This window comes from Canis aureus, chromosome 34 (assembly GCF_053574225.1).
Source record: "Canis aureus isolate CA01 chromosome 34, VMU_Caureus_v.1.0, whole genome shotgun sequence".
NCBI classification, from domain to species: domain Eukaryota; kingdom Metazoa; phylum Chordata; class Mammalia; order Carnivora; family Canidae; genus Canis; species Canis aureus.
In genome coordinates, this window is record NC_135644.1 from 20,682,520 (window position 1) to 21,259,235 (window position 576,716).

The 576,716-nt window shown below is 37.8% G+C and overlaps 4 protein-coding genes, 2 long non-coding RNA genes and 1 pseudogene across 28 annotated transcripts; 4 read left to right on the forward strand and 3 right to left on the reverse strand.

The window, feature by feature from the left end:
• Nucleotides 1-18,369: 18,369 nt before the first annotated feature.
• On the forward strand, nt 18,370-77,582 carry SLC38A11 (solute carrier family 38 member 11). The gene is made up of 12 exons (XM_077883621.1): nt 18,370-18,523; nt 20,599-20,716; nt 23,267-23,341; nt 28,993-29,127; nt 30,048-30,113; nt 34,791-34,897; nt 36,853-36,932; nt 58,883-58,953; nt 60,059-60,220; nt 63,381-63,493; nt 66,045-66,176; nt 74,873-77,582. The coding sequence occupies exons 1-12, from the start codon at nt 18,485-18,487 to the stop codon at nt 75,164-75,166; spliced, it is 1,392 nt and encodes a 463-aa protein (XP_077739747.1). The 5' UTR covers nt 18,370-18,484; the 3' UTR covers nt 75,167-77,582.
• On the reverse strand, nt 71,601-149,707 carry LOC144304952 (uncharacterized). 4 transcript variants are annotated; one of them, XR_013371957.1, is made up of 6 exons: nt 149,493-149,707; nt 147,843-148,026; nt 114,308-114,428; nt 106,621-106,768; nt 87,923-88,094; nt 71,601-72,766 (listed from the first exon to the last, which is right to left on the reverse strand). It is a non-coding gene; the product is annotated as an uncharacterized LOC144304952 (long non-coding RNA). The 4 variants fall into 4 exon arrangements; XR_013371954.1 differs by lacking the exon at nt 149,493-149,707 and having other exon boundaries at nt 147,843-148,299; XR_013371956.1 differs by lacking the exons at nt 87,923-88,094; nt 149,493-149,707 and having other exon boundaries at nt 147,843-148,300.
• On the reverse strand, nt 136,725-137,471 carry LOC144304943 (complement component 1 Q subcomponent-binding protein, mitochondrial pseudogene; annotated as a pseudogene).
• On the forward strand, nt 148,420-308,813 carry COBLL1 (cordon-bleu WH2 repeat protein like 1). Of its 13 annotated transcripts, none has more exons than XM_077883604.1 (16): nt 148,420-148,530; nt 149,039-149,129; nt 244,714-244,899; nt 260,633-260,834; nt 263,109-263,337; nt 264,124-264,162; nt 269,692-269,789; nt 269,901-270,137; nt 286,821-286,974; nt 287,411-287,485; nt 288,611-288,748; nt 293,811-294,045; nt 295,049-295,143; nt 299,328-300,904; nt 302,947-303,123; nt 307,523-308,813. In XM_077883604.1, the coding sequence occupies exons 1-16, from the start codon at nt 148,521-148,523 to the stop codon at nt 307,607-307,609; spliced, it is 3,630 nt and encodes a 1,209-aa protein (XP_077739730.1). In that variant the 5' UTR covers nt 148,420-148,520; the 3' UTR covers nt 307,610-308,813. The 13 variants fall into 13 exon arrangements, with proteins under 13 accessions (XP_077739730.1, XP_077739731.1, XP_077739732.1 ...); XM_077883605.1 differs by having other exon boundaries at nt 299,331-300,904; XM_077883606.1 differs by having other exon boundaries at nt 288,629-288,748.
• Nucleotides 199,439-199,728, forward strand: LOC144304743 (complex III assembly factor LYRM7-like). Its single transcript, XM_077883296.1, has 2 exons — nt 199,439-199,456; nt 199,562-199,728. The coding sequence occupies exons 1-2, from the start codon at nt 199,439-199,441 to the stop codon at nt 199,703-199,705; spliced, it is 162 nt and encodes a 53-aa protein (XP_077739422.1). The 3' UTR covers nt 199,706-199,728.
• Nucleotides 300,536-366,252, reverse strand: LOC144304951 (uncharacterized). Of its 5 annotated transcripts, XR_013371952.1 has the most exons (8): nt 364,167-365,207; nt 339,089-339,196; nt 328,020-328,044; nt 326,390-326,438; nt 317,952-318,029; nt 312,629-312,757; nt 305,694-306,135; nt 300,536-301,472 (listed from the first exon to the last, which is right to left on the reverse strand). It is a non-coding gene; the product is annotated as an uncharacterized LOC144304951 (long non-coding RNA). The 5 variants fall into 5 exon arrangements; XR_013371950.1 differs by lacking the exons at nt 300,536-301,472; nt 364,167-365,207 and adding an exon at nt 366,030-366,252 and having other exon boundaries at nt 302,039-306,135; XR_013371949.1 differs by lacking the exon at nt 300,536-301,472 and having other exon boundaries at nt 302,039-306,135.
• GRB14 (growth factor receptor bound protein 14) lies at nt 351,493-481,827 on the forward strand. 4 transcript variants are annotated; one of them, XM_077883618.1, is made up of 14 exons: nt 351,493-351,539; nt 368,697-368,829; nt 439,905-440,061; nt 456,025-456,146; nt 458,009-458,083; nt 460,842-460,979; nt 465,704-465,814; nt 466,006-466,101; nt 471,942-472,022; nt 477,222-477,338; nt 477,429-477,501; nt 477,649-477,736; nt 479,857-479,950; nt 481,419-481,827. In XM_077883618.1, the coding sequence occupies exons 1-14, from the start codon at nt 351,508-351,510 to the stop codon at nt 481,563-481,565; spliced, it is 1,464 nt and encodes a 487-aa protein (XP_077739744.1). In that variant the 5' UTR covers nt 351,493-351,507; the 3' UTR covers nt 481,566-481,827. The 4 variants fall into 4 exon arrangements, with proteins under 4 accessions (XP_077739744.1, XP_077739743.1, XP_077739746.1 ...); XM_077883617.1 differs by lacking the exon at nt 351,493-351,539 and adding an exon at nt 367,108-367,322; XM_077883620.1 differs by lacking the exons at nt 351,493-351,539; nt 368,697-368,829 and adding an exon at nt 420,101-420,318.
• The last annotated feature ends 94,889 nt before the right edge of the window (nt 481,828-576,716 follow it).

Consider the following 576,716-nt stretch of genomic DNA (forward strand, 5'->3'; position numbering starts at 1 on the left):
TTGACCATTGGAGTTACAGTTTTGGTACCCATAGGAGGTGTGTTAATTAATAAGGATTAGATTTGTCTATAAATGTCAGAAACCCCCAAATAACACTGTAATTTAAATAAGACTGAAGTTTATTTCCTTCTCACATTACCTGAACAATCCAGATCTGACATATCCACCAGGGACCCAAGCCCCTTTGTCTTGTTACTCAGCCACCTTCGCTATGTCCCACAGGTGGTTGTTCTAGGATAAAATTCCAACTTCAACCAGCATGTCTTTGCACTCCATCCAGTAGGAAGGCACAAAAGAGAGTAAAAGTAGTACTCTTCTCTTCGAGGACATGCATTCCACCTATATGCTCCTGGTCAGAACTTAGCCACAACCAACTGCAAATGAAGATGTGAATTTTATTCCTCTTTGTAGGTGGCCATGGTCCAGTCAAAAATCCGAAGCTCTATCATGGTAGAAGAAGTTAGAACAGCTATTTAGAGACAAATGGCAGTTTCTGCTATAGCAGCCAAAACTCCCTCCACACTATACACTTTTGCCCTAACAGAGTTTTTTTATTTTTCAAAAAAAATTTATTTATTTATTTATTTATTTTCAGAGAGAGAGCACAAGCAGGAGGGACCGAGGGAGAAGGAGAATCTCAAGCAGACTGCACTCAGTGAGGAGCCCGAGGCAGGGCTCAATCTCACAAACCGAGCTGAAACCAAGAGTGGGATGCTTAGCTGACTGTGCCACACTGTCACCCCTTAACAAAGTATTTTAAAATATCATTCTGGGGGCACCTGGTGGCTCAGTCAGTTAAGCATCTGCCTTCAGCTCAGGTCATGATCTCAAGGTCCTGGGATTGAGCCCCATATCTTCTCCCTGCTCAGTGGAGAGTCTGCTTCCACTCTCCCTTTGCCCCGCCTTCCTACTCATTCTCTCTCTCTCTCTCTCTCTCTCTCTCAAACAAATAAATAAATAAAATCTTTCAAATAAAATAAAAAGTAATATCATTATGGATTGAATTGTGTCCCCCTAATAAGATATACTGAGTACTAATTTCAGTATGGATTCGGAATATGACTGGACTCAGTATCTCAGAATATGACTATTTGAAAATACAGGCTCTACATTTAAGATGAGGTCATTTGGGTGGGCCCTAATCCAAATGACTGATGTCTTTCTTTTTTTTTTTAATTTATTTTTTATTGGTGTTCAATTTACTAACATACAGAATAACCCCCAGTGCCCTTCACCCAATCACTCCCACCCCCTACCCTCCTCCCCTTCTACTTTCGTTCCCCAGAGTTAGCAGTCTTTACGTTCTGTCTCCCTTTCTGATATTTCCAACACATTTCTTCTCCCTTCCCTTATATTCCTTTTCGCTATTATTTATATTCCCCGAATGAATGAGAACATATAATGTTTGTCCTTCTCCGACTGACTTACTTCACTCAGCATAATACCCTCCAGTTCCATCCACGTTGAAGCAAATGGTGGGTATTTGTCATTTCTAATGGCTGAGGAATATTCCATTGTATACATAAACCACATCTTCTTTATCCATTCATCTTTCGTTGGACACCGAGGCTCCTTCCACAGTTTGGCTATTGTGGCCATTGCTGCTATAAACATCGGGGTGCAGGTGTCCCGGCGTTTCACTGCATCTGTATCTTTGGGGTAAATTCCCAGCAGTGCAATTGCTGGGTCGTAGGGCAGGTCTATTTTTAACTCTTTGAGGAACCTCCAGTTTTCCAGAGTGGCTGCACCAGTTCCCATTCCCACCAACAGTGTAAGAGGGTTCCCTTTTCTCCGCATCCTCTCCAACATTTGTGGTTTCCTGCCTTGTTAATTTTCCCCATTCTCACTGGTGTGAGGTGGTATCTCATTGTGGTTTGGATTTGTATTTCCCTGATGGCAAGTGATGCAGAGCATTTTCTCATATGCATGTTGGCCATGTCTATGTCTTCCTCTGTGAGATTTCTCTTCATGTCTTTTGCCCATTTCATGATTGGATTGTTTGTTTCTTTGGTGTTGAGTTTAATAAGTTCTTTATAGATCTTGGAAACTAGCCCTTTATCTGATATGTCATTTGCAAATCTCTTCTCCCATTCTGTAGTTTGTCTTTTAGTTTTGTTGACTGTATCCTTTGCTGTACAAAAGCTTCTTATCTGATGAAGTCCCAATAGTTCATTTTTGCTTTTGTTTCTTTTGCCTTCGTGGATGTATCTTGCAAGAAGTTACTGTGGCCGAGTTCAAAAAGGGTGTTGCCTGTGTTCTTCTCTAGGATTTTGATGGAATCTTGTCTCACATTTAGATCTTTCATCCATTTTGAGTTTATCTTTGTGTATGGTGCAAGAGAGTGGTCTAGTTTCATTCTTCTGCATGTGGATGTCCAATTTTCCCAGCACCATTTATTGAAGAGACTGTCTTTCTTCCAATGGATAGTCTTTCCTCCTTTATCGAATATTAGTTGACCATAAAGTTCAGGGTCCACTTCTGGGTTCTCTATTCTGTTCCACTGATCTATGTGTCTGTTTTTGTGCCAGTACCACACTGTCTTGATGACCACAGCTTTGTAGTACAACCTGAAATCTGGCATTGTGATGCCCCCAGATATGGTTTTCTTTTTTAAAATTCCCCTGGCTATTCGGGGTCTTTTCTGATTCCACACAAATCTTAAAATAATTTGTTCTAACTCTCTGAAGAAAGTCCATGGTATTTTGAAAGGGATTGCATTAAACGTGTAAATTGCCCTGGGTAACATTGACATTTTCACAATATTAATTCTGCCAATCCATGAGCATGGAATATTTTTCCATCTCTTTGTGTCTTCCTCAATTTCTTTCAGAAGTGTTCTATAGTTTTTAGGGTATAGATCCTTTACCTCTTTGGTTAGGTTTATTCCTAGGTATCTTATGCTTTCGGGTGCAATTGTAAATGGGATTGACTCCTTAATTTCTCTTTCTTCAGTCTCATTGTTAGTGTATAGAAATGCCACTGATTTCTGGGCATTGATTTTGTATCCTGCCACGCTACCGAATTGCTGTATGAGTTCTAGCAATCTTGGGGTGGAGACTTTTGGGTTTTCTATGTAGAGTATCATGTCATCGGCGAAGAGGGAGAGTTTGACTTCTTCTTTGCCAATTTGAATGCCTTTAATGTCTTTTTGTTGTCTGATTGCTGAGGCTAGGACTTCTAGTACTATGTTGAATAGCAGTGGTGAGAGTGGACATCCCTGTCTTGTTCCTGATCTTAGGGGAAAGGCTCCCAGTGCTTCCCCATTGAGAATGATATTTGCTGTGGGCTTTTCGTAGATGGCTTTTAAGATGTTGAGGAATGTTCCCTCTATCCCTACACTCTGAAGAGTTTTGATCAGAAATGGATGCTGTATTTTGTCAAATGCTTTCTCTGCATCTAATGAGAGGATCATATGGTTCTTGGTTTTTCTCTTGCTGATATGATGAATCACATTGATTGTTTTACGAGTGTTGAACCAGCCTTGTGTCCTGGGGATAAATCCTCCTTGGTCATGGTGAATAATTTTCTTAATGTACTGTTGGATCCTATTGGCCAGTATCTTGTTGAGAATTTTTGCATCCATGTTCATCAGGGATATTGGTCTGTAATTCTCCTTTTTGGTGGGGTCTTTGTCTGGTTTTGGAATTAAGGTGATGCTGGCCTCATAGAATGAATTTGGAAGTACTCCATCTCTTTGTATCTTTCCAAACAGCTTTAGGAGAATAGGTACGGTTTCTTCTTTAAACGTTTGATAAAATTCCCCTGGGAAGCCATCTGGCCCTGGACTCTTGTGTCTTGGGAGGTTTTTGATGACTGCTTCAATTTCCTCCCTGGTTATTGGCCTGTTCAGGTTTTCTATTTCTTCCTGTTCCAGTTTTGGTAGTTTGTGGCTTTCCAGGAATGTGTCCATTTCCTCTAGATTGCCTAATTTATTGGCATATAGCTGTTCATAATATGTTTTTAAAATAGTTTGTATTTTCTTGGTGTTGGTAGTGATCTCTCCTTTCTCATTCATGATTTTATTAATTTGAGTCTTCTCTCTCTTCTTTTTAATAAGGCTGGCTAATGGTTTATCTATCTTATTAATTCTTTCAAAGAACCAACTCCTGGTTATGTTGATCTGTTCCACAGTTCTTCTGATCTCGATTTCGTTGAGTTCTGCTCGAATCTTTATTAACTCCCTTCTTCTCCTGGGTGTAGGATCTATTTGCTGTTTTTTCTCTAGCTCCTTTATGTGTAAGGTTAGCTTTTGTATTTGAGTTATTTCCAGTTTTTGAACGGATGCTTGTATTGCGATGTATTTCCCCCTTAGGACTGCTTTTGCTGCATCCCAAAGATTTTGAACGGTTGTATCTTCATTCTCATTAGTTTCCATTGAATCTTTTTAATTCTTCCTTAATTTCCTGGTTGACCCTTTCATCTTTTAGCAGGATAGTCCTTAACCTCCACGTGTTTGAGGTCCTTCCAAACTTCTTGTTGTGATTTAGTTCTAATTTCAAGGCATTATGGTCTGAGAATATGCAGGGGACGATCCCAATCTTTTGGTATCGGTTCAGACCCGATTTGTGACCCAATATGTGGTCTATTCTGGAGAAAGTTCCATGTGGGCTTGAGAAGAATGTGTATTCAGTTGAGTTTGGATGTAAAGTTCTGTAGATATCTGTGAAATCCATCTGGTCCAGTATATCATTTAAAGCTCTCGTTTCTTTGGAGATGTTGTGCTTAGAAGACCTATCGAGTATAGAAAGAGCTACATTGAAGTCACCAAGTATAAGTGTATTATTATCTAAGTATTTCTTCACTTTGGTTAATAATTGATTGATATATTTGGCAGCTCCCAAATTCGGGGCATATATATTGAGGATTGTTAAGTCCTCTTGTTGGATAGATCCTTTAAGTATGATGTAGTGTCCCTCTTTATCTCTCACTACAGTCTTCGGGGTAAATTTTAGTTTATCTGATATAAGGATGGCTACTCCTGCTTTCTTTTGAGGACCATTCAAATGGTAAATGGTTCTCCAACCTTTTATTTTCAGGCTGTAGGTGTCCTTCTGTCTAAAATGAGTCTCTTGTAGACAGCAAATAGATGGGTCCTGCTTTTTTATCCAGTCTGAATCCCTGAGCCTTTTGATGGGGTCATTAAGCCCATTCACATTCAGAGTTACTATTGAGAGATATGAGTTTAGTGTCATCATGATATCTATTCAGTCCTTGTTTTTGTGGATTGTTCCACTGAACTTCTTCTTAAAGGGGAATTTTAAGAGTCCCCCTTAAAATTTCTTGCAGAGCTGGTTTGGAGGTCACATATTCTTTCAGTTGCTGCCTGTCTTGGAAGCTCTTTATCTCTCCTTCCATTTTGAATGAGAGCCTTGCTGGATAAAGTATTCTTGGTTGCATGTTCTTCTCATTTAGGACCCTGAATATATCCTGCCAGCCCTTTCTGGCCTGCCAGGTCTCTGTGGAGAGGTCTGCTATTAACCTAATACTCCTCCCCATAAAAGTCAGGGATTTCTTGTCTCTTGCTGTTTTAAAGATCTTCTCTTTATCTTTGGAATTTGCAAGCTTCACTATTAAATGTCGAGGTGTTGAATGGTTTTTATTGATTTTAGGGTGGGATCTATTTCCTGGATCTGAATGCCTGTTTCCCTTCCCAGATTAGGAAAGTTTTCAGCTAGAATTTGTTCAAATACATATTCTGGCCCTCTGGCCCTTTCGGCACCCTCGGGAACACCAATTAAACGTAAGTTTTTCTTCCTCGGGCTGTCGTTTATTTCCCTTAATCTATCTTCATGGTCTTTTAATTGTTTGTCTCTTTTTTCCTCAGTTTCCCTCTTTGCTATCAACTTGTCTTCTATGTCACTCACTCGTTCTTCCACCTCGTTAACCCTCGTCGTTAGGACTTCTAGTTTGGATTGCATCTCATTCAATTGATTTTTAATTTCTGCCTGATTAGCTCTAAATTCTGCAGTCATGAAGTCTCTTGAGTCCTTTATGCTTTTTTCTAGAGCCACCAGTAGCTGCATAATAGTGCTTCTGAATTGGCTTTCTGACATTGAATTGTAATCCAGATTTTGTAACTCTGTGGGAGAGAGGACTGTTTCTGAGTCTTTCTTTTGAGGTGAGGTTTTCCTTCTAGTCATTTTGCTCAGTGCAGAGTGGCCAAAAGCAAGTTGTATTGGGAAAAGGAGAAAAAGAGAGGAGAGAAAGAAGGAAAGAAAAGAGAAAGAGAAAAAAAGGAAGAAAAAGAAAAAAAAAGAAGAAAAAGAGAAAGAAAAAGAAAGAAAGGGAAAAAAGGGGGGGTGGGGGAAGGAAACAAATCAAAAAGCAAAACAAAACAAAACAAAACAAAACAAAACAAACAAACAAAAAACCACGGGGGAGTATCTTCTGCTTCTGTGTACTTTAAGTCCCTTGACTTCCCCTGGAACTTGTCCGTCAGCTGGTCTTCTGGGGGAGGGGCCTGTTGTGCTGATTTTCAGATGTGAGCACTTGGGGGAGCTGCTGTGCCCCTGCCTGGTGCAGGGCTCAGTGGGGGCTGTTTACCCCGTGAGGCCGCAGGAGCAACAGCCCTAGTGGCGGGGCCAGCTCTGGAGCCCTGGATTCAGCCCCCGCAGTAGCTCCGGAGCTCTCCGTCTGCAGGGCCTGGAGGCTCCGGGCGGAGCCGCTGCTCTGCTCAGCTGGGGCAGGAGCGTCCTCGCTGTCCTGGGCCCTCCCGGCCTCTGCCTGTCCCGGGGGAGGCCGGATCCTGGGCTGTGTCCCGGCGCCCTGTGCTCCCGGTCTGCACTGTTGGATTCGCGCTCCCGCCCCGCAGCCCCCTCCGCGGAGCCGCCCCCGAGCCCCCCCGAGCTGCTCCGGGTCCCGCTGTGCGCGCTGCAGCCCTTAGGGAGCTCGGCGCACTCTCCTGGGCGCGCAGTTGCTGTTACTGTCCCAGGGAACCCGAGGGCATCCCCGCCCTCCGGGGTCCTGCTCCACCTCCCCGCGAGCCCCTTTCCCCCGGGAAGGTCGGTGCAGCTCCTGCTCTCCGGGACGGGGCTCTCCTGTCCTGGGGACACTCGCCCCGGCCTCAGCCCGGCTCCTCGCGGGGCCCCTCCCCCTTGGAGGCCTTTGTTCCTTTATTTCTTTTTCCCCGTCTTCCTACCTTGATAGATGCGCGAACTCTTCTCACTGTAGCATTCCAGCTGGTCTCTCTTTAATTCTCAGGCCGAATTCACAGATTTTCAGGATAAATTGAAGGTTTTCTAGGTAATTTGGTGGAGACAGGTGATTTGGGGACCCTGCTCTTCCACCGTCTTGCCCCTCCTCCAACTGATGTCTTTCTAAAAAGGGCCACTTGGGGGCACCTGAGTGGCTCAGTGGTTGAGTGGGTCAGCCTTTGGCTAAGGTTGTGATCCTGGGGTCCTGGGATCAAATCCCTCATCAGCCTTCCTGCGAGGAGCCTGCTTATCCCTCTGCCTATGTCTCTGCCTCTCTCTGTGTGTCTCTTATGAATAAGTAAATAAATAAAATATTTAAAAAATAAATAAATAGAAAGAGGAACTCGGACAAGGACCCAAACACGCACAGAGGGAAGAGTATGTGAAGGGACATGGAAAGAAGGCCATATGAAGATAAAATATTGGAGCCATGCATTTACAAGCTAAGGAATATCAAAGATTATTGGCAAACTACTTGGAATTAGGAAGAGACAAGAAAGGATGCTCCCCAATAGTTTTCACAGGGATCATGGCCCTGTTGATACCTTGATTTCAGACTGCTACCATATAGAACAACGAGAATAAATTTGTTTTTTTAAGTCACCCAATTTATGGTACTTTGTTTCAGGTTATCTCACTTAATCCCCACAAATACTGCTATGAGAAAAGTACTATTTTTCTTTTTCCCTTTGTATCTATAGAAATTAAGCCTCAAAAAATTAAGCAACTTGCCAAGATCCCTTGAGCCTTGGTTCAAACCTAGGTTCTTTCTGATTCCAGAGCCTGAACTCCTCACCTGCTATATCAACTAAAGAATTAATGAAAAATCGTGTTTTTGGATCTTCTATCCCATGTCAGCCTGGTATCACTAGAGAAAACTGTGAAGTGCCATTCAAATATTAGGGGGTTTTATTATCCCCCCAGGTGCATTTGTAGCATGATATTGTAATCTGGGACACTTTTGAGAATGAAAAAGATGCTACTCACAATTACCCTGGGACAAGAAGCCTAAACCAGCACTGTCTTGGGAAAATCAGGGCTTACAGTTACACTATTTTTGGCTCATTCCTCAGTGCCCCCTCTGCCTGACTCCCAACCAAAAATGACAATATAGTGACTTTACCTAATTCTAATAATTACAGTCAGAAAACATCAAAAATACCTTAACTATGCAATAATAATAACATGGCACTACAAAAATATTTCTTAATGACGAGCAATGTACACAACCTAAGAGTTATAAGAATAATTTTGTAAGATGATTAATCCATAAAGAGAAAGAATGCATCTTGATTATTGAGCCAAAAGTATCTGAGAAGTCCTTCCAGACCTCTGAAGACTGAACACCCCATCCTTGGAAGGTTAAACAAGAGAGAAAGAAAGGTGTATCTTGTTTGAGACTCTGCATATTAAGGCTCTAACTGTTACAGTAACCAAGCCAACAGACTAATATTTTGGAGAATATCAAGTATCCATTTTTACAAAAAACAAAACTGCCCCTCTTCCAGACTCCTTTCCGAGACTGAGGAAAAAAGAACTTTCTCAGAGATCTGGACTGGAAGTTGTTATTTCTAGTCTCACCCAAACTTGAACCTTAACAGTGTGAGAAGAGTCAGGCTAGCCATCAGAAAGAACTCCATAAATTCAGACTTCTGCCAAGATAGAGCCTTCTCTGATTATTTCTAAGACAGCTAGGTGGTCTTGGAGGTCACCTAGTCTGGACTGTAACCAAATAATAAAGTAATAATCCTACATGAGCATAGTATACTATTACATAATTATATAATCTAATAAAAAGCTCAAATTAAGGCTCTCTGCATTCCTGAAGTTGGCTCCCATGGCCTTTATCTGAGGCTAAGACACTCAGTAAAACTGTTTATAAATGTAAATATGCACTTATCCTTCACATCAAACATTGTATAATCTGAGTAAACTGTAGGGTTCTAAAACATTAACTGTGTTTACCTCTATGTGGGAGGATTCCCAGTAATTTTCTGTTCTACTTTATTCATATTTTCTCACTGAGAATATAGTGCCTTTGAAATTATATTAAAAAAATAATATTTTTGAAATTAGAAAAGAAAGATCTTTAAGGAAGATCATTAAAATATGAATAAAGAACTTCCAGTTCCTGGTTCAGCATATAAAAACGCTGGGGGGTGCTTGGGTGGCTCAGTTGGTTAAGCATTTGCCTTTGGCTCAGCTCCTTATCCTGGGGTTCTGGGATGGAGCCCTGCATGGGACTCCCTGCTCAGAAAGGAGCCTGCTTCTCCCTCTGCTGCTCCCCCTGCTTGTGCTTGCTTGCCCTCTCCCTCTCTCTCTCTCTCTCTCTCTCTCTCTGTCAAATAAATAAATAAAATCTTAAAAAAAAAAAAAAAAACCTGGAATATGCCACTCCATCCTAAAAACAAGCAAAAGACTGACAAACTGAAAAATCAAAAACTCTTCTTAGATCCTTCAGAAAAGCGAGGTCACGGGGCAAACTGCTGCCTCCAAAATTAGACAGACCAACAGACTAATACAGAGAATCACTAACCCCCTGGGAAGCAGTGCCAAGGTAGGGAAACCTGAACTGCAATTGCTGGAGGCTTAGCATTATGTGCCTGAGAGGTAAATCCAGGGGGACACAGTCATCAGAGGTCCCTACACTTTTGTGAATTTTGTCTCCAGAACCTCAACCTGGTTCTCACAACAAATACTAGAGAAAAAAAATCTCCTCTTGTTTACTGTAAGAGGAGGGAAAAGGAATTATTTTTAAATACTCCAGAGCATTCTATTCTTCTTAACAAGGTCCGCCCTCAGGAAAAACTACTTAACCAGTGGTTTTATCTGAGACTAAGTGACCTTTGGGGAAAGAAAATAAATAATCCCAACTTCCTCTAACCATCCTATCCCACCTAAGGAGAGAGTACTGAGAAGCACATGTGGAGTTCACAATCCAAAGGTACAGACTCACTAAAAGACAGAGACATACTCATAGAAATATAGAATGCTTCTCCTTCACCCTCTTCACCATCACACTACTAAAGGCCTGTTTATAGCAATTCTTTTTATCCAGTAAATCATGTCCAGCTATCAAGAAAAAAATTATAAGATGTAACAAAAAAGCTAAAAAACACAGCCTGAAGAGACAGAGCAAGCATCAGAATCAGACTCTGATACAGGAGGGATGTTAGAATCCATAGACAAGGAATTTAAAACAACTGTAGTTAAAAATGCTAACAGTTCTAGTGGGCCAAGTAGAAAGCATGCAAGAACCAATGGGCAATGTAAGCAGAAAAATGAAATCGTTAAGAAAGAACCAAAATGAAGTGCTGGAGGTAAAAACATTGTGACAGGAATGGAGAATATCTTTAATGGACTTATTAGTAGACCAGGTGTAACTGAGGACATAATCTCTGAGTTTGAGGATATCTAATAGAAGATTTCAATATTGAAAAGCTAACAGAAGAAAAGACTGAAAAAAAAAAAAAAGAACTCCCCAATAAACCCATAATAGAATATCCAAGAACTGTGGGACAACTATGAAATAGGATCAAAGAACAGGGGCAACAAACAGAAAATAGTAAAGAAATATGATAGGTATTAATTCAGCTATGTTGACACTTTGAAAGTCAGTGAGAGGGCAGCCCGGGTGGCTCAGTGGTTTAGCACCTGCCTTCAGCCCAGGGCCTGATCCTGGAGCCCCAGGATTGAGTCCTACATCCTACGTCGGGCTCCCTGCATGGAGCCTGCTTCTCCCTCTGCCTGTGTCCCTGCCTCTCTCTATCTGTGTGTGTGTGTGTGTGTGTGTGTGTGTGTTTCATGAATAAATAAATAAAATATTTTTTAAAAAGTCAGTGAAAAGACAAAGATTGCCAGAGTGGATCAAAAAACAAGACTCAATCATATTTTCATACAGGAAACCCATTTTAAATATGTATACATGTATAGATCAAAAGTAATTTACTGGAAATATACTACGCTAACACTAATCAAAAGAAAGCAGACCTAGCTATATTAATTTCGGACAGCGCAGACTTCAGAACAAGGAAAGTCATCAGGGATTGAAGAGTATTGCATAATGATAAAGGGTCTCTTCTCCAAAAAGTCATAATAATCCTTAAAATGTATGTGCCTAATAATGGAACATTAAAATATCTGAGACAAAAAATAAATAGAACTACAAGGAAAAAACAAATATATTATTATAGTGGAGACTTTAGCTATATCAGAGATAAATATACCCATCAGGAAAAAAAACAAAACAAAACAGTAAGAACATAGTTGAATTTAAAAAATACAATCAATCAACTGGATATAGTTGGGATCTGTAGGCTACTTCACCCAACAAAAGCAGAATACATATTCCTCTCAAGCATGCATGGAATATTCATCAGGATAGATGACATTCTGAGCCATAAAACACACCTGAACAATTTTAAAAGAATAGAAATCAGGGCAACCCCAGTGGCCCAGTGGTTTAATGCCGCCTTCGGCCCAGGGTGTGATCCTAGAGACCCGGGATCAAGGCCTCCCTGTGTGGAGCCTGCTTCTCCCTCTGCCTGTGTCTCTGCCTCTCTCTCTCTCTCTTTCTCTCTCTCTCTCTCTCTCTCTCTCTCTCTGTGTCTGTCATGAATAAATTTAAAAATATATTAAAAAAAAAAAAAGAATAGAAATCTTACAAGGTTTGCTTATAGACCAAAACAGAATTAAACAAGAAATCAATGACAGAAAAATAGCTAGAACACCTCAAAATATGTTTAATCTACAAATATTTGGAGATTAAACAACACACTTCTAAATAACACATATGCCAAACAAAAATTCCAAAAGAAAGTTAAAACTGTTTTTAACTAAATTAAAATTAAAACATAATTTATGAAACTTTGTGAGATGTAGTGAAAACAATGATTATAGGGAAATTTACAGCACTGAATGCGCATATTAGAAAAGAAAAAAGAGCTAATATCAATCATCTAAGCTTCCACCTTAGAAAACTAGAAAAACAAGAGCAATTTAAATCCAAAGTTGGCAGAAAAAATAATAAAATTAAAGCAGAAATCAATGAAATTGAGAATAGGAAATCAATGGAGAAAATCAATAAACCAAAATCTGGTTTTTAAAAAGACTGAAAAAAATCAATAAGCTAGGCTAAGAAAAGAGAGAAGGCACAAATTAGTAATTTCAGAAATGAAAGAGGGGCCATCACTATAAATTCCATGGACATTAAAAGGATAATAACAATTCAATGCTCACAAGTTTAATAAGCTAAATGGGATGGATCAACTCCTTGAAAAATACAACCTGCCAAAACCTAAAGAAGAAATAGACAATGTGAATAGGCCTGTATCTATTAAATACCTTAAATCAGTAATTAATAACCTCCCCAAAAAGAAAGCACCAGACCAAGATGGGTTCACTGGTGAATTTTACCAAAGATTTAAGGTAGATATTATGCAAGTTCTCTACAATTTTTCTCAGAAAGTAGAATCAGAGGAACTACTTTCTAATTCATTCTACAAAGCTAGAATTGACCTAATATCAAACTAGACAAAGACATTACAAGAAAAGAAAACTACGGACTAATACCTCTCAGGAACATAGGTTCAAAAATCCTCAACAAAATAATGAGTCAATTCAATATTATTCAATTCAATATTATTCAATTAAATTGAATCCAACAGTGTACACAAAAGAATTATACACCACAACCAAGTGGAATTTATCCCAGGTATGCCAGGCTAGTTCAAAATTCAGAAATCAATTAATGTAATCCATCATATCAACAGGCTAAAGAGGAAAAAATTCACATGATGATATCGTCAGATGCAAAAAACACATTTGACAAAATTCAACATCTATTCATGATTAAAATTCTCAGAAAATATGAATGGGGGAACTTCCTTAACTTGATAAAGACTATGTACAACAAACCTTCAACAAACATCATGCCTAATAGTGAGAAACTCAAAGTTTTCTCACTAAGATCAGTAACAAGGCAAGGATATCCCCTCTCATCACTGTTTTTCAGCATCACACTGGAAGTCCTAGATAAAGCAAGAAAGACAAGAAAAGGAAATAAAGGGGGAAAGATTGGGAAGGAAAAAATAAATCTGTCTTTGTTCATAGATGATTTGATGATCATCTATGCAAAAATTGGAAAGAATTGAGAATGAAAAATTCCTGGAACTAATAAATGATGATAGCAAAACTGCAGGTTACAAGGTTAATAAGCAAAGCCAGTCATTTTCCTATTACCTAGCAAAGAACTAGTATAAACTGAAATTCAAAAGCACAATACATTAGCACCCGAGAAATTAAATATTTAGGTATAAATACTGAGGAGTGACAGTACCTGATTTCAAGATTTACTGAAAAGTTACAGTTATAAAGAGAGTGGGGAATTGGTGAAAGACTAGACAAACTGATCAGTGGAAGAGACCAGAGAACCCAGAAATAGACCTACATAATATAGTCAACTTATCTTTGACAAATGAGCAAAGACAACACAAAGGAGTCTTTTCAACAAACGGAGCTAGAACAACAGGACATGTACTTATAAAAAAAAGGAAACCAAACCCAAAACTTAAAACCCTTTAAAAAAATCAACTTAAAATGGATCACAGATCTAAATGTAAAATGCAAAATCATAAAAATCTTAGAAGATAACATCCAAAATCTAGATGATCTTGGGTTTGGCAAGTCATATAAAGTCATTTATATGACTTTTTAAATATAACACCAAAGGCACAATCCACAAAAGAAACACTTGATAAATGAGACTTTATTAAAATCACAAACATCTATTCTGCAAGTAAAAAACAAACGAAAAGAAACCAATAACTGTCAAGAGAATGAAAAGAAAACCCACAGGCTGAAAGAATACACTTGTAAAAGATATACCTGATAAAGAACTGTTGTCCAGGGACGCCTGGGTGGCTCAGCGGTTGAGCATCCGCCTTTGGCTTAGAGCATGATCCCAGAATCCAGGATCGAGCCCCACGTTGGGCTCCTCCCAGGGAGCTTGCTTCTCCCTCTTCCTATGTCTCTGTCTCTGGTGAATAAATAAATAAAATATTTTTTAAAAAGGAACTGTTGTCCAAAATATACAAAAACTCTTAAAACTCAACAGTGAAAACCAACCCAATTAAAAAAAAAAATGGTCAAAGACCTTAACAGACACCTCACCAAAGAAAATACACAGATGGCAAAGAAGCATATGAAAAGATACCCCACATAATATGTCATCAGGGAAATGCAAATTAAAACAACAAAGACATACCAGTACACCTCTATTGGAAAGGCCAAAATGCAGAACTTTGACAACACCAATATCAGACAAGGGATGTGAAACAACAGGAAACCTCATTTATTCATTTTACCATTCAATGAAAATGGTACAGCCACTTTGGGAGACAGTTTGGTGGTTTCTTACAAAAGTAAACATACTCTTACCTAGGATCCAGTAATTGCATACCTTGATATTTACTCAAAGGAGTTAAAAACTTCTGTCTAGGAATGCCTGGGTGGCTCAGTGGTTGAGCGTCTGCCTTTGGTTCAGGGTGTGATCTCATGATCCTGGGATCAAGTCCCGCATCAGGCTCCCCATAGGGAGCCTGCTTCTCTCCCTCCTCCTATGCCTCTCTTTCTGCATCTCTCATGAATGAATAAATAAAATCTTAAAAAAAAAAACATTTGGCTACACAAAAACCTACATACAGATGTTTATAGCTGCATTATTTATAACTTCCAGAACTTGGAAGCAACCAAGATGTCCTTCAGCAGGCAAATGGATAAACCATGGTACATACAATGAAATATTATTTAACATTAAAAAGAAATCAGCCAGTGAGCCATAAAAAGACATGGAGGAAACTTCAATGCATACTATTATGTGCAAGAAGCCAATCTGAAAAGGCTACATACTGTATGATTCCAACTATATGATGTTCTGGAAGGCAACTCTGGTCACCACTACACCACTACAGCACATATATATAATATTCTGGAAAAGACAAAACTATAAAGACCATAAAAATATCAGTTTTTTGAAGACCAGGGATTAGAGGGTAGAGGGACAGGGATAAAACAGTGGAGCACTGAGAATTTTTAGAGCAGCTGAAACTAGTCTCTGTATGATACTGTAATGGTGGACATATGTCATTATATATTTGTCCAAATCCACAGAACACAGAACGTGTAAAATCAACAGCAACATTAATTTGTTACAAATTTACAGTCCCAGATATTTGTGGTCAATATGGTGAAGCACTATAGTTAATTAATAAGTCAACATAGACCGGACATCTTTATTCCTATTATCCATGAATTTGATATTTTTTCCATTCATTTAGACCTTATTTAATTTCTCTTGGTTTTGTAACTTTCTCTAAAGAGACTGTGCACATCTCTGGTTGAATTTATTCCTGAGTATTTGATATTCTCTGACACTATTAAAAATTAGTTTCCTTCATTATAATTTCGGGTTGTTTGTTGTTGCTGTAGAAAAATTGATACATTTGCAGGTAACTCTTGTATCTGGTCAACTCCCTAAAGTTTTATTATTTCTAATATTTTCCCTTCTTATATTCTTTTGAATTTTTTTATATAAACAGTCTTATTGGAAAATTATGGTTTTTACTTCTACCTTTTCAATCCTCATACCTCTAATTTCTTTTTCCTTTCTTATTGCTTAAGGCTACAGACTCCAACATCATGTCAAATAGAAGTCATGATACGGGTATTTTTGTTTCATTTCTTAATTATTTGAAAATGCTTCCAAAATTTCCGTATTAGTGAAAAAAAATAATTTATCAGTTTAAGGAATTTTCTTCTATTTCTAATTTACAAAGAGTCTTTTTCAATTGTGAATTCAACATTATCAAACTTTTTTCTGTATCTACTAAAATAATTACATGTTTTTTTTCCTATAATCTGTTAGTGTGGGAAATTACATTTATCAATGTTTTTAGTTAAGTCACCCTTTCATACTTGGAATATACTCAACTATGTCACGATATTGTTAATTTTCCACACACCATTGGCATCAATTTGCTAATATTTTGGAATATTTGAATCTATATTTTTTAGTAAAATAATGCTAGAATTTTCTTTCTCCTAATGTTTTTGTATTAGATTTTTAAGTATTAGAATTTTGAATGTATCAAAAATATAAATTTTATGTAATAGAAAATGCCACAGTTTTAAAAGAAAGCTGAGAGAAAATATGTGCAAAATATATAGTTGACATAAGTTGCGACCCCAAATATATAAGTAACTCTCACACATTGATAAGAAAAAAAACTAACAACCAAAATCAAAAGGGCAAGAGATATAAAACGAAACTCACAAAGGAGACAACCTAAATTTTAATTACATTTATCAAATATTATAAAGAGACTCTCAACCACAATATAGATTGGGACAATACAGATTTATAAAATTATTATATGCCATTTAAAAACCCATCAGGGGGCAGCCCGGGTGGCCCAGCGGTTTAGCGCCGCCTTCAGCCCAGGGCCTGATCCTGGAGACTCATGGGATCGAGTCCCACGTCGGGCTCCCTGCATGGAGCCTGCTTCTCCCTCTGCCTGTGTCTCTGCCTCTCTCCCTCTCTCTGTGCCTCTCTCTGTGTCTCTCATGATTAAATAAATAAAATCTTAAAAAAAAAAAAAAAACATCAGAACAACAAAACTTTAAAAACCAACAAAACCAAAGTTCTGGTGCTGTAGACAATACAGAAAAACAGAAATTCCATCTCTGCTGGTGGAAGTATAATTGGTACCACCGATTTGTAGAGCAATTTGGGAATATCTTGTGAAGTTGAAATATGTGTGACTTATTTCCTAACAATTCTACTACTAGAGAACCTGTCATTTAATATGCTCCAGGAGGGTGTAAAATAGAATGTTCATAACCTTCTCTCAGTAGGAGGATGGCTAACTGAACTGTGAGAGATAAAATGAATAAACTATACCTGCCTATATCTGTACATCTTGAAAATTGCATATTGGGTAAAAAAACACTAATGCTAGTGTACATGTAAATAACATGTACAATATGGGAACATCTTTCGTAAATCTTGAAAACATACGAATCAATCCTATATGTTATTTAGAGCTACAAAAGAGTGAGTTAAAATATAAAGTATGGATGGAAAAGATACACACCAACTTCATGAATTAGAGGACTTCAGGGACGAAAAGAAAGGAATGGGGATGGACAAACGGGTTTCTATTGCAATATTAAATGCTTATTTTTGCAGTAGAAGAAAATGTGACAAAATGTTAACATTCGTTGGGGCATCGGGGTGGCTCAGTGGGTTTAGCCTCAGACTCTTGATTTCGGATCAGGTCTTGATCTCCAGGTCTGGGATCCATCCCTGCAAAGGGCTCCCAGCGCAGCTGGCAGTCTGCTGGACATTCTCTCCCTCTCACTCCCCCCCTGCTCGGTCTGTCTCTCTCTCAAATAAAGAAATAAATATATATTTTTTAAAAATGTTAACATTTGTGGGGCTGGATCCAGGATCCTGGGTTCAAGCCTGGCCTTGGGCCCCCTGCTCAGCAGGGGGTCCACTTCTCCCTCTCCCTCTCTCTCTCTCTCTGTCTGAAATAAACAAGATTTCTTTTAAATGTTAACATTTGCTATTTGATATAGAGCTTATTTTATAATTGCCTAGTTTTTTTTTTCATGCTTTAAAAACATGTCTCATAATTTAAAATAAAAGAATTTCTTTAGTAAAGAAATGACAAGTGGGGTATTATATTACCCCCGTTACTGTCCTTGACACCTTGCTCTGCGTATTGTCCTTGTGACTGAATATTCCCTGAGCCAGTCTCTCATCTGTAATAACGGAAGGGTGCAGGGGTGACCCTGGGGGATGCCCCGTCGGATGCTCTAAGCGCCTCCCCCTCTCCAGCCCCTTGCACCAGCTTCTCAGACTCACTGCTCCAATTCGTCGCGCGTCCATCTTCTTTGCCTCCTTTCCTGCAAAGTCATCAGGGAACATTTAACCAAAGCACGCTCAGGAGTCGACTTTGCTAAGACCCTGGAAAAGTTTTGGGTTTGCTTGGTTGCCTCGCGTTTAAATTAAAAGCCTGACGCAGACGGTGTGCACGGGGAGAGGAGGGGGCGGGGGACGGATGCCGCGGGTTCCCCCCCCCCCCCCCGCGGGCCGCACACGCGGTACCTCCAAGGCGGTCGCGGACCCGAGGGCAGACCCAGGAAGGCGGCCCGGGCCGCGGGCTCCAGCCGGTGCAGCGGGCTCCCGGGGCGCCCGAACCTTCCAGGCCGAGGACTCGGCTGCAGCCATGGGCTACCAGGCGCAGGGGCCCGACGTGCCTCGGCAGGTAACGCTCCGGAGCCGGCCCGCGTCGCCTTCCCGCAGCCGCCCGGGGACCCCGCCTTCCCCTCGGTGCGGCGGAGCACCCCGAAAGGGCTCCCGGGGAAAGGGTTTGCCTCCCTGCGACGTTTTTTTTTTTATTGCCGGAAGCTTTCCAGGGTGACCCCAATCGCGCCCGACCAATGCAGGCTCCACGGGGGCCCCCTGTGCCCCAGGCTGCCTAGAGAACCCCCTGTGCCCCAGGCTCCCCGGAGGACCCCCTGAGCCCCAGGCTCCCCGGAGGACCCCCTGAGCCCCAGGCTCCCCGGAGGACCCCTTATGCCCCAGGCTCCCCGGAGGACCCCCTGAGCCCCAGGCTCCCCGGAGGACCCCTTATGCCCCAGGCTCCCCGGAGGACCCCCTGAGCCCCAGGCTCCCCGGAGGACCCCCTGAGCCCCAGGCTCCCCGGAGGACCCCTTATGCCCCAGGCTCCCCGGAGGACCCCCTGTGCCCCAGGCTCCCCGGAGGACCCCCTGTGCCCCAGGCTCCCCGGAGGACCCCCTGTGCCCCAGGCTCCCCGGAGGACCCCCTGTGCCCCAGGCTCCCCGGAGGACCCCCTGTGCCCCAGGCTGCCCAGAGAACCCCCTGTACCCCAGGCTCCCCAGAGGACCCCCTGTGCCCCAGGCTCCCCGGAGGACCCCCTGTGCCCCAGGCTCCCCGGAGGACCCCCTGTGCCCCAGGCTCCCCGGAGGACCCCCTGAGCCCCAGGCTCCCCGGAGGACCCCCTGAGCCCCAGGCTCCCCGGAGGACCCCTTATGCCCCAGGCTCCCCGGAGGACCCCCTGAGCCCCAGGCTCCCCGGAGGACCCCCTGAGCCCCAGGCTCCCCGGAGGACCCCTTATGCCCCAGGCTCCCCGGAGGACCCCCTGTGCCCCAGGCTCCCCGGAGGACCCCCTGTGCCCCAGGCTCCCCGGAGGACCCCCTGTGCCCCAGGCTCCCCGGAGGACCCCCTGAGCCCCAGGCTCCCCGGAGGACCCCTGTGCCCCAGGCTCCCCGGAGGACCCCCTGAGCCCCAGGCTCCCCGGAGGACCCCCTGAGCCCCAGGCTCCCCGGAGGACCCCCTGAGCCCCAGGCTCCCCGGAGGACCCCTTATGCCCCAGGCTCCCCGGAGGACCCCCTGTGCCCCAGGCTCCCCGGAGGACCCCCTGTGCCCCAGGCTCCCCGGAGGACCCCCTGTGCCCCAGGCTCCCCGGAGGACCCCCTGTGCCCCAGGCTCCCCGGAGGACCCCCTGTGCCCCAGGCTCCCCGGAGGACCCCCTGAGCCCCAGGCTCCCCGGAGGACCCCTGTGCCCCAGGCTCCCCGGAGGACCCCCTGAGCCCCAGGCTCCCCGGAGGACCCCTGTGCCCCAGGCTCCCCGGAGGACCCCCTGAGCCCCAGGCTCCCCGGAGGACCCCCTGAGCCCCAGGCTCCCCGGAGGACCCCCTATGCCCCAGGCTCCCCGGAGGACCCCCTGTGCCCCAGGCTCCCCGGAGGACCCCCTGTGCCCCAGGCTCCCTAGAGGACCCCCTGTGCCCCAGGCTCCCCGGAGGACCCCCTGTGCCCCAGGCTCCCCGGAGGACCCCCTGTGCCCCAGGCTCCCCGGAGGACCCCCTGTGCCCCAGGCTCCCCGGAGGACCCCCTGTGCCCCAGGCTCCCCGGAGGACCCCCTGTGCCCCAGGCTCCCCGGAGGACCCCCTGTGCCCCAGGCTCCCTAGAGGACCCCCTGTGCCCCAGGCTCCCCGGAGGACCCCCTGTGCCCCAGGCTCCCCAGCGGATCCCCTGTGCTCCAGGCTCCCCAGCGGACCCCGGACTCGCGATCCCCGCCACGGGCCTGGTTCGGGCCCCGCCGAGGCTGGGACACCCTCCTGCATGGGGTGCGGCGCCCGCTGAATCAGCTCTGCTGCTCCCCTCCGAGCCATTATTTCCCTGTCGCCCTCGACATCACCGATGATTACTGCTAACGTCCAGGGAGTGTCCTCCATTGCAGATTTGTCTGACACTTTTCTGATTTTTTTGACCATTTAATTGAGTATATGTAATTGCCATTTTATATGTTAAAACCAGAGCCACCTAGATGACAGGGAAGCTCTCATTTCTGAACATGAGCACAAAGGGAAAACTTGTCGTCAGTGCACGGCTGTTTTTAATGTTGTCAACTCGATTATAGGATCTGGTATGATAGGTAAGTGTTGTTTTGTTTTAGATTTTAAGTGAAAAGATGAAATTTAAGACTTACCATGTTGCTACTAGTCACTGATTATTTTTAAGTAAAAAATCTTAAATAATAAAATTGATGATTTTTTCCTCATTAAACCTTTTTTTTTTCCCCAATTGTAACAATGTGCATCACAACAGTGTCTTTCATGCGAAAGGTGGGGATGTGATTCATTCTTTTTCCTCATTTGAGAGCATCTTCCACATGTGGTAGGTTAAAGTGGAATTGCCTATGGGATATGCTGGATTTATTTTTATAGGCTAGGTGGTCAATTGATAATGCTACTAATGTACTTTTCCCTCTTGCTGAAGTGTCCACCATTACCTGAACCACCTTTCTATGACCTTTTAGAGTATAAATCTCCAGATATTTGGAAATATTGGAGGTACCTAAGTGTAATCTAAAAACATAACAATCTTGTGGAAAATTAAATCATACAGTATTTCCTTACCTATCTATAGTTTTAATTTTTAAGTACAAACTTACTTTGATATATTAATTTTAAGTGTCATTTAGTCAATAAGTAGATATTGGTGAAAAATGAAAAAATATAAATTTTTCTTAACAAAGGAGCCAAATAATCAGAATTGAAAGAAATGAGCAGCTCATATTTTCTCAATGTGAAGCAAGGGGAAAGTTCTGACAAAATTAAGTGTGTTGCATTATCATAATTAAGGCAATTATTTTTTCAGTGCTAATTATTCTTTTTTTTTTTTTTTAGATTTTATTTATTTATTTGAGAGACAGCAGAAGCAGGGGGAGCTGCAGAGGAAGAGGGAGAAGCAGCTGCATAGGGAGCCTGATGCAGGGCTTGACACCAGCACCCTGGGATCATGACCTGAGCTGAAGCCAGACGTTTAAGTGACTGAACAACCCAGGCACCCCTAATTATTCTTTTTTTTTAAGATTTTATTTATTTATTCATGAGAGACACACAGAGAGAGGCAGAGACAGGCAGAGGGAGAAGCAGGCTCCATGCGGGGAGCCCGATGTGGGACTCGATCCTGGGACCCCAGGATCACACCCTGGGCAGAAGTTGGCATTGAACCGCTGAGCCACCCAGGCTGCCCTAATTATTCTTTTTTTTTTTTTTTTGGAAAACATCCAATTTAAGAAAAAGAAAGGACAAAAACAACATCCTGCCCTATTCATTGAGAACACTACCTTTTCCTGTAAAGCTTTGACATTTTAGTTACAGTCGTCATTGATTATTTATTGGAATTGCATTACTTTTTTCACCTTTTGCAAGCTGACGTGTTTCCTGATGTTGTTTCCAAATAATAGGCGGTTCTCTTTAATGGCACATAAGATAGGGATCCCTGGGTGGCGCAGCGGTTTGGCGCCTGCCTTTGGCCCAGGGCGCGATCCTGGAGACCCGGGATCGAATCCCACGTCGGGCTCCCGGTGCATGGAGCCTGCTTCTCCCTCTGCCTATGTTTCTGCGCCTCTCTCTCTCTGTGTGACTATCATAAATAAATAAAAGTTAAAAAAAATGGCACATAAGATAGAAGTATGTGAGGCCAGGTAACCAAGTAGGGGCAAAGACTTGCTTGAATTTCTGCCCCCATGAACCAGGGAGGTGTGGGTGCTCTCCTTGGCAAAATTCCAGAGTTCATTCCCCATGTGAACACTTTAGGCTAATTCATGTGAGCAACATAAAAAGTACCTCTTAATTATGTTCAGCAGAGTTTTTAAGGGAAAAATTTCTAGAGAATAAAAATTCTGAATGGATATAGTTTAAATATGTTTTATCTTAAATGTTTTCTTGCCCATAATCTAAAATTGACCATTTCATAACAAAAACGTCTATATGCCCCTTCAGCTTTATAAAAAATACTTTTGGTGCGCCTACGTGGCTCAGTCGGTTAAGCATCTGCCTTCAGCTCAGGTCATGATCTCAGGGTCTTGGGATGGAGCCCCACATGGGGAATCCCTGCCTAGCTTCTCCCTCTCCCCCAACCCTCCCCTCTGCCCCTGAACTCACTCTCTCTCTCAAATTAATAAGTAAAATTTTTAAAAAGTAAATAATAAAAAATAATAAATGATACAAAATACTTTTTCCTTCTCATTTTTCTCTCCTAGTTACCTACTTTGATTCCAGAGTCAGTCCTTCTTCATATCCCATAACCCTTTTGTGCTCTTATTGCCCTCTTTGCTTTCCCAGCTAGCTTGTAATGAAAGCTCTGGGTCATTACTTTCTATATATTCAAGGTCATATTCCCCCCTCACCCTGAAGTGAACATTATTTGTGTGAACTGGCATCTGTTTTTCATTGTCGCTTTCTTATTCCTATTCCATCACCTCATAAACTTGCTCTCTTGATGTGTCCTTAGCTTGCATTTTATTCTAAAATAGTATTAAAATGCTAACATTTGAGTAGCCATGTGCACTGTTTACAACCATGTGCTATGAATATGTCAATTTACTTAGCCTGTTATATACAGGAATTGGGAGAAAGCCTCCATATTTCTATATGTTTTATTAATGTAATGGGTGGGGCATTTTATATTTTCCCAGGATTACCTTATTCAATGAAGCAAGCCGGCCTTCCTCTGGGAATATTGCTTTTATTTGGTGTTTCATATGTTACAGGTAAAATACTATGTGATTGCGTTTTCCTGCAACTTTAGTGCAATGATGATTACACACACACACACACACACACACACACACACAAAATAACTGAATCTCCTCATTAGGAAGTGCATCAAATACTCCTAAAGAATTTAGACATTTATGTCTGAGATTTACTTTTCCTGCTAATGTTCTGAACAGATTAGAAAAGCCTAAATCCTTTTCATGTGCCTTTTACACCTTATGCAGAGTGGTAGGTGGGGGAGCCATCTTAAAGGCTGATGAGGGCTGAAAGACACTGCTTTGAAAATACAGACATCAGGCCTTCTTTCTCTATCACGTCTCTTCTGCTCCCCCCCTTGTCATGTAGTGTTCATTCACACTCACCTTTTGCCACTCCTCCATCTGAGTGCACGCTTTACAACCACTAATCACCTCCTCTTCCTGCGGGTCTCTTCCCTGGTGGGAAGTCACCCCACCACCTCACCACATGACAATCACAGGGTCCTTCCTCTACCTTAGGATCGCCGTGAAAAAGGCAGTGATCACAAAGAGACAGCACCTGCAGTGGTAGTTTTTATGGTGACTACTATGTGTGATCATTTAGATGCCTTTTTTCCAGGGACTGCAAACACCTCAGCCTTGTTGTCAAACCATTGACCTGGCTCTCAATGGCGCCACCTTCCTGTAAGGTTATGATGTCCAGTCACCATTTCCCCACAGCCCTCAGCCAATGACTGACTGATAGAGAACGCCTGGGTGGCTTAGCAGTTGAGCCTCTGCCTTTGGCTCAGGGCGTGATCCTGGGGTCCTGGGATGGAGTCCCACATCGGACTCCCTGCATGGAGCCTGCTTCTCCTTCTGCCTGTGTCTCTGCCTCTTTCTCTGTATCTCATGAATAAATAAATAAATTCTTAAAAAAAAAGAAACACAAAAGCTGCGTGTCCCCGGCCCACACGTACACACCTTCCCCGCCACTCCCCTTCCCACCCCCCAGGAGAGGCCAGTGCGTGTTGCAGGTGCAGCAAGTCTCCACCTGAGGCCACCTCGGTGCTGAACTGTTTCCCCTGCCCTATCCCCATTCTCCCGAGAGCACTCCCTCAAGTCCCCTGACCCAGCTCTGATTCTGGAGACCCTGAGCTAGATGCTGTGGCCTCATAAAATCTCAGTTTTCCAAGACCAGCCTGTAACTGCCATTTGTTTCCCTCAGGCTGAGGAAGAGAGTAAAGCATGCTATATAGATTCCAAAGTCAGAGCTGCAGAAGCACTGGACGGCCTTGCTCCCTTCTTTCCTCTTACGGACTATTCTCCCCAAACCTATGGGGCTTTGAGCTTCTGCAGCTCTTACTTTGTAGCTTAAGACCCATAACTTAGCTTAAGACTCATAACTTAGTAACGCGGGACCTGTAACACTGTGCTTATTCAGGGTTGTTGGTGTTTAGAAATTGCACTCTATTCATGAGAACATTCATCACACTAAAAAAACCCATTCGAGGATTACCCTTGTCCTTTTTAATTTCCTGTTTCCTAGTCAGTCAGCACTGACTATAATTAATTTCCACCCAGGCATAATAACCATGACTTATTTAAGTACATTATAAACATTTATGTACACTGTAAGCCAGTAGATAGAAGAAAATTTAAAAATATGTATCACCAAAGAATTAAATACTCCAGGTGAATTAACAGTTTACTAAAGCCAAGTCACATTATACAGAGGTAAATATGAAATAATATGAATAGCTTTCTCAATTAATATTATGCATAAACTTATGCAATGACAGTGAGAAGCCTTTTGCAAAGTCGTATTTTGCTAATTTATTAATCGGCAGAAATTAGTTACTCTTGTTAGTTCAGTTGCATGATCAAAATTTTAAGCAACTTTGATGAATAAAGGATGACCACACAGAAGCAAAAAAATTTATAGACTATGATTCATTTTACTTCTTAATTAGGCTTTTAAGAGGAAAATCTGCAATTAGGGTATAGTATTGAATTTTTCTTTAAATGACACTGCAATTACACAATGGTTTTTCTCTGTGATTGTTCTTTTGTCTTTTTAAGGCCTCTAATGAGATATGTCCAGCTTAGCAGTAGTTTTTCTAAGTTCAGTTTTCATGGTTTTGACATGTTGGAGAATAAGAACAAATTATTATTTTTTTAGAACAAATTATTGACAACAAGTGTCTTCTCTTAATTTGCTTTAAGATATTTGTTGATTAGAGTATAATAATTTGTATTGTTCAAACACATATACTGATTTAAAAGAAAATTTTTATGTTGAATGACATGGACTCATTCATGGATTTATCTAAAATTTGCATGCCATATATTTAAAGTGAACAAATAGGACGCCTGGGTGGTTTAGCGGTTGAGCGTCTGCCTTCAGCTCAGGACGTGATCCTGGAGTCCTGGGATCGAGTCCTGTCGGGCTCCTGCAGGGGACCTGCTTCTCCCTCTGCCTGTGTCTCTGCCTCTCTCTCTCTTTCTCTGTGTCTCTCATGAATAAATAAATAAAATCTTAAAAAAAAATAAAGTGGACAAAATGTTATAGTGATTGATACTTCAGATTCCTTTTTTTAAATAAAGATTTTATTTATTTATTCATGACAGACACAGAGAGAGGCAGAGGGAGAAGCAGGCTCCATGTAGGGAGCCCGATGTGGGACTCAATCCTGGGTCTCCAGGATCACACCCTGGGCTGAAGGCGGTGCTAAACTGCTGAGCCACTAGGGCCGCCCTGATAGTTCAGATACCTAAAGCTCTTAAGATATATATTTATAGCTTGTACTTTATAAGTAGAAAAACACATTTATTATAGATTAAATTATATATATATATATTCTTAATAAACTGTTAACTTTAAGCAATGGATTTTGAACTTTTATAAAAGTCAGCATTCTCATCCCAAGCATATAGTTCTTCATCAAAACTTCACAACATCTATGAAACTGATCACCTACTCTCTGTGACTGAGGTCCTCATTCATCTTCCTTGGTCAATAAGTTGCTGTTGAGTTTTCCTGCCTTTAGCATCTGTCCATTTCCTGATGAGTCTTCCATATTGCTGAAGAACTACCTTCATAAAACCTCAGTTTGGGGGACACCTGGGTGGCTCAGTGATTGAGCATCTGCCTTCAACATGATCCTGGAGTCCCAGGATCAAGTCCCACATCAGGTTCCCCACAGGGAGCCTGCTTCTCCCTCTGCCTGTGTCTCTGCCTCTTTCTCTCTATCTTTAAAAACAAAACAAAACCTCATTTTGGTCTCTCTCAGGTTTCCAATCAAGGCATTCTAAGACTGTATAATGACAATAGAAAAAAAAATTATTGCATTCCAATTCCTTCATAGCTCAGCCACAGTGTGAAGTTTTAGTTTTATCTCCAACTAATCTAGCCTCTTTATCACATTGTCACCAACATTACTATGTGTTGAAGATATCTTTTAGCCTTCTGGACTATTCCATGCCCAGTAGAATGTGCTTCATGCTGCCTTCCCTTGGGTAGTCTCCCTACTTGACATTCCTTTTCTTCTCTACCTGGTGAAATCCTATGTCCAAGGCCTACCTAACTCCTCTGTGAAGCTCGTCGTGGTTTTAAAAAAGGCAATATAATTAATTGCCATGTTCTTTGTGCTTGCAAAGTATTTTAAAAATATACTTACTAGGCCATTTATCATGTTAAATTTTAATCAGATATGTAGACGTCTAGCAATCCTGCTATATTGATTCATTCAACAAATATTTAGTGACACTGCTGTCATTATATGAATGAAGAACATTATTCCTGCCTGTATGAAGCTCACAATGTAGTGTCAGGCAGACAAAAACAGAATTATAATACTTTATGGAAAATACCATAATAAAAATATGTGCAAGATGAGAGGGATATTGGCATTTAACCTAGTTTCAAAAGAGAAGGCATATTTTGGGGTTAAGAGACACCTCCACTGACAGTTTATGAGTGAGCAAAGAAAATGGAAGGGTACTCTAAGCAGATGGAAATGTGGAGATGCAAAAGAGAATTGTGTGAGTGATTCCATCTGCTAAAGCATAGGGTTGATGTTTCTAAGTGGAAAGAGAGGAAGTCAGAGGTTTACAGAGGCATTTATGAAGGCTCCCACGTAATGATAATCATTACCACTTCCTGAGGACTGGTTTGGTGCTGAGCATGATGCAACCACTGCACTTAATCCTTCCAACTCCATGAAGTAGGTATTCATGTTCTAATTTTATGGAGAAGGAAATTGAGACTTTAACAGGTTAAACCATTGGCTAATGTCAACGGTTACTGGCAACAGAGTTGAAAGTTAAGTACATGGATTTTGGAGCCAGACAACCAGGATCTGAGTCCCAACTCTTCCCTTCTAGCTCTGTTAAGTTCAGCTATTTGTTTAACCTTCTGTGACTCACTTTTCTCATCTATTAAAGGGAGACTTGAGGTAATAATTTCACTTAGACTTGTTGCGAAGCTTAAACAAGTTAAAACCCTAAAATAAAGTAGATTAGAGATTAGAAATGAGGGGATACCAATGAATAATTTATAATGCAATAGTTAATGGATTTGGTGACTGAAAGAATGTAGCAGGTGATGGATAATGAGAAATCTAGGGTGATGCTCAAATTTCTGTTGGTACTACTCGCAGTTTGGAAAAATATAGTTGGAGAACCAGGTTCCTGAATTTACATATTTATGTAAATTAGAATTTGGACATTTAAAATGAAGATGTCTATGTGATCTCCAAGATAAAATGTTTGTGAGATTAAGATTTAGGAGGTATCAATTGGATTTATCAACTTGGAGCTCATTGGTGAATTTGTTCAAAGAAGATTCAGTGATGTGGGAGGAATCAAGGTGGAAAGCATAATGCAATGATTTCTGTTTTCTTCTTTGTATTTGAATGCATCTCCAAATTATTTAAAGGAGTAAAAAATCAACTGTGGTGGAAGCATGAGCGAGAGAAGAGAAAAAATAAGAATCACTCTCTGTGCATAGCTGTGTACCCAGTACAACTTCAGTGTCATTCATTAAGTGCTCAAAAAACATTGAGTTAAGTGAAAAAAAAAAGGGAGAGATTAACTTTTAATTATATAATTTATGTATATTTGTGTCTTCAATTCCAACTGTAAAATTAGAGCTTGAGTCTTTAAAATGTAAGTTAAAAAAATTCTTGGAGTTGTCTCTTAACCATAATACAAAGTTACTAGTTCTACTTTGTTATAAAACAAATGATCTGATTCTCCTCAATGTACTTTTTTCTGATTGCTTCATCATTTTTCATTCTTGGTTTTCACACATTGAATGTCTATGAAATATTTGATTACCTACATTCTGCTGCTTGGACAGCTGAGCTGCATCCTGTTAATGGTCGTTACACTGGTTAGGTTAGGAAAGTAAAATGGGAAACTGATGCTTTGACTCTAGTCTGCGCACCCTCTTCAGTTCATTGCACAGATACATTAAGTGTATTTGCATCTGAATTGAAAAATATATAACTGGAAACAGTACTGTTTCATGAAAGGTAATGTTTTATGAAAAGAAAGTAAGCCTTGCCATGCCAATTTATTGTAGCATTAAACCCTTCAAAGTTTATTTTTCTTTAAATCAAAATACAAAAAAAAATTGTATTAAATGTAATCTGATGTTTGTTTAATCACTGTTTTTGCCACAGACTTTTCCCTTGTTTTATTGATAAAAGGAGGGGCCCTTTCTGGAACAGACACTTACCAGTCTTTGGTCAATAAGACCTTCGGCTTTCCAGGATATCTCCTCCTCTCTGTTCTTCAGTTTTTGTACCCTTTTATAGGTAAGTTGAATGTGAAAATGAATAGCATGACTTTTATAAACACACAAATATTTCTGAAGAAGGTGGTTTAATAGATTAAAAGTGAATAAGTGAAATAATAGATTTCTTGTAAGGCTGAAATATATATATATTTTTAAATCTAAGGGTTTGTGGAAGCCATGTACAAGGCCAACATGCAATTTAAAAGCTATACCATAATGATGAACATGTCCCCTAGCACTTCTTAGGTAAATTGTTAACATTCACCAATGACCGAATTGACATCATTTTTAAAATCAGTAAGTAATACAGCAGCTGTTGTTCAAACCATTAGCTCCTTATGTCTCCATGGAAGGCTACGAATATATTTCCCCAAAATCTTACTTTTTCAAATGAGGGGATATTTGGGAGGCTTCACAATTTTCTCTTATTGTTTCTCACAATGAGCAATGCATGTATTCCTGAAAATATGTGGAAACTGAACTTTTGTAACAAAACAAATCACATTTTAAGTGACTAAGGAAACTCATTTAAAATTATTCTGGAAAGAATCAATTGTGAAGTGAAAATGTTTTTGTAATGGAAACTTATATTCTCATATATTTGCTGTCCAGTTATTTTTGAAATTTTACATATTTGTAATTACAATATATACTTGAAATAAGTAGGATTATGCCTACTATTTGGGAATAACTGACTACTTTCAAAACAGTTAATGGGTGTTAAAGAGGGCACTTGTGATGGGCACCAGATGTTGTATGTAAGTGATGAATCCCTAAATTCTACACCTGAAACTAATATTACACTGTATGTTGACTAACTAGAATTTAGATAAAAACTTGGAGAAGAAAAATAGTTATATCCCAAAAAATCAAAATGTTCAAGAGGAAACATGTGATGGCTCCTTGGTGACTGTATTGTTTTAATAATTACATTTTTAGCTATGATAAGTTATAACATAATAACTGGAGACACTTGGAGCAAAGTTTTCCAAAGAATCCCAGGAGGTGAGTCAATGTATTTATATATTATTCATAGTTAATGTAGTTCATAATAATTTACAAGCAAAATATTTGCAAGTGAAAGAGTTGGATGGCTTCAAATTTCTGGCAATAGCTGGATCCATTCTGCTTCTAAAGTATTATTCTACTTTTATAAATAGTGTATTTCATATTTAAATGTTTAAAGGATATCATTGCTATTCATAGACTACTTTGTATTCTAAATATCTTATGCTACATATCACCAACTCCATGTGGTAACATTTTTCATGTGCTTTTTACTATGCCATTTCTTAAATAAGCAAGCTGACTTTTTTCTCTATTATTTGGGTTAAGGTATAATTTAATATATAAAATTAGCTCTTTTTAATGTATGGTCCTGTAATGTATAGTCTGACAGATGCATATAGTCATATATCCACAACCACAATCAAAATACAGAACAAGTCCATCACCCACCCTCCCAAATTTTCCTTATTTCCCTATATAGTCAATCCCTTCCTAATCTCCAGCTTCTGGCAACCACTGATCTGATTCTTCTCTCTAGTTTTGCTTTTCCCAGAATGCCAAATAAATGGCATCATATAGCATGTAGCCTTTCAAGTCTGGCATCCTTCATTTAGAATAGTGCATTTGAGATCCATCCAACTTTTGGGGTGTATCAGTAGTTTGCTCTTTTTTTTTTTAATTGCTGAGGAGTATTCCATCATATGAATGTGCAACAGTTTATCTGTCACCCAGTGGAAGGACATTTGGGTTGTTAGGTTTGGCATGATTATGAAAAACCTTTACGAACATTGCAAGCCGACCTTTTCAACATGTGCCACCACACCACTTCCGTTCACCCTTTCACCATATCATGGTGATTTGAATAATTTAGAGATCATGAGTCTTTTTGTTCTGAAGAGCTTCTCACCCAAGCCACACAATCCTCATCTCATAGTTAACTGCCCTATAGTTGTTATCAGTGTTGAAAGTGATACAAAAACACCTTTCTTCTTAGTCCCTGAATCACTCCTTCTAGAGACACACAAACCAAAATAAAACAAAACCTAAAACTAGAAATTGCACCTATTCTTTCACAGAGTTTAGTGGGAATGAAAATCAGGAGACTTGACCATCAAATCACAGACCCATGCTTGCTTGCTGTGTGACCTTGACAAGGTTAATGCCCTCTCTGAGTTTTAGTTTCTTCATCTCTAAATTAGGAAGTAGAGTTTCACCTGCTTCATAGAATTACTGTGTGAAACGACAGAGGTAATACAGACAGTGATTAGCATGTAATAGGCTTGCCTGACACTGTTAGCTCTTAGCAGCTTCTGTTCTAGCCCCCAACTACAAATCATGTTTTCATAAACGGAGATCACATGAGTGGATAGAATGCTAAGGAAAAATGGAAAGAATTTGACACCATATATAAAATGTTGACCTAATTATGTAAAATTTCTATTTTCATAAACAACTAAGGGAAAAAAACAAGAAAAAATATATTGACATGTTAACTGTGATTATCTTTTAATTGCAGGATTCATGAGATTTTTTTTTGTTTCCTTTTTTGTTTCAGTTTTTCAAAGTAGCATCTATTTAGAAAAATCTTATCACTTTTTTAAAAATTTCTTTTTATTGGAGTTCAATTTGCCAACATATAGCATAACACCCAGCGCTCATCCCATCAAGTGCCCCCCTCAGTGCCCGTCACCCAGTCATCCCAACCCCCTACCCACTTTATTTTCACTTAAAATGCTTATTCAGGTATATTTTTGTTAGAAGATCAGCATAAATAATATATCTCATCATCAGATCCTTATTTTAAAATGTCCTTTATGGTAATAGAGATCCTTTGTTACTAGGCTCCTCTCTGCTATTCATAGCATTCTATTTCAGTGTTTTTCTAGGACTTAGAATTTTCCCAGTGAAGGAAATCTATATTTTTTTTTAATTTATTTTTTATTGGTGTTCAATTTACCAACATACAGAATAACCCCCAGTGCCCGTCACCCATTCACTCCCACCCCCTACCCTCCTCCCCTTCTACCACCCCTAGTTCGTTTCTCAGAGTTAGCAGTCTTTACGTTCTGTCTCCCTTTCTGATATTTCCCACACATTTCTTCTCCCTTCCCTTATATTCCCTTTCACTATTATTTATATTCCCCAAATGAATGAGAACATATAATGTTTGTCCTTCTCCGATTGACTGACTTCACTCAGCATAATACCCTCCAGTTCCATCCACGTTGAAGCAAATGGTGGGTATTTGTCATTTCTAATAGCTGAGTAATATTCCATTGTATACATAAACCACATCTTCTTTATCCACTCATCTTTCGTTGGACACCGAGGCTCCTTCCACCACAGTTTGGCTATCGTGGCCATTGCTGCTATAAACATCGGGGTGCAGGTGTCCCGGCGTTTCATTGCATCTGTATCTTTGGGGTAAATCCCCAGCAGTGCAATTGCTGGGTCGTAGGGCAGGTCTATTTTTAACTCTTTGAGGAACCTCCACACAGTTTTCCAGAGTGGCTGCACCAGTTCACATTCCCACCAACAGTGTAAGAGGGTTCCCTTTTCTCCGCATCCCCTCCAACATTTGTGGTTTCCTGCCTTGTTAATTTTCCCCATTCTCACTGGTGTGAGGTGGTATCTCATTGTGGTTTTGATTTGTATTTCCTTGATGGCAAGTGATGCGGAGCATTTTCTCATGTGCTTGTTGGCCATGTCTATGTCTTCTTCTGTGAGATTTTTGTTCATGTCTTTTGCCCATTTCATGATTGGATTCTTTGTCTCTTTGGTGTTGATTTTAAGAAGTTCTTTATAGATCTTTGAAACTAGCCCTTTATCTGATACGTCATTTGCAAATATCTTCTCCCATTCTGTAGGTTGTCTTTTAGTTTTGTTGACTGTATCCTTTGCTGTGCAAAAGCTTCTTATCTTGATGAAGTCCCAATAGTTCATTTTTGCTTTTGTTTCTTTTGCCTTCATGGATGTATCTTGCAAGAAGTTACTGTGGCCGAGTTCAAAAAGGGTGTTGCCTGTGTTCTTCTCTAGGATTTTGATGGAATCTTGTCTCACATTTAGATCTATATTTTCTACCAAACATATTGGCAAAGCAAATTATTTGAAAGGGTAAACAGAAACACATATACAAACGATTTAATTCAAAAAATAATAATAATTTAATTCAAATTATGCTCACCAGAAATATACAAATAGTTGAGTTCAAGGTTTCTAGAACTTGAACTTCCTGTTTCAGTGTGGGTTTGTTTTTTTTTTCTTTTAGATTTTATTTACTTATTCATGAAAGACACAGAGAGAGAAAGAGAGAGAGAGGCAGAGACACAGGCAGAGAGAAAAGCAGGCTCCATGCCGGGAGCCTGATGTGGGACTCGATCCTGGGACTCCAGGATCACACTCTGGGCCAAAGGCAGGCGCTAAACCACTGAGCCACCCAGGGATCCCATTTTTTAGTGTTTTGATTCACAACTTTATGACGATTGTTTAGTTATATCTGAGTTAAGCAAATATTCATGCTTATTTTATTACAGTGTGTATGACATTTATACCACTTTGAAATTGCATCTGGGAACTTTCCTATAAGTTAGTTTATTAGCCATATGGGAAAATTAATCTTGCTTACTTTTTCCCCATAATATTTTTTTTTCTTTCTTTATTTTTCTTTCTTTCTTTTTTTCTTTTTTTGTAACCACACTCACACATTTATTCTACAAACTTTAGACTTTGCAGAAATTAATGAACAAAGACTTGGTACCACTGGGGACATTTCAGAAACATAATGATATGATCTCTGAAGGAACTCAATATGCGTTAAAAAATTTAAGCACTGGTATCTTCCTTGGAATAGATACATAGCTCCCAAAGTTAATACTGTGATTAGCACAGCCTTAAAAATATATAAATCCTTGTAAGTATGTTTTATTTTATGTTTACAACTTTTACTTGTATTTGATGATAGGCACACATGCACATACACTACCCTCCCCCACAACACACACACAATTATTTTATCAAGTCATTGGGATAGCCAAGAGTCTGCAGTGTATACTGGTTTCAGCAGAGCTTCTGGATAACTTCCCTATTTACCTCTGTCTTCTTTTTTTCAGGGAAACCACTTCTTTCTCAACAAAAGTATAGAAATAGAATATTTTTATCTAAAGCTTGATTTTTGAAATTTCAAGCTCCACTTTCAAGTCTCTCTAGGACACAAAAGTTAAAAAAAAAAAAAAAGAAAAGAAGCCTCAGAACATGCCTCCTCCTCATGTAGCTTACTTCCTATAGAAGGGATTTGCCATTAGAGACTTTTAGACAAAGAGCAACATCATGTTTTTAGCTTTTGGGAAGGATCTCTGTACCTTCTAGGTTAAAAGTATACTCTAAGGAGACAAAGAAGGGTAGAAGCAGGTAAACTGATTAGAAGGATATTAAAATTATTTGAAAGATAAGATTATTTGAACTATAGGTTCATCCTTAAGTTATTTTGTATTTACATTTTTGTGAATCATTTCTATTTTTACGTGGTTTTATGAGATTTATTTACTCAAAATCTTTGTCATTTAGATAATATTGAAAGTTATTTAAGTCATTTTTGCACTTAACTATTTGGCTATTTGTATCACTGGTGTGTTAACTCACACCTCTAAAGATTTTATAATATTTATTGTGTTTTAGTTGACCCTGAAAACTTGTTTATTGGTCGCCACTTCATTATTGTGCTTTCTACTGCTGCCTTTACGCTGCCTTTGTCCTTGTATCGAGATATAGCGAAGCTTGGAAAGGTAACTTACATTTTTAAAAAGGCTCAGAAATGCACTTTGTTACCTGCACTAATTTTGTCAAACTACTATCTATGTGGCCAAGTTCTTAATTATAGTATTTATCTTAGATTCTTTCTTACCTTTCTTTCTAAGGTACATAATCTGATGTCAGGCACCATACTTTCAATTTAGAAAATAAAAAGAACTATACTTATACCAAGTCTAATTTACTGAAGAAAATGTTCTATCTTTTTTTATGGATAGTAGTTTAAACAATTTAATGTTAGACTAAGTTTAAGAAGTAAGGATGAATCACTACACTGGCTCAAAATTTTTTTGTAAACTACAGTGTTTCATCCAGTGAATTTAAATGTCGATATGTCAGTGATCAATTCATGAGAATTTGGCCAGTGTACATGATTCTTACTGCTAAAGAGAAATGATGCATTTCTAATGAAACCAACCAAATAATTATTTGATTCACCATTTAGGCTCATCTGCATAGATTAGCCTTTATCAACCATATTTTTATTTCCTTACTCTCAAGGAGTGTTTGTATTTTATGCAAAATATTATTGGTATTATATTTACATTATGCCAAGCATTCTGATGAAAAGCTTTTTTAAAAGAGTTAGTGATATATTTTTATGTTCTAATTTGAAAGTCTAAAAGTTGAGTGAATTTTACTTTTCACTGTGATATTTTCTGTGTATCCACAGTTATGGGTCCTTCCTTAAGGATCTTATTATGGATCCTGTTACCCATGTCCTTCCAGGTCAGCCAGAGTGGAGATACTCCAAAGTTTCTGACCACTCTACCTTTGTTCTCTAATAAAACAAGAGTCTATCAAAAGCAACTTTTTTGTGAATTATCTGAAATAACTCAACAATCTTCCATTTCACGTGTTGTAGACATAAATGTTATCCTCTGAGAGCAAAAGGCCAGGCATTCATGAAAAGAAAGCTAATATTCCATCCTATTATTACCTGAACATTTTTCCCTAAAGTCTCCCTTAAGGTGTCCTATTGGAATATCTAAATAAGTCTCCCATTGAGCAATCCCAGAGTGATTAGGAGCCCTGATGTGAAGTTAGGGTGCTTGCATTTGAATTCTCCCTCTGCCACTTTCAAGCTGTGTGACCTTGGGAATGTTACTTAAAAATCCCTGTTCCTCGGTAGATGAGAGGACTCATAACAGAACCTTATTTCTAGTTAAAAACTAACAACCAAGGAAACAAGGTTAACCAAATGAAATAAAAGCAATTTTACATTTTGTTTTTCTTATTAGAGAAAGAAGTCTAAAATGTGCTTATCCATTAAAAAATTAAGGGCAGAAGCACAGATTTAATAATGAGTGCACAAAATGCATATATACACAGACCAGTTTGTATTTTAGCCAGTTGAAATAGTGACAGAAGAGAAAAGAAAAAGCAAAGACTTTAGAAACACAGACCAAAGGGCAAAATCAAATAGGAAAAATAGACTAACAGAGCTAGAGAACAGAATGGAAAAAGGAGAGGCACCCCAAAAATGTGTGTGAGTGGTTGTGTGTTTGGGGGGAAGGTCCTATATTTAAAGGGGGAGGGTAAGGTAAAGACAGAAGCAGAAGAAGCAATTATAGATAGAAAAAAAGCACAAGTCAACACCAAAATAGGACCTGAAAGAGAGCACCTTCCCTTTGACCCATATCAACTAAAATCATCAGTTTTGTATTATATGCAGTAAGCCACTAAAAACATTTAAAGTCATATTGCAAGATTAGTCATATATGATACTTGTCCCCCTATTTTGACAGAAAAAATAATACTATGATCTGATAAAAATTTAGCAACACCAGTCTGTAAGAAAAAACTACTACAGGATTGTATAAACAAAAACTGTATAAAGCTCTACTCAAGTAAAAAGAGAAACACCTAATATTTTTAATACACTAATCTCTTTTCCAAACTGACTATATCTTTACATTTTCTTTTGCAGATCTCTTTTCTTTCTACAGTTTTAACAACTCTGATTCTTGGAATTGTGATGGCGAGGGTAGTCACATTGGGTCCATACATGTAAGTTTTGTTGCTATATTGGTTAGTCTCTAATTTATAGTCTTCACATAGATATTCATATGATGTATTGTAAATGCTGAAGTATAAAGTAGTCTTGGTACCTGGAAGCACCATTTATCTTCAGTATTTGACAAAATGAGAGAAAATAAAAACATCTAAGTAGACAGGCATTTTTCATTTGGCCCCTGCGTGGCTGTTGAGATTAAATTGAGTTTACTTTGTATGTTAATGGCCAGCCTTAAGAGTTAGAGTAAGGAAAGGATTTTAAATAGTGAGAAATAGGGCAGCCCAAGTGGCTCAGTAGTTTAGTGCCACCTTCAGCCCAGGGTGTGATCCTGGGGACTGGAGATCTCAGGATCGAGTCCCACGTCAGGATCGAGTCCCACGTCAGGATCGAGTCCCACGTCAGGCTCCCTGCATGGAGCCCGCTTCTCCCTCTTCCTGTGCCTCTGCCTCTCTCTGTGTCTCTCATGAATAAATAAATAAGATCTTTAGAAAAAATAAAATAAATAGTGAGAAATAGGAATGAAGTAGAGTGCTTGGGAAGGTAAATGGTGGGAATTTTTATATCTATCCCAGAGATGGATTTGTTCTTAACAAAGTTTTACCAATATATCTGAAATGAGAACAAAGAATATGATGGTGTTTTCTCTGTTAGAGGAAATGTAATCGCTCTGAAAACCACCCTTTATTCCCTTCTAAAGTATATTATTTGATTATTTTGTGTTCAAATGCTTTGTCATTCATAGACTGATGGTGATAACTGGTGCCATTCATTTGCTTTGGATGTTATTATCTGACCAAATAAAATGTTGACAACTGAGTACTGGTTCCCCAAATTTTAAATTTAAATTTTAAAATGTTACTTATCTACCAAACAAAGTGCAGAGGCTGCCAGTTCAAACTATGGCATTTATATACCTCAATTACAGAATAGATTCTCCCGATAAGGACTGGGGAGTTTATTACCCAGAGTCCCAAGAGAATGCTGGAATGAAATAAGCTTAAATTGACCTTAGGACAAAAGAAAATTAACATGTGACAGTGTCTAGCCCAGTGCAGGGAACATCCTGGGTCTTCAATGAATGTTACCCCCGAGGGGAAAAGAAAGGAAACCTGTTGAATAATTATCTGTAATAACATCGTTCCCAAGGTAACTTATTTTTTCCCATCGATTAACTGTTCTGTGAGATCGCATCATTTTCAACTTCATGTGTTTGTGTCTGGCTTCTTAGTCTACCAGGAAAATTCCAAACAATTTGCCTCAAATTTATTTGGAAGGGGGTGCCTGGAAGGCTCAATGGTTGAGCATCTGTCTTAGGCTCAGGGCAGGATCCCCATCCCAGGGTCCCGGGATTGAGTCCCACATCCGGCTCCCTGTGGGGAGCCTGTTGTCTCTCTGCCTATGTCTCTGTCTCTCTCTCTGTGTCTCTCTTGAGTAAATAAATAAATAAAATCTTTTTTAAAAAATAAACTTGGGATCCCTGGGTGGCGCAGCGGTTTGGCGCCTGCCTTTGGCCCAGGGCGCGATCCAGGAGACCCTGGATCAAATCCCACATCGGGATCCCGGTGCATGGAGCCTGCTTCTCCCTCTGCCTGTGTCTCTGCCTCTCTCTCTCTCTCTCTGTGTGACTATCATAAATAAATAAAAATTAAAAAAAATAAAAATAAAAATAAAAATAAAAAATAAACTTATTTGGAATGAATTATGGAACATCCAGTCTAATTGCATTTGATATAACCTTTACTTTGAAAAAAAAAACAAAACCTACTCTTTAAAGGATTGAAATAAAAGAGAAAAGCATACATATCTATCATGTTTATATTAATGTTCTCTTCGAGTAACTGAATCCCAGTCCATAGTTGTAGTAGCTCGGGCTGCCAAAACAAAATTCTGTTAAACACTGGGGGTCTTTAACAACAGAAATTTACTTTCTCATAGTTCTGGAGGCTGCCAGTATGGTCCGGTTTTGGTGAGAGGTCTCTTCCTAGTTGCAGAAAGCTGCCTTGCTGCTAGGTCTTCACAGGGCAGACAGTGAGGAGACAGCAAGCTCTCTGGTATCTCTACTTGGACACTAATCCCATCAAGAATGCCCTGCCCTCAAGACCTCCTCTAAACCTAATTATCTCCCAAAGTCCTCATCTCCAGATACCATCACAAAGGGGCCTTGGCTTCAATATATGAATTTTTGGAGGGAACACAATTCAATCCTTAGCCATAGCAGTTTTGAAACGCATCCAGTTCCCTTCACTGTGGCCATTTATTCTTTCATTCAGTGAACGCTCACCGAATGCCTATTGTTTCTTGCTATTTTGCTGCACCCTCAGAGAAAAAGAGCAGAGAAACTTAAGTCAGTACCTGTTGAAGGTTGTTCACAACCAAGTGGTGAAAATGAACTTATTTTTAAAACAAAAAGGAAGAAAAAGAAATGGCAGTGCCATAGAAGAAGTGCAAAATAGAGGCATAAAAGCAGTAGGGATGCCAAAGAAGAGAGTGCTTAATAGTTTGTCTGAATCAGGACTGGCTTCCTTGAAGAAAAAAAAAATATATATATGATCTGGGTATTTTAGGATGAATCTGAATTTTTTCAAATAGATAAAAGTATAAAAGGCATTTGAGGCCCAGGAAAGGTAAGCATAAAAGAACAAAAGCATATGGTAAATTCTCCTGATATTTACTTAGTACCTACTATGTTGGTACTGTAGTCACCTCTGACTTTCAAAGGCTGAGCTTACACAACAAAAAGCTAGAAAGTATACCGAGCAGAATACAATAAATAATTGTTGGTTAATGTTTTTAATTGCGTAAGACAGCATTTTTAGTTGGAGCTTTTATTATGAAAAGTGATTCTAGAGAATAAATTATTAGGTTATAATAAAAGGTCTAATAGATTTGGCAAATAGAGTACTATGAGGCCATATTGAGGGGAAAAACCCAAGTAGCTAAAAGCTGAGATAAATAAGTTAATCATTAACTCAGTCCCAAGGAGACAGTTTGAAGCAATGATTTTCCTCTCCAGGGTCACATTAGAATCACCTGAGTAGCTTTCAAAAATGCTGATGCCAGGGGCCCCCTGCAGAGATTCGGAGGGAATTGGTCTGGGAGCCAATTCATTATTGAACAGTTGTGAGGTTGTGAGCAAGCATCTTGGTTGAAAGAGACTGAAATCATGAGGACACATTTAAACGGGTGTAGCATTTCTAAAAGTCGACTAGGCCCTGTTGTGCTGTAAGTTTTCATGATTTATTCTCCACTTACTGTTTTGGTACCTTTTGTTCTACAACCTGTGTGTGAGATACTATTGTGAAAACCAAGAGAAAATATCTCTGCTCTCAAGGGGCTCCCCATTTAGTGGGGAAGATAAGGCGGTGCAAATGCCTGTCGTGGAGGCAAGCGTATCTTGACACAAAAGAAAGAGGAAGGAGAGGCCACTTCCTGGTGGCGCTAAATGAATTGATTTTATGGCCAAAGAGCTATTTATTTCTGTTGTAAACAACATGTGGTCTGTATCTTTCTAACCTTCCTCTAGCAGTGCTATCAGACTTCATCTGAGCCTTTGAAATTTTTCTAATAACAGGGATTATTTACTTAACTCTTTCAATATTTAGATGTTAAAGAAGTGTGTGTGTGTGTGTTTTTTTTTAATGCTGTGCCGCCTTTTATTTCTGTTTGAATACTACTGCAAACAACTTCTGTTTGTCCAGATTTACAATCAGGCTAATCAAATCCCATGTTCAAGGGTTGGCATAATAGCTAGTCAGGCAGGCTTCTTTCTGAAATATGACAGCCACGAATGCTTATAATCCATAAAACATGAGAAATTCAATACTCCATGTGTGTTTTTTCCTCATTTTTGGTTCAGAGGAATGATCAGAAAAGCTGTACTTTTTCATAGGGCTTTTAAAATGGTGTTTGGAAAAGAACTTTAAACCGGCTATCAGAAAAGAGGAAGGTTTGTGATGGCTACTGGTATTGACCTTGTTACTATGGAAACATCTTTTTAGTAGTTGTGTTTTAAAAATAAGACACACAATTCAATTTCCTTTTCCATAACTCATAAGGCCATAAATTCTGCTTTTTGATATGATTTCAAATATGTTATAGTCCAATGACTTTCAGTGCTCTTTGGAAATAATGTTCATTTTTATTGTATTTTCTAACCTTTTGCTTTCTTAAAAACTGAAGTGGCAAGGCAATTTAATTGCTTTCTAGAAAGTGTGCTAGTATCACAATGCAATGATAGTTCTTCCTTTTTTCAAACTACAATTGGGGGCATTATCACTGTGAAAACCTTCATTCTGTGCTTCATTAATATTCCATTCTTTACATTCAGAATGGAAATGATAGCATGAGGTCCAAAGTTACAACTATTTTCTCTTCATCTACATGTTTTTTATAGCATTTTAACCATTAACGCTGTATTCCAAACATAATTCCAAAAAGTGTGTCCATACCTCCAACAGACATTTATGTACATAAAATGTGCCATCTCCAAGAATCTCAATATGTATTAGTTCCTTTACCCCTTTTCCATTCGAACCCTGAAATTCTATGGTTTGATGCTATACATAAAGAGGACCTAGAAGGAATTAAAGAAAGGATCAGAAAAAAATAGGTAAAAGCAGAGGAATAGTGCATATTTGAAAAAGGGAATGATTATTTAATTCTGTCAAATACTAGCCACTGATTTTTTATGATTAAATTGTTGCCCTTTTTGTTGCAAAAGATAGCAACCATAGAACCCTAACTACTTAAAGCAAAAGATAATTTATTATCTCACATAACTTTAAAATTCATGAATATTCATGTTATTAGATTTGGTTGGGTTTCGTTTAATCAATGAAATCAGACATAGTTTTTCTTTTTTTCACTTCTTGGCTTTGCTTAATGTTTTGGCTATGGTTTCTGAAAAGCTCTCCCCTCATTGTGATGAGATGACAGTAACATAATCAGTCTACATCCATCCATTCAAGTCCAAGTCCATGAGCTTTCTCTTTTAAATTACTTCCAAACTCACTTCCATTATTAGTTCTGATTGGCTCTAATGAGGACTCATGATGATCCCAGACCCTATCATCATGGCCTATGTTAACTTGCTCATATCTATGTTACATGCTTACCCTTGATGCTAAGGATACAGTCAGCCCCACTAAAGCACATGGACTGAGAGAAGAGGAAAAGGTAGTCCTAAAAAAGTCAAAGCAATGATGCCAAGAGAAGAGGAAGTAGTCACTGCATGATACTACTATAGATGTCCACTTCAGCTGAGAGGAGGTTACTGGTAGCCTTTTGAAGTAACAATCCCATGATATGGGTGGACACCAGATTAGAGAGAATTAAAATGCAAGTGAATGATAGAGAAGTGAATTGAACAAATATCCACCTCCTTTTGTTTTTTAAGAGCATCAAGGAATGAAAATAACATGACAAAATAGTGGCTTGAGACAGTAAGATCTCCAACAAATGCTTTTTTTTTTTTACCATGGGAGATATTAAACATGTATAGGTCAAGCCAAAAGATGGAACCCAAGTCCCCCAGGAGACCTTGAAAAGTTGTAATTTATAGTATAGAGTAATCCTTGCAGAGGAACTGGGTTGCTCCTTCTTCCTCTTGCAACAATAAGATCAAGTATGGAGAGTAAAACATGGATACATTCTGAAGACCAGTGAAGCACTTTTGAATGTTCATGCCCAGTAGGCTCTGTTTTTTTCAGAGATGAGATTATTATCTGAGAGTGTAGTAGACAAAGGTATGTTTAGAACCTGAATATTTTAATTGGTTATATTTGGAAATTTCTCCATAGAAAGTGAGAAGGGATCTACACATGTAATAAAATAATCACATTATATGTTAAATTATCTTTATTCATATTTTATGCATTTTCTTGTGTATTTTATGCCTTTCCCACAATTATAAGCTCCATGAGAACAAGGATCACATTTGCTTTTTCCACACCGCATATCCATTATTCAGCACAGTGCCTAAAGCAGAATTAGAATTGCAACAAAAAACTGTAAAATGACCAGTTGAATAAAGGAATGGACCCTTAAGCCTTCTGCTTTTGGTTGATTCAACTTGGAAATTAACTGACCATAATTTCAGAGTAATGAGACAATAATAATTATCCTGAGACAATAAAAATTTCAGGCAAAAGCATTCCCTGTCAAAGATAATTTTCCTAAGCCTACTTCCTCACTAACATAATTAGCTAACTCATCTGCTAAAATACCATTTGACTCCAAGTTCTGCAGCACTGTTAGAATTAGTGGTACATTTAGCCAGACAGATTGCCTACATGAAGCGACAAATAGGACCACCATTTGACTTGAGTCTACATGCAAATAGGAAAAAACAGCTGCAAGACAATATATTCTCAGAGAAGTTTAGTCCAGCAACTGTGTTAGTGGAGCTGAAGGAATAGTCTAGGCTATTCCGAGTTAAGAACTTATTCCACTTTTCATCAATGATTTTTATAAATGGCTGCCATAGTGAGATTTGCCACCTGCCTGTTATTTCCAGCGAGAAGCCAGACTGGTCTGTGGCATAGATTCACAACCAAGGAGCAGAAATAGAGTAGCCCGTTCTTTCGGTCAGCAAGCATTTATGAAATGTCTAGCTGGGGTTAGTCACTCATCTAGGTATTTGGGCTATGAAGATGAAGAAAGCACAGTCCCTGACCTTGGATACCTATAGTTTCCGGATGGGGAGAATAGACATTTGGAAGATAATTTCAATATAATAATTCATAGAATTATGGGAAAATGCCTTGGAAACAGAGAAATAACTGTTAGCCCGACCTGGGCAGGCAGGTAATAATATTTCAAGGTAAGAGAATATGACCTGTTGCTTGAAAATATGTACTGGTATTAACTGGATCAAAAAGGAAAATGGAGGGATGTTGGAAGCTATTTTTGGCAGGAGTATGTGAGGCCGAGACATGTGATATGTATAGTGGCAGAAGCAGTTCAAGGTTCTAACACTGGGAAGGACCTAGAGAAAAGGGATCCTGTCATTGGTTTGGGAACTATGAAAATGATAATGCTGCCCTTGAGAATTTTCTCAAAAACTTTATTTAAAAAAAAAAAAAAACTTTATTTTCCTTATATTACTCCTCAATATATATATTTTATCACACTTTAATAGTAATCATGTCTCCATGTTATCTCATTTTTTTTTAGATTTTATTTATTTATTCATTAAAGACAAAGAGAGAAAGAGAGGCAGAGACATAGGCAGAGGGAGAAGCAGTGAGCCCGATGTGGGACTCGATCCCAGGACTCTGGGATCACACCCTGAGCCAAAGGCAGATGCTCAACCACTGAGCCACCCAGGTGCCCCTCCATGTTACCTCATTTAAACAACTGCTGAAGATGGTGCTTTCCTAATCCACAGACCCGTGTTCTCCCATCACCACTACCTGTGTAGCTTCTGTGCTTAGGAAGTCACTAGACTTTAGTGATTGTGAGCTGAAAGTTTGGTAAGACTGTGCAAAGAAATGATGGTAGACAGGTTGGCAGAGACCAATAGGGAAGGAAAGCTTCATGTGTAGCAGTAAGAAATTTGAATTTGTTCCTTAGCCAATGGGGCATTGGAGGTTCTTCAACCGGAGAGCAACCGGAGCCAGTCTCCATATCAAAGGACTCATTTACAGCAGAGGTGAGGATAGTGGAGGTACAAAGACTTGGAAGGAGGCTATCTCTAGCAAGAATCTGGGCAAAAGACATCTGAACAGTATAAGGACAAGGCTGGTAGAAATGAAGAAGAGGAAGGTGATGCCAAGGTGTCCAGCGTGGACAACCAGACTGTTAGATGGTCCAGAATTCACCATCAAAAGGAGAAGATGGGAGAGTCTATTCAGTCTGTTAGCATTTGCTTACTGAGTCAGTCACTTTTTGTAGGATCTGGGTCTGTGAAGATCAATATGGCACCGTCCCTTTCTGCAGGTTTTTTATTATTATTATTATTATTTATGATAGTCACACACAGAGAGAGAGAGAGGCAGAGACAGAAGCAAGCTCCATGCACCGGGAGCCCAACGTGGGATTCGATCCCGGGTCTCCAGGATCGTGCCCTGGGCCAAAGGCAGGCACCAAACCGCTCCGCCACCCAGGGATCACCTCTGCGGGTTTTTATAACTCATTTTGGATATGTTAGGGTGGATAAACACATAAAAGATAACCCCAAGACTATTTAATAGGATTATGAGCAATGTGCTGTAGAAACATAGAGGAAGGACCCTAGCTTCTTTTAAGTTGTTAACTAGGAGAGGAAGCAGGTCTGGGAAAATCATAGTAAATGTTTATATTTAATATCTTGATTTTGAGTAACTCTTGGAATGGGTAAGAAAACAAAGGAGAAGAAGTTATTTAGTGTTTTGGAAATGCAAGTCAAATTTAGGGAGAGTCTGGAATGGGGAGGATTGCACAGGAACAATGCGTAAGGTGATGAATGACATAACCCAAGGAGAACCCACTGAAAAATAATTATCTGGAACTCACATCTGAAATTACATTTATTCTAATATAAATTCACATTGTATTTTAATTTAATAATGTCTTGTGAAAAACACAGAAGGGAACCAAAATAACACTCATAATTCTAACAGGTTCTCATCCCACTGAGAAGTGAACGTGCCCCCTCCTACTCACTCTCTGCCCTTTCAATCACAATTCACAAAAACAGTTAACATCAACTTTTGAAGAGTTCGCAGAGGAATTGAAGCCAATAGTGGGGAAAAAAGGAAAAAGTGACAGAATAAGAATCAAAAGTGGTTGGTGTCCCAAATGGAAAACAGGAAGTGTTTGTCATGTTTATGGTGCCAAGTTGTACAAACTTTTTATATGATTCATAAAAAAAAATCCAAAATTATATTTTGGCAAAAAAATCAGCATAATGTTTTATGTAAATGTTAATTCAAGATTAGCTTTATGTAAAATTTGTTTTTTAAAAAAGAACCAGCTTTGATGTTTAGAGTGATCCCCAAGAAGAACTTTCCTGAACAGCTTTATATGTTCCCATAAACCCCAATGGTTTATAGAAGAGAATCAGAAGAAACCCGAGCTGGGAGCAATGAGGTGAGAGCTGTCAGCTGATGCCCAGGCTGGGGCAATGGGCAGACTTGCCTGTGGCATCGGTATAGCTTGTGGTGTGGCCGGGGAGCTTTTGTTTGCATGCCAGCTGGACCACCCAACTGTCAGATGTGTGTGATTGAAGAGGGAAATATGCCGAGATTATATGATACAGGAGGTGCCTATGTGTAGCTGAAAGGAGGTAGGGCAAGTGCCACAGAGGTGGATGTTTGATCCCCCGGATCAGAGGTCTGATGTTCTGGGGACCAGAAGCCATCCCCTTGAAGCTTGTTTTCCTAAGTGTGTGAAGGCTGGAGATATATTTGATAGGACCTGCCTTCTGCTGTGTTGCCTTATTACTACTCAGCTGTTGTGAAGATAAGGTGGTTTGCCCTTTAAAATAGGATGAAATGTCTGAATGCAAGAATCCAAACTGAAATGATTTTGCAAAGTGAATTTATCTCCCTTAAACCTCCCCACTCCCATCCCGCTCCACACCCACAAAAGGTTTCTAAAAAGAATATAACTAAGCATTTGACTGGATTTTTTTTTAGAGTAAGGGAAGCCGACATTCTTTTGAAAGTAATTTGCCATGCAAGGCTGCAAAGTGCTATAAGCCTATTTCGCTTTTTGTTAATAGTAAAATATATTAAAACACTTGAAGCATTGCACCTTAAATGATCTGAACCTTATAGGAAGCCTCTGTTAATTTGCTGTGATATATTTGAAACTCTGTGAGACATTTTATAGGATCCTGTTTCTTCCTGGTATTGCTTTTATTTGGATTTATTTTTTCTAAAAAACAATACACTCACATGTTTTTTACAAAATCAGATATTACAAATGGCTTTTAATGAAATAGAGAAGCCTTATACCAAATCCTTTTCTATTTTAGTTGTATTTCTTGACATTCACATCTTTACTCCTGCATAATATGCTTCTGTTAGGTCTGGATTCTTACTCTTATATAGTAGATGATGATTTCTCTGACTCAATTTATCTTTCCTTTTGACCCTAACTTAGTATGTGGAGATATAACACCATGTTCAAAATTAGTTCTATTTCTCTTCTGGTACACTTTTCCCTAGAATTAGTACTTGCTTTTCATTGTGTTTTTTTTTTTTTTAAATTTTTATTTATTTATGATAGTCACACAGAGAGAGAGAGAGAGAGAGAGAGGCAGAGACACAGGCAGAGGGAGAAGCAGGCTCCATGCACCTGGAGCCCGACGTGGGATTCGATCCCGGGTCTCCAGGATCGCGCCCTGGGCCAAAGGCAGGCGCCAAACCGCTGCGCCACCCAGGGATCCCTTCATTGTGTTTTTAACTGTGTTTAGCGGGATGTCCAGTTTAGCTTTTTTTTTTTTTTTTTTTTTTTTAATAAGACTTTGAGTTTTTTGAAGCAGTTTTAGGTTCACAGCAAAGTTAAGAGGAGGGTACAGAGATTTTCTATATACTCACTACCAACCTACATGCATAGCCTCGCCCTTACCCATATCTCCCACCAGAGTGGTACATTGACTGCAACTGATGGACCCAAATAAGTACATTATAATCACCAAGGTCTATAGTTTATAATAGAGTTCACTTTTGGTGTTGTACATTCTGTAGGTTTGTACAAATGTATAATGTCATGTATCCACTGTTATATTATCATGCAGAGTATTTGCACTGCCCTAAAAATCCTGTTCTTCTCCCATTCATACCCTTCCCCCAACCACCAGCCCCAAGCAACCACTCATCTCTTTTCTGTCTCCATAGTTTCAGAATGAAATATAGTTGGAATCATCCAATATGCATGTAGCCTTTTCAGATTGGCTTCTTTCACTTAGAAATAGGCATTTAAGATTTCTCCATGTCATTTCATGGCTTAATAGTTCATGTTTTTTTTAGCACTGAATAATATTCCATCATTTGGATGTACCACAGTTTATTTACTTACCTGTTGAAGGTCATCTTGGTTGCTTCCAAAATGTGACCATTATGAATAAAGCTGCTATAAATACCGTACACAGGTTTTTGCGTGAACAGAAGTTTTCAGGTCCTTTGGTAAATAACAAGTAATGTAAGTGCTGGATTGTATGATTAGAGTATGTTACTTTTTTAAGAAACCACCAAACCGTCTTCCAGAGTGGATGTGTGATTTTGCATTCCCTCCAGCAATGAATGAGTCCCTTTTACTCCACATCCTCGAGAGCATTTGGTGTTGTCAGTGTTCTGGATTTTGGCCATTCTGATAAGTGTGTAGTGGTATCTCATTATTGTTTTAATTTACATTTCCTTGATGGCATATGATATGGTGTATCTTTTCATACACTTATTTACCATCTGTATATATTCTTTGGTGAGGTGTCTGTTAAGTCTGTGGCCCATTTTTATTTGGATTGTTTGTGTTCTTATTGTTGAGTTCTAAGTGTTCCTTATATGTTTTAGATAACAGTATTTCATGACATTTGTCTTTTGCGTTTATTTTCTCCTGGTTTTTAGCTTTTGGTTTTGTTCATTTTGTTACTCCTTCCCCAAATACTCAAAAATGTGATCTACAGATTTTATTATTTTTCTTGAAGATCTCCATCACAGAGCCTTCCACCCCCTTGCTCCTTTCTGAATGGATTGATTTCTGTTGGCTGCCCCACTGTCATCCTAGGCTTCCTTTTACTTCTGTTTTTGTGTTAGGCGCCTTATACCCAGGATCTCATATCTTTAATTTTTCTTTATTTTCTCCACTTTCCAGAGCATCTGACATAACTTTCTGTTGTCTCTGAGTCTTGCACACACAGGAGTTTGAGCCTTCTTTTCGTCATTAGCTCTTTTTATGCGGCTGTTACTTCTTCCATTCTCTGAGTTACCATGTAAGCATCTGCTTTCCTGTTCCCAAAATGTCTTCTCCACTGAGGTCTCTCCATTATCCCCACCCCCCATGGATCTATCCCCATCTTAAATTTCTTTAATATCATTTTAGTAAGGTCTGAAGAGAGAAAGATGGTTAATATATGTGGGCCACCCAACATGTTTCATTGGATGTCCAAGTTTAACTTTGGATGGATTGATTTGCCTGAGGATTTAAGTACAAATTAAAACATTTTTTTTTGCATGCATTTTTTTCCTTTGAGAAATTCATTCTTTCTTTCTTTCTTTCTTTCTTTCTTTCTTTCTTTCTTTCTTTCTTCCTTCCTTCCTTCCTTCCTTCCTTCCTTCCTTCCTTCCTTCCTTCCTTCTTCTTCTTTCTTTCTTTCTTTCTTTCTTTCTTTCTTTCTTTCTTTCTTTCTTTCTTTCTTTCTTTCTTTCTTTCTTTCTTTCTTTCTTTCTTTCTTTCTTTCTTTCTTTCTTTCTTTCTTTCTTTCTTTCTTTCTTTCTTTCTTTCTTTCTTTCTTTCTTTCTTTCTTGAGTTTGAAATTATGTCAAAAAGCAGCAGACCTAGAGTATGGGTGTCCAGGTGGAGGAGGATCAGAAAATTCTGTCTCCAAATTTATCCAATTTACTGAATTACCTAAGCCCCTTCTCCAGCTCTTAATTTACAGCTGCTATGATGCTATTACTTAATTGAGAGATTAGGAAGAAAAGAAAGAACAACTACCATCTGCATTGGCACTTACTTTAAAGCTCTGGGAAGAGAGAGCTACAAAAAATAATGACTAAACAAGTTTTTATCTTGTTTCATTGGATATTTCTTTTTTTAGCACCCCAAATTGGGAATTATTTCTGCCTGCCATTTATGCATTTAGCAAAAGTTACTGTGTCTTCAATATGGTAAAAATCATGAGATAGATTTCCTATCGCTTCCAAATAGTATTAATAAACACACACACGGGCATGTGAGTGGGCTCAGTGGTTGAACATCTGCCTTTGGCTCAGATTGTGACCCTGGAGTCCTGGGATCAAGTCCCACATTAGGATCCTGGCAGGGAGCCCGCCTCTTTTTCTGTTTATGTCTCTGCCTCTCTCTCTGTGTCTTTCATGAAAAAATAAATAAAACCTTAAAAAATGTTTTAAATTAAAAAACACATACACGCCTCAAGATTTTATATATAAGGCCGTTTTACCTTATTAAAACAAAATGCAAGACTTCCAAGTAATTCCTGAAAGTGAAGCTCTTAAGTTTCCAGGTCATGTAAGTTAGCCTCTGGCTGTCTCTAAGAAGGTAGTGCTGCGTGTTCAAGAGATGAACTTAAATGTCACTGTACTTATATTTTATCAATGCCAATGATAAAATACAACTATATTCTTTCATAAACTTTCTTAGTGGTAAAATACAAGAGGAAGAACTTTTATCTTAGCAATATTGACAGGATAAACCCTTTCTATAATTTGAAATTGATGTAACAAAAAGTAATATGAATAACCCTTAATTTGTGTATGTGTACATTCGTGCTTGTACATATAGATAGGAACTTTAAAATGTAAAAGGTTAATTTTAAACTTTTTTTTTCTTTTAAACGATTAGTTTAAGATATTATCTGGTGATTAAATAATCAGTTTGCCTCTCTATTCATTTTAAATGTCAAATATCTTCAGGTTTAATGAGTGCCCTCTTGAAACATTTCATTGTCTTCCGTTGGCAGTAGTGTCCACACCACTGTAGCAAAACTTATCATATAACACAGAGCTACAGCTTATCCGGTGAGAATGATGGCTGGGCTAAGGTATAAACCCTCGAGTGAGTGAGGTGAGCAGTTCCACGTACCCTGAGACTGTCTAACATGGCCTTATGCAGTTGGAGGTTTGCACCAATTTGACAAACCCAATTGTGCACAAAATTGGTATATAGGATAAAATACTTAATGTTTACTGTGAATATCCAAAACAAAAGAATCATTTCATTTTTTTTCATCAGTATCAACCCATTTGGTAGCATGTATGTCTATTCTCAAGATTAACCATTCATTTATTTTCAATAAAGCAGCTCATCTTCCCCCAGGTCCCTTCATTCTCTAAAAGAATATGAATATACCACGATGAATTGTAGTACACAAAATGAAGATTGCATTTTGCCTACTTGCAGGTCCTTATAGCTAGACTAAGACATGTATTGTTCCTTTAATGATAACATAAGGGACACGGGAGAAAGAGTGGAAGGAGGTCTCATCCAACATTGATTGTCCACTACATATCACAATCTTTCATTCATTTTCTCACTTAACCCTATGTCAGATATGTAAACAGAATTATTACTATTGCCTCTGTTCAATAGAGAAAACTGAGACCAGTGTCATTAAGTTATCTGCCCCAAGGCACTCTGCTAGTCTACCATAATACTAAGATTTAAATCCAAGTCTGTCTGACCTCAAAACCTGTGTTTTTTTTTTTTTCCATTACAGCCTTCTGTATCCCATATGGTTTTTCTTAGTCATAAGAAAGGTTGTCCTTCACAGAGGAAATTAAGTTCATTATTGTTTTAGTTGTCCTTTATTGATATTAACCACATTTTGGTCTGTATATACTATATATTACTGTGATTACAGTAAATAAAAGAAGCAGGTAGGAACCACGTAGAGGTAAAGAGCTAAAAGTCCATTTATCAGCAGGTAACATTAACACTTGAGGAAGAGACACTAATGACCTTGGCTTCCATTGCAAACTCTAGACACACACGAGTGAATGCAGTTGGTTTCAGTTCCTCAGGGAAATAAATTCAACAGTAGCAATAGAAGAATCTAAAACAAAGAAGAATTGGAGAGTAGTTTTTATTTGGGGATTTTTTTCAGAAGAAAACTTGCCTCACTTTGTACAAAATAACTACTCCAGGAAAGTTGTATGTTAATTAATATGTTTGGATTTGAATTATCATTTGAAAGCCATTCCCTGTTTATAGGTAATTTAATACAACTTATACTTTAAACTTTTTTTTAAAAAGCACTCATCTTATAATTATTTAATACAAATTAAATTTCATTTAGTTGATTCATATTTTAAAATAATTCAATATGACTATTATATACTATGTCTTTTCTTCCAAGCCTCTATTCATAATAACAATTTCAATTTGTTTCCCCTAGTTTGTTGGTTGTTTTCTTTTAATTTTTATGTATTTTGCAGGCTCTGCTATCCTTGGTTCTTTATAAGTTAAAGAAGTATTTTTTCTGTCATTACACTCAACTCCTCCATTCTACTTGCCCTTTAGAAAATTCAAGTGGTAAACAATACTGAAATATACAACATAAGCTACCCTATAGGAAATTGGTTTTTTTTAGGATTTTATTGATTTATTTGACAGAGTGAGAGAGCACGAGCAGGGTGGAGGGACAGGAGGGGAAGGAGAAACAGGCCCCCCACTGAGCAGGGAGCCCCACATGAGGGCTTGATCCCAGGACCCCAGGATCATGACCTGAGCCAAAGGCAGGCACTTAACTGAGCCACCCAGGCACCCCTACACTATAGGAAAAAAATTAAACCTCTCTCGGTAATTTAACTCTTTTAGACCATTAGAAAATAATTAGATGTCTGGGGTGCCTTGGTGGCTCAGTTGGTTGAGCATCTGCCTTTGGCTCAGGTCATGATCCTGGAGTTCAGAGATGAGCCTCACAAAGAGGCCTGCATTGGGTTCCCTGAAAAGTGAGAAGTCTGCTTCTCCTTCTCCATCTGCCCCCCTCCCCTACTCATGTCACTGTCTCTCTCTCCCCCTCACTCTCTCGCTCAAATAAATAAATAAAATATTTTTTATTAAAGATTTTATCCATTTATTCATGAGAGACAGAGAGAGAGACAGAGAAAGAGAAAGAGAGAGAGACAGAGACACAGGCAGAGGGAGAAGCAGGCTCCATGCAGGGAGCCCGATGTGGGACTCAATCCCGGGACTCCAGGATCACGCTCTGAGCTGAAGGCAGATGCTCAACCACTGAGCCACCCAGGGACCCCAAATAAAATATTTTTTAAAAGTGAAAAAATAGATTTCTGAACAAAAATTATCTATATGATTTCTTCTAGCTCTGTATGGCCCAATATAGTAGCAACTAGTCACATGTGACTATTTAAGTTAGATAAAATTAAATAAAATTAAAAATTAGTTCCTCAGTCACACTAGCCATAATTTCAAAGGCTCTATAGCCACATGTGGTTAGTAGTAACTATACTGAACAGCACAGGTGTAGACCAGTTCCATCATCACAGGAAACACTATTATATAGTGCTGTTCTAGATTATGAGATAGGATAAACATCAAGATTATTTTCTTTTTCTTTCTTTCTTTCTTTCTTTCTTTCTTTCTTTCTTTCTTTCTTTCTTTCTTTCTTTCTTTCTTTCTTTCTTTCTTTCTTTCTTTCTTTCTTTCTTTCTTTCTTTCTTTCTTCTTTCTTTCTTTCTTTCTTCTTTTTCGGCAGTATCCTCAGCGATTTATAACAGTGGTTGCAACATAGGTAGTGGCCAACAAATATTTGTTGAAAATTGAACAAACTGAATAAGTGATTGGAAAGCAGGAGAAATAGTTTCAGTTGTAGAGTATTTATGGAAATTTAAGGTTAAAACTTAGGTTCAGGTCCAGAAAGGTTTTATGTAGAAAATATTGTATAATCATATAAAATTCAGGAAGAAGGAAATTGGACTAGATCTTCTTAAAATAACTTTCTATGTTTACTTCAATATTTATCAGCAATAGAGTATTATATTTAAAAGTCAACTCATTTCTTTTTCCCTAGAGATATATTCTTGTTGGTTTAAAATCATTCCTACGTTTATACTTGTAGTATGCTTTTATGTATTCACAACAATATCTAGTATTGATTAGTATGTCTGTAAAATATACATAAATAACTACCATGGTTAAAAATGGGGATGCCTGGGTGGCTCAGTGGTTGAGCACCTGCCTTTGGCTCAGGGTGTCATCCCGGAGTGTCTAGATCGAGTCCCACATCTGGATCCTTGTATGGAGCCTGTTTTTCCCTCTGCCTATGTCTCTGCCTCTCTCTCTCTCCCTGTGTCTCTCATGAATAAATAAATAAAATCTTTTAAAAAATGCATTTTCTCTTCTGTAATTCATGATTTTTCCTTCAGTATTGTATGCCATATATTTCCATTTTGATACAGTTAGCACTGAGTGACTCATTTTAGTTGCTCTTATGGCACACAATTTTATGTTTATGTCATGATTTACTTGTGGATTTATTTATCAATTCTATTGTCTGAAATTGAGGTAATTTGGCTAATATAAACAATGCAGTAGCAAAGATCCTTATTCATATCTTTTGTGCACACATGTACTTTCCTAATCTAGGATAATATGGAGAAATGAAATTGTTACAACCTTTGAGTATCTTCAACTGACTAGATATTGTCAAACTCTTCTTCAAAGTATCTTACAACTTACAGTTCCCTCCATAATAATTGCAAATTGTCTTTTCCCAGCAATTTGTCAACTTTGCTCTTGTTGAATTAAGTGTAAAATGCCTTTTTTTTTCTTTTTCTTTTTTCTAAAATGCCTTTTTGTATGGATTTCATTTGAGTTTCTCTGATTATAAAGGAAAGTGAGCAACTTGTAGCATAATTATTGACCATTCTTGTTTCTTTTTCTGTCAATTGACTATTGTTCATTGCTTATTGGAATATCCTATATCCATAACAAATTGTGTTTCCAAGTTTTTAGCTTATCTTTATATTTTAATTTTTTTTTATATTTTAAATTTTTATATGGATTATTTTATCATACAAACAGTTTCAGGTTTCTCAATCCTTACTTTTATGTTGCTTTTACAGTTTTTTTAAATTTTTTTTTTTTTTTAAATCTACGATAGTCACACACACAAAGAGAGGGAGGCAGAGACACAGGCAGAGGGAGAAGCAGGCTCCATGCACCGGGAGCCCGACGTGGGACTCGATCCCGGGTCTCCAGGATCGCGCCCTGGGCCAAAGGCAGGCGCTAAGCCGCTGGCGCCACCCAGGGATCCCGCTTTTACAGTTTTTTTAAAGAATTTCTTTCCTCCTTGAATATAAATTTTATTCTTTGAATTTAAATATTAATTTGGGGGAGAATTGACATCTACATGATATTGAGTCACCTATTCATATACATGAATATGGCGTATCTTTCCATTTATATATGTTTTCCCATAAAATTATATCATGCCATTAGGGTTATGCGTATCATTTAAAATATGTAGTGTTTTTATTGCCAATGCCATTTAAAAAACATTCTAATTGGCTATTACTTATGTACCTCAGCCCTACTGATTTTCATGTATCAAGCTTATATCCAGTAACCTTGCTAAATACTCTTATTAATTTCAATAGCTTGTCAGTAAGTTCCCCTGAATTTTCTTTTAAGATTTTGTTTATTTATGCATGAGAGACACAGAGAGAGGCAGAGACATAGGCAGAGGGAGAAGCAGGCTCCCTGCAGTGAGCCCAATGTGGGAGTCAATCCCAGGACCTTGGGATTATGACCTGAACCAAGGGCAGGTGCTCAACCACTGAGCCACCCAGGAGTCCCTCCCCTGAATTTTCTATGTAGACAATTATATTGTGTTCAAATAATTTACCCCTTTCCAATGATTACATATCTTATCACTTCTTATTTTATTGCATTAGCTAGGAATTCCTTGATATAGTCTGGGAGCAGTGATAGTAAATATCCTTACCTGATTTTCACCTTTAATTGTAATATTTGTAAATTTTCACTATTAAATATGTCATTTGCTATAGATTTTGGTAGATATTCTTATCAGATTAAAGAAGTTCTATTTTATTAATAGCTTGTTTAAAGCGTGTTTTTCAATGTTAGCTCTGGATTGTAGGCTCTTCTACATATTTTGAGAGCTCATAAGATTTTTCCCACCATTAATCCGTTGATGAGATGGATTCCATTAATGGACTTTTCTGTTACTGAACAACCCTTGCATTTCTTTGAAAAACTCTTCCTAGTCATGATTTTTTCTTATACACTGCTTGTTGCATTTGCTATTTGATTTTGTATTTCAGCATCTATAGTTTAAAATCAGAACAGCACATAACTTCATTTTCTCAACCATTATGGGTATCAAATTTCCAGAAATCTCTAAATATGCCAAGAAACTTTCTCTCTCTCTCTCTCTCTCCCCCCCCACCTCTGTGTGTGTGTGTGTGTGTGTGTGTGTGTGTGTGTAGCTGGTTGATTCTGCAACTAATTCTAATTTCAGGCTGTTTTATAAAATATTGGAAATCCATATTCAATGTCTTTTTCCTTCTCTTTATCTAGATTTGGACATACATGCTCTCCTATCTGCAACATCTTTTCTTGGTATTTTCCATCTTATAAAATCAGCATCATTGGGGTGCCTGGATGGCTCTGTTGGTTAAGAGTCTGACTTGATATCAGCTCAGGTCATGATCTCAGGGTTGTGAGATAGAGCCCCAAGTAAAGTGCTACACTGGGCCTGGAACCTGCTTAACATTCTCTCTCTCCTTCTGCCCCGTGCCCCTGCCCCACATGTGTGCACTCTCTTAAATAAATAAATAAAATCAGTACCATTTAGGTGAACACAAAAAAATTCAAAATTAGGAAGCCTAGGTGGCTCAGCAGTTAGTTGAGTGTCTGCCTTTGGCCCAGGGCATGATCCTGGGCTGGGGTCCCAGGATCAAGTCCCACATCGGGCTCCCTGCATGGACCCTGCTTCTCTCTCTGCCTGTGTCTTTGCCTCTCTTTGTGTCTCTCATGAATAAATAAATAAAATCTTTTAAAAAATTCAAAATCATCTCTATGTTCTAGTTCATATTCCATCTTATCTAGGAATATATTCATTGAAGCATATGGACCAGGAAAGATTTTAAAAACTTGAGTGGAGGAAGAAAAATGAAAATCAAACTCCTACCTTTTTTAAAGAGTTAAAAATTAGGACACCACTATAATCTGTACATGAGGGGAAAATGAGTGTTAATCATGTGCAAATACTCTAACAGAGAAAATAGGTATTTTAAAAAGGTATGTTAAAATAGGTATGTTAAAAAGCTTAAAATCTTCCAAGTTTCTGTAATTTTTAGCACTGCTTTTCTGAATCATTTTTTATTTTTTTTTATTTTTTTATTTTTATTTTTTTTTAAATCTTTTTTTTTTTTTTTAAACTTTTATTTATTTATGATAGGCACACAGTGAGAGAGAGAGAGAGGCAGAGACACAGGCAGAGGGAGAAGCAGGCTCCATGCACCGGGAGCCCGACGTGGGATTCGATCCCGGGTCTCCAGGACCGCGCCCTGGGCCAAAGGCAGGCGCCAAACCGCTGCGCCACCCAGGGATCCCTGAATCATTTTTTAAAGACTGGGGACAAAATCTGTCCACATTAACCTTGGAATCGGACAGGTGTACTCTTAGCAGTTAATGTTCACTGCAGGAAGAGAAGTGGAGACAGCAGGTGGCAGCAGCTCCCACTCAAAAAACCTGGAATCACAGCAAGCTTTGGAGCAGCCTGCGGCCTCCCTTGTAGGCTGGCCAGTTCTTCTGTGCCGGTAACTGCTCATTCGAAATATGAAAAAGAAAGTAAAGAAGAAGGAAAGGGAGAGGAGAGGAGAGGAGAGGAGGGGAGGGGAGGGGAGGGGAGGGGAGGGGAGGGGAAAGGAGGAAGGAGGAAGGAGGAAGGAAGGAAGGAAGGAAGGAAGGAAGGAAGGAAGGAAGGAAGGAAGGAAGGAAGGAAGGAAGGAAGGAAAAGAGATATAATGCATAAATCCCACTAACTTTGACATAGGAAATGAGACTTTTTTTACATGGAGAATGAATAACAAACTCAGGAAATAGGTTTACACCTATTGCCTTTATGCTTTCTAAGACTCTCCTTCCTCTTTCCCTTCTTCTATTTTAATGTATTCTTTTGGTTTTCACTCAAGCCTTTCCTTTTCAGGGAAGCTGGATATCTTTTAGCCATTTTGCGTACTTTTTATTAAATGACAATGAATTATAATAATAAGCTGATAATATTAATGTCACACACTCAATGGATTATGTACTACTGTCATAACCCTTATTTTCTAGATATCGAAACTGAAGGACAGAAAGGTTAATACTTGCTTAAGATCGCACAGTTGATAGGTAGAAGGAGCCAGAAGACTAACACAAGCTGTCTGATCTCAGAACCAGACTTTTGACCATTATTCAGGGATATGTCAACCAGGGAGACCAATTTCTGCCAAAGACAAGCAGGCAAATGTTTTTAATTCCATTAAGAAATACAATTCTTCAGTTAATTTAAATCCATGTATTTCCAAAAACGTCTTTGAGAAGTATTTCCACAGGTGGGAATTGAAGTCACTGACAGTTCAGTGTGAAAGAGATCCTGGGATGGACAGCACATCTCATCTTCTTCACTTATAATCTGTGGAAGCTCCACAAATTTTATCACCACCCAGAGCCTAACTTTCCTAATGTATTAAATAGTAACAATAATACTTAAGTGTCACTGTGAAGATTGAGATGTCATAGGGTGATTCCCAGAATACAATTAAAAACATCCTCAATTAATACTAGTTCACGTCCACCTTGTTCGGTAAAACTGTAGTCCCAACTATGAATTTCCCTTGAGTCGGATGAACCTGGAGAATGAGTTAAAGGGGAATGAAGGAAGCATTGGTTAACCATGAGGAGGAACCCTGCATCATTAATTTTTGTATCTCCCTCAATCTTCAATGATGAGTGCATACAAATATTTGTTGTTAAATTGGTGAGTAAATAAAGTCACAAAATTAAGTAGTCAGTGGATTTTTTAAATATGTAAAAATAAAGTCTTTCCAAGTATGCATTTTTAGAGAACTGAGGTAACCATAACATGTATGTTCCTGGGAAGTTATTTATAATTAAGGAAGATTCATGAGGGCCCCTTTTTCTGACCTCAGGATACTCAGTTTTTATTGTGACACCATTTGTTGTTCTCCGACATGCTTAGGCTTGCATTTGTTTGATCACTCACTAAATTACCTGATTTATCTTCTAGACCAAAAACAGAAGATGCTTGGGTATTTGCAAAGCCCAGTGCCATTCAGGCGCTTGGCGTCATGTCATTTGGTGAGTATATGATTTCAAAGCCCCTTTCTCAATATGGAGTCTTCGGTATAATGAAAAAGTTTCATATTTGTGTCTGGAGAGCAGATGTCCTAAGTTTTAGACTTCCTATTAACAGCATATGATCCAGTTTGTGCCAACATAAAATTAGGCTCAAACTTTTCTCAGTCATCACTAAAATTTGATTTAATTTGGACAAGTTTCTTCCTCATGCAGAAAACTCATTACAGTCATCTTGTGTTTCTTAACTTGAAAATTTAGCAAGTGTTATGTGCTTATTCAAAACCTTGTACATGAAGTATTACAAATTGGCCAGATGTCTAAAGCCACTCTGTTATATCCCAGATTGGAAAGGAAGTCATGGACTGAAAATATAGTGCTGTTTAGATTTCCGTTACAATTGGAAGTCCACTAGGAAATGGAAAATGGGAGAGAAAGTTGGGTAGGCCTGGTTTCTATCAAGAGTGACATGAAGAGACCACATGAGCCTAATGTGAGTGAAATTTCTCATTCCTGAAGTTGTTAAAAAAGTTATTTTCTATTTTCTGATGTAGCTAGTAAATTAATGTATTTGAACTTCAGTTCAGCAGCATTCCAAAGTCGCATATGTCTCTTGAATTTTCAGAATTAAAAAGAACCCTAGTGCTTGTGATGAAGGATAGTTGGAAGGCAGGCAGGCAGGGCCAAAGGGCCCCAGCCCTAAGAGGAAACCACCCTTAAAGGATTTTACACCACCCTGCAAGGAGCCCTCCACCCTTTCCCATGTGATAGATAGATGACAAAAACCTGATTGGACGGCAGGCTCAGGTAGGTCAATCAGATTAAAAGAGCCCTCCAACAAGCACATACCCCCCCCCCCCCCCCCCCAGATTTAGAAACTCTGATGGCAAACTTCCCAGGTCCCCTCCCTCCTTGGGAGCTTTGTACCGTCACTTTGCTATTGCTCAATAAACCTTGCTTTGCTGCCCACCACTCTGTCTGGCCTACCTCTTCATTCTTTGAAGCAGCACGACCAACCAACAACTGCGGGCACCGATGGAGAAAACAATCCTGCAACACTTGCTTTAATGGTGTTCTTTTTTTTTCTTTTTCTTTTTCTGTATTGCAGCATTTATTTGCCACCATAACTGCTTCTTAGTTTATGGTTCTTTGGAAGACCCCACAGTAGCTAAGTGGTCCCGCATCATCCACGTGTCTACCTTGGCTTCTGTATTTATCAGTATTCTCTTTGCTGCATGTGGATACTTGACATTTACTGGCTTCACCCAAGGTAAATGAGACATTGAGCTCTCATCACGTTTTGTTATTCGCATGGGGTGGTTCTGTTGCTCCTCCTTTTGGGTACCATTATACCCAGTGCTCCACTTCAAAGCGTCACTGATCTCCTCCATCCATTCTCTCCTCTACCTTCCCACCCCAGCTCCTTCTGTTTTTCGGATTTTCTCCTTTTTAAACTGCTGAACTTATTCCGGTAGTTCATTCTTTCTCTCTTCTTCCCTGCTTTCACTTAAAAGCACTTGAAATCTGGCTTCCCTCTCCACCGCTCTGCTGCAGCTTCACTTTCAGAAATACCAGCATCCTCCCACTCTTCAAAGTGAATAATCTTCTTGATTCTGATTCTCATGCACCTCTGTGAATCACTTAACAGTCCTGAATATCCGGTCTCTCCTCCCATAGGAGAAAGAGCACGACCATATCATCATTCCCTCTGTTAGTATTTTTTTTTTCTCTCTGTGTGATGGCCCTTTGCTTTCTCCTACCTTCTCTCCTCTTCTCCCCCCACCTCCCATTAACTGGCTCAGGCAAGCTGCCTTCTTTTCCCTCAACAAATTCTCTGGAGATTGTCATTGTTTTAAACTCTAGTCCAGACCTTTCTTTTCATCTCCAGCCTATTGCCTGCAGGACATTCCTACTTAGTTATCCCATTCCTGCCTTAAACACAAAACATCATCTTTCCCACAACACGGGCCTCATCCCTTCTCCCCTCCACCCCCATGACTCCACCCCACACTGATTTTTTTTCTCTTTTCTCTGTTCACCCAGGCACAGCAACTGAGTGGCTATTGCTTCTGCTTCCTTTGACTCACTTCTGCACTCACTCCTCTGTGTAGTTTAATAGCCAGGGTAATCTGACAGCCCGCTAAATGCCGTGACTCAAACATGTCACAGCTTTTGCTGGTCTATTATCTCATTTGACCTTGAAACAACCCTATGAAGGTAAGTGGAATAACTAGTTCTACCCCCTGCTTAAAACACAAAGAGGTGAAGGAACTTGCCCAAGCTGGCTGGTGACAAAGTAGAAAACAAGTCTTCTGACTTGCAGTTCATTTTTCTTTCCATTCTCTCTTGCAGTCTACCCCACTTTGGTCAAGTGTGACTCATTAAAAGCTGTCTCTTATTCTCCACTTCCTCTTCGCTTACTTTGCAGATGATACTAGGTACTCTTGGGTGTATTGTTTCAAACAGAGGTGACTATGATTATAGGCAGAGATTTCTCAAGGAACAAAGAAAAAAGTAAAAATGGCTTCAAAACAAAGTGTTAAAAATATACAAAAAAATAAAAATTAGAAAACACAGCAAAGTGTTTAACATAATTCCAATGCCATCAAAAATATAATACATGCATGTGCCATTAGAATGCGGTAATGAAGTGACCATGAAACTCTTGATAAAAATTGTGTTTCAAAACATTGCCATGTATTGCTATTGCTGCATCCTTTGCCGAGGCGAATGGCCTGCAGGCTCCAGTCTGTACAAAACCTTGGTTTTTAAATGCCTTCCCTGTAAGACATAAACCCTTTTTCTTAGTCACACCTTCCTAATGTTGTTACTGGTGGTAATTGCTTAGATGTAATTAAATCTTTATACAACAAAGCTGACAGGTTGGTTTGGGTTGGAGCTTTTTTTTTTTTTTTCTTTTTAATCTAGCTATAATTCCCGAAAATAGACTCAAGTTGGAATAAGCTGACATTGTTTCTTCAGGCCATTTCATTTTAGGGAAATCTGTTCTTACCTGTGCAAACTGCATGCTTCTTTTCTTGTCCCTTTGAGTAGATCAGTTTTAGCTTGTGAGACAGTGAAGAACTCGAGGTTGTTCTTGACGTTTTCAACCACTTTGGAAAAGGTGCAGGACCCACTTTTTAGGGAAGGTTAGTGAATGGGGACCTTCTGTCTTCTTTTCTCAGAGTGGTAAGAGTCTCTTCAGTCAACCTTGAAGCAGGTCTTTGCTGTGACTGCTTTGTGGTTTAGTCCCTTACTGCTGGGAAGGGACCCTACAAAGTAATGTACACTTGTTCTAATCGACAAGAGGAGGGGAGAAGAGTCATTAAAATAAGTCTTGGCAGAGTCGGGTCATTTAGCTTTTTCATGAAAAATGCCTGATGTGGGACTCAATCCCAGGACCCCAGGATCATGACCTGAGCCCAGGACCCCAGGATCATGACCTGAGCCGAAGGCACTCACTTAACAGACTGAGCCACCCAGGCGCGCCCCTTCTGTTTTCTTTTTATACAGTATAGTAGTGTATGAATTTGATCTGATTTTTCTATTCAGTCTAATTGGAAAACATGACCCAAATTTTAAAATGTAAACATGTTATATATTCAGGAAATAAACAGGCCCAAATATTGTTTGTTTCAGTATTGGGAAACTTTATGCTGACATGACTTCTGGGCCCTCATTAGATCCCTCTATTTTTTCATTGATGCCTAAGAAAATAGTCTCTAAATAAGAATTGGTTCCAGGTGTGCCTGGTCCATTGTTTAGTTCGGAACTAATTACATATAATGCTTTTCCTTGGAAATAACTATACTCTCACAGTTTTGAATCAGGGCATTGCATGCGGGTTCATCAGAAACCATGAAAGGTGAATCCTTGCCATGGCCCTAGGTCTGTGATTAAACCCTATAGCATGATATGCAGGAAATTCAGCCCCCCCAGATGTACTAGTCTACTCTTCCTTTCAGGATTGCCCTTGATCTAAGAATAACATTTCAAAAGGAAATTTGTTTATTTTAACAGACTTTTTTTTTTTTTTTTTTAATAACTATGTCGCTTATTTACCAGAAACAAAGACCAGAAGCAACTTTATAAAACCAGTGCACAAGAATTTAGGGAGTTGATTCAGGTGTGGGAAGACAATGGATGAAAGTATTTTTCAGAAGTTGATACAAATTTAAGGCAGATCTACTGAAAACAAACAACGAGAGTAAGAGAAAAACCATCACTGATGAATTCATCTCAAGTCAAACGTACTAGTTTTAATATCAGTCAATAATTATATAGTTATTGAAAGCAAAAAACTTACATATAGGCTTGGCAGTTTATTGTATTAATGGAGTTTATGGAGCTTCTAAATAAATACCTACTGTCTGTTAGATATTTATCTCAAATAGTCAGTTGAAATAAATCTATTTTATATTATTCTCTAGGAGACTTATTTGAAAACTACTGCAGAAATGATGACCTGGTAACATTTGGAAGGTTCTGTTACGGAGTCACTGTCATTTTAACGTACCCAATTGAATGCTTTGTAACTAGAGAGGTAAGCACGGTTCCTTTCCAACATTTTGCCTAGTTGATCCCTCCACTCCATTTAATTTAGGAAGATTTGTAAGTAATTTAATTCTGCAAATTCACAAGTGCATGACAGGTAATATTATTTACAAAATTTTCTTTTTTGACTAGTTTAAAGATAGATTTATATTCAAATTTATATTCAAATTCAAATTTACAAGTTATTTTTTTCAGAAGTTGGATTTGCAGATCATGTTTGGTGCTTTAGTTTATATTAGCATAAGTATAAATATTTATACAACTGCATTCCAAAATGAATGCCAGCTTTTAATAGAGCCAAACTAAGTTGTTTTTTGTTAAAAGCATTCTTACAAAGAAATTAAGTACTAGGACTCAAAACATGTTTTACGACATTGTCCTTTTGCTAAGATGTTTTGTAAGTCACCGTGTATTAAAGGCACCTTTGAACAGATTTTTGATCAGTTTTGTTATTTTTAAAAAACAGAAATATCTTATTGTCCATGGAAAACCAAGATTCAATTTAAGCCACTAGTTTTACAGATATATTTCATTTATATATTTATATTTTTATACCATGGAAAATACTGGAGATAGCATATCACATATATATGTATTTGTGATATATTTCTACAATATGTATGGATTTGTGAAGGATGATTAAGTGAAAAAGAACTCATTCTTTTTGCGTAAAGCTGGATAACATGGCTTGTCGGAATCCTTTATACAGTCAGCGAAAAATCCACTGTACAGTCAGCAGAAAAGCATGATCCTGCTCCACAGTGGTTCTTTCAGCAATTGCACTGAAAAGGGCTTAGTTTTAGGATCTATTCCTAGAGGCTGTTTACATAGTGTGCATGTGAATGGGTCTAATGTGTGAAGTGAAATGCCTCCAGAACTTTAAATACACTCACTAATAGGCAGGCTTCTAGAGGAAGCCCAGTGCTTACCTTAGGCCAGTTCTGGGGGTAAGGAACTGCTCAGTGGAAGGGAAAAGGAAGTGTTGGGCCCTGTGTATATCCTTTAGAATTAGCACTTGTCCTCACCTACAAATGTGTAACCCACAGGCCAGTTCTCCACCTTCAATATAAGGGAGAAGTAGACTAACTTTACTTTTTGAAGGTTTCTAAAATCTAAGAACCTTCAAATATTTTTGCTGTTGTCAGATGAGGAAATAGTTTTATTTTAGCCTCTGCCCAGTATTTTGGGTTCAAGTGTGATCTGTAGATCAGTGGTAACAGGTGGTACATTCTCATGTGGTTTCTGGTGAACTGCTTGTGGACCATCCGAGACACTCCACCTGCACAGCTTATGTCTCCAGTACTTGGAACTTGTGTTTCCTCTCTAGCTGCCATGACAGAAAGAACTAAATCAAGATCTCTGCCATGGCTGCAAATACCAGGCAGAGGAACCTCAAATATACTTCACTCCTTCACTTCCTTTTTCTCTCCTTTCTACACACACACACACACACACACACACACACACACAGTGAGCATAAACACAGTCAAAGCCATTTTGGTAAAGAAGCCATCCACATACGAGGGTGCCAAAAAGCCTGTCCATACCCCTAACGACTATCTCTCACTAGCCTGCTACACTCAGTAATTTTCTATTATAATCATATATTAGAGACTTCCATAAGAATGAATTTTAAATATTTGAAAAACATCACCAGTTGTAGAACCATAAATAAGTAAGTTATTAGTATTCCTGGTAATTATTAGCAGGGTTATGGCAGTGTCCAGTCTGTGAGGAATGTTCGATAAGTAACAGCTTGGAGGGTTGGCTTTCTTAAGGTACCTCTGCATCTGACCTTCCCTAACCATTTCCAACTCTTGTCTCAGGGTTTCCAACTCTTGCACGGAGTCGACCCTATTCAGATCATCTCCTTCTAGTCTTCCATGGGTATCTTTCCTGTCCTTCTTTCCTCTTTTGTTCTTTTCATTCTGTTCCCTCAGTCTCTAATTCTGCTCTAAATCCTACTCATGTTTCAAGCCCTACCTTAAGCCAAAAGGACTTTTCAGGATTACTATGAAGCTGGTAACTCTAAGAAAGATCGATCTAGGTAACTAAAGCTCCTTCTAGTTCTAAATTCTATTTGATTTTTTTTTTTATCCAGTCGTAAATTGATCACTATTTGTTTTCTTAGATTGGTTGACTCTCTCCAATCTCCTCTCATTCTAAAAATCTAAATAGCAACAATAGTTTCTCTTAGTGGCAACCTTGGACTCAATCAAATACCTTATAAGGTAACTTCCCAGGATCTTTCTCACACTTGAGAAATGTGTGTCTTTACACATTATATACCATGTGTTGGGTCTGTAATATAATCTTACTGCCTGTTTAAAAATTCAGCAAAGATTACTTATTTTTCAGATGTGTGTTTGTCTATGTGTAAGTACTTTGGAAAAGATAGGATATTCATATGGCTTAAGATTTGATTGATTGCCTTATTGGTAGTGTTTTATACAGTCCTAAGTGCTATAATATGATATAGTTTCTTAATAGTCCTGCATGCCTCTGAGAATCCCTCTCTAAATAATGTGTTTATTTGGCAGGTAATTGCCAATGTGTTTTTTCGTGGGAATCTTCCGTTGGTCTTCCACATTATTATAACAGTGGCTATCATTACTGTGGCCATGCTTATGTCATTGCTGATTGATTGCCTTGGAAGAGTTTTAGAACTCAGTGTAAGTACATTTAAAGATTTACATCTTCCATTCTAAAAATCCCTTTAAAAATCATGTTTACGTTTAACAAAGGATATATTTTCCCTAACAGAGGTATCTCTTTCTGAAATGAAATGAAAATGTGTTCGTTATGTGATCATAAATATTACAATGACTATCCACTTTTAGAGCAGTGGTTCTCCAATGGGGAAAATTCTGTCCCTCCTCACTCAGGGAACATTTTTGGTTGTCACAGGTGGATAGGTGGGTGTTTCTGACATTTATTGAGAAAGGCTAAGGATGCTGCTAAAGTCCCCACAATGCACAGGGCAGCCCCCATTATAAAGGATTATCCAATCTAAGATGTCAATAGTGCTGAGGTTGAGACACCCTGGTTTGGAGCACTTTTTCATATTTTCTATAATACATAAATATTACTAAAAAATAGTGATATATTAAGTGGATATGGAAGTTGCTGAGTAAAAATGGGTCTAGAGAAATTCATTAAATACATGTGAATGAAGAAATTATATCCATACCCTACATTCACTTACCACAGCCTGAGTTCTTTTTCTTTAAAATATTTTCTTTCCCTTTCTAGATCTTGCCCTCATAATCTCTACCACTATCTCCCAAATCTAAGTCCTTGTCATATCACATGTGAATTAATACTGTCTTTTTGCTTCAACTAGCACATATTTAAGTTCTGTTTCCAGGTTATCATGACAATGCTTAAAAATCTCCACTCTCCTCCCAGAGCAAGAATAATCTCTGTTGCCTCCATAATCTGATCCCATGCCTTCTATGGAAAGTTGTTTACCACTTACTTCTCCAAATCCACCGTTAGCTCTGGTCAATCTTATTTTTGGCCTATGAGTAAGCCATATTATTTCTTTTATCCTTTGGCTTATGTTTATTCTTTCCTATAGTTGTTATTTTCTTTTCATTTCTATCTAAATCTTACAAAGAAAGGCAGCCCCAGTGGCCCAGCGGTTTAGTGCCACCTTCAGCCCAGGGCCTGATCCTGGAGACGCAAGATCGAGTCCCATGTCGGGCTCCCTGCATGGAGCCTGCTTCTCCCTCTACCTGTGTCTCTGCCTCTGCCTGTGTGTGTGTGTGTGTGTGTGTGTCTCATGAATAAATAAATAAAATCTTTTAAAAAAATAATCTTACAAAGATTTAAGATCGAGCGTGACTTCTAACTCATTTATTTGTTGATCAAATATGTATTCTTACTATATAATTGAGATACAATGATGGGAGGAAATCAAAGGATCCATGCTTTCATGGAGCATACATCTTACAAATAAACATGAAAAGTTCAACTGCTATGTATGTCATGGAGAAAGGAAAGAGATGGATTCCCTAAAGACATTTATGAGAAAAGATTAACAGGACATGGTGACAAAGGGGGATAGAATGACACATCAAAAATGACTCCCTGGTGGGACAATGATGCCATCTGGGGAGAAATGAATAGAAATGGATCTACCACTTTAGAGTTGTTAATCTTCCTCTTCTACAATCCTTATGGAATTTCTACTCAGAACCCTACCACTTAGTATTTATTAATTATGCACCACAGGGAGGGCAGACTTTTACAAGTGGGATCCCAAGTCATTATGTATTCACTCCACTGAGAGTTGAGGAAAATGTGAAAGTATTACTGTCTGTGCCCACACCACTGATGCCATCTGGATTTGAAGTTCCAGGCAAAAGCAGTGGGAGATTCAGTCAGTACACTCTTGGGGATGTTCTTGTAGCAGGGTATGTGAAAAGTCGGGAATAGGCAATTTTCCAAAACCAGAAGAGCCTGGGGAATCATCTATTCCACCAACAATGGAAAGAAAGCTCATAAGAGAGATGCATAAATATCAAAAGTAACTTTCGCCTACTTCTCAATTTTGCATAGACCAAAGGCTGATAGGTTGGAATGTGAAATGACTGTGAATGAACCTTGATCTATGTAAGTGGATGACTGCTATCTTAATGAAGTAACTTGATTTATGTATTGTTATCATGTATCGTGTACTGTTTGGGCTGTCCACAAGCTTGCCTTCCCTACCAGAGAGTAAGTTCTTTGAAGACAAGAATGGTATTGAGATGCCTTGTCCATCCTCCACAGTATGTGGCACAGTGCAAAGGACACCATGCTCAAAGTACTGCATGGCCAATTGCCCCTTGGGACCACAGATCAGGAACTCTTTCTACAAACGTTCCTGGACATAAAAGACTTTTCTTAGTATAGCACCAGGATATTAAGTGTTACCAAAAATTGATGGCATTGACAGTGATAGTAATCTCATCTGTGCTGAGGATATGATCAACATAATGATTCCCAGCTCTGTTATTTCTTACTTTGTTAAATGTCTCATTTGAGTTCCTGTTTGGTTGTGTGGATTTTTTTTAATATTGTGGAATTTTGATACGAAAAAAATATATGTTTATTAACTATCTGATCACTTACCATATGTTGATAGCTTAATAATTTCTTATTCCCTTTAAGTTAACCAAGCCCATAGATATTGCTTATTTTTCAGTAATGACATATTTTTGTAAATTTACCATAACTTTCTGTTAATTGCTTATCTCTCTGATGCCTGCACAACAAAATTGTATGCACTTAATTACATTAAATATTCCCTTTTGTACTTATATGTACTTATATTTAAAATCTTTTTATGATTAAGACAGAATTCTGGTATTGCAGAAAAATAGGACAAGAATATTGTGTGAATGTTTGTTATAAAGGTAAAATCTGAGCTGCTTGTGGAAGACTATTTTTAAAATCTTAAAACATGATTCTAGATCCTTGGATTTTTTTTAAACCTGGTTATATAGATATTCATAAAAGGACAATTAAATAAGAGTGTTGCCTTTATGATCTAATAACCAAGACAATTACCTAGATTTAAAGAAATGAGCCTATAATTATATGATCAATTAATCTTCAGCAAAGAAGGAAAGTATATCCAACCAGAAAAGGACAGTCTCTTCAATAAATGGTGTTGGGAAAACTGGACCACTACATGCAGAAGAATGAAACTGGACCACTTTCTTACACCAAACACAAAAAATAAATTCAAAATGCATTAAAGACCTAAATGTGGTAAAAAAAAAAAAAAAAATCCTACAAGAGAACACAGGCAGTATCCCAGTTGATACCAACCATAGCAACTTCTTGCTAGATATGTCTCCTGAGGCAAGAGAAACAAAAGTAAAAATAAACTATTGGGACTGCATGAAAATAAAAAGCATCTGTACAGAGAAAAAAAATAATCAACAATGCTAAAAGGCAACCTATGGAATAGGAGAAGATATTAGCAAATGTCATATCTGATAAGGGATCAATATCCAAAATATATAAAGAACTTTAAAAAACTCAACACTCCAGAAATGAATAATCCAATTTAAAAATGGGCAAAAGACATACATATGGCCAACAGACACATGAAAAGATGTTCAACATCACTCATCATCAGGGAAATATAAAGCAAAACTATAATGAGATACCACCTCACACCTGTCAGAATGGCTAAAATTAACAATACAAGAAACAATAGGTGTTGGCAAGAATGTGGAGAAAGGAGAACACTCTTACGTTGTTGGTGGGAATGCAAACTGGTGCAGTCATTCTGGAGAACAGTATGGAGGTTCCTCAAAAAGTTAAAAATAGAACTACCCTACAACCCAGTAACTGCACTATTCATTTACCCTATGAATACAAGAACACTTTCAAAAACTGAAAGGAATACATGCACCCTAATGTTTACTGCACCATTATCTACAACAGCCAAATTATGGAAAGAGCCCACATGTCCATTGAGTGATGAATGGATAAAGAAGATGTGTTATATGGAATGGAATATTATGGAATGGAATATTATTCCACAATGGAATATTATTCAGTCATAAATAAGAATGAAATCTTGCCATTGGCAACAACATCGATGAAAATAGTATAGAAATACTATGCTATAGAAATCATAGTATCTGATCTCACTCATTTGTGGAATTTAGGGGAAAAAATCAAGCAAAGGGAGAAGAAAAGAGAGAAGGAGGCAAACCAAGAAATAGACTCTTAACTATAGAGAACAAACACATGGTTACCAGAGGGGAGGTGGGTGCGGGGTGGGTTAAACAGGTGATGGAGATTAATGAGTGCACTTGTGTATGAGCACTGAGTGATGTATGGATGTGGTGAATCACTATATCATACACCTGAAACTAACATTACACTGTATGTTAACTAACGGGAATTTAAATAAAAAGTTTTAAAAAGGAAAGAAAAACTGAGATGGACCAAACAAAACAAAACAAAACAAGGCATTTTGTGAGCATGTAATAAAATATAGGATCTCCATTGTTTTATGGATCATCTGAGCATATGTTTTTCGAATCAACAGAAGTCTTTTGGCACGCACAACAACATATTCAGATCTTTACTCAGCTCCCTTCCTGTGGACATTCATCATGCTTAATAGAGCCAGATGAGGCATCATTTCTCTCTGTAACTAATGTAGGCTGGATCATGCAACACTTTAGAAGTACCTAAAGCATGCTGTTTTCCACTTCAGAATGACAATGTGAGCTAACCTGTATTGATTATTTACTCTGTGCCAAGTGTTTTGCATGAGTTACCTGCCTTAATCTGTATTAGTTTTACAGATGAAGAAACTGAGGCACAGAATGATTAAACAGAGTGATTAAATAGTTCACACTTGCTGTAAGTGGAGGAATCAAGATTTGAACACAAGCTTTCAGGCCCTATAGCCCACATTTTTAATCATCACGCTAGCCTAAGGTTTCCTAAGTAGAAGGCTTTAAATTATGTAAAATAAGTAGGTTCATTTCTCCATCCATTTTTTAAGGTAAAAACCTACACATTGAGTTTATGTATAAGTGAGGTTAAGAGTAATCCAGAATATATATAGTTAGACTTTTTTTTTAAAGATTTTATTTGCTTATTCATAAGAGACACAGAAAGAGAGGCAGAGACACAGGCAGAGGGAGAAGCAGGCTCCCTGCAGGGAGCCTGATGTGGGACTCAATCCCTGATGTGGGACTCAATCCCCGAATTCTGGGATCACACCCTGAGCAGACTCTCGACTGCTGAGCCACCCAGGAGTCCCTGGTTAGACTTTCAAAATGGGTTAAGACAAATACCAGGAGATGAAGTAACATGGAGCTGAAAATTTTCCAACTAATTTAATTTTTAGCTAATAGCTTTTATCTTCATTAACAGTTGTGCTCTAAGAATTCTTTTCTACTGTGGCATCTGAATCATCACTGAGTAGAATAATGATCTTCACTGATGAGCTGCGTAATAGAATCACATCTTCAATTTGCAAAGTTGGGGAAATGCTATTACTTACTATGACGAAAATAATGCAGGATAAATTATTTGAGGTCATATTCATTGTTTAATAAAAAAGCAAAACCCACTTAGAGCTTAGCTTCCCTTTTATTTCATTGTTTTCATGGCAGTTGGCAACAGTGACATATTTTCCGAAGGAACTGCAGTTCCTCAGTTTTAAAGGATTCATCTTAGTAGCAAATAAAAATAAACAGAAGTCCCATTCTTGGTATTAAGAAACCAGGATCTGGGCACTGATGTTGCTATTAGAGAAAAGAGGCATCTCCGGTAATTGGGCCCTATGGGTTTTTTACTTGCAGTACAAAGAGAAAAGTACCAGCCTGACAAACATCTTAAAGTACAAGGAAGCAGGCAAGCCAATTACCCAGCACAAGCCCACCTAGAGAGAGATACAGTCATCAGGGTGGGCAAGGCATAGTCCAGGCTGCCAAAGACCTCCTGAGTTAGGGAAGAGTTTCTCTTGAAGGTATAGGAATACATTTCATGAATCCAAATTGATTACAGAGTCTAAACTTTGAAGATGTGTAAGCATTCTTTGGTTTCATTTTTAGCTTCCTTGCGTCCTTTGAGAGGTCTCTATCTGGTAGGAGAATTCAGATAAGTCTCCAATTTGTATTGTCAGTAAAAATCTTCAGCACCTTCTGTTGTTTCCTTCCAGCAAACTGCAGAGTGCTCTGGCATCAATAGTGTTACTATCAAAGGACAGTGCTGCCCTGCCTTTAAAATAAGGCTATATTCTATTATCCCTTTAATGAAAAGTTATATTTATATCCTGTCAAGCAATTCCAAAAATTATCCCAAAGCCGGTGATGTAGGCCCCACACAAGTCTATATTAAATAGATCAAATAAGGACGACGAATTTACAGGGAATAGAACAGATGGAACTGCTCTATCATTCTGCTGATGACCTTGGGCCCCAACAACAACCTCTAGCAGGACTGAGCCTTCAAATATTAAAAAAGTAACTGCTATCTCGACAAGATACCCCACTGGACTTCTTCCAGTACAAACATCAGCTATAGTTTTCCCACTAATTGCTACTTTCTCAACTCTTAAGAATTATAGCATAAACAGAACACCCATTGCTTTGGACTGCCCAGCAAGTTAGGTTTGGAAGTGTCCCAAGATGCTGACTGATGACAGCTTCTTAGCAGCAGCTGGTGGCGGTTTTCATCCTGATAGCACTTTCAACACTCCGAAGTTCCTGATGAATTTAGCTTCACATGTTTGTTCCTGTAAAGAGAAGAGAAGTTTGTTCCTATACGTATACACACTCCCACACCCACATACGTATATTTATATCTGAATTATCTTTTCATTGTTTTCAAAATTTTTTCAAAGAAATCAAAGGATAATAATTATTATAAACACAGACAGGGTTCTACAGTGTTTTTCCTAACTTAAAGAGTGGTGTCAGTTTCAAGTGTTCTGATACAGCCTAAGGAATCCAGAATTCATTCATTTCTTGCCATATGAAAGCGAATTCTTTATATCTGTGTGCCTTTGTGGGTGTTCATTCGTACATAGGCCCTTTGAATGGCAAAATTATGTTGTCCATATATTTTAAATTAGAATACAGCTTGGCCCTCTTTTCTCATTCTTATATCTCTGATCGTAGACATATCTTCCATGACACGTGATGCCTCTTATTCTTCTACAAATTTTTAGATAGTGCCTCAATAGTGTCATTTCATAATGTGTTCCCATCAACTGTCATTTCTCTGGACTTCTGCTGTTTTTTGTAAAAGCTAAAAAAAGTTATAATTTTGGAATCATATTTGTAGTATTTCTGATACGAGGATGGTACTTAGTATAACACAGTCATCTTAGTAAATGATGATATTGAGAACATATTTCTTTTAAAACTATTTTAAGGTATAATCTGTTTTTTATATCATCCAGCTTCAAAATCAGTTTTCTCTGATTTTTCCCTAGGGAAAAATCTACCAAATAATATGTCAAAAAATAATAATAATAATATGTCAAAAAGCTTTTAAACCTTAGGTGATAGGCATATAGGGTTTCATTATACTATTCTTTCTACTTTTATGTATATAGACATATTTCCATAATTTTTTTTTTTCAAATATAGCAAAACATGTATTTTTGGAAAGCTTGCTTTTAATTCTAAAACAATATCATATTTGCTATTGTCTGTTTTTAAAAACTTGTGTTTTATGGTTTAAGAAAATGCCATTTGTTATACGATTATATTTAATATATCTTAATAGTATGTTATATTTTGTTTAATATATAATTAACATTTATAATATAATTTTAAAAGACTATATTGCCTAAAGTGCATTAAATTTTAACATTATTTCATTTACAAAATGTCTTGTGCAAATTTAGCCTCCTCAAAGGGAAAGTATCTTTTCTTTGAAGTCAACAACTCATGGTAATTTTTTTTTTTTTTGAGATTCATTTATTTACTTGAGAGACAGAGCATGTGTGCACATACAAGTGGGGGAAGGGGCAGGAAAAGAGAGAAAGAGAATCTCAAGCAAACTCCTTGCTGGTACAAAGCCCAACACAGGGCTCGATTTCGTTACCATGAGATCACAATCTGAGCTGAAATCAAGAGTGGAGGCTTAACTGACTGAGCCACCCTGGCACCCCCTTGGTATTTTTATAATAGACAACACTACTCCCCATAATTTTCAATCTGACGTTCCCCCTCAGATTGGACTTATCCATAAACTAATGTAGGGTAGGGTGAATGAGTCATGGTCATTTAGTTGTGCTATCAATTTTCTAGGGTAATTAACATGTTTAGTTTTACTAGAAAGAGGATTTAGAAATGCTATTTCATGCTAAGTGCCCTCGGGGTGATAGTTTTCTTTTCTCATACAGAGGAGCACCTACGTTCACACCAACTCAAGAAAGAGGAATGATAATATCCCCTACATACCTATCAATAGTTAGTCCCTCTTGTACACGAATGACAAATCACTCACGTTTGAGCAGTTAGTACTCAGCGATTTGAAATAAGAGTATAAGGAAATATGATGTGCTGAAAATATGGGAGATGTTTCAAGAGTTTGCCAGAAGTTGGTCTTACCTTCCACTTTATTTTCTAAATTATTATTTTCTGATCATTTTTTCTTAAGTCCGAAACACTATAATTTTATTCTTCTCATTTGTAAATCTATCATCAGAAGGGGGAAAACCTAGTCCTAAGTCTTTCTTAAGTTATTTTTCCTTCCCTTTTTTGATGCAACTAAACCTATTACACTTTTAACATGCACAAAGACAAATGCATTTTGTAAATGTTTTTTAAAAACTGTCCAAAGAATGCTGCATCTGGTAACACTGTTATTTCTTGTTTTCAATATGCAGGGCGTGCTCTGTGCAGCTCCACTAATTTTTATCATTCCATCGGCATGCTATCTGAAACTGTCTGAAGAACCGAGGACACACTCAGATAAGATTATGTCCTGTGTCATGCTTCCTGTCGGTGCCATGGTGATGGTTGCTGGAGTCGTCATGGCCATCACAAATCCTCAAGACTGCACCCACGGCCAGGAAATGTTCTACTGCTTTCCTGACAATTTCTCCCTCACAAATATCTCGGTTTCTCATTTTCAACTGACAACACAACTTCCAGTTTTAAACATCAGTATTTTTCAATGAGTCGACTGCTTTAAAAAGTATATATGTTTTCAGAGACCTCTAAACTGATAACATTCACACGTTTTAGTCACACCATGCAAAACAAAATTATTATTTTGACATTTATTGAGACTTGGTTTTCTTTAATCTTTAGTCCAATATAAAAGATTGAGAGGAAAAGAAAATTGAATGTGTTTTTTTGTTTATTGCTTTATTTTTTTTTAATTAATGTTTTAATGACTGTGCTGCATTAATCTTATTTGCAGGAGGAAAAGTGAAGCGCATGGCCCTTGCTGCCATCCTCTTAAAGCATTATTCTTTTGTTCAATAGGTGAGCCAACATACTGCACTCTAAAATACGTAGGTGATTGTCGGTTGGAATTTTGTGTATGTATCCTTTATGAGAAAAAAAAATTGTGTCTTTTAAAGTTTATGGAATCGAAGAGAAGGGAAACTGAAAACTATTAAAGGGAATAGACATCCCAAGAGCAAAGTGAAAGTGTCCATTATAATCTCAGCAGATCCCTTGTTTAGAGTGGAGTGAATCCCTGGAGAAGTGAATAAAGTTCTTCCCATGTTAAAAAGCATGAATAATAGACTCTACAGAACAAGATGTGTGGAAATCAGGATTACCTCTCAAGTTTTGATCCTGTGGGAATACAATGGTAGTGCCATTAAATAAATTATAAAGCAGGGGGGGAAAAAACCACAAGTTGTTCTCAGGCACAAGCCCAAGAGATCCATTATGTGTCAGCTTTGGACCTGTTGAATTTCAAGTTCTGGTGGGAGCATACAACTGGAAAGCTGAGCTTGGAGACTAGAAGCTTGCAAGTAGAATCAGCGCTACAGAAGAAGTATTCTCACTCCACTGGGATCCTCAGAGAGATTCTTGTTGACTGGATTCTCCAGAAGCAGACACTAAGATGGAGTTTGGCATGCAGGGTGTTTATTAAGGTTCCTCACTTACGGAAGAGAGGCAGAAAGCCGGGTCAGGAGGGCAAGGTGAACCACAATGCAGGCCAACAAAGCCTCAGCCAAGTCTGTGGGAGACTGGAATATATGTGACCCATCAGAGCTGTCCCTGTTCAGGAAAAATAGCCAAGTTTTTTTTTTTTTTTTTTAATTTATTTTTATTTATTTATTTATTTATTTATTTTTAAATTTTTTTATTTATTTATGATAGTCACAGAGAGAGAGAGAGGCAGAGACACGGGCAGAGGGAGAAGCAGGCTCCATGCACCGGGAGCCCGATGTGGGATTCGATCCCGGGTCTCCAGGATCGCGCCCTGGGCCAAAGGCAGGCGCCAAACCGCTGCGCCACCCAGGGATCCCTAGCCAAGTTTTAATACCACTGCCTCCATCTGTCCTTGAATGTGGGTACCTGTGGAGGCCAAGCCCTTGGCAGCTCTTTGCAGCTGAACAAACCTTAAAGGAACTGAGAACTGGATGTGGTCTTCTAGTGGCTGGGGCACCACATGCTTCCTTGTAGGGCAACCGGCAGGCACAGCTGTGCCCACCACAATGGCACTCAGTTTTTACTGAGGATTTGTAAACATCTTTTCACGAGGATTTCACGTCTTCATATCTTTGACACTCTTTTAAGAATAACAAGAAGGAGGGACGCCTGGGTGGCTCAGAGGTTGAGCGTCTGCCTTTGGCCCAGGGCGTGATCCTGGAGACGTGGGATTGAGTCCCATGTCGGGTTCCCTGCGTGGAGCCTGCTTCTCCCTCTGCCTGTGTCTCTGCCTCTCTCTCTCTGCGTCTCTCATGAATAAATAAATAAAATATTAAAAAAAAAAAAAAAGAATAACAAGAAGGGGCACCTGGGTGGCTTAGTGGTTGAGCATCTGCCTTTGGCTCAGGTCATGATTCTGGGGTCCTGGGATTGAGTCCTGCATCAGGACTCTGCCTATGTCTCTATCTCTCTCTTTGTGTCTCATGAATAAATAAATAAAATCTTTAAAAAAATAAAAATATCAAGAAAATGTGGGACCATCTGGACAGCTGCATCAAATCACACCAAATTTTATTTCTTGCCTTTTCATTTTGTATTTAAAGTTGACAATCAATAGCACTGTATTAATTGTTGCCAAATAGAAAATAACACAAGCAGAGTTAATACACACATGATGTGTTTGTACAAATTGTGGCAAACGCACACACACACACACACAAACCCACAGGAAGTGTATAAAGGATAGTTTCACACTGGTTTGAATAAAGAAGTGGTAAGAGCTGAGTCATCATGTGACTCATAGTAAGAAAGACCTGTTGAAAGCACAAAAAGCTGCACCTTAGGCAGAACCATGCTCAGGCTCAGAATATGATTTTTGCTTCAGTTAAACGTTTTCCACGCCACTCAGTTTAAATTCTATTGGCTTATAACTTTTCTGTATTGGATTTGTTTTTTATCGTTGTTTAGGAATCATAAGGTTAAGTGGTTTGTGCCTAATTTTAGATTGATACATGTTTTGGTAAAATAGTAATAAAAATACTTTCATTCCATACTGAGGGAATGTAAGAAATGTTTGCAGCACTCTATCACTACATTACTCAAGACTGAGAAACACTGACCTACATAGTTAGTAGATAAAGTCACAAGATATGAGAGTTCCAAGAATGTACCAAGAGAAGCACATCAAGGATAATGTAATTTAGCCCTTATCCACCTAGTATCTTGTAGTTTGGGTTTTGCTTCAGATAACAAAAGTTAAATTAACCTTGACTCTTCAAGTCTTTAAAAAAAAAAAAAGAAAAAAAAACTTGTGGGAGGAATGGAGTATTGCATTAAGGCCTAATAAATATTTGTTCTGGTTTTTTAAATTCCTAATCCACTGTAGAACAAAACTGCCTTACATGGATTGCCAGCGTCTTTCAAATTATGATAGAATAAATCTTAGAAACTCACATCCAGGGATCCCTGGGTGGCGCAGCGGTTTAGCGCCTGCCTTTGGCTCAGGGCGCGATCCTGGAGACCCAGGATCGGATCCCACGTCGGGCTCCCGGTGCATGGAGCCTGCTTCTCCCTCTGCCTGTGTCTCTGCCTCTCTCTCTCTCTCTCTCTGTGTGACTATCGTAAATAAATAAAAATTAAAAAAACAAACAAAACAGAAACTCACATCCACTTTGCAGAAGTACTTGTCTGTTTCTTTAGTCCATCACCATGCAAAACTCTGAGAACCACCCCTCATCTGTTTTCTGCCTCAATTTAATAAGAGATTTCTACTGAAACCTGTTCCCTCCCTGCTACTTCTTGCCCCCAACAAAGCAACTTAAAGATTTAAAACCAATGTCTGAGGTTGTCACTACATTTCGATTCATAAAGTGCTTCATAATTTAAAAAAGAAAGGAGGGGTGCCTGGGTGGCTCAGTCGGTCAAGAATCTGCCTTCTGGTCATGATCCCAGCATCCTGGGATTGAGCCCTGCTCCACGGGAAGCCTGCTTCTCTCTCTCCCTCTGCCTGACACTCCCCCTGCTTGTGCTCTCTCTCTGTCAAATAAGTAATCTTTTTTTTTTTTTAAAGATTTTATTTATTTATTAGAGACACAGAGAGAGAGAGAGAGAGAGAGAGAGAGAGGCAGAGACACAGGCAGAGGGAGAAGCAGGCTCCATGCAGGGAGCCCAACATGGGACTCGAACCCGGGACCCCAGGATCATGCCCCAGGCTGAAGGCGACACTAAACCACTGAGCCACCGGGGCTGCCCTGTCAAATAAGTAATCTTTAAAAAAAAAATTTAAAAAGGAAGGAAGGGCATAGTATCTTTACACACTAACGTAAACACCTAGCAATACATTTCCATTAAAGGTATAGATTGGATGACACCTGTATTATGTGTGAATTGGATCTTGGTTTACGTAATGATTTATAAGAGGCTCTTTCATATCTCAACCCTAACTTGAACCACCTTCCATTATCAGAGCAGGTAAATCTCCTTATCTCTATTTCCAATGGTGTCAAGCAGTAATGGTTGTCTTTCCTAAAAGGACTCTGAAGCCTAGATTATGCAACTAAGAAAAAGCCCACTAGTCCTCTGCTGAAGACATACTGCACACAGCAGGCCTCTTTCTGGTTTTTGTGCTGCCATCTTCTCAGGAAAGCAGTATTAGCCTGTGTTTTGTTTGTTTGTTTTGCTGTTGTTTTTTTAGGAAAGCTGGCCACTGACAGGACGTGGTGTTGTCAGGTATTCCAAAAATGGCTCAAGCCTAGGCCAGCCAGTGATCATGAGATAGGGTACGCATAAATACTAACTGTGGTGTGGGTAATAATTAGCTGCACCACTCAGATAAGCTCCTTTAAGAATTTATAATAATTCTGAACAGTGTATAAAGAATTTACCCTGATGACAGAATGGATGAGAGATACCATGAGGTAGGGACCATGTAGACTGAGAGCACATTCTCTGGAGCAGTGCTTCAACATGTGTCTGAGTCCCTTGGAGGACTAGTTAAAACCCAGATTGCTGGGCCCCACCTCTATAGAGTTTCTGGTTCAGTACTCTGGGGCGAGGCCCATGGATTTGCATTTCTGAAAAGTTCCCAGGTGGTGCTGCTGCTGCTGCCGTTGGTTCAAAGATCACGTGTGAATCAGGTTGGAGTTTAGACATAAGAGAGATGCTAGATGGTGCCATCTGTTCAGAGGCTGGGCAAAATACAAGCAAGATGTAGACAGGCTGTGCTGGAGCTCAGGAAGTAAACTGCCACTAGGGTCAAAGGAGGGAGAGCTATTGGCACATATTAAATGTCCTTATCCTTTGTCTCTTTGAAAAATCATTTGGAGAAGCTTATGGAGGGAAGGGGAGATACCAAGACCTCAAGATTAGCGAAGGGTAATGACAAGGGAGGGGAGGAGAGTCAGCAACAAAGAAGAAAACAGAGATTACAGTCTAAAGTCAACACAGCTGCAGTGGTTAAGCTGAAAGCCTGGTTTGGAGTCTACAGGCTCACAGGGAAGATTGCCTGAGCTTCCTGGGAAGAAAAGAAGGAAGGAAATTCTCCAGTTCCTCCAAAGTACACCAAGTTTTCCTAGGACTAAGCTCTCAAGGGAATGTCTTACTTGGAAAATTACATAGAGAACATGAGTATAACTGGGCTGGACTCATAATAACATCAGGCAGATGAAGAATTCCCGTATCAGTCTCGTAGAGGACACGTTAACAATCTTGCCACTAATGTTTGCTCAACCACAATGAAGAGTATCAACAAATTTAGCTTTGGAGTTTTTATTACATTATTCATTTATAATGATATGCTAAGTGCTCTTTTAAAACATGCACATGCACATTTATTCTGTCCATTTCTTTTTTTTTTTTTAATTTTATTTATTTATTCATGACAGAGGCAGAGACATGGGCAGAGGCAGGCTCTCTGTGGGGAGCCCATGTGGGACTGGATCCCAGGACCCCCGGATCACGACCCGGGCCAAAGGCAGACCTACCCAACCACTGAGCCGCCCAGGCGCCTCCAGTCTGTCCATTCCTAACTTCCACCTGACTCTGGTCCTTGGCAGCTCACACCTATGACTAATGACACAGCCTCTTACCTTCATATTCTGCTTCTAGTCTCTTCTTCCTTCAAGGGATTTGTTTGTGCATCACTCTGAGAATCATCTTATTAAACTAACATTAACCTGATGTCTGATGCACCACCTGCTTGTTCAGAAGCTTCCCATAAAACGCTTATGTTTGTAAAATAAAGTACAAGCTCCAAAACTGTATTCAAGACTTTCATAAGTTGGTCTCAGCGTGACATTCTGGCCTTATCTCTTGTGACTCCGGGACGGAAATCTTTAACATCTAAAGCATTCTTTGCACTGACACTGCTCTGTGCGGCTTTTGCCTTTACCCCTAAATTCTTGACATTCTCTCATCTGAATATCCAACCACTCCCTCCCATCAAAATTCTATCAGTTCTTTGATCTTCTCCCTTGCCATACCTGACATCTGGAGCTGCAGGTCAGTTCTTCTGCCTTTTGGAATTCTGTAATTCTTGTATATTATACAAAGAAACCTTGTCCGTCTAACGAGACTGAAAGGTCTTTGAGGACCAACAGTGTGCTTTAAAGCTTCTTTTTATTCTTCAAATCTCATGGCAAGGAACCTTTCAGTAAACACTTAAATATCCGCAGGGAGATTGATGGTGTAAAAGGGAAAATGGTTAATTGTACCAGTAGCCATACACATTATTTTCCTGGACTTTTTTTCAGCTCTAATGATCATCATTATAAAGTATAATAGTATTTTATTTACTTTTTAATTTAAATTCAATTAGCCAATATACAGTACATAATTAGTTTAGTGGCCATTTACATTAGATGTAGTGGCCAGTAATTTTTCGGTTGCATATGATACCCAGTGCTCATCACAGCGTGTGCCCTCCCTAATGACCATGATGCAATTACCCCATCCCCCCACTCCCCTCCCCTCCCCTCCAGCAACACTTAGTTTCTTCCTTATAGTTGAGAGTCTCTCATGGTTTGTCTCCTTCTCTGATGACTTCCCATTCAGTTTTCCCTCTCTTCCCCATGATCCTCTGTGTTGTTTCGTATATTCCACATATGAGTAAGACTATTTGATAATTGTATTTCTCTGATTGACTTATTTTGCTCAGCATAATACCCTCCAGTTACATCAATGTCAGTATAAATGGTGAGTATTCATCCTTTCTGGTGGCTGAGTAATATTCCATTGTGATACCATGATGATACCATATCTTCCTTATCCATTCATCTGTTCATGGGCATCACAGCTCTTTCCACAGTTTAGCTATTATGGACACTGTTGCTATGAACATTGGTGTGTAGCTGCCCCTTCGGATCACTGCATTTGTATCTTTGGGGTAAATATCTAGTAGTGCAATTGTTGAGTCATAGGGTAGCTCTATTTTTAACTACTTGAGGAACCTCCGTACTCTTTTCCAGAGTGGCTGCACCAGCGTGAATTTCCCACCCACAGTGTAAGAGGGTTCCCCTATCTCTCCATCCTCACCAACATTTGTTGTTTCTTGAATTGTTAATTTTGGCCATTCTGACTAGGGGGAGGTGGTACCTCATTATGGTTTTGATTTGTATTTTCCTTATGCCAAGTGGTATTGAGCATATTTCACGTGTCTGTCAGCCATTTGTATGTCATCTTTGGAGAAGTGTGTGTTCATATCTTCTGCCCATTGTTTGATTGGATTATTTGTTTTTTGAGTTTAGGGTTTGATAAAGTCTTTATAGATCTTGGATACTAGCTCTTTATGTAATATGTATTTGTAAGTATCTCCTCCCATTCCATAGGTTGTTTTTTAGTTTTGTTAACTATTTCCTTTCCTGTGCAGAAGTTTTGTATCTTGATGAAGTTCCAATAGTTCGTTTTTGCTTTTGTTTCCCTTGCCTTTGGAATGTCTAGCAAGAAGTTGCAGCCAAGATCGAAGAGGTTGCTGCGTGTGTTCTCCTCTAGGATTTTTATGGGTTCCTGTCTCACATTTAGGTCCTTCAACCGTTTTGAGTTTATCTTTGTGTCTGGTATAAGAAAAGGGTCAGATTCATGCTTCTGCACGTGGCTGTCCAATTTTCCCAGCCCTATTTATTGAAGAGGCTGTCCTTTTTCCATTGGATATTCTTTCCTGCTTTGTCAAAGATTAGTTGACCATACATTTGAGGGTCCATTTCTGGGTTCTTTATTCTGTTCCATTGCTCTATGTGTCTGTTTTTGTGCCAGTACCATGCTGTCTTGATGATCACAGTTTTGTAATACAGCTTAAAGTCAGCATTGTGATGCCCCCAGCTTTGGTTTTCTTTTTCAACATTCCTCTGGCTATTCGGGGTCTTTGGTTTCTTACAAATTTTAGGATTATTTGTTCCAGCTCTGTGAAAAATGTCAACAGTATTTTGATAGGGATTGCACTGAATGTGTAGATTGCTCTGAGTAGCACAGACAATTTAACAATATTTATTCCTTCAATCCATGAGCATGGAATGCTTTTCCATTTCTTTATGTCTTCCTCAATTTCTTTCAGAAGTGTTCTGTAGTTTTTAGGGTATAGATCCTTTACCTTCTTGGTTAGGTTTATTCCTAGGTATCTTATGGGTTTTTTGGTGCTATTGTAAGTGGGATAGATTCTTTAGTTTCTCCTTCTTCTGTCTCATTATTAGTGAAGAGAAAGGCAACTGATTTCTGTGCCTTTATTTTTATACCCTGCCACACTGCTGAATTCCTGTATGAGTTCTAGTAATTTGGGGGTGAAGTTTTAAAGCATTGTGGTCTGAAAATATGCAGGGAATAATCCCAATCTTTTGGTACTGGTTGAGACCTGATTTGTGACCCAGTATGTATCTATTCTGGAGAATGTCCCATGTGCACTTGAGAAGAATGTGAAGTCTGTTGTTTTAGGATGGAATTCTCTGTCTATATATGTGAAGTCCCTCAGGTCCAGTGTGTCATTCAAAGTCTTTGTTTCCTTGTAGATCTTCTGCTTAGATTATCTGTCCATTGCTGTGAGTGGGGTGTTGAAGTCTCTTACTATTTATTGTATTATTATCAATGTGTTTCTTTAATTTGGTTACTAATTGGTTTATATAATTGGCTGCTCCCAAGTTAGGAGCATAAATATTTATAATTGTTAGATCTTCTTGTTGGAAAGACCCTTTAAGTATGACATAGTGTCCCTCTTCATCCTTACTTTGGTTTAAAATCCAATTTGTCTGATATGAAGATTAGTACTCTAGCTTTCTTTTGAGGTCCATTAGCATGATAAATGGGACTCTATGTCCTCACTTTAAATCTGGAGGTGTCAGGCATCCCAGTTGGCTCAGCAGTCGAGCACCGACTTCAGCCCAGTGTGTGATCCTGGAGACCCAGGATCGAGTCCCACTTCAGGCTCCCTGCATGGAGCCTGCTTCTCCCTCTGCCTATGTCTCTGCCTCTCTCTCTCTCTCTCTCTCTCTCTCTATTTCTCTGTGTGTCTCTCATGAATAAATAAACAGAATCTTTAAAATCAATCAATCAATCTGGAGGTGTCTTTAGGTCTATATGAATCTCTTATAGACAGCATATGGATGGGTCTTGCTTTTTTATCCAATCTGATACCCTGTGTCTTTTGATTAGAGAATTTAGCCTGTTTACATTCAGAGGTAACTGCTGAAAGACATGAATTTAGTGCCATTGTATTACTTGTAAAGTCCTGGTTTCTGTAAATTGTTTCTGTTTCCTTCTGATCTACATTACTTTTGGGCTCTCTCTTCACTTACAGGATCTCCTTTAATATTTCTGGGAAGGTTGGTTTAGTGGTCACATATTCTTTTAGTTTCTGTTTGTCCTGGAAGCTCCTTATATATCCTTCCATTCTGAGTGACAGCCTTGCTGGATAAAGTATTCTTGGCTGCATGTTTTTCTCATTATTGTCCTGAATATATCATGTCAGCTCTTTCTGGCCTGTCAGGTCCCTGTGGATAGGTCTGCTGCCAGTCTAATGTTTCTACCCCTGTAGGTTAAGAACTTCTTGTCTCAAGCTGCTTTCAGGATTTTCTCTTTATCTCTGTAATTTGCAAGCTTCACTATTATATGTTGGAGTGTTGATCTATTATTATTGATTTTGAGAGGAGTCCTCTCTACCTCTTGGACCTCAATGCCTGTTTCCTTCACCAAATTAGGGAAGTTCTCAGCTATGATTTGTTCAAATATATCTTCTTTCTCTCTCTCTCTCCTTCCTCTAGGATCACAATATTCTAATATCGTTTTGTTTTATGGTATCACGGATTTCTCAAAGCCTTCCCTCATGGACCATAAATTGTTTTTTCTCTTTTCCTTAGCTTTCTTCCTTTCTATCAACTTGTCTTCCATGTCACTTACTCTCTCTTCTGCCTCATTTACCCTAGCTGTTAGAGCATCCAATTTAGACTGCATCTCAGTTAAAACATTTTTAATTTCAGTCTGACTAGATTTTATTTCTGCACTATGAGATTCTCTAGTGTTTTTTGTGCTATTTCAAGCCCAGCTAGTATCTTTATAATCATTATCCTGAATTCCAGCTTCAACATTTTACTTATAACCATATTGATTAGATCTGTGGCAGTGAGCATTACCTCTGGTTCTCTCTTTTGTTGTGAATCCCTCCTTCTAGTCATTTTGCTCAGAGAAGAATGTACGAATGAGAGAAGAAAACCAAAAATATCAACCACAACCCAAGTGAAATCCATACTAGACAAATCCAAAGAAGTCAGAAACCAAAAAAGAAAGGAAAAGGAAAAAGAAAAAGAAAGGGAGAGGCAGGGAGAGAGAATATAATATCCCAGGTGGAGAAATCAGGGTGGTCCACTTGGTCCTGGATGTATTCTGGTCTATGTATCAGAAGACACTAAATATCAAGATTGTAAAGAAAGCAAAACTTATATATATACAAAATTGAAATTAAATATGATGAAAGGAAGTCAAAAATGAAGATTATATCTCTAAAATGTAAATGTAACCCTCTCTTCAGTAAACCCTCAGGGATAAATGGTCTTCACTTTTGTGCATGCCAAACCCTGCAGACTCCTGTGGTGTGCACCCGCACTGATCCTTCTAGGGGTAGGTGCAGCCTGGCCCACCCACCACATGCATGGAGAGCTGTTATCTGACCCCAGTTCGAATTTCATGGCAAACAGAGCTGAGAACCCCCACCTGGGCTCACTACCCTAACCAGTTTCCCCAATCCAATACTTGGGAACTCTGCTGGCTCAGGCACCCCCGTTCTTTCTGTGACCCCGGGAATCCTGGGACCACAGTGTCACACCTAAAATTCTGCCACACTTCACCACCAGAGCACCTTTCAGGCAGGGAAGTCTCTCACTGGGGCACATTTCTAAAGGTTCCAGTTTTGAGCCCTGGGGCTCTATCACTTTCTGGCAGCCAGCTGACAGAGGTTCCCTCCCCTGTCTTCTGATATTTCCCCTCAGATTCACTTCTCCATACTTCTTACCTTGCAAAAAGTGATCACTCTTCTAGTTGCAGAATTCCAGCAATTCTTTTCTTATATCTCAGGTTGAACTCATAGGTGTTCAGAATGATTTGATAGCTGTCTAGCTAAATTCAGGGAACCAGATGAAACACGGTCTCCTACTTTTCTGCCATCTTGCCTCCCTCCAGTTTAATAACACTTTGATGTGATGTAGTCATTCATCTAACAAGCTGGTTTAGAGAATTAAGTTGGGTTTCCTATTTTGCTCCATTATGCATGGAGCCTTCAGAGAAATTTTTTGGGATATTCTTAAGAGGACTCTGAGTAAATAACAATCAGTACACAACTTCTCATTTGCTTTGACTGCTAAATAAGCATTGGCCCTTATCTTTTTTTTTCTAGAGATTTCATTTATTTATTCATGAGAGACACAGACACAGGCAGAGGGAGAAGCAGGCTCCATGCAGGGAGCCCAATGCAGGACTCAATCCCAGGACCCCGGGATCACTCCAGGAGCCATAGGCAGACGCTTAACCACTGAGCCATCCAGGTGCCCCCACTCTTATCTTTCTTAAATATAAGCTCCTTAAGACCTAAGAACATGTCATGTTTAGTTTTCTTTTTTGCCAGTGTATGCTCGTATCTTATTCATAATGCTTAATGAACATTGAATGACTTGGCTGTAATTGATATATATATTTCACTCAAATTTATAATGCACAAAGAAAACTCACATTAACCTATTTAACATTATTTTGGGGCAGCCCAGATGGCTCAGCGGTTTAGTGCTGCCTTCAGCCCAGGGTGTGATCCTGGAGACCCGGGATCGAGTCCCATTGCAGGCTCCCTGCATGGATCTTGCTTCTCCCTCTGCTTGTGTCTCTGCCTCTTTCTCTCTCTGTGTGTCTCTCATGAATAGATAAATAAAATCTTTAAAAAATATATTATTCTTAAAAAATGAAGCACCAAAACTTAAAACCAAATGTGCCTATGATTTAGGCACAATTATCACCTTGCCTAATCTCAGCAGACAGCTTAGTAATTTTATAGAGTGCTGAAAAGAAGAAGTGGTTTAAGAATACACAGGCAAAATATAAGAACAATACTTCAGGCAACATATCAGTTTGCGGTTTTAAGTGTGAAAGACTTTGGAAATGTTTATATCCAAGATACAGTGGCAGCTATATATTTATCATTTTTAAATTTCATTTTGCCAGAGGACAAGGCCAGTTCCAGTAAAAAAAATCCTGCTCAGGCTTCCTAGAGTCAGATCCTATTGTAAAACAACATTGTTCTTTATTCTTTATGTTCTGAGAGAGAAAATAGTAAAGCACCCACAAAAAAAAAAAAAAGAAAAAGAAAAAGAAAAAAAAGAAAAAAGAAAAAATATTGTATCCCAGAACAGCAGTCTTTGGGTGACTTCTGACTTTTCTTAGACAAGTTCGCATTCTTATAAAGTCTTAAAAAGAATTTTCTAAGTTACAACTTTTAACTACTGTTCCTCCATGTACAAAATGTAGATAAGCTGGAAGTTGAGTAAAATGACCTTGGGTTTTATGTGCTGTGTCTCTTAGCATTTCAAAAAGAATTTAGATTTATTTAAAAAGCCATAAGAAGAGACAAGGGAAGGAAATTGACTTTAAACTTTTAGAAAAACAGAGCTTAGAAAAGACTTCAGTTTTATAGAAGGGGTTGCTTGACTACATAAACACAGTGGGAGGGACTCCCTGTTCTAGAAGACAATCTGACTTTCTAAAGTAGACATTGTAAACAAGAGAATAAGAAACGAAAAATATTGGCTTCAGTTTGGAAAATTTCCTTGGAATAAATGGTTTTCTATGTGTAACCTAAAAGGTACCTGAGAACTCCTTGCCTCCAGGTGATCTAGTTAAACTTGATCTTAAACCCCATTCTGTAGTCAGGAGCTTACTCCATCATTTCAGCAAATTCTTCAGGCTTACTCTTTAATGCTTCTCTATGCCACCATAAACCAGGTTTCTTTTGCTCTTTGTCTGTAAAATTTCAGGATACTGTAGATGCAAAACACAGTGCTTTCATTAGTTTCTGTAAAAATCCACTCACATGCATTGAGTAAAGTTTTTATTGTTGGATCTTTTGAAGATTTAGAGTGGTTTACAAGGAAGGGTCACATCCTGGAGCAAGGCCTTTGACTAAGCTTTAGGCTTCACCATCTAAGCACCTCCTTTACTCTTCTTGTTTTCCATTACCTTCTCCAGATAAACAAGCAACTAAGAGAACTCAGACTTCCTCACCGAGGTTCCAGCATCTTCAGGCCTCTAGAAAACCTCTTTCCTACTTTATCCCACACCTGGTGATTATATTTTTCCAACGAAACTGCCATTCTCTTCCTAAGAAGAATCCAGATGGAAACTGTCAACACATTCACATTTTTCCATTTCCTTACATATATATGTACTCTGTGATTTATATTCTGAATTGCAATTGTGGTGACTTTGCTCTCCATAAAAAGAGAAGCCCAGAAGACATCTGCCTTGCATAAAATTAAAATGTGGGCTCTTGGCTTTAACTAGGAGCTGTTCTATCCGAAGGGGTAACAGAAGGTTGACCACTGTGGTTTCCCAAGACAGCTAACCCACATTGTTTAAAGCTGCTCCCCCTGAGGCCTCTACTTTGTGTCCATAGCCATTGTAATTTTTCACTTCAACACCAGTACTATTCTCCAAACAACAGCTGTGTGTCTGCCCACTTCCTTTCACTCTGGATAAATCTGGCCTTTCAGAATTACATTAGAGCAGGCCCGGCATTAGTGGGTGGATAATCCTCTGCTTTATAAGTAAGGAAAATCTGAAAAGCTTCTCTACTCATTTTCTCAAATATCTTCTATGGAATGAATGATACCAAGGTATCTGACATATTGTTGATTGCTTTTCAGCATTTAGAACAGAGACATCCCTTAACAGTGGGGCATAAATTAGAGGATCTGGATTAACAATTAGGAAGAGTAGCTCTAAATCCTAGGCTCTAAGGGTGGCTCATGAGAATGCTGCCCTCCCCACTTCTTTCCACCTCCCTAAATTCCAAGCAGAACTTCACATTGTGCCCAAATGCCTGCTCCTCTCAAAGGTCTTCCCAGTTTTCTCCAGCAGAGCAGAGCTTTTCTTCTTCTGCAAGACTATGGTTTTATATCTGATGGTTAATAGAAGGAACAATCCAGTATAAATAAGAACTTCCTAACAATTAAAAATGTTGGCATGGGCTACTTTGGGGCTTAGCCTTTTGGTTTTTGGTTTTTGTTTTAAAGATTTTATTTGGGATCCCTGGGTGGCGCAGCGGTTTGGCGCCTGCCTTTGGCCCAGGGTGCGATCCTGGAGACCCGGGATCGAATCCCACGTCGGGCTCCCGGTGCATGGAGCCTGCTTCTCCCTCTGCCTATGTCTCTGCCTCTCTCTCTCTCTGTGTGACTATCATAAATAAATAAAAATTTTAAAAAATAAATAAATAAATAAAGATTTTATTTATTTATTCACTAGAGACACAGAGAGAGAGGCAGAGACATAGGCAGAAGGAGGGGAAGCAGGCTCCATGCAGGGAGCCCGATGCAGGATCACGCCCTGAGCCAAAGGCAGATGCTCAACCACTGAGCCACCCAGTCATCCCAGGAACGTAGCCTTTTGTACCTAGAACTTAGAGGATGAAAAAACAATTGTCCACAATGTGGTGGGAGCAATCTATTGCTGAATAAAAACTGAACTTGATGATCTCCAAGGTCTCCCCCAATGCTGACCTTCTAGTTACTGTCTTGAGTCTTCTGATGAAATAAAATAGAGAGCTATTCTGGAACTGCTTCATTATTTATTTTCATATGTCTTTTTTTCTAAATAAATATGAAAGAGGTTAAGAACAGCAATCTTTTCATTCCTTTTCAGTGCTTAGACCACCTTGTGCAAAATAATTGTACAAAAAAACTACGAACTGAACCACAAGAGCTGATTTTTTTTTTTTAAGAGCTGATTTTCTTTTAAGATTTTATTTATTTATTCATGGGAGACACAGACAGGCAGAGACACAGGCAGAGGGAAAAGCAGGCTCCATGCAGGGAGCCCAATGTGGGACTCCATCCCGGTCCCCAGGATCACACCCTGGGTCAAAGGCGGTGCTAAACCACTGAACCACCGGGGCTGCCCAAGAGCTGATTTTGAAGGCAGGTTAAGAAATGGAAGGGAGGGCAACCTGGAGACAATAAAGCAGATGTGGAGTAGCATCACAGCGTGAAATTTCTAGGGATCAGATCCCACTGAAGGATAGGAGCTCACAGGACATTGGAGCAATCCTTCATCAACTTCAATTATTCTATCATTAGGTCCATGCAGAAATTATTGCTGCCACTGCCCACCAGCATGCAAAACCAGTTCTCATTCTCTTCCTTCTTGTCATCATTCCTGATTCTCTACATATGAGAAAGGTATTTTCAAGAAACACTAAACAAATTGTTTAAGAATTATGGCAAATATATTTATAAATTCTTTAATTGTCACCCTTTGATTGGAGGAAATTCAACAAAAGCAGAATAGAACCCAATCACAACCAGATAAAGACAAATGCATCATGTCCATTGTTAAGTTCACAGATGTGCAGCATGTACTGGTGATTAAGAACCGGGAGGTAGTTATACCGCCCTGCCCTGAAAAGAATGGTTTGTAGATAACCAGCATTGGCACTGCCTGGGAGCTCTTTAGAAATGCAGAATCTCAGACTCTACTTCACACTTAGTGAACAAAACTCTGCACCATAACAGCCCAAGGTTGTTCATTTCCAAGTTTGAAAAGTACAGGGACTTGTCTTCTGGGGGGAGGACTTTTCAGAACCAGCTAGGAAAATTGGCTGAAGAAAAAACCACCTCTGAGATGCCTGGGTGGCTCAGCCGTTGAGCGCCTGCCTTGGGCCCAGGGCGTGATCCTGGGGTTCTGGGGTTCGAGTCCCACAACAGGCTCCCTGCATGGAGCTTATTTATTCTCTCATGAATAAATAAATAAAATCTTAAAAAGAAAAAGAAAAAAAACCACCTCCTAGAGAGTCTATTATGCCTACACTAGTGCTTTGTTACTGATAGAATTGTGATAACATATTTCTGGGGATTTGGGGAGGGGAAACGATTGTAAATCATTGATCTGTGGCTATAACACTGAAGTCCATTTCTGTTTATTGTGTTTTTTCCAGGACAATCATGCAATCAAAAATGACAGGTTTTTTTTCCCCAGCATTGTCTAAAATTGAAACAAACTAGTCATACCTTTTCTTTAGATCAAAATGGCAATTTTTTTAACACTGTTACAAATGAAAATTTTTAAGACATCCTGTTGACTTCTAGTTTGTTTGTAAAAAGCTCTAATGAATAAGTCAGAAAGTTTTTAACATGGGAATGTGCTTTGAATTTATGATCACATCTAGGGAGTAGAGAGGATTAACACTGCATTAAGTATTTAAAGCTTGAACATATCATTTGTATTTGAATGCATAGAGAGGATAACTTAATAGATAAATATATGAAAGTCACCAAAAATACTTTTTATGTTACTTTTAGATTAAGAGGTTGATTAAACAAAATATTCATTATCGTAAGATGTGTTCTTCAATCGAAGACAGCTTAAAATATATTTTTCTTTAATCAAGATGAACATGTAATTACTTTGCTAACATTTAAAGCCTAATGGAGGGACGCCTGGGTGGCTCAGTGGTTGAGCGCCTGCCTTTGGCTCAGGGCATGATCCCAGATTCTCCAGGATCGAATCCCACATCGGGCTCCCTGCAGGGAGCCTGCTTCTCCCTCTGTCTGTGTCTCTGCCTCTCTCTGTGTCTCTCGTGAATAAATAAATAAAATCTTAAAAAAAAATAAGCTTAATGGAAAAAGTATGCTCTATTTTGAAGCAAAAAATAACTGAATAATATAATGTAATGTAAATTTAGTTAGGGTCTCTGGTATTCAGAAATGGAGAATATTCCTCATTCTAAATTCACGAATTCTGGACAATGAGGGGAGCCACAAAAAAGTCTATCTAGCTGACAGACACCCAGATTTCCTCAGTCATTGGTATGAGAGAGCATGAGGTCTGAATTCCAAAGTTAGAAGAGTAAATTTCAACTTTGTTCCTATTCATGTAAGCAAGTGATTTAACCTTTTTGATCCTCACTTTTTTCTTCTGTAAAATAAAATCATTATTTACTAGATTTCTACAAGAGTTTTGTCTTATGTTTATTGATAATGTGAATTACTATATACTATATTACATTTACTTATTTTCTCTCATTGTGGCTTTTTGCTTTTTTGGATGAAATGATATCATGTCTTTATGAGTAATGTATGAAATAATTTTTAAAATTATAAACCAGTCATAGTGAGTAAATTTTTCCTGAGATCTGTGAGCTGTTCTAGCAAGTTATCTAATCTGAGGAGGGGATTATGGGCACGTCAGGCAGCAATATGAGAGGTCTGGACTGGTGACTGGCATTTAAAGTAGGGGCAGTCACATGGGGACTGAGCTCTTAAATTGTGGGAGCTGATGCTATCTCCCAGTAGATAGTGTAAGAATTTTTTTTTTTTTTTTTTAGGATTTTATTTTTGTATTCATGGGAGACACAGAGACAGAGAGGCAGAGACATAGGTAGAAGAAGAAGCAGGCCTCCTGAAGGAAGCCCAATGTGGGACTCAATCCTGGGACTCCAGGATCACACCCTGAACAGAAGGCAGATGCTTAGCCGCTCAGCCACTCAGGCATCCCAATAGTGTCAGAATTGAATTGAATTGTAGCACATCCAGCAGGCATCAGAAAATTGGTCAGTGTGTGTGTTGGGGTGGGGTGGGGGCAGGTACTCCACACATTTGGTGATAAAGAAGTGTTTTGACATCAGGGAGATAGGTTTTCCTTTATTAAGTTTGGGTTCCAATTTTTTTATATGTAATATCATATGCATGTCTGTCCCCTTGAGATTAAAAGCGTTCATTAAAAGTGGCTTTTTCCATTGGTCAAAGATGAGACAGCATGAGCATCAATCAGGATAATGATAGCAGTGGTTTAAAATAAATCCTATATGTTAAAAAAACAAAAACAAAACAATTCATTTATCATCTTTGGATAACTGGAAAGAATGTATTACTTGAAAACTATAAGCAAGGATGAAATCAAACATTTTATAGTCTTTCCTTTACAAGCTGTATCATTGGGTAACCAAAGAATGAGGAGAAAATTTCTCTTTATTAAAGTATTCTAAATAATAAATGAAAATGGAATGATAGAATTAAATATCACTATTTTGTGATCTCTAGTAAATGAGTAAGTGCAAGCAGTGATCATAAATAGTGGTAATATCACAAAAAGAAATAACCTGATATTGTTTATCACCAATGGAAAGCCACAACTAGTAGCTGTAATAAAAAAATTAAAAACATTTATCGAGTAGTCAATAAAATAAAATAAAATAAAATAATTTAACCTGGATTATCAAAACTGTATTTCTAATTTTTAGGAAAGAAAAAGACAGAAGAACTTATTAAGTGATATCATTGGAATGCAATTGGCAAAACTCAGACTATGGAAAATTCTACAGAGCAAATAACTCAGTTTCTTCAACAAATTGTAAAAATAAGAAACACAGGGAGAAAAGAGAGAGAAGGAAAGTGTAGAAGGGGAGGAGAGAGAAGAGAAAAGAGCCTATTATTTATTGGAAACTAAAGATACATGTAATATACCTCATTTTTTTACTGAACTATTTATGGGTGAAATGATACCTGAGATTTGCTTTCAAAACAGTCCATCAGGTAAAATGGAAGTAGATGAAGGTATAAACGAAACAAAATTGTCCAAAGGTGATAATTTTTGCATAACTGAGTGACAGTGACACGGGCTTTTATTATACTAATCTCTCCTTTTCTACGTATTTGAAATTTTCCACAATAAAAAGATCTTAAAAAGAACAAAACTTTCTTGGCGTATTCCCTGTGAGGAGTGAATCTAATCATAAATATCCTCTCTGGTGCACAGAGAAGAAATTGAGTAGTCTGAACCTTTTTGAACTATCATCTGAGCATTAAAAAAAAAAAAAAAAAAAAAAGTATGAGCTCATAATCTTCTGGTTTTTGTGAGAGAAATACCCTTTAGTCAACATGTGTGCCCAACTTGAATGCTAGTATAAGACAATGGAGATAGATCTCAGGAACTCAAATGATACCTATTGACACTTATGTTCTTGGGTGCAGAAATGAAGTAGAAGTAAAAATTATGGTCATAAAATACTCTCCTTTCTTAGCTCTCTGTTATTTCTTTTTTAATGTTAAAAAGTAGTTTTCTAGAATACATACTAACCAAGCTATCCTCTATGTTGAAGACTTACAATTATGATCTGCGGTGAATTTTTTTTTTTTTTTTGGTAAATAGTTTGCCAGTATGCTAATCAACTAAAAGATATACAAAAACACACACACACACACACACACACACAAAATAAATAAAATAAAAGATATACAGCTTCCAAATGGTGTACTCAAAATTAAGGCATGAATAGAAGTCTCCCCTCAATGGGTTCCCTCTAACACTTGCTTTGTATAAGTTTCCAGGTAACCACAAGGCAGGATAGCTCCGCTGAAGACCACACAGAAGGGATCACTGTCTTCCTTTTCTCACTTTTCTTCCCAGCAATATCCAACCTTGTGCTGTCTCCAGCAATGCAGCACCCTCAGGATTCATTAGCATACACACACCAAAACATCTGAAAAGGCTCTGAATCTCTGTTAAAGTGTGAGAAAATTTCAGAATACAAATTATGTAGTGTTGAGGTAATTTGCAAGTACACAGTCTCACATTCCTCAATTGACTTGGCACAGGTTTAGAGCCTTAGACAGTCTGTTCCTGGATGGCTTCACTTGCATTCCCCTTGAAGGCAGCTGGCCCGGCCTTTGGCCTTGACTCAGGGTCACTGTCGTTTCTTGCTAGGCAAACCATCACCCCAGGCCTCCTCTGAATTTTACTTCTCCAGATTTCCTAGTTCTCCAGAGACCCAGGCTACTTGCCAGCCTGGAGCCCAAGTCAAGTTCTCTGCACTCACATGGAAACTGTTCTGGCCACTTCAGATATGAGCTGAGAATTTTCTGACCAACCTTCGCCTGGAGTCTGGGCAATGACGGTTTATCTGAGCTACACATCCTCCCTTAATGAATATGATCTGCATAGCTTGTAATTATTTTACTTTTTTCCTCTCCTGCCTATGCTTCACACTTTCAAAGATCCTCTTCTTTCTGCTCCTTATCACATACACCTAAGAGATCCCTACCACCACTCTCTACTCCAACTTCCAATCACAGTTTCCATGAAAATGTCCAAGTTCTAAATATATCCTTGGACTTATAAAACTCTCCCTCGTAGTTGAACCCCTATCACAGACACTTTGGCCCAGCAAAACAGAGAATCACATTTCCCAACTTAAATGAAGATTTGTGACAATCATGTGTAGCAAATACCCCCGGGAATCACACAGCCCCTTGGATCCTTTCTTCAGAGGACTGATCCCTGAACTGGTGGACCGCCTTCTGCCCTTGTTCTTTGAGCAGAAAAATGGAAGTGCCTGAAGGCACTACATTCCTGGGAAAACCTATAGCCAAGTACTGACTTGTGTGGGAGTTTGACAGACCAGACTTTGCCTCAAAGTGGGAGACATCTCAGGGGTAATTTATGCTCCAGGGAACCCAGTAGAATCAGTCTGAGGCTGAAAAATAACTTGAAATTTCTCTCTTGATCATTTCCTTCCCCCTTTTCAGTCCTGCTTCCTCCACTCTCTTACCTGCTCCTCCTGGGAGCACTTCCTCAATAAATCCTTAATATTTGTATATGTTTATATTTAATTATATTTAATGTATTAAATTTATATATTATTAAATACTATATATGAATCCTTATCTCAGGGTCAGCTGGAGAATTCACCATGGTTCATGGTTGAATGAACCGTGCCTTAAAAACATTTTTTAAAAAGATCTATTTATTTTATTTGAGAGAGGGAGAGTGCACACATGTGCACGTGAATGGGGAGAGAGAGCAGAGGGAGAGAAAGAATCCTCAAATATACGCTCTGCTGAGCATGGAGCCCACATGGGGCTTGATCGCATGACTCTGAGATCATAACCTGAGCCAAAATCAGGAGTTGGATGTTTGACCAACTGATCTACCCAGACACCCCCCAAAACTTTTAATTCCAGATTAAACAAAATTTGTACCTCAGTTCTAGTAAAAAAATTCAGAAATAAAATTACCCCTGGTAATTTTTTATATTGTATATTTTCTGAGGTGATAGATTAAAAAAAAAACTGTGCCCAGTTTTTATTTTCTAAGAATAAAAACTTAGAGATATGTGTGTGTGTTTAAATTGCAGGAAAAAGGAAAGATTTAATTTATCTAAATTGTAGCCTTAATACAATCTTTAGTTTTTAAAAGGTTTTATTTATTTATTTAAGAGAGAGAGAGAGAGAGAGAGAGAGAGAACAAGCAGGGGAGTGGCATGTCGAGGGAGAGGGAGGAACAGACTCCTCACTAAGCAGGGAGCCCAATGTGGGGCTCAATCCTAGAACTGGGATCATGACCTGAGATGAAGGCAGACACTTAACTGAATGAGCCATCCAAGTACCCCTGAATACAATCTCTTGACCTGTATCTTTGCTCCCAAATACTTGGGATTGTTTTCTTTTATACATTTTATATGTTGCAGAAATATGGTCAGTTCCAAAGGCCATTGCAAACATTTGGTTTTGGTTTATAAGTCAAAATAACATGTTTCCAAGATTATGATACAACTTTTAAATATAAATGGGTATATAAAACTTTATATTTTGAACATTTGCACTTAAATATCCTTAAAGTTTTTCCTATTACATATCCTTAAAGTTTTTTCATGTTATAAACATATTTTCAAATACATCAAAGTCATATTAATGATACATTTTTATGGTGAATAAATTCACCTTTTAATTTTATGTTTTCCAATTTTTCTCAGTTTTGATTGTAATATATTATAAACATTTTTAAAAATATGTATTTAAAAATCTGGAAGGAAATACACCAAAATATTATATATATGTTGGAGTGTCTTTCTTTTTTTAACTTGTCTATATTTTTGACAGTCATAAGAATATTCTATTTTTATAATGATAAATATTAAATATAATACAGACAATGTATCTAAAGAAAATAGCAAAATTTCTTAAAGTACGTAAGCTTACATAAGTTTTATTGATTTCCTAGTACATCTATTCTAACCCATAACAAACATTTTAGAGGATGGTTGTTTATATTGGAAATCATTAGCTATATTTCCTTCACCTAGTAGATGGCCTGATACTGAGACATAGTTCATATTTGCTAAATAAATGATGTTTTATGATTAAAAATAGCTTATATTTAGGTTTGTGTTCATTAACTGATTGGGCAAGATATTTCACAATGAGTAACACCAGGTAAGGCAAGCTTTTTGGTGCTTATATTACATATAGAAATTCAAAATTCATATTCACATGTAAAAACCCCTAATTAAAAATGGAGCATCAGGGAACCCTGGGTGGCGCAGCGGTTTAGCGCCTGCCTTTGGCCCAGGGCGCGATCCTGGAGACCCGGGATCGAATCCCACGTCGGGCTCCCGGTGCATGGAGCCTGCTTCTCCCTCTCCCTCTGCCTATGTCTCTGCCTCTCTCTCTCTGTGACTATCATAAATAAATAAAAATTTAAAAAAAAAAAAAAGGAGCATCTACTCACACAAGCATATTGAACATTAAATAGAAATACAAGAATTGGATGCCTGGGTGGCTCAGCAGTTGAGTATTTGTCTTTGGCTCAGGATGTGATCCCGGGGTTCTGTGATTAAGTCCCACACTGAACTCCCTATAAGGAGCCTGCTTCTTCCTCTACCTATGTCTCTGCCTCTCTCTCTGTCTCTCATGAATGGATGAATAAAATCTTAAAAAAAAAAAAAAGAAATACAAGAATTTCAGATTTGTATCCCCTAAATGCAAACATTAATGTGGTAATAATTTGTGTTTGAGGTTTACATTTATCGTCATTGTCTTGCTATCATTTCACATGTTTAGTCACTGCTTTTAATATCACAATTCTAAGGAAAACAGTTAGAAAGTGCTTTATTGACTGTTGAGCACATTTGACTTCAATTTCAGGACCCTCATACTTCAAATGTGAACTTGCCTTAATCCACTGGAAACAATGTAGAGACGTATGGAGCTAATTTAAGGAACTGAATACTTTCACTGGAAAATAATTGTGTTCCCATATCAACACTAGATAAAAAATGGCTTAGTTTGATGTAAGAATTTCAGTCATTTGCAGGAGAAGTTCCACAATTATTTTTCTCTTCAATTTTTTTCAAATAAATTAAATAAATGACATTTTTATATCAACACTTGAAAAGCACTAAAACATCTATAATAGCAAAATATCACCAAAGATTAGCTTCTCTTCGATTTTCACTCAGTAGGGGCACCTGTGTGGCTCAGTGGTTGAGTGTCTGCCTTTGGCCAGGTCATGATCCCGGGGTCCTGGGATCAGGTCCCACATTAGGCTCCCTGTGGGAAGTCTGATTCTCCCTCTGCCTGTTTATCTGCCTTTCTCTGTATGTCTCTCATGAATAAATGAATAAAATCTTTTAAAAACTTTTTTTTCACTCAGTAATCACTCAGTGTTTTTTTTTGTTTTTTGTTTTTTTGTTTTTGGCCAGCTGTTCTGTCTTCCAAGAGTAAAGCCATAGCAAGCCTGAGTTCAATTCTTAGCAACAAAAATTGGGCAGCACAGTAAAAGCCGTTCTAAGAGGGAAGTTTATAGTAATACAGACCTATCTCAAGAAGCAAGAAAAATCTCAAATAAGTAACCAAACCTTGCACCTAAGACAGAAAAAAACAGCAAACAAAGCCTAAAACTAGCAGAAGGAAGGAAACAATAAAGATTAGAGTAGAAATAAATAATATATAAACTAAACAAATAAACAACACAATAGAACAGATCAATGAAACCAGGAGCTGGTCCTTTGGAAAAAAATCAATACACTTGATAAACTTCCAGCCAACCTTATCAAGAAAAAAAGAGAAAGGACTCAAATGAAATCACTTATAAGAGAGGAGAAATAACCACCAACACCTCAGAAATACAATCATAAGAGAATATTATGAAAAACTATATGTCAACAAATTGGACAACCTAAAAGAAATGAGTAAATCCCTAGAAACATGTAAACTACCAAAACTGAAACAGGAAGAAATAGAAAATTTGAATAGACTGATAACCAGCAAAGAAATGGAGTCAGTAAATCCCAACAAACAGGGATCCCTGGGTGGCGCAGCGGTTTGGCGCCTGCCTTTGGCCCAGGGCGCGATCCTGGAGACCCAGGATCGAATCCCACGTCAGGCTCCCGGTGCATGGAGCCTGCTTCTCCCTCTGCCTCTCTCTCTCTCTCTGTGTGTGTGACTATCATAAATAAATAAAAATTTAAAAAAAAAAAATCCCAACAAACAGAAGTCCAGGACCAGATGACTTCACAGGTAAATTCTATCAAACATTTAAAGAAGAGTTAATACCTATTCCTCTTAAACTATTCAAAAAAAAAAAAAAAAAAAAAAACAGAAAAGGAAGGAAAGTTTCCAAATTCATTCTATGAGGCCAGCATTACCCAGATACTAAAGCCAAAGACACTACAAGGAAAGAGAACTACAGTCATCCCTGATGAACATAGATGCCAAAATCTCAACAAAATACCAGGAAACCAAATTCAACATTAAAAAAAAAAATCATTCACCACAATCAAGTGGGATTTATTCCTGGGTTGCAAACGTGGTTCAAAATTTGCATATCAATCAGTGTGATACATCACATCAATAGGAGAAAGTATAGAACCATATGATTCAATAGATGCAGAGAAAGCATTTGACAAAGTACAACATCCATCATGATAAAATCCCTCAACAAAACAGGTTTAGAGGGAACATACCTCAATGTATTAGAGGCCGTCTATGAAAAACCCACAGCTAACATCATCCTTAATAAGAAAAAAACCGGGATCCCTGGGTGGCGCAGCGGTTTGGCGCCTGCCTTTGGCACAGGGCGTGATCCTGGAGACCTGGGATCGAATCCCACATCGGGCTCCCAGTGCATGGGGCCTGCTTCTCCCTCTGTCTGTGTCTCTGCCTCTCTCTCTCTCTCTCTCTGTGACTATCATAAACAAATAAAAAAATAAAAATAAAAAAATAAGAAAAAAACCTGAGGGCTTTTCCCCTAAGGTCAAGAACAAAACAAGGATATTCACTCCAACCACTTTTACTCAACAAAGTAACAGAAATCCTAGCCATAGTAGTCAGACAACAAAAAGAAATAAAAAGCATCCAAATATGTAAGGAAGAAGTAAAACTTTCACTATTTGCAGATGACATGATACTACACATAGAAACCCTAAAGACTCCACCAAGAAAAAAACACTGGAACTGATAAACTCAGTAAAATTGCAGGAAACAAAATCAATGTGAAGAAATCTATTGCATTTGTATAGACCAATAATGAAGCAGCTGACAGAGAAATTAAGAAAACAATCCCATTTACAACTGCACCCAAAATAATAAGATACATTAGAATAAACCTAACCAAAGAGGTTCAAGATTTCTACTCTACTCTGAAAACTATAAAACACTAATAAAAGAAATTAAAGATGACACAAAGGAAAGGAGACACATTCAATGCTCATGGATTGGAAGAACATGTCTATACTACCCAAAGCAACCTGCACATTGAATGCAATCTCTATAAAAATACCAACAGCATTTTTTCACAGAAATTGAATAAACAATAATAAAATTTATATGGAACTACCAAAGAGCCTGAATAGCCAAAGCAATCTTAAAAAAGAAAAGCAAAGCTGGAGGAATCACAATTCCAGACTTCAAGCTTTATTACAAAGCTCTAATAACAGAAAAAGTATGGTACTGACACAAAAATGGGCATATAGATCAATGGAACAGAACAGAAAATCCAGAAATAAACTCACGATTATATGGTCAATTAATCTTCAACATAGCAGTAAAGAATATGCAATAGGAAAAAGACCATCTCTTCAAAAAATGGTGTTGAGGGATGCCTCGGGGCTCAGCGGTTCAGCGCCTGCCTTGGGCTCAGGGTGTGGTCTTCACACTCTGTGTGTGTGTGTGTGTAGTATATGTAGTTATACTATGGAATACTATTCAGCCATAAAAAAGAATGGAATTTTGCCATTTGCAACAACACGGATGCAGCTAGAGAATATAATGCTAAGCAAAATAAGTCAGTCTCAGTAAGACAAATACTATATAATTTCACTCATATGTGGAATTTAAGAAACAAAGGCAAAAAAATGAGAGAGAGGGAGACGAAGCAAGAAACAGATTCTCAATCTAATGGTTACCAGAGGGGAGGTGGGTGGGGGATGGGTTAAGTAAGTGATGGGAATTGAGGAGTGCACTTGTGATGAGCACTAGATGGTATATGGAACCAAAACTATATATTTTACGCCTGAAATATAAGATATTATGTACCTTAAAACTAATATAACCCTGTAGGTTAACTAACTGGAATGAAAAATAACTTCGAAAAAAAAAAAAAAAAGAAAGAAAAATAACTTCGAAAAATTCAGCATCGGGGATCCTGGGTGGCTCAGTGGTTTAGCACCTGCCTTTGGCCCAGGGTGCGATCCTGGAGTCCCGGGATCAAGTCCCACATCAGGTTCCCTGCATGGAGCCTGCTTCTCCCTCTGCCTGTGTCTCTGCCTCTCTCTCCCCCTATGTCTATCATGAATAAATAAATAAAATCTTAAAAAAAATTCAGCATCACATTAAGTTTCATAGAACAAACAATGAAAAAGGATGATTTACTATGAGACAGGCTACCATAGCAAGAAGGTCTAGATAATCTATCTCAGCGCATCTGAATAATAGAATAACTGTCAGTATGTAGTAGACATATCTGGCTTCATGCAGAATTGTGTCATTTCTTGAAGACCTTTCCAGTTGCCTGAGCTTGTGGTTATTCATGGAGGAAACTCTTTTGTAACATTTACAAAGTTTAACCTCTACAACTTTAGCTTTATGGAAAAAGTGAGACAAACTTATTTTCCAGGCAATGATTTAAGAGGGGAAAATATTTATGAGGTACTAGATTGTGACGTCTTACAATGCAAGGTGCAATAAAACAAATGTGTTTTTTCTTCACCCAAAAGGTAGTTTTCATTAATTTCAGATTTAAAAATATACTTAGGTACATATGTACATCAATGAAGTATTTGAAGGGAGAGTTAACATATTAATAATACATGTGATTAATGATGCCTTGCATGAAGTCACAGCATGAGAAGTCAGTGTGAATAACCTCTGAATTTTAAAAAATGCAGGCTGAAATGTCCTCAGTAATCATTTTGGCTGCATAAAGTCTGAAGCAATGAGAGAGATTTCAAAGTTCTTTTATAGAACCCATAGGACTTCATATGTCATAAGCAGGAAAATCTTGGGAAGAGTTATGGCTACTTCTTTAGATTAAAATATGACAACTAGCAATAACATTATTCTAGTTGCAGTCATCATGCATAGCTCGTCTTTGCCAACTTCATGAAGCAATGAAAAACAAAAACTTTTTCTGAGTTATTCTAGTAACTTTGAACAGCTGCAACTAGTCTATGGGAGCTTGCCAAAGATAATTTTTGCCAAAGATATTTTGTCATGCCCTTTGTTTATCATCCAGTTAAATATTCCTTTTATTTAAATACCAGTTATTCTTCTTTCTTCTCAGAAATATGAATGCAACTAGACAGGCCAAAGATGGTGTCAAGCTTATCATACTGACTGTCTCTTTTTCATTAATCATACATATGAAACACCTAAGATATTTTGCCAGTTAAGAGCAGCACTTAAGGGGATCCCTGGGTGGCGCAGCGGTTTGGCGCCTGCCTTTGGCCCAGGGCGCGATCCTGGAGACCCGGGATCGAATCCCACGTCGGGCTCCCGGTGCATGGAGCCTGCTTCTCCCTCTGCCTGTGTCTCTGCCTCTCTCTCTCTCTCTCTGTGTGTGACTATCATAAATAAATAAATGAATTTTAAAAAAAAAAAAAAAAGGAGCAGCACTTAGGTTGAAATCCTGGCATGGTTCATTGCCACAGGGATGAAATGTAGAGCACCCCAGGGACTAAGCATTTCTCCCAGCCTGTGAAGGCCCATTGTAGCATTCTTTTGGCTTTTGCTGTTTGGTCAAATATAAGTGCGTAAGTTGTGAATTTTAGCTCATATCTGTGTCCAGTTTCCTTTGCCCTACATCCCTCTCTGCTACTTAGAGATTCATCCTAGCTGCCTTTTCCAACTCTAGTCTGAAGAGTGCCCTTTATTGCCCTGGCTGTACACCAAATTTACCCAGGAAAGGCCAAAACAAATAGCACCATTGAGAGACGTAACAAAATGGCTGTCACTTTGCCAGAAGCTTCAGCAGACTCACAAGCCCTCAGGGGGTCTCTAGGGATGAGTCGAGTCGAACATTCAAGTCTGCAGACTTTCTGAAACTGCTGCCCAGGGATCAATGCCCTACTCATAGGTAGACGGTGAGGATACTTTCAGGATTTCCTGACTCATTTACAGAGCTTGCTCATGGCCTGAGTATAAGAAAAGTAAAAACAATGTCCTTTCAGGTGAAGATAGGTAGGTAAATGGTTGCCCGGTCACAGCAGGAAAGCAACGGCCCTTCCAACTCCCTGGGTGATGCCTGCCCAATGAAACCATCATACAGTATTTTTAAGTAATGTTGCTAACAACTAACAATGGACAACCAGTGGAAGGCTTTGAGAAGAGGAATTGTGCTTTTAAAAGGTTCTTCTGGTTGCCCTGCAGAATAAGGACTGAAGAGGTTAAGGACGGGAGGGACAAGATAAGTCCAGAGTCCACCGTAGTGGTATAGGTAAGAGAGGATGGTGGCTTGGTTGAAGGTGCTGGCATGTGGGCAACGTCTACAAGAAATCAGTGTTCCATTTTAGTGTTCCAAATCAGTGTCCATTTATCTGAGGACCTTTTTTCTGTGGCAGTAATCACATACCATAGCTGATCGCAAAGGCCATTTCTCATACCCTGAAACATGACCATGTCATCTATATATGATACTGTGCCCTTAGCAAACCTCTCTGTACTTCAACTTCCTCTTCCATAAAAGGGTTAATCATACTACTTACCTCATAAGAAGATTGCTTTGAGAATTAAGAGCATTAATACATATAAAGCTCTTAGAACAGAGTTTTGCACATGGAAAGTATAAAAAATACAGCTGTTATTAACTTTCTATTCTCTATACTACAGAGTGACAAGTGGGAGGGCATAAGTAAAAGTCTTGCAAAATTTGCACAAAATTATTATTTTATATTATAATGTAAAAAAAGGATAAAAAGACAACCTTGCTTACACATCGATAAATATCTGATATCTTATGAACCAGTCTTTCATTTACTGACTCGGACCTTGCAGACTATCATTATTGAACAAAATTCAGTTTAGCTCATGGCTATTTCCTGTTTGCAGGATCAAAACACTGAAGAAAACTTTGAAAGACACAAGTAAGATTTCATTATCCTAACAGCTTTCCTTACAAGGAGAAATGAGGACATTGTTCTTGTGTCCTAAGGAATAACAGTGCCCATGTCTCCTCTGTGGCTCTAGCTCCTACTAAAAACAAGCCCCTAGCCTTTGTCCCTAGCAATCACTGCTAGTCATTGTATTAGCTTCTGGTAACCACATCTTCATCTGTTGTCCTTTTGGACTAAGAATGATTAGAGCTTCTCTGGGTTACTTTAACCACCACCCCTTGTTTAGTTTTTCTGTTTTCCATCATCTGGATGATGAAGTCCCTGTATTAATTCCCTCTCTTTGAAAGATCGAGGGTGGCTTCTGTAGAACCAAAGATGGCAAAGATCAGATCCCACTATTCACAGAATTACATAAACTTTTGCAGGCAGGAAATTTGGGGAAAATATTTTACTATGAGCTTTCAAAATTATTTTATTTTATTTTTAAGATTTTATTTATTTATTTGAGTGAGTGAGAGAAAGAGAGCATGAGAAAGCACAAGCAGTGGAGAGGGAGAAGCAGGTTTCCCATCCATCAGGGAGCCTGATACAGGGCTCGATCCCAGGACCCTGGAATCATGACCTGAGCCAAAGGCAGCTGCTTAACCAACTAAACCACTAAGGTATACCTCAAAATAATTTTTAAAAAAGATTTTATCTATTTATTCTTGAGAGACATAGAGAGAGATAAAGAGGCAGAGACACAGGCAGAGGGAGAAGCAGGCCCATGCAGGGAGCCACACGTGGGACTTGATCCTGGGTCTCCAGGATCAAGCCCTGGACCAAAGGTAGCGCTAAACTGCTGAGCCACCCAGGCTGCCCCCCTCAAAATAATTTTAAATGATGTTTAAACCTTTCTTATAAAGATATGGCTGCTGTAGTGCCTGGCTGGCTCAGTCAGTAGAGCATGAGACCTTTAATGTCAGGATTGGGAGTTCAAGCCCTTCACTGGGTGTAGAGATTACTTTAAAAACAAACTCTTTTTTAAAAAAATTAAAATATGGCTGCTTACTGTAGAAAAAAAAAGAAGTATCAAAAATAAAAACATTTATACTAATTATTATTAATATACCATTTCTACATTTACTGTGCATTTCCTAATCATATTTGGGGCGGGTGACAGAGGGAAGTAGTATTTACATTTAACCAACTAAATTTCAGCTTGTTAGATCTGAGCTACTTAAGATGGCATAGTTATCAATTTAACATTAATTCTATGATACCAGAGCTTGAAAGAGGTGGGAAGGAGAGGAATGAGGATCTATTCTTCAAGAATCATTTGACCTCCTCTTCTGCTAAATGAAAGACTAGCAAGAGGCGGTGGCAGTTACTACAGAGGCTTTGTATTCCAGGGGCTTTCTGCTTGCATGGAACAAGAAAACACAAAGGACGCTTCCAACTTCATATTCCACCTTAATTCCCAAATAATTTCTCTTCAAAGAAGAGAACCTCTCTGTACATGAACAGAGAGCTGAGCTTTCTTTTTTTATCCATGAACACTGTACATCACATATAATACCAGGATGTTGCTCACATGACTTCAGTTTAATCTTACAAATCAATTGTATTGATCATGGTACTTGATATATTCCAAAGACCTCAAAAAATATAAACTAAATGTTCAAGAATCACTCAAGTTGAAAAAACTTACCTGCCAAAATACAAAATATTCTAGAACTTGAGAGAATGTAAAGAATTTATCACATTGATCTTAGTCAACCAAGAAAGTCTGTATACCAACCAACAATCATTATGAATTCATCTATAAAAATCATCATTAATTAATCATTGTTTTCTCTTCATTACTTGTTTCCTTGTTAGTGGCTATTTTATCACCTTAGGATTCCAGGAAGAGATCAAATAGCAAATGGGGTCTTGCCCTTAAAGGGAAGAACAATCTTAATTTTACAAAGTCTACGGACAACTTACCTTCTGTGCTGGAGGTCAGAGAAGAGTGAAGCAAACTCACTCTCCTGTTGAAGGCGGAGCTCAGTTGGCAGCTCTCTCGATGACTGAATTCCAAGGCCAAATAGCTTGACAACTTCTTGCCTCAGCCCCATGGAGCACAATTTGGAGTCTTTCATTTTTCAAAAGATGCAAAATAATAATATGTTTTACAACTTTCTACTACAGTAGTTTAAAATCAGAACGTGTTATTTATAATATCTCAGTTTGAAGTTGATAATAAGTGATCATAAATAGTATAAAATCATAAACTAACCAGTGGAATTAATCATATTTTTTTACTAGAAAGGTCTTTCTCTTTTTATTTCTTGCATCTTCTTTCCTTCTCTTTCTCCTCCTCTCCTTTCTCCTTTTCATTTCACATCTCCTCCTTTCTGCCCTCCTCTTCCTTCTTCATATTTCTTTATTTCATATAAACCTGATCCCTAACACTCCCTCAAGTTCCAACCCCAGGCCTGACACCTATTTATTTCCTTCTCCACAAAATGTCTTAAAATTTTATCTATACTCACTTCCTAGATCTTTGAGCCACTTGAAATTGAGACTTTACCATCACATTTTAAAATTTAAATTGTTATTTGTGATAACTAGTGACACTATCTCAGTGTCACCAGCAATTGACAAAATTAACAATGACAATGTTAGGTGTCATTGAGAAAATTCATCAGCTATCGGAAACCAATTATGATGTCCCATATCCCAAATGCAATCTGTATACTATACTCAGACTATAATCAGGTTTTGTTATATGAATATATGTATTCATATAACAAAGTGTCTGCAGATATCAGAATAAGTCAAATCAAACCAACTTTGAGTGATAAAACAAGTCAGGGACAGAGGCTACCATGAGTGAGACCTGGGTGTCCCTTAAAAGAAATTAATATTGCCATTATCAATCTTGGGAAAAGAAGAAACGAAGCCTAGGGGAAGGAAGCCTTACAATGGGGTAAGGAAACAAATATTAGTCTTTCTCTAGGGTGGGCGGTCAATGTGGACTTTCAGCCATGGAGAGCTGTGGAAATTCTGGTGGGGGTGGGTGGGTGAACTGCCCAGGTCATGGGGCTGCCAAGAAAATAAAACTGGAAGCCAGTGGCCTGGGCCTAGAATAGTTGTAAATATTCTGTGTGTTTTCCTTCCATTGCATCATTCCCTACTCTTTCACTGTTTTTAAAGATGCATCCTGATCTCAGTTGTGCAATAAGTAATTAGAAGAAGAACTGTGTCTCAGTCTGGACTGAAAAGGTAGTGAATGCAACATTTCCTCCTGTAAGTCTGGGATGGGCAGAGTGGCTATATCAGCAGCATCAGAGGCAGCAGCTCAGGAGGAAAATGAGGAGGCCTAGGAGAACCACATGCAGGTGGCCTTGTTTCTACAGACCCCTGAGTCAATAAACACAAACTCAGGAAAAGCTGAGGGATGCTGGTTCCTAACTGAATCAATGGGAGCTCAATTCAGTATGCTGTGGATTGCATTTATGTCTATACCAAACTTAAAGAAGATTAAAACTAATTCATAGGAAACTCAGGTAACAGAAAACTATACAGTGAGTTTTACGGATTTTAATTCAACACAGCAAACATTCATTCAGTGTTTTTTACATGTAAGGAAGGAAGTTGCAGACTGTGCTTCTGAGAAATTTACAATTGACACTAAAAATTCCAAATAAAAAGAGGAAATAATAAAAAGCCTTAAAATTAGCTCAGAATTTAATGGGCATGCAGAAGGAAGAAAATTTTATTTCTTTTCTTTTTCTTTCTTTTTTTTTTTTTTAAATTTATGGGCAGTCCAGGTGGCTCAGTGGTTTAGCACTGCCTTAGGCCCAGGGCGTGATCCTGGAGACCTGGGATCGAGTCCCACGTCGGGCTCCCTGCATGGAGCCTGCTTCTCCCTCTGCCTGTGTCTCTGCTTCTCTCATGAATAAATTAAAAAAAAGATTTTATTTATTTATTCATGAGAGACACAGAGAGAGAGAGAGGCAGAGACACAGGCAGAGGAGAAGCAGGCTCCCCACGGGGATGTGGGACTCAATCCCAGGACCCTGGGACCATGACCTGAGCTGAAGGCAGACGCTCAACCACTGAGCCACCCAAGTGCCCCCGATATCTTATTTCTGAGCTGGGGATTCAGGTAAGGCTTAATGTACATCATGACAGGGCCAGTGATGATGGAATCCAAAGAATAATCCAGGAGACAGAGCATAGGTGTGAAACCCATTTCCATCATGCACCAGTTGGAAATTGTGCTCATGTATCAGCAAATGAAAACCCAATGCACAAATTAATCGAATTAAACTTTCATCTTTCTACCCAACAAGAATTTCTGGACAGGCATCAGTGCAGCAACTCTCAGAGCCGTCAACCTCTCAGACTTTTTCATCTTCCTGTTCTCCCTTCCTTAGTGCTCTGTCACCCTGATAGTTCCCAGACGATTCTCGCTTCCCAGGCATCTCAGCCCTGCTTTCTAAAGGATAAAGAAAAAGAACAAGCCATGGAAGAGACAAGAAAATGTTGCCAAACTCTCAGCAGCCTACCATTTAGGTCTCCTTGGCTAGAAGTATGTTGAAAGAGTCCAAGGGGTGCCTGGATGGTTCTGTTGGTTAGGCATCTGACTGTTGATTTCAGCTCAGGTCATGATCTCAGGGTCATGAATTTGGGCCCCAAGTTGGGCTCTGTGCTGGGGGCAGAGCCTGCTTAAGAGGTCTCTCTGTTTCTTCCACTTCCTCTCCCCCCTCCTCTCTCTCTTTCTCTCTGAAAAAAAGAAAAGAAAAGAAAAGAAAAGAAAAGAAAAGAAAAGAAAAGAAAAGAAAAGAAAAGAAAGAAAAGAAAAGAAAAGAAAAGAAAAGAAAAAAAAAAGAAAGAGAGAGAGAGAGAGAAAGAAAGAAAGAGAGAGAGAGAGAATGAGAGAGAAAGACTCAGTCCCTGTTATCAGGGAAATTGAGATACATAGTTTTTGATGTCTTCTTGTTTTAGCTGGTCACACTGTTAATACCCCTTCCAAAAAATAAAAATAAGAGTTCTGCTAAAGGAAGAAAGAATATTAGGTTGATAACTACCAGGATGTGTTAACATCCCACTTATTAACTATACAGCCTAGGATAAAAACCACTAACATTTCCGTATTGCGGTTCCTTTACCTATGAAATGGTCATAATAATATCTTCCCAGTACGTGTTTGGGTGGGGATCAGGGGCTAAGTATTCAGAATGTCTGGATAAGTTAGGAGAGTCTAATAAAGCATAGCTGCTGTTATTGTTTGGTTAATTGGTTAGTTGGTTGATTGGTTAGGAACTGAAGGAGGAGTCAGGTTTCAATAGGTAAATATTGGAAGAAGAAAATCTTAGATGAAGGAAACAAGATTGCAAGATTGCAAAAACATAGAATTAGAGAAAAATATGTAAGAAAGTTTAAAGTGTAGTGTGTTCAGCAAATTTAATATGGTTCGGGCAGACTGTCACCCACGTCAAAAGGAAAAAGCAAATGGTAACTCTAGAAAGTTAGGTTGGAACCGGGTCATAAGATGGGTGTTGGCAGTGGGGGAGGGAAGACGGGTATAAGAGCCAGGTCAAGGGGTTTGGATGCCTGGGCAGGTAACGTGGCAGCAGTGAAGGTTTCAATGTAGGATTAAGTCCGAGCTGTGCTTCATGCTGACCATTCTGACAGCAGCGCACACAACATACTTGGGAGCTGGAAAGAAACCAAAGCAAGGAGACCAATAGGGAAATTATATCCAAGCCGAACATAAGAGCCTGAAGTGAGACAGCAGCAACAGAATGGAAAAGAGGTACTGATTTGGGAGTCATTTTTAAAGCATTAATTCCAGAATCTGGCATCCAACAGAATATAAAAGGTCAGGGGAAAGACGGTGCCAAGGTAATGAGCTAACCGTCAAGCTTAGTGGTGTGGTTAGGCAGGGTGGAGGGTAGAGAGCAGGCCAGGGAGAAAGAGGACCACAGGAAAGAAAAGTGGAAGAATGGAGAAGGAAGTTGAAGGGAAGGGAGAGATGGAAAAATACTGAGAGTAGAAACATTTAGTCATGTAAAATAAGATGTATAAAAATGGTTCTAGTCCAAGGGGTTGTTTAATCCATAAAAGGAATTTTCTCAGGCAAATTAATGAATCTGTAACAGCTACATGCCTAAGCCGAGTCATGTGCTAATCTGGCTGTGTGGGGAGGCACCGCCCATGTACACTTCAGAACATTTACTTGCTGTTGCAACAGCATTAGCATAGAAATAGGCCAAAAGTATGCAACTGAGTTTCGGAAGGAAATTCCCACTACTTAGTCTTTCCCTCTCATTAGGATGCAAAATTATTCCTCTGGAAGTATCTGGGGCCAGTTTTCCCTTCCTAGAGGCAGAGGGATGAGTTAATTCACCTCTTTAGGATCCCTTGCAACATTCAGATCTTGTGATCGTGGACTCTGGGCTCAGTTTCAGCAGTTAATGGTCACAACGGAAACCCAAGGCGAAAGCAGACTGGGGAATCGCTGCTGGAATCAAGGCACTTTGTCACTTCGAGAAGAACAGAGTAAGGGACATAAGTGGTCTATTGACAGAATTGTTTGCTTATCATTTTTGGCACCTGACATTTAAAACTGGGCAGGAAACACCTTTGAAAAATGATAACCCCAAACAGTTTAGACTTCATACAGTACTCTCATCTCCTTTTCTGGGATTTGGGTTTTTTTGAAATTTTAACATTGTAGCTTTAGATCATCGAAATACGTTCTTAGGTTTGCCGAAAGGGATAATTTAGATTCTAGGATCATATTTTTGAAGGATTATTCTGAAAATGCTTTTAGTGAGTTTTTATACTGACACAAATGTTTTCCGTAATTATTCAGTATTATTTCAAGCAAAATGCTAGTTTGTTTCAAAGTTCAGAAACCTCTTTGTAAAACGTTATGTGTTTTCTTCCAGTATTTTGGTTTACTTTAGAGATAATCATTTTCCCTAAATGAAGTCACTGGAATTTACTAGTGTTTAATTTGATACCTGCTTTGCCTCAGGCACGTAATGAGCCCTGATGTAAAAAGGTACAATTTGATTATGCGAAATTATCTCACTTGTGATTAAGACTAGCTAGTTTCAGGAGTCAAAGTGATCGTAAATAAATTCATATTAGAGGGCTGAATGATTGGAAATCATGTTTTTCTCATCTTTTTTGAATTTTATTACATGTGAGGTTACAGATCCCATGAGTTTATGGCACTTAAAGCAGTAAAAGTGCTAAACTGGATTTATAATGATATTCATAAATCACCTTATAATAGAAAAAGACTGTAGCGCATCTTCAAGTTGGCAGCTGTCTGCAATGAAACTAAGCAGTCCTCTTTCCTCCTTCATATTCATGGAAGTACTCTGCTATTTTGAATCTCACTTAAAGTTCCCAACTCCTAAAGTAATAATGTCTTGACTGTAGGTAAGACCTTCCTTGTAGAGTTTTTTGGCAAAAACACCAGTCAAGAAAATAGAAGATATCTGTTTATAATCTCCTTTTACATCCCCATAACCACATATTTTATAGGCTTCCAAAGTGAAGATTAAGTCAAGGTCATCCAGTTAGAGATTAATTTTTTAACACCAAGTCTAGTTTTCCATTCATTACCTTATCTTTATTACCTTAAAAAATCACACTCAGGGGCCACCTGGAGCTCAAGTCATGCTCTCGGGGTCCTGGGATGGAGCTGACATTGGGCTTCCTGCTCAAAGGGGAGTCTGCTTCTCCCTCTCCCTCTGCTGTCCCCGCCTCATTTTCTTTCTCTCAAATAAATAAATAATCTTCAAAAAAAAAAAAAAAAAAACACTGAGCATGTATTATAAGTTTAAACTTTGTAAATCACAGGTTATATCTCAATCAAGGTATTATGCCTTACAAGAAGCTTTCTTACTAAATGCATTTCTTTAGCATTTAATGCCAAGTTAAAAGAATTTAAAGAACTCAGATTAGGTTGCTTTTTAGTAATTCTCATTGTGATTTATTAAATTAAATTACAAATTGAAGTGCAGCTGAAATAACTCTGTAACTGGTGCTGTTATGGTTAATAAAAAGCTTTCAATACCTAACATTCATCTCTGGAACATTTATTTTCATGAAAGTGAGTTCTGTTCACCAAGTACTAATTAGACATTTGTAGAGCTAAAACTTTGTGTTTGAATCTTCTTAGGAAAATCACAGCAACAAGTTCTGAGAAGTATGGAGTATGGATGGGATTCTAATTAGTGCTATTCCAATTAGCATTGATTTCAATCAGTGCTATTGATCTTCAACTACATGCCAGAGGAGCCTGTGCCAGGCCCCTCTCTCTATGAACATTATGACATTTAATTCTCCCTCAAAATTGATGGGGTAGGCATAGCAATCTGTATCTCACAAATGATAAAATTCCAGGATTCTGAGATTTAGTTTGATATTCTGTCCATAAGCTTAACAGTGGCAAAATAAGTTGTCTGAACTTTGCATTGGGGCCGAAGGGTAGATTAGTATATAATATTCATCGTAATGATGGTATTTGTTATGAATTGATTAATTCATTTATAAGTTGGGCTGATAGTATCAGCAAACAAAGTTATACTCAAATAAAATGAACCTTCAGTAGAGCTATGGCAATGGAACATATTGTGGAACTTTATATATTTCTATATTGTTTTTCACGTTTATTAGAGTAAATGCTAATTGTAACTGAAAACAAGCAAAATACAAGAAAGTGGTGAGAAAACTTTGGTTAGACTTACTTGAAGGGTGGGAATGTCCACTTATTTTGATGCTGAGTCTCCATAATATGTGTGGTGGAAATCAATAATAACAGCAACAATAATAATAATTGTAGTTTTGTATGTTGTATATATTCAAGCATGTTACTGTATGGCATGGATATTATACATGCCAAATCCTATATATATATATAGGATATATATATATATATATAATTGATTGATTTTAGAAAGAGAATGTGTGTGCAAGTGGGGAGAGGAGCAGAGAGAGAGAGGGAGAGTAAGAACCTCAAGCAGTCTTCCCACTGAACATGGAGCCCAAAGTAGGGCTCAATTCCAGAACCCTGAAATCGTGGCCTGATCTGAAATCAAGAGTCAGCCACTCAACTGACTAAGCCACTCAGGTGTGTATATATATGTATACATACACATATATAAATGCACTTAATCTTCACAACCTTTTGAACTAGAGATAATTATTATACCTATTCTAGAGAGAGAAGCAGGCTCCTTGCAGGGAGCCCAACGTGGGACTCGATCCCAGGACCTCAGGATCACACCCTGGGCCTAAGGCAGGCACTCAACCACTGAGCCACCCAAGCATCCCAACACCTACTCTTTATTGCCATAGAGAATTCTGTTTGAATTCCCCTATGGTCTAATTCTTTTTTTTTTTTAAGATTTTATTTATCTATTCATGAGAGACACAGATAGAAAGGCAGAGACATAGGTAGAGAGAGAAGCAGGCTCCCTCTGGGGAGCCTGATGTAGGACTCAATCCCAGGACCCTGGGATCATGACCTGAGCCAAAGGCAGATGCTCAGCCACTGAGCCACCCAGGCATCCCCACTATGGTCTAACTCAATGACTATTAGGTAATGTATCATTTTGATAGTTTCACTTTGGCATTGAAATCACAAATTCCTAATCCTTACCTGATTTAGTAATTAGAGAACCAAATTACTTTCAATTCAATTCAGTACATATTTGTTGAGAGCCTGTCAGATGCCAGACAATCTTCTGGATGCTTACGGTGTGTCAGGTATCTTTGGGCAGCTGAAGTGGTAGAAGGAAAAAAAAATAAGTGCCTGAATTCTCCATAAAGTAGAGCCTGTGACCAAGACTTATGTAAGTATAAGTGAATAATTTATTAGTATGATCTCAGTGAACAAAATTTAGGGACAGGGTGAATAAAAGGATGGTGGAAGTATCAATTATTGTACCCACTCTCTTGTTCTACAACGTATGAGATACTTTGTAAAAGTGTCCAGGAACATCCGCCTGAGGGAATAAAATGCCCACCTTCTACAGGATCCAGTCCCCCCCACCTTCAGGTTACGCTAATTTTGTACCCAGAAGGTTCCCAAAGGTAGTCTGCACTGTCAGAGAAGCCCTAAGACAGGAATTTAAGATGTGAGTCTGGGGTAAGGCACTGCGTGCCTGAATCAGGCTGCAACCACATGAAGCTGGTCAAAGCGCTCAGGGAACCAGTGACCACTGCCAAAGCCAGAATTATAGGCGAGGCCAGTAGGATTGAAAGCTATATACAAGCTAAACAACGTAACAATGAACAAACATAAGAAAATCACATCATATTTGAGAAAGTGACAAATACTATTGATAAAAAACAAAATAAAGCAGTTTAAGGAGATTTGGAATGACAACAGTAAAACAATTAGGCTGAAATCGAAATACAGTGGTCAACCTTGCCTCATTAAGAGAGAAATAATTGAGCAATGACTTGAAGAAGGTGAAGGAACAAGTCAAGCAGATAACTGAAACTTAAGAACAATCTGAATACTGTTAATTATGAAGAACTGTTGAGTAAGTTTCTTCTCTGATCTTTTTTACTTCTACATCTCTAGTTGGAGAGGGCTTTAAAGCGTTCATTAAAATCTACAATTAGTTAGAACTTTTGGTTTGGTTTTCAGGCATTCCATTAACTTCTTTAAATTTACTGTTTTTTTGTTTGTTTGTTTGTTTGTTTGTTTTTTCCTTTTCCTCTCAAGTAAAGCAAGCTTTTATTACTCTTAGGTAAAAAAGACTATATGGAAAAAAAAAAAAAAAAGAAAGACTATATGGTAATAATGTAAAGAATGTACATCTCCAACCCAACTTCTCCCTTGGATGTTGACCTATAGATCTAACTGTTGATGACTTAACATCCTCACATGGATGTCTAACAGACATTTTAAACTTATCATGTCCAAATTGGACTCCTGATATCCCCTCCCCCCATACATCAAATATGCTCATTTTACTTTTTAGTTGAATACAATTCCATTTTCAAGTTTTCAGTGCCAAATTCTCAGTGCCATTCTTGATTCTTTTCTTTCTTTAACTTTCTATGTCTGGTTTATAGTCAAATTTCGATGTTTCTAATTTCAAAATATAGCCAGAATTTAGCTACTTCTTCACAGCCAGAGGCTTGGTTTAAGCCACCATCATCCCTCATCTGTATTACTGCAATAACTTCCAATGCCCTCCTCATTTTCTTGCTTACCTTCCTACAGACTTAAAAACTTGCATCAGATCATGCCATGCCTCACGTAAATGCCTCCAGTGGTGGGACACCTGGGTGGCTCAGTGGTTGAGCATCTGCCTTTGAGTCAGGGCCTGATCCTGAAGTCCTGGGATTGAGTCCCACATCGGGCTCCCTGCATGGAGCCTGCTTCTCCTTCTGCCTGTGTCTGCCTCTCTCTGTGTGTCTGTCATGAATAAATAAATAAAATCTTAAAAAAAAAAAAAAAAAACCTCCAAGGGGTTCCTGACCCACCCTACATAAAAATCAAAGTCCAACTCTAACTTACAAGGCCCTATATGTTCTAACTACGCATTACCTCTCTGACCTCATCTCCTACCACTTTCATGTTCCAAGCAGACACACTATCTACCCTTAAGCCTTTGAATTTACTATTCTTCCCCAGATATCAGATGACTAATTCCTTCATTTCCTTCACATTTTTCTCAGGAGTCACTTTCTCAATGAAGCCTTTCCCCCACTATGGAGAATAGCACAACTTCTCCACCCAACAGTTCCACTTGTCCTTTTCTGCTTCAGTCTTCTCCATAGAATTTATCACTTTGTAATACCTTCCTTATCTCTCTCATGTATTGTTCACCTTTTCCGCTAGCATACAAACACCTGAAACTGAACTGAACACATAACATATGCTCGATAACTTTTTGCTGTATGAAAGAATAAACAAATGGTTTTGGAGGCATCCATTTGCCTTCAGGATAGTTATGAGGATTACAGCAGAAATCCAAAAAACAAGAAAACATTCAGCTTTTGGGGTACCTGGGTGGCTCAGTGGTTGAGCATCTGCCTTGAGCTCAGGTCATGATCCCAGGGTCCTGAGATCGAGTCCTGCATTGGGCTCCCTGCAAGGAGCCTGCTTCTCCCTCTGCCTATGTCTCTGCCTCTCTCTGTGTGTCTCTCATGAATAAATAAAATCTTAAAAAAAAGAAAGAAAGAAAGAAAGAAAATCTTCAGCTTTTGAAAACCAAAGTGTAATTTCTCAGCTAGCCAATAGGCTTGAGTATCAAAATTTATTAAGAAACAAAATATTTTCCCAATATCTTTCCCTCCTATTAATATATTAAGAACAAGGTTGAGCAAACTGGTTGGCCAAATTTTATTATAGGTCATAAGGAAAAGGAAATCCGTGATCTGGCATCAGCAAGTATCTTTCAGAAAGGAAGGAGCAGAAAGCCTTTCTCTTCCAGGAAAGGTAATATTGAGAAGAAAAAGAAGCAGAGAAAATAACCCGTTGGATGTGTGCTATCTGCCTAACTCTTTCAGAGTTAACATCACGGGAGGTGGGATATTAATTAGGTTAAAAGGAAAGCCAGAAGCAGGAGCTTTGGCCCATCTCCCACTGGGTACCCAAAGACCATCTTCACACTGACACTGGGACAGGAAGAGGAAAACTGTAATAATGCCGAGGCACTGGAGGGAAGTGGTTAAAAAAAGTGGTTACAATGAGGAAATCAAAGCACTCCTAGAAAAAAAAACTTCAATGCAGGCAGACCAGACCAACCAGAAAGCACGTGGGAGACACACACATGGGTGTGGAAGACACACCCAGAAGAAATAGGAGATCTGTAGTGCCATCTAGGATCAAGACAGTACATAATTACAGGGGAAAAAAATTAAGTTCTGACTTAATCAAGATAAACAAACCATAATTTCTTAGCCATAGATTTCAATGATGAACACAAGCAAGACACTCATGGACTGGACCATGAGCACAAGTCAGTGGATATCAATCATCAACCATTGTAAATCCAAGAGTCAGACCAACACAAAGACCATCATGAGGCACTCCACCTCTCCAATGAAGATCCTAAACTTTCCCCTCATCTAGATTCCCTCTTATAAAGAGGGAAGGCACAGGACAAATAGTCTCGATAAAGAGTTGGTTTTTATTTGACTAAATGTTTACATAATCAAATTGTTTTTAACTAGAAAGAGACTGTGTAAAGTGAAAGAAAATGATATACATTGAACTGGCAAACTGAAGTTTTGATCCCTACTATAATTACTCCTGCTAAATGAACTGAAGGCTCAGAAAAATTTTATCAGTTATAGATAAATAAAAAGCCCCACGCATTCTTTGCACGTCTGTACCATAATGAATTTTCCACCCTACAACCACAGCAAATACATTATCCCTTACCTCCCTAAGCAGTCCTGATTTAAAATACTATGGCCAGTCGGAAGCCAACCTAATCAATTTTTCACTTGTTACTTCACACTGACCATTATAGGACATGATAGAATTTCAACCCTGTCCAGGCTCTTTATTCTATGCTTCTGAGAAAATTATATAGACAGAAAATATAAGCTTTTATAACAATGGAAATGTTAGCTCTCTCAACATAATTAGGAGTACGTCAAATACAAAATAATATATGTAGAAAAAACATCACATAGTTGAACTTTCTCCCACGGTTCCAAGGAAATTTAGGACACACTTTCTTCCATATTCATCATGCAGTCAACCAATATCCAAAGCAGAAACTGACATCCTGAAGTCTTGCCAAATGGAACACCAACCAAATATATAGTAATGTGACTTCAGGTAAAAAAGTATGATTCAAGATATCCCTTAATAAATGTAATATTCCTCTTTTTAAGATTTTATTTTATTTTTTAAGACTTTATTTTTTATTTATTTATTTATTTATTTATTTATTTATTTATTTATTTAGACACACACAGAGAGGGGCAGAGACAAGGCAGAGGGAGAAGCAGGCTCCATGCAGGGAGCCTAATGCAGGACTCGATCCTGGGACTCCGGGATCATGAACCCAAGCCGAAGGCAGACATTCAACCACTGAGCCACCCAGGCGTCCCAAGATTTTAGTTATTTATTCATGACAGACACACAGAGAGAGGCAGAGACATAGGCAGAGAGAGAAGTAGGACCCCTGTTGGGAACCTGATCAGAAACTTGATCCCAGGACCCCAAGATCACAACCCAAGCCAAAGGCAGATGCTCAACCACTGAGCCACTCAGGTGTTCTAACTGTAACACTTCTGAATGAATATATTTTCTTTGAAAATGATGTAAAATATTGGTTTTATTTAGTGGCAATTTCTTACTTTCACTCTACGTTTACCTGGGAAATACTAGTAAAATGTCATCTGTAATAGGGTCTCAGCTTTTGCGTTGATCGTGTAATAAAAGAATTTAACCTGTCATTTGCTGAATTTAATTGCTATTTTTTTAAATTAAAAATAAGGAGTTATATCCTGTTGTTTTTGCTTGTTAGTAACTGACTAGAAGAGTTTCTTGGCTAAGCAATTAACCAAATGCCATAGTAATTACTTAAATTATAGTTTGGTGTCTAAGATTTACTGGGGAAAATTGATGGTCATGAAGACTTATTGGCTAATCAAGACCGACTCTTCTATCCATCTTATAAAGTCTCTTCCTAGAATAAGACAGGTAAGAACAAATAACATATCATTTGACAAAATACAATTTAAGCATTTAAATATTTAACTTATTTAAAATATTGTTACTGGGCAGCCCGGGTGGCTTGGCGGTTTGGCGCTGCCTTCAGCCCAGGGCCTGATCCTGGAGACCCGGGATCAAGTCCCATGTTGGGCTCCCTGCATGGAGCCTGCTTCTCCCTCTGCCTGTGTCTCTGCCTCTCTGTGTGCGTGTGTGTGTGTGTCTCTCATGAATAAATAAATAAAATCTTTAAAAAAAAATAAAATATTGTTACTGGTTTTATTATGTACATCAAAATGAAAGACAGTCTATAAGAAAACTAAAAATAAAGCACGATATATACATATTTGTTTTTTCCCATGTTCAATTTACCAGAAATAGCATGAAAATTTTTTTAAAAACTTGTTATGGCTAATATCATTGTCTGTCTAGTGCTCCTAATGATCACATTCTATACGCAACCATTGATATTTACTCCTCTTTCTCTAGTGCCAGCTATCATTTACCCAATTATAATTGCTCCTAGATAGTATCACATCATACTTCAAAAAGTATGATTTATCAGGTTTTTTTTTAATGTAAAAATGACTATAAGTGAATGTAAATATCAAAGTTAGCAATGAATTTACTAATTGGAAAATACTGTTGCAAACTTAAGATAAGCAAAGAAACAATAAATTACCAAGAAACAGATATGATGCTTTTAGGTTCAAATAGAGTGATAATCTAAATTAACCAATCGATTTAGAGAAATAAAATCTTTTACTCTCATTTAACATCACAGAAATTTCCAGGACCAAGAACAAGGCAACTATTACAACAGTGTTTCCTTTAAGAGTTTATTTTATTTTTTAAAAAGATTTTATTTATTTATTCATGAGAGACAGAGAGAAAGAGAGAGAGAGAGAGAGAGAGAATGGCAGAGACACAGGCAGAGGGAGAAGCAGGCTTCATGCCGGGAGCCCAACATGGGACTCGATCCCAGGTCTCCAGGATCACGCCATGGGCTGAAGGCGGTGCTAAACCATTGAGCCACCCAAGCTGTCCTCCTTTAAGATTTTAAAAGCTAATGGTTTAAAAAGAAAAGTTAAGCAATCTTTATGCCAGAGTAGAATCCCCTAGCTAAAAACTATTAATCACAATAAAATTATGAAAAGTTAGGTGTAAAACCTAAACTCGATTTAGTTATATTTTTGACAATGTGTCATTTTGAAAAGGCTGAAAAACATTAATACAAATGTTGAGTCAAAATGTGCTAAAATTTTATTTAGCTTATTAATTAATTAGGGAAACAGGATGTTAAATCTGGTTCTAGTGTCAGAAATAACCAAAATTACTAGTACCGACCAAAAAATGTGTTCTCTCCAGTGGGCATAAACTATTTTCCAATTCACTTGAACTCACAAACTACAGACACCAAACAAATAATCCCCACGATTATTCTTGAAGACAAGAGAAGGCTGGTCTTATTTTATCTTGGCATGTGGGTGTAGCTTGAGGTGTTAATTAACCACAAAGCTTCCTTGCTGAGGTCAGCTCATTTAGAACCATTAGTGTGAACAACGACCCAGCCAGAAAATTAACTTCTCTGTAAATTTCATAAAGAGTCTCAGATTTATTTTCAATAACTTCTATTATTTTACAGATAGTTTTTGAATTGTTCTTATTGGCTGTTTTATTCTGAGACCAAGAAACTAAATCTCAGAAATTTATCTCAACAAAGTTTACCAGTAGAATCTATAAATTTGGGTAGATTCTTCTCTCCTCAAGGTCCCTAACATATAATAAGATTTCTGGGCTGCCAAGGAGTGACGTTATTTACAGCCTATAAGCTCTGGAACCATATCAGACCAATTTTCTGGGACTGTTTTATGGGCATTGGCTTCACCTTTGAAGTACAACTTGTCAGAACTGATGAAATGAGATTTATTCTCTTACAGTATGAAACTTCCTGGTATGGTCTTGATTGCATAATCAATTTATCTAATTGTGTCCTGGTAAAAAGAAGGACAGATTCTTACTGAACTGGCACAGCTAATTATCATTGCTATAAAAAATAAGCTAAAAGACTCAGGAAAGTATTGGTTCCTGAATTCTGAAGCCTCAGGGAGAATAAATTACCATTTAGAAAATGTTTTATTTCAATCTGCAAAAGCAGAGTCTACTAAATTGAGAGCTAGGGGGAGATCAAGAAAAAAGAAAAAAAAGGTTTTCTCATCTACCCAATCAGAAAAAAAAAACAAAAACAAAAACAAAACCCACTAAAAATATTCTCAAAATTAGATTTCTCTCCTACTTGAATATTAGAAATTAGTTCAATGTCCTGCTTTTGTGAGGTGTCCTCTTCAGAACTAAAAAAAGTATTGATAATCTTGACTCGGTCTTTTAGGATCTGACAGTTGTCTAAATAATGACATTTTAAGATCCATATCTTATACCCATAAGTGTGTATCTTGAAATATCAATAGTCAAGGGGCCCCTGGGTGGCTCAGTCAGGAAGGGGCCAGCTCTTGATTTTGCCTTAGGTTATGATCTCAGAGCCATGAGCTCAAGCCCCATGTCAGGCTACTCTGTCAGTGTGGAGTCCGCTTGAGATTTTCTCTCTCTTTCTGCCTCTACTCCTCTGCCCACTCTATCTCTCTCTCTCTCGAAATAAATACATAAAATTTAAAATATGTGTATGTATGTAAAAGAAATATTAATAGTTAAAGGTATATGGTACGGTTTGAATTTCTTTTCTACTATTATACAATGAAATTACCCTAAGTATAGTAGCTTAAAACAACTTCCACTTATTATCATACAGTTCTGTAGATCAAAAGTCCTGGAGGGCTCAGATCATGAGCTGAGCCGGAGGTAGATGCTTAATTGACTGAGTCATCCAGGCGCCCCTGTGTCTCTCATTTTTTAATTCGCAATTGTATTATCCTTCCACATCATCCACAGGACATTACATGCCCTATATTAGAATAGAACAAATACTGTTGCATTATTTTTTAGGCCTTTTATTTTTTTATTTTTATTTATTTGTTTAGGCCTTTAAAAATGTTTGAAATGCCCATATTTATTGGTAACCCACAAAGCAAGAGGTTTTACTTTTATCCCCCCATCTTTGTTTTCAAACATGATGCTTTTTATTATTCTCAGAGGGTAATCAATACTAAATTATTATTCAAATAATGCCAAGGAAATTCTACAAATCTACCTACAGATTAATACTTTAAATTGTTATGACCACTGTTAAGAATTCACCATCAAGTTAGAGATGATGAAACAAAATGATCCGTGTGATGTAGAATTGGTAGCTAGTAAAAGAATGTGTGGCATTAGATTTGATCATTGTCTGTCACATAAAAGTGTATTCTAACCAATCATGCCTATGAGATTTTTTTCCAGATTTACACAATATAAATGTTAAAAGAGAAAATTTGATATTCCATATGGACATAATAATTCACTATGTCAGGGACTGACAAACTTTAGTGTAAAGGGACAGATATTGAACATTTTTTTTTTAAATTTTTTATTTATTTATGATAGTCACAGAGAGAGAGAGAGAGAGGTAGAGACATAGGCAGAGGGAGAAGCAGGCTCCATGCACCGGGAGCCCGACGTGGGATTCGATCCCGGGTCTCCAGGATCGCACCCTGGGCCAAAGGCAGGTGCCAAACCACTACGCCACCCAGGGATCCCCGATATTGAACATTTTTTAGGCTCCACGAGTCACACAGTTTCCACTGCAGCAGCTACTTGACTCTGTTGTCGCATAAACATAGCCATAGAAAATATGCAAACCAAATGAGTGAAGCCATCTTCTTAAAAAAATCTTCCTTTATGAACACTAAATTTTTAAGTTCATATAATTTTCATATGTCTCACATTACTTTTCTTTTGCCATTTTCCAACTATTACAAAATGTACAAACCATCCTTAGCTGGCAGTTGGTGAGCCTTGCATTATATCATACATTAAGCAAACTCTAGCTAGTATCTAGAAGTCTTGGGGACAGCTGCTGTCATGGAACACTGCAGCCACAAAACTCAACCTCTTCTTAGGGTTGATAAGAATAAACTATAGAAAGTTTGTCACTTGCATTTCTTGGACCCTTTTCTTATAGGAAACAGTGGCATATGTTAGTAATTGCTGTGATTATATTTGTTACTCATTCCCAACTGTTGTTAACACCTACTACATACAAATTACTCTGATAAGGATTTGGGGTGCCTGATATCAAGGGAAGAACAAATAAAGACAGTACCAGACATAATAAACTAAGAGACCACGCAGCTAACAGGAAGGCAAAAGCTCATATATTGAGGGATGGGGAATGGATCTTTAAGGAAGGCTATCTGATGGTGGTATAATTTTGATCTGGGCTTATAGGAGAGGTACAATATCAATATTAAATACTGAAAAAGAACGTTCTAATTATAATTGAGCTAATGAAGGTACATAAAAGGCCCTGTGCAGAAGTCCAAATCACCTCTTTTCTTAACAAGTGATATTTAGCCACTAATAATCTATGAACTCAAATATTAGAAAGCACAAAGAAATACTTTAGGCACACTAAAAGCCATGAAGGCTTTGTGTATTTACTAAAACCACCAGTCTTTACTAATTATTAAACCCAGAAAAATCCATCTGCCTCTCCATTCAACTCAATCCAGCATCTAAACCAATGAATTTCCATCTTTGTGTCTATCCATATAATACTGCATAATATCATGTTTAGATTTATGCTGTGAATTTAGTCTTTAAGTAGTGCTAGCTATATGGAGATGCTTGTACCAAGCAACAACAATAAGGTAGGTGCCGTATAATTAGATATGATTTTCTCTTTTGTATATTGTATATTTGATGTTGCTTTAGATGTTATTCCATTAAATGCTCACAAGAAAACAAACAACGGAGTATGATATCACATTTATTTTTTCACTGACTTACAGGAGCATTTCAAAGATCTCAAATGGTTGTTACAACATATTTACTGTAAAACCCTAGTACTTAGTGGGCACCTGGGTGGTTCAGTTGGCTAAGCGTCCACCTTCGGCTCAGGTCATGATCTCGGGGTCCTGGGATTGAGTCCCAAGTCAGGCTCCTTGCTCCATGGAGAACCTGCTTTTCCCTCTCCCTCTGCCGTTCTTTCTCTCCTTTTGTCTCTTATGAATAAATAAATAAAATCTTTAAAAGAAAAAAAATAAAATCCTAGCATTTACTTTAAAAATTTCTCTCTACACATATTCTCAAGATTTGCTTAGATTTCTACCTACATTTTTCTCTAAATTAGAGAAGCCAGCTAACCTTTGAAAAAAAATCTGATCAAAACCAGTCACCATCAGTTATGTGGATGTTGGTTACAATGTTAATTTCCTGTGAGCACTGCATTAGCTGCAAACAATTTCTCATACAATGTACTTTCATTAACATAACGTTTGAAAAATTTTCTAATTGCCTTTGTGATTTCTTTTTTCACCCATGAACTATTTAGAAATTCTCAAAGTATTTAAGATTTTCTCTAAATATCTTACTAAGTTCTAGTTTTATTCCATTACAGTCAGAGAATAAACTCTGTATGGGGCAGCCTGGGTGGCTCAGTGGTTTAGAACCGCCTTTAGCCCAGGGCCTAATCCTGGAGACCCGGGATAGAGTCCCACGTCGGGCTCCCTGCATGGAGCCTGCTTCTCCCTCTGCCTGTGTCTCTGCCTCTCTCTGTCTCTGTGTCTCTCATGAATAAATAAATAAAATCTTTAAAAAAATAAAACAAACTCTATATGAGTTTAGTTCTCTTAAATGTACTGAGATTATTACACAGCTCCATGTGTAGTCTATACAGGTGAACATATACAGTTCTCGGGTATAGTGGGCTGTAAATGTCAACTAGGTTTTAATGTTTTACCATGTTGTGCAGATCACCGCTCTCTCTCTCTCTCTTTAAAGATATTTATTTATTTATTTATTTATTTATTTATTTATTTAACAAAAGGAGAGCAAGAGCAGGGGAGCTGCAGGCAGAGAGAGGAAGAAGCAGGCTCCCCACCCAGCAGAGAGCCCGATGTGGGACTGATCCCATGTCTCCAGGATCATGACCTGAGCTGAAGGCAGACGCTGAACCGACTGAGCCACCCAGGCATCCTTGATCACCTATTTTTTTTACTTTTTTTTTTTGCCTAGTTAATTAGAATTAACTATAATGCATCTCTCCCTTCCCCCCACTTTTTTTGGCCTAGGCAAGTTCTTATAGGCACCATGTTAAAAAAAAAAAAAAAGGAAGAAAAGCAATACAAGAGAGCAATAACTAACTTTAGCAGTTTATTTTTTTTATTTCTATTTTTAGAAGGAATTTAGAATAAAAAGGAAAAAAAGGAGTGATTCATACACTTGATGAAAAGTGGCATTTTAGTTTTGTGGTTTGGTTTTTTTGGTAAAGAGGAGGCAGCTTCTGGAGTGTTTCTTAACTAAAAATCTTCTATGATCAAAGGCATCAAAGATAGCCATCTTTGTGTTCTCAGCCACAACACTCCCTGTCTACAGTCAGCCAAACTGTCACGTTGAAAGAGGACAATTTTAAAAAAGAGGGTGAAGATGGAAACAGTTGCACAGAATCAGCGATCGGGCACCAACTTCCTCACTCTTTTTTCTCTCTCAAGACTGAAGCAGGGAGCGGTTGATCATCCCTCTTTCTGCCCTGTCAAGAATAAGCCTCTGTGTGCTTAACGAAGATTCAGTGGAATCATCCTCATCCTCATCCTCATCCTCATCCTCATGAGCTACCCCTGTGAGTGACATGGCAGGGGGTTGAGGAAGTTATCTTGCTGCCCCATGTATCCCTTTAAATGATTCAGTGTCTTTTAAGTACATGTTCAGTTTTTCAGATTCCTATCTCTATAATGTGGCTTCTGGGCATTTTGGGGCTTATGTGAATTCATGGAGGAAAGGGATAATGGTGCCAGAGATCTACATGTGCTGTCTTCTGGATCTTGCTGGGCCTGGAGGATCCCTATACTTGTTACCACTATGATGCAACTGATGCTTACTACATTTGAGTCATCCTCATACACTGGTACTTTTTGTCCTGGCTCCAGGCCAGCCTATATTAGGTCCCTAGTTCCATTAACACCTTCTAATAGCTTCTGTCTAAAGAATATGCATGAGGGCAGGAGCACTGTGTTGAGCTCACTTATCTCTCCAATCCTTTTCACCATTGCACCACACTGGTATGTTACCAAGCTGGCTCTTACTAGAGGTGTTGGGATGCAGGGCACATCTTTAGTGTTCTCAGGTTATCTTTTTTTTTTTTTTTTTTTTTTTTCTCAGGTTATCTTGTACTTATCTGAGTGTTTCTAATACATTCTACTTCCTGGAATTTCCACCTTTGAAGTGGGGAGATGAGGACATGCAGATCTGACCTTCTTCCCCTGCCACTATCAGCTTACTTTACTCACTCCCCTAGGCTGAAAAGCTGTTTTCTACTTCTTTTCCTCTCTGCTAACACTTCAATTTAGTCACAGCCTATTTCTTCAAGGAACACTCAGCCTGTTGGCTTAGCCTTAATGGCACTTGCTGTGTTTCTCTACTCAGTGGAATAAACCATAAGATCTGGCCATATTAGGCATGTGTTCAAAATGCAAGCTGCTGCATCACCAGCATCCGAAGATGACTAAGTATAAAAATGCATTGGTGCATTATGTCAAATACAGTATTTCTATTACAGAGGTCTAAAAGTTTCCAGCATCTGGGAACTTATTTGCTTTTTAAAGAAGGGTGAAAATATTTTTGAGGAGACCATACAGTTGATTCTTTTCCTCCTAAATCATGAATATGGATTATATGTGAGAATTATTTTTGTAAATATATATATATACATATATATATACACACACATATATATCAATAGATATAGACCTCAATACCTCTCCAGTTACACAGCAATACTTAGACAAAACAGGATTTGAAATAAAACCTATAACAAGATACAAAGAAGGGCACTATGTAATCATAAAGAGAGTAATCCAACAAGAGGATATAACAATTGTAAACATTTATGCATCCAACCTGGGAGCACTCAAATACATAAAGCAATTATTAACAGACAAAAAGGAAGAAATTAATAGTAATACAATAATAGTTGGGGACATTATATACCCCCACTTACATTAATGGGTAGATCATTCAGACAGAAGATCATAAAGAAAACAGTGGCTTTGAATGACACATTGGACCATTGGGTCTAACAAATATATTCAGAAAATTTCATCCCAAAATAGTAAAATACATTCTTTTCAAGGGCACATGGAATAATCTCCAAAATGGATCTCATGTTAGGGCATAACTCAAGTGTCAATAAATTAAAAAACACTGAAATCATATGTATCTTTCTGACCACAATGGTATAAAACTAGAAATCAATTGTAAGAAAATATAAAAACACAAATACATGGAGGTTAATAACATGCTACTAAACAATAAATTGGCCAACCAAGAAATCAAAAAGGAAATAAAAAACACATAGAGACAAATGAAAATGAAAACACAATGGTCTAAAATCTTTTGAATGCAGCAAAAGGTGTCTTATCTAAGGGAAAATTATAGCAATACAATATACTTCAAGAAGTAAAGAAAAAAATACCCTCAAATAATCTAACTTTACACATAAAGGAGCTAGAAAAAGAAAAACAAAGTTGAAAGCCAGTAGAAAGAAGGAAATAATAAATTAGGTTAGAAATAAATGAAATAGAGACAACAAAAAAACGAGAACAGATCAATGAAATAAAAGCTGATTCTTTGAAAAGATCGATGAAATTGAAAAACTTATAATCATACTCATAATGAAAAAAGAAAGAGGACTCAAATAAAATCAGAAATGAAGGAGAAGTAACAGTCAACACCACAGAAATATAAATAATCATGAGGATCCTATGAAAAAATTATATGCCAACAAATTGGACAACCTAGAAGAAATGGAAAAATTCCTAGAAACATAATCGCCCAAAACTGAATCGGAAGAAATAGAAAATTTGAACATATTACTAGCAATTAAGTTGAATCAGTAATAAAAAAAATTCACAACAAACAAAAGTCTAGGACCAAATGACTTCACAGGTGAATTCTATCAAACATTTAAAGAAGAGTTAATACTTATTCTCAAACTATTCCAAAAAATAGAAGAGGAAGGAAAGATTCCAAACTCATTTTATGAGGCCAGCATTACCCTGATACCAAAACCAGATAAAGACACTACCAAAAAAGAAAATTGTAGGCTAATATTACTGATGAAGATAGATGCAAAAATCTCCCTAGCAAACTGAATCCAAAATACATCCAAAAAAATCATTCATCACAATCAAATGGGATTTATTACTGGGATGCAAGGGCAGTTCAATATTCACAAATCAATCAACATGCTATATTACTTTAACAAGAGAAAGGGAAAAAAAAAACTATGATCATCTCAATAGACACAGATAAAGTATTTGAAAAGTTCAAGATCCATTCATGATAAAATTCTCAACAAAGTAGACTTAGAGGCAATATACCTCAATATTATAAAAGCCATATATGAAAACCCACAGCTAATACCATTCTCCAAGGTAAAAAACTGAGTTTTTCCTCTACGACCAGGAATAAGACAAGGATATCCACTCTCACCACTTTTACTCAATGTAGAAACTGAGAGTCCTAGCCATAGCAGTCAGACAAGAAAAAGAAATACAAGGCATCCAAATTTGTAAGAAAGAAGTACATTCACTAATTGCAGATGACATGTTACTATATATAGAAAATCCTTAAAAAATTATATATAATAGAAAATCATACTCATTCCCATTTATTCATTCATTTAACAAATATTCAAAACCTATGATTTGCAAGAAAATTTACATTTCTTTAATTTTTTACATGAAAGGAAACCTCTCGCCAGCCATGCCGTCTCCCACTACTTCAGAGCAGAACACATGGACTTAAGCAAACTAAGAAACTCAGAGGAAGACCTATGCTTGGTTTGCTTGGTGTTCCTGTAGCTTCTTTCGCTTAGGCTTTTTCTGTTCTAGAGGATAGTGGTTCCTTGGTATAAGCAAGGAGACAGGCCCACAGGTTCTCTCCAGGCATTGTTCAAAGTGCTGGAGAGAGAGCAATATAAAAAGCAATTAGCACCTTCACCCTTTAGGAGATCTTCTTGTAAGCCATGGAAATGTACACTAACAGTATATCAGCAAAAAATATGATATCCTCAGAACTTCATTACTATGTGAACACGTAGAGATGATTTTCAAGGCAACATTATTATATTGCCTTATAGGTAACACTCTGGTTCTTATAGTGGAGTTAAATTGCTATTAAAAGGGATCCCTGGGTGGCGCAGCAGTTTGGCGCCTGCCCTTGGCCCAGGGCGCAATCCTGGAGACCCGGGATCAAATCCCACATTGGGCTCCTGGTGCATGAAGCCTGTTTCTCCCTCTGCCTGTGTCTCTGCCTCTCTCTCTCTGTGACTATCATAAATAAATTAAAAAAAAAATTTTTTTTAATTAAAAAAAAAAAAGCGGGAGAGGGAAAAATTGCTATTAAAAAATATTTGTTGAGGGTATCCCTGGGTGGCTCAGTGGTTTAGTGCCTGCCTTGGGCCCAGGGCGTGATTCTAGAGTCCCGGGATTGAGTCCCACATCAGGCTCCTTGCCCTGCATGGAGCCTGCTTCTCCCTTTTGCCTGTGTCTCTGCCTCTCTCTCTCTCTCTCTCTCTCTGTGTGTGTGTGTGTGTGTGTGTGTGTCTCATGAATAAATAAATAAAATCTTAAACAAATATTTGTTGATCTTTTAACTTGGTGGGAATGAAGATGATATAATGTTTTTCCTGACCACTGTAATGATTATAAAGTCATTTCCTGCCTCCAGGTGAAAAGGCTGGCACATCTAAGTGTTTTTACATTAATTTTGATGAAGCATCCCTACTACTATAATAATAAGTGCTTGCTTGCTAAATACTAGCTTTGATTATTTGTGCAATGACATTACATGCAAAGTGATGTGAACCAAATAGTAATAGATAGAAGGTTTGAAACCTTAAAGTATTACTGAGAATTGGGAAGTCAGTAAAAGTTGGTAAGATTGGAAGGAAAAATAATGACATAGGTTTCAAAAGCTAGGCGTTTATGTTATTCAAAAGATAATGACTTATTGTAATGAGAAAAATAGGAAAAGAGTTATAAACTCAGAGTTCAACTTGTGAATTTTTACAATTTAAATATCCAACATATTAAGTAACTTAAATTATTGTAGAAGGGGGGATCCCTGGGTGGTGCAGCGGTTTGGCACCTGCCTTTGGCCCATGGCGCGATCCGGGAGACCCGGGATCGAATCCCATGTTGGGCTCCTGGTGCATGGAGCCTGCTTCTCCCTCTGCCTGTGTCTCTGCCTCTCTCTCTCTTTGTGTGTGTGTGTGAGTATCATAAATAAAAAAATAAAAAATAAATTATTGTAGAAGGGGATGTAAAATTGGGATAACTATTGGTGTAGATTTGGGAGTTTTTATTTTTTTTTAGATTTGGGAGTTTTTAAAAACAGACGCTAAGTGAAGTCATAAAAGTGGATGAGTTTCCTCAAAAAGTTTATATGAAACTGAAAAATATGGGTCTAGTATTGGGACTGAACTGATAATGAGAAAAATAAAGTCAGTAAAGATATTTTCATTCATTTAGAAGTAATTTTTTATCTGTCTGCAAACCAGGTTGAAGTGCTAAAAAGAAATCCAGGCAAGAAATATATAGCAATGAAAATTGATCAGAAATGACATACACCTGAACTAGGTCTAACCACTTCTAAAGCAGGTAAAAAGGACAGCATCATTTTACTCTCTCCCCAAAAACCTGCTTCAGAAAGCTAGCAATTTCCCTTTGCTCTCTGTGGGGTATATGGGAAACTCCTAAGGCTGTGTGCTGAGTATTTGCTCCATTTTGCAGTTTTAAATTATCATTTATAAAATAAACTTGGCCTTTTATATGATATACACATCCCGTCTTTAAATTCAAAGTTCTCCCTGAGTTTTGACATTTCATTCTTCAGTTTTATTATCACAAATGCCCCCTTTGGACTGGGTCCGTGTTCTCTCTCAGAATGAGAGCTCATTTCAGTGACTACACATTAGGTCAAGCAGCTTCCACAGTCAGAAATGGTTTTGCATCTGCATTTTATCTACTCAAATTTACACCTACTGAGGGCTCTTTGTTTGACAAAGTCTTCCGCAGATTTCCTCCTACTCAGAACTTCTGGAGCTCTTGCTTTCTGAACACCTGTTGCACTGCTGTCCTTTTCTGTGTGTATGTCATCATACCCAGGAAAAGGAGCAAGCTGCTAGAAGATAGGAACCTTGATTATTTTTTTTATTTTGTCAATTCAGTAAACATATGGTGACCCTTATGCCCACTAAACTCTGTGCTAAGCCCTGGGGATTTTGACATCCTTAAGAAGTTCTGATTACAATAAGGAATCTCAGAGTTATTTGGTATATTCCCCAATTTCTGTCTCATGAGAGACAAAAGAGGGACAGTTTTGTTTTTGTTTTTGTTTTTTACTATGGCTTAACTAAGACGTTCTCATATTTTGAAATGAGAGTACTTTACACTTGGACTGTACCCATGGAGGAGCAGGGTGAGAGAAGATGGGAACAGTAAGAATTGATATATTTTTAAAAGATTTATTTATTTATTTATTTATTCATTCATTCATTCATTCATTCATTCATTCATGAGAGACACAGAGAAAGAGGCAGAGACACAGGCAGAGGGAGAAGCAGGCTCCGTGCAGGGAGCCCCATGTAGTACTTGATCCCTGGACTCCAGGATCACGCTCTGGGCCAAAGGCAGATGCTCAACCACTGAGTCACCCAGGTGTCCCTAGAATCGATATTTTTAAAATGTACAAGTGACTGTGCTGCTCAGCCAGGTGTGAAATTCTGCATCACTGATAAAAATCAAATCTTAGAAATGTCACAGAATTATTAAATTCCATAATTACAGCTTTATCTATAAGATAGATATTTATCCTTTATTCTCTGCTTTAAGCAAGATTTTGTTAACATAATTAGTGACCAATGCTAAATTAAACATTTTGAATTAACATTTTAAATATTGCCTCTGCCCCCTAATCTGGGAGTTTGGGCATGAAATCTTGCCTCTCTGAGAGTCAAAATGGGGATTAGAATAGGATCACTTCAAGATTTTTGTCAAGATTATATTCGAATCCTGACATTATTTGTTGGTGCAAATCATACAAATAGTGTATTTTGGTTTTTTAGGTCAGGATATCTTTTTCATAATATATCTTTGTTAAATATCTAAATTAGTAAATGTAAATGAATAAATAAAAGTAAATAGTAAATGTATAATAGTAAAGGTATAATACTATTTTAAGACTAACACATGGGACACCTGGGTTGCTCAGTGGTTATGAGCCTGCCTTTGGCTCAGGGCGTGATCCCAGAGTGCCAGGATCAAGTCCCACATTGGGCTCCCTGCATGGAGCCTGCTTCTCCCTCTGCCTGTGTCTCTACCTCTCTCTCTCTCTGTGTCTTTCGTGAATAAATGAAATCTTAAAACAAAAACAAAAACACTAACACGTATACATAAAATTAATGAATAAAACTAAACGGATAATACTAAATAGTAAATATATACTATTAATAGTGCAGAAATACTTACTAGACCCTAAAATATTCCCACTCCTCACCCAGCTGTTGTTTTCAAGGATGTTTGTTTGTTTGTTTGTTTATTTATTTATTTATGTATTTATTTATGTGAGAGAGGGAGACAGAGAGAGCACTTGAGCAGAAGGAGGGACAGAGGGAGAGGGAGAGAGAGAGAATCTTAAGTAGGTCCAAGTCTAGTGTAGAGCCCCACATGGGGCTGGATCTCAGGACCCTGAGATCACATCCTGTGCAGCAATCAAGAGTCCTAGGCTTTAAATGAGGAAGCCACCCAGGCGCCATCAGCTGTTCTTTTAATAGCTCCTCAATTTCTCCCCATTTAGTCAACAAAACTCAAAATCCTAAGTACTTAATATCATCTCCTGTGAACTTTTAACACAATAAAGTTAACTTTAGCAAGCTTAAATAATATGACAAAAATAAATGACAGTTTGATTTATTCTTTTAAAAAGTGATTTATCCATTCATCGTTTCTTTAGGGATCTCAATATACACAGTTGATGTGGGAAACAAAAGCAGAAGGAAATGTAGATAAAATTAATTGACCTTCTAACCTGCAGCCATTGACAAATACTTGAAGCAGGCTGGACATAATGTTCCTCCAGGAAACTTCCCACAGTCTTAATGTTAATGCCTTGCTAGAGGGAAAAAAAACACTTTAATTTGACAATAGCAAGGCCTCCAGTATCCTGTGAGTCTTCTTTAGCATATGAAAATTCTTTTGGAACTCCCCTCATCTTTTTACTTCCCCCAACCCCAAAGCATATAATGGGTTGTCTCTCACAGTCCTGGGGCAGCAGCTCATTCTGTCCTTGGGTCCTGTCCTCATGGTTTGATAAAGCCACCTTCTTGCACTGAAGATGTCTCAAGAATTCTTTCTTGGCTCTTGACTCCTGACCCCAACAACAGTACTGCAAAAACTACATCACAGTTACTGACTTTGACATCTAGTTTAAGGTGTTAAAGACTTTATCTGTATATTGTCTTTTCCTATAAAATAGTACCTTTGGATATGCCATCTATTTTTTTTTTTAATTTTTATTTATTTATGATAGTCACAGAGAGAGAGAGAGAGAGGCAGAGACATAGGCAGAGGGAGAAGCAGGCTCCATGCACCGGGAGCCTGATGTGGGATTCGATCCCGGGTCTCCAGGATCGCGCCCTGGGCCAAAGGCAGGCGCCAAACCACTGCGCCACCCAGGGATCCCTGGATATGCCATCTAGCATGATTGGTTGTTTTTACAAGAGAAATTTGAAAAATATTTTGATTTAACATTCAAATTTTTACTTTTATTTTTATAGTTATTCTAATAACATTAATACATTATGAGTAATTAGAATAACTTTTTTAAAAAAGATTTTGTTTATTTTTTTTATTATTTTTTTTTTATTGGTGTTCAATTTACTAACATACAGAATAACACCCAGTGCCCGTCACCCATTCACTCCCACCCCCCGCCCTCCTCCCCTTCTACCACCCCTAGTTCGTTTCCCAGAGTTAGCAGTCTTTACGTTCTGTCTCCCTTTCTGATATTTCCCACACATTTCTTCTCCCTTCCCTTATTTTCCCTTTCACTATTATTTATATTCCCCAAATGAATGAGAACATATAATGTTTGTCCTTCTCCGACTGACTTACTTCACTCAGCAGATTTTGTTTATTTGAGAGAGAGAGAGTGCACAGGTTGGGGAAGGGGCAGAGGGAGAGGGAAAGGTAGAGGGAGAAATATATTCCATGCTGAGCAGGGAGCCTGTCTCTGGGCTGGATCCCAGGATCCTGAGATCAGAACCTGAGCTGAAGGCAGATGCTTAACCCAATGAGCCATCCAGGCACCCCAGTAATTAGAATAAATTTAATCTAATATTAAAATAACTGAAAATAATGTTATATTCCTTAAATAATTTAAAAATAGTTCCTGAGACTAAGGTAAGCCAATGTACTGTGTTCCCTACTAAAAATGTGCAGCCTTAAGCACTACTCATCCACTATTTGTGTCCTTGGGAAATCCTCTAATAAATTTGGGCTGTCTTTTATTCATCTTTAAAATAAGAATAATTATGTCTTCTCTTTGCCTTATAAGCATGTCACAAGAATTAATTATATCTTTAAAATATATAGAGCTCTTTACAACTTACAATAAATATAACAACTATCAAATGTATTATCACCACAACATTACTAAGAGATTTTCTTTTTATGGCTTGCTGGGAGGTACCATGTGCTGTAGTTTGCATTGTTAATAAAATCTCTTTTATAGAATTTTAAGATCTTTTATTTTTCATCATGTTTTCTTGCTTCATATTTCTAAGGAATATTTTTATTAAAAAAAGAAGGTTGTAATTTGGATCTGGCTACAACTACTATTCTCGCTAAATAACACAGCTCTCAAAAACAAAGATTATTAGATTTAGGAGGCACCTAAAACATTGGTGCCTTCACTCAGGGCTGTATCATCTCTATAACATGCCTAATAAATTGATATCTAACCCCAATTTTACCTTTACCCAGGGGCCATTTCACAAAGCAATGGGTTGGATTGCATTTTCAAAATTTGGAAATAGGGATCCCTGGGTGGCGCAGCGGTTTAGCGCCTGCCTTTGGCTCAGGGCGCGATCTTGGAGACCCGGGATCGAATCCCACGTCGGGCTCCCGGTGCATGGAGCCTGCTTCTCCCTCTGCATGTGTCTCTGCCTCTCTCTCTCTCTCTCTGTGACTATCATAAATAAATAAAAATTAAAAAAAAAATTTGGAAATAAACATGCAGTGGAGAACCACAAAGCCGAAAGTTGGTTATTGAAGTCTTATAAAATCAACATGTCTCTGGGAAAATTAGCAAGAATAGAAGATGGAAGACATAAATAAACATGTTTGGAATGAAAAAAAAAGTGACACAATCGATATCAGAAATCAAGGAAGAAGGAAATGTAGATAAAATTGAATGTCTTTATAACTTGCAACCCATTGGCAAATACTTGAGGCAAGCAGAATATAGTGTTCCTCCAGGAAACTCCCAACTGTCCTAATGTTGGTGGCCTGCTTCCAGAGCTTGGTAACTAGAATCAATAGATTCAAAGGTTTCCATTGTAAACAGCTACCTTGTTTCCAGTTTCTTATGAAGTTATGGTTATGAAATATAGTTATTTTATTTTCTAAAACATGCTACTATATAACAATCCTTTGCAGCAGCATCTGTAAACTCCTTAACTGTTCAGATCCTATTCCTGTGTCAGCATTTAGTTAGCTATGTGCCTTTTAAAAAGAATTAGGATACCTTTAGGGTAGAATTGCCAGATAAAAGACAGGATGCCAGTTAAATTTGACTTTCAGATAAACAACAAATAATTATTTTGCATAACGAAATATTGCATGGGGGCATACTCATGCCAAAAATTATTCACTGTTATCTGAAATTCAAATTTAACTTGGCATCCTGTTTTATTTTCTCTTTTTGGAGGAGATAAACCAATTTTATTGGCCATCATTATGTTATACAAATATCTAGGAATAACAGATTTGTAGAGAGGAAATAAATGAATAGTAAATAAGAGGGCAAAGGAAATAGTTTAAGTTTGGATTACTTTCTGGGATATCAGGCTGAAAGCCATCTCCAAGCACATGTGTAACTGATTTCGGGGTAGGTCTGTTCCCAGGCCAAAGCCTGCCATACATTTAAGATGTTCAATGTCTTGTCTGCTCTACTGGCTCTTGACAAAACTTTTGGGATCTTTGAGAAAATTAATGTATTCTTGGTGCTTCAGGGCTGTGCTGAGCATCACCAACTCTTTTGCAATAGTGTTAGCCACCCCTCAGCCGGCCAGGAAATCTATCAGGTGGTCATAGAAGGCCGGGTCCATGGAATTGGTGTTGAGCATTCTTTCACACAGACTCACCAATGGACTGAACGCTCATTTCCCTGATGGAGAAAATTCTCCTCCTCTTCTTGCCTAACCTCATCTTCTGGTTAGTGACAGTCCAGTCAGTACCAGGGTCTTCTTGCCACCCTTCTTTATAACTTCAACCACAAAATTAAGAGTAGAGGTCAATCCAGGCTCTGGTTCCCCAACTTTGGGCTCCTCCTTCCCATCAAATGTTGGCAGGATGCTATTGGGGATGTTTAAAGTGGCAGTGATCTTTTCTCCAGCAACTTTCTGCAGTAATTTAGCTTCTGTCCCATTCACTTCCAGCTCCCAACCTCCAGACATCTTGGGAAGGGACTTATGCTTCCGTATCTTTTTTTCCTCCTTAACTTCATCATTTAGGAATTCAAAATTTTGTCCTCCTAGAAGTGCAGGGTGCCACAGCTGCACCCGGCCCATGTACACACCGAGCAGTCCAAAGGGCCACATGCATGGCCAGGGCAGTGGGGTGGGTGTGGCACAGAGTCCAGGCATGGCCAAGCCCAGCATGTGGGGCACATAGCACAGCAGCTGACAAGTGCAGGCGTGAAGGGCCACCTAGGCTCAAGGATCCGATCCGTGAGCCTCCAAAAGTGTCGTCCCTGGGTGTTTTTATTTACTAAATCTGACAGTTTTCCAATAAATGTAATGATGGCTCTTTCTCAGATTTAACATTGTATTATTCCTTCTGTGACAGATTTTTTAATAGAGTACAATTGTTTTTGTTTTTTTTTTAAGATTTTATTTATTTATTCATGAGGGACACAGAGAGAGAGAGAGAGAGAGGCAGAGACACAGGTAGAGGGAGAAGCAGGCTCCATGCAGGGAGCCCGACACAGGACTTGATCCCCGGTCTCCAGGATCATGCCCTGGGCTGAAGGCGGCGCTAAACCGCTGAGCCACCCGGACTGCCCAGTACAATTGTTTTTATTCATTATTCAAATCTTGCAACATAGAATATCATACCAATTTATCACTGTCTTATTTTTATTTTTTTAAATTTTATTTATTTATTCATGAGAGAGACAGAGACATTGGCAGAGGGAGAAGCAGGCTCCCGGTGGGAAGCCTGATATGGGATTTGATTCTGGGACCCTGGGATCACCTCCTGAGCCAAAGGTAGATGCTCAACCGCTGAGCCACCCAGGCATCCCTACCACTTTCTTACTGATAAAAAAACTAAAAGATATGAAATTATTTTCCAAACTTTCCTTCAGATAAAGGGCTTATGAATTCCCACTAACAAAACTATAATTGTAAAATGACTAGCTTCATTGAACTGCCTTGACTTTGAAATTTAAAGACATGCTAATGGTGAAATAATAGATAATTTATTGTTTTTTTCCTGTTAGAATTCTACAGCTATTGTCATTTGAAGCACAGAACTAATAAATGAAAGGATTGTATCCCAAAACTACCATTAGCATGTTCTACTAACTTACTTTTTAAAAAGATTTTATTTATCCATTCATGAGAAAGAGAGAGAGAGAGAGAGAGAGAGAGAGGCAGAGAGAGAAGCTGGCTCCACGCAGGGAGCCCAACATGGGACTCGATCCTGGGTCTCCAGGATCAGGACCTGGGCTGAAGGCGGCGCTAAACCACTGAGCCACCCGCGCTGCCTCTAACTTACTTTTTAAATTCTTCAACTTCCTTTAACATTTATATATATATATATTTTTTTTTTAAAAGTGAGATATTTCAGAAAGAATTAGAAGGAAGTTCTTGGGTGTTGAAATAGTCTTAGCAATAGCTCAGCTTGTTCTATAGCATTGACAGATTGCAAAATTTATAACATGCACAAGAATCATGCCTGGAGCTATGAGGCAATACTTAATCCAAATCAAAATATATAAAAAGTAGCCTCACGTTTGCCTGGTGTAAAACAATGTTTTAGTAACATTCCAAATAAAAGGTAATGGATTGTCATAAGTAGTTTCCATGCAGTCAGGGAATTCAGAGGTTAAAACTGATATGGTTATATATCACTCCTTTTGTACCCTCACAAAGACCATCTTAATTCCACTTTCATGTTTTTATTCCAAAGGTAACTATACACTTAGTATATCCTCAGATCTCTGTATGAGAATATTTGTTCTAGGTGACCAAAGTTATCCACCTTATTGATTACAACAAAAAACTGTAAGGATCTAGAAAATATATACCAACTGAAATTTATACGGTAGTTCCCATAAATATAAAATCATATAAAAACACACCAAAGAAAATCACCTCACACAAATAATCTCCTACCTAAGTATCTTGTGATGTCTGATAAATGCTATGTACCCAGAAGGAAATATTTTCCTCAACAGTAATCTGCAAAGCTCCTTCTACTACTTTTTTCAAGTATCTTTTTTTTTTTTTTTTAAGATTTTATTTATTTATTCATAAGAGACAGAGAGAGGCAGAGTAGCCTCCCTGGGGAACGGGGGGGGGGGGGGGGGCGGGGGGGGGAGCCCGATGCCAGGACCTGGGACCCAATCCCAGAACGCCCAGTGTCACACCCTGAGCTGTGAGATATCTGCTCAAACACTAAGCCACCCAGGTGTCCCTTCCAGTACCTTTTTAATCAGACTTAGACTTGTATGGTCTGAATGATGCTTGAGTACCCTTGATGTGCTAGACATTCTATTCAGTCTGTGAACAAAACAGGCATTATTTTTTCCATTTACATATAAAAAGACTCAAAGTTGACACCCTCACATATACACAATTAGTTTATAGTTCCACCCTTTTCTGCTTTTCTATCACATTTTTCCATTTCTACCACAGTCACCAGGGCAAAATAATTAAAATAGCCACTAATTAATGACCAAAAAATCAAAAACACTATGCCTGATATGTGCTAGATATAGTAATTTCTATTACTTTATTTTTTATTTATTATTATTTTTTAAAAATTTGCTTTCGTTGAAATTCGACTTGCCAACATATATTATAACACCCAGTGCTCATCCGACCAAGTGTCTATTACTTTAGCTGGACTTTTGGTGGTGTGCTTTTTCCATCATACCATCCATACTCCAAATATATAGTTTGTGAGTTATTTTCCTTGACTGGCTGCCTTTTATATTCTCAGGTAGTTTGTTTTTCCTTATAAGTAGCGGGGCGGGGGGGGGGGGTGGTATGTAGTGTAATTAAGTTAGGTCAAGGGTAGCTCACGCCAGAATGCATCTGAATTTCTAATCATCTTTAAATTTTTGTGTTTCTTTCTGACCTTCATATTTCTTGGATGAGAATGGAAACATCCACAATTTCAAAGTCTCCCCAAACTAAAGTAGGTCTTTTGGGACAAGGCAAGGCAGGCTTAGGTAGCCAGTACCTTTGGCCTAGGATTCAGAGATGGGAAAGGATATTCAGCATGATATTTATATAGTAACATTAGTTTTCTGTGCACTAATCTTTTATCCTTGCAGCAAGGTAACTATAATGTTACTAAAAATAATAAAACAAAAAAATAGCTTTTGTTCCTGGTTTTGCCACTTCACTAGCATTGAGGCCTCAGGCAAGTCATTTGCTTCAATTCCTGGAACTGTAAAATACAGACATGAGTGTTTATCTGCGCAAACTCTTAAAGGGCTCAAACTAGACTCAGTGAATGAAAGCACTTTGCAAGGTGTTATAACATGAAGTTTTGTTAGTAATAGTCTGTATAAATAAATTCAATAGTTTTTATTTTTATTTATTTTTAAAGATTTTATTTATTTATTTATTCATGAGAGAGAGAGAGAGAGAGAGAGGCAGAGACAGGACCACACCTTCAGCCAAAGGCAGATGTTTAATCTGTGAGCCATCCAAGTGTCCCAATTCAATAGTTTGTAATGCAATGAGCTTGATTACTCAATGCAGATGGAGAGAAAAAGAACTCAGACTCATTACAGAGATAAGGAAATTGAAGATTCAATAGTTGAATGACTTGACCAAGGTCATCACAGGTACAAGAAGCTAGAAGTCCTCAGATTGAAGCAGGAAGACTTCTGTTCTACAGACCAGCCCTAACCAAGACGCAGGTGGTTCCCATTCTTTAAGAAAACGTTTCCATCACCCTTACTGGATATTTATTTTGCCTTCACTGGATGCTTATTCTTCCTCAGAAACAGTAAGTCTCCTAATGTTACCCAGATAGTGAGTGACCAAGCCAGGGATGTGAACCCAAATCTGCCTGGCTCCAGAGCCTGAGCTCTTAACTGCTGTGGTACTTAGTTAACCACACACATGCTCAGCCTCCCAAGAGAAAAGGCAGAGGAGTTGAATGAGGAGCCCTGGCAAAATGAAATATGCTGAGACTTGTTAGGTCTTATGTCTGTAAAGCCAGAGTCAGTGGCTGCCTCACTCAAAGTTTTACACTTTGAGATGTATGAAAACTGACAAGTAGTTAAGGGCTTCCCAAGCTCCTTAAGGAAGAAAAGTAGCTCCCATCTATAGTAACAATTCAACAGGCAATATTTAAACGCTAAATACAAATATTTAATTATATCAAATAGATATAATTTGAATTTACTTTTTGGTCTTTAGCCTGTTTTTTGGTTTTGTTTCTAAGAAAAGAAAACATCCATATAAGAACGGTGTTTAAAATGTAAATCACACACAAAAAAAAATAAAAAATAAAATGTAAATCACAAGGTTACTTTTAACAGAGCTGATACTTTAAGGACATAAAAGGGCTCATCATTTTGCAATGAGTAAGGCAATTATTGCCAACGAATAACAGAATTATAGAATCCAGAAATAGAAATTAATTTTGATGAAAGGACATCATAGAGGGAATAAGAAAAGAGATTTTAGATAACTTGTCGATATATCAGAATCTGCAGCTTGGAATTTGGATGGGCACGGAAAACTCTGCCTCCTGCATGGCTATAGTACGAAATACTTTACATGTCTGCATGCCCATGCATGTTTCCAGAGGCCTCACCTCTATCCTGGAATGTGTGCATGTTAATAAGAGCCTTCACTTAGAAATGTATATGATAATATAGAAATATAGTACCATTTATATAAGAGGTATAGCATACAAAACTCAGGCATTTCTTCTTTTGATAATTAGGTTTGCAATAATGTGTAATTTTATCTATTGGAAGAGAGATAAGGGATCCTACAATGATTATTGACCAATTTTTTCTAGATGTTCACTTGATTGAATCCCACAAAAATATTTTTGATGAACCCAGTTGTCTGATAGTCCCTCCAGGGCAGAGGCAGTATCTTTGCCATCTTTGTTTCTCTAACCCAATGCTAGGTTTTTACAAATATTCAATAAATACTCCCTTTATACAGAATTTAATTCATAAATATATAATCTACTTGGAAATTCTTTTTTAAAAAAGATTTTTATTTATTTATTCATGAGAGACACAGAGGAAGGGGCAGAGACATAGGCAGAGGGAGAAGCAGGCTCCTTGCTGGGAGCATGTTGTGGGACTCGATCCCAGGACTCTGGGATCACGACCTGAGCTAAAGGCAGACGCTCAACCACTGAGCCATCCAGGTATCCCTCTACTTGGAAATTCTATGCTAAGAAAATATACAGTGATTTTCTAGGTTTTAAAATATAAAATATAAGTTAAAAACTCATTAAATTTGACAAGAAATCATTTATTTCAGTACTTTTAGTCTCTAGTATAAATGACCCCCCAAAAGATAAATGGTGTAACGTGATAATTCCAAACAAAAGGCCATGAAAAGCTCAATTTACATTGTTATTCTATAAATAGTACTGCTATTATTTTCTTCAAACTCTGATATAAGCAAAAGTTAAACTTGATAGAGAAAAAAATGGATTTACTGTTATTTTAGAAATGTTATAGCCAACTATGACTTCTTTCTTCTGTTTAACAGTATAAATAAAACTATGAAAAATGTAAGATCTTCCACATTCAAATACCCTCTAAAATCATGTGTGATCTACAATACTTAAGGAGGAAGTAATGTATTAAGCACTGGGTGGTTGACTCAGGTCAGCATCTTGGGGTTGTGGGATTAAGTTCCACACTGGGCTCCCTTCCCAGTGGGGAGTCTGCTTCTCCCTCTGCCCATCACCCTTTTCCTGTTCTCTCGCCCATTCTCAAATAAATAAATAAATAAAATCTTTATTTATTTATTTTTTTTATAAATTTTTATTTATTTATGATAGTCTCACAGAGAGAGAGAGAGAGAAGCAGAGACACAGGCAGAGGGAGAAGCAGGCTCCATGCACCGGGAGCCCGACGTGGGATTCGATCCCGGGTCTCCAGGATCACGCCCTGTGCCAAAGGGAGACGCCAAACCGCTGCGCCACCCAGGGATCCCAAGTAAAATCTTTAATATATATAGTCATTATATTACCATTTCATTTGAGTGTTCTTTTTTTTTGAGTGTTATTTATTTCACATAGCATACATTTATGAGTATTCTTTACACATAAAAATGGCTATGATTACCATGGTTATTAAAAACTACATAAACAATACAAACTTTAGTTATTGTATTTGCTTTTAATTTTTTGTTTTGTTTTAAGTAAGCTCTCTATACCCAATGTGGGGCTTCAACTCATGATTCTGAGGTCAAGAGTTGCATGGTCCATTGACTGAGCCAGCCAGGTATCCCTGTTTTGCTTTTTAAACAACATTTTTTTAATTTTAATTTTTATTTTTTTTGTTGTTTATTAAGAGAAACTATTCCATAACCCAGTGTTCATGTTTCATAGCTCAGGAACACAGGACAGTTAAGTGACAAGCTTTAATAAAATGCAACCCAAAGAAATTCTTTATATTCCAAATTCATTTTGCACTCTGAAAGATACCAGACTTCTTCATTTCCTCAAAATCTTTCATGGAATCATAATTTCTGTAGAAATCTGCATATTCCTTCTTTCTTGGTTAGGCCACAGCAAACTTATAGAAAAAACCCCCAGGGATACTGCGAAGGCCCCAACATTATGAAATCGCAGATGCTTGGCCAGAAGGCCTCGCATCTGAGGTTTCATCAAAGTACTTGAAGTCATGGTAGTTATTCTCCTTAACACCTACCTCAAACCCAACGTCCTTGCTAACAGAAATGGATGGCCCCTGTTTTGCTTTTATTTTATTTTTTATTTTTTAAAGATTTTATTTATTTATTCATGAGAGAGAGAGAGAGAGAGAGAGAGAGAGAGAGGAGAGAGGCAGAGACACAGGCAGAGGGAGAAGCAGGCTCCATGCAGGGAGCCCGATGTGGGACTCGATCCCAGGACTCCAGGATCACGCCCTGGGCTGAAGGCGGCGCCAAACCGCTGAGCCACCCGGATTGCCCTGTTTTGCTTTTAAATAAACGTAACAAACAATTGCTCTGGAAGTAATTTCAATGGACAAAACTACTAAGTTTTATTATAATTACATACATTAGATATTAGATAAACATGCAATCATTTAAAAAACTTTAAATCATTTTAAAAAAAGATTTTATTTATTTATTCATGAGAGACGCAGATGGACAGGCAGAGACACAGGCAGAGGGAGAAGCAGGCTCCTTGCAGGGAACTTGATTCAGAACTTGATCCCAGGACCTTGGGATTATGACTGGAGCTGAAGGCAGACACTCAACCACTGAGCCACCCAGGTGTCCCAAAACTTTATCATTTTTTACATATTCCTGCAAAGATTTCTGTCTTAAATGCAAAGAGAAAAAAGTTTTCCCTCAAATAAAAAGATCAAGAAAATTTTTTCATGAAATAGTTCTATCTGTATTAAAGAAACTACAATATTTCAACAAAAATATATCTATTAAATTATTTTTACCTATGAAACAATTACCGGGCAGTTTGAAAGTAGAAGGTAATAAAATGATAAATAAGAGAGGAAGGAAAAGCAGATATGCCAACCACAAAGACAGAGACAGCAGTGACGAAATAGAAACCTGTCTTAAATTCCTGGAAAGAAAAAGGCATTTGGGTACTTCAGGTTAAAGCTCTCTCATGGAATGTTTATATGGATGACATTGACTTCAACAAGATTTTTTATGTATTTTTTTTTTTTTTTTTAATGATTTTATTTGGGACTCCCGGGTGGCTCAGCGGTTGAGCGTCTGCCTTTGGCTCAGGGCATGATCCCAGTTGGGGGTTCGAGTCCCACATCGGGCTCCCTGTGAGAAGTCTGCTTCTCCCTCTATGTCTCTGCTTCTCTGTGTCTCTCATGAATAAATAAATAAAAATCTTTAAAAAAATAAAAAAGATTTTATTTGAGAGAGAGTGCACAGAGGGAGAGTGAGAGAGTAGACTCCCTACTGATTGGAGAGCACAACATCATGCAAGGCTCCATACCAGAACCCTGAGGTCATGACCTGAACCAAAGGCAGATGCTTAACCAACTGGGCCACCCACACACTCCAACACCTTTTATGTTTTAAGTTATGTAGGAATACTCTGTAAATTATAAGAACACTATAAGAAGATAAAATAATAACAAACTATTATGTATGTATGATTTTTTTTTTTTGTTTTAAATAACTCTCTTCAGTGGCACTTATATACTTGTTTAAAAACATACTTAAATAGGGACGCCTGGGTGGCTTAGCGGTTGAGCATCTATCTGCCTTTGGCTCAGGGTGTGATCCTGTCCCAGGATCAAGTCCCACATTGGGCTCCCTAGATGGAGCCTGCTTCTCCCTCTGTCTCTGCCTCCCCCTCTCTGTGCCTCTCATGAATAAATAAAAATCTTAAAAATATTAAATATCAAAAAATTTTTCATTGTCCCAAATAGTTTACAAAATATTCAAATTCCAATTCTATTTTTTTAAAAAGATTTTATTTATTTATTCATGAGAGGCACAGAGAGAGAGGCAGAGACACAGGCAGAGGGAGAAGCAGGCCCTGTGCAGGAAGCCCGACGTGGGACTCGATCCCAGAACTCCGGGATCACACCCTGATAGAAGGCAGATGCTCAACGGCTGAGCCACCCAGGTCTCCCCAATTCTATTTTTCTAACAATTTTTGCATTGCTCTTTTTATAGTGTCTGCTTTTTATATAGGCACATATATGCTTTATTAAGTATGTTAAGTCTTTTTCCTTTTTAATAGTCTCCAAGCAAATATCTGAAACCTAAATTATTCAAAGAGATATATAGCTAAATGGATCTTCTTTCTACCTGGTGATTTTGAAACTAACCCCATCAGGTAGCTAACCACATGGAGAATAAGTCTCTCTCAGAAGGGACAAACTCACTATCTGTTTCATTTAAAATGGTCTACCAGTTCTTTTGAATAGGCCTTTTGAAAAATCCTATTCTCATTTAAGGTCCCACTTGCCTCTTAAAATTCCCCCGGGGGGAATGGAGTCTTAAATGATTTCTTCACTCCTTTATTCATTCCACAGATATTTGCAAAGAGCCTGTGGTGTTCCGGACAATCCTTTCAGGACACATTAAGAGAAGCACCCTTAAGTTCACAACCCCCCACACCAGTTACTGTGTAACTGAAAACTGAAAATATCATGGGGCCTGGCCCCACGTAACAGAATTTCCTGGGGCTAAGAAAGGGAAGGGCTAATTCTACCCATGTAGTCAGTAAGGTCTTTCAGAAGAGAAAATACCTAAGTACATGCATTAAAAATGGTTGGATGGAATGAAGGAGGGGAGATTTCCAAACACAGAGAAATGAACCCACATCTTGGAAACCTGGGTAATTTTGCAATAATTCAGCATAACCAGAGGGGAGGATTGGGAGGAGGTAGTTACAGCAACTGTGATTCCTGTTTCGGTAATGAACTCTGTAACTAGCAGACTCTAGGGGGGTATAGGTTAGGAACATATGAGAGGCACATCAGATCCAGCCTATTGATGATTCGGAGAGTTGTCAAACACAGTCATACCTAAAGAAGGCTAAGTAATGCTTGGAAATCCAGGATACTTCAGTCCTGTGCCCTTGCATCTTAATATTCACTTCCATGGTTGCAACAGCAAGGAAAGAGGGCATAGAGTCAAGTGCTGGCCCTTGAGTGATTCCACCAGGAAATGAAATGTTTCATGTTTGCTCACATTTACTAAAACAAATTATATTCTATACCTAATTTCAGTGGGGTGGAGAATGTAATCCTCCCCTACGCCTAAAACTAGGAGGACAGGAAAAATTGGTGATCATTGAAAACGCCTTCAGCAGTGAGGAAACATTATGAAAATGCTTTATGTTTCAGGTTAGACTAATGGAGTCAATATTTATCAGCATGTCATAAATTAAGATTGAGACTAATTAAAGTATTCTGTTGATTTTGTGACTGAAAGTCAATAGACTTTAGTTTCACTGTTACTCAACGCTTGCGTTATTGTCTGTGCAAGCAACTGTAAGTCCTTTAGAGGCATGATTAATTCATGAAATTGTTTAACCTTAGTTTAAAGAATAAAAGCCAGATACATTTAATTGAATTAATATTTAAATTAGGTAAAATGTTAAAATGCAACTTTTTCTGATAGTGTTTCACTACCTAAAGAAACCACTCCCCCCCCCTTTTCATATGGAAAGATACATTGAAAGGAATGTCCTATGCACAGAAAGGAATACATAGTAATGACTGCCCATAATAGAGAAATAGCAAATTGCTGGGTATTTAGTATGCTAATTTCAGCAATCTTTTTGATTAGCTACAATGCTGAAATATGAAGGAGCATTGATTTTACATAGCAGTTTAATTTTTGCCAGCTGTCAAAGGTTAGCCTATCAGTAGGGTGAAGCGGCTAACACAGATTCCTTTGCTTGATGCTAATTTTGCAGCAGAGGCCTCCTTTATGACGCTCTTTCACCTAGTCTGTGCAATAGTTTTTTTGTTTTTGTTTTTGAAACATCTTTATTCTTAAACTGTAGTTTAATTTCTTAATTTCACGTTATTTTTCCGAAAGCAAGCTTTTGGAGCCATCAAAAATGACTTGCACTTTACAATGGACACTTACAACAGGCAAGACACGCAAATGTACCTGTTGGTCAGGTGCGGAGAACCAGCTAGAGAGCGTGCACGTGAGGACGGAGACGCACAGACCAGCCCGCGGCCGTGGGCCCTTTATTCCTGTACCGTTTCCAAGAGGTGCAGAAAAATCTAAGTTTGTTCTTGGTTAAGAGGTGGTCTTCAGCGTCTTCCAGCCCTCCTGTCACAGCTGTGGCCTGTTGAAAAAGAAGGCAAAGAACTCTGCGTCTGAGGGCAGGGCAAGCTCAAACCTGCCACCGATTAGAAAAATCACAGTGTCGCAGGTGCGCTTTTAACCGAATAGCAAGCTTAGAGGTCAAGTTGGGGAAGGGAAGGGAAAAAAAAAAAAGAAAGAAAAGCAGGCAAGCCAGGCGCCCCGGCGGCGGAAGGTCGAGCCGGGGCGGCGCTCGGCGGGTTTGCAGCGCTCTCGGCGGCAGCCGGGCCCGCGGGCCTCCCGCAGGTACCTCCCTCCTCCCCACCTGTCGCTCGCGGCCCGGAGCTGGGGTGCCGCCCCCGCCGCCCCGCCGCCCCCAGCCGGGGGAGGGGGAGTCCTCCTCGGCCCCCGCCCCCGCCCCCGCCCCCGCGGTCCCGGCTCGCTGCCCCTCGCGCTCCGAGGCCGCCCAGCCGCGCCGGCACTTCTGGAGGGCTGCCCGGCGGAGGTGGCGGCGAGCCCGGGAGCTCGGGCCGCGGCATGGGGCAGGGTGAGCGCGGGAGGGCCGGCGGCGGGGAGGGAGGGCCGGAGGGAGGGCCGGAGGGAGGGCCGCCGCCTCCGCCTCGCCTCGCCTCGCCTCGCCTCGCCTCGCCTCGCCTCGCCTCGCCTCGCCTCCGCCCGGGCCCCGCTCCGGAGGCCTCCCCGCGGCGGGAAGGCGGGAAGGCGGGAAGGCGCCGGGAGCTCCGGGGCCTGCGGTCGGCGCGGACCGCCCGGAGCCCGCGAGCCCCGCTTCCCGCCCCCGCTCCGGGGCGGCCCCTCGGGTCTCGGCCCCACGGGGCGGGGGCTGCAGCACCGCCTTCCGCCGCCGGGACCTGGGGCGGGGGCGGCCGCCGCGACCTCGGAGCCTCGGGCCGCAGGTGGCGGGCGGCGGGGGCCGGGGCCGGGGCCGGGGCTCGGGGCTCGGGGCTCGGGGCTCTCGGCTCTCGCCCGCCGCCGGCCCCGCTCAGGCCTCGGGCAGCCGCGCGTCCCGCCCTGAGCAGCGGCCTCTCCGCCCGCAGGAGCCACGCGCCGCCTGGGAGCCGCAGCCCGCGCAGCGCCCCGCGGGGCCATGGAGCGCTCGGCCCGGAGCGCGCAGGACGCCGCCGCGGGGTAAGCTGCCCGGGGGACGGGTACCCGCCTGACCCACCACCTGCGGGGGGCGCGGGTACCTGCCTGCCGGACCCGCGAGAGGGCCGCCGGGGGGGGGGCGGGGGGAGCGTGTACCTGCCGGATTCACCACCTGGGGGGGCGCGTGTACCTGCCTGACCTACCCGCTGGGGGGAGCGTGTACCTGCCTGACCTACCCGCTGGGGGGAGCGTGTACCTGCCTGACCCACCACCTGGGGGGGCGCGTGTACCTGCCTGACCCACCCGCTGGGGGGGCGCGTGTACCTGCCCGACTCACCACCTGGGGGGGCGCGTGTACCTGCCCCACTCACCACCTGGGGGGGAGCGTGTACCTGCCCGACTCACCGGCGGGGGGGAGCGTGTACCTGCCCGACCCCCGGGCGAGGAGGGGCCGCCGGGGGCTCGGGGCTGCTCGCAGTTGCCGAAGGGCAGCGGAATGCCCGGGGTCGGGCGGGGAGTCCTCAGCGCCCACTAACAAAGAGCCCCTTGTTTGAGCCCTGGAGGAGCGGCGGCCCGCACCTGGACCGGGCGCTCGCGGAGGGGGCCGGGCAGGTGAGCGGCAGGTGAGCGGGGCCGGCGCCCCCGGCGGACAGCGACGCTCGGGGCCCGCGAGCCCGGGCCGGGGGAGGGTGGGGGGTCACACGGCGGGTTAATGCTGAACGAGGCACGGCCTCCTGCCAGGTCTGCTGACAGTCCCCGCGCTGAGCGTCTGGGTAAACAGGAATGGGAACAGGTAGTCCTACCTGAGACTAACCCTCGTGTTGCTAAACAGGCTCACGGTGGGCGCTCGCGGAGCCCTTGATGCGGGCGGACTTTCCCTCCGGCCCCCCCCCCCGCCCCTTTTCCTTTCTGAGCGTTCATCTGAAGGCAGCAGTGCCCTGCAGAGAACACAAACATTCCCGAAAGAAAGTTTAAGGAAAAATCGACTTTGTAACTAATGAATGAGCGTTGTGCCCTTTTCCTGTTTTTTTTTTTTTTTTTTTTTTTTTTTTATTCTTAAGCGCAGAGAAGTCATTTTTCCCTGGAACATGACAGGCGTTTCCTTAGCGGCAAGTCACAGCGTGTCTGTTCATCAGAGACCCTGCGAACGTTGGCAGTTGTCTAGAGGAAACATGGAAAAGTCTCAAAGCCACATGACTAATATAAAAGATATTTAGTATAATGCTTACGTAGAGGAAACATGTAGCGTATGAATTAATTCTTTCATTTGTTTGAATTATCTTCGGCCCTCTGCAAATAGCCCTGTGACTGTTGACTTCCGTTCCTATTATTTTCCCAGTGTTTTCGTTGTTAAGTATTATACATTCTTCCATTTATTCTCGCATCAGGATGTGTGAGCAAAGAAATCTATTGGTAGAAAGATCTTTTTTTTTTTTTTAAGTTCTTTTTTTTTTAAAATTTTATTTATTTTATGATAGTCATCAGAGAGAGAGAGAGAGAGAGGCAGAGACACAGGCAGAGGGAGAAGCAGGCTCCATGCACCGGGAGCCCGATGTGGGATTCGATCCTGGGTCTCCAGGTCGCGCCCTGGGCCAAAGGCAGGCGCCAAACCGCTGCGCCACCCAGGGATCCCCTATTGGTAGAAAGATCTTAATCATCATCGGAGCATGGGCCTCTAAGTGGAACTGCAGAGATTTGCAAGTTGAAGCTGAGGCAACTTTCAGGAATACTGAAATGTAGTTGGGTGCCACAAAATAAGACAGGATTAAACCCCAGGGATTTGAAAATGGATTAGGTGAAGGGACGATTAAAACAATGTATGCATATACGTGAAATAGACTTACCGGTGTTCAGAGATCCATGCTTTTGAGTAAAATAGGTGAGTGAGAGCAGTTGGCTTTGGGATGAAGGAGTGAAAAAGAGCTGTCTCATAAGCGTGGCTACAATTAAGATACTTCAGATTTCACCTTTGAGAATTTAAGAGGTAAACTGATACATTCTTGAAAATAGTGTACAAAACTGCTTTATCTAATTCAACTATGAAGAAAATACTTTTAAGGAATTTGACACTCCTCTCTCCAAATTTAAGGACGGACATCAGCAAAAATGCTGCAACGTCTAATCTAGAGGAACACCCCCACCATACCATTTCACCTTGCATGCATTCTGTTTAGAGAAGTGATCAATATTTGCAAAGTATAAGTAAGAAAATTATGTTGTCTTTTACTTTTCTGTCTTGTCTCTTGGCATATCCCAAGTACCTTTTCTATTTGTTGAATAGTCCGTATTCAGTATTGCTTTTTTTTTTTCTCTCAAAGACCCCAGAACATTAAAAATGATTTTAGTTGGGGGGGGGGGGAAGTATCTTCGATATGGGAGGTGGCAGGGAGCAATCTCCATATGCTAAAAGAAATTATTGGGTTTGGGAAGTAAATTCCTTATTATAAAACTAATTAAACTGTGACTCAGGACTCTAATAACCTATGAGGCCTAGTTTAGTCCTCCTTGGATATCCCTGGCTCTAAAGAATCCCTCTGTAATTTTCCAAATTTTACATTGTTGTAACAAGTCATTTTAAAGAAATCTAGTGCAACTCTGTATTTTACAAATGAGAATCTGAAGCCTAGAGACACTGAGTGACTTTGCCCAAGTTCCAGAACAAATGAATGGCAAATCCTGAAGGACAACCCAGGACTTCGGTTGCCTAGTTCAGGGCATTTATTTTTTAATCTTCTTTTTCTGACCACTGTAAAATACATTTAAATTTCAAAGAGTCAGTTTGGGTACATTATCTTTAGAACTGCTAGTGCTTGTTGTTTACTTGCCCTGACCTATTGCCCCCCACCTTTTTTTAATTCATTGAAATTTAAATGTCAAAAGGGTAGTTAACCTTGCTTTGAAGGACCTTAATGTTTTGATTCTGAAATTTTCAGGAATGGTCTAGGGTAAAAACAAACAAACTTTTATAATTTTGCAGCTTTGGAGCTATGGAGTTCATGGAGAGCATAGAAAAAATTAAATGATTTAGCAGCTACTTTCTTAAGCTATTATTTGGATGCATTGCTCGTTCTAAAAACATTACTGATTGTATAAACCGAATTCTTAGCTAACATTTATTAACTACTTAGAAGTTGAGTACCTTAGCTGAGGTTTCAACCTGAGAATTACCTAGGGATCTTTAAAATTAACACCCATGCTCTCACACCTGCTACCTATTCTGATTTTATTTGTCCTGGCTGGGACAAGCTGTGGAGAGGTTTTAAATGCTGCTCCAGTGATTGTGATGTCCCATCAGATCTGAGAACTGTTGATTAAGTAGTTGTCAAACATCTGAAATGGAGGTAAAGCGAGAAATGGAATGGGGTTTGCTATTAATCATTTTTAGGCAACTCATTTTCAGGTTTAGTTTGCTTCTTTAAAGATTCCATTTAGGTATTTAAAAATATATATTTGCTAATTCATTCTGAAGACGTATATTAACTCTACTTTGCAGTTGTGGAAACTGGGGCTCAGAGAGCTAAGCTAACATACTCAGAGCCACACATATTTAAGTGATGAAAGAGTAACAGGAACAAGATCTGATCCCCAAACCTGTTCTCTTCCTCAGTAGGCATATTGGCACCCAGTGTTTGCCACTATGGATTACTCTGAATGGCTAGAGTACTTTTATTTAGAGTGCCTTTAGGTAGCTGTTAAATTTATAGTGTAATTTCAAAAATAGGAATTTTTGATTATCAGATAAGAAAAATGAAATTAAGGTAATATTAGACTTTTTGTCCAAAGTCTAATATCCTCTAAATGTGTTAGAGGATATTGAATAGTGACCTGATGACAGTACTGAAATGCCCGGTGTATCTACATAATATAAATGCCAAGCTTCATGTTATTGAGACAACTGCTTTCATTTAATTACTCAAAACGTGTGAGCCCTTACTCTATATAAGACACATTTTTCTAGGCACTAGGAGGTTGGCTCCTGATGTTATGAGCTTTACCAAAAAAATCCTCTAACCCAGGAAAAAATGGAACATGATGTTATTAGACATGGTATTTTCACGTTACCTTTAAAACATTATGCTTAGAGCTTAATGTACAATAATGTACAATAGCCTAACTATGATCAGCACACTATGGCCCAGCAAAGTAAGTCCAGAAGGCTGAAATGAGCCTTCCAGTATTTTAATTGTAATTTTTTTTTTTGGTGGTCATATTTCCAGTATTTTAATCGTAATTTTTTAGGGGTGGTAATTTATATAAATATAAATAATATATATATATATATATATATATATATATATATATATATATATATATATATAACAAGATTTATCTTCGGGCACCTGGGTGGCTCAGTGGTTGAGCCTCTTCCTTCAGCTCAGGGCTTGATCCTAGGGCCTGCTTCTCTCTGTGTCTCTGCCTCTCTCACTGTGTCTCTCATGAATAAATAAATCTTTTAAAAAAGATTTAAACAATTTAGAGTGTACACTTCAGTGGTACATTCATACTGTTGTAAAACCAGCACCTCTATCCATTTCCAGAACTCTTTTTTATCTTGCAGAACTGAAACTGCATACCCATTAAACATAGCTCCTCCTCCCCTCTCCCCCCCCACCCTCTGGGAGCCACCACTCTACTTTTCTATTTTTTTGGTCAGATTTGCTTTTTTGGTGGTTGGATTTTAGGAGTTTTGTATATATTCTGGATATTAACTTCTTATCCTCTGTTTCTGTGGAGTTTATTGGCACACAGCCATACTTGCTCCTTTGCATATTGGCTATGGCTGCTTTCACATCACAGCTGAATGGTCCAGACGGAGATCATATGGTCTGCAAAGCTAAAGATACTTGCCTTGTGGCCTTATAGAGAAAAAGGTGGCTGACCCTCTTGGCCTAACTCATGAACTTGATAAATGAAGTAGGGACTATTTACTGGCAGGAGGACTTCTAAGTACTGAACTTAAATATAAATTGGAACAAAATGATTCATGTTCTGTTTTCATAAAATATAGTAAGATTTTGCAGAATGGTGATTTTTGTTTAAGGGAAGACAGGTGTGATCCCTTGGCAAGCATTGCAGAATTTTAACGTGATGTTGGAATATATTTTATTTTTTGGAATATATTTTAAAGAGAAGTTCTAAACTTATGTGCTGGAGACACTTTGGTGAAAAATGACTAATACATAGTCAAGATATTTAGGAACAAAGCTGAAGGAGTTCCTATCTAGGTCTTTGAAATCTATACCTACTTTATGAGTTAAGTCAAACTGCCTTTATAATTTCCAGGAAATGTTTTTGTTGTTGTTACAGATATTTCATATCTGTAGGCTTTTAGTGTTCTAACATTAGTATGATAGTTGTTGTAAGGCGCTTTTTTTTTTTTTTTTAATGACTGCTTTGCTAAATTTTTTCCCCATCTGTTACAGTAAAAATAAACTAAAAGTATGGGAGAGAGAAGTTTCCCAGGACTATTTATAAAGGGCCAAATGTCTTCAGTTTTCATACAAACTTCATATCTGAGGAATGAATCCCTTGGAAAAGTTTCTCAAAAACTGACTAGTCCAGGAAAATGCTAGCATGAGCTTGGGTAATTATTATTTTCATATAGTTTAAATTTATAATGCTGTTTATAAATGTAAATAAGTTAAAGCTAAATGGCTTTAGACCTAAAAAAGCCGTAGAGTTGAAATGTGGAGTAATTTGACAAAGTACTTTAATTGGGATGGTCATCTCAGTATTAAGACAGCAAAGAATGCCACAGTGAGAGGAAAAAGTCTATTAAACTCAACTCCTAGAAAGCTGAAAACTTGGTGCTATTTTGATTTATCACAACTTTAAAAGTATTAAAAGTTTACAAAGGTCAGAATTTCCAGGTTTCATTGGCGATGAATTAAGGTATTTGGGTTTCCAACGTATGTTGTGCCCTGATTGTGCCTCTTTCCTTTCCTTTCCTTTCCTTTCCTTTCCTTTCCTTTCCTTTCCTTTCCTTTCCTTTCCTTTTTCCTTTCCTTTTTCCTTTCCTTTTTCCTTTCCTTTTTCCTTTCCTTTTTCCTTTCCTTTTTCCTTTCCTTTTTCCTTTCCTTTCCTTCTTTTCTCCATGCAGGGAGCCCGACGTGGGACTCGGACTCGATCCCGGGTCTCCAGGATCACGCCCTGGGCCGAAGGCAGCGCTAAACTCTGAGCCACCGGGGCTGGGCTGCCCTGTCTGTGCCTTTTCACACCTGTAGCTCAGGGAATCTGCTCAGAGACAGGAGAGCACACATATACTACAGAATCGGGCCAGTTTCTTAACTGCCAACTCTTGAGAGAAAAAATAGTGCCCCGTTAAGGCTTTCAGGTTTTGGTTATGAGGTAGTGAGAGTGGAGGTGCTAGGGAAACAGGGAGGAGGATTGCCTCAGAGTCCCTCGTTTTAATTCTCCCTCGGTCCTCTTGTCCCCTCCCTGTTAGAGACACTCTGTCCAATGAAACGAGAGCTTCAGAGATAATATAAACCATTTTGTATACATAAACAATTTATATATCATGTGTAAAAAGTACCGTAGTCCCCCCCCACCCCCCCACCCCTTATCTGGGGTGGATGCCTGAAACTTGGAGTGGCACCCAGCCCTATGTGTACCGTTTTCCCCCTTATGCCTACACACCTGTGAATTTTAACGTACCAGGTAGGCACCGTAAGAGAGCAAACACATGACTAATCACATGGGACAGTCATAAGGTGTATGTAGAGATGGCCTTGGGGCCCCAGGGAGAGCAGTGGAATGGAGGGAGGGCCTGTGGAGACCAGAGACCCGCCTGGATAGCCGCAGGCCCGAGCTAACCAGTGGGCTACTTACACCCAGGACAGTTTCGGGAAAGGGAAGATTCTATGGTCTCCAGACGGCCTCCCTCCCCCTCTGTAAAAGCAGCCCCCACCCATTGCCTCCTTGCAGTGTCTCCTCTGCTGTCCTGCCTGAGGCTCCCTTGCTGGATATTTAGTTAACTCTCTCTCTCTCTCTCTCTCTCTCTCTCTCTCTCTCTCTCTCTCTCCTGCCTCAGGTGAATTCTCTCACTGCTCCAGGCCACTGGCTTCCTCCTGTCCCTCGCCCTGCATTTGGGGGCCCCCATCGGTGGGGAGAGACCCCCCATTATAGAACACGTAGTATGTGGTTGGTGTGTCTCACTCCCGTGTGCACTCACACGTGTGCTCTCTATCCGCACCTCAGGATACTGGACGTGGACTCCCCCTTCCACTGATGACATGAGGTGAGATGAAGCGAGGTGGCCGACGCAGGCCCTGCCATGCAGGGTGAGACTACAGTCCACCTGTGACAGGCCCTCAGAAGGGGGCACCTCTGCTTCCAGGCCGCGGTTGCTTGATCATTGGCAAGGGAAGCTGCCCAAAGCAGAACCGCAGTTAATGGGGGCCTCCTGTCTGGGTTAATAAGAGAGCTTTTCTTTTATAATTGCCTCAGACTTGTAGAAAATTACTTTGGACAGAATTGAGAGTGAAATGCCATGTTTTTTTTTTTTTTTTTTTTTTTTTTTTTTGCGGGGGGGGGGGTGATGACTTTTTTGAAAATAACCCAAGTGGTTCAGAGGCAACCGAATGAGGTGGCGTTGAAAGAGCCCCTGAATTGTAATAGTGGAGTCCATGATCTGGCCAATGCCTACAAAATAATGATTCTGCTTTTCTGTGTAGCGTATAGGTTGACTTTAAACAGGGTTGAACGCCGGTGACATCAATGTACTTTTAAAATGGTAGTGTCATTGGAAAAAGTTCATTGCTTTTCAGTGTGATTAATTTGGAGGATTAACACCAAGTAATATGTATGCATCCCGGTGTCCTTGTAACATTAATACCATTTCCCTTTGTAGCCTGACATTACAGCTTCTGCAGTTATACCAAGATATATTTATGAGAAAGTAGAGTTAAGATGCTGAAACCTAGATGGGATGTTCGTCACCAGTCCCGGAGGGTTTTTCTCTCTCTAACCTGCGTGCGCATGCACACATGTATTATTTCTGGAGAAATGGAAGTGAGGAAGTAGGAGATGACCCCAAGGGGAGTAGTGGTGACAGGAGCCAGAATTTTAACAGCTGCTACAGTTGTGTATCAGTTCAGATCTGCTGGAAAAACAGGAAATTAGGTTGCTAAATTGGAACAAGGCTACCACCCTACCATTCCCATGTCTAATGGAAGTGCTCTAGTTTCGAGGCCAAATGAAGTCCACAGTGGTCAAGATAATTATAAGAGCTGCTGAATTTATTATTTCCTTTGTGCTAAAGTGGAAGTTGTCAGAAGTGTTTCTCTCTTGTTCTTTTATGCCTGCCAGTCAAGTATCAGTGCTTTAATAGAATGAGGAAAGAGACTGAGTGACTTTCTTTTTTTTTTTTTTTTTTAAGATTTATTTATTCATGAGTGACACAGAGAGAGGCAGAGACATAGGCAGAGGGAGAAGCAGGCTCTCTGTGGAAGCCTGATGCAGGACTCGATCCCAGGACCCCGGGGATCACCACCTGAGCTGAAGGCAGATGCTCCACCACTGAGCCACCAGGTGCCTGAGACTGAGTGACTTTTTAATTTTTTTAAAAGATTTTATTTATTTATTCATGAGAGAGAGGCAGAGGGAGAAGCAGGCTCCATGAAGGGAGCCTGATGTGGGACTCGATCCCAGGACTCCAGGATCAGGCCCTGGGCCAAAGGCAGGTGCTAAACTGCTGAGCCACCAGGGATCCCCACTGAATGACTTTCTTAAAGGACTTCATGTCTCAGGCAGCCCCCATATTCTTGGATATTCATGTTTTGGTCATTTGCTGGCAGCAAAACTCCTGAGTGAAGTGCCTATTAGATTCTGGGCGTGTTTTCTTCCCATCTTTCGCTCTTATGTAAGCTGTCCATTCCCAGCGAGCAGCTAGATGCTTTAATTTCAAGTGAAAACCTTTTTGCTGTGCAAGGAGAGCAAGGTTGGAGGTAGTAGAAAAGAATTTTAGCATATGAAAATAGTTTTTAAATTTTATGTTGTGATCTTATGGTACCAGCCTTCTATCTTCAGTTTTCTCTTTCTCTGAAAGAGGGCAGGTGTTTTTTTTTTTTTTTAAGATTTTATTTATTTATTCATGAGAGACAGAGAGACAGGCAGGGGGAGAAGCAGGCTCCATGCAAGGAGCCCAATGTGGGACTTGATCCTGGATCTCCAGGATCACACCCCAGGCTGCAGGCGGCGCTAAACCGCTGCACCACCGGGGCTGCCCAAGAGCAGGTTTTATCGTGATAGTTTTATTACTTGTGAACATTTCCCTTTCTGGGAAAGTTATGGATGACTTCGTTTGGTTGAAAAACCTGAGTGATCTGAAAGGGGAAATAGACTGGTTTTTCCCATCACCTTTTTTTCGGGACAAATTTTGTATCTAGAACTTATTCCAACCTGTAGCTTACTCCAGTTTACCATATATCATTTTTGAAATACAATCTTGTCTGAAAAGAGCAATGTCTAAATTTTGTCTAATCATCTCTGTGTATGTAGAAAAACATAGGAAATTCATTCTTAGGTGGTGCTAAGAAAATTTAGTCCTGAAGTTTGTGCTGGTATCCTTGTGAAGCCTTAGGAACATGTTTCCAACTTAAATTGATAGTTGTATGTGGTCTAGCCTTGACTGTGCTAATGGGCATCTGTAGAGTTTTTCTAATCAAGGTCAGGATTTCATATATATGTTGGAGATGCACTATTTTGAGATTTTCATTTTGTTGTGAATCACAGTGATTTGGGACGTTAAGCAGATCATGCAAGTTCAAGTTAGTGGCACTTCTAAAAGTTATCTGAAGGTGTTGAATGAATATTTGCTATACTTTTTGGTAAACCAAATTGATTCTTTTTTTTTTTTTTTTTTTTGGTATTCTTCCAAATACTAAGCACATCAAGTTGACAGTAACAAATACTTTGAATATCACGGATTTGGGTTAATAAAATTTAGGCAAGGTAGAGACCAAGTTTCTGGAACCCCACAGATAATTGGAATGCTTTGAACACAAAGACACCATTGGCATTAAAGGAACAGCCTCCGGATACCAAGAAATGATGGGCTGAGCTGTAGGCCTATGCAGTTTGGGAGGTGGGAGCAGTATGGTGATGGCTATTTAATTCTATCTTTTACCATCTGTTGATCTTCACAGGGAATTTTATAAGACTTCCTGTCAAGAAGCAATTTTTAAAAATTCTGGCACTTAGCCATTTTGTTTTTAATAGTTAAAGGCTATATGGAATGCCTTGCTCTCTGAATCCAACCTAGTCAAAATCTCTGGTTATTGTGCTGATGATTCATCCTGGTACGTGATCTGTGTGACTGATGAGGAACCTGTCTTACTTGGGCTGAGTTGTGGATGGCTTTACACACATTGTTTCTGTGGCCTTAGGAGTATTTCCTCAAAATGATCTTTACCAACGTAGCCCTATGTGGAACATTCTGGAGGAGTGAGAAAAGGAGAGGTGTGCTGTGCAAATGAGAATGGCAACATTTTCCCCCCTTAAACTTACCATTGCTAATTAAAATGAGTTTTCATGGCTACATGCATTTTAAGCTCTAAAATCAACTATGTCAAAGCAGAAAACATTTCTAACACATTAGTTTTTAAAATAAGATGGGAAAAATGTGAAAGAAATAGTAATACCCTGTATATACTCAATTTGATTTTTCATCTTATATTTAAATACATTAAGCATATAACAGTTGTACATAGTACTCATTTACTCGAGCCTTTTGTGAGCTACTTACGTTTTTATACTGCTTCATGGAAAAAAAATTAAATTTTGTGCATTGTGAAGGGGAGTATTTCCTAAGCCCCCCTCCCCCATTGCCACCCTTTGCTTAGCCAAGTAGATGCACTCAGTGCTAAATGGAAATGTAGAGATAATTTTTTATTTGGGGATGTAGATGAAAGGATAAAATGGGCAAAATATATTCGATGAGTGGAAAAATGAAACCAGAACAGTCTCTGGTGGTGAAAGAAAAGACAGTGGTGGGGATCCGTGGGTGGCTTGGCGGTTTGGCGCCTGCCTTTGGCCCGGGGTGTGATCCTGGAGACCTGGGATCAAGTCCCATGTTGGGCTCCCTGCATGGAGCCTGCTTCTCCCTCTGCCTGTGTCTCCACCTCTCTCTCTCTCTCTCTCTCTCTCTCTCTCTCTCTGTCTCTCATGAATAAAAATATTTAAAAAAAAAAAAAAAAAGAAAAGAAAAGACAGTGGTGTTAGATGGTAGATTTTGCTAGTTTAAGCAGTTTGAGGCTTGAGGTCTTTAATCTCTATGTTCAGTTGGTAATACTCGTACTGTTTGTGAAACAGCTCTGTGATCTTAGGTTATTAGAAAGCATTTTATGTCAAAGACCACGTATAGCTTCTTCAAAAGTACGATGTATACTTTTGGAGGGAGAGATTCCATCTAAAATATAATTGATAATTATTGTATTCTAATGACATAATTCTTTATGTTGGTGTTTATAGGTCACACCACTTATTTATTATTTTATTTTAGGCAATATATCCAAATGGCACAACATTCAAAAGAAGAAATGACCAAACAGTGAGAGATTGCTCTTTAGTCCCTTGGTTCCTGGTATCCAGGTTTTCTCCCCAGAGGCAATCAGTGTTACCAGTTCTTTCAAATCCTGGTAGGATATTGTTTACCAGTGCTGTCCAATGGGAATATATGATGGAAATCACAGCTACAATTTAAAATTTTTTAGGCACTACATTAAAAAACTTAATTTTGGGGTACCTGGGTGGCTCAGTCAGTTAAGTGTCTGCCTTACACAAGGTCACAATCCTGGGGTCCTGGAATTGAGCCCAGCATGGGGAGCCTGGTTCTCCCTCTCTCTGCCTCCGCCATGCTCTCTTGGTATCTCTCTCAAATAAAATCTTAAAAAAATTCAGTTTAAATGATATATTACACGATGCAAAGGTTAACATGATTCTAGTTCTACAAAACAAGAATGCTATCTTTAACAAAATATTTTGCATTGAGTTTTGAAATTTATTTTTTTAAAGATTTATTTATTTATTTATTTTTTAGGATAGACACGGGCGGGGGTGGGGGGAGAGGCAGAGACACAGGAGGAGGGAGAAGCAGGCTCCATGCTGGGAACCCGATGTGGGACTCGATCCCAGGACTCCAGGATCGCACCCTGGGCCAAAGGCAGGCACCAAATTGCTGAGCCACCCAGGGATCCCCAGTTTTGAAATTTAATTACAAAAAATTGAAATTTAAATTCTTAGTCACACTAGCCACATATCCAGTGCAGAAGAGCCTTATATAACTATTGGCTACCATATTGGAGAGTGCATCTCCTTACACTCAGGAGCAAATGAGTGTGTATATGCATATTGTTTCTCTGTCTTTATAGGCAGTTGGTGTGGTTCGTACCTTGCTTTTTTACTTAGTCCTATAACTTGGTAATTACTCCATTTCACTACATAAAGGGCTCTATATTTTTCCCCTAGTGTGTACTATGTTTATGTAGGGTGAACCATGACTTACATAACTAATCCCCTATTGATGGATACTTGGATTTATTCCCTTTCCCCTAATCACTTTGCTATTATGAAGTGGCCATTTTAGCATTCTTTACACAGTTTACAATCTACTGTGCTAATACTCTTTTCCTGGTATGTTTACCTTAATTAGATTGTGAAATCCTAAAAAGCAGAGGCCATGTTCTTCTTTTGTGATACTGCTGGGTTTAATTTAATGTCCTTCACGTACCTAGACACCTAATTATGAGTTTTGGATAGATATTATTTGAATTTGTGTGAATCTGAGCAAGAGGTCCATTTTGGGGATGAAGGCTAGTGGATTATTTGTTCACTAGAGAGGTAAAAGCCCTGTTACCTCTCTAGTGAACAAAGCATCAAAACTGAGTAACATTCAGTTTTACAGCCATTAATCATTGAATTGTTAAGCCACCATCAAATGCTACACCATTTAAAGAGCTGTTGTAAATCTCTTAGCACTCTATTATAAAATTCCATTCTTGATCTGATATTATCTTTTAGCATTATTCCCTGTGGTGGTGTTTATGAGAGAAATATGCATTTCATTAGTATAAGTGAAAATTCTGAGTAATGTTTCCGTCTCAAACTTAGACAAAACCAAGTGTTTGGCCATCATGGGGTTGCTTAACAGGACATAAATACCATGTGATTATTTATAGCCTGAATATTCCTATTTGAAAATTATAGCAGAATAACATTTGATTGATAGAGTATAGGTTTTGAAAATGAAGCAATTAGTCATTAATTGCATGATTAATTAGTATATAAGAATTGTATTCATTTGTGTCGAATAAATGTCTGAATCGTCAAGAGCCTTGCTATTTGGATTCGGTTATTCTACTGGTCTAAGAAATTAGCCTTTGATGTGAACAATAGTAGCTAAAGAATAAGAACAAATAATAAAGGGTATTTTCTTCCAGCTCATGAAAGAAGAAATTGAGAATTTAAGTGTATCATGAGTGGAAGAAATTAAATTGTTGAATGGGCACCTAGGAAAGAAAAATCAGTACAAGTGTTCTTTCTCCCTAGTGTTTTTGGAAGGTCTACTTCAAGGTGTGTACAAAACTGCAAATATTATAGTAGAAAACAGGTTTGTTCATTTTGTTTTTCTAAGAATGTTTCTGGCAGCAAGTTGGCTTTTTACATTGTCTTCAAATAAGATGAAATTCTAAGCCAGAATTCATAAAAAAAAAAGAAACCCTTAAAAATTAAAAGTTTAATGTATGCGCAGGTGTACAGCATTCCATAAAGCATTTTAAGTGAGGTAATTCTCTCCATTTAACTCTACAATCCACCATATAGTTGTCCAATGAGGTGAACCAGTGCATTTAGCTCTCGAGCATTTACCAGCTTTGCTTTTGGTTTCAAATAAAACTGGTCCAGCCAGAAGTCAGAGTAACACTCAGCAGGCAGCTGTTGCAGAATGGACTCGGTTGACGGGAGATCTGGAACCCAGTCTCTGTTCTACTTGTTGGCTGGTTACTTTCTTCCCCTCATCAGGCCTCAGTGTCCGGTGGAAGAAGATAATTATACAGCACAAAAGTCTGGAAGTAACACCAGCACATAACAGGCTTTCAGTTTTGCTTGTTAAATTATAAATATTACCTGCTTTTTTGGAAACAGTTTCTTGTAATGCTGACATCGTTATTGTACTAAACGGAAATCAAAGAGAAAGAGAACGTGTCTGTTCTCATTTCTCTCTCCCGGGAAGTGAAAGGAAGATGAGGTTGGTTTTCTTCATCAGTCCTCCATGAAAGTCTGTGCCAAGTGCAGGGAAGTTGTTCTTGGAACACTGAATACAAAATGGGTACTAATCTTAATGAAAATCACATTCCCTTTTAGGGGAGAAAAATGCCCCCTCTGAGATTAGGAGTATGCTACCAAGGTGATTGCAGTTGTGATTGTTTCCTCACTCCACCATTGTGGGAATTGCCTTATATTTTTGTATTTCACTTTTCTTCTCTGTGAGAGGAGAGTAACTCTAACTGCATTTCTTTGATTTTTTTTGTTAGGACTGATACGTAGTGAATGAACATTTTCTATTGTAATGTCATGGACAAGAACATCATTATTCAAAAGAGGGAATGGGAATTTGAGACACTATTCTAACCATAGACTCATATATTGAAGATTTTTTTTTTTTTTTTCATCGTGATTACAGTGATACTATCATTTAGGATAGGAGGCTAGTGGGCAGCATTTCTTCCAGATCGTAGAAAGCTGTAACTCTTCAGGTTCTGGTGGCAACATGATAGCATGATCCAAAAGTTAACTCTGCAAACCCATGACTAAAAGCCTTTATTAGAGCAAATACAATTAAATAGTCGTATTAATGTTTTTCTAGATTTGCTTTTTTTTTTTTTTTTTTGCTAATACAGGATTATTTTCCATATTCTTGCAGGTAAGATTGGATATCGAAAAGGCTATTCAGAATTTCTTGACCTAATTAAGATCTACTTTTTCTTAATATAATGAAAATTTTGAGGCAGAATGAATTATACTTATGCATAGACTCTGTACTTGGAAAGTTTCTTGAACATTAAGGTGTTCCCGGTAAATTTTCTTTTAAATAAATGTGTTTTACAAGACCGTATATAATACGGAACCTCAGTTACTTCAGGGTTTAAACAAATATTTTTAAGTTCAGATTTCCACTAATTAAAAAGATCAGGGTCATAGTAATTTCAGAACAGTGGGCAGTGGCTTATAGGACTCTGGTCATAAAAGTGTTGAATATTTACAAAACACTGACTAGTCACCAGATACTATGTCAAATGCATGACAGGTGCTACTGCATTTACTTGTCATTAGTCACTCTGTAAAGTAGATGTAGTTGTTATCCAGATTGTGGAGAAGAGGAACTGAGGTTTACAGTATAATTTGTCCAGGGTCACGTGACCAGGCAGGGGCAGATCTGAGTGGAACCCAAATGTCATTTGAAATCCATTTGGTTTGACCACTTTGCATCTGCTCTCCTGTTCCCCACACCCACCCCTGAGAACTGACAGGGGTGGCAAAGCCAATATAATAAATAATAGTAGAAATGATAAGTAAATGGGAGTAAACTTTTTTTTTTTGCTGGTTTTATTTTTCCTGATTACAAAATTGTGACATGCTTATCATAAAATATTTGAATGCAGTAGGAATATGTAAAGAAAAATCATTACTATCTAGGCTACCTGGAGATAACAACTGTTAACATGATTTGAATTTTCCTAAGGTGCCACCTTCTTTTTTTTTTTTTTTTTTTTTGAGGGAGAGAGAGTGCAAGTGAGCAAGCAAGAGCATGAGAGCAGGGAGGGGCAGAGGGAAAGAATTTGAAGCAGGCTCCACTCTCTGGAACCAGAGCCTGCCATGAGGGTTGAGGTCATGACCTGAGCTGAAATTAAGAGTGGAGGGCTTGGGTAGCCCTGGTGGCTCAGTGGTTTAGCGCCGCCTTGAGCCCAGGGCGTGATCCTGGAGACCCAGGATCAAGTCCCACGTCGGGTTCCCTGTATGGAACCTGCTTCTCCCTCTGCCTGTGTCTCTGCCCCTCTCTCTCTCTCCCTGTGTCTGTCATGAATAAATGAATAAAATCTTAAAAAAAAAAAAAAAAGAGTGGAGGGCTTAAACAACTGAGCCACCCAGGTTCCCCACACAAGGTACCTTCTGAATAAAGATATCAATTTGTTTCTTGTAAGAACAACTTCCATGCTCAAATAATTTTGTGAGATTATGAGTTAAACAAAATTTTTTTTTCTCTTATGGTGTTCTCAGGGATTTTAATATGTTATAGAGAATTGGACTAATAAAATGGAAACTTGGAAAGTAACATTTTCCAAATTTATCAGAAGAACACTGATTTATATCTTTTTTTTAAGATTTTATTTATGTATTAGAGAACGAGAGAGCGCGCGCGTACAAGTGGAGTGAGGGGCAGAGGGAGAAGCAGGAGCCCCATGTGGGGCTCCATTCCAGGACTCCAGGATCTGGACCCCAGCTCAAGGCAGATGCTTAACTTACTGAACCACCCAGGTGCTCCTGATTTATGTCTTAAAACCAGTGTTCTTGCAGATATAGTTTAGGTAATGCTGTGCATAGAATGCATCAATCTAGACTTCTAAATGTTTAGATTTTTTTTTTTTATAATTTTTATTTTAAATTGAGTAGTAATGATAGGCACGCAGTGTGAGAGAGAGAGAGAGGCAGAGACACAGGCAGAGGGAGAAGCAGGCTCCATGCACCGGGAGCCCGATGTGGGATTCGATCCCGGGTCTCCAGGATCGCACCCTGGGCCAAAGGCAGGCGCCAAACCGCTGCGCCACCCAGGGATCCCTAAATGTTTAGATTTTTAACTGTGTATTTTTATATTCTTCAGGATTGTATGTTATTTCATTTATTTGAAATGCATTTTAAAATGCTTTTTGTGGGGCACCTGAGTGGCTCACTTGATTAAGCATCTGACTCTTCATTTTGGCTTAGGTCATGATCTCCTGGTTGTTGAGCTCTGTGCTCAGCAGGGAGTCTGCTTGAGATTTTTTCCTCTCTCTCTCACCCCCCTCTACCCTTCTCCCTACTCCTGCATGCTTGTGCTCTCTCTTTAAAATCTTTAAAAAATTGCTTTTTGAGATAGTTGTGTAACCTTTTGTTTGCCCATGTATTTACATTTTTTTAACTTTCAATTGTTAGACACTTGGATTGTTTCCAATGAAATTATCTACTGTGCTTGATAGGGTATAAGTTTTATATTTGAGTGAAGGTAATTCCAGAACTGAAAGACTGCAAAGTCTGTAGCAGTGAAGAAACCAGTCCCAGAATTTGTTACAGTAGAAACTGAAAGCCTTCCCAAGTTTCAGAGAAATCTGTGTGGAAGGTCCTGTGACTTGCCATCAGGGAGAGACATGGCAAAGAAAGGACATTCTTAGGGGGGAAATAGAAATACACATTTTCTTAGACTTAGGATGGGGTTATGTCCCAATAAGCCCATCATAAATTGAAGATACAGGAAGTAAAAAATGGTATTTAATACACCAAACTAGTTACCAAATATGATAGCTTAGTCTAGCTTACCTTAGAGGTGGCTCAGAACACTTACATGAGCCTACAGTTGGGTAAAATCCTCTAATACAAAGCCAGTTTTATAATAAAGTGTTGAATACTGAAAGCGAACAACAGAATGGTCATTAAGTGTATCAGTTGGTTACACTCATGATCACATGGCCGCCTGGGAATGGCATCGCCCCCTCCCACATCATGAGAGAGTATCGTGCTGCATACTGCTAGACTGGGAAAAGATGCAAATTCAAAATTCGAAATATGATTTCTACTAAATGTGTATTGCTTCTGTACCATGATAAAGTTGAAAAGTCCATAAGTCAAACCATTGTAAGTCAAGGACCATCTGTAGTCAGTTAATAGAGTAAGCTGGGAAGTTGAGTGCTGTGTAATTACCTAGTTGGTTTGGAAGTAGTGTATACGTTTTTTCAAATGCAGTCTGTGTAGTCCTGGGGCCCACCTTGGTCTTTTCCCAGCAGCCCTGGGGGAGCGTGGATCCAAGGAGGGTTCTGGTTATTAATCTTTGATGTGCTCAAGGAGGATAGGAGGGCTGGGAATATTAGGTTCCGGTGAAGGATGAAGAAGGTGAGCTTTAGGATGAGTATGGGTTTTGAGAAGGTGGGGGGGGGATTTAAATTTGAATTAGTTAGGTAGGATTGGGTTTGAAGCCACTTAATAGGTAGCCGATTGTAACAAGAATAAGACATCTTCCTGAACATATCAACAGTTCATTAATTTTGTTTTGTTTTCATTCAACAGATACTTGTGTGTCAGGTACCCACCAGGCTGGGCACTGGCAGCTTATTTGTATTGAAAATATTACTATATGGTACGTGGAAAATGTATTCATGGAATAAAATCACTTTGGCTGGATTGGAAACATGGTTCAGTCTTATTAAAAATACACATCTTTGAACAACCTCCAAGACAGTGTAAACAATACTCTCTCTGTTTTAAAATAAGGAAAGTCCAAATCTCTGAAATGCCAGTTACTATGCAGTTTTAAATTTTTTTTTTCCCCTTGGTTAACATCATGTCTGGTTTCTCAGATGCCTTAATGAACCTTTTCAGAATCTTTATGCAAATATAGAAGTTGTAAATATCTATGTGCCTTTCCCCCAGCCCCTTAAGGCCTTCCTCCTGAGATTAGTTCTTCTCATTGGATTCTGGGAAGTCATTAAGCACTGATTTTTCTTAGCCAGAACCAAGTATCAAAACTGTCTTTTTCAGACTGGGATTATTAATGTGAGACTGGAGAATGCTGTTCTCACTGTGGCAAGGTCCAGTGAGGTGCCAAAGGGGAAATTCCTAAAGGGAATATCCAACAACCCAGGAGGCCTGAGGATCATTGCTATGGCAGCAAGAGGTGGCTCTGGCCTATTCCTTTCGTGGTTGGGGCTTCCAGGGCCTGCGCTCAGCAGGCACAGGAACAGAGCTGCCAGTTTGACTTCAGGCGACAAAAGAGTATTCTTCATCTGACCAGCCTCTAGTCACCTTTGTTGCCTTAAACTTGCAAGTTATCTGTGTAAAGTGACCATCATACATTCTAGGAATAGTCTGGGGGCTATAGACTTGGCATTTCAGGGAGACCTGGTGTTCAATCCGGCTCAACCATTGAACAGTTAGGAAATTTTGGACAAATGAACCTCTGTATATCTGTTGTCTTTTTTTTTTTTTTTTTTTTTTTTTAATTTGAAAATGAAGATACCTGTCTTGTAGACTCATGCCTGGGATTAATTGGAAGTATTTATATCTAAAACCATGAAATACTAGTACAACTCCTTGCCTGTCTTATTAGTTTCACAATTAAATGTCTGTAACTAAATTATTAAAAGTTTTTGAACATCAGCACATACAAGTTCATAAGATTGGTTTAAGCTGCCCACTTTAGTTTTTATTCAGTAATTCAGTAGTTAATATTTGGTGAAGGATCATTGTTGTCCAAATATAAATAATGCTGTTTTGTAACTCATCAGTTCATAGAATGTGATTCTTTGTAAGCAGATTTTCTGGCCCTTTGCAATCATTAGAAAAGGCTCTACCTGGAGATAGATTTGGAGATAGTGAGCACACAATGTGTATATTGTAAACCTTTATCCCTTTTTTCCTTTAGGAAAAAAAAAAAAAAAAAAAAAACTAAAGATGTTCTTTCACTGAATTTTATTGGCAGTGGTTCCTAATGAAAAGACCTTATCTTTGAGACTAGAAGACCGTCCCCGCATGTATAAGAAGACTAGATTTTTATTTTGTACCTCTCCTATCCACAGCTCAGATTTCATTCGTCTTTCAGGAAGCCGAAGTAGCAGAATATAGGCCTAGAACGGGCCACTATTGGTCACATACTTTCCACATCTCTAAACCATAAATAGCCCCTTTACATTAAAAAAGTCACCTGAGGGAGTGCCTGCGTGGCTCAGTCAGTTAAGCATTTGCCTTCAGCTCAGGCCATGATCCCGGGTCCTGAGATCAAGCCCCCCGACTGGTGGGGCTCCCTGCTTAGCGGGGAGCCTGCTTTTCCTTCTCCCTCTGTCCTTCTCCCTGCTTGTGCTCTCTGCCAAAAAAATACAATCTTAAAAAAAAAAAAAAAGGTAAAAGTACCTAGGATGAGAACTGCTTATGGGTTGGTTGTTGATAATCTGTGACTTAAAACAAAGGGAGTCAGTTTGAATAAATTACGCATTTCCTTTCTAAATTCTTGAAGTTAGTTCTCTTGACAGCACACATTCTCTCCAGTATGGAGTGTGGGGCGACATCTGCATGAAGGTGTTCTTTCCCACTGAGCTTGTTGGTGCCATATTCTTGTCATGCTGGATTCATTTCCACATGGATACACATTCAATTAAAAATAGTTAATGCTATTTCCAAAGAAGGGCAGATTAGTACTTTGGTCATAAAGAAGCAGACAGCTGCATTTTTCCTCATTAAGGTATTCTAATCAGGTTATCACTGGTCATAAACTATTGAAAATTGGTAAGAACCCTCAAGGTCATAGAGAAAGAATTTGTGATCGTAGAAGAGGGTGGCCCACTATAGTATATTTACATTTTGAATCGGTATTTTCTAATAAATACAAGCATTCTTACCAAGACTGGCTGCTATTTGAACAGTATGAAGAACACTTGTCATGCATTACTGTTTTGTAATTTCAGAGATAGAGAAAATTTTAAAGATTTGTGAGCATCATTGAATTCCCTGACAGTACTTGTATATTTTATGAAAATAACAGTATCTTGTTCTTGCACTAGACTGTTCCAAATAGGGAGAGAGTTCATAGTTAAAAAAAAAAAAAAATCTAAGGGCAAAACTAGCAGTTCCTACCCCTTCCACCTTCCACCCACCACCTACCTCCTCTGAAACAACTAAACAAAAACCTTTCAAAATCTTCCATCTTTTAAAGTCAAGGAAAATGAGTCAGTGAAAAACCTGTCCTCAGGATTATACACAATTGAAACATATCAAGTGTCTGAACAATTGTTTCCTTCTCTCCTTAAAATGCACTTTGTGTTTGACACTTTGGCACCTTTCCTGACATCACTGAGCATTCATTGCATTTTTCCAGTTTTTCCAGTTTGATTTAAAAAAAAAAAGTTTCTACATTGTCAAACCTTGAAGGTTTCCAGTCTGAAAAGGGAAAATGATTATGATTATTTTAAATTTGTAATTCTTAGATCATTATTGAGTTTGAGAGTCTTCAAATGTTTTAATTTTCATTTGGTTTTCTCTTAAAAGTTCACTTGATACTTTTTTCTGTTTTCCTCTTATTTTATAAAAGCTCTTAATATATATTTTGTACTAAATATATAAAACCTATTGACCTTTTGTGTCCTATGTTCTAAATAGTCCCCCAGTTTTATCATTTATCATGCAGTTTTGTTTACAGAAGCATTTTTAGCATTCTAGTTTTATATTAGCAATTCCATGTGTTTTCCTTTGCCTTGCTTAGAAATGCATGTATGTTATAAGTCTTTAAAATATTTCCTTATTTGATGCCTTGGGTGCCTCAGCAGTTTGGCACCTGCCTTAGGCCCAGGGTGTGATCCTGGAGTCCTGGGATCGAGTCCTATATCAGGTTGCCTGCATGGAGACTGCTTCTCCCTCTGCCTCTTTCTGTGTCTTGAATGAATGAATGAATGAATAAATAAATATTTAAAAAAATAAAATATTCCCTTATCTTAAATTTATGATAGATTAAATATTTGATATAAACTGAAGTTTATTCTTTTGTGGTATGAAAGTCTAAATTAAAAACAAAAACTACCTCAACATTCTCTATTGAACCGTTGATCTTTTCCCCACTGATTTGAGATGACATCCTTATATATTAAAATTTATTTTTTTTTCCACGTGTTAGTGGACTTTCATTCAACCTCATTGATTTTTCTGCTTTTCTATCCAAAATATTTTGCTTGCAGTATCTCTGTTTTAATGGTCTGGTAGGGTAAGTCATAATGTTCTTTTTAGAAATTCTCCTGGCTTGCTCTCACGCATTTGTTTTTCCACATTGAAGTTAGAATTGGAATTGAGAATTGATTACTTGCATTCAGATGCCATATACATTTCTAGGGAATTGGTATCGTACCTAACTTTTGTTGAATTTTCTCATACAAGACCATCTCCCCAGCACAATTTTCTTCCCGTGTTGTCTCACTTCTCTGTCACAGAGCATAAGATTTTACCATGAGGAGAGTATGCTCATAGGTGCCCTCTGTCAAGAGCAAATCATCTTAAGGGCTACAGAATTATCCAGATGTCTTCAGTTAATGTAATTTACTTTGTTATGGTGGTGGTACAGTGTAGTGATTTTCAAAGTGGGTTCTGATCACTATCAATTGCAGATTTTCAGACCTCCTCCTGACCTGCTTAATCAGGAAGTGGAAGGGTAGAGCCAAGCAATGTTTTAATAAGCCCTCCAAGTGATTCTGTTGCATGGGAAAGGTTGAGAACCACTGGAGTAGCATAGTTTTGGAGTCATATACTCTAAAATCTTTTTTTAAAGATTTTGTTTATTCATGAGAGAGGGAGGGAGGGAGGCAGAGACATAGCAGAGGGAGAAGCAGGCTCCATTCAGGAAGCCCGATTTGGGACTCCATCCCGGGATCACGCCCAGAGCCAAAGGCAGACAGACGCTCAAATACTGAGCCACCCAGGCATCCCTCATATAGTCTAAAATCTTACTTTGAGCCACCCAGGCATTCCTCATATAGTCTAAAATCTTACTTTAGCTCTATTCCAGTATGATTTGGGGTAAGTAACTTGTATATTTAAGGCTAGATATCCCAGGCTGCAGTGAGAATTATCTGTATTATAAACAAAGGGTATAGACCATGAGTAGCTATTGTTACCAGATTGCTTTTTAATAATCATGGGCTGTAGTAGTTTACAATATGAGGATTAGATAGTAGTGGTAGTGTCTAAGGGAATGGAGGGAAAATATGAAAAGTAAGGGGCATTGCTGGTTTTGATGGATTCTAGATAACAGGTGATGCCCAGAAGGTGAGGATAAATACCCTGTCTTGTTCAAGGCTGGCATCTTATAAGTGGCAGACATAGTAGGGTACTGTTATTGAAATCCTTGAATTTCATTTTAGCAATATGTGTGGGATTAAATTATTATAGTCCCACTGTTTAATAAACTTCTGACATTTCTCTAGTTTTAAGATCTCTATCATAGCAAATTTCTAAGAAATTGAGGGATAATTCGAATACACAAGTGAAATAAGGATAAATATCTTCATTCAAATGGTGAAGATTAATATGTAAAAGTAAATACACAAAGCCTTATCAATTACTGAGAAACTGGAAGAATGTTGATTTATTCAACATATCGATAAGTTACCTTATTCCATAATGTGGGCTCAGTAGAGGCCATAAAATGCCAAATATAAGACTTTAGCTATGGCTCATGAGCTGTTCGTAATTGGGTGGTTGAAACAGCAGTGATGTAATATGATACAGTTTATGGCAAGGCTGGGAATAAAGGCAGACATGGGTGTCTACGAGAGCCCAAGGCTTCTTGGAAGAGCGAACTCGTGAGCTGATCTTGAAGATACTACCACAGGAGAGGTATGTAGAAAATACTGTAAGAACTCATTCAGTGATTAGTTCTGCTTGAAGGCACTAGGGGTCTTATAGTGTAGGTGACTTGAAGGATGAATGGGCCTTGCCAAGCCAGAAAAGGAAGATGGATACTGTAAATGGAGGCATAAACACACCAGTGCACCCTGAGTTTTGGGGAAAATGGACTAGTCCAGTGTGAATAGAGCGGACAGGCTGGGCAGAGACAGGTGAGGCTATAGGTAAAACTGGGCCCGGTTATGCAAGCTCTCCTAAGATTATGGTGGACTGAAAGACTTTTTGTTCAATAGTTTGTCTAGTTTTTGGATAAAAGGGTTTTATTTTCATTGGTTGGTACTAGGTCATTTTGTTTTCAAATAACCTCTGCTATTGCACTCACATCAGATAAGGAATTTAGATGAGTTCAGAAAACATTGTGATACAAGTTCATGCTCATGTAACACAATTTTAGTTTGGGTCTAATTCAGCCTTGCCTCAGTATTGAAGAATTCATGTGTTCAAAAACTGGTTAATCTAGACAAAGTTGTCTATCAGTGGTGGTGGCGGCCTGGAATTATTCTTGTTCCCCTAATCTCCATTGTTAAATGTATTCTCAGCATTCAGAGACCCAGGGATTTGCCACTGAGCCCATAGGCGTTTCTTATGCCTCACTGGGGCCCTGCCCTGAACTTCAGGTGATTTGGCTGGGCCCTCATTCCCTGGGTAACTAAGTTTTTTTCCTTTTGGGGCCTGGATTTCTGTGGCCTCAGTAACCAGCTGTGAGCCTGCCATGAATTCATTGGAGGGACACCACCCCTGCCCCCCCACCCCGGAAACATTGACTGTGTCCTCAGCATAATAACTTCTACACATACCGCAAATGCTTTGAGACCTTCTTTCTTGTGTTTCATCTACCCAGATGGTATCCCTTTATTATAATATAGATGCCCCTTATAACTAGTATCAAACCTATACTTAGCAAATTTGGGGAGTTATTTTGACTTCCAAACATCCTAGTGAGCCCTTTTTATCCCTAAATCCCTACTCTATGTACTATTAACTTTTTTACACTGAGTAGAAGAAATGTATAAGAATTATGAATCGCTAAATCCTGTGGGCTCTTAAAATGTAGTGTTTCGTTTTTTTTTGTTTGTTTGTTTTGTTTTTGTTTTTTAAATACCAATTTCTTGATGTTCTGTTTAGGCCTGGGCTATTTTGATCCCCCCTTCTTGCTCCTAGTTTTTATTTTTTAAGATTTCATATACTACAGGGATATTTTCAAACCATGAGTCACTTCCTTTCAGGCTCCCCTTCTCTTCCCATAAAGGTCTCTGCCAGTTTAGTAAAGGTCAGACTCTGTAGTAGGCATTGGGAAGGCACGGATGCCTTGTCTAACTTCCTTTCTGACCTCATCTTCCACTGTCTCTTTCCACCTAATTCTTTTCAGACTTGGGAGATGGACTGTGGTTCTTCTGTGAACTGGGGCGTTTCAGCCTCCTTGTTTTTGTTTAGAGTTTCTTCAGTGTGGAATTCTACTGGCCCAACTCACTGCCCAGAGGAATCCACACATTTTTCAAGGCCCAATTCCAAATTCCACCTTTTCTTTGAAGCTTTCACAGATCCTCAAGCTAGATTTATTTCTTCTTCCCTTTTTCTTTCATGGTGTTGTACCTCTAAGGCTGTCAGAGCAAGTATTACCTTCTGTTGTCTTTTTTTTTTTTTTAACCCCTTCTGTCTTCTATTTGTGTTTTGTTTATAAGCTTGTTTTCCTTATTAAATTGTAAGATTCTTTTTTTTAAATTTTATTTATTTATGATAGAGAGAGAGAGAGAGAGAGAGAGGCAGAGACACAGGCAGAGGGAGAAGCAGGCTCCATGCACCAGGAGCCTGACGTGGGATTCGATCCTGGATCTCCAGGATCGCGCCCTGGGCCAAAGGCAGGCGCCAAACCGCTGTGCCACCCTGGGATCCCATGTAAGATTCTTAAGAGCAAGATTTATTCATCTTTTTATCCACAGTTGCATTTGCTGCTTTATTGCATCCTTTTTGTAGAATAGTACTTGTTCATGTTATTTAGTCCTGTATAATGGGTTTTAAATCATTGTTTTGTCCCTATTAGGATTTTGGTGGTGTAAGAAACCTTAGTTTATGCATAGGGGGTGCAGTGGAGGAAACTGCCTGCTTCTTCTAGTCCTTTCTTTTCCTTCTCTCCCTCATATATGTCAGATGGAGGAATCTGGGTGAATGCTTGGAGCTGTGTGAAGAGGAATTGTTTGGGAAGGAACACACGGATGATTTAGGGTAGTTGTAATATTTTCTTTAAAAATTTCTTGGAAATCATAATCTCAATAGATAAGATCTAAGATAATAATCTAAGATTATTAACACCATATACTGTGGCAGCACTTTCACATACGTGAACTCCATCCTCCCAACAACACATGGGGTTCATGTTTTATCTCTTTATCCAGGAGGAAACACTGAGGTTTATGCAGTTTTCTTAACTGAGATTAATTAAGGGAAATTAAGGTTTTCATGTGAGGCCTGGCTGATTCCAAAGCCAACATTCTTCATCACTGTACTCTCTTGTTTTACATGAGGACTGGAAATTGTACCCACTTTCCTGCTCCAGAAATCAAATCAAGTTCAGCTTTAAGATCAGTTCATAGTAGAAAAGGTGATTTCAGTGCTTGCCTTTCCTCAAACCTTTCCTGCTTATCAGGTTGTAATGCTTAAGATGTCAACAGGGATCTTTCTTTTTCCCTTGAATCAAAAGTTCCCCAAAGACAAAAGATCCTCCCTAAGAAGTCCTAGTTGGTTAAAGAGAAAGAGGTGGAAGTGGGGGATCCAGACCTTCCATGAATCATACAAAGGAAAACTAGGCAGACATGCATGCAAAATATACCTCAAGCTATATGCCTCAATTTCTTCTCCATTGGAAAGTAAATCCATTCCCTACTCTAGAAAAACACAAATTCTTAGAGTTCTCGGAAATCTATCACTCTTCAACAGGTTCAGTCGTACAACCAAGAAGGCCAAAATCAATCAATGCTTTGTGTTTGTCCATTGCTGAGTGTATATTATATAAATGTCTTGGAGCCAATATTTACATTTTTAAGTTTTCTCTTATTTATAATTTTACTTGATAGGTTAATTTCCCTTGTGTATATTATATGAATGTCTTGGAGTTTGTTTGACGGCTAATAATTTTCTTGTAAACAGCCTGAGGAGTTCCAGAAGACCAATAACGTCAGTTGTGATGTTGGGGAGTAAACACTTAAACACTGGACTTGAAACTGTGTTTAGTTTGCTACTTTACTGTCCGTTTCTTATTTTAATAGGGATGGAAATACTTTCATTTAATAATTAGCTCATGATTTTTTATTATTTGTTGATACTTGAAAGGGCTCCAATCCTGCAGTCAGACAAGGAGAAATAACTAGTACCTTCAAAGTTCCACTTGGGCGATGGGAGTCAGTTACATAATGGGAATAATGTTGTTTCTGTCCCTTTAGCTAAACTAAACAGTCCTGATTCTAGATAAAATATTCCTCACTGATAAGCTTCTTGAAGGTCTAGTTTGACTTTATAATTTTGTAACATTTGGTTACCACATGAGGTCTTTTGAAGGTACATGGTTGTTTATCCAGTGGTTAAAGTAAATGAATGACTATGAAATCTTTGTTGTTGATTAAACAAATGTCATAGGACAGTGTGGGTTTTCATTAGTATATTCTGTTAGCTGTGCTGAAAAACTGTATTTAAAGTAGTGACTGATGAAGATGTGTGAGTACTGTATTAACATTTCTATGTACATCAAGCCATTTGATGATATACCTATATTAGTCATAATTAGAAGTATATGTCACTTTCTGAAATATAATTGTGGAAAAGCTTAAAAATTTTTTTTAATGTTTTTTTTTTTAAATTATTTTTGAGTGATCTCTACACTCAACATGGTGCTTGAACATAGAACCTCAATATCAAGAGTCACATACTTTACAGACAGAGCCAGCCAGGTGCCCCTAAAAATCGTTTTTTTTTTAAATTTGGAAATCTAATGTTTGTTTATACTGAAAGATATTTAAAGGAACCACTTATGAAATCTTTGAGGTGACTATTCAAACTCTAATTTATACAAATTCTATAAAAATCTGCATTAAATACAAAAAAGACTTTCTCAGTATACAATGGATTGTAATCACATAACAGTACTTAAACAATTTTCGTTTTATGAGATCCATTCTATGTTAAAGAACGGCCCTACTTTTTAACGTAAAAATCAGTTAACAAGTATCAAGTGTTTACTATAAGCCAGGGGTTACACCAGGAGCTTAATATGTATTTTACTTTTGTGGCGACTTAGAGATGGGTGCTAAGCCAGGGGTTACACCAGGAGCTTAATATGTATTTTACTTTTGTGGCGACTTAGAGATGGGTGCTAAGATGCTTGTTTTATAACTAGAGAAATTTAAGCAGAGAAAGGTGAGATCTTTCCAAAGTTAGAAATTTGAAAGGTTATGGGAGTAGTAGTGTAGAACCTTTCACATTCATTAACCACTAGTCTATCCTTCTCTAGTATTACAAAAATGTTTGTTCACCTTTTATGAAGATTTTTCCTGTGTATATAAAATTTATCTTCAATATTTTATTCTAGAATATAAATAAATAATAGATGTGGACTAAATATATTATAAAATCTGAGAAAGACAGGGACAATGTATACCTTACCAAATCCCTATATAGATCATAAATGCCTAGCACATAGTAGGGTAATTTATTCATTTTTAAACACTGAAATCAATTTATATAAATATATACACACACACATATATAATTTTTAGACATTCACAATTGAAAGACATTCAAGTGTTGACTGGTCTAGTTTCTTTTATAAGTGTCAGAAATTAATGGTTTTGTTCTCTGTGCAATTGGATGTTGGTGAAAATAAATCTCAAAATACCTCTAAGCTAGTTGTGATATCTGACAAAAATGCTACCACAGAGAATTATGAATTTAGATTAATGTGAGTAGATTCATTTAGAATTTGACTTGGAGAATATAAATGAAACATTTCCTCCCCTTGAACTTTTGTAGAATGTTTTTCAGGTTCTTGATTTATTTAGTCTTAACTTGGTGACAGAAACTTGGATGTACTTTTTGGGTGTGCCATTTTCTCAACTTCTCTCTTGTTGATTCCATCCTTAATGTTTTTTAGATGGGGATTTTTTTTTTTTTTTAAATTTTTATTTATTTATGATAGTCACACAGAGAGAGAGAGAGAGAGAGAGAGAGAGAGGCAGAGACACAGGCAGAGGGAGAAGCAGGCTCCATGCACCGGGAGCCCGACGTGGGATTCGATCCCGGGTCTCCAGGATCGCGCCCTGGGCCAAAGGCAGGCGCCAAACCGCTGCGCCACCCAGGGATCAGATGGGGATTTTTAAAATGTAACTTTGATCCCGCCACATAGCCGCCGCCCCCCCCCCCCCTCCAGAAATCAGAATACATTTTAAAAATCAGTTGTAGGTGGCTCAGTCAGTTAAGCATTCCACTCTTGGTTTTGGCTCAGGTCACGATTTCAGGGTCATGAGATTGAGCCCCACATTGGGCTCTGTACTCAGTGTGCAGTTAGCTTGTCCCTTTCTCTCCTTCTCTGCTCCTCCTCTGCTCCTTTCCCCAACAAATGAATAAACAAATCTTTAAAAAAATAATACAAATAAATTTTGATAGAGCCAAGAAAATTGAGAAACTGGTGCACATATTTGCATTTGAGTATGGAAAGTCTAACCCAGTATAGAGCACTGGTCACATATGATGGATTTTAGCTGTTTACCAGAGTTAGTTTATATTAAAAAATCTATATATTTTAAGATTTTGTTTGAGAGTGCGCAAGTGGGCTACTTGCTAAACTGCCAATCTCCGGAATACTGAGCTAAAGAAATGGTTAATATTGTAACCCAGTATGTTTGGGGGTGGTTTTTTATGCAACATTAGATAACTATTTCAGCATGGTCAACTAAAGAGGTACTAAATTAAGGAATAGAAAGGTAAAGTTTTTGTTTTTTTAAAGATTTTATTTATTTGAGTCAGAGAAGCACAAGTGGTAAAGTGAGGGGAAGGGGCAGAGGGAGAGGGAGGAGCAGACCCTGCCACTGAGCAGGGAGCCCCATGTGGGTCTCAATGCTAACTAAGACCCCCGAGATAAGGACCTGAGCTGAAGGCAGTTGCTCTACCTACTGAGCAACCCAAGTGTCCCAGTTTTTAGATACCTTGTGTTTCACTGAATCTAAGATGCCATCAATTTTTTGACTCCCCATTATTTTATATACTGCTAAAAGAAGAAAACTGCCAATTAAACTGGTACAGTGTTCCTAAAAATTTGTATTAAGGTATAATTTATCTATGGTAGAATTTACCTAGTTTAATGTTTCATTTTGAAAGATTTGACAAAGCTCTGTGGGTTATAACATGCAGTCATAACACACCTTCACAACCATCAGCAAAACAGATATAGAACAATTGTATTACCACTTAGTTTTTAAATTACATTTAATAAAATTGAAAGGGATTTTAAATTGATTTGACACATTTTCACCATATCATCTTACACAGTCATAAAAAGGAACATAGAAACAAAATAAAATTTTTTGGGCAAACTTAGTATTTAGAATCTGACTCTTCTTTGAACTTACAGTTGTCTATGACTTACTTCATTCAGTCTTGTCCTCTTAGTCAAGAGCACTTATAGAAATATGTTCTATTGCTTCTGGGATTTTCTTTCAAGTTGATTATGTCCATTATGCAAGTTTAGACTGCCATTTTCTTATTTGACTAACTGTAGTTTTTAGATTTTCCTTGATGCTGCTGGAAGTTAAAGCAGCGTTGGTTCAAAGTCAGGAGAAACTTTCTGATTAATTGACGCTTGAAGCCTTAATTTTAGTCTTGCTGGATGCATAAAGTCTTTGGTCTCATCAACTGTTACTTGCACATATTTTCATCTTCAAGAGATTTCTTTGCCTTCTGTTGTTTTGCTTGGTTGGCAGTACCAATATATTTAACAGGAATGATGCAAGTAATTCCCTGGAGTTGATGACAAGATAGACACCTAGGACCACATGTGAACAGAACTGTATCATGAGTGTCAGCTGGACAATGGCAATTGTAAGATGCCATTGAGTGTAAGACACAACTAGATTTTATATTTGTTGAAAAAGTATAAAAAGTGTGGTTTAGAATTGATTAAAATAAGGTATTATGTCCACTGTTGCACATTTTTATGCACAAGGAGATTGAGGTGTACAGGTATCAATTTAGGGTCATCGAGCTCTTGGGCAGCAAAGCTGGGGCCAGACATTGACTTTCTGTCTGCTAGCTTTAAGGTGTTTTCATAATACTCCTGGGAGAGATGTTCTGATCTCACAGGAGGCTGATGTGGTAGCAAAAGGATTGGGTTGGTGGTCAGAAAGACTAGTTGATTGCATTCTGGTTTTTGCTTACAAACGAGTGGTTCTGGAAGTTATTTATGTTGCCTTATCTCATTTTTCCCATTTGAGAAATGGGATGATGATGGTACCTACTTCAGAGGACTGTTCAAATGATTAACTGAGTACTTGCATGAAATTTTCACATAGAATTTTTTTAGTATTGAAAAAATACTATTTTCTCCATACTTTCTTCCTTTGTATGAAATTATATCTGTTGCCCCAAAATGTATGGTTTATAACTCTTAAGACTTCTAAGCTTCTTAGGACACTTGAGTGACTCAGTGGTTGAATATCTGCCTTTGGCTCAGGGCATGATCCTGGGATCAACCCTGCATCAGGCCCCTGACAGGGAGCCTGCTTCTCCCTCTGCCTATGTCTCTGCCTCTCTGTGTGTGTCTCATGAATAAATAAAATCTTAAGACTTTTAAGCTTCCCTGTCTTCTGAGTTTCTGTGGTCCATGCACATGTAATGATAAGTGTTCTGACAGAAAAGTCTAACATGAGTTTGACTGTTGACATGAAATATACACGGAGTAGTTCCTTCCTCAATTCATGGTTGCTACCTAATTCAGTAGGTGACTTTAGTGTAATATGCCCAGATACTTAAAGGATTTTATGCTGTTTTCCTCTTTGTATTTTGTTTTCTAAAGTTACAGATAAATTTAAAAAGTTATAAAACACGTTCAGATTTCTATCATCCAGAAATCATTTTTGTGTCTTTTTATCATCTTTAAAAAATAAATTCCCCTTTATTTTTTTTAAAGGTTTTATTTATTTACTCATGAAAGACAAGCAGAGAGAAGTAGAGACATAGAGGGAGAAGCAGGCTCCCTGCAGGGAGCCCAATATGGGACTTGATCCCTTACCCCTGGATTATGCCTTCAGCCGAAGGCAGACACTCAACCACCCAGCCACCCAGGTGCCCCAATAAAGTTCCCTTTAGCCACCATTTCATATATGCTGTTTTTCTCTTTGAAATGTATATAATAGGAGTTTGATATTCTTTTTTTCTGAGATAAGTACAAATTTCTGAACATTTGACATTTTAAAGACTACTCTTTGTTAAAATTGTTCACTGGTGAATGTCAGTATTACTAGAATGATGTGACTTTATAAAAATTCTAGGTATATGAATGTCATGCAAATACACGTATTGCACAAAATTTTGAGCTGGAGTGTGTAAAGGTACTTATGTTTGAGAGATTGTTTACCATTACCAACTCAGTACTAGAAGATGGTAACTGAGCTTTTCAAAAGTAATAAATTTGTCATGTGTTTAATGAAAATGAGGATGATAGTGTGTAATTGGAAAGTTTATTTAGGTATTTACAACATGGTATTTGTTTATAATGTTGAAGTTCTAATAAAAAACAATTGAAGAGTATGCTCTATCCTGTTATAAGTACATTAACACCTTTCTAAAGTTAAGGGACTGATCTCTGAACAAAAGAGTTGCAAGTTAGTTTTGTCACTATTTGTTCTTTATCATAGTAATTTTTTTTCCAAAGTCAGTTACTTAGAGGATAAATGTCTTCTCGTTGTTGTCTTTAGGTTTCTTAATACTCTGAAACTTGTCTATTAGTTTTTGAAAGATCAATTTTGTAATTTGGTCTATTTTACATTTAGCTTAGGCAACTAATACTGCAGAATTTAGGACCATGTTATGATGTTTATATTAATCTTCTGATCTTGCAGACGAAAAATAGGGACCCCAACATGACCTCTTCCAGAAACAAGGATTTTGCTGTCTAGGAAAGTTTTATTATATAATGAAGAAATAATTCATCATCAGTTTTGTTATCTAATAACAAATATTTCCTTTGCAGTGTGCTATTTATATCAAAATGGCTTATATGAATATTGTTGAGCATACCTACCAGAATACTAAAACATATAAACAGCATATATCTTTCAATATCATGGTTTCTATAGAAATGTGGCTATAGGGGATCCCTGGATGGCTCAGCGGTTTAGCGCTGGCGTTCAGCCCAGGGTGTCATTCTGGAGTCCTGGGATCCAGTCCTCCATTGAGCTCCCTGCATGGAGCCTGCTTCTCCCTCTACCTGTGTCTCTGCCTCTCTCTCTCTCTCTCATGAATAAATAAAAAATCTTAAAAGATGTGACTATAAGATTCTTGCTGAAGGCTAATTCTTAAAATTTCTTAGTGTAGAGTTTATCTATATCCGATTGAAATGATAGGATTTTGCTCTAAGTTAACGCTGTTTTAGACAAGAATAAGAATGTTTGAGCTACTTAATGTATTGGTATTTTTTGAGGATAGTATAGGGTGATTAAAGAATTTAAGGGTGGTCTAATGCTGTTGACAAATGTACATTGAGATTATTTAGAGAATGTTGTAGAAGGTACTGCATTGTTTAGCTATAAAAAGAAACATTGTTCTTACACTTTAAGACTGTGAGTAGAGCAACAAACTGGCTCTGTCTGGTTGCAACAATTTCACTTAGTCTTTTTCAAATGTATTGATATAGAAAACAGTGTACTTTACAATACTGTGAACTTTTGTGCACTATGCTTAACACAAAATTTTAAACTTAGTCTATTTTTTCAATTTAAGTACTTTAAGAATCTTTTAAAATACTTAAGTACTTTATTAATATTTAAATGCTAAAGTTATACTGTACCTTGGAAAACTGAACTGAAAGCAAGGAAATAGGTAAATAAGGTCAGAGTAGCTAACGCAGATGTCAAAAGTTCAAACATTTTTCTCAAAGATCACTAACATTCCTTAAACCTTTTCAGATTTTTATTTAACATTTAACCCTGACAGATATGACTGATTTCAAAAAGCCATACAACTCTCTTGCAAATTTAATGAAAAAGAGAACAAAAGTATTATAATGGATTCCAAAAGTTTTTAAGTTACAAGAATAATAGATAATGATTGATGGTAATAGGTTAAAAATTCCAGATGAAAGGAAGGATCATCTAGAAAATATCTAAATTAAAATTTTGAATCAAGAATTAGAGCTGTTGAATCAATGGATTGTAGAACAAATTGAAAGAAAGTTATCAGAGGGCTATCTTCTAGAAGGTTTTGGGATTAGTTATGGAGGCAAGATTATTTGGTTTTTCCAAAGAATACATTCTTTATAGCTTTACAGAGCACAGAAAATCTATGAAGTTTGAGTTTATTTTACAAAATTAGTGCATCTCTATTGGCATTTTATGAAGAAACTGCGCAAAGTGAAAGAAGCTATCCTATGAGTATGGTTGCAAAACACAAAACTTAAAATGCAAAATAAAATTAAGATCATCAGTATATTACTCAGTCGCCGAATAGGATTATTGCAGGAATTTAAAATATGGCTGAATTGTAGAAAACTATTCATATATCACTTTAATAAGTAAAAGAAAAAAAATCATGCTCAAGATTACATGTAGAGTTTGTAAGTGGCCGAACTAGGTGTCAAACTCAATGTTTGTGATTAACTTGTGATACACAAGTTAGCCAGTCACTATCCAGACCTGGGAAGTCACTCTCTTATTTCTCTTTACAAATTATAATACTTATGCTAGACTTCTCTCAGGTCACCTACCCTATGTCCCAGTTTTAGCAAATGATCATCTCACTCATGCTAAATAACTCCAAGGCCGGGGACCTACAACCTTCTCAGCAAATCTAGGCCTATAACTTCATGGTTGTTTATTCATTCTGAGAAATGTTTATTGAGTTGCCTGCTCAGGACCAGGCACTCTGCTAGTGTGTGGGGGAGACAAATGTCAATAAGAGGTGGTTCCTGCCTGGAATAACTCTGGGTCTATCAAGTATTTCTCAAAATGTTTTCAAGAGAATATAGTTTTTTTGCTTTTAGTGAACATTTTTATTCTACCCCATTAGAAAACAATATAAATTCATGGCTTTGATATTATTGCTTAGAAGAAAAGTTGATTAAAATGTGTATATAAAACAATAGTACACTAGTAGGATCTACAAGTGGGTAGGGGGGTGATATGAAATGACTCACTAGTATGAAAAAGAAAATACTATTAATATGTGATATAAAAGAAACAAGCTTTATCAGTATTTTTAAAATATTTTATTTGAGAGAGGGAGTGAGCACAAGTTGGTGGAGGGGGGAAGCACAAGGAGGAGGAGAGGAAGAAGCAGACTCCCTGCTAAGCGGGGAGCCCAATTTGGGGCTCAGTCCCAGGACCCTAGGTCATGACCCGAGCCGAAGGTAGATGCTTAACCAACTGAGCCACACAGGCACCCAAGCTTTATCAGTATTTAACACAGGGTGGGCGCTGAGGACATCCCTCATGTTGCAGGTCAAAGAGGCTATGTGTGATGTTGGAGATGCAATGTGGGAAGAGGGTGAGCCTGCTGTGCTGGGGCACCTTGCTGGCCTCCCATGATTGTTACCTTTTAGTGTGTTGCAGTTATTAGTGCCTGGCAAGTGTTGTATATATCATTTACTTATAAACTCATCTTCATGATGGTCAGTTATGCATGTCTGCAAAGAATCCACACAGCGAATATGATTAAAAATACTAGCAGAGTGAACTATGAGGAAATAGCCAAGTTGACAGTTATGGTTTTGGTATAAGCTTTTTGTCAGACATATAAAACACAACCAGATTTGATAAGTATAGACCAAGTCAGCTTTTCCCTCTCATTGATGCTGGAGATTGCTGGTCTGGATTAGTCTTCGTGGTTTTCCTGCTTCTGGTCTAGCTTTCCTCCAATCCATTCTGCATATCAGCCAAGCAATGCACCTAAAATTCAACTGATTGTCATTTTCTTCTTTTTCTTACTAAAAACGCTTCCTTTCTATTTTTGTTTAATGCTAAGGGCCAATTCCCATCTTCGTAGATACACTGGTAGGGGTCTTGCCTTCCTCTCCAGCCTTACCTCCTATCCCTGTCCCTAAAGGATCTTTCTCTCTCTTACCTGTGCCTAGAGGACTTGTGTCTCTCCCTTCACCTAGGCTGTATCCTTCTCTCATCATTCAGGTATGCCCCACTATTGCTTCTCCCAAAAGATCCTTTCTGCCTCCAGCCCTGGTGAGATGTGCCTGATGCAGCCCATCGCCCAGTCAGCTTGGCATAGACTTGCTGAATGGCTTATCTCCATTGTGACAAATTTTAACAAGAATCTCTAGGACTGACCTCCATATTTGGCCTAGTCTGTGTAACGTATTATGATTAAATTGAGTAAAACCATGTTTGAGAAGGTAAGGGAGATGGGAAAAGGACCCTGTACAGTGTTAATTGATAGAAGATATTATAAGCTTTATCCCAAAATATAGTAGATGAAGGATTATAAGCAATTCTAATTTTGACAAACTTTTTTTTTTAAGTTAAAAAAAAAGATTTCATTTATTTGGGAGAGGAAAACACATAGCAAGAGAGAGTGTGAACAGGGAAGAGAGGGAGAAACAGACTTCCCACTGGCTGGGAGTCCTATGTGGGGTTCTGTCCCAGGACCCCAGGATCATGACCTAAGCCAAAGATTATGATCACTCAAGTGACTGAGCCACCTAGGTGCCTCTGTTTTTTTTTTTTTTTTTTTTTTTAACTTTTCTGACTGGTTTATCACTTTTTAAGGACAACACATATTGTTATTAATAATACATTTATTGAAAAGCAGAGAAATGTGCTATAACTTAATGTAAAATTGTTAAAATAAAAATTTCTAACTTCCTCCAAAAGTTTTGGTTCTTTTTCTATGACCAGTTTTACAATTTATGATAAGATCTCTATGGCTTTATTTATTTATGGCTTTAGATAGTGGGAATTTTCTTATATTTAAGGAAATATTTATTTAAATTGAATTAAAACTCTGTACTGTAACCTTTAACCTCTTACTGAAGTGGCAATTTCCGTTCTTCAGAAAGATAAGACCATTTACCATGTCCCCTGATTGTTTGATTTTGGACACCTTCTAGTCATGTCTCCCCTTAATTATTCATTTCTCTTTTTGCTTCCCTCTCACTTCCCTCCCTTTGCTTCCTTCATCCCTTTTTTGAGTTTGAGTTTTAAATGTTACAAACTTCTTGGTAGTAAATATAATTGGATGTTTATCAGATCATTGTATAGAATTTAAAAAATAGTTATATGCCAAAATACTGATATTTCAAAGAATAAAACCTCTCAGTATTAAACTATCTCAGAGTTCTACTCTAATTTTTTGTAAAATTCATTTAGTGTATGTCCCTGAACATAATTATGCTCTGACTCCCTTCATCACATCATCCATGGACCTTACTTGGAAAGTAAGTCAACACTGCCTGATGAATGATGCAATGGAACTGGGCACACAACTTTCTTTTGACTTTACTAACCCCCATCCTTTGCTTTTTCCTACTGTATGAGGCCAAGTTTTCCACATTTAGATAATTCCCTGCTCCCATATTTATTACTGGCAGGTGCACATGTTTGCATCCATGAATTGTTAAACCTTCAGTGTAAAGGGGAATGTTTGATCTATGGGCCTTATGGTGGATATTCCTTTTTGATGCTATTAGATGATACCATGTGGAATTACAATGAGTACTTCCCATATGCCAGGAATTATGCTGCGAGGTTTACAAAAATACAAATCTTTTATTTGTTGCAAACTTTTAACTGTAATTTCCCTACAAACATACTTTCCTTTTTGTTACTAGCATTCATTTGTGAATGTTAATCTGTTGTCTAGATAATTGAGTTGACTGTAAATAACAAACATAAAAGATGTTAAATATTTTATGTCATTTTTGGCATAAACTTTGATTTAGTTGCTAAACTATATTTCTAGGTTCTAAGCTTAAATAAATTTTCACATTTACTTCAAGTGTAACTACAAAGAATCAGAAAAGACATTGTTAATTTTTCTTTTCGAATGCTCAAGAATTATGAGACTCCAATTACTAGCGGAGTTTAAAATAGGAGTTTGTATTATCCTATCTCTCTTCAGCCCATTATTCTGTTAGAAATATACAGCATGTTCCTAGATAATGGAAGTAAGTATGTTATTTACTTGTGCAATGACTTCTTCCTGTAGATATTTTTACTTTAAAATGGAATGGAGGCTGAACAAAAAGAAAATTGTGTGGTAATAAAGGCCAATCTATTAGATATTTATTTCCTTTTATTCTTTAAGTAGGCTTTTGCTGAATTTTAAATTGGCCTACTTGTTTTCTCTCTTTCTGTTTTTAAAGAAGATTGTATTTATTCATGAGAGAGAGAAAGGGAGAAGCAGGCTCCCCGCAGAGCAGGGAGCCCGATACAGGACTGGATTCCAGAACCCCAAGATCGTGACTTAAGCTGAAGGCAGGTGGTTAACTGACAGAGCCACCCAGGTGCCCTGGGCTGGTGGTTGCTTGCTTGCTTGCTTGCTTGCTTATTTATTTATTTATTTATTTATTGATTGATTGATTTTATTTATTCATGAGAGACACAGAGGCAGAGACACAGGCAGAGGGAGAAGCAGGCCCCATGGGGGGAGCCTGATGGGGGACTCAATCCCAGGACCCCAGGATCACACCCTGGGCCAAAGGCAGGCGCTAAACTGCTGAGCCACCCAGGGATCCCTACGCTTCTTGTTGCAGATTTAGTTATTTATATATTCTGCATGTAAATTCTTTGTCTAATGTGATTTGCAGATATTTCCTCCATACTGTGACTTGTGCTTTCATTCTTTTAATATGTGTATTTTATAGAGCAAAAGTTTGTAATTTTGATGAGGTCTAATTTATCATATTTTTCTTTTATGAATCTTTTTGTGTATCTTATCTAAAAACTTATTAGGTAATACCAGATCATAAAATATTCTATTTTTAAAAGTTTACAGCTTTTCATTTGTATATAGATAGATATGTTATTCATTTTGAGCTAAGTTTTTTAAGATATAAAGTTTAAGACTAGGTTCCTAATTTTCTTTTTTTTAGTTAGCATTCAGTTGTCCAATTATTCCAACATCATTTGTTGAAAAGACTCTTTATTGAATTTAAACTTTTGTCAAAAATAAGTTCTTCACATTTATGTAGCTCTATTTCTGGACTCTGTTGTGTTCTATTGATCTATGTGCCTGTCCGTACCACACTGTCTTGATTACTGTAGTTTAATAGTCTTGAAATCTAGTAGTGTGAGTTTTCCAGCTTGATCTCTTTTATAAAAATTGTTTTCTATTCTGATTCCTTTGCTTTACTATATATTTTAGAATTAGCTTGTCTGTATCTATAAAAGTCCTGCTAGGGTTTTGAGTGGAATTGTGTTAAATGTATAGATCAATTTGGGGAGAATTGACCTCTTAATACTGTGTAGAGTCTTCTAATCTATGAACATTGTATGTCTCTCCATTTATTTCAGTCGTCTTTGATTTCTTTTATCAGTGTCATGTAGGTTTCAGAATATAGATCCTGTATACATTTTGATGGAGTTTCATCCAAGTAGTTCATTTTTGTGGTATTTTAAAATTGTTCATTGCTATTATATAGAAATACTTTTGGTTTTGCAAAAGAAAATAAAAAAGGCATTTTTCTTCTTGCTGTGCATTGAAACCCCTTTTCTGCTCCTTGACTCTGAACCACAGGGCTTTTTCTTGTACTCTTTGCATTCATTGTCTGCTTCTGAGATTTGGGCTGCCTTGAATCCTGGCTGTGATATAGTGGAGAGAAAAAAATTAACTCACTGCCAATTCATTGGTACTTTTGAATTCTGGTCTTCTCCAATCCACCTACTTCAGTTTAATTTCAGAGACCTCAAATTGTTCCTTCATGTATTTTGAGTTTCTTAGCTGTGTTGTCTTAGAGAAGGTGTAATGTGTGCTTATCTTTCCTGAAACAACCAAGACCACTCTCTCTCTCTAGCAGAGACCAAAAATGGTTTTTTACAATCACATCTCAAATTTTGTTTACTCGTAGCAGGAAGTCCACCTATGTTTTGAGATCTTGTAATGTTTCTCCCTTGTCTACTCCCTGTTAGGAAAATTATAGTACAACTCTTTTCCCAAGCTGAATACTTGGGAATAGTTTTATTTATAGTCTTATAATATTAAGAGAAAATAGAAAAATTTTGACTTGAGTAAATTATAATTGAAGATGAAATGTCAGAGTAACATTCATGATGACATTCCTCAAGAGAAACTATGGTTATATCTGAAAAATTGTTTGAATTCAGACTGCTTCTGCTCACAGCCTTCACAAACTTCAGAAAGGATTGGAGGATTGATATTTTAAAAACAAATTTGTGTGAAACAAATTGATATTATAGACTTAAATTTTATTTAAGTGATGAGACATAGAGGCAGATACATTAAAGAAGGAATACAATCCAGAAATTTGCATGAACGTCAGATTTTCTTTTTTATTCACTGCTTAAAAAAAAAAAAAGGCTGATTTATATAGCCAGAAATTCTGCAGTGAGAGCATTGAAAATTTTCATATTAAAATTATGGCAAATACATTTTCTTTTAAATTTGTTGGCCACTTTTTATGCTTAAGATTTGTTTTAGGTATGCCAGACACAAGTCAACATCACTATCGATTTCTGACCTCATCTTCAGGAATAACTGATGCTTTCAATGTGAATTTTAATAATTCTGCAGCCTAGCATAATTACATAGGGTTAGAATTATGTAGCTTCAGTTTCAAACTTGTGCTTGAAACTGGAAATATTTACTAACATTTGTATCTAATATGGCATGTTTTTGCATAGGGAAAAAGGAAGCAAAATAAAGGTCAGTTCTGTGGTAGAGGAAGAAAGTACTCACTTTTTGGAAAGTGGGTTAAGAGTGCTCCATATTTCCTTTTGGTTTTCTTGGAATATGCTATAGTCCAAAAACTATAATCAAATTCTTGAAAAGACTAGCTGACAACATTTTTCAGGTACGCTTCATTTTGGTGAAGGATAGGTGTTAGAGGGGAGGAATGGGTATGTGGGTCATTATGAAATGAAAGAGCGTAGACTTTGGGATCAGAAAGATCTGGATTTGAGGGGCGTCTGGGTGGCTCAGTCAGTTAAGCAGCCGACTTGATTTGAGCTCAGGTCATGATCTCAGGGTGCTGAGATCAAGTCCTGTGTAGGCCTCTGTGCTCAGCGGGGAGTCTACTCGAGGATTCTCTTTTCCTCTGCCCCTCCCTCAGTTCTCTGTCTCCCCACCCTCCTTTAATAAATAAATCTTTAAAAAAAAAAAAAAAAAAAAACAAAGATCTGGGTTTGAATCTAAGCTCTGTCACTAAAATGGTGGATATATATATATTGCTTAATGCCTCTGAGTTTCTTGTCTTGAGTAAAGATGATTTACCTCCTTAATTTGTAGACTTGTTTGATTAATTCAACAGGAACAGTTGTAAAGGGACCCAAAACTATGCCTGGTGATAGTGGTGTATTCATTAAGAAATAGAGCCTTTATTGTACAATAGCTAGAGCAAAAGAGAAAGTAGTTTAATAGCTGAGAGCTTTCTGAAAGAGCAGTGCTAATGTTCAACCTTGATGAATAGCAAGGAAAATGATTAGCTTACTTATTAATAGGGTGCCTAGGTTTTGGCCTGAGTACCCAGGTTTGCTTACATTCCTTTAGACTGAGACATAAAATAGTAATGGGTTTAGAGTAAAGTTTGGGCAGGATTGTAGCCTTGCATCTGTGGGGTAGCAGGCTTTTTTTTTTTTTTAATCTTTTCATCTTCCTTTAACTTCTCTTTTGAGTACATAAACACATTGTTCTCATAAAGACAAATATTTTAGTCCTATCTCATCTGTCTCACATGATAGTGTAATTTGAGACCTACCGAAGATATGTGTAGACTTTTCAGTCTTTAAGGTGAGCTTGTGATGTCAGACTCTTAAAAGAAGCAATAGCAGAGGGGCACCTGGGTGCTCCGTGGTTGAGCACACCTTCAGCTCAGATCATGATCCCGGGATCCTGGGATCGAGTCCCACATCAGGCTCCCTGTGGGGAGCCCTCTGTCTACGTCTCTGCCTCTCTCTGTGGCTCTCATGAATATATATAAATAAAAATCTTTAAAAAGCCACAGCAGAATAAAAGAGTAATGGACCTTCTGGTGATGACACCAATTTCTCACTGCACGTGCCTGAGAAAACTGACCATATTATTCAGCATTTGATATCTATAGCTGTATGGGTCCAGTAAGGAGGTAGAAGCTGCATGATGGTTTGATGAAAAGCTTAATATAAAGAATTACAATGATAAAAGAGTAACATGACATATAAAGAAACACTACATAGTACCCTAGGCTATGGAAGAGTAACCAAGGAAGACTTATAAAGGTGAAGATATGGTTCCTTAGAGAAGATACGGTTCCGCCTCCAAAAAGCAGATGCTCCTGCTAGTTGAGCCAGTTTGGAGCTGCTCTGGTGTTAGGAGGCAAATAGGCCACCCTTTGCAGTGCAGATGGCCAGCCGGGATAGACGTGCAGTGGAAGTCTCATTGCTGTGGTGGCGGTGGGGGGACCAGGAGTTTTTTCCATTGTGAGTTGATGGGGAGCGTTGGGATGGTAAATGTTGGGGAGGGGTGTTGTAGAAGGAGCCACTTGTCAGGGTGTGACCATCCAGGCCATAAATGCAGGCTAAGAGGGGCCCTGCCAACAGGCTCTGCACAGGCAGGAGGCATTCAGAGCATTCAAGTCTGTGTAGGGGCTCTGGTTTCTGTGTGGAGAGGAACCCAGACGATTTCCAGGAGGAGAGGCTGCAAGATCCCAGAGGGATCGTGTTCTCTGCCCCATGTCTGGGCAAGGCTTTACCAGATCTCTGTCTACGCACCCACACTCCCAAACCCCAGCCCAGGCAGGGAATTCCAGAAAGCCCCTCCTTCATAGCATCGCAGTGCCCCCTATGCGAAAGCTTAACCTCTTGTCTACTTTAAAGGAGAAATGCTTAACGGAATTCTGTTGCGTATCACGGGGCCTGCAATGAAGTGTATGTTTGGAACTGAGATGCAGTAAGTTGGTAACTCATATAGTATCTTTTATTTTGAAAAAGTGAGGGTATATGCCAGTATATCGAATCTATAAACTATGTAAATGTTAACTTGATACTAATTTTGCCTTACATACTACTTCCTATCTTCTGAAGGAATGATTTATAAAACTAATGAGAACTAAAACCATACCAGTGGTACATGAAAGACTTTCTGAACTTTGATCACAACATCCCTTAAATCTGCTGGGAGCTGTTTAAGTTTGCAGAAGCTGGTTTTAAGTTATTGCCGGTCATTTGGTGGCAGAGGATGTTTTGGGTTGTAATGTAAGTGGAGAAGCTGTAGGTCTGATTTTTTTTTTTTTTCCTCTGTTACTTTATCACCTCCTCCTCCTACCTTGCTTGGCAAATGTCAGCAGGGACCTAACATTGCCTAGCTTGGTGATGCTTGCACATGAAGGGATGGACTTTCAGTTACAATGACATTTTACCTGTAACTGATGACATCAAAAAGATTCCTGGAACTAATGCTTCATTTTCCTTTTAGCCTCATGAATAGCATTGAATTTCTACAGGCAATACTAGATTGTGAAAGAATTTCAATCAATTTTTTCCTTCAGACAGTTTTATTAACTAAACTTCTTTCCCTTCTTTTTTGGGAGGCCAGAAACCCCATCTATCATTATGCATATGGAATAAGAGATTGGTTGCCTGGACAGAAAAACCTAGCTTCTTTTTAAGGCTTTTATTAATTATAATAAGCTCATATTAATATTGCCTTATTATAAATATCCATTGTAGAAATTCAGAAGATATTAATAAGCAAAAGTAATATAAGGTAACATTCTCTTGCCTAGAAATTATCCCTAGTTATACTTCAATATATAGAATTCAAGATCTTTTTATTTTGATATACCTGTTTTTACCCAAATGAAATGATGTTTTGGTCATATTCTTTATCAACTGCCTTTTTCTTTTTTTTTTAAAATATTTTATTTATTCATGAGAGACACACAGAGAGAGAGGCAGAGACACAGAGGGAGAAGCAGGCTCCATGCAGGGAGCCCGACATGGGACTCATCCTAGGTCTCCAGGATCACGCTCTGGGCTGAAGGCAGCTCTAAACCGCTGAGCCACCTGGGCTGCCCAACTGCCTTTTTCTTTTAATGCTTGTCACCCTTCTATGTTGATAATCTTATATATAATAATTATGTAATAATCTCAGTCCATTGTCATACTGGCTGAGTTGCCTCAAAAACATTTACAAGCAGTTTGTTCTAATTAGGAGCTAACAGGGACTTTGCTAGGCATCTGATTATGTCCTGTAAACTTCTTCAAGTAATGGCCTGACTTTTGAAGAGAGCAGGCAATTTGCCCTGCACAGTGTACTGCACTTTCTGGATTTTACTGTTGCTGCTTTTGGCATTGTGTGTTCTTAAATTCCTTTTTTTGAAAAAGTTAGATCTAAGCAACGTGGATTAAAATTAAATGGTGTCTGACTAAAATATATTGTAGGTAATGTCCTACATTTCATACCCTGTCACATCAGGACGACCATTCATGTGCCATGTTCTTCAGACCACAGTGTCCCTGCTGCTTTCCTCCTGGCTCTGCCCAGCTTGTAGTTCTTGTATTTGGTATTACTACATATGAAAATCCTAATTTGTCAGCCTGACAAAAACCTCACACACTTTCTTTGAAAGCATTTTGAAATGTCTGAGTGAAACTTTGAAATAATTTTTAAAGAAAATGTACATCTTAAGGTTTTCCGTGCTTTTCAGAGCTTTCTCTAAGCATGCATTATTTTAGACTTTTTTTGATGTGAGATCTTTGGTCTCCAGAAAATAGGAAAGCATCTGAGATATTTTAGACATATGTTCTGCGTGATTTTCTAAAAAGGCCTACTATGGCCATTTAAACTCTGTAAGAGGCTGTGATGAAGATATTGCATACAGTCCCGGAGAGAGTTAATATAATTGGGGGATGGCCATTGGTCAGTCTATTTATTCCAGAAGCAAGAAAGGTTTAGGAGATAACTGCAATGGTTATCTTAGTAAAATATACAGAGTAAATGGAAATGATTAGTAGTAATACCATGAAAAATATTTTAAGCGGAATTTGTTTTAATTTTCTAAACCTTGAGGAATTGCAGGTTTTGTCACAAGTAAAAGGTATCATTTTCCCCTTACAATTTCTGTTTCAGTCTCCTACACACACATAAATGCATTGCATTACTCTTCTGTTTCTGTATCCTTTTAGTCTTGTTAGTGCTTCGAAATACTGTGTTGCTTTAAAAAAATTTTTGAAGAATCTTCTTTTAGAATGTCGTTATAAAGGAATAACTTTAAAAGAAACATCTAGGGTAGTTTCCCTTTCAAAATAAACATATTTGATTACTTGATATGTGGAGGCAACTTTTCCCTAGAGATGAAGATGAGAAGAGTCCTAGAAGGAAGTGGGCTTAGTGAAGACTGGTAAGTGTGATAAGTATTTCTCACAATTCACTTTTGTTTGTATTGGCTCTTGCTGTTGGCATTGATTTAGAAGACTTTAAAAATTCATATTCTTTGCTTTTCTTAATACGAGGTCTTAAACACTCCTACTTGTTGGGTGGGGAAAGGATTTGTGAGTTTAACAATGTCTTTTGCTCTTATGTATAAATGGTGTTGACTTAATAAGAAAACACTAGAGCAACCCAGAGCAGGGAGGGGAGGGAAAGCAGTGTGGTGGGAAGGGGACTGTCCCTGTCTTTGAACCATCAGCCTTTGTGTTTGGGGATGAAATTTCCTTGTGGTTCCTGGTGAGTCCACCTCCCTGTGCTGTATGTATCCTGAGTCCCTCTTTTTTCTGTTCTCTTCTGCTATCACTGTGTCGTTCAGGAGTGAGCACCTGATTGAGCAATGGAATTTGCCAGATGGTCGGATTCGCTGGGCCATCACTGTGCCTAGTAAAGGGTCACTGAAATGTCAGAATTTCTAAATATGGCATTGTATAATTCTTCAGTGTGTCTGCATTTTCCCCTCACCTGATTTTTGTTTTCTATGCCTGCCTCACCTCATATCCTCCCACAAAACACCTGAAATGAACTTTTGCCTGTATACTTCTGAAAGTTCTGATTGGGACGTCCCCCAGGTAGAAGATATCTCCCAAACTCAAGGGCATTCTTTTTTACCTCTTATAAGTAGCATTTAGACAAGTAGTTTTCTTTTATCTTCTATCTATGGAATGATTTATGGTATGCATAATTTAAACCTTATAATAATGCCGTGAGAATAGGGACTGCTATCACCAGGATACAGATGAGAAGGCTCTAGATCAGCTTCCACTTCTTCATTTGAGATTTGGATTTTTCAGAGATTAGCACGTTAAAAAGGCAGACAGTTCTTTAGCTTAACACAGAGAGCTTTGCTGTTGCTTTCTTCAAATTCATTCTTCCTCCTTTAATTTGTAGGACCTAGTACTTGCAGACAGAAAGTCAAATAATGGGGGGGGGTCCTAATTATGTTTAAATAATTATATAAAAATTGTTTTCACCATCTGGCAAAACTTTTTATAATATGAATTTTAAGACACACACACACACACACACACACACACACACACACCCTTTTACAATTGAAAAGTACTTTTCCAGTAAATGACCCTAATGATTTTCATATTTCCTGATAGTTTACAAAGGGAAATACTTATGGTCTTTTTTTTTTTTTTTTTAAACTTATGGTCTTATTAGTATTCCACATATGCAAAATGATACTAATTGGAGCTTGTTATAAAATATGTTTGATTTTGAATTATTGAATGGTTCCTTGTACAAATATCTGTCCTATTATATAACATACTAGGTTATTTTAAATTTTTTTTTACACTTTATTCTTTGCTATATGTAGATCCATTAAAACTGGAAAGGAATTTCACATAGAACTTACCATGGAAGCTATAAAAACAAGTCTCTCAAAGTACAACATGCTTCTAGGTCACTAGATTTCAGTCATAAGACTCTGTACAAGAACATAGATAAATTAGGGCAAATTGTTGTAATTCGTTTTTCTCTAGTATTTTCCAGTAAAATTTACAATTACATGGAAAGATACTTGAAATTTTTTTTAAAGATTTTTAAAATTTATTCATTTGAGAGAGAAAGAGACATAGAAAGCACAAGCAGGAGGAGAGGCAGAGGGAAAGAGACACATACTTCCTGCTGAGCTGGGAGCCCGATGTGGGGCTCAATCCAGGACCTGGAGATCATGACCTGAGCCGAAGGCAGACCATCTGAGCCTCCTACACGCCCCAAAATTAAGTTTTGTTTACTAAAGTATATAATATTTATAAGATGTTGACTTTTGGTAGTGCTGGAAATCTAAGATGGTATGAAATCCCCTCTTATTTTTAAAGAAAAGGCTCAAACCTTTCTTTAAAGGGTTTATAAACCACGGTCATGTAGCAGAGGTTTGTCCCATCTGGAAAAGATGTCCCATTTTTTTCTACAATTTAAGTGGTGTAAAAGTCACTCCAGAAGGAATAAATTGAATATTTCAGAGGTCTGAATTCTACTAGAGGTTGGGCTTGGCCCATAAGAGTTTGTTTCTTCTTGGGGTGGGTGGGTGGGTCCTGCTTTTTGGAAGTAAGAAGCAGACAATGAGCTTGGTAATTCGTTTTTCTCCTAAGCTGAGTAGTGATCTCTGTTTGGAAATTTAGTGGAGTTTTGTGGTAAGAATGGTTATGGGTGTGAACTGTAGGGTGTGTCTTCCAATGGAATGTCCACTCCAAGGAGAGATTCCAGGATCTAGTTGGCCTTGGAAGGAAATTAATCTGGGGGTACATCAGCAGCAGGTCAGTTAATCTCCTAAATATATATTTTATATATATATATATATATATAATTATTTTTTTTTTTTAGGACAGGAGTGTTTGAGCAGCAAGATCTCACAGAGAAAGAGTATATGCTCAAAAGTGTTCTTTCTGTATAGAAGCCATTAGTAAAAAATTGATATTTCAAAAATTTATTACTAGAAGTCTCTTTGAGTCAAAAAATTTTTAAGTGACTTGAAAAGGGAAGGAAACTTCCTCATGACATCTAATGTTTGTCTAGGTACTTTACATATGCAGTTTTAATAAACATGCTATAGTGATTAGTACTGCTCCATATGAAAGTTGAAATTGAGGCTTACAGAGGTTAGATAATTTGCTCAAGGTCACATAGTAATGGAGTTTGAATTTGGTCTTAGATTTTTTGAACTTGGGTTATATGTTTCATAATCATGATCCTATGTGAAAAGCTGACCATTCCCAATTATGAGATAACCAAGATTCTGACTCTGTTCTTGTAGGATCCCATGGCAATTAGCTCAGGAAATATATTTACTTAAAATAGTATCTTTTATGTGCTTATCAAAGGTGGATTTGGGTTAAAAAATAAAATGAGCACTTATCCAGTCCTTTTTGATATCAATATAAATGTGTATTATCAGTTTTTAGTTTTAGAACAGAGACTAGCTGTTTAAAAAAAGGACAATGATGCTTATAAAAATACTGGCATTTTGGAGAGGCAATTCAAGATGACCGTATAGGAAGATCCTGACCTCACCTCCTCCAATGAACACAACAAATACATGACTACATATGGAACAATTCCGTCTGAGAAGAACTTGAGAACTAGCAGAACACCTTCAAACAAAGGATAAAAGTTCCACACTGAGATAGGTAGGAGAGACCGAGACCTGCTCTTGCCAAAACCCCACTCCTGGTGTGGTAGCCTTCAATGGGGGTGTGGGAGGGAGGTATCAAAAACAAAAAAACAAAAAGAAGCAAACAAAATATAAAGGGAGTTTCTTCCTAAGAAGCAAAGGGTTTATACCCCATATCATGCACCCCGATCCTTGGGTCCTGCCCTGGAGAGACAAAACCCAAAACCCAAAATGTCTGGCTTTTGAAACCAACAGGGATTATGTTCAGAGGAAACATAAGGTTATAGGCAATGAAGATTCTCTTCTTAAAAGGGCTTGTGCATGACCCAATCGTCCCAGGACCCATTGTGAAAACCAGCAGTTTGAAAACAGCCTAGACCAGAGGTGAAGGAGATTCACTTGCCAAACTTGGTGTCTCTTAGAAGAGCAGAAGTCTGGGGACACTTTCTAGGATCTGAACGGTAGCAGACAGATGCCATTTATATAGGCTCCCTCTACCTTTCTGGCCCCAGTGCTGGTGGCCATTTTTGTACTATCTCTCTAACTACTTAAGCTAAGTATTAAATGCTTAGCTCACAGACTAAGGCCTAACTACGTAAGCCCTCCTCTGTGAGCCCCTGGAGCAGCACTGCCAGACACAGCCTTCTGAACTGGATGTACAACACCACTAGCTATCGTAGGTGAGTAGCCCTACCCATGACCCCTGTGCTGTTTGCACAGCTCAATCAGACAGTGGGCCAGAAGCCCTGATCCTCTGTGCTAGTGACACAACCCCACCAGAAACAGCGAATGTGTGCAGGCCACAGAGGGGATGCCCCCTTTAGCACCAGGTTCAGGTCATTTTGTTTCTGGACCTGAGGAATCTGAAACAATCCAGAGGGACAGCTCTAATAGACAACCAAGGACTAGCATTTTAGATTGAATAACAGGATTCATGTCCTACACAGAGCTCCTTTTTTAAGACCAGTAAGGATCACTGTTTCACAATATAGAGAAACAAACACAAAGAGTTAAGCAAAATGAGGAAACACAAACGTGTTCCAAGTGAAGGAGTAGGGCAAAACCCTAGGAAAAAAAGAAACCTTAACGAAATGGAGATTAGCAATTTATCTGTTAAAGAGTTCAAAGTGATGGTCATAAAGATGGTCATTGAACTCTGGAGAAGAATGGATGAATGCACCAAGAACTTTAATAAAGAGATAGAAAATAAAAGTACCAAACAGAACTCACAGAGCTTAAGGATAGAATAATTGAACCAAAAAACGTATATAGGGATCAACAGCAGACTAGATGATACAGAACAACAGATCAGTGACTTGAAAGGGTAGGGAAAATCACTCAAACGACAGCAAAAAGAAAAAATTAAAATATATGAGGAGAGTTAAAAGGATCTGTGGGGCCGCATCAAGCATACTAACATTTGCATTTAGAGACATCCCAAAAGGAGTTGAGAGAAAAAGGACCAGAAAGCTTCCCTAACCTGGGGAAGGAGATAGACATCCAGGTCCAGAAAGCACAGAGAGGTCCAAAGAAGATAAATCTGAAGAGTTCCACACAAGACACATTATAATTAAAATGTCAAAAGTTAATAAAAAGCAAACCTTAAAGACAAGAGAAAAACAACTAGTTACATGCAAGGGAAACCCCATAAGACTTTAAATAAATCGATTATTTTGGAGGCAGAAACAGGTTAGAGATGGGTCAGGCGGCCAAGGTGACGGGGGCCAGGAGGGCTTGGGATCTGAGTTGGAGCCCTGTGGTTAGGCTCCATCAGGAGCCTACTCTAAAGAAGAAAAAAAGGCTCTCCTAGAATTAAAAGGTTTTACAGCTCTTTAAAACATTACACAGGACCAGACAACAGGTTTTTAAAAATGATACCAGAGCATTAGAAGAATTGGTCCCTAGGAAAGAACTCCTTGTAGAAAATGTGCCATATTGTGATGCACCAACTCAGAAGCAATGAGTATAAAATCAAGTCTTTGTAGTTTTTAAATTTTTTTTTTTTTTTAATTTTTATTTATTTATGATAGTTACAGAGAGAGAGAGAGGCAGAGACACAGGCAGAGAGAGAAGCAGGCTCCATGCACCGGGAGCCCGATGTGGGATTCGATCCCGAGTCTCCAGGATCGCGCCCCGGGCCAAAGGCAGGCGCCAAACCGCTGCGCCACCCAGGGATCCCCAAGTCTTTGTAGTTTTTAATCTTAAATATATAACACTGGCAAAAGTTTTATAAATGCACATATTTCAGAACTAGCTTCTTGAAAATGAATGAATTAAAGTCTCAATTAAATTTCACATTAAGAGAACATTGTTGAAAACTGCAGAACATAGTTAAATATTTCTAAACAGCATTAGATAAGACGTGTCATTTGTTTTGAAAATCAAACTTTATGAACTAAAATAAATGCTCAGGAGGTATGTCATATTCATTTCCCTTTGACCTTGAAGAGTATTTTGTTCTTAACTAAGAATGCAGTGTTTTAACAAACTGGTAGATTTTCCTCCATGTGAAATGAAACAGATTGAAATTATTATATTAAATTTGTTTAGTCCCACAAACAAAAAAAAAAAAAAAAAAGAAACAGGTTAGAAAGGGAGTGGCATTATATATTCAAAGGAAAAAACTACCAACCAAGAATAAGTTACCATTCAGAATTGAAGGAGAGTTTTTCAGAGAAGAGAAAGCTAAAGGAGGTCACCACTTAACCAGCCTTATAAGAATTATTAAATGAACTTGTGTAAGCTAAAAAGAAAAGGTCATAACTAGAAATAAAAACTTATGAAAGAAAAAAGTTTCACTGTTAAAGGCAAATATAGTAAGGGTAGTGGATTGACCACTTAATAAAGTGAGTATAAATGTTAAAATGCAAAAGTAGTAAAATTATCAGGAAGGAATACACAAAACACAAAGATATGAAATATAATGTCAAGAGCATAAAACATTAAGGGAGAGTAAGAATGTAGTGTTTTTATTTTTTATATTTTTTATAGATTTATTATAGAAAAAAGTGTGAGCGGCGAGGAGGGGCGGAGGAAGAGAATCCCAAGCAGACTCCCTATTGAGCACAGAGCCTAGCATGAGACTCAGTCCCATGACCCCAAGATCATGACCCAGTCAGAAAGCAAGAGTCAGATGCCCAACTGACTGAGCCACCTAGGAACCCCAAAATGTAGTGTTTTTAGAATGTAGTGAAACTTAAGTGACTATCAACCTAAAATAGACTGCTGTGTATATAGATTATTATATGTGAACCTCTTGATAAGCAAAAACCTGTAGTAGATGCACAAAATATCAGGACACATGGGTGGCTCAGTGGTTGAGTGTCTGCCTTTGGCTCAGGGCCTAATCCCAGTCCCAGGATTGAGTCCCACATCGGGCTCCTCACAGGGAGCCTACTTCTCCCTCTGCCTATGTCTCTGTCTCTGTCTCTCTCTGTGTCTCATGAATGAATAAATAAAATCTTAAAAAAAAAAAAAAAAGAATCTAAACATGCCACTAAAGAAACCTGTCAAATCATGTAGGAAGAGTTCACGAGATGAAGAAAGAAACAGAAAAGAAAATAATCAGAAAAACATTTAACAAAATATCAAGTAAGTACATAAAAGTGTTATCAAGTAAGTACATCAAAAATTATCCTAGTTGTAAATGAACTAAATGCTCAAATCAAAATCATAAGATTGGTGAATAAATTAAGTAAAAAAAAAATCCATCTATATTTCCTATAAGAGGCTCACTTCTAAAGACACAGTGTAAGCAAAAGAAGGGCAGAAGACAATCCATGTCAATGGAAATGATAGGAAAGCTGGTGGAGCAAGACTTCTGTGAAGCAAAATAGATTATAGAACAAAGACCATAACAAAAGGCAAAGAAGGGCATTACATAATGATAAAAGGTCCAATCTAACAAGAGAACATTTATAAACATTTATGCCCTCAACATAGAAGTGTCTAAATATATGAAATATTAACAGACATAAAACGAGAAAATCACAGCAATGCAATAATCGTAGGAGACTTTAACGCTTCACTTACATCGATGGATAGATTATCCAGACAGAAAATCAAAAAGAAACATTGGTTTTAGATGATGCATTAGACCAGATGGACTTCATAGATATCTACAGAATGTTTCCAAAAACAGCGGAATACAAATTCTTTTCAAGTGCAAACAGAACATTCTCCAGGGTAGATCACATGTTAGACCGCAAAACAAGTTTTAGTAAATTTAAGAAGATTAAAATCGTCTCAAGTATCTTTTCCAATGACAGTGGTTATGATATTAGAAATCAATTACAAGAAAAAACTGTAAAAAAACTACAAATACATGAAGCCTAAACAATGTGCTACTAAATAACTAGTGAGTTGATGAAGAAAATCAAAAGGAAAATTAAAAAAAAAATAGGCAGAGACAAATGAAAATGGAAACATTTCAAAATTTATGGGATGTGGCAAAAGGAAGTTTGTGTTAATACATCCTTACCTCAGAAAAATCTTAAATGAACAGTCTAACTTTGCATCTGAAGGAACTAGAAAAAGAACAAGAGATGAAGCCCAACAGTAGTAGAAGAAAGGCAATAATAAAGATCAGAATTAAAATAAATGAGATAGAGGCAAAAAAGAAGAGATCAGTGGTAATAAGAGCTGTTTCTTTGAAAAGATAATCATAATTGACAAACTTAGCCAGATTCCTCAAGAAAAAGAGAGAGAGGGCCTAAATAAATAAAAAAAGAAAGAGAAGTTACAACTGGTATCACAACAATATAGAAGATTGTAAGAGACTTCTGGGAATAATTATATACCCACAAGTTGGATAGCCTAGAAGTAGATTAATTCCTGGAAACAGTTTTCCAAGAATGAATCATGAAGAAAAAAAATAATTTTTGAATAGACCAAGATTACTAGTAAGATTGAGTCAGCAATCAAAAAAAACTTTAACAAGCCAAAGTCTAGGACTAGATGGCTTCACTGGTGAATTCTATCAAATATTCAAAGATTTAATCCCAGTTTTTCTCAAACTATTCCAGACACTTGAAGGGTAAAGAATGGTTCCAAACTCATTTTATGAGGCCAGCTTTACCCTAATACCCAAACTAGACAGACACACAATAAAAGAAAATTACAGGCCAGTATTTCTGATGAACAAAAATCAAGATCTTAGCAAACCAATTTCAACTACATTAAAAGGACTATTTACCATAGTCACATGGGATTTATTCCAAAGAGGCAAGGATAGTTCAACATTTGCAGATCAGTCACCATGATACACCACATTGGTCATCCCAGTAGATGCAGAAAAAGCGTTTGACAAAATTTAACACATTTGTGATGAACTGTAAACAAGGTATATGTAAAGGAAATGTACCTCAATATATTAAAGGCCGTATGTGACAAACTTGTAGTTTACATACTCAATATGGAAAAACATTCAGCATCCTAAGATCAGGAGCAAGAGAAGGGTGTCTATTTTTTTTTTTTTAAAGATTTTATTTACTTATTCATGAGAGACAGGTAGACAGAGGCAGAGGGAGAAGCAGGCTCCTTGCAGGGAGCCTGATGTGGGACTTGATCCCTGGACTCCAGGATCATGCCCGGGGCCAAAGGCAGGCGCAAAACCGCTGAGCCACCCAGGGATCCCAAGGATGTCTATTCTCACCACTTTTTTTCCCAACATAGTTTTGGAAGTTCTAGACAAGCAATTAGGCAAGAGAAAACATAAAAGGCATCCAAATTAGAAATAGTAAAACTGTCATTATTTGCAGATAACATCATCTACAGGAAACCTTAAAGACTTGTCCAAAAATGGTTAGAATTAATAAACAAATTCAGTAAATTACAGGATACAGAATTAAAGTAGAGAAATCTGTTGAGTTTCTATACACTTAAAATGAACTAGCTGAAAGAAAAATTAAAATCATATTTACAATTGCATAAAAAATAAAGTAGGAATAAATTTAATCAAGGTGGTAAAAGACTTGTACTCTGAAAGCTATAAGACACTGATGAGAAACATTGGAGACACAAACAAATGGAAAGATCTATTGTGCTCATGGATTAGAAGAGTTTTGTTAAAATCCCCGTATCATCCAAAACAATGTACAGATTCAATGCAGTCCTTATCAAAATACCAACAGCATTTTTCACAGAACTAGAACAAGTAATCCTACAATTTGTATAGAACCACAAAATGCCTAGAATAGTTACAGTAATCTTGAGAAAGAAGAACAAAGCTGCAGTTATCATGCTCCCAGATTTCAAACTGTTCTACAAAGCTATTTTTTTTTTAAAAGATTTTATTTATTCATGAGAGACAGAGACATGGGCAGAGGGAGAAGCAAGCTCCCTGTGGGGAACCTAGTGCAGGACTCGATCCCGGGATCATGCCCTGAGCTGAAGGCAGATAGATGCTCAACCACTGAGCCACCTGGGTGCCCCTTATAAAGCTATTGTAATTAAAACAGTATGATTCTGGCAGTGGAACCAGAATAGGGCACCCAGAACTAAACTCATACATATATTAATTAATCTATGTCAGAAACAGGAATATACAACAGGGAAAAGACAGTTTCTTCAGTAAATGGTGTTGGGAAAACAGAGCAGCCAAATGCAGAAAAATGAAACTGGACCGCTATTTTATAACATATGCAAAAATTAACCCAAAATGGACCAAGGACTTGAATGTAAGACCTGAAACCATAAAATTCCTAAAAGAAGGGACGCCTGGGTGGCTTAGTGGTTCACTGTCTGCCTTGGGCTCAGGACGTGATCCTGGAGTCCAGGATCAAGTCCCACATGGGGCTCCTTGTAAGGGAGCCTGCTTCTCCCTCTGCTTGGGTCTCTGTCTCCCTCTCTCTCTGTCTCTCATGAATAAATAAATAAAATCTTTAAAATAAAATTCCTAAAAGAAAATATAGGTATTAAGCTCCTTAACATTGATCTTAGTGATAGATGAGACCTTACTTTGTTTTCCATGTCCGCAATTCCTGACTTTCCTCATCCCCAGCCCTCATTAAAAAAAAAAAAAAAATCAAGTTTGTTTCTTTTTGGGGTGATGAAAATGTTCTAAAATTGATTATGTTGATAGTTGCACGACTCTGTGAATATACTAAAAAACATTGAATTTTATATTTCAAATGAGTAAATTTTACCGTATGTGAATTATATCTTAATAAAGCTGTTATATTTTTAACATCTTAAAAAATACCACTTTGGGCCTTTCAGAAGGTCATGTGTCCTGTGGAAGATTTTTGACCCTTTTTTTCCGATGTTTTTTAAGTGGGTAGATATATAGGTTCAAGAATTTTTTTCCCCATGCCTATAGAGACTTTCTCAGTGAATAAACATATGTATAAATATTTAAAATAATTTGATTAATGCAGCTAAACTTTTTTTTTTTAAGAGTTAGAAATCATAGCAAGGGCAACAGGGGATGCTAGAGCTAATCTCTAGTTCTTAATTCCAAAATACCAGAAAAAAAATCAGCTATAATTCTGGGAGAATGTTCCAAATCTGTTATATGTCTGGAATGATATCTTTCAGAGGACTTTTTAGAGATAAGCTGCAGAGAATAAAGTGTGAGTACAGAATACAAATATACACGTGTAATTATACACATTCTTTTCTGAATGGGAAGTAATTTTGATATGTATTTTCCTGGAGATTTCTGAAGGGGGTTATCCTGTGGAGAGTACATTAGAAGGTAATAGTTCAAGTTTTGCATAATGTGGAAAAGAAGTAATTTCTAGGCTAGTGTTCTGTCTTTTAGTAGTGTTTTTAATTCAGGTGCTTAAAACTGTCAAAAGTTTAACTAGTTCTTTTTTTATTTTTTTTTTTCAATTTATTTATTTATGATAGAGAGAGAGAGAGAGGCAGAGACACAGGCAGAGGGAGAAGCAGGCTCCATGCACCGGGAGCCCGATGTGGGATTCGATCCCAGGTCTCCAGGATCGCACCCTGGGCCAAAGGCAGGCGCCAAACAGCTGCGCCACCCAGGGATCCCATAAAGTTTAACTAGTTTCTTGAGAGAACTGAAGAGTTCTCCAAGGCACTTTCCCCTCACTGATGGATGCTATATTATGTAAACTATTTTTTTTTCTTGAGTTCCTTGTGTAGTCTCTACATTTTTTAAAAAGCTTTTTTATTTAGTGAGCAAATATAAAATGCCAGTTTAATAACTTTTAATAAAGTTAAGGGAAAAAATTGAAGGAGTCTCTTTGTGTTTAGTTACAAAGAGTATATTTGATATTTTTATCTTGATATTTATATTTTTGTTTTTATCTGTTTCCTCTCAAAGCATTTGAATATAAGGAGAAGAAAAAAAAAACTGGTAAGCTTAAACACACACACAACCTGCAGCTGGCTGTTTTGGAAGCATTCACAGTTATGTAATCAGCCCAATATGTGTAAAACATCCATCAACTTAAGAGTAGGAAAGTAAGTAATAATCTTAGAGAATTATCCATTCGTACCCAATTATTACTTATTTTTGATAATGTCCTATAAAAGGGGTAATTGTGGAGAGAATATCTGCAATTACAATCTAGGTTTTGATACGAGAAGTAGGCTTGCTGATTATAGGTTTTCAGGTAGATATTTAAGTAGTAATTAAATTAATCTTATATTTTCACCTGTTCTGAAATTTGAATAGAAATGATACAAGGCTAGAAATAGTTTTGAGAATTAATGGGTTAGCTATATCTTCTGAACCTGTTCTCTGTGACAAACACAGCTTCAACTTCACATGTCCTTTTACTTCCTCACATTATTCTTGTTCTTCAAAAAGATTGCATTTCCTTTGGAAGATATTTATTCTCCTGGCCACAGAAGTAATATTAACATTGTTTTTTTCCTTATGCTCTGTTTTTTGCTTCATATTATTCTATATTCTTGGAAGAGGGCGTAAACAATCAAGAATCTCCCTGCCTTGGAGATTGATACCATCTGGCCAAACACTCTCGACCACATTCTTAGCTGTCCATCTCCTACAGTTTTTTCTCAGTCCCCTCTAACCTGTCATCGTGATCTTTATTAAGATAGGGTAGTGGATGAGTCAAATACCCTATCTTAATGTTTTTGTTTTTAATTAAAAACCTCTACTTCAAACCATCCCTCTTGCTGCTAACTGGAATTAGCCTACCTCTGATATGATAAATTCAGAAACTCTACTCACTCTACTAATTCTTATTCTCTTTTCTTTCCTATCTCACCTATTCTGCACCTAACATTTCTTTAACATATTTTATTTTTCTGGTTATCTGGCTTCTCATGCATTTATTTCCCTTTCTGTCTAAACTCCAGGGTCAGTCATTTTAACTTTTCTTCAGTAGCTGGCTCAATTTCAAGCTTTCTTTTTTTCCCTAGACAGACTTTTGCTCAACATGCCACCAGCCATAAAACTGAATCAGCCTAAGTTGTAAAATCTCCTGTTTTCAGTTCTCAAGCTGATGAGTAGCTATTAGAGGAAGAAAATGGGCCCAGATAACCCAGTGGTGGAGTGTTTGCCTATATCTTATGTGATTTTCATAACTTAAGCTATCGTTATCATCTTTTCCCTAGATTAAAATAAGTGGGGATAGGGGGAGGAGGAAGAAGAGGAAATTTGGGTTTGAACCCTGGCCCTCTGATACATGATCACACAAAGGATGCAGCCATTCTAAATGTCACATCAGTCTTTCTTGGAGAGGTCTCTTACTGTGATTGTCGGAAAGATTCCTAGGCTGCACTCTGGACCAGCATTGAGACAGTCTCCATAGCAATGCCTATGGCTACTATGACAGTCTCCATAGTAATGCCAGCCTCGAATTGATTTGGTCTTGAGTTATTGTCAATCTCAGGAGTAAGATGGTGAGATTTGCTGCTTTTTGGGCAATTAGGGCCCATTTATATGGTTAGTTAATGGGAATCAATCCCAACTAGTTACCAGGACTGTAAGATATGTAAGAAGTATGAATTGATGTTGGGGAAGCAACTGGTAACCATTTGTTAGGGTGGCTGGTATAAATATATTCAACATAAAAAAGAAACATTTTCAAATTCTACTAGTTTATTTCAGCTTGCTTATAGAAATTTAGAAAATAATAAGACAGTCTGAAATCAATGGAATAATTTTACAGGGTTTAGTTTCTTCAGACTATATGGGAGTAGGGATTGTATTATTTTAGTAGTTCTATTTGGGGTTTTTATGAACCATAGAAACTGGAGGGTAAAGGATGCAAAATAATTGAGATTGTAGTTGAAAGTGTAACTCCAGTGATTTGCCAAGTAGTGTATGGTAGATGGCAAATAAATAAGGCTAGGATATTTATTTGAGGGGTGAAGTTCATGGGGTGCAGAGGGTCGGTACAGGATTCAAAAAGGTGTAAGAAGGTATAATCAAGATATTAAAGTTTGATATATATGATGTGAAATTTCAGGTAATTACAAGGTCCTGTGGTGTTGGAGAACAGGTGTGAAGAAGTCAGTGAGCTAGATAGGATGTTGAATGGACCATCAATATGGGCTCTGAAGTTTAAGTGAGAGCAAAAGAAAGGGTAAGTTTACTATGAGCCAGATGTCAAGTTCCTCAGTGTTTGTAGAAGGTGACCTGGAATGAAGTGATTAACATGGATAAAAGAGCAATATACCTAGATGTCCATACCCTTGGAGGAAGAGGAGCATTGCTAATGAGCTGGAGTAATATACTCCTATGCAGAAGAGATTTAGGGCGATGGTGACTCTGCTCCCTTTTCCTGATCTGCTATTTGAGAAGTTTGCAATGGGGATGCCATAACTGAGGAAAAGGAAGTATACGTAGGCTTCTTGGGATCAGAAAGCAATTCCAGAATTCCTATTGAAGGGGCTATGGGTAGAGGTTGGTGAGAAAGAACTGGAAAAGTGACACTTAAGCCAGTTGGTGGAGGTAATTATGGATCTGAAGCTGAGAGGTATGGAGTTATTCAGGCTCTTTGTGATGTGATTTGCGACTTTTTTGTAGTGTTAATCACTGGCTCTTTGAGCCACTGCTGCTAGACCACCCATAAACTAAGCTACTTGATATTCTCTGAGCCCTACTTTATGCCTGCCTCTGCTCATATATGCGGTTTTCCAGAAATGTCTCTCCTAGTCCATCTCAATGTCTGTAATCAGCCTCCTGTAAAACAATGTCAATTTTCACCTCCCCTGGGATATTTTCTTCATGCTTCTACCGAGATATATATTCTCTGTTTTATTTGGCATGACTTTTGAGATGTTTTGTGTATATTTATTGCAGGATTGCATATTTTAGTTCATTTCCTGTACTACCTAGCATGGATCCATTCCCTTTGTGTGTGTAAAATACCTTGTTGAATATGGGCAGTCAAAAGGGACTCCCAGGTGTGGAAGGAGCTCTCCAGGTTCCTCAAGTTTTATTTTTTTATTTTTTATTTTTTTAAAATTTTTATTTATTTATGATAGTCACAGAGAGAGAGAGAGAGAGAGAGAGAGGCAGAGACACAGGCAGAGGGAGAAGCAGGCTCCATGCACCGGGAGCCCGACGTGGGATTCGATCCCGGGTCTCCAGGATTGCACCCTGGGTTAAAGGCAGGTGCCAAACTGCTGTGCCACCCAGGGATCCCGGTTCCTCAAGTTTTAATCCATATTTTGAAATATTCCTGATTCATTTCCCATGCAGCAGGGCCAACTTTTTTTTAAGATTTTATTTATTAAAAAAAAAGATTTTATTTATTTATTAATGGGAGACACAGAGGCAGAGACACAGGCAGAGGGAGAAGCAGGCTCCCTGCAGGGAGCCCAATGAGGGACTGGATCCCCAGGCTCCAGGATCACGCCCTGAGCCAAAGGCAGACACTTAGCCACTGAGCCACCCAGGGGTCCCAAGATCAACTTTGTTAACAAGAATTATTTTTATACTTAAAAAAAACTCTAAACTTAAGACCTATTCAACTGAAAAGCTAGATTTATCTTTTTAATGTCACTGCTGCCTGTTTTATACCTGTCTAGGGGAAAAATCCCCCCCCCCCGGCCCCTTTTTGGTGGGGGTGAGGATTTCCTCTAGCTATTTATTAATCAAAGAAGACTTCAGCAGTAACTCCTGTATCAGCTTCCTATTTTCTTCCTGGAGAATAAGCCTCAGATTTATTTTTTCCTTTCTTGGGCTCAACCACCACTGAAAACCCCCAGCAAGTATAAAGCATAGTTAAAGGATGACTAGAATATCTGTACAAGGTTTATTTTTGCTACCATAGCAACTACCAGCGGTTACATTGTCTCTCACTTTTGGAGCTCCTAGATCACATGAAAGATGTTTGATGTAACTGGTGTGATTTCTGGTATTAACCGCTGCTGGAAGTGGTGGCTCCATTTCTGGTTAATCATGAAGAGCCTTGGGTTTAAAAACAACAAAATAAGAAGCCCCAACTCTTTAAATCTTTGACTGCTTCAGTTCATCATGGGGTTCTCTAGAATATCTGACGACTTTCCCTTAGATATCCATTTGGTCTTTATATTCATTATTTCATTTAATTAATTAATTTATTTATTAAAAGATTTTATTTATTTATTCATAGACACAGAGAGAGAGGCAGAGACACAGAGGGAGAAGCAGGGTCCATGCAGGGAGCCCGATGTGGGACTCGATCTCGGGTCTCCAGGATCACACCCCAGGCGCAAGCTGCGCCAAACTGCTGCGCCACCAGTGCTGCCCTATATTCATTATTTTAAAAATCACTTACTCTTCTAGTCCCAATGGAATTAAAAAAATGAAAATGGCAATTTGTTTTCCTTAAATAATCCATACTGTAGGATGGGAAATAGATGATGCATTATAAGTATCATATGGAGCTTTTGCACTGAGTAACTGTAAGTGTCCTTTTCTCAGTGCTTAGTGAACACAGGACAGGGGACTCGGGTGTTCAGTGGGAGGAAGTGGGAGAGAGCAGGGGTGTCTTCTAAGAGGAATTAACAGTAAAACTGGCATTTTTTGAGAGAACCAGTATTTTGGACAACAGATACATACATCTCACTAAGGATTTTGCAGAAGAAGCTGTGCAAAATATGTGTATCAGAAACTGTGTATGGAACTCGGGACTGAAGAAATATCTGTGATTTCTTTAAAGAAAGGAACTAAAATTTAATTAGAGATTCAAAATACAGATGCCAAAATAGGTTTATAAGATAAAATAGGGATGCCTGGATAGCTCAGTGGTTGAGCGTCTGCCTTCAGCCCAGGGCCTGATCCTGGAGTCCTGGGATCGAGTCCCACATCGGGCTCCTTGCATGGAGCCTGCTTCTCCTTCTGCCTATGTCTCTGCCTCTCTCTGTGTGTGTCTCTCATGAATAAATAAATAAAATATTAAAAGATACTGTAGGATTATATGCAGAGTGTTTGAATGGTTTCCACATTATGTGCCTATGGTAATAGCACTCCCTTCTTGAAGGATCTTATTTGAGAATATAAAACATGCATAAGTGAAAATGTAGCATTTAGTCAGTATTTAAAATTAGTGTGAATGAAGTTAAGAGGTCAGGACTGTGCATGGAGAGAAATCACCAGGAGCGGAGGAGAGAAAGGAAGACTGAGAAGGTTATGGTGGCCCACTTGGACCTGCTGCTTCTCTTGCCTGGATCCTGGTCTTGCTGCGGCCACCTCCTCCTCAGCTGCCTGAGCACCTGTGGAGAATGACAGCATCCACTCCCACAATTGGTGTTTGATGGTTCTAACTTCATATCTCTTGCATTAAAATGTCTCATCTAAATCTTGGGTATGTTTGGAATGTCTGGGATGGAAGAGGAGATTTTAGTGTCTGGATTTTTAGGATCTGGATCTGGCCCATCCAGCCAGAACACATGTTCCTGACACTGCTGAGGGCCACAGCCTGCAACCCACGAGGCGTTTGTCCTGCCTTTCTGTAAAACCTGTGGCATTTTGTCACTTGTTGCATTGTTACTGTTGGAAGTCCCCAACTACTTAGTCAACATAATCATACACTGAAGGCTTAATCTTCCCTTTGCATAGCATAAGAAAAAAATCTTGAAAAGCTAGACCGTCTACTGAACTATTAATAACATTTCAAGCATAACTATGAAAATTAAATGCTATAATCACATTAGCCATTAAGGTTATTCATACTTTTGTAATCTATGGAAATCTAAAATTAGAAAAGACAATACAAAGTAATGAGGGAATTCGAAGTATTGTTTAAATGAAAAATGTCCTAAATTATAAGGATAGAATTCTTTTTTTTTTTTTTCTACTAGATAGTCTGTGGCAAACACCATTAAGAAAATAATGCATGGCTTTGTTCAGTTTAAAAAATTACATACACTGATAATTAATGTCATCAATTATTTACAAAATCATTTTCACTTTTTTTTCCCTAAAAAGCAGCAGTGAGATTTTAATACTTTGGTACACTCTTGATGTCTGTTGAAATAAGTCAATTTAATTGGTTTTTCCCTAGGCATGTAGTTCCCTCATGCTTTAAAAAAAAATGTTTTGAGTGCAGAGTGCTTATAGAGAAGTCATTTCACAGATTAGATCTTTAAAATTTTAATTTGGAGCATATTTGGAATTAAATATGACTTTAATGGATAGATTATAGGTTCTGTATTCAAATACTGCCTTCTAGGTGTCTCATTGACTAACTCTCTAAATAGTTCCTATCTGGGATGCCTGGGTGGCTCAGTGGCTGAGCGTCTACTTTTAACTCAGGGTCCTGATCCCAGGGTCCTGGGATTGAGTCCTGCATTGGGCTCCATGCAGGGAGCTCGCTTTTCCTAATGTCTGTGTCTCTGCCTCTGTGTGCCTTGTATATAAATAAATTCTTTAAAATAGTTCCTATCTTTTAAGTATTTTATAAATGAGCAGAGTGCATATTTGAGTTGTTGTGAGAAAGGATGAAAGAATGCCTGAGAATCGCTTTGGTCTGTAGTAATTGCAGTGTGTGGGAGAGTGATGATATCAAAGCATTCTTTAATCTAAAAATGTTAGGGGTGCCTGAGTGGCTCAATAGATTAAGCATCTGACTCTTGATTGTGGCTCAGGTCATGATCTTTGGGTTGCAAAATCGAGCCCCCATGTTGGGCTCGTGTGCTGGGCATGGAGCCGGCTTGTGATTCTCTCTCTCCCCCTCCCCCCCCCTGCCCTTCTACCCCCCAAAATGTTAGCTCAATAGTGATACAATTTGTTAATAGCAATTTTGTTTTTAGTGACCTCTTAGAAAACTGTTTCAGCCTTACCTAGTAGTGTCCATATGTACTTTTTTGGGACATAGGCAATTATTGTGTTACTTTTGTCATATGGATATAGGGCACCTAAAAAATAAAAGCCTTCTTGATTAAAAAAAAAAAAGTCGAATAAATCACAGCAAAGAAGATAAATGTCTGTTTTCCCTATATGGTACTCATTATAATCTGTAATTAAGGTGCTGAATCTTATTTTTGTTGCTTTTGATTTTAAAGTAGTGAAAATTACTTTCATAATTAAAATGCAACATTATGAAATTGAGAATATTATGGAAGGAAACAGACTGCTAACTGCTGGTAAAATTCTGGAGGGGGCATGTGTGTATTTGAAATTCTCCCAAGGTAAAGGAAACGCCCAGGGGAAAATATGCACATCATAGGCAAGGTATTCTTAAAGGATGTCTGTTCTGGAGTTTGACTAAGTGGAAGAGCAAATTATTGACTGAGAATTATATTTACTTCTTGCCCAGAGACCTCCCAAGGTGACTTATGTCTTCATGGAAACATAGCATCTCCACTGTGTCTGTTGCTTACTCTGCCTTTTGGATTTCCAGTTAGCCCGGCAGAGACACTGGAAGTGCCACCCAGGGCAAACATCATTTGGTTTCTAAATAAGGCACAAAGCTGCAAATACACAAAAGTAGAGTGGTTGCTAAATGAATAGGAGTACTGCAGCTTCTGTTCATACTATGCAGTGATGATAATGTCTGTCTTTGTAAATCAAGGAAAATAATATTTAGCTTTAAAATTAATGTTTAATTATTAATTTCCAAGAGGAAGCCACACTAAAAAAAAGTTGATCTAGAAAAAGCTCTCATGAACAATCTCAAAATTTTTCCATGTGATTCACCCAGAGGCCTTTAAAAGAAAGTATATGTGTCTGCGTTTGTGTTTGTATCTGTAAGTGTAAATTGACTAATAAGTTATGGATTTAAATTTTTGAAACTGATATACTTTTTCTTTTTAAGGGATTGCATAGAATTAATTTCACTGTCAGAAATGTTTATTGCAGGGACACCTGGGTGGCACAGTCGGTTAAGCATCTGCCTTTGGCTCAGATCATGATCCAAGGGTTCTGGGATAGAGCCTCTCATCAGGCTCCCTGCTCAGTGGGGAGCCTGCTTTTCCCTCTCCCTCTGCTATTCCCCATGCTATTCTCTCTATGTCAAATAACATCTTAAAAAAAATAAGAGCTCGAATTGTGACATGAGAGCAGAATCAGGTGGTACATGGTGGTATGTATGTGGAAGGGATGGCAGGTTGACCCCAGGTTGTAATGGGGATTGGATTCAGCATTGATTTGGAACTAAATGTGAGCAGTGAAGGAAAGACAAGAATTAAAGTTAATTCTTAGATTTTTTTGCCTTTTCTGGGGAAGTTAATTCTTAGATTTTTGCCTTTCCTGGGGAAGTTAATTCTTAGATTTTTACCTTTCCTGGGGCTGTTGAGATGGGAAGACTAAGGGAGGAAAAATGAAGATTTTGCTTTTGGCATTGCCAAGTTTGTAATGCCTAGTCAGCCAAGAGATGTAGAAAGAAAATGGGCAGTTAATATTTTAGGTAGGATGACCATGTGATTGATTAAGCAATGTGGGACACCTTTGAAAATAAAGCAGAGGTGCGGTGGGAATTTGGGTTTTACCAAAACCCAACTACTATACTAAAGCCGGGACAACAGAGGCAAATTGGGGCTCTTTCGACAAACCAGAAGGTATGATGTGTAGGAATCTAGTTCCAGGAAAAGATTTCAGGATTGGTAATATCATATGTTAAGGGCAGTGACGAGGTCTGTTATTTATTTATTTATTTATTTATTTATTTATTTATTTATTTATTTGTCTGTTCTTTAAAATCCAAAGCAACATAAAGGTATTTGGTGATAATAAAACTATAGGACAGTATCAGTAAAGTTAGGAGGTACCAGCCAAAGGGAGTAGACCTCATGAGTTGATATGAGGTAAGGGAGTACACATAAAAAGTATAGACACCCTTTTAAAGAGGTTTTGTTGTGGAAAGAGATGTAGGTGAAAAATAGCTATAGAGTTCTTTTAGAGGCCATTGATGTCCACCAAAACTAGAAGGGAATTCCAGTGGAAGTCCTTGGTTTATTTTAGGGTAGTTTGTATTAGAGTCAACACTGCACATGTAGAAAGAGACATAATGCTTCTGTGAGTGGAAATAATGGAACATGTAACTTTGGACCACAGTTTCTGTTGCTCTTATTTGAATAATCTGTATTTGATTTTGAACATCCTAAAAAAAATCTGAATTGTTACAAAAATGACCTTTGATTTATAAAAGGACTATAAAATCTAGCCTTTCAGATGCCACTCCATTCGCTTCAGGGCCATAGTCTTCTGGTCTGGGAGGAGTAAAACCATGTAACTCAAGTATCAGCTGCTATTGGCTGTATTAGGGTTTTTGTGATGGGAAAGGGTGTTTTCCTTGAACAAACTGCAAGAAGTCTTAGAAGCTTCTGCAGGAAATATGACTGTTTCCTTTTCCTTTTTACAAAATCAAATACCTGAGACTTTCTGCAAATTTTATTTACCCAGCTTTCTTCAGATTATTCTACAAATAATTTTAAGGTTTTTCTTAAATATCCTACAGATGGGTTTCTTACCACTAAGATCTAGCAAATTATCTAGTGAGATGTTGCTTAAAAATTTAAAAGAATTGTATATGTTAAGAATCTGCAAGAATTTTTATAAAAACAGGCAAAAACATTGAATTTTCTAATTTTAAAACTGCTAAATAAGGAGCTACTTTTTAAAACTACTGTATTAAACACATTCCCTTTAGAAGAAGGACTTGTGAAAATGTTACATGATCATTCCCGGAATGATTTTGAAAGACCAGTAAATTCCTTCTTTTACATATTTGCCAGAGGTAAGAAGTGCCTGGCACTTACATGCATGATAAACAGTAGAGTCAGTAACAGAACAGGACAGTTGGTATAGCATTCTCTAAGAGTAAATACCCAATGAACGGTCCCATTTCGTGAAGATTTTATGAAAGAATTGTAAGTACGTATGATTTGTAAACATAATTTAAAATTTCTCAACATCTGCTTTTAAAAATGGTCTAAGGTTTTTCTTTGAGCTATTAATTACTTTTAAATATTTTAATATATTTGAGGACACTTTCAGAATTTTTACAGAAAAAGCTAAAGAGCTTAATGGTTTTGTGAATTGACACTATGGAGAGTAAATTATATAATTTATTTTGGACACATTAGATATATATGCAAAGGTATAGTTTGTGCTTTTTGGAAAAGGAAAATTTAAATATAACAATCCATTAAACTGTGTATATATATTATGTTTTTATTTGATATACTTTCAAGCTTTAAGCCATGGTGACATTTCTTTCAAATTATCATGAACATTTCAATAAATAATATGATAATTATACTTATTTAGAGCTTTCATTTTTGCCAAGTACTAATCACTGTGTCTTGTAATACAAGTACCCTGTAAAGCATACTTTGAATATTTTCTTCATTTAATGTCAGTAAATAAGTAAGACTCAAAGGTGTTGTTACTTAACAAGAAATTCAGACTATAATTAGCCTTTTGATCTCCAGATTGGTGCTCTTTTTTCAATACCATACTGGCATGGGTTCTCTCTGTATTAACACCTCTTTAGTGAGTAAAAATAGCATTCAAGGGATCCCTGGGTGGCGCAGCGGTTTGGCGCCTGCCTTTGGCCCAGGGCGCGATCCTGGAGACCCGGGATCGAATCCCACGTCGGGCTCCCGGTGCATGGAGCCTGCTTCTCCCTCTGCCTGTGTCTCTGCCTCTCTCTCTCTCTCTGTATGACTATCATAAATTAAAAAAAAAAAATTATTAAAAAAAAAATAGCATTCAAATTTATCTAAATTAAAGACCTGTAAAGAACCTATCCATAATACATTACTTTTAGAGCAGGCCCTGAGTGTAATATTAACTCTGTCAGCATGATCCATGAATAAGAAGGTTACTAGTAGAATTATGACTTGGCTCTTCCTTGATTATATGATTTTGCTTAACTGACCAAAGAACACAACCTGACTCATCACTTTGCTTATAATACTGTACTTCCTTTGTAAAAATGTGTGTGCTAAGACTTCATTCTCTTTTTAGACCACTCTAACTTCATCCTTTAAATAGATGCCTGGTATGATGTGATTTTAGATGAAATGTGGAAACAAGTCTTTTTGTGCATGCCAAATTTTTGGGGTGGGATATCTGTGGATAATCAACATATTTTATTATCCACAGATAATCAACATGTTTCTTTTAATTAAAATTCCAAATGGTTTCCACTGAAAGTCTGGGACTTAAATAACAAGGTAAAGAAAGTGAGCTAACATTGTCTTGTGGCACAAAGTATTTTTTCCCCAGCTTTATTAAGATGTAATTGGCATATAACATTGTGTAAGTTTAATGTGTACAGTCTGTTGATCTGATACGCTTATATATTATGAAATGATTACCACCAAAATTTTAAATTCACATCATATAATTACCACTTATTGTTGTTGTTTTTTAAGATTTATTTATTTAGAGAGAGCAAGAAATTGAGAGACCGAATGGGGCAGAGGCAGAGGAAAAGAGAATCTTTTTTTTTTTTTTTTTTTTTAAAGATTTTATTTATTCATGAGAGACCTAGAAAGAGAGAGAGGCAGAGACACAGGCAGAGGGAGAAGCAGGCTCCATCCAGGAATCCCGATGTGGGACTCGATCCCAGGACTCTAGGATCACACCCTGAGCTGAAGGCAGGCACTAAACCGCTGAACCACCCAAGGATCCCCTAGAATCTTAAGCAGATTCCACACTGAGCATCGAGCCCAATGCCAGGCTCAATCCCAGGACCCTGAGATCATGAGCTGAAACCAAGAGTTGGACACTTAACTGACTATACCACTCACGTGCCCCCTCCTCTTTTTTTATGATGAAGATCTCTCAGCACCTTTTTAATAGTATAATACAGTATTACTAACTGTATTCACCCTTCTGTACATTACAATCCCAGAAACATACTCATCTTGTAGTTGGAAGTTTATACCCTTTGTCCAAGATCTCTTCATTTTTTCCCCCACCCCTTAGCTGCAGAAACCCCATTCTAGGCTCTGCTTCTGAGTTCAGGACTTTGATTCCACATATAAGTGATATGATACAGTATTTGTCTTTCTGTGTGATTTATTTCACTTAGCATAATACCCTGAAGGTTCATCCATGTTGTCATAAGTGGCAGGATTTCTCTTTTTTTATGGTTGAGTAATATTTCATTGAATTTATATGCCACATTTGCTTTATTCATTTATCCATTGATTGGCACTTAAGTTGTTTCCATGTCCTGGCTATTATGAAATAGTGCTACATAATGAACATGGGATTGAAGTAATCTCTTTGAGATCCTCTTTTCTTTCTTCTTCTTCTTTTTTTTTAAGATTTTATTTATTTATTTATTCATGAAAGACACACAGAGAGAGGCAGAGACACAGGCAGAGGGAGAAGCAGGCTCCCTGCAGGGAGCCCAATGCAGGATTTGATCCCAGGACCCCAGGATCACGTCCTGAGCCGAAGGCAGGCGCTCAACCGCTGAGCCACCCAGGGTTCCCTGAGAACTTCTTTTCATTTCATTTGGTAATGTACCCAGATGTGAGATTGCTGGATCATATGGTAGTTCTATTTTTAATTTTTTGAAGTAGCTCTATAGTGTTTTCCATAGTGGCTGTACCATTTTACCTTCCCACTAACAGTGTGCAAAGGTATTTCTTACAGCTGTTGGGTATTTAAAGAAGTCTTCCTAAAAATGATAAAATTACAAAAACCTTAGAGCCTTAGAGAATGGAGAAGTAACAGTTGTTTGTACCTAAGAAAGATTTTAAGTGTTGAAATTGTAAATGAACTTGCTATTACAAAATATATCTAAAACATGAAAAATAATTAGTTCAGTAGGATCAGAGTGTTTTTTTATTTTTATATTTTTTTAAACAGGAGCTATGTTTCTGAATACCTTATAGAAATCTGACTTGTATAATTCAATTTAGTTTTCCTATAGAAATAAGTACATGAGATTTATTTTTCAAATCTTAATCACAAACCTTATATAAGACTCACATATAAACACGACAGAAAATGCAATCTCACCATATTTTATTTTACAGATCAAAAAGATATATCAAGTTACTATCTGCCTGGTTAATTGCTGCTAAGCACACACTGAGGATTATAAATGAAACAAATCCGTTTATCCATGTAGGCCATGAGGTCAGATAGTTGAAACTATAAATAGGCAGATTTAATGATGTCATTAGTAAGAAAAAGGAGACTGTACCTCCGTGGTGTGTTGTTTACTCCCACTAAGCATATGTTTTTTAGAAAGCAAATTACTGAACCAGATGGAATAAGGAAAAAAAAAAACTAAGGTGAGTAATAGAATTATTTAACACCAACTCATTATACATTCAACATTAGGAGTATAGTTGTATTGCATTTTCATGTTTGAAATGGTTATGCATCAGTCTTTAGAACTAAATTTGGGTGTTTTCTACACAATCTTGGAGTTATATAGCCATGACTTTAAATGGAATGTTTAAATGCCTTCATAGCACTGTTTAACTTTGTCAAAGGAAAAGAGGGTATTTATTCACACAAAGAAATGGAATGGTTAATCCAAAAGCCGAATATATGGAGTTATACAACTAGGAACTCATTCTTTCTAAACCCCAACTGTTTCAATGCTATGCTTAGTACTGACACCCCCTCCCCGGTTCTTTTAAACTTTCTTATTGTCAGTTAACTCTCAAGTCACATGTATAGTCCACTCGGTGATTGCATTTGTTGGGGTAACTTGTTAAAAGTTTTGACTTCTTGTAAAAGCATAGCTAAGTTCTGTTCCGCCCCGCCCAAGAGAGATGCTAAAAAACAATGTAAAACTATTAAGTAAATAAAGAATATTTAAAGATTAATTGATGAGTGATTACATTTGCCGTTTTGTTTTAAATTACTCTTGTGGAATCACAGAAACATGATTTTCCAATTTTCAGAGCTGGAAAAAAGGTTAGTCAAAGTTAGCTATCATTTCTTGAAGCGTAGATTTAAGATATCCCATCAACTTCATGAAAATAAGCCACAGTCCATCAAAAAGAAATAAAGGATTAGTTTTGCCTTTGTGATAGAATATAAGTAATCTTTGTATTTTCTAATTTTTATTTTTTACTTTTGAGCTTTTCCTCAAGAAAAGTGGTAGAAAGATATTAAGACACTAAGAATAACATGTGAATAATGCTTATGAAATTTTCAGGACAAAAAGTAGCACATAATGATCTTTTTGTGAGAGCATTGCAATATATCTGGTTTTATTTTAGGATCAAAAAGTGAATGTCCGCTATTTTAGCTCCTTTATCTTGGCATTCATAATACAGGACACACCTATTATGCCAGAATTCTTGTGCTAAAGTTGTTTTAATGGCTTTGATATTCTGAGAGCTATTTTTGAACAAAATCTTTGCTAAGACTTTGTGCTGTATTGACCACCAGTACTTGGCATGTTATATATGCCTTTGTTTCCAGATCCGCCTGTTTCCTCAGGGAAAGTTTGTATAAATGAATGAGACTACTGTACGTTTGTCATTTCCTTCTGTTGTTTCTTGGGAGGAAGAATTGCAATAGATTTTACAGTATTTCTACCCTAAATTAGCTACCTTTCTGTGAAGCTGAAATATGTAGTGGTTAGGAGGGTTGGAAATAGTATTTTAGGTTGCTTAAACCAGGCAGATAGATGACACATAATTTACTTTTTAGAATGTGGGTGATTTCCTTTGCTTGATCATGAAAGCCTGGTTCCAGTGAATTAGTCTTTAGCATACATGTCTCATGGTTTTCTTCTGGTGAGCCAGGGCTTTGTTTACATATTGTTCCCGAAAAAAAATAATAAATTATATTTATTGAATAAGTTCATACAGTTTCTTTTTCTGTCATTCCAAATAGGATTTTAAGCCCTCAGATTATTGTTTCACCAGTGCTGGACGCACATGGTGGAAATTCAGCAGCAGAATGGCAGGGAGAAAGGAAGTGGGTGTGGAAACCCTGGATATCAAACCTAGATCTGCAGTTTACCAACTATGACTGAGGACAAGTTAGTCCTCCTCGCAGGAATTCATTCCTTAGGCTGTAAAATACAAAAAAAAAAAACAGCGAAATTCTGCAAGATTGTTTTAAGAATTAAGTATAATGCCTACATAGTTTCCCACCTATTGTAGCTTAATGAGTTGCACTGTTGATGTTATGAGTACTTCATCTGTGCTCATTGATGGATGAAACTGAAGACACCTGAAGAGAAAGGAAGAACAAGGTAACATTCGGGACTTTTCATGTATAATTGGGTAAAATAATAAGCTATTAATTTTTTGAGAGCAGGGAATGCTGTATTTTTAAGATTTTATTTATTTGAGAGGGAGAAAGAGAGAGAGAGAACAAGAAGTGAGGAGGGACAGAGGGAGAAGCAGACCCCCTGCTGTGCAGGAAGCCCAATGCGGGGCTTGATCTCAGGACCCTCTTAGGATCTGGAGGTCATGACCTGAGCTGAAGGCAGACTCTTAACCAGCTGAGCTACTAAGGCACCCTTGTATTTCTTTTTTGACCCAAAGCTAGTAATGGCAGCTTAACGAATGCTGTTGTGTGGTAATGTGTGTGGGAAAACTCATGTTGCTTTACCTCCTGGTTCAGAGTTCTTTCCTAAGTATCAGTATCTTTATTTAACTCTATGCTTACTCTATCAAGTTAGCTAATTTTAATTCATCTATAATTTGACCTTTTTCACACAGGAATTTAAGATATATTTTTATTGACCAACATTGAGTAGAATATATATATATATAAAATAACTTATTTGGGGGGAGTTGTCAAACTAACAAATGTGAGAAAATATCAGTGCAAGTTAAAAGACTATGATAGATGGGAGGGGGAAGAGAAAACTTTTAATGGGATATAGATGTTAGGAATCTTAATGGTTGGTTGGTTGTCTACATTGCTGAAACATAACCAGATTTTTATATGATTGAAAATAATCTATTCCTTATGCAAGTTCTCCTTGTTTTCTGAGAATCGGGGTCAAATGGTGAAACTTTGATTTTGTAACAAATCTATAAACAGTCCTATTTTGGCATGTTACTAAGAAATTGGGATTTTTTTTTTTTTTTTTTTGATTGGGAAAACATTTGAGCACCTGACTGTGTGTGTGTGTGTGTGTGTGTGTGTGTGTGTGTATCTAAAGAGACAGAATTCATTCATTCAACAATATTTTATTAAGCATCTTCTTTGTGCCAAAAAATGTTCTAGATTCTTCAGCATATAGCACTAAACTAGAGCGTTAAAGTGCCTGGACTCAGCAAGCTTCCAGTCATTAATCAGATGTTACTACTCTGAACTAATCACTAGTCAGAATTGTGAACATTTACAGTAAATCATTTGAAGATTCTTGCTATAGAAAAAAAGTATAAAATATGTAATCAGGGATTACTTTGCTTAATATGCCATTTTGTGCTTGTAATAAAGAGACACCAAAAAATGAGATATGAAGGCATAGAAACCTTTTTTTTTGTTAGTAAATATTTGATTTTCAATTACATTGTGATTTTTCAGTTCTGATGGCACATGCAAGATTTTATTTCTAGGTTTTAACTTTTTATTATTTTATTTACTTTGGAATTGAAAACAGTTATGAAAGCATTTAATTAATAAAAATAGGATAGTTCCAGATTATTCATTCCCCAGATAAAAGGAATTATTACTACAGAGGGTAAAAATGATGGTTTCTGGAGAGTTGCACTTTATATATTTATATCTTAATACAGCTTATTATCCTATTGAGAGAATTATTAGTATAATTTCTGACCTGTGATCTGATCCACAGTGTGCTCATTATTACTACCTTTCTTACATGATTCAGGGGTAGTTGATGTGTTTTTTGCTTAGACTGTACGTGTTTGGATGAAGTATAAAAATGAGTTTGTGGCCACAATTTCTTAGATTTCTCAGTGTATGGATCAAAGTTCTCCAGCAATCCTATATCTAGTAATATTGTAGAAGCTCTTAAACTTTAGTGAACCCTCACAGGATCAAATAAGAATTCCACCTCCTTGGTAAAACATGCTGAAATGGCTGTGCTTGGCACAATGAACCCCTGGAGCCAGTAGGCTACTTTCTAGATTGCCTGCTGGTACCTCTTATTATATTTTATCAAAAATGTACTGTTGAATTAAGTGTGAAAGAGACCATGAAAAGAATAAAATAAAATGATAAAAATCAAGTAATTTGCACTCAAATTGCTTGCAGGTGTCTTGAAATCCTTAGCTCACTTAAAAAAATTGTAAGTGGAAGGCAAGCCATTGTGTGCTATTTATGCAAGATCCAATGGGGTGAAAATCCAACCAGTGTGTATATTTGCAGAGATAAGCTTTTATTCTACATCAAAGATCAGTGAATTTATATCTGTGTATTTTAAGTCACAATGCTTAAGGTTTACTTGAACTTTTGATTTCTCACTTAAGTGGCTTTTTAAAAAAAGATTTATTCATTTATTTATTCATGAGAGACAGAGCAACAGAGACATAGAGGGAGAAGCCGGCTCCTTTCAGGGAGCCTGATGTGGGACTTGATCCCTTAACATGGGATCACTCCCTGAGCCAAAGACAGATGCTCAACCGCTGAGCCACCCAGGCGTCTTTAAGTGGCGGTTTAAATGAACTTCTAATTAAATACAGAGGGTTTTTCCTGTACTTGTGTTTCTTCTTGATCATTTTCCAAAATCATTATTCTCAAAGCATCTTTTTTTTTCAAAGCATCCTCTTTGTCAACACTTATTATATTTTTATATATATTATATATAATAACATCAATACCTATCATATAAAAACTTTAGAGAAAATTGTCCCCAAATGAATTTATTAAATATATAAGAAAAATATAAAAACATTTCTGCAATTCTACATCTGAGTGTAAAAGTACAATTTTGAACTATGTTATTGTATAAGCAACTCTTATGAGGGAATCCCATATCTCTGGATTTAGGTAGTGAAACCAGTAAGTAAATGCAGTTATGTTGTATTTTTCATTATACCAACTACCTCTTTTTTGTTAGATGTGTTTGTTTACTCATTGATGGCTGCTTTGTATCTTGCCTTCAAACAAAGACGTTTAATTATACTCATATTTATTGCCCATTTAATATTTGTAGTAACCCATTGATCTGTAGTTAAAAGAAGAATGGCTTACTGGAAAAGCAATTCTTGAACTGCTTGAATCATAAAATGTTTCTTGGATAATTTGTGTCTGAGGTTGTGTTTTGTGTAGTGTTAAGTATGGCTAATAATTCTTGAACATCTGTTAGTCTTTCATAAATATGTTGTATTTTTAAATGTCAGTGATGTCAAATAACTGGGGAATCATGGCTTTAAATTATTTCCCTGTGTGTGGAGGGATCTGGGAGGAATTACACTGAGTACCAGGAACATGCTATATTAGTTTTGTGTGAAGTCTTACCAAGAATGATATACCAGAAAGGGGTATGTGCAAAGACTTGCCTGTGAATGTTTATAGCAGCATTATTTACAATAACCAAAAAGTAGAAACAACCCAAATGTCCATCAATTAATGAACGGATAAATAAAATGTAGTATAGTCCTGTAATGGGATGATATTGGGTAATAAAAAGTAGTAAAGTACAGTTACATCGACCACATGGACAAACCTCAAAAGTATTATGATCAGTAAAAGAAGCCAGAGAAAAGAGGACATATATTTTATGATTCCATTTATATGAAATATCCAAAAAGACAAGTATAGAGAGAGACAGATTAGTGGCAGCCTAGGGCTCCAGATGGGTTAGGGCTAAGACACAGTTATTAGAAAGAAAAATGATGATCTTCATTTATTTAAAGCATTTATTGAGAATGTTAGAGTGGAAGAAACTTCACACTTTCCAGCATAGCTCCTCATTTTGCATACAGAAGTGACAGAAGTGACCTTCATTTAGGATATCAATATATATTTGCTCTAGATTTCTAGATATATTCTAAATGTGCATTTTTGATTAGCCTTAGCGATTTCTTCTTTGTTTTCCAATTCTTTCCAATTGTTTTGTTCACCTGTACATTGGGCATAAGATTTTGGGGGGGGGGGTTCTATATTAGTACTTCTAAAACACAAAAGGAGAGAGTATTCATTACCTCCTCACCCAGTTTCAGAAACCCCTTTTGATCTTGCTTTAGGTATCTCCTTCCCTGCCTCTACTTTTTCCCCTTCTTCTTTTTTGAAGAAAGTCATTTTACTTATGATTATTTATTTTTATTTTATTATATATGTATGAGTGATAAGGACTTTTGTTTTTAGACATACTTTCTGTGATATTATATCTAGCAAATTTAACATATCATCTAATACTCCGTTTTAATTCAGATTTCTCTAGCAATCAGTTTGTCCATACTGGATTCAATTTTCCACATTCCTTTGATGCTTATGGCACTTAAATCTCCTGTTCTACATCAGTTCTTGCCCCAATCCTATTTCCCCACCTCCCTCCCCCCCCATTGTTGATTCGTAGGGAAACCGAGCTGTAGGCTATCCACATTCTAGATTTTTCTTATTATGTTTGCTAATTATTATATTGCACAGCTAAATAGCATAAGTTAGAACATGCCATTATTTTTTTCATCCAAAAAATATTTTCCCCAGAATTGAGAGCAGATGAGCTAGTATTTAAGAATTGGTAGCAACTCTTTAAGATCAAAGATTAGCAGGCTTTCAGAAATGGTGTTCCAAGACTTGATTTATTCTGTTTTATTGCTGCATTTCTTTTGATAAAAAGATGGAGGGGGAGACATTGGGAAAATGTCATTCCTCCTTGAGGTAAGGTGAAGCTTAGTAGCTGCTTAGGACAGACACTCAAATGCAAAAGCATGGGCCTGGGGGTTTGAAATGTGTTGCTCTTACCAATCTCTGTGAATGGCCTCTTAGAGGGGAATGATTGAATGATGTCTTAACAGATTGGATTTTAATTTTTATTATGTTGCATATGGAATAATGTCTAGGTTGGTCTTTTCATGTTTTTTTTCTCCCCCCTAACAAAAGAAGCTTTTAAATCAAATGCCGTGATGCTTATTATATGTGCGTGTGATTTGCCAACAATCTTTTCTTACATAGAAGTGCAGGTAAAGGACCTTTAATGGACATTTAAAAATGTGGCTCTTATTTCATATTGTGGCTTTGTTTTCCCTACATGCTTTTTTTTTAATACCATGTATTTTTTTCTCTTATAATAGTATTTTCACCTCTGGATTGATATATCAGATTGATATATCATTCTGTGTTATGAATAATAGTATTTGTGCTTTTAAAATAGATCAAGAATTAATTTCATTTGCATGTCTTTTACTCTGTCTATAGGTGAGAGCCTCTTAGTTCAGTTAGTCTATGACTGTCTGGGGTCTGTGTAGGTAGGACTTGTTTAGTAATTGGCCATTAAATACAATACAACAGGGGCAGCCCGGGTGACTCAGCGGTTTAGCCCGCCTTCATCCCAGGGTGTGATCCTGGAGTCCAGGGATCGAGTCCCAGGCTGGGCTCCCTGCATCTAGCCTGCTTCTCCCTCTGCCTGTGTCTCTGCCTGCCTCTCTCATTCTCTCTCTCTCCCTTTCTTTCTCTCTCACTGTGTGTCTCATGAATAAATAAATAAAACTATAAAAAAATAAGTCAGCACAAGAATACATATTAGTGGGGATCATCATTTTTCTAATACCTTTGCCTTTATTTTAGCCCAGTGGTTTTCAAAGTGTAATATGCTAGATCACCAGTATATATCATCTGGACCCTATGTACAAATTTTATTTAAGTAGGTACAATGTGGGGACCACTCAAGCAAATCTGTTGGAAACTAGTTCCATAGATGATTCTAATGCCTATCAAAATTTTGAGAATCACTATCTTAGATAATCTATTTTTATTGTAACTTTCTGTTTTTAAATAGTCTGATTGGCTAAAAGTTGCAAAAACAATGCAGTTTCCCTATGCCTTCCTCCAAGCTTCTCCCAATAATATCTTACATAATTATAATACATTATTAAAACCAGGGAAGTGACATTGGTGTATAATATAGTCAAACTCAGGTACAGACCTTATTTGGACTTCATTAGCTTTTACATGGATCCTTTATTAGTATTATCTATTATTTACTTGTCTTGATTTATAATTCTATGACATTTTTACTACATAATATAGATTTGTGTGATCCCACAATCAGAATAAAGAACTGTTGCATCACTACATAGGAGCTCCTTTGTGTCATCCCTTAATAGTCACACCTTGCCTCCAACTCAGGCAGTCAGTGGTGTGTATTCTTTGACCTTCAGTTTATCACTTTAGGACTCTTATGTAAATAGAACTTTACATAACCCTGTGAGACTGGCTTTTTTCACTCTGGACGATGCCTTTGAGATCATCTGAGATGGTGAATATATCAAGACTATTGCTTTTTATTGCGGAGTCCATTATTTGGATGTCCACAGTTTAATAACCCCAAACTAGAAACAACCCAAATGCGCTCCAGTGTGAGAATGAATAAACAAAGTCAGTTGTCATAAACATTCATATACAGGTTTTATCTGATCGTAAGTTTTCATTTCTCTCGTGCAAATACCAAGAGTAGATTGCATGAGTAGATATGATGTGTGTGTTTAGCCTCCTATTATAGCCCCGTCTTTCCCATTGGAAAGTGGCTGTACCATTTTGCATTCACGTTATACAGCCACATGTGAGAAATCCAGTTTCTGCATGCTCTCGCCTGCACTTGATGTTGTCAGTAGTTGTCGATTCAAGTGCATTGTGGTATCTCATCACAGCTTTAATTTGCACTTCCCTAATGGAAAATGATGTTGAACATCTTTTCATGTGCATATTTGCCATTCTTATATCCTCTTTGGTATAAGGGCTTTTGCCCATTTTATAATTGGATTGTTTTCTTTCTGTTGAGTTTAGAGGGCTTTCTATATTTTCTGGATATAACTCATTTGGGTATATGACTTGCAGATATCTTCTCCTATTCTGTGGTTTGTCTTTTCATCCTCTTTTTTTTTTTTTTTCTTTTCATCCTCTTAACAGGGTCTTTCACAGAGCCAAAGTTTAATTTTTAAAAAATTCTCAATATTAAAAAAAAAGAAATCTTGTGGATTGTGTTTTTGATGTCATGTCTAAGAACCTTTTACCTGTTGGTCCGAAATATTTTCTCCTGTATTTTAATAAATACTTTATAAGTTTATAGTTAACATTTAGGTTAGCATTAGGTCGTTTTTTTTATAAGGTGCTACTTTAGATTTTCATATTTCCAAAGTTTGAGATACTATTTCCAAGTAGATTTTCTAGCCAGTATTTGATAAAACCTCTAACTAGGAAGATCATTCCAAGGACTTTTCTTTATCAGTATACAGTGAAGGTTTTGTTTGAATGTGGTTTACTCTAACACACACCACTCCCCAACAAAGATTTAAAACTTTAACTGAGATTAATAACTAAATGCTGTTTAATATTTACCAAAGTATATGCATACATACTTTGTTTTATTGCACTTTGCTTTATTATGCTTCACAGATACTGCTTTAAAAAAAACAAAAACAAATTGAAGGTTTGTGGCAACCCTGCATTGACCACCATTCTTCTTCTTTTTTAAAGATTTTATTTTTTATTTATTCATGAGAGACACCCAGAGAGGCAGAGACACAGGCAGAGGGAGAAGCCAGGGTCCCTACAGGGAGCCTGACATGGGACTTAATCCCAGGACTCCGGGATCATACCCAGAGCCAAAGACAGACACTCAACCACTGAGCCACTCAGGTGTTCCTGACCACCATTTTTCTAACAGCATTTGTTCATTTTGTGTCTCTGTGTCACATTTTGGTAATTTTGCATTATTTCAGACTTTTTCATTATTTGTCCTGACCTGATCATGACCTGAGCTGAAGGCAGACGCTCAACCACTGAGCACCCCCAGGCATCCTGGTATTAGTTCTTTGTTAGGTAGAACTCCCCTTGTAAGTCGGGAGATTTTTGATTACTGCTTCAACTTTCTTACTGGTTTTGGGTCTGTTCTGGTTTTCTGTTTCAGTTTTGGTAGGTTATATATTTCTAGGAGTTCCATTTCTTCTTCCACACTGCCTAATTTGTTGGCATATAGTTACTCATACTATGTTCTTATAATTTTTTGTATTTCTTTATTTTTTAAAAGATTTTATTTATTCATGAGAGACACAGAGAGAGGCAGAGAAACAGGCTCCCTGCAGGGAGCCCAAAGCGGGACTCCATCCCAGGATCCTGGGATTACGCCCTGGGCTGAAGGCAGATGCTCAACCACTGAGCCACCCAGGTGCCTCTGTTTGTATTTCTTTAGTGTAGGTTATAATCATAATCTCTCCGCTTTCATTCATAATTTTATTTGCATCCTTTCTCTTTTCTTTTTGGTAAGTCTGGCCAGGGGTTTATTGGTTTTACTATGTTTTTCAAAGAACCGGCTCCTAGTTTTGTTGATGTGTTCTACGGTTTTTCTGGTTTCTATTTCATTGATTTCTGCTCTAATCTTTATTATTTCTCTTCTCCTGCTTGGTCTAAGCTTTATTTGCTGTTCTTTCTCCTGCTCCTTTAGGTGTAAGGTTAGGTTGTATATTTGAGACTTTTCTTGTTTCTTGAGAAAAGCTTGCAATACAGTGTCTTTTAATTAATGTGTATACACTGGTTTTTAAACAATGTGATTTATTACACACTTTGACTATCATATAGCTTAAATCTTTTATGTGCACTGAGAAATGAAAAAAATTAACTCACTTTATTGCATTTTCTGCTTTATTGTGGTGGTCTAGAATCAAACCCACAATATCTGAGTCACTCCTGTATTTGAGAGATTATTGAAATTGTGACTTGAAGGCAACTTTTGATTTCATTTTATGATTAATATTTGTGTGCTTGCTTGGTTAACATATACATTCCCACTAAGTATTATATGTAAGTATATATTTTTAATAATTATAATATCCACATTTAATGTTTTAGTTCTATATCTAGCATGCTTTAGAAAATTGGAAAAATAGTCCAAAATAGTCCAACTAAGAACTTTCTTTAAAAGACTTATTTTTTTTTTTTTTACAGCAGTTTTAGGTTCACAGCACAATTGAGCAGAAGGTACATAGATTTTCTATATGCACCCTCCCCCCGCCCCACCATTATTAACATTCACCACCAGAGTGGTGCCTTTGTCACAAGTGATAAACCTACCCTGAGACCTCATAATTATTTAAAATCCGTAATTTATTTTGGGGATCACTCTTGATGCTATACATTCTATAGGTTTGGACAAATATATAATGACATGTATTCTTCATTATAATATCATATAGAGTATTTTCACTGTTCCAAAAAAACTCTGTGCTTCCTCTATTCATCTCCAACTCCACCCCGTAATGTAATTCCTGACAAACACTTAACTTTTTATTATCTCTGTAGTTGTGCCAGAATGTCATACAATGTAGCCTTTTCAGACTGGTTTCTTGCAGTTGGAATAAGCATTTAAGGGTCCCCCAAGGTTTTTCACAGCTTGAGACTTCATTTCTTTTTAGTGATGAATAATATTTCAGATGTACCATATTTTATTTGTCCATTCACCTATTGAAGGACATTTTGGTTGCAACTAAGGACTCTTTAATTCCTTTTAGGGGTGAAAATTTCTTTATTATTTTATCATCTTAGAGCATATAATGCGACAAAACTATGGATACTTTTTTGCATTAAATTTAATCAGCCTCTCTTTAAAAAAATTTAAGTATTTAACCTCTTTTGAGAAAGTGGAAATATATAGGGCTTTTTAAACTTTTATGTGGGAAATAAAAAGAAGGTCCAAGGAGTGTTGCTTAGTTCTCTATCCCCAGTTCTTGTTAATTGCCAATTTCTTACCTTTCCAGACTAAGTTTCATAAACTGGATTGGGTGTCCCATATACATTGCCTGCAAGGCAACAATTACAAAGTTCAAAGGAAGCCTTTAGTAGACAATGCTGAGCCCAGTTGTTCCTAACATTTATCACTTACTAGGCAGAGGGCTATCTATGCATAGAGTAAATGGAGCAGCAAGTGAGCACTGGGGTATGGTTTTAGAGTTTCAATTTGTTTTGAGAGAAATTATTTGCTAAATTAATTTAGTTTCTGGAGCTAGATAGGCATTCAGTTAATTTAGTGGGGTTTTTTTTTTCTTTTTCTTTTTTTTTTTTTTTTTTTGTGAGGTCCTCTTAGGTTATCTTTCAAATTGCTTGGTTGGACTTATTTCGTTTTTAAGTTACTGGTATCTAAGGACTTCCTGGTATTTCTTTAATCTACCTAGTTTCTTTCTATAGCACTGAACACACAGTGGGTGCCCAATAAATGTTGTTGACTGTCTTGTGACTCATTGTTGATACTGCTTTTAGGTCTGTTTTTTAACTTTGCTCATTTGTTTTGATGAATTTTTTATCTCTTCCTTTGATAAGCACATCTCTACTGGAGGCTTTCCTTATCCTACCTCTTGTTGATGTTTGACTTTCTTAACTTTGCATAAAAAATAAACCTCCCCATAAGATATTTAGAAAAGCCCAGAGACAAACTGAAGTTGCAGCCACAATTGTGGAACAGATGAGAAATTTAAATATTTAATTTTAAATTTATAGATACATTTTTCTAAATTATGTCTTTGTGTGGTAGTTCCTTGAATGTGTATTATGAATCAGAATGCATTCACTTGTATCTACATTTTTCTGTATTAAATTAAACCTAAGTGAAAATATCAAGGGAAATTTATGTTTTCCTTTTATAAGGAATTTCCTTATTTGGTAAAAGGAAGCAAAAATATTATGGAGATTTAGATTTGGAAAAGTTATTACAAAACTTTTGGACTCCTTTTAAGATTTGTTATATTCAGTGATTCTGAGACCTTCCTAAATTTATACAAAATGGATTGACCTAAGTAGCAACCTTTAGGCAATGTTTCAGTATATACAAAGTTCTTATGAAGGTATAATCATTAACTCTAATTGAATATTTATTAAAAGCCAGCCATTATGCTAGTCTAGCGGTTCTCAGACTTAGCTGCACTTTAGAATCATTTGGGGAGATTTAAAAAAATCCCCACAAGCCAAGTTTGAGGACCATTGGGCTAAACAATATGCATTATCCATTTAACCCTCTCAGCAATCCCGTGAGGTGGGATAAACTGTCCAGTTTTGTGATTGAAGAAATTGTTCCAGAGAGATTAATGACCAGCTCACTAATAAGTGCAGACCTAAGCACAAACCAAAATCTCTGACTTATTTCAAAATCTTGAACTCTATCAGTACCTCTTGGTTATACATATGTAGTTTCTTTTAACTTTCTTTTCATCACCTTGTGCTTTTCTACATGTAGTATCTTAGTATTTTCAGAGGGAGATTATATTTTATGTATCTAGTGAGCTAGATATTTTTGTTTTCCCCCGCTATACCACCGATACCCCCCAACCAAAGAAGGTGAAAGCCAGATTATGCATTTATGATCTCAAGGATTGCAAGTATGTGTATGTGTGTGTGTTTGAATAAGAGCTTGGATTAGAAACAGAAGTAAATTGTCCTACCAACTTTTATAAAATGTGATATATTGTGTGGTTTTATTTTTTTTATTTTTTTTATTTTTTATTTTTTTTTAAATTTATTTATGATAGTCACACAGAGAGAGAGAGAGGCAGAGACACAGGCAGAGAGAGAAGCAGGCTCCATGCACCGGGAGCCCGATGTGGGATTTGATCCCGGGTCTCCAGGATCGCGCCCTGGGCCAAAGGCAGGCGCTAAACCGCTGCGCCACCCAGGGATCCCTATTGTGTGGTTTTATAAACCAAATGAAGACTAGAAATCAGGCTTTGGGTATTGAGAATGTTATTGGATATCACTGAATGTTGAAGAAATTTCTCAGAAATCACCTGGTGAGAAGTAGACTGGGAGTAGGGAGTGTAAATTGTTATTTAGCTTTTCATTAGCTGCCTACCATAGTGGATATTAAATGTTTCCTCACTAGAAATAGCTTTTGGAAATATCGTTTCCACTATTGGAATGGATATTTGGTTAAAACAGAAGGAAACACCTTATATCTTTCTGGGTTTATGACAACTAAGCCACAAAAGGTTCATTTACCCATGCCGATTTATCCTGGAAGACCTTGTATGACAAAGAGATTCTATTATGTCCCTGTACCTTCCTTAACACAATTGCTAAGTTCCTAAAAAGGTAAAAAAAAAAAGGAAGACTTGAGGGGTATAATAATAATTTAAAAAAAATGAATAAACCAAATGAAAACTGTAGTTGAATAGTTCATTCTTTAAGAAATAATCAAGGATACTCTGAAAAAGATAATCAAAAATACAAAAAATATATATTCATGGTTTCTGCTTCAAAAAACTTTTCCGGCAGATAAAGTAGATACATTGAGAACTACACTGTAAGACACAAGGCAGCCTGGGGTACTGGGTACTTTATTCCTCTACTGTAGTTATTTGGCTTTCTCTTTATTCTTTCTACCATACTGTTCGTGCTAGAAGGGAAAACCTCTTTGGATTTACCCCACTTCATCTACATAGTGTGTTAGGTGTGATGGCTAATCATAGCTACTTATTGAACAAAAGGATTTATATGTCCTATAAATATAAACAAGATACTGAAAGATTTTAAAGTGGGAAGGACTTCCATGTGTAAAACAAGAAAGGTTCTTGAAAGGCAAGGCATCCAAAGAGAGGAGTTTCATTGGTTGATTGCAAAGAGAATGTCCTCTGTTCATGGCATGAGCAGTGGGTGCTTTTGAGCACAGTGTGTATGTCGGATTACCTGATGCTGGAAGTGGGGCATAGGGTTTTTTTTTTTTTTTTTTTTTTTTTTTTTTTAAGATTTTATTTATTTATTCATGTGAGACAGAGAGAGGCAGGGGGAGAAGCAGGCTCCCTGAGAGTCCGATATGGGGCTCAATCCCAGGATCCCGGGATCACGACCTGAGCCAAAGGCAGATGCTCAACCACTGAGCCACCCAGGCACCCTGAGGCATAGGGTTTATACAGAACAGTACTTCTCTAGATTATTGGGTAGGAGGTGAGGCTTCAATCAAGATGTCAGCTGGGACTGGTCTCTGCTGAGGTGAGATCAACTTTCAAGCTCACAGTCAAGGCTGTTGGCAGGCTGTAAGTCCTCCTTAGCTGTTGGCCAGAGACAAAGGGAAGCTGACAACATGGTAGTGGGCTTTTCTTAGAGCTAGTGAGAGTGCCTAAAACTGACACCACAGTCTTTTGGTAACCTAATCTCAGAAGTGACATTCTTTGCTACATTCTATTCACTGAACCTGAGTCACTAAATCTAACCCACATTCAGTGAGAGGGGATTACACAAGGAGCCAGGGCTACTGGGGGCCATCTTACAGGCTCTGTATCACAGGAATATATTTCATTTACTATAGTATATAGAAATATTATTTAATATGTAACCAATATATATATATTACTAATAGATATTTGATATTTTTGTAGTAAACCTATAAAATGTATATTTTACACTTAGAATACATCTCCACTCAGATGGTATATTTTCATTAGAAGAGCTTGATCTGTATTTAGTTGTCATAACATTTATAGTTAATAGATCCAAATACTGGAGTTGTTCCAAATATACTTAAATAGTTTCCAATAACTGAATCAAGTATCAGTTTTAAAATATAAATTAAACTAAAAGTATAACCCCTCAGCCACGCTAGTCATGTTTCAAGTGCTCAATAGCCACTTGACTACTTCCAGCATAGTTCTAGAAGTCTGGCTGCAAAAGGAAGGAGGGAAATGAAATGATACTTGGAAGGAACAGGAAAGTGGAAATTAAGATAATAGAAATCAGTACACTTCGTGTGTGTTTTCTGAAGGGGAGAAGGAGAGAAATCTAGGGTGATGGAAACCCAGGATATAGTTCAGTTGTTTGGATTTCTGATCAGATTTGAGTTGAGGTGCAGTGGGTACAAAAACCCTAAGTGATGAACGGCTTGTGGTAGGTACCTGGTATTCTGAGTGTTGAAATGTGAAAGCATTGAGTGTGGGAGACTGAAACCAGAGGCTTTTCAAACTGTTTTTTTGAGTTTGTCACTCTGTTCATCATTTTTTCCTAGTGTGTATGCCAAGACCGAGGAAGGCACTTGGAAATGGAACCATTTCCTATGAGCTCAGAGGAGAGAGACCCTTTCCTGACCAGGGTCAGAGTGTTGTCAGGATAGGAAGGAGTTCCCTGGGCATGGGGGGGTTCTGTCCATGGCACTCTTTCAACCAAATGTTATTTGTAAATTATCTCAGACACTGTGCTCTGTTCTCAGGTGTAAAATATTTTATCTGAGCTTCCATTTTTGATCTCTTAATAACATTATGCACAAATCTCTGTATGTTAGATGTGGAAAGGGACCTGCGATCATCTATCTAGTTCGATACCTGTATTTTGTTAATGAAGGAATGAAGGACCAGAGAAATGATTAATTTAAGGTGACACAAGTAACCCATTTAGGACACTCCCATGCTTTTTGATTCCCAGTACTTTGTGTCCACAACTCCACCTGGGGAAGTAGCAGTCTCTGTTGGTGTGAGTGGGCACTTGCACATCTCGCATCTGCATTTCTGCTTAAATACCAGAGATTATTTAGATGGCTCTTGTTAAGGTTATCGAGAGGATTTGGTACCATATTCTATGTGCTTTGGAGCAAGTTTCTTAACCTCTGCAAACCCCAATTAAATAGCAATGGTAGCTGCCTCATAATATTAAATATAGAAAAAAGGCTCCTACACAGTTCTTAGCAGTAGATATTCAATAACTGCTCAGGTTTTTTTTTTTTCTTTTCTACCACTTGGCTTTTGCCCATTCATTTTTTTTTTGTTGTTTTATAGGAATGTTTCAGCTCCCAAAGGGATGGCATAGTATAACAGTTAAGAGCACTTGCTTTGGAATCCAACAGCTTGGCTTTAGATCTTCACTCCAGCACTGATAGCTAAGTTCTTGAAACACGTGCACATCAATTTTCTCATCTGGAACATGACAATGGGCACACTTACCTTACACAGTGCTGTGAGGATGAGTTAGTAGATGTAAAATACTTAGGGCAGTTTCCAGCAGAGCCAGCACTCAGTGGTAATATGAGTTGTTGATGATATGGTAATAAAATAGGATGAAACTGTTTGCTTTTTCTGTTGTGTTCATTGGAGGCATTTTGGGGACGTGAAGGCACTAGCCTATAAGTGCTTACTCTGGTGTGAAGAATACCCTTGCCTCTTTATTTAGTACATTATGCCACATGTACCCGAAAGATGAGTTCCATTCTTAAAAAGTGAAATTAGGTTATTCTTTCCTCCTGTCAATCATGGTCCTCACTGGTCAAGGGAAGCTATAGTTAGGACATCTGAGTTCTGACCCACAGCAAGTTACCAAACATCTGGGCAAAATGAAAGAGGTTTCTTTCCAGAATTCAGTCTGGGCCCATTTATTCCTTAATCCTCTTCCACCCAGCCCACCCCCTCCAATAGGCAGATGATTGAGAATCTTCTGGAGGGTTGAATGCTTTTACTTGTGTTGGTCTCTTTGAACTTTTTCTATCTCTGATCACAAAATAGTTGATTCTCAGCAACCCATCAAGCTCTTATTCTCCTGTGAACTCATGGAATTGATAAAACCTTCCCTCTTTTCTTCTTTTCTTCCCTCAGTTAAATCAGTTAAATTATAGACCACCCTGCCTTGTGGCACTTAGCGCTCTATGTGCTCTCAGCGAATGAGACAGGCCAGGTCCCAGCTGTCCTGGAATTTTCATTCTGGAGGCTAACATCAAATAATAAACAAGTGAATACATGAACGAGCAGAATGATATCAGATAGTGCTAAATGTGATGAGGACAAAACAGTTATGTGAAGACTAGCGAGAGATGGGTGACGATCAGCGTGGGCACCTCTTTTGTGCTGCCAGAGAATACCTCTGTCGGGGGAAACATTTGATCTGCAGTCTGAATGAGGTCAGGGGCAGGAAATTTGAAGTTCTATGGTTAAAAGCAGTTTGGATAGAGGCAGCAGCTGTGTAAGTCCTCAGAGATGAAGGGGTCTGGTCTATTTGAGGAAGGGAAAAGATGCCAGTGGAATTACACAGGGAGTTGAAACAGAGTAACCTGAGGGGAGCTCAGAGGTCTGCAGAGGCTAGGTCAATGCTTTCCCAGACTCCCCTGCATCAGAATCACTTGGGAGTTGCCAAATGCAAATTGCAGGGCTCTACCCCCCAGTGTTTCTGTTTATGTAGGTCTGAGGTAGGGCCTGAAAATGCATTTCTGACAAGGTCCTTGATGCTGCTTCTCCTGCTCTAAAATCGCACCTTGACAGCCACTAGGATGGCTCATCTAGGGCCTTGTAAGCCAAGGACAGGAATTTGGGTTTTATTCTCTGTGCATTGGGAGGCCAGTGAGAGATCGAAGAGGTGATCAGATTTACATATGTAAAAGATCACTCCTCTACTGCGGAGAAAAGGCAGGGAAGGAGCCTGGGCTGGGAGATGAGGGCCTTGTGACCCAGGAGTGACAGTGAAGGAGGAAGACCACAGTAGATTGTGTTGTTGCACAAAGAAGCTGAGGGAAAAGGATGCCCAGCATGATTGCCGCACAGCTGTGAAATGTGTCCTTTTCACACATTTAGGATTTAGGAACTTACTCAGATGTAACTGAGAGGACTCCGGTAATTGTGAGATTTGCACACTAGGTGATTGGTGACCTTGACAAGAGAAATGTCTGTTAAGAGTCGTATAATTTTTTGGGTCTCCCTTTGTTGCCTTTCATTATTGCTTCTCTTTTAAAGCCGCTTTGCAATAGTCACTCTAATTTCATATAAGCTCGTCAAGAAAAGGAACCCTTTGTTCTTTTTTTTTTTTTTTTTTTGAAGATTTTATTTATTCATGACAGACGCACAGAGAGAGAGAGAGGCAGAGACACAGGCAGAGGGAGAAGCAGGCCCCATACAGGGAGCCTGATGTGGGACTCGATCCCAGGACTCCATGATCACGCCCTGGGCTGAAGGCAGGCGCTAAACCACTGAGCCACCCAGGAATCCCCCCTTTTTGTTGTTCTTAATTGCATTCCCTCACGCGTGTAGCACAATGTTATGTCTGCCATTGGAACAGATTTATATTTAATAAATAAAATAATTCTTTTATTTCAGTAAACCTGGAGAGAGACACTAAGACATTGCTTTGAGGAATTGGTCTGTAATTTATAGCTGAAATGCATGGTTTAGGGGCCACCAAACATTGCTAGTTATTTTGAATGGCTGCCTCCCCAATACTTACCATAATATATCTTAGCTTTGTAGCCCCCTATACTGAGAAAGGGTGGCTGTTCAGTTTTTTCTTTTTTTTTTAAGATTTTATTTATTTGTTCATGAGAGACACAGAAAGAGAGAGGCAGAGACACAGGCAGAGGGAGAAGCAGGCTCCCTATAGGGAGCCCGATGTGGGATTCGATCCCAGGTCTCCAGGATCATGCCCTGAGCCAAAGACAGACGCTCAACTGCTGAGCCACCCAGGCGTCCCTGTTCAGTTTCTTTTTGGTCATTAGAATGTAATATGTAAAAAGCCTATTGTTTTAAGACTGACTATTCCACTTTTATATTTTTGTCTTTAATATTAGAGCTGTATTTTTGTATAGTACTTCCTTGAGTGAATCTATAGGAATACTATATAAATATAGCAAACACATGAGGTCCCACTGGACTTGAGTAGCTTAAGGATTGTACATATATTTCCTATATAATTTAAAGCTCTTTTTCTTTCAAAGTAAGAGGGATTTGAGTAGATTTCCGTTGTTTTGCTGAGCTTCTCATTTATTGCTTTTCATTTATTTTAAGGATATTAATATTGACAGAGATGGAGTAATGTTTACAATGGGCACATGAGGGGCATGTGGGTGGCTAGGTGGATTGAGCAGCAGATTTTTGGTTTTGACTCAGGTCATGATCTCAGGGTCCTGAGATCCAGCCCCACTTGGGCTCCGAGCTGGGGTGGGGCCTGCTTAAGATTCTCTTTCTCCTTCTCTCTGCCTCTCCCCTACTCATGCTCTCCGTGTCTCCATGTTTGTCTCTAAAATAAATAAATGAATCTTAAAAAAAAGGGCACATGATTGTGAAGTGCTTTGTAAATCAAGTGATAAAAAGACCAATCAGTAGTAATAGCAGGATACCGGTTGAATTCTATGTTAAAATTGTTTTGATATTTTTAAAAAATGTTATCGCATAGTGTGAAATTGTACCTTAATTTTCATTATAAAAATTGAGTACAATATTGAGATAATTTTAACGAATAAAGCATTATTTTAGGGGGGGTGGTATATATGTTTATTACCTTGATTGTGGTGATAGCAACACAAGTGTATTCATATGTACAGACTTACCAAATTGCATACATTAATTGCAGTTTTTTGCATACCAATTATACCTCAAGTTGGAGGGAAAAAGGAAATTATGTGCTTCAAACAGAAATAAGTATTCATATTGTAATGAATTTACAATTCATATTGTAAATGAGAGTATGGATGTATATAATACTACTCAGTTCACCATCTTCATTTTTGATGTTATGTCTTGTTATTTTTAAGCCTCAAAGTTTGCCATTGTTTTCTATTATGGCTGGTGGCCTCCATAGAGTGAAAATTGATAGTCCAACTAGACCACTGGGGAAGAAGAGCTTATTTGAAAATCCCCTGGGTAGGAAAACTGGCTCAAACTTCCTATTTAAAAGGGGTGGGGTGGGGTGCCTGGGTGGCTCAGTTGGGTCAGTGACTGACTTGGGCTCAGGTCATGGTCTCAGGCTCAGGGTCCTGGGATTGAGCTCAGTGTTGTCTGTGTCAGGCTACTTGCTCAGTAGGGAGTCTCCTCCTTCCTCTCCCTGTACCTCGCCCCATCCATCCCTACCATGTTCGCTCGTGCTCTCTCTCTCTCTCTCAAATACAGTCTTTAAAAAAAAAATGAAAGGGTGGAAGGACTTCAATGACCTTTACTGTGATTTTAAACTACTAATAAAAACTAATATTTAAAAAAAATAGCATTCTTAAGCAGTAAATTAGTTATTGCATGTTGATGTGTTAAAATATATATATATATATATATATTTGGTATTACCAGAACTTCCTACATCAGGATTAGGTTATAAATTTTGATTTAAACTATACCTTTGGCTTTGGGTGACATTTAATTTTAGTGCTCCAAAGCATCTCAGTCAAAAAATTAAGAACATCGGAAGAAAAAAAACCAAAAACCAAAAAAAAAAAAAAAAAAACCAAACAAAAAAACCCCCAGAACATTGGAAGAGATGTGAGTAGGTAAAAGGTATTTTAAAAATTTTGTTCCTGAGTAAAAGGCTGCTAACAAAGTCTAAAATCTTCTTAGGATTCAGACCAAATCCAGGCCTCTACCAAGTATTCTCACTAGACGATACTGTGTAGTAAGCAAATTTTAACTGACACATTTTCAAATTTAATGTAAATGGATCACAATAGGCCACCAACATAGAAATGATCCTACAGTTCTGCTTGCCTGAAGTCTACTTTTCTTTCAAGAACTGAGTCCTATATCTCTTCTTTTTGAAGTGTATACCTTCTCCCCCCCTCAAAGCTAGTTTCCGCATGCTCATTGCTCTGAATTTTTAAGGTTACTCCTCTTTTATATGACACTTATGTTTTCCTGTGTGTCCATTATTTAATTACTTGGACATTACATCTATCCAGTTTGATTTCTAGTTCACTGTAGAAAGATCTTGGTCTGATGACCAATATGGTTTCCAATTATGAACAAAGGTCACAAATACTGTATTATTTGAATAATAGGGAACACTACAATGTTCTTGAAGTTCTGTGTAAATAATATTTCAACTAGTGCTTTGTTCTGCTTTTTGTTTTTCTTTTTAAGTTGGCTTATATTTAGTAATTTCAGATAGGTTTTCATCCACAGACTCAAAGTACTTTAAGAAATAAAAGTCACATATACACAGAACATTAAAACTCTGAATCAGAGTTCATTGTGGTGTGCAATAGAGAGGAAAGATGACCCAAGGAATTGTCACTCAATCTGGACGTTGAAGGATAAATAATATGTGTAAAGGTAGAGAGGTTGGGGGCGGGGGAGCACTTTCAAATGGAGACCAAGATGAGTCACATTTGGAGAAGAGAAAGTTCCTGGAATGATGAAAGTCAGGGCTGAGAGGAAGATGGCCCCAGCAGGAGGTGCTTGTCAGACCTCTGTACTGCCACTGTATTTTGTTGTTTTTAAAAAATATTTTATTTATTACTTGAGAGAGAATGAGAGTGAGAGAGCACAAGCAGGAGGAGGAGCAATGGGAGATAAAGCAGGCTCCTTGCTGAGCAGGGAGCTCATTGATGTGGGACTGGAACCTAGGACCCTGGGGTCATGACTTGAGCTGAAGGCAGACACTTCACTGAACTACCCAGGTGCCCCTGTACTGCCACTGTTGAGAGCCAGTCCTGCACTGGACCGAGCTCCTGCTGCTTCACCTCCCTGCTTGTGGCAGTTGGGCTTCTCTTCAGCCTTCCTGATGAAACTCTTAAAGCCTGAAGTTTCCCAGTTATTTCCTGCTAATAAATCCAGCATCTATTTTTCAGTACTCATCTTCTTAAAAATAACATATAATCGATGTCTAAAAATCCAACAGGTAATTCTGACCTAAAGATTGATTCTCTTCCTTGGTATGGAGGACTTTTCCTTCCGTTAGATGGATAGGTACCTCTACTTTTGTGGGAAATAGTCCCTGTATTTATTCAGTAGATATGAGTGTCTGCTCTGTGACAGGCACTGTTCCAGAGATTCTATACATTTGCATATATTTGTGGCACAGGGCAGTCCCTATTGTCCTGTGATTGTTTATTCTTTAATGGAAAGAGACATGATAAACAGGTTAGTCGCTGGTAAGCCCAAAGGCAAAAAGTAAAGCAGAGAACTAGAGGTCCTATCATCTTGAGTCAGGAATGTTCTAGGAGTTTAAAAAAAAAAAAAAAAAGCGTGTGGGGAATTATTCTCGATGTGTTCAAGAAAGGGCAAAAGTCACAGTATTAGAGTGCCATGAATGCAGGGGGAGAGGAAGTTAGACCAGAGGTAAGGTAGGACAAATTGTAGGACTCTAGATGTTATTCTGGGTGAAGTCAGAAGTCATTGGACGCTATGAGAGGAAGTGTGCTCATTGGATTTACAATTTAAGAGGATCACTTCAGCTGCTATGTTGAGAATAGAATGTAAAGTGGCAATGCTGGGAGCAGGGAGCCTGCTTTTAGCAGCTTTTTTTTTTTTTTTTTTAAGATTTATTTATTTATTTATTCATGATAGACATAGAGGCAGAGACACAGGTGGAGGGAGAAGCAGGCTCCATGCTGGGAGCCCGAAGCGGGACTCGATCCTGAGACTCCAGGATTGCACCCTGGGCCAAAGGCAGGCGCTAAACCGCTGAGCCACCCAGGGATCCCCTAGGAGCCTGAACAGAGGTGTTCGGTGAACAGGGTTGTTGTTGGAATCCAGGTCTATCACCTGGAGCTAGCAGGAGTTGTCGGTGGATTGCAGCTCTATGTGTGATGGGATTTTTTTTTTTTTTTTTTTTACTCAAGCAACTGGGAGAATTGTGATTTACAGAGATGGGAAGACTTGGAGAGAAAAGGATTTAAAAGAAGACGTTAAATTGAGTTGGAGATTCCAGTTAGTCATCTGAGTCCAGATGTCAAGTAGGCGTTGGATTTACAAATCTGGAGTTGAAGGGAGAGATCCAAGTGAATATTTGGTGTTTAAGATTTCCTTCATACAGATTTTGCAAAAATTCTTGTTCTATGTATTGTAACAATTTTTAAGATCCATTTTTGCTGCTATTGTAAAAGAAGGCTTTTTTCCCCATTATACTCTCTAATTTTGCGTTTGTATTGTATAGGCCATTGACTTTAGTGTGTTTATATACTAAGCTGCTTTTCTGAATTCTCTTATTTATCAAAGTTTAAAAAAAAAATTAATTCACTGATTTCTTACCTCCTTTGACTTTTCTGTGGATTTTTACCAAACTGTTCAATTCTATGAAGTACCAGTTTCTTTCATACTCCATTTGGTTTCCTGTGCCTGAAATATCAATTATTTCTTGTTTTTTTTTTTCCCTGTGAGTTTCTATTCATTCTCCTGAACTCAACTCATGTTTCCCATCTGTAAAACATTTCTGGGTTCCTAGGAAAGTTTCTCTTTCCTTGAGCTTCATCTGTACATGCGTACCTACGTTAGAGCAGTCATCAAACTTTATCATGATTTCATATATATCTACCAGTCTGTTGGGGGTTTGAACTGTTTTGGGGTAGGAGCTGGGTCTTACCATTTTTAAATCCCCAGTGTTTAGCTGAATCTGCTACATAATGTCTGTTACAGGATAATTGTATGTTGAATACATGAGTAGTCAATTTCTACATATTAAAAACGTTTTGAAATTAGATGTTTCTCTCTCTCTCTCTCTCTCTCTATATATATATATATATAGTTGTTTATATATTGTTTCTGCTTTTCGTGCTGCCAAGTGCATAAAGGTGCTTGGATTTATGAGACCTTAAATTTTGAAAATACTAAATGGGTGGCTGTTACATATTTACTTACAAAGAAGCTCTTTTATCTTGTTTGGTTTTTACTTTGTGTAGGAAATGGGGAGAGGGAGGATTTAAAATATATATATTTTTGGAAAGCAGTAGTAGTTGTTCTTCCAAAAGCAATTAGGTTTTCATATAGGCAACATTTTCAAAAGTTTTAATTTGCATTACTTAGAAAAATATGTATGTCATTACTAGTAGTTAGTTTATATTTTTTTATTTTTTCAACCCAAGTCAATGAATTGGCCCATGTGAATTTTTTCAGGATGTCTATTACCTATTTCTGGTATAAATAGGTTAAGAGTTTCCCTAGTGACACTGAAGCATTAGAGTAATTATTTATAGAATTATAGATTTTTTTCACTGAAGCAGAAATCTATTGTATTAAATAACCACAGTTCATTGTTCATTGCTAAGTGCAATGGGAAATATACCGTGCTGCTTTCTTGCAAGGAGTTAGAGAGATGAAACTGGTACCCAGAAAAAAAAAAAAAAGGAAAAAAAATGTTACATCTATGGAATCTTTTGTATTTGCTGTATAGGGAGAGACTCTGTATGTTGAAGCGTTTGAAGAATAGGTAGGGGTTATCTGGATAGAAAGGCCAAACGCACTAGACTGGAAACAAATAGAATAAACGGCACATTAGGCAAGAGCAATATGAGGTGTGGGAATGAGGTACTGATCTCCATCCTGACACATTAAGGATTTTTATGATTTATCTCATCAAAGAAAAAAATTACACTTTTGCTTAAAAACACATTAATTGAACTTAATGGAGGTATCAAATCTGTTATATTTCTTTTTATTACCAAATAATTGAGTCCTATTATTGAAAACAAAAGAAAATGCCAATTAAAAAAGGGGAAAAAACCCCTTAATTCTCACATGTTAAACAGTATACATTTTGGCGCATTTTTTTCTAGATGTGGAAAATATGTACACACACACAATATTCTTATTAAATTAGATCATATTAGAAAGTTACTTTAAAAATAGATGTATTTTATTTTCTGTGTTTTGTTTTTATTTAAGGAGAAAACCAAAAGCCAAGGCACCACCTCCTCCAGCTGAGACCAAGCATCTTGATGCCTCTTCAGATGATACTGTAGAATCCTCTGCTTGCATCATGGAACAGAAAGAAAACACGATAGATAAAGACATTGAACTCTCAGTGGTGCTACCTGGGGATATTATCAAATCTACTACTGTTCATGGCAGGTATGATGGAGCTAATGAAAGAGCAGTAGGTCCCTTCTGTCATTGATACCTTCTGTTGTATATGTACTTTTTGATTTTTTTTCTTTGACAAAATACTTCGTCAGTTTAGTTATCTGTTAAATATGCTGAAAAGTGATAATTTTTTTCTAATATTTTAGTATCAATGCTATGAATTTGATGACCCCAGTCAAGTGACTCTTAAATTTAGAACTATTTTTCCTTTTACTACCTATTTAATACGTTTTCTTAAAAAAAAAGCCTTATCCAGAAGAAAAGTCATTGGTTGTATTAATTTTGTTAGTCCAACCTACAAAACAAGCCAATAGCATATAAGAAAATTCTTTCCTTCCTCTCCAAATTATTCCTTCCATTTTAAGCTGCCTTGCTGAATTTAATTTTGCAGAAGTTACTACTTTTAAAATGTCATACTCTCTTTTGTATCAAAACAGGTAAGTTTATCTGTAAAACTAGTAGGATTTTTTTAGTTCTTTGAATGCTTATCATTTCATTAAAGTACTCATAATGTGGATACGTTTAATAGAAATGTAAAATTAAACTTTAACCTAGCAAGAAGTGGAAAGGTGATTTAGGAGGCCGATATTTTTAATACCTGTATAAAAACTGGAAAAATGGAATAAAGCCAAGTGTAATTTTCCATTTCATTTTGAAGTGGAAAGTTACATGAGTTGTATACTTGGTCTTGTTCCACCTTTCACCTTCAACTGCCCGTTTGTTATCAGGAATCCTGTTTTAGAAATCTAAGCTGATTTGACCTTTGTATATATAGAGAGAGAAAGAGAGAGAGAGAGAGAGAGAGTGTGTGTGTGTGTGTGTGTGTATGTAGAATAAAAGAATAAGTAAGTAGCATATTGGGTATTCTTACAATGTGGTTTTATCTAGAAGAAACTCATTCAAGATAACCTTAACCTTAAGATTTACCATCAAGTTTAGGTGTAACTTCACAAATTATTGCAAGTATGTGAAAATAGAAAAGTTTGGCATTAGCAAGCAGTATGTAGTATTGTGTATTAAATTTTTATTTAAGTTTTGTTTTGCCATTTCTTTTGTATGGAAAGTGGTTTTGGAGATCATGGGCTGAATTTTATTGAGGAGGTTGTGAAACCCGTGATTGTCCTTGGTGGGCTTCTAGCTCAGGGGCAGGTAATCATCTAGATTGTGCTTCTTTTAGGTAAGGAAGGCATCTTGTGAGTAGAGACTATGGCTAACATCTTCAATCCTTAAAAGAATTCTATTATCCTGGTTTAAAAATAATAATGATAATGGATGTGGCTAATTCAGGGGTAATGAAGGCAGTTCCTCTTATTTTCCCTGAAGTCAAAGTAATATTTCCTAGTCAGTATATTTCCTAGTTTTTTTACTGCTGCTGACAAGCAACAATGGTTTCTTCACCAGTACTCCTTAGACTTTGTTCTTAGGTAGGGATTTCCTTCCCTACTCCCCTTTGAATATCTTAAGCTTCAGCCACATGACTCTTTGTTCTAGAGAGTCTACTTTTCCACCTCCATGCCTTTTTGAAAATTTTTCCATCTGGAGTACTTTACCACCCACATTTTCTCCAATTTATGTAGCTCAAGTGACACTTGTATTGGCAAAGGCCTCCTTAGTTTTCCCAGAATGAATTGTTACCCCCAACTTTCAAACTTCCCTGACATTTTGTACCATTGATGGTTATCATATATCGTTCTTTGCTGTAATTAATATGCATGTCTTCTTGAGTAGACCACAAGATCCACACAGGCGTCATTACTTCATAGTGCTTAACGCCATTTCTTGCAATATAGTAGACACTTAATAAATACATTAAAATGAATATTGCCTCCCTAAATTCTTATATGTAGATGGAGGTAGCAACTTAAATGGTATGTTCTGAAGAGACATTTGTTTGGATGGTCCCTGGTTACTTTCCTAGGTTCTTCTAAGTAAAGATAATTTCTCCACGTAGAGAACAAAAGAGTTATGTCCCAAATTCTGATAGCTTTTTAAAATTTGTTTAGGGCTGAAAAATTTTCCTAAGGGCAGAATTTGTTTCATATCTGTGTTTTCACTAGGGGATTTGATTCAGGGACTGTTCCTAATAGTTTTATCATTCAGGAATAACTCCAATTGTAGATCAGTGACTAATTTTTTAATACTAAGTGTTTATGATTAAGAGTGGTTGTGTGATTCCTGTTATCTTAGGAATGATTTTAAATATTTTAGGCTGCAATTGGGATATCTTAAGAGTATACTTTGAAGTATCTTGAATGTTACAGCTACCGGTGGCCCGTGGCTAAGAAACAAAAGTGTTTAACCATAACAACAAAATGTGCAAATACAAATATTAGCTACCTAAAGTGAAGACCCATGACATGTATAACTTAAATTTCTTCTTGGTTTTGTTACTATAAATGAAATATGAAAAGTTTCAACAAAACAGTTCAGGAAGTTAGTGGAAGATTAAGGAAGAGTCATTTTAAATAAGTTTACATCATAATGTTTTCTTAGATAAGTCAGAGTTCATATGTCACTGTGAGTGATCTTCAATTTTTTGAGACCATCTTTCCTTAATTTGTCTAAATATTCCTTGTGTATGCTATTTATTTTGGTAGTATTATTTAGATGTTTTTCCTTTAAGAATAATATCAATATTAGACTGGAATAAAGATTTAGGAAACATGCTTCATTTAACTTTTCAGATATATCCATTTATCTATTTATATTTTTTCCTCAAAATGTCTTCTTGGGGAAGAGTTTTAGAAAGTTTCTCTCTGTCTTCATACACAACTTATGCAGAGATATGCTCAGAATGTGATTTGCAGGAATGTGAACGCATAGCATTATCTTCAGAAGAATGCCCTTATTTGTACATTTATTTTTCACCAAAGAGCTTATTCAGATTAGGGAACACAATAAGGTCGGAGGTGGTAATAGACTTTATGCTCAGGAGGGAAACTAAAAACTTGACCTGAAATAGGTTGGTAACTTTGCACTGACTTACCAATCTTTTGGTACTAGAGCTTAATGGTAATGCCTCTTTAAGGACCAAAAGTCACCCTTTGTCTGCCATCTTGCCGTTGCAAACTTTGCTCTCATTGAGGGAAGCTTCAGTGCCAGCCTAAAAAGCCCTTGGGTATTTCTGTGTTCCGATCATGGATGATTAGATTGAAGGGAGATGGAATTAAAATATTTACTGTATGTGTGTGTAATATATATAGTGTGTATGTATATGTGCATATATAAACATATCTCATATATGCACCTATGCAGACATACATAAACAGCTGTGTGTGTGTGTGTGTGTGTGGTGGCGGAGTAAACAACCTTTTTCACCAGATGGAGCAGTTCTGTGCCTTACTAAATAAAAGTAAGCATTAAAGGATATTGCCGTTGGAGATAAGTTGCCTAGTTGCCCTCCTCAGAAAACGCTGCACTGTGCAACAGTATAAGTAGTGGTGTCTACAGGTACTTGGGAAAGTTACCTTTTAATGAAAATGAGCTTATGGGCTAAACTGTTATAAACACTACAGAAAATAAGAAAATACGTGGATGTGCTTCTGTATCACTCTAGATTCTTATAGACGGGTGTCTGCCTAATATGTAATTATTTCTCCCTAAATAAGCATGTGTTCCTTTTCCCGTCTATTCTCTTTCACTGGGACACTTTAAAAATAGTTTTCATCTGGGAGATTTGGTAAAAGATTGACATTAATCCTCTTTTTTTAGCCTGTGGAGAGAGCATTGTATGGCTTTATTAGCATACTCTCCTACAAAAAGGAGGAATAAAATCAACACCATTTATAACAGATATATTTTTCTTTTATACTCCTACTATAAATAGAAATTTGTTTTGATTTGAACAAATCTGAGAATGCCATGAGTGAAAACACAAATAAAGAAAGCATAGAAATTGAAGTTAGAAATTCTGGGTCTTAGAGTTGGTTGATTCCATAACTTGCTGTGTGACCTCAGGCAAGTCATCTTACTTCTCTGGCCTTTGCCTGTAAAATGACCCAGAGACCTGTTACACGTGGTTTGTGACTTAATTTGCCTGTTCAACTGCTCTAGTTTATAGCAGAATTGAGAGCCCAGTTTTGACTGGCACTAGGTAGCTCAGATAACTAGCTCAGAAATGGTTTATGTGGACTACAGTGCCATCTGTTGGAAGAAGTAGACTATGAAACATGACAATACTGGATCAATATGGGTTAATTTTGTTAATAATACAACAGTATGAATCTCAAGAGTTTCAAAATTTTATATCATACTTACATTTATTGAAAAGTATCAAATAATGACAAATTGTAGTAAATACATTAATAGGCGAATAGATTTCAAAAACACACTGCTGAAAATCTATTCCTTGGCACAAGTCATGTTGAACTCCCTAAAAATGCTTAAATTTTGGTTAGGTACTGATTCAATTGCAGCTGCTTAAAATAAATGTTGGAATTATAACTGTTATTTCAGTATAACAGTGCTTGAGTTTTTATTGGTGAGACTGAAGAATCCTGTAATCTGGGCTCAAGTACTGCCCTCCACAACCCTAAGCCAGGGATCCCATAAGACTCTGTTGGCTAATTGCTTTCCTGGTTGGTTGGGAAAAGGTAACAGAATACTCATAAATGTCTTCTGACTGTCATTCTTAGGTGGACTACTCTCTTCTCTTCCTTTCCTGGCATCAGTGACCCTTGCTAATTTTCTTTTTAATTTTTTATAATTACAAACACAGTAATTGGACATTATATAAAGTGGAAAAACGCAGATAAGCCAAAAAACTTAAAACACCATGTCATTATTAAAAGACAGATTACAACTATTAATATTGTGGTATATAACCTTTTATTCACACACATGCACAGATACACACAAATGTATATGTATACACATACGTATACAGTCACTTTTTAAAAAACCAACATCATATCGCACATGCCATCTTGTTAATTTGTCTTTTTTTAGTTAATGATTTCTGACTTTTGTGTTAATAAAATTTTGTCTTATCCATTGTCCGTATTTGAACTGTACCAATTGCAGTGAGATATATTTCTAGTGCTCTTTATTTAATAAGGGGTGTGTATGTGTGTTTAATAGGTATGCTATTAAATCACAGTTTTTGTGAAGGTACTTATTTAGGACTAACTGTGAATGTAACTTCCGAGATAAATGACCAAGTAGATTTATTTATTTATTTTTTTTTTTTTATAAATTTTTTTAAATTTTATTTATTTATGATAGGCACACAGTGAGAGAGAGAGAGAGGGGCAGAGACACAGGCAGAGGGAGAAGCAGGCTCCATGCACCGGGAGCCCGACGTGGGATTCGATCCCGGGTCTCCAGGATCGCGCCCTGGGCCAAAGGCAGGCGCTAAACCACTGCGCCACCCAGGGATCCCTGACCAAGTAGATTTAGCCTAAGGTGGTGAATTTCAGTTTTTCGAAATACTTGTTTTTAGCATTTGCTGTAAGAACTTTTGTCAGTTAATACTGATCTGATCTGTTATTGTCTTCAAATCTTAATTCTGTTACTTTCTCTAAAATGTTTCCTATAGCATAATTCAGTAAGCATTCTCAATTTTGAGATTAGGTTTATTTGTTTTATGTATGTGATCCTATTCATTCATGCACATAGGAATAGTTAGCATTATTTCATTCCTGAACTCATTACTGAACTAGGTTGATTAACATAAGGTAAATAAACATCAGTGATAACAGGAGTGTTTGAAAAGTTCCCATATTATCATTGTAAGTCTAATTGGGTTGTTCGTATACATTTCTTTTCTTTTCTTTTTTTTGTTCGTTTACATTTCTAAGGGGCAGTTAGAACCATTTCAACTCAACTCAATTTTGAGGATGCACTGAAAATGGTATAATGCTTTACTGGATGCTAGGGCAGATTTAAAGAATTATAAGGAAGACTCTTATTCATAAAATTCAACTCCTATCAGATACTTGAAATTTATCTATTTATAGTAAGTCCTTATCATCATGCATCCTCATTTTCCTTTGACAGTCCCTGTTTATACCTGTTGTCCCAGATTAATTACTAATAGTGCCCCCTTTTGCTCTCAGGTGTCCCAGATTGGATGATAAATTACATAGCCACTCTACTGGAAAGTGACTTTGTTTAAACACTTCCAGGGGTTGGGAATTCACTGAGGCAGTTCTTAGACATCTTACTGATCTGAAAGCTCTTTGAGGAACCATGACCTTCATTTTTTATATCTAGTTGGATCTTTGAAACACAAAAATGATGATGGTCTTATCTAGCAGAGAGCAAAACTAGGACAAGATTACCCCTAACAGGTGTTATGAATGCATGAAGTGTCACTGTAGGATTTAGAGAGTGATTTAGTGATGTCATCATTTTTGAAGTAAAACTACAGCAGATAGCAGGCAGCCTGTTACAAACCATCCACCCCATCCTGAATCCTGATTTATGATTTATGAGGCTAAAATGTAGCTCTGTTAGGACTTAGGAAATTATGTAAATGTAGACTGTTACATAAGTCTGTTAGGACTTAGGAAATTTTAATTTTGACTGTACCGTAATTGTGTATATGTTTTGCATAATCTGGTCATGTAACTTCTGTAATCTCAATTTTTTCATTCATAAAGCAGGCATAGCTTTTGTGGTGGTTGTGAGCTTTCAAATGAGATAATATGAAATTCACATGCGGGATTGTCATTTCTTTCTAAAGGGAGTAGGAAATGTCCTGCGGATTTCTCCATTTCAAAGAAGAGAGAAGTTCATAGAATCTTAAAAAAAGATCTGCCTTCCAGGAAATTATTTTACAAGAAGAGAAAAAAATCTGAAAATAATATTGCACAGTGAACTCTTAAATCATATAATAAACCAAAATTCAAAGTGATGGCGTGGTATGGAGGAAGACAATACTATTTCTTATTTGATTGAGGAAGTGATGACCAAGTTCAGCCAGTCCTTTTCTACTTCTAATAATTTGGCTTGGGTTTTGGGTGGACTGTTGGCATGCGCTCTCCTGCATTAGCAAACAGGAACACAATCACCTTCCTGTGCTGATTCTGGGGCAGAACTTGTTAGCCAACTGCTGTTTGTACAGCAACTTGAGATAGTTATCCTCAAAACAAAATTATTGTTTTTGCTAGAAATAACCTGGGTAATTGAATTAGGTAATTCTAAACTATACTCAGAAGATGATTTTGCTTTCTATGGTGCAGTTCGTGACTATTGAATCCCCAGAGCAGCCCCCATTGCACATAGAGCCTGCTTAAAGGTTAATGCCCTACTTTTATGGTGTTAAGGCTTCTATATGATAGAGTTAAGACATTTATTCCCGGGCAGCCCCAGTGGCGTATCGGTTTAGCGCTGCCTGCAGCCCAGGGTGTGATCCTGGAGACCCGGGATTGAGTCCCACGTGGGGATCCCTGTGTGGAGCCTGCTTCTCCCTCTGCCTGTGTCTCTGCCTATCTCTCTCTCTCTCTCTCTCTCTCTCTCTCTCTCTCTGAATGAATAAATAAATAAATCTTAAAAAAAAAAAGACATTTATTCCCACCCTCAAAATCAGCTAGGTCAGAATCCTCGCTTCTGTACTTTTAGTACCAAATGCTGAGGCTTCAATGAAATACTTGAAGCATTTGAACTGGTCTGAGGTTATTTTTGGAAAAGGTCTTAGCCTAACTTAATGCTTGAATCTCACCTCTGTGTAAAGATGTCTTGACTTTAGATACAACAAGGCTACTAGTCAAGTTTATTAATTAAGGAAGAAAAAACCAGCTTTTGTGCCTGTGTGTGTGTGTTGAAAGTATATGAATCTCTTTTCAACAATTTTGCCTTTTCATACATCCAGTACCATGCAGAGAACTCAGGTGTATATTGTCGGCTATGTAAGATACCAGAATTACCTGAGCGAGAAATAATCACTGGTTCCTATAATATTCTCATTCAATGAAACTGTCCTCACTGTACTGTCACTGTATCAGGTCCTGGGAATATACATTGCTAAGAGCTGGTTCTGCAAGAAAGGAGTTAATTTCTAAGTAGAAATGGAAGCCAAGTAACATTCTGAGGCCACTTTGTTCCCTGAGGTCTAGATAAGATTGGCCTGAACCCTTGTTCTAGATCTTGTGGAAAATTCATTCCCCTTTATATTATTGTAAATTCCTGAGGGTTAATGTCCTTTCAGCCTCCCCTGACTCTGACTTTATATCTTATTTTTGGACTCTTACTTTTTCAGTCTCTACCTTTTCAAATTTCCTTTCTTTTCCCGATTTAACACCACCACCACCACTCCACCCCACCACCCTACCCCTGAAGCTACCAGGACCTTAGTGATGGTCTATGGGTCACCAGAGAAAGGTGAATACGTGTATCACATAGCAAATCATTTAAAATAGCACTTTAGGCCTCCTCTTGGCTCCTGTCAACAGCTCTTTCATGTGCTAGTGTTCCTGCACTCCTGCCCTCTTCCTACTGCTTAGCTCCTTTTTCTGTTTCTTATGTCTCCTTGCCCTTTTCTTTTGGCATTGGCTTTAATCCTATCATCACCTCACAAAATAAACTGAAATCTGACTAGTCTAGGCTACTATCGCCTCTAAATTTTTTCACTAGCTTTGTGACTGCTCCCCTAGACTATTCTGAATACAACAATAGCGACGAAAGAAAATTAAGTCACACACTAAATAAGTAAATAAGACATTGGCTTCTTAAATCATGTATACCCCCTATTATTTACACTTGTTTTTTAGTTTTACTTTAAAAATTAAACATGCCTTTTTCTCAAGTCAAAATAAAAAATGAATAAAACAGCATATAATCCTTTTATTTATTTTATTTATTTTTTAAATTTATTTATTCACGAATGATAGGGAGAAGCAGGCTCCATGCGGGGAGCCTGACGTGGGACTCTATCCTGGGTCTCCAGGATCACACCCTGAGCTGCAGGTGGCGCTAAACCGCTGCGCCACTGGGGCTGCCCCATATAATCCTTTTAAATGTAAAGTAGACCACATCACTCCTACCGTGGTTTTCTTTCTTATTTGGTAAAGTCTCATATCACTGTTTCAGTCTATCACTTTCACCCAAGCAGACTGCTTTCTATTTTTTTATTGAACATGTAGAGCACATTACTGCCTCAGGTCCTTTGCAGCTTGTCAACTCCGCATGGAATGCCCTTTCCCCAGATAACCCATTCCATTCAGGTCTCAGTTCTGTTATTTTTTTTTGTTTAGAACATTTCCTAACATCCTTTGTTTTCTTATTTTTCATTATCTGATGTACTATATATTTTCTTATTTCTTTATCCTCTTTTGACCACATACTGTAGTGCATGCATGAGACCTGTCTGGAGTGCTTGTCAAAGCACGTGTTGCTGTGCCCCACTCTGAGTTTCTGATTCAGTGATCTGGACTGGGGCTTGAGTATTTGTATGTCAGCAGGGTCCTAGAGATACTGATGTTACTTGTCCATGAATCCTACTTGAAGTACCAATGTACCAGAACTACTCTGGCCATACAGTAGGCACTCACTACATGTGGATGTTTAAATTGAGTTTAAATGAAAAATTTAGTCCATTATGTCAGTGTATTTCAGGTGCCTAATAGCCACATGTGGTGAGTGGCCAATGTATTATACAGCACAGAAAATTTCCATGTTGCAGAACAATAGGACAGCCTTGCTCTAGAACATAAATTACACAAAGATGGACTTCTAACCTGTTACCTCCCCGTAGTAATATCTTCATAGTTATGTATCTGGTCCACTTGGCATTTACCACAGTGGCATTTACATAAAATGTATACATACATTTTATTTTTCTATTAGATGGCTATTCAGTTTTCCCATGCCATTTGTTGAAAATTCAATTCTAATACTATTAGCGTATGCAGTACCAAATTCCCATTTGCGTTTGTGTTTGTTATAGAACTTTCTGATCTGTTGCATTTGTCTGTCAGGAAATAGGAAAACTTTCAAGACAAAACTGGCTTCTGGAATTCTTGAACAAAGAATTAAATAATTATAGAATGAGAGAATAAAGTCATAAAGAAGTTCTATGATTTTCAGTTGCCTTTTAAAGAGACATTTTTATTAGAAAATATTTGGGCAGTGTTGAGTTCAGAAAGCAAGATATAGGTCTAGTCAGCATGCAACCTTTTTGCCATGAAATCTGATACCATGTGCAAAGATTAAAGATGACCAAAATGACTGCGGGAATAGGCCATTATTATAATATTCTTGACCCATGAAGTACTTTTATTAATTTAAAAAGTCACAGATAAAAATGAGGTACTTCATTAAGACATATCAAAAAAGGTTAAATAAGTGTGTATAAAGAGTGTTAAATTCTTTTTAAAAATGGAAAAAAAATTTTTCCCTTAAATGTTCATATTTTTGTACATGGGGGATGAAAAATGATGACACTATTTTTATCTTGTTAACATTTGTGTATTTTGGGCAGCAATTCTAAAGAATGTTCATTTAAGAGGTGAAAGATGTTTAAAGTATAAGCTTTAGTGTTTTTGTATTTATTACTTGGGACATTTATATGTATAGAGAGAAATACAGTCTGAACATATCATCATTTATTCATAGACAGTGGTAGGCAGTTCTTCATTTTGATTGTCAGTGAAAGTTCTCTCCTCTTCCAGCTTTACTATATTTATAATTGTATTTACCAAGGCATTACCTAATCCCTTTTAATTTTATTTACTGTCAGATAAGGGAGGTATCATTTCCAAGTCAAGAATTTGTATGTAGATCAAATTGGTCTCATAGAATACTATGTTACCAAAAAATAAACTTGAATAATACCATTATGCTAGTCTTCCTGTGGATGAAATTTAATATCTACTACTTACTGCCAAAATTTAGACAATTATAAACAATTTTATGTATTAGCATACTAGGTAGCTCAAGAGGACATAAAACTCCTAAGTTGTTATTGTGGAAGCATCTAATGAAGACATAGAGAATGTATTTTGAGCACTGAAACACTCCAGAGAAATTTTTTTAACTAAGGCACTTAGAATTTTTATTATTTTTCTTGATATAGATATAGTGGGGTGCTACTTGTAGGTGGGGGAAGAGAAGAGGTGTGAATGGATGGGTAACTGCCACAGAAGATGAGGGTGAGGTCTGTGGGTGAACACGGGATAGTTTGAGAATCCATATAAAGTGTTGTTTAACCTCAAGACCACACAGTGTGAGACAACTGACTCTCTTCCAAGAGAAGACTGCCTCTGTAGAAAAGCTACAGATCAAGGAACTCAACTTAGGCGAGTGGGGATGAAGTGCATACAAACACAGATGTACTAAATTAAAAATGTCAGACCGAATGATGATATTCCTAGCCTCACCCTGTCAAGTTTCTGAAAGCCAGTAGCTAGGTTCATATTATGTAGTCAAGAAGTTGGAGAATTTTTTACGAACGTTTATATTTCCCCATGGGGAAAAAAAAAATAACTGGCCACCCAATTACCATCAAATGAAGCCCATCAACCTATACCTTAATTCAGGAAAATAGGACTTTTATAAAGTGTTTTGGTGCCTCATTCTTAAATAAGATCTAATAGCTTAAGATCACCAGACATTTGAGGAAAGCACAGAATACAGAAGATTTTTTTTTAGTGTTCTTTCCTTAAGGGCTGACAATTAGGGACTGGAGACCACATTGTTCTATTCTTGGCGTAAATAGAACAGTAATATTTAACACTTAAGCAACTGTTTGAGATTATGTATTTATTTGGTTACTTTTTAATTGTTGGAGCCCAAGTGCCCATAACATTTTTTTCTGTCAAGGACCAGATAGTAAATATGTTAGGCTTTGTAGACCATTCAGTTTCCAACACATTTACTCAAATCTGCTATTGTAAGACACAAGCAGCCCTAGATACTATGAAAAAAAAAAAAAAAGAGCATGGTTGTGTCCTAATAAAACTTTATTTCAAAAATTGGCTATGGTCCCACTTTGACCAGCAGATTATAGTTTGCCAACACTTGGGCTAGTCCATCTAGTAGTGTGGATCTATGAGAGTAGAACGCTATAACACTTGTATTGTGTCTCCAGGGCCTAGAAAATATTAAATGTCATTTGAATGAACTAGGAAAACTATACTCTTCAGAATTTTGTGGGCTTCCTCCTGTAGATACTGACTGTGCTCTCTGAAGCCCAAAGGGTGGTGACGGTTCATTGTTTGTTTCTTTTTTTTTTTTTTTTTCCTCTAAGTAAGCTCTATACCCAAAGTGGGGCTTGATCTCAGGACTCAAGATCAAGAGTTGTATACTCTACTGACTGAGTCATCCAGGCACCCTGAAGTGGTAGTGGTTCTTAATGCTTCATTTTTATGAGATATTGGGAATATAACCAGTTTATAAGCCAGAGACTGCTGGTACTCAAAATAATATTGTGAAAGGAGCATTTGCTGAACTAAGTACTCTTGGGTAAGGGAGAACTTCTCTTGAAATTTATAATAGGATGACTACTTGGCAGATACAAAATATAGATAATGGTTAAACCAACACTAGGATGCAAGCTGTCTTGAACAATATTCAGGACTTTTTAGCTATTATAATTTTGTCCACTTAAATATCTAGTAGTCAGAGAGACACTTAGAATGCAGGGCTCAGGCTCCCATGTGTACACCACTTCCTGTAGTGGGGGGAAAAAAATCTTGTAGCTAGATTTTTAAGTTGCTTTCACACATATTATTTCATAGCCTTGTTTTTATCCACTGAAAACAGAATGACCCTAAGAAAAAATGCCAGGAACAATAACTTTAACAATCTTGTAGCTAGATTTTTTTTTCTAATTTTTTTTTTAAATTTTTTTAAATTTATTTTTTATTGGTGTTCAATTTACTAACATACAGAATAACCCCCAGTGCCCGTCACCCATTCACTCCCACCCCCCGCCCTCCTCCCCTTCTACCACCCCTAGTTCGTTTCCCAGAGTTAGCAGTCTTTACGTTCTGTCTCCCTTTCTGATATTTCCCACACATTTCTTCTCCCTTCCCTTATATTCCCTTTCACTATTATTTATATTCCCCAAATGAATGAGAACATATAATGTTTGTCCTTCTCCGACTGACTTACTTCACTCAGCATAATACCCTCCAGTTCCATCCACGTTGAAGCAAATGGTGGGTATTTGTCATTTCTAATAGCTGAGTAATATTCCATTGTATACATAAACCACATCTTCTTTATCCATTCATCTTTCGTTGGACACCGAGGCTCCTTCCACCACAGTTTGGCTATCGTGGCCATTGCTGCTATAAACATCGGGGTGCAGGTGTCCCGGCGTTTCATTGCATCTGTATCTTTGGGGTAAATCCCCAACAGTGCAATTGCTGGGTCGTAGGCAGGTCTATTTTTAACTCTTTGAGGAACCTCCACACAGTTTTCCAGAGTGGCTGCACCAGTTCACATTCCCACCAACAGTGTAAGAGGACTCCCTTTTCTCCGCATCCTCTCCAACATTTGTTGTTTCCTGCCTTGTTAATTTTCCCCATTCTCACTGGTGTGAGGTGGTATCTCATTGTGGTTTTGATTTGTATTTCCCTGATGGCAAGTGATGCAGAGCATTTTCTCATGTGCATGTTGGCCATGTCTATGTCTTCCTCTGTGAGATTTCTCTTCATGTCTTTTGCCCATTTCATGATTGGATTGTTTGTTTCTTTGGTGTTGAGTTTAATAAGTTCTTTATAGATCTTGGAAACTAGCCCTTTATCTGATCTGTCATTTGCAAATATCTTCTCCCATTCTGTAGGTTGTCTTTTAGTTTTGTTGACTGTATCCTTTGCTGTGCAAAAGCTTCTTATCTTGATGAAGTCCCAATAGTTCATTTTTGCTTTTGTTTCTTTTGCCTTCGTGGATGTATCTTGCAAGAAGTTACTGTGGCCGAGTTCAAAAAGGGTGTTGCCTGTGTTCTTCTCTAGGATTTTGATGGAATCTTGTCTCACATTTAGATCTTTCATCCATTTTGAGTTTATCTTTGTGTATGGTGAAAGAGAGTGGTCTAGTTTCATTCTTCTGCATGTGGATGTCCAATTTTCCCAGCAGCATTTATTGAAGAGACTGTCTTTCTTCCAGTGGATAGTCTTTCCTCCTTTATCAAATATTAGTTGACCATAAAGTTCAGGGTCCACTTCTGGGTTCTCTATTCTGTTCCACTGATCTATGTGTCTGTTTTTGTGCCAGTACCACACTGTCTTGATGACCACAGCTTTGTAGTACAACCTGAAATCTGGCATTGTGATGCCCCCAGATATGGTTTTCTTTTTTAAAATTCCCCTGGCTATTCGGGGTCTTTTCTGATTCCACACAAATCTTAAAATAATTTGTTCTAACTCTCTGAAGAAAGTCCATGGTATTTTGATAGGGATCGCATTAAACGTGTATATTGCCCTGGGTAACATTGACATTTTCACAATATTAATTCTGCCAATCCATGAGCATGGAATATTTTTCCATCTCTTTGTGTCTTCCTCAATTTCTTTCAGAAGTGTTCTATAGTTTTTAGGGTATAGATCCTTTACATCTTTGGTTAGGTTTATTCCTAGGTATCTTATGATTTGGGGTGCAATTGTAAATGGTATTGACTCCTTAATTTCTCTTTCTTCAGTCTCATTGTTAGTGTATAGAAATGCCACTGATTTCTGGGCATTGATTTTGTATCCTGCCACGCTACCGAATTGCTGTATGAGTTCTAGCAATCTTGGGGTGGAGACTTTTGGGTTTTCTATGTAGAGTATCATGTCATCGGCGAAGAGGGAGAGTTTGACTTCTTCTTTGCCAATTTGAATGCCTTTAATGTCTTTTTGTTGTCTGATTGCTGAGGCTAGGACTTCCAGTACTATGTTGAATAGCAGTGGTGAGAGTGGACATCCCTGTCTTGTTCCTGATCTTAGGGGAAAGGCTCCCAGTGCTTCCCCATTGAGAATGATATTTGCTGTGGGCTTTTCGTAGATGGCTTTTAAGATGTTGAGAAATGTTCCCTCTATCCCTACACTCTGAAGTGTTTTTTTTTTTTTTTCTGAAGTGTTTTGATCAGAAATGGATGCTGTATTTTGTCAAATGCTTTCTCTGCATCTAATGAGAGGATCATATGGTTCTTGGTTTTTCTCTTGCTGATATGATGAATCACATTGATTGTTTTACAGGTGTTGAACCAGCCTTGTGTCCCGGGGATAAATCCTACTTGGTCATGGTGAATAATTTTCTTAATGTATTGTTGGATCCTATTGGCCAGTATCTTGTTGAGAATTTTTGCATCCATGTTCATCAGGGATATTGGTCTGTAATTCTCCTTTTTCGTGGGGTCTTTGTCTGGTTTTGGAATTAAGGTGATGCTGGCCTCATAGAACAAATTTGGAAGTACTCCATCTCTTTGTATCTTTCCAAACAGCTTTAGGAGAATAGGTATGGTTTCTTCTTTAAACGTTTCATAAAATTCCCCTGGGAAGCCATCTGGCCCTGGACTCTTGTGTCTTGGGAGGTTTTTGATGACTGCTTCAATTTCCTCCCTGGTTATTGGCCTGTTCAGGTTTTCTATTTCTTCCTGTTCCAGTTTTGGTAGTTTGTGGCTTTCCAGGTGTAGCTAGATTTTTAAGTTGCTTTCACACATATTATTTTACAGCCTTGTTTTTATCCACTGAAAACAGAATGACCCTAAGAAAAAATGCCAGGAACAATAACTTTAACACTTAATGAAGTTGTTTTATGATTTATGATCAGTATTACTTTTTTTTTTTTTTTACAGTAAACCTATGATGGACTTGTTGATATTCCTCTGTGCACAGTATCACTTAAATCCATCCAGTTACACAATTGATCTACAGTCAGCTGAAAATAATCCCATTAAATTTAAGCCAAACACACCAATAGGAATGTTGGAGGTGGAGAAAGTCATTTTAAAGCCAAAAATTTTGGATAAGAAAAAACCTACACCTATAATACCAGAGGTAAGACTGTCACTGTGATTTTGATTTCTTCTGGCAAAAATATTAAACTGATGTTTTGGTCATTATCTGCAGCTCATATTTACTTCAAATGAAATAAAAATGGACTTCCCTGGTTAAATTTGATGTAAACATGGCTGTTTTGTTTGCTTAGGCCACTTTGTTTAGGATTCATTTGGTTATCAGTCTTTGGATAATACTTTGGGGAATACTTTAGTTTTTAGATGCTCTAAAGTGATCTATAGGACCATATCAGAATCTGACAATTATAAGTGACCGGTTTTTGGTTTTTTTTTTAAAGATTTTATTTAGTCATGAGAGACACAGAGAGAGAGGCAGAGACATAGGCAAAGGGAGAAGCAGGCTCCCCAGGAGTCCCAGTGTGGGACTCAATCCTGGATTCTGGGATCACACCCTGAGCCAAAGGCAGATGCTCAACCGCTGAGCCACTCAGACATCCCAATGATCTGTGTTTTAACTTACTCTTTTAAAAAGTATTTTTTAAAGATTTATTTATTAGAGAGAGCATGAGTGCACGAGTGGAGGTAGGGCAGTGGCAGTGGGAGAGGGAGAGAAGCAGACTCCCTACTAACATGGAGCCCTGTGTGAGCCTCAATCTCATCCTGAGTTACAACCTGAGCCAGAATCAAGAATCGGACACTTAACTGACTGAGCCACCCAGGTGTCTCAAAAAGTGTCCGATATTTAGAGAACGGTTTTTGAATCTTTTAATGAAAGTTTATTTAAGAATTTATTAAAAATATTTTTTGGCTTTGCTGTACTTGGTAAGTGGTGGTTGTAACTTATTCTAAATTGTTCATTTGCGCTATATAATGACTCAGTTTTCTGTAATATATGAGTTTTTAAATATTTGAGAGAGACAGAGAACAAGTTGTGGGAGGGGCAAAGGGGAGTTAGAGAAGCAGACTCCTCGCTGAGCAGGAAGCCCAATGCGGGGTTTGATCCCAGGACCCTGACGACATGACCTGAGCCGAAAGCAGATGCTTTACTAACTGAGCCACCCGGGTGCTCTGTAATATATGAATTTTAAGCAAAAAAAAAAAAATAAATTTTTTTTTCAAAAAATTTTAACTAGAATCAATCTTTTTTTTAACCAGAATCATTCTAATATCATTAGTTCATTTTATAAAATTGTTCTGTTGCTATAAGCAATAGGAATAGAATTTTATGGGTTTTAAGAAATATTTTTTCATTAGGAATGCCAACTTTTTTTTAACTTCAGAAAATATATAAAGGCTAATTATATTAAATTAATAGTTTATTTACATATGACTTGAGTGTGTATATTCTCGTATACTTCATATCATGTAACTTTATATTTAAAAAGTTAATTATTTTATAGTATTAAACCATTAATGTTCTATAAAATATTGATATTAAGAATTAGGATATTGGGCTATTTCCTGTATACATATCTTATGTATCTAGGTGGAAATAGTATTTCTTCTATTGCATGGGATTATACATGGTGTCTTAGTTTAATGAATACACGTTAAACTTTGAGGATCTGCAAACCATAGATTACACTTACCATGGTAACATGTTTCTAAGTTCCATTTGTATATGAGTTAATTACAGTAAAGTGATATGTTCAAAATCTTCTCAATTTTAATTAGTACTAGGTAGCTAATATTAAGGAATATCTTAATATTCTTTTAATATATTAAAATTAGCCAAAATATTATTGTTGAATAATAGTGACAATAGGTAATCACAATAGCTAAAATTTATTCATTGATAGTTTACTATGTGATAGAAACTATGCTAAGCTTTTTACACGGGTTATCTCATTTATCTATTTATCTTTTCAGTAGAGAGAAGCACAAAAATTTTATATTTTAACCAAAATACTTATTTATTCCATGGAGACAGTTGACAAACCATTAGATAAATATTCAATCAAAGCATAAAATAGAACATGTATAACTGTTATTTATGGATATTTGCTCATTTTATAATATTTTGGGGAACAAACAAAAATATCAATAGTATCAGATATGAGTCTTTTGCGTTCTCTTTTATAGTTAAAATCTAACACCTTTACAAGGGTTATGGATTTAATCTAGACTACTTAATCAAATTCTTTCTAAGAATATGCTTCAGTAAAAAAAAAATAATTTTACACCAAAATAGAAAAGTACTGTATATTTTAGGACTCTATATAATTGTAAATCATCTCTTTATTGTAGACATCATTGTAGAAAGTTTGTCTTAGTGATAAATTATGGTAATAACTGGTTTTAATCTGTGTTTCAGAAAACTGTGAGAGTAGTGATCAATTTTAAGAAAACACAGAAGACAATAGTGAGAGTTAGCCCACATGCACCACTCCAAGAACTTGCCCCCATTATATGCAGCAAATGTGAGTTTGATCCACTTCATACACTGTTGTTGAAAGATTATCAATCTCAGGAGCCCCTTGATTTGACAAAATCTCTTAACGACCTGGGACTAAGAGAATTATATGCCATGGATGTCAGCAGAGGTAAGATTTTTTGTTTTATTCATTTGACAGGATGTGCATATAAGTGTATGTATTGTGTTTATGTATAAGGTTTCTGAAGTTCATAATGGCGAGTTAATGGATCCTATAAGTAGAAGTCAATACGTGTCATTGAGAAGATGAGAAAGTGAAATGTAATAAAATTGAACTTGATTTCGGTTTCTGAAATTAGAATAAAAACTTGTCTTTCTTAGTTGTCATCCACCTTGGTTACACTTTTCCATCAATCTATGAGTATTTTTTTTGGTGGGATTTAGCTTAATTCTTTGTGGCATCAAGATTTAAACAGAAAATAAAGAGTTACATTTAAATTCATTTTTGTTTTTATCAAGTGTGAATTACTGTAGACTCACCATGGTTTTGAGTCTTAATTATCATTCAAATTTGTAAGTTTGACAGATTTTTTTCTAGGTTCATCCAAAATCAACTGGCCTAATCTAACTCCTAAAATATTTAAATAAAAATAGCTTGCAGTATTAATCTACAGAAATAATGTATTAAAATTTGGAGATTGTAGATAATGTTGGTTTCTATGCTGATAGACAACTGCGAGCTTATTTATTCAACATGAATCTGTTTTACTAGAAACAAAGGTTTAGTGAAGGATGATGACTTACTACATCATCTGTGCATGGAGCACTTAACTTTATCCTGAAATTGTGGATTTATATAATCCATAGACAGCTATTTCAACTCAATGATGTTTTATTCTTGAACAAACATCATCTTTACAGTCAATTTACCCTCTTTTACCCCCTCCTTCTGTAGCCACTTCTGTTACTGCCTTCAATAAATCATCTTTACAAGGTAAGACATATGAATCAGTAGAAAAAATTATAACATGAAATCTCTATTTTATTGGATAAATTAAAAATAAGCTTCTAATTTTACCTTTTAACATTACTAATATGCACATTCTATAAGAAACCCCTTGCCTTTTATCTCCTGAAAAAGTAAGCCCCCCCTTGATTTTTGAAATTAATACAATAATTAAATTTCAATAATTGATTAAAAATTAATATCATCCTAAGAATGTGCAAAACATATTTTTGACTCTCAGACAAAAAATGATTTTGCTGGGTTCATTACAGTTGCTGATAGTTTGGTGGTACTGTGGAAGGATCTCTGATTATTTACTTTGAACAGTTATTCAGAGTAATCAGGGTATATTCATCATAGGAAATTCTTGCAGCATTAAATTGTGAATATTTTATAACATGGAAAATGCTTTTGTTAAAATTAGGGTTTAAAGCATTTAAATGTTTAATACAGTATGTAAAAAATTTTACATAAGATTTCTGAAAGGAAGTACATAAAAAATGTAATACTGATTACCTTTGGGTGGTAGGACTATGGGTGATTGTTTTTCTTTTTTTCTTTATATTAACAGAACTCTATAATGGGAATGCATTACTTTCATAGAAGAAAACCTTATTAAAAATTAGCCAATAGTAATAAAATCTGGAAGCCTTTTTCCTCCATTAAAAAAGGATAGGCTCAGATAATAGATTACTATAATAATTCCCTTTCTACTAAAAAAAAAGAAACTACACATTTTGTGTTACTGGAATCTTCTTTCTTTACCCCTTCCAATTTTCCGATAGCATAATAAGCCTCTCTACCCCAAGAATTAAGTCTACAAATTAATTGTGTGATTATTTATTATTAGTGGCTATCACAAAGACTAGGTTAATTAAAGGAGCTGAAAATTGTTGTGTTTGTAAAGCATATACTAGCTAATAATCAGAACATAGATGTTTTAATTCTGAAACTGCATTAGCTGTCAAACTTCATTTAGCAAGCTGATAGAGCAAATAGTTTTTATCTGTCTGGATCTCACCTTCCACTTCTATAATAAGAGATTGGACAAAGCAGTCTCTGCTTTTTTTTCCAGTAGCAACATCCTGGTACTTTTGCTCCTACCTTTGCCATTGTCTAAATACATAACCCAAAGCAAATTCCATAATCTTATTGGCTTGATTTTGAAGGTGTTGAATGTATTGGTTTGTAATATCCCGTCCAGCCAAGAAAATGTCTTTATTCAGAGTATTAAATGTTGTGAATATAATCTTAAGAGATTGGAATAGGAAAATTAAGAAAGCTCCTTTTACGGTGTCAGGATCTACAAGATCATTCCAATGCTGTAAATGCCTCTGCCTCCTTATTTTAATATTATCAGAAGTTTTAGAACTTTGTATGCAGTTACTTACAGCCTCTCTCCTGGAAACAGGAAACTATAAATTGCAGTTGTTTTTCTAAGTAAGCTCAAGCCCTTGTGTTTCTTAGTGTTTAACTCTGACTTGTGGTGATCTCTGTCCTAGAGCTGTAAGGGAAGACTTAGGTTATAGTATGGAGGATGATATAGTATAGGGTGCCAGGAAATTGCTTTACCAAAAATAACTATATGAAATATTTTGGCTGTAATTATTGCACTGTCCACCATGTGAATTTTCTATCTCCTGTTCCAACTGAATATAATTATATATCTACATTCAGTTAGTGGAGGATTCTATCTTAAAACGAGATAACATTTCTTAAAAAAAGGAAAAGTTAGAGGTATTAATACATCATTTTTGAATAGATATCATATTGAGTTCTACCATTTAATGCTCGTGTGTCTTGGTGCAAGTTATTCAGACTCTGTGGTCACCAAAGCTTCAGATGTATAATGGGACAATACCATCTGCTTTCATTCCTTTACATTCCCTACCTTAGAAAAAGGAATCAGAATGGTAACTTGTGATAATTTCTGATAATAAGGCATGTGAAAAAAAAATCTGTAACCATAAAGTGCTATCCACATGTTCATTATTAAGTTAGTATTGTTAGTAAACTCATTGTACAGAATGCATACTGCTTATTTAATATTTAAAGCATCAGATTTATGGTTTTAATTTGTGAAATATAATTCTCTTAATGTGTTATTGAGGCATATTTCACTCATATATTTATTGGCATTAACTATCTTTGCTTTCCTGGAGTAGCCCCTATTTTGTCATAATTTATTTAATTTTTTTAAAAAAGATTTTATTTGAGAGAGAAAGAAAGCAATAAAGAACACGAGCAAGTGGGGTAGAGGGGCAGAGGAAGAAGCAAGGATCCTCATGGGGAGCTCCATCCAGGGAGTCTGGGTGCATGACCTGAGCTGAAGGCAGGTGTTTATTAACCAATTGAGCCACCCAGGTGCCCCAATTTATTTAATTTTTAAACTTTTTTTTTTTTTTTTAAATAAAAAGACTGCACATGTAGTCCTACAAAAGGGTATGTATTTAAGATTTAAATGTATTTAAGACTATACATTTACCTCTAAGTGCTGTTTTGGACATATCCCACAAATTTCCATATATAGTACTTTGCTTCTAATATCACTGAAATTATATTCTGATTTATCATAAAACACATGTGTGCTCCTTATAGAAATGTTTTCAAAACTGACAGATTGCCCACTCCTTATTTCTTTCTCTCTCTCTCTCCTTTTTTAAATTTACAATTCATTTGTTGAAGAAACTGGGTCTTCTGTTTTACCGAGTTTCTCACATTCAGAATTTTGTGGATTGTATCCCGTGGTGCTACTTAACATGTTTCTTGATTGTCTCTATTTCCTGTAAATTGATTGATAAATCTAGAGACTTCATCAGATGTGAGTGAGATCTTTTGGCAAGAATACTTCATAGGTGGTATTATGTACTTCCATTAGCACCCCCGCAATAGCAAGTTACATTTATGTATGTACACATGTGTGTATGTACGTACATAATCTCTGCACTCAATATGGGGCTTGAACTCATGACCGCAAGATCAAGAGTTTCATGCTCTACAGACTGAGCCATCCAGGCACCCTTCAAGTTCCCTTTTTTGATGTTAGCTATCAATAGTCATTGCTTAAATCTTGATTAGGAGTTGGAAAATAATCATCATCTGCAAATATTCCTTTATTTATTGAGCTATTTCTGTAACAGTAAATTTCCCCATGTCAGCTACTTGTCTCCGTAGGTAGAATTCATTCAGAAGAGGCAGGAAAAATGTGTGATTCTTTACCTTCATCATTATTTATTCGTTTACAGGAAAAAATTTTTAAAAAGGTTTTATTTTAGAAAGTGTGCGTGTGTGGGAGGAACAAAGGGAGAGGGAGATGATATGAAGCAGACTCCCTGCTGAGTGCAGAGCCTGATGCAGCGCTCGATCTCAGGTCCTTGAGGTTATGACCTGAGCTGAAACCTGGAGTCAGATGCTTAACTGGCTGAACCACCCAGGTGCTCCCCTTCATCAGTTTTTAAAATAACAGACTGGTTCCTTAGCAGTACACAGAGATAAACAGTAAGGATCAGTTATTTTTTCAGCATCACTACAAATTCATGGAATTAAATTATGCAGACTGTTTCAATTTATTGAGTAATGTGTATGCTGCCAGATTGTCCTGACTCTGGCCAGTGAAAACCGTATCAGGGCAGCCCCGGTGGCCCAGCGGTTTAGCGCTGCCTTCAGCCCACAGGGCCTGATCCTGGAGACTCGGGATCGAGTCCCACGTTGGGCTCCCTGTGTGGAGCCTGCTTCTCCCTCTGCCTGGGTCTCTGCCTCTCTCTCTGTGTCTGTCATGAATGAATAAATAAAATCTTAAAAAAAAAAAATCAGATTGATTCCTGTGCCCTTTTAAAATGACCCCAGGGGACTCTCATTTCTTTCTCTCTGCTGTAAGTAGATATTCCAGACTCCTGTTTACAATCTATAATATTGACAAAGAATCAACTATTCTTATGCAACTGTGGTCCCTTTTTAGGGGGAAATGGTATTTAGAGGCCATCTGGGCCCAGGTTACTCAGCAGTACTGGATTTGTCATAGTTTGTAGGCCTTTGTAGGTGACGTTAGGAAATACTGATTGGAAAAGGGAATGTTAATATGCAATCATGAGGTTTGACATTTGCCATTCTGATTAAAATGTGGTTTCTTAATTTTGACACTATTGGCATGTAGGCCTAGATAATCCTTTGTTTTGGGGAAGCTGTCTTGTGCATTATATTGTGTTCAGGATTATCACTGGCCTCTACTCAGTAGATGCTGCTAGCACATTCTCCTGCCCTTCCCCTACTGTACCAATCAAAATTGTCCCCAGACATTGTCCAGTGTTCTCTGGGGTGGGGATGGGGCAAGATTGCCCCCTAGTTGAGAATCATCATATTAAAGAAATAATGTTTTGAAACACTCAATTAAGTACTAAGTAATTATAATACATCATGTTTTAGGGGATAAAATATTTTTGAAAAAGATTTTATTTATTTATTTGAGATTGAGAGAGCAGTGAGAGAGTGTGCATGCATGTGCGAATGGGGAAGGAGAGGGAGAAGCAGGCTCTCCACTGAGCAGGGAGCCTGTTGCTGGGCTTGATCCCAGGACTCTGGGATCAGGACCTGAGGTGAAGGCAGACGCTCAACCAATTGAGCCACCCAGGTGCCCCGGAGAATAAAATATTTCATAATTGCTTAACTCTGAGACAAAATAAAAATTCAAAGTAAACAAAAGGACAAATTTAATGAAAGTTTCATATCTCATTTAATTCAAAATGTCCATTTTAACTTCTGAAATGCTGGTAATTGTGGATAGAACACAGACTCTGAGTCACAGAGAATGAAGTTTATGTCCTAGCTCTGTCATTCCTTGATTATTGGCTCCAAGTATGTATGTTCATTTCTTTAATCTTCAGATTGCTCTGTTGTGAAATAGGAACAATAAAATTAAATACTAAATTTCCATGTTGCTCTTTTTTTTTTTTTTTAAGATTTTATTTCAAAGAGAGAGCATGAGCAGGGGTAGGGCTGGGGAATGTGGATGGGGTGAGGCAGAGGGAGAGGGAGAAGCAAACTCCCTGCTGAGCGGGGAGTTCAAAGCAGGGCTCAATCCCAGGACTCTGGGATCATGACCTGAGCTGCGGGCAGATGCTTAACGGACTGAGCTGCCCAGGTGTCCCTCCTTGTTGCTTTAAAAATTAAATAAGATAGGGCAGCCTGGGTGGCTCAGCGGTTTAGGGCCGCCTTCAGCCCAGGTCCTGATCCTGGAAACATAGGATCAAGTCCCACATTGGGCTCCCTGCATGGAGCCTGCTTCTCCCTCTGCCTGTGTCTCTGCCTTTCTCTCTCTGTGTGTCTCTCATGAATAAATAAATAAAAATCTTTTAAAAAAAGAAAGAAACAAGATATAAAATGCCTAGCAGAGTGCATGGTTCATAGTAGACCGTAATTAGTAGCTTTTATCATCGTATGCATTTTTCAAAGGAAAGTAATTGAGGGAAAACTTGGAGGTAAACCCGTGCACCAAAGTAAGAGGCTTTTCTTCTATTTTAGAATCCTGCCAAATATCACAAAACCTAGACATTATGAAGGAGAAGGAAAATAAAGGGTTTTTCAGCTTTTTTCAGCGCAGTAAGAAAAAGCGGGAGCAGGTAAGTTTTTTCTTAGGTAGTATTTTATAGGATTCTTCTCATCTGTTTTTAATTGCAAGTGCTTTTTATCTTGAAATGACCAATAGATTTTGCGTTTTCGTTCTTTATTAGACTGCAAGTGCCCCTGCAACTCCTCTAGTGAGTAAGCATCGCCCAACCTTTACAAGGTCCAATACCATTTCCAAGCCATATATTTCAAACACACTGCCATCGGATGCACCCAAGAAGAGGCGAGCTCCACTGCCTCCAATGCCAGGGTCTCAGAGCACCCCCCAGGACCTCGCTCACATCCAGGAGAGGCCAGCTTCTTGTGTAGTGAAATCCTTGAGTGTGGACGAAACAGAGAAGGTATGTGATTTTGTTTTGTGTTTTGAAGGTGGGGCAGGGGGCTATCTATTTTTTCTCTTATTTTCCTTTTCCACATAAACTGCTAATAAAATTGGTAACATCACTGATATGTACTAAGATGATTACATACCATCTAATGTAATAACCTTATTAATAACATTGGTACTGGGAAGAGATTACCCTATGTATAGTTCTGTGATGCAGTGAAGAACGAATGTGTCAATTTTAAGTAGCTTTTATATTCAAGCAAATAAATCACCCATACACCTTAAAGCTGTGTTTTACGACGGCCCAACCAGAGGTGCTTAATGCATATATTGGGAATGCAAATATTTAATTTTGGACTTTTTTTTCCAGTCTTTATGCTGCATTCATGGGTTTCTAACTAGATGTATCTTCTTGAACTGACTCTGGGGTTCTCACAGGAATCCTGGTGTCTTGTTGGTACATAGATACTCTGTAGTTTAAAAAAAAAAAAAAAAGTCTTTTCATATAGAGTGTTTTCCAGTTACTTTTATATACTCTTATGTTCTGGGTATGTCTCTTCCCCATACTGACTTACTATTGCTTCTGTTTACTCCCACATTTCCCTGGAGCTTGCTGTTTTGTGGAAGTCCACTTGCAAACTACTTTTCATGCCTATAAAATTTGTATGTTCCGGGGATCCCTGGGTGGCGCAGCGGTTTGGCACCTGCCTTTGGCCCAGGGCGCGATTCTGGAGACCTGGGATCAAATCCGACGTCGGGCTCCCGGTGCATGGAGCCTGCTTCTCCCTCTGCCTGTGTCTCTGCCTCTCTCTCTCTCTCTCTGTGACTATCATAAATAAATAAAAAAAATTGTATGTTCCTTGCTTTACTCATGTGACTATAAATGAAGTTTTAATCTTAAGTAAATGTGATTAAACAGGAGACTTTATGTTTTGTTGCTTGAAATCAGACAAATGATTCAAGTAACTTTGAGAGCAGATTTTATTTTGAGATATTTGAGACACTGAGAAGTTTTCATGTATCTGCTCGAAGGTTTTATTTCCCCTTGGAAGTTTAGTAAACTAAACGCTTAAGTAAACTAACCCCCTAACCAAGTAACAAACATTTCTGTGTTTTCTCATCTTTAAAAAGTAACTATGGTTTTTAACTGTAATTTTTAAACTATCACATGTGCCTTCAGAAAGTAAATAGCAAGGCACCTGGATGGCTCAGTCGGTTAAGCATCTGCCTTCGGCTTGGGTCACGATCCTGGAGTCTGCTTAGTGGAGAGTCTGCTTCTCCCTCTGACCCCTCCACCCCTACATCCCGCTCATGCTGTCTCGCTCGCTCACTCACTCTCTCAAATAAATAAATAAAATCTTTAAAAAGTAAATGGCAACCAGGGTAGAAATGAGCAAAAAAGATGCTTAAACTCAGTAGTTATCTATTAAGCTGCCTTCTTATTTTTGTTGAGATTTTCTTATCTAATGTCCATGGTGTAAAATCTCACCTTGCAAATCAGGAGGAAACTTACTATTTTTTTTTCAAATGATAGAATCGTTTGCTATAAAGTTTTCCAAAGTAACTACTCGGTAGTTGGGTGAAGTGTTGTTATAGAAGAGGCGATCTTGGGTTCAGTATTAACATCTACGTGGGAGTGCCTCAGTCAGGCAACAGGAACCGTGTTGTGAAGCCTATGGCACGCCTGGGCGTGAACAGGAAGCGGAGATTGAAACTGAGTGAGAAAAAAAAAAAAAAGAAACGAGTGAGATAAGCAGAGGCCGAGTCACGGTCCCCAAAGACTTCATTTTGTGGGTGTAACTCCTTTACATTTATTTCTTCATAGTAAGGCATTTAAAAGGTAGCACTTTTAGTATTGTTTTTAAATTTTAAATTACCAATGTCTGTCTTTTTTCTTTTTATTTTTTGTCTTTTTTCTTATGTAGAAATAAATCTTAGCCCCTGGTCACAAATCTTTATTCCAGATGACCTCATGCAATCTATTTCAGTAAACTTCTTTTGTGCTTTGGGCCGGAAGAGGTTTACATCGTCTAAGAAATAAGTCTGCTCTTAAAATTCTAGGCTCTGTTTCCAGTGGCCTCACCAAAAGCGGTTTCTTTTGATTCTCACCCTCTGCTCTATGACCAGTTGATGCTCCCATGTTAAGTAATCTTTTTTTTTTTTTTGTATGTTGCCTTTGGCAAACTGGACATCTTTATATAATTTTCTAATTATTTTTTCTTTTGATCTGGACATCTGGGTAGTTCTTTGATGTATCGTTAAGTAGGACCCCAGAATTATGTTTCTCCCTAGAGAAGCTGAAGTATCATTTTTTATTTATTTATCAATGACAAAAATTCTTAAGCTATGGTTGGTTGTGTTCGTGTGTGCGTGCGTGAGTGTACATGTGCACGTGTGCATGCTCATGTGAACTCATGCCTTCCTGGACATCTCAGCACTGATTTCCTTAACTTCTTCATCGTATTGATGTGCTAAATCACCCCCTTGGTCTTGATTTTTCTCTCTTCCTTGGTCCTGATTCTCTTTTTATATTTCAACTCTTTTTCTTTTTTTCTTGTCACCACTTCCCTTACCCATTTTCTGAATTTGGAGGCACCCGAATCCATGGTCTTAGCCTATATTTACCGTACTCTTTCGGAGAAGACGTATTCTTTGTTGACTTCTCAATTGTAGTAGTTTGAATAGTGTCTCCCCAGAAGATATGTTCAAGCTAAGGGTCAATAAATAAGATCAGTGTGGACTTAAGCTGGGCCCAAATCGAATGACTGGTGTTCTTGTAAGAGGGGAGACACATGCACAGAGACAAAAAAGGAGAGGTCATGTGATGACGCAGGCCGAGATTATAGTTACGCTGCCATAAGCCAAGGAATGCCAGGAGCCACCAGAAGTTGGAAGAGGTAAGGAAAGATTCTCTCCTATATTTTCAGAGACCTATGGTCCTGCCAACAGCCTGATTTCAGACTTCGGGCTTCCAGAACTGTGAAAGAGCAAGTTTCTGTTGCTTTAAGCCACTTGGTCATATTAAGTTGTTGCAACAGCGCTGGGAAACAAATATGTCAACTTTTTAATTCCATTCCCAATATTTTATTCCAGTTGCAGATTGAACTCATGGTTGCTTATTCACTCACCACTACGTGGAAATCAACGTATTGAAAATCAAACTTATTTTTGTTCTCTGAGATCTAAAAGCTCAGGGTCATTTTCAGTGTGTTTTCTTTTTATTTTTGCAACCAATTAGTGAGTCCTTCATTTAGTCTCCCTTCCTTATCTTTATCTTTCCTTCTCCCTTCCTTTCTTTCTGCTGAAGTCAGGCTTTAGAGAAATCCAGGGTGCAGAATAAGGAGAAGACCAGAACTTAACCTGTCTTCCCAGTTTGGAAACTTTGATAACTGGTAGTTATTTTCTAGGCATTCAAGGCCCTCTACAAACCGAGCAAAATGAGGGGACAGTTCTGCCTTTTTTTCCTTCTTTTTAGTTTTGTTGAGGTATAATTGACAGAGGAAATTGTAAGTTGTTTAAAGTCTACATTGTGGTGATTTGAAATACATATACATTGTGAAAGAATTCTTGCCATCTGGTTAATTAACGCATCCATCACCCTCCATATATATCTTTCTTTTTTTTTTTTTTTTTTTTTCCAGAGAGAGCGAGCATCCAAGCTCATGTGAGTGTAAGCTTGGGGCGGAGGGATCAAAGTGAGGGAGAGAATCTTAAGTAGGTTCCACACCCAGATTGGAGCCTGACGTGGGGCTCAATCTCATGACCCTGATATCACGACCTGAGCTGAAATCAAGTGTCGGGCACTTAACCAACTGAGCCACCCAGACATCCCTTTACTGCCTGTTTTAAATGTAAAATAGGGAAGCCTGGGTGGCTCAGGAGTTTAGCCCTGCCTTCAGCCCAGGGCCTGATCCTGGAAACCCAGGACTGAGTCCCACATTGGGCTCCCTGCATGGAGCCTGCTTCTTCCTCTGTGTCTCTGCCTCTCTCTCTCTCTCTCTCTCTCTCTCTCTGCCCCACCCCTGCCATATGTATATCTCTCATGAATAAAAAAATAAAATCTTTAAAAATAATAATAAATTTTAAATAAAAAATACTCATTATTACTGTAGACATTTTATTAAACAATTTAGTTTTGAATTTGAAACTTTATTTTTTAAAGATTTTATTTATTTATTAGAGAGAGAGAGAGAGAGAGAGAGAGAGCGCACGAGCAGAGGTAGGAGCAGAGGGAGAGGGAGAATCAGATCTCCCCTCTGAGCAGGGAGCCTGATGTGGGGCTCAATCCCACGACCCCAGGATCATGACCTAGGCCGGAGGCAGAGGGTTCTGACTAGGCCACCCAGGTGCCCCTGAATTTCTAATTTTAGAAAGGCATTATGGTTGAAAGTAATAGCAGGCTGGGAAAAAGTACTGGAAAAGAATTATTTTCAAATCCCTGAAGAATTTTGGATACATTCTTATCCTGTAGATTTTTATTGTTCAGGATTTAGAATAAACCACAAGGGTGCGCTGTTTAACAGACCTACAATGTTCTGATTTTTATACTTTTTCCCCAAAGCATCCTTTAATAAAGCAGAAAGAAAATACTGGAAATACATTACATTAGAAATAGCAAACGCTTATCTCTTGCGGGTGAAGTGTCAAAAGATAGAGCTAGAGAGATAAATAACAGTAATGCATGACAAAGTGACTTATAATTAACGCAGTTTTATTCATTTTGAGCTTTCACTTCATGGTAGTGTTCTTTTAAGTAGTCCTCAATATTCTGTTTGTCTTACGCGGGCTTATGGATCAGTCTACCTGTAGCTTGGAAAAAAATGTCCACTACATCTATTTTATGCTTTTTGGTGTCAGTACTTAATAATTTGTCTCATTTATGTAAGGCATTTCTTAATACTGGCAAATTAAGGTATTGGATAGTGATTCTGGAGCCTAAACTAAAACTCTTCACATAAAAGACTGTTGATTTTTTCTGAGCTAATTTTGGCAACTAATTGTGTAGTTTCCAAAGAGAATTCAAGAAAGATCCAAGTTAGTAATAGAATCTAACTGGTTTTTTGGAACATTTTTGCAAATAAAATTCTTTTATCCACCTAAAGAATGTCTTTTAAAGAATCCATAGTTTACTGTCATTGCTATCATCTTTGTTCATGTCCCTAAATTTCTATGTACTTTTTTACATTTCAAGCCTTTGTGTCATTTTCCTTATAAAGGTGAATATACTATCTTCTATGGAAATCTGGAAATGTTCATTTGCAGAAGAGAACTATCCAATTAGAAAATTTCTGGCAGTTTTTCTCAGATCTTTTTGAGCAGTTTGTGAATATGATTCTGCCTAAAGATTTGAAATGCCATTTATGCAACAACATATGTAATGGCTGGCTCCTGCTGTTGTTTACCTAAACCATGTTGCATGTATTACTATATAAATGCATACAGTTACTTAAAATAAGATGATATGTATGTGGTTATTTACGTAGATTGTCATTTATTTCACACATGACAAAAGTCAGAAATGCAATGACATTGACTTAAATTGAAAAGGACTTAGAATTATGAGATTGGAACTAATTTCAGAAATCCAGTAGCTGTACCATATTTGCTGACCAAGTTTCTGTGAGGAGCACATTCAATAAAATCTGTCACCAAAGGATGTCCTAGTATTATGGACAAATCAGCCTTTTAAGAGTATTTTCCAATTGAATAAGAGGAAAAAGAGTTGGACACAAGTTGCAGATAAACTTGACCCACAGAATCCACAGAAACTTTTGGAGAATTCTTTATTTTTGCACATTTGGTATGGTTTTGCTCTTTGGAGTTATATGTGTACATAGCAGTAAAACAGTTCTTCCCAGGCTGCTAGAACGGTACCTCCTTTGCTTTAGGATGTTGGCTTTTGGCTGGAAACACAATAAAGAATTATCTTGATTGAAATTTTTTTTATTTGGTCTTATTTTGCATTCTGGTGCAGACACTCAAATGTTGAGAAATGGAAATACTTTGCCATCCAGTATTATGCAAGTGAAATTTAATACGTAGAGTGTGCTCATTTTTTAACAGCTGATTTAATTGTTTTTAAGAAATGTTTGACATTATTCATTTTTGACTCAATTTTACCTTTTAATATTTATCATGGTTTATAAGCAGGTAAGATGATATATTGTCATATATTTATAAAATGTGCAAGAATATATTTGGTTTTAGTTTCGCTTAATGAGTTTTCATCCTAGATGTTTTATGCAGTCATTAAGATTGTAAAAAGAGAGCATGTATTTGTAATCTTTAAGAAATCTAGTTTTTTTTTTTTTTGTTTTTTCTCCAGGTTATAGCACAACATTTGATTTTCCCCGCCACTTTCCACTTACATTTACCATATAGAAAGAAAACCACACACATAATTCTACAATTGCCTAGGAACAGTGGTTGCCATGGCATTTTTAGTTTGATATACGGGATACAGCTGTCTGTATTTCCAAAAATATGACTTGTTTCATTCAGTAGAGAAATGCCCGAGTGCAGTATAATCTGTTTCCTCCTTTTAAGGTTTTCTCATATATAAATATACTTTCTCTTGGTAGTTTTATTCAGGTTTTCAAAGGGTCTTAATCACAAGAGCAAAATTAATGACTAATGCTTATGTAGCACTTACTAACGTTTCAGACCAGGTACTAAGCACATTACTCATTTAATGCTCTTGAAAATCCTCTGAGCCATTACTTTTAGTTTCTGCCAGCTTTACCTCTGACCCAGATGTAAAGAACTATGCTCATTATAAAGTTGTTAAACTTTTAAAGAGTAATACTATTCAAAGAGCAATAGGTCATAAATGGAATTAGGGTGGATTTCTCCCCCTTCTCTACCAGTACATAAAAGTTGTGCCTCTCTGAAGTACCTACTGAATTAATATTTAAGATAATCAGTGTTAGGAATCTTCCTTTAGAAGTTCTTATGGTATGAAGCTTACTTAGACTTTCTACCACTATGACATTTGGGAGCTCATGGGGGAGAAAACGCCTTTCTTTGGTAACCAGCATGTACTAGAGACCACAGCAGAGAGAAGCAGGCCTCTTTCCTGAAGCCATGGTGACAGGACTGAGGGGTCACTTGGGTGATGACTGCCATACAGCCTTGGCTTCCTTTCTGTTATGAACTGAGTTGAGCCCCATTTGTTCCCTTGATTGCCCCTTTACTCAGCCGGAGGCCCTAAAGTCAATCTATAGATGTTCACTACTCTTCTACCCCTAGACACTTTGTTCTGATCACTGACCATAGAGAACCTTGATTCCCAGCATGTCTGTCTTTTTAACTTGATCCTGAGCTCTGATTTCTGGTGATTTATCTTCTCTTTTTTCATCTGAGATGTATTACCAAGTTAGGCCCTCATCTTTGGGCATTTAAAAAATGTCATTAGTAAGGGATTACCACTAATAAGACTTGGTTATATGATATCTCAAAGTATTATAGGGTTGATGAAATGAAATCACAGGTTGCCTCAGGGAGAGAGATTTAAAAACTTTGCAAGAGTATAACCCAGGTTGTAAAATTTGTGTTTTATTTTTCTGATATGCATGGAGAAGGGTTGGAAAGGAAGTATATTGTGGCAGAAAAAGCCCTACTCTGGCTTGATAGTCTTGGATCTACCAATGGGTCTCTTGTCTTTTTTTCCATTGTCTTCTTTGTCTTCTACCTTGAAGAATAAGCCATTGAACTACTTTGTGGCTTGAGTTTCTCCTCTGTACAATAAGATTTTGTAACTAAATTTGTAAAAAGCCTCTTCCAGCTCTAGTATGATCAAGTTATTTTATTCTTTCGTTGTCTTTTAAAATTGGCCTTTAAGAGATAAAAATGCTTTGTTATGTGGATCTTTGGTTTGATCAGAGTTTATCAGATAGTGAGGCCTAGTCCTGATATTACTTCTCTGAGGATTTTTGAAACTCTAAAGTACAATAACAAAAACAAAACATTGATTGACATCTTTCTCCCTGAACTCATGACTATAACACAAAAGGCAACCCAAGTGCTTTTCAGCATCAATAAAAAGGGGCAGAGGATACAAAGTTTGAGGAAGATATGCCAGGTTAATGAGTTTAACTGGAGGATACAATGTTATTGAATAATGAGTTTAAATCTAGACCATTTTGAGTGGCTAGTGGCAAGCTTGGCCACCCAGAATCCCCTGAAAGGATTAATATATAATATATATAATTTTAGTAACCAAAAGATATACAAGTTACAAGTGGTGGTATTTAGACACTTCTAAGCGAATCCAGCTTTAATCTCATTACTTGCTGTCATAGAATGTATTTGAGCAAATTGATAGGAACACCCTTAAAATTGGCAAATAGATGACTGCTTATAGGGTATGGATTTAAGAGCTCCGGGCCCTGATACTACTGCCCTAAGTACAGTAGTCTGGTACCTGACATATCACCTCCATTTCTTACACTCCTTTGCTGATAGGATTTTTCTTAATCTAAGTTGACCTAGACAGGCTAAGACTTGCAGTGCTATCAATGAAGGATCTTAAAACTGGTTTATTGAGAGAACATGAAAATAGAATATATAAGTCCTAGATTTTTTTAGGAGTCCAGAGGAAGTACCATTTAAGGGAATTGGAAGGATGTGGAAAGAGATTCAGGGCAGCAATACAAACATGCCCTCGCCTCACTGAAATAGCATTTTATTTTTAAAAACTTTATAAAGAAAGAAACTGGCATATATGCCTTCGTCCAATACAAGTAAAAAAATGTGTATGTACAAATATAGAGGATATGTATAAAAGGTTGGACACCAAACTTCTGTGAGGTAACCTATATTTGTTGGGGTTTACACTGATTTTTCTCTTTTTCCCCCCTTATCATTGTATGCGTTGTTTGCATGTAATACGGGATTGTGCTAATTTTATGATCAAATCAGTAATAAAACTGAATTCACTATGATTAAAAAAAAAAAAACCTTGCCTCTACAATTTGCTTATTTTACAAATTCATTACGGTACCTCATATTTCTATATCACATTTACTTTATTATAATTACATGTTTTGGAGTTTAAAACTGATCTGTTGTGTAAGTTGTAAAATTATCTTAGAAAGACTTCTTCCATCAAGAGTTAAGAGTTCGAGCTTGACCTTTAGCTAGTTATGTAAAAGGCATTGGGATACAATTCATAGGCAGTGAAATAGTACGTCATAGTATTTATAGAGAATATCCAGTTTGGAGAAGGATAATGTGAATCTGTCATTTAAGAAGAAGGAAAAAAAGTATGAGTTTAAAGACAGTTTCAGTGGGGTAGCTTAGGTTTTCTCCTCTCTAACGCATCCCTCCCCACATGTGGAAATTATAAACAGAAAAACCCAAAGCTTCTAACAGAAACATTTAAATGTCCTTGAAGTTGGGCTACTGTATTTCTGTCCTTTGATTCAAGTTTTTTTTTCCTAATTTTTCTGTTTACATTTTTTGCTTTGACTCTTTTATACAGAATATATTGATTTCAATGACCCACATCTTATAATTCCACTGTGATTAATAAGTGATCTAATAACTTGTACAGAGCTAGGACTCAGTAAATCTACTGAATGCCATTCAATTCTATTTTCTTCAGCTAAATTTAGTTCCATTTTGAACCAGTAAATCCTGATCTGGGTGTGAATTCTGAGGGATTAAGTATCTGGCATGGTTTTCAGCTTGACTTGCCACTTTCCCTAGAGTGTTCTCTTTCTCTGTGCAGCTTTTTCCTTTTCACAGACTGTAAAATTCACTGATGTGCATTCCTGTTAGGGGTGCAGTTTTTCCTAATAGCAGGCAGACTGAGTGACTCTAAAGTAAATAATTGAACATCTCTAATCATTAACCAAAGTGTTTTCCCCTAGTAAGTAAAAAACCTCTGTGTTCTTGTTTTGTAAACCCTTTGGATTTAAATATAGTTTAATCTCAACCTCTTTAAAAAATTTTCAGTCATGATTTGGCCAGATGAAACATATCTCAGTGCCAAAAGCTAAAGACGGTTCTAAACAATTTTTCAACTTTAATTCTTTACATTAAAGTTAAGAAATATTCAGATTTACATATTATACACAGTCATATACCCATCACCAAGATTGAAGCAAGTATTAAGTATTGCGGTTTTATTAAATTCCTTTAAAGTAAGATGGAGGTGCCCGAGGTGACTTCAAGGTGGAATTTTTACACATAATGAATTATGATGAATTTGGCTTATGCAGTGGACTAAGCCCCAGTTCCTGAATGCTGGGCACTGTTGGGATATTAAGGCTGATTATAACGGAGATGGACTCTACTAGGACTCTTACCACCACCTTTAATTGCAGATGAAGTACAGCCGTAGAATAACTACCCCCTTTTATCCATTCTTTTCACTCCAACTCTACATTAGAACTATCATTTGCTTATTTTATTTACAGATCACATTCCCATACTTTACACTAGATGAGCTGCATGTGACATTAGCTAGTATTTATGGAACAGATACTGTATACAGAGCACTGAGCTGAGTTTTCACACATGTCATTTCACATAAGCATCCAGCCCCTTCTGAGGTGTAGGGACTGTTACTTTTCCCACTTTATAGATGAGGAGGCTGAAGGTTGCAGAGACACTAGATGGCCGTGTTCCCGGGCTCAAGCCCTGACATTGTCTCCAAAGCTCATTTGGTAAGCATTACACTAGGCCTCCTTCCAACTTGTAAACCCTCTAGAAGCCTCTCTCCAGCTAGACACCAACTCACATTCAAAAATACCGGATAGCTCCAGCCTGACTAATGCAACGGTGGAATGGTGAAGAGACTATGAGGCACATACTCTTGAAGGACACAGGACTAGGGCTTGAGGACGCAGTGTGGTTGGACACTTGAGGGCCTTCTTTTTTTTTTTTTTTTGGCATTTTATTTTTAATGTGTCAAGCTTTTATTTAAATTCCAGTTAATATACAATGTGATATTAGTTTCAGAAGTAGAATTTAGTGATTCATCACTTAGATAACACGCAGTGCTCAACACAAGTACCCTGCTTAATCTCTGTCACCCATTGAGCTCATCCCCCCCACCCACCTCCCCTCCAGCAACACTGTTCTCTGTAGTTAAGAGTCACTTTTGGGGCACCTGGGTGGCTCAGTTGGTTAAACGTCTGCCTTCAGCTCAGGTCATGATCCTGGGGTCCTGGAATTGAGCCCAATGTTGGGCTCACTGCTCAGCGGGGAACCTACTACTCCCTCTCCCTCTGCCCCTACCCAACCCCCCCCCATCATGTTCTTTCTCTTAAACAAAGACAGTATTTTTTTTAAGTCTCTTTTATATGCCCCTCTTTTTTTTTTTTTTCTTTCCCCTATGTTCACCTATTTTGTTTCTGAAATTCTATATATGAGTGAAATCATATGGTATTTGTCTTTGACTGGACCTATTTCACTTTGTATAATACTCTTTAGCTTCATCCACATCCTTGCAAATGGCAGATTTCATTCTTTTTTACACTAATACTCTATTATACACACACACACACACACACACACACACACACAGCACATCTTATTTATCCATTCAGCAGTCAGTGGACACTTTGGTTCTTTCCATAATTTGTTGTTGATAACACTGCTATAGACATCAGGGTGCATGTCCCCCTTTAATGTGGTATTTTTATATTCTTTGGGTGAATACCTAGTAGTTCAATTGCAGGCTTGCAGGGTGGCTCTATTTTTAATTTTCTGAGGAACCTCCATACTGTTTTCAAGCGTGGCTGTACCAGTTTGCATTCCCACCAACAGTGTAAGATGCCTCCCCTTTCTGTGCATCCTCACCAACATCTGTTGTTTCCTGTGTTGTTGGTTTTAGGCATTCTGACAGGAGTGAGGTGATATCTCATTATAGTCTTGTATTTCCCTGACGATGAGTGATGTGGAGCATCTTTTCATGTGTCTGTTGGCCATCTGTATGTCTTCGGAAAAATGTCTATTCCTGTCTTCTGCCCATTTCTTGACTATTGTTTTTTTGGGGTGTTGAGTTTGATAAGCTCCTTATTGGTTTTGGATTCTAGCCCTTTATCAGCTACATCATTTGTAAATGTCTTCTCCCACTCTGTAGGTTACCTTTTAGTTTTGTAGATTGTTTCCTCTGCTGTGCAGAAGCTTTTTATCTTCATGAAGTCTCAGTAGTTCATTTTTGCTTTTGTTTTCCTAGCTTTTTATATGGGAACTCATGATGTGTTTACTTAAGCAACTGTGGTGGTTTAGTGAGTCTGCTTTCTAGAAGTAGTCATTCTTGAGTTAGGAGTCTCTCTATTCTTGTGTGCTAGCTAAGTATATTCCACCCACATTCCTCAGTACACACCACATTTCTTGGTGCAGTCTATTTAGGAACACCTAGATCTTCTAACTTAAATGCTGCTGCTTTTCCTCTGGGCTTTTACCCAAGAAAAGGATGTTTGCAGTAGATACAGAACATCCCTTTCTCAAGGCTTGGGGGTTCCTCTACTATGGTCTTAATAGTGATATTTAACACAAAATAACTCCAAGTTTGATTTTTATTACCTTACCTTACCTTTCCTTCTTAGCTGATTGGAATTATTTTCTAAAAGTCTTTAAAAAAGAAAGCAGGGGCACCTGGGTGGCTCAGTCATTTAAGTGTCTGACTCTTGATTTTGGCTCAGGTCATGATCCAAAGATTATGAGATCGAGCCCTGTGTGGGGCCTTGTGCTGGGGGTGGAGCCTGTTTAAGACTCTCTCTCTCTCTCTCTCTAACAACAACAACAAAAACACTTGTCTCTGTCTTAAAAGACAAATATATATTAAGCTATTTCCTTGAACACTAACAGTAATATTCTACCTCAGGATAAAACTTATATTTCCATCATTAATCTGTTGCTGATTATCTAAACTCTCACCATTCTTATTCTTTGAAAACTTCTGCTCTTGGACCATCCTATGTAAATTGTTAAAATTACATTTTTGTCATAAACTTAATAAGTCTTAACCATAATTATAGCATGGAATCCAGTTATGACAAGTCATATACATCTTCCTGTTACCACTCCGTGACAATCTTGGTGTTTTCCTTAATGTCTTCCTTCTCAGTCTCTTGGATCCAAATGCAGCTCTAATAATGTATGTCCGTTTACTTTCATGTTACACCTACAAGACAGGGTAAAGAGAGTTAAGTACTAGAGGATAAAGTTACAAAATATGTGTTCCTTCAAAATGTTCACGTCTTTGCCCTTCTTTTCTCACAACTGTCTTCATAAATACTATTGAAAATTTTTAGTAAAACTAAAAATCTGTATATTTTGACAAATTTTAAATTCTTTATTCATACAAATTATGAATCTCCTGAAAAAAGAAGTTAGCTTATTTTAAGACCTGTAGGGATGTAAATGAAACACGTGAGTCTATTTTTATTTTGTCTTTGAGTTATGGTTAGGTTCATGTAAACTTGTAAGTCCTTATATGCAAAGTCTTCCCTTTTAATGTCTTTACTGTATATTTTATTATGACCAAAATTTAAGAGCTCTAACTCCTAAACAGATATTGTCATATGAGAAATTCATGACTAATTCAAGTCATGACTGCTTTTATCAGGTAATAGAAAAGACCAACAAATGACAGTGATTGGGAATCTGGCCTACAGGGGAACACAGGTCTAGACCTCATGGAAGCAATCAGTCTAAGCATGGGAAACATGTTTTCAGCATGGAAGGAGGAGGAAAATCAAATGCTGCCCAAATTTGTGCATTCAGCAATGACTTATTGATCACTTCCTGTGCTCTTACTGGTAAACTAGGTCTGTGAGAGGAAGGAGGCATGCTTTAATAGGGCTTTACAGAGTAAAATCACCTGAGAAATAAAATGACCTATTCTATTGCTTTTGATTTTTACATCATCATTTTGAAAAGTGAAGTGCCACATTTTTTTTAGGAGAATTTTCAGCCTTTTTCCTTTTTCCTAAAAACTCCTAAATTTGCTAATTTTATAAGATAGCAAATTAAAGTTTTCAAACCCAGAGATATATCCTTAATCAATAAGAAAAAAACTTACATTCTACTCAAAAATATTTAAATACTGCTCTTCCAGCTGCTTAATATAATAGATTTCTTTCTCAGCCCTTCATTGCCAAAGGTACTCCTGATTGTTTCAAATGTCCAAACTGCAGTGAGGGATCTGTCCCCATATCCACTCCAGAGCGGGGCAGGGGTGAGGAATGGCCCTTAGATTTAATCAGAATTGGCTTTAGTAACTGAATCAATCTGGGTTTAGATGGTAAGTTTTACTCTTTCCTTACTGGATTAGGTCTCAAAGCTCTACAGAATTGAGAGGAGAGGAGGTTGGTGGCTGCAGCTATTCCTCCTTTGGGATGAAGGATATTTAGTGGTTTGACTACCAGTCAGGTCAGCCAGGTGCCACCCTGTGTGTCCCCTTGTTAAGAGAAGTTATCCTCAGTGAGAGACATGTTCCATCAGGTGCATACCATCATGGACCCGACTATGCTCTCTCCCTGTGACATGACCGGCCCTCCTTTTTAGTACCAAACACAATTCACAGTGATGACAAGTAACTCAAACTTTCCCTCTTTCTTTCTTCTCTGACAGACATATGAAATTACAAAAAGTAAAGTTTGCTTCATTTTTCTTCATGTGTAGCAAGGCATTAGGACTACAAACACTGTATGAACTAGTTCCCTTCTGTTAGGTGTACTTGCATTGTCTCAAGATTGGAATGACTCAAGATTTCCATCTTCTAATTCACATTTATCAAGGCCTTTATTCACAAGAGGAGAAGACAGTATTTCATTCCTTCTTTCATTCACTCAACAGTTATTTATTGAGAGACTTCTATGAGCTAGACATTAGTCTGAAGATACAACCGTGAGAAAAGTAGGAAGAAAGAAAAAATTTCTTATATTCAACTCCAATGGAAGATAGTAAAGAAGGTGAATAAGCCAATAACATGGTAGGTTCTAGAGCTATTAAATGCTGAGCATAAAGATCAAGCTGGGAAAAGGGAAAAGTATAGGGGGAAAAGCTCATTGAAAAGGTGACATTTGAGAAATTAACTGAAGAAGATGAGAAAGACATCATATTATTAAAGAGCATTCCAGGTATGAGAACAGGAAGTACAACCACCTGAGGTGGGAACACTCTGGCACGCTTGAGCAGCATGAAGGCCAGTGTGGCTGGAGCGGAGTCTGCTACTCCATTCTCAGAGGAGGAGGTGGTCAGAGAGATCTAGGGGCTAGGTGGTCAACTGCTTTAGGAGTCCTCACAAGGACTTTGGCCTTGTGCCCATTTGGAAACCGTTAGTGGGTTATGAACAAAGTGACCTAGTCAAACTTCTATTTTAATAGGATCCTTTTGCTGGAGTGTTGAGAAAGGGCTGTAGAGAAGCAGTGTGGAAGCAGATTCCAGTTAGGAGGTTCTTGATAATTCAATCAAACTGGGTGAGCCAACAGGATGGACTTCCTGTGGGCTGTGAGGAAGAAAGGAGATGAGAGAGAGAGAGACAGACAGAGAGAGATATGAAAGGAGATGAGGATGATCCAGAGTTACTGGCCTGAACAAATGGAGGGGAATGCCTTGCTCTTTACTGAAACAGGAGAGACTGCAGGAACAGGATTATTTTTCATGGAAGAGGGGAAAGGAAGGATTATTAGGACCTCAGTTTTAGACATGCCATCTAATCACCTTAGATATTAAATAGAAGATCGAGGTCCAGGATCGAGACATAAGTTTAGAATTAGTCAACATTAATAATACATAAATCCAAGGGAATAGAGATGACCAACAGAGTGAACATAGATACTAAAGAGAGTGTATCCAAGGACTGAGATGAAAAACAACCCTAAAAGAAAAGGGAGCATTGGGATCTGTGCAGAATAGGAAGGTGGTCATCTGGAGGTAAGAAAAAAAGAATTTTAAGAGGGTGTTCAGTGCTGCTAACAGGTCAAATAAATGAGTTCAAAGAATTAGCCACTAGTTTAGTGTGGTGGTCGTCACTGATGACTTTGATAGGAATAGTTTTAATGGATCAGAAGTTGGGAAATAGCTGGTTGGAAGGGTTCAAGTGGGGGATGAGAAACTGGAGACAAAAAACTATGAACAGCTCCTTTAAGCAGGTTAACTGTAAAGAGAAAGAGATGACATGGCTGGGCGCCAGGAGGCACCAGGCAGCCAGCTGAGGCAGGACGGTCTTAGGGTCTGCTGACAGTCACATGCTGGGAGTGTGAGCATTAGCCGGCTATAGAGTCGGTGACCTCAGATGACCTTGCCTTGGGTAGACATAGAAATTTTTGAGATGTTTGTCACTAATACATTAGTACAAAAAAAACGATTAATCAAGCCAGCTGTTTTAATGTACAGATATTCTTCCGTTTTCACCTCTTACTTTACATCAATATTTTCTCCATAATTTTCTTTGAAAGCTAGTTTTTGACTGTAATGCTTATGAGTCCTCTACATTTTAATTGGTTGTTTGTATGCCATTCTTCCATCCTAGCCTAAGTTTCTTGAGAGGGACCATATTTATTTTACTTTACATATCCATCTCCTAGTTCAGCTCCTGGCACATGGCAGATGCTCCGTAAGTGGTTTTGCATGAATGACTCTTATGTCTCACATTGGTATATGAAGGTTGGTCTCTTCCTGAAGTTCCGCTGTTAATTTCTAAATAGAGATCGTGTCTGGTCATTTTGTTTTCCAGAATCCCTGTGGAGCAGGCATAGTGAGGACTGGCTCACTGCAGCTCAGTAGTACCTCTGTCAGCAGTTCATCTTTGAAAAGGACAAAGCGAAAAGCACCTTCCCCACCCTCCAAAATACCCCTGCATCAAAGTGCTGAACATAGTCGTGTGCTTGGTAATGTTATTTTTCCCAGTAGATATTATGTGTGTCTTGTTTCACATACACAGTAAAGTGAGATAGGTTATGAATCAGGTCTTTTTACTAAAAAACAAACTTAAGCTTTTAATTAATTTTAGTAATATTAATAGTCTGATTATTCTCACTGAACTACCTTTTTAAAATCTGCAACATAACAAAAAAATAATGATTGTACAGCTCCTTGATCCTAAAATTGAGCTTGAGATCCTTTGTGACACTCTGACTCCAGGATTGACTACCTGTAGGAAGGGGAACCTAAGGAGATTTTAGTTGTATTGAAGCTGGATGGTGAAATGGCTTCTAACAAAGTTAGGGCTATCTCTTCTCAAATTCTATAAAAATAAAGCTACTAAGGAATTGCTACATCCGTGAGTGTGGCTTGTTTCTAAGTTGTGCTGCTTCTGCCCTCCAGCCCTGCAGACAGGACATACAGTTCCTACAGACGGTGTTTTGGAAGCAAACTCTCCCGAGGAGCTGGCCAGCCCAGGTAGGACGCCTTTGTTCCACATCACGTAGTTACTGAAAAAGACTTTTCATGTTGGTTGAGGGAATGAATCTAGTTATAACTTAACTCTGTGTAGGAAAGAGATACAGATGCGTTGACTCTATTTCCCAAATTTTATATGGTGAAATGAAAAAATCTCCACCCTGGGTTGAGTATGAAACTGACAGAACTCAAAATTTCAGTTCCGTGATGGTACCTAAGACTTTTCTGTATGCAACGTCAGATTACCACTTCTTAATGTCCCTCCCAAAAGGTAGGACACATCTTAGTTCAGGATGTACCTTAGTGTGTTCACTAGAAAACTTACACCAAAGTGTAAGGTCCCGTTCTTCATGCAACTGTCTGAGGCATGAATTCAACATACATAGTGTCCTAATTCAGTGGTAAAAAATTGTTATCATGAAACATTTTCTATTATATGGTCTCATTTGGATTCTCCAAATAAATGCCTGTAAAAATAAAATAATTTAATACTGTTTCCCTATATTTTTAATAGTAGCTATTATAAGAATGAACGTGATAAACGTGGACATAAATGAATATGACTACTGTCTAACCAAAAATAGAATATTACTATGCCAGTATTTTAGCATAGGGATAATTTTATAGGTATGAAAATAGCTCAATATAACCCTACCTAATTTTTCTAATTAATATTCATAAATACAGGAGAAATTCAGGTGCACCCAAATGTTCCTAAATATTTAATCCTTAGGTGATTTTTAGGTATTTGAGACTGTGACATGTCTTATATAGGAATTCTCCTGTCCTCTTTGATTAAAAACATTACCATAATATAACTAGTCATGGTTTTTCTTAAGTCCTACCCAGAATAATACCAATGATACTGTTTTGTCCTACAAAGGAATTTTGTTAAATAATATCAAACTATATAAGTGACAGAGACGATTTGAAAGTATTAGAAAAAAGGTGTGAATGCTATTCAAACTTTGCTTGATATCTATTTCTCTTTCTCTTCCTTTTTCCCCCTAGTTACCTCTTCTTGTTTAACGCACGGATAATTGTGAGCTAACCAATCTGATTTCTTCAAAATGCTTCTTGTTCTCTGCTTGCCTTAATTCTGTTGTCTAAGTGCCATTTCCACAGATTTTACTTCTTTGGCAGAAGCCTCCCTTGGCCCTGGGCTCCCCAGTCACGAGCAGTGCACTGTGCCCAAACTGCTGGATGAAGCCCCTCTCTCTGAGGGCCCAGGAACACCTGAGGCAGCTGTAGCATCTCTGACAAGTAGGTAACTGGGCCTTTCCTGCCCAGTGGTTCAATGCAGATTAAGATTATCACCATGGAAAAATTTGGTTACTTGGTCATCCCTTGTGTAAAAATGTCTCAAAGAAATAGTAGTTTCCCCCTTTCACTTGAAATTCGATTATAGGTTTGGAGTTGGAATGTTTTCCCTAACCAGATAGATGAATATGGCAAAGCATGGCTTTGGGGGATTTCAGCTTTTCTTCTATTTGGCTCTCTGCTTTTTTGAGCAAAACTTTTTGAACTCTGTTATTTCCAGTGTTTAACTTTATGAATATAAAGGATTATATTTATATTTTTTCTTTCTTGAACTACTCTTTTGTTATCTAGGCATGGCTTATTTTCTGTAGTATTGCTTTTGACTGAGATTTTTATGTTAAGTTATTGGAATTGTTTTGTTACCAGATGGCAAAAATTTATAGTTAGGTAATAACTGTATTTCATCATAAATAATTTTATTCAGTTTTTTATTAGCTCAGAGTGAGTCATTATTTATAATTAATATCACATACTGCTTATTGTAATGCAAAATTGTGTGGACAGGTTGGAAGATAGTTTGAGAAGTTTCTAAAAATAAAACGTAAGCATTCATTGTCAGTACAACCCAGCAATCCCGCTCCTAGGTATTTTCCAAGAAAAATGAAAACCTCTGTGGATGCAAAAACTAACATGTAAATTTCTATAGGATTTTTAGTCATAATTGCCCAACATGAGAAACAACCCAATGTCCCTAAACTGAGGAATGGGTAGTCTATGATTAATCCATACCTTGGGGTACTACCACCAAAACCATAAAAAGGAATGACTACTACGTGCAATGACATGAGTGAATGTCAAACACATTATGTTAAGTGGGGGAGCCAGTCTTAATGGCTAGATGCTGTGTGATCTCATTCTTGTAAGGGCAAAGCTATGGGGAAAGTAGTTAGCAGAGTCCAAGGTTAGGGGCAGGGGATGATTACCAACGGACCTGGGGCGGTTTTGGAGATTGATGGACTTATTCCCTATCTTGATTGTAGTGGCAGTCACTCAGCTGTATATCTGTGAAAATGGGAATATTCCAAAGTGGATTCCAGAAGTGAATTTTACTGAATGTGAATTTTATCTCAGTTGTTAAAGAAGAAAGAGAAAACGGCTCTGTCTGGCAGCAACTGAAATAGTGTCTAATAGAGTGAGCATTTTTTGAATGAATAAAAAGAAATAGTTCACCAGAATAAATGTTATTTTTTAAAAAGATTTTATTTAAGAGAGAGAGAGAGCGCTTGAGCAGGGAGAGGGGCAGGAAGAGGGAGAGAATCTAAAGCAGACTCCATGTTAAGTGGAGACACCGAAGCGGGGCTCAATCTCAAGAGCCTGAGATCATGACCTGAGCTGAAAGCAAGAGTGAGATGCTCAACCGACTGAGCCACTGACGCACCATCCCCCATTTTTAAAAAAGATTTTATTCATTTATTTGAGAGAGAGTGCTCACCCTCGCTTAGGAAGAGGGGATGAGGGGAAGGGGATAGAATAGATATAATTTAATATGATTTTATTTTATCAAAGAGAAGGATTTCAATCATATCCAGGAAAAATATACAAAGCATCCCAAAAGTCTCAGTGAAATTATAAGCTTTAATTATTTAAAAGTAAAATGCTACAAAACTTACAAACATGTCTTCTAAAAGCTTGTATATAAATTTCTTTTTTACATATTACATTTTGTCAATTTTAAAGAATTTTTGAATTTTTATTTTTTGTTTCAATGTTGCTTTCCCTAGAAGAACTGAGAACCTTAAGATAAAAATATTCAAATCATAGGGCAGCCTATGATGGTGGCGCAGCGATTTAGAGCCGCCTGCAGCCTAGGGCGTGATCCTGGAGACCCTGGATCGAGTCCCATGTCGGGCTCCCTGTGTGGAGCCTGCTTCTCCCTCTGCCTGTGTCTCTGCCTCCCTCTCTCTCTCTCTCTGTGTCTCTATGAATTAAAAAAAAAAAAAAAACTTAAAAAAAAAGCATCTAAAAATATTCAAATCATATAAAGCTAAGTAAAGGTAAAAATTGCAATAATTAAACTTTTAAAAGATGACTTCTGTATTATTTTTAACACTTACACTTTGGAAGTTGTTAAATCTTGAAACTTCACAAAGATTTTGAACAGTGTGTTCTTTGAAAGTAAGTATTCTTCCCTTAAAACTTATGAAGCTGATGGAACACCTGGGTGGGTGGCTCAGCGGTTGAACATCTGCCTTTGGCTCAGGGCGTGATCCCGGAATCGAGTCCCACGTCAGGCTCCCTGCAAGGAGCCTGCTTCTCCCTCTGCCTGTGTTTCTGCCTCTGTCTCTCATGAATAAATAAATAAAATCTTTAAAATCTAAAAAAATAAATCTTTTAAATAAATTTTATAAAATCTAAAAACTTACGAAGCAGAAATATAATAGTTGTGCTATGATATTTGTGAAATTTATTCATTGTTCACAGCCCCTACCCAATCTTTTTTATTGTAGTCCTCAAATGTGGCCATCATACGTATAACAAATGCAAAACAAACTTGATTTATTATTTTTTGAAGCCTGGGGAAATTTGTGCTAGTCAGACAACCAACTCTAAAAGTTTTTTTGGAATTTTAGAATTTTAAAAAATAATCCCAGCCTTTCCTGAGACTTTTAAGAACAGGAATACTCTTGAAGCTAGCTAAATTTTTTTTTTTTTTGTAGGTAAGCCTGTGTGATGCTTGTAACTACCAAGTTACAAAATTTCAGAAAAATAATTTGAAAAGATTTTTGAAACATGTAACTCATTCTTTATACTGTAATTAACTGAGATCAGTTTCTCAGTGAGAGACTCCATACTTAAAAGAGTAAAATACTTTAAAAAAATTATTTATTTATTTATTTATTTATTTATTTATTTATTTATTTATTTGAGAGCAAGAGCATGTGTGCATGCCCATGCCCAGGAGTGGGGGTGGGGAGAAATGAGGGGTGAAGGATGGGGAGGGTGGGATAGAGGCAGAAGGAGAGATTCTCAAGCAGACTCACTACCGAGCATGGAGCCAAAAAAGGGCTCATCTCATGACCCTTGAGATCATGACCTGAGCTGATACCAAGAGTCAGATGCTTAACATACTGAACCACCCAGGTGGCCTTATGTCAAATACTTTTGTTGGGTAAGAGAGAAATAGAGATAACAATAATTTGCTAAGTGTTACCTCAGTTAATCTAACTTGCTGAAGAGCTTAATATATGCCAAGGGGCCATTTATAAAACACATTTGTATCTAAACTGGAACAGCCATTCATTTTCTCAGTTTTCAGATTATATAAATATACTCTTACTACACAAATATGTGCTATTGCAGATGCATAATATGGTACATTGTTCTCATAATGACACTGTCGCATGTCATAATAAAACAAGACTTGCCAAAATATATTTTTTAAAAATTAAATTAAATCAAATGCCTTAATATTTTTTTGGTTGAGAAATCTACTTTTTTCATTCACCATGAAACTGTCATTAAAAGTTTCCATATTTGTTTATTAAATAGCATAAATAGCACAATTTTCTGTTGATCTGCCTAGAGATAAAGACATTTTAAGTACTTTTAATATTCTTCTAATAGGTTGAAGTGTTTATTTTGTGGATGTGCTGATCACTATGATCCAATGTTATACCACCTCTCCTCCCCCATTGGGGTAAAATTAAACTTTGTTCAGCTGCTATTATGCAAATGGAAGTGTGAACTTATATTTAAATAACGATTCAGAACCTCATTCTTTGGTTTAAATTAACTTTCACAGCTAGTGTGGACAGCAATTAGGATGTCTCCTCTTTTAATCTGTTGGCCATTTGTTGTTCGTGTTAAAGAAATGATGAAACACATTCTTATATGATGAAGTATTAACTGCAGCTTTTGAAAAGAATCTCTCACACACACACATGCACATATGGATATGGGATGATTTTTCAGACAGTTAAGTGGACAAACAAGTTGAAAAACATCAGGTATAGTATGCTTCCATTTATACTAAATGAACTAACAGAAAAGAGAGAAGGTAGCAGGAGTATGCAAATCCGCTTGTATGCTCATTATACTTTCTGATAATATATAGGAAAAACCTTAAAGGAAGTTGCCTCTAAGAATCAAACTGAATGGGAATAATATTCATTGTATAATACTTGTTTGTATTTTCAAAAAGTGTATTAAGCATCTAAGTCAGTGGCTTTATTTTTTTTTATTTTATTTTTTTTACTTTTTTAAAATTTTTATTTATTTATGATAGTCACAGAGAGAGAGAGAGAGAGAGAGAGAGAGAGAGGGGCAGAGACACAGGCAGAGGGAGGAGCAGGCTCCATGCACTGGGAGCCCGACGCGGGATTCGATCCCGGGTCTCCAGGATCGCGCCCTGGGCCAAAGGCAGGCGCCAAACCGCTGCGCCACCCAGGGATCCCATAAGTCAGTGGCTTTAAACCCTTGTTTTTTATTACAATCACCTTAGGAGCCTTAAAAATTCCTGGTCCCACCCTTCCGAGGTTCTGATTTAACAGCTATGGAGGAGGATGTGAACATCATTTTTAAAAGGGGCTCAGATCATTCTCCATTGTTGTGATAACTACTGAGTCAAATTTTTTAAGTGTACTTGTAAACAATATAAAAATCTCATGTTCTTTTAATTTACATTTAGAGCTATTGTATGAATGTAAAAGTCATTTAAATTCAAAGATCTGTAAATGTCTTTCAGAGGTAGACATCTGATATAACTTATGAGTTTCAATAACTTTTTTCTCTACCATGAATAAAACCTAGTGTGATAGCATATTCTTATAAATATATTCTATGTTTTCTAATATATATTCTATGTTTTTAGAGTTGTATATGCCTGAGATAATTAGCTTGCACGTTAATGTGATTATTCACCATTAGAAGAGTATTTTATTAGTTTTGGACTGGCTTTTAAAAGAGCCAGCTAATTATTAATTTTAAAAAATTCTTTTCCTGCTCAGATTGCATAGGATGAATGAGGCAAATTAATATTTAGGATTATATCTTCATTTCTTTGTAGCTGGAATAAGCTCTGATCATAGCCTTGAAGAGATAGATGAAAAGGAAGAACTGAGTGAAGTGCCTAAAGATGAGGCTGAAAACACTGCTCTGAAGTCACAAGACGTCCCTTTTGGATCTACAGATATAATAAATACACTGAAAAATGATCCTGACTCAGCCCTTGGCAATGTTACTGGAGAGTCCTCACAAAACTCCAAAGAAGAAAAACAAGAAGCTAGAAACACAGATGGACAGTAAGTAGTCTATGTGCCAGAAGGGTTGGTGATGGTTTGTTTAATTAATACTTGTCTCTGAATTATAGATCTGATATTTTAAACACAAATATAGTAAGTAGTCCCTTAGTTTAGATTCTAGTCACCATAATTATAAGAATGCTTATTAATAAAGTATCCATTTGCATGTTTTGTTTTTAAATCTCAAATTTAACAGTTCTGGTATCGCTATGTCAGATAAGCTATAGCATGTAGTTAATTTGTATGACTTAAATATAAAAGTGTGTGTATTGTATGGGTTTTCCCTATTTTCTGTTTGATCTAAATGACACATTTAATTTTTTATTTTTCACCAAATGCTTCTCAAGGATTTTCACTGATTTTATAAAACAATTATGCATATTAGATTATGATGTTAAGTTACTAATATTATTTTTACAGTCAACTTTATAATGCAGAGAGTGCACTTTCCCCTTCATCCTGGGAATTGAAATCTATACTACAGTACACTTATACGGTGTTAGAAATGCCACAACGTGAATAAAGATGAAATCAAGTAGGCAAAATAAACCATCTTCGTCAAAGTTTTACTGTAATTTGCATGGGATTGTCTCCAAATTAAACCTTTCTGTCACAAAAAAAAACAAAACCAGTTGAGGTCAGTCCACATCCTGATTTGCCAGAAGTTGGCTTTGCCAGATCCAAGACTAGTTTAGTTTTCTTTTCCTTTAAAAGACAAATAATAACAAAAAGACACTGTTTTTTGGAAAAGTGTCCCTTTTACCAAGCTCTTTAGGTCTTCTTTGTAATAGGACCACTCTTTGAAAGCTAATGGTTCATAGCAGCATTTCCTCTCTATTGTATTTTTTCTTTGCTATTAAATTTCCAGTATTTGGCAGAAAGAAAATGATTATTTCAATCCATCTGTCTTTGGAAATTATTGCCTGTTTTCTCATCTGGGGTGTGTGTGCACGCGCGCGCTTAAATAGTATCAATATATAACATACCATATCCTATTTTGCAGAGGACCACATATGATGGTATATGATGCAGGTAATGGAGAGAGGGTAATTGACCATGTAAAAGACTTGAAGTCATTGGGCACAAACCAGGAGAACGGTGAGTTCTAGTAGCCAACATTGTCACAGTACTTACTATTTTCTAAGGAGCCATGCTTAACACCTTATGTAAACTCATTTAATTTTATATATTAACTCATTTATGGTCTTATTATTTTTAGTTCTACTTTGTTTTTGATTGAGCCAAAATGATATTATGTAATTCGCAAGAGTTCCCATAATTAGTAGGTAGTGGACCTTGGATTTGAACTAACTCAGGCAATATTACTATTTAAAGTGTGCTATTAACGACCATGTGTACTATTTTTGTTGTTAAATCTTAGCAGTTGTCTAACCTACTATCTTGGATCTAAAAGATGTGTATTCTATGCATCTATGTGTGATGGATTTCTCTTTTTTTCTTTTTTACTGACTCCCAAGTCCAAACCTGTTTTCCTTCATACTCAAGTTGCTTTACTTGAGTGAAACTTGTGTGCCTGGTTTTTAAAGTCAAAATCATCTAATTATGTGGTGTTATTTACCAGAATCTTCAATACCCTCACCCCCAAATCAAGACAATTTCTTCTCTTTGCTATGATCTATTTCACGTTATTCTATCTTTCGGGCTATGCTCATTTTTTTTTCTTTGCAAGGAATATAATTTTCCACCTACCTTCACCCATCCAACTACTCTCCAAGTCTTGCCAGTTCATTTGTTACTTGTTTACTAGAAGCCATGTATTTCTCTAAAAGGTCTTGACTCCTTAACCAGATTGGACAGGTTTTTTTTAGAGAAATTACATACGATACTTTGACTTCCTCATAGCACGTAGTAGAATACTAACATATTGTTAAAATACATACATTCATCGACTCAAGTTTTTTACTTTATGATGGTATGAAAGTGATATGCTTTCAATAGAAACTATACTTCAGAATCTGAATTTTGGTATTTTCCTGGGCTAGCAATATCATCCTCTTGCATGATTCTGGGCAGCAGCAGTTGCAGGTCCCAGTCAGCCCATGAGGGTAAACAACCTGTACATCTACCATTATTCTCTTGTGAGGAGGCTCTGTGAGAGATGGTTTTGCCCAACTATACGCTAATGTTTTGAGCACATTTAAAGTAGTATAGGCTAAGCTATTGATATCTTGTAGCTTAGATGTAGTAAATGCGTTTGACTTATCAATATTTTCAAGTTATGATGGGGTTATTGGGATGTAGCCCCTTTGTAAGTTGAGAAAGAGCTATACTTAAGGTTGAATTTCAGAAATCTGATACTGCACAAATACAAGATGCAAGGAATGTACAATGGTATTTTAAGGAGATGTGAAGGAATTGGCTTATGAATTCTCATACTCCAGTCTGTTAATATGCAAAAGTTGGTGAAGATTCTTAGAAAACATAGGGATATACATATTCATGTTTGGATAAAATGTGGATTATCCCAGTGTCACATACAGATAGATAGATATGGATATATGTTGTTTTACCTGCAACAAGTTTGTTCTAGGGTCACAGGTATAGTTCTGTAATAATATATATATTTTTTAATTTACATTTGATTTGCAATGACCTTTGTTGACTCTAGATGAGTTTTTCCTACTTTTTAAAATCAAAGTATTTAGGTGATTTTACTTATTCACGAGAGACACAGAGAGAGGGGCAGAGACATAGGCAGAGGGAGAAGCAGGCTCCCTATGGGGAGCCTGACGGGACTCAGTCCCCAGGACCCTGGGATCATGACCTGAGCTGAAGGCAGATGCTCAACCTGTGAGCCACCCAGGTGCCCCATAGGTGATTTTTTAAGTAAATAATTTCTCTTATCTTAATTAGTTCTCTTCCTTCTTTTTTAGCTATCCCATATACTTGTTTCAATGATCCTTAAGTCAGATGATTCATTTTGTAGTTGTTGGTGTCAGTTTTGAGTAGGGACAGGACAGGATAGGACAAAATCTACTTCTTCCTTCTACTGGCTATCACTGGAAAATGGCCTAACTAACCATTCATTGACATTTGGTTAGTGTCATTGTCAGGTCTTTGTAAGGATGGATTAGCTACTAAATTCAGCAATGATTCTAGGTTTCCAGGCTTATCATTGGGAATAACTATGAGATTTTGATGAGCGATTCAGAATTAGAGAATAGTGAAAAATAGACATTTGGAGTTCTAAAACCAATTAGTTAGGGTTTGTTACAGGGAACTGACTTGAAAATATATTGTTGATACTTTGTTTTGGAAAATATTTCTCTTGTGTGACTGAGCTATACTATTCATTGGAAAATGAGAAATAAGCAAGAGAGAAGGAAATATATTTACATTCATTTCCTGGTGCCAGGGACCATTTCTTCTTACATTCTTTCGTCCTCATAGCAGTGTTGACAATAGTACTTTTCATATAGATATTAAAAATACTTGTGAATCAAGTAAATAAGAGAAATGTGCAGAAGAGTGCTTTTTTGATGATTCTTAATCAAATGTGTCACTAATCATAAAAGTTAATTATTAGTCATCAAGAGGTCAGTTGTATAGACAATAAATATTCTGATAATCAGTTGCATTTCTTTTAGGAAGAATAAAAATGAATTCCATTTAAAAAATTAGATATTTAATATAAGAATCTTGTAACATAGTAGAAAACATACCAACATGACCAAACAAACAAAAAGAACCCATGCAATTAGATAGTGTACAAATATGAAGGTATTTTAAGAAATTGTTTGTATACAAATCTACCTGGCAACATGATATTTTTCTCATGCACACATATTTTTTCTTTTCTTTTCTTTTTTTTTTTAACAGAGGAACTATTTAAAATAGCTCATGACATTTTAGGCACTGAATTTGTTCTTTATCTTGTAAGTAAAAATGAGTGACAATACAACTATAGAGAAATACTTGACATTCTTTCACGATCTGACTCCCAAGGCTCACATTTCACTTGAACAGTGCAAACTACTGTTCCTGGAAGGGGGGGAGGCCACCAAGGATTTTGAAGATGTAGCTAATTGGTCATCCATGAGAAATAATTCTGGGCATTTGGCTAGAAGGAACCCAGTGTATAAATCACTGCAGTGGACTAGACACATGGTGCGCGCTCATAGACCTGTGTTTCCTTCTAGATGCCTCATTCCAATTGTTTGCCATCATGTTGCTGATTGGCAACTGTTGCTTTTTTTTTTTTAATTTTTATTTATTTATGATAGTCACAGAGAGAGAGAGAGAGAGAGAGAGAGAGAGAGAGAGAGGCAGAGACACAGGCAGAGGGAGAAGCAGGCTCCATGCCGGGAGCCTGATGTGGGATTCGATCCCGGGTCTCCAGGATCGCGCCCTGGGCCAAAGGCAGGCGCCAAACCAGGGATCCCTGTTGCTTATTAACCTAGACACTGGCGAGTGATTTTTGGTTTTGGGTGATCTGAATTAGAATTAAGAGGAAAAGAAATCCAGGGTAAAGAGAGGTGGTTTTCTCCGCTTGGAACTCTGACAGGAAAATAAAGTATCTTTTCCCTGAGAGAAAAATGAAAACCCACATGATCGTTTTTATGTAGTTGAAATCATCCATAGTGTGACTAAAAACGAAGTCCTCTAAGAGTCTTTAGCAAGACACCTACTTAACAAGACAGTCAACTTAGATTTTTGTTTTCACTTTACCTCTTAAAGGTAATACTTCGTTATTTGCCTTAATTAAAACTGATAACATTTGCTAGGATTATTTCCTTTTTAATGTAAGGTGTGAAATATAAATATACTAGGAGTTATAGAAGAGACCAGATCAAAATAGGAAAAAAAAAAAAAAGAAGAAGAAGAAAAGTACTGTTTTGGAATTTTTCCATTTCTTTTGTCATTCTTAACATTGACTGAAATGTGAAGTCTACTTATCAGGAGAAATGTAGCTATCTTCAATGGAGCGCTTGTTATAGGGATATTCCCTATCCTAATTAGCATGTTGTATAAATGACATATAAAATATAATCCATGTTTTCACCTTTTTATATCTAAGCAAACTAGGTTTGGCTCAAAGGGGTTAAGTAACATGTAAACCCAGCCAGGTTCTAGACTCAGGTTTCTATGATACCAAAGCCCGTGCTGTTTTCCCTAATGCTACTACCTGCTTTTGTATAATTAGCTGAAAATTGTCTTGTAGCCTTCAAACCAACCTATTTCAGTTTGGGGGAGGCAGGCATTGAAAACTTGAGGTTTTTCTACTTGTTCACATTTAACTTGACAATATTTTTTCCTCTCAGTAGATCAAAATGAAATAATTGTCATTCCACCGAACACAGACCATATGAAAAATGGAGTGAGGAGAACAGAAATCGATGTAGGAGGTGTTGCCGAAAATAACAACGTGGACATGGAAGTTGACAGACTATCAAACCACCAGGCACATAAAACTGATACTGCTGAAAGTTATAAGGAAAATCATCTGGCTGCTTCATTAGGACAAGACCAAAAACTGAATCAACTCAGTGAGGAAAAGACAAAAATGCAAGATGCAGCCATTCAGACAGTCCCTTCCGTTGACAGTTTTGATGGGAACCACCAAGATCATGATTTGTCTAACTTCAAAGTTAATGAAAGCGTGCAGACTTCAAGTAACAATAAACCAACTCAACACTCATCTTTAAGTCCCCAAGATTCTGTAGATGCCTCAAGGAATTTAAGAGGTCCGGGCCTCCTGACTGTACAGTCAGATAATCAACTCACCATAGAAGATCCAATTTATACACATGGTGATGATGATCTTTTGCCTTCTCTAGATGGGATTGATAAAAATTCAACTGTTTCTCATATAAAGAATTATCCACTTTATAGACAAGACTATGATCCCAAGCCAAAACCTTCAAATGAAATCACAAGAGAGTACATACCTAAAATTGGAATGACTACTTATAAAATAGTGCCTCCCAAATCCTTGGAGATACTGAAAAATTGGGAATCAGAAACCCCTGGGAATAAGGATGATCAGGAGATACATACTTTAGGAAAAAAGCACATTCACGAAAACGTGAAAGAAGCTGCCATGCAAACCGAACTTGTTATTTCTGAAAGCCCGAAGGAGCCACAGGCAGACCTTAAACTGAAACCTACCACGGGAACAGAGCATCAGGTGCCCAGCCTGGAGAGCTCGCCCCACGTCCCCCACGTCGCTGTGGGGAAGCCCATGAAACCTACTCCCAGAATGACAAAAGACACTGGCACAGCTCCTTTCGTGCCTAATTTGGAAGACATAAACCATATTTTGGAGTCAAAACTTAAATCTCGGGTTTCAAATCCCCAGACCAAACCAAGTTCTTTTTTCCTGCAGATGCAAAAAAGAGTTTCAGGCCACTATGTGACATCTGCAGCTGCCAAGAGTGTCCAAGTGGCCCCCAACCCCGCTCCAAAAGAACTAGTAAAGAAAGAGGAGGAGAGGGATGCGATACCTCCTCCGGAGCAAACTCTTTCTCCCTTAAGCCAAGCAACTCCATCCCTCCCACAGCCCCCTGTTAAAGACCCCGCCGGTGACCTCGGTGACCTCAGCAACGAGAAGCCTATGGAAGCCTCTCCTCCTCCCAGCTCCCCTGCTCCTCTCCCTGCCAGTCAGTCAGCAGCGCTGAACCTGAAGACTCTGAAAACTTTCGGTGCCCCGAGACCTTACGCGAGCTCTGCTCCGTCACCCTTCGCCCTCGCCGTAGTGAAACGGTCACAGTCCCTCAGCAAGGTGCGCAGGGGGGCGGGCGGGGACGGTGCGGCCACCCCACCTCCAGCCGACACAGAAGGGCAGGCTCCGTCTGTAAATCAGCTCGCGGGCATCCCCCAGCTATGCCTGAGTGATAAGGTAATGTCACCCTTTTAAAAACAAGGGCTCATCATAACAACATGGTTTAAGTGGGGCTTGACAGGCATGTTGGTGTGTTTGTGTGTTACTTAGCTCCGAATTCCTATTTTTTTTAAAAGATTTTATTTATTTATTCATGAGAGACAGAGAGAGGCAGAGACACAGGCAGAGGGAGAAGCAGGCTCCACACAGGGAGCCCCATGTGGGACTTGATCTGGGGACCCCAGGATCACGCCCTGGGCTGAAGGCGACGCTAACCTGCTGGGCCACCCGAGCTGCCCCCGGAATTCCTATTAATCTAGTAACAAGCTACCACAGGGAGAAAAGAGTAGCAACGCATAAAATCTGATTGTTAACTCTCAGAGTTCTTCTAATTCACGTAACGTGATTGGGCACTACTCGAAGGTCATCGTTCTAGGATTGTATCATTAGCAGGTATTACAGTTTCTTTGCTCATGCATTTGCGCCGTGTACTGATTTCTGGTTCTGACTCTCTGCTTTCCTGTTTTGCTTATCTCAGTTTGTTTACAACTTCTCTGGACGTTCTGGCTTATTTTCTTCTCTGATTCTACATAATAGCAAAATAAATAGTTTTAATTATATAGAAACACAAGCAGTATTTAAGGACTAGATAAAATAACCAAACATTTCTCAGCTGTGCATTTTCCATCACACACACTCAACCAGAATTCCTAAACATTGACACATATAAATAATTTAAACCGAAGCCAGAGATTAAATAGGTAATTTTCTTAATTTCCCATTTTTCTTAATGCAGTGTCAACTTTTCCAGTTATTGGTATGTTGACTAAAATGTCATTGAGCCACTGTCTAACTTTAGTAACTTACATCAAAAGGGTCATTTGCTGACTTAGTGTTTGGTCAACTGAGTAGTATAATTTGCTAGATTCAAACAGGATAGTCAGAGGAAAGGATGAAATTTAGAGTATGCATTACAATAATCCCCGTGCAGTTTTTAAAAAATATTTTGTGTACCTTTACTCTGATAGTGTTTAAAGATTACTTTCTGGAACTGTGTGACAGTTCCAGAGGTATTTTATACGACTTTATCAAACATTCCTAGAGTAACAGAACATCAACGATATTGCCAAATAAAGATTTTTCCACAATCTCAAAGCCATAGTCATCTCGAGGAATATTTCTTTATATATTTCACATTTATGTTTCTTAGCTTTGATATAATGTCAGGAAGAGATGTATGATCTAGAGATTAATTCTTCTCCTGGGAACAAAGCCTGTGTTTCTTCTTAGGATGGAATGCCATTCCCAAACAACAGAAGTTTGATTTAGATAATACAGTTTTTGAGTCACTGCCTGGGCTCTGTTTAGCTCATCTTTGGTGAAGACGTTTGGCGGTTTAACAAAAGACATTTTTAAGATCATTTGATAATAGTTTCCAGTTAAATCATAAATATTCTTTCCTAAGAAGTCTAATTAAATTTTTGATTCTTAAATTTGGAAATTGCTAATACCTACTTTTAGTCCATTAAAGTAAAAAATAAAAGGAAAAATAAGACATGGTCATCACTTAGCCCCTGTGACTTCCAGGGCCACAAAATTAGCATAGTCATTAATACTCCTTTATTTGAAAATACGTTAGGTTCAACCAATAATAAAGTCGTCAATCTGCCCATTTTGTACTGTCAAATACAATAATTTCACAACCTAGTATGTCGTAACTATAAAAATGTGGCATTTTTTTAGTCTGTGGAATTTTTATCATTATTAATTTGGCTCTTCTCGCCAACTCCACTGGCAAAATTAGCACCGTCTGACCCAGGGACGGTAAAATTACCGCTGTTTCATAAAGCGAGGAGCAGTGCCCCTTGTCCCACTTAGCCTCCTGGCTGAGGGAGGGCAAGGGGTGCCCTCGCCTTCCAGCTGAGTGCGGACCCAGGACCGCGGGGGCGAGGCAAATGGGCATCTTCAGGAATACTGGTGATGGGTTTCTTTTTTTTTTTTTTTTAATGGCCCGTTCTTCGCCTGGTATTCACATGAATATTTTGCATTTATTTTTATAGGGGAATAACTCGGCACATAATGAGCAGAATTCCCAAACACCATCTCCAACGGGCTGCCCATCATTCATTGTTAGGAGGCAAAGTTCCTTGACTTTGCAGGGCCCTGACCCGGAGCAGGCCCGACGGAGCTTGCTGACCGCCATCCGCTCAGGGGAGGCCGCGGCCAGGCTGAAAAGGGTGAGTCGTCTAACCCCCTAACCCCTGCCGGGGGAGGGGGGGGGCTAGGGAGGCCCAGGCACCCCCTTCTGTGCGGGGGTCGCTTCTGAAGTAGAAGCTGCGACAGCCCGGGTGCTTGCAGGGCCTTGAGTCGGCCAGGACTGGGCTCGAAGCACCTTCGGGAAATCCTGCTTGTAATAGCCCCAAGTACACAGGACCTTAATACCCGAAAAGAAGAGAAGCACCGTGTTCAGAGTGGACCATCAGATAGGATAAACTGGGCAAAATGCAGCCACACGCACCCGTGTAAAGACCTGTAAAAATCTGTATGTGTAAGGTCTGGCAGATGCGTAGGTGGCAATTATTTTTAAAAGCGAGGAAGTAATTATACAGATCACACTAGGGTTACTTCCACAGGGAAAGGAAGGGGGTTGCTGGGGGCCTGTGGGAGCAAGACAGGCACACAATTGAAGAAGGACCCCAGAATCTTAAGTGATCAAGATAAATATGATCTTAGGCAATATTTTGTAAATGTGTAAATGATAGACCTCTAATAACAGAGAAAATGTCAACATTTTAAGTGAAGACAGCTGGGGGGGAGAGAGGGGGCAGAGCTGGAGCTATTCTTTTCCTGGCCTGGTGGTGGATTATATATGCATATATATTTGTGTGTGTTTTCATTGGGTTGTTTAGGTAAGTTCAGTGCACTTTTCTGTACACGTGTTATATTTCAAAAAATATTATATTGCAAAAGGCAGTAGAAATGGACACAAGAAGGCTCTAATTCCCTGTGATCTTTGCTTAAGCCCCATATTTCTGTCCTGTACTGAACATTCCTCCCGGTTTGTTTTAAATTCTAACATTTCTTTTATAGAACAACAGTTCGGGTGCCAAATAAAATCTTCAGTGATTTTGACAGTAGGTTTAGATTGTTCATCAGAAAGTTGGCTCCAGGTTTGCCTATATTTTGGCACCCAAATGTTCAATTTAACTCCAGGTACCAACCTGCCTTATGGCTCTGGTTCATATTCACGTAATTAACCTTCATTATAATAATTGGTTCGCATTAGAACAATTATCTAGTTGACTGCTCTAGTGTAAATGTAGTCATGAACATGCCCTGGTTTTTTTTGTTTTTTTTTTTTTTCATAAGATATTTTGTTTTCCACACCTTACCCCTATTTGACCCCAGTGTAGTCACGGAGATCTGTCATCTTCTAAGGTTTTAATAAATCTTATTCAATATTTCATAAAATGTGGTTGGTGTTAAGATTTATGTGTGAATCAGCAAATTGCTTTCAGAGAATAAGAGATTAGGTAACCTATTGTCATTGACTTGTGTTCATGCAAGAACGACTTTGGCTGCTCTTGATTCTTACAGATGTTTCAGTCACTAAAAATCATCACACTATTACAAGTAGAATATACATTTGTAAAAATAAAGTCTGAAAATAAACTGATGAATGGCATTCGGTAGTTGATATTAACCATTTCCTCAGAATGTAAAATTTATCTTTGGCTACATCGAAACCTTAGAAGGAAGAAAAAAAACTAGCTAAGTCACCCAGAATCTTGCTGGCTTGGTTTATTCATTGAATTGCTCTGCTTTTGATTCATATTTCCTTGATTGGAATTTCAGCAGTCCAAAGGCTTCAGGTTGGCAGTTCTTGCCATATATTTTTAAATTAAAAATAAATGATGATTTCATAGTTAATGCTTCTCACAAGAATGAGAAAGCTACGTTGAATATTCTTGAAAACTCTTTAAAGGATACACAGTCAACTAGCAGATGCTCTCAACAGTAAATTCTTTACTTTAAAAACATGTCTTTATTGTGTCATGTTCATTATTCAAAAAATTCAAGCAGTACTTTATAAATGCTTATAAAAAGTTACCATATTCCGTTCAAGAAATATTCATTGATCTACACTGTGCCAGGCACTAAAATAAACATGCGTATATCGTGGCATTACATTAGACAAGGCTTCTGGCCTCCCAGAATTTATGGGCTAGTCTATAATGATGTCTTCTCATGCTTGAAAGTTTAGTGTACAAAATTTTAAATATCAAACAAAATACCATTCTCCCCGCAAAGTAACTGCTCGTGATGGATTACAGTGAAACCTTCCAGACCACTTTAGTAGTATACAAACATATTTAAATACATACAAAAATAGAATCCTGTAAAAGATTCATAAATATCTTTTTGAAATTTTCTGTCTTATGTATACACACCCACCCACACCCACCCACACACACACCCCAATTCTTTTAAGACTACATAGTATTTGACTCTATGAATGAACCATGGTTTATTTGTTCCTTACTGATGGACATTTAACTGGATACTAGTTTTTCCATTCCATAAATGGTGCCTTAATAAACATCTCTTGTGTTCGAGTCATTGGTGTGTTTTTTAAATGCTTAAAACAAAAATAAAATAAAATTAAATTAAATTAAAAATAAATGCTTAAAACAAAAATTCTTTTACTTTACAAAGAATTATAAAAACTGTAATTTTGGCAATAATCACAAAAATAATCCCTAACACTGAGACTTTGGGCCCAAGTTACATAATGAAAAGTCACTACCTGTCTGCTGTCTGTTGACCATCTTGGAAAGGAATCCCACAGGAATACCAAACAAAATGCGGATGAATTTCCTTCCCCTGGTGGCAACGTTTCCTTTAGCTTTTATTTTTTTAAGATTTTATTTGACAGAGGAGAGAGAGGGAGAAGCAAGCTGGCTCCAGGGATCCTGGGATCGTGACCTGAGCTGAAGGCAGCTTAACCATCTGAGTCACCCAGGTGGCATCTTTTAGTGTTTTTATTTCAGGTGGATGGTGGCAACACTCTATGCATCCTGGATTCATAGAGAGCCAAACAAGCTGATTAGTGTAGATGACCAGTCTTTGTTTAGTAAAAGGCAATGAATGAAAAAACCCAATCCAAACTAAATTTGTCCACTGTATTTTCCTTTCCACTGACTTTGTTGCTGGCAGAACCACTGGACTTTTGTACTTCAGGTCTCTTCCTGTGAGAAGATGATAACATTTGGTTAAGAGTCTAAATGAGTCAAATTGTAATCTAGAGATTAACCATTTTTCTTAAAATACTGTCATTTTATGTATGATTATTTCAAAATATTATACCTATTTACTCTCCAGAATGCAAATGACTTTTAAAAATCACTCTAAATAACTTGGAATTTAGGAAATTCTTTGTGTATTTCATTCACTTACCACTTGTAAATAGGAGACTTTGCCATAGAATTTTGGAATTAAGAGGTTATTGGGAGAAAAAACTACTTTTCATTCTGTAGCAGTTTTGGCATAGCAGTCATAGATTTGACTTTTTTAGTCCTTTTTTTTTTTTTTTTTTAAGAAGATTTTATTTATTCATGAGAGACCCAGAGGGAGAGGCAGAGACACAGGCAGAGGGAGAAGCAGGCTCCACCCAGGAAGCCGGATATGGGACTCTCGATCCTGGGACTCCAGGGTCATGCCCTGGGCCGAAGGCAGCGCCAAACTGCTGAGCAACCCAGGAATCCCCTAGTCCTTTATATGAAAACTTTTATTTTTTTAAAAGATTTTATTAGCACAAGCTGGGGGAGGGAGAGAAGCAGGCTCCCCACTGAGCAGGGAGCCCAGCGTGGGGCTCGATCCCAGGACCCCAAGATCATGACCTGAGCCCAAGGCAGACGCTTGACCAACTGAGCCACCCAGGTTCCCCTATATGAAAGTATTTTAAAAACCAAAGCTGTGGGGAATCCCTGGGTGGCTCAGCGGCTTAGCGCTTGCCTTTGGCCCAGGGCGTGATCCTGGAGTGCCTGGATCGATTCCCACATCGGGCTCCCAGCATGGAGCCTGCTTCTCCCTCCTCCTGTGTCTCTGTGTCTATCTCTATCATAAATAAATAAATTAGTAAAAAAAAAAAAAAAAAAAACCAAAGCTGTATTTTCTTATAAATAAGGGGTACCTGGAAGGGGAACTTCAGGTTACTATGTAACATCAATACAAAAAGTGTAAAATTCTTTGCTTTGTGAAATTCACTTTATTTTTCTACATTCTCCAAGGCACTTTTGGGGAGCCAGAATTAATTTAGCAAAAAATGCTCTTCAACAGCTTGGCCTGCAGTCTGTTTGTGCTCTTGTCCTTTGAGTTGATTTGGTAATTTTGTAAAGACTAAGATGTGTTAATGGATTATTTAACTTGTTTGTTGTGGAAATAACAACTCTCTCGTTTTTAATTTTATGGTAGAGTGAACATTTATTCTTGATTATTTGTGATTTATTGAATACTAAATGCTAAATATTATTTACAATTAAGCAGAAGTTAAAATGCGGTAATTGTTGAAAATTGAAAATTAGATTGCTTTCTCATTTTAAATTGATGGGTTCAAAATGTGTTTCTTTCTCTTAGGTTACTGTTCCATCAAATACAATATCCGTGAACGGAAGGTCAAGACTCAGCCATTCCATGTCCTCTGATGCCCAGGATGGCCACTAAATATTGCCCTGTTACAATGCACACTTCACCTCTGCTTCACAGAACAACTTCATACTAATGGAGAATGTTGGCAAATGTATATTCAGATGTACACTAATATATTGTCGAAGTGTAAGAATATGTGCTGTGGCTTTTAATGCCAAAAGAAGAATTACAGAATTTATAAGTTATGATATTTTTTGGCCTTTTTTTTTTTTTTTTTTTTTTGCCTTAAAAGCTGAATATGCTGCTTTAGAACTTTAAGACAAGGTGTTAATGACTTTCATTTTTTTTTTCAAATGAGAAATAGTCACCTTTTGTTGATTTCACTTACTGACATTCTCTACAATGGTGACTTCGACAAAAGGATACATGGAGGTTCGTAGACTTATATTTGTGTGACACATAGCAAATGTAGATCTAACATTTACTGCCTCAATGTTACAGTTTAATTGGAAATGTTTATAAGTTATATTAAAGTCTCTTTTGGCTGAAAGTATGATCTAGAGAACTAATATCAAACAAGTATATTCGGTTCAACGGTTAATTAAAATGATGAATCACTTAGTGTGCAAGTCTAATCTTGTGTGTTCTTCATGTAATTACAAAATCAATGTCAAATTTATGGGAAGCTCATAGTATTTTAATATTTTATTAACATGGAACATTTGTTTTTTTAATCTTTAGAACTTAAATTGCACACAAAACATTTTAAATATTTTTTGTATATAATCGTGACATTTGTCGTCACACAGATATTACACATTTATGTGCCAGAAGCCTTAGAAATCACCTTATGAAAATGTTGATCTATTGGGACAATTTATTTCACTTTTGATATGTAGTGAGGAATAGGGGTTAGTCCAGGTCCATACTGGAAAACTTCAAAGGCTATTTGGAGGTTCCAGAAATTCTGGTTTTAGTTAAAATGATAAAGTCATTATGTAGTTCAGATGCTAATGTTCTAAGTAATAATATATATTTACGTTAAAGCTAAAACTGTTAAGCAAAACCATGCCTAATTTGTTGGTTTATAACTGTACTGGGGTCTAGAGCTCATTCATGTTCTAGTCCTATTAAGAATCTAATAGCTCATTTATTCTAAAAGCTTGGTCAAACAAGTTGGTGTTATGTTGGTTTTCACTAAAGCTCTTGGGGTATCTGCCTCTTTGGAAAATGTGTTGATTTTTTCCCCCTCTGTTTAATAAAAGCAAGTTATATATTTGGTTTGTGTCAAGCAGCATACTTATGAATTTCATCAATCTAGCTCTATGAACAGTGAACAAATAAGTCATAGTAAGGCCCATCATTCATCAGGGCTCTCTGGTATACATGTAGCCCATTCAGCTCCAAAGTGCATGATCTAAGCATATCAAATGCTTAGCGTAGTTCCTGATGCATGTCAGGTGCACACTGTTAAATGTTGCTATTTCCTTAAATCAGACTTGAAGAGACCCTCATATATGGAAACTTAAGTTCTGTTATCGTAAACCAATAGCGAAAAGAGTGACTTTTGTAAAATTATGATTGATTATCCACATGGAAAAAAGTAAATTTCGATCCCTACTTCAAACCATAAATACCTCTGAGTTGGATTAAAGACAACTTTTATTTAAAGATTTATTTGAGAAAGTGGCAGAGGACGGGGGCGGTAGGGGCAGAGAGAAACTCAAGCAGACTTTGCACTCAGCACGGAGCCTAATGTGAGGCTTGATCTGATGACCCTGAGATCACGATCTGAGCCAAAATCAAGAGTTGCATGCTTAACCAACTATGCCCCCCGGGACCCCTAAATACAACTTTTTAAAGTAATATTTTAAAACTTACCTGAAAATTGTCGAATATATTCATGTATCAGCATGGGAAAAATTAAGACACAAAGGGACATTCATAAAAGGTATAATTTAAATATACTAAAATTTAAGGCATGTACATTAAATACTATAGAAGTGAAAAAGTAAGCCACAAGAATGTTTTCAATATATATGTGTAAAAATAGAAAATTCCTGAAACTCATGAAAGACTACCCAATAGAAATCTGCACACTGAAAAAAAAAAAAATCTGAAAAGTTAGCAGACATGGGAAGAATTCTGTTCACTAATAAGGAAATGCTGGTTAAAACAAGAAAAAAATACATCATACCCATCAAATTCGCAACAATGTAAGTTTCAAAATAGCAAGTGTTGTCAAGGAAAACAAAGCAATGGAACTCTTTCACTATTGGTGGGAAAATATAGGGCACAACTATCAAATTTGCTAGTAACATGCTAATAAAGGTTTATTAGCATGTTACCTTAGAAAAGTATTTATGCCTGTGCATATGGAGACATTAACAGTGGGGCCCCGGGGTGGCTCAATGGGTCGTACATGCGACCCATGATCTGGTTGTGAGTGTAGGCCCCATGCTGGGTGTAGAGATGACTTTAAAAAAAAAAGTCATGGCAGCATTGTGTATAACAGTAGAAAAGAGTCCTATCCAGCACTCAACATTAGCAGTACATTCATATGACAGACTTCTATACGACAGTCAAAATGAACAACCAGGGTTATGAGTGTCAACATGGGTATAGCTCAAAAATGAGCAAGAAAAGCAAGTTGTGGAACACTGCATGTTTTATGACATGTGATATAAGATATGCAAAACAATACCAAATATTATGGCTGTATCCATAGAAAAAATACAAAGGTTTGCTAGTGGGTACCAAGACATGAAGACTGGACTGGGGAAATTTACTGGTGTCATCAATTTTGTTTGTAGTATTTTATTTTATAAACTGCAGTTGGAAAACAAGTACTTCAGACCCTGCAATAATGTGGAGATTCAGCGTGCCAATGCTCTGCACAACCGAAAATCCATATATAACTTTTGACTCCCTCAAATCATAATAGCCTTCTGTTGACTGGAAGCCTTATTGATAACATGACTAGCTGATGAACACATGTTGTATGTTACATGTATTATATACTGCAATTTTACAATAAAGCCAAAGAAAAAATGTTAGGAAAATCATAAGGAAGAGAATACATTTAACACTCTCATACCAATGGAAATCCACATATAGGTGGACCCAAATGGTTCAAACCCATTTGTTCAAGGATCAAGTGTACTCGTATTACTCCAGATTTTAGCATCCTTGAAGTAGTTTATAATTAAAATACATTTTCTTAGGATTTTATTTATTCTTGAGAGACACAGGCAGAGGGAGAAGCAGGCTTCACGCAGGGACCCCGACGTGGGACTCGATCCCAGGTCTCCAGGATCAGGCCCTGGGCCAAAGGCGGTGCTAAACCGCTGAGCCACCCGGGCTGCCCTAATTAAAATATTTTTTAAAGAGCACATACACATACATTCTGAAATGATTACCTTATCCACACTGCTTTAGGAGGAGAACATGTGTTAACCTTCCTACTCAATTGGGAAAGAAATTTGAGACAAGTGGTTTTCACCAGCCATATTCTCAAATAATAGCAGAATTAAGATAGAGAGGGGCCCTTGGATGGCTCAATCGGTTAATCATCTGACTTGATTCCGGCTCAGGTTGCCATCTCAGTGGTGAGATTGAGCCCCACATCAGACTCAGCTCAGGGTGGAGTCTGCTTGTCCCTCTACCTCTGCTCCTCACCCCCCACTCACTCGTGCTCTCTCTCAAGTAAATAAAAATCTTTTTTTTTTTAAAGAAGATACAGAAATTATTTAAAACCAATTTTCCTATTTAATTTTTTGCGTATAGGCATTTTTCTTTTCCTCTCCCCCCAATCAGGTTATTTCTTTATAAGACATATTTTTAAGTGATCCAGATTCTATATAAATTATAGGGAATGAGAAATGAAGTGAAATACTCTTCTCTGTCTCCAGCATCCCACTCCCCTCTCCAGAGACAACCACTGTTATTGTTTTTGTTTTTAAAGATTTTATTTATTTCAGAGCAAGAGAGAGTGCATGAGAGCACGAAGGCGGGGTGTGGGGGTGGGAGGAGCTGAGGACCAGAGGGAGACGGAGAGAGACTCTCCAGCAGACTCCATGCTGAAAGCAGAGCCCAACTCCAAGCTCAATCCACAACCCTGAGATCATGACCTGAGCCAAACCAAGAGTCAGATGCTTAACCAACTGAGCCACCCAGGGGCCCCAAGCACTGTTAATGTTTTGAAATAAATCCCTATGTAGATATATTTATATCCAAAACAATATATTTATACCCAATACATATATTGTGTTTTTGTATTTTGTTTTTTCTTATAGTTGTTACTGTTTTTAACATTAAAAATGTTAACAACTCTAATATCATTTAGGAAGTTGCCTTTTACACCAGCAATGTTCTGGAAAAACTTTTTGCATATAGAGACTTACTCTATCATATTTCCATTCATAGTTCTATTTGTTTCTTGCCGTGGTAAATACCTAAAGTCAAAATACCTGGGCTTGAGTCCTAGATAAGCCTCTCACAAGACATGGGATCCTGGGCAAATGACTTATTTTCTCTGGGCCTCATTTTAACCTCTGAAAAACTGCCTTAAGAATACCACCTTCCTGGGATCCCTGGGTGGCGCAGTGGTTTAGCGCCTGCCTTTTGCCCAGGGCACGATCCTGGAGACCCGGGATCGAATCCCACGTCGGGCTCCTGGTGCATGGAGTCTGCTTCTCCCTCTGCCTGTGTCTCTGCCTCTCTCTCTCTCTCTCTCTCTCTCTGTGTGACTATCATAAAAAAAAAAAAAAAGAATGCCACCTTCCTGGAGCTCCTGGGTGGCTCAGTGGGTGAAAGCAGCCAGCTCTTGATCTCAGCTCAGGTCATGATCTCAGGGTCCTGTGATCGAGCCCTGCATCCGGCTCCACAACCAGCCAGGAGTCTGCTTGAGAGTCTCTCTCTCTCCCTGTCCCCCTGCCCCTCTCCATGCTTGCACAAATGTGCTCACTCTCTAAAATAAATCTTTAAAAAATAAAATAATACATCTTCCTCATGAGGTCGGTTGTAAGGATTAAATGAATTTTAAGAGAGTCTGACACACAATTCATTTTAAAAAACTATTTTTTAAAGACTTACTTTAGAGAGACAGCATATGAGTGGAGAGAGGAGCAGAGGGAGAGAATCTTCAGGCAGAGTCCCCACTGAGCACAGACCTGACGTGGGGCTCCAGCTGGGACTTGATCTCATGACCCATGAGATCGTGACCTGAACAGAAACCAAGAATCAGACACTCAGCCGACTGAGCCACCCAGGCACCCCTAAAGCTATTTCTAACACTGCTATTAGTGAACAGGTATTATTTACCTAACATGTTCCCCGTCCCTCTGAAGAAGGATGCTCCCTCCCACTCTACGGCCTGGTCCGGCCTTGACCACCAGCACTGGCAACAGGATCCCTACTGCCACCTGATCCAACTCCTCAAGTGAGACCAATCTTTTTCCTGAGACAGGAAGTTGCTTGTATTTGAAACCAAGAGTCCCAACTGATACAATTATTTGTCTAGTGCCGTTCATTTTCTACCTACCACCAGGAGAAACAGTAAATATAAAAAAAGCCAAGACTCAAACTCATCATTTTTACCATCTATTGATTCTGACAAATGATTTGAAAAAAAAGAAAACTTGCAGTTAGGGATCACAATGAAGATTTCCATGGGCAGAATGCTTTTGTCTTAGATTATTTTTGATGTAAAAATAGCTCATTTATTTGGTGCTTTAGAGTTTACACATGATTTTCATATTATTTGACCTACATGTGGAGCAAAAAAGTACACAGAGATTGCTGCTTTACAAAGGTCACATAAGCAGACAAATGATAGATTCTCACAACTCCTTTTCAATGTGCTCTCTCCAATTGCTGACCTTTGCAAATGAACTAAAGCGTGTTATATCTCAAGGGACACCAACACAGTAATCTACTTATTCTGGATCTTTAGTTGGTCTTCCTTTTCTCTTCAGTGTTACCACTTTCTTGTAAGTTTTCATTTTTAACACCTCAGACTCTTCATATGGATGGATATATTTTGTTTATGGCAAGAAAAATGCCACCATGTGCTCCCTCAGAAGAACTTTCCTGACAGGTATTTCGAGAGGAATTGTGAAACATTCTGGTAATTTGTGTAGAGCTGTTGGCATTTCTGCTTCACAAACTGGAGAAATTCATTTGGAAGTCTTGCAAATTACTCATCTTGGAGAAAGAAAAGTGCTACATTCCAAACTTATAGTTTTCAAAACAAGCAACTTCTTTACTTTCCAATTTATTCTTATGTTCCTAGCCATCCTCGTTCCTTGGGGTAGATCATCGTGGTGGCCCCTATTCTCTACCTCACTTGTATCCACACCTCTTGCCATTTGCTTTTTCTCTCACTAAAGACACAAAGCCCTTTCCCCACCCCTAGATGTAGGTTTTATGACTAATAGAATGAGGTGGAAATGACTGCACCAGTTGGGAGACTAGGCCTCAAAATTTTTCATGCATTTGCATGCTGTCCCTGCCCAGAATGTTGCTGTGCAAAAGACATCTCTGAGCTAGCTAGATGGTCCTCAGAAGAGAATGAGAGATACATGGAGAGAGTCCCAACTAAGGCCACCCTAGAGCTTTCAATAGTTAGATCCCCTGACCTGAGCAACTTCAGCCAAGACCAGCAGGGTCACATGGCCACCCCCTCACTGACGCCGATGTGGGAGCCATAAATGCAACCCTCTAGCTATGCCTCTGAAGTTTCATGATTGGTGAGTATACAGAATTGATGTGGCAGTAGATGCAATACATGCTCTTAAACTCATACACATATGGCTTTAACCCTAATCATAAATTCATTCAGTCTGTTCAGGTCCACATACCCTATTTTCCCCAGAATCCCACAGACTATTTTATTTACTAAGTCCAACACAACTATACCTCAGACACTCTAACTCCCAATTAGATCAAAACAATTCCAGCTTAATCATTCCCTTATTATTGTGGTACAGAAATTTTTCTCCCTTTATCTTTCTGTCTCATTTTATCTTCAGACTTGTGAGCATGAGAACCCAAATATCGAAGAGATTTACAGCCCCATCAAACCTCCTTGGACTCATTTATTTCGTGAGGTTGCCAGATAAGATACAGATTTCCCAGTGAAATTTGAATTTCAGATAACAGCTAATTACTTTTCAGTATAAGTATGTCCCATGCAATATTTGGATTATATGTATGCTAAAAAAATTAAACATATATCTGAAATTCAAAAATTTTTAAAGATTTATTTATCTATTTTAAAGAAGGGGGAAGGCCAGAGAGAGAGAAAGAGACAGAGAGGGAAAATCCCAAACAGGCTCCCTGATGAGCACAGAGCCTGATGTGGGGCTTCATCCCAGGATCCTAAGATCATGACCTGAGCTGAAATCAAGAGTTGGATGCTTTAACCAACTGGACCACCCAAGCATCCCATTTAACTGGGTGTCTTATATGTTTTTTTGCTAAATCTGGCAAGCCTACTATTTCATGAAAATTTGGGGGGAGTAAATGGAAGCTCTTTCTCTTTTCCCCACATAGGAAAAGAGAAAGAGCAGGCCCAGGTGCAGCTAAGTCAAGAAACCAGGAAGTGGAATTTTGGAAAAGAGTAGCCCAAACTTTGTTCTTTTTGGTAGTTCACAGTCTGGAAATTGATCCTGTAATGAATAGGGAAAGGTTCATTGAAGAGTTCACAGTGAAGAAACACATTAGGTGACTTCTCTTGGTGGGAGTTAGATACCTTCAAATCACCAAGAAATAATATATATAAGAAATTCTTCTAATGTCCTCATTAACCGCAGCATTATTATTATGATAATTATTAGAACAACTGTTAAATATAGGTGGGAGGTATATGGATTATAATTATACATGATTTTCACTTTTCCTGAAGGTATGAAATTATTAATAGTAAAGTTGGGAAGTCAATTACTGAGGTACCTACCTATTATAGCAACCAGGTGTACTATACACATGTGGGGAGGGGGAGATTTATTTTTTGGTCAGTTTCCCTTTCACCAATTAAGAATTTTAGGCAAGTCAGGGGATATGATATAATGCAAGTGTTCATTTGACAAGAGCAACTTGCTGGTAGCAAAGTTTATTGAAGGATTTGATGGTTAAGTGTTAACTAAAAAACATAACGCTACAAGATCTGATTGAACATAGTATCATTTGTAAGAGGGAGGAGAGAACTAAGGATAATGAAATGTGTTAAGTACCATCTACGCACCACCAATATGCTAGGTGATCTTTGAGGTGAGTTTTATCATCCCATTTTACACATGAGCTTAGAGCAGCTATGAATGCCCTCACTTAGGGTACAGCTGAGGTTAAAGACAGATTTCTGATTCCATGGCCCTCGTTTTTTGTACTATGCCCTGCTGCTGCCTTTTTTCCAGTCACATATTTGCACTGGAATGATTAATCACTGCCAAGTTTTGGGTTTTGTTTGTTTGTTTTTTTGCAATAAGCTATCACTGGTAGAGTATATCCCTAGCCTTTGTAAACTGATCGCTAGTACGTGAAACTGGGAAAAATCAAAATGGAGTGACCAATATTTCTCTGAGAACAGTTAGTCTGCAATTTTGAAACATGACAGATGGCTATTAATTTGTACTAGATGTTGTGACACATCCTCACTAAATATTAATTGAGTACCTATAGAACGGTGAGAGGTACCTTAGAAGAGAATGGCCCTTGCCCTCACCGAGTTTCGAATCTAAGAGGGAGAAGTGGCACAGAGGTAGGAATCTGGAGTAATGCAATTCAACAGTGCAGGAGATGTCCCAAAAGGACATCTGGTAGATGGAAGAGGCAGTGAAGGCTTTATGATGCAAAGAGGACTCATGATCTGGACTCCAAAGACGTACAGGAGTTGGTAATGTTCCTTTGGTAAACAATGCTCCTTTGGTTCCTGTTGGTAAACACAGGAACAAAGGTATCCAAACTGCAAATGAGAGCACAGGCTCTGAAAGCAGTGTGCATATGCTATCTTGTTAGTAGAGCTTACATCATTCTAGAGTGGCAAGTCTGTTCATTGATTCGATGAGCATTTGTTGACCATTTTCTTTCTACCAGGCACTGAGCAGAGTGATAATGAAACAAAGATAACAAGACACAATTACAGTCCTCTAAGAATTATAAACTAGAAGAGTTCATGAAACATAGTCATAAAAAAAGGGTGCTAGAAAATTATGTTGCCTCTTTTTCCACTAGGTCGTTTGTCCTTTTCTTTTTGATTTTTGAGAAATTTTTATATATTTTTGAGACTAGTCATTGTTCCTTAAATGCAATACAAACGTCTTTTTTCATGTTTGTAGCTTATTGTTTCCTTTTTTTTTTTTTTTTTTTTTTTAAGAGGGAGAGAGAGGGGTGTGGAGGGACAAGTAGAAAGAGAGAATCTTCATTAGGCTCCAAACCCAGAATGGAGCCGGACTTGAGGCTCAATCTCATGATCCTGAGATCATGACCTGAGCTGAAATCAAGTGTTGGCTACTTAACTGGCTGAGCCACGGGGCACCCCTGTTTCCTATTCTTTGCATTTTTAATGAAAAAAAAATCCTTTAAAGTTAATTGAGTATATTAGTATTTTATTTTATGGTTAGGATTTTTTTTGTATCATAGTTAAGAAATCCTTCCCTACCTTAAGGAAGTTCAGAAAAGAGTATTCATTGGAATTTTTTCTGAAAACACTGAAGTTATTAAAGTCTGCATGCATTTGAAGTTCATTTTTTGTATGGTGTGAGAAAGTAAACTCTTTTATCTTTTGCCTTCTATATGAAGAGTTCATGTTTTCAACTCTATTTGTTAAATAAGCATGCCTTCCTCCAGAGACCTGACATACCATCTTTACCATTTCTGAAATTCTCTTAATTAATGAGTTGCTTTAGGATGTGTACTCCTGCACCTCTCTTCATTACTATAGCTTTATAACAAGCCTTCATATATTGAGAAGAAGTCACTCCCTTTTCCTCTCCTTCAAAAACACCCTGGCCATTTTTGAGTCTTTGCTTTTCTATTTAAATTTTAGAATGAACTTGTTAAATTCCACAATACATGCATGGGAGTTTTATAGAAGAGTTGATGTGTCTAGCTAATATTTATTATTAATAAATAAAAGAATAGGTCAGCTTCATAAGTAATTGAGGGAATACACCTCAGAACCATAAGGAGATACCATGTGTACCTATTGACAAAAATTCAGAAGTTTAAGAATACTAAGTTTTGGAAAGGATAGATCAACAGAATCGCTTCTACACTGCCGTTGAGAGTGTAAATTGGTATAAACACTTTGGAAAATAGGATGGAATTCTGTAATATTTAACATTTGCATATATTCTTTTACTTCTCTAGATCCAGTGTCCAGCTATCTCCACCCTGCTCTGTATTCTTAGAAGCTGACCTCTGTAGACTTCATCAGTGGGTTCTCTTGCATTCCGGCTTCTCGTTGGGTTCAGCCAATGAGAGATCCTGGCAAAACCTTGGAGAGAATGGTAGAGAGTGAGGTCAGGGTTTTCAGTGAGATCAGCTCCCTTTCTGCCAAGCTGTTGTTTGGCTGAAAAAAACCAGAGACCTCTGTTGGGTAATCCTCTGCTACAGCTGCAGCTACCCCCTTTAGGCTTGAATAATCACTTCCTCCCCTTGCCTCTTCAAGGATAGAGATTGTTATGACTCCTTGCCCTTGCTAGTCCTAGGGTGCTTCATCATCCTGTAATAGCTCCTTTCTTAAACTTTCCTCAATTACACAATTTGATCTTGTTCCTGCCAGGATCTTTACTGGTACAGCCTAAAACTCAACAATTTCACTGTCAGGCATGCACCCAAGAGAAACTGGAGCAGGAATGCTTTCCAGGAGACATGTTCAAGAATGTCTGCAATACACTTTGCACACTTTGGTAATTAAAAAAAAAAAAAAAAAAAAGGTAACGAGCCCAAAGCCAATTGAGATATATTTGCCCAATAAAGCATCATACAAAAGTGAAAATTAATTAACTATAGCTACATGTAACAACACAAATGAATCCTAATAACAAAATGTTAAGGAAAAAAATTGAAGCAAGCCAAAGAAGGACTTATATAGAATGATAATCTTTTTTTATAAAATTAAAGATTATTTATTTTTATTATTTGTTTTAAAGTCAGCTTCACACCCAGGATGGAGCCCAACATGGGGCTTGAACTCACAACCCTGAGATGAAGACCTGAGCTGAGATCAAAAGTCGGATGCTCAACCAACTGAGCCACCCAGGCACCCCAGAGATCTATAATTTATTTGTACATATATATGCGCTAAAACTTTTGAGAAGTGAGGCATGAAAAATATCAAATTTAGAACATTTGTTATCTCCAAGAGGAAGGTAGAAGGGATTAAGAGTAGCAAGGAGCACAGGGTAAATTACTGGTAACATTTTATTATTCTATGCTATGAACTGGGACAGAGGACTCTGAGGTTAAAATTAATAAAGTGGTAAGTAAAAACAAATGGATACTTAATTACTTTTAAAAATGAGTAGCAGGTTTAGAAAATCTGGAGTTCCAGGCTAAGATTTTAAAGTTCATTCTCTATATAATCTCCTGAAGTTTTTGAGCAGAAAGAGGACATAATTATACATTTAAGTTAACCTGCTAGAAGTGGACAAAAGCAGAAATTCAAAAGCTAAGTATCCTTTGCCAAAATCCAAGTGTGGACTGATAGAGTTCTGGCCCTAGAATCATGGCAGTGGCACTGGAAGAGAACAAGGAGGAAAGAGAGGCGGGGCTAAGAATTGAGAGTATTTTTGGTGGAAACACAGAAGGCAACAACAGGAGAGGGCTGAAACATGGGCCAAGAGTTAATAATCCAGGATAGATTCTTCCAAAACAGAATTTGTGAATTTTAAATATCGTCTTTTAGGCAGATAGGAAGAATCTTAAATCATTTGATATTGTCTCTGTAGTAGCTAAATGAGTACTGAATGCTTCCACGTCTTAGGCTCTTCCCAGTCCTTACTGTTTACTGGGAACTGAATACAAGAGTAAAGCTGTGACACTCCAAATCACTGCTGGGTTTTAGCTACGTCTGCAAGATCAGTTTTATCTATCTATCTGATGGACAATATCCAAGTTTCTTTTTTTTTCTATCTGTTTCTATAAAAGCGGGAAGAGTATCACTAAAAGATATAAAGAGACATCCCAGTTAAAAAGGTTAAAGAAACCCTATCCCAAATAATAGTGTAAGTTATCACTGCCTGAATGTCAGTCATTTTAAATTCAGAATATTCTTCTATAAGCAACATTTCTCTTAAATATCTAAATGGCGCTCGATCTTTTGCATTCAATAAAAATAACAAATCTTATTAGTGAATTCGATCCTGTGGGTTGAGTTGTTAATCCCAGTACTCTATTTATATGATTATTTTTCAAGTTTATTTCCTATTTTTATCTTGTCCTTCAACTGCAGGATAGTTCAGGGTTACCTATTTTTAGTGCACTCAAGCACCACACAGCGGAATGGCTTTAACACTTCACTCTCTACCCGAGGGCAGTCCTGGACTGCACCCCCTCCACACACTGCAGGCCGCCTGTGCGTTTGTTATCTGTGTCTTCCACTTTAGAGGGTGAGTCCAAAGTTTCCTATTCCCCTCTCGTAAGGAATATCCCTGTTGTTATAAGGGGGGAAAAGGCAATAAAATATTTTGACCGCCCCTGTATCTTAGAAGAGACCTCAAAAACCTTGTCTAAAAAATAAGAGAAGTCATTAATACAAGCATTGAAGGTAACATGAACAATTTTTAGTAATTCTGGGACTTTTGGCTCACTCTTTGTCCAGTCTTGGTTTTGGGAATCCTAAAGTGAGAATTGTGTTGTTTTATTTCTTAAGAAAAGGAAATCAGACAAACAAGCTTGACTTCTTGAAGATGCTTTGACAGCTTTCTTTTCTTTTTAAAATCCTTGTCTAGATGAGCTGTCTCTGGAACAAGCTGACATTCATTTAAATATGAATTTAAAATCTGCCTCAAACATCTTTGATATCTGAGTATGGGCCAAGATGCCAAGTGCATTTAAGGGATATATGGCTAATAGTCATGCAGGTTATCCGAATGAGCTCACTTCTAGAAGGCTGAACAGTGGGATGAGAAGAAGAAAAGAATGTGTAAGTATGCCACGGTGTCATGGAGCGAGCTAGCGGTGGTTGGGTGAACGGGAATGTATGTTTCCTCCGTCTCAGCCATCAGGCTGTCAATGCCATCTGTTGCATAATGTGAGGAACAACTGAGTTCCCCTTCAACAAACACTGGCAGTTGGTCTTTTCATTTCTTCCCAGAAGTACTTGTCTTTATCAGGACAAAGGTCTCTGGAGCATCACAGAGATTTTTGCTTTAAGGAATGTAGCAAAACTGAAATTAGGAGTGCTTTCTTAAAACTTCAAGTGGTGGGATGCCTGGGTGGCTCAGTGGTTGAACATCTGCCTTCAGCTCAGGGCGTGATCCTGGTTCCGGGGATCGGGTCCCACATCAGGCTCTCTGCGAGGAGCCTGCTTCTCCCTCTATCTATGTCTCTGCCTCTCTGTGTGTCTCTCATGAATAAATAAACAAAATCTTTAAAAAAATTCTAAGTGGTCATAAAGAAATGAGAAGAAAAATGGAATACTACTATATTTCAAGGGTATCTGTCCAACACAATGATCCTGATGTGAAATTCTGCTTGCTGCTCACTTGAAAGGGTAAGATTTACCCTAGAAATATCAAAGATGTTGAAACTCAGTCACCAGGGTGTGGAATATCAAAGTGAAGTGTGGTTTCACTTGGTTGCAATAGAAGAAATGGCACATGAACATTTATTCAGAGAGATGTTACATCTGTGTTATATTATTCATACTATATTGCCCTTAGCACTTAATGTAAATGTAGTATAAAGTTATGAAGTTGTTCAGTTAGTTCCTTAATGACTATTTCCCCCCTACTAACCTTTATTCTCCATGAGGACAGAACCATATCTATTATGTTTATCCTCTGTCTGTAGTCCATAATGCATAATACTAGCAACAATTTGTTGCTAGAGGCTAGCATCAATTTGTTCTTACCATATGCTCTTCTAAATGCTTTATGGATGTTAAATCACTTAACCTATAACAACAATAGGTATTATTACCTCCACCTTACAAATGAGGAAACTGAGGAACAAACTCTCCAAGATCACATATCTAACAAACAGAAAACCAGAACACAGCCTAGGTACGCTGAGTCCAGAGTCTTCATTCTTCCAGATTGTCTGTCACATTAGGCACGAGATATAAATGTTTGTTGAAAGAATGAATGAGTAATTCAGTAAATTACTTTTTTTAGATTGCCTGAGAAATAGATCATTTATTTTTTTCTTCTTCTACTCTCTCATTGGAAATATTGATCCACCTCCCTACAAATGTTGTTAGGAAATAGTGGGAGGCAATAGTAATGTCGGTACAATACTATGACAATGGCCAAGCTTCGATCTCAATTCAGCTATTGCAGGATTTCCTCCAATTCAAAAGAGACACCAAGGAAATTTTGGTAATTTAGATTAAATTTGCTCAAAGTTGACATGATTTCCACTTTTAAACATATTTTGCCATAAATGCACATAAGCAGATTAGAAGGCACAGAATCTTTCAAAGCACTTGTAATAATGGCTTACAAACTCAGAAATTCCTGTAAGTGAATTCATTTATCGAATTTAAAAACATTCATTAAGTGCCCACTCTGTAAAGTGCTATGGCATCTAATCATTTCCCCACTTTTCCCCAAGGCCTTTATTATTCCTTCTGCAGAGTAGAATAACTGAATGCTCACCGTCTCTAAATTTGTGTTCACTGTGTATTTTAAGTTTGACTTGACTATTGCTTGTCTCCATCTTAACAGGTTTCCACAAAGGAACAAATTTCGCTGCTTTGCAAATAATAGAATTCTTTAAGAATTACAAGGAATAACAGGTGTGTTAATAAATGTATTTGTTCCAAAATTCTACTTCATGATAAAATTGAAGTAACATTTCAGGAGAGATTTTACTGCTTTTGCTAAAGTCCGTTTTGTTCGGGAGTGCAAAGGGTCTTGAGTAAGGCAGTGAGGTCTGTATGCTGGGCCAGAACAGCAGAGAGCTGGGTCCCAATTTCCGTAATGCCACTAATTCACTGGGAGAGCCTATCCAAGCCACTTAACTTCTCAGAGTCCCAGTTTCTCCATTAGAAATACTAAGGTTCTATGGAATGACCCTTTGTCTCTTCTAGAAAACATATATTTTAATGAATTTTCAACCAGTGCTGTGAATTTAATAGTAACATGATTTAAAGTAGCCATTTGGGCAGTGGCGTTGCGGGGGTGGGGTGGGGGGTGCAGACAGGAGAAGAACCTGTCCTTTGTTGAAATCTAGATTCTATCTATTGTTTCTGTATGAAAAACAGAATGGGATATGGTGAAGTGACTTGTGTAAATGATCTCATTCGGGAGGCACCGAGGGGGCAGAGACTTGTCATTGCCAAGTAAGTCACATTTAAATTCCCTTAAGCCTTGAGAAATAATGTGAGGGAAAGAGCAAAAATAGCACAGTCATTCCTTTGGACCAAGTCGACTCCTAGGCCTCCTGAGAGCACCACAGCTGTGTATTCATCTATATGCAAAGAGAAATAATAAGAATCGTCTATATTTGGCACATAGAGCTTTTCTATATACCAGTGCACTCATCTATTAATACATTTTATGCTGAGCCTTTCGGTGAGGAAAGATACACCATACACACCGCCTCTTGCACAGCTACAGACACATATTGAAGATGCTTTTTTTCCCCTGAAATACAGAAAATTGCAAGAGCTCACAGTCACACGAAACCAACCAGAATGAAACTGGAGGCAGCTGTATCTGATTGAAACCGTGGAGAGAATTGAGATTGACAGAGTTGCAGGGCTAGGAGGTTAATGAGTCCATAGTCCTGCCTCCAGGCAGAACTGTCCTGAACCATTCCAGGCAAATGACAGCTGACTCTTGGAAAAAAAAAAAAGAAAGAAAGAAAGAAAGAAAAGAAAAGAAAAAGAAATCTTCCTAACGTGCTTCAGTAACATATTCCATTGTCTAAATGTCCTTATCCTCATAAAGTTCTGAAAGCAATCTAAGCCCACACTCTTCTCTGTTTAATCTCCATGTTGACAGATGTATAGAATAATAAATTGACAGAAACGTCAAAGATGATGAAAGCCTTAGAGATGGGTCACAGGATTCGTTATCATCACCTTTCCAGAGACCTCAGAGGAGAAAATAATTAGCAGGTCTGTGGATTGTGGTTCTAGTTACAGTAGCATTATGGGTCCAACTCTTTGTTTTTATAAGTAGGATCTATTTACTACAAATCAATAAATGAAAATTTGCCTTGTACTTTATAGCGAGGACTATAGATCTACTGAACACTATCCTGAACTGAAGCATGTAATCAAAGAATAGGTTCTTCTGTAAAAAAGCAATGGAAGTCCAGAGCTACAGAGCTGATGTGCACACATACCCATACTTCTTTTTCTAATTCCATTTTGTTACAGTATTCCAATTTATGGATACTTTTTTACATATAATGCTAAATAACAAATTACTGCTTTTTTTTTTTTAACTTCTGGGCATTATGAATGATGAATGTTTTGGCAGCATTAAATAGAGGAAAAGAGTAGGGTTAAGACCAGGTTTCAAATCCCTTTTCTACTACTTATCAACTGCATGGTATTTATCCTGATGTGTAAGGTCGGACTAGAAGACTTACTTCACACTGGTCTTGGAAAACAGAATGGGATAAAAGCATCTCGGATCTAGTAGGCACCAGAATAGATGTTAGTTGGCCATGGATCTGATCTGTCACACACTACCTACTTTCCTCTTCTCCATTCCTTATAAGTTCTGAGAAGTGACAGAGGGACAAACCAGCCTCCTCTGAGTGTCACTAGACTGTTTCTGCTTCCATTCGGCCTTCTTCTCAGTTGCTGATCCCCAAGTGAACTCATGAGGGCATTTCCCTCAGAGACATAAAGGGTAAGAGCAAGGAAACTTTATGATGCCAAGTTAAGACTAATGCTGGATTTTAACTTGAATTTTTAAAGGATCTGTGTGTGTTACATTTGTGCTAAGAACAAGCAGATGAAATTCAAATTCTAAAACACTATATTCATTTTTAGAAAGCTGTAATAGAACTGCTTTGTCCAAAGGATAAAAAGACTGATTCAAAGATAGACTACTTTTTAGTTCACAGGAGTGAGCAATAAAGCAACTATTATTCATTTTGAAGTAGAAATGCTAATATCTACACAGTTTGAAAGAGATTTAAATAACATTATCAAAGTAATATGTTCTTATTACATAAAACAGAGATAAATATAGAGACATTTTATAACATCACTTCTAATTTTATGATCCAGAGAAAACCATTAGCAATATTTGGATACATTTTCTCTCGTTTTCTGCACATATTCTGATGAGCAGGAGTGTTTTCAAGTTCAAGTTCTGCCACTTACTAGTCGGACTTAGTGAAGTTTTTTAGTTTCTCTAAGCATTTGTCACTGCGTCTGAAAACCAACATCAGTTTCAAAGAACAATTGATGATAGTGAGATAATAATATGTATGAAACATGTATGGTACATAGTAAGCATTCAGTTATGTTAGCTAGTGTTATTAGGATTTTTGTTATGTATTATATATTAAATGGAAAAATGACAATTCAAGGAGAGGAGAAATGAAGGTCACTAATAAGCTACTGCAATGTGGATTTTTGGAGTCTGTGCAGTGCATAAAATCAGATTTTTCACATATCAACATAGCAGATAATTCATTGAATGTTTTACTGATTCCAGACATGATGATAATCACAGTTCATTTAATCCTCACAACAGTCCTATGAGACAGGTGGTATTATCATTATTATTATTACTACTTCCATTTTACAGGTGGGCAAAATGAATCAGACAGGTTAAGTAACATGCAAAGTCTCACAGCTGAGTGGCAAAGCTGGCATTTGAATGCAATCAATCTAGTTCCAGAGTCCATTCTTGTAAACAAATATAGAGGAGTTTAATATCGAGCAGGTATTTTTGTAAATATTACAGTTTAAGTCAAACATTCTAAAAAGCACATGATTTTCAATTAATTAGAAAAGGACGAGAGAGATAAATACCAAGAAAAGAAATTAGATGCCCTATTCTTTTAGATAGCATATTTTGCAACGTTCCCAATTGGCCCTTTATGCCTGTCCAACAAAATTACAGGACCTCACATTCGATCCATTTCTTCTGAACTTTGTAGGTAGCTAGAAATGGTTAGGCAGCAAGCAATGTTCTTGGAAAAATAGATTTGTATTACCCTTGGAAACAGACTGTGTTGCAAGAAAGTCTTTGGCATAAAACAAGGGTATACACAGTTGTCTCTCAGATGGTGTGGATTTGGAAACATAAGTGGACAAGCCAAACCTTTTAAGTCTTCCTTATCCTCTGAATTGAATTCCAGAATGTGTTTTTTATGCCACTATTAGCATTTCTGTTTATCCTTATTTATTCCTGAATAGTATTCTATTGAGTAGATGTAACAATGGCTGCTGAATAAAAACAAGGTTCCTTGGTTATCCAACCTGAGTAAAAATTCCGTGCTCTCCAAGCTCATCTACTCATCCCTTTGGGATAGTGGGGTAAGAAAGAAAAGAAAAAGCATCCCAAAGCACATGTATGGTCAAATGATAAAGCAAAACTGCTGTCAACTTTTGGGTAAAATTGATACATTCAGATACTGCTGATGAAAGTGTAAACTAGAATATTTCTTTTTTTTTTTTAGAATATTTCTTTTAAAAAACAATTTGGCAACACTTACGGAGTGTACGGTAAAATGTTCATCCCATTTGGCGCAGTTCCCCCTATTCCTGGGAATTTATCGTAAGGCAATAATTAAACAAAAAAAAAAAAAACAAAAGTAGAGAGATTTCAAATGCAGTGTTAATTATAAATAAAACCTAAGGAGCAAACTGATTGTTCAACAATAGACAAACAGATAAGTAAACATCCATGGAATATCTTGTTCCCTCAAATAATTATAAACATGGACTATATAATAACACAGAAAAACAAAAAGTAGAAAAGCAGAGCACTAAGTGATGTGTATAGTTTGATTATATCGTATAATGTAAATAAACAAGAAGGTAGCACTGAATAATGGAGGCAGTGAAAATAGAAATAAGAACTGTGCAAGTTTTTCTTCTTAAATTTCTTTAATGTTGCTTGAGATTTGCAGAATAAAAAATGCTTCTCATAATCATCAATGTGGCTTTAAATCTCCCTTTTTTGTGCCTATTCATTTTCTTTTTTTTACCTTCGATCTTGATACGACTATTTTGCCTTTAATTTCTATTTGGTATGCATAATTGATTCTCCAATATTCTTTTATTCACTCTTCTTTTAAAAAAGATTTTATTTATTTATTCATGAGAGACAGAGAGAGAGGCAGAGACACAGGCAGAGGGAGAAGCAGGCTCCATGCAGGGAGCCTGACGTGGGACTCGATTCCAGGTCCCCAGGATCACGCCCTGGGCTGAAGGCGGTGCTAAACCGCTGGGCCACCCAGGCTGCCCCTTTTATTCACTCTTAACCTGTTTTGTGTCTCTTTTAAAAGACACCCTGGCTGACTAGCTGTTGGTAGTGGACAGCTTTAGGTCTTAAATAGCACTGTATTTAGTTAAATAATTTCTCAGAAGAACTAAATGATAGTGACATTGTGTCACTAAGAATATCCAATTATTCCTGTCTTTTATTTCAATTCTCTGTTGCAAACAGAGGAACTGCTTTCAATTTCTTTACATTTATTCAGTATAAATAGATGCTGTGCAGGGAAATTAACGGCTCTTTTTTATTTTTTACTAATTATTAAAATAGTTTCTGTCACTTAGGTTATATAGTTTGTTGTATAGTTCATTAGTATATCTATTTTTCGTTCATGCTGAGGTAAACTAGCTAGACATCTACAGATTTAGTCTGTCTGCAGTGATTATACCCTCATTTTATGTTGCTACGGATTTATTTTCTGAGTCATCCACATTGAAACATTTTTTTCCAAGTGGATCATTGCCCTAAAGCACTTTTCAACTTAATAAATATAAGTATAAATTGGGCTTTTTATTGGTCATGAGTCTTAATGACTTAATTGGGCAAGGACTCTAATTTGACTCTATTTTTTGACTTAGATCTTTTAGCACTTGAAAATGCCAGGTATTAGTACAGAAAGTTATGCTTCTCAAATGGGAATATAACACCATAGTGCGATTTCTCTGCTTTCATAGGTGACATGTCAGTGCACTTCTGAGGCCTAATGAACCATCACAGATGAATGCTGGTGCAGTGCCATCATGGAATAATAAGCACTCAGCCTTCATTTTACAGTACTCACTAAGAACCTACTATGTGTTAGGCTCAGTGCAGGGCCCTGGGTGACAACAGGAAGCAAACCTTACCTTCTCTGCATCCTGTGCTCTTCACCTGCAAAATGGGAAACATAACTCATCTATAAGGTCCCTTTTAAATATAAAGTATCTACTAAATCTAGTTGTTTTTATTTCAAGAATCACAGGAGACACATTTCAGCACAAACAAAACTTTTTTTTAAGATAAATATATTTTAAGTGATGCCTGGTTCAATATTTAGAGTTTGGTAGACAGTAACATGGTACATACTAACTGGGGACTGTTAGGGTATCTCTGAATATAGCTATATATGTGTGTATTTGTATTTTCAAATACTGGTGTATTGCACAAAAAAAAATTTAAATGTGGAGGCTGCTCTATGCCCTCAGAAACTTGAGCAAGGCAATGAAACATGACTAACACAACACAATATAGCAAAGCAGACATTAGAGGTTTTCTCAAGTAGGGTAAAGTCATTGGAAAATTCAGAGCATCTATTGAATATTTCTACTACCATGATATTGAAATAAAAGAATGGTCCCAGAATATTATACATTGATTTCAGAAAATCAATCATGAACATTCCAAGTGCATAAGAGAAGTAGGTGTATTGGTACCATGTTACACAGGGAGTCATTTGTAGATTTTCTTTAAAAGGGACTATTTACAATCCTTTCACTAGTACATTTATAAAATGATCCATGTGCAAAGTTTCCATTTCTGCAGTTTCTCAGTAACAAATATATTGTGTAAAGCACAGTCTACTTGCAATCTTCTTATACCACACTAAGCAAGGCTGAGTAGCCTCAAGGTCATTCAGACTGGTTGTTGGCTTCTTGTAGGAAGACAGCCCCAAGCTATTTAAGGAATATCTGGCTGCTGGAGAGCTTGGAGCCATATTTGCGGCTCTTTAGTAGCAAGTGTATGTTTTTTAGATATTAACCTCACTCCTGGTACATTTAACTTTTTCCTTCTTAACTTTCTTTACCATGTTTAAAACACTTAATTTTTAAAATTTCAAAATATTTTTTTCAGCCAAGTCTATTTATTTATTTTTAATTTTTCTTTAAATCTTTCTATATGAAAAACAAATCTCAGTAATCTGCCCTAAATTGTTTTTGGTGCATGTGGATGTAAGTAAATAGGGATCAAATCATTTTTGTGATCATTGGGAAATGCAAAAGACCAGAATGACGAAACAGCCTATTGCCTTTATTTTCTTTATGCTAAAACAGAAAATAAACCATAAAAAGTCACTTTTTAATAGACAGTAACTTGTGTTGGTAAACACAAAGAGCTAGTTAAATATATGGTTTTATTTAAAGTAACCCTAACAGTGCTTATTTATAAATTAAGTTCTAAACAACATATGAATCTGCATGAATAGACTATGACATTTTGACAACTCTACCTCAATCTTTACAAATGGTGTATCAGAGTTGATTTACAGCATGATTCTCATGAAAATACCTATGTCATCTCCATTAGTACACACTGAAAGGATAATAATCAGTGAAACTTCTGTGATTTCCACATGAATCAACAGTGGTGTATTGCTTAATGTAACAATTACATCATGTTTAATTTATGTGGAAATGTTTGGATATGCTTAAAATGTCTATGGCAAATCATTTTGGGATCTTAATTGAGTATTTTTCTGTGATAAAATACTCTTAATACTGAAATAATATTCTGACATAACTACCAATTTATTCTGAAAGGTTCTAACACCGTCAAATCATTACATTATTCCCTTTGTATGATGCAAAAACTTGCATCCTTCCGGAATTTATTTTACTATCTGGTAGCAAATAATTCAAACATTTATAAAATGCTTACTTCCATCCCATAGTTGGCAATCACTTTTTAAAACCCCAAATATTTTTGATATTTTAATATATTAAATATCATCATGAACTGTAGTCTTCCAATATGAAAAATGCTTAGAGTTAAAATTTGACATTCTTCTTCCCAATAATAAGCTACTTAATTCAATATACTAAAGCAGTAAGGCTCTGTTTCTAGACTCGATTACTATATTATCAAGAATAGGTTAGGAAAGCAGTTCAATTTCATGGTAGAGACTAGTTGAAATATCACCCTTATGATTAGCACAGGAAAAATTTTATGTGAAGTTGAGAAATAAATATTTTTATGATTAAAAAATCATGTAAAAACCAATAACTTCCTAGGTACCATCTCCACAACTATAAAATCCAGAAATGAGAAACTCTCTGGCCTTAAATAACCACCTGATGAAACATTTAAGTCATAAACTCTATTTTGAAATTTTTATGTCTATTTACTTGAAATATTTCTTCTTACAGCGATAATTCCTTTAAGTAATATAATTTAATTTAAAAAGTTACAAATTTATCTTATTCCAATAGTTATAAACTCATAACCATCCATGGCCCTTTCTATCATTTTCCAGAAAATAAGTTCATGACAAATTAGGAGAGCATGTCCAGTCAGAATTCTGGGTAGCAAATTTATTTGCAGGAGCAAAAACAAAGCAACATGATTCAGCAAAAAGGGAGTATGAGGACTAAGTGGGGTTGCTCCGTATTGCAGCTGAGAGATTAACTGAATTTTATGACTCTCCTCCTCCACTACACTTTCCTTTGCCTTCAGCTTGAAACTTAGTGGGTCACGATTCTTGACCCAGTATGGTGAGGATACAAGCCCCTGGTGGCTTTGCTCAAATAAGGCTGTACACTGACATTTCCTTCCTACCCACAAGAGCAGCAGTAGCTCTACTTTCCCTCAAGGGGAACAAACACAGTAATACAGTGACAACACTAACCATCTTTTCTCTTTTGATTTTTGTTTTTGCTTGCTTACATAGGGCATGAAGAACCAAATTAAGTAGGTTCAGACCTAGCTTCCAATTCAGTGGAACTCCTATACTCATGGTGCTATTAGAATCCCAAATCAAAAGGATAGAAAGCAAACAATTGGCAAAAGAATCAGTAAATATAATCCTAGGAGCCTCCATCACAATTTTGAACCCCAGAATCCCAGACTTATATATTCTGGCCAATGGGAAAAAGAACTCCATGTGATGGTCATTTGTGCAGAACATAAACCACACCCTGTAGAACAGCACATCAGACTCGTGAGGTGTTGACTCTTGGATAATGTACATCTGAATCTGCAAGGATTCATTTCTTCTGAGTAATGGAGCATGTAATAATACCAATGAATTCCTTGAACATTAGCCTTTTGCCTTGCATCTTTTAAAAATTAGCTCCTTTAAACTGAAGAAATTTTGCTTGGGATATCATGGCCTTGTATAAGGCAACCAATTAATCTATGGATCATGTAATGACAAAGAAAAATGACCAGGGACAGCAAAATGAACCAAACTAAATAATATACTGCAACAAGGAAAAACTGTTCCCCATTCTGCATTGCCTCAAAGATAATAGGATAGTATCCCACACAGACAAACTAACACCAAATAGTCCTTTGGTTCCACTAGGTATCATGCTTTTCAAGAGTTCATGATCAGTTACCAATAACAGAGAACAGAGCAGTCATCAAAGCTGTAGCCAGATGGCCATTGCCATACATAATCTTCATTCCCTCCACAATGGACACCTGGTTTGTAAATCCACTGGCCTTGATGAGAAGGGAGGCTGACCTATATCTACTAAGTGGGTCATCTTACCCATACTAGAGGCCTCGTGGGGGACATCAGCTTCCTGAGAAATACACTCACAGCTCATTCTCAGAGGTCATATCCATTCAACATAACCTTTCTCCAAACTCCCGCACAACCCTCCAGTCCTGCTTTTCCAATCTCCTCACTATCCAACTAGTCCGTTAGTCATTGAATTGGTGTAGGTTCCTGTTCTGGTTATCTTCGCTGCATAAAAAAAAATTAACCCAACTTAGTAGCTTAGGATAATTATTTTATTATGATCATGAATTCTGCAGATAAGGGGCTCAGGAGAGCCAAGGAGATGGCTTTTCCCTACTCGTGATGTCTGCGGCCTTGGAGAGAAGTCTTAAAGCCTGGGGATGACTCAATGGCTATGAGCTAGACTAGGCTAATTCAGGGACCGGGACTGGTGACTGGAGCACTTACATGTGGACTCTCATGGCAAATAAACAGCATGATGCCACAGGGTAGTAGGATTTGTTCCCTGGTGATCACAGAAAATAATTTAATTAGATATTTCACTTTTGCATGTTAGGATCAGACAGATCAAAATTCCATTCCTAAAATGACTAGGATTTTAAATTCCTCAACCAGGCCAGATGAAAGTGCTGGGTTTTGCCAGTTTCACTGAGGTTCTGTGCTGCAATGCCCTACTGGTAACAACTTTTTTAAAATTGGGGTCTTGGTTTCATAATAAAAACTGGCTCTGGTTTTACTAAGCAGAAAAGGGCTCTGGTGGAAGCAGATGGAACAGGTTAGGTAGTCCACAGGAGGGCTGAAGAACCAAGCTCAGAAAGTGGGTCCGAATTAGGCACTAGGAAGTACAGAATGTAGCTAAGCTTATATCTCATGATCAGCCTGGAAGCGACATTGCCTCCAGCAGTGCTGCCATTGGCCTGTGCTGTTGCTGCTGACATGAACAGCCACTACCACTGAGACTTGACTTAACTGCTCTGTTGCCTCCAGAACAAGTCCCAACTACATTGATTCGGTTACTTCCTCCATAGCCAATATTCCTGCACAGACCTTCCTGCTGGCACACCTAAGTGACAAGCTGGTATCTTACTTAGCGGTGGGGATAAGAGGGGATGAAAGCTCTTCCAGTTCCTTTGAGGGAAGTGGGGCTTCGCCTCACCACATTTACACAACAGAGTCCCTGCCCAATAAGAAATGAGCTTGGATTATGGGCAGACAGAAATAAAGCAAATACCCATTGAACATGATCATCTGATTATTTAATAATTAAAATGAATGAGTGCATTAACAGTAAAGTTTAATTAGTTCAAGCAACTACTTTAATAAACAGAGCCGCCAAATTCTAGTTTTGGTAGTGGCGCATAACTGGGTAAATAATTTGACTTCTCTAGGTCTCTCTCTTACATAAAGTGAGGGTTTGACCTATGATCTCCAATTTTCATTATAACTAACTTCTCCTTTTTAAAAATTGTGAGTGTTATTTGCAGAGGCTCATCCACATGGTGGAGCCATATGCCTAGGACTTGGCAGTACCTATTGCCCTAGTTTTATAACATTAAAGAAACTCTTAGTGAACCAAACTAGCTAACTTTTGAAATTACAATGGATTATTTTTATGTTGTGTATGAAAGATTATTGACTGAAGTTGGTTAAATTGAATGATTACCCATCAAATTTTCCATTTTGCATGCAGAAATGTGGGGAGTTTTCATAGTCTCATTTTATTTTCTGAACTCCAACACAGCTTGATTGTCTGGAGATAGCCTATAGCCTGGAGAATGGCAAACTCAGGAAACACCCTTCCCAAGAGAGTGTGGGTTCTTGGTACAGAAATCTTTTCATGAAAGATTTGGTTCCAAGGTTCTCTATGAGGAAATTTGGGGACTTTCCATTTAATTCACCTCATCTGAGTCATTCCTTCAGTGGCCTCAATGTCACCTCTGAGAATGATCCAACCTTTTTAGGACAATACAGAATCTACTCTCTCCCCTTTGGGAAAGATCCCAAGTATTTTTGGAAGAAAAGATGATGGTGCTCCATAGTTATCTGGCTTCCCCTTTCACAGTGTATTTATTATTAAGGAGTTTCTTAAACCTACAAGGAATCCCCCTAGATGCATCTTTTGTCAGCCCAAATCAAACCAAACCAAGACCAAATCTTCAGGAAAGATTTCACTTGCTCCCCTAGTCCTCCTATTCGTGAACGGCATGACACTTTCCAACTAGACCAATGTCTTATTAATTCAGAGAGACATGTATGCCTTTTGAACAAAAAGATAATTTGCCAAAACTCTGCATGATTTGCCACGCAGTTTACTATAGGATGGATCCAAATTTCCAAGCAGTGGTATAACAGAGAAATCAGACAATTGGAATAGGCATTCAGAAATGGCTATTCATCCAGAAGCATAAAATTCTCATTCTTAGGAATGTTTGGTTTTATTTACCAGACCTGAGTCATGCCCATGTTAAAGGGAAATTCCCAATGAGGTCCTGGATGTGACCAACTGGGTGTGCTCCAATCTCCTCAAGCCAACACCAGACCAAAACAGGACCTCATTCAGTGAAGCTTACACTAGGACTGCCTCCATGGTTACAGGGTAGTTCACAGAGCAGGCATCTGCATTCAGAAGTTGCTTTTTGATGAGCAACCTTAAAACCCCATATTATGGCAGTCAATGACGGTTGTATTTTATTACTTATCACATAGATATGACTAAAGATTACCATTTTGCCCCAATGCTGTATTATTCAAACCTTGCTTTGATTTGCTATATTTTTGTTATTTATACTCAAGAAATAAATGATAATAGATACTACTTATACAGGGAAATAAATGAAAACAAAGAATAGGTTAGCTTCTTCTTTATTCTTGCCCTGATCATTTTCTATGTTTCTAAGGTTTTTATAAATACAGTTTGTGTTCCTTTGTCCTTTCAGCAATAGAAAAGTTCTTCCCTCCCATTTCCCTTAAGACTTACAGATTATCTTTAAAACATGGCTGTGTACTCTCATGTTTTTGGCTGTTCTAATAATAATTTAATATAAAATGGGGATTAATGGCTCTTAATTACATTGGCCCTGAACACTGGCCCTAGTGGGACTGGTTGAAGACTTAATATGGACATATGATGGGTAAATTTCAAAAACAACATAGAGTTGTTGGAAACATTTTCATTTTCTCATAATGCACTAAGATTAATAGAAAAAAATCATAGCTGAAGAGACCAGGAATAATGATCTACTTAATAAACTGATGGAAGGAAAAATCAAGAAGATAGTAAATATTCATACTCCTATTATGTAAAAATTCTTCACATAGAGCCCGGCATATAAAGCCCGTATAAAATGGTAACAATGAACTAAGGTTTATATTAGTTAACTTTATGAAATGCGCATATTATTGCTACTTTCTAGGGAGAGAAACTGAGAGACAGAAACCAAGGGAGTTACATTGTCTCAGAACATCTGGTCTGGCTGGTTAAAGATGAGGTTGAGGTTTAAACTCAAGTCTTTATAGATCACAGCCTGTGTGCTTAACCACAGTACTGGCTGGGATGGATGCAGGCTGAATAAGTATATATTCTTTACAAAATAAATATATTAAACCCATAAAGGATAGAATATCTTGGGGATCCCTGGGTGGCGCAGTGGTTTGGCGCCTGCCTTTGGTCCAGGGCGCGATCCTGGAGACCCGGGATTGAATCCCACGTCGGGCTCCCGGTGCATGGAGCCTGCTTCTCCCTCTGCCTGTGTCTCTGCCTCTCTCTCTCTCTGTGACTATCATAAATAAATAAATAAAAAAAAAAAAAAAAAAGGATAGAATATCTTCTTCTTGGAATACTAGTTTATAAACTCTCCTTCATTCCTATATAATTTTATTAATCTATTATATTAGTGTCTAAAATTCAGTTTATCAAACTGAATCAGTATATAAGTTCATTCTTCCTAAACTTTAATAAAATCTGTTGGTTGATATAGACATGACCTGCTTTGTGATAATTGTTTATATATGTGTTTACTTGTGCTATATATACTGTGTAGTTGTCTTAATTCCCAAATTTATGAATATGTTAACAAAAACTAAAGCTCTTGTTTTATTTATTTATTTGTTTATTATTTATTTATTTTAAAAACTCCTATTTTTTTAAATGAAGTTATTGAGTACACTGATGACGTAGGAAAATACAACAGATTTTTCTGAGGGAATTGTTTTAGTGGCCTTTACATATAGGGGGTCAAGTTCAATCTAGTATGGTAAACTTACTCCAAAAACACATGTCATTTTTAGGGGTCCTATTAATTGCTGAAGGGATATGCTTATGTGCTATAAAAATGACATTTTTTACTTCCCTTTATTCATTTGTCACTATTCTCTGTTCCTTTTAGGATTTCTAAGGATTTTTATTTCTCATTGTATGTCCAAATCAACCTCGTTTTCTTTAAAAAGAATTTTCCAGAGAAGTACATAGGAGTCAAAAACAGCAATAAAATATCTTAGATAACTTTTTTAGATTGCTTAGCTGTTACATATGCCATAAAAATAACTGTTTTTGTACAACTGGTAATTAAGTAACATGATAATCTGTATAGGAAATGGCTTGTTTTGTTCACTTCCAAATTATGTCATTATATAGGCATCCATTGGTTTGGGAATGAATACTTACAAAATATGTTGGTTAAAAGGTCTTTATCAAATGAGAGGAGACTTAAATTTGAGTAATGAAATCAGGGATTGGCAGACTTCATCTGTTCATGGCCAGATAGTAAATACTTCAGTCTTTCCTGGCCATATGGTCTCTGTGGCAACTACTCGGCTCTGCCATTATAGCACAAAAGCTTCCCTCACCTTTCCCTTAACTTACAGATTATCTTTATTTTTTTAAAAAAGATTTTTAATGTATTTATTCATGACAGACACAGAGAGAGAGAGAGAGAGAGAGGCAGAGACACAGGCAGAGGGAGAAACAGGCTCCCTGCGGGGAGCCCGACATTGGACTCGATCCTGGGTCTCCAGGATCACACCCGGGCTGAAGATGGCGCTAAACTGCTGGGCAACCGGGGCTGCCTTATAGATTATCTTTAAAACATGACTATGTACTCTCATGTTTTTGGCTGTTCTAATAATAATTTAATATAAAATGGGGATTAATGGCTCTTAATTACATTGGCCCTGAACACTGGCCCTAGTGGAAATGAACAGAATTTGGATGATTGGAACCAAAAGTGCAGGCAGGACTATAAATTGGGTGAAGACCTGAAACATGAACACACAGGATAGTTGTTTTAAAGAGAAGGAAATGGGGATATAAGATTGAAAGAGAGTTCAAAGTTTGGCTCTACAGCCAAGGAAAAAGGAAAGGCGCATCATGAAAATAAGTGACGAAAGTTTAAAAAGTTCAAAAATGTCTTTTCAAAGGTGAACTAGACCATTGTACACAGCTGAATAATCCTAATTGGTTGACATTTTAATACAGATTATGGGTAAGAGTCGTAAGCAACAGTATTTGAAAGATGTTAGTTGTATCATAAAATTACCAATATTACCCAAAAACCTTGCAGAAGAGAAGAGACCATTAAATATGAACAAGTTAGTGAACTAATAGATAGGTTGGCATCTAGTAATAGGGATCCTGAGCTGGAGAGGCCAGGGTTTAAAGATTTGTGAATGGCAGGTAATTACAGGGAGCAAGACCCAAGTGCAGATATTGGTATACAAAGCAGGATAATCAGAGAAATGGATCAAAGAAGATACTCATAACCTGGAATCCGAGTTATCAAGAAGGGTCTAAAAGATGCAGTGAAATTCCCTGAATTCTGAGTTCCTGTCAACATTGAGAGAACACATAGATGAGGTTCTCCTGCTAGGTGATTAGAATTGGCAGGAAAACAAAAGACAGAAAGGGAGAGAGCTGTACTATAAGTAACCAAAGAATGAAATAACACCCTGGTTAGATGACATAGTATTTTTTAATAAAGCGAAACCTAGGTCTTTCACTTTCTTCATTTAAATTATGCCACTATTCAATTTAAATTCTGTGTCATCAGCTGGACATTAGTTGATATTTATTTTAGTCATTTTAATTACAAATATGGTCATAGGAAATGCATATTTGATTGTATATGTCCTAAAATCTGGTACTCATGCTCTATTTGGAGAAGCCCATTTGGTCACATTCTTGGTCTTACATCTTACTGACCCATCACCGAGTCTTACTATGCCCCTAAGCATCCCTCTACTTATCTATTTCTTTCCTTCCCCCATTGGTTCAACTTAGCTCAAGTCTTCAGCTTATCTGACTTGGATTGCTGAAATATCTTCTCAAATCCTATCTTCACACTTGAGCCAGAATGGTCTTTACAAAACAAAAATTACATCATGTCCCCTCTCATTACCTTTAGGAGCCCAGCTCCATTACTGCCCAACTGTGCAACTTTGGTAAAGTACTTTCAGTGTCTGTGCCTCAGTTTCATTTCCTATAAAATCGGGAGTAATAACAGTATCTAGAACATACACCAGATGTGAAGACTAAATGAGATACATTTAGAGCAATGTGCCCCACTCATATAAGCACTAAAAAAGCATTACATATTACTCTTGTTTAGAATGGCATCCAAATTCTTTTGTATAGTATTCAGCACCCCTCATGATCTTGCCCTTGTTTTCCTATCTGACATCAACCCTCATCACACCACAAACTACTCCTTACCTTGCACCAATAACACTGCTCTAGCCACGCTGAACTACTTACAATTATTTTCAATCTTCCATTCTTTCTCTTAGGTCAGGGCCTTTGCACACGCAGCTATACTTCTGTCTGGAAAGTCCCACATACTTTGCCTGATTAAATTCCATTCTTCTTTGGGACTGAGCTTCATCTTCATTGCAAAGGCTTTTCTAGGTCTCTGAAGCCTAGACCAGGTGTTTTTTTGTTTTGTTTTTTTGTTTGTTTGTTTGTTTTTGTTTTGCCTAGATGCCCTGCAGTTAACTGTGTTTACCTGCCTTCATGAACTCATTGTAACTGCTTGCTGCTTTGGCTATCTCCCCTCTGTAGTCCACAAAATTCGGGGAGGCGGAATTCTGAGGGCAGAGCCTGTGATGGTGCCTGGCACATACAGCACAGGCAACAAATAATTTGTTGCCTTCGTTACTGAATAGGCCACTTATGGCATAATATGGCTGTTATTTTAAAAGTGAAACAAAGCAAAGCAAAACATATTGATGGCAATTACACAATCATCCTATTTGTTTCCTTCCCAAAATATTCAGACACACTGGAAATACATAAGTAAATGTGGTGTTTGGAGTATAAATATGTCTCATTCAAAACGGAAGCTTGAAGCCATTATATGCATTTTTAAAATGTACTGTAAAAATATGCTTAATGTTATAAGCTACAAATTATTGCACCAGATAGGAAAAAAAAATCAAATTGTCAATTGACTAGTTATATTTACATTTATAATTAATTCTTACCTTTTTTGTTCCTTAGTTAGGGCTCCTGTTTTAACTTTGAGATAAACATGATGTTCACTGAGCTTGACTTATTGGACAGTAACCCAGGACCCACTGAATCGAAGCACCCTGGAGAAATACAAATATATTTTTATTCATTATGGCAGATGCTCTTTGAAACTTGAATTGTGAGAACAGAAGTTCAATGAATGTGTTTCACATTTGTTCTTGTGACAGAGGCCAAATGACACCATGTAAAGATCCTCAACTAAGTGTCAAGAGAAAAACTTGTGTCCTGGAGTCCTCTTTGCCACTTACAATAGCCTTGTGATTGCAAGGGTGTCTTCCAACATCTCTTGATTTTAGAATAGAGAAGAAAGATGTCTTAAGAGGCACAGCATGGGTAGGAGAAAGGATCTGATATGTAAGTGCTGGGGAGTCCTGGCTTTGCCACTATTACTTGGGTGATCACTAAACTGTCTGTTCGCATTTTCTCTTTCCCTCCTCTATATATTGTAAGTGCTCAGCATACACTTTGTTAGATGATACAAAAATGAATGTGTGGTTCTCATCTAGAAGAGCTAAGAATTCAGTATAAAAGACAGAACTCCAAACCTCTAATGATATCGCTAGTCACATAGCTCAAACTTCTCTGTGCATTAGAATCAGCTGGAGATCATCTTATTTTTTTTTAATTTTTATTTATTTATGATAGTCACAGAGAGAGAGAGAGGGGCAGAGACACAGGCAGAGGGAGAAACAGGCTCCATGCACCGGGAGCCTGATGTGGGATTCGATCCCGGGTCTCCAGGATTGCGCCCTAGGCCAAAGGCAGGCGCCAAACCGCTGCGCCACCCAGGGATCCCTGGAGATCATCTCAAAATGTGCATTGTGACTCAGTAGGTCTGGGGGGGAACCCAAGGTTCTGTACTTCTTAGAAGCTCCCAGGCAGTGGAGACTACTGACCCCGGGGCCCTGCTTTGAGGAGCAAGTACATTGAGATATGCACAGAGAGACACTAGAACAGTATAGAAGGAAGCTAACTCAACCAGGAATACTCCACAGAGCAAGTGAAATGGACTTGAGGGATGAGTAACAGAAGGTGAAAGAGAAGGTATTAAATGCATGTGAGTAGGGGCAATTTTTATATAGGACATAGAAGTGTGAATAGCTACAGTGTGGGTGTGGAAAAAAGATAGCAATGTGGTTGGGGGGGGGGTGGCATGTGGTAAGGAGACCAATTTCCAGGAAGTGGAATAGTCCACATGGACGATGATGAGGACCTATATCACTTTAATGTATTCATCTGATTATTCATAGGCCCATTTTGAAAAAGGTATGTGGTAGAGAGGGCCTCATGAAGGTGGGGACTGTGAGGACAGAAAAAAGGAAAGATTTCTTCCAAAATATTTATGGGGTAAAAAATGACAGGACCAGATCCCTGACTGAATGTGGTGGAGGGTCAAGGATGAGGCATGCAGGGATGTCTATGGCTCAGGTGACCAGAAAACAGGGTTGTTTTTTAACTTGGAGAATCCAAAAGAAGAAGCAGGTTTGGATTCAGTGGAGGAAGTGAAAAATAAAAATGAAATGAGTCTTGGGCCACTCAGTGGTTGAGCATCTGCCTTTGGCTCAGGTCGTGATCCCGGAGTCCTGGGATTGAGTCCCACTTCAGTCTCCCCGCAGAGAGCCTGCTTCTCCCTCTGCTTACATCTCTGCTTCTTTCTCTGTTTCTTGTGAATAAATAAATAAAATCTTCAAAAAAATGAAATGAGTCTTAAGCATATAAAATGTAACGACTGAGGGAGAGATTCACGTCCAGTCCAGTAGGTCTGAGGATTACTGTTGCTCCCTTTTGTTAAGTCCATTGTCCTTGAATACTGCATAGAGTTAGCACTTTCTATTTAGTAATAAATAAAACAACAATTTTAAGAAAGAATTAACATTTACCCTCATTTCATGAGTCCCCTCAGAGATTTTTCTCTGTTCACTTATAAATTCTTTTTGTGTATTTCTTAAAAGTTGACTGTTATGACTTTTAATCGTATTAAAATCTTTTTTTTCTGAACACAGCATCTTTTTATCTTGCCCGTGGATAGGTCATATAATACAATTCATTTTCTATGTCTCTTCCTTTTAATTATTGCCAGCATAATTTCAGCTGCTTTTGTTGAAAAGTGATTATTGACCTTATTTTCTCCTTTGACACTCTCTTTCCATTTCTCGTGGGCTCTATCTGATTATGTTCCAGACTCCTTAAATAAGTCATTCTGAAACAATTTGTCATGAATAAATTATTTTTGGTAGTAAATGATATTGAATCTTAAAGAAAAACTGTACAATAAAATGAATTTAGCAAAATTTTGTCTCTACTAGTAGAACTGAAATTTTTTCATAACAGGAGTTCCAAAATTGTAAATCATCAGGGCCATGTAGGTAATGTAGTAGATAAAAGGGGGCTGAATATAGGAATTCTGGCATTTTGATGCTGTCATAATTCGTGTTCAGTACTAAAGATGAAACTTGGCCAGGGAGGCATTAATGATCAGTGGGGAGTGTGGAAAGCTGGAGAGCACAGGCCCCAGATGAAGGGAAAGATATGAAGGGAAAGGTATGTTAGTGACAGGGGATTGATCCATGGAGGAAGGCAGATGATCTCTTTCAAGATTTTCTGATTTTTCAAGAGAAGTAGAAATCTAGATTTTTAATTGACGTCTACTGATCTTATCAATGTTGGCTCAAATATTTAAAAAATACCATTCATAGTTATGGGTTGAACTGCATCCCATAAAAAGATATTTTGAGTCCTAATCCCAATATCTTGGACATGACCTGATTTCAAAATAGGGTCTTTGCAGATGTAATCAAGTTAAGATGCATCATCAGGGTGGGCCCTAACATGGTATGACTGGTATCCTTGCAAGAAGACAGGAGAGAAGCACACAGGGCAAAGGTCATGTGAAGGAGGCAGAGACTGTAATGGTGCCTCTAAAAACCAAAAAACGGCAAGGACTGCCAACCATCGCCAGAAGCCAAGAAGAGAGCATGGAACAGATTCTCCCTCAGTCTTGTTAACTTTTAGACTCCAGAACCCTAGACAGTATATTTCTGTTGTTTCAAGCCACACAGTTTGTGGCACTTTGTTACAGAAGCCCTAGGAAATTAATAAAATAGTAAATAAACATGCCTGTGAGTTTTATATACAGTCTACTACCGTGTAATATTAGGTAATTTTGTTACAGATTTTAAAAACCCTGGAATTTGCAAAAAACAAAACAAAACAAAACAAAACAAACTTTTTTTTTTGGCTATACTTGGCTAGAATATGGCAAGCTGATTTGTGTCGTCATCAACATCGTCATTTTCATTGACATTGCTATTAGCACAACAGATGACCAGGAGTTAAGTATTTAAATTTATTCCCTCAATAAATATTAAGTAGTACCAGGTGCCAGCTACTGGGCACGGCTCAAGAAGTAAAACTGTGAGTAAGAACAGCCGTTTCCTTGAAGAAATTGACCACTATCACAGTAGTTGCCATATAGAACAATGATGAGAGAGCATCTCAGAATGCTACAGGAAGACAGCTACAGGTCAGGGAAACCATCCAGTGGTGATGTGCACAATTTAAGTGTGTGTGCCTCAGGAGTGAGATGTAAGCAGATCTGTCTTATATCTCAGTATACATATAACAGAGCTGAGGTTCCAACCCAGGACCTCTGACCCAAATTCCTTTTTACCTCATCACACTACTTTGGTTTTCTTCATCTGCAGAAATGGGGATAATATTCCTTTCAGCTTTCTTGAAGAATACATTAGACCTCTGGAACACACTGACTCTGTGTCTTGGCAGAACTTACTAGTGCCCACCAGATTCTGGTTCCCACCTGTCCTGGATACGTGGAGGACTATATTTCCCAGATTCTGCACACTTGGCCACAGCCACGTGACTAGTTCTGACCAATGGGTCACAGCACGGAAGAGCCAGTGTGCCATTTTCCATGCTCTCTTCCTCTGAGGCTGGGAGCCCGGAGACCATGTGTTCCAGATGGTGGAACTGCAAATGATGACGTTTCTGTCAGCCTGGGTCTCTGAGCAATTATCAGAACAGGACCCCTGCCAACCCATGATGGAAATAAATCTTTGCTTTGTTACACTACTGGGACTTGAACGTAAATTTTTTACAGTAATTTATCTTAGTCTATCCTGACCAATGCCGTAGTTCATAATACCTGCTCCACAAATTTTCTTCTTTCTTTTAACAATAATTTAGTTCACAGGGTGATAGAAATGACTTATATTTTTAAAAATATTAATATTTAGGCATGTATTACCTAGCTGAATTTAATATATTCTTATTCCAGATCCTGAGACAAACCAAAAACCGCTTATGATAGTTAAATGTGTCCTAAGACTAGCTGAAATTGAAAAAACCATTTGCTGTCAGAAAAAAGTCACCTCTCATTAAAGATCATTTCTCTCATTCCTCCAAACCAAATTATTTAAGCTTAAAAATAGCAAAAGGACCTTATGAAAAAAACATATAAATGCTAAAAATCCCAGCTTGAGGTTTCAACCACTATTCTTAACATACCTTCAGAGGGTTTTGACTGTCATTACTACAAATAGAAGACTTCCAGGAAGGAATTATTCAACAAAAAGAAGTCTTTTATTTTCTCTACAAATTTGGGACATCAGGAGAAAGATGAGAGTAAATATAATTCCAAGTTTTCTGCTCAAACAAATCTAAATGCTTCTGTCTAGCATTCAACGTCTTGATGATACGTTCTCATTTGCTAACTAACCGCATTTCCCACTATTTTCCCCTAACATAGAGTCCATTTTAATCAGTCTCCTCAAAATCCACAAACAAGCCATATTCATCCTTTCTTTATGCCTTTTATCCATTTGCCTGAAATGCCCTTCTCTCTTACTTGGAGAATGAGCTCTAGGTCCACTTCTTATAGTTGTATTTTGTCCTCTAAGATTCAGTGCTTTTTGTTGCTGGGGTTGTTGCTTTTATTTTACCATTTTATATACACAAATATATAAATAATACATAAAAGCAATATACATAATATTATATACAAATACATATAGAGAGAGAGGAGAGAGAGGAAGAAAGAGACATAATTTACATATGACATTATATTAGTTTCAGGTGTACTAGATAACAATCTAATATATGTATATACTGTGACATGATCACCCCAACAAATCCAGTTAACAACCATCGATGCTTTTTAATGCCTAGTAATTTTGTCTCTTATCTGGACTCTAAGTTCTCTAAGAACAGCAATGATTTTTTTTTTTTTTCACTTCACCTCCATATCCACAAAGCTTTAACACAGTACTGAGCACACCATCAGCAGTAAATAAACACTTCCTGGTTGATTGGTTTGTGAGTGTATGTGGGGATGGATGGATAACGAAGTCTGACCAGGAAGGACCGAAATTGAAGAGAATCCAGAACGATTCATGACTGAAGTCAACATTGGTGTTTGGGGAACTCCAAAATCATCTTCCATAGTTTAATTTTAGAGCTGAGTAGTACCAATTAGAGACCATTTGACAGTAAGCCTATCAAAAGTGAAAAACTCTCTGTTTGGGAATAGCTCTCGATGGCTGGAGAAAGAGGGCCTAAATATGATGCTAGATCACATTTAAACATGAGGCCTTGCATTCTCTGCTGTTGCCTCCACTATGAGAAACAGATAGATGATCACTGTATGCATGATGTCATTTCATCAAAATTGTCACCTAAGTTATAGCACAAGACGTTTTATGAAACAACGGGGAGTTTCAGTTAGCTAATAATCGTGTGATACATACTCATGTGAAGTGAAGTTTCTTAGCACCAGTAAATATGAGCATTTAAGATATTTGGGGAAGTTTTCCTCAGTTGCCAAGTTGTATACTAGGCTATCCTGTATCTGTTATGATTGTTGTTTTCAGATACGGAATGTTAAACTAGGTGTTGAATTTCTAAAAAGATGACATTCCTAAAAAGGAAAGGTCACATCGTAGACAGTGCCATGAACTGAGCTGCTTGAATGGAAGTAGAAGAGGGAGGGCTTGAGGTAGCCGTGAAATTGAGCTCAACTGATTAATTTGTTAAGTATTTCTTGAATGCTAGGCATTGTTCTAGGCACTGCTGGGCTACAAGTGATCAAGACAGACTTGTTCTCTGCAACCACAGAGCTTATATTCCATTTGGGGTGGTAGATAATGAACAAATGAATGATCAGAGTAGATTCAGACAGTGATATGTACAATGAAAAAACACAACAGGATGATATAACAGTGTAGTAAGGAAAAGGGTGGCTAAAAAAAGACCCGGGGGGTGGGGGTGACACGAAGCAGAGGCCTAAATGACACAAGGGACTAGCTTTACTGTAATGTAGGGAAAGAATGTGCCAGCAAAGACCTTTAGGCTGGAGTGAGCTAGTATGCTTGTTTGAGGACAGTAGAAAGGCCAGTATGATGGAAGTATGGCAAAGAAGCCATGTGGCTAAGATGAAACAGCAAAGGATGGGAAGGGTCAGACCTGTAGGCCATGGGATGGAGTTCAGGGTTTAATCTGACTGAAGATTGGACCCCTCACTTTTGGCTTTATCAATTCTGGTTGTAATGTATATAATCTGCTTTCATTGTGCACCTGTTCTTAGGGTGTAGCTTTAGGTCCATATTCCCTCCTTTCACTTGTCCTAACTGCTGTTCTGAAGAATCCACCATCTTTCAAACAGGAAGATTTAATGCCTTTGAGGGATTATTTGGAGAAAATATACACCCTCTGTAATAACCCTTCCTTAAAAAGTATAACTGTTCCTTATGTGTCTATTTTGCAACTAATAGTGTACCAGTTCAGAAACAAAAATCTAAATATGAGAAGCTTTATTTCCTCTCTTATGGTGTTGGTGCCAGGGACAACTTATCAATGTGTCACAAGATCTAGGGCCCTCAATACTTTAAGGGGATCATAAAAATGTTTCAACTTATCTTAAAATTGAAAGAAGCAAATGAACTTTTAGGTTAGAGAAAATGAGTAATATTAATATGTTCTATTATATTCATTTTTATACCAATGCAGTTTTAAAATGTTAAATATTTTTGATGGAAGAAACCCATAAAGGCAGAGTGCATAGGGCCCATGAAAGTGATAATACAGTTCCATTGGTTCCTATATAGTAATAGATATCAAAGTACTCTTTACTCTTAAATATAATTATTATTCTCTTAGAAAAACATTTTATTTTGTTCATTCTAGTTTATTGATTTAGTGAACTTAAACTATTTGAATAGTAAACCCTTTTTTTTTTTATAAAAGCTTTAATTTATTTATTTGAGAGAGAGAGCGCACAGAGGGAGAGGGAGAAGCAGATTCTCAGCTGAGCAGAGAGCCAGACATGGGGCTCAATCCCAGGACCCTGAGATCATGCCCTGAGCTAAAGGCAGATGCTTAACTGACTAAGCCACCCAGGCACCCCAAGAGTAAACCCTTAATAGTGAAAAAATTTAATGTATCTCAAAGATGCATATTAACTTATAAAAATATATATCTACTAATGTATTACCATGTTGTATGAAATAAAACACAGTTATAGAAATAAAATATAAAGCGAGATTAAAGATGAAATAATGTTTAGATAATTTTTAAAGTTATTAATGATATATAAATGTTTAATTTTTTAAGATTTTATTTATTGAGTTAGTTTAGAGAGAGAGCACAGGGGTAAGAACAGAGGGGGAGGGAGAGGAAAGAATCCCAAGTGGACTCTGCACTGAGTGCAGAGTTGATGTGGGGCTCAATCTTATGACTTTGAGGTCATGACATGAGCCAAAACCAGGAGTTGGATGCTTAACTGATTGAGTGCCCCAGGCGCCCCTATAAAATGTTTATTTCTTTTAAAAAAATATTTATTTATTTTAGAGAGAGAGTGGAGGAAGGGGCAGAGGGACAGAGAGAGAATCTCAAGCCAGCTCTGCACTGAGCACAGAACCTGATGTGGGGCTTGATCCCACAACCCCAAGATCATGACCTGAGCCAAAATCAAGAATCGGACGCTTAACTGACTGAGCCACTCAGTACCTCTAAAATGTTACTCTTAATAAAATACTGATAATTGTTTTTAGTGAAAACAATGTAAGTGAATATGCTTAACTTCTATAAAAGCCTTCTTCTTACATTTAGTGATCTGAGAATCAATTTCAGCCTTTTAAACCTGGTTTTAAGGACTGACATAGATGAAAAGATACTTCACAAAAAATCTATATATTTCAATGGAATGAGTACATCAAGGAAAGCACTTAGGAAACTCTGATACTTGTTTTTCAGTCTCATCTACCAAATACGTAGACATCTTGTTGAAATTCAGCAACTTGATAAATGACACAAGGGAGTAGCTTCTTGAGGACCAATCATTTGTTTTTGAAACCTGATCAGAAGTTGTTGCACTGTTATACTTATAGCAATGTGTTCAAGATTCAGTGAAATCATTGTACAGAATATTTTTAAACAGATTATAAAATGTTATTTTTTAAAATTAAGAAGCTATTATGAGTATAGAAGACATATTTGTATCTGCTATTAAAATGCAGCAAAATCACATAACAATGGAAACGCCTCTGAAGATCCATTTTTTAAAAGATTTTATTTATTTATTCATGAGACACACACACACACACACACACACACACACACACACAGAGGCAGAGACACAGGCAGAGGGAGAGGCTCCATGCAGGGAGCCCGATGCGGAACTCTATCCCAGGTCTCTAGGATCAGGCCCTGGGCTGAAGGTGGCGCTAAACTGCTGAGCCACCTGGGCTGCCCTGAAGATCCATTTTAAAAATATTTTGCTATATTAATGAGAAACAGTGAATCACTCATTATTAAAACATCAACTTAATCTTGATGGGATGAATTAAAATCTTTCTTTTCTCAAAAAATATCTACAAGGTAACATTCTATTGAGGCCCACTTATCACTGCAGCAAAGTTCAAATTTGGAGCACTTATTTAATGTGTAAGAGAAAAATGTGTAACCTATCTTTTAATTAAACAATCATTTTAAGCACTTCAACAAGAAAGCCAGTGAACTTCTTTGTATAACAAAATGAACATGGTCATTGTCCTCCTCGTTATAAAATATTTAAAGGTTATAATACTTAGAATAAAATATTTTTAAATTCACTTAATGGAACAAGGAAATTGCAACACATGGCAAAATACTGAAAGGGAACCCAAGAAGGATGGAGTAATTCTTAAAGACCTTTGGATAATACCATATACTATTGATATACTTTACACACATCATATGATCCATGCTTTCTTGATAAATACAGGCAATGAGGGTGACAGTGTAAATATCTATATTAAAAGATTAATACAGCTTAACTTATTTTCTATTTTTCAGATAAGAAATAATTACAAATAGGAGATTTGATATTTTCACCTTGCAATAATGAATTATTAGACTCTGGAGACCATTCTGTTAAATTTCCATTGGGTATTTCTCATCTTTTTTTGGTTTAATTTTTATTCTACTTGTCTTCTCCTAACATATTTACTACGACATCGATTCCTTTTCTTATTTTTTGCCAATCAAAATGTTCTTTAAAAATGACAACAAATCAACACAGAGATTACAATTTCTAAATGGTCTGTGCATTTACACAGATTTTTCTCTGGTTCTCCTGTCAGTTGAAGTTAATAATAGAGATTAATTGAAGAAAAATTCTTTCTGTAATTGAAAAGCAATTTTCTAAAGCCTTTATTATTCAAAAAGAACTAGGCTAAATTAGCAAAATATATTCAGAAAGCTATGAAATATGCACACCTTTAAGACGAAACAAAACAAGTTTTGATCTTGAACAATAAAGATACTTTTTCACTTTTTGTTTACTTATATAAAAGTATTACATACTGAAACAGTAGAAATATGTTGTATGCTTGTCAATCGAAAATATCTGTAGATAGAATATTATTTCCATGGCTTTAACATTATGAAAGGATAGAGAAGCAAATGTTACTTATGTCAAATTGGAAATTTTTAAAAAGTAAAATGAGATTATCTAATTTACTGACTATAGGAAACCAGAGGGCAAAGGGGGATTAGCATTTCAGAGACAAAATATTAGAAAGAGTACGTTAATAGCTGAGATAAAGTCATTCTATTGACTATTTTCATTTCAAAGTCTGCTATTACATCAATTGCTAGTATTTCAATTCACATTTGAATCAAAACACTGCTTAGAAGAATATGGCTGAATGTTTTAAGAATTTACTAGGAATCCATTATCCATTAGTATTGCCTATTACTTGAATTCAAAATAGCGGGAGAAAATTTGGCAAAATAAGGCAGCTTTGAAGTAGCATTGTAAAATAATTTTTTTTTTTAGTAAATGGCCACAAAAAAATTCTATTCAGCTCATCAAATTTGCCTTGGCCTAATCCATATTTACCAACTTACTTCCTCCCAGCTATTTTCATCATTTTCTATCATTAAACTAAGACAGTAGTTCTCAGTCTTGAAACCAGCAGAAATAACCCCCTGAGGGAAGTAATAACTACCTACCTCTTTGACCGCGCCTTCTCTGTCTACTTTGAGGCTTCTTCTTCCTCCTTCTGCACCCGAAATGTTTCTGACTGAGGTTAGTTCAAGTCTTTACTCTTTACTTTTCATACCCTTGCCTCTGATAATCGCATTTACCCAGTGATCTCAATTATTGCCTCCTAGCAGAAGAATCCTCAGCTAGCTGACTCTAGCTGAGACTTTTCAAGCTACAGGCTCACATTCCAACTTTCTGCTGGTCACCTACATTTGGATGCAGTACAAACAATACACATGTAATGTCTACAAAATCAAATGCATGGTCTTCCTACATCATCCTCTTGTTTCTGTTAATGCTCACGGAATTCCCCTACCTATGTTGCTTTGAGACTCGGTTCTTTGAATCCTTTGTCTCCCCTCTTACTGCCATCACATGCATTATCTTTAAAAACATCTTAACTAGTCTCCTTACTGCCAAGTGAGAAACAGGTAAATTTGAATTATCATTCTGAAGCATGGCTTTAATCATGTTCCATATCTTCTTTAAAAACTTTGTTTGCTTCTGATTACTTCTAGAAGGATGTTCAACTTCCTTAATCTGCTATTCCAGAATTTAATGATGTGTCAGACTTCTCTGGATTCATTTCCTACCATTCTATCACTTTTAGTTATACACTAAAGCTGGATTTTATTACTTTATGTTTCTCCAGTATAATATGCAATACCTTGCCCCTTTAGCTTTGCTGATATCTAGGGTTTTTAAAAAAGATTTTATTTATTTATGAGAGACAGACATAGAGAGAGAGAGGCAGAGACATAGGCAGAGGGAGAAGCAGGCTCCATGCAGGGAGCCTGATGTGGGACTTGATCCCGTGACTCCAGGATCATGCGCTAGGTAGGCCAAAGGCAGGCGCTCAACCGCTAAGCCACCCAGGCTTCCCGCTGATATCTAGGTTGAAATGCTGAACAACCTTTAAATCCTAGTTCAAATAAATCTTTTCCAAGAAGCTTTACCTGATAGTGCCAGCTTAATTGTGATCTCTGATTTATTTAGTTTGATTTATTCCTATGGGTTCCATGATGTAACAGAAAGGGTTTGGGCTTTGAACTTCTCTACATCAAGGTTCCAAATTCATTCTTTAGCTTTGTGACAACAGGAAACTTATTTAACTACTTTAATTAATTTTTGACATCTATAAAATGAGAATACTACAGCCTACCAAGAAGTTCAAAAGAAATTGTGTGATATAATTGATGCCACCAAGAGAGAAGACAATTGAGTGGCTACTTCTCAGTGGCCTACGAAGATAGAATTTTCACTCATTCATATTAAATGCTAAGATAGAATTTTCACTCACTCATATTAAATGCTAAGGACCAGGTACTCTAAAATAGAGAGTAATGAACAAGATAAATATAGTCCCTACCTTTGCAGGACTAACAGTTCTAGAGTCTAAATTCACCTCAGACCCAAGTCTAATCTTCTACTTTGACCTGAAATTGATTGTATTAGTAGATATGACTCTTGCTAAAAATGTCTCTAACACTGACATATAAAATCAGAATAGTGGCTTCTTATTTATATTAAAGATTGCAACTGTCCGACAAACTGACTACTTGACATGGTTTAACTGGTAGCCACATGGAATTAGAATGAGAAGGGGGGAAAAGACTCAAATCTTTGATGGTCTTGGGCTCTAATAGCCAGATGGGGCGATCTTTCAAACAGGAAAATAGACTTTCTTTCTTCATATATGTATATGGAGAGATGGCACCTGGGATATCAAGTCAAAGGAAGCTCCTGAATGATACCCATCTATTTTCCTCAGCTTCCTAAAGAATTTGCAGACGACGTTCCCAAATTTTCCAATGGATCCTACAGGTAGGGATGGAAATCCCCGGTATAGATCTCTGCACAAGGTATGTCTCATAGTAGTTCTCTCGTAGTTCCAATGTGTGTGTCTTCTCAACGTTGGTGTCTACTGACTGTTCTTCATTTGGTTTGAGATCTTCCTGGTTGGTGGTATGATGACTGATTTTCCAATGAAAGTTGGAAATCTTGGGCATTATGTACAGGACTGTGGCTCGAATAGAAGCCTTCTGTTGTAGCCGCTCAGAACACATCCCACATAGCGCATGTGACTGTACAGCTCAACACCCTCTGTTGTCACCGAAGGAGCACTTAGCCATCACAGGCACATCCCTCCCACTGGAGCCGCATCACAGAAAGGGCCGGTCCCTGACGGGAGGCAGGCAGAGTCCAGGGGGAGAGCCAGTGCTGTGTGATGGGATGTGGGAGGTGCTCTGGTGGGAACAACCACACGCAGGAGGGTCTGGTGCTGAGCATGGACGTGTAAAGACTCAGTTTATTGTAAAACACGAGGAAATAGAGGCTCATGAGTCTGCAGACATGCAGATGAAACAGACGTGCAGAGGAGGGAACGCAATGTTTGCCACTCCCCGCCTGGGGACTGCGCTTGCCCTGCGCTGGCTCCCCTGTCACCGTGATGGGGATGTGGATTTACAGGGAGTACATGTGGGGTTCAGTCCTGAATCCAGCTGCACAGCTGAGCACGGCTGTGCTGACGCCACGGGCCTTGAATGTGACGCAATGTGCAGTGGCTGACACCAACAGTCCCCCGGCTCTGCCCTTAGGACACCCGGTAATCAGACCCACAGATCTACATCCCTGTGTCCAGGCAGTATAGGGAAACACCACACAGAAAGGCCACTCTGCAGAACAACTGGATGCTTCGTAGAGTCAATGACGTGGGAGGAATGTTCTAGAATCAGGAGTCAAAAAGGTGGAGACGTAGCAGCCAATGAACTGTATAAACCCAATTAATCTTATCCAAAAATTCTACACAAGACAGTTTTGGGACAATTGGGGAAATCTGCATTCGGATGTGACACGTTCATTACTATCAGTTTTCCTCAGTGTTATGTGGTATTGTGGTCACAGACAGGGGCCACCTTCTTCTGTAAGCCAACCCCACACGGATAGTGTTCCACATACGTACACGCACGGACATATAGGCAGCCAGGTCCCCGTGTACCACGCGTTCAACTTTTGTTCACGTGTGACCTTATTCACTTAAAGCGGGAGAGAAACAGCCAAAAAAAAAAAAAAAAAAGAAAAGAAAAAAAGAAAAAGAAAACCCCAAAAAACAAAAACGAAAAAACTCCACCAACTAAACATGACTCTCGTGATCTTACTTTCTGTGTTGGGCATTCGTGCTCTTGATCGTCTGCTGTGGGTCCCAAGGGCATCTCTCCCCGGCTGCTCCATCTAAGGCACAGCCGCCCCCGGCCCCAGGATGCAGGCGCAGTGTGGCCCCAGCCGAGGACTCAGCTGTGCTGTGCGTGATGTGCCCTGTTGGATTCCTGTGCACAGGTCCGGGCCAGACGGGACAGCAGAGTCTACACTGATCCGCCCAGTCAGTTTCATTGTGTTGCGCTCTCTGGCCTGCTCAGCCTTCGCCCATCAGTGGACTGTCCTAGTGAACGTGTGCCCCTAAATCTGCGGTGGCGGCTTTGGGTTCACAGCTCCTGCCTCCTCACTCCCCAAACCACAAGATGTGTTGGAGGAAAATGGTGAGAAGCACATGAGAAACTCCCAGCGATGCCGACGGTCACATCAAAGTGCAGCGAGAGGTCAGGCTACCTGCCACAAATCCGGAGCTGGTCGTGGAGCCAGAGAAACACAGAGGCAGCAGGACAGTCACACGCCATCCTCCTCTACCGGTTAAGGAAATTAGGCTTCCACCTTCCCCGTTGGGGAGTGGACTTGCTTGCGATGGGAACACGGACGAGGGGACCAGCTGGATGCCACGTTCTGGCTCACGGCCCGCCTGTGCCCCGGGGGTCGGAGTGGGCACAGGGGGGCCTGAAGAGGACAGATGCCAGAGTGCACAAAGCTCCTGCCCGCCCAGGGCTGTGTCCCTGGATTCCTGCCGCCAAGGCAGGTACCCCAGACAGAGTCAGGGGACACCTGTGGGATCTCGGGTTCATGCATGTGCATCTGGGGCCCATTGCCCGAATCCTGTGGGGTCAGGGTCCGGGTAGCAAAAGCAGGGCTGAACGACATGATGTCTAGCTCTCCTTCAGGTAAGAGTGGACACGGAGGGAGGGACCGTGGAGAACACGGAGGGAGGCTGTGTTTGGAGAACAGTGCAGGGGGGAGAGGGAGGAGGGAAGGAGCAGCAAAGACTGAAGAAGGGGGAGGCCCAGGCTGGTGTGGGAGGGAGTGCAGAGGAGGGACCCAGAGGGGGCAGAGGACAGAGGGGAGAGTGGGCCTGAGGGCCTCTCCCCTCTTCGTGGTGAAGCTGGGGGTAATGATGATAAAAAAAAAAAAGAGAGAATGATGAACTAAATTTTGAGCATGACTTATAAATCCTCATGTGGCAAAAAGAAATCAGTAGATAAGAAAGAATGAACTCAACTGAGTATCTTCCATTAGGCAAAATAGCAGCTCAGCATTAAAGACTAGATTTCAGTATTGAGCCAAAAGAAATATCATTATTCTCATACCTATTTCTAAGTTGTCAATTGTACTCCTATAAAATCATGTGCTTGCTAAAATATTGTCTAAGTTTCTTGAAGGCTGAGACAAGGTCTGGTTTAGCTTACTATTAGAACACCATTCCCATTAGACAGTACCTTCTGCATCAATGCTTAAGAAAGGAATGAATGGCCCATCTTATCCTTAAAGCAAAGGCATACCTATCTAGGCATCATCTGCTCATTGGATAGATCCTCTTATGAGACATTCGGGGATTCAAAGAAGAAATGGGAAGTGGGCCTTAGATGGGTATAGTGATATGGGGTTGGCACTGGAAGAGAGGTTGAAATCTTACCTCTAGCTTCCTCCTATTCCTTTGGTATTCGAGTGTCCAATAAAAGAGAGATCCCTAATACATAGTAGCTAGGTATAAGTAGAAGGGAAAATACAAAAGCAAAATAGCCTTAACAAAATAATGTTTCTTTGTCCATACCCACTTTGTGGGTCATTTAGCTCTTCACAAAGCTGTAGAGTACACGGTAATCATTATAAGCTATTAAATATTATTATTATATATTCATCTCCCCATCACTAGGTTCATTCCAAAAACATCTGAGGTTGGCCCGCACACATACAGTAAGATAACATTAAAAATAAAAGCAACAACCAAAATATACAAAAAAGAAGTCAAAGCCAATGCTGAGGATAAGGAAAGGAACATAAACTAAAACCAAATGAAGCATTTGTACACAAAGTGCAGAATATTGTAAATGGACAACAATACACTGAGCTTTCTTACACAAGCATTTGAACTCTGCAGGTACATTCTAATTTTCTTGGAAAATCCAAGTTCCTTAGAACTATGAGCAAAAAAGAGGTTCCTGAGGGAAATAAAGATATAGCAGTATTCTTCAGGCATATTTTCAGATTTCCTTAGGCCAAATCCATGGTGCATTGCTGATTTAAAAACTGTTACCTGAGATTTCAATTTCTGCAGAATGTTCCTTAAGTAAATTTTTACGTATATTTTATCTTGCCACTATCTCCTTCCTTCCTTCTTTTCTTTCTCTTTTTCTCTTTCTCTCTTCCCCTCCCCCCCCCCTTTTTTTCCTTATTTAATCCTGATGTTCATTTAAGGCATTTTTTTCAAAGGCTAGTCTTTGGCTCTGCTGGAACTGATGTTAAGAGATACCTAATTTGTTTATATTAAAAAAATAATAACAATGAAAAAGGAACTATATCCAGCCACTGAAAGTAATAAAAGTTGAAATGTAAAATAGCTGTACTTTACACTTTCATTTAAAAAGTTGGTAGCAGACTCCCTGTGAGCCATCTGGAATTCAGGAGACTAAGAGAGTGCACATTTTTGATCTAATAAAGACAGGCACAGGTGTGTTGAAAGGCACTCACTATAAAAATCATGCTTCCAGGGCTAGAGAATAAAGCATGCTCCCTGGAGTACTGTTGTGGTTTTCTTTCCACTTTTTAAAAAATGATATTCTATAGAATGTAGTAGCTCATAAAAGTGTCAGACTGATAGTTTTGGAGTTCCAAATTTCTTCTCACAAAGCAAGAGCAACACAGGCAGGCATATCACAAATTTGCTGAAACATTTTTAGTAATGGGACTTAATTGGGGCATTATAGGAACTTATAAGCATGCCACAATTTTTACATGAGTCAAGACAAACATCTGAAGACTATGGGAGGAGATGAATGGATAAATTCATAAGAAGTACAGGTAGTTTTGCATGTCAGCTCAATTATTGCTCCTAGAAGCTTCATTTTTAACTAGGTGCAAAGATTATTTAAATGGCCATTTGTGGCAGTAGACGACTTACCAGAAGATAATGGGATCTCTAATAGATTGTGTTCCTATGAAATAAGTCCAGCACTAGCTGGCCATAGCAGCAAACCCCTATCTTAGAAGAACTTAGGCTCAGGGGTGGACTTTAACTTCTAAAAACTACTTAAAAAACTGTATGGTTCTTAATTCAGATAGCCTTTTCCACAATTTACAAATTGCATTGCTGTCACAGCTAGCATGGAGTTGGGAGGGTGGAGACTACAAAAGTCCTATTTTAATAGGTTTAGATTTGATGAAAATGCTTGATCAAATGAAACATTTTATCAATTATAGAGGAAAGTGGAAAGGTAGAGCAACTTTTTATGCTCTCTTGAGAGCTAAGACAACAAGGCACTATAAAAGTGGAGAAAGGAGTCTTGGTTAATACCCTTTGATGAGAGATGGGTCACCAAGTGGATGTACTCTAGCAACGACAGACAATCAGAGTAGATAAGTCTTTAGGGGGCCTAAAGCTTACATTTGAGTCATCTCCAGATGAGGTAACTCCTGAATGCTAGTTCCTTCAGGAATCAGGCAGAAGCAAATATAATCCTTTCTAAAGGAAGCTACTAGCATCATCCTAGGCTTTCAATTATTTCTAAGTCATTTTGCAAATCAATGTCAAGTAAGCAATAAAAGTATATAATCAGGTGCACAAAGAGACAGTATATGAATAAAATATAATAGAAATAGCACACAATAGAGAAGCAGAAACTTCAAATATGGACATTATCAAACACATATTCTAAATAACACCTATTATTTTCAAGGAGATAAGAGAGAAGAATGAGAATTGCAGTGGGTATTTAGAAACTAAAAACATAACCAAAATTATGTATGAATGGATGAATTCATTAATATCTTGAACTCAGCTGTCAGGAAAAAATACCTAGAACAAAGCATGGGGAAATAAAAACATTGGTAATACATAATAAAGGTTAAAAAACAAGGAGGGCACAGTGATAAGGTCTAAGATATGTACAACTAGAATCCCAGAAAGGGAGAAAAGAGAAAGAAGAAGAAGCACTATTTACAGAGAGAATGTATGGAAACATTTCCAAATTGATAAAAAAATATATTATGTCACAAATTCAAGACCACATACAAACTGCAAGAGAAATAAATAAAAAGAAATCCTCATCTAAGTACATCATGGTGAAGTTGGCTAAAAACCCAGAATAAAAGAACATCTTAAGAGTAAGGGAGAGGGTGGATAGAAGTAAAATTGCTTTTATAATAAATAAGAATAAATAAGAAACAAAATCCTATGCTCCTTCATAATAATAACACTGAAAAAGTGGGGGAATGGAAGTTAACTTTTTTTAACTGATAAAAGGCACTTATGACAACTGACAGGTAATATCCTACTTAAGGCTAAAAGATCAGATACTCCCCCTTAAGATAATAAATAAGACATGGATATTTGTTCTCACTATTTCTATTCAGCATTATACTGAAGGCTTTAGTCAGAGCAATTAAGTAAAAGAAAAAAAAAAACAAAAGAAAGAGGAGGAAGCAAAGGAGACGGAGAAGGAAGAAGAGGGAGGAGCAATAGAGGGGAAGGAGGAGGACAAGAAGGAAAAGAGGAAGAAGAGGAAAAGAAAAAAAAGACAAAGTAAAAGATATTCAGATTGAAAATAAGAACTAAAGTTGTCTCTATTTGCAAATGACATGATCCTGTATATAGAAAATCCTAAGGAATCCACCAAGAGCAACAGCAAAAAACACCCCAAAACTATTAGAACTAATAAATGAGTTTCACAAGGCTGCAGGATACAAGATAAGTATACAAAAATTACTTAGTAATACACTCAAGAAAAGTAGTATAACATTTATAATCTGAAAACTACAAAATGTGGTTGAAAGAAACCAAAGAAGACTTAAATGAATGGGAAGATATCCCATGTTCATGGATTAAAAGACTTGATATTCCCCAAATTTAAGCACAGATTCAGTGCAATCCCTAGGAAAACCTCAGCGGGCTCCTTTGTAGATATTGACAAGTTGGCTTTAAAATTCAAAAGGAAGGCAGCCCCAGTGGCCCAGCGGTTTAGCGCTGCCTTCAGCCAAGGGCATGATCCTGGACCCAGTCCTATGTCAGGCTCCCTGCAGGGAGCCTGCTTCCCCCTCTACCTGTGTCTCTGCCTCTCTCTCTCTCTCTCTCTGTGACTCTCATGAATAAATAAATAAAATCTTAAAATAAAATAAAATAAAATTCAAAAGGAAATTCAAGGGACCCAGGATAGCTTAAAAAAAAATCTTTAAAAAAAGAACAAATTTGGAAAACTCACAATTCCCAATTTCAAAACTTCCTACAAATCTATAATAGTGAAAATAGTGTAGTAGTGACCTAAGAAAAACAGGTAGATCAATGGACTAAAACTGAAAGTCCAAAAATAAACCCTCATATTCATGGTCAATTCACTTTTGACAAGGATCTCAAGACAATTCAATGAAAAAAATTAGTCTTTTCAATAAATGATAATGGAAACAAATGGATATACAAATATGGAAGAAAAAAGTTGGACTCCTTTCTCACATCATATATAAAAATGTATCATAGACTTAAATATAAAAGCAAGAACTTTATAACTCTTAGAATAAAATATAAGAGTATATCTTTGTGACCCTGGTCCTCTTAGCTATGACACCAAAAGCATATGTATCAAAGGAAAAAAACTGGACTTTATTAAAATTAAAAACTTTGTGATTCTAAGGCATCATCAAAAAAGGAAAAAGACATCCACAAAATGGAAAAAAATATTTGCAAGTCACAAATATAACAAACTTGAATGTAGAACATGTAAAGAATTTTTATAACTCAATAATAAAAGACAAATAATCCAAAAGTGGGGAAAGGATCTGACATATCGCCAAAGAAGATATATAAATGGCCAATAAGCACATGAAAGGACGTTCAACATCATTAACTCTCTGGAAAATGCAAATTCAAAATCATAATGAGGTATTACGTGGCACTCACTAGAATGGCTATACTGAAAAGACTGATAATAACAAGTGGTAATGAGAATGGGGAAAAACAAAACAAAACAAAAACAAACAAAGAGAATGGGGAAAAACTGGAACTCTTATACATTGTTGGTATGAAGATAAAATGGTACAGAGTCTGGAAAATATTCTGGCAGTTCTTTAAGTGACTAAACATGGAACAATCATACAGCTCTGTAGTTACAAAGAGAAACAAAAACTCTGTACACAAATGTTCATTGTGGCACTTTTCACAATAGCCAAAAAATGAAAAAAAAATCCAAATATCAATCAATTGATTAATGGATACAAAATATACATACATATGACGGAACATTATTCCTCAATAAAAAAGGAATGGAGTACTGATACATGCCACGACATTCATGAACCTTGAAAACTTAAGCTAAGTGAATGAAGCCAATCATAAAAGACCACATTTTGTATGATTCATTTTATACGAAATGTCCAGATTAAGAAACTCTATAGAGACAGAAGATAGACGAGTGATTACTTGGGTTGCATCGGTAAAATTAAGAGCATTTTAATGAGCAAGGTTTCTTTCTGGGGTGATAAAAGTGTTTTAAAATTGATTGTAATGTTGGCTGCACAAATCTGTGTATATATGAAAAGCCATTGAATTGTACTTTGAAGTGATGAATTGTATGGTATAACAATATAGTTGTTATACGTAGAAAAGTAAAGGTAAAATAAAAACATTTCAAACAAACAAAACAGATAATTAATCACCAGTAGACTCATTAGAAGAAATTGTAGATTAAAGTTTGATTTCAGAAAGAATAAAGACCAACAATAAGGTAAACATATGAGTAAAAACAAATGAGTATTGACTGTGTAAAATAATGTTAATGATATATTATGAAGACACAATACACATATACAAAACAGGCAGAGATTCATATGTAAAACAGTGACATAAAAGTTGAGAGAAAGGTAAATAGAGATAAAGTATTCTAAGATCCTTGCACTGCCTGGAAAGTTGGTTAAATTAAACAAATGTATTTTGGTTAATCAAGGATATATGTTGTAATCTCTGATAGAATCATTGAATGAATAGTAAAAATGTACATTACTTCCAACTTAAAAAACGAGGAAAGAGATGGCATACTCAAGCTAGGTCATTTTAAGAGACCTTAATAAAGGAGCTCCTCATAAAGATGTGAACAAGTTTAAACAAAACAAAATACAACAAGAGGAGATAGTGTAGAACTCTATTGTGTCAGGAACTGTGAAGGGTCTGAGATTTTACTTGACTGAATTGCAAGCTGAAAAATTATTCTACTGTAGTTTCAAGGGCCCTGGCTGAAGACACAAGATTCCTGGGTCCGAGATAAGGGACAATTTGTCACTCACAGCAACAGCAGTAACAGCATTTGTGCAGTTCTCCCAGCCTGAAATTTCCATATAGTCCTATGAGGAGGGTCAAGTAACACCTACACAAGCAGTGGACTGTGCAACTTGGCAGATAGTGGAAAAGGGAATAGATATCCCAACTTCATATTCTCCTCACTGTTTAATCTCCTGCTGGTGGCTTCCTTTGGACAAAACCAACCAGATATCAGAGAGCAAGGAATTACTTTTATGTCATCCATAAAATTGACCTTCCTACAGCCCAGGGCAGGTGGAAAAGTATGGAAAGTGGATCTGATGGGACAAATGGATAAACAGAGGGGTAAAGATGAACTAATATGAAATAGTCCAAAAGAAGATAAGTAAAAAGGATTAAAGGCACACAGAAATAGATAAGGAGAGAGCAGTCAATGGGACAGAGATTTAACCCAAAATGTTTAAATGTTTCAATTAAGAGCAATGATCATGTGATTGGATAAAAATCAAATGAGCAAAAAGCCCTAATCATATGTTATTCACAAAAGACACTTTTAAACATGAAGTTAAAGAAAAATGACACAAAGTATGGAAAAAAAAAGTCCATAAAACATCAACCAAACCGTATTAACATCAGACAGATGTTGAAGATGTTTGAAGGCAGAAAAGATACTTGAAGTAAAGGAGGCCATTTAAACATATTAATTGCTTCAATTTACCATGAAGACCCAATCATTCTAACATGCCACAACATGTTTTGCATGTAACACATTAAACTAACCTCTAAAAATACAGTCTTAAAACACAGCAACAATAGAACACACAGAGTGAAAATAAATTTAGAAATTCACAGTGTGGGAGATTGTAGTAGAACATCTCTCAGAAAATGATACAACAAACAAAAAATCAGTACAAAAACAGAGAATGTAAACAACGTGGTTGACATGTTTGAGCTAATGGACATATTATATATAACAGTAAACCCAAGGACTGCAAAAAACGCCTTATTTTCCAGCACACATGTAATATTATAAATATTGACCATATGTTGGGTCATAAAGCAAGTTTCAACAAATTTCTAAGGACTGAAATCATATAGATTATATTCTGTAACAACAAAGTGAATAAGCTATCTATTAGAAAAAGAACAAAATATAAAGACGGCTAGGAAAAACACCACCACAACGGAAATATAAACATTTTGGACTGAATAGTAATGAAAATATAACTGATTAAAACTTCAGGGATACAGCTATGGTCATACCTAGAAGGAAATATATGTTTGGAAATGTGAATATTAAAAAAAATATGAAAAGCTAAATATCAAAGAGCTAAACACTGCAATGTAAAAAATTTAGAGAAAAAAAAAAAGAAGAGCAAATAAAACCAAAGAAAATAGAGGAAAATAGGAAAGATAAAAATAGAAAGAGGAAAATAGGAAAGATAAAAATAGAAAGAGGAAAATAGGAAAGATAAAAATAGAAGTAAACAATTATATTGTTTATATTACTTATTTTTATTCTATATTATTTATATAACAGAAACAAACAATAAGATCATTCCTGGAAAGCTTTGGAATTGATAAATTCTGGTGAATATAATCAAGAAAAAAAGAGAAGGCACAAATATTCAATGTTAGGGAATAAAGAGTAGGGCAAAACATAAATCCTTTATGTATTAAAAATGTAAAAGGAAAATACGAATAGTTTTCTGCTAAAATATTTGAAAATTTAGATGAACAAGATAGATTCCTAGAAAATACTACTTGTCAAAATCAACATGAGAAGTAATAAGAATTAAGAATAGTCCTATAACTATTAAAGACATTAAATCATTTATTATACATTTTCCCACAAAGGAAACCACAGGGTCATATGGCTTTCAAGTAAATTATATCAATAATTAAGGAATAATAACACCAATGTTATATATACCCTTAGAGGAAAGAAAAACAAAAACCACTTCCTATCTCTAGGCCATCATAACCCTATATGAACACCTCATAAGAATATTATGAGAGGGGCATGCCTGGGTGGCTCAGTGGGTTAAGCATCTGACTTCAGCTCAGGTCATGATCTCAAGGTCCTGGCACCAAGCTCTGAGTTTGCTTGGCACTCAGTGGTGAGTCTGCTTATTCCTATTTCTGGCCCTCCCCCTGCTCTCTTTTCCTCTCTCTCCCAAAAAAAGTAAAATCTTAAAAACCTTATTATTTATTTAATATAAAATATTTAATATACTTTATTAAATATATTATATATTTAATAAAACATATTTTAATATTTATTTTATATGTATTTTATATATAAATGAATATATTTCTTTTTTATGAGAAAACTGCAGACCATTTGACTCATGAACATAGTTACAAAAACTTTAAAGATCAAAACTATATAAGCAAGAATAAGTAGGGTTTATACTGTTAATGTAAGTTTAGTTTACCATTTAAAAAGTCAACATTATTCATTGGTTTACTAGAACCAAGGGGGCAAACCATCAACTCAGTAGATGCAGAAAAGCAGCTTAATAATATTCAATATCCACTCCTGATTAACAATTATTAGCAGGGGGTGCCTGGGTGGCTCAGTTGGTTAAATGGCCGACTCTTGATTTCAGCTCAAGTCATGATCTCAGGGTTGTGAAATCAAGCCCCAAGTCAGGCTCCTTGCTTAGCAGCGAGTCTGCTTGAAATTCTCTCTCCTTCTCTCTCTCTGCCCCTTCCCACCTCCAAATTTTTTTTAGCAAAAAGCAATATGAAGGAGCCCTCCTCCCTTATCTGATAAAGGATATCTATGACAAAGGTATGACAATATTTTATTTAATATCTACTCCTTTGAGATCAACAATAAAACTAAAATCTGTGCTATCCTCACTCGTATTCAACATTGTACTCAAATTCCTAAGCAGTGTGGTAAAGCTAGAAAAACATAAAAGATATGAAAATTAGAAAGACATAAATAAAACTGTCATTATTATGCATAAATAGTATATGGTCATTCATGTATATTGAAAACCTAAAAATGTTTTCAGTTAAATTTTTAAAATTAATGTATAGAAGTAATGATGTGGATAAAAAGATCATAGAAAATCAAATTTTAAAAAGGTACCCAAATAAATATATCATATATCCAAGAGCATGTTTAATAATACATGCAAAGTATCTATGCAGAAAACTATAAAATATCATTGCAACAAATTAAAGATACACCAAATGGAAAGACACAGCAATTTCTTGGATTGAGAATGTTATTTTTTTAAAATATTATTTTTCTCTGAACTGATTTATAGATGTATTGCAATCCAACAAAAAAATCCCAGCAGCTCTTTGTAAAACTCGTGAAGCTAATTCTAAAATTAATAAATTGAAGAACAAAATAAAATACCTTGCTTTACTGAATATTAAGAATTTTTATACATTGTAGTAATTAAGGCAATGCAATTTTGGTATAAATACTGATAAGTAAACCAATGCAGTAGAAGAGAGGGCCCAGAAAACGTCCTGGACAGGTGGACTATTAAATGATGACAAAAGAGTCACTGGAAAGTTGTAAGGAAAGGAAAATCCTTTCAATGAATGAAGCTGTAAAAATTACCTATTTATATGGGGAAAAGAAATATCTTTACACCCTCACACCTTCACACTTTTCCTACCCTGGGATAAAAATATCCTTCTTGTTGGATGACAGATTTAACTGTGGAAGGCAAAACAATAAACTTCTGGAATAGATACAGAAAATTTCTAACAGGATATAAACTAATAGCTATAAAAAATAACTTTGGCTATGTAATACTTAAAAGAACCTCTATTTGTCAAAAGATACCATTAAGAGTTACAAGATGGAAGACACCTAATGGAGGAATATACTTACCAAATCTAACTAACAAAGATCTGGTAACTAGAATATATGAAGAACTCCTATAAAAGAATAAAAAAAAGGCAACATAAAAATGGGCGGAGACTTGAATCGGTACTTAACGAAAGAGGATGTCCAAATGGCAAATAATCACCTGAAAAAGTACTCGACCTCATTATTCATCAGGAAAGGTCTGAAATAAGGCTACATACTCAACCAGAATGTCTATTGTGAAAATTTGAGTAATATTCCAATCCTTAAGGATGTGAAGAGCTGTAGAAACTTATGCTGCCAGGGGGTGAAATTGGTACAATTCACTTGAGAAATTAGCAGATTTACCAAAGCTGAACATATGTGTACCATGACCTCACAGTGCCACTCATATATACCATCCAGAAATATACACACATGTGCATCAAAAGACATATACAAAATGTTCCTCGCAGCAGCATTAATAATAGTAAGAAGCTGGAAATAGTCCAGATGCTTACCAACAGTAGAATGGATAAACTGTGGTAGTCACATACAATAGAAGAATGAAAGAGCTACAGCTACTTGAAAAAGAATATTGTAAATAAAACCTTAAGGGAATCAAGTCGAGCCAATTACCATGAACATCTGGATTGGAGGGAGGGGCTTTTCGAGGCTGACTGCAATTCATGACCTGCCATCAGTGTTTGTCTAGTGATAAGTCATCATACAATTTTGTGTGTGAACTTCTTTTCTGGATGTATGTCATCTTTCTCAACAAAAAGGGTTCAGAAATTTGAACTGATGAGTAAAAGAAGGGAGAGTAGTAGAGCAGGGAAGTCACCTTTTCCTTGAAGGGTAGAAAGGCTAGGATCCCTAGGGAGAGAAAGGAAGGGAAGGAGCAAAGGGGCAGACAGTGGGAGAGGGGTCAGAAGGCAAACTGCTTCCTTTGCCATTTTACAGGTTCAAGTCAAAAGGGACAACAGGGGAGGATCCAGTCTTTGGTCCCAAAATACCTGCCTTGGTGCTTCAGAAATCGTGGTGCCAAGATATCTTAATGTTTCAGAAATCTTGGTACCAAGATACCGTAGTATCTGGTATACTACTGGTATACTATCTGGTATACTATAAGATGCTGGTATCCTGGAAGAGAGGGTTCCGCTCGCCTCTCCAGGAGGCACTGCCGGCCCTTCCCTGGGCAGGGGTTGCGGAGGTTACCAAAACCTGGCGAACCCGATGCCAGGGACAGATATTACCTAATTTGGTCAAAGAACAAAGAGGGTGTGAAACATTTGGAAATCCTCCACAGCGCACGGGGATGGGGGAGCTTGGGGGGGAAGAAGAAACAGAGCAGCCCCCAGGGTTTCTGAGGGGGCCTGCTGCACCCCCGGGGGGTGAGCATGGTGTAATCACCGTAGTCCACCTTTACGCGCAGAAATAACATTTCGAGGCCCCTCGGTGGGTACCTGGAATCCTGGATAATAGCAGACGGCGCCGCCTACGCGGATCACGTATATACTACGTGTGTGTTTTCCCTGTACGTACATACCTGTGATGAATTTTAATTCACAAATTAGGCGCAGTAAGAGATGGGCGATCGTCGCTAATAATTAGAGCAATTATAACAATATACTGTAATCAAGGTAGCGTCAGTGTGGTCTCTCTCAGCATACCTCCCGGACCGGGCTTACCCTTGGTGTGGTGCTGACGTAAGGCGCTGAAGTGCCTACCTGCTGAGAGGTGTGCCCCGAGGGGCAGCTGCCGGTGCGCCCTGAGGGGGGGCCACCGCTGCCCTTGGTGTGGTGCTGATGTAAAGCGCTGAAGTGCCTACCTGCTGAGAGGTGTGCCCCGAGGGGGGGCTACCTGTGCGCTTGGTGTGGTGCTGACGGAAGGCGCTGAAGTGCCTACCTGCTGAGGGGCGGAGACGGCCGAGGTGTGCTCTGAGGAGCAGCGACCGCCGACTCGGCCTCAGAAGGCGGCTCGCGTCCTCCAGCGGGGGGTGCCCGCAGGTGAGCCACGCGGGGGAAGCCCGGGGGCGGCCCCGCCGCACCGTTTCCAGCAGCCCGCGTTTCCGAGCGCCGCGGCTCCGACGGCTGGGGGCACGTCGGGCAAGCCCGCGAGCCCCGTGCTCCGCGCCCGTGCGACGCGGCCCGCACCTGACCCGCGAGGCTGTCGCCGGGGCGCAGCGGGGCGCGGTGCGCGGGGGCGCCTCGCGTTACAAGTGCAGTCCCGTGTGTCCCGCTGGCCCGGGCGCCCTCGGGTGACCCCCGCCTCGCGGAGCATCCCGACCTCCCGGGACCCCCCGAGGTGCCTCCGGCGCAGGGACGGTCCCGCGCGCTCCCGCCGCCGCCCGGCCTGAGGCTGCGGGCGGGAGGCGGCGCGCGGCGCGTGGGGGGCGCCGGGCCGAGCCGCGGGGCCTGTCATGGCGGCCCCGCCGCTGGGGCGGTGTCGCGGCCGCGGCACGAAGGGTCTGGGGTCCGCGCCCCGCCCGCCAGGCCCCGCGGGGGCGCCCGCCTCCCGCGCCGCGGGCCCGCCCTGCCCCAGGCTCGGCCTCGCGTCGGGCGCCCCCCCGGGGCGGCGGCGGCGGCGGCGGCGGCGGCGGGACCCGGGCCTCGCGCGACCTCCGCCGGCGCCCCCGCGCGTCCCGGGCCCGGCGGGGCCAGCCCGGCGCCCTCCCCGCCCCCGCCCCCGCCCGCCGCGCCCCGCCGCCCGCCGCCCGCCGCCCGCGGCCCCCACCCACCGGCCGCTCCTCCCCTCTCCCCACCCTCCTCCTCCGCCCCCTCCCCTCCCCCGCCGCCTCGCCGACTGCTCGGCCGCGCGGCTCCGGCGCCCGGGCCCGGAGCGCAGGCGGCGAGGCCACCGCACCTGCAGCGCGCTCGGCGGCCGAGCCCGCGCCTCGCCTCCCGCCGCCGGCCTCGCCCCCCGCCCCGCCCGCCCGCCCGCCGGCGCCCCCGCGCCCCGCGCCCCGCGCCCCGCGCCCCGGCCGCCGACGATGACCACTTCCCTGCAGGACGGGCAGGGCGCCGCGGGGCGGGCGGCCGCCCAGGACTCGCCGCTGGCCGCCCAGGTGTGCGGCGCTGCCCGGGGGAGGGGCGACGCCCGCGGCCCGGCGCCCGCGCCCGCGCCCGCGCCCGCTCCCTGGGGGCCCGCGCGGGCGCTCCTGCCCCCTCCGGCCGGGGCCCGCGGCCGCGCCGCAGACAGGTAGGCAGCCCCGGAGGGCGCGGGGGAGTGGCCGCGGGCGGCCGGCGGGGGCTGAGGAGGCGGGCCCCGGGGGCGAGCCATGTGCCCAGAGCGGGGCCAAGTTTGTGAAAGTCTCTGAAGACGATTCCCTTCGAGCTGGCTCCCGCCGGCGCGGCAGGACCTCGCGATCTCCCGGCGCCTTATAAATAGCATCGCCGTTTCAATGGGAGCTCCCGGTGGCTCCCGCCTCTGCCATCGCTGTGCGCCGGGAGGCCCGGTGACCCCCGCCCCGCCCCACCCCACCCCACCCCACCCCACCCCCTCGTGGCCCTGCACTTAGAAAGAAAGAAACCAAAAAAAAAAAAAAAAAAGAAATCCCACCAAAACCCAACCCCCCCTCCCCAACCCGAATCCTTTTTATTTTATATATTTAAAAAAACGTGGCATAAATGAGTTCACCTCCCACATAGAGCCTTACAGCGACCCTGGGGAGGCAAAGCACGGATTGACGTTTGAGCAGCCCTGCTTTGCTGTTCGGTGGGGAAGAATAGAGGCTTTACAAGGTTTCCCAATCTCCATAGCGTTCAGCACCAAGTGCCTTTAGAGTTCACAATTCTGCACAGACTTTAAGAAGGAAAAAGACTGCAACAATACAAAAAAAAAAAAAAATCTGTAGTCTTTTATATTCATACATTGAAATGGTACTCCCTCCCCTTCCCTTCCCCCCCCCCCCCCCCCCAGATTTTCAAAGTGCTTCAACTTCACTAAAGTTAAAATTACTCTGCAGTGGACTAGAGTACATTTATACTAGCAAGTTCTATTCACTTACCTCTTCAAAAACACTGCCTTGCGGTTTAGTATCTATAAGCACTTGAAAAATCAACAGACTGTGTGTGGGCAACATTGTGAATGAAATTTGAAGTGAGATGAGCCGCAGCTATAATTAATAAGCCATAACTTCCAAAAGTGATTAGCGAAATAGCATAGGGACGGATTGACTAAATGTTTGTAGACTTTGTCGATTTAATAGATCCATAAGAATGTCTAACTTCTCAGGTTGGTTTTTCGCATCAGTAATTACAGAGTCTGTGTTTCAGCTTCAGGAAAATGATCAAAAATGCTGGAATTGGAGTTAACGGTGCCTAGTGATTTTTTTTATTTTTTCAAAAGGCCTCCAAAAAAGAAGATAGGACTACTATAGAAAATTGGTTTATACCAATGAACGTGTTTTATTGTGACCCACAGACAGTACATCACAGACCTTTGCTGTATACTTTATATAATATTAGTGTTGTCACAGAGTGGCACATGTTGGCCGTAACTTCTTAATCCTGTCAGCAATTATATTTTACATTCCGCTTTATGTAAATTACATCCTATGTTCTCTTGGTGTAGGAGAAAAAAGAAAGATCTTGATGTTCTGGAAATGCCATCTATTCCAAACCCTTTTCCTGAGCTATGCTGTTCTCCATTTACATCTGTGTTGTCAGCAGGCCTGTTTCCCAAAGCAAATTCAAGGAAAAAGCAGGTATGCATTTTAAAATTTCCTAATTCAAAAATCTTAGGAGTTCTAAATCTATACGGTTTTTAAGATATTCAGTAATTTATAAAAGTAACAAAGGGTTAATATGGCCTAGTTTAAATGACTATTGGCTGACAGAGTTTTCGGTATCATTCTCCTTTGAGGCCTCAGTTTTCACAGCTGTATAATGGGAATGGTAAAACTTACCGACCAGGCTTTCGGGATGGGTTAAATGAGAGAGTAAAGTACGGAGTCTGGGAGTTATTGTTGTTTCCAGGGTAGATGGGAGAGTTTCATGTGATAATTATCAATTTTAGTCAGAAGGAGGGCAGTGGTATTGGGGTGAGAAAAAGGTTGTCTGATTTCTTTAATACCTTCTTTAATCTTCCACATTTTCAACCCAAGCCAACCTCACTTACTGAAGGGAAGTGGTATATAATGAATCTGTGGCAAAAGGTAATTGGAATCGAGAACTTGACATGTCTTCTTTGCCAGTGAATTCCTCAGTTTGGAGGCTTCTGGCTATAAAGAAGGCAGATGACTTCTTAGTGATAATTAGAAGATGGACTTTCTTTTTATAATTTTTGCTTTCTTTTTCAGTTTCTGGTTTGAGACTGACTTAGGCAAATTAGATTTCAAGGACCCAGGAACTATGAGGAGATCCACCATGATTATACATTTTGGAAAAAAAAAAAAAATCAGTGTATCCTAGAATAATCCCATCTTTTCTTAATATACTCCCTCCCAATTTTGAATCAGCAAAACAAAGAGAGGCTTCACTAGGCAAAATGTACCTTGTTCTTGCAAGGATAGAAGCAATAAATTTAAACAGTCAGATGCTTGCAGTGAGGAGAGGGATAATGAGCGGAGAGAAGACAGTTGATCCTTTCTTCACATCTATTGTTCTCTCTCCCTTTTTCTGCACTTTGACTACCTATGATGGGTTCAATAATGTGTTTATGGTTTTAGGAATGAAGGAGATACCCTAGGGAATAGATGAGTTCTTCATAACATAATAAAGACAGTAGGAAAGCTTTCCATGGACTGTGGGGTTTTGATAGAAGTCTGGTAGAACAAGGCATATATATATATATATATATATACATATATATGTTTGAGGGGGGCGGTTTGAAGTTTAATTGGTGCATGTGCTTTTTGGAAAAGGACTGGAGAAAGTGGGAGTAAATATTCCCAGAGCAGAGGTATGTTCTCAATTAGAGATTTTGATGGGGGAGGCAAGTCCTTAAGTGGGCGGGACTGTGACTTTGGATGAGGAAATGAACAAGGAGGAGATTCTTGAGAGCTGTATGATCAGGATGAGTTTTAAAGTCAGAGCCTAAGCAAAAAACAGCCCTGCTGAATTGTCTGGACTTTTGAAGAGCTTGGGTTTTGGGTTAGTAGATAAGGTGGGAATATGGATGATAGATATGATGGTGGAAAAATTGATGATTGCCCTTGAGATCCAGAATGGGAAAAGGAAATGTCTGATGATGACAGAATAGTCAGCTGGGGAATTTAACAGATTGTTTCCCTATTTATGGAGGGCCTGCTGTGTTCCTTGCACCATCCTAGGCTCTGGGGCCCTGAGCTGAGCAAAAATGCCATACAGAGGGTGCTTATCACAATGGGGCTTTGATTTGGAGTTGGTTTATGACTTAGGAGTTGAACGATGGAAGAGGAGCAGAGAGGGAGAGATCTAGATGAACACTGGGAGAATGCCTGTGTCTAAGAGAGGTCAGCGGGGCAAGGTTTGATTTGAATAGAGAGAAAATATGTTCTTAGAAGAAGAAAAAAAAGAGAGGGTGGGCACAGGCGTCAGGGTTAATTCAGGGCATGCCCTAACGGTACATGGTCATCATCCTAGTGTAAGACTTTTTTTTTTTTAATATTTAATTTATTTATTCATTAGAGACAGAGAGAGAAGCAGAGACACAGGCAGAGAGAGAAGCAGGCTCCTCACAGGGAGCCTGACGTGGGGCTCTATCCCAGGACCCCGGGATCATGCTCTGAGCCAAAGGCAGACACTCAACCTCCTGAGCTACTAGGCATCCCACAGTAAGACTTCTTATCCTGGGGAATGATAGCATTTCTTTGGATCAGGTTTAGCAAATTGGCAAAAAGGGAAAAGGGTGCTGTGTTACCATTGGCTCGGTCGGTTTCCTGCTCTGGCCTTGTGTCCTATTTCTACAGTGACTTTCTCAGAGCACTGCACCCACACAGACGGCAGTGCTGTTTCATGAGCAGAGAGTTCTGGCCCGCCTCCTAGAGACCAGTCCCAGAGGGGTGTTCCCACCCGAGAAGGGCCCTTCACAGTGGGTGATCTCTTCGCCTGCCCAAGGGTTGGGATCTCTATGAAGAGAAGGATGTCCCAAAATTAGGGAAGAGGAGGGTGCCTTTTTACATTCTTTTATGTTTCCCACCTACACTTTGCATTTAGAACTGATCCTTTGTTTTTATTCCTTTATGTATGCTCTGTTCTCTGGACTGAGTGATGCTTTGGGAACAGCTGACTCTATGTCAGTAATTTCCTAAGCTCAGTATCTTTGTGACACAGATGACCCTTTGGCAAGATGGTGTTTCTGGCCTGATTATCCCTGACCTTCACTTGAGATGATGTAAATGACTGGATGTGATAGATTTCTATTGACTATTATTTATGGCTGACACCTTACTGGAGGCTGATGTCTCTTTTCTTTATATTTTCTCTTTCACTTGTTTTGATTAACCATTCCAGGCATTTTAACAATTCTTTTCTCCCTGTAGAAAAAGTGAAGAATTGTGCTTGTTATTTACGAATAATTGACCAGAAAGTTTGAAAGAATCCAGACTAGACATGTTAAATTTCATGTGGCCTTTCAAAAACATAGTCAAAAATCGTTTTACAGGCTATATATATTTTTTTTTCTAAAAATTTTTTTTAAGAAATTGAGCTATCTACATAATTCGTGAGTGGTAAAGTGCACTGAAGTCACAAATAGGATATGCCTTATCTCTGTTTGAAAATACAGTGTCTCAAAGTATATATAATACTTGCTATAGGCTTTCAGTATTTTCTTTTAAAATAGGAGCTAGAATGAGATAGGATGTGGATTCTTTATTCTCTCTCCTTCTTGTTATAATACTGGCCAGATATATTTCCTAGGCATATTTCCTTGTGTTTACCAATAGAGCAGATTTAAAGCAGATTTCTTTACGTACTTGGTCCAAAAAAATTCCTTGCAATTTAAACTTTTTATTAAAAGTGACTTAATTTATGAATTTAGATCTCTTTTTTTCTTTTTGTGATTGAAATTTACCAGGAAATCATCCCTTAGTACTTACTATTTGAAGAAAGGGAAGGAGTAAGAGATCCTTGGCCCTTGCAGAAGAATCAGTTCTTGTCTTGAGTTTGTCTACCCTCAGGTATTTTTTGTGCTGGGACTCAGCTTGTGCTGTAGGTCTGGTTAATTGCTTCCCAGGACTTTGTAGTACAACTTATTCAAAATAACGTATCTGAGTTTTTTTTTTTTATTTTTTTTAAAGATTTTATTTATTGATTCATGACAAACACACAGAGAGAGGCAGAGACACAGGCAGAGGGAGAAGCAGGCTCCATGCAGGGAGACCGATGTGGGACTCGATCCCAGGACTCCGGGATTGTGCCTTGAGCCAAAGGCAGATGCTCAACTGCTGAGCCACCCAGGAGTCCCAAAATAACATATCTGAAGATTTTAAAGATAAAAAGACAGCTATGAAAAACTATGTTATAAATGTTTGAGGTGGAGGAGAACTTTGAGGTCATCTAGTTGAATGCTGTTTTACAGATCAGTAAACTGAGGCTAAGAAATGCCACGTGGCTGACTGTGGCACAGCGAGGATCTGAAATCTGCATTTCTTGAGCCTTAAAGAGTCTTTTTTTTTAGGAAGGTCCAGTTTCCGCAGAAGTCGAGAATTGTAAGGGTAGTACAAAGAATAAACATGCCAGGGTTGTTCATTATAACTGCTCATAATGTCAGAGCAGGGGTGACAGTACCATTAGTTAATACTCATTTAAGAACCTAGATAAAAAAAAATACTATGTCTGAATGTGTTTTGCACCTTACCACACTGTTTCTGATCTATTCTGTATGGAATTAAACCTTTTCGTATATCTCAGAAAAACACAAAGTATCTTTCAAATAATTAAGAAATTACTTTTCCATATGCTTTGCCTTTGAGTTCTTTTTTCTCTCACATATCAGAAACTACCAAAAGACAAGTTCATCTCTCCCCAAATTAATGGGCCTCTGATGTCATTCCTTTGTGATGCTAGTAATTAACCCAATTTACACAGTCCTGTAGGAATCTTGCATGGCTGCTACATTAACCAAACTCTCGAATACTCATTTTTCCAATATTCACAGAAGTAGAAAGCAATCAATTGTAGTCTCATATTCCCATTTTCCAGATTCAATAATTAGCAAGATTTTGCTTCATTTACTTCATCTGTTCCTTTTTGAAATTTTTCTTGTCTTTGTTGAAGTATTTTAAAATCCTGAACATCTCATTGCATGCCAACCTAGTTTTGTATGCATCTCTGAGAAATATATTTTCTCATATAACCAAAATACCAGTATTTAGACAATAATAAATAACAAAAATAACAATAATTCCTTGGTATCATTTAAAACCATCGATAATCACATTGCCTCAGTTTGGAATGATACATGAAATCCTCAAATTATAAACTGGTTTTATTTCAAAGGTCTTTAAATTAGCTCTTTGGAAATTTAAATTCATTTTCAGATGGAAACAGCATCATAAGTTGCATTTAGTCTCCCCCAGGCCATTTTACAAAATCCCATTTAATGTGAAATGAAATGCAAATATCTTATATATGCAGAAAAAATAATAGAAACAATACTTGCTCCTATTAGGGTTTCAAACAAATATGTCTTTCCAACAGCAATTTGCTACTTCTGAATGTTGGCACTTGATGAATATCATTTTTCTTGGGAGGAATTTGAAAGTACACAGATCTTTGTAGCAATATTGAAGCAGGCTTTAGAGCAGTACTCCTCAAAGGGTGGTCATTGGACCACCTTTCTCAGAATCAGCAGGGATGCTTGTTAAAAATGTTGATATGCAAGGCCTCTTGCAACACCCACTGAATAACAATGTCCTCATGAAGGGCATAGGAATTGGACTTATTTTTTTTTCTCTTTGATTTAGGTGGAAAATCAGGGATATTCTTATTTCCTGTCACTTTTAGACTCTGATCTTTCAACATTGTGGACAGTATCATTTAGTTGAAAAAAGGTAAGAATAGTACAAATGGACTTTAGTTGGTATTTTATCCAAGTATTGATTGTTTGGAGGAAACAGAGCCTTACATGAACTGGCCTGAAAGGTTATATTATAGTATCCGAAAGCCAAAAGTTCACTGATCGCATGAGAGATCAGAAAAGGGGGAGTAGAAAGTCAGCCAGAATCAAGGTAGCCACTTTCTCCATTCTGCCACAAGCACAGCATATAATCTCTTCTTCTCTTTCTATGTCCATTTCGTTCTCACATTTGTCTTCAGTCTTGCTTGTCTTGATTGCACATCAGTGCACCTGGCCCCTAATGGCCACCGCATGGGAACACATCTTTCCTCCTAGTTGTGGTTCAGCACTTGGTAAGTGATTGGAGTCCACATCTGGAGATATCTTTTAGCTCAGTGTGTCCAGGTGCTTGTCAGTCACCTGTAGCCAAAGGGGCACAAGGGCCTGGGCCGCTGCTCAGCGAAGTTTGTGCGAACAAATTCTGTGAGCAGGAACTCCCAACTTCAATGGGTATGGCATTTGGAGGTGGGGAACAAACGATGGACGATGACTCGTGTCCCCAGAAAAAAAAGATCTCAAACAAAAAACAGTGGACACAAAATCAAATCCTTATTATGTACCTATGATATATGGTGATTTACCAGTTAGTTTGGCTGACTGGCCTAGACAGTTCAGAGTCTCTACTTCCTTTGCTTCAATTCACTTAATTCAACTTATTTGACAGTGGTTTGAGTTAATACCACCCTTCAATGGTGGCTACCTCTCTTGGCCATTGTCTTGAGCTTGCATCTTAGTGATGTTCCTTAGCCTCTGATGACAGGAGCTACCAACTCAGGATTCTCCTTACTTCATGCTCGTTACTTTCACTTGTAAGAGAAGACAGCTGTCTCTTCCTATTTTAAAACTTAAATCTCCTAGCGGATCTGCTTGTCAAGGTTTTATTTCCAGTTTGAAGGTTGCCTCTAATTTTTGGTTAATTTGCAGGGTACATTTGCAATCCAACCTTTATCTGCAATATGGGTTTTATTTTTCACTTCTCCTGAAAGCTCAGCTTCTGGTTTGTTTTTCCCTAAGGGCATATTATTATGTTCTTTCACCAGAGGGAAAATTGGAGCCATTCATGGTTCAATATAAATGTGGATCTTAATTAATATAAAAAAAAATCTTTCTGTAGTCCTATGGACGTGGCTTTTAAACATGTCAGCTTATATAGAATAGTAAGAAATTCCATATGTAAGAATACCCTGATGTGTATTTGAGCAGGGATAGGCATTGTCCTTCTGACACTCTAGGTAAGGGATAGCTCAGTGGAGAACCTAGGGAGTGGCCACAAGTCTTTGCCAAGGCAGGGGAGCCAAAGGGAATCAATTTAGGAGAGAAATGGGAGAGCTGATGTAGGGAGAGCATCCTTTACTTCTTGTACTTCTCTTTGGTTCTGCTCATTTCACGTTTTTCAAAGCTCCAGAGAAAATAAACAGAAATGAGAGGATTAATATTCTCTCTCTTTTTTTAAAGATTTTATTTTTAAGTAATCTTTACTCCCAATGTGGAGCTCAAACTCACAACCCCAAGATTAAGAGTCACATGCTCTACAAGCCGAGCCAGCCAGGTGCCCCAAGTACCTATTCCAAAAGAGCATTTATAAGCAGACTGTTTATTCACATACACTTGTCCATAGACGTAACGTGACATGTGGTGGTTCGGGTGTCTGGGAGGTCTTTTTGGTCCCACTGGCCCTAGACGTTTCCTCTCACCCTTTGTTCAGATCCTCCAACACAGTCGCCACGCTTTCTGTGATAAAGGGCACATTTAGGTGTCATGGGACAAGGAGCATAGGAGCCAGCTTTATGGAGATGATAGGGGCAGGAGGGGCTAGTTAAACTAGAACTTGCACATCTACATCAAGGTATAGAGAGTCAGAAAAGGTGTCATATCTCAGAGGAGGCAGGTTAGTGGTGAAGTTATATTTAACCTTTGAAATAAGGATGTAATATTAGATGTGAAACATTGGAGGCTGACATATAAGTCCAGTGCATGGTGGTTCTGCTTGGCTTAAAGGGTGGAGGTGGTCATAACCTCTAAGTCCTTCTCCAGATTCCTCTTGCTCCACCCTTGAGTAATCCATTTGGTTGCTCTAGCCAAAATCCAAGGAGGCTTCTTTTTGGTCTTTTAAGTACTGCCATACTTCTCATGGCAATATCCTTGAATTCGTGAATGTCTTTCCATCTCCACGGCTACCATCCCAACTTCAGCCACTACCTTCTCACGTACAAGAGGCTCATACATGGCCTTCTTCTAACATTAGCCTATTTTGGTCCATTCTCCATACACTTGTTAGACGCGAACTCTTAGAAAGGTAGATCACACCCGTCATTGCCTGGTTGAAAACTTTTTGATAGAAAAGTTAGCATGAAGTTCAACTTTGTACCTTGGCCTACAGGATTCTTTTTTTTTTTTTTTTTTTTTTTTAAATTTATGATAGTCACAGAGGCGGGGGGGCAGAGACATAGGCAGAGGGAGAAGCAGGCTCCATGCACTGGGAGCCTGACATGGGATTCGATCCCGGGTCTCCAGGATCGTGCCCTGGGCCAAAGGCAGGCACTAAACCGCTGCGCCACCCAGGGATCCCGGCCTACAGGATTCTACATGATTTGGCATCTCTCTCATAACCTCATCTGCATTCTATTGTTTGTTGATTATATTTCAGCCACAGTGCAGGAGCAGTCCTACCTGTTTACGAACTTGGCATCTTTTGTTCTACCTTAGAGCCTTTGTTGTCTCCTCTTGGAACCTCTTTTCCTTGCTCTTTACATAGCTGACTCCTCTTTATTCTTTTTTTAAAGATTTTATTTATTTATTTATTCATGAGAGAGAGGCCGAGACACAGGCAGAGGGAGAAGCAGGCTCCATGAAGGGAGCCTGATGTGAGACTCGATCCCAGGACTCAGGGATCACGCCCTGGGCTGAAGGCGACACTAAACCGCTGAGCTACCCAGGGATCCCTATCCTCTTTATTCTTTAGGTAGGTCTCAGTGTAGACTAGACTGCCTGAAGTATCCCTCTACACTTGTTTTTTTTTATCTTGTTTTCCTCTACTCCATCACCTTTTCCTGTGCATTTCTTTGGCAGTACTTAACATGAAATGAGTTGTTGCATTTATCTATTTGGTCTAAATATTTATTGTTTTTCTCTCCAACTAGAATATCTTGTGTTCCTTGTTTTTCATTTAAAAAATGAATGAGGGGTTCCCTGGGTGGCGCAGCGGTTTGGCGCCTGCCTTTGGCCCAGGGCGCGATCCTGGAGACCCGGGATCGAATCCCACATCGGGCTCCCAGTGCATGGAGCCTGCTTCTCCCTCTGCCTATGTCTCTGCCTCTCTCTCTCTCTCTGTGACTATCATAAATAAATAAAAGTTAAAAAAAAAATAAAAAAAAAAATAAAAAATGAATGAAAATGGGGCACCTGGGTTGCTCAGTTGGTTAAGTGTCTGCCTTCAGCTCCAGTGAAGATCTCAGGGTCCTGGGATTGAGTCCCACATAGGGCTCCCTGCTCAGCAGGGAGCCAGTTTCTTCCTCTGCCCCTCCCCTCCCACTCATGCACGCTTGCTCGAGCACTCTCTCTCTCTCTCTCAAATAAATAAGTAAAATCTTAAAAAAAGAAAGACAGAAGGGCAGCTGGGGTGACTCAGTGGTTTAGTGCCACCTTCCGCCCAGGGCCTGATCCTGGAGACCTGGGATCGAGTCCCACATCAGGTTCCCTGCATGGAGCCTGCTTCTCCCTCTGCCTGTGTCTCTGTGTCTCTCTCTCTCTCTCTGTGTCTCTCATGAATAAATAAGTAAAATCTTTAAAAAAGAAAAAAAAAGAAAAAAGAATTAATCAGTGGATTATTGATAAATAGTTCAAATAAATTTAACAAATTGTATTTTGACATATTTATTGTAATCATGATCAGTTATCTTCTTCATCAAATTAAAAAAGTATTTTTAATTCTATTACCAGTTTTATTAACAAAAATAAAATTGCATGCTAGGATCCTGGACCAATAGGATTTTTAACAGTATATATCTTTGCTTTTATTACACACATAGGATATTTTGGTCATGTGTAACAAAATTAATGGATATATTTCTGATTTTGTACATTATAGATATAATGTATATAATGTAAATTTTGCATATTATTCTTATTTAATGAGATTATAAGTAAAAAGTGTTTGGTGGAGTGCTATACTTCCTTACAGCTTACTGTAGGATAAAAATTCTCATGTTAGAAAGAATCAAGTGGATATATCAATTGGGTTCATAATAGGAATCTCTCAGAGCAAAGGGTAGTAGGTGTTAGCAAATGTTTTAATTATTAACTATTAATATCATTGGTGAATGACTTGGGCCAGTGCTTATGATGTAGAAATGCAGAGATACGAGGTGTGCAAACTTACAGTTTTAAGATCCTGCTCTTCCACAGGTACTTTATCCTAAAACTAACCTTTCTGAGAACCCACCTATGCTCATAATAACGTTCTCACCTGGTACATCACCCTGGGGCATATAAACCTCCAGGGCATCACACACAGGGAAAACTTCCTTTAATGATTAATCGAAGCACCACAAATCAGAAGGAGTTCCTGTCTTTTTATGCCGTAAATAAGTTTCTGTTAAGGAGAGACATGATGAGAAATTTGGTTAGTGTTGAAATGTTCTAAAATCAGGTATATGATTGTGTGATGGAACTGATAACAATTTTTACTGTTTCTTTTTCTTTTTTTTTTTTTTTAAGATTTTATTTATTTATGAGAGAGAGAGAGGGAGAGAGGCCGAGACACAGGCAGAGGGAGAAGCAGGCTCCATGTAGGGAGCCTGCTTCGGGACTCAATCCTGGCTCTCCAGGATCAGGCCCTGGGCTGAAGGCAGTGCTAAACCACTGAGCCACCCAGGCTGCTCTATTTTTCTGGTTTTTAAAAAAGATTTTATTTATTTATTCATGAGAGACACAGAGAAGCAGAGATATAGGCAGAGGGAGAAGCACACTCCCTCTGGGGAGCTTGATGGGGGCCTCGATCCCAGGATCCCAGGATCATGACCTGAGCCAAAGGCAGATACTCAACCACTGAGCCACCCAAGCATCCCTATTTTTCAGTTTTTAATTATTGACTTTAATTTCTCGCTCTCCTGACTCTTGTCAGAAAATATATAACCTTTGAGGGAAAGTTTCCTAAGAACAAAGTAAATAGTACATCAGCATGAAATATTGAAATAATCTTTTGTCAAGTACTTAAATGCATTTTCTGCTATTTTCAATACTTGGGATAAACCAATAGCTGAAAGAAAATGTGCCTGTGAGTACCTGATGTGCTTGCTGTAGGTTAGTGCTGCCAGTGAGTTCCCTGGGAGACCAACTTGGAGCACACATTTGCCTGCAGGGCATTTACTGGACAGAACTCTTGAAAACTGTCCATGGGAATGGACAGAGGGTTAAGCTGGGCCTCTGTGCAGCCATAGCACAGGCCTCAGTTGATCCCATAGGAGCTCTGGAGCTGGGTGGGCCTTAGAGTTGTTCAGAATTTGAGCAGAGGGGGTGGGTTCCCTGGGAAGGACCTGACCATGGCAGCTCTCTTCGGCTGAGTGCAGTGGCTGGAAGGGAACTTGGCTTAGAGGACTTGGTGGCTGGTGCTAGCAGATGGGGAGAATGAGTGCTTTAGTCCTGAAGCGGCCAGGTTTGGACAGTGTGCCACAGCATCTACAGTAGCTAGTAATTCTGATTCTTCTAAATGTGACAAATCCTTTCTGAGGCTACCAGATTTTTGAAGGTAAATTGGATAAACCTGAGGTTATATCTTATAACCTTATATAATCTGTAATTAATTTTGAGTATTTTTAAATATATTTTTTTTCTCAGAATGCATACCTTTATTTGAATTGAAAAGTAAAGTTGGACCTTACCTGATAGAATATAAGTCTAATCTGGCTGACTGATTTGAGAGTGAGGACTAACTTTTCCAATTATATGGTTGACATTTTCCTTAGATTGAATAAACTAAATTTATAGCCCTAAACTTTTGATGAAAATGTACTTAAAGCACATTATAAGACAATGACATTTTATTTTTAAAAAAATGGGAAGAAGTCATGCAGAAACCTCACTTTTGTGTTGGTTTGGCCAAGGTATGATAAAATTAACACTTTACCCCCTAATTTTTCTGACTGTATCATTTTGAACAAACTGCATTTAAATGAGAGAGTAACATATCATTAACAGTAAAGCCTCATTGATAAACTGTCCAGAAATTGAGAAGGTGAATGAATCTGATTGGTAACAAGTCTTTTTTCATCTCAGATGGTTTCCAATTCATTGTTTTTAGTTACATTATAAGAGGCCCTAACTGATTTATTGGATGATGGATCATTAAAAATGAATTTTGGCTCGGATGGACTTTGAAGATCGACATTGCTTTCTTCCACACCCACACTGTCTTTTCTCCCTTACTCAGCTTAATTTTTCTCTCTGGCATATAACATCTGGCATATTATATGTTCACATATATATGTGGTAATTCTCTGGCCTTTCCCACTAGAACATAAGCCCTGTAAAGACAGGGACTTTGTTTTATATACTGCTCACCTCCAGCTGATAGAGCAATGCCCGGCACTTAATAGGCTCTCAATAAATTTTGCTGAATCAAAAAATAAATTAATGAATTAATGAGTGGAAGAGGACCAGAAGAAGTGAAATATTGAGGGAATATTTGGGAATGTATCCTAATACAAGGGATAAAGAGTTTGCAAGAAAACTTAGAAAAGTGAACTTTAGTTTAGTTACTGGGAGGGGTTTGATATTGTTAAATGTTAGAGATCCGAGTCAGGATAAACTTTGAGTATTGATTTACCACTATTAGCACATTCTAAATTTGGATCACCCTTACTCAGAATAAGTTCTGTTCTTTGTCTCTTTGGTCCCCTTGGAGGCGTTTTCAGTCTTACCAGGCCATGTGTGCCAGTTAAAAAGCATGTATGCTTTATGGAGTTGAGTCCAATAAAAGCTTTTCAGTCAACCCACATTCATAGTGGAAGATTACTTTCATTCTTGGGAAGGGTGACATATGCGTGTGAAGCCCAGTATTCAGATGAAAGGAGTACTTTGGTATTATTTAACTGTGTATTGGCAAGACCTGAGCCAGTATCTAGTTTCTCTTTAGAGACATTTTGCATTATATTACAGTACTCTTACTGTGCTGTGCCAGGGAAATTAAGATCAGCTGGAACACTCTGTAGGTCATTGGCTTGGAATCTCAGGGCACTGGGAACTTGATGTTTTGTTTTAATGACCTCATTTAGGCTGAACCTGTCTTTGTCTCAAAGGCATAAGAGCCTTTTTACAAAACCACGTCTGCACCTTGGGAAATACATGGGAAAGGTTTAGAGAAAAGTGACTGAATATTTGAAGGGATTGAGTCAACCTCCATGTACAGAGTACTTGATAAATGATGACTTGTTAGGTAAGGAAGATGAAGAGGCATATGCTTCAAGTCCCTTGTAGCCATCAAATTCCATCATTGTAGCCATCAAATTCCATGACGTCTGAAACATACTTTGAAGGTTGAAGAGGGGGTATTTTTAAGGAAAATGAAAGGACGAGGTGTTTACAGGTCGTGTAGCCATTCATGGGACTTGGGTTCTGGCAGATGCTCTGCAGAGATTGCCAGAGGATGTCACTCTTGTGGAATGAAGCACCTCCTCCATATTGCTCAAAGTGGGAGTATATATGCGTGTATGCATATGGGGTGTGTGAGGATGGTGGGAGGGCCATATGGGAAGTTGCGTGATAAACATGAAACACCTTTCTGGAACAATGATTTTAGTTGAAAATGGGGGAAAATATTTCTATATTAAAATAAACACTCCTGTCTTTATGAGCGTCATGCACAAGTTACATGGATTTTTAAGAACAAATTTCATACCTTAGTGTCATTGCCCACCTGGAGATGGCAAGCACTATGTAAGTTACTTTCTTTTGCATTTTCGGTAGTCCTGGTGGAAAAATTTGAGAAACACCAGTGTTGTTTTCAATATTGTGGGAAGTGGTTTTTTTGTAATCCTTGGGAGGATTGGTTATCAACTTTTTTTTTCCTTCCCAGCTTTTCTCTAGCCAAAATTCTTTCTCTCTAAAGTTCCACTGATTTTGAGGCACCTGGGAGCACAGTGGTTGAGCATCTGCCTTTGGCTCTGGTTGTGATCCTGGGTTCTTGGGATCGAGTATCACATCAGGCTCCCCGCAGGGAGCCTGCTTCTCGCTCTGCCTGGGTCTCTGCCTCTCTCTGTCTCATGAATAAATGAATAAAATCTTGAAAGAAAGAAAGAAAGAAAGAAAGAAAGAAAGAAAGAAAGAAAGAAAGAAAGAAAGAAAGAAAGAAAGAAAGAAAGAAAGAAAGAAAGAAAGAAAGAAAGAAAGAAAGAAAGAAAGAAAGAAAGAAAGAAAAGAAAGAAAAGAAAAGAAAAGAAAAGAAAAGAAAAGAAAAGAAAAAAGAAAGCTTCCCTGATTTTATTGGCGTCCCTGATTTTATTGGCGTCTATATCATTTAATATTGAGGATATCGGGCCGTTAAACATTTGAGGTGTTTTTTTCGGCTCTGTTTTCTTCAGCTCGGCAGGAAGTGGCCCTCACTGAAGCTTTGGAAAACCACTTTATTTCGAAGACCTACTTAAGGGCTTATTTTGATCCCTCAGCAGTTTGGGGCATTTTTGACCTACTCTTCCTTTTTTGACATCTATCTCTTATAGGCCTCTGTCATAGGATCTGAGTGTTGGCTTCCTTAGGGTTTCATCCTAGAACTTTTTTTCACCTTAGTTTCCTTTTATTGCTCCGGTGATCTCATCTACCTCCATGGCCTCAACTGCAATATACATAGAAGTCTAGACTGGTCATACTAGACAGTCTGCTACATATCTTCACTTATACTGTCTATTGGCATATCAAATTTGGTGTATTCCAAATTGAATTAATCCTTTTCCTCTTCCACTTGTTCTTTCTGCGTTCCCTTCCTTAGGAGTGGCATACTCTACCTATGCTAGAAATAAAAAATTCTACTTCTTAGTTCCCTCACGTTTCCTCTCTCTCCTCATCTGATTGGTTATAAAGTCCTCTTGGAAAAAACACTTGACTTTATCCATTCTGCGTTAGGTGTCCTGCTCTGAGATAATCTACCAGGTACGGTCTGTTGCTTTATCAGTGTGTTTGCTTATCAGTGTTCTGTGATCCAGGAAGCTCACCAATGGCAGCAAGAGCCAAGTCTGCCTTGGACATCAGTGCGCTTCCAGATCTTAGCATTGTGCCTGGCACATCCTAGGTCCTCTGTAAATACTTGCTGAATGAACAGATGGTTCAGATAGCACTTTTACCCAGAGTAGGATTCATTTCTAAAATATCGGATAGATGACCATCCATATGGTCTCCTTGAGCATTTTCAATGATAATACGTTCATTTTGCCTTGTGATCAACAAAATCTCTCTATAAATGCCTTCTTAGGAACTGCATGAAAACCAAGGGTGTATATCATTTGTTTAATTGCTTAATTTTTTATAGGATTTTTACCTTGCCCTATTTAAACCTTAGTTTTGATCTGCTATCCCAGCATGTCAGGATATTATTGAATTATATTCTTTTATTACAGTAATTGTTGCTCCCAGCTTTGCTTCATATGCACATAGGAGGAGATGGCATTAATGTCTTCATTCATGAAGGAAAGACAAAGCTTGCCATGTTAGCCTGCACTCAGGATTGGTGGATTAGTCAACGCTAAGTTTTCTCAACATGTTGCTAATTCATTTAACCACTATTATTGAGTGTCTTCTTTGTACTAATCCTTGTGTTTACATGTGTCCCTTGAACAACACATGTGGGCCCACTTATCCAAGGATTTTTTTTTGGATAATACTATAAATGTATTTTGTTTGACTTGCGAACTTGACTTCTTCACCATATTTTCTTTTCTCTAGCTTACTTTGATAATATAATATAACACATAATAATATAGCACATAATACATATAACATCCAAAATATATGTTTGGCTCTGTTACTGGTAAATCATCTGGTTAACAGGAGGCTTAGTAGTAGTTAAGCTTTTTTTGGGAGTCAAAAGTTATATATGGATTTTTGACTGTGTGGGGGATTGGTGTCCCTAATCCCTGCATCATTCAAGGGTCAACTGTATAATTATGTTATCATACTGGTCTTACTCCATCTTGTCTATCAGCAGCATCATGAGGCATTCCTCAGTTATTCTTTAGAAATCAAGATATCTTTAATTCTACATATTCCTTTGACCTATCAGTATAGAGGCTTACTTAAATAGTTATAATGTAGCAATTATTATTATTATCAGTAATATTTTTTCAGTTCTTACAGTGCACCAGGTGCTGTACTAAGAAGATAATAAGTTTTATAACATCCTTTTTTCCCAATACATCAATGAGGTAAACACTATCACCATATCCATCTTAAAGTGGAGGACATTTAAGTTTAAGAAATATTACATTATTTGATCAAAATTATACAATTGGGAAGTGATAGAGGCAGGATCTAAATTCAGACTGCCCTGTATCCATTAAGATTTATAGATTCCTGTTAACTTTCATTCTTCCTTCCTCCCTTCTTTTCTTTTTTTTTTAACTTTCAAAAATATCTTAAGAACCAAAAAGGAATATTTTTAATAGACCAGATCCATACTACGAGTAGTATTGAAGGGAATGTAGTTCTAGAGGTAGGCATTCCTGAGATGTCACTCTTTTAATGTGGTATAACCAATGTGCCTGAAGGAACAGAACCAGTTTTAGATTATTCTAAAGGTTCCTTTCACTCAACATTAGCTTAGACTTGATTATCTTATTTCTAAATATATAAAATTATAGTAATCACACAAAATTTAAATATAAAAATGCTCTTTCCTTCTTTGAGAAAGGTGATTCATCAAAACTATGAAGACTATATCCTGGATTGTGGAGGTCTGTACAGTTGTAGAGGAGTCTGACTTCTTTTTTCTTACACTGGTTTCTAAGGTGGCATATATCCTTCCTTGATATTAGTGATGATATAATTTGTAAGATACTTTCAAACATGTCATAGCTTTTGTCCTTTTAATATATGGCTGTTGCCAGTGTATGAGTTAGTTTTATTCAGTTTTATAGATGAGAAGAGATAGTGTCAAAGATCAAGAGTTAAATCCTATTGTATTGCATGACAGAGACAGGACTTGAACCCAGATTTTCAGATTTCAGTTCTAGCCCTGAGTACCTAATACAAATTTGATAGGTAGCATTCTGTTTAAAAACTGTGTATAAAATACCCACTTTGTGTTTTCAATTATCACAAATTTTATGCAGTGAAACATGGTCTGTGCCAGTTAGTAAAGAGTTGTCTTTTAGACTGCATGTGAAACCCAACTTTAATATATTCTGATCTTCCTTTACCTCTAGTGTTTTTCTTGTGGCATTGGTATACTGCTTTCAGGAAATATCAAAAATGCTTTTTATTTTTGTTTCAGGAAATGTCAGAAATCCTTATTATTTTTTAATTTGTAGGATTTTGAATGATTTTTTGAAACTACCAGGGAAACTGGATCATTCTCAAATAAGGATGCATTCTGATGAAAGAGTTTAGCTGTACTCTGGGGTGTTAAATTAATTTTCATTGACAGACACTTGCTTGGGATTTAATTGAGATTTAAGTTGTAAAAACCCTGCCTTGTGGCCTAGAGAACAATTGGGCAAAGTAGATAAAGTGGAGGGGAAAGTATTTTCTCAATTTTTTTTCCCCTTGGACAGAACCCAGGTCACTTGCAGAGATTTGGAAGCGGACCTGTCCTGCCACTACATGGTCACCATTAGCTAGTCAGACATGCATCATTAGAATAAATGCAAGGCTATAAATATCAGTGCAGAGATTACTGGTTTTTAAAGCATGAGATTAAAAAAAAGATTCAAATACTTAGAGATTGAATTAAATTCTATTTAATAAAAAGAAGCTAGCAATGTTCTCTTAGCAATATGATTACCCTTTAACTTTAGAAAAATTTTTTCTATATATAATGCTTTATTTAAGGTGTCTAATTCTCAAGCTTCAGTAGGAATGACACATACCTAGAGTATTTGATATAAGTGCAGTTTCCTGGGCCTCAACCCTGGTGAGTCTGTTTCTATAGGTCTGGATTTATTTTTAGCTTGAATTTGAACTTGAGTTACCTTTAAAAATAGAGTATTTCTAATTCAAAAAGATATAAACACTATATTTATTGTAGCATTATTTACAATAGCCAAGATATGGAAGTCACCTGTATGTCCATTAATAGATGAATGGAGGGGATCCCTGGGTGGCTCAGCAGCTTAGTGCCTGCCTTCAGCCCAGGATGTGATCCTGGCGTCTCAGGATTGAGCCCCACATCAGGCTCCCTGCATGGAGCCTGCTTCTCCCTCTGCCTGTGTCTCTGCCTCTGTGTGTGTGTGTGTGTCTCTTATGAATAAATAGATAAAATCTTAAAAAAATAATACATGAATGGATAAAATAGATATGTTGCACACACAGTGGAGTATTATGCAGCCATGAAAAGTGGATGAGAGCTTGTCATTAGTGACATGGATAGACCTACAGGATATAATGCTAAATGAAATAAGTCAGACTGTGAAAGACAAATACGATATGATTTTACTCATGTAGAATCTAAAAGAACAAAACAAAATAAATGAGTAAACAAACAAAAAGCAGAATCAGACTTATAAACACAGAACAAATTAATGATCGCCAGAGGGAAAGAATACGGCAAATATATTGTAACCTGTAAAGATATTGAATCACTATGTCATACACCTGAAACTAACACAACATTGTATGTGGACTAAAATTAAAAAAAGATTTTAAGGTTTATTTGTTGTTTAATAAAGAACTTATATGGTAATGGTAATTATCAGGGACATAGGACTGCAAAAGTGGTTGTTGAAGTAGACCACACTCGGGGGCGCTCTTGAAATATGTTTTTGTCTGTGGTTAGTTCCAAATACAGACAGCAGAGGGGGCATGCTTTAGATGACCCAAAGAACCTGTGGACCTGATTGTTTTGGTATGAGTTATTCTGCATTGCATTGTTAATTTATTTCATTTAGACTATTAGAGAAGTATTATTTGTTGAAACAAATAATCTGTTTTAGAAGAGATCATGTGATTGGAAGTTTTTATAGGTTAATTATTTGAAGAAAAACATTTTAATTATATATTTAGATAATTCTGGTTTCTTTTCACATTTTCATATTATATATGAACAATGGGTCTCACTAGAATCTCTTATTGGTCAGGTTTTTATTTTTAGCTGTAAGAATTAAGAATCTGATACACTAAAGGGTTAGTTGATTATAAAACTAGAATTGACAGATTTCTCCTACAGATTGTTATATAAAGTTCCATAATATTTTGCCTAAGAATTGAAGATATATGTCACTCAGTCCATCTTATATCATTAAAAATGGGAAATGAATCTTATATCCTAAAACTTTTTTCTCTTTCCTTCCAGATGTTATGTATATATACTTTTGTTTATAATTTGGTATTCCTTTTTTCTGTGGCATTTTTCCATATATGCTTTTATCATTTAACACTCTATTAGTAACAATAGAATAAATCAACTCGAATTAGGTTAAGCATAAATGAAATGCCTCCTTTGCCATTATTTTTGTCAAATTGTGACCTGTTTTGAAGGCAGAGACTGTTCTTTTTTATCTCTTCAGTTTCTACTGTGAAACATTGAACAGAGTAATGAGTGGCACCGCTGGTGTCAATTCCTAGATACAGGCTATGATGGATTAAAGCTGGCTATAGTTTCTTTGCTATGCCTCACATTCCTGTCTTGTTCTCTAGAATCTTGGAGGGATCTGATTATTCGATTTATAATATAATGGAGGTGACACTGTGACAGTTCCTGGTCCAAAGCTTTAAGCAACTGGCAGCTTCCTTTTCTTTCTTTCTTTTTTTTTCCCCAAAGATTTCATTTATTTGGGAGAGAGAGAACGTGCAAGTGGAGAGGGAGGTAGAGGGAGACGGAGAAGGAGGCTCCTCACTGAGCAGGGAAACTTATGTGGGCTTGATCCCAGGACCCGGGGATCATGGCCTGAGCCATAGGCAGATGCTTAACCGACTGAGCTATCCAGGTGCCCAGGGACTGGCAGCTTCCATTTCCTGTTTCCTGGAATGCTGTCTTTGGAAAACCTAAGCTTTCTTATGTGAGCCTTGTATGTATTGAGACCTTCATGTTGGAGAGACCACGTGGAAATCTTTCTGATCAGTAGTCTCAGTCAAGCCCATCTATTGAGCCATCCCTGCCAAGATGCTGGACATGAGAGTGAGATGGTCTTGAATCCTCCAGACCAGCCCATCCACCAGCCGAATACCTTGACACCAATGTAGAACTGCAGAATTATTTAGCAAAGCCCTGCCCTCCTGATCCACAAAAGCATGAAATACAGTAAAACGATTGTTTTAAGTCACCATGTTTTGGGGCAAGTTGTTATGCAGCAATAGGATAACCAGAACAAAGGCTTAGCGCCTGAGAGAATAATAGATGGTGGAAACTGGAAGGGAACCTCAGAGAATATCCCATTTAATTATTCCTCTTTGTGGGGAAAAACTACATTCCAGAGAGAGAGGAAGTGACATTTTCACTTCAAGGTCATCCAGACAGTTATGGTCCCAGTCAGTATTCTCACCTGTCTTTGTTGCTCTTGCCTCTGGAGGACCCTATATGCTCATTAGTTTTGCACTTCAGAAATGGTAAGTAAAGACCTATAGATAGAATTTTGAGATCATCTAAAGAACTATTACCATGATACAAAGAATTTTTGCAACCTCAAAAAGGACCTGACCCCAAAACAGTATTTGTTCCAGAAATACTCAGTCCAGCTATTTTTTATTACTCAACTATTGTGATAAAAAGTTATGTTCTAGTATAAGTGTTTTACTTAATACTCAAATATAGTAAATAATATACTAGAAAAATAAGCATGCACATAAATAATGAATGCTCATTTCGTGTACAGGCAATCTCAACATTTATTTATGCAATTTGTATTTCAAAAATTCATTGGTAATTTTGGAAACTTTGAATGCATTTTTCCATAGAAGCAATTATTTAAAAAATTTAATATGTAATTTGCCCAGTGTTTAATCACCTTGTTTATCAATTTTCCATGGAATAATGCTTTCCAAATTTCAGCTTGGTATCTGTGAACCCAGCAGTCCAACCTCCCCCTCTACTTGTCTTTGGCAGAGGAACTGGGTTCTGCACTTTCTTGTGAGCAGTGGGAGTGAGCACTCACCTTGCTCTCAGCACCAGCTGGTGGCAGATGTCTTCTTCTGACTAAAGATGAAGGGGAGAACGTTCTGGGGACTTCCTGGAGTTGGAGAGTGTGCTCTACTTAGTGATGAGGAGAAGAACAAAGGGAACATGGTTCAGGACTTCTTGTTGGTTAAATTTCTTAGTTCAGGTCAGCCCCTGCTGTTTTCCCTCCACTCTTTCTTTCAGGTATCCTAGAGATTATATGTATTTGCTTTCATTTTCATCCTTCTCAATAGCTTACTCCTTTCGAGGTATCAATTCTTGAACTCACTAGACAACAAAAGGAAATCTTTTCATTTTTCTATAGGTTTCTATTTGTATTTTTTTTAAGGATTTTATTTATTTGTTCACGAGAGACACAGAGAGAGGCAGAGACATAGGCAGAGAGAGAAGCAGGCTCCATGCAGGGAGCCTGATGCGGGACTCGATTCCACGACTCCAGGACCAAGCCCTGGGCTGAAGGCAGGCACCCAACCACTGAGACACCCAGACGTCCCTATTTCTGTTTCTAAAGACGAATAGTGATTTTCTTTTCTTTAATTTTCCTTCCTTCCTTCCTTTCCTTCCTTTCCTTCTTTCCTTCTTTCTCTTTCCTTTTAGAGCACGTGCACATGCATAAGGTGGGGTGAGGAGAGTGAGGGTAGAGAGATAGAGGGAGACGGAAAGAGAGAATGCCAAACAGGCTCCATAACCAGCGCAGAGCCAGACATAGAGTCTGATCCCCTGACTCTGAGACCATGACCTGAGCCAAAACCATGAGTCACGTGCTCAACTGGCTGAGCCACCCAGGTGGCCCTCTTTGATTTTCTTTTCTTTTCCTTTCTCTTGTCATCTCTCTCTTCTTTCTCTTCCCTCCCTCCCTTACCCACCCATCCATCCATCTATACTTCCTTCTTCCTTCCGTTTTTTCTTCTTTCCATCCATCTACCCACTCACCCTTCCATCCTTCCTCTCCACCCGTTGTCTTATTTCTCTTAAAATCAACCTAATTTCTTTTATCCTTGGGAGTTGTTAGTATAGTTAATTAAATCCTTCAGTTTATTTTTGGATTCAGGGAAAGTGAGTGGCACTTTTACTGCTTATATAACTAAGGCAAGTTATGGGTACTTCTCCTAGATTGTAAACCCTTGGTAGGAGGGATTACAGCTAATTTTTCTCTATAATCCCTTTTCACATATTTTTGAAATACTTAGCAATATTTATTGTGTAAATGAATAAAAATGAAAGATCACAGTTATGGCCTGTCTTTATGACTATGTATCTGTGCTATGAGGGTGAAATGCACTGATGAAGATTATTTTAAAAGCCTCTGAATGTATGCATGTTATCCACATTTCTAGCCAGTGTGTTTAATGCAAGTATATATGAGAGTCAAAATCTGCCTCTGGTTTTCCCTTTTGCCTGTTACTTTTCACCTTCATTGATAGTCTAGTAATAGTGTTTGGCTTTCTTGTTATGATACCACCCAGCAGTGGAGCTGTGTAAAGCCATAGATGTGGTGTAATTAATTCACTGATAATAAGGGGGAATATCTGACAATACTTCCATTCCTTAGAGTAAGATTAAGAAAATCAAGGTTTGTAGTGTATTTCGAGGATTAAAGACAAGATCTAGGAAACATTTTTTTTTTTTCAACAGTGTTTTTGATGACGAGTGAACTCTAGTTCTTTACTTGAGCAGAATAATTTGTACTGTGACAGTTCCAACTTTCCTCAGGATTAAACAAAAATTGTTCTGAAAAGTTCAAGGTAATTTTTGTGTTTTATGTTTCCTTGAGCCTGATTTGAAGTGTAAAAATAAGATGCCAAAAGTCCCAACTTGAAGAACATATTATTCTACCAAATGTTGTCTTTGTGTATTTATCAGTTTTTTGCTCCAGCCATTCTAAACTATTTGCTATTTTTATCTTCTTAGGCCAAATGTACTTTAAATAATTCCTCAAGTAATCGAGAAGAAATACATAACAATGAGAGAATCCCAAATAGTAATTTTAAGAGAAACTTAGAATAATATAAAAGGAAACTTTTTATTAAGGGTTTTGGTTAATTCACAGTCCTTTTTTTTTTTTTCTCCTTAAAGAAAGCTGGCATTTTAATCATTTGAGAGGCATTAATTACCTTTTTGTGTTAGGGTTCAGGATTCTTCAGACTTTTGTTGGGGTACAAATTCATTTAGAAAATCAGTGTTTCAAAAGATGAAATAATGCTATTTGTTTTACTAAAACTTATTAATATTAGAGATTTTATTAAAAGTGTAACTTCTGTTACAGTTTAATCACTCATGTTTGGGAAAAATTTATTTGTAATTGTGGATAGAGTAGAGTACCTACAGTATACCTCAAGTTGGAAGTTTATATGTGGATATCAAATATCGAATGCAGGGGCATCTGGGTGGTTCATTGGTTGAGCATCTGCCTTTGGCTCAGCGCGTGATCCCAGGGTCCTGGAATTGAGTTCTGCATCAGGCTCTCCACAGGGAGCGTGCTTCTCCTTTTGCCTATGCCGCTGCCTTTCTGTGTCTCTCGTTAATAAACAAATAAAATCTTTAAAAAATATATAGAATGCAGCTTTTGTTTAAATTTTCTACTCAGCTTATTCTTATTAGACTCCTGATCTTGTTTTGTACTCTTGCAGTAGTCTATAAATGTCATCAGCTGGTCTCCCAGGTCAGACTCTTCTTTTCTTTTTCTGTTACTGCTAGACCACTCCTTCTAAAAACCTAAATCCAAACATGACATTCTTCTATGTTAATTCTTGAGTGGCTGTTCACTACCTATAAAACAGAGCCTAAGCTCTTTGCTATTGTTTTGCCTCAGTGATCTGTCTTCTGACAAGGTTGCCCTTGAGTGCTGTCTCCTCTCACTCCACATCTTGGAGGGAGGACTCCTGAGTTTAAAGACCCGTTATACAGACTTACAGACTGTGACCTTTTCTTTTTTAATATTTAGTAATACCTCCTCTGTACGTGGCTTCTATTTCTAATTTCTGAGTATTTCAGCATTTGTAGGACATATTGGATTGCTTATCATTGCTTCTGCCCCTCAGGTTTGACCTCCCTCCATTCACCTAAGTCATCTATCACTCTTCTTTCTAGTCATTTTATGTTTTCATGTAATAAAGTTCGTGGTTGAATTTGCTTCCTGGTCTCTGTAGATGGCCTTAGTGTTTGTCATTGTTGTTGTTTGGGGTGGGGGGAATTTGAAAAGGAAGAGAGGGTGCATAGAAGACTATAGTCTTAAAGCTTTAAATACATTGAAAATACTTTTATTAATTCATTTATTCATTTAATTTGTAATCCTATTGTCTTGAGTAGGTATAACATGTAGTTCACAATATAAAAATACATTAAAATTACTCATTGAAAAGTCTTGCTCCATTCTTGAATCCATTGGCTCATGATGTCTCCCCCAATCCCTATAGGAATCCACTTTTATCAATGTCTTTTGTATATTCCCTTATATTCATTTATGTAAATATTAACTATGCATAGTTATATATATATTGTTACTATAGTTAAACACACACACGTCCTATTCACTTTGCTTTTTGGCTTAACTGTTTCTTTGGATATCTTTAAAGGAAAGTGCTTTAAAGGTACAGGCTACTATATAACATAAAATAATTTGTATTAATTTGTGATTTAGAGTGGGTTCCTGCATAGTTGCAATGACATTTACATAAAACTCAAGGCTTATCACCAGGAAATGCAAATGACTGGAGAATAACAGATCAAGGACAAGTGTGGAGGCAGAGATGAAATGTGATGAGAGAAGCAGCTTGATGCTGAAAGGGAATAAGAAAAAGAGAGGCGGGAATTTAGGCCAACTTTCATAAACTGAGGAATATTTTCACATATGGAAAAAAAAGGTCATAGAGCACAATGCTCAGCCACATACAAAATACTTACAAAGTAAGCAGAGAGAGTCTTACCCTGTGCCTCCCCAAATATTTGTAGTGACTAGCAAAGTTGCATCAGAAACTTCTGTCACTTCCAAAAGAGAATACACCTCTGTGTACACATCTGGAAAAATTTTGATAGATTTGAGACTATGAAAAGTTTCTATGACTTTTGGCTTATTAGTGTATATTCAGCAATGAATATGTATTCAGTGATTCAAAATGAGAATGATGCGTTCAAGTGAATTATTTTCCCAGCATCTGTAACTACATTCTACAAAAACAATTACACAAAGACTTTTCTGGTTGGACTTGAGTTAATGATGCCAAATACATGGTTCCATCAGGCTTTGTGTATATGTAAATTAGAAAGTTCTATTAAAATACATAATACAAAAAAGTTTAGTGCTCTAGAAGATTCTTACCTGAGTGATCTTACACATCAGTCTTTAATTGGAAAATAATTTATATATATATATGTATAAAATTTTCCAAAATTAATTGGGAAATCTACTTTTATTTTATATTTTAAATTTTAAATAGATGTTTACATTTAAATAATGTATGTAAATAAACTTAAATATTATGAAAATCTAGGGGATACTTGAGTGGCTCAGTCGGTTAAGCATCTTGCCTTCAGCTAATGTCAGGGTTCTGGGGTCTAGCTCTGAGTCGAGCTCCCTACTCAGTGGGGAGCCTACTTTTCTCTCTCCTGCTCCCCATCCCCCCTGCTCATGCTCACTCTCTCTCAAATAAATAAATAAAATCTTTAAAAAATATGTGCTTTAAAAAAATAAATATTATGGAAAACTAGAAATTATGTGCAAACAAAAGATAGAGGTAAAACCCCTGAATAAAAACTAAAAGCACAATCCCATTGCTTAGAAATAACTCTTGCTAGCATCTTGGGTACCTCATCTTTTTCTAACTTTTTAATGCATCTGAACATAATTTAAAAAATTTTTGATCACATATTGTACATTGATCTAAACTTTTAACAGTAAATGTTCCTATTAATGATTTATTTTCTTGTTTTACAAATGTAGAGACCGAGACCCAAGAGAATTAAATTGCTTGCCAGTACTTGGCCATAATCCTTTTTTTTTTTTTTTTCATAATCCTTTATTGAGTGGAATAGAGGCAAGAATAGAACTCAAGTTTTCTCATCTTTCTACAGTGTCACTGAATGCAGGACCCACTCTTTAATTTCTCAGATCTTTAACAGGTTGCTCTGTACACGAATTCCAGCCTGTGAAGATGAATGCTGCATGAACACAGTGTGCCTAGTGGCTGGTGCCAGCCACCTGCTTGGATTCATTGGCGGTGGCCAAGGGCAGGATCTCCAAGTGAGAGCTGGCTTGTTCAGCATTGGGTCCCGAAGGTCTCATTGAGATCAGTAGCCTATGAAACAGAGGCTCTGGGCCAAGCTTATCAAGCATGTCTGCTTAGTTGCCCAGAATACTGGATGCTGCTTTGGAGAAGGCAGGGGGGATCAGGAAGTAGTTTCTGAGGATTAGTGACAAATGATAGGGAATTAAACTGCCCTGAGGCGTTTGGAAATCTCTGGCCCTCAGACCAGCAATACAGAGGATTGGAAGATACTAGGCCTTCATATATCCTGATTCTTTGAAAATTAACAAAATCAAAGTATGGGTGTTAACAGGACCCAGTTGGAGCTGGGCAAAGTAACCTTTTCTCTTTCCTTCTTTTATTGAAAAATGTAAGTACTGTTAAGATACCCTGAGCCCAAAGCTCTGCTTGAGGATATTACTGATGTCAGGGTTGGGGGGAGTAATAATTATTTTATTTATTTATATATATATTTACTTATATGTGTATATTTATTTATTTGGTGGGGAGGGGGCAGAGGCAGAGGAGGAAAGAGAATCTTAAGCAGGCTCCTTGCCCAGCACAAAGCTGATCTTACAACCCTGCGACCGTGACCTGCACCGAAATCAAGAGTCAGACACTGAGCCACCCAGGTGGCCCTATTTATTTATTTATTTTAAATTAATTAATTAATCAATTAATTTGTTTGTTTTAGTCTTGAAGGATTCCAAGACTTTTGTCACTCTGTAGATACTTTCAATGCAGTTCTTTGGTCAGAACCTTTAACTTCGCGGAATAGAAGGCACCTCATTGAGTTGTAAATGCCAGGGTAATCTCCCTGTGCACTCTTTTTCCATCCCTAGTTTTAGATAGTCTACATTTACACAGAAGACTGGTGTGGAAGAGTATTTTAAGTGCCAATTTATCTCATTAGCCACTGGGTTTGAGAGGAACTCTCAATTAAATACACAGAAATTTCTATGTATTATCTCTAATCAGCTTTATTAGAGCTGAAAGCAATTTCTTAGGACTGATAGAAATTTATTAGGCCAAATAATTTTACTAGGCTAACAAACTGCATGATTGATATAGGATTCCAGCCAAGCGTTGCCATGTGATTACATGTATGATGGAGCTGTTCACAAAATAAATCAAGGAGCGGTTTTGCAAATGTGGATTAGAATAGAACCAGTACAGTTATGTATTTAGAACACTTTTACAGCAAATAATGGAGTTAATATTTTCTTTTCATTATAGTGGAGAATGTAATTGTGTCTTGTTTGTGAAATTTTTAAAAAGTGAAGCTACTTCTACAAAGCATAATCTGATGAAACTGCTGTTAAAGACACATGTCAGTCTTTAGTGTCAAGGTGCTATGTGTTGTATGTAGAGAGCATAAGTTAAATGTCAATTTGCACTAGTTTATAACCTCTGTAATAGTATTGTTGCTTTCCCCTCCCACCCGCCCCCTGCTAAACTATCGGATTTAGTTTCACCTGGGCATTTTTTTTTAAAGTCAGGCAGTTTATTTATTCCAGAATTGATATATCTGAAAGAGTACAGTCACATTCAGTTTACTGGGAGGCAACATGTTTCTGGTGGTGGTGTTACTGCTCAATAGTGTTAGAACAACTAACTTGTTCTTGGAAATTGATAACCATCTTTTAAGCCTTCCCATTGGTGACTGATCTTAATTCCTTGTGACTATCTGATTTTGAGAAAGAGTGAAAAGTTGTTTCAGGCCAATTCTAGAGAATGACATGAGCATCCACACTAGGAAATCTAGGAAGTTAATGAGGCTCTGAGTTTCTTGCTGGACTTGAGAACTTTAGTATTCCCGAGCAAGAATATAAAAATTGCTTGTGGACAGGAACATTGTTAGAATAAGGACATAAGATGTCTGAAAACTTTTTGTGTGACATATTCTGTGGAACTGCAAAGTAGAATATTTTAACTAGCATAGTATTTTTTCCAAGGGCAAGGTATTATTATAGCTGTAATTTGAACTAAATACATCCTAGTAGGATAGTTTTGTGAAAGCAAAAACAACAATAACCACAAATCATTATAAATAGCATTTGAGTACAGTCTTATATTCCAGCTCCTGTAAAATGTCTGTAAATATATGCGTTGATTCCAGGAAAGGCTTCTATGTACTATATATGTGTGTGCATTCAGCATACACAGAATGTATTTCTACCTTATTAATTTTGTCATGCAACTGAGATGTACCTTTCAGTGAATGCTATCCATACAAAATTTCTGGAATGATTTATCTGAATTGGGACTTCTAATAAAGGTGTCTGAGAGGTTTAAAGAGAAACCATATTTTTCTCAAAATAGCTTTCCCTGCAGCAAGCTGAATATTCAAAACTCCTGCTTTGACTTTAGAACCATGTTTCTTAAAATAGCTTGCAACTCCTCCTATTTATGCCAGAAAATAATGGTCTCTCATTTGTTAATAAACTGTCAAATGGATAGAGGTGGCTGAAGATAGAAATGCAGGTTTATTGTAAACAATTTGGAATGAAGCTCCACGTGATGAGGTTTACCCGAATAATTTCTAAGACAGTCTCTTTTAAAGGATCTCACCCATTTGCTGCATCTATATATTCCGCTATTTTTGTTAAATCAGTATCATTATCACATAGTCACTCCACATAAATATTTGAACTTGTGGTCAGAAAATGCATATTCTCCCACAATTACAGTTAAGAATACTTTTCTCTCTCCACCTACATACAGCTCTATAATGATGTCCACATTTGCTTTCTCAAAGTTTCTGCTGTGACCACTGGCAGAAACAGCATAGCAGAGCAGATGGTCCGTTGATTTGAGTAGAAAAATTCTTTGGCCTTTATTTAATTCAGTAGTTGTACTCAATCTGCTCAGGAGAGTCTAATGAGAGAACATAAGGATGCTGCTGTTAAGCTGAGGTACGTTGGCAACATTTCTGCATTTCTTGCCTACCCTTGGCTGGGCATTGTCAGTAGTTTTCTTGTCTTTATAAAACCATCAAATGGATCATTTAAACAATAAAAGCATTTTTCCACATGGCATAATATTTTTTAAAAGTGGCTTGAGGTTTAACTCTTCTTAGAGCATTTGTGAAGATTGGAAACGCAGATTTGTCTGTTAACAACTGACGAGAAGCTGACCATCTCATTTGGCTTAAGAAATATTTTGGTAACCACCGTGGTTCTAATGTGGAAGGATCAGAATGAGTAGGAGTGAAGCCCTACACAAATGCTGGGACTGTCTTTGGAACTGGATGTTTATATCACAAGTAGCTGTGGCAAACACAGTATTTGGGAAGACCCTTTGAGTGCTCACCACTTTCCAGTGTTGTCTGCAGTGATTCCACGTCACTTCCTATCTGATGCAGTACTTTTACAAATGTGAGAAAATTTTTATGTCAGGAGCACTTTTCTTTAGAAAAAAAAGATCATTCCAAATGTTGGTTTATGATTGGTAAGGTTAGCAGACTTTGAATTAGGGAAAGTAAAAGTGAGTCAGGATCTTTGCCTTGAGATATTTGTTAGAGTTTCAACTCACTGACTGTCCAATTGACTCCTTTCTTCCTTTCTTTTATTATTAGTAATGTTTTTTGTTAGTCTGTGGTATGAGAGTTGGTAATGTAAACAATATTACATTATTGTGTCAATTCCAGTAGTAGGAATACTTCATCCGTAAAAATATTTGCGTTAGCATGTTCAGGGAATAAAATGTCCTAGAAAACTGATTTCTAACACTAAAAGACAACTTTTTTGGTGGAGAAAAACTGCCTTGAACAGAGTAGTGCACCTGAGATAATGAATGCCTAGCACCATACCTGAAACAGAAAGGGTCTTCATCTATAATTACTAGAGAAAAGGGCTCCATTTTTAAGGATATCTTCCCTTAGCACTCAGTCTTTTTTTTTTTTTTTTAATAATTTGGCTAGCTATAGCATTTTAGGTTCAAAATAATTTTACTCTCAGAACTTGGAAGATACTAATCCACTATCACTCAGCATCTAGTTTTGAAGATAAAAAAGCTTGTTGCCAATCTGATTCCTATTTATTTGTAAGAAAGACTTTGTGTTTTGATTTGTTTATTGTTTTTATCTTCTCTCTGGAAGCTTTGCAGTTTTTCCTCTTACTGTTGGGATTATGATATTTCATTAAAATATGTTAAAAAATTGTCTTTAAAAAAAACACTGTTTTGCTTTGTACTTGGTAGGCTCATTTAATCTCAGGCCTACAGTCTTTTATTCAGCTAAGAGAACATTATGTGTTTCATTATTTTCTCTCTTCTGTTTTCCCCTTCTGGGTCCAAATTTTGCCAAGCATTATGTCAGCCTTGTGGTTTTGAGCGAGTTAACCTCTAACATCTTTGATCATCAATTGCATTATTATAAAGTGGAAATTATAATCCCCAGGAGGCCCGTACCCAATATGGTAATTATTCTTTCTCCTTCAGATGGCTTGCTCCTCTAAGCTTATCGTTTTGATCAAGGCACTTGAATCTAAATATAGACTTCTGGCTCTTAAAGTGATGTCTGGGCTGTTTTTAGCATGAAGGTTATAGGACATGACTCTGGTCTTCCTCAAGGTAGCACTGGTTCATTTCTCAAGGTTTCTTTGAATACTGTAGCACATGTTGTATGGCAAATACAGAGGGCTGCACAAAGAGAAGGGTCAAAGTATATATGGAAATTAGAACAGGATGTTAAATAGAAGGTGACATGTAGAGTCTGTTAGAAGATAGAAGTCTGTAAAAGAAAACAGGGGACCTACAGTATTTCCATATGAGTTCATCTGATGAACGGCTGCCACATTAGTCTTCCCAGAAGAACAGCTCTGGTCATGTCACACTCCTTAAAAACCTTCACTGGATTCTGTTGCCTATAAAATTAACATAAGACTCGTCTATTCAAGTTGTCGCCTAAAAGATTGGCTCCAGAGAAACTTTCCAATCTTATAACATGCTATTCTCTATATATTCCTTCAGTCTAATAAAAATACATTACTCTTTCCCAGATCTATCTTGTGCTGTTTCTCTGTGTGGCCCAACACACATGATTTATGCATCCCTTATAGCATCTGACCCACCGCATTGAAGTGATTTTAGGTGGGAGCTATGTAATACTCATCTGTGATCTGCTGAGGCCTAACAGTGCTTCATTTGTACGTTGGCTTGGGAAATACGGTTGAGTGATTAAGTGAATGGATGCATTGCTGTCGTGTTGCACTGTAATGTTTCACATGGAGCAAAGTAAATTTGGAGTGCTTCATTTGTTTATTTTAGTGGAGCTGATGAGTTACCAAATTGTGCTTTGTTGACCATTGTAATTAGAAGTTTTTATATTACCTATATGACCACTTTTTGATTTTTTTCAATAGCTGTAAGCACTTTGCTAATGAAACAGGAATACTGTCAGATATTTGGGACATACTTAGTTTATAGTCCTGTACTTTTAATTTATATGAAGAAAAGTGAAAATCAAATATAATACAGCAGTGACTGAAAATCTTATACATTTTAAGAAATTTCTTATGCCATCTAACTTATTTTGCTCTTGAAAATGGTTTGAAAATAAACTGACTTGCTACTTGGGATCAATGATAATAAATCCACTGTGAGTTAAGGTGTCTTTCAAAATGCATTCTCTCTTCTGCTTCTTTTCCACTGATGAAATTGAAGATGGTGAAATGTCTCATTCTTTAACTTGGAGCTTTCCCTATAAGGAAATGGGTAACTTTTTAAAGGTATTAGCAGTTTCTTGATGGATATGAGGAAGAGGAATAGGCAAAACATCATATGGTAGTTTGTTAAGTGTGCTTTATATTTGGGAGAAGAGCAGCTTTAATTTTGTGCCTTCAATCATCAGGGTGACATTGATTTGTGGCAAGTCAGTGTATTCCTTTGTATTTTTGCAGTAATAATGATAAAAGAAAAATACTTAAGACTCCTGAAAAGGATTTTTATATTGTAGAGGTTTAATTCTAGTCATTGCTCTGAGAAATATTTTAGTTTCTTTCAGGAAATGAGTGTTTTCAAGTTTGTATTAATGTTTTCCACCTTATAAATGGAAAAATACTTAAAGTCCATTTTGTAAAAATGTATTTTGCAGAGAGGAAAAGATGCTCTGAGAGTTGGTAGAGGACAAGGGATGAAAACTCAAGTCTTCCAACATAATACCAACAATATTAACAACATATAATGATACTAGTAGCTAATATGTATAATGCATATTTATTTACATGTACTATCGCTATAAGGAGACTGAGCATGGGAAGTACCTCAAGTACTTTATTTGAGGTCACACCATCATTAAACGGGCTCAAATACAATGTATTTCAATATCACCCAATGATGTAATCTGTGGTTTCATTTTTCATTATTGATTGATTAATTGTAGATCTAATTGGCTTTATTAAACAGTTCACGATCAGGCCTTATCACATCTAAAGTACAGGTGGTTTCACTCTTTTAACAAAGCTTTTGAGGAGATACAACTTCTCTAACAAAATAAGGATAAATAATTTTAAACCTGACATCACAACATTAATATTAGTGCTGGTCTTCTAAATGTTCTTTTGTTTCTTTGCAGAGCATATATATGTCATGATCATAAAGATAGAATCAAACTCTGTTGTTGGGCCAAATAAAAACTTCCTATTTAAAATAAAAATATAGGGACACCTGAGTGGCTCAGCAGTTGGGCGTCTGCCTTCGGTTCAGGATGTGATCCTGGGGTCCAGGATCGAGTCCTGCATCAGGCCCCTTGCGGGGAGCCTGCTTCTCCCTCTGCCTCTGTCTGCCTCTCTCTCTCTCTTTCTCTCTCTCTCTGTGTCTCTCATGAATAAACAAATAGAATCTTCAAAAAATGAAAATATGAGAATAGAAATCTTTTGTAGTTTATGAATTGAAATATGATTTAATGCTTAAGTACAAATGAGGTCAACTAATTGTGTTAGTTTAAGTGCAATGAGGTCAACTAATTGCGTTAGTTTCACAGGAAGACAAAACAAGTGTGATTTTCAGCACCAATAAAGGAGACACCCTCAAATAAGAAAAACTCCACTTCATTAAACTTAACTAGAATGTTTTTACAATTACAGAATCTACGAAGAAATTATTTCAACTTTAATGTGAAAATGAGTACAATGTTTTACAACTTCAAATGGTTTCTTGTATACCCTTTCACTATTTTCTCTACCTGTTTTATGTTACTCATTTTTCCTTTTCTGCTTTCTTTTGTACTTATCAAGTACTTTTTATGTTATGTAACTGTTTCACTCTGTTATCTTATAGTTTCACGGTATTTTGCAATTCCTTTGGTGACTGTCCTTGACTTTATAACATGCATCTTTGACTTTACCCAAGGGGTACTGTTACCACTACTCAGATCACTTAGTTCTATTACTGTCCTTCCATCCTTTGTGCTCGTGTTGTCACATATTTTAATCATACATTTATTTTAAATTTCATAAGATATTGATATGTTCACTCAAAATTTATTTTGAATTACCAATATACTTACCTTTTCCCATTGCTCTTCTTTGTGTTCTGCAATTAAAATAAATCTGGAATCAATTTCTTTTTGCCTGAAAAATTCTCTTTAATATTTATTTTAATGCAATTCTGCCGGTAAAAAACGATCTCTGATTTACTTTGCCTAGAAATGTCTTTATTTTGAAGGATATTTTTACTGTAGATAAACTTCTGGCATTATTTTCTATTAATATTTCGTAGGTATCTTTTCATCGTCTTCTGACTCCTATCATTTTTGTTAAGAAATTAGCTGTGAGTCTTGCCATTGGATTTTCAAAGATTTTACTCCTCTCCACGCTGCTTTTAAGATTTTCCCTTGTCTTTCTTTGAGCATAATTACTGTTTTTATATGTTTATCTGCTTAACGTGCATAATGCTTCTTAATTCTTTGACTTGATGGCTCTCCTCAGTTTTGGAGTATCTTGACCAAATGAAGAAAGTTCTTTAAATATTGTTTTTCTAGTTCTTTCTCAGCGGCCATTAAGATCTTTTTTTTATTGCCTCATACATACCTTATGTTCTTTTTTTCCCTCTACTTTGCTCTTCTTTTATCAGTCTGAATGTTTTTACTGCAATATTCCAGTTCAGCAATCTTTTTAGCTATATCCAACCACTATTAAGGCCATTTTGAGTTTTTATTTTTAATGATTATTTATTTACGAGAGAGAGAAAGAGAGGGAGTAAGCATGAGCTGGAGGGGAGGGCCAGAGGGAGAGAGAGAAGCAGATTCCTCACTGAGTGCAGAGCCTGATGCAGAGCTTGACCCCAGGACCCTGAGATCATGACCTGATCTGAAGGCAGATGCTTAACTGACTGAGCCACCCAGGCACCCCAATTTTGAGTTTTTAATGCCATTTTTGTCTTTTTCAATAATATTTTGAAAATATCCATGTTTTAAGATAAATGTTTAAAATGTTTTAAAATATCTATTTCATTCATTTTTAGAGATTTGAGTTTTTATGAATTCTCCATTTTGCCTTCCATTTTCTTGAACATGGTTGCAATTATTTTGAAGTCTGTATCTGGGAACTTCAATATCTAGATCTTTTTCCATGGTCTGTTTCCCTCCTGCCCCACCCTGCCTCTGTTACTTTGGATGCCAGTGTATTTCTTATCAAATGTTGGACTTGTGTATGAGAAATTGAAGTAGTTCTAGATGAAGTCATGTTTTTCCTAAGGATATTCACTCTGTTCTCTGACCTGATGGATAGCCTTAATCCATTCATGAGAGTAGCTCAGATGATCAAAGATAACTGCTATCAGGAAGAATAGTGGGTGGTATAATTTAATGATAGAAGATTTAATGGTAGGCAAATTTAGAAAAGAAGAAGGGAGATCTGTTTAAAAAAGAGCAATGAGGAATAAGAAGAACTTCTGCCCACCTCTGGGTACAGGGCCATTGAGTATGGAACAGTGATCTTCATTGATAATCAAGGTTGTCAGAATTAAGAAGTTGAGAGAAGTGGTTGAATTTTGTGGGGTTTTGTTCATGATTAACTGTGAGATCCAGAGGCATAGTAAAGGATTTCAGTAGTTGGGGAAGTATGGATGAGGTGAGAGGTACATTTCCTAAGCAGAGAGTTGGAGCTCAATAATGGATGACCTGGGAGTTTAAGGCCTGGAGTGACTGACAAACAGGGAAAAGGGCATAAAGAGATTAGTTTTGAGGGACTCAGGTAGATAATCATGATGAAACTGTAAGTAGGAGGAATCTTTCCAAAAGCATCCAAAATTGTGTGTTTTCCTGTTAGCTATTTTAGTGACCATGGGAAGGGGAGATGAGTGGTCATGGAAATCAGAAGCTTCCACTTCATTCCTAGAGTGTATCATAAGAGATAAAAATAAGTAAATTGATTTTAAAGATATTTAGGATGTATAATTAGCAAGACTTGGTGAAAAAAATGGATGTAGGATGTGAAAAGTGGGGCATATTAGAATTACTATGAAATTTCTGGCTTATACAACTGGATGAATGGTGATGCCATTCACTTAGCTGGAAACACTGAAAGAGGACCACGTTTGGGTGATAAACGAGACATCATGAGGATAATTTGGACTTTTTTGAGTTCAAGGTGTATTTGAGTCATTCAATTGGAGATATCACACAGCCAATTAAATATAGGGATATACTGCTTCACAGAGATGTCTGAGCAAGAAATGTAAATTAGTGAGTATCTGCCTATAATGTGGTAATTGAAATCTCTAGTTTGAATAAGTGGCCAAAGGAGAGTCAACTGGGAGAAGCTAGTCAAGACTGTGCACGTGATGTTGAAGAGTAGATAGAATGCAGTATGAAAATTGTCCATTTTCTGTAGCTTCAAGGAGATCATTGGTGACAGGGTGGATTAAGACCTTCAGAGAAGAGCATTTAAATTAGATTTAGAGAAGTTTGTTGGTGAAAGAAAGAAAAGATAGATGTTTTAGCTGGAAGGAAACTTTAGCATCCTTTGTTTTAAACCTAAGGGCTTCAGTATGTTTAAAAGCCAATTGGAGGAATTTGGTTGAGAAAGCTTAAATACTAGAAGAGAAAAGAGAATATAAAATAAGGCTCCTAAGAAGCTAGGTGGGGAAGAGGGATGTATTACTTTCCTATTGTTGCTGTAACAAATTATAACACATTTAGTAGCTTCAAACAACACATTTTTATTCTCTTACAACTTCAGAAATGTGAAGCCAAGTTGTCAGCGGGGCCTTACTTTTTCTGGGGGCTCCATTTGCTTTCTAGTGTCTGGAGGCCACCTGCAATCTTTGGCTCTTGGTCTCACGTCATTCTGACCCCTGCTTCTGCTTTGCTTTGTCTGCTTCCACTGGCACACAGCCTTCCCTGACTCTTACCCTTCTGCTTCCCTCTTATAAGGAGGACCCTTTGAATACCTTGGGATCACCTGGATAACTAGGATAGTCTTCAAAACTCTTTTCAAAAAACAACAACAACAAAAAAAAAAAAAAAAAAAAAAAAACCCTCTTTTCACCATGTAAGATAACATATACACATCTTCCAGGGATTAAACTGTCGACTTTTTGGTGGCGGTGAGGGGCATTACTCAGTGTGCCACAGGAGACAAAAGGATAGTCTTTAGAAAATAGAAGGAAACAGTTTCTAATTTAATTAGAAAGATAGAAGGTAGAACATGTGCAAGATATATGTGGTATGTATATCTGGTAGTGGAAATATATTTTATGGCTGATACTTTTCTCTCTCTCTTTTTAAAGATTTTTATTTATTTATTCATGAGAGACACAGAGAGGCAGAGACATAGGCAGAGGGAGAGGCAGGCTCCCTGCAGGGAGCATGAGGCGGGACTTGATCCCAGGACCCCAGGATCACGACTCAAGCCAAAGGCAGATGCTCAACCACTGAGCCACCCAGGTGCCCCCACACTATTCCCTCTTTAAAACCATGCTTGTTTCAGCTGGAGGGCAGAGGCACAGACAGCAGATCTGTACCTGAAGAGATCTGAATCAGAAGAGAATACTACCCTAAAAACTAGAGCACTTCATTTAGCTAATGGTTAGCCACCTGCTGGGAGCCCCTTGGGTACAGGGGTATGAAGATACAACACACAGTGGTTATTATCTTTCGTAGTTGGAGGTTTCCAAGGTGTGCTGAATGATCATTGGACCAGAGCAGTTTATTATTTTTATTTTTTAAAAAGATTTTATTTATTTATTCATGAGAGACAGAGAGAAGCAGAGACACAGGCAGAGGGAAAAGCAGGCGCCATGCAGGGAGCCTGACGTGGGACTTGATCCTTGGACTCCAGGATCATGCCCTGAGCGGAAGGCAGACGCTCAACCGCTGAGCACCCAGGCGTCCCAGACCAGAGTAGTTTAGAAAGGATTCCTGGGTATTAAGTTACACAAGATGACCTCATAGACAATTCTAATATTTGCTGGTTGTATAAGTAATATGTACTTCTTAAATATAAAATATTTTGAAGAAATGGATAATATGTCATAGAATGCATTAAATGTTGATACCAGAGATAATTGCTCAAAAGTAAAGAATACAATAAAGATTCGGGCTATTGTCAATATTTGAGCAGTCAGAGCTCATGGCACACTACTTTTATTAATTACTTGACCTTTAACTTAGTAGTCTTTTTTTTTTTTTAACTTGAGTAGTCTTACAGCTTTTTATATTTTAATTTTACAGAAATAGTAAATAATATGAAATTATAAAAATAAAAGCATTGAAAATAACCACTTCAAATTCATATCTCTCCTCAGTTTCACTTTCCTCACTTGAGATAGGATTGTTAAAACTTTGGTATGAATTCCTCTGGGTCTTTTTTATCACTTACCTATAGTTAATGTGGATATATATAAAAGTATAGGTGTTTTCTTTGTTTTTACACAAATGGGGTCATACTAAATTATTCTGTAATTTAAAAAATTCAACAGTATGGTTTTGTAATCTTTTTTGTTAATCCATACCTTAGTACTATCAATTGCTACCCAACATTCCATAGTCTAAATGCAATGTATGTTTTTAATATGCAAACATATTTAACATATCAGTTGTTTCTAATTTTTTTTCTGGTAAATAGTGATGCAGTGAACATTGCTTCTAGATGCTCTTATATATATTTATGCTACTTTGTTGGTAGAGAACAAGGAATGGAATAGTTCTATCAAAGAATGTGGATTCTTAGGATCTTTTTTTTTAAGAATTTATTTATTTATTTGAGAGAAAAACACAGAGGAGGGATAGAGGGAGAAGGAGTAGCGGACTCCTCACTAAGCAGGGAGCTTAGACATGGGCCTCAATCCAAAGACCCTTGGATCATGACCTGAGCCAAAGGCAGATGCTTAACCAGGTGAGCCACCCAGGTGCCCTTGCCTTATTGGCATTATTATAGATACTGCTGAGTTGCCTTTCTTAAAGTCTGTTGCCATTTGTCCTACTTTAATCAGTACTTGAGAGTATCACTCTTTTCCTAACACTGGTGACATTATTTGACATTGTCCATCTAAATTTTTGTCCAGTACTGAAAATACCTTATTCTCCACAATCTTTCTTATTACTAGGAATATCTTTTCAAGCTTTTATATTCTAGATGTTTATATAAGATGTTTATGTGTTTATGAATTGTACGTGCATTTCTGCCCTTTGTTCGTTGGGGGGGTATTTTTTTTCTGTGAATTTTTAGGAACTCTTTATATATTCTGTATATTAGTCCTTTCTTAAGTATGTTGCACATACTTAGTCTTAATCTGTGCCTTGCACTTGAGCTTTATGTATAGAGTCTTTTATGCCATAAATATTAAAATATTTATGACTTAAATGTGTTGACTTTGTTTATGACTTGTAGGGCTTACTTAGCAAGACTTTTCTCACCACAAGATTTGTTAAACCATTTTTTTGTTATTTATTCTAAGATATTTATTAATTAGTTAAGGTTTAGAAATTCTCTTTAGTGTTGTATTTTGGAGTCCAATTTAGGATATCATGTTAGGTAAAGAATCTGTATCCTTGGGACGCCTGTGTGGCTCAGTGGTTTAGTGCCTGCTTTTGGGCCAGAACATGACCCTGGAGTCCCGGGATCGAGTCCCACATTGAGCTCCCCACAGGGAGCCTGCTTCCCCCTCTGCCCATGTCTCTGCCTCTTTCTCTCTGTGTCTCTCATGAATAAATAAATAAAATCTTAAAAAAAGAAAAAAGAATCTGTATCCTTAGTTTACTCAGATGGGTACAGTCAATGTATTTTGAGTATATCATCCTTTCTCCTTTGATATTTTAGTACCAACTGTAGCATATACACATGAATGTATTAATACCTTTGTAAAAAAATGAGGGACTATAGCTTTGTATTGTATTAGGTATATCAGATATGGAAAGACACTCCTCACTGATCTTGTTCTAACTTTCTTGGCTACAACTGCACATTTTCTTTACTCTGAAACAGTTTGAGTAGCACAGAAATGATCTGTTTGTTAAAGGTTACACAGAAATTATCTGAAACTGTCTTAGAACAGGCTCACCTTTTTGGGATGGTAGCTCTTTGACAGCTTTCTCTATGGTGATTGACGTCTTTGAATTTTCTGTTTTTTGGATTCACTATATATAGAGAGAGAATATATAGAGAATTAGAGAATTTTAATCTAGAGAATTAATCATTTAATCATGTTTTATTTTTTCTTTTGTATATTGGTACTTTCTGTTTTTTATCTCCTAGATTTTTTTGCCCTATTTTATTTTTTGTCCCCAGAGAACAGGTCTTATTAATTGGTTCTACCATTTTGCTTTTTTCCAAGTTTTAATTCCTGCTTTTGCCCTTATTAGTTTATTCCTTCCACTTTGCTCAGGTTTAATTTAATGATATTTTCTAATTTTTGGATGCTAATGAATTTATTTCCATTTTTATATATTAATAGATATGTTTAAGGCTGTAATTATGAGAACTGTTTTAGCATAAGAGATGTGATTTATAGTGTTTTCATTATATCCATTATTATTATTACATACGTTTTCTGCACTTTCAACTTTTGGTTTTTCTTTGGTGGAAGAGTTGCATGAAGAGTCTTAAAATTTTTAATTCCTCCCTAACCCCAGATTTAGTAGTAATTTTCATTTTGTTGTATTGTGATCACAAACTGTTGTTTGTACTCCTTCCAGTATTAGAAGTTTGGGGGGTTTTATCTGTGACCTAAAATGTGATTTTTATTTAAATCACTTTCTTAAAGATAAGTTATAATCTCTGCTTTAACCTGAGAATTCAGTTAAATCTTTTATTAACTATATTAGCCTACTTATATTTTTTATATTTATAGCAACTTTTTAGTCTGCTTTCTTCAGGGTGCCTGGTTAGCTCAGTTGACAGAACCTGTGATTCTTGGTCTCGGGGTCATGAATTCAAGCCCAATGTTGGGTGTGGAGCATACTTAAAAAAAAAAATCCTGCTTCTTCTTCATGATTTGAGAGGGTTTTTGGTTAGTAATGTTTCTATGAGATTATTTTCCTTGTATCTCCTATAATGTATGCTTTACAAATGCATATTATATGATACCTCGATATTCGTAGTCAGCTTTTATTGTGATTCACATTATTCACCATTATAAAGTTCATTGCTTGTTCAGTGCACTTCTGTCCTGAGTTCAGTCTTCTATGATCTGACCACTGCATTCTTTCCTTCCTTCCCTGTCAGCTTCTCCATTCTTTTTCCACCGCTCTTTTCCTTCATTTTCTCGTTTCTCACCACCTGTTCTTTTGTTTTAAACTTTCTCACTTAGAGTGATCTCTTTCCCACAGAATAGATTGGAATCTGCTGTATAATTTAAATACAGAGATTTTTTTTTCCTTTCAGTATGAGATAACATAAAAATTTGGTATGAATACTGCTATTTTAGTTTATATTATATTTCTTATAGGTTTTGGAAAAATATTCACGATGTGTTCTGCCTTTTTAGCATTGTGTTCTTTTAATTCGAAAAGTTTGCTCCTGTTGTCATGACTACAATACAAAAATCTTTAATCCTCTTATTTGTTTAAGGATTATTTATTAATCTCCTCTAAGGAGCAATAATAAAATTAATATTTTCCTCTTAATTCTCCCTTTTCTACTAGCTGATTTTAGGATTATAAAATAATTTACTTTAATTCTTTCGTGATTTGTCAGTTTTAAATAATATCTTTTGATCTGAGGACCTTTCCTCCTTTAACTTTCATCTTTTTTTGTTTGTTTTATCATTTCTGCATTGTTAAGGCTTATGCTACTTATATTTTATTATAGCAACATAATGACATAGAGAATTAGTCCCATAAGTAGTTTTGGTATTTATTATAGTGCTTCTACTCTGATTTTTCCAGCCATCTCTTGGATGACTACAGTTTATCTTCTAGTAAATTCCTCAAGACAATCCCATGGGAACGAGATTTTATGTGTTTGCATATGTTCAAAACTTTTGAACTTTGGCTGTTGTCTTTATAATTAATGAGTTTGGCTAGATCAAAAACTCTCATTTATATTTCTTTCCTCAAGAATTTCATGGGCATTACTCCATCCAGTGGCGTTACCAAAGACAAGGGAGGGGCGGGGGGGGGGGGGCGCTCCTAAGCCTGTGGTTGGATGTTGTAGAGAAGTACTGCAACTGATGGATTCACCCCTTAATGCTACTAGAGCTTTTTTGTCTTGATGCCCAAGAATCTCTAAATTTAAAGTCCAGGGATGCCGGGGTGGCTCAGTCAGTTAAATGTCTGCCTTCAGGTCAGGCTGTGATACCGGGTCCTGTGATGGAGCCCTGCATTGGGCTCTGAGCTCAGAGGGGAGCCTGCTAGTCCCTCTCCTTCTGCCCCTCCCTCCCACTTAATAAATAAATAAATAAAATCTTTAAAAAATAAATTTGAAGTCCAGTAACTTTCCTGAAGTATCTTACTGTTGACTGTTAAAATGAGTTTCTCTGGGGAAGTGTGCCCTTTCCATAGGTAGTTTATTGCACAAAAATTTCTTTTATTTTGTCTTAACACATGTATTCTTTTCCATTATTTTGATTTTCTTCTGTGGAGATTCCAGGTGTAGATCTCTTACAGGTGTAGAGATCTCCTTACTTTTGTCTCTTTTTCTAATGCTTCTTAAATCTTTTTTTTAATTTTTTAAATTTTTTTATGATAGTCACAGAGAGAGAGAGAGAGGCAGAGACAGGCAGAGGGAGAAGCAGGCTCCAAGCACCGGGAGCCCGACGTGGGATTCGATCCCGGGTCTCCAGGATCACGCCCTGGGCCAAAGGCAGGCGTTAAACCGCTGCGCCACCCAGGGATCCCTCTTTTTCTAATGCTTCTTAAATTTAAAATGGTTTTTCTTCTCTCTTTGACTGCTTTTCTTGTCTCTCTCATTTGTTTACCTTAACTCTGATTTCAATGATTTTGATACACACAGCAATTAGATCTGGAGCTCTGTCGGCTGATGTTTCATCTCCTCTTCTGTCTTGTTTCTTCCATAATGTTTTTAACTTTCTGGGTGAACATACATGATTTTGCTTCATTAATTCCTTTTTTAATATTGGTTTAATGTATGGTCTTAAATTTTATCTGATCTTTGGCAGAACTTTTCTTCCAAGTAGTTCTCTTCTGCCATTTGTTTCTCCTGTACCTTTACTCCTTTCTTTCCATTGTTAGTACGTTTGTATGAATTCAGTGATGGCTTGGTTTTATTATTTATTTTCAAGGGGGGAGGTTCTTAGATTGTATTTATAAGAGTTTCATGAGGAAGAGAGTCAAAGTCCAAATACTAAATAAGGAAGGCTTTTCATTTTTGTGTTTGAATTTTTTCCAGTCTTTCTGTGTTCCTTTTATTTTTTTTAAGATTTTGTTTATTTATTCATGAGAGACACAGAGAGAGAGAGAGAGACATAGGCAGAGAGAGAAACAGGCTCCCTGTGGGGAGCCTGATGCAGGACTTGATCCCAGGACCCCAGGATCATGCCCTGAGCCAAAGGCCGATGCAACCAGTGAGCCACCCAGGTGCCCCAGTATTTCTGTGTTAAAGGAAATGGGAAAGTGTGAAGTTTTCTTAATATAATAATGACTTCTGGGGTATGATGTTTCTTGCAAAGATGGATTTCTGACTTCCTTTGGTTCCTATTAATTTTTTCTCTGCTTTTAAAAATTTTTTTATATATTTGTTTTTTAAGTGATCTCTACCCTGATGTGGGGTTTGAATTAACGACTCTGAGATCAAGAGTTGCACTCTACCAATGAAGCCAGCCAGGCACCCCTGGTTTTTATTACTTTTTTGGGGAGTTTTGCGCTTATGTTCATGGAGAATGTTAATGGGAAATGAGATTATATTTTGATACCAGTCTGATTCTGAAGTGTTATCTTTTCTCTTTGAAGTTGTCCCATTTGCCACTATTTGTCTAGCATGATTCTTTTTTCATTCAAATTACTTAACCATCTATGGGCCTTTTTAGTTTAATAGTTTGTAATTTTCATTAGCTCAGGGATCTTCTCTTCTGCCTTTTCTTATTTCTTTTACTTTTTTTATTCTTTCTGTGACTCATATTTTATGTGTTGATTTTTCTGGATTGTTCTTCCAAGCATTTTTTTTTCCTTTCATCTTTCTTCATTTCTTTGAACTTTACATTAAAGGAAGCCTCATTCATCTTTATTTTCCATATTGCTTATTAGCTTTTATTTTTATTATAATAACATATTATTATATTTCCATACTATTTATAATATCCAAGAATGGTCTGTGGTTCTTTATTTGCTCCTGTTACATGGTATTCTATTTTGTCAATGCTATAGCACCTTGAATCTTCACCTGATCTGAGGAGTCTGATTAGACATTATAAGATCCTAATTTTCTTTTGAATTATCTCTGATATTTTAGGAGGGGGATATATTTTTTGTTCATATTTATGTCCTTTTTCCTGTTTTCTTCTAATGTTTAGTAATCCTTGGTTTGCTAAAAGATTTATTAATGTGGAACTACTTTTTAGGATTTGTTTCCCCCCCCCCCTTTTTTTTTTTTGGCCTTTTTGGGGAAGTTTTGGGTTGCCTCAACTTTGCATTTCTTTACTCTTAAAGAATGGTATTTATAATGAGCTTCTATTTTTTTTAAAAAAATATATTTTAAATTTACTTTCTTTTAATCTACTATCAGCAGCATTTCTCTATTACATAAATTCCTACTATAATTGCATGTGTTCTTATCAGCCTAATCCCAATGACTTTCTAGCTTCTAGAAGTTCTTTTAGTGTATGGTCAGAGAGAGAGGATTTCTTCTTTCTTACCAAGGAAATTACTTCTTTTTTTTTCCTGCTCCACGCCCTTCTTTTTGTTTTCAATTTAAGTTTTTCAGAGCTTGAAGAAAAGTAGGTGCTTCTTTTCTGTCTGTTCTCTTGATCTTATCTTTCTAAAATTTCATAGACTATTTTTCCTAAGAAAACCTTAAACTATATGAAATATGAAGAGTGTAGACAAGGTGTTTGTCTTTTAATAGTCTATGCTTTTGTTAATTATAACTTATGTTATAAGCTCACATTTAGGAAACAAAAAAATTGACTTTTGTGTGTATTTGGCCTCTTGATCCTGTTGTTTCTACCTCCTTGTTGTCTTTGAAATCTTGACTTTCTAATCTGGTAACTTCCATTTCTCTTGGATTCATTTAGGTCCCTCTACCTGTTTTTATTCATTTTAGTTACCATTCTCAGAAACAACCCACTTCATCTTCCACACTGAGATAAAATTCATATCTTATCGAATATTGCTACCTTCAGGGATGAGTGTCAAACTGCTCAGTGTGACATAGAATCACCGTTTTTGCCTGGCTCTCCCCTCCCTATTTTTCCAGATTCATCTTCGTATATGTTTTCTTTATCTGGATATACCTTCATTCTTTTTTTTTTTTTAAGATTTATTTATTTATTTGAGAGAGAGTGAGAGAACACACTATGGGGGTGGGGAGAGTACAGGGAGAGAATCTTAAGGAGACTCCCTGTTGAGCTCAGAGCCCAATATGGGGCTTGATCTCATGGCCCTGAGCTTATGACCTGAACTGAAATCAAGAGTCACCCACTTAACCAACTGGGCCACCCAGGCGCATGAGAATTATCTTCATTCTTGAATATTTTTTTCACTTAGGAAACGTGTTTCCTCTCTCATGGTGAAGTTAGCTCTTTTTTTTTTCTTGATTTGGCACTTTATACTGGTTTATAGAACTTAACACTTTGTCATAATTTTTAAGTGTCCATCTGCCCTACTGTAGACAGTAGTTCCTTGGTAGGCAGGCATAATGCTCCTAGAAAATTAAGTCAGGTGTAGAATACACAGGTACTTTTTAAATACTTGAATGAACTGTGGTTTGCTAATATTTATCATCACTAGGCCTTATAAGTCATTCAGTAATTTTTTGAAGAAAGAAATTTTCTATTAGACTTTGAATTGGTTAAAAAAAAAAAAATATATATATATATAGCCATTCCTGGTGGAAAGAATTAACTGCCAGAGTGGAGAAGGAAATAGGGTAGAGGTAGGTCAGACCAGGCTTATCAAGGGAGAAGCCTAATGCCATGTCACATACATAGGAGAGCAAAGTGCCTTAGTAGAATAAGATGAGCTGGTTAGAACTAGACATACTGAGTTTATGTCTAAAGATCTAGACTGTTAGTTGCCATAATAAAATATTTTAAGGTTTTTCTGAAATCAGTGTTCTTAGGACAACAGTTAAATTTAGTGTTTACTTTTTAATTTTTTTTTTATTTTTATTTATCTATGATAGTCACACAGAGAGGGATAGAGAGAGAGGCAGAGACACAGGCAGAGGGAGAAGCAGGCTCCATGCACCGGGAGCCCGACGTGGGACCCGATCCCGGGTCTCCAGGATCGCGCCCTGGGCCAAAGGCAGGCGCCAAACTGCTGCGCCACCCAGGGATCCCCAAATTTAGTGTTTACATTACTAACCATTGGTAGAAATATGTCAAATAGTAAAAGAATATCCAAATGCTTCTGTGAAGAAGACTGTATAAGACTGTATGCTTTTGTTCAGAATAAATCATAAGGCAAGCAATTGTTAAGATGAGAAAGGAGGCTTGTCTGCTATGTAACCAGAGCGACTAGTCTTTCCACAATGATTATGAATGAACATAATGCCTACGGTGTACAGGGAGCACTCTGCTAGGTATTCTGGGAGCAGTGGAGGAAATAAGAGAGTGGGTCCCATCCTTAAGGATTGTATTTTCATTAGGCGGGAAACCAGGGCCTAGGAGGGTTTATTAAAACAATGTATTAATACGTACAGAGCAGGACATGAGCAATACAAAAGTTTAAAAATGTGCAAATAAAGAATGTTATAATATAGATGGAGGAATGACTTGGAGGGGTAAATATTGATATGAGTTTTTTAAAAATTTTATTTATTTATTTATTCATGAGAGAGAGAGAGCGAGAGAGAGAGAGGCAGAGACACAGGGAGAGGGAGAAGCAGGCTCCATGCAGGAAGCCCAAAATGGGACTCAATCCCGGGTCTCCAGGATCACGTCCTGGGCTGAAGGAGGCGCAAAACCACTGAGCAACCCGGGCTGTCCTTGATATGAGTTTTTAAGGGAGTTGATGAACCTGGATGGGTAATGAGCTGCCCCAGAATGGGTACCGTGTATACAGTGCCTCAGTATACAGGGGGAAGAGAGAGGGGCAGAATGAGTTGTTTTCGTATAAGGCAGATTGGTCGATTGGTTGCCAAAGAAGAATTTGTAGAACTTATTAATCAGGAACCATTCATCTACCTTATAGCACTTGTTTTTTTGGTATAAAGCCACTGAGTAAGACAGTATGATGCTTAAAAGAAATTAGACCTATCTTTACCTTTAAGGAGCCTACATTCTAAATGATAGAAAGTACACATATATAGGAAACAATAGCTTGACTAAATTAGTATATGACAAAGGGTAGAGAGGCAGCATGAAAAAGATGGATATGCTTAGAATCTGTGAAACAGGATTAAACAATACTTGCTTGGAGCACCTGGGTGGCTCAATGGTTGGGTGTCTGCCTTTTTTTGGCTCAGGCCATGATCCCAGGGTCCTTGGATCGGGAGCCTACTTTTCCCTCTGCCTTTGTCTCTGCCTCCCTCTCTGTGTCTTTCATGAAAAATAAAATCTATTTAACAAAAATAATACTTGCTTTACAGGGTTATCAGAATAAAATGAAGTAATATATAGAAAGTGCATAACCCTTAATAGGCAACTTATGTATGTGTATTGTCTCTCCCTTCCTTTTTTTTTTTTTAAGATTTTATTTATTTATTCATGAGAGACACAGAGAGGCAGAGACATTGACAGAGGGAGAATCAGGCCCCCCACAGGGAGCCCGACATGAGACTTGATCCCAGGACCCCAGGATCACGCCCTGAGCCAAAGATAGACATTCAGCCGCTGAGCCACCCAGGCATCCCTTGACTCTCCCTTCTTCCTTCTCCACCTGTCAATTCTAAGGTAAACTTGTGCCCCCCCCCCAAAAAAAAAAGAAAAAAAAAAAGAGATATTTGAAGGAAGCATAATCAGTGACACTTTAAAAAGGGGTGTGCTTTGTCTTGGGCCTTGAAAGTTAGGTAGAATTTAGCTAGTGAACGTTAGCAACAAAGATGTAGACATATGGAATGTGCTTCTGGGAACTATAAGAAGCTTTTGTTAATGTTGAGTGGAAGAAGAGGTTTGAAAGGCAGGCTTGGAACCTAGAGGTTGGCTGGTACCCATGTAGCATTCTCTTCTGCTTGGATCCTATTTTGTACACTACTTTGACTAATTGTTTACATGTCTTCATGGGTCAGTTCCTTTGGTGAATAGGAATCAGGAGCTATCAGCTTTGAATTCCCCACAGCAAAGAGCATAGGGCTTTACACGTACTAGGGTGCTCAATACATATTTATTGAATCAGAAGAACTAACAAATGCTTGGGTACATCAGAAGTAAGCGCTGTATGATGATATTTTATGCTAATATTATATCAAATTATATAGTACAATGTGAGAGAGAATATTGTAGAGTAAATAGTGGGGTGTCGTAGAAAGGGTTGGATCTGATTTTCACCATGGCTCACTGACTTATGCACATTGGGAACCTGGGCAGATTCTTTTGCAGAATGTACTTCTTCTATCTGAGACCATTTTTTTAGCTGTCTGTTCTTCTGGCCTTTGTTCCTCATCTACAGAATAGCTAATACCTCCCTCATAGTGTTGTGGTAAAAACTCAGTGAAAACTAGCTCAGTGCCTGGCTCATATTGGCTGCTCACATAAATATTATTAATAGTCATTATAATGGTTATTTTTTGTTATTCTTAATTCACACCAAAACCTCGATGTGCATGTTTTAAATTTATTTATTTATTTATTTATTTATTTATTTATTTATTTATTTATTTTTTTAAATTTTTATTTATGATAGTCACAGAGAGAGAGAGAGAGAGGCAGAGACACAGGCAGAGGGAGAAGCAGGCTCCATGCACCGGGAGCCCGACGTGGGATTCGATCCCAGGTGTCCAGGATCGCGCCCTGGGCCAAAGGCAGGCGCCAAACCGCTGCGCCACCCAGGGATCCCTGATGTGCATGTTTTGAGTGGCAAAATGCACTTTCAATCAAAATACTGAGCAAGAACCAAAATAATGTACAGTGCTATCCTATATATTTCATTGTTGATCCGCTGTATGAAACTCAAAACCTTATTTTATCAAATTTAGGTTTTGGAAAGAATGACCTGTGACACAGCCTAAGGAGAATGCATCCTAGGCCCCATTCTCCCCAGTAGCAGGGCTTTTCAGGCCCTGCCTTGGTCCCTTACAAGCCCTATACAAACTTGAGTTCCCTGACCCTCATAGCAGTTTGAAAATTGTTGGCCATGGCTTTTTATCCTCATTTTGCAGAAGCTGAAGAAATTAAGGATCAAGTGACAAGGTTAGTGAGTGTGAAAGTCATTTATAATAATGGTAAAAAAAAAAAAAAAACATAGGCTAAAGTTAAATTTTGAATCAGTGTCTACAGTAAGTGGGAGGTAAGATAAAGCACAGTCAATATGAACACTTGGAAAGATCACTGAAAAATGAGACTGCCTGTCGTAAGTGTGAATGTCATCTCATTAGTCTTTCAGCCTATTGACTAGGAAAAGTGTATGCAAGTCTCATTTTTCAAAGACAATGACCTTTTGGCAACATAGAGTCACAAAATACCACATTTTGCTCTTCATGGTTTTCACTGAAAATTTATAAACTTCAACTTTCAGGTATTCCAAAGAGATGACCTATCACACTAGTTGTCTGTCAAGCGTTTTTTAAAGCCCTTATAGGGCAGGTGTATTGCACTGTAATAAATATAGAGGCTGGACATCATTTTGACTTGAAGGATTCATTTTCATGTGTAAAAAGTCTATAGTGTAAAGTAAAACAGTGTTTGACTTCGCGCTCGTCTAGACCTCAAAATGTGGAATCAGCTTTGGGAACCTCGTTTTATCTCCCCATCAGGCATCAAGTTCTGCATATTCTTTTCTCCTAGTCACTTTTCAAAGAAAATGTTTCCTCCTTGAAGTGGTGATCTCACCTGTGATGTAAAGTTTCATCTATCTTGGTGCATCCCTGGTAGTTGAAGTTTAATCACTATTAGACTCACATAACGTACTACTAAGTGTGATTTTTTTTAAATTTAAAAATGAATTCTCTCTGTTCTACTTTGAGACAGTGACCATATCTTTATTCAATAGTATGTTCCTACCACTGAACACATAGTGGGTACTTTGCCTCATTATTTAATGAAATGAATTGCTTTGATTATGGTGCAACCTATTGTTTGAGACCAGAGATCACACTTCTTTGTAATATTCAAAAACTAAATTGAGAAAAGAAGAAAGAAAAAGCCAAATATTGTAGATAATAATCTAGAAATGACGTAGTTACTGTGGGCTTTGTTATTGTTAGTCTGCCAAAAGAGTGATTTAAGGTTAAACTAGAATCTCCACTTTACAAATGGTAACTCCCATCCCAGTACCAGTGGATTTTTACTGATATTTTTATTTTAAAAGGCCACAGTAAACCTATTTGAATAAGGATCAAATGAAAGCCCTCACACTAGATCAATCTGTGACTTTTTATATTAAGTGAATTCTACCCTCCCCCCAGCTACCATTGTGAGGGATCAATGTAGGTTTTGAAATTCAGTGTAGGGAACCCTAGAATTTGTAGTGTCTCTTTTCCTTTTGAGAAATATGAGATCATCATGCATATAAAACACACCCAAAAGCGTTAAGTATAAAGCAGTAAAGGGAGCCCTGCTTAGTAGCAGTCTAGGTAATAAAATGGAAAGTTTGTGTCCCAGTTGCCTAGAATCTTCCATTTTGCCTTGTTACTACAACAACCACCTTGTATGCTAGAAATTAAAGGAGTTTCCCTCATACTGATCGCAGTGGGTCATTCCATGTGTCGTGGTTGAAGAGCACGGGGTAGATCCTTGTGAAGTCATCGGTCCAGCAGGGATCTTACCATAATAACTCAGATTAGTTTTAATATTGCTATAGTTTTTATCATGTTGAATGTTTCTTTTACTCTTTATTTAGACTTCATTGGAAATTTTCTTGTTAGCCACCAATGATTTTAGTTGTGACCCTCCTCCAACTCCCCCCCCAAAGTATTAGAATACAGTTTTCACTTATTGTAAGAAAAAAGGCAAAGTGGTTGTTAACATTTTGAATTTGCATTGAGCAATGATTATTGTTCAAATGCTTTTGATTGAGTGAAAGATGCTAAGTTACAGAGATCTGTGCTTTTTATAAACATTTGAAATTCATATATTGTTGTTTAATGCACCCTTTATAGTTAGCATTATTATTTTTAGGTCAATTGTTAAGGTAATATTTAACAGGAATACTTAAGTGTGTAACCTTAAGGATAGCTGAAAGGTCTATAATACAAAAATTTTAGCTGTTTAAGAAATGAAATACATAAAAAATGCATCAATGAATATTAAAAACCTTTATTGTAATACATAAATTAATACTTTGATACCAGTTCTAACCTCAGGATTATTTTTTGCACCTTATATAATATTTTCCAATCGACCCATTTATCAAATTTATGAGTTACATAAGTAAATTTAGCTCATCTGCATATTTGTGTACTTTAAATAGACCCATGTAAACAGTTTCTTATCTGCCATATGTTGAAATGTTTTAGTAAACTAAAGACATAGCTGCTTAGTCAACAAAGATGGCATTAAATTGCACTGTTTTGGAAAAAAAAGTTAAGTGAACTAGATGCCTGTTAATCTGGTTCTTTAAATATCATAAACAAAAGTATCAGAATGTGTTTCCAAGGACAAAGGCGGGGTTTTCCTGGCTTTGATTGGTCGCTGCCTTGTCCTGTCCCACAGCCATCCTTAATTGGCTTTGGGTAGATTGGAATCACATAAGCAGAGTGACATTTATTACTTTCCTAGTTTTCTTTGCACCGAGCCCTGAGATTCCCAAGGAGTAACTGTAAGAGATTTCTTTCATTTCGTCCATGATCTATGAGAGGGGATCCTTCTACGAAGAGCAGGCATGAGTCTGAGTGCGAGAAGAGTGACTCTGCCCACAATAACGCCAATAGTCCTACAGAAAAGGGTATGTGACTCCTTCTGCCTTCTTCTTTCCTTTTTCTTGCCGTTTTTCTTTCTTCCTGTGACTGTGTGTTTATAAATATGTTGGAAACTCTAGTTACATATCCTGAGAGAGACTGTCATTCATTGAGGCTAGAGGTAATTAAAGGGTATATTAGTGGAATTAGACAAAGAGGGAAAATGCTGTGCTAGAGTATCTCTGTGGCAAAAAAGCTCCATGTAAAAGCAGTTTAGTCTCAATTTCAGGGCATTGTGATTTAGAGAGTATATTGAAGCTTTGCTTTTTTTTTTTTTTTTTTTTTTTCCTTCTGTAACTTCAGGCCTTTTTGCCTTTAGTTCAATAGGAAATCTGCTAGCTATTATGTTTTATATTTGTTTACTGAGAAGCAGTTTCTTTGTTTCACTATAATTCATAATACATCCATCTTCATTGTTGAATGGACTATATAATTGTTTTTCTGTTTAAACATATGGCACCAGTTTATTAGCCTCTGGTTTCTACCAATTTCTATTGAGTTGCTGCCTATTTGCTTAAGAAAAACTTTCCATTATATTCCCTTGTGAAAGAGCTTTCTGTTAATTATTAATGCAATCAATCCTGTGTATGAAAATATTGTATCTGTTAGTTTTCTGTAAAGTTTATTTCCATGTTTTACTGGCAACGTCATATTTTATAAGGTAATAATATATATGCCATGCAACGTAGCATTTAAGTAAAACTGAATATACTAAACTTTTCTTGGAAATACACCAAATAAGAACAATGTATTGACTTCCTTAAAGAATCAAATCTCTGGCATAGAAAAAGAAGGTACTAAAACACATCTTTGGCAGTCTGCTTTCTGATTGGTTTTGGTAACACTAGAAACTGGAATGTTTATTTCCGTACCTGACTTTTAATAGTTAACTATTAGTTAACTATTAGTGTATTCCATAAGTCAAAGGTCATGGTTTAATTTGTTTGAAAATGACAAATGCAACAATTAGGGTGTTTTTTTTTTTAAAGAAGTATCTCTTTTTAATTGTTTTTAATTTTTAGGTTTTCAGTTTATTTTCTTATTCAGGCAACCACTCATTCACTAGGGACACTTTTACTTGGCATTGGATTCATATATGGTAATTTTGCCAACATTTGTTCTTTATCTTTCTTGATGCCTTTCTCTCATCTGAAGCAAATTTAATTAAAAATATTTTGCTTTGAGCTTGAATCCTTATTTTGATTTAGACTTAGCATTAATAATTACTGTATAGATTACTTGACTCACTGGAATGTGAAAAGGTATACTAATATATATCAAATGTGTGTTCTTAGGTCTGAGTTCTTTATCCAATCAATAATTGCAGTTTAGGATAACCAAGAAGCTTTCATCATGTCCTTTTGGATGACATGTCGGTGTGGTAGGAAGCATACCACCTGGACTTTCTGTTTACTAGCGGTGTGACCTTGGGCAAGTCACTTAAACTTGCGGTCTTTACTTTCTCACCTGTAACATAAGAACTGAGAGATTTTCATTAAATGCTTTCTATGGCCATATTTGGTGTCTGTAATTCTGTGATTCAAATAATATATTTTGTGTTTTCATAGTTAAAATCTTTAAACCATTTCTTATTTTCTTAGAGTGTAAAACATTAGAAAGAAATGCTATCATTTTCAAGGACTTTGGGCACTTAGTCCAGGGGCAGTTGGTATGAGTAAAACTCGGCTAGAAGATCCAGCACTGACTGGTAAGTAGCAGAATGAGAATACTCTGGAAAGCTGTGATTATAGTTGATGTTAAGTCTGAGCTGCCGATGGTCACATCATTGTGATTTCTCTTGGTCTTTTATAATCTGCTTGTCAAGTCCTTTTATTACAATAATTACATAAGTCAAAATTTTCCTTTCCAGTGCTATTCTTTTCCAGTGAGTACACATATTAAATTTCTGTATAATTTAGGACATCACCATTTGCTGAAAGTACTTACGCTATTTCTTTATCCTGACATTTTTAACTCCCAAATGACCCCTTATCTAGAAGACTATTCTTAAAATCTTAATATCTCTTATTTTAGGAATTGGATAGTTTTCTGACTAAAAAATATCCATCTGCTCTGGTCACACTGTGACTTCTTTTCCGAGGTAGAAAATTATTCCATACTTGTAATTAACTTGTCATTTTCTATATGCACCATAATTTAAGATGATTTGACAAATTAGCACAAGCATTTCTTAGAGTATTTCAGGAGCAGCTTCTCATTTTCCTAAGAAGGCAGCAGGTGCTTTTTCTGTAAGTTTGGCATAATCTTTGCTCATCCTCAGTGAGTGGCCGTTGAAAAATAATTTGTCAGCTGGAATCCTAATCATTTGAAAGGCTGAGGGCATTTCTGAAAATGCTTAATAGCATTAGGGAGTAATTTTCTTATCAACCTGTATATCTGATCTAAATGGCCATGAGATTCTCCTGAGAGTGACTAGGAATTTGAACTTTAAACATGGCCCCTTAACACAGTATGGGTCTTTTTTGTAGAAGATCAAATACACTTTGAGGAACAGGGATTTTTGGTAGATTCTCTATCAAGTAAATTTTTAGGAAAAAATTTTTGGTTTCCTCCAATTCTAGTAGGGTTTAATTTCTTTGATTCTGGTTAATCATGGTTCTAGTGAAATTTCATCATATGTCTCACACATGGTTGCATCCCCACCTAATGTTCTGAATGAATCTTATACCTTATAGCATTTTTCTCAGATAACTACTAGGTTATATCTTTTTTTTTTTTTTTTTATGAGAGAAGTCTGAGTCTCTTGGGTGTTGAGTGACTTATGCAAGGTCACCCAGAAGGTCAATGGCAAAGCTAGAAATAGAATCTAGGTCTTGTGACTTGCAGTGTGTTTCTCCTAGATATGTGTTAGCTCCTGAAATTAATATGTTAATGAAATTGCCTTATGGGGTGTATAATTGCCATTCAACTTCTAGTCTGGAATTAGCTTAGGCAAATCCTTTCATCTCCCTCTGCACCTCCACCAACTCCCATATGTTCTAGTGTAGAAAACATTTTATTCAGAAAGCAATTGTAAGCAGCAAAGTGTGTGTGTGTGTGTGTGTGTGTGTGTGTAGAGAGAGAGAGAAAGAGAGAGAGAGATAGAAAGAGAAAGAGAATTTATACCCAGAAGTCTAGATTGGTACATTACATCAAGAAACTATTTTAAGATCCCAGAGAATTAACAAAAGATTCAAGGATTGTAAAGTATACCTTAAGTGTAATATAAAATTCATATAGAAAGCCTTCAAGATCAGAAGGCCAGATGTCCATATTCTGGTTCTGTGAGTAGGCATGTTTCATGCCCCTATCAAATTTACATTATTTTGCAAATTACGTTTACAAGCATTTCTGCATTTTTTTATCCATACTACAATTATGAGAGATATTCATAAGCACACAGGATCCTGAAGCATCTTCTGAAATCTCAGAGAAGAAAAAAGGGATAATTTCTTGAATATATTTTCCTTAAGATTCAAATCCTTTTGCAAATCTGAAATTCATGAGTATAATATGGAGCAGTGCCATTTATCAGAAGATTCAATTCTCTGTCTATACAAGAGAATAGTTTATGTTATATTCATTTCCTTCCTCATACAGTTAGAATCATTGCGATGACATCCTAAAAATAATTTTGTAAAGAATGAAAGAATACAGATTATCATATCACTATTTTGCCCAGAAACTTTTAAATACGTACAAATTCAGTCCAAATGTATGTAGCATCCCCTGTGCTTTGGGGCCTGTGTGGACCGTGGCTTCCCCAGCTTCACGGGAAACCTCCGCTCAGTACGTGGCTTTTTCTCCTTGGGCTCTAAACACTGTTTGATGTTTGTCCCTCCATACTTTTGTGTCCTTCCATACATTTGTGCTTTATGGCCTATAGACAACTCGAAGATTCTCTTTGCTTTGCCAAAGGCTGCCTATTGTCTGTGTGCCAGCCAAGCTGTGGGACCATTCTGAAGCTTCTTAAGACTTTCTCCGCACGTCTTTCTTAGTAGTGCCTTGATTCAGTATCACTGGACATGCCTTTGTCACTTATTTCCTAATTCAGTAGGTAGGTACCACCACATGACGTCAGTTTTATTCTTAGCGTTTATGATACTGAAGTCTCATTAGCCTTCCACAGTTGTAGATCATAATTATGTTTTCTGACTATTCAGGTTTGACTTTTAGGCTTTTCTGTGTGTCTTGTTTTGCGTTTGTTTTTGTTTTAATAAATCGTGTACTATTTGGTCTTCAAAAGTTGTCTTTTTTTGTCTTACATCTAGATTTTAAAAAATTTAAGAGGCTCCTTAAATAAAGTGCTTTGTCAGTTACGAGCTGAATTTTTATTTCAAGTACCCAGAAAACTGAAATGACAGTGCATTAAACAGGGAGATTTATTTTTCTTTCACTTTACCAGAAGCCTCCGTCCAAAACTAATGCAGCAGCCCGACAATGTCCTTAGGCACCAAGCTCCTTCTTGCTTTCTGTTGTATGTTCCTTAGTGTGGGGCTCTTTTCCTTTTATGGAAAGATAAATGCAAATCTCCAGTCATCCTGTTCACATTCCTGGCATACAGAATGGGAAGCACCAAGGGCATGCCGGCTTGCTCTGTCAGATGTTAACATGCCACCCTGAGGTAACCCGGAGCTTTTGCTTACATTTTACTGGCTGGGATCCTGTCATGTGGTCGACCCTGGAGACAGAGGAAGGCAGGAACTGGAGGCCTTGAGCTCTCCACACCGTCCTCATCAGAGTTGGGATTCATCAGGGAGTGGGGGCACAGCTATTCTTGGTGGGCACCTCACCCTCCCTTTACAAGTGCTTCTAGCATATTAGGCGTTCAGTAAATATTTGTCCCCTGAGATTTTTATTATTGTGTTTCCAGATGCAAAATATGGTTAAGCGTTTTCAACAAAATGTATTCCATTACTTATATGACGATAGGCAAAGATACAGTAAGTGGGGAGAGGGGTAGAGCTCCTGAGGAGAGGCAAGTGATGGAGACCACAGATGGCTGGCCTGCTTGGAAGGTGTTTGTGATGTAGTAAGGAATATGATTATTGCTGTTTACCCAGAGTTCTCATGCTTGCTAATCCTTGATCTTTCTTCTGCCCTTTTAATTGTTTACAGGGTAACTTCAAGGTGTATCCATCTAGGAAGCGTACCACACAGACAAATGGATTCTGTGTTTTCACAAAGTATTTCTTTTCCCGAGAAGTGAATCTTGAGGAAATGTGATTTAGTAGAGATCGTTGGTGTGTTTTAGGGTCAGGAGGCTCTGCGTTTGAGCTCAGCTCTGTCACTGACCAGTGGTATGACTTTGGATGCCTTCTTTTAAACTTTTCTGAGAATCAGTTTCTCTGTCTTGGGGATAATGATGCTTCCTCACAGAACAGTCATGAGGATTAAATAGGAGAAATATTTAGAAGTACTTGGCACATAGTAGAAGCTCAACAAACGCAAGTTCCCTTTTTCCCCCCTTCATCTACGAAATGGCATGTTTTACTACTTTCATAAGGGTTGAAAATCTCCCTATTAGTACAAATTTAAATTTTTTTGTGTCCTATCCTATTAAGGTAGTTATCTAAAAATTCCCTTGTAACAAATGAATTGAACAAAAAGTAGTTGACCTTGATGTAATGCAGCCAGGGTGAGAAAGACAATGTGCCTTTCATTGTTTTTAAAAAAGATTTTATTTATTTATTCATAAGAGACACACAGAGAGAGGAAGAGACACAGACAGAGGAGAAGCAGACTCCATGCAGGGAGCCTGATGTGGCACTCGATCCTGGGACCCCAGGATCACGCCCTGAGCAAAGGCAGATGCTCAACTGCTGAGCCACCCAGGTACCCCACAATGTGCCTTTCAAATGCTGGTTCCCTCAGCTTTCTGTAACTTTAGGTGGGCTCTAATGGAATTAAAGAAATTAATCCAACTATTATATGTTGGTGATTTTTTTTTTTTAAATCTGGAAACGTAGATTTAGCTATAATAAGATAGGTTAGCTTATTTTTCTTTTCACTGTACTGGGAAGGATCAGACAGGGACATTGGAGTTATGTATTTGAAACAGGTAAAATTGTGCCTAATATTAAGACATTGTTTCAGTAGACAAAGGTGACATTACTGAAATGTTAACTATATGACAGCAGGGGCTGTGTCACTTGATCATCACCGGACTCAAGTGCCCAATGTAGGGAAGGTACAAAGTTGGTATATAATTACTATTAGCTGATATATTTGTCTCCCTGTTGCATTCACTTCATTCTCACCTGGTTTCACACCTGTGGTGAAAAGCCATGCACTCAGGAGCCAGGTCAGCCGGTCCACCCTGCCTCTTCATTACATTTTTCCAGCTCCAGTTTGCTACTGTGGATAACTTGGTATCTTCACTGCCCTAGGTACACACCTATAAAATAAAAACAGCTCTAATGTGTTCAGCACTGATGACGCCTTCCCTTAAGTCCTCGTGATAACTCAAACCCAGTTTTGGATGAGGAATGTAAGGCTCGGGGGGCGGGGGGCTGGCGGCCAAGTGTCCTGCCCAAAGCACATGTCTGGTCCGTGACCAGGCCGGCCTGAGCTCCAGGTCAGTGCCGTGCCTGCAGGAGGCCACCTCTCCCACCGCATGGGCGTGCATGCTGCACTTGGCCTCCTCCCGCAGTCCTCTTGTGGGACCAATCTCACCTTCCTGCTGATCTTCCTTTTTCCTCTTGTCATTTTTCTTGTTGTGCACTCAATCTTGCCTCAAAGACAAAGCGAAGAAACTGTGTCAGAGTTCCTTAGAGCTCGGTGGGGCTGTACGAGTCTCTTGAGGTTCACTAAAAGCCTGTTTGCTTTCAAAACTGATAGTAGGGGGAACCCCTGGGTGGTTCAGCGGTTTGGCGCTTGCCTTCCGCCCAGGGCGTGGTCCTGGAGACCTGGGATTGAGTCCCATGTCAGGCTCCTTACATGGAGCCTGCTTCTCCCTCTGCCTGTCTCTCTCTCTCTCTCTCTCTCTCTCTCTGTGTGGGTGTGTGTTTCTCATGAATAAATAAATAAAATTTAAAAAAAATGATAGTAGAGACACCTGGGTGGCTTGGCAGTTGAGCGTCTGCCTTCAGCTCAGGGTGTGATCCTGAGTCCAGGGATCAAGTCCCACATCAGGGGCTCCCTGCAAGGAGCCTGTTTCTCCCTCTTTCTGTGTCTCTGCCTCTCTCTCTGTGTCTCTCATGAATAAATAAAATCCTTAAAAAATGTTTAGTAAAAATTACTTATATTAATTGAGTCCTACCAGTTTGCCAGCAGTTTGCCCATTCTATAGTATGAAGAATGTAGGACTCAATACTAGTGACCCGGTGGTTTAGGATCTGATCACAGAGTAGACTCCAAAGCCCCCATCACCATGAGCCCCTGGACTGAACCTCCATGTGAATGAGAGCCATGACTCATGTTGTTTTATAAACCACAATGGCTGGTCCGCATTTGGCAGTGAAGGCGGATTAAAAATCCTTGGGCTCAGACTCTTGCTTGGGGGCAGTCTTGGGACTGGCTCTCCTGGCCGTGCCCCAGCACCCCAAGTCAAATCTAGAAAATAATAATCTCTTTTTGGCAGAAGAAAGAAGCAAGCCTTTTGGTAATTTCAGGCATTAAACCCTCTGAGAGGATAGGGTAGAGGTTTTCTACCCTTGAAGGTTATTAAAAATACTCGCTCCTCAGTTCCTGAAGAGGAATTCAAAAGTCATTTTTGGTAGAAACACCATTGTCAGAAAGTGATTGTAAACGCTTCCTGATTGGCTGTGCTTGTTTGGACATCTACATTCAGTTGTGCTTGTGAAAATACCAGGAATTTCATTTTGTATAAAGTTTCAGAAGTCAAATCCGTTTACATAGTTCTAGTTCTGTCAAGATTCAAAGAAGTATTTTAACATCACTTTCCTAAATGCCAGGGAGAACCTCCAGCTTGAGTTCTAGGAAAGACTGTTACTGAGGTGACTTTATACACAGTGTCTGTGTGTGTGTGTGTGTGTGTGTTTATAACGTAGCCAAAAATATCCTTATTGAAGTTAAGATGTACACATGGTTTACCTGAAAAATTCGAATTGTTAAGAGTATTTTGAAATGGCTTTAAACTTTTTAAGAGCTTGTAATTATAATGGGACCTCCATAGGGTTAATGATGTTAAAGTTGCAATTTTCTTTTTTTTTTTTTTTTTTTTTTTTTTTAAAGTTGCAATTTTCATACCATCGTATTTTCTCTATTTGTGCTCACTGAGAAGTAAAGACTCCCTCTGCTGGCTGTTTCGGAACATGCACTTTTCCTGGCTAGTGAATGCTGCAAAAAGGGAAACCCCCAAAACAACCTGTCTTGACATTCAGAAAGCTAGGTACTTGGGGACACGTGTGCATTTTTATTTTTATGTTGTGGTTTTTAGTTATCTAATACCTTTATCTGAGGTGCCATATAGATGCAGTGGCTTAAAGCAGCGTGAATGTTGGGAGATGCTGAGTGGGAAGCAACAGGGTCAGGTGGGAGCCCAGAGAGATTCCTGGGCTGGCTCCGCCAGTGAATAGCTGGGCATCCCCACATAAGTCAGCCCCTCTTCAGGATCGGCTCCTTTGTTTGTAAAATGAGAGGATTTCAGTGGGTGTTCTCTACGAGACCTTTGACCTTTAGTATTTTGTGTTTCGAACAGTACTAATCACATTTCTCTTACAGGAATGTGCTCTATATGTGTTTTGCACTGATATCAAATAAATATTTAGGAAAACGAAGGAAAAGTAAAATTACAAAAATGGTTATAAATCACTTGCTCCTGGTACTGTCACACCATGGGAACGTTAGGTCTAGAAAGCGGTATTTTGTACGCTATTATAAGTTTATACTCTATATATACTATGATAATACCTCCCAAATATCCCAGAAAGACTAAACACAGCATATTTCACTGATCCTATGGCACCTTAAATTACAGGAAGTGTCATTATTTTGCATTTCTCCAATTAAATCTGACATACCACTGATGGTAAGTTACATCCAAGTTTCAGAGAAGTTAAATATGAGGAAATGTACTTTTAAAACTTAGTAAAATAAGGTTGTTCCTAAAAGTGCTTCAATTGATGCCAGGCAGCCTAAGAATTGCAGTAAAAAGTCCGATGTGTCCTGGGCACTAATAAATATTCTCCTTCCTCTCTTCCTGTTTGCCCCTCCCCAACTTGTCCTTCTCACTGTGGGACACTGTTTTTAACTTTTTTGCTTAGACATGCTGTATGGATATTCTGGGAATAAATGATCGCTTAAAGCCTGAAACGAGATACTGGAATAACATTATGTCCAACATAAGCATGACCAATGGTTTTCTGCTTTAAATATGAATAAGCATTAGCACTTGTGAAGGTTTTTTTACTTCAAAGATGAATTAGTCAGCACTGGCATCTTCACAGGAATTACATGAGTTTTAAAAACACTGAGGTTCAGAGAACACTCCTTTGATGAAGTCATTGGAAACATTAGTGTGGGATTTGGGATTTGACCCTCTTTATTCATATTGGATTTAAGTCCTAAAATAACACACACACATATGTAGATGTGTCTGTGCGTGGTTTAGGGTATCTTTAGACTTTGTTTTTAATGTTCGCCTTCTTTTATAATGAAATTGGAGCTGTTTCTTTTGCCTTTTATTTCCCCTACCACATAACAGAGCACACTGAAAGGGCTTACGATTATTTCTTCTTTGCAAAACTAAACCCCCACCTAAGTCTGTTTTGCTATCCTGGAGGGAGAAAGGACCACCAAGGAAGGAGCAGCCTAGGGCCCTTGGCCTGAGAAGGAGGCAGAAAGGGTCAAGAACAGAGTTGGAGACTCAGATAAAGCAGAGGGGCATCCAGGAGACTTTCTGCAGCCCCCTTGACCTGCAGACTGGCTTTCTTCTCTTGGTTGGAAGCCTGGCCAGGCCCTGGTTTGGCAGTGTTGCTCTTCCAAGCTGTCAGATGTGGCAGTGATAAATCCCCTGCCATGCCAGCTTTGGGGCATTTCCACACTGGGACCCTTTGGCTTAATGCTGAGTGGGAAACAAATTAATACATCCTAAATCTCCATCCTTATATTTTGAATTTATATCCAGAACTTCTGGAAGTTCTGCATGGATCTCCAGGGATAGAGGTCCTTCAACTCTGGATTCATTTATCTGTATATCCAGGCATGCTCTGTGATTTTCCTGTTGAGATGAAATAACATACAAAGGTACACGCATTCAGAGTTTTTACAGAGATTGCTGTGGGGATGACCCAGCTTGTGACCCTAAGGACTGCAGACTAATGGAAAGAGCCTGGCTCTTTCGCTGGTGACTTGATGGACCTACCTCACCCAACTCAGTGCTGTCTGCATCTGGTTTTGAATGTGAGAAAAAAATTAACTTCAGCTTGGTTAATTAAGTCATTGTAGATTTTTCTGTTACTTATAGAACCTGCTCCTAAATGGTTAGATCCTCCTGTGGTTATTTATCGTATTCTCTTACCACTTTGTAGTCATGTTCTTGTAAAAGTATCATTTAAAACTTAATTCTGTTATTTCCAACCACTGAAAAAAAGTCAGTCTTGTATCTAAAAAATGATCCCATCTGTGGTGGCCACCTCACTGGTTTGTGCTGATTGGTGAGGACCCTCTTTCTGCAGGCCTCCTGGCCCCGGCGTTTCCTCACCTGCTCTGCATGACTTAGTCCCTCTGATCTTGGCAAAGTGGTCTGGCTGTCGTTGTAGGCATATTTTTTGCTTCTTTAGACCTTGGTGTGTCTCTGCCAATAAATATTTGTCCTGCCCGGGTGTCCTCGGACCGTGTGTGTGTGTGTGTGTGTGTGTGTGTGTGTGTATCTGTCTGTCTGCGTATCCGTGTATTCACACAGAGTACCAGAATTGAAATGGACCGGAGAAATCACCTTATCCACCTTTGTTCAGTTCACAGATTTCATGAAAACTTGTGTATGTTTTCTCTTTGGTCTCAATGTATTTTTTTCTCCCCTGGAGATTTTCAAACCCTATGAAGTTTCAAAACTACTGTTTTAAAATCCCTAATGTTGTCTTCTACAGGGCTATACATGATAGGTTCATTCATCACTAAAAGAATAGTTTTGGTTATCAGCTGTGTTCCAGGCACCGTACTAACTGTTGGGACACAATGGGAAGCAAACATTGATATCATTCCTGTTGTCATGCAGCATTTTCAGCAGTGGAGGCTGATGGATAGTAATTACATGGTTTTGGACACACCTACATGGAACAAAGGGCCTGGACCTAAACTGGAAGGGCCATTGAAACTTCCCCGCAGAAATAATAGTTCGTCTCAGGGATGAAAAGTAGAAGGTGGGGAGACAGTGTAAAAAGCAGTTCTAGTAGTGTATGCAAAGGCCCTGTGTCAGGAAGGAGCATGGCTGTTTCAAGAAACTGAGAAAAAATAATATGTTTGGTGTTAGAGAATAAGGAAAGGATTATAAGGCATCAATTTGAAAGGAGCTATGTAGACCTGTTTGTACCAGTCAATTTCTGTAGTTCTGATATTGGTGACAGTATCTGTTTTGAGTTAATATCTTATAACTAATTGAATATGTATTCTTCATGCTTAAATAAAATGTATTCTTGAAATCTTTTTTAATGGAGAGAATTTAAGATATCCTACAACGTGATTTCTCTAAACTATGTACTATTTTGCTCTTAATAAATATTTGACAGCTAGAAAAATAACACAAGGTGGCAATAAAGGAGTAGTAGCTTTTCATGAGCTATTAGGGCCTTTTGGAACAGGTTTTGTTTTTAAAATATACCATTTTTTTTAGAGATTTGGAATAAGTAATAATGAATATATTATTTTCCATTTCCTTCAAGGGAACACACTGAGTTGCTTAATCAAAATATTCAAGAATGTCTTCTTTTATCTTAGGACACTGCATTCCTTATTTAGAAGAATGTAAAAATCCAGGGCTGCTCTGACCTTGATATAAAAATATTTCTCATGATTTAGGTACATTCCCTATCTGTTAAAAATAATAGAGGGAAAAAAACCTGAAGCATTGAAAGATAGCTTTATAATCTTTTTTTAATTTTTTTTATTTATTTATGATAGTCACACACAGAGAGAGAGAGAGAGGCAGAGACACAGGCAGAGGGAGAAGCAGGCTCCATGCAGGGAGCCCGATGCGGGACTCCATCCTAGGTCTCCAGGATCACACCCTGGGCTGAAGGTGGCGCTAAACCGTTGAGCCACCCGGGCTGCCCACTTGGATAACATTTAAAGAGCTTTTAAAGAGCTGTAGAAATAAGCTTTACTTCACACCTCTGTGGGCCTTATTTATTGCTTCCTATTAACCGTATGTAAACAACATATATAATTAATAGATACAATAAAAGAATTAATGTTTCATTTTAGAAGTTAGATACTTTTCATTATAGTAAGGTCTTGGTAGTTAAACATGCTGTTTAAATTATTTTGAATTAAATAGTAATTCATAAGAATCAATGTTTAAATATTAAATGTAATATTTGAATGTCGTTAATTTAAAAATTAAATTTAAATTTTCCCAAAGTAGAAGCTTTTTTTTTTTTAATTTTTATTTATTTATGATAGTCACACAGAGAGAGAGAGTGAGAGGCAGAGACACAGGCAGAGGGAGGAGCAGGCTCCATGCACCGGGAGCCCCACGTGGGATTCGATCCCGGGTCTCCAGGATCACGCCCTGGGCCAAAGGCAGGCACCAAACCGCTGCGCCACCCAGGGATCCCCCAAAGTAGAAGCTTTGACATAGGAAATAACTATGTCCCAGTGATCTTTTTCCTCCTCTTTTGCTCTTTCTTTCTTTTTCTCCTTTTCCTCTTCCTTCTTTTAGTTTTTCTCACTTCATTTTGTGGATTCTTGGTCATATATTTATGCTTAAACCATGCTCATTTTTTTACCTGCTGAATGATTATTACTCCTTCCTCCTTCTTTCTTTATTTTTTTTTTCCTTCTTTCTTTAAAAAAAAAATGATAAGTGGGGGAAAGCTACCCTGCTGTAGTTAATTACTTATCAAGGGGTTACTGCCCCCTTTACTCTGTGACATTGCCACATGACCGATGACAACCCTGAGTTCATTTCACATATTCCAGGATGGATCCAGGTTGGGAAGGAACTAGCTATACCATGCCATCACATTCCTGGGGTCTGCAGGGAGGAAGAGAAAGGCTGGCCATTTGGTCATTGCCCATGCTTTCCTAAGTTTTTGAATAATCTGTTCTGAGAATCAGAACAGTGATTGTAGCAGATGGTGATGGTAGCAGATGAATACTATGCGTGCTTTGGGGGCAAGATGATATGTATTGAAGTGACTTTCAAATTTGATCTCGGGGATCCCTGGGTGGCTCAGCGGTTTGGCACCTGCCTTTGGCTCAGGGCGCGATCCTGGAGTCCCGGGATCGAGTCCCACATCGGGCTCCCGGCATGGGGCCTGCTTCTCCATCTGCCTTTGTCTCTGCCTCTCTCTCTCTCTGTGTCTATCAAGGATAAATAAATAAAATCTTAAAAAAAATTTTGATCTCTTTGTTTTTCAGAAATGGCCGTTGTCTTATATTTTAAACATATTATCTTTTGGTCTCAAGGCTTTAGGGGCCCCAAACTTTCTTCTAAAAAGTTAACCATTTCTTTCCACTTCTGTATATTTGAATGTTGTTGTGTCTACTGCTTTGAAAATGGGTTTTTAATCTCTTGCTGCCACTTTTGTGGAGGGCAGTCTAGAGGACTTGAAGTATAAAGTGTATAAACTGCCTTGATAAGGATGTCAGCCAAAACAGAGATCTGCTCTGCTCACATTCCAGCATCCCCTGCAGGGTTTACTGTGTCTGTGCAGAACGTTTTCACTGCTAGATGCCATATACTCCCAGAGCAGTTTTTGAAGCTGTAAACCACTCCAAAGGCCAAGGTTGCCCTGACTGTCAGGATTACAGTGACACGGAAGGGTTGCCTAAACACAGCCTGTGTGTACACGGTTGGCTGTCCTTGGGCGCTCTGTTTATGCTGCAGGGATGTTATAGACAGACCTTATCGTGCATGTCTTTCTTGCTGGTCAAGTATCTATTCATTGATGAAACAAAGAAAGCTCCTATTCTTTAGTGTCAGGCAGGATTTCCTCCTGCTGGCATATCATTTCAGATGATCAGTTGGTATGCATAACATTTTCCTCCCCCTATTTTTTTCCTGTTATAAAGGAAAGCTGGGAATTTGGACCGCCGAACTGGAAATTATAATATCCCTTTATTAAGTAGCGTAATTATATGATCTTAAAATCTCTTCTTTACCATTCAGTATGTAGAAGAAACAGGATACCACTATTTTGCTCTAATGAGTCTTAAGAACAGCCCTGCTATTGTTTTTTTACTTGATCACAAACATTTTTAATCTAGTTTTATTTTTTTTTTAAGATTTATTTATTTATTTATTCATGAGAGACACAGAGAGGGAGGCAGAGACATAGGCAGAGGGAGAAGCAGGCTCCATGCAGGGAGCTTGATGCGGGACTCCAGGATCAGGATCTGAGTCAAAGGCAGACGCTCAACCGCTGAGCTACCCAGGTGTCCCTTTAACCTAGTTTTAATCCATCCTAGTCATGGAGGTTTTCAGATGACTTGACTTCCTCTCTTAAATAGGACGGTTTTGTGGAGTAATACTTTTGGCAAGGGACATATTCAACTCTACTAGAGAGTTTAGGCTTAGATTATCTTTCCTTTTTTCATAGATTTCAAGGAGAAATAAATAGTAATAAAATGAGACTCTGAGAAGGCACCCTTTTGTAGAATAAGGAACTTTTCACATTTATTGAGTAGATTTCAGAGCTGACAGGGATTTTCTGCTGCTTTCATATCAATTAAAATACAATTTTAATGGATCCCTGGGTGGCTCAGTAATTTAGACCTGCCTTCGGCCCAGAGAATGATCCTGGAATCCTGGGATCAAGTCCCACATCAGGCTCCTTGCCCTGCATCGAGCCTGCTTCTCCCTCTGCCTATGTCTCTGCGTCTCTCTCTCATGAATAAATAAAATATTTAAAAAATATATAATTTTATCATTCTTAGATAAATGTGTATTTGGGGATAAATGTCAAAATTAAATAAAAGTTTAAAAATACGAGTTTGAAACTGAGCTCAAAAGAAAATATTAAGCTTTACTTCCAGCAGGTGTTACTCATTTTAAAATGAGTACATGTACCTATTCCAAACATTGAATTGGCCTAATCCTTCTAAATATATGTGTTTTGATTCTTGACAACCTGTGTCTTTCAAATTTGCAGTGACATAGTCTGAAAAAAATAACTGGCATTTCCTAATTGGGTAGATACCTTTTTCATTTTCCCTAGATTTACCTCTTGTTCAATTCTTGCCCACTTCTTGAATTTGGCTTAGGCTTCAGATGGTCTCCAGTTTTGTTTTGCTTTTTTTTCTTTTAAATTTCTCAGTTCCTCTGATATAAAAGATAGAGCATGAAAAGTAAGAGGCATACTTCTGTTAGCCCAGGTGATGGGAGTTCAGTGGAAAGAAACATGGGTAGCCAGGAATTACTGGGAACCTTCTCAGTGGCCACCATGACATTCTCCCCCACTCCACCCCCATCTCCAGGCATGGGATTTTCCAGGTGGCTTCTGAGGGAATTGAGACAGTGGCTCATGATTGTGCCATGTGAAGGAGCAGCCACAGGGTCAGATCCTTTCTTCCCCTCAGGAGTAGTCGTCTTCAAATGGCTTTTGTCAGGAGCATGTACCAGCACCTGATCCAGTTGGTGGTAGCCACAGCACATAGAGATACAGTGGACAGCGTCCCTTAGAACCTGACCAATTATCTAGCCTGGATACAGATCCTCAAGACACATGCTAAAGAGCATTAACTTCCTGCATGCCATCATGGGAAACACTGAGATTCCAAACGGACCTTGGGATCTTAGTGAACCACATGTATTAATGAATGAGAAAATGAATCAACTGAAGTGAAAGCTCAAACAATTGCACCTGATTTTGACTGTGTATTTTCATATACCACTTTATATAGCAACCTCAGTGATTTCACAACTCAGAACTGCCCACTTAGAACAGCGATACTAAGTCAATTCTTACCTAGAACTATTTATAAGAAAACTTGTTTCTTTCTTGATTATTGAAAAGAATTTTAATTTACCAAGCTTATTCACACACTTTGTGACAAAATATTTTTAAAGTTTATAAATATGTATTGAGTCCCTCCTATGTCAAAAACACTTTGATTGGCACTACAGGGGTACAAAGTTCATTTGTTCCAAAGATCTTTATTAAACCATACACTGCCTTGGGCTAGGTACCTTAAGTATGATGTCAAATGATAAATAGATCCTTGAAGGGATTTATTAGTACAGTTGAGGAAAAAGACATGCAAATAGAAAATTACAAAATAAGAGCATGTAAAAAGGGCACTATAAATTACAAAGCCTTGGGCAGTCAGGGAGGACTTTCTGAAGGCAGTGCCATGGAAGCTGGGGCCAAATGATAAGGTAGGAATTTGCCAAATAAAGCATGTTATTGGTGGTTGAAGCATTGATTCCAAGTAGAGGATAACTCACATGCAACTAAGAACAGGTTGCAAGTACCTGTCACATTTGGCTAGGATCACAGAATGATCTGTTGTGTAGGTTGGTTTCCTGGAGGGTGTGCATGTCGTGTGCATGCTAAAGTTTGGGCTTTATTGCATGGGTTCCCTGATTCTCTTTTTACTCCTCTTGATCTATGAGACTTTCTTGCCTCTAAGTCACCATTACATATTGGTATTTCTCAGGGTTTGGTCCTAGATTGTCTTTTCTTTTGTTCTTCCTTTTCTCCCTCCCCAGATGTATCCATGTCTATGTGTTTGTTTACTACTTAAAAGCTCGATGGTTCTGATGTCAGTTCTGAACTTAGGACCATGCATCCCTGTTACCACCATCCTGCCCATCACTTTGGTTTCCTTAGGAACAGGCTGCCTGTTGACTGCCCCTGTCATCCCTCACTCCTCTTAGTCCTTAGAACCTGCCAGATTCCTTCTGGCAGGTTATGTCTCTCCTAACCCCATTTTATGGTTAGTAATATACAGCATTTTTATGCCCTAGTTTGTAATTATTTTTTTAATACTGCTTTCCCTACTAGACTCTAAGCTCTCTGAAGGAAACAACAGTCACTGTCTGTGACAGCCTTGTACTAAAACACTTAGTGAAGGATGTGCACCTTATAAGGGATCTTAGTAAACATGATGAGCTGCTTGAGTTAGGACGATGAGGAGACGCTGAAGAATTTCATTAGCAGAATGACCTGATTGGATTGACAATTAGCAAGTTTATTCTGCTAGCAGTATGGAGACTGAACTGGAGGGAGTCCACGGCTAGAGCAAGGGAGATAAGTAGGTGGGTGTTACCACTAGACACTTAGAGCCTCACAGCACATATGTGATAAAAACACAGAGAAATCCAATTCAGCTGATCCAGGAGCTCGGAGATACTCTCAGGACTCTATCTCTTAGCGTGGCTCATTCCATGGGGTCCTCATTTTCCCAGTCTTTACTTTTGTTGATGCTATCTGCTTCATCCTATGTCTGCCTACTGGAAAAGAGAGTCCACTCTATAGTTAGGTGAATAGATTCTCAGATTGGCTCTGACTGGCTCTGGTTAGGTCTTATGACCTTCTCTGAAATAATTACTGTTGGCAAAGGGATTCTGGGTGCTGGTTGATCAGTCTGGATAATATCTATCAGGATCTGAGGCAGTGGCTCACTGGTAAGCTGGCCCTAAAAATATGTTTTGTTTTGTTTTGTTTTTAAAGAAGACCTTATTTGTAGCAATTGCCAATTTCTTTAGTATACATGCTCACACCATGGCTGATTTCAAGGTGGATGCCTGGCTTGCAGTTCCTGAACATTTAACAACTGGCTCTTTTTTAAGTAAATAGACCCCCTCTCCATGGCTGAGCTGATGGTAGAGTTTCCAGAACTACAAAGACTGATGGTGGGGGAGGGAGTGTGCTCTCGAAGGCAATGAGAATTTTGTTAGAAGAAGACAGATAGGTGCCTGGTAGCCAGTCCAACAAGGAAGTTTGCACTGTACCATGCAAAGTATGCTTTGGTGTCATGATCTTATTTTACCTAAGAATTTTTTAAAGTTCTTGTATCATTTCCTTGAATAACATTTTTAAGCTCTATATAATATTCCATTCTAGGAAAGTACTGTCAGTTATCATTCTTTCATTGTTGAATATTTAGATTGATAGAATTATATGTAATGCTTTGCTGGATATGTCTATGCCCGAAGCCATTTTCCACATTTAACAGAGTTGCTGAGATAGTTTAACTATGTGAAATTACTGAATCAAAGGAATGGACCATTAAATGCTTTTGAATACTTTGCAACAGGTGTACAAAATAATTTTACCAATTCATATCACTCCTGTCACTGTAAGAGAGGAAGTGTTTCATCACACTGTTATTAAGTGTAATTTAAAAAATTGGTAGGACAGAATTGGTACATCATTTTAATTTGCACTTGTTTGAATTACTAAAAATGTCCATATTTTTGTAACAAGTGTTTTCTTATAGTGAATTTTCTTACCATTTCTCACTTGTGTTATGTGCGTATGTTGATCTTACTATACTATTATCATAGGTATTTATCTTCTTATAATTAATTTACTATATAACATACCATAATTAATAGCAGAAATTCTAGCACATAGCACTACTTGGTAAATGTTGAGGGGACTATCGTATATGAAATTCTCTCTAATTCTGTGTAATTTAGGGTGACATTAGCTCCTGTAATAGATAAATACAAATTCATAGTAAGTGAATACAATAAAAGTTTATTTCTTGCTTATGTCAAAGTTACATATGGGTATTCTTAATTGGCTCATGTGGTCATGAAGGGGCAAAAGCTCCTTCTGTCCCATGACTTTTCTTCCCTCTTGGTCCTTGTCATTACCATTCAGTGGGAGGGTGGTATAATTGGTATATTGGGGGACAATAAATGGGAGGTTTTTATGGACTAGGCCTGAAAGTGCAACATTGAATGTACTTATACTCCATTGACTAACACTCAATCCCACGGTCACAACCAATTGCAAGGGAAAAAAGAAAAGGATTTGGTATACATCTAGCCAGTCTACCAAAATCTCCATAACCTGAAATAGAGAAATCTTTTCATAAAGGCTGATTCTACTTATTGCTTTTACTACCTATATGTATCTGGAAATAAATCACCCATGCTACTTGGATAATTTACAGGATATAAATATGGAATAGAAATAATATTAAGAGATATGAGGCTTTTTAGTAGACCAGAGTGGTAGAGAAATGAGATTAAATGGTCATTCAGTGTCCTCTTGTAGACACTGGAGAGAGTGGAAGTTGTCAGACCAAGTGGTTTTGACAGATTATAAACAAGTCTTGGATAGGCAACATTCATTCAGTGTTACAGGAAATTAAATGTACAAGAATCCATATAAGGACTTTGTAATCAGCACAACCAGTAAGTTTTTTTATGACTTATTAGAATGATATTTTTAATAGGATATGTTAGCTCATTTTCTTGTTTCTACCTACACAGGTAATTAAAGTATACAGTGAAGATGAAACCAGCAGGGCTTTAGAGGTACCCAGTGACATAACTGCCCGAGATGTTTGCCAGCTGTTGATCCTGAAGAATCATTACATTGATGACCACAGCTGGACCCTTTTTGAGCATCTGCCTCACATAGGACTAGGTAAGGATGCAGAACCATAGTCCACATCATTGCATTTCTGTTCATTTCAATCATATGGCAAAGATTTTCTTCAGACAGAAAGAAAAGAGAATTATGAATAGTCCTTTTCTTTATTTTTGGTGTTGGTGGTTGGGAGACAAAGAATGTTTCACAAAGTGAAAGTAAGGGTAGAAATATTACACATTTCCTACACTTCTTTTTTTTAAATATTTATTTATTCATGAGAGGCAGAGAGAGAGAGAGAGAGAGGCAGAGACACAGGCAGAAGGAGGAGCAGGCTCCATGCTGGGAACCCCACGTGGGACTTAATCCTGAAACTCCAGGATCACACCCTGGGCTGAAGGTGGTGCTAAACGGCTGAGCCACCTGGGCTGCCCCATTTCCTACACTTCTTTGTTTAAATAGCGATAGATGGGAATTTGGGAGCCAAAACATAAGGTACAAATTGATAGATAAATTTCTTTCTTGTTTTCAAGATTTTATTTGTTTATTCAAGAGAGACACAGAGAGAGGCAGAGACACAGATGGAGAGAGAAGCAGGCTCCCTGCGGGGAGCTGATGTGGGACTCAATCCCATGACCCTGGGATCATGACCTGAGCCACAGGCAGTTGCTTAACTACTGAGCCACCCAGGTGCCCGATAGATGAATTTCATAATAATCTTTGGTAGCACAATGAACAGTTTTTGAGAAGTTAATAAAATAAACTGTTATTTGAACTGTTTTTTGAATTGTCACACAGACATGGGAAGTATCAATAGTGGTAGTTCTGGCACCTTAACTTTTTCTTGAAGAATTAAGTAACTTCTTTACCTTTTAAAGTCACAAACATAAAGAACAACTGTTAAAAAAATATATTTTTAATTTGAAGTGCATCTCTGTATTGTAAAATGTAGAGGGTTTTTCCCCCTAATTTTTAAGAATAAGTTATAGAAGATTTTCATTCTTCTGCTAGAGGGAGACAAAATTTGGCAACAGTACTATTTTACCTTTTCTTATTTTTACAGATATTAGTGTTAAAAAAACATTTTCCCATAATAAGTAGTGAAAAAGAAGTAAGTTTGCTATGATAATGTCATTTGATTCTTTGAATTCCGTATGAGTTTCCTGTGGCTGCTGTAACAAATGACTGTAAACCTGGTGGCTTATAACAACCAAAAGTTATTTTCTCACGGTTCTGGAGGCCAGAAGTCTGAAATCAGTATCACTGACTTGAAATCAAGGTATTGTCAGGGACACACTTCCTCTGGAGGTTCTAGGAGAGAATCTGTTCCTTGCCTTTTCCAGCTTCTGGTGGCTGCTGGCATTCCTTGGCTCTGGCTGCATCACTTCAATCTCTGTCTCTGTGGTCACAATGGAGCTTCCTCTTCTGTCGAGTCATTCTCTGCCTCTCTCTTACAAAAATGGTACTGTTTAGAGTTTACCCAGATAATCATCCAGGATAATCTCTTCATTTCAAGATCCTTTAATCATATCTGCAAAATCCTTCCCCCCCAACCCGCCTCCATATCAGATAACATTGACAGAAAACCTGAATTCTGAAGGTATGTCATACTTCAGCCAGTGTGACGTGCTGTCTCGCCTTCTTAGAGCAGAAAAAGTTCAACATATATTTTCTGCATTATTGTTTGTAACTAATTTAACTTCTATTCATGACTGTGAATCTCCTAAAAGTATAGTTTTAACTCTCAATAGATACTCGCCATATTCTAAACTACTTTTATATGTGTTTGTGAGAATACAGCTTTTTTTTTTTTTAAAGATTTTATTTATTTATTCATGAGAGAGAGAGCGCGAGAGAGAGGCAGAGACACAGGCAGAGGGAAAAGCAGGCTCCATGCAGGGAGCCGGATGTGGGACTTGATCCCGGGTCTCCAGGATCAGGCCCTGGACTGAAGGCAGCACTAAACCACTGAGCCACCCAGGCTGCCCAAGAATACAGCTCTTAATTAGCTTAGTATGTAATTACAGTATTTTATACTCTTAATTTTTTCTTTTGAAGCAACTTTAAAAACTTTTTTTCTTTTTGGTTATAGTCACTATAATTTATCCCTAAAAAAATAGCTTGATGTTTAATGATAAAAATCTACTCTTTAAATCAAGCACCAGTTTTCACTGAAACCACACAGCAAATTATATTAAGGAATAAAATGCACAGGTCTTTTAATGTAGAGGCTTAAAATGGAACATTGAGAATTAATTTGAGTTACGTACTAAATTTAAACTTTTAGGCATCAAATAGAAATGTATTTATCCATTACTCTATTTTCTGGAAATGCTGAAATAAAATCAAAGATGTGAGAATAGTGTCTTATGGCTTCATCAACCATGCATTAGACCAAAGATTATGAGAAAGAAATTGTTTCACAGCTTTCTTGTGTTCTTTTTCTTTCCTCTTGTTTTCACTCAGATTATATCTTTAAAAAAAAAGATTTGATTTATATATTTGACAGAGAACTTGAGCCTGTGCACACACAAGGCAGGGGAAGAACAGAAGCAGCCTCTGCACTAAGCATGGGGCACAAGGTGGGCTCAGTCCCAGTGCTGCTCAACTGACTGAGCCACCCAGGCACCCCACTCAGGTTGTATCTTTAAACAGAAAAATGCCAATATAATGCTGCCCCAATACTAACGCGTATTAGATTTACCAGCTTCTTTTTCTTTCTTTTATTGGTTTATTTATTAGCTGCTTTAGTTCTGTAAGGATGCACTGAAACATTAGATGATAGCTAATGAAAATCTCTATTTTCTTTTTTTTCTTTCTTTCTTTATTTTTTCTCCGTTTTAACATAATCTGTGTTTCCTTTTGTGGACTACCTTGTTTTTGTGTATGTGTGTGGACCTAAAAATTCATCTTATTTTTTTTTTCTTTTCACTTTAACAGATTTCACAAAAACTAGGAACTCTCCCTGCCTTTTCCTGTTGACTTACTCAAACAGCTTAAATATCTATTTATTGACTATTTTATGCCAAGCCTATTTTGTGTGTAGATCTTGGGGAGTAGATTATGAACATAACAGACAAAAGATACTGCCCTTACGAGTTTGCATTCTCATGGGAAGAGAAAGTAAGAGACATATGGCTAAAATTTGTAATCCCTTAGGTGATGATAAGTATAGGTTTCTCCTGCTATCTGAAAGTAGAGCACTCCTGTGAATGCTTTTGTAAGCTGGAATGGTATAGAGCAAAGAAGTATTTACTGTTAATTTATATGGGAAAACATTTGAGCATTCCCAGATCCCAGAAATAACCTCTCTTAGCATTTTCTGATATCTTAGGACACATCTTGCCAACAGATGCACAAAATAAAACAAGATAAAGCACAGATGCTCCCAGACAAAGTTCAAAGCTATGAGAGCTTGCTTGATGCTGAGATGCTGAGTGTAGTTCCCTGGAAGGAGCTTGGCAGGACCGCTCTCCCTGCTGCTCTGTGGAGCCTGCTGCCTTTATAAGGGCTCATTGCAAAGCACACGCTGAATGGTATTTTCACTTTTCACCTTTTTTGTAAAAGCAAAAATCCTCCTTAGATTTCTGTTGGTTGGCATAAACAGATACTAATGTAGGTCTTTTTTTTGTAAAAGCAAAGGGGTAAAATGTGAACTTTTAAAAACCTCGAGTTGCCTGTGCTGGGGAAAAGAGGAAAAGGCAAGGAAGAAGGAAAGAGCATCTTGGCGGGGGAGGGGGAGTAGGCGACACAGTTTAGATAGAGGGATCAGTGAAGGTGTCCCTGAAGTATGATGTTGAGGAGAATATTTGTGGCAGTGTCCTTGTGTTCAGGCAGCGGCCAGAGGCCAGTGCTTTTGGAGCAGGGGTGCAGAGTGATGGAGTGGATTTCGGTAGGGTTGCTGCAGAGCCAGCTCATCTAGGGTCTTATATTCCATGGAGGGGCTTGGCTTTTACACCGAGTGAGAGAAAAAAGTGACTGGAGGTCTTTGAGTCAGAGAGCAATATGATCCTGATTTAGTTTTGAAAGTACAGTTGACCCTTGAATAACATGGGTTTGAACTCTGTGGATCCACTTATATGTGTTTTTTTTCCCCCAGTAAATCCTGTTCAGTACTGTAAATTTATTTTCTCTTTCTTATGATTTTCTTGATAACATTTCTTTTCTCTAGCTTACTTTTGTGTGAGAACGCAGTATATAGTACATGTAATGTCAGAATATGTATTAATCGACTGCTTATGTCATCAGTAAGCCTTCCAGATTTTTGACTGCAAGGGGAGGTCTGTACCCCTATCCTCCACATTGTTCAAGGGTCAACTATATACTACCAAGAAGGCCAGAATTCAACCGTTTAGAGGCTAAGCAACTTTGTTTTGCTTCTACATCAAACTACCTGTGGCTTCCTGGATCAATAAATCCTGGCCCATCTGTTATTTCTGTCATTTCTCCTTGTACCATCTTCACAGTATAGTCTACACTGGTATGAGATGTGATATTTTTGAGACTCTGAAGCCTTAGAGGTGAGAACATGGTGACTTGTGGGATAGGTGAGAGAGAGTTAAGGGTTTTCTGTACTTGAGGTCACTTTAATGACCAAGAGGAGCTTAGGAAAGGGTCAGAGACATTTTATATTGTTAATAAATATGCTACTATTGTTGCTTTTGATCTGTTAAAATACATCACAAATTCTAAAGTCAGATGGAAGAGCACTTAACGTTCAAAATATGATAGATTTATGGAATTGAAAGTCTGTTTTCAGAGAGACATTTTCTTTGGCAAAGGAAACTTCAGTTTTAGTAGTAGTTTATTTTATTTATTTTATTTTATTTATTTTATTTTGTAGTAGTTTTAATATGAATGCATATGTGTGATAGCTGCTATTAATGTGCATCTTATACATGCAAGGCACAGAATGAGAGGTTTTAACGTTTAATGTTCTCATTACTTAGCCTCATTGCAACCCTGCAAGATGTGTTTTCTCATCTCCCTTTGACATATAGGAATACAGAGACTCAGTGATGAAATTCCTTGCCTGGAATCAAACATGGCTCACATGTGGGTCCTTTCAGATTCTAAAGTCTATGCATTTTCCACTGAAGTGAGTTTGTTTCTCTTCACGTTCCTGGGATTCCATGGTTGGTTTGTCTCTTTCTCACTCTCCATCTTTGTCTTTCATGCGTGGTTTGAGTAAAAGTTAAAATTTTGAACGCTCAAGAAAATTTTCAGATAAATTTTTCTTAACAAGGTAGTATTGAAATTACTGTGGTCCACCTCATCTAACCCAGTTCACTTTATAGCAGAGCAAGCTATTTCTCTTGACTGAGCAAGAGGATCGTGTTGGAAATTACTTATCCTTGAATTGGTATATAACATAAACGGTAATATGACATTTGGAACTCTGAATACAATATCAATATTTCATCTCCTCTGGCAGTAATTATTAACGTATGCTCCTGGGATTTTTAATAGGCAGAGTAAATCATGGAAGGCAGCTAAATATCCTAATTTTGTTACAAATCTCTGATTTGCCTGATTTGTGATCATGTTATGATGAGGTTCTAGTTGCACACAGTTTCATAGACACTGAATTTAAAATATCAGTACATCAACAAATATTTGCCCTGCTCACATACGTAACATTTTGTAACTGGTATGTTTTAGTTCATGGCCACTGGATGTCACTGTCGATCCCCAGATGGAGCCCTCTGCTTTTAGCATCAGAGGATTGAGGGGGGGGAATGGGGTGGGGACAAAAACTTCAGTTTTAAGTCCTCTGGAACTTAATGGGATCCATGTTTGTCTTGCTCCCATTTTGATTCCTAATTGAAGCCATGGTATGAAGCAGTGGCAATTAACACAGTACCTCAAGCACATACCTATAGACTCCTCGGGAAGAAGAATTAATTGTATTTTAGTGTCATTGCTAGGGACAGCTGAGAGTTCCATTGTGAATATCATTGTGGAGTGGCTTTAATAAGCAAAATGAATGACTGGAGGCTTTTAATGAAACCATTTTTATGTGTGCAGCTATACCCACGTGATCTCTTTTAAGACAGAAACAGTGCACAGCAACGACGAGTTAACGCCTCACAGCTGCCTGCTTTGAAGCTGCTCCTTCACTTTTTTTCTCTTTTACAAAAGAGTCACAAGTGTTTTTCCTGTTGTCTGGAGCTGATACGCAGTTGTACTTTCAGTGCTCTTTGTAACCTACCAGCCATCAGAGTTGTGACCACCTTTATCACCAGCACAAATAATTGTGACGCCTTTAGGGTATGTGGCATCAGGCTTCCTTCTCTCCTTAGACTGACCTGAGCTTTGAGGAGGCACCATGTCCTGGTGGCACATGAAGGCTAGAGGCAGAGAATATGAACCCGAGAAGAGTGCTTATAGCTAAATCTGCCTCCTGGTCCAGCTGATCTTTCCTCCTCAGTGTTCATGTAGCCTGAGTTCGGGTCTTACCATCTCTCTCCTCAGGTATTATATTAGCCTTGTTTTTGGTCCCCTTGCCTCTGCTCATACCAGCGTTATCCATGTGAACGCAGACCTGATTCTTCATGCGTTAGGGTCCAAGGTCCTTTGTGGGGCTTGTAGCACCTGTGACCTAACTATCCCTCCTATCTCCAGCCTTCTGTCTCCCCTCCTCCTCCACTTTAAGTTTATACATTAAAGAAATGCCTATACTTGCCCACATGCACTACAGTTTCTACTCCTTCATTTTCTTGCTCCCACCATTAGGGCCCTCAGCGAGTCCTTTCTCACCCATCCTTACCTGGCTATACCTCTTCCAAAGCTTACTTGGAATTTTGGTCAAAAATGGTAGCAAAGGGGCAGCCTGGTGCCTCAGCCGTTTAGCGCCACCTTCGGCCCAGGGCCTGATCCTGGAGACCCCGGGATCAAGTCCCACGTTGGGCTCCCTGCATGGAGCCTGCTTCTCCCTCTGCCTCTCTCTCTCTGTGTTTCTCATGAATAAATAAATAAAATCCTTAAAAATAAAAAAATAAAAAAAAATGGTAGCAAAGGATAACTGCTAGCCATTTCCCGAAAATATCATAAAAATAAAGTAAGGTCAAAACCCTCAGCTGTCCAAGCTGACAGCCAGCGAACCTAGTGCCACAGTCTTAGAGGAGAAGAAAAAAGCAGTTGGTGGCACCCTAACGTTCAACCTTATGAAGTAGATTTGCCCCTTCTATCAGAGAGTAGGTAGGGAGACAGAGCTGTGTGTTCTGTGTTCCAAGCAGCTGTTCCTTGAGACAATTAGGATGCTTGCTGGAACTACCATTTCTCATACATCCTTTAGGAAATTGCAAATCCTGAACATAACAGAAGCACTGGGAGTAACTGATGAATTGTGTCCTGAGGTAGAGACATTTCCACAAGTACATGCTAGACTGGGGTGTGGAAAACAACCAAATTTTGCCAAGAAATAAATATAAGGTTGTTCAGGCAGTATTAATTAGAAAAATAAAACCTAATGATATAATAATAGAGGGATGTAATAAATTACATTACATCCATAGGATATAAATCATGTAGCTTTTGATTATGTTTTTGGAGTTTTTTCTTTGAAGTCTGATGTGGACAGGTATAAGATTTTAAAGATGATTGATTGACTGGATGAGTACATATAAACATATGTATGGTGTTTCCTAAATTTTGTGAAAAATATATACACATACATTCATATGGACCCAGAGGAAAAACAAGAAGGGAATATACTGAAATGTTCAGTGCTAATTCCTGATTGAGAGGTTAAAGATGGATGGTGATTGTCTGCTGGCCATTGTTTTCAAATTTTCAATAATGGAAATGTATTATTTTAGAAATCAGAAAAAACCCACAATTTTAAAAACTTAAGAGGTTTATAAAGATTTAGACATTTTCCTGAAGCTCCAAGTTGCCCAAGTACCTATCTTCTGACCTGCTGTTAACATTTTCTGCAACTATCATAACAGTGGTCATATTATTAAAAGTCGACAGTAATTCCACAAGGGCTGGAACTCTGTGTATTTCTTTGTAACCAAGCATCTAGGACATATAAGTGGTTATTGAACTAAACTGTACTAAACTGTAAGGTACTTATATAAAGCAGTTCAAAGGATGGATTACAACATACATAGAAAGAAGAGACTTGCAAAAGAAACCAAAGAAGTCACATGCCATGCCCAGGTGGAAATTTGCTCTGTCTTTAAAGGATGCATTTGGTAACTTAGAATTTATGGAGGCTATTTCTAAACTCTCTGGGTATTTACCAGTCAGCTTGAGGTGATGTGTATGCAGATACTTGGTGGAAAAGTAAGGATTTCTATGAATACAAGTTGTGATCAGTGAGTCAGAGATAATATGAAGAATATTTCAGTTTGTTGAAGAATGATCCACAAGGCCTTTATTATACCCATCAAGCTTAAGTGTCAAGATTTTTCTATTAATTGCGCTTGGGGAGCTGAATACGATGGTAGCAATTTTTCCAGAGGAGTTCCTTGGTATTAAATAGTTTTCTTAGATTAAGAAAGCTTTCAGCATTGAGCCCTATTGTATTCTTTGCTTCTCCAGTTTTTGTTTTGCTTGGTCAGAGGCTGTTCATTTTTATCTGAAAATAAGATTGACAAAATGTATGTAGTTTCTGCCTAGCCCAGAGAAGTACAAGGACCATTTGTCTCCTGGAGTTTCCTGTAACAAAGGTATACAAAGAATTGTTTTCTGGGCGAATTAGAGGTAAAAGCCACTTTTGTTTCTTCTCTTATCAAGTGATGAGAAGAGTAGGGACTCAGGTTTCTATTTGAGCCTCACGCTGTACTTTCAGTAGATTCAGCGAAGAAATCCAGGCAGAAGGTCACAGGTGAACACTTTCCATTCTGGGAGGATTGAGGGTTTTTAAAAGACTTTGAAGTGAAATCAACAGTTTCAGAAGAAACTTCTTTTACTCTTTTTCTTCTTCTTCTTCTTTTTTTTTTTTTAAAGAAAAAGTTTCTGAAAATCAAATAGAAAACAATTATATGTTGCTATTATTTGGCAATATTTTGTTGCATTGCCATGACACTTCACACTGGTCTGTCGGAAACAAAGATAAAATTTAAAGTGATTTGAAGCTTTTGTTTTAGTTTTAAGAAAGCATTTCTTTGCTCTTTAGTAGGCTTTTTTTCTCTTTTTTTGGATGCTGTTTTGAAGTGATTTAAGAGGGCTTCTCTCCTATTTTTCTACCTACATAGAAGTGGTATTCAGTCATTGTCATTCACTTTCTAATGCCTGAAAAATACTGCAGAACGTTTCAAAGTGGATTTGTAACTATAAAGTTTTATTTATTTATTTTTATAAAGTTTTAATAGTATATCTTAATATAGCATTTTAGATGGATTTATGAAGTTTTAAAAATAAGGTCTTTAAAAGAATCATGATGAATTTATGAGACAGTTACCTAGGGTCATTTATCACATGGTAATCCACAAAGTATCTGAATTCAGTTTGAGTGACAGTTCCTAGTATCAGTGTTTTTGAGTATTGCAGCACAGAGTCCCTAGTTACAGAATTAATCTGTTTCTTTTTGATATTTGAAATATATAAGTTACTTAGTAGAATCATTCAGTTGTTTAAAATCCAATTGGTTTTAGAATGACTTTAAAGAGGAGGAGTCAATAGAAAGTTAATTAGGTGCCATCAGCAACTTTTCACCTCCTCTTTAGCATTCTTCTTTTCCTCTCAGTTATCCATCTAAGCATCTTGTATCTTCATGCTGACCTCCTCTCTACTAAGGTCTGTGTTTAGTTAGGTATCTGCCTTTAAAAAAAGAAACCAGGAAGTTTCTGCAAGATGTGATTAACTGATAATCAAACATCCCTTTTAGGGTTATTCAGATTATTGTAATATTAATCCTTTAACATAATGAGACTTAATTGGGGGATGGTGTATGATGGTGCATCCAAATTGGGATGGGAATGTATAAATTTAAAAAGATTATTAATATAATTTTCAGAAAAGCCAGATTCTATAATAAGACAATTTTAGTTCTGTTACCAGAGAAGGATATAAGGTGAGAACCCATAGCTGCATCTGATCCTCTGGACTTTGTTTATTTGCTTTTTTATATGTTATCTGAAGTTTCAATAGAATATCCAGAAATCATCTTTGAAGGAATCAAAAATATGTCTTCTGTTTTCTCATGTACTCTAGTCTAGCTTTATTTGAAGAAATTCTTCTTAAGATTACCAGAATATTTTACCGTTGCAGTCATGTGTTAGACATTTGGTATTATAGTTCTGTGAAATTTTCTGCGAATATTGTATGTTATTTTTCCTTTCTACCTTGGTAGGCTGGGCTTTTCTTGCATGTAAATTACTGCTTGGTTGGTGATCACAGATATTACCCAAAGTGCTTTTCGTTAGCATTTGTCATAACTGTTCAAATACAGTTTGGCTTTTCTACCCTTGTTGTTTTATTTCCAAATTTTGGGACGATCCAAATTCAAATGATTTTGTTACTTTCATGTGAGGTTAAGATTGATATAATTTAAAATAATGCCCATTATTTTCATTCCCCTTACACTCAAAATGTGGTTATTTTCACTTAATTACCAAATATTTATTGAACACATTTCAAAATAAAAGAATTTGAGGCAGTTGAAATATCAGAGCTGCAGGAACATGAGAGAGGATTTTAGTGGATCTGGACAAAATGAACAGGGCATAAGTAGGCTCAGTAGAGGCAGCAGGGGATGCTTCTCCAGTGGGAGCTGTAGGAGGAGGCAGAGGCAGTGCTTACAGAGGAAGAGCATCAACTTCGGATCAGGCATGTGGCTGCTCTTCAAATCCTGAGATGTTCACTATTCTGAACTTCAGGTTCCTTTTCTGAAAGATGGAAATATAATTTGTTCAATTAGACGGTGATATTACTTTATCACAGGCCTGGTGGCTTCAAACAACAGAAATGCAATTTGTAACAGTTCTGGAGGTGAGAAGTCCACAACTAACGTCACTGGGCTGAACTCAAGATGATGGCAGACTCTTTCTGGGTCATTAAAGGGAATCCTTCCCTTCCTTCGTCCAGCTTCTGGTGGTTGCCATCATTCCTTGGCTTGTGTCCCTGTCATTTGAATCTGCCTCTGTGGTCACATTGCCCTTTCCTCTTCTGTCTGGGTCATATCTCTTTCTGTCTTATAAAGGTCTCCTTGTAATTGGATTTCAAGACGACTTGGATAATTCAGGATAATCTTGGTCTCTTTAAGTTAATGACATCTGCAAAGACTTTGCCATATAAGGCAACATTTATAGGCTCCAGATATTGTTGGGGCCACTGTTCAGCCTACTGAAAATATTATAAATGAGTTACATACAGATTTAAAATACTCTCAATTGAAGATTCAGACCTACTCTCATTTCTGCAACATGCTGGTGAGGCATTAAGTCCCAGGACAGGTGTTTGTTTAACTCTTGTCCAGCTTTTCATATTCTGGAAACTCTAGTTCCTCTCTAGTTTATTGACTCTACCATAAAGCCACTTAAGTTCATGGTCTTCTCTTAGCTCTTGGATGTGCCTGATGGGTCGAGGGGGTGGTACTGTTGCCATGTTCTTTCTCTGTAGTGAGATGTTATGAACTCATCTGTCTGTGTTGTCCTCAGCTATGGCTTTTCCACCATGCTAGGTATAGGGTATCTGTTGGAAGCTAGATGTCTCCTAAGGCTGCCCGCTGGTTTGGGCCACATGCCACCATTAAATATATCTGCTGTTTTATCACCATCAACTCATCACTATGGAAGCGTTCTCGTTCTGGAAGGACACAGGATACAGGGTCACTTGGGACCTACACTGTCCACTTTTATCTAGCTCAGTCTATCCTTTCCTCCACCAACCTTTTAACTGCTTCTCAGAAGACAGAAGGTGGGTTCCTGTATGAGGCAATCAAGAATTATCTAGGCATGATTCTCTCCAAGCACTTATATTTGTCAAAGATTGATAAGGTCTATTGTGAACTCAAAAGTAAAGAGAATGCACTTCTGTAACTTTTTCCCTCTGCTCTGCACAGTGTATCTTGAGGGCAGAACATAGGATTCTTTAGTGATAGAGGTGATCGGTACCAAGAAACATAGGTTGATAAAACAAACAAGCAAATATCTTGCTCACTACCTTGAAATTTTCTTCCTCTGCAGTTGCAAAAAAATATAGATATCATGCTTAACATTTAGTATGTTTAATGTGAACCTATGTTTCGTAAGCCTGAAATACCAGCTGGTTTGTGTAAGTAGACAAAACTAAGACTAGAGAGGTTGTTAGGGATACGATTCCCCACTGGATATCTCAGTGCCACTGACTCTCCCCAACCTACTTCTCTTACAGTTTTTCCGACTCGTTAATAGCAACACAATCCTTCCAACCATTTGGGTGGAGAACTTGGTGTTTTCCCTAACCACCAAATCATGTCCGATTTGTCAGCAACTCCTTTTGGCTTTACCGTCAGCATATATCCAGAGTCTGCCTGTTTCGTACATTTCCACTGCTATTGCTCTAATCCAAGCCATATCATCTGTCCTCTCATTAATTGCAGTATTCTACACCAAATGGTCTTGCGTCTACCCTTAAGCCTTTTAAAATCAGCTCTCCTCCATAGCCAGTGCAATCCAATGAAAATATAAGTTCATGTTATTTCTCTGTTCAAAATGCCTTCTCATCTGACTCCAAGGCAAAGTCAGAACTATGAACTGTAAGGCTTTATCCAGTCTTCCCAGCTCATCACCATTGCTTCTCTAACCTCTTCTCCTCATACTTGGCCCTTTGGTCACTCAGCTTCGGCCACATTAACCTCCTTGCAGTATTTCAAACATAGAGCCTTGCTCTTGCCTCAGAAGCTTTGTTTTGGTTCTTCCTGTGGGTGTCTGTTTCACTCATGCCCCCTTCTCCTTTGGGTCTTTGTTCAAACATTACCTTCTCAATGAGACCTATTTTGGCAAGCTTTTGAAAATGAATTCTTTTCTCCTAAGGCCTCCTCTCTCCTAAAGCCCTGCTCTATTTTTCTTTGTAGTGTTTATCACTGTCTTTTAAGATTTACATTTCATTTATAGTCTGTCTTCCCATTAGAATGAAAGCTTCAGGAGGCAGTGGTTTTTAACTGTATGCATTACTAAATTCTAAACCCCAAGATGAACGATGCGTGGTAGGCCTTCAATAAATATTTGTCAAATAGATAAATGAATGGTATAGCTGCCAGACTACATGGATGTATCCCACAGCAAGTAGGAAGTGGACAAACTTTTTGAACAAGGGTCACATTGACACACATGTTTTATGAGGTTTGCTATGGTATCAGTGTCCAGGTTGGATTGGAAGAGTGAGAAACCAGAAGTTTGGGGATTAGTTAGGAAAGGTGAAAGTCTGGGATGCCTGGGTGGCTCAGTGGTTGAGCGTCTGCCTTCAGCTCAGGGTGTGATCCTGTGGTCCCAGAATCCAGTCCTGTATCGGGCTCCCTGCATGGAGCCTGCTTCTCCTTCTGCCTCTGTCTCTGCCTCTCTCTCTGTCTCTCTCTCTCTGTGTGCATAAATAAATAAAATATATTTTTTAAAGGAAAGGTGAAGGTCTAAATTGGGATCGTGACAGTGGGAATGAGTGAGGGGTTGTTGAGAGACATTTGAAGGAAAAATCCCTGGTATCTGGGAATAGCAGAAGTGGAAGGGTATAGGAGTGGGTATAAAAATGCAACGGACAAAGGAGAATTTAGGAAAAAGAGAAAAAGGAAGATGACTTTTCAAGTTTATTTTTTATTTTGATAAAATGTACATCACATAACATTTACCATTTTAAGGGTATAGTTCGTTGGCATTATGTACATTCATATTGTACAACCATCACCACTACCCATCTGCAGAACATTTTTATCTTCTCATAATGAAACTCTGAACCCATTAAACAATAACTCCTTGCTCCCCAGTTCCTGCAACCACCATTTTATTTTTTTGTGTCTACGAATTTCTTCCAGGTATCACACATACATGGAATCATACAATATCTGTACTTAGGTCTTCTTATATATATAGTATCTTTGAGGTCCATCCATGTTGTAGCATGTGTCAGAATTTCATTCCTTTTTAAGGCTGTTCTTTGAATTCCATTGTATGTACTACATGTTGTTTGTCCGTTCATCTGTTGGTGGACATGAGGGTGTTTCTACCCATTAAATGATGCTACTATGAACAGTGGTGTACAAACATCTGTTCTAGTCACTGCTTCATTTCTTTTTGTGATATGCTAAGAATTGGCATTGCTGGCATCGATGTTTTAGGGGAACCACCGTACTGACTTTAGATTTAGACAAAGTCTTGAGGTGGTGGAAAGTCTAACAGTTGAGACTAGAGCATGAATAAAAGCACCTGTAGCCTTTGATTTCATCTCAAGGACCTTGATAGATGGGATGGCTGAAGGTAGGGTGAATTAGTTGAAGAAAGGGAAAGAAAAGATTTGAGTCCAGAATTGCATCTTAGAAGAGAAGAGGAGCTATAGGAGCTCGTCAGTGAGACTGAAAAAGAGCAATTGGAGTTAGGAACAGAACCCAGAGTGTTCATGCACACTTAGCTCAAACTCATCCATATTCATGGAGAATTCTTACAAGAACTTCTTTCAGATGAATAAGCTTCTATTTAAGTATGACATTACTTTCAAGGGTTTGGGTGTTGTAGGCAACAGATCACTACTGAGTGTTGAATGTTTGAGACACAGATACTTTTCAAAAAGATCCTAGAAGCACCAAAAAAAGGCAGAGCATTCCTATCTATATCCCTTTGTTGGCTGCTCTTCACTTCCTGTTTTGCATTAGTAATTTCACAGTAAATTTTCTTTAACCTTTTACTGAAATATGATATACCATAAGAAAAGTGAACAAGCCATATGTGGACAACCTCAGTGAACTCTCAGATGTTGCAGAAACTTGGATATCCAACACCCAGAACAAACAGTATCCACACCCAGTAGTTCCCTCGTGCCTGTACTCCCTCATCCACTATCCCCATTATCCTGATTTCTAGCACCACAGATTGATTTTACCTGTGTTGAACTTTAAGTACTTAAAAGTACTTAAAGTATTTAAGTACTTTATTTAAGTGTCACTTTATTTAAGTACTCTCTGTATCTGGCTCCTTTCATTTAATATCATGTTTGTAAAATTCACCCATACAGTTGTGTGTTGTTGTAGTATGTGTTTTCCATTATTTCCACTATTTATTTATTCTCATGGTGATAGGCATTTGGGTAGTTTCCAGTGCGGGGCTATTATGAATAGCACTGCTATGGACATCAAGTTTCTTATTAAAATAGGAGTCGTGCATGTAACGTTTCCCTCTGTAAAGTTGATTTTGCTTATTTCATTTAAGTATCTTTCCTCCTAAGTGCCTTCCCACCCTACCCAAAGTATATTTGCTTGAACATTAGTTCTGAAAGCATAAAGTACCGCAAGAAATTAGATTTCTTAAAAATTGTATGTTCTTGCATTAAAAATTTTCCTTTTAAAGCATTTATTTTAACTTTTCTCAACGATCCAGACTATGTATCTTAAATGCATTTTGAACCTGTCAAAATTTTTCATCTCTTAATGGGGTGAATTGTTCAACCTTGAGGCAAATATTTTAATTTTGGCATCACGACGAATGGGAGAAAAAAGAATAGCTCCTGCATTCTTAATGCAGATTTATTATCAAACGTAATTATCATTTACATAGCAATAAAAGGAATTGAAAATTAGCAAAAAGTGCATTGTGATATTTTGTCATTTTTCTCCTCAGGTTACAATCTGCTTTGGTATAAAAAATCAACATTACTAATTCAAAATTGCTCAAAATACTATCAATCTAGCTAGTCTAGAATTGAGTTAAAATTTGCTATATTTAATAAAGATACTTACATAATATGGTTTATATATTTGTATAGATAAATGTGTTCATATTTCTTTCTTTCTACCTATTTGTCTTTCTATTCATTCATCTGTCTATACATCCATTCATCCATCTATCCATCCATCTATTAACACACTCACGTAAACATTCCTTACAGAAAGAACAATGGAAGATCATGAGCTGGTGATTGAAGTGCTATCTAACTGGGGAATGGAAGAAGAAAATAAACTATACTTTAGAAAAAATTATGCCAAATATGAATTCTTTAAAAACCCAATGGTAAGTGAAATCCCCATTAATAGTTATGGGAAATAAATGAATTTGTTAAATGTTATGTTATTTGATATTATGTGAAGAAAAGAGTGACTATAAATCAAATACAATTCCCTATTTGGTAAATTGTAGATAAAAATTATGTTCCATGAACATCACAGTCAAGTTTCTTCTTACTCTAACAGTGATTAGTCAGCATTATCACAGAAGTTCAGGTGAACCCTTTTGGGGAGCTATTTCTTCATTTTCTTGCTTTTTAAGAAAACTATTATACATTTAATTTTGGTTGAATAAATTATTAAATATCCTTAAGCAGCTCCAAAATATTATAGTGTAACACTTTTCACAAAATTTAGGAAATTTAAATAAGAACATTTCTAAAGTGAAAACAGATTGCTGATTGTTGAGAGTGCTATAGTTTGGCCAAAAATTTAATATTGACATGAATCTTGCTGTTCCAAAATATATTTTTTCAGTGCAGTAATTACTGAGCTAAGTAGAAATGAGATAAAGACCAGAGCATTATCTAATAAATACTACTTTCATTATAATTCTCTTTAAAAGAAAATAAATGTGTGTCACATTCTAGTGAAGACTGGGGATCTGGAGAAGTCAGAATAGCCTCTGGGCTCATTATTTTAAATTGTTTTTGTCTCTGCAGCTGTAGCATATTTTTACATGAAGTTTTGGATAATTGGATTGAAAGGATCTTTTATGAAAAATATATGATACACACTATAATAGAATATTTTCAAACCCTGAAAGACCTCTTATGTTCTCTTTTACTTGAACCTATTAATAAAAACATAATGGGATGATCTTTGACAGAGAAAATAAAAGAGTCCTAATAAAAATTAAATAGAATTAGAATTTGAAGGGAAACTATTTTCTTGTTGTGAATCTTTGTTACAAGCAGGAATTTAGAAGTATAGTTGAAGGCATATGGTTTTAGTGCTTGGTTTTGGCTATATCTTCTTCTTATTATTTGAACAAGGCTGTACACTCATTTTGTGGACCTAAAGAAGTGGTTCTCAACTGGGGGCGATCTGACAATGTCTGGAGACATTTTTGCTTGCTTTATGAGGGTGGAGGGACAGAAGGTCTCCAAGTAGGTAGAGCTCAGGAATGCTGTAACTAATACTGACCACAGTATTAGACCAAATATTAATAGAACTGTTGTAAAACCCTGTCCTTGGAGGAAGTATTGTAGTCTGTATTTTCCTGAACTTGTCTGATCATAAAATTTACCTGGGGTAGGAGAGAGTACACAGGACCCAGGACCTACCCAGACCTACTGAATCAGACACTCTCCAGGAATGAGACTGGGAATTCCTACTTTAGAACAAACTGCCTAGGGAAAATTTTACAATTGAACATGGTTGGAAACAGAGTAGATTGAAAGGACTGGACTTTTAGCCTCCTGGCCCTACTATAAGTCTTGGCTCTTCTGCATTGGCTATGACCTTACGTATACCTTTTACTTCTATGAGCCTTGAGTTTGTGACATGGACTGATAGTTCTTTAATACCTGCCAGAGTGGCCCCAGGACTCAGGGGAGAGATACAGGAACAAGCACGCTTGTTCACAAGCACGCTTCCTCCTGAAGGCAGTGTTTTGTAATTTTACGAATGTGGCTCTCTCTGCATCCACATTGTTTGAGGTTGTTTGCTGATCTTTGGGCCCTACTCCTACCTTCTCATTGCGATACCTGGAAGTAGAATCCAAGGATTGGCATTTTAAAGAAGCATTTTTGGTGAATTTTCAGCACTCTGATATAAAGAATTTTTGCTCTAGCTTACTATATTGGTCATAACTGAATCTTTTCTAGCATGGTTTTTGAGATAATGTAACCTGTATCTTTTCGTCAGTATTTTTTTCCAGAGCATATGGTGTCTTTTGCAACTGAAACCAATGGTGAAATATCCCCCACACAGATTTTGCAGGTAAAATAGATTTCCATTAAAGTACGTAAGTAACCGTGTCATAAAGGGAAACTTTAAGGTCCATATTTTTACATGCACAGATTTTGAAATGTTATACCTCAACTGATTAATTTTTGCTGGAGGTGAAGATAAAAGGAAAAGAAAGAATAGGAAAAAAAAAAAAAAAAGAATAAAACCTGAAAAAAGAAGTCCCTAAATCAAGAAAGCCTCCTAACACCATTATTCTTTCTAGTTTCAGCCAATTGTCAAAGGATTTTTAATGGTTTTTAAAAAAATGTGTATCATGAAAGGAAACTCACAGAATTTTGTGCTGTGATGTGTTTAAAGATTATGTTAGTCTTTTTGAAAAATCAAAATCCCAGTAAATCGTGGATATTTTGCTAATGGATATTTAGTACTAAGTTTTATAATAAATATCCCCAATCCTATTTGTGCTAAAATATTTAGCAATTAATCGAAAGGAGGAAAAAAGATATAAAAATGTATAATTTATACACTGACATGTGTCATAGCTATGTTGGACACTTGAACAGAACTCTAAAATGTCTTAGCTGAATTAAGAATACTAGTTATTTAATTATAAATCTTCGTTTTACATCTTTGGGGCTCATTGCATCTAAACTGACAGTGTCTTTATGTGATCGTTTTTAAAAGATATTTTCATTACAGTAAGGTAAGGATTTTAATTCTTTTATTTTTTGTAGATCAGTAGATTTCACATCAGAAGCTCTGCAGCTGTTAACAGGTTAATGTTGAGCAATGTCTTTATAATGGTAGCTGTTTGGTCTAAGCCTCCAGGCATCCTCAAACCCACTCAGTATTCTCTGATCTTTAAAGAAGACAACTTTTAATATTTCCAATATAGATACTACTTTGAATATATCGGCATTTAAATATATTGGTAAATATATTGGGTGAAATCTGTTTCCTGTGGGCTTTTTAAGAAGTTATATTTCATTTTTGCTCTTCATAATATTTTAGAAATACAATTAGTCTCAAGAGATTTTCTTAAAAGCTGCTTATATTTGCCTCCAGGTTTCATAGACACCCCCTCAGAATATCAGGCTGAATGGCAGCTGTGCCTACAGACCCCCCAGCTCCCAGGCCCTCTCAGTGCTTCAACTATTGGATTATGACAGGGTGGTGGGTTGGAGTTTTTATTCCACCTCCTTTCCCCAATTCTCCTATAATATAGTTATATTACTTTAATGTGAAATTACAAAAACCAGAAAAATCATAGCTTTGGAATCAGATAGTCCTGCATGTGCCTCTGACCTTTTTCTCTCCACTGAGGCAATGTTTCCACTTTTTAAAACGTTTCTTCTCTTTCTAGTATGACCTCTTTGACTTCCTTTTTAAATTTTAATTGGTTTGGTTTAATAACTTGGAAAGCACTCAAACTAAAAAACCTACTTGCCTGTTTTGCATGTCAATTAATAACTGTGGTTCATTAAATTAAAAAAATTTTAATAATTTACTTAAAAACATACATATCTATTCTCAGCATTTCCCTGAGTAGCCTTTTAAAATATGTCACATCGTTTTAGCTAGTAATTTCTCTTACTTCCAGTTTTTCCATTTTCCATTTGTTTATTCATAGAGATTTCTGTTTTCTTCTTTTAATGAGATGCTAATTCATTTCCACTGTCTCATTAAGGATGCTGAGCACAACCATTCATATAGAGCTATTCCTTTTCATTCTCATTTTCCTGACCAGCACGTGCCTACTGTCTCAGTTCATTATTACTGTGAAACAAACTATTCCAAACCTTAATGGCTTAAGCACTCACTCACATTTTGCCAACAATTTTGTGGGTCAGGAGTTTGGAAGGGGTTTAGCTGGGTGGGTCATCTCTGAGGCACATTGACTCTGGGGGTTGAGGATCCCCTTCTAAGATGGCTTTTCACTATGTGTCCCTGCTACCCCTTGGCCCCCCTCTCTCTCTCCTCATGGGGTCTCCATCCTTAAGGGCTTTCCTAGTGCATTGGGCTTCTGACAGCAGAGCTCTCTCAGGGTGCTCACACTTCTTAGTGACCACTAGCTTCTAAGAATTAATGAGCATAGACCATCAGGCTAGTTAAGGACTAGAAGTAGAACTAGCTATCACTTCTACTATATTCCATTGGTCAAAGCAGTCATAATAAGCCTTGCCCAGATTCATGGGGGTAGAGAAACAGACTCCAGCTCTTCATGGTTGAGCGGTACAGTCACTTTGCAGAAGAGCATGTGGGATGGAAGATAGTATTGCAGTTCTCTTTGGAAAACACAGTGTGTTATAGCCACCCACAACTGAGCACGAGAGAGGATAAAGAAAAGATTGTTTGCTTTATCTCATCAAGCAGGTGGACTCAGCTCAACTTTCTCAACAACTGAATAATTGAAGTCAAGACTGTGGTCTTTACTTATAGTGTAATGAAGTTGGTAGATTCTCAGGGAAAAATAATAGAAAATTATGAAAAGTATCAGGATGAAACATAGCTTTTCAAATAGACAATCAAATAACTTACCTTTTGGTATCTGGCTAAGTACTAACAGCTTAGAGTGTATATTTTGTGAACAGATTTTCATTTAGAACTTGCCTCAGGTTGTCAAAAGACTGACATCTTTTCTGTCCTATTTATATCACCATTTCTGTAATGGTAGGTGTAAGTGGTATTAGATTTTATGTGTTTATGTTTAAAATCTTAACATGGTTGCTATAAAGCTACCATGTCTTCAATTCAGAGACAGTATGAGAATGTCTAACTTTTCTTCCAGATGTTTCTGAGTTCAAGCACATATCCTGAAATCCATGGCTTCTTACATGCAAAAGAACAGGGAAAGAAGTCCTGGAAAAAGATTTACTTCCTTCTAAGAAGATCTGGTTTATATTTTTCTACTAAAGGGACATCAAAGGTAATTGAAATGTCAATGATGTGTTACAAATTATAAGTTAAAGTAGGGATCCCTGGATGGCTCAGCGGTTTAGTGCCTGCTTTCGGCCCAGGGCGTGGTCCTGGAGTCTCGGGATCGAGTCCCACATCAGGCTCCCTGTATGGAGCCTGCTTCTCTCTATGCCTATGTCTCTGTGTCTCTCTCTCTCTCTCTCTCTCTTTCTTTCTTTCTCTCTCATGAATAAATAAATAAAATCTTAAAAAAATTAAAGAGGGTTTTCCTTTGTTTTTATTAATTTATTACTTGATATGAAGAGTTGGTAAATTTATTTTAGATTCCAAACATTTGCCATAATCTGTTTAAAAACTGGCTATTTAGCTTTGTTTCCCACTAATTTCAACATACATCCTGGGATGGAATCTAGATGCTCTTATTTCGGTACCCCGTACTATGCTCATTTCTTTTCCATCCCGAATTCAACAACTCCTTCATCCTTACCCTAGGCTGCAGATTTTGAGATCCTACACAGTTCACGTCTCTTCTTTTCACCCCAGGTCATCCCTCTGATCTTGCCCACTTCTGGACTTCTGTTTCTGTTGATGCAGTTAGTAACTGCATCACAGACTCAGCTGAGTCTGTGATAGGTCCTAATTTCCTTTTGTGTGTGTGTTAGCTTTGTTTAGATTCCTACAGGAAGTTATATTATGATCAGGGGTGGATATATGCATTCATTTGTGTGCTTGTGTGCATACACCTGTGCATACAGTCACATAGACCCACTTGTGCAGATGCGCCTACACACACCTGCACTCGCCCATGTAATTCTCACAATGCTCAGCACTGTGTTGTCTGTATCTCTGTGTGTAGTCTAGTCAGTGTGATTTATGCTGTGTTTTATAAGTGCTGATGTTTTATGCAGTGCATTGATATCTTTTAAGTACAACGACTTTCGAGAGTTTTCATGGGTGGCTATTTTAATTCTGTTTTCATGCATCTCTTGTTGTCAGACAACATTGTTAACTCTTTGTGAGTAATCTGTCATTTTTCTCGGACCATTTTTCAAATATTATGAAAATCATTGGTGTTCAGTAATTTCCCTGACCATATTTTTTTATGCATTCAAATATATTCTGATAAATCTTACGTGATTCTCAACATATGCATTCAATCTGCAAATTTTTATTTTTCTTTATGCTGGAAACTTTCATCCATTATTTATTTCTTACTCTCATTATGTGATCCTTTAAATTTCCATAGGATTTTCTGTCTTGGCTTGTCATGGCTTCAGGCACCCATTTGCTTGTGGTGGCCTCCCTCCAGCCTCCCTGTCTTTACATGGCCGTCTCCTCTTTCTTTCTCTCTTATAAGGACACTTGTCATTTGATTTAGGACCCATGCAGATAGTCTGAGATGGTCTCGTCTTGAGATCTTTAACTTAATTACATCTGCAAAGACCCTCTCCAAATTGGGTTGTAATCACAGTTTCTTGGATAGAGGCATGGACATATCTTTGAGGGGTGGCTATCACTTTTGTAGGAAGCCTATGAAAAATTTTAAGCAGGAGAGTGAGATGATCAAGTTGTAAGATTACTATGGCTGTAGAAAGCTGAAAAAAAATCAGGTGGATAGAGGGAGAGACAAAAAGAACAAGGAAGAGGGAGCAAAGGAGGCAGGGTGTCAGGGGACAGAGAGACAGAGAAATTGACTAGAGATACCAAAGCCAATTAGATGGTCATTCAGGAATCTGGAGTAGAGGTGATGGGATCGAACCTATGATGAGTGGTGGAGGGGGAAGAAAGGGATGGATACAAGATTAAATGGCAAATGGCCAGGGTTTGTTGACTGATTGATGTGAAAGGAGAGGAAACACTTTAAATGTTCTCAGAGAAAGAAATAGGAAATGATTTAATAGAGTAAACAGGAATAGGAAGTTTGCTGTCACATTATCTGAGAAGTAGGATTATGGTCTTAGTTCTGGATATATTGTGTTGAGAGTGAGGCATCCAAATGGAAATGCCCAGAATACAGCTAATGACAGCTACCAGATATTCAGGTGGTATGGAGTCACAAGGAGTAAGAGTTGACTCTTCCATACTTTCCTCAGTTTTCCCTCATACACAGTTTTCCTTTGTTGCTGCTCACATGTGTGCATGCGTACTCGTGTGTGTCTTCTTGAAGTATAAGTGTTGGAATGGGGCTCTGCTAATTTAGTTTCACATTCCCTTATGGAAATCTTTTATTTTTAAGTATATATCATTTGACTACTAGTATAACTAATTTTTCTTGAACATTTTAGCCAGTTTTCAAGTTTTGCTATCAGGAATAATGTAGGATATATACCTGTTTTGTACTTAAGGTTTTAGACTTTCTCTAGGCTAAATTTTAGTGCGTTTGCTCCTTTCCCTGTGTTCCTAAGTATGAAATTACATATGAAGGTGTTTCTAAAACAAATATGTGCTGGGTTATCTTTTTACTTTTAGCATCAGAGAAAAGTGGCTTCAAAATCCAGTAATGATGTTGATTTCACTCTTTCGAGTGAACCTTCACTGGAAGATGTGATAATGCTTCTTTAATTCCTAAGTTCTTATTTCTTCAACAGGTGTCTGATTAAAGTCAACTGCCCATTATATTTTTACTGCAGCCTTCATCTCCTTTCCCTGCCCGCCCATTATACAAAAGACAGCTCTGCATTCCTTCTACTGGATCCATACTTTTATCCGTGCAATGGTCTTCCCCTTGGCCAGGCAGTATTACAAGCGTCAAACCTGTAGTCTCAGTCTACATCTTAGCTCTTTTCAACGTATTGTCTGACTTTGCTGTACTTCAGTACATAATATTCTTCTCCTTAGCCTGTGTCTAATGAGCTCATGTTCCACAGTCTATACATGAAAATGATTTTAAGTTTCTCTTTAAAAAAAAAAAGAAAGAAATTCGAGGTATTAGGTAACCTCAAGGATTATGACCTTGATATAAATTATGCAGGTTATCTAATGTCTAATATGACATTTCTGCCTGGGAAGGAGACTATTTCCTGTCCTTTCTTTGTGAGAAGGTCTTGATTTATTATACTCTCTGAAGATCTGGGTTGCGTGGGGGTTAGTTAACCACTGCAGTAAGCCTTGGGGACGTGACTATGACTTTTATTTACAGAGAAACGTCTAAGCACGTCTCCCTCTGACTCTCCCCTTGCGTGCACATGTGCATGCATAGTCTTTCCTAACCATGCCTTCCCCAGCCTGCAGTCTTACAGTATCATAAGCCTTGATATATCTGCAGTAATGGAGCAAAAATCAGTCAGGAGATGAAACTCATCATGCCTCTGTAGCCTTCTAGGGTTTCTCAAGCTGCCTTTTTCTTACATCCAGATGACTCAGCTACATCGACTTCTACAGTATCAGTAGACAGGGCTGGTTTTATCTTTTCTTCATAGGAATCAGACATTTTTACTAGCAAATCAGTTTCTATCAAAAAATAGTTTTAAAGGCCATGACAGTAAGAGTACTTTTCTCCTTCCTCTTCCCTTGTTCCAAGGGCCCTAGGCTGGGTCTCTTTTAACAGTTTTCTTTTCTGCCTTATTCTCCCATGGAGACGGGAACTGTAGTCATTCATTAGATCAAAATGCCTAAGAACAGTGACACACAGAGGAACAGTGACATACACAGAAACTGTCGCTTTCCCAATCATCAGGGATGGAATAGCCTGCTGGTAAATGACTGAAATTTTTTGGATATGGATTTGAATGGGTTGCTGAATGTTCTGGCTTTTCTGTCCCTTCTGTTTAGTTTTGTTTTAGAGCATTGCTTCTCAATTTTCAGTGCATATGATCACCTGGGATCTTGTTAAAAGGCAGATTTTGATTCACTTGGTCTGTGGTGGGGCCACAGGTTTTGCATTTCTAATAAGTTCCCAGCTGATGCCCATGCCACTGGTCTGGGACCACACTAGTAGTAGCAAGGTTTTGAAGAACAAATGCATTCTGGTCAGTTCTGATTATACATTCAACCCCAGAATTAAACACTTCTCCAAGTTATTAACCTATCACAGGATAATATGACCCAGTGATTTCCCATGACCAGCCTTAAATCTCATGGATTTCCCAGAGAAGAAATAGCTGTTCATGATTCCACTTTGCCTTGAAAATAAGACACATTCCACTGCCAGGTAATTTCCCTGAACTGATCTGTACAGGCTTCCTTCTTTTCGTAAAGAAGGAAGTCATGCTGCCTATTTCATTGCTTGCCGTGGTGTGCTAGGCAGTACCTAAACCTGCGGGGTGATCTTTTCTAAACGAAGCAGGCATCCTCATCTCTTTCTCCTTTTTCTTCTCTAACTGCTGTGGAAGCTCAAACCACCGTTCTTGCCTTGTTGAACTGCCATTGTTGAACTGCCATTATTTGAAACCTGGACAAGGAAAACATTTTCAAAAGCCATTCTTTTCTATCTTCTCTCCCTGAGATTCCTGAAATGGTGGTAAAAGAGAAAATTTTTTAAATAGGAAGATAAGTTTTTTTTTTTTTTGTGCATCTTAGAAGTTAAATCGTAAACATCTTGTCACTTTTCAAATAATATTGTATCAAGTTCCCAGTTCTATAAGGACATAGTAACTTAATTTTTCTTCCCTTTTGTTTCTGTGACATTTTTGGGAATAATTTTTGCCAAGTTATAAATTGTGTAATATAAGAGAAATACAAAAGAGTGTGTAAAACTGTGTATTCATTTCAACACTCAATATGTTTTTTTTAAAGGAACCACGGCATTTGCAGTTTTTCAGCGAATTTGGCAATAGTGATATTTATGTGTCACTGGCAGGCAAAAAAAAACACGGAGCACCGACTAACTATGGATTCTGCTTTAAGGTACAGGCTTAATATTTTGATAGATGAATAAAGCAAGCCTCAGCCTTTTAGGTAAGCTTGAGTTTCTTTTAATTTCTTTTAAAAAGAGACAGCTTTCTCTTATATATAGGAGAATTTTAGTGGCTTTTATTTCAACAGGTGTTACCTTCAAGATATGCATTAACGATAAACAATGTGCTGTGGCCTTCTAGCCTAACAAAGCGGGAGGGCCCCGAGACCTGAAAATGCTCTGTGCAGAAGAAGAGCAGAGTAGGACGTGCTGGGTGACTGCGATTAGATTGCTTAAGGTAATCTCACTGCAGGCGTGAATTTCTATTAAATGCTGTGAGTGCCATCAAAGTTTGAAAATATCTGTACTTCAGAATACAAAGACTCACTATGAGTCCATGTACCCAAATGTATGATTTTTTTAAATCTAAAAGATAAACATTAGTAGAGTAAAATAGTCTAATGCATTTATCTTTTGTGTGGGGAGTAAATATTCCATTTTTAGAAATGCTCTGAATTTTATTTTTTCAAGAGTATTACATATATAGCTCGTATACCTGATTAAAACTTCTATACACGACTCAGTCTGCATTTTAAAAATATTGCCATCAATCCAACATGACGCATATTTGAAAATGTGTCTGCCTAGGTATGTTTAGTGCAATTGTTTTACATTTATTTCATTTAAGTGTTATATAAATTGCTTTCTAGTTTACATAAAATTATTATGTAAATTTTACTGTAGATATACTATTAAAACAGCAACCTTTGTGCTAAGTGGAAATTCCAACTTAAATAAGTATAATTTATTGGTGAGCATTTTGAAAGGAGTTAAGAATGTTCTAAAAAATGTGGGGAAGAGAGACATGGAATGATTTCTTCTAGAATGTACAGAAAACACATATTTCATTTCAAAACTTGTATGCTAGTATATTCAACACAACTTCATAATTATAAAAATTATCAACCATTTTCTTTTGAAGATCAAGGCAGAATCATCAGAATCAGAATTATTAGTTGTAATACCAGGTTGGGAAGACAGTTTTATCTTTTGTTCTTTTAATTTATTTAATTGAGATTCTCATAACATAAAATGAACTGAATTAGCTATTTTAATCAACTATGCTAATGTGATGAACGTATTTTTAACTGTGTTCACATTAACTATGTGAACAATACAGTGGCATTTAGTTCATTCAGAATATTGTGCACCCACCACCTCTGTCCAGCTTTTAGCATACAAAACATTTTTATCACCTCAAAGGAAACTGCATACCCAATAAGCAGTTACTCCCAACTCCTGGCAACTGTCCATTTCTGTGTCTGTCTCTATAGGATTTTACTCTTCGGACTTTTCTTAGAAATGGAATTATATAATATCTGACCTTTTGTGTCTGGCTTTTTTTATTTAGCTTACTGTTTTGTGTTTCATCCACCTTATATCTGTACTATATCAGTACAGATTTATTATGGCTGAATAATATTCCATTGTGTGTGTATGCATATACATATATATATATGTATATTAGATAAACAATTTGTTTACTCATTTACCCATTAATGGACATTTAGGTTGTTTGCATATTTTGACTATTATGAACAGTACTGCTGTGAACATATGTGTTCATGTATTTATTTGGATATCCGTTTTCAATTTGGAGGTTATATACCTAGGAGGCTGTATATCTAGAAGTAGAATTGCTGGGCATATGGTAATTCTCTTTAACCTTCTGAAGAATTGCCAAAATGTTTCCCACAGTGGCTAAGCTATTTAATGTTTCCACCTGTGATGTATGAGAAAGCCAATTTCTCCATATCTTCACTGGCACTTGTTATTTTCCTTTTAAAAAAAAAATTATCCTGGTGGATGTGAAGTAGTATTGGCAGAAAAACTTTTAAATGGCTTAAAGGAAGCTTTTGGATAACTATGAAATTTGCTTCCTCTTGCTGTTATAGCAGATAGCCACTGAAGTTACCTTTTTAGAAGAGCTTTGTTTTTCAAATAGTCTACTGTTAAATGACTGTCATGATTTTGGTTTCAACAAAGCTTAGAAGTCTGGATTCTTTGAAACCCTCATGGTAAGTACATGCTTCCATGTTGCTCTCATTGTCATAAAATGTAAAAAAAGAAAAGAACTTTAGAGGATGTTGGGAACCAACCAGTCAAGGAAGTAGTAACTAGCTAACCCGGGATGTGCGTTGGAATCACCTGAGGAATGTTGTAAGTTCTGTGTGCCCAGCCCCATCCTTGGGGATCCTGATTTAGTGAGTGAACTCCAGATGTTTGCCTGACTAAGAACCAGTGACCTCATCCAGGCCTCTCCTTTTACATTTGAAGAGGCTGGCACTCTTTGAAATACTTGAACCCATCACAGTTATAGTAGAGAAAATACCTTGAGGTCTCTGGTTTTCTCTTTCCTTCCATCAGAACTCTGGAAATCAGGCTAGGCTGGTAAAGGAGATGGCTTTTCCACCTTGTTAGTCAAGCCTTCCTCCCTTCTAGTTTGATCTCAAGGTCAGACACCCAACTCCGAAGTGGATGGTAAACACACTTCCTTTAATCATAAATCTTTCTAACATGCCACTGATTTTACTAGAATAACACCATTATTTTTTGTATAAGTAGGAAGAAAAGAATCATGCCAATAAAATTATGATATGATGCTTTAATATTTCATATGATTTTTATTTTCATTTAGTTATTTTAGATTTATTTAGGCCTATAGATGTTGATTTTCATCATTTATTAATTTTGTATATACACACATGCACACACACATACTATAAATGTGTAATAAATTATGTGAGGCATCTATAAAACTTCATACTCTAAGTCTGGCTTTCGTGAATCATTTTTATCTCAGAGCCATGGGCTATCCTGCTCTGTGCCGTCAAGAGCTTTGGGAAAGCAGAACTTCTCAGACAAGTGCTCTGCTATGGTCTCTGGAGTTGTCTTTCTAGCCAGTGTCATCCCTTTTGCAAGACGTGATGCAAATGATATCTTGATCTCACTAAACATTTTAGGCAGTGACAAGTCACTTGGTGACAGTGAGTAGAAGATGCTATAGTTAAGGCAAATTGATGAATGTTAAAATTTGAAAAGAAGCATGAGTCCAAAAATTGATGTAATATACTAAAAGGTTTTTTCTTGTTTTGTTTTGTTTTGTATTATCCTGCCATATCCAGAATGCTTAGTTTCTGGAAGATTGTCCCCTTCTTACTTTTTTTCTCATTTGATTCTTTTTAAAGCCTCTTTTAGGGCAAAAATGTCCAATTTACATTTGCTCTGTTGTATTATATATTTCTATGGATGTAACAAATGACCACCACCTTAGTGACTTAAAACAACACTGATTTATTATCCTACACCACTGTCATTCAGGAAGTCTGAATTGGGTCTTACTGGCTGAAAAGCAAGGTGTCCAAGGGCCTGCATTCCTTTCTGGAGACTCTGGGGGAGATTCCATTTTTCATGCCCTTTCTGGACTTTAAAGGCTCCCCAGATTCCTTGGCTCATGGTCTCTTTCTCTACCCTCAAAGCCAGCAATATTGAACTAAGACCTCTTCATGCTGTGATTTGGTTCTCTTCTGTGCCTCCACTTCCATTTATTAAGGACCCTTGTTAATATATTGGATCCACCTAGATAATCCAAAATAATCATCCAATTTCAGTGTCAGCTGATTAGCACCCTTCATGGTATCTGCAACATTAATTCCTCTTTGCCAGGTAACCTAACATATTCACAGGGTCTAGGAATTAGGATGTAGACATATGGGGGCCATTGTTCTGTCTACCACATCCATGTTCCCTGTATTTTTTTTTTCTTTTTTAATTGTGGTAAGCTTTTACAGGTGAGGTCAAGAGCAAGGCAAGCATCAGTGAGAACCTTTATCCTGGAGGCAAAGATAAACCACCAAATAATTTCAATTGGGAAAATAATGTGATCTGCTTTACACTTTAAAATATCCAGATACATGAAGCCAGGGCTTACCAGCACAAATCTGAAAAACTCTAATGGGGGAGTCAGTTGGTTTCTGCTGGCAGCCTGTCATCAGTGGGGCACCTCTTCATCCCCAGGTGGCTGGTGCACCTGGACTCACATGCTGTTAGAGGTGATTTTTCTCCTCTGGTTGTCTATTGTATTTCCAATTTATCACTGTACTTAGTTGGAGGAGCATGGGAGACAAGGCTGTTAGGGTGATTGGACTGAAAGGGCCCCGGATTTTCTTTCCATGCTACTTACTAGATCCTGCCTCCTCCAAGAATTTGCCTTCTTGTGTTATTTGTATTTCCTTTTCTTTTTCATACACACATGTAAACTGTTCATGTAGTAGCAGAGGAAGATCCTCTTGTTCTCTTTGGAGAAATTCCAGTGTTATAGGTTCATAGAAAATCTGAGAATTGCTCATGTACCATGTCCTAGTTATGTGTTGTCTTCCCTTCCCTTTGACTAGAGCTCTACTAGCTTCTTACATATTTTGGTCCCTTATCTGTCCCTCCGTAGGGCAGGGACGTGTTAAGGTAACTCATACCCTACCCCTCCGCCAGAGTAAAATGCCTACTAAAGACCACCAACAGCACAGAAACAATTGCCTGACACTACAGGTACCAGGGACAATACAATAAGAAACAGTCTTATTAGTAGGTAGCTGGCTTTTCGCTGCGGATAAATAAAAGGCAACCAAATAGCCTGCCTGTACCTTGTGAAAGTATTGGTGAGAAGTTAGTGTATAGTTTCCAAAATGAACTTGACTAGGAATTAAGCTCCTATGTCTTCTTTTTATGGTTATGGTAGGTTTAGAGTTGATTTAAAGGAAATTTCATTAGGTCCCATTAATGTCAATCACACTGTAAATTAAAATATAATTTTTATAAGTTGGGAAATAATTGGATAAAGAAATAAACATAGAGAATTTTAAATGGATGTGGGTTTGTATTCATCTTAAAAGCAAACTCTTGGAAACAGAGAGACTCTCCATGCCGCCCTCTTTTTTTTTTTTGCCTAATTACCAAATAGATCCACTTTGCTGGAATTGCTTTTAAGGAAATAGTCTTGTAGAGAAACAGCTCTGTTGGAATATTTAAATGGAATTCATCCTAAGGGTGAGATTGTAGTCCATGGTGTCTCCTCAATCTCTTTTATATAGATAGGACCTACTTCCAAGTTCATTGTGGCTCTGTGAAATAGAATTGTTGATGGTAGCCAGAAAAAAGAAAAGACAAGAAATGTAAAGACCTCTCTGTCTCACTACGGTTTTGCTTTGTTTTCTTTTTCTTTTTGTTTTTTTAAACAAAGTAACTTAAATCTAACTGGAGTACCTTCTAGCTTCTGATGGTGAGCCCTCCAAAATAAGTTTGGTTTTGGCAGTCAGCATTCTTAATTTTTTCAAACTTGGTAATCCACTTACAGTCCAGACCCACTTTCCAATTGAAAGCCTGAAAGCCTGGCAGCCGAGTCTTGCGATGCTACCTCTTGAAAATAAAGATGCTGTGGTTTTTTTCTATTGCTGTTTACGTTGTATTTTGTGATCCTTTCTGTGAGATCAGCCTGATTGCCTACCATTTTGATTTCCTTGAATTTAAAGCCAAAATTTAAACAATATGGTAAGAGTATTGTTAGTAGAGGATGCTGCAGTGTCAAGAATCTTTAACATAGGACCAAGTTTATGGATTTGCCAAAGAGACGGTATAAGTCAACAATTGGTCATTGAAGAATTGTGGTGACTTTTACCGTGCTTTGCTTAAGATACATATAGAGTTTTCCGTCTTTGTTCCATCAAGTCTGGCATCCTTCCCAAGTGAGCTCTCTTATCACTAGATGCTATACCACTCCAAATGGTGTTGGTGCTAAGAACAAGTAGAAATGTCCGCTACAGGTCTTTATACTGGTGAGCTAGACCTTAATTAAGTGTGGGCTCAAGTAAAAAGCACTGTCTTTTTAAATGTATCTTTGTAGGCCACTAAAAGCTGACCTTTCAAAATTATGGTTGCTTTACCATTTGTTTTAAGGAAAGCTTCTAATTTTTATTTTTTTATATTATGATACATAACTAATTAAAATATTGTTTTTTTTCATAAATTACCTGTGTAGTAAAAGTGATGGGAATGTGTTTTTATTTATTTGTTTTTATTTATTAGTATGGCATGCAGCTGTACCAGAATTACATGCATCCATATCAAGGTAGAAGTGGCTGCAGTTCTCAGAGTATATCACCCATGGTAAGGACCATATTTATTAATCTATATATTTTATATTTACATCATATTAATTTGCAAGAATAGTGCACTATAAGTGTACATTACAGTACATTTACATTCTTTTGGTCAAGTAAAGTAATTCTTTGACACCATCCTAACATAATGTTATTGAATTATTTATTCTTGGATTTCACATGATTGCAGCCTGTGTGATCAGATCACAGCAGTAGAGTATCATGAAGTATTCGATTAAAATAGATAATGTTATATATTAAAGAAAATTTGTAAATATTTGAAAGAGTTATGTGAATCGTGTCATTACAACATTTGAAATTTAATTTTGATATGATTTTTAGAGTAACTTCCTTGGGATTGTAGGTGTTTCCTTTGATTGTGGGTTTATTTATTTATTTTAATATTAATTCTGGAATTTTCGTAGCCTCGTATAAAAATGTTTGGAATTTTAAAAGCTGCACTATACACGGGTGAGCTCTTTTGCATTCTGGGTTTCTAACAATAAAATTTTTTAAGGTCTGGGTCCTAGAAAAGCAAACTGCTCTTCAGGAAACCCAAAAGCTGCAAGCCAAAATATAGGTTGCTCATTAAGTCTAACACCACTTCTCAGATTCATACTAAATGCAACTTGAATATTTATTTGCAGATACACACAGACATATCTTTTCCCTTCTTTAGGATCTAAATTTATTGTGAATTAACACAAGAAATGTATTTATGAACTTAAAAGTTTATGTTCTGTTATTTTTGCTCTTGCTCCTTAATATTGAGTCTATTAGGAGTTTGGGTGTATGCGTCTGTGTTGCAAATCAACTGACGTGCTGCATTTCCACTTAGGTTAAAAACATGCTCCTCATGGCTGTGACCAAGGAAGGCACATTTCCCCACATGTAATGTAGCAGATGAAATGCTCAGTTCTAGGAATGAGGCATGAAATAATGTTGATTACAAAGTCCGATAGACTAATATGGAAAAAAGAACTCCAATTCTGTAGTTATGTTGCTTTATATTATGGAAGAGTAACTTTTCATCTTTGTATCATATTACTTTTAAGCCCTAAAATAAGAAACTAAAGACTGGAAAGAATTTTTATAAAAGCAGTTGCTTTAGGTGAGTATTTTTATAAATTGTCAGCTTACCTTTATCTTTCAATCCACATGTATATAAAGAATAATGGATTTTATTATCTTAATCCTTTTCTAAATCCTTCTAAATTTCTCTTAGAGTCTAATGTTATTAGGATGAGCATGTTAATAGTAGCCATACATTTGGAGGCAGTTGTCTAGAGTCCTCTTAATCATAGGAAAAAAATTGTCATAAACAAAGTACTTTCTAGTCTCATCATATGCATATGAGCATGGTATTATTCTTGCCACTTTCCACTGAAAGTGGTCCTATTGTTGATTGATATCATGGTGTTGGTTAGTGTAACTGCTCGTTCAACACCATGTATAGGGAAAGACACTTGAATGAATCTGGATGGAAGTGGGGATTTTGTAGGGGGCCTGTGTAGTGAGGAGCTGGCTGTCCGGTATAGCAGTTGTCAAGATCAAACAGAACAGCACTTGAGAATTATATCTCCACTCTTCTTAACTTACATGAAGGAAACTGAGATGTTTTGGGAGGTATTTGTGTTTACTTTGATGTCTACACAGAATCCCACCTTTCTAGGTTATCACGGAAGAATCAGTGACCTATATAATGGATGCCAGTGCTCCTCAACTGCCTCTGCTGGTTTTCTTCCAACCACTATCTTCAGTGAGAATAACTGAGTATACTTTAGTTATATTTTTAAAGGAACAATATTCTTAACTCCTCCAGGGATACATTTTGAGAAGGGAAAGAAGAAAAAAAGTTTTTCCCATACCACATTGCACATCATAGCTAGGTACAGCACATCATGGCCACCCCTATCTGCCTTTGAAATAAGAATCATAAACAGATATTTCAGGAAGCCAAATATCTGGTCCTTTTCAGCACAAAGGAGCGTCTGTTAGGATGGCTGGGATGACTAGAGCATTGGGATGGGGAAAACTAGTCTACTCAAGTCATTATCCTCACTCTTATGCCTGAGCTAGATGTGGAAAACTGCACTTTCTTCCTGTACCTCCTACTCTGTGGTACATAAAAAACCTTAGAGAGGGTCTGCAACTGCTTTTACCGTAAGCTACCTGTGTGACCTTGGTTCAGTCACCAGTGTCCTGCAGTGTAAAACAAGGCGGACAGTTGCTTACGTTCGGGAATTGATTACATCTCTGATGTCCTGTGACTCTGTATGAAGCAGATATCAGGAACTCCTGTGCCCTCTTGCTAAGGACTGTGCTGCAGGCTTATCTACATCTTTCCAATAGGGTGACAGAGAGTGTGTGGCTACTAGTCATCACCTACCTAAACTGCCGGGAAAACATTTTTATGTCCAAAGCTCACTAGGAGTGACTGGATCTGATCTCATAGTGTGGCTTGGATAATCCAAGGTGTAGCCAGACTTCTTCTTTCTTGAAAAAAGAGATGTGTTATTAAAATCATGGACCCTTTTTCAGGGCTTGCCCTGTTTATTCCACCAGAAGAAAGAGCTAGAAAAAGGGACCAATATTTGAGAAATACACTGATCCTGAATGTTATCAACATCACTTTCTTACGTGAAAGAAATTGAGCTGAAAATGACCTTTTGAGTTCAAGTCAGATTCTGCTTCACTTCTATTTCTTTGTCCACCAAAGGTAAACTATTAATTTTTCATCCACCACCTGCTATTCAATAGAAAACATTTGCTATATTCCCGTGTTTTCCCTAGTGTTGTTAATGTAGCAAATGAAAATATTTATTTGTACTGTAGACTCCCTACTAATGTCAAGTAATTAGGGAACACAGGAACTTGTTTTACATTCTATCCTGTTGTAGGAAAACAAAAACAAAAACAACTGGCTATGTTTATTTTTCTTTCCTAACAGTGTTTTTGTGTTATCAGGACCTTGTGATTAGAGCACCCATCTTGGCATGTGAAGTAGAGATATTATAAGGATAAAGCTATCATTATGATTGAGATTAGTTACTCTGTGGTTTGGGCAGGTGGAGGCTTTTCATTAATGTCAGCAAAGCAGAAGTGTACCCGACTGGTCTACAGCCCGGCACAGAAGATCATGGGGTGAGAAGGGCAAACTAAGGTGTGACAGCAGATAGAGATTACAGAGACAGCATCTGTCTGGAAAGAGCAGCTGTCAGTTACAAAGGCTCCTGTAACAAATGAAAGATTGCATGCCGGATCTCTAGAAATAAAGATGAACCGTAATAAGATTGTGGACCACTACAGCAGGGTTTGAAGAGGAAATAGCAAACGCTAACGATGGAGGACGTATGATGCAGTGATAAGTGAGCCCCTGATTTTTTGCATAGACAAGGTTTTCTTTCAAGCATACATTTGGCTACAGGGTTTTAGACCAAGCTAGGAAGGGCTGAAACCACGTGGAGAGCTGTAAAACAGACTTAAGCTGTGAGTCTCCAGGGGCACACTGGCTCTTCCTTTACCATTAGAACTCCATTTTTTGTTTCGCTCCCCTATTAATGAGTAGAGAGTAAGTGTTGAACATTGTCCATGCTGTTTTTGAATTTTTTTTTTTTCCTTTGGGAGAGTGCTAATTCTTACAAACTGAGGCTCTTGACGGGTGATTTGAAAATGTTTTCTTTTTTTAGGATGCATGACTGGGAATGGCACTCTTTTTTAAAAGATGCTTGCAAAGCAGAGCCCTAAACAAAAAAATAAAGTCTAGGTTTGGATATATTCACCTTCAGAGAAGACAAAAAGTAATGGCAGAGGGAAGACTGTATTACCTGTCTAAATTATCTTTGGTGATGTCAGTTCTTTTTCTATCAGATTTATTTTTGTAGCTCTCAGTTTGTCTTTTTTTTTTTTTTAAGATTGTACTTATTTATTCATGAGAGACACAGAAAGAGAGAGAGAGAGTTAGAGAGGTAGAGACACAGGCAGAGGGAGAAGCAGGCTCCATGCAGGGAACCTGACGTGGGACTGGATCCCAGGTCTCCAGGATCATGCCCTGGGCTGAAGGTGGCGCTAAACCGCTGAGCCACCCAGGCTTCCCAGCTCTCAGTTTTTCCATGTGTGTCCTCACAAGATGAAAAAAATACTCAGATATTAGATCATAGAATTTTTAATATTATGGAATTAGCAGAGCCATTATTTCACTAAATTTTCTTTTTTTTTAAAGATTTATTTCTGCAAGAGAGAGAATGCATACATGCGCATATGTGCATGAGCTGGGGAGTGCCAGGGGGGAATCTCAAGCAGGCCCACCCCCCCTCCGTGGATTGTGGAGCCCCCACACAGGGCTTCATTTCACAAACCTGACTTCATGACTTGAGCTGAAATCAAGAGTCGGAGCTCAGCTGACTGAGCCACCCAGGCACCCATAAATTTTATTTTCTAAGTAAGATGAACATTGATGTGATACAGTTTTAAAATACATACTGTAGTTTGTTCCATTATGAAATATGAATACTATTTCTTTCTCAAGAAGTGATGTAAGTCAATCTGTTAAAGCTTTTGTCTGTCTTGAGTCTTAGGAAACAGCTGCTTCATCAGTAAATAGAGTTGACATTTTTTAAAAATTGTATTTATTTATTTGAGAGAGAGAGATAAAGAGTAAGAGAGCATGAGTGGGGGCAAGGGAGAGGGAGAAGCAGACTCCCCGCTGAGCAAGAACCTGACATGGGGCTCCATCCCAGGACCTGAGCAGAAGGCAGATGCTTAACCAATTGAGCCACCCAGGTGCCCCCACAGTTGACATTTGAATGATAATGGATGAATCGCAAATCATAGTAGAGACTAGTTCAGAAGTGGTGGGTCTTTTAGCCACAGGAAGAGTTATTTCTTTCTAAATTGGCGTGTTCCCATTTTACTAGAGAATATGAAAAGATAGGGTTCTTCTAAGAGAAAGACATGCTAACTTTGAAAGCTTTTAGTCTCTTTTCTCAACCACTTAATTCAGCCTTGACAAATAACTATGTAACTTATTTAACCAAAATATTTCATAGCACCTTTTTTATCTTAAATATGCACTTTTGATTTTTTAAATTTCCTGCCAGCCACCTTTGGAATCACACATTCTATAGTGGAAATGTATTGCCAGCAGAATACTAAGAGATAATTTTCAAAGATATTTTCATGGTAAAAAATGTGTTTTTTTTTCCAGAGAAGTATATCAGAGAATTCTCTCGTAGCAATGGACTTCTCAGGACAGAAAAGCAGAGTTATAGAAAATCCCACAGAAGCCCTTTCAGTTGCTGTTGAAGAAGGACTCGCTTGGAGGGTACAAATAGCTTCACATTCTTCAAAATATTTATGATTTGAGTCTGTCTCACCCCAAAAATTGAAATTTGCTTCCCCTTTCTTTGTGCAGAAAAAAGGATGTTTACGCCTGGCCACCCACGGTAGCCCAACTGCCTCTTCCCAGAGCTCTGCCACAAACATGGGTATGTCTCTGCCTGTTCACGGGGACTGGATGTCTGGATGGATGGGCACTTTGGTATGGTGACTGGGTGGCTCTGGTGGAAAGTATATGTAATGAAATTGTGAGCATTTCAAACAGAGTTCTGTATTCCTCCACTTTATTTCCTCAGCCATCCACCGGTCCCAGCCATGGTTTCACCACAAAATTTCTAGAGAAGAAGCTCAGCGATTGATTATTCAGCAAGGACTTGTGGATGGGTAAGTTTGATTTTGAATGGTAGTGATTTTGAGTTCTTTTAGAATCAGTAATTACTTAGTTAATACACATAGTTTTGACTTTAGCTTATGATAACGGAAGTGACTTTGTTCTGTATGGGAGCTTACCATTGTATCTTAGCAATACCTACATAATACCTATTACATCCTGTGTGCTTAGTAGTTGTGCATAAATGAACAGATAACTGAATAGGACACTCTGCTGTTAACCAAAAATCACTAATATTGCCCATTCTGTGCCAATAGTAGTATCTCAGCTAAAACTGAACTTGTTTTGAGGTATCCACATTTTGATTTGAACATGTGATTCCAAAGTGTAGTTTGTGTCATGGCATAATCTTACATGTTCTGTATAGTTTTAAGTTTGATACAGACTGCATTCAGTTTAAAACTTTTATGTATATTTTGACTGCTTGTTTTTTTTCTCTCTTACATTCCTATGTTATCTAAATTTTAACAGCTTAAAGTAGTGTAACTATGAAGAGTACTTGAGTCATCTTTTAGTGGGGTACCATCGGAGATATAAGAGAAATGTCAATTGTATTATGAAATATTTACAATCTAAAGAATTTTCTTTTTCTCCAGTTACTCAGTATTTCAAATACTTTCTATAATACTGGCTAAATTCCCTTTTCAAATGCAGTACAAATCAAGGAGGTTGTATTGAGGTTTGGATGAGAAATGAAACCAGCATCAATTTAAACAAGTGGTGATGGGATCTTTTATCTTCAAGGGTTGGCTTAAGATGATGACAAGATTTCAAGGTGATTTAATACTGACATTTGGATAAAAATGCATCTTCACATGGAAGATTATTAATAGCAAGTCAGCATTTCACTAGACTCTAAATAAGAGAAGATTTTAATATACTCTATGTGGAGCACAGTCTTTTTAGATATAAATTTGAACAATCAGCAGAATTACAATCTGATGAGACCAAGAAAAATAAATCACAAAGAATCGTTAAAATGTTTTGGAGGATTATAATCTCCCTACTCTCAGAGCCTGGTTTTTATAAATTGAATAAAATAATTGCATAAAGGATGGTAACATCTTTATTTTTTTTAATATTTTAATAAAAAATTTGAGGAGGGGGACAGGATCCTTTGGAAAGATGTGATGATGCCAGGCAGTCCACTAGATGGTGGTGGTGATCCGCTCGGGAGTGGGGAGGGAATTACAGCTTGTCTTACCAGTGAAACTCCCTTTTGTCCCATCTCCCAGTGATGTAATGTAGGAATCTCACACGGTACAAATGAAATGGATAATCTCATCAGACATCTGTGATGGCTCAAATTCGGCTGCCTCTTTGCCCAGGCACAGTGAGATTAGTATTGGAGTCACCAGGGGGGATCGTTTGCACAATCTGTTTGCCAACAATTAACACAAAGCTGGTTTTGCACTCTATTGCCAGTAAATAAGAATCCACGCCTGGTAGCGTTTTTCCCTTAGGCCATCAGGCCATGTCTTATTTTGCTAGCCTGACATTATAGAGGGTTTTCTGCTGCATTCTTCAAGATTAAAATATATATTGTTTGGGGGTTTCTTTTACTTAAAATAGTGTACTCAAACATTTAATAGGTGATCAGGATTGATTTTGTTGAATATATTCATTTCTCAGTTTCTGTTGGATATGTAACAGGAACCAGAATCAAAAGAAAAAGGAGGATCAGTGTTGAAGAGGGAATTTTCTCTTTTCAAGGACTAACATAACCCAGAAGTTAAAGTAATGATATGCTCATGCCCCCCATTCTCTGCAGAAATGTGTTACATGTGAATACCCAATTCTCCAATGGAAAAAAAAAATAGCACTAATTATTGATGTCAGCATAGCATTATATTTCCTTATTCTGAGCGAACAGTCTGACAAATGGGCTGTGTATTTATTTTATTAAAATTTAATTAGCACTGATGACAGTTGTATAAGATTATGTTATACCATATTGTTTACCATGTTGGACAATCCCATCATTGAACACACAATAAAGGGAAACTGTGGCTACATTTATAAATATTTCCTGGATTTATTACATGCTATATTTTTTTCTGAAATACATGAGTAAATATAGAAACATATATTGAAATTCCTTCTCTCTCTTTAGAGTTTTCTTGGTACGGGATAGTCAGAGTAACCCCAAAACTTTCGTACTGTCAATGAGTCATGGACAAAAAATAAAGCATTTTCAAATTATACCAGTAAGTAATTTGTGATTTCACATTCGTGTATTAGAGATGATCTTAATGCATAAGCTTTGGGAAACTTTGGTTTTCTTTGGATCTTTTATTAAATATAACTGGGGTGATTGTGCTTTGACTAGACTTAAGTTTGGCAGAAACGGTTTTATGAGCCTGAATTAATATAAGAAATACAGGAATTGTAAAAATTCAATTTCCCTTTTTCCATGAAATATGATTTACCAATATTGTATAGACCCCATGCCACCTATTGTTAAAAGGCCACTAAAGATTCTTTCTGAATTCTACTACCAGTTCTTTAAAAACCATTATTTTCAAACGCTGTCTTTTTTTTTTTAACAAATGACCTAAAATATTCAGTGAGAGACAATTTTTTTTAAAGATTTTATTTATGTATTTGAAAGAGAATGAGCAAGTGAGAGAGCAAGCGCGAGCAGAGGGAGAAGCTGAGCAAGAAGCCTGTCGCTGGGCTGGATCCCAGGACTCTGGGATCACAACCCGAGCCAAAGGCAGATGTTTACCAACTGAGCCACCCAGGCAACCCCTTTTCTCTTTTCTTATCCCAAACATGTTTTGTTGTTGTTGTTGTTTTTGTGGTTTTGTTTTTAATCATGGATATATACACAGGTGCTGCAGAACTGGAGAATATTTAAACTATTCTGAGCACATTTCAAAAATTTCTGTAATTCTGTTCCTGAGTAATGCAACGTGCTTTGGGATATCTGTTGCTTCTGCTGATGTTCTGTGTATGTGCACATGTGTGTGTGCATGTGATCTGTATATCGGAACCAGGTAGTGTGGAATAGAGATTCAGCCTACTTTCAGTTATATAAGATTGTGAGGTTGTTAGTTTCCTTTTGAATGGCCTCTTTTTGGAATTACCCAAAGTCCCTATGAAGTATCTTCCCGACCTCACTGAGTCTGTAAATAATGTCCCTAGGTGAGTATGAGTTGTTTAATGTCATAAGACCTCACTGACAAGAAAAACTTTTAAAAAACAAGAAGCTGTCATTCCATTAACATAATGTTTGATTGCATTGGGATCAATTTACTGGTAGAAATTATATGACTGTTTGTTTCTAATATACTAGGAGGCTGTTAGATAAGACAGCATTCAAATATGGAAATTAATTTCTGTGGGAGCATTAAAATCTTTTGTTTACTTTTATACTGAATAGTGCAGATTTCTCACTGTTGATTCACAATAGTCATATTATTCTAACCACAGAACGTTTGGAGAATTTGAGGTAAAGAAAGTAGAGCCACACTAGGGTATGAATGACATTTCTTCTGTATACAAGTGAAGCTACAGAAAAGAAATGCACACATCATAGCATTCGTTTTCCATCATCCTTTGGTTTCATCCACTTGTCCACTTTAGTGTATGAAGACACATCAGGCAATAGAATATGATGGTCCTTGTGGGTTGTTTGTCCTTCTTACCAGTTTGTTGTTCTTCTTCCTATAGGTGGAAGACGATGGTGAACTCTTCCACACCCTGGATGATGGCCACACGAGATTTACAGATCTAATCCAGCTGGTGGAGTTCTATCAACTCAATAAGGGTGTTCTTCCTTGCAAGTTGAAACATTATTGTGCTAGGATTGCTCTTTAGCCAAACCAGAAGTGACTTGTTCAACTGTTGAAGAAAAAGGACTCATGACAAAAAAAAAAAAAAGAAAGAAAGAAAAAGAAAAAAAAGGAAAGGAAAAGAAAGACCACAAACAAGGGAGGAAACGTTGCCATGGTGAAAAGAATCTATTTCACCTACGAGTTACAAAAAATAGCTTGTGCATTGCAGATAAGCAAAGATTTGGATTGACATTACATTCATCATCTAAAATTCATTAGTTAAAATTAAACCTCAGAAAAAATGATTTGGTGTGTTCTTGTGTGATTTTACATGACTATAGTATTTTCGTCAAATATGCATATAAAACATCTCTCTATCCTCATATATTACAGTAGCATTTGAATTCTCAAACACAAAATATGAAAAAAAAAACTTGAGGGTTCAGGATAAATTATTTGCAGACTAAATTTCAATTACACTACTCTTTTTGTAACTTAAAAAGAATGATAAAATCTTGAGGCTATCCATTGAAAAAGCTACCCAGAACTTGTTAATAGGACTAAAAGACATTTTGAATTCTATATTTTCTCAGTTTATTATAACCTTAAAATCCATATTTTTGAGTATCAGCTTAAAATTATTTTGAAATATGTTGGGTTTTTTTTCAGGATGACTGTTATTAGGTTCTTAAATTATTAACTATACTAAAATATTTACACTGGTATTATAACTATTAGTGGCACATTATTAATTACATTTTATTTCATTCATTTAAAAACTACCTGGAACTATCTTTTCAAAGAAAATGATCAAAATATAGAGGGGATTTATATGATTTGCACATGCCTTCTTGTGGCCTGTGATCTATGACAGTTGTCACCTTAATATTTCACATTGACCCCCTGCTGTAACTTTCAGATTCTTTAGATCCTTTCATTACTCAATCATAAACCTGATCAAAATTGGTGAGATCAAAGATTCAAAATTATAAAGTTCCTAACAGGCAAATTTGTGCTATTCTCTTTGCCTAACCACTTTTCAGTTTCTTACCTTAGCAACATCAATTTGGAAACCAAAGATTTTAAAAACTCAGAATGCTTGCCTCCTTTCCGCTGAGACCATCTCAGAAGTTTTTGCTGGGATACTGTAACTCTTTTTATCCTACTTTTTGTGGGATGGCTATTCATTGTTCAAGAAAAGAGAAGAAAAACATCAAATTAAAATCATTCAAAATATGCCCATTTCCTCTAATTGGTCCTATAACAACACTGTGGGAAAGTTAGGGAGATTTTTAAAAAAACATTTCAAAAATGCATACTTTGGTTTTACAGAGGTTATACATTTTTGGCAACAAAGCATCTGAAAACATGAAGTGCTAATAAACCAGTTATTACTGAAAAAATATTGGTGGAATGTAAGCAATATTCAGTTCACTTTCAGCCAAGGCAAACCTAATTCTTGAAACACTGAAACTTAGAACATAAATTTGATGTTATAAAATATACATCCGGTATCCACGAGGGCTTGGAAGACACACAGGACCTCCATCTACATGGGAGGGCGCAAGGTAAACACACCGACCCTTTCAACCTCTCAGAATAGCCCTGAGTATTTCTGACTTATTTCCAATTTATAAAAGTAGTTTGTGTTTTGAATTGAACTGCATTTTCTCATTTTGCACTCAGTTTAAATTGACAATATCAGAGAATGTCATATTTTAAATACTAGGCTCATAAATTGACCAATTGGTGCTTGTCTTTGTTATTTGTGTCTCTGACTTCATTCACAATCTAAATTTATTATTGTGGAGACTAGATGTTGTATGTAATTGCTTACTTTGATCTTAAAGCATGAGTCAAGCAAAATTACTGAGGGAAGGTAGACATTATCCTTCATGATTCTTTCTGATAAATAGGGTTTTGAATGTGTATGTTTGTGTGTACATGTGTATAAGTCTAATATGAAATTAAATCTGAAAATATCAGACACATTCAAAGTTAGTACAGTATTAAAATGGATTTCCAAGAAAAATGTGAATTATCTTTGGATTATTTTTCATTTGAGTTAGCCAAGTTCTACTATCTTGTACCATTTTGGATTAGGATTAGGTCATATCAGCTCTATTTTCTTCTTTTATCTGTTCATATATTGGAATTAGTAGGCTTCACTCTCCTAGAAAGAAACTCTGCAGATTGTCTGGTCTATGTTGTTTTATTTCCTTATGTGGAAGAATTAAGTAATTATTTTGAAAACACACAGGAAACCTGATCAAACAAGATGAAAAATTTTAGGAGCGTTTCGATTAAGAATAAGTGCTTGTTTCACGTGTATAATGGTGTAATCTCTGACTGATCTGAGGACATTAGATGGAGATTTTTGTGTCGATTTGTTTTAGGATGGTCAACAGCAGTTCATCAGTATCCCACGCGATGTCTAGCTTCTCATCACCAGCGATGCCAACTCTTCGTGGTAGTTGTATTATGATAATGACATTAGACTATTCCCTGGATTATGAATTCTCTGAAAACGAAAGTTTGTCCTTGGTAGTGGTTGCAACTTGGTGCTTTGAGGTGACATCTCTGTTTAAAAAAGTCCTCTCTATTGCCAGGCAATGGTTAAATTTTCTCGTGCCTTGGATCCATCTAGCAGCCTGATGAAATTTATGGACCCCCTACACAGAATGTCTTCTAATGCATATGATAAAATAAGTAGAATTTCAAAGCAAACAAATTATAGAAACATAATTTTATATGCGCCCCAATTGGAAACGCCACTGTACTATACTATGACCTGCATTGTCTCCTGGCCTTGGTGACTATGGCTGGTATAAGGCCTCCAGTTTTCTGTCTCATACTCTCTAAAGAAACAGCAGGTGATTCTTGGTCAGTGTTATCCACACGAATGGGGCACAGAATGGTTTGCTCGAGATGCAGGGTTCTTGTAATATTTACCGAGCACTCAGCCAAACTGTCATACCCACCTCTCATGGGATGGATCACCTCCTGCCAGCCCTGGCTCCCACAATTTTGCTATTTGTGACGTTGAGGCATGCTGGTAATCCAGGCACTGTTGGCGTTGTCTCTAATTGCATATACCACAGGCCACAAATTATAGATGTGAACCAGAGAAAAGCCAGACTTTTGGCTGAGCACATAACTATACTCACCCAGTTCATTGCAGAGATCCCCTGACTTGACAAAGGTATCCAAGTGAATTTCAAACCAGCATAAATACTTCTTTCTGCAGCTGGGTGCCAGGTGGCTAGCCCTTTGCCTTGTCAATTTCCTATATAATTGTAAAAATTCACTACTTCCTAATTCAACCCCACATAATACATAAAGTATTAGAAACTAGAGTTAAGATTATAGCCATGAATTCATACTTGCTGGATTTGAATTCCAGCCCACTACATAGTAGCTACGTAGCCTTGGTTAAATCCATTTCTTCATTTCTATGAAAGGGACCACCATCCTCAGTGGCATCAGCTCTAAAGTTAGATCATTCATAGTTGTCTGATTCTGTCTAGAATCTTAATTGATCTAATTTTTTTTATTACATTAGTGACTATACTTTTAGGTATTCTGCCTCACTGGAATATTATCCTTTTCACTACTGAGTGCCTTGCCACTCGTTTGTCCCTCCTGCCAAGAATGATACAGTGCACATTACGTACTGTGCCTCTGCCCTCGTTTTAGTCCTCGTGAGACTGTGCTAATGGAAGTAGTGTGGTTAGAGTACAGTGGTGGGGGTGGAGCCCAGCCATTTCACGGGGACCTTGTGGATAGCTGTCCCTGCCTGCACCAGGATTCAAGGACTCATGCTTCCTTCAACTTGGCTGATTAAAAATAGAAAGTGAGATTTGGGATCCTTATATCTTCCATCTCTTTCCTTCAAATAACAGATTGATATGATGGGAAATCTAGAAAATTGAAAACCCAGCTTTAGAGACCCTGCCTAAACAACACAGGAAATGGGCTAATGCACAGCTGAGTGGAGGGAGATGAAAAAGACTCCTAGGTGATTGGTGCATCCCTGAGAAATTAATGAAGTTTCACTGAATGAATGTGTCCCTACTTGTACACTCGTGGATTCTGCTGTCCTCAGAAGCTCTTGTCATGTCAGCAATCTGATGAGCTGAAAACAGTGTTCTTACCTCGTGTGCTCGTCAAGTTCACTTCAGCATGTATTGAGTGCCTATTATGTGGAAGACACTTTTGAGATGCAAAATGAATAGAGTATAGATAGACAAGTATCTGTCCTAGAGGCCAGGCTGGGTAAGTGTTACACTGTTAGGACAATAGGAGAGAGATACTGGTTATACTTGCTGAAAGATGGGAGGGCACCTTCAGGTGGGTGCTGAAGCCTGTAGGAGTTAACATTTACAGAACCTGTGAGCAAGAACCATGAGGGGCCAGCGAAGGAACAGCAATGCCAGGCAGTATGACAAGGGCACAGATTGAATTTAAGAGTTGTTTTTTGCTTGTTTTTAAGATTTTAAGTAATCCCCATGCCCAATGTGAGGCTCGAACTCTCGACTCTGAGATCAAGAGTCCCCAGCTCTACCAACTGAGCCAGCTGGGTACCCCTGAATTTAAAAGTTTCTTGTTTGTTTTGTTTTTGTTTTGTTTAGCAAATGATAGCTTCATTGTAACTGAAGTGTACAGGGTATTGTGATAGAGAGGGAAGTCATGGCAACTAGGATGAGAAAGACAAACTCCTGCTGCATTAGGGGGAACTTCAGGGGGCTTGGCAAAGTGGTTTACATTTTAGTTATGGATATTCAGATACCTCAGTGTGTCACCCCATTTTTTTTACTTGTTTGAAATCAGAAATGGGCTCCTTCATTCTTTTATCTTTTCCTCACATATTAGAAATTCCCAGAAAGGTCTATTAAATGAGTGAGTGAAATAATTAGAGGGTAGAAGTACTCTGGTGTTGTCTGGATTACAGGGGCAACTGTGTTTAAGATGACTAAGGGTGGGGCAGGGAACCAGAGGATGATGACCCATTACAATGATCTTGCAATAATCAAGAAAACTTACTCTAGAGCTGTGGACACGAAAAGTTCATTTTATGGAGAGATAATCATCTGTGATATCAGTGATTGGATGAGAGGGATGGGGAAAAGGTAGAGAGGAGTCAAAAATGATGAGCAAGTTTAGGGCCAGGGAAACTAGGAAGCTGGTGACAATTATGATACTGAAAATGTTACCATTTTATGAGGCACCTGGGTGGCTCAGGTGGTTAAGCATTTGCCTTTAGCTCAGATCATGATCCCAGGGTCCTGGGATGGAGCCCCACGTTGGGCTCCCTGCACAGCGCTCCCCTACCCCTACCCCCGCTTGTGCTCCCTCGCTCTTGTTCTCATTCTCTCTCAAATAAAAATAAAAAGTCTTTTTTTTTTAAAGTTACAATTTTAACAGATGTCTTCAGAATTCTTAGAGAAAGACTTGTCTTTATTTAGAACATCTTTATAAGAAAAGAAGGTGAGAACTGAAGACTCAATGCTGAAAGAAATCAGTAAGTACCAAGAGCCTCACTGGGTCTAGGAAGTTAAGAATTTAGGGGAGGAGAGGGTGGTGAGACAATGAATCCAGGGACCTAGTGAGACAGTGGGAGGCTGGAAGCTGTCCAGAGTCCAAGTGGCAAAAAAAAAACACTTAAGAACAGAGATAATGAGTACAAATGTTTTAGAATTTTCCTGTGTTTCTACAGTTTGACAACTTTCATCTTCCCAAAACTTACATGAAGTTTCCATACATACAAATGCTTCAGAAGAGTGTTGTAGAAAGTCCAGGGAAAGGACCGCGCCCCACATCAAGGTTTAGGTGGCGTGTAAGGGCAGACTACCACCAGTAAAATTTCAGCAGAAATAGAAAATTCAAACTATAGGACCATAAGTCAGAAACTTTGAATTGGACATTGGCCTTTTGAGTGGATGTAGTTTGTTTTACAAAAACCAAGAAGCAGGCTGCCCTCAGCTAATAAATAATTTGCATTTTTATGTTCTTTGTTAAAGTCACTCTTTGGTTGCTTTGGCATGAACCCTAACTCACTCCGTGGCCTCATCCTCTATAATCCACCTTCTTGCACATCAGTATTTCTTCAGTCAAAATCCTTGACCTCCCTCTACCTCACTGAAGCAGTGAGGCCACCTAAAAGGAAACTTTTCAGACCTTTCTTACTTGTTCTTTCACCAACATTGGTGCTGTTAACCACTTTCTCCTCGAATTACTCCCGTTTTTTGTTTTCCACGTCGACAGAATCCTCATATCCTTCTGGGTACCTGTTTTGGTCTTCTTTACAACTAATTTTTATTTTTGCTCATCCCTTCAAAGTTGCTATGATTAGCCTTGGCCCAGCTTTAATTCCCTTCCCTTCTTATTTTATCCCATCCATGTAGAGTCTTTCCTTTAATGCCATGGCTTCACATACTAAATACCTTTAAAACCCGAGCCTCCTTTCTGAACTTACAATCCATGTATTCAGCTACACATTCAACATCTCCATTTGTGCATCTTCTAGTTACATCAAACTGCACATTTCCATGGATCTCTTTGTCTTCCCCCAAGACATGGTCCCTATCAGAGCTTCACAGTTCAGTAAATGTGGTACCACCATTCAATTTCCCCAACAGTAACCTGGAAGGTATTGAGAGACTGTCACCTTCCACATCCAAAGAATACCAAGTGTTGTAAATGTCACTTGGATCCACATGCTTCTCTCCACTCCCATTGCCATTACACAAATTGAAGACACTTTCTTTCCTAGACTACCACAGCAGACTTTTGAATGGCCTTTCTTCCTCTTATCTCTGCACATCTACTCTCCCTCTCCAACCTCATTCTACACTCTATAGTCAGTGATCTCTCAAAATGTATTGGTCATAGTACTCTACTACTTAAAAGCCTCGATGGCTTCCTATTGCCCTTGCATAAAGCATCTGAACATGGCCATGGGGCTTTTGTGTTTTTGCCTTTGTATTTCTGGCACAATCTTTAGCCACTCTGTCCTGCATTCAATTTTCCAACCAGTCCATTTCCTGGAATAAACTCTATTTTGAAGTGTTCTCTTTAACTTTGGGCTTTTGTAAATAGTGTTCCCTTTATCTTGAACAAGTTCTTGCATCCTCTCCAATTCAGCTAACTGTTTACCCCTTTTAGAGCTCATGTAACAATATTACTTTCTTCAGGACAATTTTCTTGATGATGGATTAGATTAGGTTACCCAACTACATATTCTTTCAACTTGTCTTTTAAAATGCTCATCAGTCTCTGTTGAATTATTCATTAATTTTTGTTATTAAATGTAAGTTCCTGGCAAGGAAGGACTATCTTGCTTTTGGTTGTAGCCCCAGAACTTAGCAAAGTGTCTAAGGCTGATACTAAGTGCTCAGTAGAGATTTGTTGATTTCTGAATGTACAGTGATGAGGAGGAATTGAATATGAGGTTGTTTTTGAAACTCTTAAATCCAGAGTTGCTGTGACACATTGGAGGAAATTATTCTGGGCTTTTGGAAATATTATTTATATATATGTATATGTATATATATTTCTCTCTCTATATATATAGAAATAAGATTATTATTTCTATTGTTTCTTTGTCTGGAAATATAAGCATACAAGAATAGCCAGGAACACTTGGAAAGTGGTGAGGTGTTAGTTACTAAACAGATATTAAAATATAAAGTGTTTAAAATAATTTTTAAATAGATTGATGTGATCATTGTGTAATTGAGCTAATTCAATTTGTTTTTGTCATTGAGAAGAAGATGAAAGCTGCTGTTTTTCCTATTATTAGTTCAGGAAGCAGAGAGCAGCGTTGTGAGTGTAAACATCTGAGCCTACTCTTCTTACACACTGTATCCTACACTTCCGGAAAAAAAAAAAAAAGCTGAAATCTTGACTATTGAGCAGTGGTAAAACTAGATTATCCAAAGAGGAGAAAAGGAATTTCTATGTTGCAAGAAATAGAAATGGCCTAACCAAAGGACAGAGAAATATAGGTAAGCCTAAACTGAGAAGCGGATGATTGGGTTTTCCTCAAGGAGCAGAAATGTGTGTTCCTCTTACAGCTCTACGTATAGGTGAGCGAATGGAGGATGCCAAGGACACTTAAGTATTTTACCTCTAACGGCAGAGATGAGGGCTTTCCGGGGCAGAACCTGTAGTGGGGAATAGACTTCCCAGAGCACCAAGGGGCCTTGGATGGCAGAAGATCCATTTTACAGCAACATTTTTAGCTATATTTTCAAATGGCACTAATCACCAGAGAAAGAGCAAGACACGGCCCTCATTGCTTGCAACCATGCCTTGGGTTTCAGTAGAAATGAAGTTTGTTGCACGCAAATATCATCGAGCAAATTCATATTTCTTTAAAATAAAAAAAGGAGAGAGAAACCAGAAAAAGAATCAAGAATATGCACGGAATTAGAGACCAAGGAAACAGTTGATTTTTTTAGGTTTAATGGGGCAACTAGCATTTCATAGCTCTCTACTTCACTCTTTATGCCATAATAAATTGTAGATAGTTCAAAAAAACTAAACATAAAATACGAAATCATAAAGAACTGGAAAAATGATGGGGGGATTTTTTTTGTAAAATTATGGTTGTATTTAATCATGATATTAAAGCCAGAAATAAAAGAAGCGCTGACACATACAATATTAGAATCTATGTAAAAGAAAAGGATACCACCATAAATAAGACTTAGAAAAATTGGATAAAATATTGATAATATTGTTAACAAGAAATAAGATTATTATTTCTAGTATACAAAATGCCTTCATATATCAATAAGCAAGATATGCATCCCAGTGGGAAAAAAAAGCAAAGAAATGAACTGGTAATTTTAAAAATAGCCAATAAACATTTAAAAAGATGTTCAGTCTCATTAGCATTCAGCAACTAAAATTTAAATTTTGGTCAGTAATTTCTTTGCCTAATAGATTTGTATCAAGTATTGCCAAGGATGTAGGGAGGGAAATTAAACATCCCAAACATGTTACTGGTGGGAATTTCAAGTGCTCCCTGCTTTGGTAGGCAATATACATTTTTTTGCAATTAAAAATTGAGATATATTATTCATACATGGCATTGTGTTTTCAGTGTACAACATAATGATTTGCTATCTGTATATTTTGAAATGATTACCATGATAGACTTAGTTAACATTTATCACCACATAGAGTTAAATTTTTTTCTCTTGTGATGAGAACTCTTAAGATCTACTCTTAGTGTTAACTACAGTAATGCTGTATATTACATTCTCAGGACTTATATATATTTTATAACTCAAAGTTTGTACCTTTTTGGTCACCTTTATCCATGTCACTCATCTCTCACCCCCCATCTCTGGCAACCACTATTTTGTTCTCTGTATCGATCAGTTCAGCTTTCTGTTTTGACTTGTTTTGTTTTATTTTTTAGATTCCACGTATATGTGAGATCATACAGTATTTGTCTTTCTGTGTCTAACTTAATTTGTTTAGCATAATGCCTTCAAGGTTCACACATGTTACTACAAATGCCAGGATTTCCTTCTTATTTATGGATGAGTAATACTTGGCAGTATTTATATAAAATAGAAAATGTGAATTTCCCTTTATCTACAAACTCGATTTCTAGAAACTTATTCTGAGGAGAAAATTTGTCAAATAATGCACTAACACATACTCATCAATTCATTTGTTCCTCTGTTCACTTATTCATTCATGCAACAACAGATCGATCCTTTGTTAGTGCCCACTATATGCTTGATTACAAACTGATGTACATGAAAGAAACAGCCACTGATCTTGTGGAGCTTATGTTCTGGTTGAGAATACAGACAAAATCCAAGAAAGCAAATTTAAAAAATGGTTTCAAGTTACTTGTAAGGGTCTATTAAGAGAACAAGAGAATGAGTAGTGTACATTAGATAAGACCGGCAGAGAAGACCTCTCTAGGGAAGTGTCATTTAAGGAGACACAAACAATCAAAAAGTAGCCATGTGAGAATCCTGTGGATGAAGAGCTTTCCAAGGAGTGAAAAGAACATGTGCAAAAGCCGGAGGCAAAATATAACACATGTTTGAGGAACACAACGGTTGAACATGGTGTGTACAGGGAGAGTAGTACAGATAGCAGAGAGACAGGTACCATTTAGACCATACAGGCCTTAAGCCAAGGAGAAGGATTTGGATTTTATTCTAAGGGTATGTGGGAAAAAAAAGGGGGGGGGGGAGTATGTGGATAATGGATTGGAAGTGGGAAAGAGTAACTGTTTACTCCAGCGTCATTTATAAATTGTGAAAAATCGTAAACAAGAAATACCTAGGGGGTTGGCCATAACAAATGATCATAAATCTGTATTCATTGATATGGGGAAAAAATCTCCATAATTTCTGAGAAAAAGCATATGTGTGTGTGTGTGTGTGCATATGCACACATGCTGGAAGGATGTTGACAGAACAATGGTAGAAATAGTTGCCCTGCTCTGACTATAATATGAAATTAGTGAGATTTTTAGGTGGCTTTATATTTGGCTTTATTTTTTTTCTTTACATTTCTTAATGAGTGGATATACTTTTTATAATAAGAAAAATAAATCTCTTTGCACTTTAGAGGGGAAAAAGAGACAGGTTTATCTCCATGGGGGAAGTTATTTAAGTCAGTTTGTACTCTCTACTTTTTTAAGTTTGCCCACTTCAATGGTTTCTCCTTTCTTAATGTGAACTGGCATTCTTGTCTGGTAAGAAACACACGTGGATTATGGGTGTCTTGTCTGTCCAATCTAGTGTTTCAATCTGAGCACGTTATTCGTCTGCCAGAACATGTGCGTTCGTTATTTCCCATTAATTCTCAATGAACAAGGAACACACATCTTGGCAGATGCCTGCCAATTCCTTAAGGGAAGAAGAAAAATCTACATTTAGTCTCTCTCCCCAGGCTATGGTCTTTGTAATTCAAAGGCACTAGAGAATTTTCATTAAAAGAGACCTGTTTTTATCTTCTAAGTCTAGGCTAGCTTTCAGCTTTTATCCTGAAGGACTAGTAAAGACTACAAAATGGCTTTGGCATCAAACCACCCAGACTACTACCAGCAGCATTACCTAGATACACATGAATCCCACCCAGATCCTTGGGAGCCTGCAGGTGTTAGCATGTTTTCTGAAAGGACATTACTTTTTTTGGTCGCTGTATATTCAAACATCGTGACATTTTACTACAGTAAAAAGAAATAACTTAGCAGAAATTGCAAGCTTCCTGGTTAATTTTCAATCTCTTCCCCCAAATGGAAAACAATAGTTTCCTCCCCTTTAGCTAAATTCTAGGTGCTTTCTCTTCTGCTCTTAGCATTTTATAACTCTATCTCTATAATACCTTTTTCTTGCGTTTCATAGAAAATAGCTTAGCCTTAACCTTCTTGGTTCTTTTCAAAACTGTTCTTTACTCCAAGTCACAATTATTAACTTGAAGGTATTAAATCATAGCTTCCAAGGAAATACCCAAACTCTTTGAGCACTCAGTTTTAAGAACTCAATTCTTAAAATCATCCACAAAGCTTCTGGTTGATTGAAGCCTTAGTCATGGGATTCGGGAGAAGGGGGTGATGATGAAAATAATGATGATGGTTGATTAAATATCATCAGACTGCTGAAAGCACCACTGACTCCTCCCTACACAACCATGATTTTCCCAGAACCTACAGGGTATGCTTCCCTAAACTTAAAAGAAATCACATAAATAATATGTCTTCATTAAAGAAAAATCAGACAAAAACTGGGGGTGGGGGGATGAAAAATCACCTGTAATTTTACTACCACTAATACAATAGTGCTAACACGTTGATATGTATAGTGAGAATAACTTATGTATTGCCTTTGAATGTTTCACACTAGCCATCCTTCACCCATTTAAACCTCCTTTTTTTTCTGGGCATCTGACTTTTATATGTATGTAATCGTAAGTTATTTGCCTTACGTGCACTGCCTGAAGATTTGAAGAAATTTTTTAAAAGTTTAATGATCTGATGATGGCATTTGGAAAGTAACAACGCAAAATGATTTTTTAAAGAATTTGTTCCACTGATAAAGTTGAACCTGTCAACTCAATGTTGTCACCGATAGGATGTCCAAAATAGTCCATGTTCTGCATTCTGTATGGAATTCCATCGATTCCATGGAGCATTCAGAATAAGAGAGTATATCTTTTAGTGCAGTGCTCCTCAAAGTGTGGTTTGTGAACAAAATGCACTAGAAAGTTCTCACAGATTCTGATGTGGCCCCAGAAATCTGCATCTGTTTTAAGCAACCCAGGTGATTCTGATGCTTACTAAACATGAGAGCCGCTGTCTTAGTGCACTTGACCATTCCTGCCCGGTGCTAGTCTTTGTCAAATGTTCCACTGTTTTCAAAATTACAGCAGCAAGGCAATTTACCAAATTCTCTTTAGGATGAAATGACAATGTTGGTATTTACCGATCATATGACCAGTGAAGATATTTTCTCCTCCCACTGTGTTTCAGTCTGTCTTCTTTCAAACTCACAGTGGGAAAGAGCTTCATTGGTCACTCTAACTCAGAATATACAGAATGATTCTCATGGATTATTGAATTTCAAGCTTTTAAAAATGAGAAACATGTTGTACTAAATGTAATGGATATATAGTTTAATCCAAATAATGTTAACATTAAAGAAAGGTATAACTATGTAAAACCCACTGATTTTTATTTCCTGTGTTATATTAAAAATCCAAAGAATCTGGACAATGTCAAAGGACAGCCAGTGGATGTCACCAGTGCGCCATGGATTTGTAGAGCCAAGTCCCGTTTTTTGCTTTTACCTCTCAGAAATAACGGCAGCTGATGGTCTTATACCTTCGTAACATCTAATATTTTTTTCTTTCCTTATAAATTATTGACTGATTCTGTACCAATTAGTTCTACCAGTTGGTAGGTTTGTTATCAAGTTAAGCTTCAAGACAAGAACCTGGACTCAAATGATTAAAAATTTAGAGGTAGTTGATTAAATATGCAGATAGTCTGTGAAGCTACTTCTTGAAACCATTATATTGTCTTTTAATACTAATGATTTGTATAATTAATAAAAAAACAAGCTTGAAAGCATTAAAGAAAGAAGTGAGACATTAAAGGGAGTTGGGTTAAGTGCCAAGAAGCAGGAATATAATTCGATCAGGACACATTTACCCTATAAGTTAGTTCTAGCTGTTTTGTTTTTATAATAAGGTTTCCTTTTTAGCAAAGACTATGTATGGAAGTGTACAGTTGTTTTTGGAAATTATGTGTTGGATCAGTAAGTGGTCTGAGGGCTAATTAAATTCATTTTGCAAATTGTATACTTTTTCTTCCAATTAAAAATCTTAATTACTTCAGTGAATTTTCCAATTTGAAGGTTTGTTGTGAAGTATAAGCAGTGAAGCGTAGATGTCCAGATAAAATTGGGACTGCTGTTGAGATGCCCTGGCTTATAATAAAGCTATTTTTAGTTAATTATAAAATTATGAAATTGCCCTAGCAACTCTGACCCCTAAATTCATGTTTTTAAAATGCATTTTTCTCCAGATCATGGATTCTTCTTAGCTATGAACACAAATTTGGAGTCAGTCTGGGTCTTTTCATTGTGGGATAGCAGAAAAGACATTTAAACTCTTCAAACTTCTGTTTTCTTAGCTATATTGTAGGACATATCAAACAGTACCAGGAATAACTAAGTGTCAGGCACTACCACAGGCTCTTTGCATGGTCTACCTCATTTAAATCATTGAAAAAACCCAGATGGGTAGTTATGCTACTCTGCGGTCACAGAAGAGAAAGCAGAAAAGTAAAGTCCTGGAGCTTGCTTTCAAACCATAGAGTGTCTGACTCGAGGCTGAAGATCTTTTCCAATAGAGCTCTTTTCAGCAGACATTGCTGTCACCATGCTTTCTGAGGCCAGGGGTTGCCCAGGCATTGCACTGTGTTCCACAGGTTGGCTACAGGACTGGCAGTCTGAGGGCCACCGACCCTACTACAGGGACTACAATGTTCCTGGGCAGAAAACATCTGCCAAGCTTCTTCCAGTGCCCTGTGAAGGGGGTTTGGTCTGCGCCCCTATAGGATGGAATCTAGTTACTTACTTTATAGAGACTACAGAGTCAGAGCCACTTAGAACATTCCTGTTTATCGTTTAACTTTGGTGCATTATCGTAAAGGACTGGAAACTGAAGGAGAGATTTTCAGTCTTAAGTTAGAGATGGAAAAATCATGGGAAATACAAACCATAGCCTCAAGACCATTTCAGGAGTCTGGAGTAAACTCTGGGATTGATTAGTTCTTCTTGTGGTAGCTGTGGTCGCCGCCTGTGTGAGGCTGATTACCAGTCCTCCTCTTGTTGGAGACAGTTTTCTGAAGATTACTTGCCTCGCTCCAGTTTTCGCCGAGTTATGAGCTCTCACATCCTCCCAAACTCGCGAAACACAATTGTATCTGTGGGTAAACACTAGAGGTGAGTAAAATGGCAATTGTAAGATGATTCAAAATAGGTTAAATGATTAAGAAACTGAGGTTCTGGATTTGTAGATGTTTGGATGGATGGATGTGTGATGATGTTGGTGATAGGATTTTTTTCCTGTCTCTTCATGCTTCAGGATTCTTTTATTTCATCCAAGATTTTGATAAAATTACTTCACTTTGCAGTTGGCCTTGTGGGTTGCTTTCTTGTTATTTATTGGTTATATCTATTGATCTCTATCACTATCTCTCTATCTCTCTCTTTTGCATACCACACTATAAGTCCTTTGTGTAGAGGATCCCTGTCACTGGATGTTGCGGTTGGAAGGGATCTTTGGGAGGCAGTATAAACATGGGGTGGGGTGAGGGGTGGGGAATGAAAAGACCATATTTTTTGGCACAGAAAGACAGAAGGCTCAAGTCCGCTTAACTGCTCTGTGACTTTGGAACAAATAACTTCTCAGTACTTCACTTTCCTTTTATAGAAGGAATTATCATAAAGATTGAGATAAATATGTAAATCATAGGACCTGGCACAAAATAGTTCAATGAATTCTTTCTTTCTTTCTTTCTTTCTTTCTTTCTTTCTTTCTTTCTTTCTTTCTTTCTTTCTTTCTTTCTTCCTTCCTTCCTTCCTTCCTTCCTTCCTTCCTTCCTTCCTTCCTTCCTTCCTTCCTTTCTTTCTTTCTTTCTTTCTTTCTTTCTTTCTTTCTTTCTTTCTTTCTTCTTTTTTTTCCTAGAAAGCAAGCAGGGCAGGGGCAGAAGGAGAGAAAGAGCAAGAGAGAGAGAATCTTAAGCAGCCTTCACACCCAGTGTGGAGCTGGACATGGGGCTGGATCTCACAACCCTGAGATCATGACCTAAGCTGAAATCAAGAGTCAGACACTTAAGCGACTGAGCCACTCAGGCGCCCCTCAGTGAATACTATTTAAAAAAGAATACTGTTTCTAAAATCCTTTTCTTTCCCCTTTCTCAGTGTGAGCGTAGCAATCATTCAATAAGGTATGGTTAAAAGGATACATGGCTGCTACTGTTTGAGTCACCTTGAAGCCCATTTCTTGATTATTATCTCATTCCCTATCATAATCTCTAATACCCTACCTTCCAAATTGTCTTAAATGTGGAACTATTGTCGCCAAAACCTCTCTGGGTTCTACTTTGGCTGATCATTGTCTGTTTGGGGCAAACTCTCATGACCTCCTTTTCACATTCACTTCCCTACAAGTAGACTTTTATTCTCACCTAAGGCCTCCTTCACTTATTCACAATCTTGCTATACTTCAAAGCACAACTTGAAATATGTCACTTCCATGAGCTCTTCCAAGAGAAAAACATTAGATTCTCACAGCACGCAGTTCTCTCAAAATTTTACATTTCTGAGGATATGTTGAACGGGCTTTGTAAAATTAGCATGCATTTGAAACAAACTATATAGTTCTCATGAGTAGGGAATGTATTTCATATATTACTTTCTATCATCTTGACATCACCTAGAAAGGTAGGCATTCAAATATTAGCTGATTTGAATAAGATATATTTCCAACCAAACCATATCAGAAAGAAAGCATATAATATAATCTTCCAGGATTTTAGAAAAAATAAATTTCTACCTCCATCTTCACCAGTACTTTTTTTTTTAGAAATATGAAAATAATTTAAAATCAGTTTGTATGTAAGGAAATTTCCAAAGTTGTCTTTTGGGCCATAATTATTTTCTCTCCCTTTGACTCATCTACCTAACATTTGCTGATCACCTCTCACATGTTAGATACTTTTCTTATTGCTCAGGAGATGAAACATTAAAAAAGAACAAGGTCATTGACCTCAAAGAATGCATGAAAAGTGAGAAGGACGAATCAGTAACAAATAAATGTAAAGATATGGTTGATGCTGAGGCAGAACTCAGAGGTATTGTGGGAGGACCCCAGGGCAAATTCAACCTGCTTTTGGCTGTCACTCTTTTCAAAACAGAAGATTTTTATCCCACAGCATGCCCATGAAGATTTCTTTTTTTGCCCATGAAGGTTTTTTTTCCCCATGAAGATTTGTTATGGGCCCACACTCCTTCTGTTATTGCCATACCTCTCGTTCTTACTGCATTGAACACTTTCATATTCCATGTTGGAAATTACATGTATTGTATAGGTTTATGTGGGTGTGTATGTGTACACATATATATTTCATTTGCAGGCCTTCTTCATTCTCTGCATAAAATTACTCTCTAGTAACTTTTCCTCTTATGGCAATATTGATTATAATATATTCCTATGGTATTGCTTCTTACCTTTCAAAATCATCAAGAATTTGGGCAAGATCTCTTCTGTCGACATCTGTAAAGATAATGTCATAAAATATTTCTATATCATTTGACACTTTTCAAAGCATTTTTTTTTTCAAAGCATTTTTTGTGGAGATCCGAGCCTTGGAAGAAATGTTCTCCAGCAAAAACATGCCATGTTCATAGCAGAGTACAGTGGATAGAATATTTGGCAAATGCCACACATGGCAATTCTTTCCAATCAAAGGCAGTCCAAAATGTTTAAGTAATTCTTGTCATGTCAGAGAGTGCAAATGTTCTTCAGGTATGGTTGGTTGATTTTATAAATGAGTTTTTCCACTTTCCAAAGTTACGTCAACAGACATTTCATTAAATTATATTTAAAGATTTGACAAGACAGGTCCTGTGGAAAGCACGTTAGCTCTCGTCACACTATGATTGGTCTAAGTGTGGTAGAGCCTGAAAGGGTGGGCTTAATCAGCATGAACATTTGCAGAAAGTAATGAAATTTAATAATAAATAATTCCAAGAGGCCTCGTTAAGCTGGAACATTATTATCAAACTGAATATACATGTTGACAGCTATGCCAATAAATTTGAGAGCTGTGAACATTTACTACATAAAATAATGAAGGTCCTTTAAAAGGCTCTGCTGCTCTTGTTCTAGGAAAAGGATTACTCGCTGACTTTGTTTTCTTTCTTTGTCAAAAAGGGAAAATGAGGAGAAAAAACCTTCTGGGTTTGCTGTCAGAGACGTGCCTGCAAAAAATGCAGTGAGTCTAAATGAACTGTAAGAAAAAAAAAATTCCTAGAGAAGTTTATCATATTATCTCTACATCAAAATTAAAACTACAGATCCAGCTGACCATAGCAATTTCCTTGAGGTTTTACATCTTATCAAATTGAGATAGTGCTTTTGGATTTTGGTTATGAATAGGAATATAAGAAGATTACTTAATCCCTAGATCTTGATTCTGAATGCAGAATTGAACACAAACTCATTATAGTTGCTGCATTGAACTTAATAATATTATGAGCCAATAATTAAATACTATGCTTGAGGAAGATTATGTTATTTTTGCAACTACCAATAGTTTTTACAAAAGATAAAGGAAGCAGACAAGCTCTGTTAGATTTGTTTAGAATTTCTTGTTACAGAACATGGATACATTTTGGCATTAAATTGCCTTGGACATAAAAATATCTAGTATGCAACTTCACATAGAGAACTGCCAGCGTAGATTATCACAATTTAATGATGGCCGGAAGAGAATCAAATATATTATGGAAGCTATAGTATTATAAATAAATTTGGTAAAGAGACTCATCCTAATGAGATTAATTTTAGGTATAATTGCACAAAGCTCTAGGATCATTGAAGATAATAAAATCCCCTTAAAAGATTTTTAAAAATTTGCACAGAGTGTTTCTGGAACATCAACAAATGTTCATTCTCTTGTAAGGAATCCAATCAACAGAAGTAAAAGAATGAGAATGAATTACTCTTCTTTGATTATTGTGTTTTCTCACAAACATATCAAATCACAGAAGAACTAGCACCTATATGTCAATTGTAGTCATCAGCAAAATAAATGGTATCTGGCTTGAATTGTCTTGAAAAATGAAAAAAGTTCTCAATGTGTATATCCTGTGTTTCTGATTCAAGGCATCATGCACTTATGACACTGAAGTCTACATTGAAAGCATCAGGCTGAAACTTTTTCTTCCAATTTCTGTAGGTCAACCAATTATTTGAATCTATTAAGAGATTAGATAGGGACTGGGAAGTCTGCTCCTCTGTACTTCTCACCCCTCTTTCCACACTTGCATTGACTATCTTTTCTGTGTGTCCTCTCTAGCTCCCAGCTTTAACCGTAGCCTACACCTTGGCAAATATTACTAGTGGTCACCAATATTCAATTTTCTCCCCCTCCTAGCATGTGAAAGACAAATACCTGGGATTCCTGAACCCTGTGTGATAATAAAAAGCTTGTGTGCCTTTCTCATTTGTTATTGACCCACCAATGATACCAAAAAGTTTACATCTAGATAGTTAGTTAAGAAATGGTGAAGTCTCTATCACCAGAGTTCCTGGGTGAAAAAGAACTCTCCACCGACCTGCTTTGCATGTGTAACATGTGTGAGAAAGAAACATTTGCATTTAAACCAATTAGACTTTTGAAATTGTTTTGGCGTTGTTCTCTACTAAGCCAAACTTAGTCCAAACTGATAAGTGCTCTGACACGGGGTATTTCTCATTCCCATTCTTCCTGTCAAAACTTTCTGCATCTTAGCTGGTTGTCCCTTTAGATCAGTAAGGTGTTAAAAAAAAAAAAAACAGCAAGTATCTGAAAATATTAATTGCTACAGCTACCCCTTGATGGTAGGAAGGAAGGCAATGAGAGGACAGCACAGGGTGATCAGAAGTTACTCAAGGAAATACCTTAATAGAATATCATAGCTCTGTGGCTGCTGGGAGGGAAGGAGAATTCGGGGAGAGAGCCCCTCCTGATTGCTGCCTGCAGTTCTACAAAAACCCTTTGTCCTTTAAGATCACTAAATCTTCCACACTAGTTCATGTCTATGTAAGCTCAGGAGACAGTTGCTTCTTAAACGTAGATATTTTAAGTTGTTCAAAGTAAAATTTATTCCAATACTAATGTGAAAAATAACCATAACTCAAGTTCAGGGAGGTAAACTTGTGTGAAACGAGATATGATGTTAACTCTTCGAGTGTGTAAGAAGCAGAAATATGCCATAGCCCCTCCTCACAGCTTTATTTGTCCATGGAACACAGCATCACCATCCCAAATGAATAAATAATATTTTGTGATATTTGTCTCATACTATTTTTCAGAGAACTAAAACAGTATAGTTCCTCCCCTCTCTCCCCAAATGTGATTACGTTCACAAATTTTAAGTGTTTTTATACTTCACTACGTACGTAACCATAAACAAGATATGCCATTTTCTGCCTATGTGTTTGAAAAAATTACATAATGCTATCAGCCTATACATATTGTTCTATAACTTGCTTAAAAAAAACACCCTGAACATTATATTTTGAGATTTATTCATGGTGATTTATCTATCAATCAATCATTTTATACATCATTTTATCTAACTTTGTGTGTGTATATTTCATTTTTTGCTGCTTTTTAAGTTTTTGCCAAAATTCATCCATTTCTCTATATGTTATTTTTGGATTGTTTCAAAGTTTGTACTATTACAGCTAATGCTGCAAAAAATAAGTTCTATTTCCTTATGAAAGCTTTGCTTGTGTTGTTTATGTTGTTGTTAGATACATGCAGAGGAATTGAATTGTAGGATTTGAAATTTTGTACATTTTCTTTATTCCTAGGCACTGCCAAAATGCTTTCATAATTGATCCTAATGATTTATGCCCTTACTAGCAACTAATGAGTTACCTAAATCCTCACCAACGCTTAGTGTTACATACTTAATTTTTGTTTTTGTCACTCTGATTAGTACAAAGTGGTATTTTAATAATATTAATACATGTAAATATCTTTCCAATGATTGTGTCTTCTTTGACATTTGTTTAAATATTTTACTATTTGGTTGTGTTTTTATCACATGTGAGAGTAACTTTCTTTTCTTTTTTTTTAAGTTTTCTTGATTCTAACGTCTTGGAATTACGTATTTCTAATGTCTTCTCCCAGCGTGTGGTTTGTCTATATCCTTTGTCTATGGTCTCGTTAGTGCACAGAAATATTAATTTTGATCTGGCAAACTTAGTTCGTCTATTCTTTTATAACTCCTGATTGTTTAGCATCCTAAGGCCACAAATATTCCTGTTTCTTTATATGTAAGTTTAATTCTCTTGGAATTTATATCTGTGCATATTGTTTAGTGAAGCGTGTGATTTCATTTTTATTTTTATGATTTAATAAGTGAAGCTAATGTCTAGATGTCATTTTACGAATAGTCTTTTTGATGATGTGTTTTTAATGCCTATTTGACTATTTAATAAGTTCACCTATATGCACACTTCTGTTTCTGGGATTCTTATTCAGTTCCATTGGTCAATCTGCCCTTTCTACTCTATAATCACATTGTATGAATTACCACAGCTTTATACAAAAATCTTTATTTCTAGTGGAGCAAGAACCCTTTGTTCTTTGCTTCCAACCCCCTCCCCCCAAGCCAAACATATTTGGCTGGTTTTAGAGCTTTATTCCTTTATATGGATTTAAAAATCAGTTTGTTAGAGTGTATGAAAAATCCTACTGTGTTTTTGATTGGAATTGCATTGAATCTATAGATGACCATGACATTTTGACTATGTCTGCATGATACTAATATATGAAAATAACGAATCGGTACCTACCCTAGCCTTTAATGCTGAGCCACAAATAGCATGTATACATCACTTCCAAATCTAATGGGACTCTCAAGAGATGTGAACCTGTTCTGGAGGTACTTTAGAAAAAAGAGCAGGTGGTGTTTAAAAATGGAAAAGAATTCAGAGAGGATTCAATTTTAAAAACAGAAATAGGGAATGGGGAAAAAAAAAGTAACCATGGCAGGGAATGAAATGACATCTTATCAGTTATGTGGATGGGGCGAAGGGGCTGCTGGGAGGAAATCACATGAGAGTGCTGGTTGCAGTGTTTGACTCCTCAATGTCCTGAAATTGGAAACTTTTCGAGTATGTTTCAAAGTGGTAACCCTTTCCCGCAAATAACAAATAAATTAGTTTCAAAAACCACTGCCAAGTTCAAGCTCCAGAATCTGCCAGTTTAAATGGTCTGTGCCAATGCATTCTTATACACCCCACTTCCCTCTGCCAGCTTCTTTGCTGATTGGATACTGATGGATGGCAATGCTCTATTCCACTGCAGCACTTTATAAATAACATAATGCTGTGATCTACAGCACAATGGCAATTCCTATTTTTGCAGCTATTGGACTGGCTAGAAACAAATGATTTCCCTAATAGCAGGCCTTTGGATAGATATTGTGCTCCGGATCCATCTCTAAAAATGTGTCAGGAAGGTATTAAAACAAGATGTACATGTCTTTATGGTTGTGAACATTTTAGGCACAAAGCATATTTACTATTTAAATACTTGTAAGTGAAAAAAAATAAAATAAATTGATACCAGGGGAAATGTCAAGCACACTGCATATATTTGTTAGATAAATATTACCATGTAGCATTAACTAATATTAGTATTTTATGTCCCTAGTGTTTCTCTTTATTATTATTTCTGAGAAGTACTTATAATATGTTTTCACAGACTTGTTTAAAAGAAAGATTCTATGACAGGATTGATAATATCTAGGTGAAAAGTTTAACTTAATCCAAAATTTGATCAAAATACACAAATTACAAAAAATAAAAAATAAAAATAAAAATAAATACACAAATTACCAAAATTTCAGGATTGCCTATTTACAGGGATATGGGCAACACTAAACTTGATGACATTAAATGTAAGTCAAGAATTTGTATCAGCTGTTATAATGATGTCAGGTGGCTAGTAGACTCAAAAGACCCATGAATAAATCCCACAAGAACATTAAAATGGATATTGTAAAAATTGTAGACTTTGGTAATTATTACAGCTGCAATGGGTTGCATTTTGTCAAAGTCTTCCATTTTATTTTTTTATTTTTTAAAGATTTTATTTATTTATTCATGAGAGACCCAGAGAGAGAGAGAGAGAGAGAGAGATAGAGAGGCAGAGACACAAGAGACACAGGCTCCCTGCAGGGAGCCCGACATGGGACTCGATCCCAGGTCTCCAGGATCAGGCCCTGGGCTGAAGGTGGTGTTAAACTGCTGAGCCACCCGGGCTGCCCCTTCCATTTTATTGATGAGAACCAAGTATAGGTTCTTCTCTAATTCAAATATTACACGCAAGATCATTTTAATGTCATGGCACATGCCTCCTTTCCTTATTGCGTGACGATACCTCCTTTCTGTATACATGGAAGCCCTAACTCCAACCTACAGAGGCCTCGAAATGCTTTGACTCTGCCACACCGCCTTGCTTATGGACGTTCGCAAGTGTTCTTTCTTTTAGTTGAACATGCTGTCTCTTCCACCACCTAATCCACACTGATAACTTCCTACATTTTCTGTAATAAAAATAAGGAATGGCAGCATTTATTGCAAGCTTATTATATGTCAAACACTGTTCTAAGCATATGGCATCACTTCACTCATTAAACTCTCCTATCGATCTAATAAAATAGGTAATCTTATCATCCCCATTTGACAGATAGGAAAACTGAGACACTGAAGTCTTAAGTAACTTGAATAAGAACCCAAAATCAGATTAGCAGGTTAAAAGTCAGGCAATGTATTTCCAGGCATGATATTATAATCTCTATGTTATTCTGGCACCACAGATTCAGTCACACTTCCATTACTCTTGAACCTCTACTTTGACCTAAGAACTCTCTTCTCCGAGTACCCACAGGACCACTACATATAGCACCTTCTAAGGTGAATATGAATAGATTTCATCCTGACCCACCTACTGGGAGCTGCTTGGAGGCACTAAATAGCATTACACAGGATTGAGAGTTTGGACGTGGAATTAGACAGACCTGGAATTTTGAATCCCGGGTCTCTCACTTACTCAAAATGTGACATTGGCAAATTATTTACCTACTGGAACTCAGTTTTTCTCATCAGTAAAATGGGGATAATAACAATTGCTTCATCATAATGATACACTAGAAAGATAAAGCATGTTAAGCACATAGTTGCTCAATAGAGATTAGCTGTTACAATAATTATCTGGATCCTCTAAGCTTATTGCTATCATAGTAGTAGATGAAGATTTGTTGCATAAATAGGGCTATGAGGGCACAGACGATCCAGGCTGTATTCTGAATTTACCAACTTGAGACACACTTGTTTCGTGAACTCTGGAGCTTACCCTTCAATATAGAGAACTATCCCTTCTTTAGCTAAGATATCTTCAGTTTAGGGTCCACTTTGGTAATGCATTTGTCATCTTATCTTCATTGACATATCAAATCAGGCTACCTAAGATATTTAGGGCACAGAAAATAGATATGTTTTTTAATGCACTGGTGTTTTCTGAGCTGAAGGAAGGAGGGACACAGAGAGATATGAGTCCTTTAAATAGATTCCTGAAGCAGAGGGAAGGAGCCAGTGTAGAGTGCTGATCTGAGCCACCGAGTTGCTACATGACCTTCAAGGTATTATTCTACTTTTGCCCTAGAAAAAAAGGATACAAAACTACAAAACTCTTGGTTCCCTTCATCCATCACCCCTAGTGTGTCTGCGTGTGTGTGTGTGTGTGTGTGTGTGTGTGTGTGTGTATGTTCGGGGACACAGCCCACGCATCATCTCTGTCAATAAGGTTGGGGAGGGCCAGCTTAGCACTACAGCAGGAGGTAGGAGTCACAGTTCTGCAGTTTCTGCCTCTAAAAATATGACCTTTAGTGATAAAACTGGAACCTGTATAAACAAACATGCAAGCGAGCAAGCCAAGAAGGAATGACCTCCTTTCGACGGAATGAAGTTGTTCATGAGGAAACCCATTACCGATCCAGTGTCCAAGCACAAGGACTCCCCAGTATTCCCAGCCTCAGTGTCCCAGTGTACGTAGAAGTCATGACGAGTGTAATGGTGAGATCAGATACCCGGATAAGTGAGGCACCCCCCTGTGGAATTTTCTGAGAGCACCAACTGAGGTCCCATTAGTTCCAGAAAGATTTTGTCAGAGGATATTAGCATGTGAAGGAGAGACACTTACAAACGTCCACAGCTGATCTGTTTTCCGAATATCAGTCCGAATAATCTTTTAAAATGAGGATACGGCCTATCACGCTTCTCTTTGAGCCCCTCCCACAGCTCTCCATGGTCCATGGCACCGTGAAAGTTATCGCCATGACCTACAAGGTCTCCCATGATCCGGGCCCTGCCACCCTTTGCAACGTCATCCACTCTTCTCCTAAGCATGTTCCCAGGCCCAGGGGCCTCCGTCAGCTCTCAGCACACACGGACTCTTCCCACAACAGGACCGCAGCACAGGCTCTTCTCCACCCAGAACACTCTCCTCCAGATGTCTGCATGAGTGCTTTCTTCTCATCTTGAAGTCATCCTTTTAAACAGCCTCCCAGAGAGGCCTTCCCCACCATCTCCTCTGAGACACTGAACTCCAAGAGGGACCTTAATCTACCTTGTGGATCTGTGCAGCCAGCGCTTGGCTCACTGTCTAGAGCACAGTGTCGGGGTAGGTCTTCAACAGCACTTGTTGAATGAAGGATGAGTGAGTGAGTGAAGTCACCAGCTCTGCTCCAGGCTTGAAGAGATCTATGAGATCACGCAGTCACACAAATTGGAGCCCTGAACCAATAATTTCATATATTTATCGGGATCTCTCAACTTAAGACTCGCTTTTTCCTCCTTGCTGAGGCAAAATGGTATTGGAAGTCAACTTGAAGAAGGTCTCCGAGGGGCAGTATCTGAATTCTGGTGAAGGTGGGGACTAATCGAATGTTTAATGTGTATTTGAATATCTGGGGGATGTAAATTTGAGCCAGAAGTGATCTTTCACTGTCACACTTTACAGTGTAGGGTATGGGAGGTGGTCCTTTAATAGAGACATCCAGTCTAAGTGCGGTAGACAGACAAGCACTGTGTGCAACTGTACTCCTGTGTGCTAAATGCTATGCAGAATATAGGTAATACTTGGCTTTTAAAAATAACACTTGGAAGGCAGTGATTCTACTGTCTTTCCATAGAAAGAATCACTTACCCTGTTCTGTACAAACAGTGGGCTCTATGTATCTGGTAGGTCTACACGCCATTGCCAAACTCTGGAGCGGGGCTGGTAAATCCACCTGTCGGCTCTTCACTTATAGAGTAAGTCAGGAAGTGTTCTTTGATCTACAAAGAGGCAGGCACTGTGCCTAGTGCGCGGGCGCCAGGGATATCGCTTTGAATAAGAGAGACCAACTCCCTACTCTCACAAAGCTCTTACATTCAGGGGAGAAAGACAGATGTTAAGGAGGAACGAGGATATCCGATTTTGAAAAACATAATGATGGAAGGACAGTGATGAGATGTAGAACCACTGGGGTCTGGGGCCGGGGAGCTCCGGGTAGGCCGATGAGGAGAGGCTTCTCCTAAGCCTGTGACATCTGACCTGAGGCTGGAGGAGAGACCATGAGCTGCCCATGGGAGAGCTGCAGGAAGAACCTTCCATTCAGGTGGGGCAGAGCTGTGTGCGTGAGACCAAGGGAAGCCAGCGTGGTGGGGCCCAGTGAGGTGGAGAGTGAGGGAAGGCCGCGAAGACAGATCATGTAGAGTCTGATGGGCCATGCGTGTAAGAGTTTGAATTTTGTGCTAAGCAAGAGCAAAGGGAGTCATTGAAGTGTTGTTAAGTGCAGGATCGACGGGACCTGATTTCTATTTTCCAAGGGTTATTGCTGTAGAAAGAAGACATTGTAAAAGGGAGCATGAGTAGAATAAAAGCCTTAATGATCTCTGAGATCACTATTAGACGTATATTTCTGTTTACGACGACACAACTCAATCCTCTCAAAGTGTGTTGCGTGACCTCCACGTGCCAAGCACCGTGCAGAGGTAAAGACCTGGTGTTCCTGCAATATTCCTGGGTTTCTCTATAGGGACACAACCGTCATATTTTTCAAACTTGATTTCTCCATTCATTTTCAATTTCCTTTTCTTGATTAGCTAAATCGAAAGCAAATGTTTGGGGTCCTTTTAACCTGCTCACCTCAAACCCTCTTTCTCTTTTTGAGCGGATCTGTAATTTCCCAAAGTAGTGCGTGGCTGTGGCATATAGTACTTATCCCAAAGAAGCAGGTTCTGCTGGGGGTTCAGGCTTGAGTCCATTTTTCTTATCTTTCTTAAATGGCCGAAGTTAACTGATTTGAAAGGGCCTCATTTTAAATTACATTCATTCAGTGAAAACAGAAATTAACACTTAGAGACATCTATATGCTAATGATTGTAGCTCAGGGAATTCACTTCTAACCTTTTCAAAAGGCACTGGTAAAGAGCCATTTCACTTGAAAGCAACTTAGTAAAACTGGTAGATTAATTAAATACCATAAAATTTCTTTAAAAATCTTTATTTCATTTATCATTTATGCCATTATTTTTTTTTCTTTTTTATGTGGGCTACCTTGGCTCAGATCGTTCCTTCTAGGACACATTATTTAGCAGATTATTTGACATGAATAATGCAAAATCCAGAGCAATAATGTAATGCCATGAGTTTGGAAGAGAGTAAAAGAACAAAAGACAAACAAAGGAAATCTGTTTATCAAGGCCACCCCTAACTCATGTTGCAGCTTCGTGCAATTTTTTTTAAGGTTCCTCTTCCTCTGTCGGGGAAGCCCTGAGTGAGGACACAAGCCTAGTCCTGGCGAATGAAGTCGGGGTGCAAATCCCAGCTTACCTCTTCAGCCACATGCCCTTGTACAGTGAACAAATTGCACAGCTGTACGTGAAAACATTTAGTGGTTCTAGGTCTCCTCTCTCTATCTCACTTATCTATATTTGCTCATGTTTACTTATCTTCATCCACGATTTCATCTATCTTTAAATTCTGTTATCGGGGAGAAGCAAGCTTTTCCCTAGTCTACCCCTGCCCTGAAGTGTCAACTCTAGTAAGGATTTTGCAGTAAGATGTGTTTTGTTGAATTCTATGAAGAAGAGATCATGAACTTGAGCGAGGTATCCCCTTCAAGCCATTAGGTTAATGAAGTCAAAATAACTCAGTGTTATTTTCACACCCAATGCTTTCCTCCTATCTTCTGAATAAGTAGCAACTTTTTTAGGGCATGGGGTTTTATAGTCAGACTTCCTTCTGAATCCTGGTTCCACCTAACATTTACTGTTTGTATGACTTTGAGTTTCCTCCTCTGTGGAAAGGGGACGATAACACCTGCTGGGAGGACTAAATGAGAAAAATGCATGTAAAGCGCTTGGTGAGATCTAAGTAGAAGGTAGGTAGTACTTGAAGTGGGGAGGATAAATTGAAGAAGGGCACTATTGGAAATATTGCTGCCTTCAAAGCCGCACTTTCCAAATTAAGCTGAAATAAGGGACCTCAGATACCAAAATTGGCGATATTGTGTGACCTTTATGCTAAAGATTCTTTAGCCATGCTTCCTTCACACCCCACTTCTTGACCTGTGTGTTCAAAAGTGGCACTCTATAATCAGTAAAGGCAATGATATCAATAAATTTGTTCATGGTGTATTTATTTTTATTGTCCCTCTGTTTTTTAACTACTGTCAAATTAGATACTTTCTGACATTTATTCACATTCACAAAATCTTCACCACAATCAAGATAATCAGCATACCCATCACTCTCAGAACTTTCCTTGTGCCCTTTTGTAGTTTCTCCCATTACCCTCCCATCTTCTACCCCATCCAAATTCCTTGCCATCCCCAAACTACCACTGTTCTGCTGTTTGTCACTGTAGATTAACCTGCATTTTCTAGAATTTTATATAAATGGAATCATACAATATGTACTCTTTCTTTTTGGTGTTGTTTTGATCTGGTTCTTTCACTCAACATGATTGTTTTAAGTCTTATTTTCAAGGTAAGCATTTTGACCTCAATGAAGACATTTTTTTTCTCCCTGAATAACATCATGCTGTTGTATGTATCGATAATTTATTCTTTTTTTCTTGCTGAATAAGTATTCTTTTTTATAGATATAACACAATTTTCAAAAATCCATTCACCTGTTGATGAATAATTGGATTGTTTCCAGTTTGGGCTATTCCAAAGAGACTGGTTATAAACAATAAAATTTAAGTGTTTGGGGTTTTTTTGAATTTTATTTAAATTCAACTTACTAACATAAAGTATAATACTCAGTGCTCATCTCATCAGTGCCCTCCTTAATGCCCTTCACCCAAACTATAAGTCTTATCCCCCCACCCAAAATATAAGTCTTTGAACATATGCTTTCATTTTTCTTGGAGAAATATGTAGAAGTGAAATGGCTAGATCACATAATAAGTGTATGTTTAACTTTTAAAGTAATTGCCAACTTGTTTTTCTAAGTGGTTGTGCCATTTATATCATCTTTATCAATGATGAGAATTCTAGTTGCTCCATTTTTACCAACACTGTGTATGATCAATCTTTTTTTTTTTTCTTTCAGCCCTTGAAAGAGTGATATAATGGTATCTCATTCTGATTTCAAATTCTCTACTATCATGACATCTTTGACATCCTATAATCTCTTTGGTGAAGTGGCTATTTAAATATTTTCCTATTTAAATATTTATATTAAATTGTTTTCTTATTGTTGAATCTGGAGAGTTATTTACATATTTTGGAAACAAATTTTGTATCCGAAATGTGATGTGCAGATATTGCCTCCCTCTCTGTGGCTGTCTTTTTATTCTCTTTATGGTGTCTTGAAGGGAAGTTCTTAATTTTAATGAAGTCCAGTTTATCAATTTTGTCTTTTATGGATCTTTGCCTAACTCAAGTTTACAAATTGTTCCCTATGCTTCCTTTTAGAAATTTTATAGGTTTAGGTTCTACCGTTAGGTCTATGATCCATTTTGAGTAAAAATTCTTATGTGGTGCAAGATTCAGATCAATGTTCATCTTTCTGGATGTGAATGAATATTCAGTTGGCCCAGTACCATTTGTTGAAAACACTATTGTTTTCTGCACTGAACTGCCTTTGTGCCTTTGTCAAAAATCAATTGATCATATTATATGTGTGGATCTATTTCCGGACTCTCCATTCTGCTCCATTGATCCATTCATCTCTTTTTAAGGCCATGGTATATTTTGTAACCTTTTAATCTCTGAACAGTCTGCTGCGCACCATTCCATCAATCTCCCCTTCTTCCATGTAGTTCAACTGGACAACTCAGTTTAATTTTCTTTTAATGAAATTTAGCCAAAATGAATCTAGCTCATGATCTAAAATGGGTCTAAAGCCTCTCTCTGCCCTTTGCTAATTTTGTTTCCCAGTTTTCATTTTTATTTGGTTTGTGATTTTTTTTAGGGTATATGTGCATGTATGATGAAAACTTTGACAAACTGTTTCCTATTGCATACACACAAACCTATATAAATTAGCATAAACCATCAAACTGCTCGTGGTGGGGTGGGGATCGGCAGTGGAAAAATGAAACGAAGAGCCCAAAACAAACACCCAACTCTCTCTAAAGGATTCCTGCTAATGATTGTGTCCATTTCTAAATTATATCTAATTTTTCTCAGCTCTCTGCTGTATACAGAGAGGGAAAATGTTCACTTTTTTTTTTTTTTCTTGCCTTAGACCTGACATTAGGGGTTCTCGAAAGCAGAGGCAGGCTAAAAATCCCAGGGCAAGATCCATTTGAGCCTGCTTGAGAACAGGGCTTTCTCAGGTAGGATTCCACTTGTAAATCCCAGCTGTCAAACTGTGACGAACAGAGCCTCAGAAGAGGGAAGAGCCAAGCCTAGGGGAGGAGTGAGGAGAGCATGTGTGTTGCACACTGTGAGGCAGAGAAGGTGGTTATCAGCCCTTTCATAGGTCCAAGCTGATTGGCGAGCTCCTTGTTGATGCTAATGAAGCTATTTTTACACTGATAGCTATATTATTCCCAGCAATTGTCATGGTTACACGGACAAAAGGAGAAGGCGATGGCAAACTTTCTGAATAAGGGAGGCGACATGAAACTGGAATCATTTAATCATTTATTCCAACAACAAAAACAGGTCCTTTCTAAGATAAGTTAATGAACTCTGTTTTACCCCTGAGGCTATAATCCTCCACTAACATCAGTCTCCTCATCTGTTAAAATGAGGGGGTTGGACTGGATGGTCTCTGAGGTCCCTGCCAGCGCTGAGAATTCTGTGATTCTATGATTACTCCATCTATTTGTTTCTCAGTGACTGGAGGGTTTGCATTCACTATATGGAGGAACCAGGGGACTTTTCAGTTGGGAAATTTGAAATTGTATTTGTATCACAAGCTGGATTTCAAAAGACAGAGTTTGAACGAAAGGAATTGATCTCTAATATATATTGGCCCACATAGAGTAACCTGCCCACTTGATGACGCATTTTTGGGGAGGCTGGCAGGAAAGCAGTAAAAAATCCTGCTGGCCTTGTGCAATTTCAGATTCATGATAAGTTCGTTCTTCTCTCAAGGAGAATGACCTGATATCTGTGCTAACTCCGATCCTCTTTCAAAATGGTTCTCAAACACAATTTGGCAGAGTGCATCAAGCTAAATGTGGTAGATGTGTTCTCACTTACCACTTGTCAAAGCTGGCCCTGATCAAACCAGGATGCTCATCTCCCTACTCGAGCAGACCCTATGGAGACATTGAAAGAATGCATCAGAGTTCTCTCAGACTAGAATCCCTATGCAGATTACTAAAATGGTTATGTATCTGGGCCAAAAAGAGATAGGACTTTATTAACTCTATAGCTTTTCATAGCAGAGAATTTACAGAGAATGATCATAATGCTAGAATCAACTGATGCTGGAAAAGACCTGAAAGTGTTAGCTCATTAATCCCCAATTTCCATTCAGAAAATTCCTTTCTTCTAGTCCACATACCTACTGTTTTAGGAAAAAGGCCCCAAACTTTTACAGCTTATGTATGCACACTATTAGCCTTAGCATGGAGAAACTTCTGTAGCCTCATTTGCAAGGAATTTATAATCTACTCGGAGAGAGAAGATCTGGTTGGCGGTGAACAACTAGTGACCTTGTGGAGGGCGTGGGCATAGGATAGGGAATGCTCATATGTCTGGGGCTTACTATGTACCAGTCACTGGGTGTAATTCTCACTGTGAGAAAGATCCTACTGTTCTATGGATTAAAACACTGAGTCTCATGGCATTAAAATAGATACCATGTTTGAATATCTAGGAAACTGCCCCTCCGAGATTTGAATCCTGGTTCACCTGATGCAAGGCCTGTCCTATTTTCTGAGCACCAAGGACGGCAAATAAACTTCCTCTCACCTGCTGCTGCTGAGCAATTGATGGAGCTAATAGGAGTGTTGGAGAAAGTTTCCGAGAGGACCTCTGGGCTCAGAGGGAAGAAGTGCCTTAGTTTATTTATGCTGTAGCATGGATTCTCGAAATTTCCCGTAGTTGCCCTTGCACCTCCTGGGACACACCTCAATTAACAGAGGAGTGAAAAGATAGGCAAACTCAGCCCAGGGTGCACGTCCAGGGAAAGTGTCTTGGAGATCTGGGAGACCAGCTGGCCTTGATAGATGGGTAGAATTTGGACAAGTGGACAGAAAGCAAGCTCCTTCTGGAGCTTGAGATGTGAAGCAACAAGAGAGCGGATCTTTAAGGCAAAGAAGGGGTAATTTTTATGAACCCCAGACACTTGCCTTCACGCCTGTGTTGACCACGGGGCGATGGGACACAAGCAGATCGTTTAAACGGGTTCAAAGCCATTTCGCATCTACTCTGCTTGAACAATCTCTCTGTGTTTCATTAGTTGCCAACAGGTTACCTCTTCGTTTCTGGGTTTGGTTTTAGGGATCCCATTGTCGGAATGATGAGAGCACAGGGAAACCATGTAATGACAGGGGGAAGCCTCGCTGGGGGAAAGGAAAACCACTTTGAAGCCGTGAGGCTCCCAGGCTGCGTCTGGGCACCATGCCAGCTTTTCTGCAGCTGAAGAACTTGCCATGGAAACAGCTGGCAACGGCTACCATTCACCTGTAATAAAGACAAGCAATACGGCCACTCGGCACACTAATCAATGATTTAATAATTGTGTCAATGAAACAGATGATTTGGCGGCTCTGGGGGATTCGAGGCCCCTCCGCAGTGATAGGCTGCCGTTGAGAATGGTCTGCTCTTCGTCCGCAGACTTAGACATTGCCCCCAGTACTTTTATTTGAAGACTCTTCTGCTTACAGCTTTTATACCAGAATATATTGGGGCATCATATACTCCTTGGACTGGTGTCTATTGACATTTATGGAAGTGTCAGGAAATTCCAGTGAGTGAATAGAGCCTTTTCCCGTGCAGTCTATCTAGGTTTGTAGAATCTGTCCCTGGTGGCAGTAGGGTCCCCTTGGTGGTGGTGGGTGGGGTCATAGGACATCTCCTCTTCAAACAACCTGCTGCTTCTCAGGATGCTTCACAGTTGGGGCATCTGCCAGGAAGAGGATCTGTGTGGTTCCAGTGCATTGTGGATTTTCTGTGTGATACTGGGAGTCGTTTCAAATCCAGATGAGGTGCTCTCCAATCATAAGCAGGGTTTCTGGCAGAGGCTCTGCTCCCTAGGATTTTCCTCCCTACTTAACAGTAAGCAAATGAACAGATGCCATAAAAGGTAAGGACGCGGATTTTCCTGGAATGCACAGTCCTCTGCCCGCTGTGTGTGGGACAGTGGTCGAGCCACTCTCTCTCTCTCTTTTTTTAAGATTTTATTTATTTATTCATGATAGACATAGGGGGAGAAAGAGGCAGAGACACAGGCAGAGGGAGAAGCAGGCTCCATGCAGGGAGCCTGATGGGGGACTTGATCCCGGGACTCCAGGATTGCGCCCTGGGCCAAAGGCAGGCGCTAAACCACTGAGCAACCCAGGGATCCCAAATGAGCACTTTGCTGCCAGTTCCCCCTCATGGCGATTTCATAGTGTTTTTCCACTTTATCTTCTTAATCTCATGCAAAATGACGTGATTGCTTATCATCTAAGCTCTCGCTAGTTAGTTAAACTGAGTAGATTTTAGGAAACTGAGCATTAATGATACTGAGTCAGTTAGAATTAGGTCTTTGCTGATGGTGAACCTATCAGGACATTGGCTCTTATGAGAAAGACAAAGAGGGTCCACACCACTGTGCAAGTGGCTCATAAAACTTGTTGGTGGGTATGCAATATCTCAGACAAAGGTTTAAACAAAATCAGGACCTTCCCCCCACAAGCAAGGTGAACAGGCTTAGCATTTTGTAAAGGATCTGCTCCGGGTCCCCCTCTGAAAGCCAAGTTCCAGTTTTTGATTAAGTGCACCAAACTCCTCAGTGTTGGGATCAGACTGCCTAGCCCCAATTGTTGGTGATTCCCTTTATAATTTGAGCATACATATATATTTTTGTCTGTTATTTTGAACTGTGGACCCTAGTGCCCATTTGGAGGCACACAGAGAAGTCCCACTCAACATTCTGATATGTTTAATGGCCCCAGGCAAGTTTTCCATATCTGGAAATATACATTTGTGTTGTATTATTTTAAAAACACCCCTCTACTGTCACTCTCCTTATCCCTGGTTTATCCTGAGCTCCATTAATTAAGGGCCTAATCTGTGAGAATATTGTGGCCCTTTTAAGAGCATATGCATTTTAATGGGTTTGCTTAAGGCCTGAAAAAGATTCAAGACACAAAAGACCCAGTCGATAATGGTGGGATTTCAGGCAATATGACAAGCATTGAGAGATATACTTTTGGCCAGAGGCCCTGCCTGACTCCACTCAAATTTCACAAAATAGACAGTTGTCTCTCCATAAGCAAATGAACAATATCCCTTTCTTCCTTTTTCCCTTCATAATTTTGACATAAGCTCTGCAGTGGAAAGCAGGTACCGGCTGGTAGTATCCATTATGTATGGGGGCCAATTTTATTAAGGATCTAGGAAATCCCTCCCTTGGTGGCATATTTAGAAAGTACTATTGGCATCCCGTCCCTCTGTGTTACCAGTGAATGACATGTCAATGTCTTGATGCCTCATCTTAATTATTCACTCTCTGCCATTTCCAGAGCCCTGAGATGGCTTTCGTCTGTGCTGACACATGGAATATAGCAAAGAGCATTAGTGGATTCCAAATATGACTATGAGAACAGAGGAGAGAAATTATATACGTGTATATATATATATAATATATATCACACACATATATACAGACATACCTGTGTACGTATGTATACATATTTGTGTATATCTATAGATAGCTATAGATGTATCTATAGCTGTGTAGAGACATAAAGGTTGATCCACAAAACCAATTTAGTGGCATCCAGCAAATATGATGAAAGCACCATCTCATTCATACATGTAAGAAACCATAGCAACTTTCCTTTCCTGACCACTCCCCAAAGAGCACACTGGAGTATTCAATGTTATCTATTAATATTTATGCAATATTTCCTATTATATAATTTGTAGGACATTCCTTTGAGGATAAAATGAGACAATAGATATGAAAACCTTTTGAAGATCAGAAATTGTAAACTGAAAAATATATTTCATCATAATTACGACTATGTCTATTTTCACGTTACCATTTGGTTTCAAGTTTAGGATTCTAACTTCCTAGTGGCATGGCTAACATCCATTGATTTTCACTGTGACCGCCAGAAATGGCACAATTATCAAAAAGTTACAAACACAGCGAGTCAGAAGGAACAATGAATGCCAAGGAGATTGAGTTTTATTCCCAGCTTTCTGGTAACAAATCTTATGCCTTGGGCAAATTATTTACCCTCACCAAGTGTTTGCATCCTTATCTTTAAAAGGACGAAGTGGCTCAACCAATATCCCATCCAGATCCAATTTTCAGGGATCCTTGGGTAACCCTTTAAAAAAAAAAACTAAAAAAACAACATATGAAATCTCTCATCGGGGAAAGTTACAAAGTCTTTCCTTCCACCACAAAAACTAGCTTTGTTCCAGGTCCCATAACATGCAAAGGTTGTAAGAATTTGGCAAAACTGGAATATTTTTCACAAATTGTTTTAATGCCAGCAGGCTGTTATCAGCTGTATTGCTGCTAGGACACTATAATGTGTGAGATGTAGCAGTAAAAAAAAAAAACAAAAAACAAAAAACACAAACAAAAACAAAACCTTGGATAAGTTCTTTTGCTACTCTTTGAATTTTTGGTGTGAGTTTGATTTGTCTGACTACAAAGAAGTATCAATGAAAAATTGTCTTCTTTTTTTCCCCTTCTTTTCCTTCCTTCCTTCAAGAACCATGTTCCATATAGAAAAAAAGGGTCAATAGAATCAATGTTTGAAGCTAATTTGGATGGTATAAGCCATTTCAATTGGTTGTCAGTAACCTTTTGGGAACCCTTCTTAGGCAATCTTATCTTTTGTAGAAGATAAAGGGATGGGATAGAAATAAATTACAGCGGAAATGCTTCTTCAGTGGTCTCCCGGCAGAAAGCCCCAGAATTCCTTTGTGGAGTGCCCATATTATGCACCCAAACTATGTCAGTGCTTGATTTTCCCCTGATATGGTGATATTCTGTAAACAGTTTGCAATCTTTGTAATTTCTTCATTTTAATTTTAGCTGCCTTGATAAATTAACTAGTTGTAGAATAAGCAGATGTAAAGATCTTTCAAGGTCTTAATAGAACAGTATTTGAACAGCGATCTGAAGAAAGTGAAAGAACAAGCTCCTGTTCACACCTGTGTTGGTGAAAAACAATCCTGGCTGAGGGCTGAGTAAGTGCAAAGGCCTCGGGGCATTTCTTGAGGCCGGAGAATGCTTGTTTGGAGAAAGAGCAAGAGTGCCAAAATGCCTGGTGACAGTGAGGGAGTGGAGAGGAGTGGATGTGAAAGGTGAGGAGAGGCAGGCAGATCCTGTAGGACTTGGTAGGCCATCGTAATGAAACGGGGCATGGAGGGTGTGGGGAGAGGAATGACTTGAACCAAATGATGTTGAACAGAGTATCTCTGACAGTAAATAGTGCTCCTAGGAGGCGATTAGAATAATCTAGGTGATGGCTGAGGGTACCTTGGGATGGGTGGTAGTGGTGGAGATGGTGAACAATAGTCTGGATCTATTTTGACAGAAGAGCTGATATATTCTGTTGGTGGATAAAATAAGGGGTATGAGAGAAAGGGAGAAGTCCAGGATGACTCAGAGGTGATGGCCTGTGAAATCTGAAACTATGGGATTGCTGTCAACTGAGGTGAAAAGATCAGGAATTTGAGGACAAAAGGTTTTGATGCCCATGTGAGAAATAAATTTCTGTAGACCCCTGATCAGTATACTTGTGTTGGGTAGCTACTTTCATTCATGTTTAAATTCAAGAAGGAAGTTTAGGAAATAGGAAAAAAAAAATCAGGATCAGTCCATTCGCTTGGTTTCATGTATTCAATTCATTTATTTAATTAGTTGATGTGTACTGTAATCTCTTACACATTAAAAGTTAGGAACTAAGTGCTGTGTGAGAGAGAAATATTTAAATGAGAATGATATCACCAGTATACGGAGAACGTAATTGAGCATGGAAGTATGTGTCACTGGCACAAGTAAGATGCCATGGTGTTTGGGCTTACGAAGTGATTATGGGGTGTTCACACATGAGACAGCCTTAAAAACTGGTTGGCCCTTTATGTTCTGGAAGCAAAGTTATTATATCATCAAAGCCAGAAAGACTATGGAAGAGGAAAAGAATTTTCTTATTTGGCTTTTTGAACTTCCTGCCGGTAATCTGGAAGAGCAATCTTGACCAGTCTTTCTTAAGAAGTCTTGAGAACTAAGCTCTAATGCTCATTGTGTGTAATTAGCTTGCTTACCTCGCCCGCATCTAGAATGCAACTAGCTATGTGCCACTGGTGGGAAAATTGAGAAAATTGTTCCATGGTTGAGAAAGGCTGATCTAGTCTAAATGGGTCCTAAACCCAAGGTTATATTTAATCAGTATAGGACATCTCAGCTTCTGGTCATACTTTCATATCTAACCCAGAAAGCAAATCAGATGAGTGGCACCCCTGATGTCTGCTGAGCTCGACATCAGGTATATAGGTAAGTGAAAATAGCAAAAGGAAGAAATTACTCTTACTCTTGAGGCTCACATAATCTAATTGGGAAGACAAACACAAGGACAGGTACACGAGAACAGCTCTACAGCACAGTCTAAATATTGACCAGTGATATCATAGTCTTTGAGTGTGGACAAAGGGTAGGGTGGTAATTTGTGTCAAAGAATAATCAAGGTTGGCTGGGTTGAAGCAGAGAGGACATCCTTGAGGGTCTGAATCTTAAGAAAATATTGGCAGGTCATTGATTAGTCAATTAAAAAACCTGACATTTGAGCATGGATTTTATGAGCTAAGCAACTGAGACTTTATAGGAATGCTGATATTCAGATGGCTTTCCTTGATTTTCGGAATAAATCTTCATGCACAAAAATCTTTGCTTCACTCATGTAGGTGCTTCTCGAGCCCTCTGGATTTTCCTCTCCTGAAGACTGACATCTGTCTAATACTTGGGTTGTGAAAAATGTCCCCTTTGATGGACTTTTTTGTTGACAGTTCTAAGATTCCCTTGTGGAGATCTGAGGGCTGCCTTGTCTAAATGAAGACTGGGGTGTGATGAAAACTTGGAGGGCAGTGCAGGCTCCCATAAAAAGGCAGATTCTCACCGCCCTCCTGCCCCCCGGTGTGTGGATAACTGAGTGGTAAAGGTTTCCCTCTTCGGATGGAAGGCTTGGTCAGGGATTTTGAGGCCCCACGGGTTGGACTCATCAGGGTGCCTGACCCTCAGGGTGCTCCATGCAAGTCTAGCAAGAGCCTACCACACTGAGGACAGCAGGAAACCCCAGTGTATTTTCCCAGTCCCCCTCGGTGGAGTGTGTTGCCGAAACCAACAATTCATAATGGTAGCATCTTGGGGTGAGGTGCAAGAGGGCAGGTAGAGGAGGGGGGGTTGTTAGGCTCTGGAGGGGGGAGGCCCCAAGACCGTGACAGCGCCCAGCGCCACCTGCGCACGGAAATATCACATAAGTGATGCAGAGCATTTAATGAGTCGGGACTGAAAACTTTAATTAGCTTGTAGGGCTTTTTATTATTTTATTTTTTTGTTCATTATATTTTCTGCTCAGTCTCTGTGGATGTTCTGCATTTTCATCATCAAATGACTGGCTGGCTATTTTTGTCAAACAAGAAGCCTGAAACCATCAAGTCCGAGTGCGGAGACGGTGCGCCCGCTCTGTCAACAGGATGAAAGTGAGTCTCGGGCTTTTTTAATTACAAGGATAACATGTTCGCTCATCTAATAATGAAGATGGTTAGCAATTTTAAATTTTAATAATCAATTACTGAAAGTAATTCTCCATTAAACCACAAGAGAGCCATTAAATCTCAAAAGATGGAACATGCTGTATGTAACAGTAGCAAATTTTCTATTTTTAAATATCATTAGGGAATATCTGATTGTTTCATTTCTCTGCATTTCTTTTACCTTTTTCCTCATGCAGACCATCTCATTTTCCGCAGGAAGACAGCACATGATCTTATAAATAATAAAAGAAAACCCTTGCAAGACTTGATCCAGGGGTGTGAAATATGTGCTAAGAATGTAATTTATTTCAGTCTGGGATATTTTGACTGAATAATAAGGAAGGTGACTAATTAATATTATACTATGCTGTGGGCAAGGCCGCACAGTGGGCTAATCCACGCTCCCTTCACCTCTGGAGACCCGCATTCGAGCCTTCGAGGAGTCACAACGGTTTGGGGGATGGGAGGGGAAGGTGTCAGATGTCTTTTCCTGGCTGTGGAGACCCCTGTCCGTATTCTAAAACCACCCTGAACATTCCCCCTCTGCTCTGAGGAGACAAGGGAAAGACAAATGATTGCTACTTGGCTGTGACAATTGGGCCGACCTGTATGTCGGGGGCTAGCTCGGTGACAGCCTCAGCAGGCCTGGGTTCGCCAGCGTGCTCACCTCCCTGAAACACCTGGACGTAGATGGAGTGACAGGAAAGGGGTGTGCGTGGGCGTGTGCATGAGTGTGTTCAGGTGAGATATTAGATAGGGGTGGGGGCACAACAACGAGATGCCCCCAAATAGTGACTGGTTGGGATCAGACTAGCCTAGGCCTCCATTAGAGGCACTGACTGCATTTCCGCGGTATCCTGAGCTCAAGGGGCAAGCTACCCCCCTGCTGGACTTCCAAGGCATTTGATCAGCTTCCAGACAATGGGGAGGCCACTCAGACTCTAAGCAATAGGCCCCCCACCCTGAGCCAGCACCCCCCAAACACCCTGCGGCCTGTGGGAGGCAGAGCGGTGGCCTGACCCCAGCACCAGAAGCCCCTCGGCCGAGGTGAGGTTCTTACCGTCTTGATTGTTTTTCCCACAGGAGCTGTGCCTCTGTTTCCCTACTGCTCTGCCCTTTCCAGGGTGCTGGCAGCCCCGGGATCCCCCCAGAAGGGATGAAGCAGAAGCCCTGCCAAGCCAGGGAAGTTGGGGGTGCAGAGGGGACATTTCATGGCATGGATCAGTAAGATGAGGTTCCTTTGCACTTGTTCACCAGAAATTTCAAGTTTCTGGATATTGGGGAGGGGGGGCTCCTGTTTCACTCTCATGCTGCCAACTGGACTTTAATCATTGTTAGAACCAGGAGCAGGGGAGGCTGGTTTGGTGGGTAGAGTGGGGTTTTGGTGCCCAAGCTCAGGAATTCCCCCGGTGACTCCAGCACTGGCCCCTGCACGTGGAGGGCAAGGGAAGAAGGAAGAAAGAGCCAGGCCACTCCAGGTGGGTGGGTGGCGCTTGTACTAAGTCAGCGGGCTGCCCACGAGGCCTGTCTTGGGCTGTGCTAAAGCGAGATCTCTGCCCCCTCCCCACACCTTGCAGAATTGTAATCTATAAAGAGGCTTTAGTGGGGTTCAGTCACGTACACAGTCCAGACGGTCCCCATAACACCGAACTCTCAAGGCTGTGTCCTGGTAGTGCTCCTAGTGTGGGAATGGTGGGTGCCACACATATTCCAAGGGTGCGGGTGGGGGCCGGGGATAGGAGCCACTCCTCTGATTACCCGGAGCCAGCTCAAGTATCAGCCAGGGGTTGTGTTCCCTCAGTGACCTCCTCCAGCAGGGAAATGTGATCCACACTGGATAATTTTGGTCTTTGCCACCAGGTCTGAGAAATGACTTAGAGAGAAGGATAAGAGACTGTTACTTAATGTTTAGGTTCTGATGTGAATCCCAATTATCTAGCTATGGTGACGAATCCATATTCTACGTATCTACTGTTGGTATGTATAATGGGATGTAAGACTGATACTATTCTTTTTTTTTTTTTAAAGATTTTATTTGTTTATTTGAGAGAGAGAGAGAGAGAGAGAGCAAATAGGGGGAGGAACAATGGGAAGCAGCCTCATTGTTGAGCAGGAAGGCCAAAGAGGGGCTCGATCCTAGGACCCTGGGATCATGACCTGAGCGGAGGGCTGATGCTTAACCGACTAAGACACCCAGGTGCCCCAAGAGTGATAATATTTTAACTTTGAGACATCTGTTTACTTTCCCAGATCACCAGCCATGGGTTATCATGAGTGGCCTATTATGAACCATTATGATTATTAGGAGTGGCTACATTGCATATTTCTTCGCAATAACTTAGGACTATTGAGTGACCGTGGCATCCAATGGAGAACTTCAATCTTCAGTCATGGAGTTAAGAGCTCCTGGTTTCACAGCCCCCAAAGCCCTCTGTAGGATGATCTACATTTGTTTAAACTGGGGCGGAAAGACCCCTCACCTCTGCGTGACATAGGCAGATTTTGAGAACCAGAAATCCTCTTGGCAGTCACATCTCTAAGTGCTGTGGAATGAACTCCACTTTCGTGGGTAGTTCTGGTTGATACCCTAGTACTTTCTTATGATTTCTTCCAGGTCTCATTTTCTGCAGAAACAAATCTGGCCCTTCAAAAGGGCACATAATAGGAAGCGTTGTTTCTTGTATTTCAAATCTATATTTAGAGATAAATTATAGCTCCTGATACTGTGGTGTAGTGAAGCTGCTATTTTGGGGGCATGTGTTACTTCCATGATGGGTGTAAAAATACAATGACCCAAGGCTGGAGAATCTAGCTTCATGCTACCTGCTAGCTCTGTTGGGCCTGTTTTAGATCGGCCCCTGGGGTGCGTGCAGGTAAGTGAGCAAATACATTGGGTCTTCAGCAATTTGGTTTGGAGGGCAGGCTGCAGATTCCCTCCCCTAGGAATCTTTACTACTTCAGAGTGGAAGACAGTCAACTCTTTGTGGCTTCCCTGAGGAATGTCTGATACTCCACAGACAGTTGGAGGGAAAAGGCAATGTGGAATCCTGCTTACCTCCCCAGTGGTGTTGGGGTCATTCGTAGGAGTAGAAAAAGTCATCCATGGCGTCAGTGGAGGCAGGATTCTATCGACAGAGAAGATGGCCAAGTCAGCAGGGGGTCACTCCAGGGAATTCTGATTGCTGAAAAGCAGGGAACAGAGTTAAGGGCAAAGCCTAAGGGAGGCTAATCTAACACCCAGTGGAGAGATAGGTAATCAGGTCACCTTGCTAGAAGGCTCAGGGCTAGAATCATAGAAAGTTAGGGGAAACATTTAGGAAAACTCTAGATGTGGGCTCCCAGATTATGGATAAGAATTGGACTGACTGGTGAAGAAGATTAAAGAGGTAGAGAGCAGCCTTCCTTCCACCAAACCAAGGGCCTCTGATGCAAAGCGCTAGGTTTGCTGCACTGTGAGATTGTGTGCAACGAGGCACATGATTTTCTAATGAGCGACAATGCAGCAAGAGTGTGACGTGATGGTGAGGGTGTGGGTTTTGGTGTCAAGCCGTGCAGGGTTGGGGTCCCACCCCAGTTACTTATTGGCTTTATGACCTTTGGCATTTCATTTAACCTCTTCAGGACTCCTTTTTCTCATCCGTCATAAGGAGGTAAAAGTAGAGCAGGGTTTCTCAGCTTTGGCACTATTGACCTGCAGGACTGGATAATTCTTTGTTGTGGGGCCTGTCGCGCACTGAAGGCCGCTTAGCAGTACTCCCGGCCTCTACCCACTAGATGCAAATATCACAACCGCTCTCCTTCAAGTTCTGACAACCAAAACCAACTGCAGAGGTTGCAAAATGTCCCATGGGGTCAAAATTAGTTCTAGTTGAGAACCACTGCAAGAGTGTAATAGTGGGAATAATGGAGTTCTAGGTAGAGCACTTGGCATTGGTATCTGGCACGTAATAATTAATTACTCAATAGATATTAGGTATTATTTTTACCCATTGATACAAATGTGGGCAGGTTTTTTATTAGATATTAAATAATACCGTTATTAGGGGATACCATTTACTCTCTCAGACCATGTGTGAATGTTCTTAGTCCAGAGTTTCAACTGGCCTTGCTGTTGTTACTTCAAACAAGGGAAAGAGGGTTTAAAAAAAAAAGGGGGCTTTTTTTTTTTTTTTCTGTGTTCACATTCTTAGTTCATGTACACTATGCAGAAACACTCACGGCTCACCTGGTCGAGGCTTTGCAAAACTGTAGCTGCATGATTAATTGATTAAACATTGCGGTGTTCATAGCATATTCTGAGGGAACAATTACAAGTTCCCAATGTAATACACATCTCGATGTTGAGTAGCTGCCCACAGTATTCTTATTTGGAAAGACATTCGTGACAGTTATACGTAGGTTTCTATTAAAAATGCGTTTATATTGTTTCTGAACCATGGAATATTCACTTGTTTTGTTGACATAAGCTAAAGAAGAAGGATGATATTCATTTCATTCTATCTCGTTTGGCTATTATTTGATAGCATGTACAACAATATGATCAGTCAAAATGAAATTCTAGCTACTTCTTGAATTCGGTGATTAAAAACAAACCCTACAGCATAATCTACTGAGTCTTGGTTTCACTTCAAACTCCCACCATTTTCTCAGCAAAAGCAAACTTCGGTCAGCTAATAAGAATAGGCATGACTAACCAAGGTAATTTCTTCCTGCATGAATCTTAAACTCTTCAAAAGTCATCAGGGTTTTATTTCTTTGGCTCCAGACTGAATTGTTGAATTTTGCAGAAGGCATTACAAGTTACACAAGGGAGAGTAAATTGAAACAAAAGATATGCAGTTGCCATAAAGACATTAAAAAGGGGCAGAGGAAAATCTAAAGTATATATATGTCTGTAGATATTTTTTTTTAAAGAAAATTAGAAGCTAGGAATGACCACTTTTCAACTTGCCTTGGAAATATTTGAGTTTGATTTTCTCACGTAATGCGTTTAGAGTGAAACTCATAGACTAACTTAGGGAACAGGGATTTGACAGATACTTTAGGCAAACACTTTGGACAAAGAGTATATTAGAATTAGCTTTTTGTTTTTCAAATTGCAAAAGCAATGTGAAGAACCAGTCAAAACAAAGTTGTTTTTATTTTCATTTAAATCTGTGTTGCATGATCTTTGAGACCATCTGTCAAACACCCTCCCTGAACTTTCTGGCTCTTGTTTCTACTACAAGTTTATCAGCCTCCAATATATATTCTCATGCTTTCCTATGTTTTTCTCTTTGGACATCCATCTTCATCACTTCTTTGATGTTCCAGGTCAAAACCCATCCTTTCAATTGTGTTTTCTAGTTACAGCTGAGTATACTGATCATGCCTTTATTCCACATCTCTTCATTACTTATGTGCATGATTTTTACTATATTATTTTTGCACTGGCTTGTATATGGCTTAGCAATTTTGAGCTGATTACCTGTGTTTCATACCTTTCCAAGTAGACTGTTACATCATGGAAAACATTGATTGACTTTGATTTTTATTTTTCTCAAACTACCACCACGTCATTTTCTTCAGAGATTTTTAAAATTTATTCATTAGAGACACACAGAGAGAGAGAGAGAGAGAGAGAGAAGCAGAGACATAGGCAGAGGGAGAAGCAGGATCCCTGTGGGGAGCCCAATGCAGGACTGGATCCCAGGACCCCAGGACCCCGGGACCCCGGGACCCCGGCATCACAACCTGAACAGAAAGCAGACGCTCAACCACTGGGCCACCCAAGCACCACCAAGATGTTCTGAAAGTATAACAAGTATGTGTTGGATGAATTAATGAATACTGTACTGAACTATTTAAAAGTGAGTTTTTATGGAGGGGCTCCTATTTAAAAGCTTAACATTATATGATGAATCTATTTAATAACCAGTAACAACATCAAAAATATCACTTAATCAGAATGATGTACTGGTTTAATCTAGTCTAAGTCTCATTTTACTGATGGAAAAACTGAATGGATAGACGACTCAATTGGTATAAACTCAATGATCAAGCCAGAAGTATAGTCCTACCCAGGGCCCCCAGTTTTCACGTCTTGGTGCCAGCTCCCCCATTAGTTAAAAGTGAAAAAAGACACTGACCTAAAATAAATATAATGGAGGGCTCCTGGGGGGCTCAATCAGTTAAGCATCCCACTCTTGATTTTGACTCAGGTCATGGTGTCAGGGTCCTGGGATGGAGCCCCGTGCCCAGCTCCATGCTCAGCAAGAAGTCGGCTTGAAAATTTGTCTCCCTCTCCCTCTATCCCTTCCACTGCTCTTGTGTATTCTCTCTCTTTTTCTCTCTCAAATAAGTAAGTAATTCTTTTTTTTTTTTTTTTTTTTTATAAGTAAGTAATTCTTAAAAAAATATATAATGGAGTCAAGTGACCTTGCCCTTTGCTGATGGGAAATATACAGCATGCTGGAGTTAAGCTCACGCTTGAGAAACACACAGGCTGCAGATCAAGGGCTGGCTTTGCCACTCATCAGGCCAAAGAAGTCAGTTGAGTAACTTAAACTCCCAAGCTTGTTTATTCATCTGTAAAATGGGACTAATATTGTATTTGCCGCAATGTACCTAACACATCTGATATATTTTGCATGGCATATAAAAAGATGTTAGTGATTGTTAACTATAATTATTAATACTTTAGGGCTATATAGTTTAAAAAGAATGTCCAACTACATTCATTTAAGATACTTTATAGATTTACACATGGATATCAATCCATATGTTTTATAGTTTCAGAAATGCTTATCTTTCTATACTGCTTTGTCAATATCTCCAGGAAAATTTCTCCCAATTATAGTTTTCTCTAAATTACATTGAGAAATAAATTCTTTTGAGTTTTCAGTTTAGTCATTTTGATGTTATAGGTACTTTTGTTTTCATTTTTAGGAGAACTCTCATGATCTTCATTTTAAAAATAGCTGTCAACATTCTTTAATTACTTAATAGTTTTAGTCATATATCTCCTTAAAGACTACCTTCTTTTTTTAAAAAGTGAAATGATGTAAAATAATACTGAGATAAATTGCTTATTTTAGTTTTATGTAGTGCAATATTTTATAGCTACTTCTTTTAAAACCATAGGTTGAATATAAAATTCACATGAGGACAAACTGTACATTTCTTTTATTAATTTCATATCTTATCTGTTTTAATTTCAACCCACATCTCTTTTCTCAGATGATTGGAAAAAATAACTTTCTGGAAAATGTGTTACATACTATTAATTTTTTAAAGCATTTGCTATTATCTAAAATCAAACTAGCACAAATGTCTTTTCTTGGTCACAAGCAGATTTGAAGTATGGCTGTACCAGGGCAAACTCCAAGTACCTACTCTACATAAATTGATCTCCCAAAGGAAAATGCATTATGCTTATAATTGAAGTTATCATTTCTAATACCACCATTAATGCTGATTGAATCTTGAATTTGTGTTGGGATCATTTATTTGAAGACACTATATCTCTTAAAAATTCATGTCAAGTACACCCTATAAAGGTTAATCTACAGTCTTGGAGCTATTTCTTAGGCATTGGCAACCTGGAGAAGGTCAGATTATGAATCTATGCAAAAATAGGAGCCTATTTTTTTAATGGGATGGGAGTGATATCTATTTTACAGAAAGATAGGGATTGGTAAATTAGATTAAGGTTTTAGGTTTTAAATATAAAGATTGGTAGATCTGCTCACAATGTCATTCTTTTTAAAATTCATTTTACTTTGTTAAAATTAGAATTTTTATTTTAAAGTCATCTCTTCTACTGTATGTACGGTGAGTTCTGGGAATAGGTAAACTCTTCCAAGGAGTCTGTTTCTTTGTCTCTCTCTTCCTGTTTTGTTCACCTCTTTTCCTAGATTTGTGGGTATGCCATCACTATCTACCCAGTTGCTATATTTTGAAATTTTGGGGGAGGGTCCCTCTTAATGCCTCTTTTCTCTCCTTTTGTCATATCCAATCAATCTTCGAAGGCTGAATATATCGTCTCAAAAATAGCTACAGAAGATAAGGAAAGCATTGACAGCTTTTTATTCTCCCTCTAATTGCTTTGATACAAGTAATAACTGCCTAACCACTAGGCTGAACCATATCAAATTGGCATTTTTGTCAGACAAAAAACCCTTTATATATTCATAATTCATGTATTTCAACCTAAGTAATTTTCCTTTATTTTTTCTAACTCATTGTTTTCCACTGCAGTAAGATACATCTTTCAGAAACAACTCTGATCATACATCACACTTGTTAACCCCTTGAATGGTTTTCTATTGTCCTCATGATAATATCCAAATTCTTTTTCATGGCTTACAATGTCCTGCACGAGCCAGTCTCCATTGATTTCTTTAGCATCATTTTTTGCAACTTTCCACCCCTTGCAATTTTGCTTATCTCTGGTCTTGTGTACATATCAGTTCTTTTACAGGGGCTGTCTTCACTGCCTCTTTAGTTGGCTGAATCCAGTTCGTATTTTAGATTTCAAAGTATCCACCAGTTTATCTACCCCCTGGATCTGCATTAGAAGCTCTCGTAGGGGTTTCTGTAGCACTCACCACACTGTATTTAATTTCATATTTGTTTTTTTAAATCTCCTTTACACAATAGCTCCATGAAGGAGAGGGCACATCTTCTGGTTGATACCTGGGCTTCTAGTGCTAATGTATTGCAGGCGTTCAATACATTCTTGGGCAAGTTACTTATTCTCTCAAGGTAGTCTCAGTGTTCATGTATCAAAGATGAGGCTAACTTTGTAGGGAGGTGTTGAGGACTGCATGGTGATATGTGTGTAAGAGGACTTTTTGGCAGGCTCTTCTTATTTTACTGTAGTTCCCTTCCCCCATTTACTTCCTTGGTATTTGTTTATTTCCTTTCATTTGGGAGCTTTATTTACTCGCTGGTAAAGGAAAGATTTGGTGTGGGATATCCGGAGGATAGAGAAAGGTGGGAAACCAATAGAATCACATTTCTAATCTTCTTGCCAACTCACATCCCTGGGACTGGGTTTAGGAAGCTCAATAGAGAGAAGCAGAAGTGGTGGGACTCTTCTGGGCTGTGTTGTTTTTAGGTAGCAAAGCGGACACAGAGTTTGGAAGGAGACACTTACAGTCTCTTGCACGAGACCTGGTATTTTGTGACTCTCAAGAGGATTGGGACATTGAGTTTGCCAGGCTCAGGCTATAGGGATTTATTGTGAGTCTACACCTGGCAGTAAGGAAGACAGCATTTATCTCATGGGAATAGAGAACAGTAAACATGACATGCCAACCTTTGCAGAGTCTAGAACTAGATTCAAAAGTCTCCAAGGAACCTTTGTTTTATGGATCTGCACTTTTGTGTTCTTTTAATGGCACTCCCAAGACATCTCCAGGGGTGTTTTCGTTTTGTCTTCTCCCTTCTCCCCTTGCTGCTAGCTGTTTTACTTATCCTCTACTCTGTATGTCCTTTTGTCAAAGATTTATCTACTCAAAGCATCTATTCATAGCTGAAATTATCTTTCTTATACCTTGGATGATGAGACTACATAGGAAACCAGCTTGTTATTTGACTTCAAACTTAATTTCTGATCCTGCGCCTCTGCCAGCATTACGGTGTTTACTCATTTATTCATTCAATTAATTTGTTCAACAGACATTCAGTGAGCATCTCTTGCATTTTAGGCACTCTTGGTATTTGCAATAATGCCTAGAAACTATACACACAAATGTCCCCGCCCTCAATTTATTTCTATTCTAGCAACATTCAAATGATTACAATTTAATACTGAAAAGGGGAAAGAGACTGAGGCTGGGCAGATTTCCAGCAGTTACCAGTGAGATACTATGTGGCAGGTGATCAGCAATGTAATGGATGGGGACCCTGAGGTCTTTTGGGGGGCTCCTTGAGGCAGCTCCGTGCTTTCATTTTATCCCTTGAGTGCTCCCAGCCTTCTCTTTTGTCTGGCCTCTAAGTACACGATACACACCTTGTATACCTTTTCTCCCATTCTGCATCCCACTGTCATGTAGAATGCTGTTTCCCTAGGCCATGGGCAGTTCGTCTACGAGGTTAATGTAGGGGCTGGAGACTGCTCAGGAATGCATGCATATCACGCTCAGGTATGTGCTGGCATTGCAGCAGAGAATTTCTATCATCTTAACCCCTCCTACAAATCACTTCAAGATAATTTCAAACTTTTTTTTTTCTTTCTTCAGGCTAATGGAGAAGAAACTGGCTGACAGGCAAACTTATAATTGCTTCCCAAATCTCACCATCTATGTAGCTAGTTGGTAAATTCCCTCTTAAAGCCCCAACCAAAAGAAATAAGTCAGAATCATTTCTGTTTTTATGCCAACTGTTGCACGTGTCCTTTCTTCTTTTAAAAAAGAAAGCCTTGGGGAGCTAAAATATGGGATTCTTTCCACAGTATGCTCATTAAAAACTCACATACATTATGAAGAAGGAATCTCCCATGAAATCTTTAAATGGGAGGAGAGCTATGATCAGTGAACAGCTGTTTACGTACAGAGATGCAACCCAATGGCAGCACTGATTTATTTATCATCAGGCTGGTACTGCCATTCCTCTTGGCATTATTTTGCCAAAAATATCAGTACATTTATTGCCTTGGACCCCAGGATTCACCACACTGAGAGTTATTGGCTGCTTTGAGGATAGAGTCGCTTTCCGAAGCAATAGCAGCCTTAGATCTTAGTGCTTCCCAGCTGTCATTCTCCTGTCATACCCTCTCTAAAAGGGTTTGGGGTTCTCCTTTCATTACATATGCAGAGCTTCCATTAGTGTTAATCACATGCTCCATTTTAGAGCTGTTTTGGCCTCTCCGGTTAAATGGGCGTTTAAGCAGTTTTTAATGCATTATATGTACTTATTTTTTAAACGAGTATTATATGCCCAATTGACTGGAATGAATACAAAGTCCATCAGGTGAATACAGATTTATAATTGTTTTTAAAGCATGTATTATTTACTCGACCAACCATGACAGCCCTTCTGGAGTCATTCCAGCTGAGAGGGGAAATACATGTATATGTCAATACCAAATAAACCTTTGTGAAATCTTTGAGTACGGTTCCCTCGGTGGAGCTTAAAGCATCTCTGGCCAGTCATTACCTCTCAGTTTCTTCTCTCTTCACAAACAAATTCTCAACATATTGTTCACTATTTTTAGCTTGCATCACCATCATCTGTGAAGTAGAGGAAAGCTACACAAAGCCCCATTCAATTCAAACGAAGTCAACATATTCAACAAGATACACAGGGTCTGCATGACATTAGGCCTTGATCCTGAAAAAGACAAGACATGCTCAGTTCTCAAGTCACAAGTAACTGACCTAAATAAATAGCAGTATTTGAGAAATTATCGCATTTTGCAAATTATCCAATCTGTCTAAAAATCACTGTAACTAGCAAATTGAAAAGAAATTAAATATACTCCTTATTCTCTTCTCAGACGTACAATTAAACACGACTCTGATTTTCTGTCATAACATGCAGCAAGTTTCATATCTTTTCTTTCTTGTGTGGGCTACTAAGATTATTTCAAAATTGTTTTCCAAACCTTTAATATATATTTTTTTTATTTTTGTAGTATCTTCACTTTTCACTCTAACAATAGATTGACTATATAATAGGACATTGGAATTTATTTTTATTAGCTCATAAAACTTAGATACATCATACAATTTTAGGCAATGTTTTCAGACCTATGCCAAATGAAAGATAGCTATACTAGATCATAATATAAACCATGCACTAAGTTGGTAGAATTGAGATCCACATTAGCTGTGGGAAGAAAATGTATTGCTTATTACCAGAAAAGTACAGCACAAAGAACTCCAATTTCTGACAATGGAATTTAGGAGTTTTAAAATTTCAAAAGTACTTAGAAAGAACCTGCCATTCTTTGAGGTTCAAAAATGCATGCATGAGAAAGACTGCGTTCATTGAAGAAACAAAGGGTAATCCTTTCTGTAGTGTATATACGTGAAAACTGTTCTTGGAGGGAGTGCTGTGGCTTCCGATGCAGAAACTGGCCATGTTGGCAAGTCTCCCCCAGACTTGAGGTTGGTCTGAGACTTGCTAGTGGAGTCTTCCCAGGTAGCAGCTCTCCGAGCTCAGGTGTTTGTGGCTAGCCACTGCTATTGTCCCGTGGTTTCTAAGGGGACCATTTGTTGATGGTTTATTAGAATACCCTTGGGTGTTCTGGTGTGGCTGTGACAGAGGGCAGCTTCGTTGTAACAGTGTGGTTCAGAAACAAGACAGCCATGGGTGCAATGTGGTCCTTTTATTTGAGACAAAAACATAAACTCACCTTCATAAAATGTGTCCTTGGAGAATTATAATGAGGTAAGGTGAGTTACATACTAAAAAATCCATGGTGAAATTCTCAGTAATGAATTGTCAGCCCAGAAACCATATTATGTATATATTACTTAATTATAAGATTGATGCTGTTCCATGTCTGATAGCAGAGGCTTTTTAACTTAATATTATTACATATTTTATATCATCCACTTCCTTCTGGGTTTTCCTACTATTTAGCTTTCTTATTGAAGCCTTTCCATTCTTCCTTTTTTTTTCTTTTCTTTCTTTCTTTCACAAATACTCATTGCAAATTTGCTACCCGAATTTGGTTTTGAATGAAATAGGGTTCAATTCTTTTCAGATGATGTTCCCTGGAATTACTGGTGACTTGGATTTTTTTTTTTAATTTGTTTGATATGGATATTTCTCTACTGGTCAACCATAAGCAGTAGCAAGAGTCTTTCTTAACATTGAAGAAAGACATTTCCTTGCAAGACACAAAATGATTCTATTATGAATTATTTTAAAAAGTTCCCCAATATCTTTTTGCATATCTTGGTTAAATATATGCATTCACAAGAATATAAAATATGTAGTTGATGATGAAACTATTATATATATAAGCAACAGCTTGATCTCAAGTTGGGTAGTATTATCATTATCATTGTAATACCTACCTAACTAAAAGTATAATTTACAAAAGAATAAAATAAAAATTTTTAAAATGTTGTAAAAAGATTGTAAGAATATTTGCATTGTATCTCTTGCCCACTTACAAAAAAATCTTTTAAAATTGTTCGTAATTTAGGGGAAATAACTCCAGGGAAGAGAAATCTTTATTTCTCCTATCGTTGACATATTTTCTTTCTATTTTATAAGCAACCAACTTTCATTTCTATGTCCTTGTTCCTAAGTGCACAGTCCTTTATGAATGGGCCACATTCCCTTACACATCCAGGTCCCTACAGCATGATCATATAGATTAACTGACCTGGATCGTTAATTGTTACACTTGAAGAACTCTATACACTTGAGCAGAGAAATGAGTAGTAATGTGACATTGACCATAGAAATTGGCATTTTCTTTTTTTGTTGTTTATTTGCTTGTATTTTAAAATTGTTTTTATCCTCTGGTTATTTCCCACTTGAAAGCAATATTATTGAAGTGTTTTATTAAAATAGACGACTTCCGTATTTAGTAATCTCTGAAAATGCCCAAGCATTTCCTTAGTTGGAACAAACTCTAGATTTTACTGAATTCTTATTAGTAAGGCAATAAAATGATAGCCCAAGTGGAAATAGTTCAACAAAAAAGCATCAACATCAAGGCGTTGCTGCTATTGCATTTCAGAAAAAGAATTGAGATGAAATTGTGATTTTTTTGTTTATTGATATTAATACTTTGAGCTTCTCTTCCCTCTGTCATGCAGATGGTGCTTCAATGAGAGCTTTGCTGGCAAAAGAACAGAACAAAACAAATAAAACCTAACCAACCAAAAGTCTATTTTACAAAAGAACAAAATAAAACATTGCATGATACACGACTGTAAAAAAAGAAAATATTCCCCCTGCATTTTCTCACCACTTCCGTTTTAAAGCCAGGTATTAAAGTATGCATATTTCTATGTTGTGTTTGAATGCCTATATCTTTTGAATGCCTTCCCCTATTCTTAAACATTTTGAGATGTTTGTTAAAATATTAAAAGCCTATCAAGCTAATTCCAACAAAAAGAAATTAGTCTGGTGTGGCAGATATGTTCTCAAAAAAGTCGTTTCTCTGAGAAATAAGAAAACACATTCAGGTTTTCAGAGAAGAGGACTAGCAGATGAATTTTAAGGAGTTGGAGTGTTCTTTCTCTCTGTGTCTTTCAAAATCCCTGAAATCGACTCTGCGGCTGAGCTGATTTCATGTTAGAAAGCTGTCCTAAATACACACTGACAGAGGGACCGTGTGAATGGCCGCAGAGCTGTCCGCTTCCCCACACATGCCACCACACACACTCACAAGTTCTGAATTGTTTAAGAAGACTGTGCAGAGCCCTTAAACTTATTTTTAAAATAGAGTCTAGCTAAGACAAATGCAGACTTATGCGACTGACTATATATGTGTATGTCTTGAGGCTGAAAACATTTTGCCTGATATTTAGGTGAACGTGTATTAGAAAATTATTGCATCACTGTTAGCATCTTCATTGGTTAAATAAACATCCTGGTGAATATTATGATTGAGCCAGCCAAAAAAAAAAAAAAAGTATAAAAAGAGTAGACGCGCTTTGACTTGGTATGGTTGGTTTGAAAGGTGCTTTCTTAATTTCCTTGCATGGTACAACAAAGCACGGAGAAGAATCTACAGTAATATAAAGAAATAGAATTCCTATATGTCTTTATTGAATGTGACACAATATAATCAAAGAATGCACATAATTAAGTACTCAAGCTCAAAGCATCTTTGAAGCAGGAATTCTGCTGATTTTTTATTTTATGTGATTGCTTACAGATTAGTTCTCTATTTGCTCCTAAAGAATATACTTAAACACTCAATCAATGAATAACCTACAGCAGTTTGTTGTAGATTCAATAATGGGGAATGGTGCATTGTACCAGGATAGTCAGATATACCCATAGGGAGTGTCAGTGGTCAAAATGCTTCCATTGCCAGAAGGTAGTCTGAAAATGGTCTGGAAATTCAATACAGCATTGACCCTACATTGTATACATGATCCACAGTCAGTTTCTCAAGCATACTTGAAGTTCTAAAATGAACCATTAAAAAAAAAAAGCTGGAATTAAAAAAACTATTTTAAATGAGGTTTTTTTGTGTGTGTGTGAAATAGTTGATTTTAAATGTATTAGTTCAAATGAGCTAAGTAGAAAATCTGATCATTTTCATTTTAGGTTAAAAGTGTCTAAAATTATTCTATTTTAAAAAATAATTTAATGAAATATTTGACAAATTTAAAAATAACCTAAAAATTTAAAGTTATGTCCTAGCATTCCTATTTGTGTTTCACCCTTCTGAAATTTCCTGATTGTCAAACAGCCATATGTAAACATGCCTTGTACTGTCTGATTCCTTTATTAAATCATTTTTCCTTTATTTTATCAGTGTATTAAGGACAAGTGGCAAGATTTCTAAGTAAACAGACTAGAGTCTTACCAAATATACTGATGTGTTTGCCTTTTCCTACATTCTGAGACTTGCCAGTATATGTTCATTAAATAGCAGCTTTGCATTCTCTAATTATTAGGTGCTTTCATTTGTGTAGTTATTCCAAATTGCTTCAAGATGGCACCTTTGTTATTCTGAAATCAGAAAAAGATTAGGAATTAGGATTCCTACCAATAGAAAAAGATAATAACTTATTGTGGCATATACTTACTTTGGAAATATAGAGATTTCTTGTGTTTCTGAGTTCCTTTTCAGAATGTTAATAAATTGAAAATGTACATCCTCATGTTAGATACATCCTGGCACCCATTTTGTAGGTTTTAGACTGCTCATTTTCAAAATTAGAATAGCTATATTTGTATTTTAAGAACTGCAAGTATACTTACATGTATAATAGTAAATATTACACATATGTAAATAATGTCTGTGTACAAATAAACAAAGACTTTCAGTATTTCACTTGGGGTTAGCGAATGTATAAATAAGACATAAATTCCATGGACTGTAGAAGCTGGTACAAAACTCTTACTTTGACATTTGGCTATTCGGTCAAATGGCACGAACAATCATAGAATCATTCTGTGATGTTGCAGAAAATAAAATTCTTTGACAACCTTTAAATAGCGTCTTGTTGATTTTTGTCATGCAGATTTTATATGTTGGATTTCCGTACTGCTTTGATGATGGTAACAATAATTCAAATGTTATTTTTTTTTCTACCTTGACAGGCTTGCCTTTTTCCAGCCTATAAGCTACTTTTTAAGGAACTTTCATTAAGTCCTTTGGCTTATCAATTAGTACAAATTCTGTTTAAGAAAAGTGCCATTTCTCTAATTACAGATGAAGAAATAGCATTATAATACAAGTTGATTACTGCACATACTGTAATAAGAGTTAACTTTAATGATTCATTGATTTTTCTATTTAACTTCCTTCTATTTTAAGATAAAGACTATACTAGTCTATAAAATGATTTACCCGATCTTAATCTGTTTATGAAAGATGTGAATGTTGCTGGTAAAAATATACAAAGTTCCTGGAATTGGGCTGGGCACATGGTTCAATGTGTAACAAAATGCTAACTCTCTTCTGTATTCTGTATTCATCATAGGAATTCTAATGTTTTGTGCCTTTTTGTGAAAGAAGACTATATTTTCTAATTTGGGCAAATCAGCTGGGAAATTATAGTGTACCTTGAAAATAACACAGGCTATAGAACAAAATTTGCATAAGGACTGAGCTCAAGAGGGTTAAGAACTAAAAGTACCAGAAAAACTTCACTCTCACACCGACTCATGATCGCAACCTAATAGAAAGGATCTTGAAGCTGGTTTCCGAGTTTAAAACTATAGGCTGCAAGAGGACAGTGAATTTGTCCTGTAGCAGTTGTTTGTTCAGCTCTAGGCATACAGTAGATGCTCAGTAAATATTGTCAACACGAATAAGTAAAACGCTATAATTTTTCTTTATTTCCATCTTTATAAAGACATGGAAATTAATTACAATTGATTGAATGATCTTGTGAGGTTTAAAAAATAATCAGGACATTCTATTTCAACACTGACTCATTTATCCAATTACTGTTTTTTCTAAGATTGAAGCTAAAGCAGTTCCATCTGGACCACAATTCAGCCCCCTTAAACTGAGGTATCTCTCATTTTCATTTATTATACCTAGCACAATAATCCGACCTCAACTGAATGAAGCGTGTATACGAGCTCAATGATCTTAGTTTACAGATCATCATTTTTTTAAGTAGCTCTTTTTTTTAAACTAAGACCTTTACCATTACGTTTGTGGGTGGGACCTTCACAACAGCTTTTCTCACACCTAGAAATTAGTGCATGCTGTACTTTCACCAATGCAAATATTTACTGAGAGAGAGAGAGAGGAAGAAAATCATCTTTCACCCTTCCCCCCCGCCTCTTCTGAAACCTAAAAGCATTTTGTTTTCTAGAGCTCTATAAAAGTTCAGCACATAAAAGGTTAGGAGCCTGACTTTTTTCTGTCGTGTATATCTTTGAAAAATTGGTTTATGAAGAGTCATACATCATGTAGCCAGACATATGGGAATAGTTAAAGATTAAGGTAAATAGACAAATTGAACTGCTTTAAATCATTTTCCTGGTTTCAGTTTTATGAAAGAGCTTATGAACAGAAGCTGACGTTAAGCAATCACAATAGGCTCTTCTATATGTTTTAGACAGTGGTAAAGACTTTAGTGTCAGAGAGTGTTGCATCACTGATAGTTACATCAATTTGATTGGTGTCCAGATTTCAAAAATGTTACCTTGTCAAACCATAACCTTTTCCAAGTTTTTCATTTGTCATTGTTTTGTAGATTATATCATTTATTTTACATTACCTGTATCAGAAAGCATGGATCATGGATTATAAGATTTTTTTATTATATACTGGTTGTTTTTGTGTTTTAAATAAAATTAATACTGTAGGCATTTGTGTTTGAAACGGACTAATCAAATATTTTGGAAGGAAGTTTGATTTCATATAACAAACATTACTGTAACTCTGCCTAAGGAGACCTTTGATTCCTTTTTACTAAAAAAAAAAGGAAGAAAAGATATTTTCAGAACCATTAGGATAACATTTCTAATAAATTGAATAAATATACTGAACTTTTCCAGGGTACCTAATACACTAATATCCTGTGGAGAGAACCTGGCTGTTGGACTTTCAGGTAGGTCCCAGGAATTTGCCCAGTGGCATGGTGACAAGCCCCTACTCTTATGAAAAGTGTCATGGGATCTTTAATGTCCACACAGGAGAGTAAGGATTTAAGATTTTGTGGTCTCATTTGAAAGACCCCTACATAGTAAACTGCATGGAACTCAATTTATCTACTTCAGAAAGGAGAGAAGGCTTTGTAGCCCCTGTACCTATAAAATCTAAGAAATGCTGTGAATATATGCCTTCATATTCATGCAGCACCAATCCCCTTCTTAAAAAATAATAAAAATAACAAGGTCTATGATCATCAGATTGATATAGATAAAAATCTATTAACTTTTCATCATTATCACAGCTCTCATATCAAAGTGCAGACATTCATGGGGCTAGCTCACCTCCCCTGGTAGCTGTGCAAAGAGATAGATGAAGATCTTTTACATACTTTGTTGGTTTGCCTTTTATAGTGTATGTGCTCGATTTAGGAACTGCTGATGGTAAAATGTAATTTAAGAAGACTACAAATATTTGCACGGATATGTGAGCCCAGTTTATATGACATCCTGCTAACAAGGTTTCTCATTCTCTGAGCGATGTGAATAATAGGAAAAAAGAGTAACTTCTAGAAAATGTTGACCGAGTTTATTGCAGAGCTTGATGCAACTGTGTGTGATAACACATATGTTTATGCGCAGCCTGGAGATATATATATTAGGTACCGCATAAATGTCAGGTTTTTTTTTCCTTTGGAAATATCCTAATTGTCACTAGAAATATGTATAAGAAATAATCCTGTCCAGTTTACTGAAGTACCTCAGGATGTAAATGTATTAACTGTTTCTTAGTAAGAAATCTAGATACAAAGGAGAGAAACACCACCATGCAGATTTTGAAAAAATTCTAGCATGTTTGTGGTTGGTAATCTTTCTGGAAATGAGTGCTTCTAGCAATTTTGTCCTTAGTCTCTCCTTATCATATCTTCAAACACACACACACATACACACACACACAGAGTTTTGATTCACTTAAAAAATGAGATATTCCTGTGTTGGTTTTTTCAGGTCAGGTTAGCTAAGTGACTCATTTATAAGCATACAGTTTATGCCTGCATAAAATATTTAGTATAAATTCATGAATTCTAATTCTTTCTCTATGCATTTAGCTTATCAACCCAGAAAGATATATCCATTATTTAAAATTGAATGCACACGTCTTCCCTATATCTGCTCTTCAAGATCATGAAATTCTATTTCAAAATGGAAACCACTGTTTGGCAGATACTCTCTCATCTTTCCAGCGGTCCAATGTACTCATTACTATAATGGGATTTATTTGCGAAACGAAGGGAGTTAAAACTGAGAGCAAACCAAGTAGTTCTCTCATCACTGATGGGATCTCTGTGGCTCGCCTTTAAAATCAGGTTTTTTAAAACAAGTCAGATTCGTTAAAAATTTGGATTCAGACAAATTTAAAAGTCTTTTTGTTCCCACTGTTACTGGAAACAATATAAGCTCAATATTTCATTGAGCATTTCTGGCATTGGGTGTGAAACAATCTTTCTCCGCAAGGTGTTGTCATTAGTTAAGTCAGTTATCCCAGCAATTTAAACAATTAAAACATCTCCCGAAATATCCATAAAAGTTGACAATCTATCACTAAAGCGATACTCTTAATAAAGTTAATGCACTATTACAACTTAAAAAAATCTTAGATCATTTTAAATTTCTCCGGTATGCTTGATCACAAGATTCTATTAAAACAGTTTTAAGTTTAAGAGCACATTTAGGTCACTTGTGATGATGGATACACTTTTTAAAGTTTCTTAATCTTGGCTATAAAGCCAAGTGTCAATGAGCTTGAACTGCAGAAGGGTTTTCCGGCTGCTGCTTCCGAGCCAGGGGCAGTAGAGGGAGCTGTTGTAACTGATACTGACAATAAGACACCTGAGCCTGTTCTTGGGCTCCAGACTCTCAGGATCCGAACCTGTTTCTAATGAAATACCCTATCGTTATTAGTTTTTAACATTGGGCTCTGTGAATGTCATCAGCCCAACTTGCAAAGCAAATCACAAACGCATAATTAAAGCATAAAGCTCCCTGACTTGACAAGTATGTGTTGTTGTTGAAAGGAAATCAGGATTCTCCTCTCCCTGCCACCCCCCACCCCCCTTTTCAGCTCTCTCCCAGGCTTTCCTTAGGAGGCATGGGTTGGTGATACATTTTTACAAATGGCAAGGAAAACGGGCTTGTCAGGCAATTAGCATTTTCTTTGGACTTTAAATGCCCATAGCCACAAAAGGTTGTTTCTTAAATGCAGCAGGAGCCTGCAGGTCCAACTTTTCTCCTGGTGTTTGCAGGGAAACTGGAGCCACTCGAAGATGCTTGCCCATGAGGACACACCGTGTCTGTGTCAGCAAACGTTGCTGCATATGGAAATTCAAGAATCATGTCCCCTCTGGCCACCGCCCCCCTCCCCGGAGTGATTTACAAAGGCGTCATCATCGGTAGTTGCCTTTCCTAGACCTTCCCTGCAGGCATGATCAGACTCAAGCAGGCAGCTATTTCTCTTTAATTTTCCACAGCAAGCCAGTAATGCTTATGATTATTGTGAAGTCAGGAAAAGTTTAGTTTCATCAAGTGACATGTAGTGATACAATTAGTTACTTAAGCACTTCTCATAAAATGTTCCACCATGGAACCCAGTTTGTCAGATGCAGCTACATATTAGCATCTCATATTAAACACAAGAGTAAAACTGCCTCGTGGAAAGCACAGCTGACAGCTCTCAACATGAGCTGAATGATCACTCTCAATTGTAATCGATTCTGTAAGTACTGAACACAAACCCCCAGGCAATTGAAGAAAATAGGATGATGAAGGACTGCAAACTAATATGTTACACATCTTCATTGATTAGACATTGATTAACCATTATTTTCCTGAATGACAAACAGCTAGCGGTAAAGTAACTGAGGCTTGTGATTTATTTACATCTGAGACAGAGATGACTTCTTTATTCAGCTGATTGTGAGCTAATGCTAAACCAGGGGACGGCACTAGTTTAAGAACCCAGGCTGCTGTTTTCTTTCTTTCTTTAAAAAAAAAAAAATCCTCTCTGCCAGTCTTAGATCTCTGGCACGTTGCTATTAGAAATAAATTTAACTAGTTTTAAAAATGGTCAGCTGGATTCCAAAATACTGAACACGTAGCCGTGGAATAACTGCATTTAAAGGGAAGATCATTTTATAGACTTGGTATTTACAAGCATATTGATCAGTGTTTATTGAACTTTTAATTTAATTCTCTCTTTTCTTTAGTGCCTTATTGGCAATTATACACAATTTTAGAATGAGCCGACTAGGAGTGTGTAAGTGTCTGTTGCTTATTTTTCTTCTGTGAAGCATATTGCTTTGCAACTATGTGAATCTACTGAGATGTGATACACGATACATGTAGGGAGGCAAACATGTCACAGTTTAAATAATTTTTGGTTCACATAAAACTGGGATATTATAGACAATCTTGGATATGTAGTGAAATCTTGTGGCAGTGCTGTAAAATTTCTTAAATCTATTTCAATAGACCTCGAACAATATGCCCAATGGAAAAAATTTGCTCTTGAACTCTCAGACAACCTCTTTTCTATTACGACGAAGAAAGAAAGGAGAGCAAGGTATACATTGGAATGAATTGCATTAGCACTAAGTTAAAACCGAATTATAATGAGACCTGTTTTTTTTTTCCTGCTTTCTAGAGCACTCCTGTGCGTTTTGAAGATTTGTGGAAAACATTATTTATAAGCAGAAATAATTAAGATGTTCTGGCATTCTTCATCCTAATGGTCATGATAAAGACTTTTGATGTTCAAGAAAGCATAATTTGCTTCTCCATTGGAATTTGATTGTAAATTAGCACTAATTAATGTTCAGTTAAGTGTTACAGATGTGTGATATATCTAGTTAGTCACCAAAGGGGTAACAGTAGAGAATTTGTTCTGTGAAAGTATATGAATTTAGAGTAATGATTAGAATGCCATTTTAAAAAATGAGAGAATTTCATTACCATTTCCAGTGTTACAAGCCAATTTTAGCCTGTATGTACCTTAGGAAAAAAGAAATTAGTAAACCATACACTTCACTTAATTAATACAGAGATGCATTCAACACCACCCTTATTAGTTATTAAATTATTAGACATGTAATTGTGAAATTTCATTGTCTTTTGGCCTTTAATGTAATTCTGACTTTAGGTTAATAAATCAAATCCGTTCTTTATGGACATAGCCATCTTTATCATAATAAGTATGTGAGTATGCTTTTCCCCAAGCAACTTTTGGTAGCCGCCCCTAAGACACTGGGCTTTTGTGCACAGCTATTATCAACTCAAGTCTTTTAGTTAAAGATTTGTTGCACAGTTTCAGGATTTTGATACTGGTGCAGAGAGAAAAATGTGTGAAGTTTATATTCTTAATTTTAACAGTTGGAAATCTAGCCTATTTGTTAAAGAAATCCAGCTGTACTCTTAGGGAAAATAGACTCGTTAAGTTTTAATATAGGAAGACTATCTGGTCGGGATGACACGCAGGGCTCAAACTTTTACAAAAGAAACCAAGGGTGAGCTTTGACTCCCCGGCTGCCCTCGGTTTAAAGTACACCAGTGGACCCATGCTAATTATAAATTGCCTCCTTGGTAGTATTTTTGAGGGTTAGATCCCCCCTTCGCTTTATACAGTGCTCAGAACGTAGGGAAGGGAAGGTGTTGATTGACTAGTGGAGCATGAAGACAGAACAAATGGAAAACCCTCCAACAGCCATATCCCAGAGGGAGCGCAGAACCCCAGAAAGGAGTCTAATAGTGTGCTGTTTCCCGGTCCATCTGCGGGCAGGTGAGAGCACCACTGCAGGGGTTTGCATCTAAAAGCAAGAATCAGAAACCTGGAATTTCACAGAGGCAACCGTGATGTGATATCTGCCCAGCAATACCCTCTGGGGAAATAAAAGGCACCCCCTTTGGTGTTGGCTGTCTTCTCTTGTGTGTGTGTGTGTGTGTGTGGTGTGCGTCTGTGTGTGTGCGGGCACGTGGGCACACGCATACACACCCATACGCAGAGGCTTGTGTGGAGTTGAGTATGCTTCAGCTTCTTCAAGCATATTTAATATCTTTAAAATTTTAAATGAAAATGTAGCTGTCAATTTTAAACTAATTTGGATGGACAGCAATAAAATGCAAACCTCACTTCAAATTAGAATTTTCAGTGAGGATTTCTAATGGAAAGTAATTGCTGACAATAGGAAATGACAAATTACTAATTACTTAGTTCAATTAGACTTTTGTGCCTTTGGTCCTAAGTGGCAAGCATACAGCAAATCTTGCACTTTTATAACAATTAATGACACTAAAACTATTTAAACTGCCAACAGATGTGAGTAAGAAGACATGAATTGAAACTTACTTAATTTACATACTATCCCTATTTTATATCAAGTAAATGGTGTTTAATTTTTATGCTACAATTAAATATTACTAGTACAGTGCAATTTTCACAGACCTTCATAGGGAAAAATATCACTGCTCAAAAGCTGGTCAGTGTTAATGCCTCCTTTTCTCTTATCACAGCAGTATTTCTCTTTAAAAGATTCTGAGAGTATGAATTTCTATCCACATCGTATCCATGCCTATACATCAGTGTTAATTAAATAGCAGCATCCCTGCTTTTTTGCTTTTTTCTCTTTATTTTTCCTCTCTTCCGTTCATCTTTAATTTCCTAATGATGTACTTAGAATCCGTCTATTTTTCACTCTCCTGCTTTCCCTCAAGACTATTTCAGGTGTGGTTTTGTGAGGTTTTGTGTGGAAGTTCAGTTCCATTGCCTGCCTCTGTACTGTTGACTTCTGGCTGTAGCTTACAGGGAACTTAATTTGGTATTCCTGGTACTATCATTTTGGATGATTTTAATTTTGCAAATATAGGATTTTCTTAATGTTTCCAGTTACAATCAGAAATTTTTTTTCCCTATAGGTCAGCAGCTCAGTAGACCTATTGCACATGCATGTGGAGTAGGAAAGGCAGGCAAGCGACCCAATTACATTTCTAATGATCAATTTCCCTAGAAGACTTTACATATATTTATTCTTTTCTCAATGCGTGGAAAACAGTATTTACTTGTGAACTGAAAATAAACATGCTGATCAGTACTGGGACGAATTCACCTGGCATCTTATGCCTATGGAGTAAGGGCAGTGATTTTAGGCAACTGAACTAGCCGTAAAAATAAACGCGAGAGGGTAATAGGGAAAAACAAAATATATAACAACACTGGTGAAGTTAAGGACTTCAACAGCCAGCATTGCGTAAGTGAGCGAAGAAGGGATTCAAGTGTAGAAGCCCAAACTGGCCATTCCAGTTCACAATTCTCCTTGGGGGATTTCTTTAGCTCCTGAGATTCCTCTGCATGTTGCTAAGAGCTCAGACATCAGGGACTTGATCGCCTTCCTCAGGGTTCTGACTAAGACTGCAAACCTCCTATTGCAATTAAATGTATATTCTTTTGCTTACCACTTACTTACAGCTTGAGATGGCATGTGTTCTGTGTCGTGCTGTTATTGAGAGTTCACTGTAGATGGGTGAATGGAAGCTTTTTGGTCCAATTCTCCCATAAATGGGGCGGGGGTGGAATCTAGCTACATCTTATTTCATCAACCGGATGCAGGGGCAGGGCAAATGTTAGGGCCCTAAGACTTGAGAACAAACAGATGAGAAATGCTTTTTCCAAGGCTTTGGCTTGATTTTTTTTTTTTTTTTTTACAGGTTTCTTTTCTTTTCTTTCCTTTTTTTTTTTTTTTTTCCCCTTCGCTCCAAGATTCCCGTAATTAAACTGTTGTTTGGAGGCAACACTGTAAACTGGATCCAAATAACCAAGGGTAGTGTTTGGACAAACCTCTGTTGTTTCACCACAGCTGTAGTTTTCTTTCCTCACGAGCCCTGTGAACTTTAAGGGCTAGAAATATAACAGAGAGTATAGTAGATAATAAAGGAAAAAGGAAAAGCTTAGGCAGGGGGTAGGAGGCCTGGGCAGGGACAGAGGAAAGAAAGACTTTCACAAATCACAAGAAAAATGGCACTGGCATTGTGCCTAAAAAAAGATAACGTGGAAAAGAGGCGATTGCAGCGATGGACTTAGCAAGTATATTTAGAGCAAGAATGAGAGGAAGAAAGAGGTGGCCTAATTAGAAGAGAGGGAGAAAGAGGGAGAGGGAGATGGAGCAAGAGCGCAAAGCAAGTGTCAGAAAGAAACAGAAAGTAATGAACCCAGGGAAATTAGCAACCATGGCCAAAGCCTGGGTCTCTCCATCCTTGCTCACGCCACAATGCACCATGAGAATGGAATGTTTCGGGTGATTTAAACAACTGAGAGATGCCTCATTTCTTGCCTGGTTCCCATCATCATTCTTGAGACACAAACAACATATAAATGTCATTTTGGTAATCGAGATTTCTGTAGTTACCCGAGGAATTGAAAGCTCTGTACCATCTGCGTATCATGTATTATCAGTTCTACGAAATTGCCATACCTCTGCCCCTATATGCTTTCTAAACCGGGGACGCATCGTGTACGTGGCTTATGCATGTTCTGTGTTCAGTGAACATTTCGAGAATTCTTGTAAGCTCCAGGAATTTTGAACTTGACACTTTTTTAAATGGGGAAGCAAGCTGAATCCTTCAAAAAGATTTTGAGAGAACTGTGTATTTTTTCTCAACTCCCTATTATGGTGAATTTATATACATAAGCTGAGAAGAAGAAAACTCTTTACCTGGTTGCATTTTCCACGTGAAGATCTTACTTAGATGGCCATGCTGTCTATTTTGTTGTTAATCACATTTCAATTTAGGATATGTGAGCTGGATTCTGCTCAGTTGTATAATCTTTCTAGACAGAAGTATGTGATTTTTGCCACTCATTTCTTTTTTCCCATGCTTCCCTCCTTCCCTGGCATTTTCCTTCCCTTTTCTTTGGATATACAGGGCCTGTTTGGATGGATTGCCCATTGAATGGATAGGATATTATTCTGAATGTGAATTGTAATATGAATATGAATTGTAACTTCATGGGCTAGGTGGGTAAGGATATGACTTCCTTGAAATAATCTTTGGTGGTGCTCTAGAATGTTTAGTAATCTGTATCATTAAAGCAGATCTAGCCGTGGGGGTGTAGATATCTGTCCCCTTCAAGTTCAGGATCAGAAGTCTTTGGAAAATTGGGATAATGTCTTGACAACTTCTCCAACTTGACTTGTCTCTTGAAGGGTTGATTCCATTTAACAAGCCGGCTGAGGGCTTGTTGGAACTATTGAATATTATGGTAGAAAGTTACCCAGTAGATAGGAGGCCACTTTTTGATGTACCTCCATCTCTATCTGCATTTATTTCTCAGAGGCTGAAGGCTAACATGGCAGGATTAAGATCCCTACTGAAAGGTTAGGTATCTTACCATCTACTATTCTTGTTTTCTTAGGAACTATTCTCTGCCTTCTGAAGAGTTTCCCTTTTCTCAGTGTTATATGTACACCTAAGGTGAGGGAAAAGCTGAGGGAGACCATGTGTATGTCCTAGACATTGCAAAATTTTTATTGCATTTATAGTATGTGTATATATAATATATATACACACACATATATATATATAAGCACATTTTATAGTCCACTGCTATATGTGCTTGCAAAATTACTGAAAATAATTCACATTTTTCTATACTACTTTCCTCAAATAATTATTTATATACCCTGGAAGATTTCGACTTACTGAATGACAATAGACACAGATTTCAGGTTTCAAATTCCCATTTTTACTATCACTATCTTTATTTCTACCATGAGATTAACAAAGAAAATCTATTATTAGTGTGATGTGAATAAGAGTAGGAAAATGTATGGATTTATCATAAGCATAGCAAAAGGAATTTGAAATCATAAGATGTACTTTGAAGAAATATTTTCTCGGTTTCTGCAGGTTCCTGGACTTCAAAAGTCATCCCTCAGAGAAGACTTATTGTGCTAGTAACTTAGAGTCATGGCACATTTTTTGTGACTTTCCTGCTATTAGTGACTGATGTACAGAGACTAACTGGACTTATTTCATAGTAAAAAAAAAAAAAAAATAAGACACCAAACTTTTGCATAATAAGGAACAGAAAACATTTTAGCCAAAAAACTAAATGTGTTTTTTGGAATTTGAATGATTTTAAGTTATGTCAGTTTCCTTTAAAATCAAGAGCAGAAGAAGTCTCCTGCCAGATGGGAATTAATATGCGATGGTATGATTCTGGAGATGAGGGCCAGGGTAGGGCAGACTTGAAAGAAAAAAAATATTAGTGGGGCAACCGCAATTCAAGTACTAAATATTACATTCTAAGAATCAATTCTGGCTTTTTAGGTACATAGTAAATTATGAATAAATAATAAATTCGAGAAATATGAAGTGTATTTTCTTTGCTTAACTTAGGAAAACAAAAGCAAATGGACCTTTTCTGCTTTGAAGAAATTAAGAGATAATTAAAGTTATCCATCCCCCAGATAGACTCTGGAAGTTAGACGGGTCAGTTTGAAATATACTGAGCTCTGGGCTAAAATCAGAAGAAAATTCTACTTTTCAATCTGCTATATCTTGCCATGTGATCTTGGACAAGTCATTGAAACCTTTCTGTACTAGAATGCTCTTTATAGAACGAAAATAGTATGTCTTTCCTAGGTTTTTTTTTTTTATGATAAAGTGAGAAAAGGATTAAGTGAAAAAATATGATGTATGGTAAAAGTATCAGTAAAGGGATGATTTTTGTGTGTTTGGTAGTCACTGAGGTATTACGAAATAAAGTTGTTACTCTTGAAACATTAACACTATCAGGCTTATATACATCTTTTTTAAAAAATAAAATTTGGAATTAAATGTAGATGCTTCTAAATTCCAAATACCTTAAAGTCATAAAAAAAATTGCCCAGAAATGCAACTAACTAAATTTAAAATTTGAAAAAGAGTGAGGGGGAGAGAAGAAGAAACAAAGATTAGGCAGTAAAGGAGAAATATTGCTAGTAATAACATTTTAGAACTGAAAAATGCTTTTGTGTTATTTAAAAGCTAAGCTTATTAATATGAAAAGTATGTGAAAACAAACGGAGGCCTTTAAATTGAAAATATATCTTGACTACAAAATACTTCAGATTACTTGAACAGGTGTTCACTATAGATCTATGTCTGACTTTGCATTTAATCTTTAAATTGTATCCAAATTGTACTAAATTGTATAGGACAGCACAGCATGCTAAAACCTCAAAGACTGTTACAAATTATGCAGAAGTGCAGAAAAATCAGTGAATGATTTTCTCTGATAAGAGAATGATTTTCTCAGGTTCTGAGGGCTCTTCTAGTCTAGCTTCCAGTGTGATTGGACAAGCTCCTGCACAAGGGCCCTTGAGGACTGACTACCCAGGCTCTGCCTACATCATACATCCAGTGATGGGAGGCTCAGTCTCTCGTGTGGTCATGTTTTTGTCACAATATTTGAGATCCACTTTTCATAATTGAATAATGGATATTTATTAATGACAAGTTTGCTTCATACTAAACCTTTTGGAAAATTAGATGATTCTAGACTTTTTGGGAAACAGATTCAATTATTTCTGAAAATCAGTTGTATCATATTGGACATGGGGTGTCAAATACAGTGAGTCATGGACATGGATCTGAACATCTAGTAGCTCAGAGGTTTTGAAGAGAAAGCCTCAAACAGTTACAACACGGTGTAATAGGGGCAACAATAGAAGTATGAACGTGCTACAGAGGCAGCACAGAAGGAGATTTAGTAGGTTTCAAGGAGGTGTTTTATAACAGAAGATGCTTCACTGAGCAACTGATAACTGAAATGAATAGTGCAGAGGAAAAAAATGCAAAGTTGAAGAAAAACCCCATACTTAGGTACTGAGGTCCAAAGAACATGATATGTAGGAAATCGCAAGAGAGAGGCCAAATTAAATGGCCCTCTCCTTTGTTTTTATGACTGATTTTCTTAACAGTTTTATTGAGATATAATTGATATACAAAAACCCTGCACATATTTCATGTTTACAACTTAATGAGTTGAGGCATATGCGTACGCCTATTAAAACATTGCCACAATCAAGATAATAAACAGCATCACCTGCAAAATTCCCTCATGTCTGTTGGCTTTTTCACTTTTGTTTTTGTAGTAAGTTACGTGTAGAGCACTTAACATGGGATCTACTTTTGAGTTTTCAAGCGCATTTCGCCGTATTGTTAATACAGGTATTTTGTTGTTGGGCAGGTTTCCAGAACTTTTTCATCCTGTATAACTGAAACTTTCCACCATTCTATTACCTGCTTCTGTGGGTTTAACTATCTTAGATACCTCTCATCAGTGGAAACATGCAGTATTTGGCCATTTGTGGCTGGCTTATTTCACTTAGCATAGTGTGCCCCAGGTTCATTTATGCTTTTGGGTGGAAAATCATCTCTGGTTGTTGAATTCTGTCTCATTGAATGGCTTCTTGATCAGCTCTTCAAATAAATATCAGGTGTCATCCATGTTAGAAGCACTGTTGTAGGTGCTAAGCATAGAGGAATGAGCAAAACTGGCACAAGTCTCAGCTCTTATGAAACAAACATTCTAGTGGGGGGTGGTAGGCAGTGAACGGGATGAATAAATGAGATATATAGAATGTTAATGATAAATTCTAAGGAAACCATGTAAAGGAAAGGGAGATGGGAAATCTGAAGGAAGAGGAAATATGTTATAACATTAGATAGAGGGATCAAATAAGTCTCACCAAGGAAAGGAAACAGACAGTGAACCATTTGGCCTCTTGGGATTGATTTTATCAGGTAGAAGGGATGGGAGATGTCTAGAGGGGGAAAGGATACCTGGTGTGTTCAAGGAACAAGAGGAAGACAGTGTAGCCAATGTGGAATTAGCAAGAAGGAGATTAGGATGAGATCAGTGAAAAAAATGGTCTCTTCATTTGTCCCTGCAATAAATTTGAGCTCTTACTTTGGAAAGCCCCTGGAGGATTTTGAATAGAGGAATGACATGAGTGACTTATTACAGGATCAGTTTGGTTGCTCTATTGAGAAGAGACCAAAGCTGGCCATGAACAAAAGGAAGGAGAGCCGGTGGGTTTTTGTTGTTTTGTTGTTATTTGAGGGTGAGGAGGTTGCTACTGTAGATATTGGTGGCTTAGACAAGAATGGTAGCAAAGGGAGTAGTGAAAATCACTTCCCTTCTGGATAATTTTGAAAGTAGAACAGGCAGGATTAGCTAAAGGATTAGATGCAGAATATGGGAGAAAGCCATTGGTGACTTTGGGATTTGGGGCCTGAGCAACTGAAAGAATGATTGTCATTTACCTAAATGGGGAAGAGGAGCAAGTTAAGGAGAAAATATTAAGACCTTGAAAGTTTTAGAAACCAAGTGAATCTTCAAGAAAAAAATGTTAACGAGGCAGTTGGACACATAAGTCTGGAGTTCTGGGAAATGATGTGGACCAGAAATACAACTTTTAGAGTCAATAGGATATAGTAGATACTATTTAAAACCGTATATTAGATAAATTATTAAGAGAATGAGTGTAGATAGAGTATGTAAGTGATCCAAGGGCTGAGCCCAGGAAACTCAGCATTTCGAGGTTGGAAAGGTGATGTGCAACCAGCAAAGGAAAATGAAGAATGGTCAGAGAATGATGGTAAACGTGATGTGAAAAGTTTCCAGAAAAAAACTAGCAGAGACTGTGTTCACAAAGGAGGGGGAACACAATTCTTTCAAGTGCTGCTCCTAGGTCGAGATGAGAACTGATAACCAACCATTAAGTTGAGCAACATAAAAGTCATTAGTGATCTTGACAAGAAGGGGGTTGGTGGAGTGATGGGAAGGTAAGGTTTATTAGAATGAGTTTTGGAGACAATAGAAGATCACTTGGGGGGTAGTGAGTCTAAACAGTTATTTTCCCCCAGGAGATCTGCTATGAAAGAAAGGACAGAAATGGGGATGGTAAATGAGATGAAAATGAGTCAGTTGTTTTGGAAGATGGAAAAAAAATTACATAAATGGGAGTAAGCTGCTAGAAAAAAGAAAAATGGTTCCCCAGGAGAGAGATGGGGAAATTGCCAAAGCAACGTTTTATGTAGGCAAGACGGGATAGATTCAACTGGACAAGAAAATAGCGGGGTGGTCATGTTAGGAGACAATTTTCACGTGTCTCTCACATGTCTATGTGTCCTGTTAGCAAAGGCACTTGCTGCTTTTTTGTTCTGGACTATCTTGGTAAAGATGTTTGGCCAATAGCCTTGGAAATTAGAGATAGAATCCATCTCCCTTCAGAGAGAAGATGGGGTTGCTTCTGTCTAGTGCAATGAAGATAGTGTCTCATCCCATTATAAAATATTTGGGTTGCTGAAGCTCAGATTTCCTCCTCTGTAATGAAACCCACTGCATGGGCAGATGTCACTTGATCCCTATAACATTGCTTGTGAGAATTGAGGCTTACAGAACAGTATTAGTTTTTTTTTTTTTCCAGAGAAACAGAACCAAAGAGATTTTCTATATAGATATGTAAAGATTTACTATAAGAAATTGGCTCATGTGGTTGGTGGAGGTTGAGAAGTTCAAGATCTGCAGTGAGCAAGCTGGAGACACAGGTGAAATACATATTGTTCTAGTCTGAGTCTGAAGGCCTGAAGACCAGAGAAGCTGATGGTATAAGTTCCACTCCAAGCCTGAGTCTGAAGGTAGGAGGAGATCAATGTCCACCCTCAAAGTTAGGCAGAGAGAGAAAATTCTTTCTTAGCCTTTTTATTCTATTCAGGTCTACAATGGATTGGTTGAAGCCAACCCAATTTGGGGAGGGCATTCTGCTTCAGTCAGTTTATAGATTCAAATGTTAATCTAAGAGAGGAACGCCCTCACAGACACATCCAGAAATAATGCATAACCAAATATCTGGTGTCAGTTCAGGCTTCTTAAACAACAGAGTTCCAAAGGCTGGAAATCTGAGATTAGTCCGTGAGCATAGTTGACTTCTTGGAGGGCTCTCTTCCTGGTTTTGTCTGCACATGGTCCTCCTTGGTAGGTACTTAGGTATGTGTGTTTGGGAGGGGATGGGGGAAATCTTGTATCTCCTTGTCTTCTTATAAGCACATTAATTCTATCATGAGGACCCCTAGCTAATGGCCTAACCTAACCCTGATTACCTACCAAAGGTCCCACATCTGAAAACCATTACGTTGGGAGTCAGAGTTTCAACATATGCATTTTGGGAGGACACAAACATCCATCCATAGCATCTAGACACCCATGGCTCAGCCAGGTTGACAAATAAAATCACATCACAGGGACCATTACAGAAAAGTGACCATGCTCTTGGTACTGTGATTTCTATGAGTAATGATCTTTTGTGTCCAACTCAGGATTCTCATGACTTCTGGTATCACTTATGAAACTGGCAAATTAACTTTTTAGCTTGCAAGTAGAGTATAATCTTACCCCCTCTCCATAGGCTACATCTAGGAACCTGGCCATTCTCCATGTTAACAGAAGGATAGGTAGAGTTGATGGGCTTAGATACATAGAGGTGGCTGCAATGGCTCAGTGAAATTGAAAGCAAAGTCAGTGAGAATGGAAGAGAAAGCATTGATGTTTGAAAAGAGAAAACATTGTAAAATACGTGTTAAACAGGGTGAGAATGGGAACTGATGAGGGAAATAGAATCCTGGGTGGTGTTGAGGGCTACTTGCTCATGAATTTAAAGTGAGACTAGACAGCATGGCTGTGATTAGTTTAGCTGCTGTCATGTTTCCATTCAGGCATAGGTTTAGAGGGTCGAAGTTTAGTCTAGAAAGCCAGGGAGAGGGCAGCCGGGTAGCTCAGCGGTTTAGTGCTGCCTTTAGCCCAGGGTGTGACTGGAGACCCGGGATCGAGCCCCACATCAGGCTCCCTGCATGGAGCCTGCTTCTCCCTCTGCCTGTGTCTCTGCCTCTCTCTCTCTCTGTGTCTCTCATGAATAAATAAATAAAAATCTTAAAAAAAAAAAAGCCAGGGAGAAATAAGAGGGCTAGGAGCCTATGCAAAAGAATGGTTGTAATGACTGAGTCATGGAATTTAAACTGGCTACAGGGAGTAGTGAGGGCATGGGGTGCAGGGGCAGTGGAAGGTGGTAAGTTCAATGGGTTATAGATTGCCTTTTCAGAACAATCAAAAGACTTCGGACTTGTACTAGAAAAAGTGAGCTGCAAAGATGATTCTGGTTATCTATCATATTAGCTTTCCTCCTAGCATGTGTCATCTAAATTCTAGTATTTTATTCACATCTTGATTTTTTTTTCTAGGTACTTTGCTCAAGTCAAGGTAGTATTTGCTCCATTCTCTTAATGTCAGAGTGACATTATTAAAAAGACAAATCAAGTCAGTTGTGCAAGTTATTTTTACAAAAGGCATCCTTGTTTCCTAATAATTGCTGCATGCTTTTCATTATATTTACATTTCTTTTCAAATGTTGACAAAATATCCTTTAGAATGTTCCAGATTATTGATATTAGCCACACAAGCCTGTTATTTATAGAATTTATATCTTCCAGATTGATGGCTTCCAAGTGTTTTTGATAGTGCACCCCTTGCAGTAAGATATTTTTATGCCTCTGCATCCAAATATATGTTCAATTATGTATGAATTATGTTTTATATTAAAATATAAATATAATCAAATACAAATATACTAACTATATTATAAAACCTGGCCAATTGTAGGGATTGAAAAAGAATGAAGTTGAAAGCAACTTTATTTATTTCCTTTTGCTTTTGGTGTGAAATTTTTTTCTCATTAATTTAATAATTATATTATAGCCAATATTAGAATTGTCAATTATAACAGGTTAGTGATAGTAACATGATTGTATTCGAATTGATGAGATTATCATGGACTTTTAACTCATAAGTGGCTGATAAGATATTTGCCCAAGGGGGAGGAGAGAGCTTAGCACTGCCATTTTCTAATTGTTCAGTTGTACTCGTGTTAGGAGAATTGCCTTTGATCCGTGGCTCCTTTGCAAGAGTCTTTCTGAATTTCTTGTTCATTTTGTGAGGGTGAAGTTTCACTTCATTTTGTGAGGGTGAATTTCATTAAAACTGATCAATGTAATCTGTAAATCTGCTTAACTGGTGCAATTAAACTGCAATAGTTCAAATATGAGCAAAGGCCACCTGTCTTATTGACCTCCCACTGTTCCATCAGGATGTCCTGATAAACCACACAGCACGTCTGATGGGCTCACATTTGAGCTTAGTGAGGATGGCCTTGTCAATCTGTATGCTAAACAATACTACAGCTTCATAGCTTTCTTATTTCTCAGCCAGAAAATGCAAAGAAAAAGTCTAATATTTTATTTTACCTTTAACAAATTGTCTTCATTTTCCCCTTCTAAAGAAACTACTGTCTTTGTCTGATACATGAGAGAAGAGACTGTTTCTCTTTTACTGTTCCATTTGCCACAGATATTGTAAGAGCTAGTATGTATTATGTGGATTTATGAATGAATAAATCCATAAACTCCCCCTAAATAAAAATTTAGGAACCTCCTTCTTTTTAATATTTTGATAGATCTTTGTATTTTATGATTTCTTACACATTTCACACAGTAGGTTTAAAATCACATCTGCTTGTCATCTTCCTGAAACAGAGTATGGTTAATCTCATCCTATATAGCACTTTGAAAATTTATGGTCAGACCCCCATTTTTAAATGGTCTCTTCCTATGTGTGATGGCTGGTGACCCTTGTGCTGTTTTTTCTTTTTCCCATCTGATTCTAACACATCTTCCTTGTAATGGTTTAAAGCAATATATATACATCATGTATATGAAATAATTTAACATAGTATGTGCTAAAAATCAAGTTCCGTAGCTCTAAGTCCATGTCAGTTTGGCCATATTGACTTTCAAGAAACAAGGCTAAGTATTTTATAAAAAAACTGACTTCCCTAATTCTGACCCCACTCAGAAACTCTAGAACTTTCTGAAAAATGAACAGCCATGAGCTGATATCCACCTGGCACTACTTTACCATTATAGGAAAGAATTTAGTTGGCATAAAGAACATAGGATAAATACTTATTCAGTAAATGGTATACGGATATTGAAATTCCTCATGTTCTTGAAACTTCATTCCTTAGTGTGTGTCCCTCACTTCATTCATATTTGTGAAAGAGGTGAGGATACTGCATATAACTTCCTTACTCCCTCTACTGTGGTTTTCTCCAACCACCCCCTTACTCCCCACTCTTTCAATTCTTGCATACAACTTTGGATTCCTTTTTTTTATTTTTTATTTTTTTATTTTATTTTATTTTTTATTTTTTATTTTTTTGGATTCCTTTTTTAACTGAGTCTATTTATTGTCTTAGATAACTTTGAAGTCTGTCCCTCAATTATTAAAGTTTTAATGGAGAAGAAATGAAATAAAACTAAGGATTTTTTAAGTGATTCCAACTTTTTCTCTCTCCTCATGTGTGTGTCTTCCTTTTTCTTCTGTTAAAAGAATGTCTTCATACTACCTCATTCTTCCTTCACAATCACTGTACAGACTCTTTCAAAATGATTTTCTCTTACATAATTGTCTCTGTGTTCCCCGTTGCTGGCAACTAAAGGCTTGTCTATCAGCACAACAGGGCAAATGTAGCGGTGTCTTTCCCCTATACTTTCATTATGTTTAAAGAAAAAATAAATTTACCATTAGTTTGTCAGAAACTTGGGAACTCTTTTATTATTTTTATTTTACTTCTTTATTTCTTTGAGAGGGAACTCTTTTAATCTGACGAAAGTACAACTTCGATTTCAAAAGGAATTTATAACTCAACACCTCATCTCACATTTCTTCTTTCATATGGTGGTTAAGTGATGGCGGGAGAACTTAGAGGCAGGCTTTTTGGATGGATCCATTTGAGAATTCCTGATGCTTATGTTCACATGCAGTCACTCGAGTCTCTGGAAGTTCCTTTAGTTTAAAATGTACTTAAACTACTTCTCTACTCCCAACCAAGTATCCTCGTTTAACAAATTGTACATCCATTCACTGGGACGTAAAAAAAGGGGTGGGGATGATGATGAATTTTTATATTTTTAATTTTTAAAAAATATTTATTTATTTATTCATGAGAGACACACACACACACACAGAGAGAGAGAGAGAGAGGCAGAGACACAGGCAGAGGGAGAAGCAGGCTCCATGCAGGGAGCCTGAGGAGGGACTCAATCCCTGATCTCAGGATCAGGACCTGAGCCCAAGGTAGGTGCCCAATCTCTGAGCCACCCAGGCATCCAAAGGATGAATTTTTAAAACTTTTGATTTTAATTTGCTGAGGTGTTAGGATTGCCAAATCCAAATCCAAAAGGAATTGATTAGTAATAGTAACAGAAGGTTAGTCTGGACTATTACTTTTAAACATAAAATGTTGTGTTTAGTTTTTGATTACCATAGTAATGCATGTTGACTATATTTGGGAAATATAGAAAACAAGAGGAAAATCTGGACTTATCACTAGATAGTCCTCATAGAATTTTTCTATGCTTTTGAAAAGTTCACACAGCATGAGGAAATTGAGTTTAATATTTGACACATTTTCTCATTTTTTAAAAAAGATTTTATATGTTTATTTGAGAGGGCAATAGTGAAAGAGTGGGGGGAGAAGTGAGGGGGAGAAGCAGACTCTCTGCTGAGCAGGAAGACATGACATGGAGCTCGATCCCAGACCCCAGGACCCAGGATCATAACCAGGGCTAAAGGTAGATGCTTAACTGACTGAGCCACCCACACCTTTACTCATTTCTTTAGAGGTTATTGGTTTGTTTACGTTTGTGTTCTTAGATTTTAGTAGTTTTTAAAATCTTAGGAACTCAACTTTTTTATTGAAAATTTCATATTTTTATTTATTGCTATAACTGTAGTTAATGTATTTTGATTTTCATTTGGAATATTTTTCTTTTAATTGCATATTCATTTGTGTATACAAGATATTCAATGTCAAGTTTTTTTTTTCAAATGTATTAGTTTCTGCTTTATTATATGACTCTCTTTTGTTTATGGCTAAATTAAGTTTATTTTGTTCCTCAACTCCCACCCCAGGCTATTGAATTAAATGCTACGTTGGTTGAGTTTTATTCTTCCTTATTAAATAATGAGAGCATTTTAGGGTCAATAATTTTCTCTAACCACAGATTTGACTGCTTCCCCTAAATTTTGTAATGTAGCATTTCTCATGTTATTTTGTGGATAGTCTGTAATAGCAGTGGTGTTTTCTTCTGTCTGAACCGGATTTCGACAAGGATCCTGGAGTGGGCAACACACCCTAATCACCGAGGTGCTACTCTCCTCGAAGCTAGTAGACTGATGAGTGAAGCAGTCACAACTACAGTGCCATCTCCCTCCAAGGAGGGCCATCTTCCTTTATGACCGGGCTTCCCGCATTTCTTCAGGGCATAGAAAACACAGACAGTACTAATATAATAATATAGCTCAGTGGGGTAAACCATTGAGGCTGCCTCCATTTGTAATGTCTAGTTTAGGAGCTTTGGGGCCCAGGCTCTACTCAGCTGCCCACAGAGCAGCGAGGAGACTAGGATTCTTGGAACCTATTCTTGGTGCATCAGTTGGGAATTTCTACTCTGAGAGACTGTCGAGATCACTTTCATTATTCTTTCTGTAATTGATTACTGCAGACAATGTCAGAGGTCGAAGCCTCCACACTTATTATCAACTATTTTTTTTAATTATTTAACTTTAATTTATGTGCAGTAAAATTCTCTCATTTTAGTGTACAGTTTCATGAGATTTGACAAACACCTACCATCATGTAGCTACCAATGCAATCAAGCTATAGGACAATTTTATCACCCTAAGAAATTCCCTTATACCCTTTGTCATCTGTCCTCCCTCATGCCAGACCCTAAGCAATTACTGGTCTGTTTTCTGTGCCCTATAATTTTGTCTTTCCAGAATATCATGTACATGGAATCACATGGAATCAGACATTGTACATCTCATGTATTTGTCATTGATTGCCACTTTCTCTAGTTTTTTTTTTTTAGTCATTTGTTGCCAAAGGTGAAATATTTAATAGAGTCAAATTTAATTATTTCAAGGCATGCAGAGCAGTCCCAGAGTATAATGCAGTGTTTTCCACTTTTCAGTTTCGGTTTGATTCTATTATTGTCTTCTCCCCCAAACTTTAATTTTTAAAACTTTCAAACCTACAGAAAAGTTTCAAGAATAGTGAAAAGAACACTCACATGCTCTTCACTCTGATCAATTGCTAACAGTTTGCCAAATTTGATTTCTCTCTCTAAATGTGTCTTTATAGAGATCAAGATCATTCTATATTTCTATACATGATTAAACCACATATTTTGTAAAATATCTTAGAATATTAATAATTTACATTTGTATGTTTGGGGCTAGGATTAATTTCAAGTTAACTTTGTGTGAGTTTTGAAGTAAGGATTGAGTTTCTTGTTTTTTCCTAAGATTTTTTTAATAGACTTTTTTTTAAAGAGCTTTACATTCACAACAAAATTGAGAGGAAGATATGAAATTTGCCATATATACCATGCCCTCATATATGCATAGCCCACCCACATTGTCAATATCCCGCACCAGAGTTTACAATTGTGTTGTAACTGATATCTATACTGATACATCATTATCACCCAAAGACCATAGTTTATGTTAGGGTTTACTCTTGGTATCGTTATTTTATGGATTGGGGCAAATATATAATGACATATATCAACCCTTATGGTATCATACAGAATGGTTTCACTGCCCTAAAAATCCTCTGTGCTCTGCCCATCCTTTCCTCCCCCTAACCCCTGACAATTACTAATTTTTTTACTGTCTCCGTAGTTTAGCTATTTAAAAGAATGCCATATATTTGGAACCATGGAAGATGTGGCCTTTTCAGATTGGCTTATTTCACTTAGTAATGTACATTTAAGTTTCCTCCGTATCTGTTTATAGCTTGATAGCTCATTTCTTTTTAGCACTGAATAATATTCCATTGTCTAAATATACCAGAATTTATTTATCCATTCACTTACTGAAAGACATCTTGGTTGCTTCCAAGATTTGGCAATTACGAATAAAGCTGTTATAAACATCCATGTGCAGATTTCTGTGTGGCCATACATTTTCCATTCCTTTTGGGTAAATACTAAGGGGTGTGATTGCTGGTTCATATGGTGAGAGTATGCTTAGTTTTGTAAGATACTACCAAACTGTCTTCCAAAGTGACTATATGATTTTTTCATTCCAACCAGTAATGGATGAGAATTCTTGTTGCTCCACATGCTTGACAGCTTTTGGTGATGTCAATGTTCTTGATTCTTGCCATTCTAATAGGTGGGTAGTGTTTATTTTATTTTGCAGTCCCCTAACAGTGACATATGAAGTGGAGCACTTTTCATGTGCTTATTTGCCACCTGCATATCTTTGGTGAAGTGTCTGTTAAGGTCCTTTGGTCAATTTTTAAAGTTGGCCATTTGTTTTCTTTGAATTTTAAGAGTTCTTTGTATATTTCGGGTAACAGTCCTTTATTAGATGTGTCTTTTGCATATATTTTCTCCCAGTCTGTGGCTTGTCTTTTCAAGGTCTCTTGATACTGTCTTTCCCAGAGCAGAAAATGTTAATTTAATAAAAATCCAGTTTATCAAGTTTTTTTTTTCCATGGACTATCTAAAAGTGATGTCCTATCTAAAAGTGATAACCAAACCCAAAGTCATCTAGATTTTCTCCTATGTTTTTTTCCTAAGAGTTTTATAGTTTTGTTTCACATTTAGGTCTATGATTTATTTTGGATTAATATTTGTGAGGGGGATAAAACCTATGTCTAGATTCATCTTTTTGCATGTGGATATCCTATTGTTCTAGCACCATTTGTTGAAAAGACTCTCTTCATTGTGTTGCCTATGTCCTTTAGTCAAAGATCAGTTGACTACATTTATGTGCATTTATTTGGGGGCTCTTTATTCTCTGAGTTCCATTGATCTATTTGTTTATTCTCTCACTAATACCATACAGTCTTGATTACTGTGGTTCCATGGCATTTTGACATTGAGTGGTGTGAGTCCTCCAAATTTGTTCTTCTCCTATAATATTATGTTGGCTCTTCCGGGTTATTTGCCTCTCCACATAAACCTTAAAATCAATTTGTTGATATCCAAAAAAAAAAAAAAATTGCTGGGTTTTAGATTAGGATTGCATTGACTATGTAGATCAATTTGGAAAGAACTAATATGTTGAAAGTATTGTCTTCCTACCCATGAATATTTAGTATCTCTCCATTTATAGTTATTCTATGATTTCGTTCATCAGAGTTATGCATTTGGGCATTGGTGGTACCTATTTAGGAAAGCAACTGACTTTTTATATATTAATCTTATATTCTGAACCCTTGATATAATCACATATTAGTTCCGGAGTTTTTCTTTGTTGGTTCTTTTGGATTTTCTGCATAGATGATCACATCATCTGTGGACAAAGACAAATTTATTTTTTCCTTTCTAATCAGTGTATATTTCATTTTGTTATCTTGTCTTATTGCATTCTCTAGGACTTCCAGTATAATGTTGTAGAACAGTGCTGAGAGGGGACAGTTTTGCCTTGTTCCAAAACTTAGTAGGAAAGTGTTAAATTTTCTCACCATTAAGTATGATGTTAACTGTAGGAGACATAGTTACTAAATTCAATGTGATACCCTGGGCTAGATCCTATAATACAAAAAAGATATTAAGGTAAACTGAGAAATTTAAATAAAGTATAAACATTATTTAATAATAAAGTCTCAAAATCATTTCACTAATTTCAACAAATATACCATGCTAATGTCAGATGTTAATATAGAGGAGACTGAGTATGAAATATACAGGAACTCTCCATACTATCTTCCCAATAATTCTATAAATCTAAAACCACTTTCAAATACAAAGTTTATTTCAAAAAATAGCAAGATTAGGGAATTTAGAATATGCAAATTAAAGTTAATGTAAACTATAAAGCTATATTAACCAACACAGTCTAGTATGAGCATTAAGATAGACACATGAAGCAATGACACAAAATGGAGTATCTAGAAATATATTCAGGCCAATATAGTCTATTTATTTTCAATAAAGGTGATAAGGAAGAAAAAATAAATTTTAACAAACAGTGATGGTTAAATTTGAATAGACAAATGCACAAAAATGAACTTTGAAAACATGTCAGAGGAGAAATCTCAAGAGAAATTTTAAACTATTTTTAACTAAATAAAAATGAAAACACAACTTATCATAATTTGGGGGATAGAGCAAAAGCAGTGCCTTTAGGGAAACACTAGTAAAGACAGAAAATCCAAAATCAATCATCTAAGCTTCCACCTTAGAAAACCAGAAAAAGAAGAACAAAGAAAAGCCAAAGTGAGCAAAAGAAAAGATATAATAAAAGTTAGAGCAGGGGCACCTGGGTGACTCAGTGGCTGAGTGTCTGCCTTTGGTGTCTGTAGGTCATGATCTCAGGGTCCTGGGATGGAGTCCCATACCAGGCTCCTTGCAGGCAGCTTGCTTCTCCCTCTGCCTATGTCTCTGTCTCTATCTCTCTGTGTCTTTCACAAATAAATAAATAAAATCTTTTTTTAAAAATTAGAGCAGATCAATAAAATTGAAAACAGAAAAGCAATAGAGAAAATCAGTGAAACTAAAACTGGTTCTTGGAGAAGATTAATGAAATCAATGAGCCTCTAGCTAAGGTAACTAATTAAAAAAGAGAGAGGATAAAAATTACTAACATCGCAAATGAAAGATGGGACATCACTATAGATACCATGAACATTAAATGAATAATAAAAGAATACTAAGAACAACTCTATGTCCACAAATTTAATAACCTACATGAAACAGACCAATTCCTTGAAACACACAATCTGCCAGAAGGCACACTAAGAAGAAATACACAATCTGAATAGGCCTATATCAATTAAGTAAATTGGATCAATGATTCATAATCTTCCAAACAAAAAGCACCAGACCCAGATGGGTTTACTGGTGAGTTCTACAAAACATTTAAGGAAGAGTTTAGACGACTATTTATCTTCAATCTCTTTTAAAATGTAGAAGCAGAAGGAGTACTTCCTAACTTATTCTATGAGGTTGATTGTACACAAATACCAAAATCAGAAAAAGACAAGAAAATAAATCTTAGACCTCTTATGAACATACAAATAAATCTCAGATAAACAAGAAAATAAATCTCAGATCTCTTATGAACATAGATGCAAAAACCCTCAACAAAATATTAGAAAATCCAATCCAAAAATGCATAAAAAGAATTACATGCCACAGCCAAGTAGGATTTATCCCAGGTATGCAAGTCTGGTTCGAAATTTTAAAAAATCATCTAATGTAATTCATCCAAATCCACCAGCTAGAGGAGAAAAATTATGTGACATATCAATGGATGCACAAAAAGCAATTGAAAAAATACAACTCTTTTGTGGTTTAAAACTTTCAGTAGACTTGTATTAGACAGGGAACTTTAACTTGATAAAGAATATCTAGAAGAAGGATTCCAGGATGGCAACTTAAAATCACCTCTTTTCATAGATACACCAAGGGTACAGATATATCTGGATTATTTCCCTCTGAAAAAGATCTGAAAACTAGATAAGCTTCTTTTCACAACAAAGGATAAAAAGACCACATGAAGATGAGTAGGAAGAGGCAGAGAAATTGTGTCATAAAAAATCCCACCCCTAGTACAGCACATGCAATAAGGAGGGAACTCACCAGATAGGTAATTCTCCCCAGAAGCAAGAATTTGGTGCCTCACATTGGGCACCCTGGCACCTGAGATCTGTACTGGAAAGACAAATCCCCACAACATGTGGCTTAGAAAATCAACAGTGGGGATCCCTGGGTGGCGCAGCAGTTTAGCGCCTGCCTTTGGCTCAGGGCGCGATCCTGGAGACCCGGGATCGAGTCCCACGTCGGGCTCCCGGTGCATGGAGCCTGCTTCTCCCTCTGCCTGTGTCTCTGCCTCTCTCTCTCTCTCTCTCTCTCTCACTGTGTGTGTGTGTGTGTGTGTGTGTGACTATCGTAAATAAATAAAATAAAAGAAAAGAAAAAAGAAAAAGAAAATCAACAGGGCTGTTATCTGGGGATCCCAAAGTACAATAGGAAGTGAGATTTCCCTTCTGGAGGGTCTGTGTGCAGTCTCACTCATTCAGAGACTCAGCAAACTAAACAAAACAAAACCCCCTAAAACAAAACAGAGCAAAAGGCAAACAAAAAAGCCCACAGCAGTTTGTAAAGTGCCTTGATTATATATAAGGGAGATCAATTTGTTGATCTGGGGTCATCAGTTGGAGGGCTGACACAGTGGAGACACTTTCTGGAGATGGAGGTGTTAGCGGACATCTTTGTTGCACTCTTCACATAGCCTGCTAGCACAGGGAGGGTAAGCTAAGTGGAGGCACCTTCATATCTCTTGTTAGGATGGGTGGAGCAGCAATTGCAGCACTTGCTGAGGCTGGAGAGGACAAGTAGTTGCTGGGCTCCCCCACTCCCTGTCTGGGACAAGTGAGAGTAATGGTAACAGACTTATCTCATTCCCTAGCTAAACTCTGCAAGTGCAGGTGCTTGCAACATCTCTCTGCTCCTGACTGGGGCTGATGGGTGAGAGTAATCTTGGCATTTTTCTAGCTCCTAGCCAAAAGCTTGCACATGAGCCCAGACAAGGAACCCTCTCACTGCACTGAAGTAGCCTGTGGGGTGCTCAGTTGAGACATTCTCTTGCTACTTTTCTTGAAGCTGGGGAGCATACCATAGCCACTAAACTTCCCAGCTACCTTACTAAAGCCAGAGGGCATGTACAATCCACTCAGGAGATGCCCCTTGATCCCCTGGCCCTCCTGGCCAAGAGCGCTGGCATTCCAGAATTGCACAGGAATGTAACAATGGAATAGACAGTTCTTGGCAGGGCACCACTGCCAGGGCACTGCACAACAGCAGACTAAAATAGAGCCCCAGTATTCCTGTGAAAAAGGCCTATTTACCCTAGAGCTACAACCTCCAGGAGAGACTTCAGGTTTTCCATATCTAGAGAGTAAGGAAGTGTTCCCAGGGAACATAAGCAAGAAAAAAACATAAGCCTCATTTTTAAAAGGCATACCAAGAATAAATTAAGCAGTTTGGATAATCACAAAGGTTTGAGAAACAACCAAAAGCTGGGGCAAGTTTAAATAGAAAGAATATGACCTACACAAGGTCACTCTTTCAAACCAGAGAAAGGTAAATGTTTTATCTAATACACAGAAACAAGCACAGAGAGTCAAGCAAAATGAAGAAATAGAAATATTTTTTAAAAATAAGACAAAAGCTCAGAAATAGATGTTAATGATATGGCAATAAGTAATTTACCTGACAAAGAATTCAAATTAATGGTCTTAAAGATATTTATCAAACTCATTAGAAGAATGGATGAACACAGTCAGAACTTCAGCAAAGAGATAGAAAACTTAAGGAAGTACTAAATAGAAGTCACAGAGCTGTAGGTTGCAATACCTGAACCATGAAATAAACCATAGGATTTAACAGCAGAATGATGCAGCAGAAGAATGAATCAGTAAGCTGGGAGATAAAGCAATGGAACTCACCCAGACAATGCAACAAAAAGGAAAAAGAAATTAAAAAAGATAAGAGACTTCTAGAAAAACATCCAATGGGATAATCTTCACATTATAGGGGTCCCAGAAGGAGAAGACAGATACAAAGGGGAAGAATAATTATGAAGAAACAATGGCTAAGAATTTCTCTAACATGGGAATGGAAACAGACATCCATGTCAGGAGTGTTCCAAATGAAATGAACCCAAACAGAGCCACACCAAGACACATTATAATTATGATGTTAAAACTTAAAGACAGAGTCTTAAAAGCATCAAGAGAAAAACAGCTGGTTATGTACAAGGGAAAACCCAGAAGGCTATCAGCATATTTCTCAGCAGAAACTTTGCAAGCCAGAAGAAAGTGGGATGATAGATACATACACCATGATCACGTATAATTTATTCCAGGTATGCAAGGGTTCTTCAACATTAACAAATCAATTGTGACACACAACATTAACAAAATGAAAGATAAAAATATCTGATTATCTGAATAGATGCAGAAAAGGCATTTGACAAAATTCAATTTCTATTTAAGATAAAAACTCTCAACAAAGAGGTTATAGAGGGAGTGGACCTCAACATAATAAAGGTTATGTGTGATAGGCCTACAACTAATACTAGACTCAGTGAAAAGCTGAAAGCTTTTCCTCTAAGATCAAGAACAAGACAAGGACACCCATTGTTCTCACTTTTATTGAACATCATATTGGAAGTCTTAGCCACAGCAATTAAGCAAGAAAAAGAAATAAAAGGCGCACAAAATTGGAAAGAAAAAAATCGAACTGTCACTATTTGCAGATGACATGATAATATATATATAAATCCCTAAAGACTTCACCAAAACACTATTAGAACTAATAAGTAAATTCTAAAGTTGCATGATACAAAATTAATGTATGAAATCTAGTGTCTCTATACAGTAATAACGAAACTATCAGAAAGAGGAATCAAGAAAACAATATCATTTATAATCATGTCAAAAAGAATAAAATAGCTGGAAATAAATTTAACCAAAGAAGTGAAGGTTACACTCTATAAACTATAAGATATTTGTGAAAAAGATGGAAAAAGACACAAATAAATGGAAAGATATTCCATGCTCATAGATTGGAAGGATATTATTAAAATGTTTATACAATATCCTCAATATATAAGGAACTCATGCTACTCAATAACAGTTAAAAAAAACCCCAAAGAGTCCATTTAAAAAATGGGCAGAGGATCTGCATAGACATTTTTCCAAAGAAGACATACAGATAACCAATGGGCATATGAAAAGATGCTCATCATTAATCAGCAGACAATGCCAATCAATGTACAATGAGATATCACCTACACCTGTCAGAAGGTCTATTATCAAAAAGACAAGAAATAACAGGTGTTGGTAAGGATGTGGAAAAAAGAGAGTTTGGGGGCACTGTTGTGGGAATGTAAATTGGTACAGACACTATGGAAAACAGTATAGAGTTAACTTGAAAATTAAAAATAGATCTAGCATATGATTCAGCAGTTTCACTACTGGGTATCTATCAAAAAAACTATATACAGGTACACACACGTGCGCGTGCACACACACACACACACAGTCAGCCATAAAAATGAACACAATTTTACCATTTGTGACAACATAAATGGACCTTGTGGGTATCATGCTAAGTGAAATAAGTCAGACAGAGGAATATAAATACAATATGATTTCATGTATATGTGGAATCTAAAAAATAAAACAAAAAACAAAATAAAAACTCAGACCCATAGGTACAGAGAACAGATTGATGGTTGTCAGAATTGACAGGTTTTGATGAAGGAGAAATGGGTGAAGGGGATTAAAAAGTATAAACTTCCAGTTATAAAATAAATAAGTCGTACTGATGTGATCTACAACATGGAGTACATAGTCAATAACATGGTATTAACCTTGTAAGGTGACTAGAATTATTGTGGTGACTATTTCACAAAGTATACAAAATGTCAAATTGCTGTTATATCCTTGAAACTAATGTAATATCGAATATCAATATCTCAATAAAAAAGAATATCTATAAAAACCTTACAGCTTCCAATATGTAAACATGGAATATCATTCAATTTTTTTAAAGATCTTTGATTTCTGTGGTTTTCCACATACCAACCCTGCACATCATTTTTTTTATTTGTCCCTATTTCATTTTTTGATGCTACCATAAATATTGTTTTCTAACTTCTAATTCCAATTGCTCATTGTTGGTATATATGAAAATAATTGCCCCATATATTGACTTTGTATTCTATGAACTTGCTTATTAGTTTCAATTTTCTTTTTTGCAGGTTTTTGGAGAAACTGTGTCGAAAGTGTATTTCTTCCATTCCAACCTAAATATCTTTCATTTCTTTTTCTTGTCTGATTGTGCTAGTTAGAATTTTTAGTAGAATGTTGAGTAGAAGTGGTAAGAGAAGCATTGTTGCTTAGTTCCCCATCTTAGGGGAAAAATGTATAGTCTTTCACTACTATGTATGATGCTAGTTGTAGGCTTTTTGTAAATGTTCTTTATTGAGTTGAAGAGATTTACTGACTTGAAATGGCAGAGTGTCACTTCTGCCAAATTCTATCAGTCAAAGCAATAGTAGAGCTCACTTAATTAAAAGAGAAGAATAATGGCCAAACTCTCAATGAGAAGAGTTTCAAGGTATATGCAGCCATTTTCAATCCACCACAATCTACTCTGAACAACAAATTCTATTTCCTGCTCATGGAAAATAAACTCACATTCTCTAAATCCCATAAACTCTTATTCTATTTCAGTATTATCTCAAAGTCCAAGATCTCATTTCTCTAAATCAAATCCAGGTATACATTAGGCTCCTGTGTGCAGTATTTCATGTATGGTTTCTCTTGATCTTAATCTGTGGACAATATAAGATTTATGTGTTCCCCTTACCCAATGTACAACAGTGAGGTAGGAATAGGATAGGAAAAGAGCAATAGACACTGCTGTTCAAAAAAGGGGAAAACAGAACATTATGGAAATCTCCAGTTCAAGCAATTCTGAAATTTAATCAGGCATGTGTTGCCATTTAAAAAAAAATTAGAGCCCAGTACTTTTCCATACAAATGATTCCCTATGCCTATAGACTTCTTCCTCTCAACTGTTGATCTAATGTTGGATTCACTCTTTCTATAAGAAATAGCCTATGTTTGTGGCTAAGTAGTTTTCTAAGCCTTCTTTCGGCTGGTATGAGATCAGGGGTCCTGATGCCTTTTTTCATCCTGTAATATAACTATCTTTTTTTTAGTTCAAGAGATATAGTCCTTTTATTTTTTATAAACTTCATGTGTATCAATCTACAATCCATTCCAACACATGACACCACACCCATACATATCTCCAAAATAGGCTCTTCTTTAGTTGAGCCCTCCAGACTCTTAGAATCCCAATATTTAAAAGGAAAAGGCCGGGGGCACCTGGGTGGCTCAGTGGTAGTGTGTCTGTCTTTGGCTCAAGTCATGATCCTGGGGTCCTGGGATTGAGTCCCATTTCAGGCTCCCCACAGGGAGCCTGCTTCTCCCTCTGTCTATGCTTCTGCCTCTCTGTGTAGTGTCTCTCACCAATAAATGAATAAAATCTTAAAAAATAAATAAGTAAAAGGAGAAGGCCTATGGGTCTTGCCAAAGAAATCATTTTGTCTAGCTGAATGGATCTATCAGATTGGCTAGAACTGGGTGGTGGACAGGAGCTGGAAGGAACTCTTGGTGAAACAACCAAGATTGGCCTTAGGGAGACTATTAGGGCTGAAGTCTCTCTGGGGTCTTAAAAAAAAAGATTTTACACTTTCACCCTTTGACTTTCACCTTCTCACCCTAGTGACTTTACTTCACTAAATAGGAACATGAATTGGATCTTTTCTCTGAGGCTATTTCCTACTTTTAGCAGTTTTTGTTGGGTTGGAAAAGACTGTCCTGAGTTCCTTAGAATTTCTTCCATATTATGCAAGAAAACTTAAGAAAATTATCCTGTTTCTCCCTCATTTTTCATTTTGTTATGGGTAGCTGGAAGAATCTGTGACTGCAGATCTCTGTAGCAAGATTTTTGAGATCATTAGGTTGCTTTTCTATTTTCCATATTGCTGCAGGCAACAGTTTGCTAACTGTTCTGTCTGTGTATAACTCAGCTGCCCTTTTCACTGGCCTTCAATAACATTTCCCTCATTGTCCTTGAAGCCCTAATAGTCTCCCTAAGGCCAATCTTGGTTGTTTCACCAAAAGCTCCTTCCAGCTCCTGCGCACCACCCAGTTCTAGCCAATCTGATACATTTTGTGCGTTTTGTTTGTTATCATAACATCTCACTTTCAGGCATCAGACTCAGTCCCACTTATCTATTACTTCATAACCAATTACCCCCAAACTTGGAAGCTCAAAACAAGAAATGGTTTTTTAATATCTCATGATTTTGTGAATCAGTAATTTGGACTTTTCTTTTATGGAATGTTTAGTGATGCCATTTGGTAGTATTCAGCTGCTGGATGGGATGGTGTGGAGGGTCAGGTTGGCTTCACACACATTTCTGGTCCCTAAGCAGGGTGGCTGGATGGCTGAACTCATCTGGGATTTTTTGAACACATTACCTAAATCTGGACACTTTAACTTGTAGGTCTTAAGGTAGATGGATTGTTTACACAGCAGCAGCCCAAGCCTTAAAGAGAGAGAATGTTCCCAGAGACAAGTTCAAGACGGGGTCATTTAAGGCCCTGAATTAGAAACTGATTCAAGTATATTTCAACTATATTCTAGTAGTCAAAGCAGTTACAGAACTCCCTCTAGTTATAAATATATTCTAGTGCAGTAATCATAGAGGCACTTCTCTATGGGAATAGTCTCAAGGAAGTTTTGGTCATCTTGAATCTCTATACCTCCTATTACTATTTTCATTGAACTATAATAAACCAAGACTCTTGAGGTATGGAAAAATTTTTCTTGTAACAAATATTTGGAAAATTTGAAGTCTTGAAACTTGGTTGTCAATTAGTCATCATTCTATTCAGAAAAAAAAAATCCTCTTTTTAGGAATTAAATTACACTCTAAAAATGATCTAGTCCTGTTTAGACCATGCCTTTAACATTAAAGAATAAGAAGCTTCCTGTTAAATATCAGTTCTGCCACTTATTAGTTTTATTATCCCAGTTGAGCATCTTGATTTTCTAAATTGTAAAATAGGGTGTAGGGGGCTATATCTGTGGTATGCATATAATTTTGTCTAAACTGGTGGCACTTTGGGCAATACTAAAAATGAGGTGACCATGCCTTTTTGATAAAAATCTCAAATCTAAAAAAAAAAAAAAGCTCAAATCTGAGGCTAAATTAGGTAAATAAGGACCCATTTACCTTTCCATTTCTCAAGGTTCTTGTGATGATCAAATAAGACTATGTATACTAACAAACATTCAATATTATAAAATGTGAAATAGAGGCAAGATGGTGGTATTATTTCAAATGCTTTTGGGGCTATTATTTATATCTTCTATTTAGACTTGTAAAATTGCTACTAAATCTGTTTGAATCACTTCCAATATTTAATAACACTTAATGTACACTGCTTCTCCCTGATTGCAGAACTGGCATGGTATATTTTAAGAGAGTTTCTTTTTATTCTATTCCCAGGGAATTCTGAAGAAAGCTGATCACTACCCAGCTTTGAACAGTAACCTTCCCCACCTATTACAGCTACTTCTGTTAAAGTTGGACTTTTTTTTCAGACTAAGAAATATCAGGTCCTTTATATCCTATGTTTCATCTTCTTAATACAGTTTGATATTCATTACAGTTGCTCCTCAATGGTTTTAAATTATAAATTTTAGTTTTCAAGATGATCACCTATTAAATAAAGCTATCCTTTTACTTAAATGAAAATCTTTAACTTAGCACATACATTGAAACCATTCTAAAATACACTAATTTAGAATGATTTGTCTTAGACAATTTCAATAAATCATACTGATCTTCTAGGCTCACAATATTATGTTTAACACTTTGGCTTTATGTCTTACGAATTATTGCCTAACACTAGGTGTAGTTATAGGTTGCTGGTCTTGCTATACTTGGTAATCCTAGAGTAACAGAAACATGGAAGATCAACTCTGAATAATATCTGAAATAGAATTTTCTCCAAAATAAAACTGCTTTTCAAAGACAGGACATTTTTTTCCTTGTGGAAGTCGGAGGTAACAGATAATAGCTCAATCACCAGCTAGAACTTGGGTATAGGAAAAGGTAAGGAAGAAAGATCATTCCTAGCAGCACTTTTGACTCAATCAGCTATTCAGGGAGTTAACCCATAATTCTTTATATTATCATCCTATAGGTCCATGATCAGACCGTGGCTTGGATTTGTAAAGAGCCTTATCGTATGAAAAAAAGAGTTGCAATCCCTGTGTTCAAAAACAATGAAATACAATCAGAAATGCGGTCAAACTTGCCAGATGTACAATAAAAAGAAATGAATACTTACAAAATAAGACAGCTGATAAGAAACGGTGAGTTAGCCTGTTGGAGTTAGGTTCAAGTCCAGAGCCGGTAACATGTCTATCAGAGGGCTTAGTTAATGTATGTACATGCATGGAGGAGTCCCAGTGAGGTAGTGTTAATGAAGTTCAGGAACTGCTATCATATTCAAGTTTAAAATACATAGGTGATACTAGAAAACTGCTTCAAGATGATATTTTAAAATCATAACATAAACCCTATTCTTTCAGGGTTTGATATACCCATGTCATTTTAAATTTAATGCCATATTAGTTGAACATCCTTTGGATTTTGGTTAGGAATGTTATTTAATTTATTGCATATTTTTCTACTTCTATAGTAGGCTTTTATCTTGCTGTAAATCTCAAATATTTTTTGCAAATTACTACAAAGTATCAGTGGTGCTTGATTAAGCGACATCAATCTAAATGGAAGAAGTGCCAGCCTTGCACATAGTATCAACAATAGACTTAATAATGCTATGAATTGTGAGTTTCCACTATTGTGTTACGAATGAGAATTACGAGCACTCTCTTTTCCTCTTTTTTAAAGTATGTCATTACATTTTTAAAAGGGAAACAATAATTAAAGAAACACTCCACAGTGCATGGCTTCATTGCTATATTCAGTAGAGAGTCACTTGTTTTGATAAATTCTTTACCAGTAACTCTGATTATGAGAATCACTTATTTAAAAGTGATTGTAATAGTCATAAGACAGAGTTCATTGTTTTCATTTTGTAGAGGTTGCATTATAGGAAATAAAATAGACTTTCTCTTTCTGCATTTTCTTGTCATTAGATTATGTCTGCAGTAAATTTGTATATAGCTACATTTTTTTTATTATGTAGGCTATTCAGAGATGATAAAATGAAAATTCAAAGTCTTCAAAAGTTTTTAAAATAATACTTTAAAAATTCCAGCTGGTAATCTTTGACATTAAGAACATGATTCAAAACAATAGTATTTGTTGAGTTGAATTAAATATATTTTATTCTTTAAATATAATGCCATTTAACATTTAGTTCTGAGACAATAAAGCCAATGTTATTGCAGCAACAATGCTTCCTTCATTAAAATTATACATTATACTTGAGTTATTGCCAATTATAGAAGGCTTTGGGCTTATTGCACATTTAAAATTTTTAAGGACAAAAATCATTATTTTTAAACTACGTTTGGATTGACTATGCCCTAACTTGACCAAATAGTCTTCTAACCACCCTGTAACCTGGTTATCTTTCCCTGAAGACTTTCTTAGTATGTCTCAAGAAAGTCCTAACTTTTTACTATTTTTAGGTACTTATATCAGGCGTTAAAATGCTTTACATTTCAAGTATTGAGTTATTAATTACAATAATTTTAACTAAAGTTATTAGTTATTGTATAGTTGAATACATTTTAGATCAAATTCTTGCTCTTTTGACCACACTGTTGAATTTTATCTACTCTCTGTTTTTCCATTAGTGAATTGCATAGTCCATATTCAGACATAGTATTAATAGTGTTTATTTAATCAGTTTTTGTTTTAAAATTGTCTCCATTATTATGGACATTATTATTTCTCAATTAATAAAGGTTTAGATAAAATGGCTTTTATTTGACCAATTTAAATTTTACTCATTATGTCAGTTACAATGCAGATTTAATGCTGCTATTTTATAAATTTGTTAAAATACTCCTATACAAAACTAAGATGGCCATTGGGATCGAGTCGTCTCAGCATAGGACAATAAAAGGACATAGGAGTATAAGGATCATTTTATTTCTCTACTACTAATATTATCTGTGGGACTTTGGGCATTTCATTTAATATGTCTGAGGTTTAGTGGACATATTTGTAGAATGAGGAAACTAGTATTTATCTGTTTGAAAGCAAGAAATTCTCTTGAGCTATTTTTTTTTCCTGAGCCATCTTCTTATTCTAAGATCTCAGATTCCATGACTATTGATTTCTTTCTTGGTTTGGAGCATTTGGATTTTAAATGTTTATTGATAGGCTTGAGATTATGCCTATAAGCCTCTTGGTAGCTAATCTCTATTTTGAAAAGTTTGGTGATTGACATCTATTGATTCCAACACTGTTTATGTTTACTGAAGGTTTATATAACACTGGATGTAGATTTGTTGGGATGTGGTCAGGAATCACTGCAAAAAAAAAAAAAAAAGAAAAAGAAAGAAAGAAACCAAGTATGAGCAAGTGTGAGCAGATGGCCAAAACAATACAAAGAGAAGAACCTATAAGGGACACATTAAATGAGGAGGTTTAAAAGCATGTTAGATCTATGACACTGTCAAAAAAAGAATTACTTTAAACTGGGATCAACTCTCTTAACCATTACCCTGCTTCTTTGAAATATTTGGTGGGAAGGAGGGGGAGGTGCAGAAGGTAATAACATCTGGCCTAAGGAATGGACATGAATCTTGACCAGAACATTAAAGATTATTTTTTTCCATTGTACAGATAATATTTTAAATTACTTGATAAATTAATGATTAGTGCTGACCACTATAGAATATGGTACCCTAAACTATAGGTTCACAGGAACCACCGCTGGTATCTCTGTGACTTCCTATTAACTACATTTTACATTTGTGAAATTTTTAAGGGTCTCATGGATATCCACATAATCATCAATTTTTCTTTATTAGGTGTTTTGTGTGTATGTGTGTGCATGCACACACTCAATGTTACTTAAGGAAAGGATATTGGGTATTATAAATAGATCTTAACACTGATATGTGATGTATTTGGCAAAAATACATCAATTGAAATGTATGTTATGTTTACATATAATATTTTGTATATATTGTGCTTCTTAGCAAAGTGTATATTGGGAGTAGACCGCTACATTTAACAGAATTTTACAATACTTCAAGTAGTTTCAAGAGTCTTGTAGAGAAAATGCCAAAATGCTGGGGACTAGACATGGAACACAGTACATAAGAAAAAATTTAAACAAAAATGGTATGAATGAGTGAGGCCTTACTTGGAAAATAATGAAATGACATTCCAAAGAAGGAAGAATTACTTGTGCAAAGCCTGGGAAATGAGAGCAGAGTGTGGTCAAGGTATGTTGTATTAAAAAGTTGGAGAATGGAAGAGAGACAGATCATGGGGCTGTAAATTGAGTGTCAAGTTTTCAGCAACACTAACTAGGAAATGTCAATAATTTATCACTGTTTGGCAAATGTCTTAAAAAGATAAAAATATAGTGTAGGGGATCCTTGGGTGGCTCGGCAGTTTAGCGCCTGCCTTCGGCCCAGGGCATGATCCTGGAGTCTCAGGATCGAATCCTGCATCAGGTTCCCTGCATGGAACCTGCTTCTCTCTCTGCCTGTGTCTCTGCCTCTCTCTCTCTCTCTCTCTCTCTGTCTCTCATGAATAAATAAATAAAATCTTAAATATATATATATATAGTATAACTTGTCCTCAATAAAATCTTATGCTTACATATTATATATTTAGATACCTTATCTAAAATATAATTTATACTAAAAAATAAAATAGAATTCATACTCAATGGATTAAAGTACATTTACTAATGTACTTAGCTATGTGGTAGCTGGACTTTTTTTAGGTGGATCTGCTGTTTACACAACTGAGACTTGAATGAATTTGTGGTTTTTACTTATGTATAAGTCAAAGGAATTTATTTACACGAATATGGGAATTTTTAATACCCTTTAGTATCATACCCTCAGAGCAAATTCATCAATAGAAACTATGGATAATCCGTTAAATGAGAGCAACATAATGCACTATTTTAATCTATTGGCTATAATGAAATTAAAATATTGTCATTAATTCCAAATTTCATAATTTTTTTACTTATGAATTTGTCTGGTGACTAATGGAAAAAAGTAAACATATTAAGCTAATTTGGTGCTCCAAATTTTTTCAGAGTACCTCGAAACAGGTGTTTTACCCTGTCCTATAGTCCAAATGTAAATCAATCAATATTCAATCATTTAAAAGATTTTAAGTGATATATTTTAGTTTAATATTCATATTATATTACTTGAGATGTCATAATTCTTATAAATTAATGGCATTCAGAAATGAAATCTCTCCCAACAGCCTCCAAAACCCTGCAGATAATCAAAAATAACATTACCTGTAGCATATGGCTAGTGATAACTAGGGGGCAAAGATTCTAGACATTACAGTTCACACTGAATGAGTCAATAAATGTTCAAAATAAATAGAAGCAGCCTCTTGACCTTTCAAGAAAATAAAAAATTAGATGGAAGAGAAGAAAGATGATAAGTGATTTTGTGGGGACAAAATTCTGATCACATCAAGTAGGGTTCAACCTTGGTAGAAGAGAGTCCTATTCCCAATGGGGAAATGTTGAGAGGAAGTCTGGTAGCTAGTAGATTAGATTAAAGGGAGACACTTGGAAAGCATATGAGACCAGAGAAGGTAGCAATCTTGGGAAGATACTATATCCAAGAGCAAGGGCAGCAGTATAGATGTGGGAAGTATGAATTTGAGGCTTGGTTGTAAAAGAAGAAAAAGCATTTGAAGATAAAGAGCTAAGGAAAGAAGGAAATGCTCCAATATGAATTAGAATAATTACAAGTATAAAAGGCAACTATGAAACTCAAAACAGAAACATCAGAATTGTATAATGTAAGAATGCTGACTGAACTAAAAAAAATAATTGAAGAAAAAGATGGTCATACCAGTAGTAGAGCAGTAAATTAATTACAAGATGCCCAAGGGAAATTAGACATGTTTGTTAATAGTAAAAGATACAGAAAATAAGAATGAAAAAGAGCCACAAGAATAAAAATAATAAGTATGAGAAAAGAACAGAGGAAAAAAAAAGATTAATATAATAGGAATCCAAGAAGAACAAAAACAAAACAATAGAACAGAATTGATATTTAAAATGACAATCTAAGAAAACTTTCCTGAATTAAAAGAAGGCTTGATTTTACATATTGAAAAAGTCCTCCATCTGCTGGCAAAAATTTACTTTGAAATA

What these genes read in the sequence shown, in the direction of transcription:
- SLC38A11 (XM_077883621.1), top strand. Translation starts at nt 18,485, where the DNA reads ATGGGCTACCAGGCGCAGGGGCCCGACGTGCCTCGGCAG. An exon ending in TGGTGTTTCATATGTTACAG is followed by an intron (nt 23,342 to 28,992) that starts GTAAAATACTAT and finishes TTTTTGCCACAG; the next exon opens with ACTTTTCCCTTGTTTTATTG. An exon ending in GCTTGGCGTCATGTCATTTG is followed by an intron (nt 58,954 to 60,058) that starts GTGAGTATATGA and finishes TCTGTATTGCAG; the next exon opens with CATTTATTTGCCACCATAAC.
- COBLL1 (XM_077883604.1), top strand. An exon ending in GCGCAGGACGCCGCCGCGGG is followed by an intron (nt 149,130 to 244,713) that starts GTAAGCTGCCCG and finishes TTTTTATTTAAG; the next exon opens with GAGAAAACCAAAAGCCAAGG. An exon ending in CAATAAATCATCTTTACAAG is followed by an intron (nt 264,163 to 269,691) that starts GTAAGACATATG and finishes CTTCTATTTTAG; the next exon opens with AATCCTGCCAAATATCACAA.
- GRB14 (XM_077883617.1), top strand. Translation starts at nt 367,114, where the DNA reads ATGACCACTTCCCTGCAGGACGGGCAGGGCGCCGCGGGGCGGGCGGCC. An exon ending in CTACTAAAGGGACATCAAAG is followed by an intron (nt 460,980 to 465,703) that starts GTAATTGAAATG and finishes TTTTTTTTAAAG; the next exon opens with GAACCACGGCATTTGCAGTT. An exon ending in CTCAGAGTATATCACCCATG is followed by an intron (nt 472,023 to 477,221) that starts GTAAGGACCATA and finishes TTTTTTTTCCAG; the next exon opens with AGAAGTATATCAGAGAATTC.